General features: G+C 39.8%; 29 protein-coding genes, 3 long non-coding RNA genes and 18 gene segments (V, D, J or C); 20 read left to right on the top strand and 30 right to left on the bottom strand.

The window, feature by feature from the left end:
- The first annotated feature begins 2559 nt into the window (after positions 1-2559).
- tpgs1 (tubulin polyglutamylase complex subunit 1) lies at positions 2560-5143 on the top strand. The gene is made up of 2 exons (XM_026152361.1): positions 2560-3043; positions 4136-5143. The coding sequence occupies exons 1-2, from the start codon at positions 2706-2708 to the stop codon at positions 4782-4784; spliced, it is 987 nt and encodes a 328-aa protein (XP_026008146.1). The 5' UTR covers positions 2560-2705; the 3' UTR covers positions 4785-5143.
- A 169-nt stretch (positions 5144-5312) lies between these two features.
- LOC113011722 (putative nuclease HARBI1) lies at positions 5313-9430 on the top strand. Its single transcript, XM_026151404.1, has 4 exons — positions 5313-6205; positions 7624-8172; positions 8270-8430; positions 8842-9430. Exons 1-4 carry the CDS (start codon positions 6041-6043, stop codon positions 9281-9283), a joined length of 1317 nt encoding a protein of 438 aa, XP_026007189.1. The 5' UTR covers positions 5313-6040; the 3' UTR covers positions 9284-9430.
- Positions 9431-9948: 518 nt separating this feature from the next.
- Positions 9949-28704, top strand: gna11b (guanine nucleotide binding protein (G protein), alpha 11b (Gq class)). Of its 3 annotated transcripts, XM_026151405.1 has the most exons (8): positions 9949-11892; positions 22075-22259; positions 22845-22999; positions 24289-24417; positions 25244-25372; positions 27618-27747; positions 27862-28015; positions 28359-28704. In XM_026151405.1, the coding sequence occupies exons 1-8, from the start codon at positions 11757-11759 to the stop codon at positions 28547-28549; spliced, it is 1209 nt and encodes a 402-aa protein (XP_026007190.1). In that variant the 5' UTR covers positions 9949-11756; the 3' UTR covers positions 28550-28704. The 3 variants fall into 3 exon arrangements, with proteins under 3 accessions (XP_026007190.1, XP_026007192.1, XP_026007191.1); XM_026151407.1 differs by lacking the exon at positions 25244-25372 and having other exon boundaries at positions 9950-11892; XM_026151406.1 differs by lacking the exon at positions 24289-24417 and having other exon boundaries at positions 9953-11892.
- A 6952-nt stretch (positions 28705-35656) lies between these two features.
- LOC113012333 (amino-terminal enhancer of split-like) lies at positions 35657-43072 on the top strand. Its single transcript, XM_026152461.1, has 7 exons — positions 35657-36074; positions 38650-38747; positions 39357-39420; positions 39695-39739; positions 39829-39891; positions 40756-40830; positions 41272-43072. Exons 1-7 carry the CDS (start codon positions 36048-36050, stop codon positions 41509-41511), a joined length of 612 nt encoding a protein of 203 aa, XP_026008246.1. The 5' UTR covers positions 35657-36047; the 3' UTR covers positions 41512-43072.
- A 4131-nt stretch (positions 43073-47203) lies between these two features.
- Positions 47204-64507, bottom strand: plpp2a (phospholipid phosphatase 2a). Its single transcript, XM_026152389.1, has 7 exons — positions 64310-64507; positions 64078-64159; positions 51640-51791; positions 51246-51508; positions 50311-50368; positions 49681-49857; positions 47204-48333 (listed from the first exon to the last, which is right to left on the bottom strand). The coding sequence occupies exons 2-7, from the start codon at positions 64136-64138 to the stop codon at positions 48196-48198; spliced, it is 849 nt and encodes a 282-aa protein (XP_026008174.1). The 5' UTR covers positions 64139-64159; positions 64310-64507; the 3' UTR covers positions 47204-48195.
- Positions 64508-67195: 2688 nt separating this feature from the next.
- Positions 67196-83982, bottom strand: LOC113012098 (interleukin-31 receptor subunit alpha). The gene is made up of 15 exons (XM_026152079.1): positions 83609-83982; positions 81692-81842; positions 80169-80316; positions 78095-78264; positions 77857-78017; positions 77400-77565; positions 75733-75815; positions 75167-75398; positions 73251-73439; positions 73008-73112; positions 71513-71659; positions 69640-69771; positions 69445-69541; positions 69244-69325; positions 67196-68678 (listed from the first exon to the last, which is right to left on the bottom strand). Exons 2-15 carry the CDS (start codon positions 81747-81749, stop codon positions 68004-68006), a joined length of 2445 nt encoding a protein of 814 aa, XP_026007864.1. The 5' UTR covers positions 81750-81842; positions 83609-83982; the 3' UTR covers positions 67196-68003.
- On the bottom strand, positions 82951-88106 carry spmap2 (sperm microtubule associated protein 2). 5 transcript variants are annotated; one of them, XM_026152080.1, is made up of 6 exons: positions 87858-88106; positions 86692-86789; positions 86390-86608; positions 85720-85846; positions 85061-85214; positions 84354-84763 (listed from the first exon to the last, which is right to left on the bottom strand). In XM_026152080.1, exons 2-6 carry the CDS (start codon positions 86751-86753, stop codon positions 84522-84524), a joined length of 804 nt encoding a protein of 267 aa, XP_026007865.1. In that variant the 5' UTR covers positions 86754-86789; positions 87858-88106; the 3' UTR covers positions 84354-84521. The 5 variants fall into 5 exon arrangements, with proteins under 5 accessions (XP_026007866.1, XP_026007865.1, XP_026007868.1 ...); XM_026152083.1 differs by lacking the exon at positions 87858-88106 and having other exon boundaries at positions 86390-86447; positions 86547-86608; positions 86692-87851; XM_026152081.1 differs by lacking the exon at positions 87858-88106 and having other exon boundaries at positions 82951-84763; positions 86692-87851.
- Positions 88107-89417: 1311 nt separating this feature from the next.
- LOC113012501 (SH2 domain-containing adapter protein F-like) lies at positions 89418-99277 on the bottom strand. Its single transcript, XM_026152750.1, has 8 exons — positions 99077-99277; positions 94995-95244; positions 94696-94797; positions 94430-94592; positions 94019-94255; positions 93622-93787; positions 92441-92560; positions 89418-90616 (listed from the first exon to the last, which is right to left on the bottom strand). The coding sequence occupies exons 2-8, from the start codon at positions 95238-95240 to the stop codon at positions 90430-90432; spliced, it is 1221 nt and encodes a 406-aa protein (XP_026008535.1). The 5' UTR covers positions 95241-95244; positions 99077-99277; the 3' UTR covers positions 89418-90429.
- A 585-nt stretch (positions 99278-99862) lies between these two features.
- LOC113012572 (cocaine- and amphetamine-regulated transcript protein-like) lies at positions 99863-107875 on the top strand. Its single transcript, XM_026152855.1, has 4 exons — positions 99863-100333; positions 106618-106963; positions 107137-107217; positions 107424-107875. Exons 2-4 carry the CDS (start codon positions 106814-106816, stop codon positions 107529-107531), a joined length of 339 nt encoding a protein of 112 aa, XP_026008640.1. The 5' UTR covers positions 99863-100333; positions 106618-106813; the 3' UTR covers positions 107532-107875.
- On the bottom strand, positions 101355-105257 carry yju2 (YJU2 splicing factor homolog). Its single transcript, XM_026152854.1, has 8 exons — positions 105114-105257; positions 104748-104848; positions 103749-103893; positions 103503-103637; positions 103237-103418; positions 102916-103066; positions 101883-102054; positions 101355-101701 (listed from the first exon to the last, which is right to left on the bottom strand). Exons 1-8 carry the CDS (start codon positions 105135-105137, stop codon positions 101589-101591), a joined length of 1023 nt encoding a protein of 340 aa, XP_026008639.1. The 5' UTR covers positions 105138-105257; the 3' UTR covers positions 101355-101588.
- A 289-nt stretch (positions 107876-108164) lies between the features above and the next one.
- Positions 108165-120955, top strand: LOC113012433 (microtubule-associated protein 1S-like). The gene is made up of 10 exons (XM_026152646.1): positions 108165-108369; positions 109631-109726; positions 111010-111092; positions 113065-113202; positions 113919-114429; positions 114533-114619; positions 114891-117382; positions 117914-118055; positions 118182-118399; positions 118598-120955. The coding sequence occupies exons 1-10, from the start codon at positions 108207-108209 to the stop codon at positions 118751-118753; spliced, it is 4086 nt and encodes a 1361-aa protein (XP_026008431.1). The 5' UTR covers positions 108165-108206; the 3' UTR covers positions 118754-120955.
- A 797-nt stretch (positions 120956-121752) lies between these two features.
- Positions 121753-125860, top strand: LOC113012206 (interferon-induced protein 44-like). Its single transcript, XM_026152262.1, has 8 exons — positions 121753-121973; positions 122991-123484; positions 123727-123778; positions 123988-124183; positions 124281-124427; positions 124525-124696; positions 124890-124990; positions 125086-125860. Exons 2-8 carry the CDS (start codon positions 123004-123006, stop codon positions 125341-125343), a joined length of 1407 nt encoding a protein of 468 aa, XP_026008047.1. The 5' UTR covers positions 121753-121973; positions 122991-123003; the 3' UTR covers positions 125344-125860.
- A 75-nt stretch (positions 125861-125935) lies between these two features.
- Positions 125936-128762, top strand: LOC113012092 (growth arrest and DNA damage-inducible protein GADD45 beta-like). 2 transcript variants are annotated; one of them, XM_026152061.1, is made up of 4 exons: positions 125936-126514; positions 127120-127221; positions 127339-127555; positions 127742-128762. In XM_026152061.1, the coding sequence occupies exons 1-4, from the start codon at positions 126477-126479 to the stop codon at positions 127844-127846; spliced, it is 462 nt and encodes a 153-aa protein (XP_026007846.1). In that variant the 5' UTR covers positions 125936-126476; the 3' UTR covers positions 127847-128762. The 2 variants fall into 2 exon arrangements, with proteins under 2 accessions (XP_026007846.1, XP_026007845.1); XM_026152060.1 differs by having other exon boundaries at positions 125936-127221.
- A 1140-nt stretch (positions 128763-129902) lies between these two features.
- On the bottom strand, positions 129903-138266 carry gng7 (guanine nucleotide binding protein (G protein), gamma 7). Of its 7 annotated transcripts, XM_026152065.1 has the most exons (5): positions 137865-137879; positions 135997-136135; positions 135377-135506; positions 134429-134544; positions 129903-134177 (listed from the first exon to the last, which is right to left on the bottom strand). In XM_026152065.1, the coding sequence occupies exons 4-5, from the start codon at positions 134507-134509 to the stop codon at positions 134052-134054; spliced, it is 207 nt and encodes a 68-aa protein (XP_026007850.1). In that variant the 5' UTR covers positions 134510-134544; positions 135377-135506; positions 135997-136135; positions 137865-137879; the 3' UTR covers positions 129903-134051. The 7 variants fall into 7 exon arrangements, with proteins under 7 accessions (XP_026007850.1, XP_026007847.1, XP_026007851.1 ...); XM_026152062.1 differs by lacking the exons at positions 135997-136135; positions 137865-137879 and adding an exon at positions 138129-138266; XM_026152066.1 differs by lacking the exons at positions 135997-136135; positions 137865-137879 and adding an exon at positions 137942-138118.
- Positions 138267-142408: 4142 nt separating this feature from the next.
- On the bottom strand, positions 142409-156443 carry diras1b (DIRAS family, GTP-binding RAS-like 1b). The gene is made up of 3 exons (XM_026152094.1): positions 156262-156443; positions 147158-147498; positions 142409-146882 (listed from the first exon to the last, which is right to left on the bottom strand). Exons 2-3 carry the CDS (start codon positions 147464-147466, stop codon positions 146595-146597), a joined length of 597 nt encoding a protein of 198 aa, XP_026007879.1. The 5' UTR covers positions 147467-147498; positions 156262-156443; the 3' UTR covers positions 142409-146594.
- A 2425-nt stretch (positions 156444-158868) lies between these two features.
- Positions 158869-168449, bottom strand: LOC113012108 (receptor expression-enhancing protein 5). 2 transcript variants are annotated; one of them, XM_026152096.1, is made up of 6 exons: positions 168273-168449; positions 168044-168176; positions 162555-162648; positions 160414-160552; positions 159730-159920; positions 158869-159526 (listed from the first exon to the last, which is right to left on the bottom strand). In XM_026152096.1, the coding sequence occupies exons 2-6, from the start codon at positions 168156-168158 to the stop codon at positions 159520-159522; spliced, it is 546 nt and encodes a 181-aa protein (XP_026007881.1). In that variant the 5' UTR covers positions 168159-168176; positions 168273-168449; the 3' UTR covers positions 158869-159519. The 2 variants fall into 2 exon arrangements, with proteins under 2 accessions (XP_026007881.1, XP_026007880.1); XM_026152095.1 differs by having other exon boundaries at positions 159752-159920; positions 168273-168439.
- A 7462-nt stretch (positions 168450-175911) lies between these two features.
- Positions 175912-262719, bottom strand: LOC113012022 (Ig kappa chain V region Mem5-like). The segment is given in 5 exon segments: positions 175912-176289; positions 216912-216946; positions 257164-257166; positions 262197-262491; positions 262671-262719. Coding segments are annotated over 5 exon segments (705 nt in total).
- LOC113012033 (Ig kappa chain V-III region VH-like) lies at positions 177448-178193 on the top strand. The segment is given in 2 exon segments: positions 177448-177613; positions 177706-178193. Coding segments are annotated over 2 exon segments (384 nt in total).
- slc1a8b (solute carrier family 1 member 8b) lies at positions 179441-188988 on the top strand. The gene is made up of 11 exons (XM_026151964.1): positions 179441-179876; positions 181167-181246; positions 181576-181791; positions 184006-184048; positions 184171-184384; positions 185307-185406; positions 186313-186546; positions 186699-186893; positions 187008-187142; positions 187237-187366; positions 188230-188988. The coding sequence occupies exons 1-11, from the start codon at positions 179712-179714 to the stop codon at positions 188374-188376; spliced, it is 1659 nt and encodes a 552-aa protein (XP_026007749.1). The 5' UTR covers positions 179441-179711; the 3' UTR covers positions 188377-188988.
- elavl1a (ELAV like RNA binding protein 1a) lies at positions 192217-199573 on the bottom strand. 6 transcript variants are annotated; one of them, XM_026151968.1, is made up of 7 exons: positions 199419-199573; positions 197431-197490; positions 195736-195916; positions 195179-195282; positions 194431-194593; positions 194049-194274; positions 192217-193893 (listed from the first exon to the last, which is right to left on the bottom strand). In XM_026151968.1, the coding sequence occupies exons 2-7, from the start codon at positions 197464-197466 to the stop codon at positions 193569-193571; spliced, it is 1035 nt and encodes a 344-aa protein (XP_026007753.1). In that variant the 5' UTR covers positions 197467-197490; positions 199419-199573; the 3' UTR covers positions 192217-193568. The 6 variants fall into 6 exon arrangements, with proteins under 6 accessions (XP_026007753.1, XP_026007755.1, XP_026007751.1 ...); XM_026151970.1 differs by having other exon boundaries at positions 194440-194593; XM_026151966.1 differs by having other exon boundaries at positions 195736-195928; positions 199419-199572.
- On the bottom strand, positions 201220-211108 carry tspan37 (tetraspanin 37). Of its 3 annotated transcripts, XM_026151973.1 has the most exons (8): positions 210960-211108; positions 210565-210645; positions 204416-204607; positions 204253-204327; positions 204028-204126; positions 203393-203545; positions 203207-203290; positions 201220-202134 (listed from the first exon to the last, which is right to left on the bottom strand). In XM_026151973.1, the coding sequence occupies exons 2-8, from the start codon at positions 210565-210567 to the stop codon at positions 202057-202059; spliced, it is 684 nt and encodes a 227-aa protein (XP_026007758.1). In that variant the 5' UTR covers positions 210568-210645; positions 210960-211108; the 3' UTR covers positions 201220-202056. The 3 variants fall into 3 exon arrangements, with proteins under 3 accessions (XP_026007758.1, XP_026007759.1, XP_026007757.1); XM_026151974.1 differs by lacking the exons at positions 210565-210645; positions 210960-211108 and adding an exon at positions 206190-206430; XM_026151972.1 differs by lacking the exons at positions 210565-210645; positions 210960-211108 and adding an exon at positions 205693-206181.
- LOC113012025 (Ig kappa chain V-III region MOPC 63-like) lies at positions 217469-245195 on the top strand. The segment is given in 4 exon segments: positions 217469-217682; positions 217776-218097; positions 243932-243969; positions 244680-245195. Coding segments are annotated over 4 exon segments (735 nt in total).
- On the bottom strand, positions 259390-260128 carry LOC113012029 (Ig kappa chain V-III region VH-like). The segment is given in 2 exon segments: positions 259390-259847; positions 259940-260128. Coding segments are annotated over 2 exon segments (423 nt in total).
- An 11025-nt stretch (positions 262720-273744) lies between the features above and the next one.
- LOC113012700 (Ig lambda-1 chain C region-like) lies at positions 273745-275376 on the top strand. The segment is given in 3 exon segments: positions 273745-273751; positions 273913-274017; positions 274804-275376. Coding segments are annotated over 3 exon segments (432 nt in total).
- A 1745-nt stretch (positions 275377-277121) lies between these two features.
- On the bottom strand, positions 277122-277719 carry LOC113012032 (immunoglobulin kappa variable 4-1-like). The segment is given in 2 exon segments: positions 277122-277478; positions 277571-277719. Coding segments are annotated over 2 exon segments (387 nt in total).
- LOC113012699 (Ig lambda chain C region-like) lies at positions 277621-279877 on the top strand. The segment is given in 3 exon segments: positions 277621-277643; positions 278036-278169; positions 279343-279877. Coding segments are annotated over 3 exon segments (477 nt in total).
- A 2719-nt stretch (positions 279878-282596) lies between these two features.
- On the bottom strand, positions 282597-283314 carry LOC113012036 (immunoglobulin kappa variable 4-1-like). The segment is given in 2 exon segments: positions 282597-283064; positions 283157-283314. Coding segments are annotated over 2 exon segments (378 nt in total).
- Positions 283315-289460: 6146 nt separating this feature from the next.
- Positions 289461-291068, bottom strand: LOC113012037 (immunoglobulin kappa variable 4-1-like). The segment is given in 2 exon segments: positions 289461-290237; positions 290330-291068. Coding segments are annotated over 2 exon segments (378 nt in total).
- LOC113012698 (Ig lambda-3 chain C region-like) lies at positions 291004-292260 on the top strand (the record flags this gene model as incomplete). The annotated part of the segment is given in 2 exon segments: positions 291004-291112; positions 291735-292260. Coding segments are annotated over 2 exon segments (426 nt in total), but the record flags the coding sequence as incomplete, so codon positions are not given.
- Positions 292261-295347: 3087 nt separating this feature from the next.
- On the bottom strand, positions 295348-295985 carry LOC113012697 (immunoglobulin kappa variable 3D-15-like). The segment is given in 2 exon segments: positions 295348-295679; positions 295772-295985. Coding segments are annotated over 2 exon segments (384 nt in total).
- A 944-nt stretch (positions 295986-296929) lies between these two features.
- LOC113012038 (Ig kappa chain V region 3381-like) lies at positions 296930-297458 on the bottom strand. The segment is given in 2 exon segments: positions 296930-297253; positions 297399-297458. Coding segments are annotated over 2 exon segments (357 nt in total).
- A 3933-nt stretch (positions 297459-301391) lies between these two features.
- On the top strand, positions 301392-302047 carry LOC113012040 (uncharacterized). Its single transcript, XR_003270635.1, has 3 exons — positions 301392-301424; positions 301589-301712; positions 301829-302047. It is a non-coding gene; the product is annotated as an uncharacterized LOC113012040 (long non-coding RNA).
- Positions 302048-302171: 124 nt separating this feature from the next.
- On the top strand, positions 302172-302647 carry LOC113012042 (uncharacterized). The gene is made up of 3 exons (XR_003270636.1): positions 302172-302272; positions 302368-302518; positions 302624-302647. It is a non-coding gene; the product is annotated as an uncharacterized LOC113012042 (long non-coding RNA).
- Positions 302648-305329: 2682 nt separating this feature from the next.
- LOC113012027 (immunoglobulin kappa variable 6-21-like) lies at positions 305330-307615 on the bottom strand. The segment is given in 3 exon segments: positions 305330-305921; positions 306014-306198; positions 307599-307615. Coding segments are annotated over 3 exon segments (522 nt in total).
- A 10153-nt stretch (positions 307616-317768) lies between these two features.
- On the bottom strand, positions 317769-318576 carry LOC113012034 (immunoglobulin kappa variable 6-21-like). The segment is given in 2 exon segments: positions 317769-318157; positions 318250-318576. Coding segments are annotated over 2 exon segments (384 nt in total).
- A 52-nt stretch (positions 318577-318628) lies between these two features.
- LOC113012028 (Ig lambda chain C region-like) lies at positions 318629-320208 on the top strand. The segment is given in 2 exon segments: positions 318629-318997; positions 319692-320208. Coding segments are annotated over 2 exon segments (474 nt in total).
- Positions 320209-323013: 2805 nt separating this feature from the next.
- Positions 323014-323715, top strand: LOC113012031 (Ig lambda chain C region-like). The segment is given in 1 exon segment: positions 323014-323715. A coding segment is annotated over 1 exon segment (405 nt).
- Positions 323716-326481: 2766 nt separating this feature from the next.
- On the bottom strand, positions 326482-327257 carry LOC113012035 (immunoglobulin kappa variable 1D-12-like). The segment is given in 2 exon segments: positions 326482-326964; positions 327057-327257. Coding segments are annotated over 2 exon segments (378 nt in total).
- Positions 327258-329762: 2505 nt separating this feature from the next.
- Positions 329763-330306, bottom strand: LOC113012039 (Ig kappa chain V region 3381-like). The segment is given in 2 exon segments: positions 329763-330070; positions 330242-330306. Coding segments are annotated over 2 exon segments (357 nt in total).
- Positions 330307-334004: 3698 nt separating this feature from the next.
- On the bottom strand, positions 334005-341041 carry mapre3a (microtubule-associated protein, RP/EB family, member 3a). Of its 2 annotated transcripts, none has more exons than XM_026152740.1 (7): positions 340879-341041; positions 338698-338820; positions 338443-338588; positions 338112-338304; positions 336494-336636; positions 336232-336384; positions 334005-335409 (listed from the first exon to the last, which is right to left on the bottom strand). In XM_026152740.1, the coding sequence occupies exons 2-7, from the start codon at positions 338816-338818 to the stop codon at positions 335341-335343; spliced, it is 825 nt and encodes a 274-aa protein (XP_026008525.1). In that variant the 5' UTR covers positions 338819-338820; positions 340879-341041; the 3' UTR covers positions 334005-335340. The 2 variants fall into 2 exon arrangements, with proteins under 2 accessions (XP_026008525.1, XP_026008526.1); XM_026152741.1 differs by having other exon boundaries at positions 338148-338304; positions 340879-341038.
- A 1197-nt stretch (positions 341042-342238) lies between these two features.
- Positions 342239-354135, bottom strand: dpysl5a (dihydropyrimidinase like 5a). Of its 2 annotated transcripts, none has more exons than XM_026152683.1 (13): positions 353983-354135; positions 351623-351893; positions 349818-349976; positions 348421-348600; positions 348238-348306; positions 348076-348120; positions 346925-347000; positions 346550-346706; positions 346291-346432; positions 345914-346056; positions 345576-345783; positions 344478-344646; positions 342239-343673 (listed from the first exon to the last, which is right to left on the bottom strand). In XM_026152683.1, the coding sequence occupies exons 2-13, from the start codon at positions 351881-351883 to the stop codon at positions 343588-343590; spliced, it is 1695 nt and encodes a 564-aa protein (XP_026008468.1). In that variant the 5' UTR covers positions 351884-351893; positions 353983-354135; the 3' UTR covers positions 342239-343587. The 2 variants fall into 2 exon arrangements, with proteins under 2 accessions (XP_026008468.1, XP_026008467.1); XM_026152682.1 differs by lacking the exon at positions 353983-354135 and adding an exon at positions 352064-352177.
- A 5710-nt stretch (positions 354136-359845) lies between these two features.
- Positions 359846-408154, bottom strand: LOC113011724 (DNA (cytosine-5)-methyltransferase 3A-like). 9 transcript variants are annotated; one of them, XM_026151408.1, is made up of 24 exons: positions 408027-408153; positions 406667-406860; positions 401599-401685; positions 396518-396860; positions 388844-388890; positions 388059-388205; positions 378229-378603; positions 377482-377640; positions 377124-377231; positions 376347-376503; positions 376038-376184; positions 375335-375379; positions 374110-374189; positions 373847-373959; positions 367049-367232; positions 366864-366948; positions 366436-366581; positions 365930-366020; positions 365618-365766; positions 365057-365142; positions 364228-364260; positions 362394-362463; positions 360291-360409; positions 359846-360159 (listed from the first exon to the last, which is right to left on the bottom strand). In XM_026151408.1, exons 2-24 carry the CDS (start codon positions 406727-406729, stop codon positions 360018-360020), a joined length of 2976 nt encoding a protein of 991 aa, XP_026007193.1. In that variant the 5' UTR covers positions 406730-406860; positions 408027-408153; the 3' UTR covers positions 359846-360017. The 9 variants fall into 9 exon arrangements, with proteins under 9 accessions (XP_026007193.1, XP_026007194.1, XP_026007197.1 ...); XM_026151409.1 differs by having other exon boundaries at positions 396518-396857; XM_026151412.1 differs by lacking the exon at positions 364228-364260 and having other exon boundaries at positions 408027-408154.
- LOC113011726 (uncharacterized) lies at positions 369371-401684 on the top strand. 2 transcript variants are annotated; one of them, XR_003270605.1, is made up of 5 exons: positions 369371-369697; positions 382720-382920; positions 385510-385592; positions 397778-397869; positions 401625-401684. It is a non-coding gene; the product is annotated as an uncharacterized LOC113011726 (long non-coding RNA). The 2 variants fall into 2 exon arrangements; XR_003270604.1 differs by lacking the exon at positions 382720-382920.
- A 4597-nt stretch (positions 408155-412751) lies between the features above and the next one.
- dtnbb (dystrobrevin, beta b) lies at positions 412752-452216 on the bottom strand. Of its 5 annotated transcripts, none has more exons than XM_026151321.1 (20): positions 451994-452216; positions 449718-449763; positions 447927-447994; positions 447635-447715; positions 447304-447517; positions 442357-442442; positions 441944-442098; positions 441739-441844; positions 440956-441122; positions 437237-437361; positions 427521-427595; positions 422744-422834; positions 421675-421763; positions 421114-421227; positions 419343-419439; positions 418995-419015; positions 417642-417801; positions 417444-417533; positions 417215-417268; positions 412752-416818 (listed from the first exon to the last, which is right to left on the bottom strand). In XM_026151321.1, exons 3-20 carry the CDS (start codon positions 447991-447993, stop codon positions 416793-416795), a joined length of 1818 nt encoding a protein of 605 aa, XP_026007106.1. In that variant the 5' UTR covers position 447994; positions 449718-449763; positions 451994-452216; the 3' UTR covers positions 412752-416792. The 5 variants fall into 5 exon arrangements, with proteins under 5 accessions (XP_026007106.1, XP_026007107.1, XP_026007108.1 ...); XM_026151322.1 differs by having other exon boundaries at positions 441739-441841; XM_026151323.1 differs by lacking the exon at positions 418995-419015.
- Positions 452217-455637: 3421 nt separating this feature from the next.
- On the bottom strand, positions 455638-469511 carry asxl2 (ASXL transcriptional regulator 2). Of its 2 annotated transcripts, XM_026152795.1 has the most exons (13): positions 469235-469511; positions 467400-467482; positions 467192-467194; positions 466369-466477; positions 466000-466141; positions 462842-462960; positions 461832-461952; positions 461485-461544; positions 460727-460887; positions 460360-460456; positions 460145-460250; positions 458083-458815; positions 455638-457769 (listed from the first exon to the last, which is right to left on the bottom strand). In XM_026152795.1, the coding sequence occupies exons 1-13, from the start codon at positions 469289-469291 to the stop codon at positions 455979-455981; spliced, it is 3582 nt and encodes a 1193-aa protein (XP_026008580.1). In that variant the 5' UTR covers positions 469292-469511; the 3' UTR covers positions 455638-455978. The 2 variants fall into 2 exon arrangements, with proteins under 2 accessions (XP_026008580.1, XP_026008581.1); XM_026152796.1 differs by lacking the exon at positions 467192-467194.
- A 44-nt stretch (positions 469512-469555) lies between these two features.
- Positions 469556-475874, bottom strand: LOC113012531 (kinesin-like protein KIF3B). The gene is made up of 8 exons (XM_026152798.1): positions 474083-475874; positions 473872-473973; positions 473666-473788; positions 473274-473392; positions 472643-472759; positions 471820-471934; positions 470661-470836; positions 469556-470374 (listed from the first exon to the last, which is right to left on the bottom strand). The coding sequence occupies exons 1-8, from the start codon at positions 475478-475480 to the stop codon at positions 470224-470226; spliced, it is 2301 nt and encodes a 766-aa protein (XP_026008583.1). The 5' UTR covers positions 475481-475874; the 3' UTR covers positions 469556-470223.
- A 308-nt stretch (positions 475875-476182) lies between these two features.
- On the bottom strand, positions 476183-485421 carry hadhab (hydroxyacyl-CoA dehydrogenase trifunctional multienzyme complex subunit alpha b). The gene is made up of 20 exons (XM_026152799.1): positions 485272-485421; positions 483318-483359; positions 483152-483222; positions 482932-483065; positions 482668-482806; positions 482455-482574; positions 482010-482112; positions 479850-479972; positions 479642-479760; positions 479392-479448; positions 479191-479300; positions 478695-478829; positions 478374-478545; positions 478183-478269; positions 477908-478048; positions 477749-477817; positions 477436-477631; positions 477216-477330; positions 476873-477018; positions 476183-476766 (listed from the first exon to the last, which is right to left on the bottom strand). The coding sequence occupies exons 1-20, from the start codon at positions 485336-485338 to the stop codon at positions 476621-476623; spliced, it is 2292 nt and encodes a 763-aa protein (XP_026008584.1). The 5' UTR covers positions 485339-485421; the 3' UTR covers positions 476183-476620.
- A 1437-nt stretch (positions 485422-486858) lies between these two features.
- rps6ka5 (ribosomal protein S6 kinase, polypeptide 5) lies at positions 486859-506903 on the top strand. The gene is made up of 18 exons (XM_026152797.1): positions 486859-487065; positions 487228-487312; positions 490416-490487; positions 490663-490881; positions 491101-491216; positions 491302-491403; positions 491738-491821; positions 491916-492019; positions 492114-492264; positions 492370-492531; positions 493808-493933; positions 495097-495230; positions 495963-496056; positions 496994-497164; positions 497484-497675; positions 503035-503194; positions 503750-503913; positions 504369-506903. Exons 2-18 carry the CDS (start codon positions 487243-487245, stop codon positions 504672-504674), a joined length of 2427 nt encoding a protein of 808 aa, XP_026008582.1. The 5' UTR covers positions 486859-487065; positions 487228-487242; the 3' UTR covers positions 504675-506903.
- Positions 506904-546296: 39393 nt separating this feature from the next.
- On the bottom strand, positions 546297-552194 carry mbip (MAP3K12 binding inhibitory protein 1). Its single transcript, XM_026152913.1, has 9 exons — positions 552020-552194; positions 551050-551166; positions 550663-550863; positions 550025-550121; positions 549617-549682; positions 549324-549482; positions 548984-549081; positions 546742-546780; positions 546297-546645 (listed from the first exon to the last, which is right to left on the bottom strand). Exons 1-9 carry the CDS (start codon positions 552137-552139, stop codon positions 546538-546540), a joined length of 1005 nt encoding a protein of 334 aa, XP_026008698.1. The 5' UTR covers positions 552140-552194; the 3' UTR covers positions 546297-546537.
- Positions 552195-571525: 19331 nt separating this feature from the next.
- Positions 571526-574002, bottom strand: nkx2.1 (NK2 homeobox 1). The gene is made up of 2 exons (XM_026152335.1): positions 573389-574002; positions 571526-572778 (listed from the first exon to the last, which is right to left on the bottom strand). The coding sequence occupies exons 1-2, from the start codon at positions 573753-573755 to the stop codon at positions 572102-572104; spliced, it is 1044 nt and encodes a 347-aa protein (XP_026008120.1). The 5' UTR covers positions 573756-574002; the 3' UTR covers positions 571526-572101.
- Positions 574003-576332: the final 2330 nt, after the last annotated feature.

The following is a 576332-nucleotide window of genomic DNA, read 5'->3' as shown; positions in this document are numbered from 1 at the left end:
TACCAGTGGCTGGACAAAGCTGGACTGAAAGACAGCACAGAGGCACTAATCATGGCAGCACAAGAACAAGCTCTGAGCACAAGATCCATAGAGGCTGGGGTCTATCACACCAGGCAAGACCCCAGGTGCAGGCTGTGTAAAGATGCCCCAGAGACAATCCAGCACATAACAGCAGGGTGCAAGATGCTAGCAGGCAAGGCATACATGGAACGCCATAACCAAGTGGCCGGCATAGTGTACAGGAACATCTGTGCCGAGTATAATCTGGAAGTCCCGAGGTCAAAATGGGAGATGCCCCCAAGGGTGGTGGAGAATGACCGAGCTAAGATCCTGTGGGACTTCCAGATACAGACGGACAAAATGGTGGTGGCTAACCAACCGGACATAGTGGTGGTAGACAAACAGAAGAAGACGGCCGTAGTGATCGATGTAGCGGTTCCGAATGACAGCAATATCAGGAAGAAGGAACACGAGAAGCTGGAGAAATACCAAGGGCTCAGAGAAGAGCTCGAGAGGATGTGGAGGGTGAAGGTAACGGTGGTCCCCGTGGTAATCGGAGCACTAGGTGCGGTGACTCCCAAGCTAGGCGAGTGGCTCCAGCAGATTCCGGGAACAACATCGGAGATCTCTGTCCAGAAGAGCGCAGTCCTGGGAACAGCTAAGATACTGCGCAGGACCCTCAAGCTCCCAGGCCTCTGGTAGAGGACCCGAGCTTGAAGGATAAACCACCCGCAGGGGCGTGCTGGGTGTTTTTTTTTTTTTATATATGTGTGTATATATATGTGTGTATATATGTGTGTGTATATATATATATGTGTATATATGTGTATATGTGTATATATATGTGTGTATATGTGTATATATATGTGTGTATATGTGTATATATATGTGTGTATATGTGTATATATATGTGTGTATATGTGTATATATGTGTATATATATATATATATATATATATATATATATATATATATATATATATATATATATATATATATATATATAGACACTTCACCCGTTGCCTGCTGGTGGTGGTCAGAGGGCCCGGTGGCGCCTGTGTCCGGCAGCCTCGCCTCTGTCAGTGCGCCCCAGGCTGGCTGTGGCTACAATGTAGCTTGCCATCACCAGTGTGTGAATGGGTGGATGACTGGATATGTAAAGCGCTTTGGGGTCCTTAGGGACTAGTAAAGCGCTATATAAATACAGGCCATTTACCATTTATATAGATGAAAAAGAGAGAATGTCTATAGCTGAGAGATTTATAATCTCTCCAGTCCTGGGACAAACTGTTTTGCTTAAGTGTTCAAGAGGCATCCTAATCAGATACTTAAATCCCCTCAACTAGCTCCATTTGATGTGGAAGAGCAGCGGCTCCCTCCCAAGTCCCTCTCAAATAACCAAGCTCATTACCCTATCTCTAAGGTAGAGTCCAGCCACCATTTGAAGGAGACTCATTTCCTCTGCTTGTATCCACAACATCCTTCTTTCAGTCACTACCACAGGTGAGAGTAGGAATGAAGATTTACCAGGAAATCCAGAGTTTCACTTCTACGCTCAGGTCTCTCTTCACCAACCAATTTAAATGAACTCTACCAATTCTGCTGAGAAGACTGGCCAAAGATCAAGTCTGAATAATGCCGAAGGCTTGTTGATGACTACCAAAAGCGTTCAACTTGCTTGGAACCTTTATCGAAATATTAGTCTATTTTTGAGCAGGTATGTATACTTTTATCTTTTATAGCGTAAAGCCAAAGTAAAATCAAATCTGCTGCACATGCACTAAAATACAAAAGTACCATTAAATATATATATACAAAAAATGTAATCACAGATAAGTTGCTATTTTTTAACATGAAAAACTACATAAAACTACACTTTTTATGTAATGTTTTGTTATATTTGCTTTGTCCCACAGCCATATTTTAGACATTTAGTGTTGGAAAATTAAAAACGTATTGGTCAACTAATCTTATCTTTAAATAAAAAGAATACATGCACATCTATTTTAACAAACTGCATCACTTGTTCTAATATATATCAGCATTTTTTTGTATTCTCATAAAACAAACCTGTCCCTTTGGGTCACTCGGTGAGTACAGCAATGGTCATGTGACTTCTGTTCTTGTCACATCCATTGAAGGAACCGAAATATAAATATATAATAAATAATATAAATATACTATATATTTTCTTGAATATAAATAAATCAAGCCAAATTTTTCAGTTACATCAAGAATAATATTATTGGCTGTCATTTCTAAACAGCTGATATCTCCTTTGAACCTACCAGTAGCAAAATGAACTCTAAAATAAACATTTAAAGCACTACTTACATAGCACTTATCCACTCTGTATAAGCACTCAGAGGATTTTCTAACCACAGGTCTCATTCACACATGCAATCATATAAGTGCCTTTTTCCTATACATGAAATCACAATCCCATTGTAAGCCAACTGAAAATGTACCCTATTCTTGAATATGTGCATGTGGAATTTAATTAAAAATTTTTTTTTGAATATGTTTATATTTTTGTTTTAAGAATGCCTTTTGATGTGATGTGAGTGGTAGAATAAACAGTCGACTTGTATATTGTTTACAACGAGCCAGACAAAGAGGTGGTTTAATTTTGCGACGTTTTCTTGAACGCCAACCGGGTTTTCATCACTTCCGCTGCCGTTGCTGCGACACGGGACGTCAACAGTAATGGCGGACAAGGAGAAACGCCGGTCCGGGGTTAATCCTCCGGGGATGCCCGCGGGTAAAGCCACCAAATCGGACAGCGACAGGGAGTTTCTGTCACAGGCAGGGGTGGGAGACCTGCTCCGCGGAGCTATCCTCAAAATGGTCGAAGCCAGATCAGACGATCCCATCGGGTTCCTTGCAGACCACTTCTGCAACCTTGCATCCGTGACAGCCGCCGGCTCGGGTGGTTGCGGCGACGAGGAGCAGGTGAACACCGGCACTGTGAGCGCAGGAGCGCAGGAGCAGCAGCGTCTCAACCGGGCTCTGTGGCACCTGCGGCTGGCCCATCACTCCCAGAGGTCCGGACAAAATACAGAGGTTTATGGTCTTATATTCGACAGCAATGCGGATGAAAGCAGTGTGTATTGACGGAGAACTGTTGAATTTTCAAACATAATACATATCAGTATTTAGAAGAGCAGCTATTGTATTATATTATATTATTTTTACGGGAAAAACTCTGTCAGACTATCAGACTGACTAATGCTTAATAGTCTGTTTGATTCTCATGTTCTCTTTTATTCTCTTGATTTTGTTTTCCTTTGGAATTTTAAAAATAAATGAATGTAAGTAAAAGTATGGTGATGGACAACGTGCTGTATGTTTTTCAGCAACAGGGTGGAACATACATGTCAAACGAATTTGTTCCTCACATTCTTCCCTATATAAGCTCTATTCAACAGCTTTAGAAGTATTTAGATTTTAACTAATATTTGTAAAGTCATCTTTCTCCAGAAACAGGCTTTTTTTTAATGCCGTATATCCATTATTTGCATATTCATTAGTCCTTACAGCCCACCGTAGTGTTCTGGTTTAGAGACGTAAGAAACTGCTCTATCATCTCTCTCCTGATTATGATTTATTTCCTGCAGTGATAAAATGAAAGGAAAACTAAACAAAATTGAAACAATTTTGTGGATTTGGAAAATTAATTAGAATAAAAGAAATATAGAGAAAATATCATTATATTTCTTAGTCTGGTAAAATGTTATTACAACTTGCCTGACGAGGCACTGATAGGCATGTTTATTCAGAGTCTGGATGTCTATGAGACTGTGTGTCAACTGCTTTCAAAAATGTTTTTAATGTAATATTTGTACTGATTTTCCCCGAGTCTTTCCTGTGACATATGCCATCCACAAAATAATAATTAAAAAGACTAAAAATAAAGCTAAAGGTAATAGAAAACAAATTTAAAGTGAACATTTTAAAACAATAAAAACTAAACTGAGACAACTTCCACTCTGGAAACTAACTAAAACTAAACTGAATTAAAAACAAAGAATCCAAATGAAATAAAAATAAAAACTAATCAGAAAATATGAAACTGTAATAACTCTGCTACAGACTAAAGAATAATTTGATCTCTTTTATTCCACCTTTCTCCTCAGATCAGCATTCAGCAACAACGTCCGTGTGGCCTACGACCTCCTAAACCTCACTGGACCTCAAACATGTGCAGGAGAGTTTTCTGAAGGCCCCGATGGCCCCTGCACCGACAGCCCCGCTGGAGGAGGAGGAGTGAGAGGCGGCCTCTACACTCAGACCTTGCAATGCCTGTGCAGCGAGGGTGGAGTCCCTGCATCCACCTCTGCTCCCCTCCTGCGACGCCTCCATTGTCACGACCATGAAGCCGTCCCCTATGATGTCTTCCGTCATGGCGTGCTCACGTGTGCCGTTTTCTCAGACTACATCCGACAGGCTCAAAGGCTTTACGCCGAGGTGTGCTGCCCAGGTGAGGGCACTGCCTCTCGGGCGTTGTGCCTGGCCGTACTGGGGACCTTGAAAGAAGCGCTAGAGACTTCCCAGGGCTCTGACACAAACTACTGTGCCAACGCAAACACTAAAGTGAATTCCTGCCCTGAAGCTAATGTGAAGGCTATCCGCTACCTCGAGGCCAGTGCCAAGATCTCTCCCTGCAAGCTGGCTCAGGCCATGGCTGGTGCACAGACACAGGGGCCTGGCGGAAACATGGATGCAAAAGAGTTTGAAAACGCAGCTGCAGAGTTGTTCATCACTCGAGTGAAAGTTGTGTCCTAAGTCTTTGTATGACTGAAGAATGTACAAGAATCTAAAGCATATCCACATGTAAATGATTCGCTAATATTCACCTTCTGTAACCTCTAACCTTACTGTTATTCAGTAATAAACACCTGCACAGACATCATCTCCTCTTAAGGCTCACATTACACTCAGCAAGTCCAGTCGAAAACATGTTGTTTTTTCACTATTCATAGCACTATTGAGGAACTGCACACTGGAGTTCTTTTTGCAAAACAGGAGTTCCTATTCCTCGAAATCAGTATTTCTTCTGACAGAGAGTCACTGTTTTTGAACCTATTTATTGAAATGCTTGGAGCAGAGAGCATTACTAGTGAAATAAACACTGCTGTAATAAATGGTCCTCTTTTAAATAGCTCACTTTTTGTCATTCACTGAGGCTATACTGAACACAAAAGGCAGTGCAGGAAGAAGCATTTAGGATAGTACTGAACTATTTTTGTTTAATGTGTACACAATATAACATCATTCATCATGTATGACTTACATAGAGAAAACATTGCCAGATGATAACAGTAAAGCATCAAATACGCTGTCTACACATTGAAGAGGTTTGATGTTAAATGAACTTTTAAATTACAAAGTAAAAGATCACTGGGGAGTGTAGAGAGACAACACAACACACTTCAGGGATATTATTCTGTCCAGTTAGGAAGTATAAACCACTGTGAGTCCATTTCACCTGCTTTGGTGCAAATGAAAGTCGCAAAAGTCGCCACAGAGTGGCAACAAGACAACCCCTAATATGAAATATTTTGAAGAACAAAGACTATTGCACTCTCCTTATCCTTCCTATCAACGCTCCTAGTGGTAGCATGAGACGGTACTTGGATTCACGCGGCACAGGTAGTCCAGCTCCTCCAGGATGGCACGTCTGCATGTCCTGTCAAAAGAAGGTTTTCCATGTCTCTCTGCAAAGTTTCAAGAGTGTGGAAGAGACATCTAGTACCTAACGCATTTAATGATAACCAGTTTCTGTCAGTCTCGAAGAATGTCAGATGCTTACATCACTGTTTCCAAAGCACTACAACCCTGAATGCTAAAACAATATACAGAGCTTCATCAGCACTGAGAGATGTGCAGTACCCTACTCGTCTTGACAGCCACTGGATGGCAGCACCACTCACACCCAGACATAAACAAGCAGAAAGCGGAAGTGGAATGAGAGAGGCTGTACTTTAACCAGGCTGACATGTTACCCGCGGTAGTGTCGCCTCCCGGGTAAAGCTGGAATAATGGAAGAGGAGGAGCAGCTGCGCTCTTTGATGTTTCTCGTGACTTACATGCTGCTGAAGCGCATGAGAGACATAAACGACGCAAACATTCAGAGACGCAACGAGATCCAAAGACGCATCAGACACCGCCAGTACTTCTTCCAGAGACAGAGGAGGATGCTCATGGTCAGTCCCCCTCTATAGGGGCTTAAAATAATAACACATCAACATGTCGAAGTGCTCTTAACTAATATAGTGTATTATCTGTCTGACAAACGTCAAAGCTTTTAATAAAGTCACGTTGTACACGACCAACACTTCAAAACTCTTAAATCTCACATTTACAGTCATATAAAAGCACTAAAACCAGAGACTGTGGGCCTACCTGCATTTAAACTTGAAAATATGTCAGAGCAGCCACAGTCAAGCTGCTAACAGCTGTCCATTAGCTATGAATTAGGTCTGTTATATGCAGGTTTTTGTTCTTGTTAAATAGGGTGTTACATTTTCTGAAATGTTTAATTCATTAAAAAAAAAGGACAGATATGCAGATACCAGCTGTTGGATTTTCCCCTTGTAAACTTTTGTTTTTATGGTATATTTGGGAAATTTCTATATCTACTTATACAGATATATTTTACAAATCACAGCAACCTTGATGATATTATGTTGGGATAATGAAAAAGATAGTCATCAAATAAACAACATTACACTGAAAACAAGTACAAGTATGGAAGATTGTTACTGACACAAGAAGGTTTTTTGTGTTATTTTTTGCCATCTCTAACTCAGAATTTCTGGTTAGTATAATATTACAACGTAAATAGATCATTTTGATGAAAGACCTTGTGCATATTGGTGGATTAACCCTTGCAGGAAATTTTATATATGTATGTATATATATTTTTATGTAATGTTTTGTTATGTTATGTTTGTATGTATATATATATATATATATATATATGTGTGTGTGTGTGTGTGTGTGTGTGTGTGTGTGTGTGTGCCTATGTTTTTGGTATTTACCAGTACTGTTAATGTAGCATAGCTGTGGCATAAACTTACATTGGGTGGTGCTCTAATAAATGTGTTATGTAATAATAATGTAATAAGCTTTACAGTGTATATTTCTAAAAAATCTGCTTCACCATTTGCATTTGTATATCAAATGAGCAACAATTTAAATTTGACAACTATCAAAAAATCTGTAAACTTCATCACTAGGACCAACTTCATATCTCCCCAGTTATTACATAATGTACTGGAAAATAATATTTTGTTACATGGGTAAACTCAGTTTAACCATTTGATTGTGCCAAAACCATATTAAATGTTGATATGTTATTACATGAGTCCAAGAATACAATATCCTCAAATTTTCTGCTATATCAACGGCAGCATGTTTAAAACAAGGGGCTTGCCAAAAAGGTGCTGACTTAATAGATCACTAAAATTACCTTTGTGGTAAATATGAATTTAAAAAATTATCTGATTGAATAACTACTGCTGGGATCAAAAAAAGCAAACATTATGTTAAAAAATGTGACAGATTTTGGATATTTCAGAGGGAAGTAATTTTAATTTTGTTTTTATGTTTGTCTCTGTAGATGATGATAGCGGGAGGCGTCCGCTCCAATGCCCGCATCCGCACTCGTCCCTGGACCACCACTCCAAGCACAGACTGGTGGGAGCGGGTTGTCATGACAGAATTCCAGCCCTCTGATTGGCTGGATAAGTTTCGCATGAACCGAGAGACGTTCTTCTACCTCTGCGACAAGCTGAGGCCCCGCCTGGCTCGACGGGACACCAGTTTCCGCCTGGCACTGCCCGTGGAGAAGCGTGTAGCTGTAGCTTTGTGGCGCCTGGCATCCAACATCGAGTACCGCACCATCAGCGCCTTGTTCGGTGTGGGGAAGTCGACCGTGTGCAGGTGCGTTAGAGACATGTGTCACGCCATCGTGGCGCTCCTCAGCTCCATCTACCTCCGATCGCCAGGTGAGCAGGAGCTGGAGGATTCAGCTCAGCTGTTCCTGTCTCACTGGGGTTTCCCTCACTGCGTCGCTGCTATAGCAACACTCCACACAGCTATTATCACCCCATCAAACAACGCGTCTGACTACGCCAACCCCGCCGGCTGGCTCTCAGTCATGTCGCAGGTGACGAAAGCGCCCATTTATGTCACTGCAATTACAAGCTTGCGGGTTATCCAATCAGAGTCCGACTGTTTGCCTCTGTGTGCCTTCACTGTTTTAGGTGGCTGTTAGCGGTCGGGGGCACTTCTGGGATGTATGTGCCAGTTTCCCAGGCGGGACAGATCCAGCTGAGATCTTACAGAACTCTTCGCTATGGGCAACAGCCGCCGAGGGTGGACTCTCACCTGCCCCGCCACCTACCTTCATGGGAAAATCACTCAGGTAGAGTTAACAGAAGAAATTCAGTCACATTTTTCAGGCATTCAAGTTGTTTTTTTCCTCATGTATGTCAGGTTTTCACATGGCCTTTGTGTAACAAGCAAATGTAGACACTGTGATGTCATCCTTTAGTTGGATGACCATTTTTATTGTTGCCACATTGATGTTTTGAACCCAAGGACACTATAATCCTCTTTTCTGACTCTTATATTTACTGAGGTCACAGGGCAAAGGAAACCTAAGCTTGTTTTCCTATAAACTTCTGTACAACAGCACGTCTTTTTAATGTTGCCACCTGCTGGCCAATAAAGATAATGCAAATTTGCAAACTGTGAAATGTAGTAGTGTTGAGTGTTTTTGTCTATTTCAGGTGTTCCAGGCATTAAATAAATGACACTCATTTATCACATCCAGGTATGTGTTGCTGGGTGAGGCCTGTTACCCGCTCCAGAGCTGGCTGATGAAGGCCTATCCTGAGGAACAGGGCAGGACGGCGAGTCACGCGGCACTGACGGAGCAGCAGCAGCTGTTTAATGGACGGCTTGCCCGAGCGCTGCGTGTGTCTCAGGAGGCGCTGCTGCGGCTGAGGGCACGCTGGCAGTGCCTCAGCAAGAGGAACGACTGCGGACTGGACGTGGTGCCCACCATGATCCTGGCTTGCTGCATTCTGCACAACATGTGCGAGTCTCACGGAGACGCATTTAAAGCGGAGTGGCAGGTGGAGGTGGCCGAGGCAGAGAGTCCCCAACCCAGCCACAAACAGCTTCTCTCTACTAGCATGAACCAAAGTAATAATGAGGAAGTCAGGCAGCTCTTCTGTGACTATTTTGAAGAGCAAAATAAGAAAAATAATTGAACACTTTTTTCCATGTGCAATTATACCTTTTGTTACATTACCAGCATGACTGGATTACTGAAATAAGAATCTCAATCTGTTGCTTTTTTTATATTTACCTAACTTTACTTATATTTATCTCATTAAAAATTTTATTCGGCTCTTGAATTTTCTTCAAAATGTTCTTCAAAGAGAACAGTACATATAACAGAACAGAATTAAACTGAAAAACAGTGGAGTATCTTATAACATGTCAGTTTTTCCTGAGCTCTTCTTGTGAGCCCACCCACACTAGAGACCATGCTTTTCCAAGAGTCTTTATCAATGTTCAGCTTTAAATCCATCTGCCAGATTAGCCTTAAAATGTCACATTTCCCATACTGTGTGTTGGCAACAATCTTATAAAAGGCAGAGGCAAAGCAAGCATTTCTAAACATTACACTTATTTATGATGCACTTTGGTGAATGGGTTCCTTTTATTATTTTTTTTATGGTAACAAGAAACTCCTGTATATGTTTTTGCTCAAATGCACTATTCAAACTACTACAAAGGCAATAGATTAAACCCCTGTGAGTTAATAATAACATTTATGATTATTTTATTAAAAAATTATAAAATTAGAGTAGCAGAAATAAAGAAATGCAAGAAAGAAATGAATTTGTCTTTTCATAATATCATGTTGTCTTCTTTAAAATATGTTGATGTAAATAAAATGGTTTAACAAGTATAAGAGACACATGTCAGCATAGTCAAAAAGAAAAGGTGGATTTATAACTTATGTTAATTGTTGTATTTGACATGCAATTTGGTTGTCAAGAAGCTGTGACGAGAGACAAGTGACAGTTTTTGAAGGTTTCCCTGGAGATATTTTGTATTTTAAATAATATTTTGGAACCCCTTTTCTACACTTGCCTCGGGACATGTTTAATTTACACAACAAATGCGTGTTCTAGTATTTTGTACAGGGGTTACTTTGAAATTCATGGGTGGGACAGAAATTGTCCTGCAATTGCAGAGTGGCCCATTTATGAATGCCAAGTGTCCTCATTTGCTTCATGGACTCAGTGAATGAATGAACCCAGTCTTAACAGGCGACACTTGCAATTCTACTATAAGGCCACTAGATGCCGCTGTTATTCCAGCACACTTGACGCTCGCTTCCAATACCCTGCAGGTTATTGATGGAAGGATAAGGAGTGCTTACATATTTAAGCGTTCCTATATATTCTAACATATTATTAAGCTGGAGATAGCATATATGCAACAGGTGCTCTGACTTGGACGACAATAAAAAAAAAAACAGCTTTTATCTGGTCATGCTTTTTAGGTTTAGCCTGCATCTGCATCTCATGGATCTAACTTGAGCCCACCCAGAGACCCGCCTCGTTCATTCAATTGGTCTGCCACGAACCTGTTTGGTGAAATCCGCCGTTTGTCAGTCAACACTACTGTATCCTCCTCCTCGCTTGGCATCATCCTGTTGTGTGCCCACCTAGTTCCAGCGACGAACGACCCGAAAGCTTTCTGCTTGAAGTGAATATATTTCTAGCAAAAGCCGCCGGCTCGGCACGCGTTTTTCAGATTTGTTTTCGGTCGTTGTCGTAGCATTTTATTTTATCGTCAAAATGAGCCAAGATGTAATAGGCTGCTGTGTAGTTATTGCTAGCTAGGCAGTCAAATTCCTTCAACCAGCAGCCTGCTGCTTCAATCACTGCGGGTTGACACATTTTAGCCGAGGCGCTGTTTAGTGAGCTAGCGGGCTAGCAGGGCAGCCTCCGTAGTCGTTACGTCTAATTTAGCCAGCGTTAGCTGATGTAGTTACTCGGAAAATAGGCGCAGTGCTGCGGTGTGGCTAGTGCAATATAGATTACCACTCTAATATTAGCCTGCTGACAAGGGGTCTTTACTTTTACAGACTAAACGGGCTTATCTAGCGTTGGGGAGAGTGCACAGATATCAGCTGTTACGGGTTCGGATGTGGCGACTCTGCGGTCTTAAACCACTTTTAGCGGATTGAGAAGATTAAATTAAAGAAGGTAGAATTGGATCTCCCAGTGACACACGAGGGGTTAATGATATAAACGGGTATTAAGTAGCTAATCTGTGGCAGCTGGAGTCATTTTAATATTAGCTGTATTAAGAGGCGTGCAGGCTGAGAGCATCTCGGGGAGGCCCCACCGTCTCCTGGCTCCCTCCTCCTTGTCCGAATCTCCCGTGATTTGCTGAGATCGCCCGGTTGAAGTCGCAGTTGCTCTCGGCCGGGGGGACAACTTGACAGCGAGGCCCCTTGGCTAGTCTCCCCCCCACCCCCACCCCCTCCCCCAGTCCTATCCATCCACTCGTCCGGTCCGACACTACTACTACCACCACCACCACCACCACCTCCTCCTCGCTAGAGACAGAAGCGAGGAAACCGGGGTTCGGGAGAAGCTGAAACCGTGGGCAAGTGTTCGTTAGGTCCCGCCTGAACCGGGCTGCCAAAAACCAGAGGGGATGACTCTGGAGTCCATGATGGCTTGCTGCCTGAGCGAAGAGGCGAAGGAGTCGAAACGAATCAATGCAGAAATTGACAAACAACTCCGCCGAGACAAGCGAGACTCCAGGAGAGAGCTGAAATTACTGCTGCTCGGTATGTAGCATGCTAAATCCCAAACGCCCTTTTTAATAGCCATGTTTGTGTCGTTTATGTGGACAGCCAACCTCCTTGGGCCTTCTTGGCGATGCTAGCAGATATGCTGCTAGTTAAGGTTGCTAGCTGGAAGCCTGGTGTGATTATGAGTAAACGTTATGGCATGATTTTCCGAAATGCAGAGCTTGTTTTTGCAACTTGCGTTGGATTTGGCTATCTGGCGTGTGCAGGTGTGAATCTGCATGGCATGCCTAACCAGCGGATCCGTCTCTTTATTCGTGTGTGTGTGTGTGTGTGTGTGTGGATTTTGCATTGGCGTGCAGACAACAGGCTCATTTGGCATCGAAGTTGCGAAGATGTCACCGTTTGCAGGCGACCACATGTTAAGTTATGACTGTCTGATTCATCTCCCAGCTGCAAAACCGCTACTGTCGTTTGTCAGCAGGCGCTGGTTAACTGTGAAGATGGCCACTTGATTTAATCGGGGGGAGGAGGGGGGCTTTGAGTTGATTTCAATAGGTTGCATAACATTTGTACAACTGGAAGACCTTTCAGATCCCTCAGCTAGACCTTGTATGGTGCCCACTCATTCATTGTTACATTTCTGTTATTATTTAATGAGTAACTAGTGTCACAAATCTACACTTGCAGAGGACAAGGATACTGAGGGGCTGGCCCCCTCATCCTGGAGTCTAGCTGAGTAGGTTAGCTATTTTTATAGCAAGTGTGTGGGCAGGTGGGAGCTGCTGTTGGATAAGTTGCTCTGTACTGCATTGATTCATAGTTCTGTGGACACAAAAGGGAACAGTGGACTGTGCTTTCTCGAATGTACTCGCTTACCTACCATATTATAACAGACTAACTTCTTGTCCATTATGTGACCCACCCCCTTCCCTCCATGGCTACTTGAACTAATGCTTGGTGTAAGAGCTTGGGGAGGGGGGTGATAAAAGAATCTCCCTTTTTAGGACAATTGGAATTATCTAGGTTGCATCCTTAGTTTCAAAACGTTTGCTCCCATTTCACGCTCACTAAAAGCAGCCCTGGTTATTTGACATGTGTGTCTCCTTTTTATTTCCCTGGTGAGTACCTCAACTAGGTAAAGTAGGCCATTGATGGGACATAGTTTGCCGTGTGTCGTACATCTTCATCTCTGCTGCACGTTCTTCTACCTGGCTGCCAAGGTGAGCAGGTGAGAAGGGGCGTTTGCTACTCATGCCTGGTGATGAGCTGGATTAATGGAGCTGATTCTAACAGCAGTCTTTTAAACAAACTTTTATGGGTGCATCAGTCTGAAGGACTGAAAGCAAGCGCAAATGGAAACCAGTCACGCTGTAAGTGGACTGTCCTGTGCAAGCTAAAGCTGTCAGTGGACGGCTGGATAAGGACGTGTAAGGCAGGATTAGTCCTGGTTTTAATAGGCTTGGTTAAACACATCTGCTGCTCAGACTTTTTAAGGTGTCACTGACTCCTATTATCCCCTGGCATAATTCTCAAGCCCACAACACTCCGTGCGATCTCGGCCTCTCCACACCTCAGTGGAGGATGGAGACGGTCTCCGTTTTTGAACATTTAACCATCGCATTTCAAAATGGCTGCATTTATTTATTTAATTTTTTTATTTTTATTTTTATAAGGCTCCTTACAGTCTGCACTCATTTACCAGCTTGTACATACTGATCGCAGGAACCTGCTGTGGCAAAGCCCAGCCTTGACCTTTGGGAACAGTCTGGGGAATTTTTGCCAAGAAACTGCACAGGAGAGGTGGAATGATATTGAGCACCATCTCACATGATTGAGAAGTTGTTTTTTTTCCTTCTTTTTTTTTTTTTTTTTTTTCGTAATTGGCTACCCTGGATTTCAGCACGTACGGGATGTGTTCAACATGTCAGTTGATCTTCTACCCCACGGCTCAGTGTGCACAGCTTTAGCTTTAATATATAATGTGCAACTGCAGACTCCTGCAGCGTTACACATGAAATTAGTAGATATGCTTTATTAGGTAAAATATCACACAACCTTTTTGCTGATTTGAGCTTTAACATAATAGTGCAGCAGATTTCCTTGTATATTTAAAAAATGAAGTGATTTTTGGCCCTACATTGACGGAAATATCAGGTCTGCAAGTTAAATGTAACTTTTGTGTGTGTAAATGGGGTCTAATTTACCCAGGCTTACTGTACATTTTGTTTATCAAATGTTCAGTACAGTCAGGAAGATGCTTGAGACTTCTGTAAAACAAAGTAGCAGACTCTTTACCAGGAAAAAAAATGTTGATGAATTGTTCTTGCGTGCAAGAAAACTCCAGCTTACTGACAATGAAATGCAGCCTGACATAAGAAACGGCAAATACTTGGCAAATTACCGTCCTAAAGCCCAATCTTAAAATTGATTTTTGCCTGCCCAGAAGTCTAAGATGATTCCGTTACCAGTAAGGTCTTCCTTCCATCCTTCCATCAGTCCATTTTCTCCCACTTATCCAATTCAGAATCGCAGTTGGGCTGGAGCCTATCCCAGCTGTCATAGCGTGAGAGGCACCCCGGACAGGTCACCACTCTGTCAAAGGGCGAGGGATGAACGATTGCTCACATTCACACCTACAGCTAATTTAGTCTAATAATAACTGGCTAATCACCAGTTAACCCAGCCCCGTGCATGTCTGTGGAGTAACCAGGGAGAACATGCAAGAAGAACTCCACTCAGAAAGTCCCCAGCCTGGAATTGAACTCGGGACCTTCTTGCTGCGAGGCAACTGTGCTAACCGCTGTAGCAGCTTCTCATGTTTGTTGTAGATCTGGAACCACATAATGCAGATTGGTAAAGTCTTGTAATTGTTTTAACTCTAGATTGATGTTACTGTAACTGCATATTGCATTCCTGTAACAGCGTTGATTTTCCTCTCACTAATGACAGTCCACCCTCCTTCTGTGCCACTCGCTTACTGGCAGGATTTGCTACATGGCCAGCGTGTATGTGCCAGAACAGTTATGTGGCTTGGTTACATCTTGCACCCGACCCAAGCACAAAGTTTCCAGTCTAAGAATACAGGGAGGTTAAATGTTATCATTGTTAAACTGCTAACTCGGAGAATAACCGCTCTTCCAGGGCTGCAGCAGTACCACAGTGTGGCTGCTTGTTGCATAGTGCCATATCAGGCCATACTGACAGCTTCCTGCTCCACAGACCAATGGTTTGCCTCTACTTGGTCAAAACAAAGTGAACTAAGAGCTGTGGCTTTTGCTGCATCGGGTAAATAAACTGCTGGAGCAAGCAAACGGTCAGTAAAGTGAGCTGTTAGGTTAAACATTTTAAGGTTTCCTAAAGTGCTTTTCCAGGATTTTTTTCAGAGTTCAAACTCCCAGACAGGCTGTCAGTTGGCATTTGTGTATGTGCCTGATTACGGAAAAACATCCTTAAAAATAAATTAAGTCTGGCTGGGGCTAAAGTTAACTCTGACACCAAAAAGTTGTGGCCCTCTCTACGGCATATCATTCCAGGCATTGTTTAAGTCGTTTGCCAAGTACTCAGTGATTTCATTGTTCTTTCCTGTGTCAGCAGTACATCTTGTTATACCAGGTTAAGGCATCCTTTTTAGATGAGCAGTGTGATTGAACCAGGAAGGGGATCAAGGGTTAGGCTCACATTTATTGCTGACCTTACTTCTCCTGCCAAGCCATCTTATTTTGATCATATATGGCAATAGGGATTCCTAGATGGATGTGTGTTTGTGTGTGCGCGCGCACACAGTTTTTCGGGGGGGCTTTAATGCCAGTGAATGTGAAGTTCTGCAGCTTTTCCTCAAATCCCCTTTATCATGGTCAGATCTAACGCTTTTTAAATATGAAGGTCGACGTAAGACGTGCTCTGCGTATCTGAGAGTTTCGAAAAATCTGTTTACCATATTTAGGCGATTAATTTTCCACAGAGATGTAAGATAAACTAATATGCACGATTAAAAACCCTTAAAATGCGACAATTGGTAATCTGTTCTCTCTGACAGTTCTTCATTTTATCTCATCGCCTGCAAGACTGACGCATCTACTTGCAAGAAAAAAGATCGAAAGCAAAAGCAGTTCTCACTAAACATCTTTAAGGCCTCGTACGTTCTGTGGGGAGACCCCAAACTGTACTTGACAAAACATTTTTTGTTATTTTCAGTGTTTTCCATCATATTTTTTGTGAATGTGTAAAGAAGACAGATATAAGGAGAAAGAGAAATCCACCCAGACGTCATTCCATTCATTTTTTTTTCTGTCTTGTTTATGTGATGTCTTTTAGAAAAGGTTCACAGCCAGGTCTCAGAAAACTGCAGTGGGATGAGTTGATGAGGCAGTATATGTCAGGCTACATGTTATGTTTTGTATAATTTTGCACCTTTCTGTCTCCTGCCTGGTTAGGATGCCCAGTTTAAATCTTTTACAGAGACGTACGTATGCACAAATTCACCATCGTCGAACTTGGATAGCGTCTCCTTTTACCGTTTTCTCAGCCAGCCTTGCACACGTTCCTTGTCTCGCTCTATGACACCGTGTCTTTTACACATTTTGCTCTCTAGCACGCAGATGAAAGTATACACACACACGCGCGTTCTTAAAAGAGGGTCATGGCAGGTTCTCTAGAGATTTGAGGCTAGATGGAGGCTGTCCCACATACTGCTTGCTTCCCCCCCACAGTCCCCAGACAGGACGGGTACGTAGCCTGCCTTTCTGTTCTCTGCCAGCATCTTCAGTCCTCTCTGTGGTGACAGAGTGGCATGTTCATTCCTGTTTACTCCCACCAGCTGCCGCGTACAGTAAAGCCCACACTTCTCCCTCATCGCAACGTTTCAACTTCTGTCACTTCAATTTTCTGTTTCGAGTTGGATTTGGAAGGCTGTGCCACGCTTACGCTGTGCATAAAGTGGATTTGTTAAATAATTGTAGCAAATAGCCGTGGCATACGTTTACTGCCCATGTGTGGACAGAGTGATGTTCTCTCTCGGTCTGTGATGAGATTCCCTAAAATAAGAACCACAGCTTAAGAAGCGATATCAATATCAAGGATTTGGCTGGTTTTAGTTGGAGCAGCTGAGCACACTGTGTGTTGTAGATTTAAAAAAGGGAAAAAAAATACTCCTGCAAAGTGTTGAATCTTTTGTCGAGTGAGGTTTCTTTTATTCTTTCTTTTTCCTGCCATTTTTGTTGCTCACCCACTCGCACTCTGCCACTCAACACTCATTGCATACACACTGGTAAACAGACAAGGCCATCCTAAGATGGTGAGATGAAGACGCGTGAGAGTGTGTGTATTATGTGCAGCGCTTGCTTATAGCACGCATGTTCGATTTACAGCTCCGACACCCACGTACGCGGAGCACTCGGCAGATGCAGAGGCATCGGCTCAAAGCCCGTAGAGTTATACCGAGATTCTGACGGAAGGAAGCACAATGAACACAGAGCAAGCGGCCATATATCTGACAGGGAGAAATGGCCCTTGTCCTTTTTTTGAAGTCTTTGCAGGGAAAGGGGGTAGAAATGGGACATCACAGTGGAGGTAACATCCATGCCTTGAGGTTGACCACAGGATCTGTGTGTGTGTGTGTGTGTGTGTGTGTGTGTGTGTGTGTGTCCACAGTTGGTTAGGCAGGTGGTGTGTGTGTTGCATAGCTGCAGGCTGCCTTGGCTCAGTCCCTTTCCTTTGTACGCCTGAAAGAGGCCAATTTCCAAGATGAATATGTGAAAGCTTAAGACCCTCGCTACATTTTTGCTTAGCCTTCTCATTTTTTAAAAGTTTTCCCAGGTGCTGACAAAAACGTATAATGCCTACATGATGCCAGTTTTGTCAGTATCTTAACCTTGACTGTGTTTATGCAGACGGTTTCTCTGTGCTGAGATTTGATTGCCACGTGCTGACTGAAAGGACCGTTGATAAACCCAGATAAACATGTGCTGTTCATAGCAATGGACAGTTATATTTTGGCGTGTGTGTTTTTGTAGCTTGCCATCACCAGTGTGTGAATGGGTGGATGACTGGATATGTAAAGCGCTTTGGGGTCCTTAGGGACTAGTAAAGCGCTATATAAATACAGGCCATTTACCATTTTTGCATGCAAATTTACAGCAATGCCGATGACTTCCTGTTCATCGAAAGCAGCGACTCGTTTTGCATGGGGAGGTCAGGTTTAGCAGAAATGGGCACGCTTGTGAACAAGGCCCTGTGGCGGCTGCGTTTGAAGCAGGCTGGGAGATTTATAAGATGAGCAGACTGTGTAAACAAAGCAATGCCTTCGTGTAGGTGTGCGCGCACACGCCGGGGCTCAACCAAAACTGCTGCACCAAGACAGCAGTGTGTCAAGTCTATCAGGGGTTGTGTCACAAGCTGACATCAGTTGCGTTATGTAAAGGCTTATGAAAGCTATCCTGGCAATGGAATATACAGGTGTAGTGCTTGCTGCCTTTTTAGTTGATGGGGAGCTGTACTGCTTGCGTACTGTTATCATTTCAGCGCCTCTTTGTAATTTGGGTGTTGAGAGCAAGTTTTTGTTGTGTGCTTATTGTCATCGGGTTACCCTCGAGTGAGACTTTGGTTTTTTGGAACAAAGCTCATCGGTTCTGCGAAGAGAGTAGTGTTGGTGTGTGTGTGGGCTGTGTAGTGTACCTTGCACTGTTGCGCTGGGACACAATCTCCACTCTTTCTTTTTGGCTCTCTCTCACAGTACCTAGAAGAGAGCTCAGTGTGTGTGCGCGCGCGTGTGTGCGCGTGAGCTATTAAAAGGTGACCTCCTTTTTCTAGGTCATTACCAAAAAAGAATGGATGGATTCTAGTTATGAATATCCAAAATTCTTGACAGAGAGGGATGAGAATGGCGAGGCATATTTCTTGCCTCAGGGAGGTTATGAGGGGAGCGAGGGGTGGGGGCGTGTTAGTGGGGAAGAGTTGGTGAGGGCATGGAAATGGCTGTGGCTGACACTAGTACAATTTTTGGGGAGGAAAAAGCGAGGACAGAGGCTTGTAGTGTGTTGTCTGGGGAAAAGAGGGACATGATAGTTAAGGGAACACAGCGGAGGGAGATCTTGTGATGGGGTCACGAGAAATAAATCAGACATTAGGCTGGAGAGTGATCCTCTTGCTCCTTCGGTGAGCCGGTCTGCAGTCATTGCCAATGCAGCCCTGTTGCAAAGAATACGCTCTCTGTGTTTGACTTCTTTTATTAGGCCGACCAGCGTGTAGCTTTCACTGCAGTGCATTGATTCATCCAGGAGAAATGAAGATGGTGCTTTTTGCTTTTTTTTTTTTTTTTTTGTTTTTTTTTTAAAAAAACCACTGAACTATAAAGCCTGTCTAGTCTGTTATCCTAAATTGGGCATTTTGTTGGATGAAGGAGAGCCATTTTCCCCTTATGGATAAAGACTTTAGATATAAGAAATATATTTTTGAGATTAAGCTGTTTCTTCTCCATTGACAGGAAAGTGATTATCTCTCCCATTCCTTTCACTGTCCTAAGGTGTCAGAACCCCCTGACCTCAGACCATACCCCCTCTCCCGCCCATCCCAAATGTTCTGCTTAACCGAGGCCCTTCTTCTCTGCGGTGAACCAAAATATGAAGAGCACAGAGCGAGCCTGAGGGGCTCGCAGTTATATTTACTGTCTGCTACGAAAGAGAGGAGAGAGAGAAGGGGCGGATGGGAGGGGTTTAAAAAAGAAGAGGAAAAAAGAAAACACAGGAACGCAAAAAGAGGGAGACAGAGGAGGGGTTGCTATGGTAACGGAAATATGGCTGCTCTTCAAAAACCTTGAATGTAGGTGGTGGTGAGATGAGTGTAGCCTATGTGTGTTGTTTTTTTTTTTTTTTGTTTTTTTCCCACGTCTTTCGTCTTTCCCTCTCAGTTCTGCAGATATCATTGATGTGCTGGATCCTGTTTGATATCACTGAGAACTCAAATGCCATCAGCCTGTTTGTTTTTAATATTTATTTATTTTCATGGCCTGAGGGTAAGGTTTTTAGGCAGTATGCAGACCTTAGAGGGCTATTGTGAAATGTAGGTTAGGCCTAACAGACCACCAATCGAGTGGGGTTTTTTTTTTTTTTTTTTTTTTTTTTAATTTAATTTTTTTCGGGATATAGAAAGGCTTAAAGTGTTGTTTTTGTTGTCTTTAACTGAAGGAAGAGTATGCGACTCTGACGGTGAAATCAGGGATGTTTTGGTATCAAAAGGTACATTTTATCTTGGCTGTTATGATGTTTGAAATATTGTAATAGTTTTACTTCCAAATATGGAATCAGGAGGGCAGGAAAGAATCACTGAGTGAGTTTCGCCCTTTGCCAAAAGATGACAGCAGGGGTCGTTGTCAGAGGCAGTTCACTGTTAGATGCTGGATATAGTAGGGCAAACTGTCTTAATTGTCTTCATTAAATTAGCTCATATTTCCTTCACTCATCCCTCCCCTTTTTTTTTCCCTAGAAATATTTTTTGAATTGTTTACTTGGCAAACTGTGGAGCAACTTCCTGACACTAGACAAAGAAGCTTTGACATATGTGCACCCCTAATGAGTTTAGTTAATCAGTTTGGAATGTCAGTCAAGGGATTTTATAACAAGTTGACTAAGGACTCGTATGAGCATCCCGTATTAATATAATTTTGAGAAAAACATTGTCTATCCTATTAATTACCTCGAATGTCAAGTAACTAAACAGAAAAACGGACTGCAGCATGTCTGAGTTCATGTTACAGGTTCGGCTCTGGGTCTTGGCAGAAATGAGGGGTCTGATTTTTCAATATGAAAATGGGACAGTTCAGTGGCATCGAATAGGACTGGGTAGTGATATAGATTAACACCTCAGTGACAACAGATGCGATTTTATTCACAATATATTTCCTCTTCTTGTTGTTTTTTTACTGTTAAAATCTTTGCGGCTTTCTGTGTGTAACACACTGGTAGTTCATTGCTGTGGCGGTGACACATGAAGAGCGAACCATAACATCTTGTCTTGTGGATTTGGTTTTTGTGGAGCCTTTTTTTTTTTTTTTTTTTTTCCCCTCCCCTGTTATTTCTCACTTCTTGTCTGCCACGTTTATATGAATGTAGACTAAGTAGTAGTGTATACTGTGATGAGTAATTTATAAGCTCTCGTACCCAGCAGCGAGCTCTAATGTGTCCTGGGTCTATCCCCAGGCCATTTCCTTATAGGACCTTACCTCACCTAAGGAAGTGCACATCAGGCATCCCCTTACCCGGCTCATTTCAATGTGGAGGATTAGCAGCTTTAATCTCGGCTCCTCCCGAACAATCAACCTCCTCAACATGTCTCAAAGGGAGAGCAGAGATACTCTTTGGAGGAAGCTGATTTCTGCCACTCGTATCTGCAAGCTGATAGTAATTGGTGAGGGTGGGAACATAGGTTGATCTGTAAATTGACAACTTCATGTCCATGCTCAGCTCTTTCTTCACCACAGTAGATCGGCACCACTTGCATATCATTGCTGATACTATAGCAATACATCAGTTAGTGTCCCGCTGCACAGTCCTCACTCTTACACACGGTCCTAAGTTACTTTAATTCTTCCACTTGGGTAAGAAATTCATCTCGAGTTTAGATTGGGTGGTCCACCCTTTTTCCAGCTGAGAAGCATGGCGTCAGCGGTAGAAGTACCAATGTGAACCAGACTCTTAGGACAGATGAACATGGAGGAATTGGTTGGTAACAACAAGCAAGTACCCATACTCCCACAGGACACCTTAAGGGACACAGTTGAATGTTTTCTCGAAGTCCACAGAAGACTTATCAACTTCCACTGCACAAATTTATTGGCAGAGCATTGGCATCGGCTCATTATCCTTAACTGCCATTGGCTATTTTCAAATAAATAGTTGACCTGTCAGTTCTGGATATCTTATGTTCAGGTATGATTGAATTTGTGTTCAGTCAGAGGTAGAGAACTAAAAGGAAAGCTAAGATTTTTGTTTCCTTGGCACATGTGAGACTTTCTCTTACTGTGCTCTTTACCAGTTTGGTGTTGCCATTTTTGGATTATACTAGAGTAGCTTTGCATGATCTAAAGTTCAAACTAATCCCAATTCATCTTTTACTTTGTCTTGATCGAGCCTCGGGCTGCTTACTGTTGCAATTTTGCTTTGATTGGGGACCCTCACGATAGGTGTGACCCACACTGTAACTATGATCCTGTGTCTTTGTGCTCAGGTACAGGAGAAAGTGGCAAGAGCACCTTCATCAAGCAGATGAGGATCATCCATGGAGCTGGATACTCTGATGAAGATAAAAGAGGCTTCATTCGACTTGTTTATCAAAACATCTTCACCTCCATGCAGTCCATGATCCGCGCCACTGAGAACCTCAAGATCCCCTACAAATATGAAGACAACCGGGTAAAGGCTATTGTGGTTTTCTCCTGTTAACTTTTATTATTTTAAAAGAGCTTCCATGCCTCTGTGCAATGAGGATTTTGTAAGATTCCCTAAGAAATCAACTAGTGCAGATTTATTTATATTGCTTTCTTTTATAGGGACGGGTCAGGAATGAAATTTATTAGTTCGTCAAAAGTGAAACTGAAGCAGTGTAGCCCTTTTTTTCTTTTCTTTTTTTTTTTTTGGACGACATCCTCAGTGCAGATGCCATTTTCTTTCTTCTCAGAGTTTGACCAACTGTCTTTTTTAAAATCTTTCCAAGAAAGAACTTCTGGCACGCAAGAAGTGATGCATTTAGTTTGTCTAGCAGAAACATTATCTTTGGAAAAAGTAGAATAGGTGGGTGGTTGGGATCGGATGTTTGGTCTAAACAGACAGTGGAAAAAATCTGCTGTTTGCAGAAATATCAAAAGTCTACAGCTGAAAACTGAAATGACTGGATAATTCTTGTAGTTTTTAAAAAACATAGATCTATATTTCTGTTTGCTGTGTTGTGGCCATGTATGTCAGATCTTTTGTTACTTACTTCACCTTTTGTCTTCCCAGGCTAATGCTATGCTTGTGAAGGAGGTGGACATTGAGAAGCTCAATAGTTTTGAGCAACCATACATCACAGCTATTAAAACCCTGTGGGCTGATCCAGGAATCCAGGAGGCCTACGACCGTCGCAGAGAATACCAGCTCTCTGACTCCACAAAATAGTACGTCTTTTCACCTCGCTTTGCAGACGATGGTCATGGTATCTGTGTAATGTTTCAGAATGTTATTTATGAGCTGCATGTAATTTTTGTCTGTAATGCTGGTTTGGGAACATTTGTCACCTATTTAACCATTTTATTTTTGGCCTTGTGTAAGACCCATCTTGTTTGGTATCAGTTTTAAATTACTATAATTTAAGTGTAGTCGATGACTGATGTATTTTTTATTTTTTTTAAAATGAAAAATAAGTCTGTTCCCAAACCTGCATTAAAAATGTTGCATTGGTCTCATCTCATGTGAAAATGAAATGAGACCAACCAAGAAACGAGAAATATGATGCGGGGGTGCCTGTGCTTAATTAATGTGAGACTGAGCAGCTGCAATATAAAGAGCTGTTTCACTAAATTCAAGGTCATTGTTTCTCTCTGCGAAGCTAGGTTCAGCCTGACGTAAGTTTAAAAATATATATTTCATGATTTTGGGGGGGAACTGACACTGTGTGTAGCAGGGACACAGTTGTCTTCAGAGGTCAAGATGCTAATTTTCAGAGTAATTAAGGTGTGGTTGGATGTGTGGGGTTGGTGTCAGGTTCTGTGTGGGTTTCGGTGTATATGCTGGGCAGAGCAGCACATTAGCCTTTTGTCCACTGGAAAATTTGGCTGACAAATTACAAAAATCTCCTGTTTATTTGACAATCTCTCATGAAAATGGCACTATTTAGCTTTTAATTGATATTAGTGTAATTAGTTGTACGAGGAAAAAAAAAGACTTGTTATTGGAGAGAGACTGATTTCACTGGCCCATCCAACTAAATAAGAATAAACACTGAAACCACTATGGAGCCCCTTATTTTACCCTGAGCTTGAGCTTCATGCAGTCATCAGTGAAAACACACTAAAGTAAGTCTTACAGTAGCTTCCAATTTCTGTGTCCAGATTGGCTAGAAACGGTGCCATTTGTCTTTAGAGAAAAGATGCACTGCTAGTAATTGTTTAAAAAAAAAAAAAAAAAAAAAAAAAAAGAACTTGGTAAGGTGTACACCCTTTGTGTCACAATACATGACTCCAGGGTGCAAAGCCAAAGGCCATCGCTCACTCTTTAGTGCCCCCTGGTTGTGCTTGCTCTGTACTGCAGGTCAAGTTTGTGTGCATGCAGATGCGTTTGCAGTTTGACATCAAATATGTAAGGTTTGTATTTGTTTAAGCATGCGTATGACAGAATGAAATGCAAGTAAATCATTGAATGATGTCTTCAGTTCAGTGTTATCCACACTGTTCGTGTATATCTCCAGTTACCTTAGTGATATAGACCGTGTGACTGCGGAGGGTTATGTTCCCACCCAGCAAGATGTACTGAGGGTCCGTGTTCCCACCACGGGTATAATAGAGTACCCGTTTGACCTGGAGAACGTCATCTTCAGGTACTCCCTCAAGGCACCAGGACTGCAGCGTCACCATGACTAGAGGACACAAACCACTGACTGTCAGTGTAAAAGAAGTAGCTCAGAATCATTTATTTCCAAAAAAAAGATTAAAGTTGGGACAAACAATACTAACATGAGTAGATTGCTTTGTCCTATGAGGCTATCAGTGGTTTGTGTGTAGCATCGTCTTCTAGTTCTGGCCCCAAGGGGAAAGGAGAACCTAAGGCCAGACATGTTGCACTGAAGGGAGCAGCAACAAAGTACAGATAAAGAAGGATTAGGCAGAGATGTCAAAGATTCTCCAGGAATTTGTCATGAAATATTAGACAATTGGATGCACATTGAAAGGCAGAAGAATTTAACCTTTAAAGAAACAAAGGGGAATATGTTTCCCGTTGTCCTTGATGTCAGACTTGTCCAATCCTTGTTTATCTGATACAGGTGCTGCTGTTTCCGCTGCTAAAGTCACTGCTGCTGTCACCGATGCCACCTACACTGTCTGCACCACCATATTCCACAAATGTCTTGACCTCAGTGTCCATGGTCAGTTAAAGATAAACTGCTAATGTCAAAGCCCTGGGAATAGTGTTGGTGGAGCAGTGGCACTAACACCTTTTTGTTTCTGTGATGCGGCCTTTTCTGTGAGTCTTCTTCAACAGGACTGATCCACACTTTCCTGGAATGGCTGTGGTGTTGCGGTAATTGCCTGCCACGCTTTATATAACTGTTTTCCTGTCTCTCCCCTCCCTCCCTCTTTTTTTTTTTTTTTTTTTTTTTTTTTTTTTTATTTTATATTCCTTTTTCCTGACTGGCTCGTTTGTAGTTATCTTTCGGATCTGGATCGTATTTCAGATTCCAACTATCTTCCCACACAGCAGGATGTACTCAGGGTGCGCATCCCCACTACAGGAATCATAGAGTACCCCTTCGACTTGCAAAGCATCATTTTCAGGTAGAAAGATGGCTGTTTTGGCTGCGTCCATTCATGTTTTGTCGTGACGTCATTAACTCATTTGATGTTTTATTTTTATTTTTCTTCTCCCCCAAGTCCCAAATAAACCATCTATTTTTTTCCTCACAATGACTGAAAATAACTCAACACTTTTGATTTATCAATGCGGGTTCTTTGTCTGTATCCCATCCCATACTCTCTTCAATCATTAAAAAGTAGAAGTTGTCATCTTTTTACAGTCTCCCATAGTTACGTACCTACCTGGCGCTATGAACAGCAGTCACATGCACACAAATCACAGTCCCCTAATGAAACAAAGTCCTACATTTTGGTGCCCGGTCTCTGTAAATGGGTCACCTCCTCTATTCCTCTTCCTCTCCGGCTGGCAGAAGAAACGAGGTCGTCCTCTCCGCGGTGGAGGAATGTTATTTCGGGCAGCAGGTCCTGCAGGGCCTATATTGGCCCTGGGTCTCTGTGGACCACTGTGGACTGGGCCACCACCAGGGGGCACCAGTGAGCTGTGACTTTAAGCTTATTTGTACGACTGCTCTGAAGGCAAGTACCTGTGCATCCAGAGGTGCTTGAAAATACTCTGATATAAATTGGAGAGATGCCATTTATCTGCTGTTTCATCAGGCAAATGTTCTTGACTTCAAAGATTTAATTAAATCAATTGTCACAAAGGGGCTTAATGAAACTGGGACCTACAGTCCCAGATGAGTGAAGGCTGACCTTGTCAAGGAGAAGCTCAAGAAACCTGAAACCACATGAGGACTCAGAGTATCTCTTAGGTTTAATCTTGACTCTAAATGCTATGCCTATGACTGGCTTCAGACTTTTTTTTTTTTTTTAAATTTTGGCTTACCTACTGCCAGCACATGTGCTGAAATCAAACTGAAATGCAAATTTTTTTTATTTTGTAAATTGCCTTCCATATCTTTGCTTCCAACACGCTCTCGGCTCTGCCTCCTGTCCTCTGTCACGCCCCCCTCCCCAGCTCTTGTTTTATCCTGTCTTATGTCTCTCTGGTGTCCTTTTTGTCTTTAACTGTGCTTCAAAGCATTTACAACTGTTATGTTCTACTCTATCGCACACACTGGGGAAGGGTGAGAAAGCTTTGTAGTAGTGAAAAATGTGTTATGAGCTTCTATTTTCAACATGACACACAAACAGAAGTACAGACTAATCTGTTATCAACTAAAACAGTTAACTGTTGCTAGGGCCATAAAGAGTTTCAGGTGAATATGCCACAATACGCTACTAACTATATGAGACTACTGAACAGTTAAAATTCACCTATGCACCCACCTGTGCATGTTAGTGGTCTATAATACCTGTTACATACTGGGTGGGGTTAGCAATACTGAGGAGGCAACAATTTCTTGTATGGACATAACTGGAATGACTGTTTTTGTAGTTTCTTTGGTTCATGTTTGTAACTTGGGCATTTAGCAAACAATAAAAGTAACACAACTTCCTAAGTTCCTTCCTGTTTCTATTGTCTGTCTTAAATGGAAAGCTTGCCTGGTGGCGTGCATGACTCACACACAACAAAAACACGTGCACGCTCCACATCTGTGTCTGTGTGTGGGTTTTTGTTTTGTTTTTTGTTTTTCCTGTATAGAGAGATCTGTACACTGATACACTTGAAAGTATTTCAAAGAAGATGTTGAATCCATCAGGGTTCTTGTTTCAGCAACTTTAAAATGAAGTTAATAGGACCAAATCTTTTAACAAATGGTCAGGACCCAGAATAAATGTTGGGCCTATTTCTGCTGTCTCTTAAAAATGACAGTGAAAATATGCTTTGATGGGTCCCTGGATGAAAGGCTGAATCTTTTATGTAGGTCATATGCAGAAAATGTTTAAGGGGGATGTACTCCAGTGAGAGAGTTCTTCTGTTACTCAAAATGGAATGAAACAGAAGTGTATCTTGTTGAAAAGGCCAGGTTATTAAGTTGTGTATTAGTAATTCATAGAATATGCAAGATTTACGCTTGTGTGAGTTCACTAAATGCGTCTTGATGGATTCAAAATCTTTGCAGAATCTGTAAGAATAAGCTTCTCATGCCTTGCTAGAGTGCGAGGACTCTTGAGAGCTTAAACTTTTGTTTAACACTAAGCACTCTTTTAGTTCCATTAATCACTTACCATAAACTAGGCCACCCAAACTTGCATGCCAATTTATTTTTCCCCCCTTCTTTTTTTCACTTTTTATTCTCCTTCGCCTTCATCCTGCCATCAGGATGGTAGATGTAGGGGGCCAGAGGTCAGAGAGGAGGAAGTGGATTCACTGCTTTGAGAATGTCACTTCCATTATGTTTCTTGTGGCGCTGAGTGAGTATGATCAGGTCCTGGTGGAGTCAGACAATGAGGTAAGTGCGACAAATGGTTTGTATTTAGAGTATTCTGGATATTTTAGTCTGAAGATGACTTCAATATTGACGCCAAATTAACATTCTGTTTCTGCTCAACACTGTTCTCATCAGAACCGCATGGAAGAGAGTAAGGCTCTGTTCAGGACTATCATTACCTACCCCTGGTTTCAAAACTCCTCTGTCATCCTCTTCCTTAATAAGAAAGACCTGCTAGAGGAGAAGATCACCTACTCGCACTTGGTGGACTACTTTCCCGAGTTTGATGGTGAGATCATCTACGTGTTTGTGTTGAGTGATTGACACATGCGTTTGGTTCCTGCTAGAAATCAGACTTGTCACAATATCATCGCTTTCGATTGATATTCAGATGAGGGATTTAAAGATGTGCACTGTGTTGGTTATTCTGTCAAAGACATGGATGATAGCAGTGTTAATAAAGTGATAAGCATCATATGTGCCAGTGTGATGTTAGTAAAACTGGGTTTGACTCAGCTGAGCTAATCCACAAATCAGTTTGAAGCAACTTTTCCTTAGTGTGGACCAAAGTTGTGAAGGTGACTTGAAGTACAATGCACACTCGCACATCCTCACCCATTTCTGCATTTTAGGTCCCCAGAGAGATGCACAGGCGGCGCGGGAGTTTATCCTCAAGATGTTTGTGGATTTAAACCCAGACAGCGACAAGATCATCTACTCTCACTTCACTTGTGCCACGGACACTGAGAACATCCGCTTTGTGTTTGCAGCTGTCAAAGACACCATCCTACAGCTCAATCTCAAAGAGTACAACCTGGTGTGAGGGCTCAAATGCGACGCACATCTCCTCCCCCACTGCACAAATGCACACCTCTTTGGGAATGTGCCGTCAGCTCCACATGCATTACACAGCACATCACTCCAGCTCACATACACAAACACACACAGCCGCAGATGTGCTCGCATGCACGCACACAATCCCTCCCCCAACAGAACCGTTTTTTTTGTTTGTTTTTTTTCTCCCCCTTTCTCCCAGTACAGTGAACCCACAGATCCTCCCACCTGCAGACGTTGCCCCTCTTCTTTCACCAAAGCCTCTTCCTCCTCCTCTCGGCAGCTTGCTGTGTTAGTCTTCAGTCCTCCCAAAGCTGCTCTGTGTGTGTGGGTGTGGATTTGGCCCCGGCTGCTGGCTCTGGCACACAAACCTTTCACACGAGCTATACAGTGACTGGAGGGGATTTTGGTGTGAGTGCGTGTGTGTGTTTGTGTATTGGGGGCATCATTGATTAGAGAGGATCTGTGTTTCGGTGAATAGCGGCATCATACCCCCTGGCCCTTCGGAGTTTACCTTCAGCAGTGCGAGAGCAGATCCTCCGTCGTCTCCTTTCCACGCTCCTGCCAGTGTGGAATTAACAGAGTTCCATATTTTCTGACACAATCCGAGGACCTGAGAGATACTTCAGAGCGACTCGGTGGGGGACGGGACTGAGGATTCTGTCTCCATCTTGCGTCTATGAATGTACCCACCAGTGTGAGCATCGCAATCACAAAAAATAGAAAAAAATATATATTATGAAGTAAATGCATATGTAAACACTTAAAACATGAAGGGGGGAGGAGGGAGGGGAGCAGGAGATGGCTAATCAAAATCTGTTAATTGCTGAGATTTGTAAAAAAACAAACAAACACTTTTTAATGTATTTAACAAGTATGATTAAATGGAGTGGTTGTAAGAAAATTTTGCAAGGCGATAAAAATTTAAAGAAGCAACCAGAAATTTACATGACAATAGGTGTCCTTTTAAGATCTTTTTCTTTTTTATGTTTAAGTTGATCACATGCTTCCCTCCTCCAGATGTTATCTATATGGATTCACAGGAACAATCTTCCAAAGTATCATCAGTGAATCTGGCTCCACTGGTACCCATCCAATGCCCCATTATGAGACACTAAGTAGCGGGTGAGAGGACAGCTGCTTTCAATGAGGCTCTGCTCTGATTGGTGGAAGCGGATGCGGAGGGGAGCTGATGTCATCAGTGTTCAGAGCACATCTGCAGCTCGGGCTGCGAGTAGCTTAATTCCACAAAAACAAAAAAAGCTGCAGTGCCCGCACTCTAAGGCACGAGTAGAATCCATGCGGTAACATCTGATGACATCACTCAGCCGTCCAATCAGACACACTTCCTATAATGGGAGGTGCTTCTGTTTACTTTCCTTAATTTGTTTTTTTTAAACTGTATAGTCACTTTGTTTATAAAAAGAAAAAAAAAGATTGCTTAATGTTGAGTGATTTAGAGGAAGGGGTGGTTATGAACCTTTCACAGAAAACACACTAAAGTCTGCAAATGTTTGTGTATATCTGTTTGTAAATACATATACACAAAACACTCCTGTACAGAAACGCTCTGTGGTACACCATCTTTGGCCAAAAAAAAACAAACGTACAAAAAAAGTATTCACATACATATTTTTCTTTTGTGTTTTTCCTATGAATTTATGGTAGTATTGATACTGTGATTATGGATTTTTGTTCACTTGATTAATAGGACTACACGCAGCTGATTGGTGTTTAGGAAACAAGCGGCAAGGGCGCAAGAAAGGGGGATTTACTCCCAACCAGCCTCAGAACACCTCACTACTCCATTAGCTCTGTCTCTAGAGTTATTCTAACTAGGGCTGGTTTAAAAAAGAATCTTCACAGTATGGGGACAAGATAATTTTAAAAGTAATTAAAGATTTTTTTTTTTTATTTATTTAATTTATGGACCAGGTTTGAAGGTGTTGATAATTTGACTGCTTTCGATTTTGTTGAGTTTGTTTTTCCTCTCCGCCTAACTTGAGTCTGAACTGCTGTAAAAATGAATGTCTGGTAGTGTAAGGATCTTATTTCTGCTTTCTCTTTCTTATTGAGACCTTTCCAGTTGTACTTGCGATGACATCTCCATTCATGATGAACCTGTTTTTCTTTAGGAGCCCTCACATTTTCATTTTTTATTTTAAGAAATTCATATTTTTCTGTTTATAGATGCAGTGCTGTAATGAATACCTAAGAAAATGTACAGTGTGAACATAGTTGGATTTTTTTTTTCTTATTTTTTTTTGGGGCGGGGCGGGACGGGTCTGGCTCGTGAGTAGTGCCAGTGAAGTATGGATATACTTCCTTTTTTTTTTTTTTTTTTTTCTCTCTCCTTCCAGTGTCTTTGACCTTTTCTACAGGTGACTTACCCTTCATCCTCATTAAGGGCTATCACAGTGCATAAGGCATCAGACAGTGGGGAGTGGAGTACAGGACCACAGTGAACCAAGTCATCCAATACTAATGTGTTTATAAATGGAGATTACTTGCAGTATGTGCTTTAAGAAGTATAGGCAGGGTGTTTGTGTGTGTAGAGAGTTTACCACCACTAAGCAGTTTTCTTAATGCATTTAAGTATCGGGCCCTACGGCCAACCTGATCTTCACTACGTTTTGTTTGCATTGGTATCACAGAGTTACCTGTGACACCCTGTGCAGTATAGAAACACTTATCAGTAAAGACACTACTACGTGTGTGTGTGTGTGTGTGTGTGTGTGTGTGTGTGTGTGTGTGTGTGTGTGTGTGTGTGTGTGCGCGCGCATATTTTCACCTGTCCACATTTAGACGTTGATTTTCTAGGCAGCCATTACTGTCAGCTGAAGCCAGTAGAGGGGTCTGATTTGCTCCAAATTCGGCCTTTCTTTGCGTAGAAGTTGTTGTTGTTGTCGTGTGATAGCTACCTCTTAAATCATGGACTTGGGCACATAAACTTGGGCAACTTTTCCGCATTGTCAGACTCTGCTGCGTTATCATGTAATTACATAGACAACACTAAATATTCCCTGAGAAGTGGGAACTTTTTTTCTAAAGCCCCTTAACATTTAAGTTTCTTGAAATCCTCATCCACTATCCAAGAGCAGAGGTCTGTGGAAATTTACAGTTTCTCTGAAGTGACTTGTTTGTTTTCTTTTTCTTTTTTCTTTTAAATGAGCGGAAACCAAAGGCTACACAAGTCAGTAGTTCAACTTAAAATGTAGGTATGCTTCAAAAGTGCTAAGTGGTGAAATAATGTCTGAACATTAATGTATACATATATATTTAAAGAAAAAACAACACCAGTGTGGTTCTTAATGGCCATTTCTGTCTGCTGAAAATGACCCTGCTTTTGTGGTGACAGCCAACTATTTGGTCTGCTGTCTTAAGGAGGAAATGAAGTGGGATGACTAAATCTGTATAAATCCCCAAGTATTTATCAGTAGTTGTGTTATTATTTACTGTGTGTGGAGTGCAGCTCGCTTTATTGGTGACGAACCATTTCGAACTTGACTCTTCAACTCTGGCACATGGTGAAGGGCCACGTGGCGTGGGTTTGTTAGCAGGCCAGCGTTGCACAGCATGTTATTTTTGTGACACATTTTTGTCATGAGCGGGAAAGGGGGAGGGCAGTTGTTATGATAAATAATTATCCTGTCTTTAGCATTAACTTGTTAAAACAAAAAAAAAAAGACTGTTTTCACTACAACACTTATTTATTGCCTTTCATTGCCTTGACTAACAAGAGATGGTAAACCTGGCCCTGTGCGGTTTTCCTTTTGCCACGTTTGGGCGATCAGGGTTGTGTGGCGCCCCCTTCCCATGGGCTCGTTGTTGGACTAAGGGGCATCAAACGTATCTTTTGGACATCAGTGTAAAGTTGGTGCATACTCAAATATTTCCCCCTCCCCTTTTTTTTTTTTTTTTTTTTTTTTTTTTGGTGATTTATTTATTTTTTCTTCCTCTTTCTCTGTATGATAAGACATTACCAGAACACTATTTTAGGACCACTTGATTTAATTTCCCTCACTCAAGTGAAACCCGAAGGTCAATTGTGTAGTGGTGTGTGTATAAAATGCTGTTTTGTTTGTTTTCTTTCTCTTTATTTTGTATGTAAACCAAATGTAAATTATGTATTATACTGAGTGTGCCAACCCCACTCTCTCTAGAGCCAGGCTCTCTCTCCAAGTGCCAACGCTGTGGTCATTTATCAAAAGGGCCACCACCCGAGATGGTCCCCCTTTTTAAATAAAACACACCAGAGACTAAAAGGATCCATGATTTAAGTACACACGAAGACTTTATTCTGTATTTAAGATCGAAGATTTAGGAGATAATCTGCTGTTTTCTAAGAAACTGTAATTATAATTGCATGTGCTGTTTATTTTGTGTTGGAAGTGAGGGCTTGGATGTTTTCACTGAAGCAGAGCCCTTTTACGAAGGGGTTTCAGTCAGTTGGTTATTATCAATTTATTGATTTACATAACTCTTGCCATATTTTTTTTTTTTTTTGTGTTTCATGTATTTGTTTCAACCACTGTTGCCTGATCCTCATTCAAACATGAACATGACTTATGATCATTGCCGCCTTCTAAGAGAGAAACATAATGACAAGGTATCTGTTTTAAATTGAAATAAATTTGTTCCTATACTTGCTGATGATGTGTTGCGTGGGTTTTATATCTTCAGTTGAATAAAAATCGAATTCTGATTGGTAATGTCAAGTTGATGATTAAAGCCGGGGTAGTCTGTATTTATTTGAGATCTGAAAGAGCATGACCTGGATTCATTTTTCTTCCTTACTTAATTTTTGGGGGCATATTAGGCTTTGTTAGACAAGACTATGTAGGTTAAATGGGATCGTGAGAAGGTGAGTGTCACAAACTTGAACCCAGATTATTACTCAGGATTATAGGTACATGGGTTTCCTGCCTGGGGTCTTTGACCAGTCACAGGTTTTTAGGGACTGTACATCCCTAGAAGACGATGATGATAAAGAAGATAGATGTTCAGCCTGATTCAAATGAAGACTTCCCTGTAGGAAAACCATCCCAATGTTAACATGTAGGGTTTAGAAGAGCAAACCCATGTCATGCTTGGAAAAGCCTTTAAGCAATGTGTTTTTACCACAACTACTGCAGGTCAGCTGATTAATATTTTCCTCGTGATGTGCAAGTGTGTTACTGTGGCAGCAAAGTGGCTTTGTCACATGTAACTAATAATGTAACATTCTAACAGTGACCACTGAGTTAAATCAGTCAGCCTGATGTTACAGTAATGTTGTGGCTTTAGTTGCCTACAAATTTTCAGGAAAAAAAAAAAGCAAAACATAACTTAGTACTTGGTGGAAAAACCCTTGTTGACAAGTACCGCGGTAAGACTTTTCTTGTAGCTGTTCACCAGGTTTGCACACATGTCAGGTGAGAGCTCTTCCTCCAAACACCCAAGAGAGATGTGTGCAAACCTGAGAGACTTTACTAAAACTCTAAATCCTTTAGCTTTCTTAGCTGCTGTAAAGCAACTTGATGCTTCAACTCTCTCTACAGATTTTCTATACGATTTAAGTCTGGAACCTGTACAGTGTAGTAGCAGAAATCCCAGTTTAGATGTCTTCATTTATTCTTTAGGATGAAAATGAACATTTTATGTTGGACAGTGAAATGACCACATTCACTTTTTTTTCCTAGATTTTAAAACCTTTGTGGTTTCTTTTTTTCTTTTTTTTTTTTAAACCTTCCTATGTCATATTCTGATTTCACTGTAAGATGCCAAAAGCTGTTCAGCGTAATATTAAGGAAGTCTGTGCACAGTGGAAGGCCGCATTCCTAACCTCCAGAGGGACTGTCCATGCAGCCATAGAACTTGTGTTAAAATCCTGAGGACCAATGGGAGGAAGGTTGGATAAATGGGATTCCACCTGTAGTCGCAGTAAAGCTGCTGCAGATATAAACCAAAGGCTTCATTCCATCTTCAGAAAAACATTTAGCCTTTTTTTAAATACAGTTATGTCCTTAGGTATTTGAACAGTGGCAGATGTTTTGTAATTTTGCCCCTGTACACCACCAACGAAGTGGATCATACAGTCAAGATGTGATTAAAGTGGAAACTTTCAACTTTAACTCAAGACACTCGGTAAAACTGTTTAGGAATACAGACATTTTTATTCATAGGCCATAGGCCGTAGCATTACACATAGCTCTCCTCAGTAAGGATGTTTTTCTAGTACAAAGTCCAAATATGTACATGTTCTAATTAAACGGCTAGTCGTCCGAATGTCAGCATCACACCCACTACCAGGTGGTATGCGCATGTTTAAGCTTCCCAAAAAAACAGACCCAAATCAAATCACATCCACATCAGGGGGAATCCTGCAGGGTCAGTGCTGCGTATCATCAGCAGAAGTAGGTCAGTCACAAAGATCCAAAAAGTCAGTTATGTTGTTTTATTACACATTCATAATTGCACAATGTTTTAGCATAATTCAACAATGGCATCCTTTAAAAGTTTCCAAGAATGAAATCAGACCACTGTAGTATGAAATATGAAACTGAGCAAAAACTCTGGAACAACATTTGTCTGTCAAGGCTGGGCAATGATGTCAATTTCAGTAATTTCTAATTTAACAATTTCACCTTGTGTAGAGATTGGCGCCCCCAAGTGGTAAGCTGTTTCTGCTTGCTACTTACTTCCTACTCACAGCCTGTCACAAAAACACAATTTGTTCATATTCCTTTAGTTGAATGAAGCATGCCAGAAATGTCACATTGTGACATGTATATATCCTCGTAGGAGTTAGATGGGATCAAGACTTTGCATAGTACTGTACATTTTGCAGATGAAATAAAAAACAACTTTGTAGATGCTAAATTTCAGCACAAATGTTTCTTTAAAAAATAATTTAATTTAAAAAATCTATTGACACAAACCTAGACAAATTGTGACTTTTTGGGAGCCCTTTTAGTAATTCAGTCCCGGGTCTAAGACCTTATTTTCCGGCCCCAGCCCCCCTGTCTCCGGCCCTGGCTGCAGCCACGAGCCGATCAGTTCAGCTCTGTGTCACACGGGGCGCCCGCTCCTCCGCGGCTCACTTTGTTTTCCGCGTGATGCTGCTCTTCCCTTCAAAGCCGAGGAAAGTCAGGGGCTCATGTGTCAACATCCAGGGTTTCCCCGGGGAGGAATAGCATTAGCGTTATTCCAAATAAAGAAAAGCAAAACAAAACTCAAAAACGCCTGATGTTGCTTTGAAGAACCTTTTATTTTTGTTAACAAATTACTTCTCGGAAGTATCGGGGGTTTTTTTTACTTCAAAGACTAGAAGACGACCTAAGGCTCCTGCTGCTTTGACGTTAGCTAACGTTATTTTAAAGGATGACAGAGTACAAAGTGCGAATAGCGTCTCCAGTCATTTAATAACATCTGGGGAAACGTTAGCTTAGCCAGCTAGCCTGGTAGTTCGATTAGACAGAGGAAAGGCGGCGAAACACACTGCTGACATGATGTTTCCTCAATCGAGGCACTCGGTAAGTTGGCCGGTTGAACTTCTCCCCGGGTGGAAACTGAGCTAACGCTAGCTAGCAACACACAGCTGATACATATCGCTGCTTCCTGCAGGTAGCTGTCATCGTCACAGTGCAGGCACTGTGGCAGCTTAGCTCTTTACCTCGAACAAACGGCGAGCTATACGGCTCACTTATGTGCAGACACAGTCTATCGTTAGCTAGCTTCTCTTAAGACCGAGAAAGTTGGAGTGATGTTGTGCGTTGTTTAGACGGTTTTAACACCCCTTTTGCTACTTGCAGCAAACCACAACGCACATTTAAGCATGCATTCATTTTGAGAAAATATACTTTAAATGTTGCGAAAATAGGGCAGGTTTTTACTGAACATTTGTTAACTATTATAGGACTTTGTTTATTGGCGACTTTGGGGAATTAACACTTTAATTTAAAACGATCAATTGCTAGTATTAGTATAATAATGTGTAACAATAAGTGCATAAATGTGTGAGTACATAAAAGTGTGATTATTTACAAATGTACTGATTATTTTCTAGATCAAATGGCACATTACTTGTTGTGCAGAGTCAGACTCTTACAAAAAATATGTCCCACCTGACCCTCCTCAGGATCAGCTGATTTTGTGTGCCTGTGTTTGTTCAATAACCTCAATTGAAGCCATGGAAAATCTTACTTTCATACTCGATATTTTCTGAGTTAAATCCCCTGAAGTGCGTACAGATTGGTTGAAATAAGTTATAATTTTTAAGGCACTTTTAAGCCCCCATAACGTCTGAAGTACATGAAAGCTGAAATGCTGAAAAGAATGTATAGCCATTGTCCACATGAGCAACATTATTGCGTAAACAGCAGCAATGTTAAAGGTATCACTGATCAGTATGTGACCACTGCCTATTATGATGCACAGTTTTAGATATGAAAAGAAGAGAATGAAGATATTCATCTAGACATTCTGTGCCAGTCATTGTCCTGGCCCTGTAGAAATGACAAGTATCCGATACTAAGATCTTCAGTCATTGCTGTTGTTCACAGTCTGATGATAGAAGCAGGTCGACAGATAAGGGCTTGGCATTATGAAGAAGAGAAATTCTTAGAGAAGCAATGAAGGCTCCAAAGCTTCTGAGTACTTCGGAGGTTCTCAGGGCTCGAATGCTCCTATGTACTTTGATATTGTACATGTACACGATTGTCTGAAAATATTCATAGTATGAATGTAAAATTATGCACCAATTCATTAAATATGCTTAAGTTACTGTAAAAAAAATCAGGTAGGAGCAGATTTTATGTAAAAACAAAGATACTGGAGAAACTCAAACCAGAGTGTGCCTGGCATTTTTGTTTAAACAAAATCTAAATTCAGTTAGTTTCAAATCATTTTAGTCAACTATATTTTTAATGGTATATTAAATGTAGACAGATGTATCTACTTTCACTAATAGTTAGCAATAGCTATTAGTGAATGTGAAACAAGTACAAATTAAGAAAGCTGGCATACAGCCTCATATATGTTTATATGCCAAGTTCTGTTCAAAAAAAGAACATGTGCATGATTGTTGGCTAGTTTCAACATGTGACTGCTCTTTGCTGTTCCTCTTTCTGAGGGGGGTGGGCTGTGTCATATGTCTTTCCTCTCTGAACGTGACCATGGAACAACTTGCATGCTGTGCTTCTGTTTTACTTCTCCAGACCCGCCTAGCGATTCCTTCAATTACCGTTACGCATTCTCATACGTTTGGAGCTTTTCCATTTTTTGTCAAATTCAAAAACATGTAGCTCAATCAGTGAATTGACTTATTGTTTTATGCCTACAGGTTGAGCTAATGCTGATCGTTTCATTGCTACTGCAGGTTCACCCATTTCCGATCTAGCCAGTTTCATCACTTCTTTTTTGCACACCTGAAACTGGTCGCATTCGTGCAGAGTTGTGATTTCTGTGATCTCCATGTAACCGGCTGCATCGGGCCTCTCTCTTCAATCCCATAATCCGGCTGGAAACCTCTTGCTCTTGTGCCACTTATTTAGAGAGTAATGAGGTTTAAAGAACCAGATAAACCATGGATTACAGCTTTGGACTGTTGGTTTAAGTGTAGTCTATACATAACCGGACTTCTAATGCAGCCTCTAAATACCTCTCACATATGGTCAGCATGGACACACTTCTGTAAACACATTTCCTCAATCAACACACTTTGTGGCTCAGACAGATGTTTCATATCCGTACCTTTAAGACAGCTGTGACTGTCTGTAGACAATTCACAGTTGTGTGCTGTTAATCAAACACCCAGCTACTTTCTTTATCTCATTTTATGATGTGCACACAGACATGTGTACATCGTAGGACGCATGTCTGTGTGTACATGGTACGGCTGAGTCTGAGCTTTCTTTTAGCTATCCTCTCAAAGGGTTAATCTGCAAGGTCAAACTGCTGCTTTCAAACAAACCTAAACAAACCTTCATTAAAACACACATGCTCTGCAGCAGGGAGCTCTCATATGTAAAGGATGATGATTTTTCTTAGAATTTCTTATTCGCCTTCTCGAAGCTGAAAATCAACCAGACACCTTCTTGTGTTTCTTAGGCATCCTCTCAGTCCAGCCAACCTCTCAAGTTCACCACCTCTGATTCCTGTGACCGCATCAAGGACGAGTTCCAGTTCCTCCAAGCACAGTACCACAGGTATTCATTTAACACATCCATACACACCTAATTTAATCTCTAATATAAGTCACACACTTTCTTCCTGCAGTGTTTTGTTGTTACTGTCTTTTGTGAAATGGCCTCATTTAAGGCAGCTAATTATTCAGAAATGGACTTCATAATGTCAGTCAGCTTTTAGTGAACTTACTTTCTTCACTCAAACGATCCTCAAAGTCATTTTTGTCATTTTATAGGCATGCTTCTGTTTTCAGAACCGCTGCCCCTTCTAGATTTTGGTGAAACAACATGAATTTGTCCTAGATATGGGTATCCGGTAAATAAATATATTTAAGGAATGTTCATTTTATTATTGTAAGGTTATTTAAACAAATGGTTTCATATTACAGTAAATGCTGAATGCCCTTTTTTTGCTGAAAAGTAGATGAGAGGATTGATATAATTCTCATGTCTGTATTCTAAACATGAAGCTTAAGCCAGCAGGCTGTCAGCTTAGCTCAGAGTAAACAAGACAAGTTGTGGAATTAGTATAATTCCCCCAAAGTGCAGTTATCCCCAAACAGGATGAATACATACATTTTGCTTTCGAGCTGCTCTTTCTCATATTATATTTCTACACTTCTTACCCAGTTTGAAGCTGGAGTGCGATAAGCTGGCTTCTGAAAAGTCAGAGATGCAGCGTCACTATATCATGGTAAGTGTGGTAACTCATTTCTGTGGTATGCTGCATATTTAGTTTTTAAATCTCCCACCACAGTCTCATAGTGTCGCAATAGATATGCAGAAATCCTCAGGTTTACTCACTGCATGATGAGGCACAGATAAAAAATGACTACACATCTCAAAATAGAGTATAAAATGCATACATGAAAGAGAGAGTAATTAATCAAAAAGGGTTGTTGTGTGTGCGCGTGTCTTTGTGTAGGCGTGTTCTAAATCTTTTACTTGTCATCCTCTGTGCACTGTAGTACTATGAAATGTCCTACGGGCTGAACATTGAAATGCACAAACAGGTAATCATCGTCTTCATTCATCCATCCGTCTAGTAACCCGGCTTTCTTTGTGTGTTGGTCTGACCATTTTTGTTTTTCTTCTTTTGTAGGCTGAAATAGTGAAGAGACTAAATGGGATCTGTGCTCAGGTGCTGCCTTACCTGTCACAGGAGGTAATGATTCACCTTTTACTTAAACTTTACACCCACTGGCACTTTTATTTTGGTACACGTTGAGAGTACCAGATTGGACCCATCTGGAAACAGTCTGGTCATTCTTCTCTGGCATCAACAAGGCATTTTGGCCCAGAGAACTGCTGCTCACTAGATATTTTCTCTTTTTCCCACCATTCTCCGTAAACCCTAGAGACGATTGTTTGGGAGAATCCCAGTAGATCAGCAGTTTTTGAAATACTCAGACCGACAATCACGACTTAAGTCGCCTTTTTTCCTCTAAATGATGCTCAGTTTGAACTCGAGCAGGTTGTCTTGGTCATGTCTACATAACTAAATGCCCAATGCTGCCTTGTGATTGGCTGTGTTAGCAAGCAGTTGAACTAGTGTGTGGAACAAATGGTAAATGGCCTGTATTTATATAGCGCTTTACTAGTCCCTAAGGACCCCAAAGCACTTTACATATCCAGTCATCCACCCATTCACACACATTCACACACTGGTGATGGCAAGCTACATTGTAGCCACAGCCACCCTGGGGCGCACTGACAGAGGCGAGGCTGCCGGACACTGGCGCCACCGGGCCCTCTGACCACCACCAGTAGGCAACGGGTGAAGCGTCTTGCCCAAGGACACAACGACCGAGACTGTCCAAGCCGGGGCTCGAACCGGCAACCTTCCGATTACAAGGCGAACTCCCAACTCTTCAGCCACAATCGCCCAAAGTGGTCGATGCATAATATTGATGAGAAAGTTTTCTTTTCTTTGTTTTTTACTCCAACTTTCTGTTTTAAAGAGGAAATCTGTTTTTGTCGAAGCTTTTCTTGTGCGTATTTGTCTCTGAACTTGTGATCTTTGTTTTAGCATCAACAACAAGTCATGGGCGCTATTGAAAGAGCCAAGCAGGTCACACCTCCTGAGATGAACTCCATCATACGTGTGAGTTTGTCATTTGTAATGTCCACCAGATGTTGCTTCGTAGCATGCTGGTTAGGTAATTTTGACTGGGGATGGGCCCGTTTTGCTCCCTCATTGATGGAAATTTGTCTGTGAACACTTATTTCTAATTGTCAGGTTTCTATTGGCTGAGTGAACAACATTTACCACATTGTTGTTTTTGTGTCACTTCTGTTTAACCGTATTAATAGCAAGAGAATAAATGATGTGGTGTGGTTTGCTTTCTGCAAATTTGGAGAAATAGAGATATGAAACAGAGATAAAATGCCACGTTGGGTTTCTTTAGCATAATGATCACCACAGTCCTGCGTGCTTGGAGTTTGTGCTGCAAGTGTGATAACTAATCACACTAGTTTTATAGTGTTCACACTTCTTTTTTTTACAGATGGTAAACTTATATTATCTAATGTGTTGTTTTTGCAGCAACAGCTTCAGGTGCAACACCTGTCCCAGCTTCAGGGCCTGGCTTTGCCAGTAGCCCCGCTTCCCCTGGGCCTCACCCCACCCACTCTGCCCGCCGTCTCCTCCAGCTCCGGCCTGCTGTCCCTCTCCTCCATCCTGGCCAACTACTCCCACGGCCAGCCCCCGCTAGCGAAGGAGGACAAGGCCAGAGATGTCGCAGAGAGAGCACCTAGAGGGGATGATGGAGACAAGTCAGACTAGTGCAGAAAGAGCGAGGAGGTTTGGAGAGGGATGGTATGGGGTGTAATAAATGTCACAAAAAAAGGAAAGGGTGTCTGGAGGCCTGTCTACTGAGTGTCAATGTAGAAGAGTAATTGCAAGGATGATTAGCAAAAGGACCGAGCTTAAACTTTTGTAAGTGCTGAAGATGAAACTCCTGAATGGCTGAGAGTAAATGTTCTTATTATTTAGTGGTAATAGACTTGGTTCAGGCTTCTAGACTTTAATAGATATGTGGGGTTTTTAAAAAAAAAAATTTTGTTCAAGCCACTGTTGTTAGGCTTAAATCAAGATAAATGTTTTCCCATTTGGAGAGAGAGCTAAGAAGGAAACACAATAGCAGTACCCTGGTAGATAACCGTCAGATTTATTTTCTCTTCCATTTTTTGTTATCAGATCTGTTTAGTGTTTATTTCCACGTCCTCTGTAGTCCCTCTGATTGAGTCTCAATGCAGTCTGCCAGTCATAAAAAGCAGTTTTAACAACTCCACTCCCCACATACTGCTTCGCTGTTGCTCACGACTTGCTAAAATGAAATCATCTTTTTCCAAAACGTTAACTGGAGCAGTTTTGTCAGTAATTCCATTAATTTACTCTGTTAAGTGTTATGTTCTTCATTATTCCCAACCGTTGGATGCATTACCAGAGCTGTGTGCGCATTAGTCCCACATAAATCGAGTTGTTTTTTTTTAATTTCAGAAAGATCGTTGGTTTGTACAAATGGTAAAGTAGCCAACTTGGAAGTTAATATGTAGTAGGTAGGCCTAGCTGCCCCTGTGAGCTCCACATGGGATGTGGACCATTGACAAAAGATCATGGACCCCGCGTCTTTAAATGATAAGAATAGATGCTCCGAAAAAACCCCCAACTCATCTTGTTTTTGTAAACTGAGACAGGTTCTTATAAAACATAAAGATTCCTGTGTGTTAGAGTGAATGTGATTGGAAAGAAGAAAACACTTTAACTTTACTTTTAAGCACCTTTTGTGTTCTCCTTTGACCCCCCCCCCCCCTTGTTCCTGCCCTTTCCCCCTGCGGGTCCACAAAATTGATCCCAAAATAGGATCTAAATGTTAAAACAGTGTGGTTTTGACATACAGCCAAGCGTTGTGTTTTTATAGGTTAGCAGAGCTTTTTAGTTTTAGCTGAGATTGCGTTAAGTACCACCTTTCTTTTTATCTGTGACTACACAAACCTGACATTCTCAGCATTTTGAAACACGAGCTGTATTCCAACCACATACTTACTGTCTTCATTATACACTATGGGTAGCAAGCTTTTCATGTAGGTAATGTGCAAAAAAATTTAATATGCTGTTTTTGTATTAATGAGAGTGACTTCTTTTAGCTTTGTTACCATCATGGAGATGTGGTGAGATTTTGTTTTCGGCTTTTTCTACCTGTGATCAGCTCCCACGTATAATTTCTTGTTGTTGGACAGTCATTTCCTCCCAGTTTTGTTTGAATTCTGACAAATGTGATTATTGAACAGAGCTGTAATTCACTTTCATTATTATTGTTATTGTTATTATTATTATCATTAATAATAATAATAATAATAATAATAATAATAATAATAATAATAATAATAATGAAGATGAGCAGTATAGCTTTAAATAGCTTTATCACCTTTAATATAAATAAGGATGTTATGTACAAATAGCAATTAACCGTTTGACTCATTCATTAATATAGATTATTAAGATATCAAAATGTTATTGTTGAAAGAAGCATGATTAAAATGAATTGGATCTGCAGTGTTAAAGAGCAGCAGTTCAGCTGACCACTTCCAACCAGTCACATGAAGGTCAAACTAAGCATCAGAATGGGGAGGAAAGGTGAACGTGGCACGGTTGTTGGTGTCAGACGGGCTAAACTGAGTATTTCCAAAACTGCTGTTCTACTGGGATTTTTCCCAGAGTACTGCGCGTTTACTTTATTCAAACGCCCTCCAGAGAAACCAGATCTCAATCCAATAGAGCATCTTTGGGATGCAGTGGGACGGGACGTTCGTGTCCTGGAAGTGCAGCCGACAAATCTGCAGCAGTTGTGTGGTGCTGTCATGTCGATGTGGATCATAATCTGTGAGCAGAGTTTCCAGCTTTTTGTTAAATCAATGACAAATGTTCTGAAAGCCAAAGGTATTCCAACCTAATACTAGCAAGGTGTACCTAATAAGGTGGCTGGTGAATGTAATTTGAAGTGGCTTACAATTACTATAATATGTTTTAAATGTAGTGTATTGATGTTGGAAACATCAGGAGGCATTCTTTGGTAGTTTAGCCATGTTAGACTAATTTAGACTAAAAGTTGATCAGTGTTAAACGATAACAGTAAAATGAATCTTTAGTAAATACGATCCAGGCTACACACACTCAACAACTCCAAACCTGCTAGTTTAGTAGTGCAGGTTCAGGCCTAGAGGTAAAAGCAGACTGTTGGATTTTTATGTTGTTATATCTGAAAAGGAGCAGCTGCTCACAGATGTTTTCAACTTTAACCGATAATAATAGGGAAATGATTCAAGTGACATCTAAGAAAATGAAGATGACCGTTTTCGAAAATGCTACCCAGGAGGTTATATGCGTGTTGATAATTTCCCATTTTTGTGATCTTATATATGAAAACTTGTATGCATAATGTTTGCAGTTGGTATGTGGTATAAAACTGGTGAACAGCTCAAGTTTATGGCTGAGAAATGTTCATTTTTTAGGCAGCAGAGGGCAGCAGTGCTCTTCCAGTGATTTATTATGGGTTATAAAAAGCATGGAAACAGCCCCAGGTTTATCTGTCTTATTCAGTCACATTATTGCTTTCCTCTCTTGTCGTTTTTATGATTGTATGCTGACCACAGGTACACTGCAGGTGTGTCAGCTGTCCCCCCCCCCCCCCCCCCCCTGTAATGTGAGTGCTTTCCAGAGCTTTGATAACCCAGTTTTTAATGTCCAAGCATAACCCTTTTCCCTCTGTTTTAATTTGAAAAGCACTTAAGTTGTGGCTCACTGCTCCTTTTGTTTTTCTTCTTCCTGTCTGTGCAAGTGTTGGGGAGCTGGAGTATCTCCCTCCCTGGAGATCTGACTTCAATATATCGAGTGCGAGAACAGATCATTTAATCATTAGCACTCTTTATACTGACGTCAGCCTCTGTAGAAATCCTCCCTTGGCAAAACTCAGACATGTGAATGGTATGTGTGTTTGTTTTGCTGTGAAGGGCCAATTTGTATACATATGAATATATCAATATACATATTTTTTAAAGCATTTTTGTATGTTTCAAAGCTGCTTTTTAATGTGTGTGTATCATGGAGGACTTCGTTGTTGTACGCGTGCATTACAAGCCTACGCTACGAGAGGCACAATGTTGTATATCCTGTCTTTTTTTTTTCTCCTGTTTTCTCTTCCATTCATTCTCTCTCAGTAGGCTGTAACACTTAACTTTGTTTTCTAGATTTGTAAATGTTTTATCCTTTTTTTTTTCTGTGCAAATGAAAAACTGTTAAATGTGTCTACAAACACAGTCTCATTTCAAAATACCCGGGACAAAAAAAAACAAACAAAAAAAAAAGATGTAAACAAGCAACTGTGTACTCTGAGAATGAATCAACCTTTTAGCAGTAAGGAAGCGTCTCTGGTGCCTTACAAATAAAAGATGTGATTGAGAGTGGTCATTTTTCTTCTGGTGGCAACGCACATGGGAAGGGAAAAACAGTAAAGGGCATCGCTGTCGTTATCGCGCTGATACATATTAAGTCAGCGCTGAAATGAAACATTTGTGTTTTGCTTGATAGTCAACTCCTCTGCAGCTTGATGGAATAGTTGAGGCATGAGTGTTTTGTACTCCCAGTCCACTGAGATACATGTTGGCGTTTGGAGGAGTGACTCAACTAAAAATTCCTCTTGGATGAGTCGAGGTATAACTGACCAGGTCAGATTGAAGCTGGTCTAATCAATATTTCTCATGTGAAAAGTTGTTCAGTGCTGTTAGTCTGATCCTCCTTATTTGAAGAAAAAAAACAAAACAAATTATAGTTTTGTGGGGAAAAGTTTTCACAGGACACCCCATCATTCAATAGCTTTTATACCATCTTTTAGCAGCAAACCTGGCTCGGGGTCGTTCACGACCCAATTTCAGCTAAACTTTAGTTGTTGGACATATGGCCTCTTAACTCTAGAATACTTTGGTGTACAGAGTAGTTCAACAAGCCCAGATCATAGGCCTCCACCACCATGCTTGACAGTTTGTACTCTGCATTCTGGTAGAAGACTTTGGTATCCCTTTTCCAGACATTGTTCCAGAAGTCTTGTGGTTTCTTCAGATGCAGTTTTGCAAACCTAAGCTGTGTTGCCATGTTTCTCCTGGCAACCCTTTTAAACAAGTAAACTTTGTCTTACTGCCCAAATCATCACCCATTATTACCATGAACGTTAACATTTCCCATCCTAGGCCTATTGATATTGATTTTTAAATTTATTTTTGTCAGTTTCTCTTGGGATGAATTTGTGGGAACATCTGCTTCTGGGAAGATTGCGGCAGAACCTGAATGCTCCAGACGAGCAAGCTGCTGAAACTTCTTGCCTAGCAGACTAAGTGAGCATTTTCCCTGAAGTTAAAATGAATTAAACAGTTGCTGGTTGTATAAAAGAGTGAATGCTTCAATTACAATAGACTTGAAATCCATAAAACAAGAGTCCTTTGACCTCAGGAAATCACATGATAGGGTGGGGCTAGGTTTCACAATGAGTTCATCTGAAACCTTGGCTGATGGTGACCTACACCCGTTTTCACACCTTGGCTCGTGTGATTAGGTAGAGGATCAATAGGGGGTCCATGTCCCTCTTGGGGGGGGGGGGGGGGACACTCCCATAGGGCTTAAATCTGGGACTCTTCACCATTTGACCATAGAACTGAAGAAGCTTCTCAGATGAGAAGTGAAATGTCTTCAAACAACTTAAAGAAGTCCAGATGCTTTTTTTCTTTTCTTTCCAGGCTACTTAGACAATGTATTAGAAAGTTAATCTGCAACATCTCTATCCAGACTTAGTACCCCTGTAGCTGTAGTTGAGCCATTTCTGAGTTTGATGCCAAACAACTGATTTTTGTTTCTAATCAGAATCCCCCAAATCTCTTTAAAGCAGCATTTGAGTGAACAAGTAGATTTAGCATATCATGTAGCCTAACCAGTCTCTGGAGAAATATTTGTGGATTTTTAATTACTGTGTGCACCATAAATCTAATTGACAGTGTACTGGCATGGATGTGAAATCATAACGGCTCAGCCGGGATAATGAAATCAAAACTATCAGACTACCTTCTAAGGGCAAGTGGGAACCTTTTGTACAATTTAGCTGAAATGACGCTAAACATGGTTTTGTAATAAAGATTCTTTGCTTATGACAATTTATGAATAATTGCTAACAAAGGGGGGAAAAAACCAAACAACTTCCTGTTTCATGCACTGGCTCACCAGCTTCATTCCTCTGGTAGAAAGGGCCGTGAGCTGCAGGTTCTGACTTGAACCCTGCGTCACTGTGTTGTACAGAGCTTTCGCTAAGAATGCAGCAGAGAATAGCTCAATGGAAATAACTAAAAAGAAGGCATTCTCTCTGTGGGAATCCACACAAAAGACCGCTTTGCATGCCTTTCTTCATGCTGATAAAATAATCACACACGGAAGGTGAATATGCTGGCAAGTATTTATGGAAAACTGTAAAACACCCTGAAGGCTAAAGGAAGTAAGTGATTACATTATGTACAATTTCACAATAGGTTACACACGTTGTTATAAATGGGGAAGGAAAAGGTCCATGAAGGTGTATTTACTTTGTATCAAAAGAGGAAGGTTATAGGATGAAGATGCCTCAGGAACATCTCCATTTGTCCTTGGCCGTCCCTTTCAAGTCTGAGAAAAAGTGACAGAAGGAACAATATCGCCATAACTTCAGTAAATTAGTGGTCATACATTCTTGAAAAAAAAACCAACAATTGCACAATTTATTAGATATAGAAGATTTTTTTTTTTAAAAAGTGTTAGTGCTACAAATCATCCTGTATGTATATTATGTCAGTGGAAGCACTCCATAATTACACTTGCATATCTTTTAAAGACAATAAAGAGATGTCTGTAGAAAAAAACAAACAACAAAACTAATGGGTGTCACAAAGAGGCAGTCGAGCTCGAGAGTAGGTAAAACATCAGTCTTATCAGACTGTAGCAAAGTGTATAACATTATTCAGCCTCCAAGGATCGGTTCTTCCATTCAAGGGCAGAACAAAATCTTTGGAATTGAAATCGGACCGATCTCTTCAACTGTCAGTCACTCTTAAGTTTGACTCACAGCATCAATTTCTCAGACAAATCTGAATCTTTCTGCAAGAAATAATTATGAAAATTTTAAAAAAATGAACATAATGAAAAAAAAAAAACCTCACAAAACCCACTCATTATAAAACATAAAAAAACAACTCAATCACATCTTTGCAGCATATAAACACAAACTTATAGAGGCCCTGGAGTTTTCATAGCTGTGAAAGTGTTAGGGAGATCTAATAGCAGACTGTGCTCCGCTGCTTTCGTTGTTTTTTTCTTCTGTGCACGTTCTTTGATAACGGAGCTGCTGTTATAGAGTGCGAGGGCCGGGCTGGTGAGAGTAGCTGTAGGGTGGTGCGCTCATACTGATCCGCTGTAGCTGTGATTTCTGTGTTCTGAATCTGAAGGCCTCGGTTTACATTCGAGTTGTTCAGTCTCTGGTGTTTGCGGCTCAGAAACTGGAGGGCGCTGCTTGAAGAAATCGGACACATATCGGACCTTTGGGAACAAACACAGTAACAATTATAGGCTATTACGTTGCTTAATAGAAGCGTTAGCATTGCTTACAGCTGACGCTACTGCTTTACACTGTAAATGAATAGTTCAGCAGTCAGTCTAAATTATACCTTTTAGATGTTGGGATTCAGCTTCATATTATACCACAGAGTAAAGTCACAAACACACAATTAACAGTTATAGCCTCAAAACGCCAATAGGTGTTCTTTGCAATAGCCAGGTGCTATTCCCAAGTACAGAGGCTCCTCCAAATGTAAGTCACATTTATGGCATGAACCATTGTCATTTGCAGCCCATCCCATATGGAAAAGAAATAGTAAAAACATATGATTTACTCATGAAAGTGGCCACTTTCTCATTACTTTCATATATTTTTTTAGTAAGTATACAAAACATACAAGTTTCATTATATAATTTTTCAAGGGATCTTATGTGTTTTCACTCTTGTATGCTTTTCATACAAGTTTCATACAAGACAGATAAAAACTTTATAAGATTTATATATATCTTTTCCATATGGGATTCTTACAGGGATGATCATGATGTTGTGCAAGCTAAGCTACTTGAACTTTTTCCAGGGTACATCTTTAATGGCTTTAAAAAAGTCATTAAAGATGGTTGCAGAAATTTAATTTTAGTTTCGATTTTTTTCCCCCTTGGTTCTACAATGTCTTAACAAGGTCAAGAGCTCTCGCCTCTCCCTGGCAATCACGATTAACTGCAAGTGGTTGTTCCTCTCTGCCATCATTAAAAGGCTCTGCTGCATTCAGCTGCATTCATTGGCCCAGGGGTAGACAACTCCAGGCCTCGAGTGTCCTGCAGGTTTTAGATGTGTCCTTGATCCAGCACAGCTGATTTAAATTGCTAAATTACCTCCTCAACATGTCTTAAAGTTCTCCAGAGGCCTGATAATGAACTAATCATTTGATTCAGGTGTGTTGATCCAGGGTGAGATCTAAAACCTGCAGGACACTGGCAATCGAGGCCTGGAGTTCGACACCCCTGGATTGGACTGATCAATACTCAGAACAGTGGGAAAGTCCAAGAAACTCAAGAAGTGGGTCCCACTACTTCTTTGCCAACCTGAAAGCTGGCAAAACTCACCAAAATCCCTCATTAGGTCTTTGTACTTGTCAATCTACACCATTTTACTTTAGGAAGAGGCTGCTCAGCCAGCCTTTGGATTCAGAAGTAATGATTCAAAAGTGGAAAAATATGTTTATCAACACTTTAAAAATAGAGGATTTCAGTTTTCACCTTATATAATCGTATAAATGTCCTCAGCTTTAATGATAAACATCAATAAACGTGACGCAGAAATGCACTCACTGTGAGCACAGCGATGAGAGCGCCCTGCAGCAGTCCCACCACGACGTCGCCCGGGTGGTGTTTGTAGTCAGAGACGCGCGTGTATCCCACATACAGAGAGAACGACACCAGGAAGAACTGGATGGTGGGTCGAACCAGTCTCGTCCATTTCCCCTGCATCCTGGCCTGGACATAGAGCTTTACACACAAAAGTACAGATTCGAATTCAGCTCGAAGGTTGCGCACATTAAAGAACCATTTTTTTTGTGGGAAAAAACAAAACAAGATTAAGGTTAAGATCGGAGCCATTTACCTATAGCAAATTTCCTGACTTCCCCCCTTAAAAAATATTTATACACTTTTTTTAAATCTAAAATTTGTCCCACTTTATCCATCCAGCCCCCCCAAATGCAGAATGCTGATTCCTGTGGAGTTTGAGCAGCTCATAATTCACTCCTGAAAACCCCTAACAGGGATCAAACCATTAAATCTGTCACCTTCCGGCCATTGTGCCACGTGTGGTATAGCAACAATGGTGTTTTTTTTGTCTGTGTCGACCACATTCTCCTGTTTGGCTTAGTCATGTGTGTTTTTTTGGTAAACAGCCATTTCAGAGCTGCAGAAAGTCTCACGCTATGAGGACACACTCACCGACAGGAAGATCATGCAGTACATCCCGAAGGACGAGTGTCCGGAGTAGAACGATAACCTAGGGAGCAAAATGGCAGCATTAGTAATGGTTTTCAGTGAATATGAATGGGAACCAGCATTAAAACTAGGCCTACTTATCAGTTTGTTTACCATTTAATCTAAGGTAAACAATCTTAACAGTTTGGGCAATCTGCAGCCTAAATTTTTGAATATTTTTATTTCTGGGTATTACGTCCAAACTAAACAAATAAACAGTCATCCAGGAAATGGAAACATGCACGTTGCAGTCTATTTAAATTTAACCTGATAATACTGATAGTATCCACTTCCTCATGTATACATTAGTGTGGACACTCCAACACTCCAGCAGAAACCAAAGAGATATTCGAGTTTTATATTTATATTGATTATATTATATTTCACTGACGAGATGAAATTAAACCTGTTATTGCTAATCTAAATAGTTTTTCAGCTATAAAACTGATAAGGTCAAACTTGGTAAATCAGTCCATGGAGAGAGCAGATCTTAAAGATTTTAAACTAAGCTGTCAGTAAGTTGGGGTTTTAAGAGAGAGGCTGCCTCAAACCAGGATACATCTTGGGATCTTATTCATGAGTGATGGGAAAATGGATTGAGGACTGAAGCGGCCTCAGCAGTAATAAAGAAATAATAAGCTAAGCCGAAAGGCAAAGCTTTCGATTTACCAGTCCATCTGCTTCCCAGCCAGAATGAAATCCCGGTTATGACTCAAAGAGTAATACAAGCTGCCAAAATGAGTTTCCTCTGTACAGTGGCTGGGCTCAGCCTTAGAAATAGGTTGAGGAGCTCACACATCCAAAGGGATGAAAATTCATAGCATTTTTCAAATCATCCATTTACTCCTAGCTCTTTGCACTGCACATAACAAATCTGATAGGTGTCGTAAAGTGTCCACCTGGATTCAGTCACATTGCGGTGGCTGCCGTTGCACTTGATCTCCAACATGTATCCATTACAGACCACTGGCTTGCAAACGTCTATGAAGTTTGGACGAGGACGGCCAATGGTGAACTTTGCCAAGTCAGTCAGCGACTGGCTGATAGCGGCTCCAAACAAGTAGGTGCCCACCACTTTGTAGAGAGCTGACAGGTATTGGTTGAATGGGGAATTGGAGCGCAGACGATTGGTGTGCACCAGGTAGGCCTCTCCTGTTGTGATCTGTGGAAGGAAGGGGCCAAGATTTATTATTTGGAAAATAAGATTCTTTGCAGATTGCCTGTAGAAAGACACAAGGTTAGTCTTATTTTTCAGTAACTAGGGGCTCAGCCAAATCAGACACATGGGCTTACAATGACTATGGAGCAGGTGATGGTGACTGCAGCCATCGTCCCATGAGAGATGGTGTCTCTCCTGTAGGGATAACGGATGCTCTGATCATCGCAGTAGATTCCTCTCTGGTAAGGCTTGAACATCAATGTGAGAATGGCTGAGGGTAGAGCCGCTGTAAAAGGGGGGGGGGAAGGGGAGAGAGAGAATACACCTTGAGCTTTGTTTTAAAATTGCAGTATGCTTTCTACTGCTCAAAACAGTATTAACTCAAATAATGCAGTGGAGATAGCACTGTTACTTGTTCATTGTATTCACAGTGATTATCTGTAGTCACGTGTGCTGAACTTAAACCACATTTAAGTATTTCCAGTAGTAATGACGCATTTCCTGTTGGGTGCTGCGTGTGGAAAAAGGATAACTTTAAATGATTTCATTTTCCTGATATTGTATTGAGTTGAAGTGTGAAAACTGCTCCAGTGAAAATGTCCTTGCAATTGCAAGAAAGAACAGGAAGCATGAACAGCACACACTCATTTTTATACTGAAATAAATCCCCCATTGTCTGCTGTTGTTCTAAATCTGCACCAGAAATCCAGTCACTTTTCTCACCACAAGAGAAGTTTCTCATGTTATTATGATTTCCTGGTGACTTAAGGTCACACAAATGGTTTTCACATTGGCCAGATAAAAGAAAATAGGTGACATCAAAAAGCCATATCAAAAATAAAAAAAATGGAAACTGTGGCTGGTTTGGGGTGATGCATGTTGCTGTAGAGGGGTTTTCATCGAGCTTTTGCAAACCCTTGCAGAGACTGGAAAATTACTACTGTAGTCTTAAAGTGTGACTACACAGTGAAGGTGCAACTCAGGAAACAGCTAAAAACACACTGGCGGACTCATCTTTTGGCTTTGCGCACAAGCCGCGGCGCTACGTGGTAAATGAATTTGTCATCGGTGGCAACGGCTTCACCTCTACAAGTCGCGTTTACTCTGTAGAGGAACTGACTGTCACCATGGCAACACACGCGACATCACAGCCAACACCTTTGACACCAGGGCAGCGTTCACAATGTGAGGGGCCTGGGAACTGACGACCGGAGCGGGACACACACTTGCATACCTCAAGACATTCGCACGTGCTCATGCACACCAGCGACAGATATAAATGGGTTATTTCAAGCCATGCATACATGTATAAAAGCTATAAAGAGCTGCGAAGGACAAAAAGAAAACTGGTTTCAGCAGTTTCTGTCTGTGCAAACAAGACGAAGAGTGGGGCATCTGCAGGAGGACATAAAGCTGTCTCCTAAATCAGAGCAGGACAATAGTCCACTTTAAAGGCCTAATGTCAGAAACTTTCTACCCCACAACACTTAAATCGTTTTCCTGTTTTCAAGAGCTTCCTGCTGAATATAATAACAGCAAGAGATGGATAAATGTTGTTTGTTTGTTCAAAAACTATTGTATATTTATGGGTGTGGAGCTGCTCGCCACTGACAGATTGCTTCCTTCCTCTACTGTATGGGCCTGACAATTCACATAAGATTACATTAAAAGCACAGATAAACTTTGATGGAAATTATCTAGACTCCCTTCTGCAGATGTTTGTTGTAGTCTTATTCTTGTTTGGGAGGATGTGTGTCACATCCCGACTACCCCTGTCATACAGTTCTTGAATGTGGCTCCGTTTGTGATGATTTTTGTGCATCTTTTATACACATTTCCCCAAAGCATGACAGATTTGGTACTTCCACAAACTTTAAGATCTTCATTATTTATAAGATTAACCCTGGGATGCACTGATATATGGGCTAATACCAGCCTTGTTGATGGACATTGGTCTGTCTGCAGATAAGAAGGTATTAAGTGTTGTGTGATTACTTCAATTATATGTTCGCCAAATGTTCAAGAATTGTGTGATGAAGAGCTGAAAAATTTAAAAAACAGGTAAGATGCTGTTGTTCTACTAGTAAATGCATAGTTTGAACAATGTTTGTTCAAACTGGGCTGTGCCTCTTTCAGGGAAAACTATGGTACAACCTTATGGTGCATCACTACTATTATACCATAAAGCTGCTGGACCCTGTTACATGGCACCACAACGTCATATCTGTAGCTGTAACTATATACTAAGGTTGCACAAAATGAGGTACAATTCAGTTTGATGAAAACACAGACCACAGGGGGCATGTTCTGTTCAAGTAAATATGACTTAAAATATATAAATGAAAAGTACACCAAAGGAATTTAAAGAGCAAACACATACAAGTCAAAGTGCCTTTTAACCTGCTTATAAACATATGGGTGAAGATAATTCGAGCATTTAAGTTATGCTTTTTGTGACAAATCTCGAACTCCGCTGCAGTTTAGTAACACAAAAAACGATTGCAGGTCACTGAAGTGACTCTTTTTGTAGGCCATCTTTTAACAACGTAACACTGAATTGCTCATGTCACCATGTACGTTTTGTTCTTCTGTCTATCTCTTTAAACACCTATTGGTCTGCCACGCCTCCTACTTTGTCACCATATAAGGGACACTTTAAGTCTCCCTGACCTAAATAGCCTAACGCCGGATTTGTCATTTGTTACAAGTCTGAACAAGCGCCACTAATAATATTTGATGACAAGCAGTTTCCTCATTAAGGAGAAATTATTTTCATGAAAGTTCTCCCTTCGCTCATATTCATTGTTCCTGTAGGTCAAGCATGCTTTCAGCTCCACTTTGAAGTCAAACCAAGCCACTGTTTATTCTGCAGAGCATAAGGATAACATTTAGATAAGAGACTATTTGTTTGACACAAATCTCCAGTGGCTTACGCATTGCCAGGGTGGAGATGTGTTGAGCAATGATCTTAAAAAACATACATGATAACCACTGGTCAGCTTGCTTAACAGATTTGGTGAGGAAACCCAAGTCAGACTTGCTCCGAGTTGCTGGGGGTGAAACTATTATCTGGACTGGCTCTGTTATTACAGAAGGCCTGACATGTTTTTGTAGGCTTGTGCTGGCAGGGCGGCCTCCCATGCTAGCGTCTAGGTCAAATTGATCCCAAATCAAATTTTTCATGCACCAAAACTACTTGCAAAAGTAAGGCATACCTAAAAGGGATTGTTTAAATACATTTTTATATTTCTTATTCTTCATTCTGTAAAAGGACATTTCTCGCTTCAAGAGCTTAACAACCTTTTGTTTTCTTTCTAGTTATTAATTACATGGTTACTTGTATGGTTTAGCAACCCACATTCTTATCACAAAACTTTAAACCTCAATAAAATAAGCACCAACATTGAGTGTGGTTGTCATCATAGATGGCTTCTCTTGCATTTGAGGTAGGAAATGCTACTCGTAAAATGTGGTTAGAAAAACAATCTCACTAGAAAAATAATCCAAACAGATGTGCTTTTAATGTCTTATTTAAACCGTCTTGCATAACTTGTTGAACCTTCTATAGAAGCGAATGCCTTCGGTAGGCGTTTCCTCTGGCTCCCTATTTAACTAGCATGGTGAAAAAGATGAATTGTCGTCCAGTACGCCTAGAAAACTCTTTCAATTCATCAGTATGTTTTGCTTGAACATACCTCAAGACAGCACCATGACGTCAGGACTCCAGCCTCTTGATTTACTTGTTGCTTCACCCAACCTCTCCCAAGCTTCAGACTATAGATTACCTCCCTGAATTTTTCCTTTAAAATGCCATCAAAGAGATTGGAAATTCAAGTCATTGATGTTTCCTCAATGACTGCAATGACCAGCTCTAAGGAAGCAAAGTATGCCCACAAACCATGATGCTGCCTCCACCATGCTTCACAGCTGCAAGCCTGAAATGCCTTGCAACACATTTTTTTGTGTGTTTATCGACTCTTCCGATGATCTATATTAATTTGCAAATTAGTTTTCACTTGCATCATGTTTGCTACATCCTGCATTTGTTTTGCAATTTATTTCTAAAAATAAATAAATAAATAAATAAAAGTATTTCGCAATTTTTTGTTGGTTTTTTTTGGGGGGGAAAGGGGGTGGGGGGCAAACTCATGTAGAAGTCTCAAAAACCCATGTATCAAATATGATACTCTTGGATTTAAATGGTTAAAGGAATGACAATAATGTTTGTGGTGTCTTTAAATTAACGTAATTATTTTCAACAATTTTCTTAGAGTAGACATGTGAAAAAGGCTTCTGCTTATTAGTGTTTTGTGTTTACTCCTGGGTTCTTTTTCACCTCTTTGTGTGCAATTTTGAGATCTTTTCAGGACTCCAAGAGAGCCTCCCTTTCAAGGCAACGTCTCATTATAGACTGATTTCCACTTGGGCCTTATACACCGCTTCTTCTAACGTCCAATAAAAAAATGACACCGGTCTTAAGCAGAGTTTCAGTAACTGGTTCCAATCTCATTTCTTTAATTTACCCCCCCTTTCTTGGTACTTGGAAGAGAAATCATTAGTAAAGAGGTTTATACACTTTATGTACTTCCAGTAATCAACAGTATTACCTACTCTGTTCTTACATGCACAGCAAATCTTGAGATCCTGAGTCTTAATTTTATAGCTTAGCTGTATTTGAGGACAAAAATATCTGACTCAGTTCCAATATACATAAAAGGGAGTTATTCCTCCCTACAGTTGCAAAGTGCTTGCTCATAGGAGGCTGTCTGACTATTAGGGTTCTCAAGCAAATACCTTACAAATTATATGGTGCTTTCAGATGTTAGTCAAACTTGTTCCCAGTGGGAGTTGGCCTCTGTCAAGATTGTTGTTTGTCACTCCTGTTCATAACTTATGAAGAGAATTTCATTGGCATAGTCAAGTGGAGAAGATGCTCCACTTTGGTGGCTCCTGGATCAACTCTCTGGTTTTTGTGCATGATGGTTGGCTCCTTCAGGCAGTGACCTCCAACGTGCACTGGGGCGGTCGTCGTCAATTCTAGCAGTTAATTTAATAGATGCAGGTTTTAGCTCCTTCTACTTACTTACTACTTTATATAATCAAACATCTCCCATTTCAAAAAAGTTAGCTTTTATGTACAGTTTTGTTGCACTTCGGCAACATATATTCAACAATAAAGTTGCACTGTCCGAAACATTTTATGCTTTTTTGGTTTTTTCTTCAACTTTTCCCCTCCATTCATCTCCATGTTACCCATTTCCCTCCTTATTTTAATGTTTAAACTCAAGTAAACTCAAGGTTTTGTTTTTGTTTTCTTTTAATGTGAAAGTAAAACTAAACTGCAAACAAAGCATTTTACTCATAAAATGTACCCAGTTTTGAATGTAAGATCATAAAACGTTGCTATTTTTTGGATCTCTTCTCCCTCCTTTTTTATTTTAAACTAAAGGAAACCATCTGAGTATAGCAGTAAAATGTTATTTGGTCAACTGAAAGTTTGTATCATCCTACTCCGAAATTTTACATGTAGCTGTCGAGTTTTATGTTGTCCATAAACCTTTACAGCTGCAAACACTGTAATAACTGTTCAAATCTCTTTGCTAAAAGAGGTACACACACACACACACACACACACACACACACACACACACACACACACACACACACACACACACACACACACACACACACACACACACACACACACACACACACACACACACACGTTTCTGATAACTTTTGCCTTTAGTTTAAAAAAAAAAAAAAAAAAAAAAACCACAGGAGATTCAAAAAAAGGAAGGAGAGACAGTATTGTTTTAGGCTTTCATAATCCCTTCTGGCGAGCATGCACCCCGATTCCACTTTGAGAAAATAAACATAATGGAATTTGGGATCAGACACAAGTACAACTTCCCCATGACCTCTGACCCAGCAGGAAGGGGAAAATGTTCCTGTTATTCAGCATTCAAGATAAGTGATGGAAGTCCATACTGTGGCTCATCTTGAGAACTGAACTACTGAGACATTTGCTGGGAACAGAACCACAAACGGCTAACAACTAACAGCAATGTATGTGAACATGTATCTGCACATCTCAGCAGATGACTGAGATCTGTGAGCCTGCTGAGTAACTTCATGGTTTGTCAGCTAACAGGGGTTGTATGGAGGTGATCTTAAAAGCAATATTTAACTTGTTAACTTTTGTTTATATTGGCAAGTTTTTCAAATTCTCATTGCTGTTACTTTTCTCTACGATACATTCCCATGAAGTCAGCACAGCAAGAGAACAGTGTGAAATCAGCAGTCCAATGCTGTAACATTTTCATGTTTTTATCCAGTCTGTCTGCAATAGTCAGCATTATTCAGTTTTTTTTTTTCCTTCATAAACCCGGAAAACTGGAATTGCAGAGAAAGTGGATCACTTCCTGTGAGGCTGGGGATTTTCCTGGGAAAGTCCTAGACAACACTGGCTGATAAAAGCTTTATTTTGTAAAAGAAGAAGAAAATAGCAAACTGTCTGTTTTGAGTTTTAGAGCTGATAAAATTTTGCTTTTGTTAGCTTTAGACGGGGTCAGGCTAGACAGTTTCCCCTCATTTCCAGTCTTTGTGCTAAATTAAATCGACTCCAGACTTACTGTCTGCCATGTGACGGATGTATGATACATATTGGCCAAATTCTGATATTGGTCAATATGGCTGATTGATTAATGTTTAATTTGCAACAATGTCAGTGGACATCATTTATCAGTTTTTGGCTGGCTGAATGTTTGAAAAAAGTTTTTCCTGTGCTCAGTCACATTTAGATATTTCAGATATTCTTCAAAGACACAAAAAATATGTACTAGAAGCCAACTGATTTATCAGCAGACCAATATTATCGTCTGCTTTAAGCCATTTTTAACAGCCAATAAATGAAAATGTATTGTAAACATGCAGAAGAGGCATATCAAACACCCTTCAACATTGCTTAGTTTGTCCACCAGAGGGTGCTCTGCAGCTCCCTGCCGGCCAAAGACCAACAGCAACAGGGTACACAAGTAAATAAATAACCAGGCATAACAATTGCCATGTTATATCTGTTTGCACCTGAAAGACAAAAAAAAAGAAAAAAAGAAATATATTATCTATCTATCTATCTATCTATCTATCTATCTATCAGTGGCTATATCAGAATATTATATTTTTAAAATAACCAAATATTGGTGTCTTAAAAAAAAAAAAAATCAGTCAGGCTCTTGTGTGTGTACCAAATACCAATATTTGAACATATCGATATCAGCCCACAATTTCACAATCGGTGCATTTCTACAAAAGCGGGATTAATCTTCTGATGGAATTCCCAGGAACAGCACATACTGAAAGCCTGTAATATATCACTTCATAGGGTTATTTCAAGTGCAATAATGTTGGATCATGTTTTAGTGGCTTTTTTAGCGTTTTGTTTAAAAAAAAAAAAAAAAAAAAAATCACCTCTTTTCTTGCTTAAATTTGTCTGTAAAAAGAAGAGTACAGAGCATGAATTAGGCCATTAGATTTTGTTGCCCATAGGTCAAACCTTCATAAGAATCTGGTAATTTTGTCCATTGGTTGTTCTTACCATGCGTTTGATTTACATTACACTTTTTAGTTTAGTTTGCATCATATCCAAGCCAATAGTTTATTGGTTCACATTCGTAAACCTCTCATCTTACAGATCTGTGGCTTTGACCTTTTAATAGAATGCTTACACACACACACACACACACACACACACACACACACACCTTCCTTTATGAAACGACCACGGAGGACAATGTAACTACGCACACACAGCCTGTACTATGTATGCCAACACAACAATCATATCTCGCTTCCATTTTCACGCAGGAATGTCAGAGAGCAGAGGTCAGCACTTCCCACTTGACTCTGACATGCATTTGGCAGAAGCAGATACAGTGTGTGTGTGTGTGTGTGTGTGGTACACAACATGGTCATATCTTTGTGGGGACCAAAAATTGGAAGTTTACTATACTTGTGGGGACAAAATCCACGTCCCCGTGAGTTAGGGTAAGCGGCTAGGGAAAGCATTTTGTCAATTAGATGTCCCCACAAGGATATGAAAACAACTGTGTGTGTGTCCCATACATGTCAACAAATTGTCAAAAATGGCATATAAATAACAGCTCTCGAGCCAAACAGCTGTTGTCAGTCACTGGCTGTCATTTCCGCAATACTGCAGCTCTTCTATGCTTCGGACCCTAGAAACAAAAAGCATGTATAGTTTCTGTTCCTTATAGCTCACGCTTATTAAACACAGAATGTAAGTCTGTGTTAAAGGTATCACATGAGCACTTTCAGTTTCATCTGATACATTTAGGTATGAAACCATAAGTCATCGATATAAAAACTAAAAAAAATCTGCCCTGCCTTTGCGTTGCTTGAAGTCTTATGTGGTAGGGAACTGAATAAGTTTGGGTTTCCAATGGTTTTTGAAAGAAAAGAAAAATACACCCTCTGACAAATGTAAAGTTTTACATACTTGGACATTACGAAAAGAATAATTTAAAAATTGGGTAAAAAAAACAAAAAAAACCAAACAAACACGAGACAACAGTATATGACTTATATTAGGTGATTACATATTGAACAAAAGCTGAGCTAAAATGCAGAAGCAAAGTTTGAAAAGTGAAGTACACCCCATGTAACTTGTAAAACCACCTTTAGTCATAGTAATGTGAAGTAATCATTTTCTGTATGAATTTTGGTACACTTTTTATTACCACGCTGTTTCTGTTCTTTGAGGTTTTCGAGCAGTCTGTGCATCACTATTTTAAGGTTCCCCACAGTATTTCAGTCTTGTTAAGGTCTGGTCTTTGAAAAAGGAAAAGACTCAAGGTGTTGCAATGGCTCAGTCACTCTGTTGTAGCTTTGCTGCTGTGCCTGGGTCCTGTTGAATGATCCAGTTTGGGCAAGCCTTTAGTTATCAGATAGATGGCCTCACTCTAGAGTTTCTATAGTGATAGATGGCTCTAGAGTACTTTGCTATGCAGAGGGGTTTATGGTGGACCCAATGACTGAAGGTGCCCAGGTCCTTTTGCTGCAAAACAAACCCAAATAATCACATTTCCATCACCACGTTTGACAGTTTGTATGCTGTCCAGTGTTCTTGGACAAGACTTTGGTTTGCAAAGTTCAGATGCAACTCTGCAAGCGTGACCATGTTGTTTTTTTTTGTTTTGCTTCTTTCAAGCATAGAAAAGGTTTCCTTCTGGCAACTCTTCAAAATAAACAATACTCGTTCAGTCTTGTTCTAATTGTACTGTCCTGGATTTTATCATTTGCCTTGCTAACTGTAGTCTGTAGAGTCTGAGATGGGATTTTTGCCCTCTCTGATCATAGCATGGTCTGGCATTGGGGTGACTTTGCAGGGATGCTGATTCCTGGGAATACTGGGAACCATCTGCAGTGTTTTCCACTTGTGGATTTTCTTTTCACACTATAGCATAATGGGCTTTAAATTCCACTGCCAATTCATGGGCAGCAATAACTACTTTTTTAAATGAACTGCTTTCATCAGCTTCTTGATGCTAAAAGAACCTCTCAGCTGCTGAATGATATGGAGGATATCAGTATGACTCAGCAGATGGGTGGGGGCATTGTTGTTGTTGTAGTAGTAAGAGTCCACCCCCAGCAGGACAGAAGTGTTTGATGATGGGGTAAAGGTGATCACTCTGAACAACTTTGTATTGATTTGAAATGACTTTTCCCTCTAAAAAGGGACAACTAGATGGACCCAGATCATGCTAGCAAAATTCCTCCTCAGCATAACAAAGCAGATCCCCTCACTGTAGGGGGTCAAAAGCTTAGGTTTTCCCCCTTTATTTGCAAATTGACTGGATGTGTATTGATGCATTCAAGCTTCTGAAACAGATTCAGTCTGAAATCAGCGAATGAGTTTTGATATTCTTTTGGTTTTAGAGAGGGGGGAAAAGTGATTAGAACCACCGAAGCAGCGTGTAGATAGCTAAAAGCTGCATGGTCAGCAACAGCTGGGATAGCTCTTGCCGTCTTGCTGACGGGCAGCTGGAAAGGCTACAACTCAAGATCCTCTTCATGTACAAACAGTGTTTTAAGTGAGACAACATTACAACAGTTTCACTGATAAAAGCAATGAGTTCAGGCATTTCCTTCAGATGGATTAGTTTAACTTTGTAGTAAACAGCCAAAACAAAATGTCAGCGAATGGAGGAATGTGGATCCGTTAAGATATGTATGTACAGAAGGTTTAATAGAGTGCACGTTCAGTTTTTTCCCCATTGTATTCTGTCAAATACTGTTAAAATGGTGGATGTTCAGTATTCAGTTCAGCATTTTACACCCCTATCAGTTAATTTGGACATGTACGCTATTACACATATGCACACACTTCAAAACCCTCTATAGTCAAGCTAATTAAGAGGATGAAACCTTATTACAGTAGTTTACACTTGCAGTCACTCGCAGACCAATGGCAGATTACGTAATTTTAAAAACATTTCTGTTCCAGTCAGTACAGGGAGGATGAACTTTTTGGTGAAAATGCACAAGACAATATCTGACACACACCAATACCTCAACCTAGCTTTAAAGCACAGTGGAGGCAGCATCATGTTTTAAGGCTGTTTTGAATATTGCATAAACACCATTTACAGGTTTCTGTCAATGCAGCAACAAAATGGTTAAAAAGAAATACATGAATGAATGGGGAACACCAAGTCTGAATGCTGACCTTTACTAAAATGTTGAGGCTTGATTTGAAGGAAGACGTTTTCTCAATAAATCATAGGAATGTTGAACACTGTTTATTTTTTCAGGAGAGTAGTGGGAAGAGAAAAAAAATGTTCCTCTTCACTGTGAGAGCCTCACAAGCACCTATGAGGAAATATCTAATTGAGGTTGTTTCTAATAAATTCGTATTTAAAGGTTTACTTATATTCTGCAGGCTGGACTGTGGTGGGGGATTATTCATTTTGTGTTCAATAAATAAATGAGAAGTACAGTCTTTGTGTGTTATTAGTTTAGTCACCACATTTTATATGCATTTAGTCCTGAACCGACTGCAGATTTATAACCATGTTTTCATGTGAATTCATAATCACTTTCACAGTCCTGACTAATCATCCTTATACCATGATTAGTCAGCAGGAGAAAAGGGAAAATGATAAAAACCTTGGTCAGCATTAATCATAATAATTATGACCTGAGAAAGGCTTCATCTGGGATTTCACAACAGAATGATTCAATGTTTTAAAAGTTCATTCTACATGTTTATAAGATCTTCAGCCAAAGAGAAAAAGACTATGGCGAAATATTGAAATAAGATCCACCAGCTCACCCCACCAGGTTTTTTTTTTTTTTTTTTTTACAAGGAACTTCTTTAAGGCACGCGCACGAACACGCACACACAGGATGCAGAATGGTTATTATCATTGTTATCATTCCTCCCTTTCAGCCACCAGATGGGTCCACAATTGGATGTATACATTGAAAAAGCACACGCACACGCACACACACTTGCTCCCTCATATTTCACTCCAGAAAAATCTACCATGAGAATTCAACATCAGTGTCCAGATTTCTTCTTCCACCATGTGGTACAAACTGTCAGGGTGACAAAAATGTGAGAGGTGTGACACCAACAGCTGGAAGATACCAGCTTCATTAATGGATTTGTGCCCTTGTGGTAGATCACAGCAAGTCGCAACAAGCCATTTTGGTTCTAGTCTTTCAAGACTGACATATTCAGTCTCTGGAGCCCACCCTCTTCACATACACACACGAAGACGCAAAAATAAACACACCTTTCAGCAGTTCCCATGACAGGATTTTAACTGTCAGAGAGAGATATTCAGTGACACTGATCTTCGCTTTTCCTCTTAACCTTAAGTTTTTGGGTTTTTTTTTTTTTTTTTTTAAAAGGAGGAACAACCCTGCACTTCTTGGCAGTATGAATGCAATCAAGGGGAGGTAGAGATGCACGCACGCATACACTGACGTGCACAAAGTGTCGCCAACTGGCTGACAGTGATATGAGATAGCGCGTGTCCTATTTTAACCCCGATCATTTCAGTGAAGAAATCGGTGCAGTGACACCCAGAGATAAACAGAAGTCCAGGCAGCTTTCACACTCAGTCCTGGGAAAGATTATTGGCTTGTTCGAACAAGGTAGAGACCGATACCGACTCGCACAGTTTAACAGTATTGCATACTTTAAAACCACTGCCAGTCATGGTCCTGATGTTTTTCCCGAATCCGTGAGTAAAATCTTAAAGGGGCGTTAAAAGTTTCTGTAATCTTGCAGCGACCCATGAAGCAACATGTTGGTAATCTACCAGAGATATATAAATCAGACCTGTGCGTACGGTTGTGCAATCCCCTGTGCGTCACTTTGAAGGCCATTCAACTTTTAATGTGGACTTACTATGCTGTTGTTCCGTCCATACAAAAATCACCAGTGAACATTAAACCACAGCCAATAACCTACGTCCAGAAACTAATCACGTTTTCAGCCATATTGTCAGGAGGAGGAGGGCAGAACGGGGGTTTTCACTTACCAGCAAAGACGCACAGAATATCCACCGCAACCAGAATCAGTTTCTTCCCATGTTCTGCCATGCTTCTTCAGACGGCTCGCCACTTTTATAAATAATAAATAAAAACCGCGTTTGGGGAAAAAAAACAAAAAGCAGGCAGGAAGGTTGTAAACTGAACACCTGGAGAAACTGTGGACAAAGTACTAACAGGAAAGAATAACCTGCTCGCTCTTCCGCCTCCAGTGATCCTTACCTGCCCGCCTCCCTTTATGCCTGTCTATCTGTCCGTCTGTCTTTCTATACACTTCGCTGTTGGCAGGTAAGTCGCAAAGGAAGCACGTTTTGGTTTAGCCTGCCTTTTTTACGCACGGGGGGCGCGTCTGTCTTTACAGAAAAAAAGAGAAAGCTAACAGATAATTGATCGTCCCAAAACGCTTGATGTTGGAAAAAAAGGGAAATTCCCCGACTTTCTCTCTGCTTTCCCTTTCTCTGCTTAGTTTGCAGGGTAATTAAAAGTTCGGCAATGTTCTCTCCAGTGCTGAGACTTTTTTTGGGATAAAATCATGACACCCTTTTATTTTTCCAAACTAATAATGAGTGCAGCGATTTCACCCAACTTTGGCCTGGTTTCGCACTAACAGAGAGTCACTTAGGTAAAGTATAGCACATTTGCCGAGGATTTGCGACCTGCTGACGCACAGTTGTAAGGGAATCAACGCATTTCTTTTAAATTTATTTTATTTTGCGCTTAAAATGAGTGGCAAACACTAGGTGCTGTAAACTAAGTTGGATAACGTTGAACGGTTGGCCCAAACATGGCCTACATGTGCAGTTTTCTATTGGTTAAATTACATTTATACTAAACTCAAGGTGGGTCTGGCTACCGGAACACAGACACCACCCTGTATGATACAGATGTTGGTTGTTTTGGGACATTTGGTGTCCACATTTAATCACAATCAGCACTTAGACTTTAAACTATAACAGCTCAAGTCTCCACACACCTGAGCCTTAAGACACAGATGAGGTGTGTCTGCTGTCTCGTCAACAATCAGCTTCAAAAATAGGATACAGTGCTGTTATTTAAATAGTTACAAGTGTACAATTCTGACCACGTGCTTGATTTGCAGGCTGCTTGCAGAGTGATTTATATTATCAAAATGTATACAATTAAATATTAATTTCATTACAATTCGGCCCTAATAAGTTTTTCTTATCTCTGTTTTTATGTTCTTGCCTTTCGTTGCTTGTCGTAATGGCTGAATTTCAGTTAGTCTCTTTAATTTTACACACAATTTACACACAGACTAAATAAAGATTCCTTTACAGTAACTATAATGTGGTTTGCTGAAAACGAATATATATATATATATATATATATAGCCTATAATATATATTTTGTTGGAGTGATGAATCGAAACACAGAATTAGCACACAGTAAATTTAATATTTTACCCTTGAAATTCTGGTTCATACATTGAAGTGGATATTTTAATTCTCACAACGTACAAATTATGTAAACCAAATACAAACTCAGCTCGGAAGTATTCACAGTTACAAAGATGGCTCATTCTACTGTAACGATAAACTCAAGTCAGCAGCAGCATTTTGAGGGGTCTGACTCTGAGACATGTACATTTTTAAAACATGAGCCCACTTTCCAAACTGCAGGCGTGTAACAGAAAATAGGTAACATGTAGCAGAAGAGTCTAGACTAGCTGTAACAAACCAGAAAGAAATGCTGTTAATGGACAGTCTAGTTAGTCTTTGTTCACAGTATTTATAACTAGTTCAAGTCCTTTTTATATATATAACTAAATCTATATCTTCCTACTTAGATAGACAGATATAGATATATATATACACTCACTGGGCACTTTATTAGATACACCTTGCTAGTGCTGGGTTAGGCCTCATTTGGTCTTTAGATTCAACAAAGTGCTGGAAACATTTTGGGCCATACTGACGTGAGAGCATCACACAGCTGCTGCAGATTTGTTGGTTGCACATCCAATGATGCTAATCTTTTATTCCACTACATCAAAAGCTTCTCTACTGGAATGTGACCAGAGGGCATTTAAGTACAGTGAACTAATTGTTATGTTCAAGGAATCAGTTTGAGATGATTTCAGTTTTCTGACACGGCATGTTATTTTCTGGACACAGCCACCAGAAGATGGTCATAAAAGGATGGATGTCGTCAGTAGCAATATTCAGGTGGTAATTAAACAATGCGCAGTGTGCCAAAAAAAGCGTAAGACCACCATGACCAGGCTAAATTGTTGATATAATGGAGGAATGATTCATGTTTTTATCTTTCTTACTCCAAATTCTGATGCTACCATGTGAATCTCACAAAACTCATCAGATTAGGCAACATTTTGGCACGGCATGTGGTCTTCTGCTGAGGTATGATGCATACTTCAAGGCGTAACATCTGCGCATTCAGATATATGCTTTTTGGTTCTAATTAGTGGCTATTTGAGTTGCTGTTGCCTTCCTGTCAGCTCAAAGCAGTCTGACCAGTATCCTCTGACTTCTGGCATCAACAAGGCATTTTTACCTAGAGAACTGCTGCTCACTGGATATTTTCTTTGCTTTTCTTTTTCTCTGGACCATTCTCTGTAAATCTCAATAGATCAGCAGTTTTGGAAATACTCACACCAGCCCAACCCTAAAACCAATAACCATAGTCATTTGAATCTCCCTTCTTCCCCATTTTAATGCTCACTTTGAGCTTCAGAAGATTATCATCTATGTGTCTAAATGTACCGAACTGGCTAAATAGACTAACCAGTTGAACTTGTGTATCTAAAAGAGCGCCCAGTGAGTGTATGCTTTTTTTCTTCTTCATAGGCACACACATAAAGCTTTCAGATACCTGATTTCAACTATATAAGCAACAAGAATAAATCACTTCACTAAAAATAGAAAAATAACAGCCAAGTCAAACATCATTAAAATACAGGGAGCAGTTTGCGTTAACATTCCTCAGCACTGACAGCCAGAACATGCGGCGTGTATATTAGTAAGATGAGAAAAAAAAACTTCATAATGCCTCAAAACATATACAAAAAAGTAACCAACCAATCACAAATGAGTGTGTTTACATATATATATAAAAATAATCCATCCTCCCTTTGACTGCTCATATTTATCTTGTCAAATAAAAAAAGATGTTCTTTACAGAGCCAGGCCAGCTGTTACCCCCTGTTTTCACTTTCTATGCTTCTGCAGAGTATAGCTTCACATTTACTGTAGAAAAGTGGTATCCACATTCTCATCTCCTTCTTAGGAAGAACTCGTATAAGTGCATTTCCCTAAATGTCAAATGTCAATGGCAACTGATTCCTGTTCACATCTTTTTTGATGGGAAAGATTCCCCAGCCAAAGCTTGAGAACATTCCCATCATTGGAGAATTCCCAGTTGCATGAAAGGGGCTAATGTTAACTGGACTGTTGTCAGCCGACCTTACTAATTACAGTTACTGCATCCTGACTTTGAAATCATTTGACTACAAAAATTAAAAAACAACAACAACATTTTTTCCATATTTTATGACTAGGAGACAGCAAGGTGGTGCAGTGGTTTCCATTTTTGCCTCATAGAAAGAAGTTCCTTGGATTAAAGTCCACTGGCTACCTGGGCCCTTTCTGTATGAAGCTTGTATGTTCTCTCTGGATACTCCAGCTTACTCCCAGAGATATGTATGGGGTTAGGTTAATTGGTGATTTTAAACTTTCCATGAGTGTAAATGGTTAGACTGGTGACCTGTACTGGGTTTACCCTGTCTTTTTGTCCTATGACACAGCCGGAATAGGTTCCAACACTCGCCCTGGCAACTGGATAAGCACAAGGTGGATGCATGAATGTGTCTTTACATATAAATAAAACACAATAATGACATTTTTGATGAATAAATATTATGTACTTCCCTTTCGTGACACTAAATCGTTGACGAAATGTAAGGATCACACTCCACAGGACAGTAGGAGAAATCCACAAAGATAGAAGGGAGAAACTGTGAAAATGATGTTGTGAAATTATCTGAAGAATCACTGGGATGACGGATGTTGTTAGACTGCATCAATGAGTTAAAGCTGCTTTGAGAAAAAGGATGCTTGAGGGAACTGATTTCTGTTGTGTGAGAAGGTAAAACAGCGGAAGAAGATATACTGCTTAAGTCAGAGAAGGAAGCGGGGATCTGATGGTGCTGCAGAAAATGATGCAAGGTTTTCTGTTCATCCTTGGGCTGTGACTGAGATGGCTCGCTGGCTCCACCTAGCTGCAACTTAGCATCATTGACGTTAGCTGTCTGCCAGTCGTACTGGTCACAGGAGAGGTGCACAAGAGGCCCGGGAGTATTCTGGAGCGGTCTGGATAACATGACACTGGAGTAATCTGAGCAGCAGGGGGAAAGATCAGTTGCAGACCTTCTGGTTAATGTTTTCCCTGATCTACTAATGTCAAGTGGAGACCGGAGACTGGAATATGTTCGCAGATTACAGACACCCTGATAGCTGTGGTCCTGATCCAGGCTGGAGTTCTCCAGCTCACCAAGCACAATGACTTCAGAGTATTTGACTGCAGGCTTCTCCGGCAGCACAAGAGGATTCATACTCTGTGGGGGGAAAAAAGCAATGAAGTCAGACATGCTATCTCTATTCCAAGCTCTTTGCACTGCCACTGCTAAGCACCGTACTTTAGAATTTTAAAACAGAACGAACAAGAACTGTAAAAATGGCAAAAAAGCACAGACTGCTTTCTCTGTCTGAATTCTGAATTCACAAGTGACCGACCAGAGAGTTTATCAGCTTGGCTCCAATGACCCACTTTGGGAGACAGCCTCAAGTGGCCATCTGAGGAATTGCAGTTCTTGGCACTTTGCATTATGTGGCTTGGTTCCCACTGACAGTAGCCTTAAAATGGATCGACAACGGGTATTTTCACTTTCAACTAATTGGGCAGCATATTTTTTTTCTCATCAAACATTATTTAACACCCGTGATTTGCTTTACAGTATTTGCAGCCACAGATTGGTACAATAAAATCTGCCCTTTTGAATAGCGGTAAGCTCCATAGAACAAACAGAACAAATGTCAGGCTTTTGCAACTCAAACAATACATGAAAGAAGGATCAATTGATTATTGGTTTTATTGTGATTGGCTGAAAAAACCTGATTTACCTCCAAGGTAGTTTTAGGGGCCCAGTGGGACAAGCTACTGTTGGAAGGATCAGGGACATCTTTACACAGCTTCTCTTTCACACTAAACATCACAGAAAATATAAATAAATAAGTAAATAAAAAACGTAAAAATTCATCTCAAGGCTTTGCATGCAATAGCTATATGTTTGTATAAGATAGATATTTAAATGGATATCTTACATTCCATGCTGTGCTAGGCAGGCCATCAGTATCAGTGCCAATATCGTCAGCACGAGTGGAACAACCACATACATCACTACCGAGATGTCCTCAGAGCCTTCAAAAACACATAAAGTTGTTAAATATAAAGGTGTGTGTGTGTTTTATGCTTTCTTTTTTTTTTTACTTTTAAGGTTCATTTAAGTTTGTCCTCACGTATGTGCACATTAGCCATGGTCCCAGTTTCTCCGGCACCAGCCTCAGTATTGGCCAGCATGACGATGGCGTAGTTACCGGGTGACAGATTCTGCAGCGTGTAGCTGCGAGCGTGACCAGGCACAAAAACACCTAAATAAACATGAGAAGCTATAATTGGCAAAATGTGATAAGGCAGGCGATCCATCAAGTCATAACAAATGGAAGGAAAAACAAACATCAAGCCTTTTACCCCTTTTCTCTCGGTTAACTTCATCCTCAAAGGAAAACAAAGACAAGTCGGTCTAACCTTGCACTTCCAAAAGGATTGCTTTTAATAAAGCGGTGTTTAAAAAAAATGCATGATGTTTTTAATCTGTAGTTTTTCATCTATGCTTCACATATCCTTTTGCATCGTAGCATGTTTTTTATGAGTCTGAGGACATGAAGTGGCTCAGACTGCTGCATAGTAAAGGTTTAGTATTGTTAGTCGTGTTTCTGCTGTGTAAATTCGAGAGTGGCTGTTTCGTGATTATGGTAGTTTACAGTACTGTGAAAAAGTCTTACCCCTCATTTCTTTTTATTTTGCTACCAAAACGGGAAGCAGGTGCACCAATTTATTGAAACATATGCAAACAGACATGGAAATACAGTATCTATGTAAATGTTGAGGTCGGGGCTCTGGGGAAGCCACTATGAGGGGGGGGGTTTCTATCCAAGAATGTTTATATTGCACTGGCAGTGTGAGGTTTTTTTTTCTGAAGACACCTAATCAGATGCTTTCCAGGCAGATCAAAATCTGACTTTAAGTTTCTGTGTAATTTCATCAATCTCGTTGAGATTAGGCTAAAATACAGCCTCAACCCGTGACAGAGCCTCCTGTGTTTTACAGATGATTGTTGACACTCACTGTTATACCTCTCCTGAACTTCTTAATATGATTTGATGACCAGTTGAACCAAAACTAATACCGCTCATCTCCTGTAGATAGCATTTGGTTTTTTGGCCTGCCACATCTTCTTTTGTCCTTCCTTTGTCCAGCTGCCTCAAATGCCCAAGGACACACTGCACATCATGCCAGAATATGCAAAGGTTTCTCTCCCACTCTCCTTTTTCTGAGAATATGCAAAAGTTTCAGCTAATACCTCTTAGGAGATCACCTTGTTGGTGCAAAGAAATTATTTTATGACTGTGTTTTCTTTGGCATTTTTTTTTACATTCAAATAACGAAATGGGGAAAAAAGCATTAAATGGCTTGAGAAACAATACCAAAAAGAAATTAATATAAAAAAAACATAGGACCGAACTTAAAATTTGTAAAAAGCAGCCAATTTGCAGCCAAATATGGAGAACTATTGCTCAGGACCACGTTCTTTTTTTGTACAATGAAGTACTCATAAACTTCTGACTCATTTCTACAGGGATGAAGTTGTTAAAAATAACAAGTATAGGGTCTTTACAATATAAAGCACCTGTGAAGCTGGAGTCTGCCACAGCGGTGATTTGACTAAATGTCTGCATGCTAACGTGCTAATGGTGACAATAAAAACATCCCGATGTTTAGTAGGTTTAGTATTTGCACAAACCAAAGTAATGCAAAAATGATCACCCTGATGGTTGATATGCTGTTACATTTCACAACATTTTTTACTATTATAGTTTGGAAATGTCACTAAAAATGTGCCAAGTTCATGAAAAAGTCTGCCATTATCAGTAAATCTATGTTTGCCAAGTAGATGCTGGATGTTAAACTGAAACACAATTGCAGCTTGTTGGAGTGAAATGAAACAAAAATCAGATACTATGTAAGGCCATTTTCATCTTGTTGCTGATCACTTTTGTGCGGCTGTGTATAAAGTAAAGGTGTGTCTTCATATGTGTGTCAGGGACTCACTCCTTGCGGGCTGGTCTCTGGTTCTGTAGTACAGAGTGTAGTTACGGAGGAAACCACGAAGAAGCTCCACAGGTACAGGACTCCAGGTGAGCTCCACCATGCCGCCTGAGATCTGCTGCACTTTTACGTCAATACCAGCTGAGGGTGCTGTGCGGACAGAAACGAAAGCAGGCAGTGCGATGATGGCGATGATAACTAAACCACATGTTGTAAGAAAAAGGCTATACCCTTATTTCCCAACACCATCCAATCTGATTAAATTGTTTGCACCAGGAAACTGAGATGATATCATCTTGCCCACGAGTAGGTGACCTCCTTCCGTGACAGTGCGCAGCATTTCTATTCTTTTAAAGCTCTTTGAGTGTTCAGATAGAGTATAAGAACCAGTCCATTTACCCCTGTTCAGCATCTTGAGACAATGTCCCTCATTTTGACTGGCTCTGCAGAACATGCACTTTTCTAATGTCTGCCTTTTTATTATAATGAAATCAAGTTTTAGCCTATCTAATGTGAAGCCAATCAGTGAAAGTTGCAAATTACCATAAAGTCACAAGCTTTGCAGATTTTAATGAATCTGATGGAAACTCTATTTTCAGAAAAACAGAGTTTTTGTCCTTTTTGCTATTGTTATTTTTCTAATTTTGCACGAAGGGAAAATGTGAAATGAAGTGTGCATGCCATAAAATTGTAAGCCAAAGCTACATTCAAATATAACACATCTGCCTACATCCAAAAACTGTTTGCACATTGTTGTTGCTACGCATTTAGTTTGTTGGGGTCTAATCACCCTATCTATATGTAAAAATGGACTGGGAGATTTTTATTTATTTATTTTTAATGAAAAATATGCTGTGTTGAGCTCACTAGATCACTGTCATGACTTAATCAGCACCAACACAGATTCAGCCAACAAAAGCAAGAATTAAAACGGCAGCTAAAAGTGACTTGTTTGTGTTGCAATTAGCCTTACCATCCTTATCAGCAATGGCGTGATGATGGTTTTCATGACATACAACACGAAGTCATTGGCTTTCATAATGCACAGAGATTATAGTGCAACTCATCTTAAGCATCAATGCTGCCATTCAACTATTTATATATATTTCTACTATTCATTCATTGTCCACATGAATTGCACAATTTTGTAAAAGAGTCTACTTCAGTTGTTAGTTGGATTACTTTGAATATTAGGAACTAATTTGCAAGAACATTTTTAAGAGGTGGAGCTTGAGCCAACTTGAAATTCGCCCTTGTATCAGCGAAATTATTCGTTTAAAAAAAAGAAAAAGTTCATCTTTAACAGACGACCTTGAGAGTAGCAGTCACACGCACGATGGGGAAATTGTGAAGCATTGTGTATTTTATTTTTCTTACTGTATTTTTCACAGTAAGAAAAATACACAACCCTCAAAAGCCAAATAACAATCACATCGAGGTTGAAAGGCTACTTTAAAGCTCAGCATGAAACAACTGCAGTGTTGCACAGACTACATACTTCCTTGCCGTGTGTACGTGTAGAGCGTTGTGTTTTTCCCCGCTCCTCGTTCGCCATACACGGCTCTCACAGAAACAGCATAACGCTCCATTGGCTTTAATCCCTCTGAAAAGAGATCAAACGTGAAATACACTTTACTTCTCTGCTCTGTGTCTTCCTCATAAATCATCATCTTGATAAGTGGATATTAAGATTGATGGCGCCGCAGTTTTAAACAGGCAGAGTTGTATTTTACAGGATTACCTGTGATAACCAGCGATGTCTGGTAGCGATTCAGCTCTTCCCAGTATAGCGTGCTGCTATTTTTCTCTCTCACCGCAAACCACTCCACCACATAGCTGCTCACAGATGCATCAGTTAGAGCCACCCACCGAACCTCCAAGCTACTGTCGTTCAGAGGAGTTGCAGTAATGTGGCATGGGGATGGTGACTCTGTGGAGCGAGGAGGAACAAGATGACTACCACGGGATTTAAAAAACAATTGTTAGTGCATTAAAATTTTTTTCTGGCGTCTCTTGTTTGATATTGGTCCCTTATAATGTCATAAATTACCAAAAGTCAGATTAAACAATGGTGTCGGTAAATAATGGTGTATCTGCACCATTATTAGTACAGTTTGCTGTCTAATTTGTTCACAGGATTTCTTTTAGTGTAATACCTGCCCTTCCGCCAATGAAAGATCTCTTTATGACAGACAAATTAACTTTTAACAAATGCGGATGACAAATGCACCAAAAGGCTTTGAAAGGTTCAAAGACCTTCTTTGGGCCCTGTCATGCTTTGCTCCTCAAAAGAACTTTGTCTGCTGTTTCTTTTAAACATGGATAATAACACACTATTCAGTCTTTCCTTTATACTGTTTATATTGTGTCATGTTTATATTATATAAACTCTGTGTTTTTAAAAGTCCTATACAAATAGTTATTATTTTTATTATTATTATTTTGTAGTAAGAATCAGCCGCATGACATCTGGCGTGTCACGTTATTAAGTATTTTTGTTTCCTGAATTCAGGTTCAGGTCAGGCAGGCTGTTCCTCCCACTCACATCCTCCAGGTTACACTGTCAGTGTCCATATGGGCTCTGAAGTCCCCAAGTAGGACAAGTAAGTCTCCGGCTGTGGCACATTTCAGCACTCCAGTCAGGGACCTGAAGAAGGCAAGGTACTCTGCTCGACTGACCCAAAGGCGCAGGGAATCAACCTTCTCGTTTAGTGAGGAAAACCCCAACGTGCAGTCGTTGAACTATATATACCCACCAGAGTCCAACCCCTCTTTAGCAGACTGGTTCCTGAACCCAAGTTGTGGGTTGAAGTGAGCCCAACTATATCTAGCTGGTATCACTTGGCCTCAAGTACTAGGCTCAGGCTAAAGAGGGGACATTCCATCTATACAAGTCCAATTTCAGCAACTGAGAATCAGATTGTCAAGTCTTTGACAGCTGCCTAATCCCTTAGTTATACTTCAATAGGCTCAGGCTGCTCCAGTGATGCACTGAAGCCCCCCCTCCGTGTTTACGCACAACAATTGCATTAATTGTTGGCGATTGTTAAACTCTGTTGCTCTCTTCCAGAATGTGTCTTTTGTCCTCCCCTCTGCTCTCTTCTCTTTCCTCTCACCTAACCGGTCGCAGCAGGTGATCTTTACCCTGCAATACAATGCACCTTGAGGCAACTGTCATTGTGAATTTGCTCTATATAAATAAAAATTTCATTAGACTGAATTATGTGGTTGCCTCTTTTGAGTGAAACATGAATACTCTGGTCTACAACTTGGAAAGAATAGGGAAAAGAGAAATAATGGGTGGGGTGGCATTCCTAACTCGGGCATCTTTGTGTTACAGATAAAAATATGGACAGAGATCTTTTAACTACTCTGCAAAAACCTTTTGTGGGAGCCAACTGCCAAATGTCGTCATTATAAGTAGGAACCGCATTATTAGAAACATGTAGGATCCATGACATTTCCATGGCATGTCAATAAACATGTCACGTTTAATTGGAAAATTTGTCAGAGACCAATAATTAACAAGTTACTTTTAGTATAATCCTCAAAGGCAATGTATTAGAAGTGCATTTGGTCCACTGTGTGCAACTTCAGTGATTATCAGATAATGATAATAATGCAGAAAGTCATCTTTTACTAAACAGCGATGCCTACCTGTTTCAGAGGATCCATGCAGCAAAATCTTAGATTTTGGTGACACGCCGGCAGAGGTGGAGGCCGTCAGAGTGCAGAAGGAACGCCCAGCAGGAAGGAGCAAGCTACAGGATGTACTCAAATGGTGCAAATATTTGCAACTCCCATGATCACTCAAGATCGGAGTGCTTTCTGTCTGGCAAGTCACGTTGTAAAAGATAATTTTGCCATTGGCCAGAAAATGAGGTAAGGGCTAAAAACAGAAAGAGAAAGCAGTGACTCAAAGCGATGTAATATTACTGAGATTTTAATTAAGCAATCCTGTTATATAAACACAGATTTTTAAATTCTCTCTCCGTTTTCTCCGGCTGTCTCAGTCTTACTCTAAACCTGAATCAAACTTAAATGCAATAAACGAGTAAGTTTAGGGAGACATAAAAGAAATTAGAGACAGCGTAAGGGTGGAATGGTGATTAAAAACAAATTGAATCCCAAAGATTATTAAACGGTAAAGCTCAGAGTGATAGTCATAAGATATTAAACTAGCGAGCTCAAACTCCCATGCAATTCAACACACACACACATACCTTCCAAAGCAGAGAGACGAGTCTCCATCCATTCCTGTGATTTTGTTTCACTCGTCTCCAGAATACTGGTGCTGCAGATGGAGCTGATAGGCGAAAAGAGGGGAAAACATACAAAAATAATTTGAATGAGATCCACCAGAACATCGAGGGACACAGTGAACCTACCTGCTGGCAGTGAACAATTTCAGATTTGTCTTCTACAGCAGGGGTGCTTCCTGTTAAGGAATGATCTAGCTCTTTGCCATATGTGTCAGCAATTGCTGACACATAACAACACAGGTGGGAGACATGACGGATGTGATACTACAGTTTATTTGAACTGTGTCTATGATGTCTTTAACACATAGCTGTCTTCACTGTTATTTTTGCCACATAATCAAATCTAGTTCAGAAACAGAGCCTGGAAGCTGGCATAGACAGCGGTCCCAAGTATTCATTCTAGGTTATGGTACTGAGGGTTGGTTGGTTTATTTGAGTGGCAGCTGGTCCACCATTTACATGTTAGGTAGAGTCAAACATCTCAAAAAATGATTGCACGTCGCTGACCTGGAAATTGGTACTGAAAGACAAATATAAATAAATGAATAATAACCGTCTCTCTGCATCTTTGTTTTCTGACAGCTTCCCACTGTCCATAGAATAGACTAGAGCGTAAAAAAGCATATGAATGCATTTGAAATGAGGAACACACGAAAAGATTCTAGAAGGTTCATCTAGGTTTGTGTAGCTGGTCCACATTTGGTTTTTGGACTGACTGAGTGGGGTTGCTGTAGCTCATTCGGTAGAACAGGTCATGTACTAATCGAAAGGTTGGTGGTTTGATCCCTGGCTGGCAAGATACTAACCCCCACTAACCTCCATCCATCGGAGTGTGAATGGATAGAAAATGCATAGAAAAAGTGCTTTCTTGAATGGGTGCATGTTGTATAAAGCACTTTGAGTGCTCCAGGAGAGTAGAAAAGAGCAAGCTGTGCTGAGGAAGCACTGAATGGAAAACAAGCTCCTTCTGGAGTACAATCAGTTGTAAAGGAGAGAGATGAGGCAATATGATTAATTGATAAGGACATTTTTTTAAACGTATGCAACTGGGAAGAGAATATCCTTCCCAGTTTATATATATATATATATATATATATATATATATATATATATATACACATATATACATACATACAGGTGGTTTCATATATATATATATATATATATTATTTTTTTTTTATTTTTTTTTTCGTTGTGTCCTTGGGCAAGACACTTCACCTACCGCCTACTGGTGTTGGCCAGAGGGGCCGATGGCGCGATATGGCAGCCTCGCTTCTGTCAGTCTGCCCCAGGGCAGCTGTGGCTACAACTGTAGCTGCCTCCACCAGTGTGTGAATGTGAGAGTGAATGAATAGTGGAATTGTACAGCGCTTTCAGGGCCCCGCAAAGCGCTATATAAATGCAATCCATTATTATTATTATCATTATTATTATTATTATTATTATATGTAGGGATGGAGTTGTCGTGCTACCACAACCAAGATGAGTGGTTAATAGATGGAAAATAATTATTTAAAAGGGGTCTTTTCCTCCCCTTATGATTGTTTTTATAATCTTCCTTTAGTTATCATTATTACTAGGATTCAACAGTGGATTTAAGCAGAAGCATAGCAACCATTTCCTCTCACCATCTTCTGCTGTCCTTCCCTGAAGTGCTTTGCTCCACATGCTCCATGGACTTGCAGGGCCACGGTAACGGTGGCGAAGCCTGATGGTGTATTCTGTATCAGGTCTAAGGTGACAAACCAGGACAGAGTAGCCTTCCATTGTCACATTTCTGATCTGAAAATCAAGCTGTATAGCAAAAACAAAAAAGAATGAGGTTGTGAAGATGCAATACATACAGTCTGATGTTCTGTGAAACAATTTAATATCAGTAAATATTTAAAGTGACTTATTATGCTTTCCAACAAAGTCTTGTACTTTTTTTCCCTACGTTCTGCTACTTAAAAATGTAACATTCTAAACACAGAAGTGGTGCTGAAGAGGAAGAAAACAGGATGTGTGAAATTTTGGTTTCTGCAGGTGTGAAAATGAATGAACGTGTTATTTCTGCATGTGCATGCAGTTATAGTAGCGGCTCACCTGCTCAGTCGCTGTTTCAATTTGTGAATTCAGATTTCCCTGCTGGATTTCATTGTTAGACACAGGAAAGTCCGATGATACGCGGCTCCAAGTTACATTCAGACACTGAGGAGAACCACGAACTTCTGTTACGTTGTTCAGGATGGCTGGAGGCAGCATCACTGAGAAATATGGGAAGAGAGACGTGAGGCATGAGCGATGAGATGGGATAAGCAAAGGGAAAGCAAAACTACCGTACCTTCTGTCCTGCCGGGCTGACATCGAGGGTGCGATGAAAAGCTCTCGCTTCCACCGTGTGCTGTGACTGTGATGCAAAAGTCAATCCTTGAAGTTGAACCATTAAGTCCTATTGTGCAGGTGGTTTCATGCGTGGTGCAGGTGTATGTCTTTTTTGCAGACCTGTTGGCACTTTGACAGAAACAAACATGCACCTACAAGGTCAACGGAGCGCTACTACACGAAAAGAGAGTGATGTACCAAAAAAGGCATAAAACCACAAACCCACACAGAAACATGTTGTGTCAGGCTCAGGTTCAAATTCACAGTTTTGCATACATCTTGAACAGTAATATCAGCTATATATATATTTAAAAAAAAAAAACTAGAACAAAAAAAAACACAGAGGAAGTGGAAACTGTGTGTCTCCCACCATCGAAGCATATCAAATCTCCCATCAAAGCCTCACACGGATGTCATTTTCAAAGGTGATTACACACAAAAGGATTTGCATAGGCACAATGAATTACCATCAAACAACAACACCAGCTCCAACTTGCAAACCTGCCTGCGTGCCAAAGCACAACGGTGGACCACTGCTGAACGGAGACTTGGGTAATCTCATTGAAATGGATCATTCTGAATCCACCACAGGCACCGATAAACACTGCAGATTGCTAAATCAATGTTAAGTTGACAAGCAGCACACGCAACATCTCACTGAGAAGAAAAATGCAATGAAAAAAAAAAGCAACCCAAAACTGAGCCTGCCATGACAGATATCAAACTTACATCTAAGACAGTATCAGACAGTTTGCTTCCTGCTTAGCAGCAGCTGCAGAGAAATTTTTAAAGGACTTAAAGCCATTTCTCAAGTTGAATTTCACAGTCATTAAAACATTAAATTAAAGCCGTTTGTCAAACTCTTTCTAATAACGACCTCTCTTTAATAATAACAGTGATAAAGGATTTGGCACTGGTGACGCAAACTCATACAGAATGATTAGTAGCACAAATCTTTAACAAATTAAACCTGCAATAACTGATCTGTCTTTTCCACTCACAGACAGCGCACACAAGTGCTGAACGCACCGACAAGCGCAATTAGCAGTTATGGACAAGCTTTATCGCTTACTTGTAGATCTGTTACTGGTCTCCTGGCAAAAGTGCAACATTCACACTTGTATAAGTTTGCTTTTAGCTATACGTTTTTGTTTCTTTAACTGGCATTTTTTTCTTTGCAAACAGCTGCATGTTGTAGCCTGAAAGACAGGTAAGAGCAGTAAGCGTTCATCATAATAGTAAAATTATGAGTCAGTCTGTGAAACAATGACCTGAAACTTTCCCTTACAGCCCCGTAAAGCTGAGCAGAGCTCAGGTGTTAAGTCCCCTGGAGGTTAATGATAACATGCCTGATGTTTTCATGTTGTTATACTATGAATGTTTTGTTGCAGCGTAGAATAAAGATGCAAGATTAAAAAACTAAAAATACAAAAGGTTTTCCGTGTAGCCAAAAGCTGATACTTGTAAGGGTTTTTCATCTTTGCCACCCTTGCCCCAAAAGACATCAACAGCGAGTTCTTTTATTGAGAAAAGCTGTTTTTTTAGACATGGAAAATGATCAATTTCAAACATTTTTTTTTAAAAAGACACATCTTCAAAAATACTGAGTGGTACTTTGGACTTTTCATGGGGTTAGTGGACATTGTTAATCTACCAATGTTATACATCAAAAGGGAGAACTTGAGTGAATGAAAGAACAAGAAAAAAACAAATGGGAAACAAAAGACCTAGTCAACAGGGTGATGAATATGAAAAATGATGTAAATTATAGGCTGCAGGCATCAGATCTCCGAAGAACAACACTGAAGGTTTGTGTGTGATGGCCTTTCCAAAATTAAAATACTGTAGTATAACATTTTTCAAACGATTGTGTTAAACCTAACAACTGATTCTGATTAGATACTTTGATTAGGGTCTATAAAATCATGATCACAAAAATAGATTTTTACGTTGTTTCTTTTTCACTTTCCTTATCTACATATTATTCAAATGTCTTTGTCTTTCTTTTTATGTAAAAGAACATTTTGTCTCACCTAGATATCTTCTCAACCTGCAGAGTGTATTTCGTTGTTGGCGTGTCTCCGGGCTCCCAGTGGCAGGTGACATTAACTCGATGTATGAACACACAGCCGATTAGCCGAGGGGGTCGGGGGAAGGCCGTGGATGTTGTAATGCAAAACACTGGAAGAATTGAGAGTGGCTGGAGTTAATGACATGGAAAAGCACATGTTGCAGTTCATTGATAAGGATGAGTGTGGTTTTTAGTTTATTGTGTGGTGTAGGTGGGTAAAAGTGGATTTTAAAAAAAATTAACTAAAATAAGGACCTTTTATCTATGAGCCAGTCGTTGCATGTCAGCACTCGTGCCTTGCGGTACCTTTATTAAGCAGACTCATCCTTATTAGCAGGATTTATACTGATGCCAGTCTCTTTTGAAGTTTTGATTGATTATGTGTGCTCAAAAAAAATGAGGCTACACACATTTTAAGCATCAGCGCAACTGTTTTATCATCTCAGAGTGTGAACACAGTGCAGAGAAAGGCTTTCATGTGACTCAGGTATGCAAAACCTCCACTGCCCAAGTCTGACTCACTGTTTTCAAATTTGGGATGGTGAAAAAGAGATGATGAGAGGAATTAATTAGCTTTCAGCCATTTATAAGTTATTTTCCCTGAGGTTACAACAGTAGTTCAGGCAAGACGGAACAATATCCTTTCTTGGCTCCTACTGCCATAGCTTGTTTTGCCTGCTGGGTATACCTGTCGTAAGCCAATATAACCATACGCTGGTACAGGTGGACTGATTTCTTCAGAATGATGATAATGCTGACATTTGGGGACTTTTAGCTGTCTCAAAATCACCAATCTACTGCAAGATCAAAGCTAAAAAGAGGCAAAACTTTAAACCGATGATGCATAAATAGGGGATCTGGGGCTGAACTGCAGTTTCTGGCCTCAGGGTGTATACCGGGGATCCTTTGAATCCAGTGGGTTACACACTGGGGCCTGCATGGATCAGGCTAGTTCCAGTGTAGATGGTCGAGTGGACTGGGCCAAGGGGGAGACTGCAGAGAGATTCAACACTTTGGGCTCTTAGTTGTGTTTCCAAGCTGTTCCTCAGTTGTTTTTCTGGAGTGGCAGGATGCATTCCACTGCTGGGGGAGGACACTGCTGATAGGCAGAGCTCGTGTGATGGGTGTGCATTAGTTTTGGTCTTCACAGGCTGAAATAACAAAATGTTGTGCAGCACTGCATTCACTCACTTGTTGATAAGCTTGTCTGCTAATTGGTGTTATATGGTTATTATACAGTAGAATAACAAAACTGTGTGGTATAAAACCAAAAACAATAACCTGGGAGGAAAGTAGAGGGATGTGGTGTGACATGTTGTGGTTGTAACTTTCTCATGCTTGGTGAGATTCTGTCATTTAAATAACAAATTATTACCCGGTTCCACTAACGACACTTCCAGAAATACCAGCACATCCTCACATATTGTTTGAAAGCTTGCTCTGGATGATAACAAACAGCAGAAAGATAACAAAGTTAAACATTACCCAGGACGAGTCCAGCCCCCAGCAGCCAGGTCCACATCACAGCTGGACTCCGCTCCATGAAGACCAACTGCTTTTTCACCCACTCACTCCCATCATGCTACATGCAAATCAAGGACTCTTCAAGGACTCTGCACGCTGTTCCGCAAAATTGCTAAAAAGATTTGTGAAGTGTCAGCACAGGATGCCTGATAATGAATAGCTTTAGTGGTTAGATTACATCATTTCCATTGAATGCATTTCTGTAAGTTAAAAACTGTTTCACTACAACATTTTTTTACTGCTTTGAGTTCCTTGGCATTGCACCATAGGAAACGCACCAACCAATGTGACACATAGCAGTTTGTGCAAGTGACTTTCTAAAGTTTGTGAAAGCTTGCAAGTGGTGACTAGATCGACCACAATAAACAATTTGACATCTGACTTTTCCCCTTGACAGAAAACAAAGCTCCCCTCAGGGTGGGAGCTCTTACTCAGTGTGTTGGCGCACACCAATACAAAGCCACTCCAGATTTTTTGGTTATTTAAAGTCAGAATAGAAAACAGCATTTTAAAATGGATTATCATTATAGCCCATCTAATACATCTCTCACAATCTGATATATTGGTATCTGCATACATAGCAGCCTGAGTCAAGGGTCGTTGCAGTAAGCTGATACTGCTAACTAAACATCAAGCAAAGTAAGCAATGGCCCAGATGTTGTGCTTTAAAAACATTGTGAACTTTATACATTTATTAATGCACTAATATCAGAACTTTTATGTGCAAAAAGGTGCCAATCAGAATCGCCCATAACAAACTTCACTCTGAAATCTAAAGTTACATTTGTGCTAGATTCATAGTTTTCAGATTGAGGAGACAGTGACTGAGAGTTTTAGATGCAACTTGTTTTGGGTTCATAAAACAGTTTGATTATTTAATTTAATTATTTAAAGGAAGCTTAATTTCAGCTAAAGCACAGTGTGTAATATATAGAAGATTATAAACTATTCGCTGATTTACTGTGTTTAGTGCTTCTAAACACAGAAATGATGTAGCTTTCAAGTATTCCACCTTTGCACGAATAACATTAATAGACGTAAAATGCTTTAAATATATTGAAGAAAAAAAATCACGAAATTCTTAAGTCACACACTGGATCTTTATTAATCAAAACAAAATGATAAAACAAGTTCAGTAGAAATCAAAATAATCAAATCTTTGAAGGTTGGAAGTTAGTCAGAGTTAAACATTGCTCAAGTGTTCCTTTTTATTATTATTATTATTATTATTATGCATATAAACGAATCACTGAACTACAGGATGACCCCAATAATTTTTTTTTATTGGATCACTGTTACTCCAGTTTTTATTTGATGGGCTCTCGCGATCTGTTTCTATTGTAACTCAGCAGGTTCACAACAGGACAGTAACAGCTGGAGCACTTTGGCTTTCTGGTCATTCTTGATCACTTTCCACATTTATTTAATTTAATTTAAAATGCGTTATAGCGAAATGGTTACGATGCTTTTTGTTTTTCTTCTTTGTTTTTGACCAGCTGGTCAAAATAGATTTGGGTAAAACATCGCAACGAAGTGAACTCGAAATTTGCAAATAATGGGCGATTTTTTTTTTTCAAACTGAAAAAGCCGACTTCTCAACCAACTCACTAATAACGATGCGCGAAAGCACCAATGAGAGCTCAAGGAATAAAGCAACAATCACTTTTAATCACTCATTAAGAATTGTGGTAGCAGATTTTCTCGTCAACAAACCGCTAACGCTTGAGCAGCTTGACAGGTTGTTTTTCTGTTTGCTTACTGAAGCGTTAATCACGTTAAACAGCAGAACAAACATGCACTATGTGAGTTTCAACCAAAGTTGCAATTCATGAAACGAAACGAGCGGCTGCAAAATGTCAAAATCCGAACTCCTCTTACCGGATTATGCCCGAATGATACCCGTCTCGTAGAGTTCATCTACAGCGATTGCGCAAAATCTGCCGCTTGTCACCTCGAAGTAAACACACCAGTACCGCCCCACTCCGTGCCCAATGTGTGGCGTGCGGTTGCCTAACTGCGGATCGAGGTCCCCCCAAACGGTCACTTTTATATAGCCTACATGACATTTACACGTCACAAATAACTCATAACTTTTTCTATAACGAAAAAAAAAAAACAGGTTTCACTTTCCCGCATTCTATGTTGTGGCCAATTTACACAGAAACTACTCCAAAACCATTAGGCGCATCTGCACTATAATAATAACAATCGTTTCCTTTCAGCTATTACCTTTCTTAGCCTCGAAATTAGTCTGCAGTGTGTAAAACTGACGCATGGGGCTTGTGTTAACAATAACTATAAAAGCAATTAAGACGTGAAGGATGTACTACAGGATATGTGCTGCATAATATCACAAAGAAACTTCATCTGTGGGTAAGAATATCCCCCCAGTTGGTCTAATCAACCTGCAATTAAGCATGTTGTTCATCATTACCAAAGATGCACAACAATAGTCTTTAAAAAAGATATTTCACACACAAGCATGTTTTTAAGGAAAATAAGGAGAATAATTACACTTAACAGCAGCTTTATCCTGGCAAAAATTAGACGGGTAAAATCAGGAAATCTTCAGTTAATACAGTAAGTCCACAGTGGCAAATATCCAAGGGCTTAAACACTAAGATGTTGCAGTAGTCTTTTACTTATGTGCATAGCTATTCGCGCAGCAGAACAAATAACAAAGCTTAGTCATTATTTCACAAGGAAAACACTTCATCACGATTACAGTCTTCGGCAAGGAAAATGGAACAATCAACAGCTCTCTGGGGACCGGTGTTTGCCGTCACTGCTCTTACTCTGAGCTGCATTTGCGAGACAGAGGCAAACAGAGCTGTTGTATTCTGGGAGAGGGGCTGGCTGATCGGGCTCCCCGGCTGATCGTGTATGGGTCATATCCCTCATACAGAGCCTTCCTCTCTTTAGGACTGGACAGATCAAGAAGTCTTTGGCTGGTTATGTAGCTCTTTGCAGCTTTGGAAACGGACCAGCACACTGGGCGGTCTCCTTTGAACTCGGGGTGGTCATTCTTCGGAGCTAGGGCAACAAAGGTGATTGTGTCAACTAGCAGACAATACAATGCAAGTTTAAACACATGCAAAAAGTCTAGACAGCTTGAAGAAGAAAAAAAAAAAAAAGCAACTCAATTCTAAAAACAAATTTGTATTCAGACGAACCCCCACGGACAAGAAGTGGAGCTACTTCAGTAACCTAAAGAAGTCCAGTTGCCTTTATTTCAAGCTCTCTAGAGAACCTTTACCTGGGTGACTGAGAGCCTAGACAAGCAAAGAAGCAAGCAGGTGAAAATTGCATGGTGGAAAAAAATAGGCTTACTGGCGAGTAGCTCTATGTGTGGAGATGCTTTAGAGGGCAGGTGGATTACTTGTACATGTTTAGATTCGTGCCTGGATTTCTCCAGAACCTGCCTTCGCTTTGGCTGGGCGAGCTGGCAGATCCGTGAAGTGGCAACAGCTGTCTGTGTGCTTACCTGGAATCAAATTTGTAAATAAGCCTATTAAACACAAAGAAGAATGGTGTCAGTCAGGTATTTTTCATCCTGTCCATATGAAACATGGATTTATAGTCATGTCACACACTTTAAATTGAAATGTATCACACCACGCCTAATTAGATAAATTAAGTTGAAAGGATGTACAGGCAATCACACGTCTCAGGATTAGGGAAGTTATTAACTTTGATCATCCTAACCTTCCTTGAAGGGAAAGTCAAAGCCAACCACAAAACACCTGGACCTATTCATGCTTTCAGAATACAAAACCAGTAAAAAACACAAGATGGCTCTGTTGAAAGTTATAATATAATTATATAATATATTTTCAAGTTTTGGTGCTTTAAATACCGGACATTCTGGCCTAACTAACACAGTAGGCTGTGGAGTTTAAAAGACTTTGTGGCAGGTATGGTAAACTAGCAGTCATCTAACAATGCACCACATATTCGTTTTCTCTCAGGAAATAGTTTGTGTTACTCACAGGGACCGACAATGGGCAGGCGGGCTGCCAACCAGCTGCAGGCGCCCGAGGTTGAGCCAGATGACACACCCGTTTGGATGGGACGGCCTTAAGAGCCCATTCACTGACCTGCCATATGGGAGAAATTCTGAGGAAGGACATAAAGATGGAGAGAGCTTTAAAAAAAAAAAAAGGTCTTGCAGGTACAGTTTAGCTACTGCCTAATTTGACGTGTTTGTTTGTGACATGTGTAGTGGCAAGAAAATTACAATAAATAGGTTTTCTTGTTATGTCTCTAAAGGGAAGGCTTCAGAAGCTTCAGGCTTCATGAAGGTCTGCACTTTACTCTGCTGCAGATGTGCACACAGAAAATTCTGAGAGGTCTGATTGCAAACACTGATGATGAAAGTTTCATCACTTGAATCCAATCAAACAAGTTTCTTATCTTGGTTTACTGGATCTTGCTAATAATATTAGTACAACATAAGATCTTAATGGGGACAGGGTGACAAAGCTGTGGGAAAATCTAACATTAAAAACTTTTTTAAAAAAAAGGAACAAGAAACTAGAAAACTGACTCATATAGTACGTATAAGAGCACATAAATGTTTCTGAAAAAAACCCCCCCATAAAGTTATTAAGAAACTGCCCAAAATGGGTCGCGCATTTATTAGAAGTCTATTATATTTACGTGACTTGATTGTAGAACTTTCTACTTATGCACAAGTCCGACCAGCGGGGGGTTAACTCTGTTGAAAACAAAATAACAATTATGCATGGTGTTACAAAAAGGCAGCAAAGATCAAGTTTGCCAAGAGAAGAAAAAAGGAAACGATTGGTACACAGACCAATTTTAGTGGTTAATCCGCTCCTTTCTGGTGGAAGCTTATCCAGCCAGTAAACAGACCGACTGAAAAACAGAAAAGAGCCCATTTGTGAAAAAGAAGGCGACAAAGACAGAGAGCTTCGTTAAAGGGTGCGATTCAGACCTACCGGTCTGGATATCTTAGTCTGTTTGGTTTGGGTTGAGCCAACTGCTGTATCCGAGTCGCCATGGAAACACTTTATGCAACTGGGAGAACGCTTTGCTGCTAAAATGATTCAGTTGTAACAAAAGAGAGTTTCTCAATTACAACCACATACTTTTATATCTGAGACAGCACATTTGTCAGTAGTTCTGGTCGATCATTATCATAATGGTAGTCTCAGATGAAGCTGAAATGCTTGAGCGGCTTGGGATTCATAACTTTTAGTTGCCTAAAGATGACGATACAATGTCTGGATAAAAGCATTAGGATGATCGTTACTTTGGTATAGTTCTCCAGTGTTCTTGAAGGGTATTCAAAGCTCTTCTTTAGATGTTGGCTAACTTTTGCTCCATTTTCTATCAAGATGATCCTGCAATGCTTCAATAATGTTGATATAGTTTTTAATAATGTTTTTCTATCCAGGTACGCTTTTACTTCACTGACAGAGATCACTACCATCTTGAAAAATCAAGCTGTTGCCAATCACATGCTTTCCATGATAATGCATGATGGATCAAAGCCTGACAATACTTTCCTGTGTTCATAATTGAGTCGGTTCTTTTAAAGATCTCCAACAACGCTGGCTGAAATGGCGCCAAACAATGACAGCTCTACAGATGTTTTACTGATGCTGTAGACACTAACTGTTGCACCTCCCTGATGACCTTTACTGTACATACAGTTGATGCTGTCAGCTTAAAAATTCCAAACTCAGATTCTTTTCTCCTCGTTTCACTTCCTAAAAAAAATAACTTCTTGACATCTTTTCCACTAAGACCGTTTCTGATAGGTCATGAGTCAGATCTACGTCGACTTTTCCCTTTCTTTATTACTACAACTACTGCTTGAAATCACTTTTGAAAAACAACCGAAAGTCTGACAGTTTGGAAGCAAAACATAACGCATGAGGAATGACTAATGGCTTTTTCCAAGTAGTGTAACAAGCCTGATTAGTTGTCTAGGCAAAACGAGTTTTAATACCTATGTATAATTTTTGTCTGTAGCGTCCATTACAAAGCCAAGTGCATTATACCCTTCCAAAACTGCTTACACTATAAATAGAAACCAATTCACACAATTAGCTTTAACATATAACAGTACTTTTTCCAGTTACCTTAAAGCTATACTTACCTGTCCTGCAGCTGAGGTAGCAGCTTTCTGTGTTGACACCGAAACCTGCTGGTTGCTGTAGTAACAGGTGACAGTACACCTGCCTATGTTGAATGTGCTTGGCAAAGCGAGATCGTCTCCCACTTGCTGCTCGCATAAATTTCTCACTTTGTCATTGGCAGTGAACAGCTGCAATGTGAGATAAGACCTACATTTAACTTTAACTAGCATTCATACTTCCTTCATTCTTCAACTGCAAAAATACTAAAGATTTAGTTACTATATTTTTGTTTACATAAACTCCAAATGGGCATGAATATCATGATTCCTTTTAACATTTTTTCCCTATATTGGAAGGACTGTATAGCATAGACTTTAAAAAACAAGAATTAGATGCACAAATTTGGATTCATTTCTCCAGTCCAGACAACTGACCTGGCCAAGGCAAATTAATTTCTCATCAGTGATTGAGACTGACTTATCAGTCATATTTAAAAAAAAAAAAAAAAAGAAATCATCGGTATAAAATGTTTGACAGCACTCACTAGAGTGATCAATACTCAATGGGAAATTTCAAGGAACTCTGTGAAGAGCTAAGACTGAAAACTGTGCACAAGATGGAAGGGCCTCTTTCTAAACAACTGCACATTCCACCATGTAAAACATTGTTAAGCTTTGTAGTTATGTACAACTATCAAACAATTGCGCATAAATACAAGTTATTCAGATGTATCACCACTTTGTAAAGGACTGGAAGACCCAAACTGTCATCGTCAGATGAGAGGAAATCGGTTAATGTCCACAAGCTCAGCTGAAATTTGTAGCTGACCACATAAAGAAGTCGAAAACCTACTAAAGAAAAGTTTGATGGTCAGACGAGACAAAGATTGAGCTGGCTAGAATGACAAGGTGAGGCTGTCAAACCTACAAACATCAACAGCTATCAGGTATGGTGGTGTTTTTTTTTGCCTGTCCCTTGTGGTTCTTTAGCCGTCAGAATTGATCATGGCCTTGCTATATTGGCCCATTTGATCAGCCTTTGTTGTTATTTCTTTTATTTTCAGTTGTTACAGACGGACAGACATGGGCTGGGGGACAGGAAAGTGAGAAAGGGCACTTTAAAAACAACAACAAAAAAACAACAACAACAACAAAAACAACAACAACAAAAAACCCAAAAATAACAACAACAACTGGGGGTTCCAACAGGACTGTGACTGTAATTGCACATAAACTGATAAAGCAGACCAATACAGGACATCCAGAATTTCCTTACCAAAGCCACAACCTTGAATCCTACCATTTTAAACTTGTTTAATTTTGACACTGTGTGGATTAGAAAAAAATCCAAAATAAATTCGAAGTTGTGCACCATATTCTTTTTTTTTAAAAATCCATCATTCCATCTGGGAAAAAAGAAGTGTGTGTAATTTTCTAAGCTAAACTGTGTGCTGGAGGAGTAACTTGAACTTACCTTTAATTCAATTCCAAATTTTAATTTACATTATTACATTTATCATTATGAAGCTCATATGAAACATTATTTATTTAAAAAAAAAAAAAAGGAATGCAGAGACAAACTGAAAACACCACAACCTTTATTTTTTACAGGGTTTTAAAATTTTATAAAATAGCACAGTCATTAAAATACCAAAGCTTCTTTGATAATCATGTTCACAAAGCCACAAGCTTTCAGTATAATACTGTAGTTAATATTCTCTAAACTAGTATTGCAGGAGTCTGTTATTGTGTGATGCAGTCAACTTTGTGTTGTTCACACATTAACAAGAGGAGCCAAGAACACTGCAGGGCAAAACGGCTACAGCATCAAGTAACATTGGCGGGCCTCTGAAACGCGCAGAGAGAAAACCCCAGGGCGCAGAGATGGTCCGGCTTAAATATGTAGTGTTTGGTTCATAATTGTAACTAAAACTTAAAAAAAATATATAAATATAACAACAATACTGCTTGTAGTCACAGCATGATTTCAACTGCATTTCCAACCTTTTAAACTTAGTTCTCAATCCTCACACCAGAGCTCCAATCACTTTGACCTTTTGTCAGTTTAAAAACATGAAATTCATGTGACAAGAAAAAACAAACAAACAAAAAACTGGATTATTGGCACAAGCTAAGGCCACCCTGACCCCACCAATAATATTCTTTAAGTCTGCTTCACATTTGACAGCAATAAAGACAAAACTCCATGCAAGATTACATATATTCTACCGTCTCAAGACTAGATTTTGTCTTTTTCCTCTGTGAGGTGAAAGTACTGAGCTAACAATCCTATTATCAACAATTGCTGACTTTCAAGAGTCCGTGACAGATAAATAGAGGGATTTCAGTGATGTACTGTTTCACAGATTCCTTAAGCACTGAGCTCTCTTGTAAGCGGCCAGTGTAGATACAGGGATTAAAGTAAAAACAGAAAAGATGGCACCAGATGGTCCAATCTCTTGCAAGCTGTGCAGGTAGAATGGCAGTGTCATAGCATGTAGGACACCGGTAGAAATAGGTAAATACTAAGAATATATATGTATATAAGAATATATTCAGTAGCACCATGAAAATCAGGATGTGTATGTCACCGTCAGAGGGTCTGCACTGGGACAGGATACAGCAGGGACATGTGCTCGGCTCCTCTGATTGGCAGCTTGTGTGTCGTGTAGTAGGTGATGACCTCGGGGATGGTCGAGAACGGAGGGCTGTTCTCTCCGAGGACGTAGCGGCCGTCTGGGGACTGGGTGAACTTCATATGCATGAAGCCTTTGCAGCTCCTGACAATAAAGAGACAGTGCAGATGAGCCTCAACTTGCCTGACAGGAATGTTAATTAGTACACTGAAAGACTGAGAATGAAAGTGTGTGTGCGTTTGTGTGTGTGCATGAGCATTACAGAATGTTTTAAGACCTTATAATTATCAAAACTGCCACCTGGAACAAATATGTCACGTTATGTTTCGTACAACAATCGGAGCGCCACACAGCTTTCTGTGATGAAAGTATTCCTGCAGTCTCAGATCAACATTCCAATTGTGTTATCATCATTGCTTGGGGTGGGCTGCACACAATCAGCCCATTCAGTTTTGCTTAATTAAAAAGTTTCTACAGGAACAACAACAAAAAACTGTAAAGGGAACTGGAGAGTTGTCATTCAACCAGGAGTCAGCATCTGTGCCTATTATTTTGGTATGAATTGCCGACAGTTTTATTCCTTCTCACTGTGAATCACTGATGACTGTTTATATAACCGAGCCTCAATCTCTAAATGTCAAACTTTGAAACTGGTGTCAAACATATAAATACAAATCCTTCACTTTTCCTCTAACGTAAAGAGTCATGTGACACACTTAGATGTATAAAAATACTGTGTTTTAAACTCATTTATAGGTATTTAATCCAAATGTGTTCAGGTCTCTGGGACTATGACTCTCTCACACACACACACACACACACACACACACACACACACACACACACACACACACACACACACACGGCTTCCTTCTGTGGTATTAGTGAAGGGTCTATGAAACAGAAAATCTGATTGGGAATAGGTTATTAATTGATATAATTAATGTACCATTAATCTCACTATGCACCCTCAGAACTAGCTTTAATGTCAACTTATTCATTCTGCAAAGTGAAGTTTAGGGATCCAAGATAAAAACAATGGCCAAAATCATCGCTTAGAGAAGCTTGGGTTCGTCTTCCTGTAATTTTGTTGGTGCGTTGGTGGTAAAGATAGCAATCATTAAAGACAACATCTTGAGTTCAAACAGGTCTTTCCTGCACCTCTCTTTTTCCTTGTATTTGTTATGTCATCACCTTCTACAAATACCCTTATTTAACCCAACACGCATGTGGTATGAAAGCAAACTCGAGCACCTGAAAAATGCGTTTTTTTTATTCTGAACGCAAAATTCAGCTTGAGCTTTTACACATCTGGCTTTCTTCCATCAAAACAATATTTTAGATCAGATTCTATCACATTACCAAAACAGGGCTTTGGCAGCAGTTTGTTCAAGTTTCCCTTCATCCATTTTGCAGCTACATTTCACTTTCTTTTTTCCCTTTTGCTAATTTGCTGATTTGATCAGTGGTTTAAGCACATAATATGCTCAGAGAATCCACAAATATTTTGGTAAAAAAAAAAAAAAAAATTGCACCAGAGTGCAAACAAATTCCTGTGCTCTTTCAGCTCACTGCTTCAAAATAATACAGATGTGAGATTGGGAGCAATTCCCAGCATGCCTATGATCTTTTCCAAGCAGCTGTTTCCATGTTGGTTATTAAAGAGACTAAAAAAAAAAAAAAAAAAAAAAAAGACACTTGCTGAGAGAAAAAAAGCCAGAAAAAAAAAAGGTTGTTGTAACCAAGTGAGAACAGAGAAACTAGAAAAATGATGTGCAACAATACCCAAATGGGTGGGTGCGTGGGGGACCAGATCACATAAATTTCGGAAGGGCCTAAAGCCAAGTACACAAGGGAATAATTACCCTTTAACAGACTGCGGTAATATTGAAGTAAGACAACATGAAGGGTTTTTTCCTTCTTTTTGATGCACTCCACACCGCAGCATTCAGGGACACTCATGTTTACCTGAGGGAGAGAGAGTAGTCGTTTCGGCACGTCTGGCTATTTCTCACCAGGTAGGAGCTCTCTTTGCACAGAGTCAGCAGACTTTCTGCTTCTGCCCGGCTCAGGGCTCCATGGTACCACCTGCAGGCAAGCAGCAGGACAGCATAACACAAAGCTAAACATTTTATAAAGTCATAACTGCATTAATCTTTTCATGAAACAGTTGCAAAATTGTATACATTGTTTACAGCAATGGTCATAAGTGCATATCAGCCAGCTTTATATCAGCGTGAACTTAAAATATTTGTTTTCCTTTTGTTGTTGCTGATGGTAACCCATCACATTTAGGATGTGAAACGCAGAAGACAAGACAACACCAAACATGTGACAGTAATCGCCACAATTTCTTTATAATCAAATAAAAAAAGAAAATAAGCCAAGCCGAGTGCGGCTGGTTGTGTTTTGCAGATGCAAATGCGAGAGGAAATGCAAAGCTCCAGCCTCCATTTCTGATTTATTCTGTGAGTCACACAGGTCAGACTTTGTTCTTAAGCCAAGTTTTGCATGTTTCAATTTAAAAAAAAAAAAAAAAGAAAGAAAAAAAAAAGTAAATGTTGGGATGAATTTTTCAAGTCGTTAAGTTGTAGGCATTTCCTTTATGAAGTTTATTTCGTCTGGGATGGCTGTCAGTACATAAAATTCCCCTTTACAACAACAGTAACTGAAAACTGTGTAGCCTAACAAGTACTGGCTTTTACTTTCTGTCTCTCTCTCTCACACACACACACACACACACGTAATCTAAAGAAACTTAACAAAACAAACTAAACCTGCGAACTTTTCTTTTCTTTTTTTCTTTCTTTCTTTTTTTTTTTTTTTTTTTTTTTTTTTAAATGCAAGACGATGCATGTCTGGACCAACGGCCTTGAACTTAAACCAGTTCAAGGCCGTTTTATGTTTTGGTTTATTTGAATGACCTTTCCCCCCCCCCATTTTGAAAAACAAACAAACAACAAAAAAACCCAAAGATTTTGAGGAACTTCACTTAAAAACAAAAGACAATTAATTACTTAGAAGCATGATGAAAGTAAAAGGGTATGTTGTGCAAGAAAGACTGCTATTTTTTGGAAGTAGAATAAAAAAAAGAAAAAGAAAACTAGTAGAGCCAACATCAAAGGTTAAGACTGTGAATCTCAACTTACACTTGCTTCTCCAGCGGCAGAGATGGATCCACCCTCTCTCCCAAGAGCGAAGGAGTGTCACCTACAAGACGGAGTGTAGTTGCCTCTGATGTGGCGCCTGTCATGGTAAGCCTGGACTGTTCTGTGTGACCTCGTGATCGCTCTCTTTCAGTCCCTTCAAACTGAACTATGGGCACACAGAGAGAAAATGATACGTCAAAGACAAGTAGTTACAGAACTGTAATAAATGGCCTGTATTTGTATAGCGCTTTACTAGTCCCTAAGGACCCCAAAGCGCTTTACACATCCAGTCATCCACCCATTCACACACACATTCACACACTGGTGATGGCAAGCTACATTGTAGTCACAGCCGCCCTGGGGCGCACTGACAGATACCAGGAAATCCCCAATTTACCTGCTAGGGCTTTAGAGATGTTGTCCTTCTTCCACTCCCACGGCTGGTCGTATTCATCAGCCGGCCTCTCGTCATCCTGAGGCAGCCTGCTCTCCTTGCTGTCTATCACCCCACCCTCAACCTTCTGAGGCGGACCAGCTCGATGGTGGTACCGAGTCCTCTCCTCATATGGGTTGTCATATAGCTGACTGCCATCTCCACTCCCAGACCGGTTGGCCATCATGTTGTGCTGTAGTTCTGCACAGGAAACATAGAAGGTGAAAACTTTTCACCTTTACCCCTCCTAAGAATTGGGTAAGTATTTCTTCCCAAAACACTTGTACCTCAATAAAATGCACAATAAATGTGAATTATTTATGGTACGGTAAGTATTTCACCATATACAAGTATCAACTTTTATGTAGAGGAAACCTGAAATGATTCGCTGGGCCTCAAATGGCTCCATGTAACTGCAGCAGTCTGCTGGTGCAGATTTGGGCTCCCAGTTTGTTCTGGCTCTTGGGTGTGGATGTGCGTCAAAAGGATCCGAGTAATCTGCGTCGGCCTCTGACGCTGCTGGGGCAGAGGGAACCACCTTAGTGGGGGGGATAGAAACAAAGCGAATTACACAAATTAAATGCAATGACATTGGACCTCAGTGTTTTGAGATTGTGATTGTCTGAAATAACAATGCTTACAGGTTCCTCCTGAACAGTCACAGGGCTCAGAGGGACTTTACAGCGACCAAATTCCTGAGAGTCCACTTTAATCAGTCTGTGTTTTGGAGACACAAGTTTTACCTAAATGTAAGACATGGATAGAGAACACATTAGATAATGAATCGAACATCACCCAAACAGGCGCATATCTTTTTTGGAGCATGTGCATTTAAAAGTGGTCATTGTGAGGCAATTTATGTAGGGACACATGGCTTTTTTGAGGAGGGAACATAAGCTGCATGTGCGCATGACTGTAAAAAAAGGAGTCCAAGTCATACCTCTACACCATTAGGCAGCGCTGAACCAAATGCAGGGAAAGAGGGAAGGCTCACAGTGGCATTACAGGAGCCGAAACCACCATTCTGATGCTCCTTATCAGTGTGCTGGTACGGGTCCTCAAAATCTAGCTCCTTCTGAGCTCTGTAGGCCCTCAAAATCTCGCTCTCGCTGTAATCTGGTCTCGGGGGTTGTGGAGGATCACGCCTGCTGCCAAAGTTCAGGTAGTCCTTCAGCCACTTTGCCATGGATCTGTGGGGATGAAGTAGTAAATATCACATTGTAGGGACTGTTTAGTGATTATTAAATTGGCCATTTCAGCTGCACCATCTTACTTAACAGAAATGCACAAATCTGCACAAATTTCTTCCACCTTTGTTTCCGGCGCCCCCCATGTGCGGCAGCCTGTTACAGCAGCTCTGCTCATTCTGAGTTTCTTTCTTTCTTATCTTTTCTTCTCGTAATTTTTTATAACTAAGGATCAGCTGTTAGCGCTGCGTCCCGCAGCGGTACTGCCGGCGGACAGACCCGACATTCCCAGCGAGCTGAGGAGGAAAAGACGGGGGTGTCGTGCTGGGAAGGAGCGCCGTCGCCCGAGAAGGAGACGTTATCGACCATCTCTTCCTTCTGTAATCATTGGAAACGTAAGATCTTTGCCCAATAAGATGGATGAGCTCACGTCGCTAACCTGGTCACAGAGGGAGTACCGGCAATGTAGCATCATGATGCTAACGGAGTCGTGGCTAACACCGCTAACTCCGGACACAAGCGTGACACTACCGGGATTTCAGATGCTGCGAGCGGACAGGACGAGAGAGAGCGGTAAGAGGAAAGGAGGGGGACTGGCAGTTTTTGTGAACGACAGATGGTGTAACCCTGGGCACATCACTGTGAAAGAACAACTCTGCAGCAGAGACATTGAGCTGTTAGCCGTTAGCATGCGTCCGTACTATCTGCCCCGGGAATTCTCGCATGTTATCGCAATAACAGCGTATGTCCCCCCCCTCGGCCAACGCGGATGCAGCCTGTGACACTCTCCACTCAGTGGTCAGCAGACTGCAAACACAATCTCCGAGAGCCCTTCTCATAATATCAGGGGACTTCAATCATGCCTCTTTGGACTCCACACTGCCCACCTTCACCCAGTATGTGACCTGCTCAACCAGAGACAATAAAACACTGGACTTACTGTATGCCAATGCTGAAGAGGCATACAGTTCATCACCTCTCCCTCCCCTGGGCAAATCTGACCACAACCTGGTGCACCTTGTCCCTGTGTATGAGCCCTTAGTGCGCAGGGTGCCACCAGCCACCCGCACAGTGCAGAGATGGTCAGAGGAGAGCGAGGAGGCTCTTAAGGACTGTTTTGAGTCGACTGTGTGGGAGGTGATCTGTGACGACCATGGAGAGGACATCGACAGCCTTACTACATGCATTACTGACTATATTAATTTCTGTGTGGATAACACCGTACCTACCAGGACTGTACGGTGTTTCTCCAACAACAAACCTTGGATTACCCCAGAAATTAAAGCTGTCCTCAAGCAGAAGAGGAGGGCCTTCAAATCCAAAGAGGAGTTGAAAAGGGTGCAGAGAGAGTTGAGGGGACCTATAAGGAATGGGAAGGACAGCTACAGGCAGAAGATGGAGAACCAGCTTCAGCAAAACAACGTTGGTGAAGTCTGGAGAGGCCTCAGAACCATCTCAGGCCACAAACAGCAGAACTCTCTGCCTGGGAGGGATGTGAGGTGGGCAAATGAACTGAATCATTTCTTCAACAGATTTGATTCAACCATGAGACAGTCTACAACATCGGCTGCAGACTCACCCACCCCCACTGCTGCTGTTCCACCTCAGACACTTCACACCTCCTCTATTCTCCCTGCTCACTCCTCCCCACCCCCAACAACAGCATCCAATACACACTCAACACAAGGCTCCAGCCTGTCTCTCTCAACCACCCAGGTTAGGAGGGAACTGAGGAGGATTAATGGCAAGAAGGCAGCGGGCCCAGATGGCATCAGCTCGAGGGTCGTCAGGTCCTGCGCGGACCAACTGTGTGGGGTGATGGAGCACCTCTTCAACCTGAGCCTGAGGTTGGGAAGAGTCCCACAGCTCTGGAAAACCTCCTGTGTTGTACCAGTGCCAAAGACTTCACGCCCCAAGGACCTCAACAGCTACAGGCTGGTGGCTCTGACATCCCACCTGATGAAGACCCTGGAGCGGTTGGTCCTGGCTCAGCTTCGGCGCCTAACAAGCTCATCACTGGACCCACTTCAGTTTGCCTACCAGCCTGGCATTGGAGCGGATGATGCCGTCATTCACCTCCTACATCGTTCCCTCGCTCACCTGGAGACCGCTGGAAGCACTGTGAGAATCATGTTCTTTGATTTCTCCAGTGCCTTCAACACCATTCTTCCCTCGGTTCTAAAGGACAAGCTGGTGAACTCTGGAGTGGACCATCACCTCACTACCTGGATCCTGGACTACCTCACCGACCGACCACAGTATGTGAGGACTCAGGGCTGTGTGTCGGACAGGGTCGTCTGCAGTACGGGGGCCCCACAGGGAACGGTTCTGGCTCCGTTCCTCTTCACCATCTACACTGCAGACTTCTCCCACAATTCCACCCAGTGCTTCCTGCAGAAATTCTCTGATGACTCTGCAATAGTCGGCCTCATCACTGATGGGGACGACAAGGAGTACAGAGGACTGACTCAAGACTTTGTGGACTGGTGCCAGCTGAACTACCTCCAGATCAATGCCAGTAAAACCAAGGAGCTGGTGGTAGACTTCCGCAGGCACAAGCATTCTCCACTGCAACCACTGAACATCCAGGGTATGGACATTGAGGCTGTGGACAGCTACAGGTACCTTGGTGTTCATCTGAACAACAGACTGGACTGGACTCATAACTCAGACGCCCTCTACAGGAAAGGGCAGAGCAGGCTGTACCTGCTGCGGAGACTCAGGTCGTTTGGGGTGGAGGGCCCACTCCTGAAGACCTTCTATGACTCTGTGGTGGCTTCTGCTATCTTTTATGGTGTGGTCTGCTGGGGCGGCAGCATCTCTGCTGGGGACAGGAAGAGACTGAACAGGGTGATCCGAAGGGCCAGCTCTGTTCTAGGATGCCCTCTGGACCCAGTGGAGGTGGTGAGTGACAGGAGAATGGCGGCTAAGCTGTCATCCCTGTTGGACAACGTCTCCCACCCCATGCAGCAGACTGTGACAGCACTGAGCAGCTCCTTCAGTGGGAGACTGCGGCACCCACGGTGTGGGATGGAGAGATTTCGCAGGTCTTTCCTCCCCACTGCTGTCAGACTCCACAACAAAGACTTTAACTGAACAAACACACACATCCACACATGTGCAATAACACTAAGTGCAATAATCTTTACTGGCATCGTTGTATTTTTACTCAGTTGTATATAGCATTCGTATTCTATTTTTATCTTATTGTATATTTTTATTCTATTTTATTCTACTGTATATAGTATATTATTTTATTCTATTCTGTACAGCTGTGTACTGTATTTATTCTTATTGTATTCTAATTTTTGCATCATAACTTTTGCACTGTCCACTTCCTGCTGTGACAAAACAAATTTCCCACGTGTGGGACTAATAAAGGTTATCTTATCTTATCTTATATTCCCTGACAAAGTCACCCCCAAAACAGAGAGCTATTGTTACAACAATATACTCAACAGGTTAGGCAAGATTAACCCCTAATCTTAAACCCGTGTGGTTAGCTTGCATAAGATTTCCTCTGGTTTAATAAACAGCAAAGCAGATCTCAGCGTCCACTGACAATCGCTAGTTAGCATTAGGTTGTAAATTAAAGGTGTTCAATCAATCACTTTCTGATAACACTGGATTAAGGGTAGCATTTCCCTCCTAAAAAAATACTCTTAAAGACCTTAACAGCTAACGAATCCTACTGTCTTTTAGTTTAAGAAGTTATGAGTTGGAGTATTGAGGTGTGCAGTTAAATATGAGTCACTGCAGTGTTAACAGGTCTAAGCTAAGTTAGCCGAGTAGCAGCTACCGTCAGTTTCTGCTAACGTTACTTCTTTAGGCTCACCCTTTTTCTTTGCATTGACGGTCACCCGTTCCAGTTATGTCTTTGTGGTTACCATCCGGGTTTTAGTGTTAATGCTGTCCAGCCTCAAAGTAAAACATATGCAATCGCTAAAATTTGCTTCGGAGCCAAGCAGGTCAGACAGCTAATGCTAGCCGGACCAGAGGAGACACTGGAGCAGACCGTCTCCGACACACCACACAGCCACGGCGGACTGGATTAAAGGGGAGGGGACACACATTTATTTATTTATTTATTTGTTCATTATTTTTGTGAGTCGACATTAAAGTCATACGAACCCTGCCTAATCCACTGTTTAAGCTGCAGCGCTGTGAATAATCCTCATTCTTTCAAAAATAATCCCCGCCATCGTGGAATATTTTGCTTTTCATCTGTTTTCTACACTGAAGAGTGTGCGACGTATCACTGTGAACTTTAACCTTCTACATTGTTCACATATGCTAAATTTTAGATTATCTTTGACATTTGAATTGGGCTTTAAATGATTGTACTGCATACAACTTTAATTATTTTTAAAAACAAAAATTGGGTGAAAATTTTTAATCTATTTTTGCTTTTTCTAATCCACACTGGATCAAAAATAGACATACAGCCTTAAATATATAAATGCACTCACCATGTATTTTAATAAGTGGTGTTTGAAGGTTCTACAGCATCTAGTAACTGGCCATGGCCTATTAAGTTCTCATTGGTAATCACAATTGACTACATCTGGTAGTTTCTCTTTGCCAGCATATAAAGGATTTATTTGACAGCACACATTGGATTGACCAATTCTCATAACAATAGAAAAGTCCAAGGAACTCAGTGAAAATAAGAAAGAAAATTACATAGAAGAGGCAAAGGTATTTCGGAACCACTTCAAAATAACTGCATATTCCAAGATTTCACTTCAAACAGCTGTACGTAATCGCCAAGGACTGGAGGAAGACCAAAATTGTCATCCTCAGATGAGAAAAAAATTGGTTAAGATGTTAGAAACAACCCAAGAAGCACCTGGGCTCATGCCTGCCATGAACTGGAAACTGTTGAAACACAGTGTCACGGTCCACAGTGAAGACAGTTTTACATATCTGTAGACGGAGAGGGTGCTGAAAGACGCAGCTACTCCAAAATCAACACCTTCAAGCTTGACTGAAATGTGACGCTGACCACATGAACAAGTCAAATGCCTTCTGGAGAAAAAAATGGATTGTCAGGCAAGAGAAAGTCTGACCGATTTGGCCACAATTACAAGAGGTATGTTTGGAGGAGCAGAGGTGAGACTTTCAAATATAAAAACACTGTAGGGTACCAAATGTAAATGATGGTGGTTCATTCTCTGGAGCTGTTTTGCTGTCAGTTGAACTAGTTCATTTCACAAAGTGCAAAGAACTAGGCCTACCTCCACATTCTTCTACTTCACCTCAACTCAAAAGCTAGACACAGTTGGGTCTAGCTTTCCCATAGGACAACAGTCCTATGGGAACGGAAAAAGCAGGCTAAAATTAAGCTTCTGGAACGGCCTTCCCAAAGTAAACCTCAGTCCCGCTGGAAATTTGTGAACTATGCTTAAAAGCGGGGTTGGTGTGAGGAAATCAACAAAATTCACTGCACTAATTCTACCAAAAACAGTGATCAAATATCTTGCCAGAAGCTTGTTGATGGCTAGCAGAGAAGTATGGCTAAGGTGCAACTTTGTTTAACAAAAATCATTAAAGATGCTGTACAATAATTCCACCCTGGAACAATTCCACAACTACTTAATTTATTCTGGGCTCTGAGTTAGACTACATTATGCATTTTGATTTTTAATAATGCTGGCTGCCTGAGGTGGAGCCAGCTTATGTATATGAAATGAAAGTTAAATCCAGTTAATCCTGTCTAAGGAGGGGGGGGAAAAAAACTACACAAATGAATTTGGATTACTGATTTACTGACTTATCTTGGCTTTGTGGTCAAATGTTGAAATGAGCTTCCTTTGAAGGGTGTCTGGGCTCTCCCTTTGAGGCAAGGTGGGGAGCTTGTTCATTTACAAGAGCAGAACTTCTACTGTTCCACAATGAAAGACGTCCGTTGAATTGGTTTGGAGACTAGATTAGGATGCCCCCTCCTGGACCTGGATGGCTCTTTGGTGGTGCGTTTAGGGCATGGACCTCAAGACCAAGGACAAGCTGAGAAATAACCCAATATGTTGCACATATGTTTCTCTGCTGGCTTGGAAACACCAGCATTATAATATGCTTTTAAGACACGGAGTTAAAAAAAAATGCTACATACAAACAGTACAGACATTTTAATAAACATTAAAATATACAGGTGGTATAGTCACAGGACAAACAGACCCATTTTTCTGTGGATCTGACTGGATTTAAAGAACGGGGGGGGGGGAATCCTTAAGCTGATTTATATGAGATTTCAATATCTGTACAGCATTACAAACAGGGCTTAAGCACTGTATTCCTTTCTGCACAATACATATAGTTGTATGTCAGTCACTTGAGTCATCTTGTTCTCATTCGCTGTCATTGCTGTCACTGTCTGAATACGCCCCCAACAGGCTGAGGGATGATGACCCATTTTGTGTGGTGACGGGTTTAGAAGCGTCTGTCGTCGCTGGCTTTGAATCTGAAAAACAAGACAAACAAAGACTATCTTACAATGAAGAAAAAGCTAACTTTTGATTAAAGATGTGAACAAGTACCAACACGAAGGACATAGTTTGGTGAGAGAAAAACAAAAGTCAAGTACAAAATGCCAGAGACTTCAAATAAAAGAGGCCAAAGTGTGCAGGATAACGATGTGTTACCTGTCTGTGAGATAGGAGCAGCAGTTTCCGTTACTGAACTGGGTTTGCTCACAGTCATTACTGGTTTCTTTCGGACAATCAGTGAACCTAATGCTCCTTTACCACCCAGCGTCCCGACACTCCTCTCCCAGCTCTCCACCTTGGCCTTCTTTGCTCCTCCAGCTGAAGCTCCCTGTAGAAAGGATGAGGAAAACACAGCCCAAAGCTTTTCGGTCAGCAACACATAGAAAATTCTCATTAAGTACATTGTGATTGTGGAATTCTGTATTTAAAGACAATGAGCATTGTGAAAGTCACTGGCCTTAACTGCCACAACCTTACATATAAACCCTCTTCCAAAGAAGCTGAGAAAGTATGTAAATGAAAACAGAACATCATATTTAACATTTAAACTGAAAACCACTGTGTAGTATCACCTCGTCTTTAACAATAGTTTGTTAGCAACCAGCTGATGGACTTTTAGGAGAGGAATTTTCTCTCATTCTCGTCTGATAAGAGATTCTAGCTGCTCAGCAGTCTTTGGCATATTTTTCATTTCATGACTGTGCAGATGTTTTCCACTGATGAATGCAGGCAGCCCAGCTCAGCACCTGGACTTTTCTACTACAATGCCATGCTGTTGTAATAGATGCAGCATTGTCTTGCTGAAATATGCAAAGCTCTCCCAGAAAGACATGGTCTGGATGGAAGAATATGTTGCTCACTCGAAAACCTTTTCAGCATTATTGCTTTTCACTTTGCCTCAGTCAATTTTAAGCTAGGTTTGGGCCACAGAAGATGGCCATATTTCTGGATCACGTTCACATGTGTCATGAGAGGTCTGTGTTAGGTGACTGGGTTTATGAAAACCCAGCTCAATATATTGATCTCCAGACTCTAAATTATAAAATGAAAATCATAGTTCTTTATTCAAACTTTGAAACATTGGAGGTAAAACAGGAAAATGAAGAGGCAGTCACTGAAACCTTGAGGATTATGACTAAATAATCTTGACAGATATTTAGATATGTCACATGTGGGTGGCTATACAGACCTCTGCCTCTGTTGGTTTGTCAGCAGTGAGGATGTCTGTTGGTTTGTCTGAGCTGGACTTGTTTGACTGTTTGCTGCTGCTCTCTTCTTCTGTTTCTGAATCAGAGTCAGACTCTCTGAGTCTTTTCACGAGAGCACGATCCAACATCTCCCTGTTGAACAAAGCACAGTGTAATTTTAAATTTCCACATATACATCTAGCTATGTATTAGATATTATAGCAAAAAACATTTTCAATTAAATATGAAACATGCTTGAGATTGTTCAAAAAAAAAAATTAAAAAAAAAAATCAGACAATTTTTCTGAGCATGCACAACTCACTTCATTTCACGCTCATCCTCCTCTTTCTCCCGTTCCCGCTCCCTCTTCTCCATCTCTCTGTACTGGTCGATCATTCCCTCAAAGTCCACCAGAGCCTGTCTCTGATTCAGCTCCTTCAACTCCTGCAGGTTCTCCAAAACCTCCATCTCTAACTTTGAATCCTTTGTGCGGTTCTCCAGCACCTGGTCGAGGATTGGGAAACCATTCATTCTGTGTTTCATGTGCCAATTTAAGTAAGAACAGAGGATGACTTTTAAAACACTAACCTTCATGGGGTTGTTCAGTTCCTCTTCTTCCCTCTCCTGCTGGATTCTCTTCTCCTCCTCCTCAATGAGTTTCTCTGCCTGGAAGTTCCGCGTTGCGCCATGCTCCATGGCGTAGTCTGTGTTCTCTGGGTCAGTCTATGACGTCATCATAAGATATAGCATTGTCAACGGGTATTTTATGCCCAATATAAGTGATATCTCTGAGATATCTCTTGCAACTTCGATGATCAGATCATTCACACTTACCTTAAATGTAATTTCAGCAAGACAGCGGGTACATTTGATGTAGAAACGAAAGATAGGCAGTCCCATGTAGGTCTCATTCTGAACGGTCTCTTTGCGTGCATTGAACTTCTTCCCCTTGTAAATGTACTCACCGCATGTTTTACACCTGCAAAGTAGAAGAAATGATGACACTGTAGTGACAGGAGTAATTTAGAGAAGCCAAAAAAAGGTCCTATAAGTGAGCAGCAACCCTGTTTTACTGCAAATAAGCCATATATCTAATGAATAGACTTACATTCATATAAACCAAACCAACCAAGATTCCTGCTTTGACAGTTAGAAATAACCTTAACACTGTACGCTTAAGTCACTAAAAAGCAGAAATATATATGTTAAGGCCATGAATAAACTGGACCTGGAAGTCTCTATTTGGAAAGAAAGCTCTAAAACAGCTCTACCTTCTCCAACAACTTGAAAAATACAATGTTTGTGTCATATAGTCATTCCAAGAGCATGATATACGCTCATTTTTTCTGAAACTGCAAAAAATGTTAAAAGATTATTATTATGTGCTGGATGAAGGTCATTTACCAGAGTTATTAAAAAGAGTAGATGTTACTTTTTTAAACACATCCCACTGTTTAAAATCCTATTTGTTAAATCTCTGAAACTGATGTGAACCGAAGTATGCAAACAGTCATGAGGTCCCAGGTTACTACAGTGGCTGTGTCTGAGTGGGTGAATGTGATCTAAAGATTGTTTTGCATGTTCATTAAAAGCCCAGAATTACCATGACAGTCATGCCTATGATGAGTGTATATGTCTGACCACAACTGTTGGTACCAGTCCATTCATAACGCTCCAGGGGGCGTTTTTGTTCGCCTTCTCGCATGTTGTTTGGTTGTGTATTCATAACAGCATCCTTTACAACATTAGCTGCATTTCATTGTAAGAAAGTTAAACTTCAGAAGTGTAACCAGGAAACAACTTCTTAGATATACGTGGGTAAGACAAGCATACCTCATATTAAATGGAGCCATCAATCTGACCACATACTGACGATCTTTGGGGAGCTTTAGCTTCGGGATTTTGGACGGATCGAAATCCGGAGGGTAGTATTTCTGTGGATAGCAAAACACATAGGTTAGCTTACAAACTTGTAGCCATTAGACTAATAATGTCTAATTTTATTACAATATAGTCTTGATACACACTATCGTAGTAACAGTAGTTGAAAAAGCAACGCTACCTACCAGCTTTTAGTTAAATTAAACAGAAACTATAAAAAACGCCACACTTAGCTTCAATGCTAACGCCAACCTGCTCTGGTCCTATAGTATTTTAATAACAGCAGTGAAGTACCAGTTTTAGAGTTCATATACTTACATTCAATACTTTTCTTTCGGACATTTTTTACTGTTGCTGTTACCCAAACGTACAGAAAAAAAACGCTGGAAAGTCGCAACACCTCTTGTAAACTGCAAGATAAGCTTCCGGTTGCTTGTTCAATTGCTTCCCTCCTCCAAATTGCGCTCGCCCCCGCGCGGTAAAAGTGAGAAACAACAGCAACAACAAAATATTTTAACAATGGATATTGAATACATTTATTATAAAAAAAATCATTGTCAAGGGAAATACATGTATAACGACTTGAATTACTTGGATTTTTACAGTTCTCTCCTTCAAACCCCCCAAATCCCTTTATCCTTTGCTGCCATTCTACCTGAATGACTCATATAAGCTTTATATATTGAACAGGGCCCTCAGGTGCTGTCTGCTTTGTCTTTTTTTTTTCCAACATAGTGAAAGGGATCATGACCAGCATGGTAAATGGCGTAAAACGATTTGTCAGTGATATGGGGGTCAGTAATATGGTTTGGTGTGTAAACAGAAGCCTGACAGCCTCACATATTCATTCCCATTACTCTTGGGAGGGTAAGGGGAGGGTTAAGGTTATTCCTACAAAAGGAAATTGTATCTTGATTACATATTGGTCTCTGTGTTGGTCAGCCTGTCTGATTTAAACTTTGCAGAACAGCAGTGACATCAGAAGGGCAGATCGTTAAATAAGAATAAGATATGAATAAAGTTTGACTTTAAGATTAAGGACTTTTGTTTCTGCTATTATTACTATTTTTTAAAGACAAAGAATTGAATTAAAATGAGACAACACCATGTATAGATGGAAGCATTAAATTTTTAGAACTACCCTTTTAGGGTCTACTTTCTGAATGAGAGCACATTTATTAGACTTCACCAATAGCAAACTTGAAAGAAAAAAGTTAAATTACACCAAAACAGATATTTTGTTTGCACATACTGACCCTTATCATCAAGATAACTGTGGCCACGAGTGTGCTATCCCATTAGGCTAATATTGTAAATTCCTAACCTTTTCATTGGTAATCTGTAATTTATAGTGTCAAATGCAAGTCATAAAATCTCCCCAGTGGATTCCTTGTTGTGCATTTTACGCAGTAAATTGTATTTTTCAGTGAAATTATCAGGGCTTTGCAAAACACCACTTTCAAAAATTGGAAACAATTCTGTTGTTGTCTTTTTTTTGTTGTTTTATTATTTCGATAACTGTGCAATCAAAATGCAGATTAGCTGTTTTACTTGATTTCTCACTCTGATTCTGACACATCAATGTGACGCATCAGTGAGTCAGATATGTGATTAACCAAAAAGGCCACAGAAACAGGTGGAAAAAAATGTGATTTGTTGGGAATTCAATGGGATCAGTTAACTGAAATTGATTGGAAGACTGGGATAAAAAGTTTTAGATAAAGGAGTTTAATTACTCTTTGGTATCATCATCACTTTCACAAATTTTAATGTCTCACATCGACGTTTGGCTTTCATCTTCTCTTATCGCTTCCTGTTAAAGATGCAAAGGTGCCGAGCAGTGTCATCCATGTCAAAGTTTCCATGAATATTTCAAAGACTGGCTGATGTCAGCAGCACTTGCAAAGAGCCTATAAAGACAGTTTCTGTGGACAAAAGACATCCATCCTCAACACTCCAAAGAAGCGTTTGTCTACTGGAAAAGAGCTCCACCCGCTGAAGAGAAGGACTCCTCCTTTATGTGTCTGAACACAATGGTCAGTGCGCGGACTCTCCTCCTCGCGGTCGCCTGCTGCTACGCCTACCTGTACCTCGTTCGCGCAGAGGACTCCTCACTGGAGACGCGCTCACTGGATTTCACCCTGAAAACTCAACAAGAGAAAGACTTGGTGAGAGCTTTTGTTGGGGATGTGGGTTAAGTCGATTTAATTTGTATAAAGAAGGATGTTGATTTTTTTTCTGTATTTAGGGTATTTAAATTATTTGAACAACAATTTTCTTAAAAACAAAGTCCATAGTAAACGTTTTTTGATAATATGACTTTTTATCCCCCCCTGTGCAGATTGACGCATTGCAAGAAGTTCTGGAGAAGCTGAGGAGCAAAGAGATGCCCTTGGAGAAAAAGCATGGATGGTTACCTTCGGTAAGCAGACAAATGAGAAATAAAACAGCACGAAACCTGTTAGATTTCATTTTCTTATTTAAGATTCTCTGAATTTACAACAGTCAGAAAAAAATGAGGATTTTTAGACGTTTGTTTTTATCTAATCAAGATTTTTAAATTCTATAAATCGCAAAAAATTTACAATGTTTTGTCTACAGTGTACTAATTTTATGTTACCCTTTCAGTGTGACGCAGGGGAGCCGTGCGCCGTGCGTAAAGGCGCGCGTATTGGCACGCTGTGTAGCTGTCCACGGGGGACTACTTGTAACTTCTATGTTCTGAAATGTTTGTGATGAGGAAAAAAAAAGATAACAGAAGTACAAGAAATAACGAAAGAGTTCAGGGCTGATAAAAAAAGATGAATGTGAGAAATGACAGGAAGGTCTGCTTCTACTGTTCAATACATTTGTGATAGAAAATAAAATGCTGTAGAATGTGACTTTTTTTTTTTGCCTTTATAAACATTGACTGTTATGAATAAGAGTTTTTGTGAGTCTGTCGTTTTAATTTTTATTTCTCTCGTCCGTGTTAATTATTGTGTCACATCATTGTGTTAATCATTGCGGCATCTTGTGGAAGACTTTTTTTGGTCATAATATTTTACTATATTTATTTCTTTTCCCCTGATTGTTGGAAATACCGCACAGTTAGTTTATAAATAGATTTGTAAGATGAAAATACCAATAAATGAACTTGAATTCAAGGGTCTGTAGAGTGTTACTGCTGCACCTTTGCGGTAATAATATTGCATGGGATATTATAAAATATACATGGAAGTAATTTACAATGGGATCGGCGATTAATAAAAATAGATATTGATCCCTTTGCCACGTGTGATCAATAATTCAGCCTCTTCCTGCCCATTCACTGATGCGCGGCTGAATTCCAGCACAGCAGCTGTCATCCCTGTAATAAAAGGCGCTGTCAGGCTTTTTCAATGACATCACATAGAAGCGCAATTTTCCAACATGGCGTCCAGCCGGGTGCTGGAGAGGGAGGTCCAGGAGGAGCCGAAGCGCGCCGCTACCGCAAACCTCGACTTTTGCCTCCATAAATACTCCCTGCTCATCATAATCGGACGGACCGCTCGCCTCAGGCAGACGGAACACATCAGCAGGGAGATAGAGCGAGGTAGGTTTATTTCAGCCCGCGTCCAATAGCTGCTGTATGCCATTTTGCTTTTTCCTATACAATTGTATTACAAAAAAAACAGCTTCCTGCAAGTTCTTCTTGCCCAAATCATCACTTGCGGTGATATACTGAGCACACTGCAGTTTTTTTTATGCAATTTTTCCCCACCGTACTGACCGAGGATGCGTCATCTGGCGACACTCCACCATCAGCATCACCCCCTCATCCCTCCGGACACATTATAATTAAAAGCTGTCTGGAGTGGGTGCTTTGCCTTTCGCCTCAGTTTTAGTTTTTAGTTATGTAAGGACAAGCTTTGAGGGAAATGTTGCGCCGGGGATTTTCAGTCCACACACAGCCACTTGTAAGCGATGTCCCATTAACCTTTGTGCATTTATGCACAGCTGTAATTGTGGATGCTGCAGACCAGACAGTGCGTACTCATAACGATCCATTACAGTCTATGTTTTATTGCTTTGCTGTTTTGCAGCTGTAGACATTTTATGGAAGCCAGCATGTGTAGCAGACAGTTCATGTAAAACAGGATAGATAGGGAAATTGAAGAGAAACCACGAGGACAGACACAGATAGAAAAACAGACTGACTCATATTCCTGCACTGTAGCTAACTGGGCCAATTAACATTTCATTACACTCTGGTGAAAGCTATGTACTTCAAAAATGTCATCAACTTTTCATGAACTGAACAAACAGCCCAGTTTTTTGAATGTACATCTGTAGCTAAAGATTATTTCTTCATCGGTTAATCATAAAAATAATAATTTAACAACTGTTTGTCCTACAGATTGGGAAAATCATCTGCTATAGTGTCCTCCAGTTTTTCAGTCTTCATCATGTGTCTTTAGCAGTCTAAAAGCCAACCACATTCAGCTGACTGTCACGTGTTTCAAAGAAAAACCTCAAATTCTCCTCACTTGTCAGCTAAAAACAGAAAATACATTTACATGTACAATATAAGATGGTACATTCTGTATTTAATGTGTATAATTAGCTGAAAGTAAATGCTACAGACTCTTTATCGTGTTTATATGACAGATTGCAAGATACAATGATACTCGTTGTACTATGTTAAAAAGAGAGAGCAGATTTGGTTGAATGCATTAAATATTGAAATAAAATATACTATGGGATAGCTACGATTATAACAGCCAGTTTTAATATTTTGCGAATACTTGGACATGTGTAGGCTTTTATCACATTGCACCATGTGACAGTATAGCCTCTAACTTTCTTGCTGTCAGGTATTCGGTCATGGGATGTGGACTTAAAATCCTGTAACCTGAACCTCTACCTCCAAGAATTCCTCTCCCATCACACGGCATCTTTCAAGAGTGCAGGTAAGATTTAAGTCATCTTTCTTGCCAAACTCTTTGGCCCTACTGGGGAAACTCCCATTGCCATAGCAATATTTCAGCTCAGCCAATCTGGGGTCACTAAGGAAGGAAGGAAGGAAAGTGGACAAGCAGCCAGACAGGGCGATTGTTGAGCATGGGTGGGCCCACGACACAGAAAACAATAGAAACCTGCAGCCAAGTTTTGCCACCTCTCGTTCTCTCTGTATGGTTGGCAATTAAGGACAGCTGAGCACAGGAAAAAAGACAGACAAAAAGAATTAAACAGTTGTGTCACAGCTGATCCGTGTAAAGTGAAGTGATGAAAATGGTCAAGAGCAGACATTTGTCTATCCAGAGAGGTTGCCTGCACTGTAGTATAGCTTCCATAATAAGATCGACTACAGAAATGAATAGTGTGAGGCATGCATTTATTTAATTTCTTGTCCAAAAGTTAGACAACAATCAATAGCACTCACTTGCATTCAGTGTCAAAACTATGTATCTGGCTATAATACTAATAATACTAACAATCCTGCCTCCTGAGCCCTCACATTTACCAGAGTGGTGAATCAGCATGTTGAGGTTTTACATTAACCACCAGTGGAGACTCCAGGAAGTCACTGCTCCCAGCCTTCACATGCTATGTGATATGTGATGCTATTTTCTAATTTTTACATGTGTTACAGAAATATTAGTCATTTTCCCATTTCCAGTCTTTATGCTAAGCTAAGTTAGCCAGATGGTGTTTGTAGTTTCATTTTTTAGTGTACAGAAACAGAGATATATGTCTAATTATTGTCAAGGAAAGGAAAAGACATATTCTCCCAGAATTTTAAATGTTTGGTTGAATTATGCAAAATGTCATGTAGGGAAAATAGCCCTTTCTGTTTCCCTTTGTGTAAAAAGACTGAGAAACATTTGTTCATATTTGGGTCATGAAATTCCAGTCGGCTAAGTACGCCTCTGTATTCTTAGCTGTTCACCCAGTCCAGCCTCTCAGACTGGATGTCCTTCTCAGATTGAGGAAACTTGGCATCTCTTCCTCAGACAATCCTTCTGACTCAGCTGTTCCACTTTTCTTACTTTCTCTTTTTCACCCAGTGAGTCAATCACCCGTCCGATTAGCCCAGTTCACTTTCTCCTCTTTGAGCTCTTCTCCTATTTGCTTCCAGTCTGTCACTCAATGCTCGGACCTGTCGGCTTATCTCCCTCTTGTTTGCATCCCTGTGGCTGTCTGTTTGTCCTTCTCTTTATATCTCTTCTTATTTTTCTCTCTGCCTCTTCAGGGCATAAGTGTCTACGTCACTGTACCAGAGTGTTGGACACTCAGGTGGTGATCAGTCCATCTCAGGACCAGGTTCATTCAGAGGTGAGGGGATAAATCCTCGGGTGGCAGCTGACAAAATGATGCTGTGTTAAAATGATTCAGTTATTCAGAAATAAGTTGAATATAATAATTTCCCAAATGTATGAATTGTTGTTTTATTGCCATCACTATGTTTAAGCAGGTGCAACAGGAATTTATACATGTACATTATTTTCATTAGGCTGTAGATGCCTTGAATAACTATGCAAAATTACAACATTATTATCTCAAATACTTCCACACTATAACTGGGCTACTGTATGTAGTATAATATGTATAATAGGCAACATCTCAAAGCAAGGTGCAATATACCAAAACACTCACCCTCTTCCCCCAAACTTTAAACACTATTCCCCTGTTTTTACGTGGGATCCAGATTTGTTGAGCTTTCTGTGAAAAACGCTAACCTCGTATGTCACCTCGTGTTCATATCAAAAGCACCGGCATGCTCTAAAACACAATTAACTCAAATCATCACTGCCAGAATCCAATTAGCACACAATTTGTCATGTGGAAGCACAGACAGTCCAACACGTTTGCACACCAGTCAGTAGATAAAAGGGCCATGTGGCAGTTCACTGGTTTTGGAACATTTCCCCGGCTGTCTGGCCGTGGCTGTTATTGACTATTTCTGGCCTAACACAGACCAGAGAGGGGATGTTGGGGCTCAATCAATTACATTTTCTTCCATGCACAAAAGTTTGCCTCTCCATCATATTGAGAAATACCTGGCTATTATGATAATATACTGCATTTCTGAAAATCTGTTGAATATTTTTTGCGGTGCATTTACGTTTTGCTCTAAATTTCAAACTGACCGAAGTCATAACTGCACACTGATGAAGACCATTGTGCAGTTATGCATGTGCCTTCAGAGGAACCTAACCTAATATAACAGCTCTGTCATATCGGGGCACAGACATGTTACCTTTGTTATGTTTTTGCACGATTGTGACCTGAACGCAAGACTCCAAAAATAAAAATAACCATGTAGTAGATTGTGCATAAAGTTAAAAAAAGTACAAAGAATTCAAAGTGGCAACAAATTCAAATCCAAGATTTCAATTCACAACATTGTGCTGCATTTAGATGATCAGTGATAAACACTATCAGCGTTTTAAATGTGGTGGCTGATTGGTCTATACTCAATATACACATTTTTTTGCATGGTAAAAATGAGGCCTGTAGCTACTCATTTACTTTGTTATGGAGTAATCCTGGAATGTAATCACAAAACAGCTAAACAAGGGTGTGACATCTTTGTGACATGTGTGACATTTGATGTACAGAGCTGTGCAAATGTCTTGAGAGACCCTTCATTTCTTTATAATTTGCTTCCAAGGAACCAAACTGTCTTATAGTTTAAAAAAAAAAGTAGTCTTGAGCAATAGTTCTCCAGGATTTCTGAAGCTCTTATACAGTTTGTCTTTTTGACATTGACATTGCCTTTTCACTCATTTTTGGTCCATCCTTGTACCTGAGCATTTCAGAAGATCTTTTTAAGCTATTTAATGCTGATTTATGAATCATTCAAGCATAAAACAACATCTAATTCAAGACATGAACCGGTTTGGTGTAAATACATAACAGACAATATAGAAAAGAGCCTATTTTAAATTGTGTCTTCAGGCACTTCATTACTAGCAGTCTGTTATAAAACACAACATTTGTTCCAATTTCTTTAGTCAAACCTACAAATAATACCAAAGTTAAGACAACTTGATATTCATAAAATACTGGTTTTTGGTTTTTTTTTTTTGCACTAACCAGGTGATTTGAATTTCTTTCAAGATACTTGCAGAACATTTCTTAAAGAAATTACAAGAAAGCCTGCCTAAGAGTATTTCATGCATTTTCACAGTACTGTTTACTATTCTTTGATTTTTCTCCATCTATATTTTTACATTTATCTTCACTGCTTTTCTGTTGACTTTCGATTAGGCCTGATTTTTTTCCATTTCTGTTCCCTGGTCAGGTGTTTGCGTTCCTGTCCAGAGAATCGGCTCATAAGCTGCTGATCTTGGCTGGCCTGAGTGAGGAGGAAAGCGGAGACGTGCTTTTTAACAGAGGACTGTTTTCACCATACCAACTGAAACAAATCTTAACAGAACAGGTATACACCTAACCACAAAGTTGCAATTATAATTCTGAATGCACAAACTTGCCACACCTTGAAGCCCAAATGACCGGAACACTGCATATAGACAATATCAGAATATGTTAAGAGTACACGCTTAAAAACAAGCATCATGTTTTCAAGCACACACAGAGGTTTTAAAATTATACATGTAACAATAGTACAGTTTTAAAGTAAACCTTTATTACCACCTACAAATCCAGGCTTAATTCAGAGCAGTGACTAATGATTATCTTCTCATATTACTGATCATTCTTTCAGTTTCAGGGTCAGAAAATTGTTAAGAGTTCCTGGACTGTGGTCTTGAAAAATGATCTTTTAATAAATAGTGCAAAACTCTTAAAATTTGCAGTGAAGGGTAAACATCAAGTTCTCACAACAGTGAAGTTTGACCTAACATCCAAATGATGCTTTAAAAACGGGGCTGTAATGTATTATTGAGGATGATCCTGATATTGAGAGTTTATAAAGATCCCAACCAGTATTTAGTATCTTCTCATTTTTTATAAAAATCATAATCACATAATATGATCAGCATTTAAAATGACCATCCCATAAATTTGCCTGTTTAATAAATGTGAGGCGCTATCCACTGACATGACTAAGATATAGCTTTGAGCGACTTTACTGTAAATTGTGAAGGATAAAATTAAAAATTGTATATATAATGCTGGGAACTTGTCTCTCTTCAGTCTTTTGACCAGGAGAGCTCTGCCTCCTCACTTCCACCCAGCAGGATCCATCTGACCCTCAGTTGTCCCAACATTGGCCAGTGGAGAAAGACTCTTGTGGAAAACCAGCCCCTGCAAGGTCCTTTCAGTCTCTGCATCAATCCCCCAGAGGTGCTGCCTGCGATGGAAGCTCTGGGGAAATTCACGTCACTCATCTCTTGCACCATTTGTCCTTCTTCCCCCTTTGACCTGCTGCCGCCTCCTACCACTGTGGGTTTCCTCAAGCTGTCCCGCCCCTGCTGTTACGTATTCCCTGCTGGCCGTGGTGATTGTGCCTTCTTTGCCGTTAACGGGTTTACGGTGCTGGTGGACGGAGGCTCGGACTCTCAGGCCTGCTTCTGGAAGCTGGTCCGCCACCTCGACAGAGTTGATGCTGTTTTGTTGACGCATGTCGGGACAGAGAACCTCCCTGGTGTCGTCTCCTTCCTGGAGAGGAAGGTGGCTGAGCAGGAGCTGAGAACTGACGTCATAGGTAGCATAACAGGGGATAATGAGTAAATTATGCTCTCTTTATTTGTTTCATTTTCTGAAATAACACATTGTGGCTCTCTTTCTTTCTTTATACTGCTCCACAGAGGACTCGTGTAAGAAGCTCATCTCTCCAGAGCTTGGGGTTGTGTTCTTTAATGCCCCCAGCAGGTTGCAGGTGGAACAACAGCCCTGTGAGTGCTGCAATAAAACAACAATAGAGTAAAAATTGAAAAAATAACCAAACTGTTAATATCAGCTATCAATCATTTTTCTGATAAATGCATTTATATTAATATCATTTGTTCATTTATTTACTTTCTGTTTTGTTTTGCACTGAGCAATCAGTGTAATGTTCAAGCACCAACAACATCTACTTGTGCATGTTATCTCATGACATTTTTAACTGCTAAAAACAATGATATGACTGATTGGTTATACAAGTTATCATTATTCTCCTGTCAGGTGTGGACAATGTACTGAAGAGCACCCAGCAGGCTGCTCTAACCCTACAGCTGTTAAAGAATTTAGACATCAGACCGCAACCAATGTTTCGACCGCAAGGAGTCCCCTTTGAGCCCTTAACCCTTTTCCAAAAGATGGGAGTGGGACAGCTGGATTTATACATACTAAACCCAGGCAAAAACAACCAGGAATACCAGACATTCATGCAAAATTGGCCCGATGGAGTATCATCAGCATCTAAATCCCAAACTCTCCCTCTCACCGCCCTCACCTCTGTGTGTGCTCTGCTTGTGTGGCATCCAGCGTGTCCTCAAGAGAAGGTGGTCAGGGTGCTTTTCCCTGGCATTACCCCACAGGCAAAGCTGCTGCAGGGGCTGGAAAAGCTAAAGGGGCTGGCCTTTCTCCAGAAACCCACAGTGACAATGGGAGACTTAGAGAAACTAGGAGAAGAGAAAAAGACCAAGAGGACAGAGAGCCAGGACAGTGTCAAGTCACAAGGAAAGGAGGGAACACACAAACAAAGGAAAGAGCGTGGAGATGGTAAGGATGTGTCTTCAAAGGAAAAAGGAAAAGCATTAAATGGAACTGGCATGATGGAGACTGATAAAACCAAAATAAAAGAGACAGGCATAAAGGATAAAGCAGCAGAGAAGAATACTTCCAAAAAAGGAGGAGGAAAGGATGGGAAAAAAGAGGAGAAGACTGACAACAAAGAAGGGAGCATAGCTAGAAAGAACAGTCAGAGCAAGAAGGATGGTGTTCCCTCCAAATTAAAGAACGAAAATAAAATGAAGCTCAAAAAAGAAGCAAAGAATGACTCTAAAATAGGAGAGAAGAAAGCAAAAAAGCTACCAGGAAAGGAAGCAAATGATAGCAAGAAGCTGCATGTCAACAGTGCACTGCCAAATAATGACTCAGCCAAATCTGACACTAGAGCTGTGCCAGAAATCCTTGATCCAGAGTGCACTGTTACTGAGCAGGAAAATAAAAAAATGGACCCCGAGGAAAATCCCTGTGGCTCCAAAATGTCTACCCCTGAAGATATGACAGCTGATTTTCTTAAGCTGAGGGAGGAAATCGAACGAGAAGAGGCACAGGTGGAAACGGTAGATAAGCAGAAAAGCAGTGATCCAGAAAATGAAAAGAGCCTAGGAGGCCTGAGCCAAGAAGACACTTGTAATGAAACAGCTGACAGATCAGTAGAAAAAGCAGCAGGTAGTGGAGGGAGTGGTGATAATGGAGTGCAACATATGCCTGGAAGTGGTGAGAGAGCTGATACAGACTTGCAGAAAAGCCTTGTAGACCAGCCTGGAAATGCTACAAAACCTGCAAAGGTTGTAGGATTTCCATCTCCTTTGAACAAGGCACCAAAGAATGAGCGTACAGTCCAGTTAGACTTAACTCCAACTGAGTACACGCTTCTTGATGGGGCTTTGAAATATAGTCCACCCTCGCGATCCTCTCCAGAGAACCAGGCTCCTGTCAGCCCCGACGAGGAGACCGTAGAACCAGCGTCCCCCGACTCACGGCCCAACAGCGCAGGCCACACTCCTTACTGTTTGTCCCCAGACGATGTTTGGTGCAACAGGTCTGCTCTTAGCCGGCTACAAGCCCAGGGTAGCCTAGATTCTGCTGATGTTAACCAGCCAAATGGGTCATCCAGGCAAAGTGAGGGGCAGCTATGCCATCCTAAAAGCACTCCAGAGAACCCCACACATCCCAGAGAGAAGCATTTAAGTTTTCTTCCTTTGGGGACACTTAAGGAAGTTTCTTCAGACCCGTCTCCCTCTGTTGCCACCACCACTACACACTCCATGCCAGCAGAGGTGAGCTCACCTCAGTCCACAGAGGTAGATGAATCATTGTCCATGTCCTTTGAGCAGGGACCAACCACTGGGAGCCAGAGAGAGGGCGATGACAGCGTTTATCACTCTCACTCCAATGGCAGCCACTATGCAGGAATGTCCTTACAAATGAAGAAGCCTCTCAAATCTTTAGGTCAGAGTTCAGAGGCAGCACGACCTTTGGCTCCCAGCACACTTCATTTCGAGGCTTCAGGTCATGATGTAGACCTGTGTTTGGTTTCTCCCTGTGAGTTTAAACATTTTAAACAGCCCGACTCCGGCTCAGGCACCAGCGAGGCCTCCAGAGGAGCCTTTACTCCGCATCATCACGGCAACAACAATAACAACACCAAGGACACGTCACCCAGTGACTCAAACGCCCCTGTCTGCACTGAGGACTGCCCGTCCACCACTGCTGACGGAGCTCTGGACTCGGATGAGGATGAGTCATGTAGCGAGCCTTCTAATTCTCCACAAAACATCCTAACCCATCAGGCTCTGCCGCCAGACCCTCTTCCAGCACCTCTCAGGGACAGTCCACCTCTGCCTCCACATCCTGACGCCTCCATGCCAGTTCCCCAGTTTGACTCAGATGTTCATGGCAAGAGAGCAAAAGCCACGGGCATGCGAGGAAAAAAACTTGCAGGGGTGAGTTTGTCTCGTGAGCAGAAACACATGCCTGTGTTAAGATCATGTATGAGCTTTATTGTGGCTTCAGGTGGATTGTGGTATTTCTAAGCTGAAGACAGGTTGAATTATTTTGTTGTGTTGTCACACAAAGAGGTCCGAGTAATTACTGAATTTATCTCGTCTGCTAGATTGAAGGCAAAATATGTGATTTATGAAAATATATGAAAGATTAATTATACTATCAGCGCAACTGGTTTTGGCCACAGGTTAAAGCCTGTGTCTTTATTTTATAAGAGTAAAAATGATTATTATATGAATGGCTGCTTCAACATATCTGACATTTTGATATGATACAAAATGTTTTCTGTTACTTCATAAAACCCATCAAAATACTCAAAGTGGACCTTTTGACTCATGTTATTTTTATTTGTAAAGCGTAACCTAATTATTACTTTAAAAATTTGGGCCATAAAATTGTCTAAATCATAATCTATTTAAACAAAATCTACCACTGAACTTTGTATTACATTTGATCTTTTTTGTGATCAGGTCATTGAGGCCTCCCAAAAATCAGGCTCAGGGAAAAGCAGGACAGGGAGCCAAAGTGGAGTCACAAAAGGAAGCGTCTCTTTAGCTCGTACCCCCTCCACCAGCACTCGATCAGCACCAGCAAAATCCTCGTCCAGTCCAGGTATGAGCTGTGAAGTGGGATTTTTTCTCTTGCCCTGCGTAATTTAAGGGCAACTTCAACATTTAAGTGTTGTGTCTCGGTATGAGCGCTATTAGGCTGTAATTTCTCCTCTCCTTTCGGCCACAGGCTCTAAGGCTACCTCTGCTGGGGAAGTCAGTGTGTATGTGGACCTGGCTTATACCCCCTCTGGAGCCTCCTCTCCCACAGTGAGTGTGGACTTCTTCAAGTGTGTTCGCTCTTCTTGCTACATCATCAGCGGTGACAGCCCGGAGCGGGAGGAACTAATGAGGCAAACCCTGGATGCTCTGCTGGATGGAAAGATATCATGGCCAGACTCTATGCAGGTAGAAACATTATACAGTAGATTATTATGTAAGTGTTTTTTCCCCCAAAATGAGAAAATGTAAAATGCAATCACAGAGATCATTTCCATGAAAATTGGGCTGTTACTGAATCCCAAACCACACTCTGTAGATCCCTCCAAATGCTAAAATCATCAGCTATTACTGAATGGCTAAAGGCGGCCTTTTGTATTTCTCCAGGTAACAGTGATCCCTACCTTCGAATCGGTGTCGATGCAGGAGTGGTACCAGCAGACCTTGGACAAACAGCGTGAACTAGGAATCACTGTCCTGGGATCTAACAGCACCGTTGCCATGCAGGATGAAACTTTCCCCGCCTGCAAAATAGAGTTCTGAGACAAACTAGGATCTGCAGCCTGGAGGATGGAAGGTGGACCTGGGCTAAATTAAACTGTGACATTAAGGTAGAGAGCTTGAGGACTGATGGAGTGACAGAATAGGAAGTTAGAAACAAATATTATGGAAAAAAGTGCAACTCTTTCTGCACGTTCACGACTGAGTAGATAACAATATGAGGCTTTTGCCTCACTCTTCCTGGTATAACACTTCCTTTAGGGTGTTGTTGCACCGAGGGGCCCTTAGATCTCTTCCCTCCGGGGGTAATGCATGACTTCACTGACCCATGACCCTATGCAAAACAGGAGAGGAGGTCATACTCGCTGCAAGAGAAGCATGTCAGCCTGCATAAATGTAGATTTACATGAAAGCTGATGCTGTAGATTACTGAAAATAATGTACACGGGGTCAATGGCACTTTGTGTAGGCTTGCACTGAAACGTGATCGTAGTTTGTGCTGTGTACCTGGGCCCGTTTTGCTGCTTTTAGCATTAACAGCTTTCTAACAACATTTATCCATATTACATGCAACTGGTGAAAGTGTGCAAACTATTAATTATGAAAGCCGTGCATTTGTTTATTTTTCTTTTAATTAGACTTATTTGATCATTCATTTCTCAATGAGAGTCCAACAACAAATATTCATATTGAGTGGTAAAGCATTTTGTTCTGAGCACTGTAAGTACATGTGATGTTTGCTGCGCTTGTGTTTTAACTGCTTTAAAAAAGTATTACGCCACATTGGTGGCAGTGTCAACTGTGCTGAGCAAACAGACTCTCAGAAATACTGAAAATGACAATTACTGACTCTGAGATTACTGAAAATGAGTGTGCAAATCTGCCAGAAGGGATTAGAGTACCAGATTAAATTTAACAGCATTACAGCAATCGTGATATTAATATTAGTCCTGCAATTGTAATCAGTTAAAATGCTTATGATCATAAGCGTGTGAGGCTCAGACTTGTTAATATGTATTTGGATTGTGGATATGACCACACGGTCTGTTGTAGAGAGGCTTGCCAGAGTGTAAATAAGAATTACTTAACAATCAGATTGTATTTAAACAGTGGAAAGCACCCAACCCCCCACTCCATCCTAATACTGAACAGTTTTAATAAAGTAGACTACAGTACACAGGGCACTTTGTTTAATATAGTGACAAAATTCTTTTCATTTAAAATTTTTATTTCTTGTTCATTTTGAAAATAGTTTTAAAAAAGCCAAAACAAAACAAAGGGAAAATAAAGAACATATTCAATGCATATCTAGATTATAATTATTATAACTGAGACATTAAATCCAATCTGGCTACACAGAAATGCGCAATTTATCACTTTTGAAGGTAAATATTTAAATGCAGCTCTACCCTCAAGGAAATTGTTCTTGAAAAAAAAAAATCTTAACTAATTAAATCAATTGCACAGACGTTACAAAAGGCCAAAGAAATTGCAAGGGAAGTGCAAAGTACAAGGAAATGTGTCCAAAGTACCGTCAGTGCAGTCTCTCAATAGTAAGTGTTGATTTTTTATTGCGTCTGCACATCATAAAAACTGGTGTAGTCACAGTGACAGGTCCTTCTTTTACTTGAGCCCAGACTAGATATCCACGAATCCATGGAGGGATGTGTAAGAAATCATCAGTGCTCTCTGTTCCTGTCACATGAATGTGCATGTGGAATGCAGAGTTTGATTAATACCAAAGCAAATGATCACAAAGACACAACAACCCATTTTGCTTTTTAAATCCACGTTTTTTTTTCAATTGTTTAAAGACGCTATAAAAACTAGTCATAAGTTCTTATTATACTTGAGAAAAAAATGATTTATTTCTCGTCACTCATCCCAATAATGTTACAATGATGTCCAGTGCTAATTTATAACAACTCATGACTGCCTTTTTTCTGCAAAATGGCGCCAGTTTGAGGTTTTAAACGATTGACTACTTGAACCTGCAAGTGAATTGTAACTATGTGTATGTGTCCTGCATGTATAAAAAAATGTACTGTATGTTGTTGTTCATTCATGATATTCATGAAGCAAGAGAGCAAAGCACTGTGGGAGACAGGGCAGAGCAAGGTGTTGTGAGCAATGGGAAAGTGTCACTTTGTAATTGTCTGTAAGAACATACAATAACAATGTCAAATGTGTGGGTTGTAGGGCAGTGAGCAATGTATGAATAAAGAATGTGCATCACCATTCAAAGGTCTGCTGAGAGTTGCCCTGTGGATGTTGAATCAAATTATCATAATCTTACAACACAATAGAACAAATTACCCACTTTTGCTTATTGTAGCTACATTTTAATTAATTTTATATTTCTGGAAATGCTTTGGATGGTGTTAACTACTTAGGATTATAAAATTTTGATTAAAAGAGACAAAGAACTGTAATTTAGCATACTGCATAACACAAGATCAACCAAAGTATCTTATTACATAGTAACAACCCCTGAATTAAGTCAGTAAATGTACGGTGTGGTCACTTTTCGTATAGGCAGTCTGTTTCTTATTTCTGCTGATTTTGCTATATGTTGCCATAAAAGTCAGTGAGTTTAAAAATGAATTTGGTTTTCACTGACTTGTCTTTCAGGAACAAAACAGGACAGGGAATCACGACTGAGGTTGTTATTGGGGAAGGGGTAAACCTACAAGGTTGTTTTTTAGAGGAAAAGCAGCCAACGTCCAAAGGAAAAAGTTTAAAAGTCTTTTGCCTGGAAAACTATTGCTTAAGACCGGTTTAAAAAAAATCAACAAGGTGTGGTTCCTTGAAGACGAAGTGTAAAGAGGAGTAACTCAAGACTTTTGCACAATACTGTATGTATGTGTATGCATCTGAATTTGATTATACTTAAAAAAAACCTCTGAAAATGACTAAAATACACATGAATAAAGGAACAAATACATACTAATTGAATAATTTATTCATAAGGCTCATTATACTGTATATTCCTCATAACTGTATTTCTTTCGGTGTATCATCAAAGACGCTTTTATAGCTTTTAGACTGAACTGCAAAACTCAGTATCACAGAAGAATCATGTTTCATGTCAAGTCTTATTGGTTGCACTCATTTTACAGCCTTTACAATGTGACCAATCACAACAGGGACAAAGAAAAAGGGTTTATTTTTACTTTCATTCCTGTTTGAACCTCCACAACACATTAAACCACTGCGGCGTGCCACAGACTGTATTTTTCCTGCATCAGTTTGTCTTCTGAAGGTGAGTTTGTTTTGATAACATCTAACTTCATCCACAGTATGCATCTTTCTGCTGCAAGTATGACTTTTATCACTTCAGCGGGTTTCTTGAAGGTGGTTTTACTTTCAGTTTCTCTTTGTCTGAGAAAATGTTTCTTCCATTATATTTCTTGTTTGAGAATCAAACATGAAATGTTTTCTGTGCTGATTATCCTGCATAATAAAATTGGTAGCTGTAAATTAACATATTTTCTCCTGACTGCAAATATGAAAACTAGGAAAAGTGAAGTCAGATAAATAAAACCCCAAATTCTCAGAGCGTTACTTTAAAGTAAGCTGGCACTTCTGACTGACCAGTGTCATAGCTTGGTGTATGTCAACCAGATGTGGGCCAGGTCTGGCAATGATGACACTATTTATGTTCCTATTTTCCTATTTTAGTTAGAAGACACAAATGCCATGTTGCAATATTATACTGCTATGGTAACCAACGTTTCAAATGCAAGTTTGACAGGTTTGTCAGTGTACACTTTATCCAGAACCTAGTGACAGACAGTTTACTCGTCTTAATTAAGCTACACATTAGGCTGACATCTGGGGCCAGAGCTGAAACTGCTCTGGGCCAGCACAGGACCACCAGTGTGTCTGCAACTGGCTTTGTGTGGACCACATCTGGCAAACCAGATCTGGGCCACCAAAGGCCTGTCATTCTTTGTAGCATGTGGGCCATGTATAAGCACACTGTGTGGGCCAGATCTGGGCCATACCAATTTTGCTATGTGGACTGGTGGTGATTGTATTTTACATGTTTTAATGAAAGACAGCAAACGTGCCCTTCAAAAAGAAAGTGTTTCACAAGCAAAAGAGTTTTCAGTAAGGTGGGAGTGGGATGATTCACTTGCAGGTTTACATGACATTTTATTTAAAAAAAACAAAAAACCCTTAATAACATATTATATAAATGGTCACAGGATGCATGTGCAGTTGTGGTTTTCTGAGATAACTTGTTAAACTTGATCTGATCTGTCTACATCATCAGGTGATTTCCCATCATGGCAGCAATGAAATCCGCCTTGTCTAAGGATCAGGAGAAGCAGCTCCTCTCTCTTTTCGGTCGTGTCAAACTCCATCTGCTCCACAAAGCCAGCATCCATGGGTTCACTGCTAATGTCTTCCACAGACACTGTGACAATCAAGGGCCCACCGTTATTGTAGCCTACAATGCTGCTGGGTTCATCTATGGAGCCTACACCTCCAAAGATTACACTCAAGGTGGAGAGGGTGTCAATGATGAGAAGACATTTCTCTACAGTATCAGTGCTGAGAGAAACAAACCACTGAGGGTAGCAGCTATCATCGGGCAGTGTGCTTTCACTGATGGAGGCACCGGTCCAAATTACGGTGCTCTGGTTTTCTTGCATGATGACAAACCTGAAGTGCAGTCAAATCCAGGCACAGGCTTCAACTTTCAGGCTGCAGATATGCATGGAAATGACTTGACACTGACAGAGTTTGAGGTGTATCGAGTTGAAGGTGTGTAAAAATAATCCCTGAGTTTTATAGAATTAAAAAGATGTCTCCCATGGTTATACTTTCAAAACAGACATTTCATGACCATTAAGAAACGTGCTCATCTACTTGCAGAAATGGCCTCGTGCACTCATGAGCTTATGCTTAAACCAAGGCTTGTAATTTTACTGTGCACTTTTTAGAGAATTAATATTGATATGATTAAAAAGTGATCCTGTTCTTATTAATCGATTTTTCACTTATAGACCTAGAAGATCTCTTGCCCAAGCCCTGGAGGAACATCAAATGGACAGCTGAGTATGTAGAAACCTGCAGCACAGTTATTGGTGGTGTTTGTGTAAAATATATAAATTTATGTTTGGATTTTGTAATTCTAAGAAAAACTAAATTGTTCATCATATGTTCATCATCAGTATAAGGTTATGTCATATCTTTTTTAGCTTGTCATCATGTAAACTTTTTGTGCTTGCACTCTGGGTGGTGTGGGTACATTTTCTTTCTTCTAGACAAAAACAGCAATTGATGAAGGCCATCCTGAACTATAAGCCTGACATCAAAACAGTACACCAAGCCCGTGTGTTGTTGGTAGGCCCGATTGGAGCAGGCAAGTCCAGCTTCTTTAACTCCATCAACTCAGCATTTCGAGGCAACATGACTTCCCAGGCCATCGCTGGCACAGCGGGGGAGAGTGTGACCACTCAGGTACTGGCACAGGACTTTTTGTATAACTGAATCTGCATGCTCTACCTGTAATGTACAGTGTTTTCCCATTAAATGACATTTTCTATCTTTTCTGTAGTTTCGCACTTACACCATCAAGGCAGGGAAAGGTGGTTGCGTCGTCCCACTGATCCTCTGTGACACAATGGGGCTGGAGGAAAAGGGTGGTTTGGACATTGAGGACTTGGTCAACATCTATAAAGGTCACATCAAGGATCGCTACCAGGTGCATTTCATGTTAACTGATTAAATAGTAAATGATTAAATACAAAAAACGTAGGCAGCTGATTGATAAGTAACAACTATGTTTTTTTGTACTTCAGTTTAGCACATCTGGCCCTATCCTAACAGATGCTCCTGGCTATCAGAAGCATGTGACTCTGAGTGACAGGATTCACTGTGTGGTTTATGTGGTCGACACCTGCAAGGTCTCTATTCTCAGCCAGAAAATGCTGGAAAAACTTTGTGCCATCCGGAGAAAGACTAATCAGCTGGGTCAGCAGAAAATCTTTTGATTTTTTTTTTTTTTTTTTTTTTTAGAAAACATTGAAAACAGCACGTGCAGCAGGCAGTTTTATGTATATGTAAATATGTAAGGCTATATTAGGGAAATACAACAAAGGGTAAACCTTTTCTTGGTGTCAGTAAACTGTTTCTGGTCATGATTTGTATTTCCGGTCCCTCAAAGGAATTCCTCAGCTGTTGCTGATGACTAAAGTAGACGAGGCCTGTCCACTGGTGGCGGAAGACTTGAAGAATGTTTATCGCAGTTTTTACATCCAGAAGAAGGTGATGTTTTTAGATGCATTTACAGTAGCAGGTCAAAATTTGACATGACAATAATGCTCATTTAATCTGTGTACCTGTGTTATCTGTGTAATCAGGCACGGGAGCTGAGTGAGGCTCTGGGCATCCCGTTATCCTGTATACTGCCGGTGAAGAACTACAGTGAGGAGCTGGACCTGGACCAGGACACTGACACTCTACTGTTTGGTGCTGTGCAGCACATGCTGAACTTTGCAGACAGCTTTTTTGAGAACCAGGCTGAAATTCAGGAAGGGAATGATCAGATGGAGCTTTACAGATCCAGTGATATTTCCCGCCCTGATTATCAAGAACACAAAGAACATCAGATTATTTGAAATCCAAAACATATAAGCATCCCAAACCATTTCAATTCAGACCTTTTCAAAATGATCAATTAATTAGGTTCTCCAAGAGGGTTGCAACAAATGATCTTAAAGTAAAACCCTTGTATTGTGGGCAAACTGAAACTATATTTGTTTCATGAGTGAAACAGTAAAAACATTTATAAATATTCACTGTTCATTTCATGTCTGCAAAGATGTGCCAGCACGTTGCATGCTGCTTTCTCTCAACTAAAAGCCACTGGATCAAAGTGCTATATTTTTGCGCTCTGAAGCTAAAATCATTGAGCTTAATTAAAGTCATTAACAGATGCCACGTGATCCAATCATGGGTCCTGATCAGCTTTGAGGTAGACCCTTAAGTCAACTTGAGTTTCAGATCCTTAGAAGCAGAGTCTGTTGTGTGCACTTCTTTTATTTTAATTAACTTGGATATTCTGAAAATATTAATTTGCAAATATATTCATCCTTGTCCTGCTCTTATTGTGTAAAAAAATAAAAATAAAGGAAAACAGAGAAAGTCAATGTGCTTTATCATATGCTTTATTTCAGTTTGTTACATATTGCAAATTTGACTCTAGGTCCATTTTTACTGATGATATAGTTCCACGAATTGCTTGCTTGCTTTATATGCATGACTGCAGTCTTTCAGTAGTAGGAGGGTTACATAGACGTTCCCCCTTCATTCAGCCACTAGATGTCAGTCATAATTACATAATCACATCAGTCCTGTAAAGACGTTGTTATGAAAAGGTGATCTCTTATTAAACACTTTTATCTCATAGTCCAACACGGGAGCTAGTTGGACCATTTCACTTGAACAGATGCATGTATTTGTTTATGCACAATATCAGTTATGTCAGAATGACAAGTGTACTTTTGTCCCGTAAAGTCATCACTCACTGTAACCATACAAACCCACGAGGCCACATGACAAGAAAATATGTTGGTTTTCCTTTGAGCCAATTGCAAAACTCGCCTAGTTTCGGTGCCGCCCACCTTCCAGCTTCACTATAAAACTGTGACGCAACGTTGCCAACAACAAACGCAGAAGAGACTGGCATAACTTTGGTACACCGGCAGTTGTCACGCATTTACGCAGTGGGATCGGTTTTTAATTTGCAATCATGATTCCCGAAGAAAGCTTTGCTTCCATCGAGAACAAGTAAGATTTCTTGCTTCAGCTCTATATTTATGTTGGTTCAGCATGTGCATGTGCGTGATCATGTGCTGGAAGGGTATGTTGATCGTCCTTTGACCCCTCCGTTGTGTGGATTGCTTAGGCTGATGTAATTAAAGTGCTTTTTGGAAAGCTTTGATTTGAGACTGGAACGCAGAGACTTTCTGTTATTTAACATCTGGGTGCATAAAATGTTACAATCTTTTCTGTGCTGTCAAAGTTTGACACCCGCATAAAAGCCAAAATCCAGAGATTATGCATGAATTATTATGAGTCATAAGACCTCAGTATTAATATCTTTGTACTGGCATACACAATACTACGCATGCACGTTGCACAACATGCAGCGAAATTCCTTGAAACTGTAAAATGCGCATTTATGGCTTGTTTTATATCACCACAATCATCCCCATGCATGAAACTGATAATGAAACTGATCTGAGCGTGTATTTCAGTGTTCTAACGACTTTTAATTCAATTAATATGGAAGAGGGGGGATTTTTGAAGCAGTGCTGCATATATTTAATACCACTAATGTTTTGTCATATTGCAGAATACAAAAGGCTAACTGTCCTGTCCTTATCCCTTAGGATGCAGTCTGTAGGTCTGGCTCTGGAGGAGTTGCTGGTAACTGCTCAGAAACAAGGCTGTCTCACTGTTGGCATTTATGAATCAGCCAAGCTTCTTAATGTGTGAGTTGAAAGTATTAATTTTGGTTTGTGCTTCTCTTCTCATTGCCCAAACTGATCACCCCCAGACATGTGAATTCAGTTTTTTCCTCATTTTTCTTCTTTTCTCTTCCCCCTCAGAGATCCAGACAGCGTGGTGCTATGCGTGCTGGCAGCCGACGATGAAAATGATGTGGCGCTGCAGATCCACTTCACGTTGCTACAGTCCTTCTGCTGCGACAGCGGCATCACCATCTTGCGAGTCTCTGGGTTTCAGCGACTCCAGCGGCTGCTGGGAGCTGTGGATGCCAACAGGAACCAGGAAGAGCACAGAGACCTTCACTGCATGCTGGTTACGGTGTGTTGACTCAGCATAGTGGCTACCTCTTATGTAACTGAAAGGCAGATGGTGATCTTTTTCATGCACAATTTTCAGCTAAGATATTGCACCTTTTCTTTCTCATCGCCTTGTGATTTTTACTCTTACTTTGCAGGTTCAATTCAAATTGAACGCTGGACATGATTCTTTTTTTCTCCCACACAGAATCCTCAGGCAGAGCACTGCAGACTGCAGGAAGTGGGGACCTACTGCCAGGAGAGTCGGCGCCTTGACCAGTGGGTGCCTGAACTAGTCCTGCAGGAACGCTGAAGGGTCTGCATACAGGAACTTTTGTGGCCAGATACTGATACACTGAAGGATCTTTATGCTCAAGCAGGGATGACCTGGAGTGTAGCCGCTCCAGTCCACTATCCTTAATGACCAGCAAAACCATGGACTCCCACTCAAAGACTAGTGAAACAGCTGGACTGGACACTGGTTTCTAGAATCTGTACTTGTGCAAAAGATACAGAGAGAAAAGTCACAATGTTTTTACAATGCCATCAAAACACAATCTGTTGTGTTGCTCTCTGGGTGCTCACAATGTCTATGGGGTGTGACATAGTAAACATTAAGAGGAGTAGTAGTTTTGAAAGGAACACATCCACACCCATCTTATACCTGGAAGTCTTGTTTGTTTGACTGGACAGGAATGTTGCAGTGCTGAAACTGTACCAGACATTCCTGGGAGAGTCCCAGAAAAGGAGAGGAGAGGTGTGTGTTTGTATGTGTGGTATGTCTATGTGTGGTATGCATTTACAATACTTGTATTTTTCTGTAGAAAAGACTGGGTGTGCATTCTTAAAATGAGCAGCTGAAAGCTGCTGGGGAATTGTCACCATGGAAACTGAAATGGAAATAATGTTAAAGACACACAGGACCTATTGACACCAGAAGAAACAAAAGAAAAAACAATGTAAAGAGACTCCGAGGATGAAAAAATTTAGGCAGGATCCGAAATTCCCAATGATGCAGAACGCCTGTGCTGTCTGATCCGGACAGATCAGCTTTAAATGTATTGTAAAAATATCAACTTCTTTGTGCCTTCAAGAGTGCTGCCTTTCTGATAAATAACTAATGTAAAGTGGCTACACTGTTAATTTATTGATTGTATTGTTTTTTTGTAGTTATTTGTAATCTATTTTGTGCTCTGTTATCTAAGTAAATAAATTATTTTATTCATAAATTCTTCTTGTTCCTGGGGCTTCTGCTCAGATTTCAAAACAAAAGCCATGTGTGCGTCATGGAACCTGCTGAGTCACGCAACTACAGTTTACATTCGGGCTGAAGTCATGGAAAATGCATGCACACTTAGGGCAAAGTCTTTGTCATTGCCAGCCCCTTCTATTGTCGTGAGCATAAGTCAGTGAGAATGAAACTGGGGTGGGGACAGAAACTCACTAAAACAAGCATAACAAGCTCATGCAGACCTACTGTCCCTACAAGTCAGGAAGTAATGAAGCATTACAGGAAAGACGCATTACCTGCGTGTCAAGTGTTTTTATTTATTCCCTAGCCAGATTCCATACATGCATAACAAGAATCTTTTAAAAATGTACGTTTTGCATTATATATTGCAGCTAAAGCCCTGCAACAATGTTGCATGCAAATAACATAATGTGTGTTTGTGCGTGTGTGTGGGTGAAGCCTCTGATCCCTCTATTATCTCTGCTTAATCTCAGGATCTTCCCTCTGCTTTGCAATCTATTCCACCCTCTGCTCTCACATGGCTGTTCACAGCCCTGTCTGCTGCTAGAGGAGAGAGGAACATATTGAGGCACATGGACCTCACACTTGTTTACAATCACACAGGGTAGTGACTGGTGAGGGGAGTGTCTTCTCAAAGGCCGTGGCTCATCCAGCCTAAATCCGATTGGCTGTGACTTGCAGAAGGGTCATGGGAAGTATGGTTTGAAACTTGGAGACAAGCTTGTAACGGTTGAAAGCACACTCCAAAGGGCACAGTGAAGGCCTGAGACGGCTACAACAATGGAATTCCTGTGAAATGACCAAACTGGGAGACTTTTACCTAGCTCTGCTCTTTGTTTACTCTGTTTGATGCATTCTCTTACATGCATCATGCGCTGCACATCGTATACCAAGTAGGCCAGAGAGCATGTTTCTGCAAGTGCATTGTAAATTGCAGTTGCATTTTTAAACCAATAAACTGCAGATAATAATCAAAAACACTAATATTCTGCAGCTATACCAGCAGCTCTGCGAGGCTCATACTGGTATTGTATCTGATGTTTGTGATCTGCCCAGTAAACTTGAAATACACTGATGTTAACATCAAAACAAAATAAAAAAAACAATACAGGAAAAGTTTGTTATTATATCATCTTTTTATTAATGTTATCTACTTCTCAATATCATCTTTTTTAAACAGCAATATCCACAAAATATTAACAATGTGCAAGAAAACATGAGTTATGGCACATCAGAGAACAGTTACAAAAAATAGATATATTTTCTTCATAGTCAATCAAGGCAAAAAGATACATATACTGTATGCATACACAGGAGATCAGAGCACAAAAGATGATTCTCAGGAAGGGATCGGAGCCAAATCAGAGAAGCTTGATATGAAAGTCCAACAGGGAGGAGCCTCGGCTCTCCTCACCAAGCTTGAAATGAATTTCGAGAGGCTTGCATTTTTGCGCACAACACCAGTAAATTTCCACTTTGAGCCGTGTGTTCCACTTTTAAGACTGTTTAAGACTGCCCCCCACCTCCAAGTCCAGCATTTACATGATATACACCACTATAAGGCAAACTAACAACCAATCAATCAGACAAACCAGCAATCCAAGCTGTGTGTCTCTGATTGAAGCCCAACCATGGATGGAATGATAGTAATAAAAAAAAAAAATAGCATATGCTTGGCAATACCAGGACATCTGTGCGTGTGGTTGTGTGTGTGTATGTGCATTTGTCTGATGATAAGTTATGCATGTATGTTTCCTTGTGTTAAACCTCTGCAGCAAGAATTCTCTTTCACTTTAGCTTGCAAAGAAATGAAACGAAAGTGTTTATCACATTCCTGTAAACTGACAGGGAATCAGTTCTTTCATCTTAGAATAGTTCAGGTCCTTGATAAGCAAACCCAGGCCAAATAAGTACGTATAGTTAAGCCAATACTGTTGCTCTCCCTGTTTCTTGTCTTTAAGGTAAGCTAACCAGCTGCAGGAGAAAGCAAATATACACATTTCCTCAAATGTCAACATGTTCCTTTACGTATCCAAGGCTTACGTTAGTGGTAATGAAATTATTTGTTTTGCCACATTTCACCTGATCAGTTTTAGCCTGTGACACAATCCCCCTTTTCACTCTTCAAAATATGCAGACTGATTAAGTGAGAAAAGGAGGAAGTGCAAGCCATATATGTTGTTCTGACTTGTGGTATCACATGACCTTTCCTCTGGTCAGACTAACCCTGACCTAGAACTGCAGGACTGCAGTGCTATAACATTACAGTCTAACACTGCAGCACTGGAGGCACTGCTCGTTCTTACGCACTGTGTCACTCGCACAAACACACACAGACCATGCACACGAGCACACACTTGCACGCTCCTCTATTTTCTCCTCTCCACCTACTGCTCTGCCAAATCATCCCTTTTCAGCTACCAAACACAAGCACCCACACACACGCACGCACACTTGCACACCCTCTCTATGGCCTTTCTCCAGCTCCTGCTCTCTATACTTCTATCTTTGTCTGTATCATAAGCCATTGGCTACAGTGCAAAAACACAGATGCTAAGCAGCGATTTAAACTGGTAATTAATCACAAAGCTGAATTTTTAAAGGAATCATTTGACATTTTGGGAAATATGCTTATTCTCTTTTTTTCCCTTTCACACAGTTTGAGATTGCTAAAGGTAACAATTACAATTATTCTAATGCCGATTTGTCTAAACCCCACACATTCCCAGGTACGCATGAGCACGTGTGGATGCAAACAACTCTTTCCACCCACCTCCAAAGTCTGTATAGCAGCTGGGTCACACTGACCTTAAGTGACATGAAAGCAGAAAACTAGTAGGACGAACCCTTGTGACTCTCTGTCAGCAGATATAAGCCATGTCCAAATGATCCCACCCTCGGCTAAATGCTAAAGTGTAAATATGATGGAAGGAAGATCCCCTCTCTCACCAATTCTCCTTACAGCTATTAACCTTTTACCTCTGATAAACATCATTCAAGCTTGAAAAGCACCCAAAGCACAGGATGTAGGTGTGTGTTGCATGTTGGTCTAGATGCCTGTTGCCCCCAAAAAAACAAAAACTAAAAAAAACAAGGACAGCTTTGGTGTTAAAGGTCAGATCAGGAGGTTGGTTTTGCACCACCGTAATGAGGTCCGATGTTGATTCATCTTGTTACGGGGCATGACTCTAAACCAAACACAGCTTTTGTTTCCGGTACATTACTTCATCCTCATCGGTTTTATATGTGGCCGAAACCAACCTCAGCTATCGCAGGCCTCTAAAACCTGATTGACGTAAAAAAGGAAAAAGCAAAGGACAGACGTGATCCTGATTGACAGAATAAGTAGTACTAAAAAAATCCAACATCCACAGAGGGGAAATCTGTGTTCTGAGTTTGTATCTTACAAACACTGTACAGGGTAATACTCAACTGACCAGGTTCCATGGACTCCATAGAAAGAAGAGAACTTAAAAAAAAGAAAAAGAAAAAAAAGAAAGCCAAAACAGCTACTCTTCAACTTATCACTTCTGCACATGTCTGAAAGAAAGTTTATACACTTAGTTTTTTTTTCTTCTCTTAATTAACTTGATTTTTTTCTTCTTCATGTTTCAGTTTTTACAATCAAGTTTGGTTTGTCAGACAGGAGGAGCGCTGTGGAGGAGACGAGGATGGAGGGACACAGAAAGGAGACTGCCAGCTCCTACTGATCCAGCCTGTGACCAAGCTGGGATAACATCAGAGTGAGCTCTTATGCTGGGGAAACTGGGACCTTTAGACTGATGAAGGCAGGTAATCTGATTAATAGCCATAATTGCAAAGCATTAAAACAAGATGTAAACCCCTTGAACAGAGAGGTGACTCCTTATTTTCAGACTACCCACTCCTCTCATTTTCGTTCTATTCACCCTACAAGAACTAGTAATCGAAATATATATGGGCTGAGAGGGTGGGAAGAGGGCACCTTCATTTTTACTTTCTATGTCTGGGTCATCTCCTCCAGCCTCGCAGTCCCTTACAGAATGATTCTCTGATGTGATCATTCTGTGGCCTCGCCCTCTCTTGGGGTAAAGCACAGGGAGGCTTGATGTACAGTAGATCTGGTTAGGTATTACCCCTGGCTTACAACCAGATATCCTGTTATTTCATTAATGCAAGCAGGAAAACAAACCTGATCCGCCAGGGGCAACACCTACGTGAAAAGAAAACGATCTAAAAAAATGTAAAATATTGTCCTATCTGTTAAGTAATGCTTCAACAAAATATCTAAAACGTACATTGAGTTCACAAACAAGTATTTCTTAAGAAAAAATGCAGTAAACGTCTGCGGTTAATAGCTTGAGTTCTGTGTAGAGCCGTTCACTGCTTGCTCTCATAGGTGCAGATCTGGGATCAGCTTAGACATCAGCCCGTGGCGGCTATCATGAGCCGCAGTGGAATCAGTGACAGCAGATCAGCATCTAGAAAGGAATTTTTGTACAGGTTGGCACAGCTGGAGGCTTGGCCAAAGGCTGCAGGCAGCCATTGTGAGGCCACAGGCAGAGAAGGTCTGTTGATACAGGTTTGGGTGGGAACATGCTATGGCCTGATAAAGGCAAAGGCTTTAGCCAGTTGCTCCAAAATGACCCAAGAATGAAGCTTTCATACTTATTAAAAAAAAAATCTCCCACAGAAAAAGAAGCATTTATTGAACTTTTAATGGGACACGAGGTCCAGTTTGGCACAATTGGCCTAGCGCCTACCACTCATTCTGTTTTTTTGCACATGCATCCTCCCACCGCCTGCCTATGGCACAGCTACCCATCTTTGAACCAACACCTCATTTCACGATAACAAAAAAAAAAGAAAATGCTGATTTCCTATCGATCATTAATGTCCAAATCCCTTTTCAATTTTAGCTGAAACTTGTAGTTAATTCACCAGCATATGTGAATAATACCAAAGCACCTTGGATCATACTCAGTGATATACTGATCTCAGCCACTGTGAGCGCAGCATACCCCTCCCCTAGCTGTTGCTCCGGTGTATGGCGCTTTTCCAGAGTGGCGATTCTGGGAGCGTGTGTGTTTCTGTGTGTGTGTGGATGCTCGACAGCCCTGTAAGATCAGACATGGCTGCTCCAAGGTGTGTCTTGGTAAATGCGGGGATCTAGTTAAATGGCAAAAGTATACGTTTATGTGTTAGTGTGTATATGTATGTGCAAGAGTGTGTGAGAATGTGTGTTTGTGTGTGTGTGCGTGAGAGGGGTAGGAGAAGCAGGAAGAAGCTATAGGATGATGCAAGGTTTCTTGTCCTTGAAAGGGTTTTCAGAGGTGGGAACACCAACCAGCAGAGGGTCGCTACGAGCGTGCTGCTCACAGTAACTCATCAGGTCTGCTGCTGCTTTAGACACCTGACCGGACAGAGGGGGGAGGGAGAGAAAAGGAGGAAGGGCATGGGGGAAGGCAAAAAAGGGGATAGATAAGAAGGTGCGAAATTTAAAATGAGGGCATTGGAGGTAGAAGAAAAAATAAAGTTGTAAGGGTAAATGAAGGAAGAAGCAGCAAAGGGGGAACAAGAATGAGTAGAGAGGGAGAGCAGTTAAATGTGTATGAATAATTACGCACTCACATTTGCTAACACAGCAGAAAACGGTTGTTTTACCTTAATGCGCTCAATCCCTGCCTCAATCCTCAGCTGTTCCACCAGTTTCCTGGCCTGGGCGATATTATTAGTGGTAGACATACTGATCCATGAGAATACACCAACACAGGAGAAAACTGAAGGAGTGAAAAAACAGAATGAGTTGTGTTTGGTTTACTTCACTAGATTTGTCAGAGACCAAGAAACATTAATTTCATGTATACTTAATAGAGATGTGAATTTAAGTACTAGATAATTCCCTGATTATTCCCTGAAACTGTCCTTTATAGCACTGCTAAATGAATTGCACAAAAGCAAACAAAAAAGAAAGCCTGCAGAGGATCAAATATAAACAAAGCACAACAAAGAGTGTAATATTTTTTGGTTTTTTGCCATTAGATCAGAAATGAAATGATGGCTTAAATTCCCTTTTTAGTGTTATGGGTCATAAATTTAAATCAGTTAAGAGGATTGTGTGGAACGTCAGCTGGAGCGCTATAGCACCACCATGAGGTGACTACATAGTAGTGCAGCAGAAATTTAGAGTGAAACATAGCAGCATTTTAATTCATAATATGACGATTGAAAGCAACAGTGTAACGACAATGTAACCAAAAATGAATTTGATGTTTAACAAAAAAGCAATTAAATAAAAGCCCTTATATTAAGGATGCTAATACGCATCAGCATCTGATATTAGTCTTCTGAATGTAATTCACACACTGCACAAACAACATGTTGAAATAGGAATACACCATTAGGTTGTTGTAATAAACCTCAGTGAGATCTTTGGGATTGAGAATGTTGTGATCCAGACATTCAAATAAATTCATTCCACATTCCACTGCCTCAGGGACTCCTGAGTCCACTGGGTAATTCACAAGAAAATTCGAGTTTAAGATACTTTGCAGATTAAGCAGCCTAGGAATGTGGAACGTGATACAGTGACCACAGCAAACAGAGTATTACCTGGCTGATGGTGTGCAGACAGGACTCCCTCTGAACACTAATATGAATGGATGGAGGCGGTCTGAGCAGTGCAGGAACGGCAGTCACAGTTACAGAGCTGGATGGCGGCTGAGCTTACATTGGCTTGTCTCTGTGTAAAAGAAGAATGGGCAAACAAATGAGCTGCCTGCTGATAAAGCTACGTTATAAACAGGCAGTTCAGTAGTCATACACATTTCAAAATGTTTGCTTCTGTTTGCTTTTACAAATAGGTTTCAATTTTTCCACATCTCCACATACAGAGAGGTTTTACTGTTTTAGCAATGAGTTAGCAAAGCAATAAAAACTAAAGGTGAGATAACGACTGCAAATATGAAAACTGCAATAAAAAATATTACCATGACACAGCTGCTACTTCAAACACAAGAAAATGTCATACTCATCATATCCATTAACTATCATATCCATCATCGCAACCTCCTTTTCTTTCACAAAGCACCTGTGAGAGCACTTTTCTGAATGGGTGGTGGGACATTCTGTCATATGGAGGGTGGGGTGGTCCCAAACTCATTTTAAATCACTACAAACCTTCAGATTAACACAGCAGGAAACTTGCTTCTGTAGATGTGAACAACACATACCTCAAATACATCACAACGAGCATGTTACCACCGGGTCTCTCAGTCTGTGTCTCTGTCTGTCTCCCTCTCTAAGGAGGAGAGTCCTGCTTTAATTACTCCTGCTGTGGAGTCTTTCAGAGATTCATGTCTGTAATTAGAGCTGTGTGTGTGTGTGTGTTTGTGTGTAAGAGAGGGAGAGAGAGAGAGAGAGAGAGAGAGAGTGAATGAAGCTAGAGATTACCACTGTAACACCTGAACAAATTCTCATTCTGCCTTTGCCTGCACGTTGGCATTAACAGACTTATGCGGCTTTTTGCCGATTTTCCTCTATCCAAATTCTAATTTTTAATCCTAATCTTGAATCTTGAACCCAAATCCTAATTCAGGAACAACATATCTTCATTTCTTTCCTTTAGACACTCACAGGACTTGAGAGTTGCACTGATTTCAATTAGGAGTACACATATTCATAGAAACTGAAGATAGCAAAAAAAGACATCATGTTTGGCAAATTGTGGCACATGAATCTTCCTAAATGAACTGCTTGTAAGAGACAGAAATACTGACCCTAGCCTTACTTGGCACTAGATTTCTTTTTTCCCCTTTAACCACAAGTGCCCAATACTGACCCCAGAACTAAAATATAATGTACACACATGGGCCTCTGTCCAACAATGGGGGGTGAGTCCCTTGGTTATGGCTCTGTAAACAGATAACCCTCAGATGTGTCTATAACAAGTGCAAATAAACAGAGACAAACACCTGTTCCCTCACAACACATTCTACGCTTCTCATTATCTGTCAGGATTTAATGAATGCTCCTAAATCACAGCGTGCAGCATCACTGGAAGCCAAGCGCAGAGTATATGCATATGAATATAATAAAAACTCAACTCTATAAGACTTATTGCAGGGATTGTTCACATGCTGATGCATGCCTTTGACACAAACATGCTAACATTAAAGGACAAGGCAGCACTTGCATCCTCTTTAGTTATAAGCTGCTGTTCCTTTGAAACATAAATGTGTGCTTTTTTCTGTTCTATCAAGTGGGTGAACCACGGTGGTTTCAACTGGCAGAGCCGCTGCATACAAAATAAAGTACCAGATATACTTAAATGACTCATTTATCACTTCATAGACACTACTAACCTAGTTCTTTAATTTCCTCAGCCTGTTGATTTTTCAAACTTTTTGCTATGGCGCATACCGTGCCGAGAGAAGAGAAGCCTTTAAAAACAGCAGACGAAATTCTCCCCCAACACAGCCACATCTCTCCCTTCTTGCCCCAAACTGAACGCCTTTCTACTTAGCAGAAGCAAAACATATACGCTAAGCTGATCATTTGATTCGGCCTGGTCAACATAAACACCACCAGAGCTGGACAGGCCTCAACCAGCGAGCACACAGAGGTTCTCAAGACGCGCAAAACTGCATCAATCCTTATTGATCCAAGCAGCTCCTGAGCGTTGATCGGGCCTACAGTACGAAGCCATGTCCTCTGCTATAGGGCCTGCTCGCTGCTCTACCGTGTGAAAGCACAATGCGGGCATTTTGATGGATAGAACAGCATGTCCTCTCTCCCGTGGCTATCCACGTACCACACACACTTAAACGCATAGACTCAACAGAGCCAACATACAGACGAATACGCACGGGAGCGCAAACACAGTGCACATATCAAAGCCAGATATATTTATCCCAGTGAATAACAGACTACACCGCTCCGGGTCTGCAAATAGGCCCTGATTGTTAGCCGTGGGAGCAGGGTGGTGACATGTTTTGAGGGAGGCAAGCTCCGGCAAATATAAACCCATCCAGCGACAACGAGCACAAGACCGGAGCGCATGCCGTTATATTCCGCTATTATGCAAATTGATACGGCCTACTTCGGCATATACGATCATGTTACTGTGGCTCGTGCGTCCTCAGAGTCCAGCCGAGCTGAAGGAAATCTTCCACTGACCCTGTCCCCGGTCCTCCCCACCCTCTCTGCCGGCAAAGGGCTGGGGAAATCCGGATTCGTGACACTGACGAGCCCCCTTTTCGCTGCAGCCGCCCTCAGTTGCGAGAATGCGGGGCTGCAGCAGCACACAGAGGCGCTACAAATATTATGCACGGGGAGAAAAATAGCCAAATATCTCCAAACTCACCTCCGAATGTGCTGTATTGGTGATTTAAAGGGCCAGATCCGCTGGTTTCTCACACTCTCTGCGCGTTCACTCCCCGTTTTCACCGAGCCAAACGCCTCCCCCTCCGTTACCAGTGCCTGTCCACTCCTCTACCCCCCTCCTGCTCTCTTCCTCCCTCTCTCCTTCTCCCTCCCTCGATCCGATGGGGTGACAGCAGATTTAGCAAGGGGCTCCCAAGGAAGCATTTTTAATGATCTATAGCTATATATACCCTGGGAAAGTATCCTCCAAACAACAGAATTTTAAATGGCAGACTAGATTTGCCAGATATACGTTCACAAATAAATAAATAATGCAAGTCATGTATTAAATGACGGCTGCTCCTAGTGACTCCTGTATTGTAAAGTGTAGAATGGGCACTTGCACGAACTGAAGCCCCATTGAAATGTTGTTAAAATGCATTTCTTTACGTCCTCTCAGTGTTATAATAATAATAATAATAATAATAATAATAATAATAATAATAATAATAATAATAATAATAATAATAATAATAATAATAATAATAATATTTACAATGATGACCAAATCTCAGTTTCTAGGAACTTTGGGCCAATCTAATCTGACCTTTTATTTGCTGTAAATTTTCTGCCGTTTGCAGATTGCAGATAAATAAAGAAATGCCATAAAATCCGAATTACTATTTTCACTTCATAAATAAAATGAATAATAATTTAATACTTTTTATACTTTAGTTTTGTTTGCAGAAATGGTAATGACCGTGTTTCTCTTTGTGGTAGAAAATACTTTAAGTCATGTCAAATGCGTTAAATAAAGACTGCAGTGCACGACCCACACCACTTCTATAATAAATACACGTTCGGACAACAGATAGTGTCCTCTTAAAGACCACTGGCTTGTTCATTTCCCACCAGTATTCCCCAAGGACACGAGATAACAGATAGTGGCATGCACATCTGGATTTGTGTACCTACATTACAGTAAAAACGACTGCGTGACTCCGGTGCGTTGTGTTACCACGTGATGGCGCCATTGACCCATCTGCTGTTCTGACTTTCTCAAGAGAGGTGTGGGCCTCTCCTTCTATTCCCGGCAGGCCCCACAAACACGCAAACTCAGTTTCCACCAAGCTGTAGTCCACTCCTCCACACAGAGCTAAAAAGCGCTGCATCTGCTCCGTGATTGTTGGCTGAACATGAGCCGGTTTCACTGCGTTAAGAGGGAAAAGGTCTGATGTGTGCAGGATCTCATTTTTACACAAAAATTCTCTGTTTTAGTCCATTTAAACCCTGGTGGTGCTGATGGAGACGGAAATTCTGATCTATATTCTGGTTTTGATGCGCATATACGTCTCAGTGGTTGTATAGCAACCATTTCCTTCCTGCTTATTATAAACACAGGAGAGCTATTTATATCTCACACAGAGTACCGCATTGGCCTCGTTTCCAGAGACCAGTGAAATTATGCTGATGCCTATACATTTCCCTTTCATTTCCTCACCTTTCTCATCTCCCCCTTTTCTCCCTTTGCTGGCTCTCTCTTCCCTCTTCATTTTTCTCTCTTCCATTTCAGACCCCGTGCTTCCCTCCCTCCCTCTCCATCCTGTGTGTGAGGAAGCAGCATAGGTTACACTGGATTCAAGCAATACTTTTCATTTTCTAAGAAATCCGCGGTGGAAGCCCATGAGTCACCACTTAAAGATGTTCACAGGCCGACAGGTGGCATCCACCCACCCACACCTTTTTTTGTCGTATGCCACGTGTACTCCTGCAGCCTAATCTTAGACCCAAACGGAAACACAGACTTTCCCAGGGTGTCTCATGTGTTTCATTTTTATGTGTGTATTCGGACACGATAATTGTCTAATTAAGACCCAGCAGAGGGGTTGCCACACTGGCCTTCATGGGGAATGACATGTTTTTTAATCCACCCCAGGAGCAGGATGGGAGACCCGCCTGTCGCCGCATCTCCGCCACCAGGGTCACACCACACTGATGCGACAACCACCGTCAACGTCACACTGTCTCCATAGCAACCGTGCCGGGCACAGCATCTCCGAGCAGATGTTGGAGGGTTAAGAGAGAATGAAAGAAAGAGTAGGGGGGAAGCCAGTATCTCTGTGTGATGAATTAATAAACTGTAAAGAGTCTGCATGTCATGGCAGCACGACATGGGTGAAAGAAGTCAACGATCCCGAGTTGGGAAAATAATTTAAATTATTATAGTAACATTTTAAAATTAAAAAATGAGAAAAAAGAACTATCAAAGAGAATCACTGAGAGTCGCTGAAAAGAAATAAACCCCTTCCAAAGTCATGCCAGCAGCAGAGCTTTTACATGAATGTTAGTCAACAAGCAGAGAAGATTGCTGCACTGTAACCTGTGATTTAATTAGCATCTACAATGTAACACAAACAGCAATATATTGTAGTAGGTTTTAACAGTAATGTACTGTAAATGGCAAAGGATTGTGGGAAAATATTGGCCCACTACTGTAAATGTAACTGAATAGTAAGTGTTTTAGTACTCTTAAATGAAAAATGAGGCATATGGAAGCCGTTTTTCTATTTGTATGTTAGATAAGATGGAAATATTGCACACAATGTTCTCCCTTTTAAATATCGTACATTTTACAGGGTAAACCCCCCTAAACTATATCCACATATGCTTCCTCAAGGAATATGCTGTATCGTATAATGCTTACACAGAGGGTTTCTACAGCATGCTTTTAATTCTTTCAGTTATTTCCTCTCTTATTTTGAAGGCTGCTTTATTTTTTCTCTGCCAAGTTTTTACTTCCTGTCTTTGCTCTTTCCCCTCCCTTTTGTATGTCCACCTGTTCCTTGTTACCCTGTTGCCCCTTATGTGTATTTATCCTGCGTGATTTCCCTAAGGCTTTGGACTGAAGTGGCTGACCATAATATCACTGATTTTCTAAGATCCACATCACTGCATGGATACAAACGGCAAGCAAAAGGTGAGAATGTTTAAAAAAATGACACGAAACACTCCTCAGTTCATATTTTTATTAAGAAAATCATTTTGCAGATTTGATTATTATTATCACCTCTCTCGCTCTCTCTCTCACACTCTCTCTATGTATATATATATATTTATATATATATATATTTATATATGTTAGTTTCAGTTATTCAGAGGATGCATCAGCACAGTATATTTTAATAGGAAGACTATTGCTAGAATAAATATCTATACATTATAATTAGTCAAATGAAAAAATCCCAACGAAAAAAAGAAGAACCAAAGAAAAATCATTTACAAAAACAATGAGAGCTTAAAAGAAATAACCCATTTACAAAACCAAAGCCATAAATGTTGCAGAGGAATTTATTTAAAAAATACAAAGATGATTCACAGTTTGTGTCCTTGTTCTCATGCTGGCTGGAACACCAATAGGGACCATGCAGGAATGAAGGGCCAGAGCGTCTCGATAGTACCAAACTACGTTACCCACAAAGTCTAGGCTAAATTCCCCGCCGTATACTGCTCATTAGGATCTGAGGCGATCAGATGAAATGTAAAGGGGTGAGCCTGAGTGATTGGCAGGAAGAGTGGGAGTTCTTTTGTATTTTGATCCTCCGGTACCGATTTCCTTTAGCTCCTGTGGCATGAAGCCCTGCTGGACAGGAGCACAACCTGCCCCTCGCTGGTAACAAAAAGCCTGGTGTGTCAGAAAACCACAGCTTTTCTTGAGTATAAAGGTTTAACTTAGTGCTCGTTCTCTAAGCTTCACATGGTCTGAGGTTTCCCTTGCAGCCACAGAAGAACAAATCCGAACCCCACTCCCTTTATTGTATGAGACTCCTCAGCAAGATGAACAGAAAGTACCCTGTGACCTCACTGGTGGCAAACAACTCAAGTAAACTTTACCTGGTCCTACACAACAATCTGTGCCACCAATGTAGTTATCTATGGAGGCCCAAACTATAGCTGTTACTAGGCAATAAGTATATTTGATGTCATAAAATAAGTGATCATACCAACAATATTAAGACTAAATGTGTAATTTAACCATGAAAATATCATCGTACAAGCAACATTTTAATGAAAATACCTGCAGCATTTTTTAATTAAAGAAGAGTGTGGAATTGCAAAAATTATTCTAAATTTAAAATATCCACCAAGTTCCACAATTTCATGGTTCAATTACATCTTTCTGCATCCATTCGTATGATTATTCATTTTATAACTTATCATTTAGTCACCTTTAACATAGCTGGTCTCCATAGAGTTCCTCCTTTAAAGCCAGTGCTTCTCTTGCTACAGCATACAAAAAAAAAAAAAAAAAGCCCAACGTAAAGCTTTCACATGAAGAAAACTTTAACTGTCCTACTTCTGATTGGAGGTTTTGACTATACAAAGAATGCGCAGGAGACTGCGCGCTCCCACCACGGCATCCTTTATCTGCACGCTCTCCCTTCGCTTCTCTGAAACCTTTGAACAATATTTACAGCTATCTACAATCAGATGCGAGGAGGGTTGGTTTTCAGTAAGTGCAAACATCAAGCAAAAACACACAGAATGAATATGAAAACGGCTCACAATTTATGCGGATTTATGCAGAAGTAACGCTAACAGAGGTACAACAGCGGAAAACAGCCAGAGAGCAAATGATGTTTCACTGACAAGGCCTGTGTGAATGTAATATGTGTGTATGTGTGTGTGTGCAACCGAGGGCATGCAGTCATTCTATTTCAGCTCCATGCCTGATTTATATACTAGTGTGTGTGCGTATAGGGGGTGTGTGTTGTGCAGGATGACTCATGCAGAATGTGTAGGCACTCTCCACGGGAAAGCTGCAAACATCTGACAGACACTTCATGAGATTGTACAACAGCAGCAACAACACAAGCACGCGCACATACACACCCGTGCAGGCCGGAGTGAATTAACGTGAAAACAATATATATAAATAAGGTGGATGAATGTGCATATACATGAATGCACTCCCGGTTAAACACACAGAACAGGGAATATGGTTCATGGATAAATGAGATGAGACACGCCATGGAGGGACAGGGGCAGAAGTGTCTGTCCTGATTCTTGCGAGCACTTAACTCACACAATCCACAAACTCAATAGCTCACACACTCCACAAGCACAACGTCTTCTTTCAACGGCTCCCACATGAAAGCTCGAACGATTCTTATACAGGCCACGGCTAGTGCAGTTGAACTTCATATATTTGCTCTATGTCTATTAATAGCACAGGCCCCTGTTGTCCATAGTGCTCTCTCACGCTGCCTCATTGTTGTTTTTCCTTCCCTGTTGTATCATATTCCATGCAGGAACATGAACAATGACAGTCTCCTGTTAACGTCAGCAGAACAGCAGCTTGCACAAACATGCGCACACAATCTGGCAACCAGACGTGTCAAGCTGATATCTATGCAGCGTGTGCACCACTGCCGGTGGCTTTGCGTCAGACCAGAAAAGAACTCGGTCTGAAAATCATTGCAGGCGATTTTTAAGGTTTTCTTTTTCAAATTTTAGCTCGTCAAATGGCCACAACCCGTAGATTGCACTCTATCTATATAGAGCAGGTTAAAAATAAATGAATTAATAAAAAAAAGAAAGAAAAGAAAGTGATTAAAATACAACTTATATATCTGTTTTACACATCTTGTTTTTGGAATTTAAACAGATTTTCAAAAAAGAAAATAAGAGAGTACAAGTGAGCATCCCTGGCATCTAACAAGTAAAGGGTATGTTTACAATATAAATGTTTGGGTTTAACAGGACCTCACATTAGTGCAAAGTACAACACAGTAATAACAACAGATTCATTCAGCTTTCAAAATAAACAGAAAAACAAAATTACAGCCTGGAGTGGAACTTTTAGTTACATATTCACATTTTGCTAGTGCTATCTGATTGATAGATCTGAAGAGTGGATGCGTCAAATACAATAGATCATGAGTATCGTTATTAAGCCGTATATTACAGTACATAGCAACACCAAACCTTCTACTGTAACAACATTTCCCAGAAAGACAGTGGGTACAGTATTTCTTTACATGGGTAACATCTTACTTGAAGCTCTTGTGAACATTTCGCTGAATTTCCATCTGCTTATCTACACATCTGAAATCATTTTATAGTGGTTTGTGGGCATGAATGATAAAGGTAGGACATTTTACACGGTGCTTATGAATGAGGCGTCGCTGATTAATAAGCAAGTCTTCAAGTAAAATGTTACCCTAAAGTGCCCAGTTGTTGATCCTGCTGCACACATAAAGACAGAGAAGGAGACAGACGAGACTAGTTACTGTGCTTATTCTCTTTTTTCTTCCTTTTTTCTTGAGAAATGAACACACAGTTAAAAGGGGTTATCATCTGTGTCTTTGGGTTTAACAGTACAGGAGCAGATTATCCGCCACGCTAATTGTTGTCAAAACCGCCTGAGAGATGGAGAAAAGCAGACAAATAATCTGACCCCTCATCGTCGTCCCACAACCTGTGATCCTGTGGGGGTGGTGTGGGGGTTGATGTTACATAACGTTTACGCTCTTTGTGTCCACAGCTAACCGGTCACATCACGATACCCTGTTGTTCAGCAGAACCACAACCTCATTGTGCCAAGAACCAGACAAAATAAAGCGCCATACATCAAGACAGAGAGCTACCTGTGACCATGCTACCTATGCAATCCATGTTCAGGACTGTTGAATGAAAGCTAAGGATGGAAACTGCACACAAATACAATAAAAGAACAAACAAAAAAATAGAATTAGATATGTTGGAAAAAAGTATTGTGCTTTTGGCTGCTCTGTATACACTGTGTACAATTTTAGAGGTCCTACATGAAAAAAAGGGGTATATATATTAAATATATATATATATGCACTTTGGACATACAGCACAACAGAGATAATTATTAATACACATGTAGGTGGAAACATGGCAAATAAAATTGTGTATGGTGATATAAAGTGCAATGTGAGGGCATTTAGGCTGAGTGAGCCCTGTTCTTCTTCATGTACTTAGTCAACGATGTTACTCAGATTGACTATCAGAGAGCTAAATGTGTGTGTGTTTCTTTTCTTTTTGCATGGATGCATCATGTGTGTGTTGTGTCTGCACATCTCTGTGACCCATTCTGTTTCCTGATGCCTGGAGTTACAGGTGATGAGTGTACGGAGATGCATCAGGGTGCACTGGACAATCTGCATGGAGCTTTAAAGATCCACCCTCCGCCTTTTCTCCCCTGTGTGCTTTTTGTTAAAGGAGATGTGTTTAAATGTAACTTTATAAGAGCATCATAAAGAAAACTAGAAAAAAAAGGCAAAAAGAGAAACTCTCACATGAAAAGTGCCAAAGCAAACTGACATTCTCAGAACCAAAAGTTCTCTTTCATCTTACCAGCTTGGCAATGATTATCTAAGTGTATTAACCTCGTAGGCAAGGCAGACTCGTATTTCTGTTTCATGTTTCAATGAGAGTCCAGCTTCCTTTCAGCCAGAGTTATTCTACACTTGATGAGAGTCTTAAAAGGATTGTTGCGTCGTATCAATGGCATGCGTGAAGCCCCTGCCGCTGGATGTTTCTCCACATCAGATGAGGACATTTCGAGGGTTCATAGATGACCTTTTACCATAAGCATTTGGGGGATAAACGCAAAGAAGTGTTTTTATATGACGATGGCAATTGAAAATTGAGCTTCAGAGCATCAAACTTGAGTCAACATCATATACTAGTTGGGGCTGAGGATGTGCAGACTGGATGGAATATATCTAAATATCCCATATTTATATACATCAAAGTCCTTGGGGTGTGGCTGGGTGATCTGTTTTTTTGCTGTGATGCTTCATGCTAGCAGTGTCAAACTTTTGAGTCCTCTTTGTACTAGCATGATAGACACCTCAGTCACTTACAACAGGGTCTCTACCAGATGAGTGAGCTTTGGAACTCGCTTACTTGTACATTACATTTCTCTACAGTCGATATAATAGAGGGTATGAAAAAGATGAGAAGGGTGAAGTGTGAGCTGAGCAGGGAGGTGCAGAAGTGAGAGAAGATATCTAAGATTTTGCACTGATCAGAAACCTCTTGCGTTTTTATGGACTTCTGGTCTTCGTGGTCAGTACTCTCACCCAAGTTCTCGAAGAGTGCTCCATCCAGGTTTTTGTGACACTTGGAGGATACAAAGTCCACACCCCTGCCATTTCTGTATTCATCTGTGTCACGCACTACTTGTCATCTCAATCCCACTCACCTGTTTCCCCGTTAAGGATGTGCATGGATTTATGCTCCGAACTGAAACGTTTCCTGTATGTAAGTTGTGTTTGTGAGGAGCGTGTCGATGATGAGAACCCCGCTGCCGTCAAAAACCTTGTTGCTCTGTATGATGCGTTTGGTGTCTGGCGTCCTCCTTCTTTACTTCTCCGTATTTCATCTCCCTCTCTCACCTCCACCTCCACCTCCCTTTCCTTTCCTCTCTTGGATTTTACATCACGCTGCATTTGCCCTTCAGTCTCTCGGCACGGGATTGCTTCCCAGAGCGCTTGCCGTCGATGTTGAGGCTCATGTTCCTCTTCTTGTCCAGGTTTAGCAGCTCTTGAAAGAGCTCGGTTACGTTGTGGTTGGTCTTAGCTGATGTCTCCATGAAGGCGCACTTCCACTGGTTGGCCTGGGCCTCTCCGTCCTTGGTTTCCACCTCTCGCTGGGTCTCATCACTTTTATTTCCCACAAGCATGATTGGGATAGCCTCAACATTGCCCTTTATAGCCAGGACCTGCAAAGGCAAGCAAATGGATTTGATTTGTTATTTTCTGGGAATTTTGCTTGTAGTTTTAGCACCCAAAGAGAATACATCATTACAAATGAAAGCATTTGTGGTTTAGACATCACCAGTGACAAAGTTGAGGAACTAATGCAATACAGATTACCCCAGACAGCATCATTACTTTTGCTCTTTATATTTAGTACAATGCAGAAAAACGTTTCAGTATAAAAGCCCAGCGCGATTAAACAAGCTCAGCCATCCAAAGACACACAAACACTCCTCACCTGTTGGTAAATGGGTTTGAGCTCCTCCAGGGACTGTCTGCTTGTGATCGAGTAGACCAGGATGAAGGCGTGGCCTTTAGAGATGGAAAGGCGCTGCATGGCAGGGAACTGGTGACTGCCTGTTGTGTCTGTGATCTGGAGGGTGCACACGCTCTTGTCACAGCTGATCACCTGGCGATAGGTGTCCTCCACCGTGGGGATGTAGGTGTCCCTGAATGTGCCTTTCACAAAGCGCAGAACCAGGGAGCTCTTCCCCACTCCCCCAGCACCGAACACCACCACACGATAGTCGTTGCTCTGTTCTGGCATTCTGTCACCTCGGGTTTAAGATAGTCTTACACCTATGAGATTAGGAAAGGGAACATGAGAAGATAAGATTCTAAGAGAAAATCTGGAGCTTTTGTTTAATGAAGCAGAACAAGAGGAGTATATGCTGGCAGAACTTAACCTCAGGCCAGTGGGTTTTAAAACACTCCATCTTTCGTGGTCTGACTATGAGCCAGAATACAAATTAGAAAAGATGAGTTTGGTAATGATCCAAGTGTTTCACCTCATGCAGACATTTCCCTAATCAATACCCTTCGCATAGTCACGGTTCTTCAGTTTCAGCCCCAAAAACAATCCCGCATTTTCTAATTAATCATCAAGCCAACATAGAAGCCTCAAAGAACAAAACACTGCGCATGGCTAACACCGATCACTGTGCCTACCACTAATATGGATCCAAACAGAGTGAGTCAGAGCAACTAAAGCCATCGTAGGGTCTACCTACCTTACAAATTAAGCAGCTCGAGGCAACTGTTGTTGTGATTTGGTGCTGTACAAATACAAGTGAATTGAATTAAAAGTAAAAAGATGAAAACCAGTTGTGTGTGAAGGGTAAACACAGAAATCTATTTGAGAAAATAGATGGACTATTGGATTTGAATTCACCAGTTGGCTAAACACATCACAAAGGCATACTGATTCACGCCAAACTGGCTTCAGCGTTACACCTGTCAGTGTTACATTTGCAGCTTTGCTGCTGCAAGTGGCCAGTGCTTGTTAGGTTGTTTTATTGGTATTAAAAATTTGAAAAGAGTCCAGGTTTAGTGTTTTCTTTACAAAACAACACAAAGCTCAGGGCTTTAAAGAAAGTGTTGCATTGCATAATTCACAGCAGATTTCATCCTCGGTCATCAAACTAAAAATGCTAAATCCACACTGTGTGATATCAGATTATATATATCAGGTAATAAAGATAACATGCAAATGAACACAACTAACTGAAAAAGCCCAGTTTGTAGACAGCAGCAGCACAGCGCTGTGAAAGACTCTACAATTAATCACTCCTAACATTACCTGCTGCAGCTCATGCATATGCATCTAAACAATGTCCTCGCACAGAATCTACTGCTATCTTTGTGAGAGCTTGCGCTGTCTGCACATGATTGCACATCGTATCTGTTGCATTATTTATCCGCTTTGGTGCTAAACGTGCTTTAATGTTCCGTAATAAGATATTCTATCAGCTGTGATCATGCTGCTCTCTAAGCTGCAGTCATAATGAAAACAGTAAATCGACATCAATACCATATGGAATAAGTGGATTTCTGTCATGCTTGCACTGCAGGAACCCACTATTGATGGCAGGGTGCCTGTAATTGCTTTGCTGGGTTCTAGATAATATCAGTCCACGAGTTTGAAATAAATGAGGATTTGGGGAGTGCCTCTTGAATTTTATAGACCGTCTCTCAGCTGTAAGCATGTGTGATGTATAAGACTGCTTCATAGCTTGCTGAGAACACCACCACAGTTTAATTTTCAGGTGAGCCTGTGGCTACTGTTTTACTCGGGTCTGGAAGAAGCAGAAAATCTTCCCTAATGGCTCTCTTGATACTTCAGAAGGGTGATAAACTTGAAACTGCATTTTTTAGATAGAGGGATGCATGACTGAAGTTTAACCTCTTGGGACTTCAAGTCTGTCGTATTTCTCTTTCAGACCGTGGCTGCGGTAATGAAAACATGTGCAGTGAGGGTCATGTTAACCTTTACAACTCTTAAGTGCAACATAACTACAAGGCGCTGCTGTAAAATTGCCAGAAACAATAGTCATCTACAGTGCCTTACTCTTAGCTTTAATGAGGCAGTCAGTGATGAAAAAAAGGTAACACTTTAAAAATTGCCATGTAGCTGTCAAAGCTGCACAGTGATTTTTGCTTAACCTGCTTAATTACAGACACACACCTAAGCAGGAATGATGCCTCAACATAGTTTAAAAAGCCAATTTCTAAGTGAATTTATTTTGGCCTTCTTGGATGTAATTTGGCATCTAGAGAGGATTAATTGTTTATTACAGTTAATTCTTGAGACAATGCTGCCGTCTTTAAAGCTGCTACAGTTTATATTTCTCCTACTGGTGGTTAAAATGGCTGTTTATACAACACACAACTCTGCAGTCCATCTCAGATCTGCAAAGCATTTTAGCATCTTCATCTATCTTTTAACTCATTATGTAAAACTGGCATGAGTGTTGCAGTACAGTCTGGCTTCCTGCTCTAATCTGTGCAGTATGTGGTGGCAGCAGGCACCAAATGGCAGACTGACAATGTTCGCACCTATCTGGTGAACACAGTGGAGCATTTAGCTCCTGGGGGAATCTGATATTTCCCTCTGGAGCTGGTAGAGACCAAAACAAAAACAGTGTAAATATTTGACTTGCATTTGACTTTGCTTTGTTTTCATTTTGTTTTGCTGCCTCCAAGAGGCCCGAAACAGAAAACACCCCAGAAACAAGCCAACGGTTTAACTCAAACACGTTACATAGAGCTAATCTCACAGTGCGTCGGAAATGCCATTTAAATACAGAACCAAGGAGTCATCTGCAAACTGTGGAATGATAATCAAAGTATACAGTTTGGTTAGTGCAGCAGTGTTTCTAGAGCTCAGCAATGTGAAGAGTATAGTATTATTATTACAGGGAGAAAATATGGTGACTGCTGCAAAAATAGGACCCAAGTTACTAGTTTCTGGTAATAAACCAGATATAGTTTTAATGAAATACTGCAGCAAACACCATCACAAAAATCCACAAAGATCCACACTCAGCCACCTATCTAGACAAAGCCACACAGACTGGTATGATGTCTTTGATTTGAAGCTGATATATCAGTGCATCTGATACATGCATGCTCTGATAAACTCTTAAATATTCTCTTTACTTATCCGCAACTTTAGCCTTTCTTTGAGCTGCTACCTAAACTTCCTCTTGCTGATCTGTCACTCCCCAGGTCTCCATGGTGTTTGATCAATAAACTAAAGCCGCTCCGGTTTTAATCGATGGGGCCCAGTCTCTGTGGGCCCCGTCAGTCTGTTGTCCTGCCGCGGTTGGTGTCTGTTTGGTTTCTTTGGATGTGGATTTTAGCTCTGTGACAAAGATCCTGCTCATCAAAACCTCCCCCACTTTTCACCTGAGCTATAATTATCTCTCTCCCTCCCTCTGTCAGCAACTATAACTACACACACAGGTGCAACCTCACAGTGGCACACATACTGTACTTCCGCTCCTTCACCATTTGTCCTTGATACCAGGCTTTTGAGATTTATGACACTCTTCCCAAACGCAAGTAGTCTCTCTCCTTTCCCCCATCCTCTTCTCTGGTTTTATTTGAAATGAGAGGACTGCAGTTCTTTAATGAATTAATGGTATACTATAAATGCATCTGCATCAGTGCAGCCAAACTCCATTAGCAGATAGCATTTGGCACAGACCAAGGAGGCCTCTGCTCTTCTCCGCCAGAAAATAGCTGCAACGCAGCCTTCTCCACTCGTTTATTTCACAGAGCGAGCAAGGAAATGTCACCTTTAACAAAAATATGCACATAATTTCCCTCAAGAGAGCCACTTATGCAGCGGCACAAAGGAAGCGCATTAACCAACATCAAACACAATGCCATTCAACAGATCAAGAGCGTGATTAAATAGACACCCACAAAGCGGTCCCATGGTATCTTGTAGAGAAAGGATTTTAATCAGGCTGTGCATAGTGGAATGCTGAGAATACACCGCTATTTGGCAATGAGTGTTTTACAGGATCAACAGATTATCAGCCTGAAATATTTTGTCTTTTTCTGGCCACAGTGAAACCTACACAAAGTTTCTTAAGCTCTCAGCCTGTCAGTTGCTGTATGAATGCGTGTGTGCGTCATGTGTGTCTGCCTCTGTGCAGTGAAGCAGAAGATTCCCTGTTCTCGGTGCACACATCAGCTCAGGTCTTTTCAAAAGTGTGTATGTATGTGTGCGTTTTGCCACGGGATGTAATCTGTGCTCTTGGCGAGGCAATTTTTAGACACGGGTGTTTTCATTAGGTTTGAGCAGACAGTAGAGGTTCGATTTATAAATTTTGATTCAGTCTCACACATTCAGGCATGCCGTCGCCGCTTCTGCTTCGCCACACTCACACCTGCTAAAACACACACATGGAAAGCCTGCAGAATGTGTTTATCTTAGAGTCTCTGTTGGATTTCATTTACAGCTCTTGAATGTGAAAACTCATCTCCATAAGTTTCCTAAAAAGAGACTGACGAAGCTGCATATTTTTGTCACCTTTACTGTCCGTGTGTGCGTCTGTTGGAGTATGATGACGCACAGACAGGGCATCCATAGAAGTTAAAATATTATGTGTGGTGCTTTGCACAGAATTAAGAATATGCAGTTTTCTCTATTTACTTTCTGGATTATTATCCCCTGATACAGCTACTGTCCTTCCAGTGAATCCAAACACTGATTCTTCTGATTCTGTTGGATGAAAAAAGGCCACTTTAGTTAGATGACGGTGCATTTTTGAAGTTAGGAGACTAGGTTGGAGAATTCTGATATTAGCTGTTGAGAGTTAGATGAAAATAACAATACCTTTCTCAGGGTAAGCTACAGCCAGAAGCCAGTTTGCTCAGCACAAAGACTAGTCAGTTAGCCTGACTCCATCTAAGTTTGGAGAGTTATTCGGCCAAGCCAAGAAAAAAAGGCTTACGTAGTTTTTGTGCAATTTACGCAAACATAGTAAATTTTGTGACCTCCGGCAAAAGCCAGGCTTGCAGTTTTCTCTGCTTGTAGGCTTTGTTTTAAATGAACTGCCTCCTGGCTCCAGTTTTATATTCAATGGACACTTCTAAGTTTGGCATTAATGTTCCTATCTAGTTCTTGTCAGGAAAGCAAGTAAGTAGTTCCCCGTATGAAAGTATGTGGTTGTAAAAAACTTTTACTGTCCAAGTGAAAATTTGTTTTAACCCCGTAATGCCTGAACCATGAAATAATTGCCAAAAATTTCTGTTTGACCCCCCCCCCCAAAACAAAACCAAGTTATTGAACAGTTATTGAACTGTCTGACATATATGTGGATTTTAATTTGTGTTGATGTCCTTACATTTGGCACTTTGTGTAATTTATTGCTTATAAAATTATTGTGCAATTTATGCATATTTTTCAGGGGGGAAAAAAACTCACAAAAACTCATGTATCACAAATGATACAGATGGTAATTGATAAAGTTCAGTTTAGACTCAATGTAAATGATTTATGTATGACTACAGGTATCACTCCTGTCAGTCTATACTGTGACTGGGCAGACGGCACCATTCGTGCATGGAGCGTGTGTGCTACACTGTCAAAGAGATTGAACGCCCTGTGGTCTTGGCTTAGTAGCTAATCATTGAGCTTAACCTCCTCTGTGCTTGTGGCCAGCTCTGCATTGACCCAATTCCCAGGACTTAAGTTACCAGCAGTCTCTGTATAAGACTACACGTACCCTGAGGCCCTCTGATATCCCCGGAGCATCTCTTTGATTCAGTGTGAACTGACACTAACATAGAGCCACGGGAACATCAGCTCAGCCACAAAACTGTAAAGGTCTGCCTGTGTGTAGTTCAAAAAGGACTCATCAGAGCACCCAAATTTCTCACCTTGGCATAAGTTCATCAAGGTGGGGTGCACTGTACAGACCTGTTCTGAGTGAGTAGGAAAGGAAATAAAAATGCTCAGATGCTTTATTACCGACCAACATGACTACTTTAACTATCCAAAGTCAGAATATCATTAGAAGAAATCATTAAAATAACCCTAGATTTCACAGAAACATTTAAAATACAAATAATGAAAAACATTTTTTCAGAAGTTTTAAGAAAACACATATACACTTACAATGTCTGGATTATTGCACATAGCAGTTTTATGGCGATAGCCTCACACATAAGCCAAAGAGCTTTGCATTTTGAGAGATGATAAGCATTCATTTAAGCTGCCATACTACTATGACTGATTTGGTAATGGTTGTGATTAACATAAACACCCCTCTACCTGCACTTTCTCCTTAATATATCTAAATGTGCACTTTTAAAAAGAATTTAAGAGGAAAATGTTTCCCTCTCAGGGTGATTCATTCCTGAGCTGTAACCAGCATTTGTAATCTTAATCATGCTGTTGCTATGCAGCACTTTTACACACATTTCTGTGTAATTAGTCTTTGAGTGTTTACTTGCGCTGAGTATTAGTGTGACCGGGGGAACCCATGGATTGCTCCGTCTGGCCTCTTTGTAAAACCCTGTTAATACATCAGCCTGGCAATCTGGGAGACACACAGGCACCTGGCTAATCGCACAGCAATTCAGCCGAGGAAAAAATAAAGAAACTGAGATTCTGACTCTGTGACAAAACACTTAAGCTCGTTTTCAAAGCTGCCATAATGTGCACAGGTTTATTTTTTTCAAGAAAGACTATTTTTAGACACAGTAAAGGCCCTGACCTGACTGAAGCACTAACTGCAGACTGGTGGAGTGTGCTGCAGAATCCTGCCTGCAGTGACAGATGGTGACAGGGTTGGTAGTTTTGGATTGGCTCCATGGTTTCTACTGGCAAGATCAACCGAACATAGTTTTTTCCCCCTTTTCTTTCTCTTTTTTATAAGTAGCTGATCCAGGTTTGATAACAACGCAGATGGTTAAAGGAGGAAACAACACAGGCTTTCCAGTCCAGACTGCTTGTCATGCTGACATGACGCAGTTGAGATTATAAGAAACTGACCTTTAACTTTTCCTCATCTAAAACCTCAAATTGTAGAAAAATATATGTCTTTTTAGGAGCGTTGAAGATGGATGGCATTGAAAGGCTGATATGTGAGAAAAAAGTGTAATCAAAATATTGGTTATACTACAGGTTGCAGTGTGCTTAAATGACCATGGCAGCTATTCTGGGCCATGATTAGTTATTCACAAGACTCAGGCAGTTCTGCTTAATGATATTAATAAGTAAGACAATATAAATCTTTTAGCTGAGCTTATGCTTTCAGAAGAGCTAAAATGCTTTAGCATTGATCTTTTCCAATAGTAAAGAAGACACTATGCCATATATAGTTCAGAGGTACTCAGCGGGGATGGTGCATTTGACCAGACTTGTGCTGTCAAAGCAACAGACAGACTATAAATGAGCAGGTGAAGATAAAGCCTCTGCTGCCACGTTTTCTTTCATAATATGGCGCTTGCTGATTTCTCAATGAAGCTTCAAATGTTATATTTTATAGATTTTTTCTAGTTTCATGTAATGACCATTTCATAAAATGGTAAATTTAAGACACCACAGAAGGGTTCAAATGTGATGAAAAAGATGCCTAAAATGATTCATAATTGATCTTTTAATTAGCTGTAAACTGTTCACTGAGCATACATATGCTTTCTGAAAAACTAGTTCAAATTCTCACTGTTTCATTCACTGACAAATGGCAGTCATCCAGCACACAGCAACCACACACAGGCTCCAGTCCATGGATGAAACATTACACAATAGTAGTAGAGAGGGTTTTTTTTTCTGAATAAACTTTCTTTACTCAGATTTTATCAGCTAACAACCTTCCTGTCATCCAGTTGTTTCTGGATCTTTTAGGTTTTTATGGATTTTTTTTCACATTAGACTTGTGTTTTTACTGGTCCTTTATCATCATCATCATCACCACTGAGTATCCACTCCCATACTCATCTCAAACATCATCACCTTCATAAACTCGCTTTGGTTTTGCTTGTTACCACTGAATCACTTCTTTGTCCTGTTTCAGTAGAGAGACATGTTCTTATGCAACTGAACCGTGGCCATTCAAGAGAGACAGACAGGCAGGCAGACAGGCAGGACACTCCCCCTACATGTCCACTTTTCCTCCAATGCTTTAATGCAGTCTGCATCTCTAACTACTCTCAACCACACACTTTAAAGCTTACTCACAGGATTTACTGCCATACATCTCTGCTCTCCTCTCCATCTCTCTCTCCCTCTCTCTCACACACACACATACAATCATGACTGGCAGTGTTAAACTCATACAGGAAGTTCACATATATGCGTGCGAGCACGCACACACGCGCCGGCGCACCTAAATGATTCACAGCTCCTTTACATTTCACGGTGGATCTCCTTTCCAGTCTTGAAACCCACAACTAAGATCACAGATCCAGGGGGGGAGCACAAATGCAGATGGAGAATTAACTGTAGCATTTGCCACAGAAATCGAGCTTTATTCGTCACGCTGGCGTCATTAGTGTATGTGCATTAATGTTGACGTGCATTCTCCGCCTCGATTGTAGTCAGGAAGCGGTGGCGGGAGAGGGCTTGCCGTGGTTCCGCAGATTTGTGCGCAACGCCATTACAGACCACCCTACTCTGCGTGGTTCATTCATAAATACCGGAGGATCGCCATCTCGCAGTGCTGCCATCATTTCGCAGTCGCAGCGAGCCCCCTCCTCCCAACCCTCTCCCTCTCACCTCCCTTACTCCTCAAAGCAATATGACAACCTCAATACCTTCATATATTTGCCCTCCCTCTCCTGCTTACTGCCAATATGGCTGTACGAGGATACAGGCAGTAGTTTGCAACTGACACGACCGAGGTTAGCGAGCAGAAATGTAACTTGTGATACAACAGCGGCGAGATGGATGCAGAAAGTGAGATTTGCTGTCCCGGGTTGGCCGTGAGCAGCAGGAATCGTGTGCGCATAACAGCCAGCCAGCCAGAAGGACCGCGGTTACGCCACTGAATACCAACATCTGATCTCTATGTAAGATGTGGAGGCTGAGGAGCATCTCGATACCTGATCGTGAAGAACGGCTCCGCTTCTGGCTCGTCCTTGGTTCGGAAGGATGAAAGACAAACGCCGAAAGCGTCTTAGAGCATTTTACTCGTTTCATGTAGAGCTCATGTCGTCCGATTCCCAACACCACCACAGCAGACTCTCTCTCTCCCTCTCTCTATTTCTTTCTCTGTCAGTCTCTCCCTCTCTCTTTCTCGCACATAGGACGTGGGAGGTGCTATGCTCTCTCCCTTTTCTATCCACACTTGATTTTCTTTCGGTTCATACACTTCCTAGTGGTTGGATGCCAGCAAAATAAGTTATTTTAAAACGTCTTCCTCTTAAAAATATTCTGTGAAGGCTGGATGTGTGGGAATCTGATTAAATGTAATCAACCACCTGCCCCCCAAAATGGAAAGAAATTGCACTGAAATATATGAATAAAGAATATATCACTGCATAGAGATACATATGGATCAATGCATATAATATATTTTTAATAGCTGGAGTGGTCACCAATAGACTCATTGGTGACCACTAAGCAACAAATCATATTTAAGTTAATGGGTGAAATGCAATTTATGGTCAAAAATATAAACCAACAAGGGCCCCATTTCTTTCAAAACGTCTCAGCCAGAGACAAATATATTGTAGCCTTCAGACATCCCCAGGGCCATGGCAGACTTGTGGCATTTCCCGTTGACTTGGGGCCGCATAAATGAAAAACTGCAGACTGCTGAAGTCCTGAGATGGAAATTGCAAGATGAAAAATGTCAGACTCGTTGGATTTATTAGGCCAGGGTTTTCATTTAATATTCGGCTGGCATCGACACAAAGAATCCTTAACATAAGCTAACATTTAACATAAGCTATGCAAAGATTACATCCAAATCAGTCCTGTATCACTTAGAGCAAAGGTATGTGAAGCTGGCATATTAAGTCAGTGATGTTATAGAGCTAGCTGTAATGGAATCAAATATATTTAAAGTGACACAGAAAGATTTTAATGAAAAAGAAAATCCTGCGTTCGATGCCGTTTCAGCACCACGGACAGAGACCCCTTTGTGTTTCAGCACCGTGGAGAGCGCCGTGAACGTATGAATGCAGTAGACTGGTGTGTATAATACAAAGCTAACCAGAGCGTGGAGAATGGAAAAATGAATGACGTGATGACAAACACGCATCGATATAACAGTAAGTCTAAATAAATCATCAACCCATGTCAATATCCGCTTGACAGTGTCAGGTAACATCACAGCTAAGTGTGAATAAGCATCTACTTCACGGTAATATAGGTCCAAGGCCAAGTCAGACCAAGCCTTGTTTTGAGCTGTGGTGTCTGTACGTGACGGTCTCGCTGTATGACTCACCAACTCCATCTGCAAGGTCTTGTCTTTGTCCCCCTCTGTCGGTAAGAAGGGGAACTACAGATGCTTTGGGAGAGCGGGGAGAAGCAGATCCATACGTGCATGGTTCTTTCAAGCAGCATCGATTGGGGAGAGGAGATAATGAGGAAAACACCAGGGAGGAGGAGGAGGTGGTTTAAACAGAAGACAAGACCAAACCAAAAAACTAAAACAAGACTTCAAAACAATCAGACCTGCCTACAAGTGTGTGAAGATGTTGACATTTATGGCACATTTTCATTAGTACTTTCTACCTGTATGCAGCAATGCAAACAGGAGTAAGTTAGTATAGCAGTAAGCGAAAGCTTTAACCTTCTAGTGGAGCTACGTGACAAATAATTCACATTTATGATTTTTTTGCGAAAACACAAAGGTGGTTGAGAAAGATTCGTGAATGTACAACACGTGCTTTGTCTCCTTCCGTTTAGCTCTTCTTCCACTGTCCTAAGCCATTACAGCCCTCACACTCAATAAAAAGCCTTTTCTCAAACCACACAGCAACAAAGTGCAATAACCGGTGTCTGGGTCCCATTTCTGTTAAATCAATAACCCATCGGCTGAGGGACTACACAACAACAAAACACCCAACAGGCACATCTTCACAGGAGCCATTTCCAGATGGGTTCCTTCCTTTCTCCCTGAGGTGGAGTGTGGCCACCGCACTGGCTCCATCCACCATTTCCAAAGAATTATATCCAGCGCACAATCACAAAGGAACTCCCATTCAGAGCTCCTCAAGCATGAATAAAAAGGAAAACACAAATTATTGCATGGGTGGTTTGGCTATCTGAAAGCTGGTAAATGTACTACAGGGGACAGGTCAAAAGATCAAGTAATAAAAAGACTGTGACAGTGGTATTTTCCCTGCAACAAACCCTAAAATAAAAACATTAAATAACATTTTATGTGACCTCTGATCTGAAATTACACTATAAGTTATTATACACAAATGAGAAACTGGTAAACATGTGTAAATCTTAGGTAGGTATACGCCAGTTTTAAAATTACTGCAGATAGAATTCTATATTAAAAAAAGATATATACTGCTGTAAAGACCAAAATCCTCACCGGGTACAGATCCAGTGGCACAATCTCCTCGATTCACTACCTCTGCTAAAAAAAATAAAATAAAATAAAATTCACTGTTGCAATCCAGAACAAATAAAATCCCATTTGGCACTATGTGAAGTGATTGGAAAAGGGATTCTCAAAGAAACAGATAGTAAAGACAGACGCAGGGGTCCAGTTTTATTGCTTCATCATTACAAGGTGATAAATTAAGACATCAAAAAACATAGAAGTCAAGTTAAAGACTGAGAACCTTCATAACAAGCTTTAAATTCTGCTTTGCACAAACAAAAATAAAGCTTGTAAAAGCAAGAAGACATCAATGACCCAAGTGTTCCAGTTTTGATTGTGAATTTAAAAAAAAAAAGAGAAAAAAAGAACACATCTTAGGGTAACCTGCTTTTATAACTATACTGTTATTCAACCTTGGTTTTCTGTCACTAGTGGCTCAGTTAGACAACACTGCCGACATGCCCACAGAGTACTTGAAGGTATAAAACTGTATTTTTCTTTTATGTTAACATATTTTGTCACACTAAAACAAACAAAAAGAAAAGCTCACAAAACAGGTCACAGTTTCACCGATTGCCTTAGCAGTACCAACAGGAGTAAACTGATGTAGAAGTAAAAACGGCTTTATTTATTTTAGAAGTGTGACACTTCCATGATGTGAAGAGAGGATGGAAACCAGTCACCAGAGTGTCATAGAAGGAGGAGTAGGACAATCCAATAGTGAAATCACATATTTCCTGTCACTCAGCTTTCCCATGTTTCTTACTGGTCCTTTTCGTGGTTGAGGGCCCGGTTAACAGCTGATGAAAAATACAGGGAAGGACAAAACAGAACAGAAAAAAAAAAAACAATAATATTTTATAGAAAATACATGAAAAATATAAGACTGCTGTATATGAGGATATATTCTGACAGTGTGAAACTGTGTGGTCATGCACAAGTTTGTCTGGTGTATTAATGTGTTGCTGCGATACATGCAGAGTATAAACGTGGCTGTACTTGCATGTACACTGTGAAGGGCTCACCCTCCTTTGTGACGGTCTCAGTTATGTTCTTAGCCTTGGCACTCAGATCGCTGACCATACTCTCCATGGTGGCCTGGTGTTTCAGAAAAAATGGTCTGATCACGCGCTTGTACAGGATTTCGGAGCCGTTCCACGTTACTGGAGCCATACACCATATGAGGAACAAACACTGTAAAAAGAGCAAATTTTCTGTTATAATAAAAGGGAGAGCTATACATTTTATGAATATAATATAATGAAATGATAATGAAGGGTTATACATTTGTTGATTGAAGTTCAATCAACAAATGTATACTGGGATTAAGGTTTTCAATATAAACATAGTGTTTTAATGAAGGTGAGCCAAAATCGTCATAACAATAAGACCACAGTGTTTCATCAGTATGGTGGCTTTTTGTTTCCATGATGTCATATTATTATTGTTATTATTTTTTTTGGTAAAAGCATTTCTGCATAGTGCAGTCTTTATTTAGCAGTTACACAAAATATCCACAAGAGGGTGGTGTTGGCTACTGTAAAAGAAAAGCCATCTGCCCTTATGTAATTCAAGACAGTATGACTATCTATGGCATGACAGTGTGAGCAGACTTGGGCCAGTGTCAGCTGCATACAGTGATAATGTCCAATATAACCACAAAAACCATATTAAAATGTCAGCCTACCTTGCCAGCATAGTAAAAGGGGAACCAGAAGAGGAAGATGTCAGAGAAGAACTCAACAACGCTGAAGAGTCCGTAAACAACCCAGTAGGTGAGCCACTGTGTGTCATCCTCCTTAATATTGCTCTCGATGGCCTTAATACTGAATGGAGAGAAGAACAAGAGACTGATGAGGTCATGACATCCATGGTACATTAACATTAAAAGTCTAAACTCTAAACCTGATAAGATGATATTATGCGAATGTGACAATTAGCAGCACTGTACAACAAGAAATTCACGAAAGGAGAGGGTCAATATTCTGCAAAGCTACATGAACTATAGGGGAAAAAACCCCAAAACATTTAGAGACACTGCCTCAAGTTGCCCTTTCCCAAACACAGAGCTGGAGATGAATTCACTACTGGAAGCAGCTTCATTTAGTCCAGAATGCTGCCAGAAGCAGAAGGTACATACGATGACCACTTGAAAACCACAAATTCAACTATTATCTGTGCTTCTCTCCCATCAGTGCAAATCACTGCACATCACTTTGTATTAGAGAGCTGATAAAGACTGTTTAACTCAAATCAAATCAAATCAAATCACTTTTATTGTCACATCACATGTGCAGGTACATTGGTACAGCACATGTGAGTGAACTCCATCAGACATTTACGTTCTTACATGCAGCTCTGTTAGTTTCTACAAACATTTGTGGCTGTAGTACAGGTGGTCTCATGGGGACATGCATGATGTGATTTGGTGAGCTGAAAGTTGGTCAACAGTATGAATATCAGAATTTATGCCAATATGTACACTGAATGAGTTACTGCCCACCGTATCATCCCACACCAAAATTCTTCTATGTAAAAATAAATTCTTTAGCAAAGTTAGACAAACCTATTTTCCAATGTAGCCTTTTTTAGTAAAGCTTTTTCTTTTCCCGCATTATTGTCTTATTGAGCTTCAGTTACACAAAGAAACAATCCTGTAGGAAAGAAAATCAGATAGAAAAACCTAATTTTACAGCCAGTAAGAAGTAAAGAAATTACAATGCCCCATACATGCTTCAACATAGACACAAGCATGCAAGCAATGCATGTTTACACTGATTTAATCTAACCCAGCCATCAGCGTCGCCTGCAGAACAGCAACCGGTGCCTTATGCGCTGGTCATGAATCAAACATTTCATTTGGGGTTTAAATGTTTGATTTTTGGGTGGGGGGAAATGTTACGATTCGATGTTGTCAGTGTTTTGTTGTAGGCGTGACTGTTATGTGTTTCCTGTTTTACTTTGAAGGTCTGTCTTATCTCAGTGTGTTCAGTTTACGCTTCCTTGTCTCGTCAGTTCTGATTTGCCCCAGCTGTGTTTCCCTCCTGTTGTCCATTCCCTGATTGCTCCCTCTATGTATTTAAGTAAAAAGTAAGTAAGTAAAATTTATTTATATAGCGCTTTTCACAGATAAAAATCACAAAGTGCTTTACGACACAGAAAATGGGAATATAAAAACAATATAACAGTAAATAAAACAATGTAAAACAATAAAACTATAAAAACAGCATAAGAAGAAATTAATCAAATGCTTTTCTAAATAAAAATTTAAGCCCTGTGTTTCAGTTTGTCAAGGTCGCGATCTCCCCTGTGTTGTAAATAGTTGTCGTATATAGATGTAAATAGTTGTCGATACTTTTTCTCACTGCAGCAGCTTAGTAGGCGTGAGAAGCCATTTTTCCTTGAGAGCAGGGAGTGTGGGGGCATTTCTCCTTATTTTTATTTTTCTTATGTTGCACGCCAGTTTTCCCTGGGCTGGGGTGTAACACTTTTCATAATAACACTGAAAGATTAGGAAATGGTCAGCAATCTCTAAAAGTCTGTTAAATACAAGAGGCAAAATAGACTTTTGTCATGTTCTTTTTTTCATGTAACGGCAGGTAAAGCACTAGTCTTATCAAGGATATTTAATGATTAACAATGCAGCATGCCACTAAAACACATCAGTAACACAGATATAAACTGGTATTATCAGACTGACTACCTTGAAAAAGCCATAATTAGTATTAGTAATAGCAGTCTTGGGTTGGGCTGACATTGAACTTTGGATTCTAAAAGAAGTGTTCATATATTAGAGTGGACATTTTTTTGAACAGATGTCATACATACGAGAAATATGCTGGATAGACAAATCCAATCAGGTTGCAGAGTAGTGAGGCTCCATATCCAAACAGAAGATATATCGCAACAAAACTCAGGAATCCTGCAGAGAGAGAAACACGAGAGGCGGCAGTGAGCTGAGAGCAGACGGCGCGACAGGGAGGGGAGTGTGAGGTTATCCAGTTACTTTACAAACACTTCTAATGTCAAGCTACATTACTGTGTGTCTCACAGCAGGATATGAGGAAAACACAGTACCAGGATCAGGAGGAGCACTGAACACACACCAAACACTGATATTAATGCAGCCAAAACAAGAGTGGATTTTTTTAAAATACATTTCAAAGCTCATTAAGCCACATGAAAGTATAAACTTCAAGCCTACACACCTCAGGCATGATAGACTCCACAACACCACAGGTTTTATGCAACTTAAAATAATATGTTTATGATAGTGTGTAGTATGTGAAACTACAATTCAATCACTATCTTAAAAACATGACTTCCCAATTCAGTGTGTATACTTTGTGTCTAAGGAAACAGACTGACTTTGAGTGGAAATGACTCAAGTTCCTTATTTATTGACTGGCACGAAATTACTCTCTGCCATGCTAAAAAGTAAATACGGTATATGGATAATATAATATGGTCTAGAACACAGCATTAAGGCATGATATAGCCATGAATAAAGATAATAAACATGTAACTGAAAAACCAGAAATACTACAGAACTGCCAACTGGTAACTTTGAATTCAATTAACAAACAGCAGATACACACTACAGTTTAGCATGCAAAGGTTTACCTACCAATTTCTGTCACATACTCAAGATTTTCCCAATAATATTTCTTCAGCTTTTTTAACACTGAGTTTTAAATAACATCTTATCAAAATTTCGTAGGAACTCTATTCATGTAAACCTGAAAAAACAAGCCAAGTGGGGTCACCTCTCATCCCTGTAACATATTTATATGTGCACTTGCAATATTTTTAATCATAAAAATATTTGCTACCACAAAATTGTCAAGAAAACAAACGAGGAATATTGGGACACTGCTTGTAGCCCAGTTACTGCTTACTAAATACATTAATAATACTATATCCCTGCTACGGATCTCTGCGGGGATGAACGGGTGGTAGCTTTCAGAGGCAGGTGGAGTTTCCAGCAATGCAGAGTTGATTAACACACAGAGAGTCAGTATAAAATGTAACTAAGGTGACTCCGTTGCGAGTTGATGTAAAACAGAACAAAAACAAATATTGTGTAATCTCCAAGGTACTGTAGATGTCAGTACTTCAATATACTATTAAAATTTATGCAAAACTCAACTGTTCATTTAAATTCAGCTAATATAAAAGGTCATACATTATCAAAAGCACTAAAAGCATATGATCCTGTTGTAACCATTGCCTGCTCTTTACATCTCATTTGTTTGTCACAGCTCATATACAAATATCTGTGCTGATCCCAGCCTATCCAGCTCACGCCCTGTCTCTCTCTCTCTCCCTAATGAAGACCAAACTGGAAGAACCGGTTGACAGCGAAGACCCCAGGCTAGGTTACAGACAATGGCCAGTGTAAATAAACACACCAGCTGCAGCACAAAGCACTAACAGCATATGGTAATTTTCAAACCAATGTGCCATCAATAAAGAAAATGCTTTTTTTCCCCACTAGATTTTGACAGCTTACATAGAGTCATTACTTCATAACCCTGAAATGTAGTAGTTAAGAAACTGGATAAATAATGAAACCACAACTGTTTGATTTTTATTATAGCAGTAAATAATAGGACAAAGAAACTCATGGATTTCTCTTAGACCATGATTGTGTATCTATATTCATTAACATCTTTGTTGTGGAACAACTGAAAATGTGCACAGAAGTCATTACATAGATGTGTGATCTTGTGATGAATGACTCAAAAGTCTTTTTTACATAATTTTTGAAGGTCAGCTAAAAATCCAGTTTGACTTAATTTCAAATGATGACAAAGACCCATTGTTATGAGTACAGTGGGTGAGGGGTGGAAGTTGACTTTAAAAATGTGACGTTTATGCACAACTACTAACACCCAGTCAACTGGCTGCACACAGCTGACTTGAGGCATCTCTACTCCAGTCAGCACATTAGTATTCACACTTCAGAGTGTTGCAGGAGTCAGCATGAACTTGAGATGTCTCTCAGCTAAACAGCACACAGTTGCAAAGCTTGGTTCTTGAACTAGCTCAGATCAAAGTGAAGTCCAGTACATTAAAGTGAGCAATCAGAAAAGAATTTATTGTACTCAAGTGTTTTTCAGTGTACAACACATTTTTACCCCAAAATGTGGACGTAATATCAAGTAAGCATTATAACGGCACTTACAAATTGGCCAGATGCTAAGCAGATATGTCTGCAAACAGGACAGGGCATGGTATAATTTGGCTGCTCTGTACGGTTCTATTAATTAATTATAGGGTAGAGACAGGTAGAAGTGTTTACATACAGTCCAGAGTAGAGCAGGGCGATATGGCCAAAAATATTTATCACGATATACATTTGAAAATTTGCGATAACGATATAACTGACGATATAATTGATGCGAGACAAAATACTCCACAACATTACTAGCGCAAAAAGACAACCTTCCATTAATTTTCACTTAAACAAGAAGCTGGTTTTTATGTACATTAAAGCTTTATAAAAATGTAACAGTGCAAATGCAAATTCCTTGCTGAAAGTTTAACCAAAAGGCATTTCCAGTAGAAATGGGCTGACATATCCTGAGCATAACCATATATAATATCCACTGAAGTTAAAAAGAGGTGCTTTGCAACATTAAACTGTAGTGTGCAGTACGTATTTTTTGGACCATAAGGCACATTGAGCTAAACAAAGCAGTTAGATAAATCAAACTTTATTAAACTCATTCTTCTTGCTTCCTCCACTTCTGTACCATTGATTCATTGATGTTGAATTCTCTGGCAGCTGCTCTATTCCCATGTTGTTGCAGTATATTAATGACTAGCCTTGTATTGTGGATGGATTATCTCAGTTGTTCTCCTGACTGACGTTTGGTCCGTTTACAGCATCCTGCCATGCGATTGCATTTGTCTCTAACCATGAGGAACCTTAGTGTTCATCCTCCAGCTTCACTGTTTATGTTATGCTAACATAGCTGTGTCGCTAGCGATCACGTAGCACATCATTATATACCAGCTAGCCCAACTTCAGTAACCCTACAAACGTCACTGCTGTTTAGTTTCCTGCCTTCATTTATGTTGGAAGTGATAGCAGAGCTGTACGTTTGATTTTTTTCAGAAATCTCTCAGTCAGAACATGCTCTATCATGCTTAGGTAACTAGCAAAACTAGCGAGCTAACTTCCGCTAGCTTCCTGCTAACTTCTAACTCCGTTAAATGTAATAAATTTTGTTTTCATGGATGCCTGGAAGTTAAACTGAATTGTTACACCTGGTAAAGCAGCAATGCTGATCGTTTTATTAAAGATGAAAGAATTTAGACAGTTAACTCTCAGTGATGCTGCAGTGTTTGTTTGACCTGAAGTGTACTGAGTTTAGGACCCAGATTACTCCCAGATTTAAGAGCATCTTAGTCCGACAAATACGACAATAACGACGGCCGCTTGCATGTTCTGCAAAAAAATGTGCTTTGTTGTGTATCTGACGGACAAACACCAAACCAGTTCCACATCACTGAAGTCGCACCATTTTTACAAACCAATTCTGGTTCATCTGTTTCACTCAACAATCGGCCATGTGTGTATGAAAACAAAGGCACTGCGCATGCGCGTTTTACTCATATTCTATCGCGATATTTCATTTTCCTATCGTTGCCTAACATTATACCGGTATTACCGTGAACGGTATAATATGGCCCAGCCCTAGTCCAGAGTATTTGTTTTGCAATTCAGTCTGCTGGAGGGTGTGGGAAAACAAAACAAAACATGGATGTACTTGCATGTAGATCTAAAACAGAAAGACTGACTGACAGCAACTGTCTGTGCAAGCGGTTGTTTTATCAATCTTTTGAGAGCAACTGTGTAACTGGAATCATTCTGAAGTACTTGAGATAGACGGTGTTCAACATCAAGTTGAGTACAAAATCGCCTTACTTATACTACTGGCTTTTTGCACACACACACATATATGTATATATATATATGAAAATATAAGCCCATACAACAACAGCAGGCATGCCCAACATGGTTCTTACTAAGGCTTACTGCCACGTGTTTAATGCTTAACCACTTCCAGTAAAACCCAAAAAAGTCTACAAAAAAAGCTTGTGCTTAATATCTCATTTGATTGCAACGTTTGGCTTTTCTATGCTACACGTGTGTATAGATCTGAAATGTTGCGTCTAATTTATATATTTTTTTTTACATTAATGAAAAAGTATGACATGTTTTGTTTTGTGTATACACATATATAAAAGCCATAGTTCTTTTGAAGGATCCTTCCCAAAATATGTAGTATTTGTTACATAAAAATAAATCTGCTGATGAAATATTGGTGATAGAGATTTTTAAACCTTCAATTATCAACATTAGTCACCAAATGTACTTTTTTAAAGTCATCTTTGTATTTTTACTTATGTTGGAGTACTGTTTGTTAGAACTTCTTATCTTTGCCTGTATTCAGGTTTTAGTATGTAGTATTCAAACAACGCACTTCACATACAGTACTAAAGATTCTCATCCTTTGCGACCTTGAAATTGGTTATCCTGAAGGCATGCCATTGTTCTGCCATGAACAGACAACCGTTTTTGATCAATTGAGAGTAAAGACAGTGAGTTTGAATGTAGGTCACCCTGGTGTTTCCTGTAGCTGAGTGGCATCCTAAGCACAACCTTGCCTGAGGTGTCTGACATTTATTGACTTTAACTGTGCAAACTGACTACAAAGTAGCGTCAAAACAAAACTGCTAAGAAGTATGGGGCGCTGTTTGCAATAAAGGAGTGGATCTGTTTGCAGCTGTATAACCAGTCACCCTAGAATCTCCCTCCATTTCTGACCCTGGATATTTCAGGACATGATAAAAATACCCCTGAGATCAGCTGGTGGTGGATCTCAAATATTAGAAGCAGTTCATTCAGCAGCAACGCTTCGAAATAGATTTGTGTGTGTACATATAGGTGTGTTTGTACTTTTAAACCAGGTCAAACGCAGTAGTGAAGCATTAGGGCCTGAGCTGGATGAACTTTGGTATTCTTGCATGAGAGAGAAATAAAATGAGCAAGCTAACAGAGAGAGGGAGGATATGAAACATCTACTACTCACGAACACTGCAACCACAACTGTGTGCCAGTTTCCGTTTGAGTGACAGCTTACCAGCTAAAAAGCTAACGTTGGCATACTTGTTTAACACGAATATTGTGCCAAGTATTGGAGGAGAGGGGTAACTCCTAAGCAAAAGTTAATAAACACCTCCAGTGTTTTAAAGTACATTTGTGTAGCTAGCTGTTCGTTTATTCTCGTGAGCTGTTAACATACCCAAGGCGATATACTCTCTCTTCACTCCCGTTTTTTGCTCCAGTGTTGCCAACTGATCAGTCACAAAGTTCTTCTCATGGAGCAGAGTCACGAAGCGCTCCTTAAAGTGACTCATTTTCGGGCCTTCCCGAGCCTGCGACCGAAACAAAACCGTACAGAAGACAAAACAAATGTTACATGACCCCAAATTCGAGGACTTTACAAGAAAACGGGCGGTTTACTTACTAACCTTTGCTTGATAACTTGCCCAAAAACTTGCCGCTGTGAGGGTGTCCGATGACTCCACCGGGCTGTGGTGGCAGAGGGGAGGAGCCTGGATGTGTCTGACCAATCACAAAGCTCGACTGACAAACGCTGGCCGCTACAGTTGATGAAATAAACGGTTTGTGCTGCCCACGTTTGAAGAAGCTCAGTCATTTGGAGGTCCAGGAAACATTGCTAGTCTGTTGGGCCGTTAGTGAGTTAATAATCTGTTAAATTATGTGACCCCATCTTTATATTTTCTTTTTCCTATGTATGAAAGTTGCTAATATGTAAGGAATGTTTATTCTCTGAATGTGTAATATATGGTGCATTTTGTTTAAATGTTAATTTTACTAATAAAAAAAAGAAGTCTGTTGAGCCGCTATCATCCTTAAAATGCTTTAATTTCCCCACACATCCACTTCTGCAGTTACACCGGATGAATTTAATATTTGACTTACAAGGCTTGACTGTTTACTAAGTTTTATCAGTGTGTATCTATGCACACTAATAAACAGTGTTGGGAAGGTTACTTTTAAAATGTATTCCACTACAGATTACAAAATACATGCCCCAAAATGTATTTTGTAACGTATTCCGTTACGTTACTCAATGAGAGAAACGTATTCTGAATACTTTGGATTACTTAATATATTATCATGCTTTTTACAACTACATGACTGTACTATTGCTGTGTGATTTATTACTATTACTTAAGGTCCGCGGCTCCGAACCGTAGTAAAGGGACCTCTGGCTAATATGTCAGGTTTGTGTCCGGCTCATAGCTGAAAACTAGCTTTACCTTGTTGTCTGGGTCAACTTTGCTAGCGAGAGACAGAGAGAGGCGTTGAAAGGCTGCTCCAACGGAACTTATTGTTTCGGAGGAAAACACAAACACGGTGTACAGTCGAGTCTTAATAGCTTACTTACAACTGGGCTCGTCAGGCACTCTTTTTGGCTGCAGTGGTTATTATTATATTTACATGGTTCCAGCTCCCGTTTCTGCTCAATGACAGCTCTACTTTTCCACTCTCCTTTTTCTCACAGACACATAACGGGTATGGCAGTCCATTCTCCCTGCAGCACGGACTACACTGCCCACATTCTTTAGGGCTATGCCTGTAGCATTCTGCCTATTAGCTTAGCACAACAACAACAACAACAACAACAACAACAACAACAAAAAGGCCTCTCTCACCCAGGAAACACACAGTCGCAGAGAGGGCAAGCGTCACCCTGTAACCATGGTAACCGTAACGCTGCCTCCTGGAACAACAGAACATCACAGCTGTCAAACAAAACCCAAACAGTCCTGACCCGCCACAACATGAAACAGGAAAAATACCGCTGTGTAATCCATTTATTTCAACAAAGTAACTGTATTCTAAATACCACCTTTTTAAACGGTAACTGTAACGGAGTACAGTTACTCATATTTTGTATTTTAAATACGTAACGGCGATACATGTATTCCGTTACTCCCCAACACTGCTAATAAACGTACTAATTCTCGATCGTAGCGGCCTATGACTTTAACTGTTGTTTGGACAGTACACTTGTCCAGGGAGGTAAGAATTTTTAAGAAAAACCTGGGAAATCTGCATGAGGTGTTTACATTTCTATCAGAAAACGTCTCTCTGTTGCTAACCAGAATATACTAAAAAGCTGTATGTATAAAAAGTTCTTGCAATGTAAGAAAGAGTAAGGCCAGTCACTGTCAGTGGTAGCAGTGAAGTTGCCCTTCAACTGAAAGCAAATACAAACACATTTTCTCAGAAGAGGTTTTATTGAAACAAAAAGAAACACATACTCTTGTGTCACCAGTGCACATTAAAGGAATGTTAATTACACATAAGCATATATTACATAGATGTGCACTCTTCAAACAATTTATTAGGTACATCTTGGTAATGCTGGGCTGGACCGCTTTTTGCCTTCAGCATTGCCTTAATTCTTTGTGAATTAGATTCAAAAAGGTGCTGGAAACATTCCTTAGAGATTTTTCTTCATATTGGCATGATAACATCACACAGTTGCGCTCACGTTTTCATTCAAACTTTGACCACGTGGCAAAGGTGCTCTTCTGGACTGAGATCTGGTGATTGGGGAGGTCATTTGAATACAGCCCCCCGCCCAGTCTCCTACTGCGCAATTTCTGTGAAAAATGTAGCCTCAGTTTAAAGTTCTTAGCTGAGAGGAGTGACACCCAGTGTGGTCATCTGACGCTGTAGCCCATCTGCATCAAGGTCTGATGTGTTTTTAGTTCAGAGATGCTCTTTTGCATACCTTGTTTATAACAAGTGGTCACTGTTTCCCTCTCAGCTCGAAGTACTCTGTTGTACCTAATAAAGTGGTTGCTGAATCTTGCTAGCATGACTTTACTGGACTACACAGTAATTGGTGCTATGTTCTCAGTTTGTATATTTTTTTTGTGTGTTTTCTGATGCATATAGTTGCATAATTGTGTCATTTCAAGGTTTTTATTCAGTAATCACAGAGATGAAGTGATGTACTAGCCTTTTGCAAGGATGAGTCAGTTAAAATGCCTTAACGGTTTTTAAAAATGCATTAAGAACAGTAAGAGTGATGCTCCTGATGTGAGAATTACACCAAAGTGATTGAGAACAACTTTAATATCTCAGTGTTGACTCTTGATTCCAGTAGCTTATGACAATAAAAGTTGTATGTAGAGTGTACTTGTCTAGGCAGGTCTTGATTCTTAGGAAAAAGGGTGTTTATGCAACATTGAAATCTTGTGATTTCAATGTTGGCAACCAAGATATATTAAAAACCTGCAATAAGCTGTTGAAGTGAAAGAAAACTTTTAAAAAGCGTTTGAAACTTTTATATAATAAAAACCAGTCGTGTTTTTTATAAAAGAAAATAATTATTGTAACAGTGGAAGTAGCCACTGCCTGCAGCCTCGCAGCTTTACATTTGTGTAACAAAAACCACCTCACCCATGGATTTCTGTGTGTTTACAAGGTGAGTCACAGCAATCTGAGTAGACAAAACCTTACAGCAAACAACCAAAGTACAAAACAAATATTGTTCAGGACATATAACTCAGATCTTTCTAAACTGCTCGTTAATCCAATACAGAGAATGGTCTGAAAAACAGAAAGTGTCAGTGAGCGGTAACGGGTGAAAATACCTTGTTCATCTCATGGTCATTGGAGAATGAGTACCTTGACCTGATAGGAAGGCAACAGCACCTCAAATAGGCATTTGTTACAAACAAGGTATGCAAAAGAAGACCTATGAACGCACATGGCACAGATGGGCTACAGCAGCAGAAGACCTAGCTCTTTATTAAGTCTGCCATTTGCCAGCTAATAAAGTCTGTCGGGCGAGTCCTGCATTTGGGTCCACTGCCTGGCACACAGTACTTCATGATACCTTCAGTCATCACATCTCAGTCGAGTAGAGCAACTTTGGGATGTGACTGAAGAGGAAATTTGAATGAGGAGCTTAAAAATCTGCATTACACTTTTGAGAACTGCTTTAAGTGAGAAACTGTAAAACAGTCATTAGATAATACAAATAACCAGCCAAAAATAATAACAGATTCATTACACACCATTTCAAATACTTCACAAAATGTAAATAAAAGAACAGTTTTCACAAATTGTAACACAGGTCTTTCCGAACTCTGCTTGTTTCAGTTCTACAAAAATAATAAAGATGTGGGGACCAACATATGCCAAGAAAATATCACTCGTATCATTATTGTACATCACTGGCACTGGTTGAACTGTTGATACAAGCCAGTGTGGAACTGTGCTTTCATGTGTGTATGTCAAATTCTGACCAAACTATCCGAATATCACAGGAGAAATCGAGACTTATTATACCAGCAAACATTTTCCAATCCTATTTTGTTTAGTTTTGGTGAATTATAGTTTGTTTCCTGTTCTTACCTGACAGGAGATGCATCCTGTGTGGCCTTCCACTGCTGCAGTCTATCTGGTTCAAGGTTTGAAGGATCGCTTCCGCATTACTTAGTTGTAATGAATGATTATTTGAATTATTGTTGCTTTCCTATCCTATTCTCCTTTGAACTCTGGTATCAAAAAACTCCCAAAAAAACATGCAAATAAAGAAAACAAACACATTGATACTGCCTTCCTTGGGCATTTTCTCTTTTTCAGATCATAAGATGATTGTCTGTAAACCCTAGAAATTTCTTTGTGGGAAACAGAACAAACAGCTGGCACAAACAACTGTGTCAAATTCAAAGTCACTTAAATCACCTGATTTAACTGCTGCTCAGTTTGAAGTTCAGCAGATCATCTTGAACATGACTACGTGCCTAAATACAGTGAGTAGCTGCCATCATTGTGTCTTGAGAGATTTGTGTTATGCTGTGGCATCCAGTGTACTTAATAAAATGGCCAGTGCTTTTTTGAATTCTGTTCATATGGGTTTTCATTGCATGTGCAAAAATATAGTCCAACATGGTTACAAAAATTTCATTTGAAATTGCTGTTCCTGATCTTTGTCTCCGTCTTCATCTTCATCATTTCTTTCAAATGGTTTCCATCTATTTCTGGATCCACCTTCAGCTCAGATTTGCCTTTACTCTGAACTCACTTACATTAGTTTCATCACATCAGTAGCAACAAAATGCAACAATTTTAGAGATGTTTGTTCAAGAAATAATGGTTATCAATAATGATTGATAAGCTGTGTTGAAATTCTGCCTTCAGTGGTTATCATTATACATCACAATGGGAAAACTACAAAAAATGTGTTTGGCTGGAAGAGAAGATGTTCAGAGTTTTGCAGAAAAGTTTTACCAACCAGTTTCTTGACTCATTAAATTTGGTTTATAGAATGAGATGTAATACTGGGATTTTGACATGATATTAATGACTAATGGTAATCTAGGAGCCACTGAAAACTCATACATGAACATTTAAAGCTTGGAACACTGTTGTTGCGATACAATCTTGGTCTCTGCAGTGTTTCTAACGTCACGGATGAAGCACCAAGATTAACTGATACACATGATCATGGACATTTACCAAGAGTTGTTGTGAATTTGGATTGTCAGCAGAGGGCAGTCTGCGACTATCTATGGTTGAAAAGACCTTCCTTGGCTTCCTTGGGTAATCTTGCAAAGATAAGAAAGCCACAGGCATGGAAGTGGGAAGTCACATTTCTGCATATTCAGTCCACAGGGATATGCAGAGTTATCTTACACCCCCCTCTCTCAGTTTCACAGGGACAGATGTGCCCAAATGCATTTTGCATGATTTTATGCATCACTGATCTTTGGAGTTTAAGTTCTCCTTTCAATGAGAGTCTGAACTGTTTTCATGCACTCACACTGAAAACTGCATCAAGATGATGTTGATAGCAACTCTGACTCTCGTGTTGGGTTTTCTAATGCAAGGTGAGAATTTCTAAACATTTATTAACTTTTTCATTTAAATGTTTTAGTTTTATCGTAATCTTCGCTGGTGATTATCAAGGTTTTTTTTTAATCAGATTTAATTTTGTTTATCATTTCAGATTCCTTGGCCAATAAATTTCTTACTCAGGCTGATAAATCCAAACCTGTCAGTCTTGGTGGGACTGTGACCATCAGCGCCACAGGAAGTTCAGATATTGGTGCTGATCTCAGTTGGTACCTTCAGAAACCTGGACAGCCTCCCAAACTTCTTATATATCAAGCATCAACTCGCTCCTCAGGAACTCCGTCTTGATTCAGTGGCAGTAGATCTGGTTCTCAGTACACTTTAACCATCAGTGGGTTTCAGGCTGAAGATGCTGGAGATTATTACTGTATGGGTGTGCATACTGGTGGAGTATGCGCACAGTGATTTAGAGCTGCACAAAAACCTCCTTCAGTCTGAGTGAAGGCTGCAGGTGCAGAGTGCAGTGAAGAGACTGTGATGAGAATAACCGGTCCACTGAACACAACAATAGAGTCATCAAACACATACACAAAATAAAAGTTTATAATAAGAAGTTTTAACATAAAAATGTATATCATTTAATCAAGCCCCGGCTTGGACAGTCTCGGTCGTTGTGTCCTTGGGCAAGACACTTCACCCGTTGCCTACTGGTGGTGGTCAGAGGGCCCAGTGGCGCCAGTGTCCGGCAGCCTCGCCTCTGTCAGTGCGCCCCAGGGTGGCTGTGGCTACATTGTAGCTTGCCATCACCAGTGTGTGAATGTGTGTGTGAATGGGTGGATGACAGGTTGTGTAAAGCGCTTTGGGGTCCTTAGGGACTAGAAAAGCGCTATACAAATACAGGCCATTTACCATTTACCATTTATCTTTTCTAAAACATGGCTGCTGCGATGGATGCATTGATAGAAAAAAATATTACATCCCCATAATTTTCCCCTACCGCTATTGTAAGTATAATATAATGAACATGTTAATCTTTATCTTTAACTCTGTTGCGCAAAAGTATGAGATTCACAATGCAGCATAAGGTTTAATAATTAAACATAAAAGCTCTATTGCAAAACTAACTAAATACAAACACAGTGTTTTATTGTACTTTTATTTCATGCTGTAAGTTACATTCCTTATTATCAGAGATGGGCAGTAACGCGTTACAAGTAACGCGTTACTATAATCCGATTACTTTTTTCAAGTAGCAAGTAAAGTAAGGGATTACTATTGCAAAAACCGTAATTAGATTACCGTTACTTTCCCGTAGGAACGCTGCGTTACTGCAACCGTGATTTTTTGCGAGAATGTCTCATGACAGTGAGTAAGCAAGTGCGACGTTCGTGACAACAGCTGTGTGCAGATCAACAATGGATCATATATGGAATGCAGGAGAGAGTATGAGCATGCAGCGTTTAAAGCGTGGAAGTACTGACCTTACTTTGAGTTTGATTCCATAAAAAGTGACAAAAACATTAGTGTCCGTTGTGCGTGGGAAGAAAACTTCTTTTTACAGCGAAAAAAACCCCTAAACTTCCAAGCAAGCACGTAATGGGAAACTCTCAGAGAAACTCGCGGATTCCTCAACTGACCGCTGCGGCACACCTGCACCAGGGTAAACCTCCGCCTACCGCAGTCCTGCTTTACAGGTGAAAATAGAGCAAAATGACCGCTGAGTATTTGACTTTATTTATTTTCTGCTGTGTTTTACTTGCATCTATTTGAAAGACTGAGTGTAAACACAAAAAAATATTTTATTTTATGTGCTGGAATGTGCAGAAAATAGGTTTAAATAGGTTTAAAACAAATTTCTTCCAGTCAGAGAATGTTGCAGATAATTAAATTTTTGCTTGATGCATAAAGTTAAAAGATTAAAACTGATAAAACAAGTTTTAAAAAGAGACTTTTCCATTTGATTACATTTTGTATGATGGATTATGCAGAAAAAGTAGAATTGGGCTGAAAGATCTATCGCTTTATCACCTCTTCAGGTTGTAAATCGTGTTTTTAAAAAGTAACTAAGTAATTAATTACTTTTGAAAATAAGTAATCAGTAAAGTAACGGGATTAATTTTTTGGGGAGGTAATCAGTAATTAGTTACTGATTACTTTTTTCAAGTAACTTGACCAACACTGCTTATTATAGTGGGCAAGAAGCAGAACATGAATATGAACATTTCTCGAAAGATCAAACATAGTTTTACAGACACACTGGAACAGAGATCTGAAGATTCGAAAACATCATTTGTAGACAGGAAGTGTTGCTGAAGCTCTACTCTGAGCAGTGGTCAGGGTCCAGGGTTTGAGTGACGGGGCTCTGTCCACTCAGACTGGCCTCACAGCTAACTGAGCCCGCCTTCCTCCACTGGTCTGCAGAGAGGCTCAGGGTGCTGCTCCAGCTGTAACGACCATCTGTCCCCAAGACCTCCAGGCTGTTTGACAGCCCTGAAGATGGGCTACAGCCCCCCACCTTCCAGCCCAGCTTCCAACCTGAGGGGAACCCTCCAGTGGCCAGACACACCAGAGTGGCACTGCTTTTCTTCTCCTCCTCTTTAGAAGGAGGGAGGACAGTGAGGGTGGGCCTCAACACACCCACTGGAGGAGACAGCGCAGAGAGAGGAGAGAGTCAAAAAGGTGAAGAAACTTTGAAAGGCAGTTATATGGTAATCTATTCCTATATCTATTGAATAATACTTCAAAGTGAATAACTCATCTCTGTGATAATGTTCCCACATATAAATGAACCAAGCTGAAACACTCATGTGAACAGTCAAATCTTTGTCATCTGTTTCTTTCACTTCCTTTAAAACTACATTTAAAGTTAATGAGCCATGAACACCAAGATGATCTGCAGTTACTCTAAAAAAATCACTTTTTTAATTTGGCAAAACTACGAATCACATTTTAAATCTAAAAATAAGCAGATATTGAAATAATGAGCTAAAATATTACAGCTGCTCTTCTGCAGTGTTACATTTTTAATTTATTAGTTTATTTTGACTTTTCTAAATATTTTTAAAAAAAATATAAAGTATGATGAAAATAGATAATTGTTCATTGATTCAATGAATTTAACTGCAGCTTGGAAAGAATACGTTTTTTTCTCATTTTGTGACATCAGCATTTTTTCAATTTAACCTTAATTATTAGCAACATACAAAAATCTAAAGTTCATTAATTAGTATTATTATTAGTATATGTAGTATTATTAATACTACATGTTTTGCAAAGTAAAAGTTTTTGGTACTTACAGTTAACGATGAGTTTGGTTCCTCTGCCAAAAGTGTACCACAGTGATACAAACTCACTAAGTGGCCACACAAAAACGGCCTGCACTCAGAACAAGTATCTAAGCACTTAGAAAATGTCTGCTACCCCAATACTTAATCTAAACGGCTACATTTATGCTAGTTTTAATCTAAAATGCTTTAAAAAGAACAAAATAATTTTCCTACAAATAAAGATAATATCTTGACAATCTACAAACTGGAAATAGAAAGAATTACTGTCTTTGTAACAGAGCATCTAACAAAATGCTTCTCAATACTGACTACTAACAAAGCAAATTTAAAGTAAAGTAAAAAAAAAATCACAATTTTCTATACTTTAGATTTCATACTAATCACACTCAAAATAAAACGTATCAATTGCAGCCATGGACACCTTAGTTGCAATCCCAATGTAAATATTTTCTTCAGTTGTTTCACGTTGCCTTCAGTGTGTTGAGAGCAGAGAAATCATTTCCATAGAGAGGAGGCTTTGCATCATCAGCTGATCCTCCAGAGAACTGAGAAGGTTTATAGTCCTGTGACTTCAACACTGCAGGACTCACATCTGTCAGTCAACACAGCAGAAAGCACAACCACCATGACTCTCATCACCATCCTCATCTGGACGCTGACCTGCTGCTGTTTTACAGGTTCATTCACTCAGCAACATTTCAAACATGATGTGCTGCTTTTTCTCTCATTGATTTCTGCTGATAAATGAATGATTTGTTTCTGTCTGCAGGATGCAGCGGTCAGGTGACTGTGACTCAACCTCCAGTACTGACATCTACTCCTGGATCCACTGTCACTCTGACCTGTAGGACCAGCCAAGCTGTTGCTAGCTGTCGTGATGGTCTGTGTATGTACTGGTATCAACAGAAATCTGGACAGACCACAAAGCTCCTAATTCGACATGTGAGCATAAGACATTCAGAAACACCAACTCGATTTAGTGGCAGTGGAAGCAGCTCTGACTTCTCTATGACCATCAGTGGAGTTCAGGCTGAAGATGCAGCAGTTTACTACTGTAAGAGTATCCATGTAATAAACAGTGCTGATGTGTTCACACAGTGATTTGTAGCTGTACAAAAACCTCCCTCAGTCAGACTGCAGAGACTGCAGCTGCTGAAGAGGAAGAAACTCTGACACAGACCCCTGAACACAGAGCTGGCAGTAACCTCACTAAGTATACATTTCTTATTTAAAGATACATTAAATTAAATATTTGATTCTGATCACCTGAAATATATATAAATATATATATATATAAAATAAAATTGTTTCTAGATGATACAGTGGTGACAGCTAACAAAGCAACAAATTCATACACAAACACTAGGGGTGGTTTGCTATTCGCTTCACTTATAAGAGGTTTTACACCCACGCTGAGGTTTTAGCACTGATGGTTCTGTAAATATTTAAATAAAATTATATTTTTAATAAGAATAATAGTTATTGTTTGTTAATGTTAGTGTATGATGCATTTGAAAGTAATTTGGGGCTTTTGGCTGGAGGATTAAGATTTAAAAGCAGAGATAAATAGATAAGTAGTAAGTATTTGTTTGCTGTTTGTTCCATCCACTAATCTTACTGCGTGCATTGTCCAAGGATTAAATGCTATTGGACTGGTTAAAGGTAATGTAGGAAGACATTGTTAGAATGCTCAGTGTCAAATTTGGATCTCTTTCCAGGTCAGTGTGGACTAAAAGGATTAGCAGACATCAACAAAAAGCATTAAAACAGCATGCAAACAGCACAATACAACAGACAGCTGGTAGCTCAGAGTACTCAGCTGTATTGATCACTAGTTTCCCGCTGCATAAGACAATACTTTATATTTTTCCTTTAAATTCTTTATATGATAAATCTGGTGTCACTATAGCTATAAATTTAATTCTGCTTGAATAACAGTGTAGATTGTAGTGTGTAAACCATGCTAGTGTGAGAGTGGTCATCTTTTCCTTCACAGCCTGCAGGGTTAAAGTTCATGCCTTCAACTACAAACTAATTTGAGCTTCTTTTTGTACCAAGATGGTATTATTTACTAGTTTAAGTGACAAATCATGACATTAAAGCTACCCAGTGTATGTCCAGACCTGTTAATCAGTTTTACGTCATAGCTGAATAGTGAGCGCTGATGCTGGCGTCATGCCTTTGGCCTTGCCTCTGGTAATCCTGCCAGGACAGGTCATTCCTCAGTCTAATAAAAAAGTTTCATGAGTAGAAATCTTTGCTGTATTATTTAAAAGAGACCTTGCGATTAATTTATAAAACCTTCCTGTAATTCTTACATTGTGCTTCTCAGCAAGTACAATATAACTAATTAATTACATACATGTGAGTAAACATGCACTCAAGAGCTTAAGTTGCAGATGACAAAGTGCATGAAGGTGCATTTGTGAATGGGATGACTTGGACACAGGTAGTAATAACTCATAATGAGCTTACCTTTAGCCTCTTTAATAAGCCTGAGTGTCTCTAAAGGAGACTTTGTTCGCATGGGATAGGGATAATCCTTTTAGACACCGCTTTACCAGGAACAAGTCAGCCAACGTTTCCTCCTTCAGACTGGATGAGCTCCTCAGAGTTAAACAGGACCCACATTTCCTCAGGTACACCTGCTCTCCTCTGCCGTGGATCTCGAGAGATACATACCGACAATTCTCACTCATCAAGAGATTCGGATATCTGCTGCCAGCGACGGGGGTGGGGGGGATTTGCTGGGATACAGACTGAGCCTGAATCAGGATGGAATGTCTGCAGAAGTTATTAGAAAATATAGTGTCTCTGAAAGTCAGGGCGTACGTGAAGGACTACTGCAAGAGGAATGGTCTGCTGACACTCTCGGTCTTTGCGGTAGTGACCGGCTGTGTGCTTGGATTTATACTCCGGTCATTCAACCTCTCCACACAGGTATGAATTAATGGATGAATATATGAATAGAGAGAAAATCAAACTAAGACAAAGTGACTCACTTAGGCTCTAACAGACATTCGTTACATTAGAATGTTGTCCAGAATATGTACAAATTAGTTAGGATAACTCCAGTTAGGATAAAAGGAATAGGCAATGAGTACTCCTGACATGTTGACATGTCTGCACTGAGGCTGTAGATAAGGTCCGTTATGCAATAATGAGAAAGAACACAGACACAGACAATCAGTTCAGAGGTAAGAGGAGAAGATAAGCATAAACAACTGAACAACTGTAAAAATTTTAAATATCAATACTGGATTATATGCAACTTTGTGTATGTGAAATAACCCAGGATTCAATCAGTTTTATGGAGTTTATGAAATGTTATTGGTTTGATTCACCAAAAGAAAGAAAAATTAATCTGTTTCCTTTCAAATACAGTGGTATAAAGAAATAACTTGTCCATTATTTGAGCCTCATAATATAAAATAAACAATAAACACAATTTCCAGATTCAATAAGTTTAGTTTGTTTCCCAGGAGTAGTTGAAAATGAATGAATTAGTCTGTCATTCCATACTGAATTTCTCTCAATGTTTTGTTTTTTTCCAGCCTGTATTTATGATTTTATTTCCATGTGTAGCAATGTCTCATTCAAGGTTACAGACTACAACCATGAAGTCACTGTGATGTAAGACGCTCTTAAACTGAGAAGCTTATGTGTCCAGTGTGGATCCTCAATGTAATCTTGTCTAGTAGCAGGAATGCTCTAAAAGTACATTTTTATTTCCATCCAATGATCAGTGAAAGAATCTGTGAAACACAAGCATAATACTAACTTTCTTTATTATTAAGAATTTAATATTAATCACAATTACTACATGTGACTTATGCAAGAGCAGAGTTTGGATGTTCTCTCTGCTCAGAGAGTTACTCTGACCTCCTCCCACAGTCCAAAGCCATCCACGTTAGATTAACTAAATTAATTTTAAAACCTAAATGTAATTTATTGGTGATTCTAAGATTGGGTTAAGTCTGGATACGATAGTGTGTGGTTTCCTTTTTTCTGTGTGTTGACCATCTAATGAGGTAGCAACCTGTCCAGTGTCTACCCCTAACCTGACTACACTACACTACAACAGGTGACATATTCTGTACATACTTCTTGTAAATAATGATTTTTTTTAACTGTATTGAGCTCATTGCAGCCCCCCCCCCCCCCCCCCCAAAAAAAAAAAAACAAAACAAAAAAACAAGTCCAAAGCTTAACTGTTCCTGTCTTTAACAGGCCAAGATCTACTTCTCATTCCCTGGAGAACTGCTGATGAGGATGTTGAAGATGTTGATTCTCCCACTTATCACCTCCAGGTAAACGATAGCTTTAATTTTTAAATCAAATATATATTTGAAGGAAATATTTTTACAGAATTTAGAGGTGTGGAATGTCCTGGTCACAAAGATTAATGGTACAGTCATTCAAGAGCTGAGATGCTGGCTTTGAATTTGGTCTGGGACATGTGTTGGATGTCATATTTCCTATTGCTCCACTTCAGTTTGAACACCACCAGTTAAATGTCACTACATCTATTGAAAATCTGCAGCCTTAGAAAAACAAACAACTAATTCAAATCTACTTCAGTTCCAGTCTTTCGTAAAGCCAACATCCATAATCACACCTCTTCTACTTTCCTATCCAGTCTTATGTCTGGCCTGTCAGCCATGGACACCAAGGCAAGCGGTCGTCTGGGAGTCCTGACCATCACTTATTACCTGTGGACGACCTTCATTGCTGTCATCGTTGGTATCGTGCTGGTTATCATCGTTCACCCAGGGACCGGCTCTGAAAAAGACAGTCACCATTCACATTCAGGGCCTGTTATGACCTCCGCTGATGCTCTGCTGGACCTCATCAGGTTAACATTCACACAGAAACAAAAGATTTCAGTCTTTCATCTATTCACACTACTATTCATAGCAAACCATGCCATATCTGGCGTTCAAACATATCATCTCTACAATGGCACCAGAGATTATCTAACGAATTATAAGATTTTTCACTGAATCAGGACATTTTAAAATGCTGATGCTGCTGGATGAAAGCTAGCAGTTGTGTCAGCAGGATGTGCTTGGCAAAAAAAATAAATAAAAATAAATAAAAATAAAAAATGGCAAATTACTCAGCAGCAATCTGAATCTAAATTGTATATTGTTGCAGTGAACATTAACAGAGATGCAAACTCTGTATATAATTACTTTTTCAGCAAGCTTTCTCTCTTATATATATATATATATATATATATATATATATATATATATATATATGTGTGTGTGTGTGTGTGTGTGTTTTAATAGAGCATTTCACAAGATCAGCTCTTAGAGCTCCCGGTAAAGTGATCTCTCTTATATCTGTTTCATATTCCTTAATTAATCTCAAACTAAAATAAATAAATACACAAATAAGTAGAAAACGACTTAATTTGGTATTATTTGGAAAATCATATTTCTCACAAGCAGTACTTTATTAATATGCAGAAAAACCCTCATTCAGGTTTGGTCAATCACAAAATCTCCTCAGATAGGTTAGATTTCCAGAAAGACATGAGAGCTTTGCAGAAATCTGTATTCATCAAAACATTAATTTACATTTGATATTAAACTGTTTCTGGCAACAGTGGAGGGATTTTTAACACAGAATTTAAATGATAAGCTTTAACATCATCCTTTAAAATCCTTGTAGCATTGTTGCAATGTCACTACCCTTGCAGCAGCTTGACTAAGAATAGGGAAAGAGTTAATTGTGACTCTTTAAGCTGACACTTTCTCAGAAGATCCTACTGCAGAGTCACTTTGTTAGATTGAACCTGTACTCCTGTACAGGCTCGGGCTTATTGAAGGGCCATTCATGTCAAAGATCCGCTTATTCTTAAATGAGATTAAACTGGAGAGCTGTGGTGAGGTGCGCATTTCAGTCGTCTTATGTGTTTGGTGCCAGTGTCACTGACGCAGGTTGAATAAAAACAGTCTGATGATGCTGGCTCTACCTGTTCAGCTTCCATCAACCTTAACATGTGAAACTCTCTGTGCTGTTATACTGTGTGAAAACGTAACCTGTGTTTTTCTCACTATTCTTATAAAAACTCATTAAATCTAGGAAACTATTTTACTTTAATGAGTTCGGCCACTGGAGACATTTACGGTATATGATGACATATGAGTACAAGTAGTGGGCTAAATAAATATCCGCTATGTAAAACTTATTATTGTAAGAATAAATGGAAGTATCAAAAGTTAACATACTCCAGAAGCAAGAGAATTGAGAAATGGCAGTACTGTTCAAGCCACTCGAGGTGCTTTTTATATTCTACTGGCTCATTTTAAAGTTGATCTATTTTACAAAATGATGCAAAATATGCAATTTCATTTTTAGTACTAGCAGTTAGATTCACCATCTACAAGAACTTCCTACTGTAAACAAAAGTGAGACTGTGTTTTATTTATAAGGTTTACAGTATAATTGCTGGTTAATCATTGATGTTATTATAACAAAGTCTAAATGTTCAATAACTGAACACCATGACACTTTTTAATTGATGATTTGAGCCTAATTATTTACATACCCATTGCATATTTTTACATTTTAAGCTTCTGAAGATTTCTAGTGTGAAAAACTGTATTTGTGCATCCCAATAGTTATACTGAAAAAATACTAACAATTTGTTTTTAATATGTTTTTCACCCTCAAAACCATCACAAACAGTACATACTTTCTTCAAACATAAGATTAAAATATTTAAAAACTCAAAAAAGCTGTCTCACCACACACATTTAGTATCTAGCTTTTCATGCTATTTACCAGTAGATGCATAAATGAGGCCAGTTGTAAAAGAATTATAGAAAATCACCTGCGGCAAGCTTTTTTCTTTTACCCGAGCAATCCAAGCACTTCTCATCCGTGCTTATTTGGTGTCTAACACAACCCATTATTGTTTTTAAGGTCAACAATAAGTGCTGACCATCATTTCAGAATCTGTCACACACAAGTAAATGATCTAGCTGCCATCAGTTGAACTGTATATCATCCTACACATGTGATCATATGGCTTCTTTCTTTTTATTGTACATTGCAGGAACATGATCCCATCAAACCTGATTGAAGCAACTTTTCAGCAGGTGAGTCGACAACATGGAGTTACTGATTGAGAACTGCGCAATATTATTCAAATTTCAAATATTCAAATTTCAAGATGCCCGTAGTAAAAGATCTATATGGTTGTTCTTTCATTTCGTGCCAGTACCGGACAGATTTGGTACCCATTGTACAGAACAATGACGCAAAAGTGTCTCAGGCCAACTATGTATACGTCATGCCCGATTACCACAACCCTCGCCTGGGTCATCCAGTCTTCCTGGAGATCACCCCTGCACCTGACATCAAGTATAAGATTGTCCCAAGTACAAGCAAAGGCATGAATGTATTGGGGATTGTCATCTTCTCAGCTACAATGGGTAAGACAATCACCATTCAACTTTAATGTTTTATATAACAATAACCATGGGATTTTAAAATAAGCCAGCCTATTCAAGCTCATAAATAAGTTACATGCTGACCATGCAAATGCATAGATACATTATTGCATTGGTTATATTACAGGACATAACAACTTTTGCACTGGCAGGCTGTCTCATGCCATCTCTCCACATGTCTCCATTTCAAAAGTGATAAACTAATGACTTTTGATATCAGAAGCAATGTCTCTATTATCAGCATAATGTGCTTAAAGTTTCAAAAGTAAATGTGATGATGCATTGGCCGATGTCATATATGCAGAGAAAGTAAAATTACTTTACACAGTTCAGTTGTATAGTTCTCTCTATAAAGGAAAATAAGTTATGGGAAGTTTAATACAACAGTAAAAAAGAAATAAAAAAGGATGTGTTGAACAAGTAAATTATATCCACTAAGTGCATAATATTGGATCTGAACATCTGAAAGGGCACAAGAAGGTGTGGTTTTAAAAAAATTCTTTATTTTGCAATGTGGCACAAGCAAAAGATTTTGTAGACTAGTTTTAATTTGCAGCAATGCATTGTGGTATTTATGTTTTTTACAACTTTGTCTGAAAAGTACTGAAGTTCTGATCATAATATTGAATACCTGAAGTGGAATTCAAAAGTACAGTATTTTCTAATTGAAATATTGTACTCTCACAGATCATGGAGACTCACTAAAAGGAGCTAAAAATTTGAGATTTATTAGCAATGTCAGCAAAGCAAGAGCTGCTCTGCCTTATAGCTTATTTATATGACTAACCAACTAACTACTATGCAGTTAGTTAAATTTTGTAAAGTCTTTTTTTCTTTATCGGGATAAGAAGGTTGCACCACAACTATTAACAAACAACTGTGCGACTGTGTTATCTGTTCTCAGGTCTGCTGCTGGGGAAAATGGGGGAACGTGGCACACCACTCGTCAATGTGTGCCAGTGCATCAACGAGTGTGTCATGAAGATCATCAATGCTGCTATGTGGTAAGGCTGCACTCTCTCTGTCTCCCTGTTTCTTTTTCTGTCACACACACAGATACACGCTACTGTATCACGCACATGCATCCAATAAAAGACTACACAAAGTTCACACAGCAGAGCCAGATTAGATCCAAAAATAGATCTCATGGCGATTCGAGGAAAACTCAGTGGTGTATCTAAAGTGACCTCAAAGCTTCTCATTGGACATGAGTTGACACTTGAAATACAGTTATATGAATGGAGCAAAGAGGACTCTTTCTATGAGGGCCCGGTGGCGCCAGTGTCCGGCAGCCTCGCCTCTGTCAGTGCGCCCCAGGGTGGCTGTGGCTACGATGTAGCTTGCCATCACCAGTGTGTGAATGTGTGTGTGAATGGGTGGATGACTGGATGTGTAAAGCGCTTTGGGGTCCTTAGGGACTAGAAAAGCGCTATACAAATACAGGCCATTTACCATTTACCATTCTATATAAAATTAGTGCTACAAACTCATAGGTAAATACATCAGGCAACTCACAGGCACCATGCATGTACGTCAGAAAAAAACTTGGAGCTTCAAAGACTGATTGTATCCATGTGTACAATATGTGATTTTGAACATGTAAAGTCACGTCTATGAGCTTCAGCCTGCTGCTATAACAGCTGGCACTCTTCTGATGCCTGGCAGCATACAACATGGGATTTACTCCCATTCAGACAGAAGAGCATTAGTGAGGTCAGCAAACTGATGCTGGATCACAGTTGATGTCTCAAATAATCCCAGTGGAGTTGTTTGGGGTTAAGGTCAGGATGGAAATCCTTTCCTGTAGGGACACACACTCAGAAAGAAACAAAAAAACTTTCATATATTTTCAGGAGTCAACGTGGTAAGAAAATGAATGTAATTCATGTTCTATCTTCTCTTCTTTGAAGGTATTTTCCCTTCGGCATTGTGTTCCTGGTGGCAGGAAAGATCCTGGACATGCACGACCCAGCCCATCTGGGGGAGAAGCTGGGCATGTACTTCATCACTGTCCTGTGTGGTCTCTTCGTGCATGGCCTCATCCTGCTGCCTCTCTTTTATTTCTTCTTTACCCGCAAAAATCCATTCACCTTCATCAGAGGGCTGCTGCAGGCTCTTGTCATTGCACTAGCTACATCTTCAAGGTAAGAGAAAACAGACATTTTTATGTGTTATATCCCACCAATGTAGATCTTTCTACATTTCTAACTAGGACATTTTACCAGTCCTTGGTTCAGATTGAAGTCTGCTGACTAACCTGACATCCTTTTATATCCTCTGATTTCTTTCGTTGCAGCTCAGCCACGCTGCCAATCACTATGAAGTGTCTCCTGGAGAACTGTGGAGTTGACCGGCAAATTGCTCGATTTGTGCTTCCAGTGGGAGCCACTATCAACATGGATGGAACAGCCCTGTATGAAGCAGTGGCAGCCATCTTCATAGCTCAAGTCAACGAGTATGACTTGGACTTTGGCCAGCTGGTCACTATCAGGTGAGAATAAATACTGAGAACAGATGCTCCCCTGAGAAGTTCCTTGTGTTGAAAATCTGTTTCCCTTTTTTTTTTTTTTCTGTTTCCCTAACATCTTTTCCTCTGTCTCATCAGTATAACAGCAACCGCAGCCAGCATTGGAGCAGCTGGGATACCTCAAGCGGGTTTGGTAACAATGGTGATTGTCCTGACCTCTGTGGGTTTACCACCTGCTGACATCTCCTTGATTGTAGCCATTGACTGGGTGCTGTAAGTCCCACAAAAGTTATTATCTTTAAGTAAGTCTTAGTATTTAGCTAAATTGGTCAATTTGTGATGAACTTTTCCCCTCTCATTTCATCAGTGATCGATTCAGGACAATGATCAATGTTCTGGGTGATGCCTTAGCTGCTGGGATTATGGCTCATATATGCAAGAAGGACTTTGATAAATCAGCAACCGCTGCTTCTGCTGCTGTAGCCAATAAAGAACGGGTAAGGACCGTTTCTGTTAGTATATATCAAAGTTCACATAAATGAAAGATTTCAAAAATTCTCCCAAAATCCAATCCTGTATATAGTTAATGAACTAGAAACAAGAGTCTGCAACCTCAGTTTGCAGGTATTTATCCTTAAATAATAACAACAACAATTTGTATAGCACTTTTAAAAACACAGAGTTACAAAGTGCAGTTTAAATAAAGCCACATATTGATGATACGTGTACATGTTTAAACATACATACAGACACATAATCAGCCATACTGACATACATTCATTCCAACATACACACATACATGCAAATAGTTGCAAACTATGGCCAACAATGAAGGGGGAAAGATTAAGCAAACAAAAAAATCGAGTTTTCAGCAATCGTTTGAAAGAAATAACAGAGTCAGCTGATCTGATTGACTGAGAAATCTGGTTCAGTTTGGACGGAATAAACAATGATCACCTCTGGTTTTAAAATCAGAGCCTGGAACAGTTAGGAGACCCCGTTAGACAATTGGAGAGGCCGGCCACATGATAAGGTCTTAGAAGCTCTGGTATATAAGCAGTTCTGCTGAGGACAGAAGGCCCACCCACCTGCTGTTCATCCCTTTGTTTATGAGGGGCAGCCAATTAAGAGAAAGTGAGCTTTAAAGAGCTGGAGAAGCGGCTGGTGCTAAACCACCTGCCCTTCAGTAGAGAAACCTTGGTCCATAAGTACCTAGGTAAGGTACATGCTGTAATTATTTTGAACTACAAATCAAATATAATGTCAAACTTGGCAATGGGAAATGAAAACACATCAGTCCTCCCCAACACCTCCTACCTTTGAACTAACTGTAGACCTACCGCTGTCATCTTCCCTACAGAGAGACACAGTAATCTCCTTTGGCAATCAGAGCGTGGCACTGTCTGATGCTCCGCTGATCACACATCGCTGCGATTATGTGTTTGAAGTGGATGGAGACAACGTGCTGGAGAAACCCGTGCCCTGCTACAACCTCTGTCAAGTCTGAGACACTTTTACACGATGCCTTCTACAGCACGTAGATGCACCTACAAAGGCACTAACGGAGGCTCTAAAAGTTCACTCAAAGCCTGTGCCATGCAGAAACCTGTACTACTTGATACAATGTACAAAACAGCATGTCTCTATTCAGCTTTGCATGTAGAGAGATGTGAGGAGATGCATTTTATTAAATCTTGAATGCCACATTGTCTGAATGCACTTGCAGACAGGAACATACGTCACGATGACATGCATTGGATGGAGATCAGTGTTTATCAGTTCCAGGGGGACAATTAAAATCCACAGTAGACCCGTCATAATGAAACATGACTGCAGTTTTAACTTAAGTCTAGGTTTTGAAATGCCTTAACGTTGCCTCATTTTTGACAATAATGCTGAGACCTTGAAAGACTTGAATGTTATAAGGAGCTAATAGACAAAGAGCAACAGAACAGGGGCTTTCTCTCTGTTAGACAAGGTGTTTATGCATAAATATTAAAGCAAAATTAAGAAATATACCAACATATCCCTAGCAAATGAAAATTATAGCATAATCTGTGTTTTTATACCACTGCTTTTAATTTTGTGTTCATTTCTAATAAAAACCTGCTACATACCAGTGCTGTGAAAGTTTTTATTTTAATAATTAACCTCAGAGACTATTGAGCTTAAGTATATGCAGTGCTCATGATACATGCTGGATTATACTTGGCAAGGTAAAAAGAAAGTATAGCATCTGTCAGTTATAAGGTTTTTACATAATCTGGTCCTTCAGGAGATCTTAAAATTCTTTGAATACAACCTCTGATGAACAACAACATGGCATATTACAGTGTTATTAAACAAAAATTAAACCAAAATGCAGAAGCAGTGTGTGAAAAACTAAGTGCACCCAGTGATTCAACAGCTTGCATAACCACCTTAAGTAGCAATGACTTAAAAAAATTGTTATGTATGAATTTATGTGCTCAACTTTCCTTTTTTCCCCTTTTTCCTAAGACAAATAAATAAATTCTGTACACTTAGCTTGAAATTTAGTTGGATTTTATAGAATATTTCATGCAAGAAAGTTGACAAGCACAAAATAATTGATCAAAGCTGTCATGATATTTAGGGCAAGATTTAGTAAGTTTCTAGAAAACCTCTGTTGTCTACAAAAAGGCCAATTGTTAGTTTTGTGACTGAAAGCTCCCTCTGGGGTAATTAGCATTGAATGATCCAACAGTGCACTGATTTATGTACAAAGATGCAGTCACTTGAAAAAATTACTGGTACAGGGCAGCAAAAATTAGTGGCTCAGGAGCACAACTTAGGTCTTAAAAATAAAAAAGTATAATCAAAGGCCAGGGATTAATCCCACACTCTAAACACATTAACAGTTGGATTTTGACAGACATCCCCACATTGATGGGCAGCAACAATTGCTTCTAAGATCATTGTAAGATCATTGCTGAGGTCTTTCCTCTGTGGCAACATGAATACCCCAAGACCAGCAATTTGTCAAAACTTTGTACAGAGCTGCTTACCGTCTTAGTTCCTGTGGAAGCAGTAAGGATGCGCTTTCAATTTTCCACAAACACCATTTCAGCATTTTGGTTTAATTTTTATTATTTAAATAACAAAAAGACAAAGACAATGCTTTACGTTTTGGTAATTCGAATTCAAAATGGACCATATCCATCCAAACAAAGGCCTGGGGAGTAAAAACGTAAAATAAAACCACCATTTCTGGCATTCTTCTAGCTGGTTGTTGTTCAGGATGAGCCCATGCACTGTCTTGTATGCTGGTCATCCTGTACCATATTTCACTGCCAAGAAAAGTTTTCACTTCAAGCTTTCAAACATCATCGCTCACAAGTGCGAGTTCTTCTGAAAAGGATGCGAGTCTCAAAACAGAAAAAGGGTCCTGCTTGAAATGACAATTTGCTACAACTTAGCTATTTATATCTGAATAAAAGAGTTTTTAGCATTCCAAAGTCACTAAAAACAGAATAGCCAGACTGGTTTCAATTTTCTCTTTCCTTTCCAAGCCATTTTGAAGAAGCTGTTTTTTTTTTTTTGTTTTAAATATGTGTAGGTGTCTGAAATTGTATATTCATATTCTACTTTAGAAAACTCAATTTTTGGCTTTAATTTTAAAGTTGAAGGAAAACTGAGACAAAGAGCTGCAGAAAAAATAAGCTTCAGGATAGACTCTGCTCACTGTCCCCACCATCTGGTTGCAGAAGGTTCCAACTCCGATCTACATGTCAAGTCTACTATTAAATCACATCTCCAGATTTCCAAGAATGTGCAACAATACTGTCATATCACAGCAACACTAACTTCAGTAACATGTACATAAAAGTGCAAGTGCACATCTACTCATCTTTTTTCAAGAGAATCACGTAGATCAAATCCACAACAAGCTTCTAAATACACATTTAATTTTCCTTTAATTTTTTTTTAAAGCCACCATGTTTTTATTGAAATGTTAGAAGACATTTAACGGACTTCAGCTTAGTGTCAAAAGTGTTCAAAACCAAGAAAACAAAACAATCCATTAAAAACACTGCAATAAGTATCAAGTATGACCACAAACACTGTCAAATAAATAAATGCGCCTCCTCTGATGTAAAATACACTATTTCCTCTTATAAATTAAGGCGGAATGCAGTTTATTTTCACTGCCCCTTAAACGCACTTGCACCTTTCATGCAAACCAAACTAGACTGCCAACATAACTACACAGTAACGTCAATAGAAAATTTTATATATTTTAAAAAAAAACCCCAAAATGACAGTCGATGACTATAACAAATGTCTATTACCTGCACTGAGCAAGTCATGAAATATTGCACAAAGTTAAGGATCCTGACACAATAATAACAACATGGAGATACTAAATCAAGATGCACAATAAGACCAAAGTTTCAAGCTCACAATGTGAGCATTCCTTTATGATGGGCCAGACAATTTTAACTATATTCTCAAGTGTCAGCTGAATTATTGCTGGGGAGGGAGAAAAACAGTTTTAAAACAGAATCTGAAAAATTTTGAACAAGTTTTGTAGCCAAGTATATTCTTAGAAATACATCTCCAAGTGTTATGCTTTTTAACTCCTGCTGAGCTTGAATCAGAACAACTGCAGCACCGATGCTAACGGCATTTTTAAAGAAACATACACAAAGGTGGACATAGTTCTTTTCTAACTGGGTGAGTCTTTTACTAATAGGTGAACAAAGCCATGTGGTAAAAAGTAATCTCCATTAAAGATCAAAGCAGTGCGTTTGGTTTTAAAAGCCTAAATCTTTGACACTTCTAGTTAAAATATGGAAACTAGCTTGTGTACAATCACTAGTTTCATTAGATACCTACACTGACAAGTGGACAATTTAGTGTGAATACAAAACTAACAGCCAGATATTAAAAGCAGCTTCATACAGCCAGATGTCTATTGATGATACTGAAATCGGATTAACTACAGGCAGCAAAACTATCAGCAGTGCCAACAGACTGATTCAGTTTGCTGTTCTTCTGCAGTTAAACTTGTGTCATGTTTCAAAAATCATTGTGGAAAACATCTAACAGATGCTTACTTGCCTTAAAATATCGGTTTTGTTTAAGTAGCATCAAATCCTCTCAACCTACATTGGTCCATAAGTTGTTAACATCTCAAAAGTGTAAAAGCTTCCAGTGAAGAAACTTTTGCTTGATAAGTGTTAGGAGCGCTCTAAATTTGCTACCGAGGGAAATAAAACAAAACTGAAAAACAATTCTAAAAGGGTAAATAAAATAAAAAAATCAAACAAACAAACCAAACAAAACTTGCAGCAAAACAAAATAAAATTTAATGGTTTATGTTCAAAGGGAAACAAGCAAAACAAAAGAAAGGAAGAAAATTAAATCTAAACTGAAATCCATAACAAAGGCCATTCGAGATAAGCACTCGTTAAAACAAGTTTGTAACTTAATACGGTAACAAAACTGTATGAATCTACAAAGAAATATAATCAAAAGAAAATAAACTCAAAAGGAAAAGGAAAAAAACAAAACAAAAATCAACAGATCAGCAAACAGCTAGTGGCATTGCTCTCAGTAAGAATCAGTATTATGTGTAAATAATTAGTACCTCATCAAAAGAACAAAAGAAAAAAATTAATAACTAGAGCTCAGCTGATACCTGTAAATCTCAGCTTAATCACAGAGGTTTTAAGTATCTGCAGATTATGGTGAACAAAAAAAAACAAACAAACCAAACATTGGCCAATGAGAATCCAGTATCAATTGGGCTCCAAAATATTTATCTTGAACATCTGCTTAGAAAAACTCTTGCGAGGTTATCAGTATCTCTCCCTGCCTTTGGTCCATTTTAATTTGTGACTCACTGACTGGGGTTCATTTGCAACTCGCATCAAACAACTTATAATTAAAGACACTTTACATATGGATAACAAAACAAACATTTCCCTTCTAGGGCTCACTGTTTCTTTTAAGAACTCTTAAACCTGCCTGGAAGGTATACAGAAGTAATAGATTACCATCAAAAAGACTGATATACAGAGCAACCTAAAGCTGGCTGGCTAAAAGTGCTATGCTCTTAGACTGACTTGTAGTAGTGAGTAGTTAAAAGGTCTACTGGATGTCCACTGTATGATCGTTTAAGGCATCTATTTCTACTTGTGATGAGGAACCAGGACAGAGCACTGCTCTTCCGCAGTAAAACTGTCTCATTAAAAGGGGGAGGGCAGTCTTTAACCCTATCTTTACACCAAATCATTCATTGAAAAGTTCACACTTGGGATCTTTTACAATGTTCTGATTTGTTTGTTTTTAGTGCACTGCTAAGAATCATTGGTTTGCCTCCTTTATGCAGTTCCTACAGCTTTACATGCAACACATATAGACAGGATTTTAGTTTTTGAGATAAGTTTCACAAAAAAATGTTGGTGGTAATTTGGGATTTTAGCCTCTCCATCCACTCCAAATTAAAATTGAGTGTCCTTGAACCCCAAACAAACAACAATGGAGAAAAGAAAAGAAAACCTTAGACACTTTTGAGACAATTACAAAGGTGCAGAAGAGTGAACATGTCACTTAACTCTGAATATGATGAAACTGAAACTGGTGTGTCTAACATTGAAAACTTAAGCTTTCTGCAATAAAAGCCTGACATGGGTTACTTCCCGCTTTCTTCTACACCTGATTGTCCGGCTTATTCTACTTGTGGCCCTTGCTGGTCTTAAAGGACACTTGCAGTATCTTGTCTCCAAGCCGGTAGCCATTCAGGCTGGCGATGGCCATGGCGGCCTCCTCGTAGTTTGTCATGGTAACGAAGCCGAAGCCTTTGCACTTGTTGGTGTTGAAATCTCGGATGACCTTGACATTCGTCACGGCACCAAAGGGACCGAACATCTGCCACAGGATGCTCTCGTCTGCGTCCTGGCCTAGGTTGTATATAAAGATGCACCAGCCAGAGGTGGAGTTTCCAGGGACACTGACGCCTCCCATGCTGCTCATGTGATCGACACCCATGGGAGAAAACCTGAAAGTGAGAGTATTTAGCATACTTGCTGTTACTAAGAATGATAACGTGACTGATTATTGTTTTTTTTTCTTAGATAATCAATGAAATATAAAAATGGTAGCATTTCAAGCATCAGCACCATTCAGTTTATATGTATGTAGCTCTTCCCTCACCTAAACCGCTGTGCCTGGTGGTGTAAGGGTCCTCCAAAGCGTCGGGATTGGTTGTGGTAGAGCTGAGAGAGGAGCTGTGTGTTCTTCACCTGGTTTGGGTTGGCTGCAAATTTTACTGTGATTGGCTCCGAGGCTCCTGGTGGCTTTTGACCATTTAGGTTTTTGACAGCCTCCTCCGCTTCTGCACGCTTGTCAAAACGGATAAAAGCCACTCCACGGGATGAACCTAGGTTTGAGAGAGCAGCTGTAACCACCTACTCCGATACAAGCCGCATGAACTGCATTTAGCTACTTAGCAGTAACTGATATCACTTTGTAAAAACAAACTGTTTATTTAATTTCAACAAAATTTTTGGAAAAAAAAAGCAAGGAAGCCATTCACCTTGCGTACCTGTACCTTGATCAACAAGTACCCGGGAATTTATGATATGCCCGTAACGTGAGAACATGTCCTCCACGTCCTTCTGGGTCATGTTCTTGGGAAGTCCGCTGATGTACAGGTTAGCATCCTTTATTGTGTCCGAGCTGGGCCGTGCATATGACACCTGGCGACAGGAAGCAACAAACGCCTGATTAAAACTCTGATATGCATGCAGAAATTGAAAAAGAATTGCCAAAGTAAAACATCTAAACAGTAGTTTGATTGAACAGAGATTAATATAGCAGTGGTTTGGTCATATTTATACATCTTTTTATTCAGCTGAACACTGCTGTGTCTGTCCATCAGAAAGCAACATTTTGGATTAAAAAACTACAAAATAATCTGGTTGTTTTAGACATCAAGTTTTTGGTCTGAGTAAAAAAAATAAATAAAACAAAAATGGGTGAGGGGGAGGATCAGAAGCAACAGAACATTACAGTGATAAAAAAAAGAAATCAAATTGATCATTTTGAAAATTAAATACATTTAATACACTTACTGTGACAGAATGTGTCAAATAAAATAAGTTGAATTAAAGTCAAACACCAGAGACTTATAAGATAGGGCAGTAAGTGAGCGTTAAAAGCAGTATTTCTTTCCTCGGGCTGACATGTACTAGCTAGATAGCGGACAGCACAAGAGCCACAGCAAAGTTAAATGACATAACATCTTTGCTTTGAGAATTGTAGAACACCTTATTGCACGTTACCTTGATAGTTTTGGACTGTAGCCTTAGTCCATTCAGTGTACTGATAGCTCTTTCTGCATCACTAGGGTTAAGATAGTTAACAAATCCGTACCCTAAACTGTGGCCTAGAGAAAAAAAAGGAAAACAATAAAATAAAACAAAAAAACGTTTTATAGTTCAAAAAAATCTGCAAACAAATAAATATTAAAAATAAAAACAAATCTCAAACATTGCATGCTAGAATAAACAATTAAACAGGGCTGGGCTGGTTGGAATCAATAAAACAAGGCTATGATAATCAAAAATGTTCAGGAAACTACTTCCCAGCGTGGGCAGGAAATAAATTTGGGAGATCTCTCAAATAAAAGTTACAGAATCACTGAGGGCAGAAAACAGGCCATTAATAAACAGCGTCCAAATAAATAAAATTATTATAAGACAAATCTCCACCTCGACATGGTCTGGCAATGCCACAGCATGTATTTTTGGCCAAGTCTAACAGGAATCCTTTTCTATTTAATCCAAGATCTTGTTTGGATCTGATCTGACATGATTTATTGCTTCAAAACTTTGCATACCTGCAACTTTGTCTCTTATTAGCTTGGCAGACTCCACCTCCCCAATGCTGCTGAAGAGGCTCCGCAGCTCATCCTGCGTCATGTTCTGAGGGAGGTAGTTCACGATCAGGTTGGTCTTGGCATCCTTCCCCTCATCCCCTCCCATGTGGTCTTCATAACCGTTCGACATGTCATACACCTCCTGCAAGTCAGCCAGGTGGGCCGAAAACACAAAACAAGGTAAGCACGTTGGGTAGAACAGAACTGCTGCTGAAACCGATTTAATTACTTACAGAAGACGGTCATTTGGAAGTTTACCCCAGGCCGTTAACTGCAAGTACGTGACCTGTAGTAACCTTTAGATTTTGAACTATTTATTAAACAAAATGATGCAGTAAAAATTAGTAATAATAGTGGGCATACTGGACAGTTTTGATAGTTACTAGAATTAAAGAAAAAAAAAAATGGTTTGCATCAAATGAACAAAAAGCTCCTGTACAAGATCCAGATGCCTCCTTTTCAACTATACGGTTAATAAGAAAAGGAGGTCACGCCAAGTAAAATCTGATTATTGTAGTCAACACGGTAATCTTAGTTATCCATCACTTATCCATCTACCGGACTTAAAACATGTGTCTTTTTCAGAAGATTTATTTGAAGTTTAATTATCCATCATTCAAAGTCCATGACTCTTATAACGTGGCAATTTTTGACCATAAAGCCTGTCACCTAAAGAGAAATAGTGGTCCCTGTTTGCCTAAAGCAAACTTGTCTCAGGTGATCTGCATGGCAGCCACAGGCTGAGTGACAGCACACAGCAGACCAGGTTCCCACAAGAGAGTATGAAAAGAAATGTGATTTTTCTTGTTTGTTTCTGTAATCATCGGAAGCCGAAACTGTAATAGAAAGCAAATGCCAAATACCTACCAAACAACTTTTCAACTTTCCTGTGTGTGATTCACTTTATATCCCAGTCTGTCAAGTACAGTAGAGACACCAATTGTTAGGTGCAAAAGAGACTTTGAATTCACACTTTAGTTCCCTTAACTTCATTAATCCTGGGACTTTCTGGTCAAAAAGGCCAAGACCATTCACACTGCTTGTAAGTGTCTAGAAAGGATAGTAAATACTGGAATACAATTAAGTCATAATCCCAAATATATTAGACAAAGATGTGAATGGATGTAAACTTTACCTATGTCAAAGCAGTGATTTACACTAAGCTAACATGAATATGCACATTTTAAAAACATAACAAAGCTGGTACCTAACGTTAATCCTCATGATTATGTCTAACACGAATTATCTGCAATGTGGTCTTATGACACATTTGATAGGACTAACATTATTTTAGATGACTAGAAAATGTCTTAAAATTATTTTTTTAAAATACCAATTCAATTGTTGTTTTCACAGCCCGCACTACAGAATACACTAGTTGAAGACTGAAATGCGATTGGGCCAAGAGTCAATATTTCAGCTACATAATATTGTTTGTGTGTCTGGCTGATAACTTTTGATTATTTGCTTGAATTGCAGTGTGCCTTTTGGATTTTTATTATCTTTTACAAACTTGTTACGCTGTTACTATATAACAGCCAACTTGCTTTAAGTTGTAATTGATGCCATTAATATGTTGTACACTGACCATACTGCCAAACAATATGGTCAGATACTACAGTACTCACTGAAATGAAAGCTGGCATTCGTACTCACTTTCATATACTTAATGTGTCCTCGACGAACTGCCATGAAGACACTTCACTGCTCCTGAAGCTACGCGGAGAAAAAACAAATATCAAACAACGTCAGGGCAACTCAACAAGCAAATAACATGCAATAATAATACTAAGTGCAATAATCCTTTCTGTCATCGTTGTATTTTTACTCAGTTGTATATAGTATTTGTATTCTATTTTTATCTTATTGTATATTTATTTTATTTTATTCTACTGTATATAGTATTTTATTTTATTCTATTCTGTACAGTTGTGTACTGTATTTATTCTTATTGCATTCTAATTTTTGCCTCATAACTTTTGCACTGTCCACTTCCTGCTGTGACAAAACAAATTTCCCACGTGTGGGACTAATAAAGGTTATCTTATCTTAAACCTACAATCTGATCAAGATGACATTAAGATGCAGCACATCTTATAATACAGAACCTTGTATTGGACATTAAAGCTCTACAAATTCCTTGAAAAATCATGCTACCAGATTGTCTATAATGCTTTAAAGGAGGCAGCTCTCCCAGCTTAAATGCTCTCCTGTTTACTTTGTTTCTCACATGGGGCGCCTATGAATGAAGTCACAAACTGGACTGGTATGCACATTGTGTAAAGAGACCATAAAAAGTGCAATTAATTTTACATTAAATGCATCTCTCTCTCTCATATCTATCTATCTATATGATAGATATAGTTTAGCAGTAAAGTTATTCTTAGTTAGTGTATTGTCTGTCTTGTCTTAATGTTGGTTTAAAATGGAGCACTGTAACAAAAAATAATTTCCCCCAGGGATCAATAAAGTATTCTGATTCTGATTGATTAAACATTGGGTCTCACAAAATGGGCATACATGGAGGTCACCAGCCAATCCCACTCTTATCTCCTGTGAAACACATCTTTTATAGGAAACGGATAGATAACTTTTGGATCAAATTTTATTTTCCTAACATAACCTCCAAATAAAACCAAACTATTGTGAGAACAGAAATGGTTTGTTGACTCTGCAAAGACAGGGGTAAGGGAATACAAAAAAACAACAAAAAAAAAAACAACTATTCACCACATAACAACTTAAAGAGTCCAGACAAGCCGAACTGCCGTGCAAGATAAATCGTTTTAGAGCAGTTGCTGAATATTAACTGTTAAAGCATGGAAAGTTTCAATTAAAGACGCTCTTACATCTTTTCAATGAACACAAGTAATCCTGATGAAAAACTGGGCTAGCGCACTAGTATTTTTTTTCTCCATATTATCCAGTCGGATATGGAGCGGAGCTGATGTAGCAGCAGCGTTAGATCAGAATTTGAATGTGCAATATTTGAATGAACAGCTTCCAAGAACAAGGGAACTGCGAGCTACTGTGCTCACTATTTAACGCGGCTAAAATAAAATAAAAAAAGCACTATTGAGAAATCTTAGATGAATTTCTACAGTGACTCCGCTTTAATACTGCACTTTTGTTTTAAACACACGGGTGAACAACACATCGACTCGCGAGCTCAAAATCTAAATCGGAAACGTGCACGGGCCCGGCTAGCAAAATTTTATAGCATTAGCAAACTAGTGAGCTGCATACTCCACGCTTTTCTGTGCTTACAATGATTACAATGATTACGATGACAAATGTGTACATCGGGATTAGCAAACAGAAGGTAAATTTCTTATTCTAACTTAAATGTTATAAGGGTCCGTAATAGGTCGCAATGTGAAAAGTAAAGTGACACCGACGCCGGATAGCTAACACAAAGCACCGCTGCCCCATTTTTGAGAGCGTCACATGAATGCTTTTCTGTCCCTGTGCCGAAACCCCAGCGGCCTGCTAACAGGCCACAGAGGCTAACGCTAGCCAACAGCTATACAGGCCGCGAAAGCGGCATGGCAGTCATTTGCCTTTGACAAACCTTTGCACGTCGAAATATCGAAGCAAAGGCTAGACGACTCCGTGGAAGCATTTGTTACCATGAAAGCTCTTACCAGCTTTTAAGTGGTGCTTTTTGCTGTTTCTGCTCCCTTCGCCTATTTCTTTTCTTCTTGGCAACGTCCACTTCCCTCCAAGTCGGCCTCACGTAACGAAGGAACCCAGAACGAAGCTAAGTGACGGAAACAGCCACGCCCCCTCACGGATCTGAAAGACGAGCTGTTAAATCGGCACGCCTCTGCAGGAGACGACGGTGGGATCCGCATCCAGTATGGCTAGTTCGATCAAAGCTAAAAATATTTCCTCTGTAGATATGATTAATTTGAATAAACTCCGGACCCCATGAAAGGCATGCTGCAACACATAAAAACACAAATACTCTAGAGATGAAGAGATTACCGAGGAGTATGCGAAAAAAGAAATATTATATTACTATTTTGAAAATAAACTAAAATAATTTAGATTTTTTTCCTATACTATTTGAGATTTAATCTCAAAATAATATTTCACGATTTATCTCGAAATTTCGACTTAATTCTAAATTCAGCAATAATTATAACAACAACAACATCAACAATGATAATAAACATCAATCCTTCCAATTTTGTAATTATATTTATCTATGTTTTTTATTATTTATTATATTTTTATTAATAATATTATCATTAAAACATCTTTGTAAGGAGGTAACGTGTATTTTTATTTTCCGTTTTTAACCCTTTAAAATAAATACTTGACATTAGGGAGTCTTATTGGCTTATAAACCTTATAACCTTCCCACAAAAACTGACCCCAAGCCGTAATGAAAAATTGCCACAGGCAGATATTTTCTTGGGCCCTAAAACACAGCATCTCATATTCTCTCTCTCTCTCTCTCTCTCTCTCTCTCTCTCTCTCTCACACACACACACACACACACACACACACACACACACACACACACACACACACACACACACACACACACAAACTATTACAGTATGAGTACAAAAACACAAGCTACTCATCCATCAGAACTTCATGTTTTGTGCTAATTTCCAGCGCTGCTCACATCCAAAGTCCTAGCACTACACTCACACTGCCCTCTCCTCCCCTTCTTTTTTTGAGCATTTTGAGCATTTTTCTTTGCTTGCTTAACATAATTTAAAATGACTCTCACCTGGCTTACTATACTGGAAAACCAAATTGTTTATTTTGACAGGTTCGGACATTTCAGACAAATGACTGGGAGTATAGGATTAAGAAGTACAAGTAACTAAATTCCCAGCATGCAAATCCAACATAAAAACTTTTCAGAAAAGTTGCCCTTTTTTACTTAGTGGAGTTTGAAATAGCTAATCATTTGCAGCAAAAAGTAAATTAGTAAGGAAAATCTATACAGTATTAAAAAAAAAATACATGACATTACATTCCTGTGTCAGGTGACCTCAATAGATCACATGATAGGATCTCACAGTGGTTCAGCCGAAACATCTGGTGGTAATGATCCACACCTTTTTTCACACCTTGGCTCACATGATGAGGCACTTGATAAATAGAAGAAGAAAGTGTACTTTATTGGTCCCCGTGGGGAAAATCCCTCTCTGCATTTAACCCATTCACTCAGTGAAGCAGTGGGCAGCCACTGGGCGCCCGGGGAGCAGTGTGTAGGGACGGTACCTTGCTCAGGGGTACCTCAGGGTAGTTGTTCAGGGGAATCGAACCCCCGACCTTCCGATCATGGGGCCACCACTCTACCTACTGAGCTATCCCTGCCCTTAAATAAGGGATAACCAAGCTTCTTTGATCAGAGGGCATTATTGTTAAAGGCACGTCTATATAAAATAGAAAATAAAATAATAATTTGGCTTTCCAACAATGGCATCATTAGGTTTATTTTTCATCTACATCAAATGGACAAACCCCAGGTTTTGGCAAAGGGTGAATATTTCTCTGGGTCTTAAGGAAAACGAAAAATAGTTTGTTGGTTGACTTGTTGAAAAATATTATTATATCTTAAAAGTCCATGTCACAATTTAGTGACCATAGGGATAGGGATCACATGTGAATATCAGTGCAGAGAAGCTTAAATTGCTAAATGCAATGTAAAGTATACAATTAGTTTCCACTTCATTTATTTATATTTCTTTTATAAAGTAATTCTGTATGCACCACTTTCAGTCTAATAACAAAACATTATTACACAGGCAGTGATGGAATTCTCCACATACAGTAATGCACTGACAATCAAGATACAAACTTACCACAATTCAACCACACACACTCAACACAAATATTGCTTGAGAGAGCTATAGCAGAAATGTGCCAGCTCTCTGTAGGCCAAAAAAAGTCTGACAGTAACTCATATTGATCAAACCTAATTTAGGATATATCTCTAAGCCCTTTGCCCCATCTTTGCCTACATTTTGTCAGGCCAGAAGTCCACACAGGCCAGTTCTGCAGTATGTTTACATAATTACATAAGTTCTTTAGGGATTATTAAAGTATTCTGATTCTAATGTTTATTGCAAAAAACTGTCAGTCTTTTGGTGACAGACAATCCAGTGATAACAATAGACATCTGTACATGTATTACACAAAACGACTTTCTCCAGTTTTACATGTTTCATAGTGTACCGGCAAATGACTCAATAGTTTTGACATTTGAACTATATCTATTCAAAGTGTAGTGATCTTCCATCCATTAGAGCATCTTTAGTTTTTCTCCAGTACTTGGTACCTCGTAGATCTATTTGTTCTCATGAGCTGTTTCACCATCACAAACAACCCAATCTGCAGGAGAAGAAAGAAAAAGAGCAGGATTTTGGTTATTGGCAAATAATCACCTTCTGCAGCCTGTGTTAAACATGTGTAAGAATTTATGATTAAAAGCTCAATCTAACACCACTAAATGAAGTAAAACCATTGATAAATTGCATGATGCAGAAGATGTTTAGGTGGATTCATCATTGTAACAGATGAGCTTTTATGTTGTTAACCACCTTAGTTAACATGTGTGATGTAGAGAAAATGGAGTGTGAAAAGTTTAAATATTCATTAAAATGTGACACATTTTAAAGATTTTAATAAAAAACTATCAAATTATTGTTCATGTTTTTAACGACTGCTTTAAACAACATTTTTATTTTGCCAATGGAATAAATAACACTATATGTCAAATGGACTTCCACACAGGCAGTGATAATGGTGCGCAGTGAAATGTTATTTCCAATGTCACAAGCTTAGGACCTGAAAGTTGTTGAGCTTTACTCGGCATCCAGCTGGCAGCACATCTTTGTAAACAGTCCTTAATGTTAAAAGGTTGCTACTAATTGAGTTGGATTTTAGATTTTTTTGTTTGACAAAATAGGTCAATTCAATATGTCAGTCCAGGCTTTGGAAATTTTGTTGTGCATTTGTCTATTTTCTGACATCATACTGGTTATTAATCTCTTTTTCTCTTCCAAGGCATGTGGAAGAAAGATGGCCACCCTTCCCTGAGCCTGGCCTGCTGGAGGTTTCTTCCTGTTAAAAGGGAGTCTTTCCTTCCCACTGTCGCCAAAGTACTTGCTCATAGGGGGTCATATGATTGTTCGGTTTTTCTCTGTATGTATTATTATAGTGTCTCCCTTACAATATAAACCACCTTGAGGTGACTGTTGTTGTGATTTGGCGCTGTATAAATAAAATTGAATTTACATATTAGATATTGTGCTAAATATTTGGCCAAACTAAAATTAAAGATAAGATTAAAGCTTGCTCTCATGATAACAGTCTCCCAGTGTTTCATTTTTCTTTCAGGTGTGCATTTTATATGCAATGTATACACAATATGCAGTTCAGAAATGTTTAAAGTCTTTCAAACCTCCACCACATAAACTAATAGGGAGCTCCACATGTCCATTTTCAGCGCAAACTGTATGACCTTCGACAGCTCCTCTTGGCAGCCCTGAAAGATTGAGTCAATGAACAAGAAAATCAGAGAATCATATGGGTCTAATCAAACCTTCATGAAGAAGCTTGATGAATTTATCAGGATGCACATGTCTACCTGTGTGTAAATTTGCCATGGCTGGTAAACAGTGCCATTACAAGTGGGGAAAGTAACGTTGCAGCAACTGTAAGGAAACCTGAGCCCTCCACTTTTATTAAACCAGGTGGTTTCCAGCCAGTCCGTGTAGTTCTTCACACCACAACATTTGAGCTAACGGAGACCAAAAAAAATCACCACAAGTTAGTAAAAGACAGTGGAAACTGTCAAAATGTACATATATTATATTTGATTGACATGAGTATGAACAGGATTTGTTTTTTATTAGAATTTCTTAATATATCATGTATTATATCTGACCATAATACATTTGTCCATGTATTATGGACAACTTACTTTAAGCCTGATTTTTCTGGATGAGGTAAAGCAGATCAGGGCTGAAAATTATAGCACTTTATAGGCATCTTATGGGACGCTTTCAGTCAATACCTAAATATCCTCTTGAGTGAAAATTTCCATTAAGGAAAGATTATATATTTTGATTTTTAAAACATCATCTATTTAGAAGATATAGCTGTTGTTTTAGTATTACTGCTGCACAAGCTACACAAGTTTTACAACAACAACAACAACAACAAAAAAAAGCTTTTGTAGGGATTCATAGTCATGTCCATTTGACATATTAAAGTACAAACCTCCTCTTGCATAGCATCCACAGATCGAGAATTGGAGTCCTCGCTGCTGCCGGTGTAGTTCTCAAACACTCCACTGAAGGGAGCCATCTCTGTATCCAGCTAAAGAAAAAGTTGGAAGAGACAAGGAGCAAAAACACATATGCCTCTTTATCCCAAGAATAATCTTCTTTTATCATGAAAGCACAATTGTCCAATGCTTATTAATTTTTAAGTAATCTTACATACCGTCACTGAGTGGAAATAAGCCAGTGCTGAAGCCGTACTTTTCACACAAAAGACCACAACTAGGAGGTAAACAAACTGGAGAAGAAAACACTTTTTTATGTAAACTCCAAACACTACATACACATAGAGATAATCACAGTCACAAACAGACTGACAGCCTCACCAGTCCCTGTAGACAGATGGAATCCTTGAGGCTCACCCAGGAGCCGAGGCATCCGGTGACCAATAGCAACGCAGCACTAGTGACTATGACCAAAACTGTCAGGGTCATGTAGGACTCTGAAAAAAAGCGGCTATTCTCTCCATACTTTATCAGCAGGTAAACTCCATTCAGCCACACCAGTATCCCCACTGCCTGATAAATTAGAATAAGAAATTATAAAAGTTATATTTACACATGCTATATACAGCTTCATGGGTTATCACCACAGATAACCACACATCTTTTCTTTATGACAATAACTTAGTAAGAGGTCTCCTGTTTTGCCAAGCCATCTTTGCTAAGCTCAATATCTGCCAACTCTTCTGGTTTCATCGTACACACAACAACGTGTCCAAAGAGAATAACTCTTTCTTTTACAAGATACTTTGTTCAAACCTATTTTCACCTGGAAGCTTTCTAACCTAGCAGCTACAGAAGTGTTACTACACCAGTTGGGCTACATGCCTCACATCATAGTTCTTGGAATTCAGCTGGCAACCTTCCACCCACTGATGCATTGCTGTTGGCTTACCCTAGCTGTTATAACTGTGCGTTAATTTAATTCAACACTGTTTCAAGAAAATCACAGAGGTATGATCAAATTTAAAAAATAACTCACAGCAGTTATACATGTTCCTTATTCTTTTGTCCAGGAAATTCAGAGGAAAATTCAAATATGAATGGCTTAAAATGAATTATTTGAAGAACGAGGAGAGCATTGGTTCTTTCTACTGTTCTCAGGTGTGTAGCTTGTTTTTTATGTTACTAACTTTGTTAAAAAACTCATACAGTTACCACAGAACTAATCATAGGTTTGCACTGTGTAACAATAAAATAAAATAAAATAAAATAAAGGGAAGTAAACATGGACTGTTAAAATGTACAAATACGTTTTTTAACAGGCATGATTATAAAAAGAAATATAATAATAAATCTTCCACTCTCCCTTACTCTGATTTTTCTGTAGTTCCTGTTTCTCACATGACCTTCTCTGTCGCGTGACATGTGACTCGGCACTAAGGTTTACATGTAAAATCGCAAACAACATCTTTTATATCAGTAGCTTTTTTTTTTTAAATACTGTATTTACTATTTTAAACAGAAGAAAGAATCAACACTTGGCAAAAGTAAAAACCCCATTAATCACCCTAATAAAGTTAATTTTGGTAATATGATTGGAAGGAGAATACAAGATAATACAGTAAAAACTGTAGCAAGGCTGAAAAAGTCTCACCTACCAACATTAGTTGAGAAGTCAACTGAAGTACTGTTTTTAAACAGTTTGTTCTCGGATCACTCATTTTCAGAGTAGCCTATATAAGCCGAGAGAAGAGAGCGCGCAATAATCGACGCCAGGTGCGGATGCGTTAAAGCAAAGATGACATAATGATAAATGAATCGCGAAGCCTCTGTGGGTCTATGCAAAGTAAGGACAATCTATCTGATAAAACGACGTGCGCCTGGAAGCACCTTAGTTAGAACGTAGACTAGTTAAACTTCCCTTCCGCACTGACCAAAGATCAACTTCCCGTAAGAACGCGGAAACCTCTTTATTGTAAAAACGTAATAGAAGCTCCACTAAGCCTCCAGCAAATATCTTGTGGTTGTTTAACTTATGGTGGAATCACCAGTTCAGTCACATACTCCAAGTAAGAAATCCTGCACAAGACCTCACACGCTGTGCATTTGCTTTTGTAACGCTTGGTGTATTTCACCTCCGTATATCTGCACTCACCTGTGTCGCAAATGGAAAACGTTACTTTTTCGAGCAGACCCCTACCTTCCCTTTGCAATCCTAGTTTACGTCAACACTGCCCTCTTGTGAATTTAAGCGAAATTACGACCAAGTGAGAGTTATTTTTTGATTGTGCCACAGTGCACGATCAGTGATTGGTGAGTAGGTCTAACTCAAACAACTAGTAAAAATTGTAAAAGTATTTTTTACAGCTACAAATGCAGGCATATTCTGCAAACATTTCCTCGAGTTTAAAAAGTAAAAGCAATATTGTGTTTTCTGTCAACACCACCCTGGATTGGAAAAGAAAATAGATGCACTTGTATCTGCATACAATTTCATTTTATGCACTTACATTTTTGCCTCAAATTTGTAAAATTAAATTTTGACTGAACATTGTGATGAATGATGATGCACTATGTCTTTATTTAACGCCAAAAATATGCTTATATCTGCAAGACTAACATAGTGCCTGCAAATTTATGAATTTATATGAGCGCTAATCTGAGTTTTTGGTGATGAAATTATTTTCTGTGTTTAAAGTATTTCTGATCTATTAAACAGTTGTAAGTCAGAGTGTGAATGAGGATGGTGATGGGAGTCATGGTGGAACTGCTGGAACATGTTGGACATACTTTTAGCATGATCAGCAATCTTACAGGTCATGTTACATTGTAAACGTAACATGACCTTTAATATTATTATTACTATTACTATTATCATTATTATATTTAAACAGCCACCTTTGTCAGGAAATGTGAACAGAACATAACTTGGTGTAAGAATTTTTAAAATCCCTATTTCAAAATTCAGACAAAATTCATGTAATACAATCAATCAACCTAAATCTGTAATTAATACTTAGTGAGGTTACAGTCAGCAAAACACTCTCCAGTATCTACAGCCTGTATATCACTGATGATTAAAGATGAACTTTTCTTAAACTGGTAAAACTGGCAATCATTCAAAACAAAACCCATACAGTCAAACCAATATCGTGTTTGCACGAGAGAAAATTTGTGTGTGAAATGCAAAGTGAAATAATTATTCAGCTTTGTTACATTAGTGACCTGATGAACCTGTTAAAAACCAAAATCACAGAAAAATGAGTTAAACATGATCAGCCTGTCTCTAGTAATCGGCTCACACAGGCCTTCAAGCTGGCAGTAGTTAAACAGTTACTTAAAAAGCCTTCTCTTGACCCAGCAGTCTTAGCTAATTAGTCTTAGCTTTCTTTCATCTCAAACATTCTTGAAAGAGTAGTTGTCAAACAGCTAACAGATCATCTGCAGAGGAATGGCTTATTTGAAGAGTTTCAGTCATGTTTCAGAGCTCATCACAGCACAGAAACAGAATCTGCTTATAGCCTCCAGTGTTGGGGAGTAACGGAATACATGTAACGGCAACGAAGAACAGAGGTAACCACGCACTAAATATACACACAAAAGTAACAAGAAAATGGCAGACAGGAGGGAGACACAGCTGAACCTAATTAGACAAGACAACAGTGATGCAAAACCCAAAACACTGAACACTGGACGTGCGTGTTTTAAAAGAGGTAAAAGAGAAAATACAAGACAGAAAGCCACAATTCCCAGAATAAAACTTAAAACAAAAACAGAAAACACTGGGTCGCAGTGTAACTGCTGAAGCTCTACTCTGAGCAGTGGTCAGGGTCAAGTGATGTTTCCAGTAACTCAGGTTATAATGTTTGGCTTTCTGAGTCAAGGTGAGAGTTTTTTTATTTGTTTGTTTTTAATTCTGTTTGTGCTGCTCATCTTTCTCTGATTTAACCTGATACATTTTCTGTTGTTTTTTCCTCAAGATTCACATCATTTTAGTCCTCATTTCAAAGTCATTTGCCAAAAGTTTTCTGACTCTGTTAAGCCAAGCCTGTAAGGGACTGTGACCGTCAGCACCACAGGGAGTTGCTGGACTTAGTACCTTTAGAAACCTGGACAGCCTCCCAAACTCAGGAACTCCATCTTGACTCCAAGGCAGTAGATCTGGTTCTCAGTACACCTTATCCACCAGTGATCTTCAGGCAGTAGATGCTGCAGATTATTACTGTGGGTTACCATGGTAGTAAAGTGTTTACACAATGATTCATGGCTGCATAAAAAATTTCTTCACTTTGGCTGAAGGCTGCGGGTGTAGAGTTTTCAACTGCAATGAGAATAACTAGTCTCTCTCTCTCTCTCTCTCTCTCTCTCTCTCTCTCTCTCTCTCTCTCTCTCTCTCTCTCTCTCTCTCACACACACACACACACACACACACACACACACACACACACACACACACACACACACACACACACACACACACACACAAACAGGTATTTGTTTGTAGGTTCTGTTTTGAATGCTTGCTGCGCTTCACTGATCCTAAACCAGTTTAAGAAGAACCAGCGGGAAACATCTGTGCAGAGTCTCTGACAGTGAGATTTTTCATAATGATGATGATGTTACTGACTTCACTGCTGATCACAATCATGCTCAGACTTCAAGGTGATGAGTGATGTGGTTCTGTTAGATTCTCTGTTATGTTGTACTTTACATCACACTGTCATTTTAACAAAGTAACATATTTTAATTTCCAGGATCAGATGCCAGTTCATCTGTGACTCAGTCTCCTGTGTTTAAAGCTGCTGCTTTGGGACAGACGGTCTCTCTGAGCTGTACAGCCAGTAAAGGAGTTGATGATGATCTCAGCTGGTATCTACAGAAACCTGGACAGCCTCCCAAACTGCTGTTTTACAAAATCAGCAGACGCCAATCTGGTACTCCGAGTCATTTCAGCAGCAGTGGATCTGAGCCTGAGTTCACTCTCACAATCAATGGAGTTCAGGCTGCAGATGCAGGAGTGATACAGAGTCGTACAAAAACCTCCCTCAGTTACTATTTGCAGTGTTGCAGCTGTGAGCTTCTGATACAGACTCTGACATGCATCATTGGTTCACTGAGTCCACTTTCAGAGGTGGAAACTAAAATATGTATTCATTCCTGATCACATCATTAAGAAGATTTTAAATTAAGTAACACTGTTTAGAATCTGCAACATATTATGCTTATCTCACTACATTTTGTATTACTTCTAATTTGCTGTGCATAATAAGGTAATATGAAAATAATTTTGTTTATACAGTACATTTTAAATCACAAAGTTATAGGGTGCTTCACATTTTAAATAAAATCAACTTATAAGAAATACTTTTTTATATCACAGCATACATAAATACATATTTAAAACTAATTGGTGACAACAAAGGTCAAAATTAAACCGCCACATGATCGGGATAACGAAAACGAGCAAAAATTGCAGAAAAATGTATTTGGTTAATTTTATTAATTTGATTAGTAAAATTTTAATATTAATTCTACAGTTTGCCAGAAGGCCACGAAGGGAAGCAAGAGAACATGTGTTGTTCTTTGATGATACTTTGAGTCAGATTTTTGCAGTATTAATTCCTTGAGAAAACCAGACTGGATGGGCTTAGAGGCTCAAAATTCAAGTCTTAGTCAAAAAACTTGCACAGAAAATTTATCTAGTCATCAAAACCAAATATTGAACCCAGACCCTGTACACAGTTTTTAACTTAATCAGCTACTTTGATTTGAACTTAACAATGATTGCATTCCATGAACATGTTGTTTGTATTTGTTTTTTCAGTTTCCTACCAGAGGGTTGGAATCAGGTGTTAAAGTTGGATTTGGGAGGTTGAAAGTTCAGCTGTAGCAGGGCAGCAGCGACTTTACATTTTGCAACATATAAGACCATATTACATTCGTGATGGAAAATTTTCCAACTCTTCACCAGTATAAAGCTGGATTTTAGTTGGTATCTTTATCTTTTGTTTCAAAGGTCAACAGCAATCGCTGACTTTGCACACAAATAAGCCTTTAAAAGCTTCTCCCCAAGAACAAAACAAAAGTGATTTTTCTTAAGCTGTGATTTTATTTTGTGATTTTTCCTTTTATTACACCCTTTTTTAAAGTCGACATGGATAATATTAGCTGATAAACTTAGCATGCACATCATTAGAAAGTCAAATGTTTGCAGAAATATCGCAACAGCAGAAACAGCTGGCAGTAGTTAAACAGTTACTTAAAAAGCCTTCTCTTGACCCAGCAGTCTTAGCTAATTAGTCTTAGCTTTCTTTCATCTCAAACATTCTTGAAAGAGTAGTTGTCAAACATCTAACAGATCATCTGCAGAGGAATGGCTTATTTGAAGAGTTTCAGTCATGTTTCAGAGCTCATCACAGCACAGAAACAGAATCTGCTTATAGCCTCCAGTGTTGGGGAGTAATGCAATACATGTACCGGCGTCACGTATTTAATACAAAATATGAGTAAATGTATTTTGTTACAGTTACCATTTAAATAGGTGTCCCTCACGCCAACCGGTCACGGCAGATGGCTTTGGTGTTATTTTTGTGCCTCTATTCTGTGCGAACCTAAAGAAAATTTGCAAGATCAAATGTTGCATTTTGAGGAGAAAATTATTTTGAGTGAAGAAAAGTTTAATTTAAGCAAACAAGATTCATTGTTGCTCAGTTGTTGGCTTTTGCTCTTGCTCAGATCTCTGCTCTGTGTGCTCACAGACATCTGCAGACCTGCTCTCACACATAATAACAGCCCTTCTGAGCGAGAGGGGCTGTTATTATGTGTGTATATGGATAATAGCAAAACTGAAATACATTTCTTGCATGTAGCAATGAATTTTGTCTGCTCAAATTAAACAAATACACTGACACAGAGATGCACTCACCCCCCTCCCAAAGCCTCCCAACGCCTCCCAATGACTCCCAGTGCTTACTCCAAACCAAAGTAGGCAGGCTAATATGTCCAGCGCCGGAACACTGGCAGCAAGACCAAACTGCTGTCCACATGGGTTAACTCTTGCCCAGCCCCCCACGCCTTTGCAAGTCATGTGAATTTATGTTGCAAACAATTTCCCTAGGGACAAATTAATTATTAACAATCAATCAATCAATCAATCAATCAATCAATCAATCAATCAATCAATCAATCAAAACTCCCTCAGCATGTCTGTTATTAAAACAAGTTTACTGATTGAAACAGTTGCACTTTTTTATTTACGTACATAAACTAATAAACTATAATGCATTCTAATGATTTACTAATGAAAAAATACTCTATGAACTATACAATGCTGATAGAAACTATAACGTTGAATATATCATTTTCTGTATTTAAAAAATTTATTGCTGTGATAGAAATATGAGGTTTGATGGAGCATTTGTAATTAATAAAGTTTTGTGAAATTTCCACAAAGTTGTTTTTCTTAAGCTGTGATTTTACTTTGTGATTTCAACTTTTTTTACAGCATTGTTTTAAAGCACAACATGGATAATATTCGCTGATAAAATTGCACATCAATAATGAGTCAAACATTTACAGGGTTATTGCAACAAATGCAACATGTAACTTCATCAAACTATAAAACACATCAGATGCCAACAGGAAGTGTTGGTGAAGCTCTACTCTGAGCAGTGGTCAGGGTCCAGTGATGTTTCCAGTAACTCTGATTATAATGTTTGACTTTCTGAGTCAGGGTGAGAGACTTTTTACTTGTTTGTTTTTAATTCAGTTTGTGCTGTTAATGTTTCTCTGATTTAACCTGATACATTTTCTGTTGTTTTTTCCTCAAGATTCACATCATTTTAGTTCTCATTTCAAAGTTTTTTGCCAATAGTTTTCTGACTCTGTTAAGCCAAGTCTGTCAGGCACTGTGACCATTAGTGCCACAAGGAGTTGCTGGACTTAGTTACTACCTTCAGAAACCTGGACAGCCCCCCAAACGGCTGTTTCTCAAAATCAGCAGACGCCAGTCTGATACTCCGAGTCATTTCAGCAGCAGTGGATCTGAGCCTGAGTTCACTTTGACAATCAATGGAGTTCAGGCTGCAGATGCAGGAGATTACTACTGTACGGGAGCATATACAGGCCCAGAGTTCACACAGTGATACAGAGTCGTACAAAAGCCTCCCTCAGTTACTATTTGCAGTGTTGCAGCTGTGAGCTTCTGATACAGACTCTGACATGCATCACTGGTTCACTGAGTCCACTTTCAGAGGTGGAAACTAAAATATGTATTCATTCCTGATCACATCATTAAGAAGATTTTAAATTAAGTAACACTGTTTAGAATCTGCAACATATTATGCTTATCTCACTACATTTTGTATTACTTCTAATTTGCTGTGGATAATAAGGTAATATGAAAATAATTTTGTTTATGCAGTACATTTTAAATCACAAAGTTATAGGGTGCTTCACATTTTAAATAAAATCAAATTATAAGAAATACTTTTTTATATCACAGCATACATAAATACATATTTAAAACTAATTGGTGACAACAAGGTCAAAATTAAACCGCCACATGATCGGGATAACGAAAACTAGCAAAAATTGCAGAAAAATGTATTTGGTTAATTTTATTAATTTGATTAGTAAAATTTTAATATTAATTCTACAGTTTGCCAGAAGGCCACACAGGGAGGCAAGAGAACATGTGTTGTTCTTTGATGATACTTTGAGTCAGATTTTTGCAGTATTAATTCCTTGAAAAAACCAGACTGGATGGGCTTAGAGGCTCAAAATTCAAGTCTTAGTCAAAAAACTTGCACAGAAAATATGTCTAGTAATCAGAACCCAATACTGAACCCAGACCCTGTACACAGTTTTTAACTTAAATAAAATTAATCTACTTTGATTTGAACTAAACAATGATAGTGCTTCATGCATGAAAATGTTTTATCAGTTTCCTACCACAGGGTTGGAATTAGGTGTTAAAGTTTTATTTGGGAGGTGGGAAGTTCAGCTTTAGTGGGGCAGCAGAGACTCAGCTACATTTTGCAATAAGACAAAGTTCCATTCATGATGGCTATTTTCCAACTCTTCACTAGTATAAAGCTGGATTTTAGTTGGTATCTTTATTTCTTGTTTCAAAGGTCAACAGCAATCGCTGACTTTGCACACAAATAAGCTTTTAAAAGCTTCTCCCCAAGAGCAAAACAAAAGTGGTTTTTCTTAAGCCGTGATTTTATTTTGTGATTTTTACTTTTCTTTACACAATGGTTTTAAAAAACAACATGGACAATTTTAACTGATAAACTTAGCATGCACATCATTAGAAAGTCAAATGTTTGCAGAAATATCGCAACAGCAGAAACATGTAGCTTCATCAAAATATAAAACACATCATATGCAGACAGGAAGTGTTGCTGAAGCTCTACTCTGAGCAGTGGTCAGGGTCCAGGGTTTGAGTGACGGGGCTCTGTCCACTCAGACTGGCCTCACAGCAGGGAAACACAGCCGGGGCAAATTAGAACTAACGAGACAAGGAAACGTAAACTGAACACACTAAGATGACACAGACTTTCAAAGTAAAGTAGGAAACACATAACAGTCACGCAAAAACAACACATTACCAACGCCAAATCGTAACATACCCGGAGGAGCACCTAGACACTCAAATCCCCACACAATTACGGCCACAGTCGTAACACCCCCTTACCCAAGAATTAACATTAACCCCAAAATGTTTAATTCAAGGAGACAGTGCTCTAGACAGGGTGTCAGCCAATACGTTAACCTTCCCTTTCTTGTAGCTGATCCCCAAGTTAAAATCTTGCAACAACAAGGACCAGCGCATAAGTCTTTGATTGGAGTTGCACATTCGGGAAAGGAACACCAGTGGGTTGTGACCGGTAAACACCTGCACAGGCAGCACACTTGACCCAGCATAGACCTAACATACCCCCCACCCAAAAAAACACAAACATGTAAAACATACAACCCCAACGAAAAAACGAAAAGTTCCATGTCCAGCCCATACGGCACCGGCCACCGTCCCGCAGGCGACGCTGAAGACTGGACGGGTCCTCCAGTGGAAACGGAAAACCGGAGCGGGCCCTCGGATCCTCCAGCGAAGACAAACGAAGCTGACGAAGGCTGGAGCGGTCCCTCGGACACTCCAGCGAAGGCGGATGAAGGCTGGAGCGGCCCCACGGACCCTCCAGCAGACGACGAAGGCTGGGGCGGTCCCTCGGATCCTCCAGCGAAGGCGGATGAAGGCTGGAGCGGTCCCACGGACCCTCCAGCAGACGACGAAGGCTGAGGCGGCCCCTCGGACCCCCCAGCGAAGGCAAATGAAAACTGAAGCGGTCCCACGGACCCTCCAGCGGAGGCAGATGAAACTGACGGAGGCTGGAGCGGTCCCCCTGACCCTCCAGCAGACGACGAAGGCTGAGGCGGTCCCTCGGACCCCCCCAGCGAAGGCAAATGAAGACTGAAGCGGTCCCACGGACCCTCCAGCGGAGGCAGATGAAGCTGATGGAGGCTGGAGCGGTCCCACTGACCCTCCAGCAGACGACGGAGGCCGGAGCGGTCCCACGGACCCTCCAGCGAAGGCGGATGAAGCGTGGAGCGGTCCCACCGACCCCCCAGCGAAGACAGACGGAGGCTGGAGCGGTCCTCGGACCCCACAGTGATTGGACGAGCCCCCATACCCAAAAATCAAACATGTAACCCCAAGTGAAATGTTTGATCAAAACCGGATGAAGGCTGGTGGAGGCTGGAGCGGTCCCACTGACCCTCCAGCAGAAGACGGATGAAGTCTGGAGCGGTCCCACGGACCCTCCAGCGAAGGCAGACGAGGGCTGGAGCGGTGCCCGGACCCTCCAGCGAAGACAAACGAAGCTGATGAAGGCTGGAGCGGTCCCACTGACCCTCCAGCGAAGGCAGATGAAGACTGGAGCGGTCCCTCGGACCCTCCAGCGAAGGCGAATGAAGGCTGGAGCGGTCCCTCGGACCCTCCAGCGAAGGCAGACGAAGGCTGGAGCGGTGCCTCGGACCCTCCAGCGAAGACAAACGAAGGCTGAAGCGGTCCCTCCAACGGACCCTCCAGCGAAGACGGACGAAGCTGATGAAGGCTGGAGCGGTCCCACCGACCCTCCAGCAGACGACGAAGGCTGGAGCGGTCCCACGGACCCTCCAGCGAAGGCGGATGAAGGCTGGAGCGGTCCCACGGACCCTCCAGCGAAGGCGGATGAAGGCTGGAGCGGTCCCACGGACCCTCCAGCGACGACAAAGGCTGGGGCGGTCCCACGGACCCTCCCCTCAGCGAAGGCAGACGAAGCTGATGAAGGCTGGAGCGGTCCCACTGACCCTCCAGCAGACGACGAAGGCTGGAGCGGTCCCTTGGACCCTCCAGCGAAGGCGGATGAAGGCTGGAGCGGTCCCACGGACCCTCCAGCGACGACAGACGGCTGAAGCGGTCCCTCCCTCGGACCCTCCAGCGACGGCGGACGGAGGCTGAAGCGGCCCTCGGACCCTCCAGCGATCCCGGACGAGCCCCCATATGTTACACCCCGGCCTAGGCAACCGGGGTGCAACGCAGGAAAATAAAAATAAGGAAAATAAAAATAAAGTAAAAACATCGACCACTATTTTCTTTAAAGCAAAATATGATATTTATTTACATCACAACACATGGCGCCAAACTATTTACAACGGGGGGGAAGAAGATCGCGACCATGACATACAGAAACACAGGGCTTAAATACATAGAAGGAGCAATCAGGGAATGGACCACAGGAGGGAAACACAGCCGGGGCAAATTAGAACTAACGAGACAAGGAAACGTAAACTGAACACACTAAGATGACACAGACTTTCAAAGTAAAGTAGGAAACACATAACAGTCACGCAAAAACAACACATTACCAACGCCAAATCGTAACATACCCGGAGGAGCACCTAGACACTCAAATCCCCACACAATTACGGCCACAGTCGTAACACAGCTCACTGAGCCCGCCTTCCTCCACTGGTCTGCAGAGAGGCTCAGGGTGCTGCTCCAGCTGTAGCGGCCGTCTGTCCCCAAGACCTCCAGGCTGGTTGAAACCCCTGAGGATGTGCTGGTGCTCCCCACCTTCCAGCCCAAATTCCAGTTTGAGGGGAAGCCCCCGGTGGCCAAACACACCACAGTGGCACTACTCTGTTTGTCTTCCTCTTTGGATGGAGGGAGGACAGTGAGCGTGGGTCTCACCACACCCGCTGGAGGAGAAAAAGTTGAAGATAACCGAAAAAAGAGATACAAATGTACAATCACAGGAATAAATATATATTTAGTAATTACTGATCAAACCTTTATTATTTCATAATGTGTTACAGTTAATAACTTGACCTTGTGATAATTTTCTTATTTGAAACTGACAAAGCTAAAGCACTCATGAGAATACAGTTAAAACTTCACATCTGTTTCTTTCACTTCCTTTAAACTTCATTTGAAATTGATCAACCATGAACAAAAACTTGATCTAAATATACTGAGAAAATTATTTTGGATTCTAACAGAACTCCACAAAACATAATTCAATATTTGTTTTTATTTTAAAATTCAGTGGTAAAAATACATTTCAAATCAAAGTGAAGTAAAACGTCACTATCACTGCTTTTAATATCTTAACAAGAGAATATTGAAAGAAGCAAAAATAACTAAAAGAACATTACAATTTGATGTTTTGTGTTATGTAAAAGACTAAATGAATATTAATTTAAGAAAAGTTCATTTCAAAATTGTGACAACTTAATAATAATCACTGAATTTGTTCAAAGTTCTGTTTTGTAGGTTAAAAATATGCTTAATAAATACTACATTTTTCAAAAATTACAAATTTCTGGTACTTACAGCCAACGATGAGTTTGGTTCCTCCACCAAAAGTCCTCCACAGTGATACAAACTCATTAAGTGGCCGTACAAAACCTCCTGCACTCTGAACAAACCTCTAACCACTGAAAATGAACCTTTTAATATAAAACATCACAGTACACCTGATTAAATGCATAAGATGATTTAACTTAAGTGACTTAAACTAATTTAATGAATTTAAATCTTAATTATCATAATTGTATCTTTAGTATTAAGAACTGAAAGACAAAACTTAATTTTCACATAAACCTAAACATACTTTTAAAACACACACAAACAAACAAACAAAAAACTGTTTAAAACAGCAAACAGAAAAACTTTTAAAAAATCATGAATTATGAGGCTATACTGAAGACAGTTTTACAGTTATATTGTATTTGTTGATACCAAAATCAAAAGGTAAGCATACAAACCAGACTCCCACAGGTGTTAAAAATATGTAAATATGTTTCCAATTATTTTCGTCTATTCCATAAAATCTTTAATGGTGTTAGTTCAAACAATTTTTCTTTTGATTTTGTGCCACAAAGTTTCCTTCAGTGTGTTGAGAGCAGAGAAATGATTTCCATAGAGAGGAGGCTTTGCATCATCAGCTGATCCTCCAGAGAACTGAGAAGGTTTATAGTCCTGTGACTTCAACGCTGCAGGACTCACAGGACTCACATCTGTCAGTCAACACAGCAGAAAGCACAACCACCATGACTCTCATCACCATCCTCATCTGGACGCTGACCTGCTGCTGTTTTACAGGTTCATTCACTCAGCAACATTTCCAACATGATGTGCTGCTTTTTTCTCTCATTGATTTCTGCTGATAAATGAATGATTTGTTTTTGTCTGCAGGATGCAGCGGTCAGGTGACTGTGACTCAACCTCCAGTAGTGACATCTACTCCTGGAAACACTGTCACTCTGACCTGTAGGACCAATCCAAAAGTTTCTACTTGGACAGATGGAGATAGTAGAGTAGCTTGGTATCAGCAGAAATCTGGAGCAGCTCCAAAGTTGGTCATTTACTTGGGTACAAAACCCACAAGTGAATTTTCTTCTCGATTCTCTGGCCGAGGAGATGGAGTGGACGCAGCAATGACCATCAGTGGAGTTCATGCTGAAGATGCAGCAGTTTACTACTGTCAGAGTGCCCATGAAATAAACAGTGCTTGGGTGTTCACACAGTGATTTGTAGTCATACAAAAACCTCCATCAGTCAGACTGCAGAGACACTGAGCTGTTACAGCAGGAACTGACTGCAGCTGCTGAAGAGGAAGAAACACTGACACAGACCAGTGAACACACAGCTGATGAGCACTTAAAGACTTAAGCAAGCAATAATAATCATTATTTACTGTATTTCTGAAGTTTAATTTATTGAAAGATATTTTAAAGAATCTAAAGACACCACATAATTCATTTATGTTCCCATTTAATTACCACAAAACAAAACAGTTCTTACTCAAGTACACATTTCAGTTATTAAAACTGAAAATGAAAACATTCTACTTTTCCCTGCTATCAAATATCACCAGATACAAAAGATATGGCAATCTAAATGTCACCTTATTTTTTTTTCACTGACTGGTTTAAGATTCCCAATAAAATAAGAAAAAAGGGAAAAGAAAAAGAAAACTCCACAGCCTCAAACAGAGGCCTCGGGCATTTCTTTTTAATGTCTGTGAAAGATTTATAAGCAACACAATTATAACCATCAAAATTAGACTTAGTGAATCTGATAAATCTTTTCTGTGAGATTTCTAAAAATTAAAAAAAAAATACCAATAACAAATTAATTTTCTATGTTAGGAAATACAGTAAAAATCCGTGTAATAATTTGGATGATCTAATAATATTTGATCTGTTTCAAAGCATAATGTTAGTGCTTTCAATTAAAAATTATTTCTTATGAAGATGCAACAAAAACTCAAGTATCACTGATCTTATGTAGGGTGTGAACAGTCTGATGTTATAAGAGTTTTCTGTGATTTTGGTTTTTAACAGGTTCATCAGGTCACTAATGTAACAAAGCTGAATAATTATTTCACTTTGCATTTCACACACAAATTTTCTCTCGTGCAAACACGATATTGGTTTGACTGTATGGGTTTTGTTTTGAATGATTGCCAGTTTTACCAGTTTAAGAAAAGTTCATCTTTAATCATCAGTGATATACAGGCTGTAGATACTGGAGAGTGTTTTGCTGACTGTAACCTCACTAAGTACAAATTACAGATTTAGGTTGAATGATTGTGTTACATGAATTTTGTCTGAATTTTGAAATAGGGATTTTAAAAATTCTTACACCAAGTTATGTTCTGTTCACATTTCCTGACAAAGGTGGCTGTTTAAATATAATAATGATAATAGTAATAATAATATTAAAGGTCATGTTACGTTTACAATGTAACATGATCTGTAAAATTGCTGATCATGCTAAAAGCATGTCCAACATGTTCCAGCAGTTCCACCATGACTCCCATCACCATCCTCATTCACACTCTGACTTACAACTGTTTAATAGATCAGAAATACTTTAAACACAGAAAATAATTTCATCACCAAAAACCCAGATTAGCGCTCATATAAATTCATAAATTTGCAGGCACTATGTTAGTCTTGCAGATATACGCATATTTTTGGCGTTAAATAAAGACATAGTGCATTATCATTCATCACAATGTTCAGTCAAAATTTAATTTTACAAATTTGAGGCAAAAATGTAAGTGCATAAAATGAAATTGTATGCAGATACAAGTGCATCTATTTTCTTTTCCAATCCAGGGTGCTGTTGACAGAAAACACAATATTGCTTTTACTTTTTAAACTCGAGGAAATGTTTGCAGAATATGCCTGCATTTGTAGCTGTAAAAAATACTGCCATTGACGTCTATAGACGTCAATTGAAAAACTTAACTTCTGTGGCTCTTCAAAAATGAGTAAAAATGCTCAAAAACCCTGGCAGTGGGGAGTTACCTGATTTGTAAATGGCTGGCAGTGAATGAGTTAAGATTGAAGCATTAATTAATGGCAGGACTTCTTTGCGCAGTCTTGTAGGAATGGGGTCTAAAAGACACGTTGATGGTTTGAGGAAGCAGTTACTTAAGTTAACTCAGAAAGACCAACTGGAGAAAAAGACTCTATATGAATATTAATGGCACTGAAAGTTGCTGTAGATAATGTTACATCTGTGAGACGATTATGAGTATTTTTTCTCTAATGGTTCAAATTTTATTTGTGAAGAAGTTCATGAAGTCATTTCTAGTTAACATTAAAGGAACGGTTGAGTCAAAAGAGCTCTGATTTTTTGTCAGCCTGGCTACAGTGCTGAAGAGAAACCTTGGTGTAACCCATATCAACTACTCCCTGTCACATGACCCACGTCAGCTGATTTGAGGTCCCTCTTCTGATTGGCTCCTTCCATGTCGCGGCAACTCTGAAAACCGGCTGTGGAGGGATACTTCCGGGTTCGACTCCTGCTGTGGCTGTGAGCTTATGGCATTTAGAGCGGTATTGGAAAACAAAGCGTTTTCTCCCCTCAATTCATCTTTAAACTTTAAACTCAGCGGTCAGGTTTTTTTTCCCTCTTTGAATTGATCTTCTTCATATTGAAGTGGCGAGCCGGTAGGACCATTCTTTCTTTTCCCCCACTTAGCCGTCTTTGGATTACGGACATATTTCCCCCTTGTATGAAGCTGGACCCTAAGGAGGAATACCTTAAAAGTGAACTTTAAAAAGAAAAGGACCAAAAAAAGGACTCTTAGCAAAAGGACTCTTGCACAGAAAAATCACAGCACTGATTTATTATTTAATTGTGGACATTTACGTTGTGTGTTGTGTTAATTATTTTGTTCCATTTCCCCTTTCCCCTATTTATTCAATATATTTTTGGTACAAGACATTGCAGTTTTTGGTCTCATCATTCACACCATCTGGGCTCCATAAAGAACTATTTCTTCTGCGCGTCAGTCAGTAAATTCATCCATTGACATAAACTAGTCCTTAAATAACTTAGCGTTACACGTGGCGAGCCAGCCAGGAGCCTGATGGGTGAATGAGTGGGGTTTTTTTGTGTTATTTGATGTAATTTGATATTCAGTATTTTCTGTGGTTTTGATAAGGTCCGCGACAAGAAAAAATGAAGTTTATTCAGGAAAGTGGGGTCAATGTTGCACATTCTGTCATTGTTTCTGGTGCCACGAACACTGAGAAAGATGAGGAAATTCTTGATTATTTGAAACAATACGGTCGTATAAAAACGGTTATTTTCGTGGATGACGCAATTAGTATTTTTTACAAAAACCTGATCGTTGAATATTGTGATAGTTCTGCGTTAACTGCTCTTAATACGGTTTTCCCATATACTCATCAGTCAAAGAATCACTCGGCTTTGACTTTTTGTGTGAGATCGCTTGCCGCAGAATGCACAGCCACAGGAGGAGTCAGGACCCCTGCAGATTACCTCGGCGAGCTCAAGCAACTTGCACGCTGCAGTGGCAGGGATTTTCCAGATATTCTGCGGGAAATGATGGGACAAATTAGTGAGCATCTGGAAGGAATCGAACAAGACAGTGACTTAGAGGGAGCCTCAGTCCAAATTGTGGAGCCTGCATCATCTCTGCCTGGCCAGCAGGGGTCGTTGTCTGGACACTCCGCAATCCCTGAGACAGCTACCAGCAATCCCTCACCTGACCAACAAGGGTCACTGCCACATCCACAAAGATTTTCACTGTCACAGACTGAAATGAACCCCCCAGAAATACAAAAAGTAGTGGTGGAGCATGTTGTAAAAACAGACACCGTACCTGCATTCAGACTTTGTCCTTTCTCTGGGAAGATCCCCAAACCAGCCAACGAAACAGATTATGAGACCTGGAGATCTCACATTGAACTGCTGTTAGCAGATCCAAATTTGGCACCTCTACAGATCACTCGGCGCATCCTTGAAAGTTTGCTACCTCCAGCAGCAGATGTTGTGAAAGGGCTGGGCTCAAACACAATTCCATCCATCTATTTACAGTTTTTCTCGATTGCTTAAACACTATAACCAGGCCTCTAAACTAAAATTTCAAAACCGTAACGCTACTGTTCAAAAAGCTCACCCATTTCCCTGAACTATAAACACTATTCCCTGCTTTGACACATGACTCAAATTTGGTGAACTGTTACTGCAAAACTCTACACACAAATCCCTACATTTTACAGTGCTTACACCATGTAGTCATTTAGAAAGCACTAGCATGCAATAATGTTAACTTAAGTCAGCATAGCTTGAGCTCAATTAGCACACAATTAACCAGGTGGAAACACTAGGAGTCAAAATTTAGCACACACCAATCAGAACCTGCGATAGATAGATAAAAGGGCCAAAGTCAGCTCATTCAGGTTTGAAACAATGGATCCAAAGAGATGCAAAGGAAGAGGACGTGGTGGAGAAAGAGGACGTGGTGAAGGAGGTGGAGAACGACGGCGACAAGGAAGGGGAAGAGCAAGGGCAAGAAGACAGTCAGTCTCGGATGAAATTCGAGCCACTTTAGTTCACCATGTCCTTGTCCATGGGATGACTATGAGGGAGGCTGGGCAACGAGTACAACCAAATTTGAGTCGCTTCACTGTTGCCTCCATCATCAGAACCTTCAGGGAGGAAAACAGGTAGGTGTACTTGCAGTAAGACTGCTTTGTACAGTAATGTTTAAGTTACTGAACTTATGTGTCTTGAGTTTCAGTATGTTTCCATTATTTGCCTGTAAAATGAATGTGTGACAGTTACAGTAATGAGTGCTTCTATTTTTGTAGGACACAGAGACGACCACCTGGTGGAGGCAGGTTAAGGCTTTTGTCGGAGGAGCAAGAGAGGGAACTTGTAAACATGGTAATTGCAAATAATGTAATCCGCCTGCAAGAGATTCAAAGGAGAGTGATTGAGGATGATCATCTTTTTCGAGGCATAAATGCCATCAGCCTCTCCACAATTGACCGAAAGAATCAATTCCGGATGAAACAGGCATACCGAGTCCCTTTCAAACGAAACTCTGACAGAGTGAAAAACCAACGTGTGGAATATGTTCAGGTATGAGTTTTGATACTGTATAAAGTATTGTGTACCATCACAGCATGGCAGTTTATGCTGCCATTTCAGCACTCTTGAACTGTGGTTCAGGGTACCGATTGACTCTACTGTGTTATGTGTTTTGCAGAGAATCTTTGAGATTGAAGGACGGCCTGTTCCCCATGAAATAATCTTTGTGGATGAGGCAGGTTTTAACCTGACCAAAAGAAGGAAAAGGGGGAGGAACATAATTGGCCATCGGGCTATTGTAAATGTCCCTGGTCAGCGTGGGGGGAATGTCACTATGTGCGCAGCCATCAGCCAACGAGGGGTACTCCACCGCCATGGGGTACTAGGACCCTATAACACTATGCTTCTCCTTGCTTTTCTTGATGGTTTAAGACAACATATGTTCCAGCTGGACTACAGGGAACCAGCACAGCCAGAGCAGCCTCACTACGTTGTTGTGTGGGATAACGTCAGCTTCCATCGCGCTGCTCTGGTTCATGACTGGTTTACCAATAACCCAAGGTTTTCTAATATCTTTCTGCCTGCATACTCTCCCTTTCTAAACCCGATAGAGGAGTTATTTTCGGCATGGCGGTGGAAAGTGTATGACCGAGAACCTTATGTCCGTGTTCACCTCCTTCAGGCCATGGAAGAGGCCTGCCTAGACATATCAGTAGATGCATGCCAGGGGTGGATCAGGCATGCAAGAGGATTTTACCCCCGCTGCCTGGCTGGGGCCAATATAGCCTGTGATGTGGATGAGATTCTCTGGCCTGACCCAGACCAAAGACAAGATGCTGAGGTGGGATAATGTTTCTGGTGTGTGTTGTACTGTATAGTACATGAATGACAATGTGCCACTGTACATACATTGGTTGCGTCTTTTGTGTTTATCATGTGACAAGGGTTTTGAAGGGGAGAACCATAAGCAACCTATTTGTTTTGGAACTATTGTTTTGAATTAATTGTACCAGTGTGCAAAACTCTGTTGTAGTGTGTGTGTTTTTGAGGGCTTGTGTTTGATGTCTGAGGGCAAAGTTTGGTTTTTCAGCAGGAGTGAATAGTTTTGGGTGTAGAGCTTCATTTTGACCTGGAAATAGGATGTTTGGGAAATTGAGTGAGATGTTATGGATTTGTGTTTACTGTTGTGAGGATATGAGGCGTAGTTTCAAGAAATGTGTTTTAGCAATCGAGAAAAACTGTAAAAGTGTTGGATTCTGCTTTTGCTTTAGTACAAGATGGTGAAGAGTTGTTTGCTCAATTCCTGAATACGTTACAGGACCCGGGTGAGAAACCCTCTGCTTTTTTGCAACGTTTACAACTCACATTGAACACTGTGATGAAAAGAGGTGGTATCTTGTCTTCAGACTTCAACAAACATTTACTCAAGCAGTTTTGTCGAGGATGCTGGGATAGCGATATCCTAAACAAACTACAGTTGGAGAACTTGAGGAGCGATCCCCCATATTTTGCAGAGCTCCTCCTACTGCTTCGAACTGAGGAGGGTAGACAGCTGGCCAAGGAGAATCTCATGAAGAAGCACCTAACTGCATCCAAGCCTCGTGCCGCTGTTCATTCACAGAGCACATGTGCTTGTAGCCATTCAGACACCAAGGCTATTAATGAGCTGAAGCAACAGATGCAGAAACTGCAGAGTCAAATGGCTGCTCTTCTCTCACAGAAATCTCAATTCTCCAAGCCAGCACCACCTCAACTCAGATCAGCACAACCAAGACCCTGCAGCAGTGCAACCAGTTCCCGGCCTAGAGCAGGCTACTGCTTTAAATGTGGAGAGGATGGGCACATGTCAGCAGGATGCGCCAACCCTCCGAACCCGACACTGGTTCTGAAAAAGAAGAAACAACTTGAAAAAAGACAGCAGGCTTGGGACAGCAATCACAAATCGTCAAACTAGAGGCAGTCTCTGTGGAGGGACAGACGGAGGCTGCAGTCGACCCATGTCCCAGTTACAAGCAGGATGGACATTCCATCACATTGCCTAAAGGACTCATTGGAACCAGAAGCACAGCACAGGTCACTATTGGAGGAACTGTATTCAACTGCCTGTTAGACACTGGGTCTCAGGTAACCACCATCTCTCACTCCTTCCACCATGATTATCTTTCTGACCATGAAATACAACCTCTGAAAAATCTCCTGGAGATAGAAGGAGCAAATGGCCAAGCTGTTCCATACCTTGGTTATGTGGAGCTGAACGTCACTTTCCCTCCCGACTTCTTGGGTTCCACCACAGCTGTTGACACACTTGCCCTGGTAGTTCCTGATGTCCAATCAGCTCAACAGCCGTCAATACTGATTGGTACGAACACTCTGGACTTGGCATATGAGAAAGCATTCTCAGACCAACAACCCTCCATTCCAGCGCCACATGGATACAGAGCGGTGCTGAAAATCCTTGAGCAACGATACAGACTGGCCAACAGTAACCATCACGGAATCATCAAGCTGCACACTGACGGACCACAGACCATCCCAGCTGGAAAAACTGTTGCCTTGGAGGGGTTAATTTGCGGACGCTGCCTTCAGGCCGAGAAGGCTGTGTTGGTGGAACATCCAACTTCGTCACCTCTGCCAGGTGGCTTAATGGTCCCGTCTTGTGTCATGGATTTCCCTTCTCACCAGCCATACCACTTACCTGTGGTAATCTGCAACCAGTCTGATCATGATGTAACCCTCCCAGCCAAAGCCATCATTGCGGAGATCAGTGCCATTCAGTCTATTCAGTGTCAGGAAAGGAGTCATGACAGTATGCCTCCTAACCCTGTGACCTCTGGGTTAAACTTCAACTTTGGTAACTCCCCCTTAACACCGGAATGGAAGAGTCGTATTACTGAGAAGTTAAACGCCCTCCATGATGTCTTTGCAAAACACGACCTTGACTTTGGGAAAACCAACAAAGTGAAACATCAGATCAAGCTCTCTGACCCTACTCCCTTCAAACAGCGCCCAAGACCAATCCATCCTCAAGATCTGGATGCGGTGCGCCAACACCTGAAGGAGCTGGTTGACTCTGGGGTCATCAGAGAGTCAGAGTCACCTTTTGCATCACCCATTGTCGTGGTGCGAAAGAAGAATGGGAGTGTGCGGCTCTGCATTGATTACCGGAAACTAAATCTGCAGACCATCAAAAATGCATATGCATTGCCAAAGTTGGAGGATACTTTTACAGCTCTCTCTGGATCAGAATGGTTTTCAGTCCTTGACCTTAAATCTGGTTATTATCAGATTGAAATGGAGGAGGAAGACAAGAGCAAAACAGCATTTGTATGTCCACTTGGATTCTATGAGTTCAACAGAATGCCCCAGGGAGTCACAAACGCACCCAGTACCTTCCAACGACTAATGGAAAAGTGCATGGGAGAAATGAACTTGAAAGAAGTCTTGGTCTTCATTGACGACTTGATTATTTTTGCACCAACGCTTGAAGAGCATGAGAGGAGACTACTGAAAGTCCTTCACCGTTTGAAGGAATTTGGACTCAAGCTCTCAGTTGAAAAGTGCATGTTTTTCCAGAAATCCGTTAAATACCTGGGGCATGTTGTGTCAAAGGATGGTGTGCAGACAGATCCAGATAAAATCGAGACACTTAAGTCCTGGCCGATTCCAAAGAATCTTAAAGAACTTCGCTCTTTCCTGGGTTTCGCAGGATATTACCGTAGGTTCATCCAAGGCTACTCTAACATCGTTAAACCTTTGCATGACCTTACTGCTGGATATCCTCCATCACAGCGGAAACTCAGAGCCACCTTCAAGCGAGAGCAATATTTGGATCCTAAGGAACCACTTGCCAGTCGCTGGACTCCTGCATGTCAACAAGCCTTTGACACAATTATTAAAAAACTCACGACAGCACCAGTACTTGCTTTCGCCGATCCCCAGAAGCCTTACCTTCTCCATACAGATGCTAGTTCTACTGGGCTAGGAGCTATTCTGTACCAGGAGCAACAAGGACAAAACCAGGTGATTGCTTATGCGAGTCGGGGTCTGTCGAGGTGTGAGTCCAAATATCCAGCTCACAAACTGGAATTTCTGGCTCTCAAGTGGGCTGTTACGGAGAAGTTTCATGACTATCTCTACGGCACCAACTTCACTGTCATTACTGACAGCAACCCACTCACCTATCTACTTACCTCTGCTAAATTAGATGCCACCAGTTACCGTTGGCTCTCTGCTCTTTCTACATTTTCATTCAAAATCATGTACAGATCTGGTAGGCAAAATCCAGATGCTGATGCTCTCTCTCGCAGGCCACATGGAGAACTCTCCAATGACCAGATGTCCCAAAAGGAGAGGGAGAGAATTCTCCGATTTGCCCAACATCATCTGGATCAGTCTTCCTCAATTTCCATCGATCAACACACAGTCAAGGCCCTTTGTGACCGGCAGCTCGTTTATAGTATGGCTGAAAAGATGTCCACCACCGCACTCATCCAGTCACTAACTGCCCATGCCGACAGTTTGCCTGACAGCTTCGTCAACGACACTCAGTTTGCACCTCCTGTTGTTCCTCAGCTGACGAATGCTGAAATCGCTGAGAGACAGAGGGAAGACCAGACCCTGAGGCATGTCATATTGCTGCTAGAGACTGGGGAAAGCCCACCTCCCGTCTTGCGGGATGAACTCCCAGAACTGCCCCTTCTACTCCGAGACCAACATCGCCTGGAGCTCCAAAACGCCATTCTCGTGAGGAGGAGGCAAGTTGGGGACCAGCTCTATCACCAGTTAGTGTTACCTCAGAAATTTCGGGCTGAAGTACTGTCAGAACTGCATGACCAGATGGGTCATTTGGGCATCGAACGTACTCTTGACCTCGTACGTCGAAGATTCTACTGGCCAAAAATGGCCAATGATGTGTGGAATAAAGTGAAGACATGTGAGAGATGCACCAAACGAAAAGCCTTACCTGAAAGAGCGGCACCCCTGGTGAACATTCGAAGTTATCGACCTCTGGAACTGGTTTGCATGGACTTTTTATCACTGGAACCCGACAGGAGCAGAACCAAAGACATCCTGGTAATAACAGATCACTTTACCAAGTACGCTGTCGCTGTCCCCACTCCAAACCAAAAAGCAAAGACTGTCGCCAAATGTCTCTGGGACAGTTTTCTGGTTCATTATGGTATCCCAGAAAAGCTCCATAGTGATCAAGGACCAGACTTTGAGTCACGCACAATAAAAGAACTCTGCAAAATGGCTGGAATTCACAAAATAAGAACTACACCATACCATCCACGAGGAAATCCAGTCGAGCGCTTTAACAGAACACTCCTGAATATGCTCGGAACACTCACCACAGAAGAGAAAACTCACTGGAAAGATTTTGTTAAGCCCTTGGTCCACGCATACAACTGCACCCGGAGTGATGTTACTGGCTACTCACCCTATGAGCTCATGTTTGGTCGACAACCTCGCCTCCCGATTGACCTGGTCTTTGGACTGCCTGTGGACGGCAATCAACTGACTCATTCGCAATATGTCCAGAACCTGAAGTCAAATCTAGAAAAGAGCTACAAAATTGCCAATGGCAATGCGGAGAAGCTCATGGAAAGAAACAAGAGCCGTTTCGACCAACATATCACCCCCTCTGAACTGGACGTTGGTGACAGGGTGCTGGTACGTAATGTGAAACTCCGAGGCAAACACAAAATCGCAGACAAATGGGAACCAGACATCTATGTGGTGGTAAAAAGAGCAGAAAATCTTCCAGTGTACACTGTCCGACCGGAGAACAAATCCAAACCGATTCGTACTCTACACAGAGATCTCCTATTACCATGTGGATTTTTGCCGCATTCCACTCGAACCAACCGAACAACTGTAAAACCAACCAGGAAGCAGTCATTCAACCCTTCTGATGAGGACTGTGCACAACCTCAGTCAGACGATGAGGATGAAATGATACCGCATCAATGGTATGATCCTGTATCAGAGCCTCTGCAATTCACCACTGTCCACAATCTGCCAGAACCGTCATCCGCCGTTCCAGCCACTGAACCTTTACCATCTGATACACCAGTCTGTGAACCTGCTACGCTCCCTTTGCCTCCTCTTGAGCCAGCAGAGAGCGAAACCCCTGACTCAGAAACCCCTGTCAAGGAGGAAGCTCCTGATACTGTGGAATCAGAGGACAGTCTGTCCTCTGCTGAACCTACCAATGTTGAATTGCAGACTGAGTCCAGTATGTCCTCTGCTGCTGATCTACCATCTAACTCTGACACCTCCAGCTCTGAACTAGAACCTCTGAGAACATCAACTCGGACCAGGAAACCTCCGGACCGGTTACAATACTCTACGCTTGGTCAGCCCATCTTGAAGAGTATTCAGGCACTAGTCCATGGCTTAACCACTGCCTTTACTCATGCACTGGAGGATGAAGAGGACCATCTGCTTACTGCCACTGAACAACCTGTCATCCGGACCCAACCACCATGTACAGGGACGTACATGAGATTGAGGGGGGAACCTGTAACCCATATCAACTACTCCCTGTCACATGACCCACGTCAGCTGATTTGAGGTCCCTCTTCTGATTGGCTCCTTCCATGTCGTGGCAACTCTGAAAACCGGCTGTGGAGGGATACTTCCGGGTTCGACTCCTGCTGTGGCTGTGAGCTTATGGCATTTAGAGCGGTATTGGAAAACAAAGCGTTTTCTCCCCTCAATTCATCTTTAAACTTTAAACTCAGCGGTCAGGTTTTTTTTCCCTCTTTGAATTGATCTTCTTCATATTGAAGTGGCGAGCCGGTAGGACCATTCTTTCTTTTCCCCCACTTAGCCGTCTTTGGATTACGGACATATTTCCCCCTTGTATGAAGCTGGACCCTAAGGAGGAATACCTTAAAAGTGAACTTTAAAAAGAAAAGGACCAAAAAAAGGACTCTTAGCAAAAGGACTCTTGCACAGAAAAATCACAGCACTGATTTATTATTTAATTGTGGACATTTACGTTGTGTGTTGTGTTAATTATTTTGTTCCATTTCCCCTTTCCCCTATTTATTCAATATATTTTTGGTACAAGACATTGCAGTTTTTGGTCTCATCATTCACACCATCTGGGCTCCATAAAGAACTATTTCTTCTGCGCGTCAGTCAGTAAATTCATCCATTGACATAAACTAGTCCTTAAATAACTTAGCGTTACACTGGGTTGTTCTTATTTTCTTTAATCAGTGATGAATAGAAAGATGTTCTAGCTTTACAGAGGGCTTTCTTATAATGCAGCAAACTAAAGCTAAAAGATGATCTTCTAACTTTGTTTTATGCCATTTTGTCTCCAGCTTATAAGTTATCTGCTTTAAGGTGCGTGTTTGAGAGTTATACCACAGAGTCAAGTACTTTTGATTTGAGGATCTCTTTTTCTCATGAGCTACAGTAACCAGAGTCATACTTAGTGAGGAGGCAAAATTATTAACAAGATGATCGACCTCTGTTGGAGCAGTGTTCAGGTAGCTGCCCTGCTCTATGTTGGTACAGGGCATTGAAAATGATAAAAGGGAGTGAATATTTCAGAATTCCCCAAAAGAAGTGTAGATGAGTATTTAGTGCTTGGTGAGGTTACTGTCAGCTCTGTGTTCACTGGTCTGTGTCAGAGTTTCTTCCTCTTCAGCAGCTGCAGTCAGTTTCTGCTGTAACAGCTCAGTTTCTCTGCAGTCTGACTGAGGGAGGTTTTTGTACGAGTACAAATCACTGTGTGAACACATAAGCACTGTTTATTTCATGGGCACTCTGACAGTAGTAAACTGCTGCATCTTCAGTCTGAACTCCACTGATGGTCATAGAGAAGTCAGAGCTGCTTCCACTGCCACTAAATCGAGTTGGTGTTCCTGACTGAAGCTTTTTTGCATATCTTATCAGGAGCTTTGGAGTCTGTCCAGATTTCTGTTGATACCAGTACATAGCATCATCACCATCATGAAATCTGTAAACAGCTTGGCTGGTCCTACAGGTCAGAGTGACAGTATTTCCAGGAGTAAATGTCACTACTGGAGGTTGAGTCACAGTCACCTGACCGCTGCTTCCTGCAGACAAAAACAAATCATTCATTTATCAGCAGAAATCAATGAGAGAAAAAGCAGCACATCATGTTGGAAATGTTGCTGAGTGAATGAACCTGTAAAACAGCAGCAGGTCAGCGTCCAGATGAGGATGGTGATGAGAGTCATGGTGGTTGTGCTTTCTGCTGTGTTGACTGACAGATGTGAGTCCTGCAGTGTTGAAGTCACAGGACTATAAACCTTCTCAGTTCTCTGGAGGATCAGCTGACGATGCAAAGCCTCCTCTCTATGGAAATCATTTCTCTGCTCTCAACACACTGAAAGAAACTTTGTGGCACAAAATCAAAACAAAAATTGTTTTGAAATTATACCTTTAATTTTATGGAATAGAGAAAAATATATAGGAAACAAATTTACATATTTTTAACACCTGGATTAAAATGGCACTCTGGTTTGTATACTTACTTTATATATAAATACTATAAATACAGAATATATAATAGGGATAAATCAGATTACCAGTGGATTGCACATTTGAGTGAGTCTATTGCACAGTGATTATTGCACAGTCGAATATAAGAAAAAAATATTGCAAATATTGCACAGTGAAAAAAAGCACTACAGCTCAGTTGTTCCCACCCTCCTTTGTCCTGCTGTTTCTCCACCCTCTCTCCTCCAATGAGGAGTTAAACAGTTTGATGGCGTGTGGGACAAAGGAGTTTTTAAGTCTGTTGGTTCTTGACTTTGGGAGAAGCAACCTGTCGCTGAATAGGCTCTTCTGATTATTTAGGACCGTGTGCAGAGAATGCCCAGCATTGTCCATAATGTCCAACAGTTTCTTTAGTGTCCTTTTTTGTCACTGTCACCAGAGTGTCCAGCTTCATGCCGGCCACAGAGCCAGCCTTCCTGATTAGTTTTTCCAGCCTGGACGAGTCCTTCTTTGCTGTGCTGCTCCCCCAGCACACCACAGCATAACACCACCACAGAAGGACAAAAATTTCTGATACTGAAACTATAAAAAACTATTTTGCATCCAGGGTGCATGACAGATATTCAAATTAATGCATGGGTCAGTGAGCATACACCTGCACCAATGGAGTCCGAGTGGAAATTGTGCATTGCAGCAGTAGTAAACTGCTGTATCTTCAGCCTGAACTCCGCTGAGTTCAGGCTGAACTCCACTGATGGTCATAGAGAAGTCAGAGCTGCTTCCACTGCCACTAAATTGAGATGGTGTTCCTGACTGAAGTGTTTTTGCATATTTTATCAGGACCTTTGGAGTCTTTCCAGATTTCTGTTGATACCAGTATATCTGCTCTTCACCACTAGACCGCCTTAGAACAGCTTTGCTGGCCTTACAGGTCAAAGTGACAGTGGATCCATATATGTGAATGTGAATTCTCTTTGTTAACAATAAATTTAGGCTCTTAACCTGCTAATTTTTGCCATGTAAGCTGGTTCATTCAGAAGGATCAGAGGTTAGAACTTTTTTAACAGAGAGCAGAACCAGACGTCCTATATAAGGGTTGTGGGTCTCGCAGATTGACATTTGGCACCCAATATGGTCGGACACTAAACCCAGGAACCTGAAAGTTGACATCTGGATCCACACCCGTTACCCGATGTGTTTTGAGAAAAACTGTGTCTGGACCCTGAAGATTTGTAATCAAATAACTATTATCTTATTTACTTTTTTACCAGCTTTCACTTTAACTCTTTTTTTCTTGCCCTACTCTCCTTCCTCTCCCTCCTGCCACTCTCAAATGACTTATATTAAAAACAGTCATGTACTTGAAAACACAATAATTACGGTGATACAAATGAAAAGTAAATGCAACTATGAATTTGTTCCAGTTCATTTAGATTCATTGTGTTTGTGCTTGATCTCGTTGTGTTCTGCGGGCCAGTTAATCTTATCACAGTCTCTTCACCAACACTCTGCCCCTGCAGCCTTCACACTGAAAATTTAGAGGAACTCTAAGTTACTGTGTAAACACTCCAACACCATGAAAGTCCAGACAGTAATACTCAGCATCTTCAGCCTGAATACCACTGATGGTTCAAGTGTATTGTGAACAGTGTTGGGTAAGTTACTTTAAAAAAGTAATTAATTACTATTACTAATTACTTAATCAATATTGTATTTAAAGTACTTATCTAATTACTGTGTCTGAAAAGTAACTTAATTACTCAATAAGTAATTTAACTAAATACTTATTAAAATCCCCATAAACCTTGAGTGGACAAACAATAGAAATTAAACTCTTTAAATAATAAATAATTTAAAAAAAAAACGAGTCAACATGAAATAGTTTAGCCTTTTTGCTTCCTGAATCATCTTTATTACATTCTATAAAAAAAACATTCTTTAATAATTACATTTTTTAGTAAGGAATGTAACTTTCTTTAGCTAAGAAACACAATTCCAGAATAACAAATATATTTTTCTGCAACATATCTGAATAACAAAACAGCTTAACTTAAGAAATGTTATACATGACATATTTCACACAGTAAACATTAAAATTTTTACATTTTCAAAGCAATGAGCAACATATTCATACATAATGTATGTAATCATGTCATGTGATTCAACAAAGTGAAGTTAACTCTGAACTTTGGTTAACAAACAGAATTCCTCTGAAACTTCCTCAAACCAATGAGCACCATATTTCCTGCATGCTGTATGCACTCATGTTTTCCAAAACATTTTTTGTACTACTTAGCTGTGTTGTTTTTGAAAAAGTTGTTGTATCTCATTAATGTAAGTCTCTCAAAGTGTTCACTTGACAGTCTGTTCCTTCTGGGTGCAAGCACAAGATTGCCGAGGCTAAAAAGCCTTTCGACTGGTGCGCTTGATGGTGTGGCTGTGTTGTACCTCAGTGAAATGGCCTTAATCCTGGGAAACTGGCTAAGAACACCCAGCTCAGACCCAGCAGATTTCAAATATTCCATCACCTCTGTTTCAGCAGAGTAGGTACAGTCGTCCTCCTCAAATGAAAAAAAGTCATCAGTGGAGTTAGCAGGGTTCTTGTGATCTTGAGCAGGTTGTTGGTCTTCAAGAGACAACCCACGGCACTCTATAGTAAGCATTGCCCTAACCATGTCTTTTTTCTCTTCTTCTCTGATCCAGCGTAACTTAAATTTAGGCAAAGTGACTGCAGCCAGGAGAGCTTCTTTATTGTCCATCATTGAGGAAAAGCGCACCTTGATCGCCTATGAGAAAAAAATACATCAGACACTTCACATAAGAGCATGATAAATAAAACAAAAATTTATTTTAGGGTAAGGCTATATATAGATTACCTTAACAATGATATCAGGGAGGGATGCTGTCAGCTTAAGCTCGTCCTGTAGTGCCAGCGTCCTGGACACTAGAATCTCCAGAGTTGGAAGAAGGATTCCAAAATAGCAGTTCTCTTCTCCTTGCAATATGTCTAGTGCAACAGTGAGTGGCTTCAGCACGATACAATACTCCTTTAGGAACAGATACTCCCGATCAGTGAAGCATTTGACTCCAAACTGAGTGTAGACAGTATTTAATTCAGCAAGGGGAATGTCAGTGATCCTGGACAGAGCGTCGTGAAATGAATTCCATCGTGTTGAAACAGGTACTGTGAGTTTTTTCTTGAAAAAATTATCTACCAACTCTGAAGCAACAGAAGAACAGTTTGCTTTTGTCCACATTGCAGAACACTTTGAAGTTGCACTTCTGTAGATGAATTTTGCCTCATTTGCTTGAAGCCATTTCTCAACATCATGAAAAATTAAGTTCAGTGTGTGTGATGCACACCTTAAGTGTGGAGGGAGAGAAAACTGTCCTTCAGATTCTGTGGAGAGGGTCTGCTCAACATCAGTAAATGTCACCTCTTCATCTTCTTCCGATTCCTCATCAGAGTCTGATTTTTGGAACATTCTAAAAGCTTTGATAAAATTGGACCCGTTGTCTGTCACTTTAGAGTTCAGTCCATAAGCCGAATGTACTTGCTCGATTTCATTGCCGATGACATCATATGTGTGTCTCCCTCGAACTCTTTTACATGCTAGCGCTGCATGTCCTCGTACAAAAGTAGAAGGATCAATCCAGTGTGCCGTCATTCCGAGAAAACTTTTGTTATGGCTGGTCCAAATGTCAGCAGTCGTGGAAATATATTCCAAACTCTCGAATGTCTCTTTTAGCTCCATTTACATGTCAGCATAACACTTATCTAAGTAAGTAGAAAACGTTTTTCGATCATGCAGTGCTGCTTTTTTGCCACACACAGGTATTTTGTTTAATATGCACCTAAAAGACGGAGACTCTACAGTACGCAGCGGTAGCATCTCTTCCACAACGTAGCCTGCAATAATTTTCTTAAGTTCACCTTCAGACACTTTCTGTGTTGCTGAAGTGAAATCAAGTTTTGTCTGCTTAGCAGGAGTTGCCGCGGTGTTATCCTCTTCCCTCCCTGAAGGACCTGTACAGCACTCGCTGTCTCAAGAGGGCACGCAGCATCCTACGGGACTGCACACACCCAGGACACCGGGTGTTTAAGCTGCTGTTGTCTGGCAGGAGGTTCAGGCTGCTGAGGTCCCGAACAAATAGACTCAAGGACAGCTTTTACAACAGGGCAATAGCCCTGATCAATGTAAATAGCTGACCTGACTGGATACCTCCCTGGACTTTTTAGGGGGAGGTAACAATGTTTAAAACGATAACAATAATATTTATATTTATAACAAGGTGCAATAATAATTAATGTGCAATAATAACAGTGTGCAATACACATACACTTATTCTTCTTTTTTATACTAAGTTAATATACTGTGTTGTGTTGTTTGTTACGTTGTGATGTGTCATATCGTGTCGTGTTGTGTTATATGTAGTGCCGACGTAGGACAGTTTTTCCAATTTCATTGTACTACTGTACTATGTATGACTGTGCAATGACAATAAAGAGTTATCTTATCTATCTTATCTTATCTTATCCATGGATGATGAAGATGGCTCACTCAGAAGGCTTTATCTCTGCTGCCGTGTGCTTCAGCAGATTACTCGTGCTATTGACAGCGGCCGATAAGTTTTTTCTCCCCAGGACATAGCTTACATATTACCGTAATGTTCTTGTCTGCTTGTTTTAGAAAAGTGAAGTGACGGGAATATTTCCATTTCATAAAACAGGCCCTCACTGTTGTGTTTACATACACTGCTAAGATGGTGAAGGGTTGCTGTACAAGGGGGACTGAATATGAACATATACTCAGTTACCAGTAGGGGGCTCTGTGACTAAGAATGATGGAAGGAGAGAAGAAGTAAAGTGTACGTAGAGATGTAAAATGGCGAACTACTGCTGAATATATATACGTTCCATTACAAACCAAGCCGTCTCCGTTCTTCTGTCGAAACACCACAAATTGGCGACGAGGATGAGTGCATCAGTTCCGAGTCCACCATCTTTTCTTCCACATGTGGGTGAGCCGCCGATTCCATTTACTACATGGCGGAAAATATTCGACAATTACATGCTAGTAATTTTATTTTTTATTCCTATTTATTCTATTTATCCCCTTTGTATATTTTATTTATATTTGTCTCTGTATTTATATATATGTGTGTGTGTGTGTGTGTGTGTGTGTGTGTGTGTGTGTGTGTACATATATATATATATATAACAGTTCTGTAACTGTAACTTTGGTCGTTGCTGTGCTTTTTTTGGAAGTCGAATTTCCCAGAGGAACCCACCCGAGGGATTAATAAAGTTCTATCTTATCTTATCTTAATCAATGCCACGGGAGACGCATGGCCGGATGCTAGGAAACGCGCTGTTTTGCTACACTGCTTGGGCCCGGAGGGACAGCGGTTATTCTACACGTTACCGGAGCAAGGTGATACATATGCTGACACCATGAGCGCACTGGAGAAGCACTTTGTGCCGAAAGTGAATGTCGTGGCGTGCCGTCATACATTCAGACAGCGTATTCAACGAGCGGATGAGACTGTTTCTCAGTATGTGGTGGCTCTGAGAGCGTTAGCTTCATCTTGTAACTTTGGACAAATGGAAAGTGAAATGATAAGAGATCAGTTGATCTCCAATGCTCATCTCAGCGTTGTGAAAGACAAACTGTTGCTGGAGGATGACCTCACACTGGATAAGGCTCTAACTATTGCAGGCCAGGTGGAAGCAGCAGTCAAAAACGCTACTCTACTCTCCACACCCGGCTCGTGTCCGACCGCGCCTGTTCAGACAGTCGACGCGGCAAATTCCCACTCTCACCAGAGGAGAGGACCTCGCCCTGCTAAAGGCTGCACTCCAGACCAACGCAAACGGGGAGGTTCAAAGCAGCAGCAGCGGAAGTGCTTCAGGTGTGGTTCTCACAAGCACTTAGCTAATGATAAAAACTGCCCAGCTGCTTCTTCAAAATGCAATAACTGCGGGAAAAAGGGACATTTTGCCAAGGTATGTAAGTCGTCAGTCAGTGAAGTGAGAGAAGTAGTGGTTCCAGAATTGGCAGTACTGTGCGTGCAAGATGCTAAAAGGATGGCAGCTATTCAAGATAAGCTTACCTGCACTGTCGACATTGAAACTGTACAAGGTGGCTCTAAGACAGTAGAGCTGATAGTAGACACTGGAGCTTCTGTGTCTATTCTGCCAGAAACTATCTACAGACAGTATTTTGCAGACTGTTCACTGGTGCGACCTAAAGTCAAACTAGTTACTTATGCTAAAGATGAGTTGGCTGTGATGGGTGGTCTGCCTGCATCAGTTGCGCTGCATGCACAGAATGAAAAAGTTCCTGCTTCCTTCTACATTGTCAAAGCTGGTTCCCCGCTATTAGGCCTCGACCTCATTAGAGCACTGAACGTCTGCATCGTCGGAGGCAAAGTGGACCGCATTCAGGATGAAACTGCAGATGAGCCGGATTCGTCTAACCAGAAGTCTGCTGTGTACAATGTTGATCCTGTTCCACCAGCTCAACTTGGATGTGTTAAAGGGTTCATCCATAAAGTACAGGTAAACAACAATGTGCAGCCTGTACGCCAAAAGCTGAGACGCCTGCCATTAAGTGTACGTACAGAGGTGTCAGCAGAACTCTCTCGCTTACTCAAAGCTGGCATAATTGGAAGGATCGATGCAGCTGAGTGGGTGAGTCCTTTGGTCGTGGCCAGAAAGTGCAAAAAGGAGTTGAGACTGTGTGTTGACCTTCGTGAACCCAATAAGAGCATCATTGCTGACTGCCATCCTCTTCCTCATATGGAGGATCTGTTTTCTGACTTGGCGGGTGCCACTCACTACAGCCAGATTGACCTCAGCTCAGCATACCACCAATTACCTTTGCATCCGGAGAGCCGCAAGCTGACTGCTTTCATCACTCATGAGAGACTGTTCCAGTTCACACGTGTCCCATTTGGCCTAGCATCAGCACCTTCGGCTTTCCAGAAAATGATGCAAACGGTCCTGAAAGATCTGCCTGGTGTTCGCAACTACTTGGATGACATCATCGTCTACGGGACATCAAAGGAGGTGCATGATTCACGCCTGCAAGCTGTTCTCCAACGTCTCAGGGATGTCGGCCTGCAGATTAACGCTGGGAAAAGTTCCTTCTGCCAGTCACACATTACATTCCTGGGCCATGTAATCTCAAAGGAAGGCCTACGTCCAAGCCAACATCACCTGACTGCTATTGCTGAGGCTCCTGCTCCAAAGGATATGGCTGCATTGCGCTCGTTCCTGGGTTTGTCATCCTGGTTCAGTAAATTTATTCCAGATTATGCTACACTGGTGGAGCCACTGCGACAGTTGCTGAAAACAGACATGAAAGTTGAACTCCAGTGGAACGAGGCAGCACATGAGAGCTTCAGTAACCTGAAAAAACTCCTTCTGGAAAGTCCCGCACTTGCCGTCTATGACCCTGACTTACCTGCTTTTGTCACCACAGACGCATCAGACTATGGGCTAGGCGCTGTGTTGACACAGTTACATCCAGATCAAGTGGAGCGGGTTGTGGCGTTCGCCTCCCGAACACTGTCTCCTGCTGAAAGAAAGTACTCCACCACAGAAAAGGAGGCGTTAGCCTGTGTCTGGGCGGTGGAAAGATGGCGTACATATGTATGGGGCCGCAGATTCACGCTTCGTACTGACCACCAAGCTCTTACTACCCTTCTCAGCACCAAAGGTATGAACAGAGCGGGCATGAGAATCGCACGATGGTCTGCAAGGTTGATGTGTTTTCAGTATGATGTGCAGTACCGTCCTGGTGTTCAGAATGTTATCGCAGACTGCCTCTCACGGGTTCCCCTGACGTACTCCCAACACTGACATTGATGCTGAAAAAGACCTTCTCTTGGAGATAGCTGAAGTTTCTCCTCTCTTGACAGCGACACTGTTGACGGATTTTAAAGCTGAATGTGAGGACTGCCCTGACCTTTCTCTGCTGCGACAGGTTATCCGCTCAGGCTGGCCCAAGGTGAAAAGGTCTCTCCCACCTGAGATACAGCCGTATTTCCTGGTGCGACATGAACTTGCTGTGGAGTCGCCGTTGGTTTTCCGGGGGACACGTCTGGTGGTCCCAAGGTCCCTGCGGGAAAAGGTGATATGCCTCGCACACGAAGGTCACCAGGGCATAGTTCGCACAAAGCAGCGGCTCAGAGAGCTTTACTGGTGGCCATGCATGGATACTCAAGTCCATGCGATTCTGTCGTCGTGTTCAGTCTGTCAATTGTGTGACAAAACGGCCAAAACTGCTCCTGCTCCCCTACAGCCGGTTCAGTTCCCAGATGGTCCCTTTCAGCATGTGGCCGTTGACATTGTTGGACCTTTTGACCGCGGGTCGCAGGACTGCAGGTTTGCCATCACACTGGTCGATTACTTCAGCAAATGGCCAGAAGTAGCCTTTACTTCATCAGCTACTACAGACACTGTGATTAGGTTCTTGTCTTCAGTTTTTGCACGGGAGGGAAACCCTTGTGAGCTTACCACAGATAATGGACCACAATTCACTTCATCTGCCTTTGCTGATTTCCTGAAGGAAAGGGGCATTAAGCACATCAGAACAAGTGTGTATCACCCTCAAGCGAACGGGTGTGTTGAAAGATTCAACAGAGTACTGAAGGACTGTGTTCAGGCTGCACAGGTGTCCCAGAAGCTGTGGAAGCCCGCCGTGACAGAGATGCTACAGAATTACCGTGCTACAGCTCATGCAACAACTGGAGCAGCTCCGTTCCAGCTTCTCAGAGGGAGACCCATGAGAACAAAGCTAAATGTCCTGCCGTTTCCCAAAGACACAGGACAGTATGACCGATGCAGGGCCAGAGTCTCTCACCAGCAACGTAAGAGTAAACGCTACACTGATGCAAAGAGGGGGGCAAAACCTCCCCAGCTTGTGGTCGGTGACAGGGTGCGGATACGTAAACCTTTCCGAGTGGAGAAGGGAGAGAGACAGTTCACTGATCCACTGTCAGTGCAGCAACAGACTGGACTGAGCACCTTCATCTTGAGTGATGGAAAGAGATGGAATGCAGCCCGTCTCTCACTCTGCCGCGCAGAGAATGCTGAGCCGTTGCAGGCTGATGACGGGGTTGAAAATAACACAAGAGAAACTCCTAAAAGACCTTCTGTTCCTAACAGACCGAGACAGTTACCAGCTTGGACCAAGGATTATGTAATGAAATGAGTTTAGAAAAAAGTGGGAAAATAACACGCTTGAGCTGTTGGGTGCTAATGTTAAGTTCCATACTGCTAGTTCTGAGGTCCAAGTATAATAGAGGATTGATTTACTGTGATTTATTTGTGAGTTTTGTGACTTAAGGTTGTTAAGTTACTACAGTAACCTTAAATGTAAAAGTATTCATTATAAAGGACGATTTAGGCACCATAACAAGATTGGTATGTTAAGATCACGGGTATAGTTCAAACACCCAGTAATGTTATAAGTGAAATAGGTATTGAAATGCTGTCTGGTTGCAAAGTTTACTACTGATAATGTTCTGTGCAAATAGTAATGTTGCCATGCTAAGTAAGTAATACTGAGGTAGTAGAATTCTGTGAGAATGAGGAGAGATGTTGTGTTTACATACACTGCTAAGATGGTGAAGGGTTGCTGTACAAGGGGGACTGAATATGAACATATACTCAGTTACCAGTAGGGGGCTCTGTGACTAAGAATGATGGAAGGAGAGAAGTAAAGTGTATGTAGAGATGTAAAATGGCGAACTACTGCTGAATATATATACGTTCCATTACAAACCAAGCCGTCTCCGTTCTTCTGTCGAAACACCACACTCACTTCAGCCGAGTCCGACATCTTCCACTGTAGAATACGACTATGCGGCAAACTGGCGCAAAATGACGTACAGCTGCACTACAGCGATGTTAAAGCGGCAGAGTTTATTTTTACCTTTAGAAGATAAATTATTGAAATTAAATAATGATTTTCAGCGAGTTTAGTTATTTAACAATGTAACGCAAGTACATTGTAAGTAACTGTATTTAAAATACCTAAAAATGAACAGTAATTAGTTACTCTACTTTTTCAGTGGAAAAGTAATTTAAATGCAGTAACACGTTACTTAGTAACGCGTTACACCCAACACTGATTGTGAACCAGATCTACTACCAGTGAATTAAGAAAAAGATCCTGAGAAGTAACACTAACGTGTTTCACATCACCAAACACTGAGATGAACAGAATCAGATTATTGGGATTTTCTTACCTGGATGATTGATATTGCATCAAGATATAACCCAGCTATATTAAAAATGCATTTTTTAAATGGTGATTTCGTTTAAAAGTTATCCAAACTGACATGGTCCTCTGTAAAAGAGTAATTTCACCCTAAACCTAACAACTGGTTGTGTCACCCTTGGCAGCAATCAAGTGTTTGCGATATCTGGCAATGTGTCTTTCTGTGGAGGAATTTCTACCAACTCTTCTTTGCAGTTTGTTTTAATTAAGCTTCACTGCAGGGTTTTCAAGCATGGATGACTGGTTTAAGGTCATAGCAAAGCATCTTAACTGGATTTAAGTCCAGATTTTGACTTGGCCACTGCAAAAATATTCTTTTTAAAATTTTTCTTAACTGTTCAGAGGTGGACTTGCTGGAGTGTTTAGGATCATTGTCCTGTTGCATAATCTGAATGCTCTTGAGCTGTTGGGCACAGACTAATGGCTGGGCATTCTTCTTCAGGATTTTCTTGCAGAGAGCAGAAATCATCAACTATGGCATTTAATCCAGATCCTGAAGCAGCAAACCAGCTGCAAGTAGACCATCACACTACCATCATTGTATTTGACTACTGGTATGGTGCTTTTGATAAAATGCTGTTTTAGTTTTACTGCCTTGCAAACTGGCTAAAAGTTCAACTTTTGTCTCATTGGTGAACTGAATATTTTCCCAAAAGCTTTAAAAGGGTATCAAAAGATATTTTTTGGTAAAGATGGGATCTTTTTGGCAGAAAATATCTTTTCATCATCATCAAGAAGCTTAATATGAACATAAATGTAAACATTTATGATTCATCTGTTTATAGAAACAGCAAAACTCTTGATGTAAATACAGTCAAGTAATGTGATGTAACAGAAAATGACTTGATTACAGCAGACCATTTTAAAATCCTTTTTTCAAAATGCCACAATAGACATGTAATGTCTCAATTTAATTCTTTGTTTAGTGCTTGGTGAGGTTACTGTCAGCTCTGTGGTCTGTGTCAGAGTTTCTTCCTCTTCAGCAGCTGTACTCAGTTCCTGCTATAACAGCTCAGTTTCTCTGCAGTCTGACTGAGGGAGGTTTTTGTACGACTACAAATCACTGTGTGAACACATTAGCACTGTTTATCACATGGATACTCATGCAGTAATAAACTGCTGCATCTTCACCCTGAACTCCACTGATGGTCATAGAAAAGTCAGAGCTGCTTCCACTGCCACTAAATCGAGTTGGTGTTCCTGACTGAATTTTGTTCCCCTGTTTTATTAGAAGCTTTGGAGTCTGTTCAGATTTATGTTGATACCAGGACATACACTGTTCACCACCACAGGTAGCAACAGCTTGGCTGGTCCTACAGGTCAGAGTGACAGTGGATCCAGGAGTAGATGTCAGTACTGGAGGTTGAGTCACAGTCACCTGACCGCTGCATCCTGCAGACAGAAACAAATCATTCATTTATCAGCAGAAATCAATGAGAGAAAAAGCAGCACATCATGGTTGAAATGTTGCTGAGTGAATGAACCTGTAAAACAGCAGCAGGTCAGCGTCCAGATGAGGATGGTGATGAGAGTCATGGTGGTTGTGCTTTCTGCTGTGTTGACTGACAGATGTGAGTCCTGCAGTGTTGAACTCACAGGACTATAAACCTTCTCAGTTCTCTGGAGGATCAGCTGATGATGCAAAGCCTCCTCTCTATGGAAATCATTTCTCTGCTCTCAACACACTGAGGGCAATGTGGGCACAGAATCAGAAGAAAATTGCTTTGAACTAATACCATTAATGATTTTATGGAATAGAGAAAATATATTGGAAACATATTTATGCATTTTTAACACCTGGATTAAAATGGGAGTCTGGTTTGTATACTTACTTCTGATGTTGGTATTAACGAATACAATATACCTGTAAAATTGTCTTTATTATATTGTCATAGTTTTGGAATTCATATTTCTTGAACTGTTTCTCTTTGCTGTTTTAAACACTTTTGTGCACATGTGGTTTTTTTAAATAAATATGTGTAATGTTAAAATTAAGTTTTATCTTTCAGTTCTTAATACTAAAAATACAATTATGATAATCATGACTTAAAATCATTAAATACTTTTAAGTCACTTTAGTGAAATCATCTTCTGTATTTAATCAGGTGTGCTGTGATGTTTTACATGAAAAAAAGGTTCATTTTCAGTGGTTAGAGGTTTGTTCAGAGTGCAGGAGGTTTTTGTACGGCCACTTAATCAGTTTGTATCACTGTGGTACACATTTGGTGGAGGAACCAAACTCATCGTTGACTGTAAGTACCAGAAATGTTTAATTTTTGCAACTATGAGCATTTACAAAACATTTTATAAAATTTTTAAAAGATATTTGATTAAGTTTGGTAATTGTTGTTGATCATTTTCATTATTTGTGAAACAAAGTTGATCTCACAGTCTGCAAAATAACTTCCCAAAGATCAGAACTCATTCAGATTTACAAATATCAGAATTTATGTTAAGAAAAAAAAAACACAAAAAACCAAAAAATCTTTTGCTCCTTTTTCATTTTAGGGTTCTCTGAAAAGTTAATTAATATCCTTTTAGTATTTTCCAGTTAAAATATTTCAGGTTTGGTTATTTTCACGCTGTAATTGTCAAATATGTTCATCTATTTCTTTATTGTTTTTATTTTGAAAATAACTTTTTTCAAACATTAATTTATGGAATCCCCCCAAAATAAAAAGTGTCAGTAAACACAGACCAGCTTTGAGTTCATGGATGATTGATTGTACTTGTAGTTTAAAAGGAAGTGAAAGAAGCAGATGACAAAGTTTAAACTGTACATGAGTGTTTCAACTCTGTGAGTGTAACATTAAAAATTATCACATAGATGAGTTATTGACTGTAAAACATTACAGAAATAATAATATTCAGCAATCAACAATGATTAAAAACCATGTAGGTATTTCTTTCCTGCTTTGATTCTCATGTCTTTGGTTGTTCTTCTCCCCACTCTCTCCTCCAGTGGGTGTGTTGAGGCCCACCCTCACTGTCCTCCCTCCCTCCAAAGAGGAAGACAAACAGAGTAGTGCCACTGTGGTGTGTTTGGCCACCGGGGGCTTCCCCTCAAACTGGAAGCTGGGCTGGAAGGTGGGGGGCACCAGCACATCCTCAGGGGTTTCAACCAGCCTGGAGGTCCTGGGGACAGACGGCCACTACAGCTGGAGCAGCACCCTGAGCCTCTCTGCAGACCAGTGGAAGAAGGCGGGCTCAGTGAGCTGTGAGGCCAGTCTGAGTGGACAGTGCCCTGTCACTCAAACCCTGGACCCTGACCACTGCTTAGAGTAGAACTTCAGCAACACTTCCTGTTTGCATATGATGTGTTTGATGAAGCTACATGTTTCGTTTGTTCTAATTTTCATGACTCTCTATTGTCTATTGTGCATGCAGATGTCATCTGTTTATTCATATTGTGTTTTCAAACCATGCTATAAAAAGCAAGTCTGCACCACAAAATAAAACCCCAGTTTATGAAAAATCACTAATGTTTTATCCTTTTATTCTTTATCAATGAGAATTTATAACTTTATATTTTCCAACCATGCACAGAATGCTCTATGTGAGTTCCAGAGGGCAACACTATAACAGTGATTTACTGAACAGCTGAGTTACAACTTGTCACTCACACACTGAGAAAGCATCCTTCAGCACTCACAAACTTTCAATTTCTTAACAATTTGGACACTGTTTTTCTCAGTCATGCCTGAAAAGAAATCAAAAAACCTACTCATTCTTGACTTCTCTGCTGTTCAAATGTCAACCTTTCTGACAGATGTGTTATATTTTGCTGCTTTGCACAGTCCACTGTTGCTTTAGACAGAGCAACTGTCAGCGCTTCACCACAGAGTCCACGATCCTGGACTTTCACAAAGCTGAAAGGAGTAAGACAGCAGGGTTATTTCAAGAGACATTCTTATTTCTCTTGTGTTCATTTTTAACCCATGATTATGCATTTTTATTGCGATTTAAAGCCATTTTTATAATTTAACCAATTAAGAAATATTACAGAAACAATCTCAAAAGAAATGAAAATGATTTGGTGGTGAACAGTTTTTTCAACACAGAGGTTTTAAAATGTTTGCTTTACTAGAAAAAAAAAAGTGGTTAGATGCTTGTTCAGAGGTGTTTGTGCCACTTAATGACTTTGGATCACTGTGCTGGACTTTTTGTGGAGGAACCAAACTCTTCAGTCATTATAAGTACCCAAATCATCAAGAATATAACTGCATCAACAAGACATTTACTCTCAAGTATCAGAACTTTTTTTTTATTAATATGAAAATAATTTAAATAATTTAAATATATTTATATAAATAGATGATGTCTACTGAAACCTAACACCAAAATAAATAAACAGATCACTGCTTTCACTTCACCAATTTGTTACATTGATGTAATTTAAAAACTCTTTGCAGACAAACAAGGTTTTTATTCAGCTCACAAAAGAAAACTGATGAACATGAATAAGGCTCATAAGTATACTTATGAGCCTTATTCATGTTCATCAGTGCATCAGTTTTCTGACCTCACAGTTGTCAAGTATACTTGAAAAGTATACTTGACAACTGTGAGGTCACTTTTCATTTCCCTTCCATTCTGTTGTATAAAGTGCAAGTTTTGCAACTTTAGAAAAACAATTGCATATTTGGAAAACATCTTTTAGCGGGTTTGTTAAATTTATTCATGAACAAAAACTTACATAAGTTACATAGTTATATTGTATGTGGTCTGTAGATTTTTATAGTTTATATATCAACACTGAAAAAATCTAAATAATAAAATACTCACATCATCACACTCTACATTAGACTGTTTTTGCTGGTAATCTTAAAAATATGTAAAGTAAAACATTTAATTAAATTCAATAATATGTAAATTATATCAACTGGGCTACATTAACCATAATCATATACTTAAACACAATAATAGATTATTTAAACTCAAGTTAATGCTGCATCTAAAATCCATTAATTTGATTTAATTTCTTTCATTCATTGTGTTTCTGCTTGATGACTCTGACTGTCTTTAGTGGACCAGTTATTCTCATTAGTCTAAATTACTGTGTGAACACTCCACCATCATGCCAACACAGAGAGTAATAATCTGCAGCATCTCAGAAAACCCAACATGACAGAGTTATTGGAAAAATCATTAAGTTTTCAGTGTAAATCCATTAAAAAGAAGAAAAGCTTATGTTTGAGGGATCAAGGTCCAGAGGGGCTTTTAATAAATTTAGGGGTCCTAGAGGAACCCTTCTGAGGCAGGAGGTGTTACGCCCCTCTGCAGCCCGTAATCTCCTTAGTGTGTTCAGTTGTTGCTAATTGGCCACACCTAGTCAGGTGTGAATAAGAGCATACTTGAGGCAGGCTTTCCAGAATGCTCACTGGTCTTTGCCTTGGTGTCACCAGCCATTTCAGCCAGCCTGCTATGCCATTTTAAGATAAAACCTCTTCTCACTCACACTCCGGTATTCATCTCCTTTTTCATGTTGCGGCTTTTGAGCCGGGTCATAACAATTGTCAGAGTGAACTCAGGCTCAGATCCACTGCTGCTGAAATGACTTGGAGTACCAGATTCGCATCTGCTGATTTTGTTAAAAAGCAGTTTGGGAGGCTGTCCAGGGTTCTGTAGATACCAGCTGAGATCATCATCAACTCAGAGAGACCGTCTGCCCCAAAGCAGCAGCCTTAAATACAGGAGACTGAGTCACAGATGGACTGGCATCTGATCCTGGAAATTAAAATATGCTTTATTAAAATGACAGTGTGATGTAAATTACAGTGTAACAGAGAAAATAATAGAACCACATCACTTCTCACCTTGAAGTCTGAGCATAAGTGTGATCAGCAGTTGAGTCAGTAACATTATCATCATTGTCATGAATAACTGTCAGAGACTCTGTACAGACGTTTCCTGCTGGTTCTTTTTAAACTGGTCTAGGATCAGTGACGCATAACAAGCGAAAGTGAAATCATCCCTCATCTCTCTATAGAATTTTTTTAAATTTTATTTTATCATTATTCTCTCAATTCCAAACGATCATTGATCTTTTCTGATAAATTCTTATTTGGATTTATAAAAGGGGTTTTAAACAGCTCTTTCAGCCTGAATATCACTGATGGTTGAAGCATACTGAGAAATAGATCCACTGCCACTGAATCAAGATGGAGTTCCTGACAAGCAATTTAATGCCAAGTATGTACAAAGTTTTGTGGTTGGAGCTTTGGAGGGTGTCCAGGTTCCTGAAGGTACCAACTGAGATCATTATCAATATCTGAACTCCCTGCAGAGCTGATGGTGAGAGTCCCTTCAAGACTGACAGACTTTGCTTTATTGGTTTGAGTTTTAAAAAAAAAAAGTTATTGTCAAAGGAGTCTGAAATGATAAATAAAATTATTTCAGTCTTGAGGGAAGAAAAACAGAGAATATATCAGTTAAAATCCTTAAGTGTTTTTCAATGACTTACAGCAACATAAACAATAATTTAAATATTCATGAATTTTAAATCTTTAAATCTTACAAATGTGACAGAGACGATTCTGACCAGTTCGAAGGAGAAGAGCAGCAGTAACACACTGAGGCTAAGCTGGTAGAGCTGGTTGAAAGGAGAAGTGGACTCTGCAGAATCATCCATCATGACCACAGACAGTCCCTCTGCAGGAGACAGTGTGCAGGGTACAGCGAATGCTAAAGTCCAGGTGAGGACCTCAGTGTGAGATGAGCACACTCAGATCAATATGAATTTCAAAGTTTTTAGAAGGGAAGAAAAACTTTGTGTGTGAGAGAACAACACTACCAGCACCCCAGTACAGGGTGTCTGAATCGGCTCACAGTCTAACTAAATCTCTGATTGTAAGAGTGTTACCCAGGAAGCAATACAAAGCTTAGATGGGGTGAGGGAATAAGCCCATTACTACCTCTTGATCAGTGTGCTTGGAATAACTGGGTTCAGTGTAGTGGTTTGAAAAAGAAAGCCCAGGGGGTCTGTTTCTTTTAGAAGGCTGGAGTAACCTGTAAGAGCTGTTTATACTAATGTGGATTAATACTCAAATGTCCAGTTTTTCATTTGAGAAACAAATAAATTCTGTTGTAAAAGCCAGCTTCTTCCAGCTCAGGGGCCCTTGTTAAAATTAAAAACCTTTTGTTATCTGCTGACTTTGAGAAAGTGAGTCATGCATTAATTTCATCCAGGCTTGACTACTGTATTAGTGTTTATTTTGGTATCAGCCAGGCTCTGCTCTCTCATCTTCAGCTTGTTCAGAATACTGGTGCCAGATTCTTGACAGGCACTTATAAACACAACCATATTTCCCCAGTCTTGGCTCGTTTACACTGGCTTCCAGTATGTTATAGAATTGATTTTAAGATTTTATTACTTGTTTTTAAGTCTCTAAATGGATTAGCTCCATCATACTTCTCTGATCTTTTAACCGAAATACTTCAAACAGCACTCTTAGGTCTGCCGATAAGTTACTTCTGACTGTTCCTGTGAAGGACCTGGGTCGAGGGACTGTCTCAACTGTATGGACTTGTTTATGTTTGATGGGGTGTGTGTCTATTGTACTGCTGTCCCTTGTTTCCCTGTGTAGTGGTGTGTGTGTGTGTGTGTGTGTGTGTGTGTGTGTGTGTGTGTGTGTGTGTGTGTGTGTGTGTGTGTGTGTGTGTGTGTGTGTGTGTGTGTGTGGAGCACGAGCACTGGGAAGAAGACACGGCATGGGAGTTGGAAATGCATAGAGATGTATTGTTGTGTACTATTTACTTCACTGTAAATAAACACACTAGATTTATCGCACACTCCTGCATTTGGGTCTTATTTGGGTCCTGGGTCTTATTTTCCCAAAATTACCATGGTCTGCCGGCGCATACCATGACAATTTTTAGAAGCAGACTAAAACACAGAGGAGACCGGGCCTTTGCGATTACTGCGCCTAAACTTTGGAACAGTCTGCCTCTTCGAATTAGGATCTCTCTAACTCTCGACATCTTTAAAACCCGTCTAAAAACACATTTTTATTCACTAGCTTTTAATTGTGACTGAGCTTTTGTTTTGTTCTTTGCATGTGTTTGTTTTACCTTTTCCTTTTTTACTATGTACAGCACTTTGGTCAACCTGTGTTGTTTTTAAATGTGCTTATAAATAAATTGATTGATTGGTAATTCTCTGTGGGGTTACTGTCAGCTCTGTATAAATGTATAAATGTGGATCTGTATTTAGTGCTTGTTGAGGTTACTGTCAGCTCTGTGTTCAGTGGTCTGTGTCAGAGTTTCTTCCTCTTCAGCAGCTGCAGTCAGTTCCTGCTGTAACAGCTCAGTGTCTCTGTAGTGTGACTGAGGGAGGTTTTTGTACAACTACAAATTACTGTGTGAACACTGGCCCGTTATGCACACTCTTACAGTAGTAAACTGCTGCATCTTCAGCCTGAACTCCACTGATGGTCATAGAGAAGTCAGAGCTGCTTCCACTGCCACTAAATCGAGATGGTGTTCCTGACTCAAGTGTTTTTGCCCATTTTATTAAGAGCTTTGGAGTCTGTTCAGACTTCTGCTGATACCAGAATACATAATCATCATCATCAGAATCTCTGTAAACATCTTGGCTGGTCCTACAGGTCAGAGTGACAGTGGATCCAGGAGTAGATGTCACTACTGGAGGTTGAGTCACAGTCACCTGACCGCTGCATCCTGCAGACAAAAACAAAGCATTCATTTATCAGCAGAAATCAATGAGAGAAAAAGCAGCACATCATGTTTGAAATGTTGCTGAGTGAATGAACCTGTAAAACAGCAGCAGGTCAGCGTCCAGATGAGGATGGTGATGAGAGTCATGGTGGTTGTGCTTTCTGCTGTGTTGACTGACAGATGTGAGTCCTGCAGTGTTGAACTCACAGGACTATAAACCTTCTCAGTTCTCTGGAGGATCAGCTGATGATGCAAAGCCTCCTCTCTATGGAAATCATTTCTCTGCTCTCAACACACAACAAAGCAATGTGAGAAGCAACAATAAATTATTATGACATGATTATGATCCTAACAAAACACTGGAAAATACTTCAGAAAAGCGATTCTTTTTAACATCTGGATTAAAATGGCAGGTTGGTTGGAAAGCGTAGATTTTACTTTTTTAATCAAGAAAAATATTAAAACAATCCTTAATTATTTTTTTTTTAAAGAAAGTCAATTGAACACAAACACTTTTATGATAAATATTTTCTAAACTGTGAAGTTTACTGGGGAAAGTAGTTAATTTCCAGCGTTTAGAGGCTTGATCAGAGTGTGGGAGGTTTTTGTACGGCCACTTAATGAGTTTGTATCACTGTGGTGGACTTTTGGTGGAGGAACCAAACTCATCATTCACTGTAAGTATCTAAATCCCCTCATATTACTACATAATACTATACTATTACTATTTGAAATATGTCATCAGAGTGTATTTAAACATTGTGTATTCAATTTTATTCTGGGTGTTTTACTTGATGTATATATGATTGGGTTTAGTCATAGTAGCTGTTATTGAAAACTTGGTATCAGAAAGTGTGAATCTATAATACAGTATCATGACTAAATGTTTATATAGTACTGAAAATTAAAATTATATTTTGAATAAATCTATTTTAATTAAGTTTTTTTTGTATTTATCTGTGAATAAATATTTTTTCACAAAATCTGAGGCTGAAAATAGCACGAGGAAGCTTTGATTTTATGTATTTGTACAAACAGTTAGCTGGATAAAAAGGTTTTACATTCTTGGCTTAAAAATAAAAGAGTTTTATTTAGATGCAATTTAACGGTTCCATCGCGAGTTTATGGTTCAGTACTTTGAGGTAGTAAAACTGAAGTGAAACAAACAGATGGCAGTCTGTACAGACGGTTCATTTTTTCAGTTAAGAAAATAAATGTAGGAACTAGATGCTGTACAATAAAATTACTTTTATGGCAGGTTTAGAAAAAAAAAGATGTGTAACCTAGGGGAAAATTCCAACTTTAAATGTAAAATTCCAACTTTGTCATTATTTGTAATTGTTATTTTTCCATTTCTTCCACGATGCTGTTAATCTCTGTCATGTATCATAACTGTGTAATGTTCAGCTCTCTGTCCTACAGCAGAAGTTAATCTGCTCCTTGTGTGTTCCTGCTCTCCCTTCCAGCTGGCCCCATGGTCAGACCCTCAGTCTCTCTGCTTCAACCCTCCCCTGAGGATCTCTCTGGGTGCACCACCACACTGGCCTGCCTGTTGACCGGCTACTCTCCAGAGGGAGCCGAGGTGAGATGGGAGGTGGACGGCAGAGAGGTGACAGAAGGGGTCCTGATCAGCTCAGAGGAGAAGAAGAGTGATCGCTACAGCAGCAGCAGCACCCTGACCTTGAGCCAGAAAAGCTGGTTGAAGGGAGAGCTTTACTCCTGCAAGGTCATCCATCATGGCCACACACAGTCCCAGTCCCTGAGCAGGAGCTGGTGTGAAGGCTAGAGGAGTTACCGAAGCCCAGGACAGGAACCGGGTGTGTGGGGAGCAGGAGAAAGACACCTGCCTCTGTGATCTATATGTGTTTTTGTTTGTAGAAGGAAATACAGCTTTGTGTGTGAGAGAACGACACTGATGTAAAGTGTTGACAAGAACAACAAGCTAAAGAGCGACATGTGCAGCTCAGCAGCTGGTTGTGATTGTACTTGTCATATTAATGATTCATGTTTGTGTCAATAAAGTTTGCAGTTATCCAGAATATTATAAAACTTTTTTGTCTTTCTTCAATGATGAGAAGGAAGACAGTATTCAGACATTTCATTATTCTGTTTACAACAAAATGACACAAAGGACTAGAGAACATAACCCCACGTGTTTTAATATATTTACAAAAACCACTGAGGCATTATGAAATCAGAATCAAATATGTAAGCAGGCAAATTTACTCAATTCTAATGAAGGAATTAAAAAATAAAAAAGTTTAATTTTAAAGCACAATTTCCTTCTAAAGAGATTCATTTCTAACAATAAGATTGGTTGATTTTTTTGTTTAGTTATAACTGACTTCAAAATAAAATAACTGCGTCACATGTAATACTCAATTAACGTTGGAGATGTCAGTCAATTATTCTTCTACTCATATGTAAAACCTTGCAGTTCCATGGTGTCCTGTTTGTACTGCTATGACCTTGTTATAGGACCCACTTTGTACCATCATCTGATCTGTTTCTGTTTTGACACTTTTCAGATTGTAGCACCTAAAAGTTGAATGAGCTTGGCTGATTCTGTGAGTGTTTTTTAAAACTCTGCTGAAAACTTAGTTTTATAGTTTAGCATTTTCTAATATTTCAAACATTTTCTGCTTGTTTAATCTTCCCTGGCTATGTACATCTTTAATTTTGATTACAGTTCTTAATAATAGTAGTTTTTTATTATATAACATATATTATCTGTGCGTAAACACTGGGTCTTCATGCACTCCCGTACAACATTATTCTCCTGCGTCATCAGCCTGAACTGACTGTCAAGCTCCTTTTCCAAGCTCCTAAGACTACGATGACCTGGATGACTGAGAACCTTCACAGACAGACCCTAACCCTAATCAGGATGGACAATTTGTGTCAAACACAAAAAATAAGAAGAAGGCAAGAGGCAGAAGGCAGCTCACTTACTTGGGACTATTTACAATTAAGGGTATAGTATTTATGATGATTATTTTTATTACTGTTTAAATTCAAAGCATACAAAGTTAATTGTTTGTATATAATTGGACTCAAATAACTTCAGGTTATTATAATTCTTTTATACTAGAGTATATTTGAATTTCATTCTGTTTCTCTTGACAAAGCTTTTTTTCGTAAAGGTATTGCCAGGATTCCTGGATCATTGACCCATCGTTTTCGGTTCTTGTTCACTGATTTTTTCCACATGTTCCATTTCCTGTTTCATTATGTTCAGCCGTGTACTCACCTGTGTACAATTATCATCATCATTCAGTCTGTTTATTTAAGTTCCTCAGTTTTACCAGTTCACTGTCGTGTCATTGATGTTGATGTCGTCTTTCCCGTGTGTGCTCTCAGTTCAGCCAGCCATTCAGTTATCCAGCCAGTCAGTGTTTGTTCATCTTCTATTCATCCACTCTTTATAATAAACCATCTTCAGTTCATCACTATCCACAAGTCCTGCATTTGGGTCAGTTCTTCGCATCCGCACACAAATCCTGTCAGATATAATGCTTTTTGGTGTTATGTTGGATAGAAAAGACAGATGTGAAACGTAAAAGTGAGATCAGAGGTCAAATGTGATAGAATCACCATATAACAGTATCATTGAAACTCTATTAAATACTTGGTATCTTAGTGTTAAAAAAAAACTCTGAGCTGATAGAACACGAGCATTAATCTTTGAAAGTGATGAAATTTTATTAGAACATCTGAGTGAGTACAATGATTTTTGTGTTCTTTTAAGAAGTACATTTGTTGTTGTTTTTTTATTTTCTTTGTTGACAAAAATACACAGTACACCAAAAGATTGTTATTTTGAAAACTATTTTGAAACTAATCTGTGAAAAAATATAGTGTGAAATTCCCCCCAAAAAATGAATATCACTCCATTGTACGTGGTGATATTTGATATCATAGATGTTATATTTTATTATATATTACATAAAAATGTATTTGTGGTAATTACATGTGAAGATAAAATAATTTGATGTCTTTAGGTTCTTTACAGTCCGTATGAAGTGATTAAGATAAGATAAGATAACCTTTATCATTAATTTGTTGGAAGGCTGCCGACCTTTGCCAGCACCATCATACCCCTCTGACCATACATACATTACAACATCACATGGGGAAGACAGGTCAGAGAGATATAATAATGGAAAATGCACAGCATGAGGAAAGACGAGGAGGAAAAATAACTCCCCCCAGACTGAGCTCCAACAGGGAGATCAGTTTGAGAACAGAAAAAAACACCTCAGCACATAGCTCATGAATCAGCACATCTCACAACATAGAAGACATAAGCTTCAAAGGCGTATGGAGGGGGTGGGGGGTGAGTGTAGGTCTGTGTCAGTCTACATGTGTATCTTTGCGTGTGAGTGTGTTCCGTGTTCAACCGAGAGAAAGTGTCCCTTCACCTGGTTAGGCAAACGTCAACAGTCTTCGGTCGACGTGGGTCTGACTGAGGGAGGTTTTTGTACGACTACAAATCACTGTGCGAACACTTTACCGGTGGGTCAATCTGTTTTTAATGAATGGTTTTCTGTATTTATCTGCAAATACATTTTTTTTTTAATCTGAAATCTGAGACTGAGATTGTATTTATTTATACAAACAGTAAAACATTCTTACCTTAAATATCTTTTATTTGATTGCAGATTAACAGTTTCATCTCTGAGTTAATAGCTTATCAGTCTAATGTAGTAAAAAGGAAGTGAAACAAACAGACGACAAAATCCAGCTCTGTTTGTTTTCCATCAAGAAAATAACTGTAACAACAAGACATTTATTCTAAATTATGTGTTAATGTGACTGTGAAAATACAATTTTTTAATATTTGTTTGTTAAAAGTGTTAGGGTCTCCTATTTATGACCTTTCATCTGATCACAGTGTCATGCACACAGTTAATCCACAATGCTGTTAATCTCTGTCATGTATCATAACTGTGTAATGCTCAGCTGTCTGTCGCTGAAAATATGATCTGATGACTTGCACTGAAATTTTTGACACCATGTTGGATATGACATTTTATGCTGTTGACTAAATGAATTAGTTTTCATACAGATGCACTTTAACAGACTTTACAGTTCATTAGTCTGATGTGATGAAAAGGAAGTGAAGCAAACAGATGACAAACTTTAACGTTTCCTGTACACATTTCAATTTTATCATCAAGAAAACAAATACAGCAACACATTCACTAATTATTTATACTTTGTTAAAACCTAATATTTCCAATTTCTCAGTTTCTGATCACATACAGTTAATCCACAGGCCTGTTAATCTCTGTCATGTATCATAACTGTCTCATGTCAGCTATCTCTCCTACAGTAGAGGTTAATCTACTCTTTGTGTGTCTGTGATCGTCCCTCCAGCTGGCCCCATGGTCAGACCCTCAGTCTCTCTGCTTCAACCATCCTCTGAGAAGCTCTCTGGAGGCCCAGTCACACTGGCCTGCCTGCTGACCGGCTACTCTCCTCAGGGAGCTGAAGTGAGATGTAGATGGCACAGAGGTGACAGAGGGGGTCCTGAACAGCTTAGAAGAAGAGAAGAGTAGTCGCTACAGCAGCAGCAGCACCCTGATGCTGAGCCAAGAGAACTGGATGAACGCAGAGGTGTTCTCCTGCAGGGTGAACCATCATGACCACCGGCAGGCCAAGTCTTTCCGCAAGAACCGGTGTGAGGGCTAGAGGGGCTGCTGAAGTCCAGGACAGGAGCTTAGTGTGGGGGAGCAGGAGATACATCCCTGCTGCTCTGATCAATATGAGTTTGAAAGTTTGTAGATGAAATTATTTGATAACAACAACTTAGATAGTGACGTGTGTAGAAGCTGGATGTGAGTGTACCAAATATCTGCCTTATTACTGATTCATATTTTTGCCAAAGAGCTTGCAGTGATCCATATTATTAAGTCTTTTGTCTGATTTTTAAATATACTTGCTCTATAATTTTAGTGTAGTGTGCTATATATTAACCTGTTCCCCTAACATGTGAAAAATCAAGACTGGGAGGAGATTAAGATGGCAGGGCTGCATCTGGCCTGAACATCTGGAACAAATCAAATGTGAGGTGATCTCTTAAAATTAAGGGAATAGTTGAAAGAACCTTGTGGTCGTTTATTTATTTATTTTAGCAGGATGACAATATCTGAAAATTTTACTCTTGCGGAAAAAAAAATAACTTGAGTTTGATTCAGTAAATAAATTCTCCATTTTACATTTAAACTTTGAAGAGATCTACAAAATAAAAGCTCATGTGGTCTTGCCATGTCCAAAACTTCAATATAAAATGTATCTTAGTGAGGGTGCTCATAATGAAATATGTAAGTACACAATTACTCTGAATGTTTTATTTTGCATTATAACAATAACAACAGCAAAATATTTTTATATTACTTTATGTACAGCAATGTTTTGAGGTAAATATCAAATGACACAGACTTTAAATTGTGCCACTTCATTTGAAAGTTTCCACATCTGTAATTGGAGTCAGTGAGCCAGTCCTTGAGTCTGTACAGAAGCTCACAGCTGCAACACTGCAAATAGTAACAGAAAGAGGCTTTTGTATGACTGTATATTAGTGTGCGCATGCTCGGTCAGAATACACATCCATACAGTAGTAATCTCGATCATCAGCCTGAACTCCACTGACTGTCAGATTGAACTCAGGCTCAGATCCACTGCTGAAATGACTCGGCGTACCAGATTCACTTCTGCTGATTTTGTGAAACTGTAGTATGTGAGGCTGTCCAGGTTTCTGAAGGTACCAGCTGAGATCATCATCAATTCCTTTACTGGCTGTACAGCTCAGAGAGACCGTCTGCCCCAAAGCAGCAGCCTTAAATACAGGAGACTGAGTCACAGATAGAACGGCATCTGATACCAGTGGTTCATTAAAAGTTCGAACTAAGTGCAGTGTCAGTGTTCTCTGACAGCATGGTGGGAGTTTCTAAAAATGACAAACTCTTCATTAATCCCATGCAAATGTATCTGGAGCAACTCTGACATATTACAAAACAATAATATGATAGACTTCCCAAATTGGAGTTGTAAAGGAATAAAATACTTGGAACATATATTAGAAGAAACTGACTGTATTTCGTTTGACAGACTACAATATGGGATCAACAAGAAAATATTTTTAGAATATCAACACTCACTCCCTGCTCTCACCCACACAAACTACAGACCTGCATCCACCTGCTCCCTCTGAACCCCCACCCTCCTGACATACAAAACTCTGAACCACCACCATTGCTTTTTACTGACTGCCCTATCCCCACTTGCACACAAACTTGCCCACAATCCCTATGATTGTGTTGGATACTGCTGTTTATATAATTGTGTAGTACTGTATTGTGTTGTACATAAGACTCCTATTTTATTTTTTATCTTTTTATCTTTAGTGTACACTGAGGGCCAGTGGGCATTGCAATTTCAAATTCCTGTGTATGACTGTGCATATGGTCTTTAACTTTACATAAACTTATATAAGTCACATAGTTACATTAGATATAATCTCTAGAATTTTATAGTTTATATATCAAAACTGAAAAATCTAAAAATTAAAATACTAACATCATCACAATCTACATTAGACTTTTTTGGTAACAGCAAAAGTATGTAAAGTAAAACATTTAATTAACTTCAATAATGTTAAAATTCTATCAACTGGGCTACATTAACCACAATCATGTACTTAAACACAATAATTGATTGGACCAGTTATTCTCATCAGTCTCTTCATTGACAATCTGCACCTGCAGCCTTCAGTTGAAGTGAAAGATGTGTTTCCTCTATTTTACTGTGTGAACACTCCACCATCATGCCAACGCAGACAGTAATAATCTGCAGCAGCTTAAAAGAACCCAACATGATGGAGTTATTGGAAAAATCATCCTGATGAAGTTTTCTGTGTGAGTCCATTAAAAAACCTTTAAATCTGAGGAGTTGTAAGGCATAAAAACAATTATTTATTTATTCATCAAATTGTATTAACATTAATTTGATCTATTAGACTCAGAGAGGACACTGAAATAACAAACTTGTTTTCCTTTTCCTTTTGTACTATAGGTTGACAGTAATGATAGTCAGTCATGGGATTGTTGTAATAACCACAACTTGTCAACAACTTCTCCTGCCTTAGGTTTTGGGTGCAGATATGCTCTTTATTTTTATTAATGAGCTGAAATACATTAGAGACATTTTATACCTTCAAATCTCCTCTTCTTCAAAACAACGTAAAAGAAAAAGAAAAATGAGAACAATGCCAATTTCTTTTGGAATTTTCATTTTTTTTCACTCTTGCTAAACCTTCTCTTTCAAAATATTTATTTATAACCTTTGGTGAGAGGTTGACAAACCTCTGATTCATTTTCAGCTTTTATTCTATGGTGAACTAACAGGGTACTCATTTGTAACTGCTCTCACCTCCAGCAGGACTTTGTGCTCCCCCAGTGATGACAAATGGTGTACTGGAAGCCCAGGATAAGAGTTCAGTGTGACACAAGCAGCCTGCTTCTTTTATCAATATGAGTTTGAACAAACAATGCTGTGTTGGCAACATCAACTTGGATCATAAACTTGTCAACATCAGTGTTTGGTCTTTGAGATGAATTACTAGAAATCAAATTGTTCCAACTGCAGATTCAATAATTTGACAATATCTAAGAGAAAATCAGTGTTTTGTATTCATGATAAAGGTGGCAAGATACAATGGAACTGATTTTTTTTTTCATAAAGGATCACAAAGCTTAATATGAATATAAATATAAACATTTAGGATTCATCTTTTTATACAAACAGCAAAACACTTTGAGTGAAATGTCAAATAATGCAACGTAAACAGAAAATGACTTAATCACAGCAGATACTTTAAAAATCCTTATCTCAAAATGCCCCAATATACATGTAATATCTCTGTTTATTTCTGTATTTAGTGCTTGTTGAGGTTACTGTCAGCTCTGTGTTCAGAGGTCTGTGTGAGAGTTTCTTCCTCTTCAACAGCTGCAGTCAGTTCCTGCTGTAACAGCTCAGTGTCTCTGCAGTCTGACTGAGGGAGGTTTTTGTACGACTACAAATCACTGTGTGAACACATCAGCACTGTTTATTTCATGTAAACTCTGACAGTAGTAAACTGCTGCATCTTCAGCCTGAACTCCACTGATGGTCAAAGAGAAGTCAGAGCTGCTTCCACTGCCACTAAATCGAGATGGTGTTTCTGGCTGACTTATGCTAACATGGTGAATTAGGAGCTTTGGAGTTTGTCCAGACTTCTGTTGATACCAAAATATGTAATCATTATTTAAATCGAAAATGTCCGTAAGATCAAAACCATCACTTCTAGGCCGCCTGTAAGCAGCTGGGTTGGTCCTACAGGTCAGAGTGACAGTGGATCCAGGAGTAAATGTCACTGCTGGAGGTTGAGTCACAGTCACCTGACCGCTGCCTCCTGCAGACAAAAACAAAGCATTCATTTATCAGCAGAAGTCAATGAGAGAAAAAGCAGCACATCATGTTTGAAATGTTGCTGAGTGAATGAACCTGTAAAACAGCAGCAGGTCAGCGTCCAGATGAGGATGGTGATGAGAGTCATGGTGGTTGTGCTTTCTGCTGTGTTGACTGACAGATGTGAGTCCTGCAGTGTTGAAGTCACAGGACTATAAACCTTCTCAGTTCTCTGGAGGATCAGCTGATGATGCAAAGCCTCCTCTCTATGGAAATCATTTCTCTGCTCTCAACACACTGAAGGCAAGAAGGGACACAAAGTCAGAAGAAAAATTGTTTGGATTAATACTATTATACATTATACAAACTTTATTGATACCACTGACTTTTTATTGAATGGAGGAAAATATAAAGAAAATATAATTCTGCATTTTTAATATCTGGATCAAAGCAGCAATTTGGTTGGTCAGCTTACTTCATACTTTTGATAACAGACATTGAGCCTCTATTGTTGTTCTAAGTATATTGCCAAAATCTCATAATTCATGTTTTAGCATTTTACAGTTCCTTAGCTTTTCCTTTTCTTTTTCTGTTTTTTTTTTTTTTTTTGTTAATAAAACTTTATTTGATGTCTGCCTTTGTGTTTCAATTGGTAGTAGATCAAAGAAAATTATGAAAATGATTTAAAATCATCAAACAATTTTAGTAAATTTCTTAAATCCACGTTTGGATTTAATGAGGTTTAAACTGTGATGATTTACTTGAGAAAAGGTTCATTTTCAGCAGTTTGACACTTGTTCAGAGTGCAGGAGGTTTTTGTACGGCCAGTTAATGCATTTGTATCACTGTGGTTGACTTTGGGTGGAGGAACGAAACTCATCATTGAGTGTAAGTACCAGAAATGTTTACTTTGTGCAATACATAATACCTCTTTAAAAGAAATTTGCAGAGCAGAACATTGCTAAAATTAAGTGATTATTAATAGTTAATTCATTCAGTCTCAGTCAGTTGCCGAAAACAATATTCAATATTCTTTTTGTCATCATTTGTGCTTATATAATTATTTTCCAGTTAAATTTTTTAAACTAGTGTTTGGTGTTAGTGAAGTTGTTCCTCTCAAAATATGACTGTTCGATTTGAATTTTATTTTCACTTATACTTAAATGCTTTTTAAAATTCATAAGTATATAAGTGTGAATTTCTCTTGTGGACATTATTTTTTCAGTGTATTCAGATCAGTTTTGTCTTTGTGGTTCAATTATTTTACATTTAAAGAAGTGAAAGAAACAGATGTGACATTTGAACCATATTCACATGATTCAGCTGAAAGTCAGAAAAGTATCCTACAGATCAGTTATTGACTGTAACAGTGATGTTTTTTTTTTATCAGCAATCACTGTCACTTTTTCAGATGTGTTTACCAGGTTTCATTCCTTTCTTCTTTGTCTTCTTCCCCCTCTTCTCCACCTTTTCTCCTCCAGCGGGTGTAGTGAGGCCCACTCTAACTGTGCTCCCACACCAGAGCAGTGGCACTCTGGTGTGTCTGGCCAGTGGGGGTTTCCCATTAAATTGGAAGCTCGGCTGGAAGGTCCTCAGGGGTGTCAAACAGCTTGGAGGCTCAGGGTACAGACGGTCGCTACAGCTGGAGCAGCACCCTGAGCCTCTCTGCAGACCAGTGGAGGAAGGCGGGCTCAGTGAGCTGTGAGGCCAGTCTGAGTGGACAGAGCCCCGTCACTCAAACCCTGGACCCTGACCACTGCTCAGAGTAGAGCTTCAACAATATTTTATGGCTGTGAAGCTTTTTATACTTTGATGAAGCTACATGTCTCCTCTGTTGCGATATTTCTGCAGACGTTTGACTCTATTCATCTAAATGCAGAATTCATCAGCTATTCATATTATATTGTGCTTTAAAACTATGCTTGTAAGAAAGAGAAAACAAGTCTATATCACAAAGTAAAATCGCAGCTTGGGAAAAATCACTTTTGTGTTCTTGTTTTTCCATTACTTTGCACAGAAATACTTGATCAAACCTCCATATTTCTCTTAGATATTTATACATTTACACATTTATGTTTGTAAATATAAAAAAATACAGAAATATTTCTTTATACATATTAGTTTCTATCGGGGCACCTAACAGACCTGCACATGATTTTTTTGTTCATTGAGATATATTTAAGTATTTTTTTTTATAAATAAAGCTGTGTATTTCTTCAGTTTTGTTTAGATTCTTTGTGTTTTTGCTTTTGTGGTGTCGAGTTGATCAGTTATTGCAGTCTGTCACTCTGCACCTGCAGCCTTCAGCCAGACTGAAGGAGGTTTTTGTACAGCTCTAAATCACTGTGTGAACACTCCACCACCATGGTAGCCCAGACAGTAATAATCGCCAGCATCTTCAGCCTGAAACCCACTGATGGTTAAAGTGTACTGAGAACCAGATCTGCTGCCACTGAATCGAGACTGAGTTCCTGAGGAGAGACTTGATGCTTTGTATATAAGTAGTTTGGGAGGCTGTCCCGGTTTCTGAAGGTACCAACTGAGATCAGCACCAATATTTGAACTTCCTGTGGCGCTGATGGTCACAGTCCCACCAAGACTGACAGACTTGACTTCATCAGTCTGAGTCAGAAAATTGGCAAGTGACTCTGAAATGAAGGAAAAAAAAAAAAAAAAAAATTTTTAAAAACTTATTTTTATTCCCAAAAACCATGCATCAGGAAGACAGTTTAAACTTCAGAATGAATGTACACATGAAACAAGCTGAGTAAATTTCACCAAACATTCTCCTGAAATATTATTATTAGGTTTTTTTTTAATCTCTCACCCTGACTCAGAAAGCCTAACATCATAACCACCAACATTGGAAACACCATCCTGACTCAGTTTTCAGTGGAAGTGCCTGAGAGCATGTGTGACAGCAGAACTTAAACTGTGAGGAGCAGTGATGCATGAAAGTGTGCAAAACACACTGTAGGAGGAAACCACCCACCTCTCCCAATGAAACAGAAAACACAGAGCTCATGTGGATTGTTCAACTTTTTCATTATGTGACCCGTGGTAGGTACCTATTTAAAATAGGACAGAGCCGTAGGCGCACAGTCAGTTTAAAAGAGTTTAATTTTTAATACAAAATAAAATAGTGTAACAGCGGCACCTAAAAACAATTAAAAACGTTACCTTATTAAAAACGATAAAACTGTAGGATTGCCCGTGAGACAGGACAAGCGCTGCGGGGAACCGTTTAAAAACAAATCGACATGGCACACAGGTTAAAAATGGACGGCAACTCACACATGACCCCAAATGGGTAAAACACTATTAAAAAAAAAAAAAAAAAAAAAAAGGATTTGTTTGCGGGCGGTTTATCCTTCAAGCTCGGGTCCTCTACCAGAGGCCTGGGAGCTTGAGGGTCCTGCGCAGTATCTTAGCTGTTCCCAGGACTGCGCTCTTCTGGACAGAGATCTCCGATGTTATTCCCGGGATCTGCTGGAGCCACTCGCCTAGCTTGGGAGTCACCGCACCTAGTGCTCCGATTACCACGGGGACCACCGTTACCTTCACCCTCCACATCCTCTCGAGCTCTTCTCTGAGCCCTTGGTATTTCTCCAGCTTCTCGTGTTCCTTCTTCCTGATGTTGCTGTCATTCGGAACCGCTACATCGATCACTACGGCCGTCTTCTTCTGTTTGTCTACCACCACTATGTCCGGTTGGTTAGCCACCACCATTTTGTCCGTCTGTATCTGGAAGTCCCACAGGATCTTAGCTCGGTCATTCTCCACCACCCTTGGGGGCATCTCCCATTTTGACCTCGGGACTTCCAGGTTATACTCGGCACAGATGTTCCTGTACACTATGCCGGCCACTTGGTTATGGCGTTCCATGTATGCCTTGCCTGCTAGCATCTTGCACCCTGCTGTTATGTGCTGGATTGTCTCTGGGGCATCTTTACACAGCCTGCACCTGGGGTCTTGCCTGGTGTGATAGACCCCAGCCTCTATGGATCTTGTACTCAGAGCTTGTTCTTGTGCTGCCATGATTAGTGCCTCTGTGCTGTCTTTCAGTCCAGCTTTGTCCAGCCACTGGTAGGATTTCTGGATATCAGCCACCTCCTCTATCTGCCGGTGGTACATACCGTGCAGGGGCCTGTCCTTCCATGATGGTTCCTCGTCTCCCTCCTCTTTCTTGGGTTTCTGCTGCCTGAGGTATTCACTGAGCACTCGGTCAGTTGGGGCCATCTTCCCAATGTATTCTTGGATGTTCCTTGTCTCATCCTGGACTGTGGTGCTGACACTCACCAGTCCCCGGCCCCCTTCCTTCCGCTTAGCGTACAGCCTCAGGGTGCTGGACTTGGGGTGAAACCCTCCATGCATGGTCAGGAGCTTTCTTGTCTTTATGTCAGTGGCTTCTATCTCCTCCTTTGGCCAGCCTATTACCCCAGCAGGGTACCTGATCACGGGCAGGGCGTATGTGTTGATGGCCCGGATCTTGTTCTTACCATTCAGCTGACTCCTCAGGACTTGCCTGACCCTCTGCAGGTACTTGGTGGTTGCAGCCTTTCTAGCGGCCTCTTCATGGTTCCCATTTGCCTGCGGGATCCCCAGGTACTTGTAACTGTCCTCTATGTCTGCAATGTTGCCTTCTGGTAGTTCAATCCCCTCAGTTCTGACTACCTTCCCTCTCTTTGTTACCATCCGACTACACTTCTCCAGTCCGAACGACATTCCAATGTCATTGCTGTATAGCCTGGTAGTGTGGATCAGTGAATCGATGTCTCGTTCACTCTTGGCATACAGCTTGATGTCATCCATGTACAGGAGGTGGCTGACAACTGCTCCGTTCCGTAGTCGGTATCCGTAGCCAGTCTTGTTAATGATCTCGCTGAGGGGGTTCAGGCCTATGCAGAACAGCAGTGGGGACAGAGCATCTCCTTGGTAGATCCCGCACTTGATGGTAACTTGTGCTATGGGCTTGGAGTTGGCCTCTAGTGTTGTACGCCACATCCCCATTGAGTTCCTGATGAAGGCTCTTAGGGTCCCATTGATCTTGTACAATTCTAGGCATTCCAGTATCCAGCTGTGGGGCATTGAGTCATAGGCCTTCTTGTAATCAATCCAGGCAGTGCACAGGTTGGTCAGTCTGGTCTTGCAGTCTCGGCTGATTGTTCTGTCTACCAGTAGCTGGTGTTTTGCACCTCTGGTATTCTTGCCAATTCCTTTCTGTGTCCCGCTCATGTATTGACCCATGTGCCTGTTCATCTTAGCCGATATGATGCCTGACAGGAGCTTCCATGTAGTACTGAGGCAGGTTATTGGTCGGTAGTTGGAGGGGACCGGTCCCTTCTTGGGGTCCTTGGGGATCAGGACCGTCCGCCCTTCAGTTAGCCATTCCGGGTGTCTCTCGTTAACTAGCAGCTGGTTCATTTGTGCTGCCAGACGCTCGTGGAGTGCAGTCAGCTTCTTCAGCCAGTAGGCGTGAACCATGTCGGGCCCTGGTGCTGTCCAACTCTTCATACTGGAGACCCTTTCTTGGATATCTGCCACTGTGATGGTTACTGGACCCTGTTCAGGGAGGTCGCTGTGGTCTGCCCTCAGATCCACTAGCCACTGAGCATTGCCGTTATGGGTTGCGTCCTTCTCCCATATGCTCTTCCAGTATTGCTCCGTCTCCAGCCTTGGTGGTGCTGTTCTCTTATTGTTCCCTTGCCACTGAGAGTACACCTTTGCTGGTTCTGTGGAGAACAGCTGGTTTATTCTCCTGCCTTCTATCTCTCTGGTGTACCTCCTCAAGCGGCTGGCCAAGGCTGTGAGTCTTTGCTTGGCAGTTTCCAAGGCCTCAGGTATGGACAGCTTGCTGTATTTCTTAGGCACCTTATTTGTCGCACCTTTCTGCAACTCTGTTAGTTGGCTAACCTCCCTCCGTGCTACTTTGATCTTGCCCTCTAGCCTCCTCCTCCATGGAGGGTACTGCCCCTTGTGGCTGTTCAACTTGTAGCCAAGCATCTCACTGATCACTGCTGCCGTATTGTAGATCAGCTTGTTAGTGTCGGTAATCGTGGTTGTAGGTATTGCCCGTAGTGCTGCATTAACATCATCTAGCAGACCTTCTGAGGGTACTTCACGTAATCTTGGTAACCGGCTACGGGGGATCCAGGTTTCAAGCTTGGCCATGATCCTATTTTTCAGGTCAGTTCCTCTCGCACTCAACGATCCTTCTCCTATCGCACTTGGGGCTATGTACCCAATCTCGGGTGGGGGTGATGATATCTCCCCCCTGACCTGGCGTCCTGACTCCTCCTTGCCGTAGCATTTGTGTTGTACCTCGTCAATCTCTAGCTGTGAGAGCAGTCCCTTCTTTCGAATGTTGGAACACTGAGCTACTAGTTGTTTCGCCGTCATTGTGGATGTTGGGTATCGAAGAATCCATAGGTCCCTCATCCTATTCATGTAGCCCCTTCCGCCAGGGTTACTTGCGTAGTAGCATTCCAACAATGCCCTGTTTTCATCTCTTGCCCACCGATGCCTTCTTGTTCCAGTAGCCCACTTTTTGTCAGGGTGCCCTGGTTCCTCAACACCTTACACAGACCTTGTTGATCTGGGCGACGTCCGAGCCGGCATGCCTTCATATTTATCTGTCTCGCTCATGTCTGCGGTAGGCTTGCTTAGCATAGGGGGTCTAGCCTTAGGACCCTTACTGGATACAGACGCCCCAGGCAGGAATCGAACTTGCGATCCTCTGTTCCAAAGGCGTGTAGTTTAACCACTACGCTATCCAGCTATATATATATATATATATATATATATATATATATATATAAAAAATAAATAAAAGGGGTTAAAATACTAAAAGAATCAATATCTGTGGTGCCTACTGATACAGAAAAGATTAAAACAAAAAACAAAACCATCGACAGCCGCAGCAGTCAGTCTGTCGACTTACACCAGTTTAAAACAAATTAAAACACACTGGTGTGTCGGATCCTTTGCCCGCAGCCAGAAATCCACCTGGCAAAGCAGCAGCTCGGTACTCTGTGAATAAAAGGCAGGAGATCACTAGCTGGACAATAAAACACAGGAATATTCCTCCACTGAATTGGTTTTGTTACCTGTCCACAAGTTCGTGTTACACCCTAATAAATGTGGATCAGTGGCGATGAAGTCCACTATACCGTTCTCACGGGAGCAATGTTTCCCACCTACAAGAGTGCAAATAACTGTAAACCTCTGCCAACAGCCAGAGCTCACGTGGTACATTTTTGTGTAACCTACCGTTCTAACAGAAGTTTAGGGGAGGACCCGTATCAGACTTTCATAGACAGGAGTTAAGAAACACCAACTTGCCCAACTCGGACCAAGCACTCACAGCTTCAGGTTTGCAGAGGAATACCCAATTGCCCACACCTGCGCTTATGAAAGGAGCAAAGACCAGCTCCGCCCACCAGGGGCGGTCCCAAGTCTCCAGGTCTCACCTGTCACAATTATATTTGTCTCATTAACAGATGCATGGTTCCCCTACTGTCATACATCTGACACTAAAGACGCTGATTGATTTTGATTATTCTGACAAACTGGATCAACATTTATTTTGAAAAACAGAAACATATGAATAACTGTTTAAAGGAATGAATGGTAAACTGGTCTAACATTACTTACTCTGAATAGTTTAGTCCTGTACAGCTCTGTAGAACCCTAAGAAGAAGGGTATGTACTCCATAGTAAAAACCATAAACCAGGTATTTTATATTTTGAACCATGTACAGATGAACTATATCTTATGCAAAAATAAAAAAAATCTAATCTTCTCTCATTCTCTTTTCTCGAATGATGTCATGACTTTTCTTCTAATTTCCTCATAACAGCTATGTTTTCTCAGACTGTATTGCTGTTACTTTTCTTACCTCAAAGTTTACTTAGAGAGATTGAGTAACAAATTTTAATATTTTATATATTTTTATAACACACTCTTCAGTTTCAGATGCATTTTTGAGTTCCTGCATTATCAAATAACGGAATGGTATTCCATCTTTGTATATCTGATTTTATAGCTTCATTTAGCGGGGCATAGTTGGCACTGAACATTTTGATGAAGTCACAGTGTATTACCACCCCTACCTAATGCTATCTGCAGCCCATTTCCATTTATAGCGATTCTGAATTTCGACTGGCGGTTCATAGTTTAAAGTTAATACCTGCGTTTTATTTACATTAACCTTGTATCTAGAAAGAGCCATACTCTGATAGCATTTCCATGATTTTGGGAAGTGCCTGTGTGGGATAGGATATCATTAATAGTAAGCCTTCAGCAAACAGTGCTAATTTCTGTTCCCCTCCTGCAGTTCTTACTCCAGTTATATCCTGTCTCTGCCTGATCCACTGACTTAATGGTTCAATAAACAAGGCAAAAAGCAGTGGTGAAATGCAGCAGCCCTGTCGTGTCCCACGCTCCAATATAAATGGTTTGGTGAGGCCTCCATTGATTTTAATTTAAGCTGTTGATTTGTTGTATAGCCCTAAAAATAATATCAATTATGGATTTTTAAAAATTAAACTTCTCAAGCACTTTATATAAAAAGGACCACCTCACAAGTTTATACGCCTTCTCAGCGTATAAACTTGACACGAAGGCCTCTAATTTTTGTTTATCAACCTGCCTCATTATGTGCAAAATCTTTCTGATGTTGTCTTGGGCCTGTCTCTGTTTGATGAAACCCGTTTAATCATTATGTGTTAACCAAGGTAATATTGTTTCTAGTCTCTTAGAGATGATGGATGTGAACAACTTATAATCAATATTCAGTACACTAATTGGGCGATAGTTACTACATTCTAGTTTATCCTTTCCTTCTTTTGGTATAAAGGAATTTATTGCTTCCCTCCACGAAGAAGGCATAGTTTTCTTTTCCATTACCCAATTAAATGTTTTTAACATGGTGGGAGTCAAATAATCCTGCATTATTTTATACCATTCTGGGTGAAACCCATCTGGCCCTACCATTTTCCCTCCCTTTAGTCTTTTAATTGCCAAGTAAATTTCTTCTTTGGTTACTGTGGATAATAGCATTTTATTTTGTTCCTCTCTCACTCCTTGCAACTTGAGACCTGAGAGGAAGGTATTAACATCAGAATTGTTATCTAGAAAGCATTGGGAGTAAAGTATTTTATAGTAATTCTAAAAGGATAGTTTAATTTTCCCCAGTTCAGTTTCTATTTGTCTGCTAAGAGGGTTCTTTATTGGTTCTTTATCTTTAGTGCACCCTTCATCCAGGGTGCAGTACAGATATTCAAATTAATGCATGGGTCAGTGAGCACACACCTGCACCTATGGAGTCCGGGTGGAATTTGTACATTACTGCTGCACAAATAATACTAATGGATTGCATTTATATAGCGCTTTTCGAGACCCTCAAAGCATTTTACAATTCCACTATTCATTCACTCTCACATTCACCCACTGGTGGAGGCAAGCTACAGTTGTAGCCACAGCTGCCCTGGGGAAGACTGACAGAAGCGAGGCTGCCATATCGCGCCATCGTCCCCTCTGGCCATCACCAGTAGGCGGTAAGTGAAGTGTCTTGCCAAAGGACACAACGACCGAGACTGTCCAAGCCAGGGCTCGAAGCGGCAACCTTCAGATCACAAGACGAAATGCAAATTCTGTTTGAATCAGAATCAGAATACTTTATTAGGACAATTACAGGAGGAAGCTGGAGTGGAAACTCCAGCAGAACAGCATGAGAGAGGTGTGGAGGGGCATGAAGACCATCACTGGATTCAGGCCAACCAACAGCAGGGGAGCTGAGGGAGGTGAGAATAGAGCCGACGAGTTGAATCTGTTTTTCAATAGATTCGACACCACAGTGTCTGCTCCCACCCCCACAACCTCACCTGCAGTCAGCCTGGAATCCAGAGCCACACCACTGTGCCAGCCTCTCTCTTCACATGTTGCCTCCTGTGAGAAATATACTTTCCTACATATGTTATTCTGCATGCTTTTAAACCATTTAAAATTACAATTCATAGTTTTATATGTGAATTATATAATGTTAAATTACTATAAAACAAATGACTGACTAAAGTATTTTAGACTTTAGTTTACTTCACTCATATTCCATATAAATCAGGTATCATACAAAAATAAAAATAGCTTCAAATACAGTCATGACAATAAAAGAATATGACTTTAAGGACTCAACAACATTACTTCAGTTATACTACACCAACATTTCTTATATTTTGGCACTAAGGGAACACTGAATGACCTGGTGATTTTTGTCCATAAAACTACTCATCTAAGATTACCACAAAGTAAAAGATCTCTCAGCAAAATTATGCAACATTTTAGGCACTACTGCCCCGATCAAATCAGTGAGCTGGGATTTTTTATTCTAAACATAAACTACTGTTACAGCAACAGACATGGACTACATGTCCCACACAACAACTCAACGTCCACTATGTGAAGGAGCCAAACACATGCCTTCTCCTCTCTATAGCACCAAAACATCAGTCAGTTGCCTGTGATATTGCCTCTTCACCTCTGTCCAAGCTACAACATGGCAGAGCTGCTTCTGTCACCTGATAAATAACAGTGAGACATTCCACATACATGCAGTCCCACACGTGCTTCAAATACAGTAATGAACCAACAAGTCATCGTCCAATTTCACCTGTGATCTTGTATCACCATTACTCTCTGAGCTTTGTGTTGGTTCTTCTGTCACCTGACAAATAGGACATACATGCCAATAAGAATAAAATGTGTAGCTGCTTTGGTGTTTCTGTCAATTTGTGCAGATCTTGACTCATCAGTAATGTTTGTAGGGTGAATGCATTTTTAAAACAATTTGTGCAAACTGCACTACAAGGTGGATTATTTGCAAAATCGTGACTACCTCATAATATATTGTCTCAAAAATTAACCCTATGAATATGTCAGTGCCATTAGGATGAAATTATTGTGTCACCAACATTTTAACGTTAGACATATAATTTTAACAGCCTCTGTAAACTAATATCCTGGCTGGGACAGGAATACCACTTCCTGTCTGCATATGATATTGTAACGTTCACAAGAACCAGACGGTTGGATCTCAGTTTGTCCGTTTATTCGGTAACACAGGCAAACGGGCCGTTAACTCCGGGGAGAGTGCCCTCATACAACACTTCACTTCAGCCCCGCACAGTCACACAACAACCAGGACCCCCCTCCCCTTCCTGCACACATTAACTCCCTATTTCCTGCAGCACAACCAAACATGTATCTTAAAGAAATAACAACAGTGTGCAGAGATAACCAACATGTCACTGTAAAATAACATTTAACCATCGTTACAATATGTTTCATAGTCTGGTGCCCAATCTTATTATGGAGAGATGAGAACCATTTCTGCAGAACTCCACCAATCAGACCTGTATGGTCGAGTGGCCAGATGATAGCCACTCAGTAAAAGGCACCCAAAGGACTCTCAGACAATGAGAAACAAAATTCTCTCATCTGAAGAAACAAAGATTGAACTCTTTGACCTGAATCCCTAACATCATATGTGGAGGAAATTTGGCACAACTCACCATCTGACCAATGCCATTCCTACAGTCAAGCATGGTGGTGGCAGCATCATGCTGTGGGGATGTCTTTGGTCAGCAGGAACTGGACTTGTCAGGGCTCAATAGCTGAATGTGAATGTGCTTATGTAACTGAGGTGAAGGAGAATTAACACAGGTGTACTACAGGAGGGAAACCATCCCCAACAACGGAAGGAGCAGTGGAGCAGCCAAGGGAATGCACAGAATTGAAAACTGTATGACTAAAATATAATTTATTATATTTAAACAGTTAAAAATGTAAAATGAATTAAAACAACCCTGGCCAGGGAACAACACAATAAACATCAATGAAACACAACATTAAAAACCCAGTGGCGTCCGCCACGGTATAAAAGTCACTAAAAATTAAAAATCCAGGCAAGCAGTGTGCAAGGGGGAAACCCGGCGGCGTCCTCGCCTTCCTGTCCGTGTTCTCCGCTCCGGGGCGCTGGAAAGAAAGGGGCAGCGATAGTCACTACTCTTTTAGCGGCTACCGTTCATCAGAGTGGGATAAGTCAGGGACCCCGGGTGGGCAGAGCTCTCAACTCTGCCCGCCGCTTCCTTGTAACGCGCCAATCGGCACCGGCCCGTCTCGCCGCCGAAGGTAGAGCACTGTCTCGTCGCCTCTAGTTCCTCCAGCCGCCGGACCGCTCGCTCCGATCCCTGCTCGCTGGCATCGTCTCCTCGTTCACCGCCCACGCACCCAGCACTCTCTGTAAATCACCGCCAGCTCCTTCCTCTCAGGTGTGTCAAATTAGTAAAATGGGAAAAGGGCGGAGTCTCTCCACGACAAATTGACAGATGTAACCAAAACATGCAATTTGTTTTAATTCAGCATCACTGCAGCTGCACTGTTCAGAGGTGGACTTGCTAGAGTGTTTAGGATCATTGTCCTGTTGCATAATCTGAATGCTCTTGAGCTGTTGGGCACAGACTAATGGCTGGACATTCTTCTTCAGGATTTCCTTGCAGAGAGCAGAAATCATCAACTATGGCATTTAATCCAGATCCTGAAGCAGCAAACCAGCAAAGTAGACCATCACACTACCACCATTGTATTTGACTATTGGTATGGTGCTTTTGATGAAATGCTGTTTTGGTTTTACTGCCATGCAAACTGGCTAAAAGTTCAACTTTTGTCTCATTAGTCAACAGAATATTTTCCCAAAAGCTTTAAAAGGGTATCAAAAGATATTTTTAGGTAAAGATGGGATCTTTTTGGCAGAAAATATCTTTTCATCATCATCAAGAAGCTTAATATGAATATAAATGTAAAGATTTATTTATTCATCTGTTTATAGAAACAGCAAAACTCTTGATGTAAATACAGTCAAGTAATGTGATGTAACAGAAAATGATTTGATTACAGCAGATCATTTTAAAATCCTTTTTTCAAAATGCCACAATAGACATGTAATATCTCAATTTAATTCTGTGTTTAGTGCTTGGTGAGGTTACTGTCAGCTCTGTGTTCACTGGTCTGTGTCAGAGTTTCTTCCTCTTCAGCAGTTGCAGTCAGTTCCTGCTGTAACAGCTCAGTGTCTCTGCAGTCTGACTGAGGGAGGTTTTTGTACGACTACAAATCACTGTGTGAACACATTAGCACTGTTTATTACACGGATACTCATACAGTAATAAACTGCTGCATCTTCACCCTGAACTCCACTGATGGTCATAGAGAAGTCAGAGCTGCTTCCACTGCCACTAAATCGAGATGGTGTTCCTGACTGAATTATGTTCCCCTGTTTTATTAGAAGCTTTGTGGTCTGTCCAGATTTCTGTTGATACCAAAACATACAAGGTTTACTATCACAGTTTGAAACAGCTGGGTTGGTCCTACAGGTCAGAGTGACAGTGTTTCCAGGAGTAGATGTCACTACTGGAGGTTGAGTCACAGTCACCTGACCGCTGCATCCTGCAGACAAAAACAAATCATTCATTTATCAGCAGAAATCAATGAGAGAAAAAGCAGCACATCATGTTTGAAATGTTGCTGAGTGAATGAACCTGTAAAACAGCAGCAGGTCAGCGTCCAGATGAGGATGGTGATGAGAGTCATGGTGGTTGTGCTTTCTGCTGTGTTGACTGACAGATGTGAGTCCTTCAGTGTTGAAGTCAAAGGACTATAAACCTTCTCAGTTCTCTGGAGGATCAGCTGATGATGCAAAGCCTCCTCTCTATGGAAATGATTTCTCTGCTCTCAACACACAACAAAGCAATGTGAGAAGCAACAATAAATTATTATGACATGATTATGATTCTAACAAAACACTGGAAAATACTTCAGAAAAGCGATTCTTTTTAACGTCTGGATTAAAATGGCAGGTTGGTTGGAAAGCGTAGATTTTACTTTTTTAATCAAGAAAAATATTAAAACAATCCTTAATTGTTTTTTTTTTTTAAAGAAAGCCATTTGAACACAAACACTTTTATGATAAATATTTTCTAAACTGTGAAGTTTACTGGGGAAAGTAGTTAATTTCCAGCGTTTAGAGGCTTGATCAGAGTGTGGGAGGTTTTTGTACGGCCGCTTAATGAGTTTGTATCACTGTGGTACACTTTTGGTGGAGGAACCAAACTCATCATTCACTGTAAGTATCTAAATCTTCTCATTAACACAAAATATTATACTATTACTATTTTGAATATGTCATCAGAATGTATTTAAACATTGTGTGTTGAATTATATTCTGGGTGTTTTACATGATGTGTACATGGTTGGATTTAGTCATAGTAGCTGTTATTGAAAACTTGGTATCAGAAAGTGTGAATATATAATACAGTATCATAACTGAATGTTTATATAGTACTGAAAATTAAAATTATATTTTGAATAAATCTATTTTAATTAAGTTTTTTTGTATTTATCTGTGAATAAATATTTTTTCACAAAATCTGAGGCTGAAAATAGCACGAGGAAGCTTTGATTTTATTTATTTATACAAACAGTTAGCTGGATAAAAAGGTTTTACATTCTTGGCTTAAAAATAAAAGAGTTTTATTTAGATGCAATTTAACGGTTCCATCGCGAGTTTATGGTTCAGTACTTTGAGGTAGTAAAACTGAAGTGAAACAAACAGATGGCAGTCTGTACAAACAGTTCATTTTTTCAGTTAAGAAAATAAATGTAGGAACTAGATGCTGTACAATAAAATTACTTTTATGGCAGGTTTAGAAAAAAAAAGATGTGTAACCTAGGGGAAAATTCCAACTTTAAATGTAAAATTCCAACTTTGTCATTATTTGTAATTGTTATTTTTCCATTTCTTCCACGATGCTGTTAATCTCTGTCATGTATCATAACTGTGTAATGTTCAGCTCTCTGTCCTACAGCAGAAGTTAATCTGCTCCTTGTGTGTTCCTGCTCTCCCTTCCAGCTGGCCCCATGGTCAGACCCTCAGTCTCTCTGCTTCAACCCTCCCCTGAGGATCTCTCTGGGTGCACCACCACACTGGCCTGCCTGTTGACCGGCTACTCTCCAGAGGGAGCCGAGGTGAGATGGGAGGTGGACGGCAGAGAGGTGACAGAAGGGGTCCTGACCAGCTCAGAGGAGAAGAAGAGTGATCGCTACAGCAGCAGCAGCACCCTGACCTTGAGCCAGAAAAGCTGGTTGAAGGGAGAGCTTTACTCCTGCAAGGTCATCCATCATGGCCACACACAGTCCCAGTCCCTGAGCAGGAGCTGGTGTGAAGGCTAGAGGAGTTACCGAAGCCCAGGACAGGAGCCGGGTGTGTGGGGAGCAGGAGAAAGACACCTGCCTCTGTAATCTATATGTGTTTTTGTTTGTAGAAGGAAATACAGCTTTGTGTGTGAGAGAACGACACTGATGTAAAGTGTTGACAAGAACAACAAGCTAAAGAGCGACATGTGCAGCTCAGCAGCTGGTTGTGATTGTACTTGTCATATTAATGATTCATGTTTGTGTCAATAAAGCTTGCAGTTATCCAGAATATTATAAAACTTTTTTGTCTTTCTTCAATGGTGAGAAGGAAGACAGTATTCAGACATTTCATTATTCTGTTTACAACAAAATGACACAAAGGACTAGAAAACATAACCCCACGTGTTTTAATATATTTACAAAAACCACTGAGGCATTATGAAATCAGAATCAAATATGTAAGCAGGCAAATTTACTCAATTCTAATGAAGGAATTAAAAAATAAAAAAGTTTAATTTTAAAGCACAATTTCCTTCTAAAGAGATTCATTTCTAACAATAAGACCGGTTAATTTTTTTTGTTTAGTTATAACTGACTTCAAAATAAAATAACTGCGTCACATGTAATACTCAATTAACGTTGGAGATGTCAGTCAATTATTCTTCTACTCATATGTAAAACCTTGCAGTTCCATGGTGTCCTGTTTGTACTGCTATGACCTTGTTATAGGACCCACTTTGTACCATCATCTGATCTGTTTCTGTTTTGACACTTTTCAGATTGTAGCACCTAAAAGTTGAATGAGCTTGGCTGATTCTGTGAGTGTTTTTTAAAACTCTGGTGAAAACATATTTTTATAGTTTAGCATTTTCTAATATTTCAAACATTTTCTGCTTGTTTAATGTTCCCTGGCTATGTACATCTTTAATTTTGATTACAGTTCTTAGTAAAAGTATTTTTTTATTATATAACATATATTATCTGTGCGTAAACACTGGGTCTTCATGCACTCCCATACAACATTATTCTCCTGCATCATCAGCCTGAACTGACTGTCAAGCTCCTTTTCCAAGCTCCTAAGACTATGATGACCTGGATGACTGAGAACCTTCACAGACAGACCCTAACCCTAATCAGGATGGAAAATTTGTGTCAAACACAAAAAATAATAATAAGAAGGCAAGAGGCAGAAGGCAGCTCACTTACTTGGGACTATTTACAATTAAGGGTATAGTATTTATGATGATTATTTTTTATTACTGTTTAAATTCAAAGCATACAAAGTTAATTGTTTGTATATAATTGGACATAAATAACTTTAGCTTATTATAATAAGATCATACCAGAGTATATTTGAATTTCCTTCTGTTTCTCTTTACAAAGCTTTTTGTAAAGATATAATGCTTTTTGGTGTTAAGTTGGATAGAAAGACAGATGTGAAACGTAAAAGTGAGATCAGAGGTCAAATGTGATAAAATCATCATATAACAGTATCATTGAAACTCTGTTAAATTTTTGGCATCTTAGTGTTAAAATCTCTGAGCTGATAGAACATGAGCATTAATCTTTGAAAGTTATGAGATTTGAGTAGATTATGAGTAAAATGATTTTTGTGTTCTTTTAAGAAATACATTTGTTATTGTTTCTTTATTTGATTTTTTTGACAAAAATACACAGTACACCAAAAGATTGTTATTTTGAAAACTATTTTGAAACGAATCTATCCAACAATATAGTGTGAAATGCAAAAGAAAAAATGTATGTCACTCCATTGTACGTGGTGATATTTGATATAATAAATGTTATATTATATTATATATTACATAATGTTTTATTTGTGGTGATTATATGTGAAGATAAAATAATTTGATGTCTTTAGGTTCTTTACACTCCGTATGAATCTGTATGAAGTGATTAATGATATTATTGGGGGGGTTTGTTTTTGTTTTTTTGCGCTCCTCAGCTTTGCGTTCTGTGTCTCTTCAGCTTCAGCAGCTGTACTCAGTTCTCAGTGTCTCTGCAGTCTGACTGAGGGAGGTTTTTGTACGACTACAAATCACTGTGTGAACACATTAGCACTGTTTATGTAGTGGTAACTCTGACAATAATAAACTGCTGCATCTTCAGCCTGAACTCCACTGATGGTCATAGAGAAGTCAGAGCTGCTTCCACTGCCACTAAATCGAGATGGTGTTCCTGACTCAAGTGTTTTTGCCCATTTTATTAGGAGCTTTGGAGCCTGTCCAGATTTCTGTTGATACCAGTACATAGCATCATCACCATCATCAAATCTGTGAACAGCTTGGCTGGTCCTACAGGTCAGAGTGACAGTGTTTCCAGGAGTAAATGTCACTACTGGAGGTTGAGTCACAGTCACCTGACCGCTGCATCCTGCAGACAAAAACAAATCATTCATTTATCAGCAGAAATCAATGAGAGAAAAAGCAGCACATCATGTTTGAAATGTTGCTGAGTGAATGAACCTGTAAAACAGCAGCAGGTCAGCGTCCAGATGAGGATGGTGATGAGAGTCATGGTGGTTGTGCTTTCTGCTGTGTTGACTGACAGATGTGAGTCCTGCAGTGTTGAAGTCACAGGACTATAAACCTTCTCAGTTCTCTGGAGGATCAGCTGATGATGCAAAACCTCCTCTCTGTGGAAATGATTTTCTCTGCTCTCAACATACAACAAAACAATGCGAGAAGGAATACTTTTGGTATCTAAATGAATTATTATGACATAATTATGATTCTAACAGAATACAGACAAATAGTTCAGGAAAGATGAGAGCAGTTTTTTTAACATCTGCCACAGTTGTTGGCAACTATATATTTTACTTTCTTGGATCAACCAGCAGAGGAAAAATTATAAAAAATGATCATAAATTGTTTAAGAAAAAGTTAAATGTCTTTGATAGTAAATGCTTTTTAATTTTGTAAACTTTGAAGTTTACTGGGGAAAAAGAGCAGATTTTCAAGGGTTAGAGGCTTGATCAGAGTGTGGGAGGTTTTTGTACGGCCACTTAATGAGTTTGTATCACTGTGGTGGACTTTTGGCGGAGGAACCAAACTCATCATTCACTGTAAGTATCTAAATCCCCTCATATTACTACATAATACTATACTATTACATATTACTTATATTATAAGTGTAATATGTCATCAGAATGTTTTTAAACAAGATTTTATTCTGGGTGTTTTACATGATGTGATTGGGTTTGGTCATAGTGGCTGATACTGAAAACTTGGTATCAGAAGAGTTTAAATATATAATACAGTATTATCATATCAGTATACAGTATATCATGTTTATATATCGTGTTTATATAGTACTGAAAATTGAAATGTATTGAGTTAATCTGCTTTAAGTAAAGGTTTTTTTGTATTTATCTGTGAATAAATATTTTTTTCAGAAAATCTGAGACTGAAAATATAGCAAAAGGAATCTTTGATTTTATTTATTTATACAAACAGCAGCATAATATCGTTCATGTCTTAAAGATCATTTGATTATTTGCAGATTAATGATTTCATCACTGAGTTTATAGCTTATCAGTCTAATGTAGTAAAAAGGAAGTGAAACAAACAGACGACAAAATCCAGCTCTGTTTGTTTTCCATCAAGAATATAACTGTAACAACAAGACATTTATTCTAAATTATTGTAACTTTAACAAAGATTTTAATTGAGTGTGAAAACACAATTTAATTAAAGTGTTAGGTTCTCCTATTTATTACCTCCTCTCCTCTGATCACAGTGTCATGCACACAGTTAATCCACAATGCTGTTAATCTCTGTCATGTATCATAACTGTGTAAAGCTGTTACTGAAAATATGATATGATGACTTCCACTGAAATGTTTGGCACCATGTTGGATATAACATTTTATGCTGTTGACTAAATGAATTAGTTTTTATACAGATGCACTTTAACGGTTGAGTTTACAGTTCGTTAGTCTGATGTGATGAAAAGGAAGTGAAACAAACAGATGACAAACTTTAACGTTTCCTGTACAAATTTCAATTTTATCATCATGAAAACAAATGCAGCAGCACATCCACTAATTATTTATACTTTTTTAAAATGTTACATCCTCCAATTTCTAAGTTTCTCTCCTCTGTTATATCACAATATCATCATACAGTTAATCCACAGGCCTGTTAATCTCTGTCATGGATCATAACTGTCTCGTGTCAGCTATCTGTCCTGCAGTAGAGGTTAATCTATTGTTGTGTGTCTGTGATCTTTCCTCCAGCTGGCCCCATGGTCAGACCCTCAGTCTCTCTGCTCCAACCCTCCTCTGAGAAGCTCTCTGGAGGCCCAGTCACACTGGCCTGCCTGCTGACCGGCTACTCTCCTCAGGGAGCTGAAGTGAGATGGGAAGTAGATGGCACAGAGGTGACAGAGGGGGTCCTGAACAGCTTAGAAGAAGAGAAGAGTAGTCGCTACAGCAGCAGCAGCATCCTGATGCTGAGCCAAGAGAACTGGATGAACGCAGAGGTGTTCTCCTGCAGGGTGAACCATCATGACCACTGGCAGTCCAAGTCCTTCCGCAAGAACCGGTGTGAGGGCTAGAGGGGCTGCTGAAGTCCAGGACAGGAGCTTAGTGTGGGGGAGCAGGAGATACATCCCTGCTGCTCTGATCAATATGAGTTTGAAAGTTTGTAGATGAAGTTATTTGATAACAGTAACTTACACAGTGACATGTGTAGCAGCTGGATGTGAGTGTGCCTAATAACTGCCATATTAATGATTCATACTTTTGCCAATAAAGCTTGCAGTGATCCATATTATTAAGCATTCTGTCTTATTTTTAAATATAATTGTTCTATAATTTCAGTGTTGTGTACTATAAATTAACCTGTTTGCCTAACACATGAAAAATCAACTCTGGGAGGAGATGAAAACGGCAGGGCTGCATCTGGCCTGAACATCTGGGACAAATCAAATATGTGTTCATCATTTGAAATTAATGGAAAAGCTGAAAGAAGCTTGTGGTCATGTAAATATATCTTTTAGCAGGATGACAATATCTCCAAATTTTACTCTTGCGGAAAAATAAATAACTTGAGTTTGATTCAGTAAATAAATGTTTCACTTGAAATTAAAACCATGAAGAGATCTAGAAAATAAAAGCTCAAAATGTGAGTGTAGAATGTATCTTAGTTAGTGTGCTCATAATCAAATATGTAAATTACTTGTACACTTGTGTTGTGTTTAAGTGGTTATTCTAGTTATTCTGATTGCAGTTGAAAACTCTACACCTGCAGCCTTCAGCCAAAGTGAAGAAATTTTTTATGCAGCCATGAATCATTGTGTAAACACTTCACTACCATTGTAACCCAGACAGTAATAATCTCCAGCATCTACTGCCTGAAGATCACTGGTGGATAAAGTGTACTGAGAACCAGATCTACTGCCTTGGAATCAAGATGGAGTTCCTGAGTTTGGGAGGCTGTCCAGGTTTCTAAAGGTACTAAGTCCAGCAACTCCCTGTGGTGCTGATGGTCACAGTGCCTGACAGGCTTGACTTAACAGAGTTAGAAAACTTTTGGCAAATTACTTTGAAATGAGGACTAAAATGATGTGAATCTTGAGAAAAAAACAGAAAATGTATCAGGTTAAATCAGAGAAACATGAGCAGCACAAACAGAATTAAAAACAAACAAATAAAACAACTCTCATCCTGACTCAGAAAGCCAAACATTATAACCTGAGTTACTGGAAACATCATTTGACCCTGACCACTGCTCAGAGTAGAGCTTCAGCAGTTACACTGCGACTCAGTGTTTTCTGTTTTTGTTTTAAGTTTTATTCTGGGAATTGTGGCTTTCTGTCTTGTATTTTCTCTTTTACCTCTTTTAAAACACGCACGTCCACTGTTCAGTGTTTTGGGTTTTGCTTCACTGTTGTCTTGTCTAATTAGGTTCAGCTGTGTCTCCCTCCTGTCTGCCATTTTCTTGTTACCTTGTGTGTATATTTAGTGCGTGTTTACCTCTGTTCTTCGTCAGAGCGTCTGCCTATCATTCTGTGTACCTCTGCTGGAGCAGCGTTCAGATAGCTGCTCTGCTCTATGTTGGTACAGGGCATTGAAGATGATAACAGTGAGTGAATTATATTCTTAAATTTAGTTACAGCACTTTCAGAAAGACATCTACTGTGATGAAGTCTACTCTCCACTGCTGTGTAATCAATTATTGTACTTAGAACAGGATTAGACCAGATAAGGTTTTCAGGAAACACTGTTAAATGTTCAGTTTCTATGCCATATGTTAAAACAAGATCTAGAGTGTGATTAAAGTGGTGGGTGGGTTCTTTTACATTTTGAGAGAAGCCAATTGAGTCTAATGACAGATTAAATGTCTTGTTGAGGCTGTCATTTTTAGCTTCTACATGGATGTTAAAATCACCCACAATAATTATTTTATCTGAGCTGAGCACTAAATCAGATTAAAAGTCTGAGAAATCAGACAGAAACTCTGTGTAAGGCCCAGGTGGATGATAGATGTGAACAAATAAGAGTGCTTTTTGGGGGGTTTTCCAGCCCGGGTGAACATGTTTAAGCATCAGGCTTTGAAATGAATTAAAACTCTGTCTTGGTCTGTGGTTGGTTAATAAGCTGGTGTGGGAAATTCACTTTCCCTGTCATTGGTTATAATGATATGCCTGATTGGTGTATATACAGAACTTCTTACAGTCCTTTTGCATAGCAAGTAAATTATGTCTGCCTGTGTGTGTGATGGCTGCAAATGCAGTCACACTAAATGAAAAAAGTGACATTGCAGTGTTTTCATCTGCTGACAATCAATCAAGTTGTTTTAGGAAAAAAAACCAAACAGAAACATGGCTTTGGTGTGCTGGCAAAACATACTACCTAAACTTGTTATGATCTATTAAACTTCTTTTTTCGTTATGTCACATGCACATGTTTTATCCACATGACGTAACCCAAAAAACCAAAGAAGGAACCTGGTGTCCAATGCAGGAAAGGTTATTAAGTCTAATCTCATCAAGATCTGCTGATGACGAGATCATGATTCCTTACATATGACAGACTGACACCCACAATAGTCAACATGAGCTTATTGCGATAACCACAGCTTGTCCTTTTGGTACTTCAGGTTTTGTACTGACAGAACTACTGATACAACAGCACTCCAAGGCTTAGCCAAGAGAATTGGTTGAAAGTAGATCTGTAGTAATGCAAAGATCAGAGAAGCTGGGCATGAACTCACACTGGGAAAAGTAAAACGAACAATATGATCAATATGATTTTTGAAGAAAACTTTGTGTGAGAGAGAACACTGCTAAAAAGTGCAGACAACAACAAGTTAAAGCTTCGTTCAAGCTTTAATGATCTTCATGGGATGATATTGGGAATATAAAGCTTAAAAAATACAAAAACAAACAATAAAATCTGAATGTAATGTAACGATTAGGGGAATGTAACAAGAAAACTGTGAATTGGTGTAACCAGATGTTTAAAAATTCCCCCAAAGAAGTGTAGATGAGTATTTAGTGCTTGGAGAAGTTACTGTGTTCAGTGGTCTGTGTCAGAGTTTCTTCCTCGTCAACAGCTGCAGTCAGTTCCTGCTGTAACAGCTCAGTGTCTCTGCAGTCTGACTGAGGGAGGTTTTTGTACGACTACAAATCACTGTGTGAACACCCCACCGCTGTGGTAACTCTGACAGTAGTAAACTGCTGCATCTTCAGCCTGAACTCCACTGATGGTCATAGAGAAGTCAGAGCTGCTTCCACTGCCACTAAATCGAGTTGGTGTTCCTGACTGAAGCGTTGTTGCATATTTTATTAGGAGCTTTGGAGTCTGTCCAGATTTCTGTTGATACCAGTACATAGCATCATCACCATCATCAAATCTGTGAACAGCTTGGCTGGTCCTACAGGTCAGAGTGACAGTGTTTCCAGGAGTAAATGTCACTACTGGAGGTTGAGTCACAGTCACCTGACCGCTGCATCCTGCAGACAAAAACAAATCATTCATTTATCAGCAGAAATCAATGAGAGAAAAAGCAGCACATCATGTTTGAAATGTTGCTGAGTGAATGAACCTGTAAAACAGCAGCAGGTCAGCGTCCAGATGAGGATGGTGATGAGAGTCATGGTGGTTGTGCTTTCTGCTGTGTTGACTGACAGATGTGAGTCCTGCAGTGTTGAAGTCACAGGACTATAAACCTTCTCAGTTCTCTGGAGGATCAGCTGATGATGCAAAGCCCCCTCTCTATGGAAATCATTTCTCTGCTCTCAACACACTGAGGACAACGTGGGACAATATTATTTGGATTTACATGAATTATTATTACATTATTCATTACTATTATTACATTATTATGATCCCAAATGAACAATAAGACATAAATCTGAAAATTTGTTGGGGTTTTTTCATCTGAAATAAAATGGTACTTTGGTCATCACATATACAGTTTCTGTTTTTGGATCAACAAAACTCAATACAAAATCAATAGTTCTCTTGTTTTAATTTTTAACCCACAATTTTGCATTTTTATAGAGTTTTAAAGTCATTTTGAAAACATAACCAATTAAGAAATATTATAGAAAACACAGAGATTGTAAAATGTTAGCTTTACTAGAAAAAAAAGTGGTTAGATGCTTGTTCAGTGTTCAGCAGGTGTTTGTGCAGCCACTTAATGACTTTGAATCACTGTGGTGGACTTTTTGTGGAGGAACCAAACTCATCAGTCATTATAAGTACCCAAATCTATCAAGAGTATAACTGCAGCAACAAGACATTTACTCTCAAGTATCACTATCAGTATAACTCTTTTTTTTTTTATTAATATGAAAAATCATTAAAATATGAAAAATGTATTTAGATGATGTCTACCAAAACTTAACACCAAAACAAATCAACAGCTCACTGCATTCACTTTAACATTGTGTTACATTCATGTTATTTCAAACATCTTTTCAGACAAATATGGTTTTATTCAGCTCACAAAAGAAAATTCATTTTAACTACTTGATGAGTCACTGTTCATTTTCCTTCCATTCCTTTGTACACAATGCAGGTTTTGACACTTTAGAAAAACAGTTTTATATTTGGAAAACATCTTTAGCCCAGTTTGTTAAACATTTTCCTGAAATCTCTGTTTTTATTTGGCCCTTATCTTTAGCTAGATGCAACGTGATTACACTGGCAGGTTTAGTACATCTTTCTGAGCTGCATGGATATCCTGGCAAGCTACAGTATAGGCTGTGTATACTTTAGTGGATGTCTGAGTTGATCTTTGGCAATTCCCATTAATTAGCATTAATAATCAACGAGCTTCCTGTGGTTGGATTTATTTACTTTTGGAAAGAGTTGAGCAAAATTTTAATCCATCTCACATTTTTATTATTCTAAGCTGAATTAACAGGGTCCTCATTTATCTCTTCTCTCACCTTCAACAGTACCCTATCCACATGTGACATAGGAGGCACTAACCCAATCAGATCAGATGAAGAGCAAATAGTACAGCAGCACCCTGAGGCTAAGTTGGGAGAGCATTTAGACAGGACATGTGTACTCCTGCAGGGTCATCCATCCAAAAAGTAATCCAATCCAAAACCCATATTAACGTATCCAAACTGAGTGGACCTACAGTTGGCAGGAGACAACTGGTCGCAACAACTGGCTGTCCTTTTCTGAGCTTGTTTCTGCTCATTTCTTCCTGTTGAAAATGTGTTTTTCCTTCTCACAGTTGAAAGGTACTTGCTTAGGGGTCATTTGATTGTTTGGGTTTTCTCTTTATTACTGTAAGGTCTTTACTGTACAATAACAGAGCTCCTTGAGATGACCATTGTTGTCATTTGGCAATATTTAAATACAACTGAACTGAAATATTTCCATTGTATGCCAGCTCAGTGTCCAGATGAGGATGGTGATGAGAGTCATGGTGGTTGTGCTTTCTGCTGTGTTGACTGACAGATGTGAGTCCTGCAGTGTTGAACTCACAGGACTATAAACCTTCTCAGTTCTCTGGAGGATCAGCTGATGATGCAAAGCCTCCTCTCTATGGAAATCATTTCTCTGCTCTCAACACACTGACGGCAATGTGGGGCACAAAATCAAAAGAAATTTGCTTTGAATTAATACCATTAATGATTTTATGCCATAGAGAAAAACATATTTGGAAACATATTTACGTATTTTTAACACCTGGATTAAAATGGCACTCTGGTTTGCATGTTTACTTTTTGATTTTGCTATCAACAAATACAATATATCTGTATAGTTGTTAATTATATTGTCATAGTCTCATAATTCATTATTTTTTGAATCCTTTCTAGTTGCTGTGTTTGTTAATGGAAAATTGTATTTAGTAGTCAGTATAATCTTTTAGTGATATAAGTTTGCATATGGTAGAATACTGCATGTAGTTATTTGTATTAGGAAATATTCAACCATGTATACTTAGAGGCATATAATTAATTTTGTGTGATCTTTAACAGTCTGCAAAGGCTTGGTGTGTATTCCACACTAGAATGCACACCCACATCCTGGGAGCACGAGAGAGGTCATACCTTCTCTTATTGTATTATGGTAGGATTAACGTAGTTACGTCTGTTTTAGTCTAAGTGCTTTAACTGCTTGACTTCCTCACCAATGTTATCTAGGGTGAGGGAGGTCTACCCTCTTCCTGACCAAGGATGTGCCTTTTATGACCCTTTGATCAGCAGGACACACACACACACACACGCACACACACACACACACACACACACACACACACACACACACACACACACACACACACACACACACATACATACATACATACACATACACATACACATACATACGTTCAATGGAGTATAAAATAAAGACCAGGGCAGTTCCTCACCGGAGTCTCTCAGTAGGGAGCTGCCCTTGCTAGCAGGAACTCTGTGTGTTTCTCCTCTCTGAGTCTTTACTGAAGAAGTGTTTTAGAATATTTTCCCTAACGGTGTTAAACAGTGTTCTTTATATTTACAGTTTTTGCCCACTGCTTGAACACATTTTGCAAAACTCCGCTCTCTGTGCCAAAACTGTACACACAAGTACACATGACACAACACTGGGAAATATACCATTCACATCTGTGCCAAATTGAAACTCCACTCCCAAAACCTAAACTCTACTGTCAAAACCTAACATTCCTTTGTCAAAATGTAACTCTGTTGACAAAATGACACATACTTGCATCATATGCAAACACTTACAGATCAGGGGGAACACACTAGTCTTCTTTACATAAAACACTGCAGTCCTTGATTTCCATTGTTTATTCAGAAGGCACATTTACAGGAGACACATTTCCAAACAACCGAAAACGCAAATAGACCTACTCAATATTGTACATTGCAGTACCATGAATTCAGATAAAGCAAAAAAAAAATATGGTCCGTGCATGGCCTCTTCGGCCTCCTCCTCCTCTTCCTCCTCCTCCTCTACCTCTTCCTCTTCCTCTTGCTCTCCCTCCATCCATGCTTGCAAAGTTCTTGAAATGGCTATACGCTGAGGGCTTTTTGTAGTTGGCTAATTGGTGTTCGGTTTTGCAAGTAGGTGCCTTCAGGTGTGTATTTGAGTGGTTGCAATTACCCGATGTGTTTTGTATTTTGGATACATGTGTTTTCCGAATGGCACCCTGACATTTCATTTTGTGAGCGAAGTGTCTTATGTATGAAATAGAGTGTAGCATGCAGGACCATGTGTGTTGCATAAAGGAGTAGGTGTGTTGCATAATTGGAACTGGGGTGCAAAGCAGCGCTTTTGTTTAAGGTAGGGGTACATGTGTTTGAGGTATGGTAACAAAAGCTTCAAGTTGTGTTACTTTAGTCTAGGCATGGGTTCATGGTGTTCAAGCAACGGGCAAAAACTGTAATAAACCTCACTAGCATTTCATCCACTGCCTGCATCTTGGGTCCTTCTTCCAACTCCACACGGCTCGCCTCGGCAGCCGTGACAGTACGAACCGGCCACTATGGACCCAGCAGCAGTCAACCCGCCCGAGGAGCTCCGGGAGGACATTATTTACTCGGTAGACAAATTCATTAACTTATGGCTGGAGCATGAGGCGAGAGAATTCCGCCAAGGCATAGCTGTTCGGCTACAGCGCTTAGTTTCTGGTCTCCCCTGGTTGCTCAGCTCACTTCACCCGCTCACACAGAATTTTGTTCTGAACGAGCTTCATCTTCTCCCCCTTGCTACCACCCACCCTGCAACTCATGCTTCCCTCCCTGACCCGACGGAGAGTGTTCTGCCCGGCCCGTCGGTCCAGCCTTCAAATGGGAAACGGCACTCAAGCCGTCGACGCCCCTCGCCACAGTCGGACCCTGGGATATCAGAGCGGCCGACTGTGGTGAGTAAAAAGGATAACAGCTCCGATTTGAACTTTGAGACTTTTTCTTCTGGGGTTGTTCGGGGTGTGTCAGTGGGAGCTGATTCGCAAAGCTTACCTACCTTCGTGGTAACTGATCTCTCCCAGGTTGGCATTTTTAAGACTTCAGTGAAAGCAAAGGGCTGTTGTTCTTCTGTTTCTTCTGAACCTGTTAAACCCATGTCAGCTAACCCAGGGTCTGCTAAAACTGTGGCATATATCCCAGAGACAATTAACACCAGCTCTGATAATACCAGGACTGTTTATTCTTTTGAACTGCAACCTCAAGCTCAGGTAGCCGCCCGGCCTCAAGCTCAGGTAGCCGCCCGGCCTCAAGCTCAGGTAGCCGCCCGGCCTCCAGCTCAGTCTCCAGTTCCACCACCGTCATCATCCCAACCATTGTTTCAGTCACCCTCAGTTCAGCCTCCTGTTCAGCAGCCACTAGCCCTGCATCCTGTGTCACTTGCTACTCCGGTACAACAAGCTCAGTCAAATCAATCTGAAAGGAACTGTTTCATCTGTTTGTTCTAAGCAGAGAGACAAACCTAATGATAATGTAATCATTCCTAAAAAGCTGGCCAGTTCAGAGACTGTGACACACTCCAGGGCCTCCCCAGAGGCTGAGTTTCAGCCCTCAGCCCACTCTGGACCCCTGGAGGCTAGGAACCCAGCTGAGGACTGCACCCGGCTGTCACTGCCTGAGCAGAGTCAATTCTCTGGGCAGCTGCAGCCTGCTATGTGTTTGCCAGGGGCCACTGCGCCTGCTGGTTCTGTTCTGTCCCTGCCAGAGGTCCCCGCGCCTGCTGGTTCTGTTCTGTCCCTGCCAGAGGTCCCCACACCTGCTGGTTCTGTCCTGTGTGTGCCAGGGGCTCCAGTGCCCACTGGTTCTGAGACTGTTTTCGCTGGGGGGCCCGAGGAGCCCGTCCAGCCCCAAGACTTGTCAGCTGGAGGTTCAGGAGAACCTAGCCAGCTTCCTGCCTCGTCAGCTGGAGGGCCCGAGGAGCCTGTCCAGTCGCCAGCTGCAGCCTCATCATCCTCGCCAGCTGCAGCCTCATCAGCCTCGCCAGCTGCTGCCTCATCAGCCTCGCCAGCTGCAGCCTCATCAGCGTCCGGTCCAGCTTCAGCGCCCTCATCAGCGTCCGGTCCAGCTTCAGCGCCCTCATCAGCGTCCGGTCCAGCTTCAGCGCCCTCATCAGCTTCGCCTGGTTCAGCTTTGGTGTCGCCTCGTCTGGTCCAGCCTCCGCCTCGCCTGGTGCTGCGGGGGCAACGCAGCCTTCAGGTTCCCTACTACCACCTCCACATCGTCGGTCATCTGCCAGGCCGCTTTTTGCGCATTTTATATATATATATATATATATATATATATATATATATATATATATATATATATATATATATATATATATATATATGCGCGCAAAAGCACTCTAAGAAGTTCTGTATATACACCAATCGGGCATATCATTATAACCAATGACAGGGAAAGTGTCACGGCTGCCGAGGCGAGCCGTGTGGAGTTGGAAGAAGGACCCAAGATGCATGCAGTGTCCAAAAAGGCCCAACCGGACAAGTTCGGGGGGCCGACCCGGAGGCCGACAGCGCCGGAGGCCAAAACAGTACAGTGACATAGTGTTTTCATCTGCTGAAAATCAAAATTTTTTTTAAGAAAAAAAAAACAGGAACATGGCTTTGGTGTGCTGGCAAAACATACTACCTAAACTTGTTATGATCTATTAAACTTCTTTTTTCTTTTTGTCACATGCACATGTTTTATCCACATGACATAACCCAAAAACCAAAGAAGGAACCTGGTGTCCAATGCAGGAAAGGTTATTAAGTCCAATCTCATCATGATCTGATGATGAGATCATGATTCCTTACATATGACAGACTGACACCCACGATAGTAAACATGAGCTTATTGCGATAACCACAGGTTGTCCTTTTGGTACTTCAGGTTTTGTACTGACAGAACTACTGATACAACAGCACTCCGACGCAAAGCCAAGAGAATTGGTTGAAAGTAGATCTGTAGTAATGCAAAGATCAGAGAGGCTGGGCATGAACTCACACTGGGAAAAGGAACACGCCTGCTGCTCTGATCAATATGATTTTTGAAGAAAACTTTGTGTGAGAGAGATCACTGCTAAAAAGTGTTGACAACAACAAGTTAAAGCTTCGATCAAGCTTTAATGATCTTCATGGCCTTCATGGGAAGATATTGGGAATATAAAGCTTAAAAAAAAATAAAAAAAACAAACAAAGTCTTAATGCAATGTGATTATTAGGGAAATGTAAAAAAGAAACAAAACTGTGAGTTGGTGAGGTTACTGTGTTCAGTGGTCTGTGTCAGAGTTTCTTCCTCTTCAACAGCTGCAGTCAGTTCCTGCTGTAACAGCTCAGTGTCTCTGCAGTCTGACTGAGGGAGGTTTTTGTACGACTACAAATCACTGTGTGAACACCCCACCGCTGTGGTAACTCTGACAATAATAAACTGCTGCATCTTCAGCCTGAACTCCACTGATGGTCATAGAGAAGTCAGAGCTGCTTCCACTGCCACTAAATCGAGATGGTGTTCCTGACTCAAGCTTTTTCGCGTATCTTATTAGGAGCTTTGGAGTCTGTCCAGATTTCTGTTGATACCAGAACATACCCTCATCACCATCAGACCATCTGTAAACAGCTTGGCTGGTCCTACAGGTCAGAGTGACAGTGTTTGAAGGAGTAAATGTCACTGCTGGAGGTTGAGTCACAGTCACCTGACCGCTGCCTCCTGCAGACAAAAACAAATCATTCATTTATCAGCAGAAATCAATGAGAGAAAAAGCAGCACATCATGTTGGAAATGTTGCTGAGTGAATGAACCTGTAAAACAGCAGCAGGTCAGCGTCCAGATGAGGATGGTGATGAGAGTCATGGCGGTTGTGCTTTCTGCTGTGTTGACTGACAGATGTGAGTCCTGCAGTGTTGAACTCACAGGACTATAAACCTTCTCAGTTCTCTGGAGGATCAGCTGATGATGCAAAGCCTGCTCTCTATGGAAATCATTTCTCTGCTCTCAACACACTGAGGGCAATGTGGGGCACAGAATCAGAAGAAAAATTGTTTGAATTAATACCATTAATAATTTTATGTAATAGAGGAAAATATATTGGAAAGATTTACGTATTTTTACCACCTGGATTAAAATGGCACTCTGGTTTGTATGTTTACTTTTTGATTTTGGTTTCAACAAATACAATATACCTGTATAGCTTTTTTTAAATTATATTGTCATAATTTCTGAATTCATGATTTTTAAAGTGTTTTTCTGTTTGCTGTTTTAAGCAGTTTTGTGTGTGTGTGTGTGTGTTTGTTTGTTTTTAAAATAGCTATAGGTTTATGTGAAAATTAAGTTTTGTCTTTCAGTTCTTAGTAAAAATACAATTAAGATAATTATGATTTGAATTCATTAAATTATTTTAAGTCACTTTAGTTAAATCATTTTCTACATGTAATCAGTTGTACTGTGATGTTTTACATGACAAAAAGGTTAATTTTCAGTGGTTAGAGGTTTGTTCGGAGTGCAGGAGGTTTTTGTACGGCCACTTAATGAGTTTGTATCACTGTGGTACACATTTGGCGGAGGAACCAAACTCATCGTTGGCTGTAAGTACCAGAAATTTGTCATTTTTATAAAATGTAGTATTTATTAAGCATTTTTTTAAAATATATTAAACAGAACTTTGATCAAATTCAATGATTATTATTAACTCAATGTCATAATTTTATAATAAACTTTTCTTCAATCAATATTCATTCAGTCTTTTAAAGAACTGAATTTACAGAAAACAATTTTTAATGTTCTTTTGGTTGTTTTTTGCTTCTTTAAATATTATCCGGTTAAAATATTAAAATCTGTGATAGTGAAGTTTTAGCTCACTTTAAATTAAAATGTATTTTTACTTATTTAAAGTAAAAACAAATATTGAATTATGTTTTGTCGACTTAAATTTTTTTTACTAAGTATACTTACATCAAGTTTTTATTCATGGCTGATCAATTTGAAATTAAGTTTAAAGGAAGTGAAAGAAACAGATGTGAAGTTTTAACTGTATTCTCATGAGTGCTTTAGCTTTGTCAGTTTCAAATATGAAAATAATCACAGGTTCAAGTTATTAACTACATGATAAAAAAAAGATTTGATCAATAATCACTGACTATATATTTATTCAGATGTTTGTACATTTGTATCTCTTTTCTCGATTATCTTCAACCTTTTCTCCTCCAGCGGGTGTGGTGAGGCCCACCCTCACAGTCCTCCCTCCCTCCAAAGACGAAGACAAACAGAGTAGTGCCACTGTGGTGTGTTTGGCAACCGGGGGATTCCCCTCAAACTGGAATTTGGGCTGGAAGGTGGGGAGCACCAGCACATCCTCAGGGGTGTCAACCAGCCTGGAGGTCTTGGGGACAGACGGCCGCTACAGCTGGAGCAGCACCCTGAGCCTCTCCGCAGACCAGTGGAGGAAGGCGGGCTCAGTGAGCTGTGAGGCCAGTCTGAGTGGACAGAGCCCCGTCACTCAAACCCTGGACCCTGACCACTGCTAAGAGTAGAGCTTCAGCAACATTTCCTGTCTGCATATGATGTGTTTTATAGTTTGATGAAGCTACATGTTTCTGTTCTTGCAATATCTCTGCAAACATTTGACTCTCTATTGATGTGCATGCTAATTTGAGCAGCTATTATTATCCATGTTGTTCTTTAAAACCGTGCTGTAAAAAAAAAGTCTAAATCACAAAATAAAATCACAGCTTAAGAAAAATCACTTTTCTTTGGTCCTTTTCACAATACTTTATCAAATATAAATGCTTTATCAAACCCGTACCTGTTTTTTTAACAAGGAGAAGCACCACAGTCTTTGGAAAAAACTCACAAAAAGCCCAGCCTCCAGGAGGCTCCAACTGGAGCAGCCGTTTCTGCAGGTGTTTTTTTAAAGGGAAGCTAAGTCTCTTCGTTAACTAGCTTGGTTGTTCTACAAACAGGTGGTGGCACACAATGAGCAGGTTCAGACTGATCACATGGGAAAACACTAAACTCAGTCTTAAACAAAATTCTTCATCATCTAGAATGGCTTTGGCAAAAGAAATATAGAGCTATATGAGGTTAAAACATGACAATTTTATTGTTCTAACAATATAATTTTCACATTTGAAGTCTCACGCCCTGAGTCAGAAAATCCAACATCACAATCTGAGTTATAGAAAACATCATTTTGCTGTACTTTTCAGTGTGAGTGAATGAACAGTTCAGACACTCAGTGACAGAAGAACTTAAACTCTGAGAAGCAATGAGGCATAAAAATCATGCAAAACACATTTAAGGAGGCAAACACACATCTGTTCTTGTAAAGTAGAAAGGGTAGGTATCATGAATGTTCATGTGATTGAGCTGACATATTATTTTTGTGTTTTTTCTCCTTGATACAGTTTCACTTTTGTCTTTTGTCTTCTTCCTAATGGTAAAATAAGCAGCAACATGGCAAAACATACTGTCCAAAGTCCTGATGTGAAAAAATGTTTTTTCTCCTCTTTGTCACACATAAATTCAGACAGAATGCTGGAATAATGGGTTTTATCTTAATATCGCTGTACTTTAAATCTTCGTGTGGTTGGACTTTATTACTCTCGAGTGAAAGGCTGTCCAGCTTTTTACCCATTTCTCCTTGTTACAGCTCTAGCAGTTTGTGTGTTGTGTGGGTGTGCCCAGTCTCTTCCAGGAGCTCAGCTGCCACCCATTTCTCCTGAGGAACCAGTGCACTACTGTATTCATTCAGCAATCAGCTACCCAGAACTATAGAAGCCAGTGAAGCACTGCTGACTCAGCGAGTGGGCCAGCTTTGGGTGTTGAGCACCTACTGAGTATCTGGTCTGTGCTGGCAGCAGAAGTAAACCTGTAACTTGGTTAAGTATCTTGTTTTCTTTTCCCAGGATATTTTAGGTTGTGGTTGTTTTTGGTTTGGTTGAAACAGTGGTCTAACTCTTTCTTTGAGTGAATCCCTTTTAATAAAACTTATTAAAAAGCTATGCTGTGAGGGTAGTTGCAGGGGCATCCAAAATGAACACAGGAAGTCGCGTCTCTCTACATGAGCCAGTGTGCAGGGTACAACACTACTATACTGTTGCCAACAACAACTTGGAGAGTCAGAGTGCATCTGGAAAGTATTCAGTGCTTCAGTTCCATATTTTTGTCATTTTCACCTTAAAATCCTAAGCAATACCCCATAATGATGAAGAGAGAAAAGGCTGCATTAAATTGCATTAAAAAATGAAATAAAAAAGGCAAATATGACATGTATAAATATTCACAGCCTTTGCTCACTACTTTTTTTCTGTAATGATGTAGTATTTTTTTAAAGTTTCTCAAATTCTTCCCCTCAAGTTCAGTGAATTTGGATCACTACTGTCAGTGCACAACCATTTTCAGATCCCTTCAGACATATTCAGTCAGGTTCAAGTATGGCTCTGGCTGGGACACTCAAGGAACTTCATAGAGTGGTTCCGAAGCGACTCCTGTTATCTTGGCTGTGTTCTTAGGGTCATTGTCCTGTTGGAAGATGAACCTTCACACCAGTCATCTGACCGCTCTGCTGTACTTGCCTGATTGGTGGAGTGCCGTAGAAGGTGGTTCTCTCTCCATAGCCTCTGACAAAGCTCTATCAGGTTCTTGGTCAGGAAGCCTGCTGTACGAAGAGTCCTGGTGGTTCCAAATTTAGTTGTTTTAGCTATGATGTGTTACGTTTCGGTGTTGTCAGTGTTTTGTTTTTGCGTGACTGTCATGTGTTTCCTGTTTTACTTTGAAGGTCTGTTGTTATCTTAGTGTGTTCAGTTTACGTTTCCTTGTCTCGTCAGGTCTAATTTGCCCCAGCTGTGTTTCCCTCCTGTGGTCCATTCCCTGATTGCTCCTTCTATGTATTTAATGACAATGTGGAGGAAAAAAAGCTTTTGTTTAAAACTGAAAAAAATATATAACAAGTATTCACAGCCTATGCTGCAACACCCAAATCATGTCCAATCAACTAAATTTACCACAGTTGCACTTGTTATGGAAAATTTAACAACAACCTGCAACACACCCAGTGAGCTTGATGTGAAGTTGTAGAAACATCTACCAGATTATCTTTTGAAACGTGATGCACCTGACCTAAATTTTGAGTGTCATGGTAAAGGCCGTTTCTTTTTTTATAATAAATTAGTAAGAATTGCAAGTATACATTTTGTCATTTTGTTATAATGGAGTGTTTTGTGTAGAATTTTAACATCGAAGACTTAATTCAGCTTTGGAATAAGGCTGTAATGTGACACATTACAGAACAATTAAAGTACTGTAGATACTTTCCTTATGCACTGTAAATGAAGCCACCAGTTTTTTTTATTCATGTGATTATTATTGCTAATAATGTTTTTGGTCTTTGATATAAATCAGTAGAAATCGTATGGTTTCAACCAACGTGTTGTGGAGAGTCAATAGTTTGACTGTTGAGGAAATTGTTCTTGTTTTTCTTTTGTTTTGTTTTGTTTATACACGTGAGTTCATACAGTATTGAAAAATCAGATCATTTTGCTTTATAATCATCAAGAAGCTTAATGGGAATATAAATATAAAGAGAAATCTGATCTGTTTGTATAATTTGCCAACTCTTCATGTAAATAGTTGGAAATGCAATGACAAAGTAACTTTGTGGATTTTTTTTTAATTCCTTTCTAAAATCACCCCAAAACAAATCTATCTGTGTTCACTGGTCTGTGTCACAGTTTCTTCCTCTTCAGCAGCTGTACTCAGTTCATGCTATAACAGCTCAGTGTCTCTGCAGTCTGACTGAGGGAGGTTTTTGTATGACTACAAATCACTGTGTGAACACATAAGCACTGTTTATGTAGTGGTAACTCTGACAGTAGTAAACTGCTGCATCTTCAGCCTGAACTCCACTGATGGTCATAGAGAAGTCAGAGCTGCTTCCACTGCCACTAAATCGAGTTGGTGTTCCTGAATGTCTTATGCTTACATGTCGAATTAGGAGCTTTGTAATTTGCCCAGATTTCTGTTGATACCAGAACATACACTGGCCGTAACTACAGCCACCAACAGCTTGGCTGGTCCTACAGGTCAGAGTGACAGTGTTTCCAGGAGTAGATGTCAGTACTGGAGGTTGAGTCACAGTCACCTGACCGCTGCATCCTGCAGACAAAAACAAATCATTCATTTATCAGCAGAAATCAATGAGAGAAAAAGCAGCACATCATGTTGGAAATGTTGCTGAGTGAATGAACCTGTAAAACAGCAGCAGGTCAGCGTCCAGATGAGGATGGTGATGAGAGTCATGGTGGTTGTGCTTTCTGCTGTGTTGACTGACAGATGTGAGTCCTGCAGTGTTGAACTCACAGGACTATAAACCTTCTCAGTTCTCTGGAGGATCAGCTGATGATGCAAAGCCTCCTCTCTATGGAAATCATTTCTCTGCTCTCAAAACACTGAAGGCAAGAAGGGACGCAAAGTCAGAAGAAAAATTGTTTGGATTAATACTATTATACATAAAACTTGAATGATACCACTGACGTCTTATGGAATAGAGTAAAATATACAGAAAAATAATCCAGCATTTTTAATATCTGGATCAAAACAGCACTTTGGTTAGTAAGCTTACTTCACACTATTGGTACACATTACACCTCTATTGCTGTCCAAAGTATATTGCCAAAATCTCATAATTCATGTTTTAGAAACATTTTAGTTTCTGTGTTTTTCTTTTTTCTTTTTGCTGATATAGCTTTATTTCATTTGACAATCTTTTGTCTTTCAATTGGTAATAGTCCAAATAAAATTATGAAAATGACTAAAAATCATCAACAAATTTAAGTTATATTATTATATATTAACAATATTTCATGCCTGTGAAGCTTTTTATACTTTGATGAAGCTACATGTCTCCTCTGTTGCGATATTTCTGCAGACGTTTGACTCTATTAATCTAAATGCAGAATTCATCAGCTATTTATATTATATTGTGCTTTAAAACCATGCTGTGAGAAAGAGAAAACAAGTCTATATCACAAAATAACATCGCAGCTTGTGAAAAATCACTTTTGTGTTATTGTTTTTCCATTACTTTGCATAGAAATACTTGATCAAACCTCCATATTTCTCTTAGATATTTATACATTTACATTTATACATTTATGTATGTAAATATAAAAATACAGAAATATTTCTTTATACATATTAGTTTCTATCGGGGCACCTAACAGACCTGCACATGATGTTTTGTTCATTGAGATATATTTAAGTATTTCTTTTAATAAACAAAGCTGTGTATTTCTTCAGTTTTGTTTAGATTCTTTGTGTTTTTGCTTTTGTGGTGTCGAGTTGATCAGTTATTGCAGTCTGTCACTCTGCACCTGCAGCCTTCAGCCAGACTGAAGGAGGTTTTTGTACAGCTCTAAATCACTGTGTGAACACTCCACCACCATGGTAGCCCAGACAGTAATAATCTCCAGCATCTTCAGACTGAAACCCACTGATGGTTAAAGTGTACTGAGAACCAGATCTGCTGCCACTGAATCGAGACTGAGTTCCTGAGGAGAGACTTGATGCTTTGTATATAAGGAGTTTGGGAGGCTGTCCCGGTTTCTGAAGGTACCAACTGAGATCAGCACCAATATTTGAACTTCCTTTGGCGCTGATGGTCACAGTCCCACCAAGACTGACAGACTTGACTTCATCAGTCTGAGTCAGAAAATTATTGGCAAATGACTCTGAAATGAAAGGAAAAACATTTTAAAATGTATTTTTATTCACCAAAAACTTCAGAATGAATGTACTCATAAAACAAGCTGAGTAAATTTCACCAAACAACATTCTCCTGAAATATTATTATTAGTTTTTTTTTTAATCTCTCACCCTGACTCAGAAAGCCTAACAAAAGAACCAACATTGGAAACACCATCCTGACTCAGTTTTCAGTGGAAGTGCATGAGAGCATGTGTGACAGCAGAACTTAAACTGTGAGGAGCAGTGATGCATGAAAGTGTGCAAAACACACTGTAGGAGGAAACCACCCACCTCTCCCAATGAAACAGAAAACACAGAGGTCATGTGAGGAGAGGATCGTTCAACTTTTCATTATATTTGCTCATTAACAGCTGCATGGTTCCCCTACTGTCATACATCTGACACTAAAGACACTGATTGATTTTGATTATTCTGACAAACTGAACTTTATTTTGAAAAAAAGAAATATATGAATAGTGGTTTAAAGGAATGAATAACAAGCTGGTCTAACATTACTCAATTCTCTAAATAGTTTAGTCCTGTACAGCTCTCTAAAGCCCTGAGAAAGGGGGTTTATGCTCCATAGTAAAAGCCATAACTCAGGTATTTGATATTTTGAACCATGTACAGATGAACTGTATCTTCTCTGAAAAAAATAAATAAATAAAAAACTTGACTTGTCCTCTAATTTCCTCCACGCAGCTATTTTTTTCTCAGACTGTATTGCCGTTACTTTGATGACCCCAAATTTTACTGAGAAAGAATGAGTAACATATTTTAATATTTTATATTTTTTTATAACACACTCTTCAGTTTCAGATGCTTTTTGAATTCCTGAAAATAACTGCATTATTATTGCATTAACATGATGATGTTGGCATTTTGCTTAAACCTCACAGAGCTGTTTGATTGTAAACTCATCTGATAATAATTATTGAAGCTCAAAAAGACCAAATCCTCAGACTGTGAGGTAAAACGTGTTTTTCTTTAACATACTAACTACTAATCTAGCAGGTTGTATATGTTACTGCATGTTTAATTTTAAAGTCAGGTCTCTGTCTATGGCGGGGTCCCCAATCCCAGTCCACGAGGGCCGGTGTCCCTGCAGGTTTAAGATATGTCCTTGATCTATCATAGCTTAAATGGATAAATTCCCTCCTCAACATGTCTTGAAGTTCTCCAGAGGCCTGGTAATGAACTAATCATGTGATTCAGGTGTGTTGACCCAGGGTGATATCTAAAACCTGCAGGGACACCAGCCCTCGTGGACTGGGATTGGGGACCCCTGGTTAATCTAATCCCCCCAAAAAATCAGTATTCTGGAGTGCTGTCTCTAATCTCCTCCAAGAGATCATCGCTGCAGCACATCAATCCCTAACCAGTTTAATTTGATATTAGTTTTAACTGTACCAATGTGCTTGTTCTCACACATCGGTTTCAACACAGTAGTAATCTAGATCTTCAGCCTAAACTCCACTGATTGTTAGTGTTAATTCAAGTATGGATCTGATTCTGCTGAAACAACAAAGATCTAATAAACAGACACTAACTGAGTTGAGGTAATTACAGATTTCTGTGCTGGCTGTGCAGCTCAGAGAGACGGGCTTATACACGTATAGACAGCTGTCCACCCAGCAAAATATTAAAAATTGTCATTTTACACAAGGACAAACATTTCTATATGATACTGAAACTATAGAAAACTATTTTGCATTCAGGGTGTGCGACAGATATTCAAATTAATGCATGGGTCAGTGAGCACACACCTGCACCTATGAAGTCTGGGTGGATATTGTACATTGCTGCTGTACAAATAGTGCCCTCTTATGTCAAAATAAGAGAACACACATGAAATTGACTCTTATACATGGATCCAAAAAGCAGACTGCACATCCATGCAGGGCACATTTTTTTTTCCTTCTGATCAATTTTAATTTTAAAAAAAATAATTTCTGTTTGAACATGTTTTGTATGACTGTGTCTTATTTTGTGCCTTTTGCATTTGATGTATTTCTTTATAGTGTGTTTGTATAATTTGGCTTGTTTGGTTATTTGCATTTCCTTATATAGTTTTATGCCATTTTGCAATTTTTGTATAAATGTGGGCTTTTTGTGGTTATTTTATACTTTGTATGTTTTGTCATGTTTTCATTGTGGGTTTTTTGTCCTTGTTCACACTTCTGTTTACTGTCTTTGCACTGACTTACTGTGAACACCTTTCTTTTGTGTTCAGTTCTTCACCTAGGAGGTCAAAACCTTTTTTCCACATTTTGTATGTTACAGTCTCTTTGTGAGGAAGGGTACAGAAAAATTTCTGCAGCATTGAACGTCTCAAAGAGCACAGTGGCCTCCATTCTCCCAAATATTGAAGAACTGAAACCACCATGAGTCTTTCAGACATCAGGGTAGAAGGGCCTTAGACGTGAAGCTGGCCAATAACACGATGATAGTGATTCCCCAGAAAAATGCACCTGAAGGAACTAAATTCTCTGGTCTGATGAAATAAAGAACGCTTTAACCTGAATCCCAGACATCATGCGTGGAGGAAACTTGGCACAACTCACCAGCTGACCAATGCCGTTCCTACAGCCAACTTTTGTTTTTCTTTTCAGAAAATGTGTGCAGAACATGACTTTGTGTCAGCTTTGTCTTCACTGAACTGTTTTTCTTCCTCTTCAGCAGCTGCAGTCAGTTCCTGCTGTAACAGCTCAGTTGTCTCTGCAGTCTGACTGGGGGAGAAATGTTTTCTTTTCCCAACTACGACCATTTGCACTTGGATGAGTGACGAAACATTTCTCCCACAAAACGTTACGTCCAGATCAAGAGAATCAACTTTTTGGACATTTGCAAAATATTTTATAAAATTTTGAAAAGATATTTGATCAAGTCCAGTGATCGTTGTTGATCATTTTCATTATTTATGAAACAAAGTTGATCTCACAGTCTGCCAGATAACTTCCCTAGAAACTCATTCAGTTTTACAAATATCTAATTTTATGTAGAAATGTGGATATTTTTAAATTTCTCTTAAATGTTAATTCATATCTTTTTAGTATTTTCCAATTAAGATATTTCAGGTTATTTTCAAGCCTTAATTGTCAAACAAAGTGTTTGTGGATTTATTTCTTTATTGTTTTTATTTTGAAAATGACTTTTTTCAAATAATGATTTATGGATTTCTACTAAAAAAAATTAAAGTGTCAGTAACCACAGAACAGCTTTGAGTTCATGGATGATTGATTGTGCTTGTAGTTTACTACAAGTCCCCAACAAATATGTAAACATTACACTTAAAAAACGTGCTCATGAACTTTTACTCATATTTAATGATAAATATAAAGGTTGAATCACTATAAACACAGTTGTATACTTCTTTAGTTTTATTTTTATTCAGTGTGTTTGTGGTTGATGAGTCTTGTGTTAGTGGATCAGTTATTCTCATCACAGTCCAGCACGCTGCACCTGCAGCCTTTAACCAGACTGAAGGAGGTTCTTGTACTGCTATAAATCACTGTTTAAACATCCGACTACAACGACAGCCCAAATAGTAACAATCTCCAACATCTTCAGACTGAAACCCACTGATGGTTAAAGACTGAGAACCAGATCTACTTCTACTGAATCGAGAAAAGGTTCCTGAGAAGAGATTTCATTTTCAGTATATAAGAAATTCGGTTCAAAGGTGATGCTTTTCTTTAGTGGTTACACCTGCTGTTAATCAGTTAGTTTAGATTTTAAAATTTGAGACTGTAGATTATCTATTTTAATGCTAAATTACACATATTCTTGCTGTCCATTCATTTTATATGCTTTTTTGAAGAAAAACAAAAATCAGGAAGAAAAATGTTTATTGTTGTTGTTTTTTTTAGTAAGATGTCAATTTGTAGTTATTTAGTTATTTTTTTGTCTAAACAGACACGAAGGTCATTCGTGAAATAAGAGTCTTGACAGTTAAAGACAAATTTGGGCCTATTTTGGAAAAACTGCAGCATTTCCAGGATGGGATTGTAACCTCACCTGGACACACAGTACCAACCAAAACATTTACTGCAGTAAAGCCTTTGACTCCAAAACCTCCAACAGTTCCCATACCGCAAAAACGAGGACCTCGGCTTGGGACGTTGCTGCGCCGTGCAAAAGTCGTCCCTATAGACAGTAAGTGGTTTTCCTCAGTAACTGTAGAAGATGCTGAATAATCAAACTTTAAATTAAGAGATTATTTAAAAAGATTTTAATGAACAATTAATCACTGCATCATGTACAATGCTTCGAATTAGAAGAAAGTACCGTTTCTTTTTACTAACCTTGTTGATTATCAGACAAGAAAGCAGACAGTCAGTGCAGTCAGAATAATCCAAGAGAGGGCAGGGTCAAACTCCCGCCTCTAGCTACACCTGTAGAGAGCCTGTCCCACAGCTTTAGTCTGCTGTCTTCAGACGACTGGTAAGAAACGTAGTAAGGAGACATTAAATACTGCACAGAAACAGTGCTGCATAATGTGGCTGTGTTATTTGTGGTGTTCCTGAAGTCGTGTTCAATGTTGTGTTGTGTAAATACAGGATTAAGAAAAGACAGGGGTTGCAAACTATTCAGTCTCTGGCAAAGCACCACTCGGACATCCTGAAGACTAAACTGCATGAAGTGTGTCTGGTCCTCATTGAGGAGGTATTGCACACTTTATGTTTCTTATATGTGTTTCATGCAGCTAGTTTCCCTTCAAGTGCATACTACAGCCTCAACTGATGATTTTCACTCACATTTTAGGTGAAAAACCAACGCTCAGCAATAGCCTGTGAAGCCATACATGCCATCGATGAGCTCTACATTCAGCTCCAGAAAACAATGGACCCAGAAGTTGAAGCAACAGGCCGAGCTCTATTGCTGAAGCTTGCACAGACCAACAACAACTTTCTTCATCAGGAGGTCAATCTGGCGCTTGATGCCATGGTGGAAAATTGCAGCCATGGACGGATTCTGAGCGCTCTGTTTAACACAGGACTGACGTAAGAGGAGAGAAGAAGCTGTAGTGATTTTATTAGAAGACATGAAAGAGAGATCATGTTCACTGAGTTGTGTGTCTAATATTGTCCTTGCTCAGCCATCGCTGTGTCGCAGTGAGGAATAGCACGGCTCAACACCTGCACAACTGACAAACTTGGAGCAGCCGTCATCCTGAAAGCAGGAAGCTTCACTGAAAGGTTTCTAATTGCTGCCTCTAGAATGGCAGGGGATGCTGCACCTGAAGCCAGGTGGGTACTTTTAAATGGGTTTAAATGGGTTTGAAGTGCATCAAATTTATTTTCTGTGAGTTTACACAATTAATGAAAATTAATGACAACTGTAATCTTCCACAGGTACCATGGGCGAACAATCATCAAGAAACTGACCCTTCACAAGGACTTTATGAATTTGTGGATGAAGATTGTCCCTGAAAAAGACAGGCGTCCTGTGGAGAAGAGCCTGAAAAAGGCTAATAATTACAGGCAGCAGGTCAGCATCCAGACTAGGCTCTCCTCTCCAGCAGGGCCTGGGATCCCCAGATGTGACAATGCAAGTCCTGACGAGTACAGAGGAGAAGAGCGGCTGCTACAGTAGCAGCAGCACTCTGAGGCTAAGCTGGGAAAGTGGTTGGAGGTTCAACCATCATGACCACAGACAGTCCCAGTCGCTCTGCAGGAGTAAACTTCTCCATCTTCAGGACTACAAAACGATTTCTCTGAAGGACAATATTATTTAGATTTACATTAATTATTATTACATCATTCTTATTATTACATCATTTGTATTATTTCATTATTATTATCACATTTTTAAGATCCTGAATGAACAATGAATGAATAAATCCCTTTTTTTTTTCATCTGAATTAAAATGGCACTTTGGTTGGCACACATACAGTTTCTGTTTTTCTGTCAACAAATATTAATACATTCGTAGTTCTCTTGTTTTCATTTTTAACCCATGATTTTGCATTTTTATCAGGATTCAAAGTCATTTTTATAACATAAAGAAATATTAAATAAATATTAAGAATTAGTATAGAAACATTTTGAAAAGAAATGAAAATGATTGGGTAGTAACCTCTTTTTTTTTCAACACAGAGGTTGTAAAATGTTAGCTTTATTCGAAAAAAGTGGTTAGATGCTTGTTCAGAGTCCAGCAGGTGTTTGTTCAGCCACTTAATGACTTTGAATCACTGTGGTGGACTTTTTTGTGGAGGAACCAAACTCATCAGTGGTTATATGTACACAAATCTATCAAGAATATAACTGCAGCAACAAGACATTTAGTCTCAAGTATCAGAACTTTTATAAATCTATATTAATAGATGATGTCTGGCAAAACTTAACACCAAAATAAATCAACAGTTCACTGCGTTCACTTTAACACTGTGTTACATTCATGTTAATTAAAACATCTTTGCAGACAATAAGGTTTTTATTCAGCTCACAAAAGAAAATTGATGAACATTAATAAGGCTCATAAGTAGAACTGTGAGGTCACTTTTCATTTCCCTTCAATTCCTTTGTATAAAGTGCAGGTTTTGCAACTTTAGAAAAATAGTTGCATATTTGGAAAACATTTTTTTACCTGGTTTGTTAAATTTATTCATGAACAAAAACTTACATAAGTTACATAAATATTTAAATTCAAGTAAATGCTGCATCTAAAATCCATGACTTGATTTAATTTCTTTCATTCATTGTGTTTCTGCTTGATGACTCTGGTTGTCTTTAGTGGACCAATTATGCTCATCAGTCTCTTCATTAACAATCTGCACCTGCAGCCTTCAGTCAAAGTGAACGATGTGTTTTGTAAAGCTATAAATTACTGTGTGAACACTCCACCATCATGCCAACACAGACAGTAATAATCTGCAGCAACTCAGAAAACCCAACATGACAGAGTTATTGGAAAAATCATCCTAATGAGGTTTTCTGTGTGAGTCCATTAGAAAATCTTAAAATCTGAGGAGTAGTAAGACATAAAAATAATTATTTATTTATTCATCTAATTTTATTATCGTTCATTTTATCTATTAGACTTAGAAAGGATGCTGGAATAACATAAAAATAATTAAACATATGTAGCCTCAGGATCCTTTAACCTACCACATGAATTTTTCCTTTCGTACATTAGGTTGACAGTAATGATAGTCAGTCATGTGATTTTTGTGAGAACCACAACTTGTCAAAAACTTCTCCTGCTGGCTTCCAGCAACATGAACAACTATCTTAATATTAATGAACTATTAATGAATCTTGCTGTGGTTATGGGCAAATGTTTGACTTGTTTCCTGTTTTTACTCTAAACTGACACAACAGGCTCCTCATGTGTCTCTGCTCTCTCCTCCTCCAAGCAGCTCTCTGTGACTCAGCAATGCTGCATTTTAAAGATGAGCAGAAATAGATTAGAGACATTTTATACCTTCAAATCCGCTCTTCTACAAAAGCACTTAAGTAACAAAAAAAAACATGAGAAAAATGCAAATGAAATTTGAAAGTTTTGGAGAGAGGTGGACAAACCTCACATCAATTTTCAGTGTTTATTCTAAGCTGAACTAACAAAGTCCTCATTTGTCTCTGCTCTCACCTCCAGCAGGGCTCTTTGCTCCCCCAGTGATGATAAACCGTCAAGACAGGAGTTGAGTGTGAGATAAGCAACCTGCTACTCTTAGCAATATGAGTTGTAAGGTTGGAACAAACAGCACTGCTGTACAGAGTTGGCAACATCAACTTAGAGGGTGATATGTAACTTAGCTGGTGTATGGATGTTGTTAAATGGTAATAGTATGATTATTACTGCAAATACAGCTTTTAATGATGAATAAGATTATCTTTGGTCTTTCAGATATAAATGTGTTGAAATAAAAAAAATCCCAACTGTAGATTCATTATTTTGACAATGATCAAGAGAAAATCAGTGTTTTTTATTCATTATACAGGTGGCAACATACAATGATAAAAATCTTAAAACAGATTGTTTTTTTATCATTACCAAGTAGCTTAATACGAATATAAATATAAACATTTATGCTTCACCTGTTTATACAAACAGCAAAACTCTTCATGTGAATGTAATGTAATTATTCAAGTAATGTAATGTTAACAGAAAATGACTTGATCACAGCAGATGTTTTTAAAATTCTTATTTCGAAATGCCTCAATAGACATGACGTGTTTAAATTAATTTCTTTATTTAGTGCTTGGTGAGGTTAATGTCTGCTCTGTGTTCACTGGTCTGTGTCAGAGTCTCTCCTACTTCAGCAGCTGCAGTCACAGCTCAGAGTCTCTGCAGTCTGACTAAAGGAGGTTTTTGTATGACTACAAATCATTGTGTGAACACTGGCCCGCTATGCACACTCTTACAGTAGTAAACTGCTGCATCTTCAGCCTGAACTCCACTAATGGTCATAGAGAAGTCAGATCTGCTTCCACTGCCACTAAATCGAGATGGTGTTCCTGAATGACTTATGCTTACATGTCGAATTAGGAGCTTTGGAGTTTGTCCAGATTTCTGTTGATACCAGAACATACACTGACCAGCACCACAGCCACCAACAGCTGGGTTGGTCCTACAGGTCAGAGTCACAGTGGATCCAGGAGTAAATGTCAGTACTGGAGGTTGAGTCACAGTCACCTGACCGCTGCATCCTGCAGACAAAAACAAATCATTCATTTATCAGCAGAAATCAATGAGAGAAAAAGCAGCACATCATGTTTGAAATGTTGCTGAGTGAATGAACCTGTAAAACAGCAGCAGGTCAGCGTCCAGATGAGGATGGTGATGAGAGTCATGGTGGTTGTGCTTTCTGCTGTGTTGACTGACAGATGTGAGTCCTGCAGTGTTGAAGTCACAGGACTATAAACCTTCTCAGTTCTCTGGAGGATCAGCTGATGATGCAAAGCCTCCTCTCTATGGAAATCATTTCTATGTTCTCAGCAACGAGGGACGCAAAGTCAGAAGAAAAATAGTTTGAACTAATACTATTATACATTATACAAACTTTAATGATACCACTGACTTTTTATGTAATGGAGGAAAATATAAAGAAAATATAATTCTGCATTTTTAATATCTGGATTAAAACAGCACTTTGGTTGGTAAGCTTACTTCATACTTTTGGTAACAGACATTGCGCCTCTATTGTTGTTCTAAATATATTGCCAAAATCTCATAATTCATGTTTTAGCATTTTACAGTTTCTTAGCTTTTCTTTTTCTTTTTTTTTTTCTTTTTTCATTCTTTCATTCACCGATTTATTTCTTTTCCTCAGACCACGCCGGATCTGTTAATATCAACAACGCTGCACACTCAGAATTGTACAGCTGATTCTTCCCTTCAGACCGCACTGGATCTGTTACTTCAGCACAATAAACACTGATTTTCCTTCAAAATCAGTTTACCAAGAGCCACAAAACCATTTCTGACTTGATTTTCTGAAATTCTGTGTCACTTAAACATCCTGACCGCACCAGGTGTTTTCTGTCGGACTTCCTCGTCCGAAATTACTCTTTTTACTCACAAACAAGTGTATCTCAAAATGATCTTCTGATCATATCTATTCCTGAGGCCACAAATGTCAGCAGCGCCACCTGAGTAAAATCTTAGTAAACGTCTTTACTAAGGAGGACGTTTTTCAACTTTGTGACCAAACACTTATTGAACCATAAACTGACCAATAACTCTTATATTCTCTTATTCTTTAATCACACATTGGTCTCTTCCATCCATTCACTTCCGCTTATCCTTTTCAGGGTCGCGGGGGGCGCTGGAGCCTATCCCAGCTGTCATAGGGCGAGAGGCGGGGTACACCCTGGACAGGTCGCCAGTCTGTCGCAAGGATAACACACAGGGACAAACAACCATTCGCACTCACATTCATACCTAGTGACAATTTGGGTTATCCAATTAACCTATCCCCACAAGCTGCATGTCTTTGGACGGTGGGAGGAAGCCGGAGTACCCGGAGAGAACCCACGCAAACACGGGGAGAACATGCAAACTCCACACAGAAAGACCCCGGCCTGGTGTTGGAATTGAACTCAGGACCTTCTTGCTGTGCGGCAACAGTGCTAACCACCGTGCTGCCCCACATTGGTCTCTTTTCTCTCCTATTTCCTCATAACATCTCATGTTACTTTTATCTCAGTACTGTCTTTTTCTCAAAGTTTCATTATCCTTACTTCAAAGCTTCTCATTACGTCAAAGCTCCCCTTCATCACGGTGTTAATGTTATGCTAACATAGCTGTTTCGCTAGTCACATAGCACATCACTATATACCAGCTAGCCAAACTTCAGTAACCCTACAAACATCACTGCTGCTTACTTTCCTGTCTTCATGTATGTCCGAAGTGATAGCAGAGCTGTGCCTTTTAATTTGTTTTAGAAATCCCTCAGTCAGAACCTGGTATATTATATTTAGATGGAAACTAGCGAGCTAACTCTCTGCTAACTTCTAACTCCGTTACATTTCCGTTACTGCAAGTGTGGCTGTGCACGGTGTGGACTTTAAATATACCACTGCCTCAGAGGGCAGTGGCTCGAATCCCATGCAGACCATTAATTGGGGAAGTGTGCTGAATAAAAAAAATTAAAAAAAAAAAATCCCTGGCTCTGAAATTCACCTGCTATGCTTGCTTGGATGGGTTCTCTCTGCCTTTTACCGCTGTCTGAAAATCACTTTTCCCTCAATCAATATTGGTTGTTATGGTTGCTATGGACCGCCAAACACGCTTTTCTTCATGTCCAAACAAACGCTCAATTTTGCCTTCATTCTTTCTTGAGCTCTCAGCGAAGGCGGTCGCACTTTCTCCTCTCCTCCTCACCCTTATCTTCCCTGCTTCGCCTCTATGTCCTTGTCTTGTCTTGTGTGAATTTACTTTCCCTGGAACAGTCTCTCACTGTCGTTCTCTAAACCTAAAAGAGAATTATGGATTTGATCAACTGGTCTCTGAGTGCTATTGACACCCTTAACGAGAAGTCGGGGCTCGGGAGAGCCTGAGTGCCCTGGAGGGACTTTCCCTGCCGGTTACACGATGGACGGGTGGAGAACTGGAGGACCGTGTGCCTGGCGGGACTATCGATCGAGGACGCTGAAGATATCTACCTATTCGGAACCATGATAACAGGGTTCATGCTGATCGGCGTTGGCTTAGCCCTGGTTTATCAGAGAAATAAGAAAGCGGAACCGGCTGTTCAAACCCCCACAAGGCTGCCCGCTGGATTCGAAGCGACGGGACGAGGTGCGACCTCTCACAACGAACGTAATATGGTCAACACCTTGGAGACGCTTACAGCTGCTGTGAAGGCTCAAAAAAACACCATTGAGCGTATGAGTGGAAACATCAGAGAGAGGCCTGCTCAAAATGAGACCCTTGAGCGACAGTTGGAAAACATCGCGGAACGGATCACTGCAGTTGTGAGGTCTCAGAATCAAAAGACTGACAACACCATGGAACAGAAGTTTGATACCATCATGGGGAGGCTCGCAGCTCTTCAACGGGAGATCGAGAGACCAGCCTCGGAGTGCTAGAATTCGAGCTGCTCACAAAGGAGAAATCAACAATATTCAACATTTGGACACCACGGCCCCAGCTGCAGGCCCAAGGCTGGAGCCCACCAAAACAACTCCCTGATAACGACTGTGTGATGACTATTCTTCCCGCCCCATGAAGGACACCTGGATTGGCTGGAGGACTGTTTACTTAGCCTGATAGGCCGAAGGACACTGTCTCAGCTAAACTATGGACACGCACACACACACACTTACACTGATAAGCACTCACTCATCCCCCTCCCTTTCCAACGCCTTCGATGCCTGTGCCCTACCGGGGATGATAGCAGTCAACTGGACCAGCACAGATGCTGCAGGACCGGATGCGCTGTCTACGCCGGCTCTCTCTTACCCTTTACCCACCCCTGTTGCTTGTCTCGTGTTTCTATGGTGTATTGATAGTCATGTGCTTTTGTGCTGAGGTGTTTTTTCTTTTATCAAACTGTTCTCCCACTAGGAGCTCAGTCTGAGTGGAGTTTTTTTTTCTCCTCCTCTTACCTCATGTAGTGTATTTTCGTTGTTTTTTTCCTATCAGCCTACCTTCTGACATGTCTGCCCAATGTGATGTTTGTGTAAAGTTGGTCAGAAGGTTCCTTTGTGAGTGCGCATGCGCCATTAGCGTGCTGCCTGCTGTAACCCCTAATTTCCCTCGGGATGAATAAAGTATTCTGATTCTGATTAACACAAATTATACATCAAAACATAGGTATTTTTCTTGCCTTTCACAAAATGGCACTGTCATCATTGTAGGAGTTGCCGTTTTCTCGCAAATGGCCTCGAAGCAACACAGTTAAAAAAATGTCCACATACAAAGTATATGGAGATTTGAGTGAAAATGACAGCTGAAATTCTGTAACAGAGGCGTTTTCAACTCGTCATATCTTCTAGATATATTTTTCTTTAGAGACCTGAAAACCGCCTTGATTTTTTTTATTTTTATTAAAGCATGCTGATTGTTGCAGTGAAAGAATGATGTCGACAGCCCGTGTACTTTTGGAGTTACAGAACATTTTGTAACACGAAGAAACAGCAATTTTCACCTCTCAGTTGTGGTAAACGCTTGAAATATATTATGGAGAACGCGCTTTGGGAGCGAGAGACCCAGGTTGAAATCTAGCCAGTGGCAGTATCTAATATCGTTCCCTAATTCACTTTATAATTACAAATTCTCAACACTTGAACATTCCCACGTGTGTTCTGATCAAAACAGTGCAAGAATGAGCTCTTTAGCTTTTGATTTACAACTTATCCACATTTCTTTGCGGACACTCCTGCATGTCACAAATACATTGCACAAAGCGCATCTGTGGCTGTGTACCATTCGTGGTGCGTTGGCTCCCTCTACTGGTACGCGCCTCATTCAAATGTCGCCACACATTTAAAATTGCAGGGTGTCTTTACACTGTCATAGCTCCTAGATAGATTTCTTAAGAGACCTGAAAATCACTGTGATTATTCACCATAGCCTGCTGAGTCTTACAGTGAAAGAACGATGTCAACGTATAGCATTGTCGGTTACTTTAATTGTGTTTGGGGTTTTTTTTATCAAATCCTACAAAACAGGACCATTGTGACACAAAACCTCTCACCAGTGTTGGGGAGTAACGGAATACATGTACCGCCGTTACGTATTTAGAATACAAAATATGAGTAACTGTATTCCGTTACAGTTACCGTTTAAAAAAGTGGTATTCAGAATACAGTTACTTTGTTGAAATAAATGGAATACACTGGGGTACTTTCCTGTTTCATTTTGTCGCGGGTCAGGACTGTTTGGGTTTTGTTTGACAGCTATGTTCTTTTGTTCCAGGCGGCAGCGTTACGGTTGCCATGGTTACAGGGCGACGCTCTCTCTCTCTGCGACTGTGTGTTTCCTGGGTGAGAGAGCGCCTTTTCGTTGTTGTTGTTGTTGTTGTTGTTGTGCTAAGCTAACAGGCAGAATGCTACAAGCATAGCTCTAAAGAATGTAGCATCATGTTCAGTGTAGTCCGTGCTGCTGGGAGAATGGACTGCCATACACGTTATGTGTCTGTGAGCGCTAGGAGGGAGAAAAAGGGGAGTGGAAAGGTACGAGCAGTCATCGAGCAAAAACGGGAGCTGGAAGCATGTAAATATAATAATAACCACTGCAGCCAAGAAGAGCCTGACGAGCCCAGTTGTAAGTAAGTGTTGCAGGAATTGCTGTCTTGTGTGTGACTGGGTGCAGTAAGGAGTGTATGTAATGTGTGTGTGAGCATGCGCGTGAAGGAAACGCGGGGAGCGAAAGAGAAAAAAAGAGAGTGAGAGAGTGTGTCATGGGTAGAGGGCGACCGGGAGCAGCGTTCTAACGGGCTACAGGCTATGCAGTGTGTTTCCAAAGTGTGCAGTACTGTTATTAAAGCCTCATCTCTTCAGTACTCTCCGGTGCCTCGGCTGATTTCTGTCTGCCTCACTACTCCACAAAAGTGTAGGGAGTTAACCCCGAAGGAGGACAAACTTCGGCCCTGGAGGAAGCATCTCCCCTCGTGTCTCCCGACCACGGTCAGGGGACTGACGGCGAGGAATGGTTAACATAAGCTATTAAGACTCGACTGTACACTGTGTTCGTGTTTTCCTCCGAAAACAACAAGTTCCGTTGGAGCAGCCTTTCAACGCCTCTCTCTGTCTGTCGCAAGAAAAGTTGACCCACACAACAAAGTAGAGCTATTTTTCGGCTACCAGCCGTATTATGCTGGGCTTACACTGTGCGATTTTTTTCAGTCGCGCGATTCAGCTCCTGCTCAAACTGTACAATTGACTCGCAGGGGTTAGAAGCTCATAGGTCACGATGCAGGGTCTCACACTATACGGCCCGATGCTCTGATGCGACCTGAGTGCTCACACTGTGCGTCCATAAAAATGAAGGTTATAACATAAATTCTGTCGCTCGCTCTCCCTCTCCGTCTTTCACTCACACAGACACACCACCACCATCAACTTTGCTAAATTGCTAATGAAAAACATTGGTCAGGCAGCTGTGATTGAGCAGCAGTGTCGATCCAACTATTTTCACGGTTGTTGTGGTCGTGATAATTTTGTGAGGCCACATCGAAAGGGCTCGGATGGTTCTACAGGTTGTGCCTCCCTCGCTTGTGTCCAGATCACACGCTGCACTGCCGTGCTACGCCGTCTTTTTCGCTGACATTTGTGTTTGCGCGTGCGCAGTGTGGCAAACTGCGGTGACACCCTCACGACCAAGCGATTGATGATCGGGAGCTGGTCGTGAGGTGTCAATCGCTTCTCGTTACCCCACGTATACTACACGATGCACGACGCACAATGAAGGCCAAAATCGGGCCGATCGCCAAAACGATCGCACGACTCAAAAATCGGCTCAAAATGGGCCAAAAATCGCACAGTGTGAGCCCAGCATTAGTCAGAGGTCCCTTTACTACAGTTCGGAGTCGCGGACCTTCAGTAATAGTAATAAATCACACAGCAATAGTACATTCACGTTGTTGTAAAAAGCATGATAATATTGTAGCGGGTCAGGGCTGTTCGGGGTTCTGCTTGTACAGTTATGTTTTGTGTATGTTGCCATGGTGACGGGTGACGCCCTCTCGCTGCGACGGTGTGTCCTTCCGGGGTCAGAGGGCGCCCTATGTGTGTTGTGGTTGCCACGCTGAGCAGTTAGCTAGTGGCAGTGTGTTCTTCTGCAAATGTTATAAACGGCTGTGCTCCCTGGCTAGCTCACGGGAAGCAAGACCAAACGATACCTCCGTTTCCTCCTTGTCTGAACTCGCCACAATATATTAAGTAATCCAAAGTATTCAGAATACGGTACTGTCATTGAGTAACGTAACGGAATAGGTTACAGAATACATTTTGGGGCATGTATTCTGTATTCTGTAATGGAATACATTTTAAAAGTAACCTTCCCAACACTGCCTCTCACACACTAACACAGACTCTTTATACAGATACAGAGCTTTACATGTATAAATAAGGCAGAGAAAAATGCATAAAACACAAGCTATCAACAGACTGTTGGTGGACACCATGTCACTCTATTTTGTTTTTATCTTGTTTCTTTTTGGTGTAGCCTCATTAAACAAAATGTTTATAAAAATGACCACTTTTATTATGAATTATTATGAAATTAATAATTCATTATTAATTATTTATTATGAACACACCTGCAACCCTCAAGTGGAGGTGGCAGAGAGGAGGCACTTGGAGTTTCGGTCGAGAAAGTGTCCGTGTGACTGAGTCCTGTCCCATCGCTGCTTCAAGGTCTGTCGGTCCAGCTTGTTGAGGGCCTGAGAGCAAAGATGGATATCCTGGACCAATTCTGACAAACTGTCCAGATCTTGACTCTCCCAAGGGCCAGAGACCTGACAACCTGCAGGTTAAGCAACAAAGAAACATTTTATTTCATATCCATAATGTCCATTTCCCCCCCTATAAATATTTGACATCCAAATGTAGCCTGTTAGCTAGCGTTCAGCAATGTTTTCTGCTCCATAAAATGGAAAATTAATTCACAGCTAATCTTTTTTTTTTAAATCTTTAAACCACACTTCTATATTGTAATGTCTGTGTGTGTAATCATCATGTAACACCTCTGTGCATACATACTAAATGTTCAAACTTAGAAATGCGTCAAAAGGAAACGCACTGATAGCAAGAAAGAAACTGTTGCCAAGTACAACTTTGCACAGGTGATAAAAACATCAAAGGAATCCAAATTGTGAATTAGTGTGAAACTCCATGTCCATGGAGTATCTCCAAGTTCAGACATATGCATACCTTCGAGGTTTAGAAGTGTCAGTGGTCGACGGGCCTCTCTGACAGACGCCAGGATGTTGTGAAGTCCCACTGATGTAACAGACGGATTTCCTGACAGATTCAGACTCACCAGTGTGGGACACGACGAGAGGCACCTGTGAAATTATAATAAAAAGTCCAACAGGCCAGTAAAGAGTGACAATTTAAACAAAGGCAAAGCCCTAATAACTTGAGTAATAACTGAGCCGTAGAAATGACGCCCTCACACACAAACCTCGCCAAGGTAGCTACGCTGCTGTCTGTCAGCCCATTTGCAGCAGGCTGAGGTGGGTCAGAGAGCACTCGTCCTGCAAAAAAACAAAAGTCTTAACCTGATTGCATAGTTATATCTTTCGACAATAAATGACATTGCATGATTTTTGCATGCACACCTGTGACAGGACTTTGGCGAAGTGTTCCAGTGCCGGGTAATCAGCAGGCCCTCTGTATACGGCTGACAGGTCCACGTGTGTGAGGCAGTGGAGGGGCAGAGTCTTTAACACCAGCTCAAAGCCAGTGGAGCCCAGGGGATTGTGGGACAGGCACACTGCTTTCAAATGGCCTGTGCCTGAACGTTCAGAAGATGTAAAGTTAGTTGCAGTTTTGCTTATGGGTGGGAGTTCAGTGAAGCCTAAGGCTTCAGTCAGCTGCTTGTTAGAGAGCGTTGGGTCTAAGCTCAAACCCCACTGTTTCCAGGACTTATTCTTATGTCTGTGGTTGCTCTTCTCCCCTCCAGTGGGTGTGTTGAGGCCCACCCTCACAGTCCTCCCTTCATCCAAAGAGGAAGACAAACAGAGCATCCCCAGGGGTTTCAATAAGCTTGGGGATAGACGGTCGCTACAGCTGGAGCAGCACCCTGAGCCTCTCTGCAGACCAGTGGAGAAAGCGGGCTCAGTGAGCTGTGAGGCCAGTCTGAGTGGACAGAGCCCCGTCACTCAAACCCTGGACCCTGACCACTGCTAAGAGTAGAGCTTCAGCAACACTTCCTGTCTGCATGATGTGTTTGATGAAGCTACAGGTTTTGTTTGTTCATATTTTTCTGCAAACATTTGACTCTCTATTGTTATGCATGCAGATTTCATTTGCTTGTTCATGTTGTGCTTTGAAATCATGCTATAAAAAACAAGTCTGCATCACAAAATAAAATCCCAGTTCATGAAAAATCACTAATGTTTTAACCTTTTATTCTATATCTATGATCATTTATAACTTTTGTAAAAAATGCCATTTATGAAGGTAACTAAATACATAAACATCAGTTTCTGTCATTACACTTAAAAAAAGACGTGCTCATGAACTTTTGCTCATATTTAATGATAAATATAAAGGTTGAATCATTATAAACGTAGTTGTATACTTCTTTAGTTTTAGTTTTATTCAGTGCGTTTGTGGTTGATGATTCTTGTGTTAGTGGATTAGTTATTCTCATCACAGTCCAGCACACTGCACCTGCAGCCTTTAACCAGACTGAAGGAGGTTCTTGTACTGCTATAAATCACTGTTTAAACATCCGACTACAACGACAGTCCAAATAGCAACAATCTCCAACATCTTCAGACTGAAACCCACTGATGGTTAAAGTGTACTGAGAACCAGATCTACTGCCACTGAATCGAGACGGAGTTCCTGAAGAGAGACTTGATGCTCCGTATATAAGAAGTTTGGGACTCTCTCCAGTTTTCTGAAGGTACCAACTGAGATCAGCACCAATGTTTGAACTCCCTGTAGCACTGATGGTCACAGTCCCACCAAGACTGACAGACTTGACTTCATCAGTCTGAGTCAGAAAATTATTGGCAAATGACTCTGAAACGAAGAATAAAATGACAAGTTTGTTTTTTAGACACAAAAAGAACAAAGAAAATTTCATCAAATATAAAACAGTCTGTGTCTTAAATGTAAGAATCTCTCACCCTGACTCAGAAAGCCTAACAAAAGAACCACCAACATTGGAAACACCATCCTGACTCAGTTTTCAATGAAAGTGTATGAGAGCATGTGTGACAGCAGAACTTAAACTGTGAGGAGAAGTGATGCATGAAAGTGTGCAAAACCCATTTTAGGAGGTCAGCTGAGGAGAGGATCATTCAACCTTTTCATTCTACATGTATTTCAAAAAAGAAACTTATACATAGTGTTTTAAAGCTTTTAAATTGTAAACTTATCTAATATTAGTTTGTTGTTTGAATAATTTAGTCCTGCACAGCTCCTGTAAAACCCTGTGATGAAGGGTTTACTCCACAGAAACCAGGTATTTGATATTTTTAAACCATGTACAGGTGAATAATAATAATAATAATAATGGATACTTTATTGATCCCCATGGGGAAATTACTTGTTTTTCTCTGCATTTGACCCATTCACTCAGTGAAGCAGTGGGCAGCCCACTAAGCAGGCGCCCGGGGAGCAGTGTGTAGGGACGGTACCTTGCTCAGGGGTACCTCAGGGTAGCCGTTAAGTGGATTCGAACCGCCGACCTTCCGATCATGGGGCGACCACTTTACCTACTGAGCTATCTTTCCAAAAATAAAAGAAATTATTTTGTTTTGTTTTGTTTGGGTTTTTTTGTTTGTTTTAGTTTAATTGTTTTTCTGTTTGTTTTTTGTTGCTTAGATTGTTTGTTGGTTGCTCTTTTACCCATGAGCATACTGTTAGGTTAGTCTTCTAACTCCAGTGATGCGGTGAGTTCCCTTCCAATTACGTCCAAAAAGCTCATTTTAGTCAATTTGTTATATTATGTCCACCAGAGTGTGTTGCAGTTACTTTGATGACAAAACATTCAGTGTGACAGGGATAAAACAATATTACTATTGTGCATACCAGTCTTGTTAAAAATTGAAAAATTTCACATAACTGGATGCACGATACATATTCAAATTATAGCATGGGTCAGTGAGAACACCTGCACCTGTGAAGTCTGGGTGGTGCTTGATTTAATGAGTTATCATTACCATGGTATTAAATTACAGATTATTACACAGAAAACATCACGTGTTTCCTGGTAGTCATTGCTCTTCTGTAAGTTTGTTATAAAACAGTATTAACGTTGTTATTAATGTGTTAATAAATACAAACAAGCAGTTTTGCATTTTGCAGCTCTGCTTTTTTCTTATTTCTGTTTATTTCCTGCTGCAACTACCAGGAAATGTTTTCAAATAGGTTATTAATATGATATTATATAGAAACAGGCAGCTTTGTATTTTGCATGCTTATTACACAGAAACTACCACAGGTAATTGAGTGGTAATAGCTTAGAAATTAACATATTATTATTTTCTTTTTCTGCCTTATTATCCCACTACTAACGCCATTTATTAATAAAAGTGCCCTCGCAAAGTTCTCTATTATATTATATTTATAGTCTCTGCATTGTTGGAAATCAGTCATATGGCTCTCTACTTACATTTTGTTCAGGTCAGCTGACCACAGCTACACACACATACACACAAGCAAAGGCAATTTACTGGAGCTCACAACACAAATTATGATGTGAATTATTTCTAAATAATTATTTTCCCCACACTGCACCTCAACACCCACTCTTAGGGCTCCCCCTCCTACAAAATTTCACTTTAATCTCTGGTTGACTCATGTTTGTCAGCATAGCACAAACGTTTTGCAATAACCACAAATTCGCTTTATGATATCTTAGGTTTTGTTTGTCGGGGGGGAGGGCGGGGGTGTTCTTAGTTAATGACAAGCACAATGGGTTAAATTTATTATTTACAATTAAAACTACCTACTAGATGATTTCAGTTGATTTCCCCTGAATTTGAATTTCTCCTGGTAGAGTGTCAATAGCTTGAAAATGGTGAGGAATTGTATGAAAATGATGTGACATAACACAGTAGTAAAAAACTTGAAACTGGCAGTTGGTTTTTGTTGTTTTTAAATGTCATGATGAACAAACTTGCTATGAATACAAAGGTAAAGAAAATATATTTCATTTGTTCATATGAACGACTACTCTTGCTGTGACTACAGTCAGGAAACCTAACTAAAATTAGTTGTTATGTTTTTATTATAAACGTAATTGTTTATTTATTTAAATCCTTATGTTAAAATGGCCTTGAATGTGTTTATTGCTCAGTGAAGTTACTGTGAGGCCTGTGTTCAGTGGTCTGTGTCAGAGGCTCTTCCTCTGCAGTCAGTTCCTGCTGTAACAGCTCAGTGTCTCTGCAGTCTGACTGAGGGAGGTTTTTGTACGACTACAAATCACTGTGTGAACACCCAAACACTGTTTATGTTATGTTGACTCTGACAGTAGTAAACTGCTGCATCGTCAGCCTGAACTCCACTGATGGTCATAGAGAAGTCAGAGCTGCTTCCACTGCCACTAAATCGAGTTGGCGTTCCTGAATGAAGTGTTTTCACAAATTTTATTATGAGCTTTGGAGTCTGTCCAGATTTCTGTTGATACCAGAACATGGCGTCACCATCAGACCATCTCTGAACAGCTGGGTTGGTCCTACAGGTCAGAGTCACAGTGGATTCAGGAGCAGATGTCAGTACTGTAGGTTGAGTCACAGTCACCTGACCGCTGCATCCTGCAGACAAAAACAAATCATTCATTTATCAGCAGAAATCAATGAGAGAAAAAGCAGCACATCATGTTTGAAATGTTGCTGAGTGAATGAACCTGTAAAACAGCAGCAGGTCAGCGTCCAGATGAGGATGGTGATGAGAGTCATGGTGGTTGTGCTTTCTGCTGTGTTGACTGACAGATGTGAGTCCTGCAGCGTTGAACTCACAGGACTATAAACCTTCTCAGTTCTCTGGAGGATCAGCTGATGATGCAAAGCCTCCTCTCTATGGAAATCATTTCTCTGCTCTCAACACACTGAAGGAAACTTTGGGGCACAAAAGCAAAAGAAAATAGTTTTGAACTAATACCTTTAAAGATTTTATGGAATAGAGAAAAATATATTGGAAGCATATTTACATATTTTTAACACCTGGATTAAAATGGCACTCTGGTTTGTATGTTTACTTTTTGATTTTAGTATCAACAAATACAATATACCTGTAAAGCCATCTTTATTATATTCTCATAGTTTCAGAATTCATGATTTCTTGAAACGTTTCTCTTTGCTGTTTTAAACAGTTTTGTGTATGTGTGAGGTGAAAATTAAGTTTTGTCTTTCAATTCTTAATCCTAAAAATATGATTATGATAATCATGATTTAAAATTATTAAACACTTTAAGTCACTTTAGTGAAATCATCTTCTGCATTTAATGAGGTGTGCTGTGATGTTTTACATGAAAAAAGGTTCATTTTCAGTTGTTAGATGCTTGATCAGAGTGCAGGAGGTTTTTGTACGGCCACTTAATGAGTTTGTATCACTGTGGTGGACTTTTGGTGGAGGAACCAAACTCACCGTTGACTGTAAGTACCAGAAATTTTAATTTACTACCATTACAAAACATTTTATAAAATTTTGAAAAGATATTTGATCAAGTTTGGTGATTGTTGTTGATCATTTTCATTATTTATAAAACAAAGTTGATCTCACAGTCTGCAAAATAACTTCCCTGAGAAACTCATTCAGTTTTACAAATGTCAGAATTTACGTTAAAAAAAAAAAAACACAAAAAAATATTTTGTTCCCTTTTCATTTTTAAGTTTCTCTGAAATGTTAATTAATATCTTTTTAGTATTTTCCAGTTAAAATATTTCAGGTTTTGTTATTTTCAAGCTTTGATTGTCAAATATAGTGTTTGTGGATTTATTTCTTTATTGTTTCTATTTTGAAAATATCAGTATTTTATGGATTTCCCCAAAAGTAAAAAAAAAAAAAGTGTCAGTAAACACAGACCAGCTTTGAGTTCATGGATGATTGATTGTACTTGAAGTTTAAAAGGAAGTGAAAGAAGCAGATGACAAAGTTTCAACTGTACATGAGTGTTTCAACTCTGTCAGTGTAACATTGAAAATTATCACATAGATGAGATATTTACTGTAAAACATTATAGAAATAATAATATTCATCAATAATTAATGATTAAACACCATGTAGGTATTTCTTTCCTGCTTTGATTCTTATGTCTTTGGTTGCTCTTCTCCCCACTCTCTCATCCAGTGGGTGTGGTGAGGCCCACCCTCACTGTCCTCCCTCCATCCAAAGAGGAAGACAAACTGAGTAGTGCCACTCTGGTGTGTTTGGCTGCCGGCGGTTTCCCCTCAAACTGGAAGCTGGGCTGGAAGGTGGGGGGCACCAGCACATCCTCAGGTGTGTCAAGCAGCCTGGAGGTCCTGGGGACAGACGGCCACTACAGCTGGAGCAGCACCCTGAGCCTCTCTGCAGACCAGTGGAAGAAGGCGGGCTCAGTGAGCTGTGAGGCCAGTCTGAGTGGACAGTGTCCTGTCACTCAAACCCTGGACCCTGACCACTGCTCAGAGTAGAACTTCAGCAACACTTCCTGTTTGCATATGTGTTTGATGAAGCTACATGTTTCGTTTGTTTTAATTTTCCTGCAAACATTGTTGTCTGTTGTTGTGCATGCAGATGTCATCTGTTTATTCACATTGTGTTTTCAAACCATGCTATAAAAAGAAAGTCTGCAGAACAAAATAAAATCCCAGTTCATGAAAAATCACTAATGTTTTATCTTTTGATTCTTTATCTATAAGAATTTATAACTTTTATAAAAAAAAATGCAATTTATTAAAGTTTGGAAATAAATACACATCGGTTTCTGTCACTACACTTAAAAAAGATGTGCTCATGAACTTTTGCTCATATTTAATGATAAATATAAAGGTTGAATCACTATAAACGTAGTTGTATATGTAACACAGTAAGGGGAATTGTTGAAAAGAATATATCAATGGGCCAATAGGTTCGACTATAGGAGCACAGGGGTGTGTTTAAATGAGACACAGAGACAAGAATGTAACTCAAAAGAACCAGCCGACTTTAGTGAAAAAAACCATGAGGTTGACAAGCACAGGTTAAAGGCCCTTTACAGTTGCAGAACGGAAACTTACAAAAATGAAAGAAAAGTAAAACACATAAACTGCTAAGACAATGACTTGGCCATATGTTACTTTTGGTTTTCAATTCTCAGTTTCAACGTTGGGTTTCAATGCTCGGGTGCACCCTATTAACCTGACTCCTTAACTCTTATAGAAACAGATTACACAAATCCATTGTACATTCAAATGAAAATCTCACACTCTTTTCACATGTGGAGAATGTTCTACACAACAGCTTATTGTTCAAAGTCCCAAATAAAAAAAATGTCCAAGTGGTAAAGTCCAAAAAATTTCCAAGGTTGTGATTGAAAATAGGGGAGAGAGAATGTCAGTCAGTGATCTCATGTATAACCAGCTGTGTGTGAAAGTGTGAGTGATACAGTCCTACCACATCGCAAGGTGCAGCAGATCATCAAGTGGAAAAGAAGCGAATCTCAGTAGTTACATTTTGGAATAAGGATGTAATGTGACACAATATGGAACAAGTAAAGTACTGTGGATACTTTCCAGAGGCGCTGTATTTGTACCTACCATTTTCTAATTGATCATTATACAAATCATTATACACGTGGGATCATACAGTATTAAAAACTCAGATCACTTTGTTTTATAATCATCAAGAGACTTAATGGGAATATAAATGTAAAAAAAAATCTGATCTTTCTGTGTAATTTGCCAACTCTTCCTGTGAATACAGGTGGAAACACAATGAGAAAGCGACTTTGTGGATGGGTCTGGGTTTTTTTTATCCTTTCTAAAATCACCCCAAATTAAATATATCTGCACAATTCTGGATTTAGTGCTTGGTGAGGTTACTGTCAGCTCTGTTTTCAGTGGTCTGTGTCAGAGTTTCTTCCTCTTCAGCAGCTGCAGTCAGTTCCTGCTGTAACAGCTCAGTGTCTCTGCAGTCTGACTGAGGGAGGTTTTTGTACGACTGCAAATTACTGTGTGAACACAGTAGTATTGTTTATTACATGGGCACTGTTACAGTAGTAAATTGCTGCATCTTCAGCCTGAACTCCACTGATGGTCATAGAGAAGTCAGATCTGCTTCCACTGCCACTAAATCGAGTTGGCGTTCCTGACTGAATTTTGTTCCCCTGTTTTATTAGGAGCTTTGGAGTCTGTCCAGATTTCTGTTGATACCAGGACATACACTGGTTATCACTATCAGGACAATATGCAACATTTTTACTGTTTTTACACGTCAGAGTGACAGTGGATCCAGGAGTAGATGTCACTACTGGAGGTTGAGTCACAGTCACCTGACCGCTGCATCCTGCAGACAAAAACAAATCATTCATTTATCAGCAGAAATCAATGAGAGAAAAAGCAGCACATCATGTTTGAAATGTTGCTGAGTGAATGAACCTGTAAAACAGCAGCAGGTCAGCGTCCAGATGAGGATGGTGATGAGAGTCATGGTGGTTGTGCTTTCTGCTGTGTTGACTGACAGATGTGAGTCCTGCAGTGTTGAAGTCACAGGACTATAAACCTTCTCAGTTCTCTGGAGGATCAGCTGATGATGCAAAGCCTCCTCTCTATGGAAATCATTTCTCTGCTCTCAACACACTGAAGGAAACTTTGTGACACAAACATGAGAAGTACACTAAAAATACACTAAAATGATCTTAAGTACAACAATAGAAAAGCAGGTGAGGGTTTTGTCCATTCTGGTTCTCACAAATGCTTTTTTTCCCCTCTGCACCTTCCGTACTTACAAGCTTTACTTTAGATTAATATATTTGGCATAATTTACTATGAGTAGTTATTAATTAATTAATTAATTTATGATATGCAGTTGTGTATTTTCCAGTTGTAGAAATGTAAAACTAAACCACATGATTAGGAAAACTGTAGAATACATTGGAAACATATTTATATGTTTTTAACACCTGGATTAAAATGGCACTTTGGTTTGTATGTTTACTTTTGGTTTTAGTATCAACAAATACAATATACCTGTAAAACTGTTTTGTTATTTTGTCATAGTTTCGGAATTCATATTTCTTAAAACGTTTCTCTTTGCTGTTTTAAACAGTTTTTGTGTGGTTTTTTAAAAAAAAAAAGAAAATTTGTGTAATGTTAAAATTATGTTTTATCTTTCAGGTCTTATTACTAAAAGTACAATTATGATAATCATGACTTAAATTCATTAAATACTTTTAAGTCGCTTTAGTGTAATCATCTTCTGCATTTAATGAGGTGTGCTGTGATGTTTTACATGAAAAAAAGGTTCATTTTCAGTTGTTAGATGCTTGATCAGAGTACAGGAGGTTTTTGTACGGCCACTTAATGAGTTTGTATCACTGTGGAGGACTTTTGGTGGTGTTTGTTGATCTATTTCTTTATTGTTTGTATTTTGAAAATAACTTTTTTGAAATATTAATTTAATTGGATTTCCCCAAAAGTAAAAAAGGGTCAGTAAACACAGACCAGCTTTGAGTTCATGGATGATTGATTGTACTTGAAGTTTAAAAGGAAGTGAAAGAAGCAGATGACAAAGTTTCAACTGTACATGAGTGTTTCAACTCTGTGAGTGAAACATTGAAAATTATCACATAGATGAGATATTTACTGTAAAACATTAAAGAAATAATAATATTCATCAATCAACAATGATTAAAGACCATGTAGGTATTCCTTTCCTGCTTTCATTCTTATGTCTTTGGTTGCTCTTCTCCCCACTCTCTCCTCCAGTGGGTGTGTTGAGGCCCACCCTCACTGTCCTCCCTCCATCCAAAGAGGAAGACAAACAGAGTAGTGCCACTCTGGTGTGTCTGGCCACCGGGGGCTTCCCCTCAATCTGGAAGCTGGGCTGGAAGGTGGGGAGCACCAGCACATCCTCAGGGGTGTCAAGCAGCCTGGAGGTCTTGTGGACAGATGGTCGCTACAGCTGGAGCAGCACCCTGAGCCTCTCTGCAGACCAGTGGAGGAAGGCGGGCTCAGTGAGCTGTGAGGCCAGTCTGAGTGGACAGTGCCCCATCACTCAAACCCTGGACCCTGACCACTGCTCAGAGTAGAGCTTCAACAACACTTCCTGTCTCCAAATAACACTGTGTTTCCTCTGTTGCAATATTTCTGGAAAAAAAATCATTCTCTATTGATGCGCATGCAAATTTCACCAACCAATCTTATCCATATTCTGCTTTAAAAATATGCTGTTAAAAAAACAAGTCATAACAAAATAAAAGCTTTTGAAAAATCAATTTTCTGTAATCATTATGCCAATAGTTTATTACACAAAAATGCTTATTAAACCATCATATTTCTATCTGAAATATGGACAGTTTTGAAGTCCAGTAAGTATTACATAACATTTTATAGTTTTTTTAATTTTATTTTTTTTTTGCCTTATTTACTTATGAACATTTAATTGAAAAATCTTTATAATCCCAGCAATGTAGTTCTTCAGTTTTGTTTAGATTCATTGTGTTTGTGTTTGATGGACCAGTTTCTTTCATTGCAGTCTGTCACTCTGCACCTGCAGCCTTCAGCCAGACTGAAAGAGGTTTTTGTACAGTTCTAAGTCACTGTGTGAACACTCCACCACCATGGTAGCCCAAACAAAAACCACTGATGGTTAAAGTGTACTGAGAACCAGATCTGCTGCCACTTGAACGAGTCAGAGATCCTGAGAAGAAAGTTAATGATGAGTCTCTCCAATTTTCTGAAGGTACCAACTGAGATCAGCACCAATATTTGAACTCCCTGTGGCGCTGATGGTCACAGTCCCACCAAGACTGACAGACTTGGTTTTATCAGTCTGAGTCAGAAAATTATTGGCAAAAGACTCTGAAACGAAGAATAAAATGACAAGTTTGTTTTTTAGACACAAACATAAAAAGAACAAAGAAAATTTCATCAAATATAAAACAGTCTGTGTCTTAAATGTGAGAATCTCTCACCCTGACTCAGAAAGCCTAACAAAAGAACCACCAACATTGGAAACACCATCCTGACTCAGTTTTCAGTGGAAGTGCATGAGAGCATGTGTGACAGCAGAACTTAAACTGTGAGAAGCAGTAATGCATGAAAGTGTGCAAAACTCGTTTTAGGAAGAAACCACCCACCTCTCCCAATGAAACCCAAAACACAGAGGTCAGGTGAGGAGAGGATCATTTAATCTTTTCATTTTATTTATATATCCTATTTTTGTGTACTGGTCATCATGATTGTGTTCTACTTTCTTTCCTTTCCCTTAAATATTTTTACCATATTATGTATTGTCATCTAGATATTAATTATGCTGTGAAAGAGTATCCTCTACACGCATATGCGAATCTAATGTATTCATGTGTAGTCTTCATTTAAACTTATTAGGATTCTGCATCAGTGTTTCCAGTTCAGTTTTTAATAGTTTATTAATATGTTATTATATAGAAAAAGGCTGCTTTGCATTTTGCATGCTTATTACACAGAAACTACCACAGGTAATTGAGTGGTAATAGCTTAGAAATTATCACATTATAATTTTCTTTTTGGGGGGAGCAGCACAGTGGCACGATGGTTAGCACTGTTGCTTCAGAGCAAGAAGGTCCTGAATTCAGTTCCAGTGGAGTTTGCGTGTTCTCCCCGTGTTTGTGTGGGTTCTCCCTGGGTACTCTGGCTTCCTCCCACAGTCCAAAGATATGCAGTTCTTGGGGATAGGTTAATTGGTAACTCTAAATTGCCTGTGGGAGTGAATGTGAGTGTGAATGGTTGTCTATCTCCGTGTGTTAGCCCTGTGCTATAGTAAATTTGTCTTTTATATTATATTTATAGTCTCTGCGTAGTTGGAAATCAGTCATATGGCTCTCTACTTACATTTTGTTCAGGTCAGCTGACCACAGCGACACACACATACACACAAGCAAAAGCAATTTACTGGAGCTCACAACACAAATTATGATGTGACTTATTTCTAAGTAATTATTTTCCCCACACTGCTATGTCAATAGCTTGAAAATGGTGAGGAATTGTATGAAAATGATGTGACATAACACAGTAGGAAAAAACTTGAAACTGGCAGTTGGTTTTTGTTGTTTTTAAATGTCATGATGAACAAACTTCCTATGAATACAAAGGTAAAGAAAATATATTTCATTTGTTCATATGAACGACTACTCTTGTTGTGACTACAGTCATGAAACCTAACTAAAATTAGTTGTTATGTTTTTATTAAAAATGTAATTATTTATTTATTTAAATCCTTATGTTAAAATGCCCTTGAATGTGTTTATTGCTCAGGGAGGTTACTGTGAGGTCTGTGTTCAGTGGTCTGTGTCAGAGTCTCTTCCTCTGCAGTCAGTTCCTGCTGTAACAGCTCAGTGTCTCTGCAGTCTGACTGAGGGAGGTTTTTGTACGACTACAAATCACTGTGTGAACACATAAGCACTGTTTATGTTATGTTGACTCTGACAGTAGTAAACTGCTGCATGAAAGGTGACCAATTTTATTCACTTCATCAGTCATCTTTAACGGCTTGGCTGATTAGTTTCTAATTTCAGGTAAAGTCTAAAAAAACGTATAGTTTGCAAGGTTTAATTTAGCTATGTTAACACATTTATGCACTGTAAATGAAGCTACCAGTTTTTTTAATTAATGTGATTATTATTGCTAATAATGTTTTTGGTCTTTGATATAAATCAGTAGAAATCGTATGGTCTCAACCAACGTGTTGTGGAGAGTCAATAGTTTGACTGTTGAGGAAATTGTTCTTGTTTTTCTTTTGTTTTGTTTTGTTTATACACGTGAGTTCATACAGTATTAAAAAATCAGATCATTTTGCTTTATAATCATCAAGAAGCTTAATGGGAATATAAATATAAAGAAAAATCTGATCTGTTTGTATAATTTGCCAACTCTTCATGTAAATAGTTGGAAATGCAATGACAAAGTAACTTTGTGGATTTTTTTTTATTCCTTTCTAAAGTCACCCCAAAACAAATCTATCTGTGTTCAGTGGTCTGTGTCACAGTTTCTTCCTCTTAAGCAGCTGTACTCAGTTCATGCTATAACAGCTCAGTTTCTCTGCCATCTGACTGAGGGAGGTTTTTGTATGACTACAAATCACTGTGTGAACACCCCACCGCTATGCACACTCTGACAGTAGTAAACTGCTGCATCTTCAGGCTGAACTCCACTGATGGTCATAGAGAAGTCAGAGCTGCTTCCACTGCCACTAAATCGAGATGGTGTTCCTGAATGTCTTATGCTCACATGTCGAATTAGGAGCTTTGGAGTTTGTCCAGATTTCTGTTGATACCAGAACATACCCTCACGACCATCAACCCATGTGTAAACAGCTTGGCTGGTCCTACAGGTCAAAGTGACACTGTATCCAGGAGTAGATGTCACTACTGGAGGTTGAGTCACAGTCACCTGACCGCTGCATCCTGCAGACAAAAACAAATCATTCATTTATCAGCAGAAATCAATGAGAGAAAAAGCAGCACATCATGTTTGAAATGTTGCTGAGTGAATGAACCTGTAAAACAGCAGCAGGTCAGCGTCCAGATGAGGATGGTGATGAGAGTCATGGTGGTTGTGCTTTCTGCTGTGTTGACTGACAGATGTGAGTCCTGCAGTGTTGAAGTCGCAGGACTATAAACCTTCTCAGTTCTCTGGAGGATCAGCTGATGATGCAAAGCCTCCTCTCTATGGAAATCATTTCTCTGCTCTCAACACACTGAAGGAAATTTATATATCTTATTTTTGTTTATTGAACATTTTGAATGTGTTCTACTTTCTTTCCTACCTGAAATATTTTTACCATTTTATGTATTGTCATCTAGATATTAATTATGCTGTGAAAGAGTATCCTCTACACGCATATGTGAATCTAATGTATTCATGTGTAGTCTTCATTCAATTTTAATTATTATGATTCTGCATATGTTTTTCCAGTTCATTCAATTAAGTTTTTTAATAGGTTAATAATATGTTAATATATAGAAACGGGCAGCTTTGCATTTTGCATGCTTATTACATGGAACTACCACAGGTAATTGAGTGGTAATAGCTTAGAAAACAAATCATTCATTTATCAACAAAAATAAATGAGGGAAAAAGCAGCACATCTTGCTTGAAATGTTGCTTGGCTTCATCAGTCTGAGTCAAAAAGTTATTGGCAAATGAGCCTGAAATGAAGAAAAAAATAAAAACTAACTAACAAAAGAACCACCTTTTTTGACCTCAAATTTTACTGAGAAAGAATGAGTAACATATTTTAATATTTTATATTTTTTTTATAACACACTCTGCAGTTTCAGATGCATTTTGAGTTCCTGAAAATAACTGCATTATTATTGCTTTAACATGATGATGCTGGCATTTTTGCTCAGACCTCACAGAGCTTTTTGATTTTAAACTCATTAGATAATAATTATTGAAGCTCAAGAAGACCAGATCCTCAGTCTGTGAGGTAAAACTTGTTTTGTTTTAACATACTAACTACTAATCTAGCAGGTTGTATATGTTACTGCATGTTTACTTATAAAGTCAAGTCTCTGTCTATGGTATGAAACTAATCTAATCCAAAGGAAAAAATCTGTATTCTGGAGTTTATTTTACCTTTTGCTTTGGAACTATAGATTCTAAGAACAATGTTTGTTTCTGCAGAAGGAAACTGTTTGCATAACTGAAGTGTGAAGCTGAAAAAAGGAGCGCAAATGTCAATTTCACTACCCGTTAATGAGTATCAGGGAGTTTCTATGGAACAGTGTTGTCTCTAATCTCCTCCGAGAGATCATCGCTGCAACACATCAGTCCCTAGTTTAATTTGATATTAGTATAACTAATGTGCTTGTTCTCACACATATGTTTCAACACAGCAGTAATTTAGATCTTCATAAGTTCAGAGTTGAGGTAATTACAGATTTCTGTGCTGGCTGTACAGCTCAGAGAGACGGCCTTATAGACTTAAAGACAGCTGTCCACCCAGCAAAACATTAAAAACTGTCATTTTACAGAAGGGAAAAAAATTCTGTATCATACTGAAACTATAGAAAACTATTTTGCATCCAGGGTGTGCGACAGATATTCAAATTAATGCATGGGTCAGTGAGCACACACCTGCACCAATGGAGTCTGGGTGGAAATTGTACATTGCTGCTGTACAAATAGTGCCCTCTTATGTCAAAATAAGAGAATACATATAAAATTGACTGATACACAGATCCAAAAAGCAGACTGGACATCGATGAAAAAACACATTTTCTTTGTCTCCTTCTGGCCAATTGTAATTTTCTTTAATTCATTTCTGTCAAGTCAAGGTTTTTATACATGTTTTGTCTGTCTGTGTCTCAGTTGCCATTTTGTGACTTTTGCATTCAATGTATTTCTTTATAGAGTGTTTTTATACTTTGGCTTATTTGGTTATTAATTTGCTTATTTGCATTTCCTTATATTGTTTTATGCCATTTTGCTATGTTTCCCTGTGACAGGAAACATAATCAAGATCAATTTCAAATAAAAGTAAATATATGTTTTATATTAAATGTTTAACTGAAAAATACATGTATTGTAAATACATGTATAAAGTACGGGTACCTTGTTTATGTGATATGTGAAGTTCTTTTTTTACATTTGCATTATATTGTAAATGTGGAACACTTTGTGACTTAGTCTATGTATCTATCTTAAATGTGAGAACTCTATTTTAAAAACTGTTAGAACATCTTATTATTATGTTACCTTATTGTGTGCAGTGCAAAATGTAGAGAAGAAAATACAATGTACTACAGATTTTTAAGACTGTAGTGCCACTTCAATGAAAATCCTTTCAGTAACTGACCACCAATCTATCACACAGTCATGGTTATAACCCGTTATTTATTGTTTCAGTAACATAACATGTTTTAGTTTTGTCTATTCTGTATTATTGTAGGCCCTTTCCTTACAATATAAAGCTCTCTGAGGCAACTGTTGTGATTTAGCTGTGATTTAGTGTATTTTGTAACAGTAAATAATATGTTTCTATTCTATTAGTTGATCAGTTCAAGAAGAAAACTACATTTACTGTTTTTTAGCAGAGTTAAATCAGCATGTTTAAGCTTTTAGTATGTTAGTATGTTCTTGTGTTTGTGCTCTTTTTGTGTTCACTGGGCCAGTAACTTTCATCACAGCCTCTGCACCAGCTATCTGCACCTGCAGCCTTCAGTCTTGCTGAAGGAGGTTTTTGTACAGCTATATATCACTGTGTGAATGCTCCACCATGGGCACCCAGACAATAATAATCTCCAGCATCTTCAGCCTGAACACCACTGATGGTTAAAGTGTACTGAGAATCAGATCTGCTGCCACTGAATCGTGACGGAGTTCCCGAGGAGCGAGTTGATGCTCTGTATATAAGGAGTTTGGGAGGCTGTCCAGGTTTCTGAAGGTACCAACTGAGATCAGGACCTATATTTGAACTCCCTGTTGCGCTGATGGTCACGGTCCCACCAAGACTGACAGACTTGGCTTCATCAGTCTGAGTCAGAAAGTTATTGGCAAATGACTCTGAAATGAAGAAATAAAACAAAGACTTTAACAGAATCTTTTAACTTTCAAATAGTAAACATCAGTAAGGCATTTTAAACTCTCAAACTCAATGTACACAGAAGGAGCAGATAACATGTCACCAAACATAAAATTTGTTTTATATGTCAGAAATGTTTTCAAAACTCTCACCCTGACTCAGAAAGCCTAACAAAAGAACCACCAACATTGGAAACACCATCCTGACTCAGTTTTCAGTGGAAGTGAATGAGAGCATGTGTGACAGCAGAACTTAAACTGTGAGGAGCAGTGATGCATGAAAGTGTGCAAAACACACTGTAGGAGGAAACCACCCACCTCTCCCAATGAAACAGAAAACACAGAGGTCATGTGAGGAGAGGCTCATTCAACCTTTCCATTATATTTGTCTCATTAACAGGGCCCATATTAGTTGGTCGCCAGATACTGGTTGGTTCATTTTGCTCATTCTGACAAACCAAATCTATATTTAAATGTAAATACATGAACATCAATTAAAAGGAAGGTATATTAAACTGATGTAATATTATCTTTTTTCTATGTGCTGAAAGATGTTCAGTTCTACACAACTCATGACAGCATAAATCTATGAAAACCCAACAGGTTTGAGCTGATTTCTTTACAGGTACCTGTGCTGACTGTACAGCTCGGAGAGACGGTATCGCCTTGTTTTATAGACGTTGATAATTGTGTATCAGAATCAGAGCTAGGTTAGCTGTCAGTCCAGTAAAATATTTAAAATATATATTTTTTAAGATTTTTTTTATCATCGCATAATAAAAACTTTTTTTCAAAAATGTTTTTTTCTGGGATGATAATATGGAATATATAGCAAATATTCAAATTACAGCATGGGTCAGTGAACACACCTGCACCTGGAGAGTCTGCATGGGAAATTATACCCCTCTGTTTATATGAAAACAAATAGCGCCCTCTTGTGTCATAAAAAGAGAATACACATAAAATTAAATCCACCAAATTGATACAAAAAGCAAACTGGACATCGGAGCGACTCTGAAAGAGACACAAAATTACAGGAGTGGCTTAAAAACAATATGCCCTGCCTCTTTCTAGTGATCTATATTAAAAATAATAATAATTGCTATAATGATCTTTGTCGAGAGTTTGTGTTTCTTTGCAATTTTGCATCTACATACATTATTTTACAGTATTTTGCATTGCTTAACATGACAATTTCCTTTTGGTGTTTTTTTTTCCACACCTCATATTTGTTTGTAGTGTTTTGTAGTCATTTTTTCCTGTTTTATACCTCTTTTTATTGCATCCTTTTATGGTCATTTTTCACCTCCGAGTAGCCAAAAACTGTCACTTTGTTTGAAGTGGGACAGTCACTTAACATAACAGTTTATCCATGGATCTCATTAATTGAGATCCAAATCTCTGAGGCCATACTTTAATTATAATTTACATCATGTCTAAATTTTATTCAGTGCCAGAAATTATTCTTTTCAGTCTCACATATTTCTAACTGGAGCAGGTGTTCTGGTTAAAAAACACATAATGATGTATATTACTGTGTCCTAAGGAATTGTGTCAACTTGTTGAGTAAACACATCAACAAGTTTCAGTGTTTGCAGTGATTGTCTAAAGTTTCTGGAAATTGAAACAGTCTCATCTGTTACTCCAGCCACCTAAAACAAATTTCATAATACTATGTGTCTAAGGGTTATCATTATATTGTGATTTTTGAGTGCAGATTGCATAGTTCAGGAAACCAAAGATGAATTTTTAAAAAAGAATCTGGAAAAAAAAATAGAAATCCTCTTTTGTTGTGTTCATTTTACCAATAAAACAATCATATGCATAGTAAGAGCTGTTCAAAATACCGAACATTACACAAAATACAAAATATACAAAAGAAACCTGCAACACCTCCAATTACCACCAGAGGGCTGAAACGTAGAACTTCAGAACATTTTTCTTCCAATTTAAAAAAAATGAAAACGTTTCATTCACAAAAAAAGACTACAAGCAAAAGACCTGAATATTCCTAGAATTAATCTATGCAGGAAGATCAAGATTCACTCATCTTTCATCGTTACTGGGTGTCAGGCTTCTCTATTCCTTGCAACACTTTCACTTTTCCCTTGCTGTCTAACTTAACTCTGTATTCATCACTCTGCTCCAGTCATTTTCTTGTCCCCCTTCTGCAAACCAGTCAGCCTCTGTGTGATGATCTTTAAATCGCACTGCTTTTCTGTCATTCAGCCTTTGAGACTCTCATTGTTACTTCCTGCCTCTTCCCCATCCCTACCTCATTCTGGCCAGATCGAGCTCCTCACCCTTATCTCCACCTGCTTCATCTCCACCACCAGCGTCTAGACTCCAGGGGTCCTGTTCTACTTCCTGTTCTACATAGCACTATGGGGGCGTAATTGCTAAATAGCTGTATTTCAATAAATCATGTTCAGTTCCTTCAAAATGATGTCTCCTTATTGAGGTGCATGTGATTGCACAAATTGCACAATATATCTTCAAGCAATGACCAAATGTAACAACACTTGTTGGAAAATACATATTTATTTACTTATTTTGTCAGAAGATTCAATAACCACTCCATTTTCAAAAATAAATAAGCAAATTAGAATTTTCTGGCAATTGTTTTGTGGTTCAGGCTTTACAGGGTTAACTTTATCATTTTATACCAGAATTCCTCAGAAGTTAGTTCTGCAGACTTCCAGGATCCTGAAATTATCTCATCTAAATGAAAGGAATGATACATGTTAAAATAATCACTGAAATGCCATCTGCTGTGAAAAGTGCATATTTTCATGATCATATCTCCTTGTACCAGCTAGAACACAATGTGGCAGATTTCTTTCCTGCCATTAAAAGAATGTATAGTGTCACTGGACCATATTTACTAATAGTTGTTTAAACACAAATAATGCGTATATGAATGTTCCATCTGCCAATCTGTGATTTATCAATATTTTCATACCTGAATTTGTTTGTACTTCAGTTCATTAGTGGTCTTGGTAGTGCCCATTTTGAGTCCCTATATCTTTCTGAAACATTCACTAATGTTCACTGGTTTTTATATGATACATTGAATTCTATTAAATGTAAATGTATTGTCATGCACTGTAGCTTCATGACTCTAAGATTATAAGCATTAGAATTAATGTATCAATGGGAAGGTGGTCAATTTTTACCATTTTAATGTTGCAAAAATAATCTTATGAACATTAACTGTTATTAACACACATTTGATCTTATGACTTAATACACTTGAGGAAAAAAATATTAGATTTTAAAAAAAAGAAGACTGGAAATATGGCAAATGTCATATTAGAAAAAATATTGACATTTTGGATAATTCTATTAACTGGCAAAAGGATGAGGCACATGATCAATAGTGGGTCATGACCTTTTAAGTGACAACTCCCACTAGGGTGTAAATACCTGGGGCTCTCCACCATTTGGTTTTAGAACTGAAGAAGCTTCTTTGATGAGAGGAAACTCATCTTCAACAAACTTACAGAAGTCCAGTGACTTTCTTTCCAAGCTCCCAAGACATGAAATTGCACTGATTTTTTTTTAAATTTCAGGATCATTCTGTGAATTAAACCTTTGTGAAGCACGGAGATTTCAAGATCCTAGCAACAGCCTTGCTTTATAGTTATACAACCAATTCAGTTTGTGGTATAATTATCTCTGACACGTATACTGTGATTTCCCTGGGCTGTATTTCAGGTCATGAAAGGTGACCAATTTTATTCACTTCATCAGTCATCTTTAACGGCTTGGCTGATTAGTTTCTAATTTCAGGTAAAGTCTTAAAAAAACATATAGTTTGCAAGGTTTAATTTAGCTACGTTAACACATTTTAACTTTCCTAATACAATCCCAGTCATTCACCACAATGCATCACCCCAAATACACCAAAAACAACTTGTTTCACAACTGTTTATTTATTCAAAACTCAAAAGATGAGTGTTCTGTAGATGTTTATATGGTCGATGAATGCGAGTTCCAGAGTAGATAACAGCCAGTTTGCAAAGTAAAAATAACTAGGGAAGGACAAGGAGAGTTCCTTGTTTGATGACCAGTCAACTGGTCTTAGATCTCTAAATAATGACTTTCTCTGAGACACCTCTAAAACCCTGGGCAACCCTTTACAGCAAATTTAAAGTATAAAGACAGCATGATTAGCAGTAGAACATGTGAAAATGTCTCTGTTTTTAATTCAGTGTCAGGCTTTTTCATATTGTAGAGTTAAACCTTTAGATCTGCTACACTCGATAACCAAGTTGCCAGAATCCAGGTGCCTTTCCACCTTTACATTTTACACCTAAATAGACTGCGGTATGTCAGCCTAAAAAGATACAATGGCAATTAACCAGGATCGTGCGACATCCAAGAAAATCTGCACACAAAATACACATACAAAATATCACTCATTCACAGTCAATGTGTAACATTCTCATGCTCAGATATGTTGCTGATCAATAATGAATAATTGCAGAGCACTTATCATAAGTCTTGAGTCATTACACCAAAGAATTTCCTTCAGCATTTCTACATGCCATGGACCCACCGTCACAGAAACCAAAAGCTTGACTGAAGCACAAACCGATATGAGTAACACACATGGCCTCAGCTTTCAGTTCACGTACAGTAGGTCTGCACCAATTTTGCTACAGAAAGTTAAATGAAATATAAATAATAAATAATAAAGTGTTAATAAAAAGTCAGTTTTGTTACAGTTTTAGTAGCTCAAGGAGTGTCCTGATTGCACATGGGAGCAGTGTTGTCCTGTGCTCTAACAGTAGTATTAACAACGCACCAAAGGCAAATAAGTTACTCCATAAAGAGCAAAGACATTGTTCCTTCGGTAATCAAAATGTCGGTAATATTTACAGACTTAAACTCAACTGTTCGCCATAACAACCTCCATGCCAGCCAGCTCTCGGCTCTATTTTCTGCATTACTCATGCTGAAATAACTGGGGATGTGTCATACATTACTGTTATTGTTACTGTGTAAATGGAGGCAGGGAGGAGCAGCAAATATTGATACGGAGATGTTGTGAAGAGTGTGTAGATGGCCAGAGGATGGAGGGGGAGGTTACCAACAGATATGCACATGAGAAAGAAAGGAAAACACAGACAGAAAGCTGGGATGATGGTGAGTATTTACAGAAAGCGTGCAAACAGGAGAAAAAAAATGAGGGGAAAAAGAAGAGGGGAAGAAAGATGGAGATGTTTGAGGGTAGGGACACGATGGGTTCAGTATTCGTCCTGGTCCAGGTGAGCTTGCTCATCGAGGTCTTCATCATCTGGAGGTGCAAAGCCTTCCTAAGATACAGAAAAAAATATATATATATATATTATCATATCACCATATTAGAGCACTTTGCTCTTGCACTGCAGGCTTACTTGTTGTTCCTAGAGTATTTAAAGTAGAATGGAAGGTGAGCCTTCAGTTTTCAGGCCCCTCTTCTATGGAAGCAGCTTCTAGTTTGGATTCGGGAGACACACACTATTGCAACTTTTAAGATTAGGCTTAAAACTTTCCTTTCTATAATTAGGGCTGGATCAGGTGACCCTGAATCCTCCCTTAGTTATGCTGCAATAGGCGTAGGCTGCTGGGGGATTCCCATGACCCTGTATTGTGTTCTCTACACCTGTTGCAACTTTGCACTGATCATCACCTGTGTTCATCTATATATCAATCTGCTTAGCACTTTTTTTTTTTTATTTAAGTGTTTGTCTTAATGTATGTCTCACACAAAGTACCTAATTTCCTAATGTTGTAAATCTGTTCAACATTTGGCAATAAAACCCTTTCTGATTCTGATTCTGATTCTAATTCTAAATTGGTCATGGGGGATCATATGATTGTTGGGTTTTTCTCTGTATGTATTTAAAAAAGTGCCTTGAGACAGCTGATGTTGTGATTTGCGTTGAATAAATTGAATTGTATTGTATTGAATTGAATTGAATTGAATTGAATTGAATTGAATTGAATTGAATTGAATTGAATTGAATTGAATTGAAAGCAAGAAGGGCAGAAAACCTGATAATATTTTATCAGGTCTTCTGCTCTCCTTGCTTTTCACTGTCAACAGTGGAGAGAGTATGGCAATCTGTTATATATCTGTTATAATGGCTAGATACCTCTGTTGCGTAGAGAATGTTAATTATCCTGCTGAGAATGGGGTTGTTTTCACTCTCGTGCTCCTGGCAGATCAACTCGATATCCCGTAGTTTGCTGAAGTAGAAGTCTCTTTCCTTCTCAAGGCCATCTACAGTCAACTTCAACTCCATCAACTTAGAAAAACAGAAAAAGGTGCTTAAGCTGGTAGTCAAAAACTAGTCTGGAGGATGAAATCAGAACAAAAGAGCCACACGGCCTTCTGTCCTTCCCGTTCAACTCTACCTGTTGATTTAGCTCCATGATTTCAGCATCACTGCCCCCATTTCTTGACAAAGTCGGATTCTTCCTCAAGGCTGGAGTGTTATGTTGGACCCGCTGCGGTGTTGGCATGTTTTTGGGAACTGTTGGGGATGTCCTCTGTGGTCCTGGAGTGGTTAGAGATGGTGGGAGTGGTTCAGCATTTCATTTAAGACAGATTTATTGCACTTATTTTGGCTTGTTAGCAGTTGTGGCGATGGATATAGCACATTATAGAGCGCTGATGCAATCATCTTGTAGAAGAATTTTATGCCTTTGACATGTAAAAGGTTTCAAATTGTTTTACAACTAAACTGATAGAAATGACACATATTTAGAGTGCTGAGGTTAAATAGCCAAATTATCGATTCATTTATATAAATGACCAAAGGTTGTTTTAATTTGACTCAAGATCTTAAAAACGAAAAGACCTGTTGCCTACTAAACCTCTATAAGTGCTTAAGCAAAGGTGTTTCAGATAAACTCAAAGACAAAACATGCGAACACATTATCCACAGGCTGTATATAAAAGATGGAAGCGGCTTCCAGGTCTTAAAAGTAACGCTAATCAAGTAGTGCAAAACGTATTTTTATTTATCATTGTTTTTTGTTTTTACTGGCCAAGATGGGGTGGCTTTCCTGGTTGCAAATAGTTTTTGGGACTGTGCACAAGTCAGTGAAAAAATGCCCTTAATTCTCACAATGTATTGGTTGCTTCGATACATTACAAATGATATTCATGTTATAAATTATGGGCCTAATAATGGTAAAATAATTGCTATTCTTCAGGGTGCAACAGGCTAAGGAGCTGGCTGTTCAGTTTTTCTACTACGCACATTTTTAAGCCTGTTTTCCAAGTTGCTCAAACTGTTCATTATTAGCACCTGGCTAACCAAGATGGCTAACTAGTGCAAAAACCGGACGCTCATGTTCAAATAAGGTAAATGCCAGACTTGAGGCTTCGAAACAGCAGCCCACAAGGCAATGAGTGACATCCATCTTTTATATACAGTCTATGGTATTTTCAGTTTTAAAAATAAGTGCAATCATTCTTCCCATTTATAACACACTGCTTGCTAGTGACAAAGTCACAAAGCAGGCTTATGACATACTACAGCTTAAATTAGATTGTTTGCCATGATCTTCAAGCAAAAAGCTTTTACAGAGACAGGGCGAGGCTGTTCAGGCTGACACCACTCTCGTTAGTAGAAAGGGAAGAATTTGTTGTTATCAAACCAGCTTTAATAGAGACAAAGCTGCAACAGTGTTGCATCAGTCGCTCGATGCAGGACACTGGGGAAATAACTATATTTGCTGTTTCTGCAGGTGTTTGGGCATTATTGATCATGATCGATCAGAACAAATGTGGATTTTCTGCCAAACTAACGCTGCATCCCACTAGGCACTGTGACGATTACTAGAATATTACCAATGACTCACTTGTACCTAAAGTGTCATGGTTTTGCGAATGCTGGGCAGTGAGATGGATCAAAGAAGTCATTCTGTGAATCGTGCTGCTCACACCACTTGCTTGCAGGGAGCGCTTTTGAGCCATCCAAAGCTCAGCAAGACCGTGCAGCAAAGGCAAAATGTTTGGCTTTACCTTGGTTTCTCTTTGGTTTGTGGATAAAGTGATCACCTGGATTGGGGGGAGGGGCCACGTCCTGCCCCTGTCTGGCTAGTAAAGGGTCATACTCCTTGCCGTCATAGTTGGCGTCGAAGAACTTCTTGAACCACTGCACAAATTCAAAGTTGTCCTGGAATTTCCCTTTTACAAGCTTTTCTACAGGAATTATCTGGACAATGAAAACAGGAAATAGTTGAAAAGCTCCACTTGATACACACACGTATATCAGTATGAAAGGTAAAACAATTAATTATCTCAGGTATCATAAATGAAATAAATAATAAAACCATAATAAAGTGATTCTGACTTTGTCGACACTCATCCGTTTAAAAGCTGCCTGAAGAACTTTGAAGTTGTGTATAAATTCATGCTCCAGCTTGGCTTGAAATTTGACCTTCTTCAGAAGAATGCACCCCGGAAACAACATGTCCATGAACTGGCAATACGCCGCTCCTTGAAAACATAAAGACACAACAAATCAATCTCGTTATTTCGGTCAAGAGTTGCCCCAAAATTACCTCAGCAGCTTATTTCAGGGGGAAAAAATAACCTCAGGCCTCACCTGAACAGAGCTGTTCAATCTTGGTGTAAGTGAGATGCAAAGAGTCGTTGACCCACGCCAGCATGTCATGTCGGCTGAGGTTGTCAATGGACACAGATGTTGCGTACACATTCACTGCCATCCCTGAGTCGAAAAGAGAGAAACAACCACTCAGCTACATTTTCCTGTTAGCAAGACTTGAAAACCTTAAATGGAAGTTGAAGGAAGAATATTGGTCAATGATTAATCTCTCTGATTGGTCAGTGCAAGGTATGAGTATAAAAATGTAGGGATTGTTTTTATAGTATAATCTAGGCAAAGTAACCATTCTGCATGCTCCTTAACCAAGCTACCAACTACTGTACATAACATTTACCAAGCTTCTTATATTGGATTTGAAAGACTGAAACAGGACTTATTTAGGCCTTAAATAATGATTATTATTGCAATTAATTACTTGCTAAAAACAATGTGCCTATTTCTCATGCAAACACTGCAAAACATATAAACCTACTATACATGATTATTATGCCATTATCTACTACACCACTATGGCTTTTTATCACTAACAATTAACAATCATTATTAATTAGTTTTTAAACTGTGGCTTTCTTCCATGTGTTCCTTTTCCCTCTGCTCTTTTATCTTTCCCCTCACCCCCAACCAGCTACAACTGCTCCTCCCTAATCCTAGTCCTGCCAGAGGCTTCTTCCTGTTAAAAGGGAGTTTTTCCTTCCCACTGTCACCAGCACTTGCTCATAGAGTGTCAACTGATTGTTGGAGTTTTCTCTCTAATATTATAAGGTCTTTAACTTACAGTATCAAAGCACCCGAGGGTTGCTGTGATTTGGCGCTATATAAACAATGTTTATCTCGGTTAAACATAAAGAGATAGCAACACATTCAAGAAGCTGGAATTAGGAAATGTTAAACTGACTTCTGACTTCATTAACTTGTGAATCTACATCACTGCACTACTTTCACTGAATCCATTTTTTTTTTTTTTTTTTTTTACTGTACTGACCTGGATTTCTTCGTTGGGCCATGTTAATATTAAACCCTATAATCTATACAGGCAGGTTCCAAAAATGCACTGCAGTTTCTTCAATTTTTAGGAATTATTTTTTTACCCCCTGTCTGACTGTAAATCCTGGGGCTGGGCCACAGTCTGTTGCAGCTGTAAAGCCCACTGAGAATGGGGATATCAAGCTTTTAGGGAGGAAATTTGACTTTCAGACATAAACTGAGTCCCTAAGAAGCATCTTTATTCTCAGTTCTAATCTAAAAATGTGTTTCAAGCATAATCCTCCCTGATTATACAGAGAGAAAAAAATCCGGAGTATTTGTCAGCAGCTTTACACATCTGGCATCTCCAGCCTTCTCTGTGCTCACTTTGCTTGCCTGTTAATGCGGTGTCATGTCCAAATGATCTTGTAACACCTCAGACCTTTCCTGCACCAATATGCATATTAACACGGGCAACGTGGCGACTTTAAAATGATGCTTTTTAAGGTCACACGCCGCTCTGTCTGCACCTGACAGCCAAAGACTAATGAAACCACGTCTGTCAGTTTTTAGTTTGATGCTGAATCGTGCTGTGATTTCTGATGATAACACTTCTATTGTGAATGCACCTTCAGCAACGCATTCTCCCACGGGCCATTGGCTATACTGAAATTGCATGGCTGTAGCGTCTAACCCCACGAGCAACTACTAGCCAGGATGAGGAAAAAATCACAATGTTTCAGCTACATGAGCAGCAAAGGACCACGCAGTGGGCGTACATTTATTAAATAAGGGCACGAAGGGAAGTCTATCTATTCTCCAAAAATCTATCGGGCCTTGGAAAAAGCTCCCATAATGACTGCAGCAAAAAATTAATAAATAAAATCCTGAGCGCAAACCGCTGAAGTCAAGCAAGAGCAAATGGGCGGGGGTCTGACATTTCAACCCGAGCTGAGAACAATAAATGTGCTCGTTTGCTGGGTGCTTTTGGTTAAAAAAGCCGCAACGCTGGGTGTTGCTCTCATAGCGGCCCCCTCTACAGGCCTCCCCGAATACCTCAGGACTGTCAGCGCACGGGAAATATCCTCGCTGCATGGGAATAAAGCACAGCTCCCCGTTAAACCCCTTTACGCGCAGAAAAAGGAGAGATTTAAGAGACGGGGTGGGTCGGCAGGGCGTAAATGCGGCGATACTCACTGTATTCAGGAGCGTCTGTGGTGTTATCACGCTGGCAGTATTCCTTATGTCAATGCCCGTTGCTGTCGTCGTTGTCAGACCCTGCGCGGTGCAGTGCTTGGTAACGGGCCGCCCTGTCTGGGGCTGCAACAATTCAGCCTCTACTGCGCGTGCGCCCGACTCCATGCTGTTAAAGGTTCATTATAAATAGGACTTTGGCCTGTTCCAGCTAAGAGACACATGATGTGTCTGGTTGGATCTTAGGACTGCGAGTGACTAAGGTTTTTGTGGGGTCAGGCTTCACATGTTGCTGTTTTATCTGCTGCTGGATAAGATATGTGAACGAAGGACAAAGTGGAGTGATCATTTTTTACAAAAGAACTGTTTTAGAATTTCTATGGGTTGATTTAATGTGCAAACTGCTGTTAATACTGCTGGGTCCAGTATTTTAGTTGTGATCTGTATCTATTATATCTACAGTATAAATTTAATTTAGTTTGACAGTTTCCAATCAAGTGGTCAGACCCTTTTTGAAAAAGAAGAAAAAGCACTCTTATATTTTTTGTCTAATTATATATGCCATCTGTTTTCAGTTATTTACATTTGTCCTATTAAGTGAAAATTGTTATTGGTGAAATGTGACGAAGGAGCCTAACAAGCCAAAAGAGTTACTAGCAATGGCAAATGTCTGCGAAATATAGAGAAGTATGAAAAATGTAATGTAAAAGCATAAAACTGGATAAAATTGTAATTTTCCTGTGAAAGAATGTGCAGTATATCGAGTATAGCCAGGAATCAGACACAGGATTTGATTTCATTGTTGTTTATTTGCACTCACATCATGTGATAGAGAGCTCCAAGGGGCGAAAAAAGGAGATAAAAGGATTCAATGTGACGACACATTGTTCAGCACCAGTGTACGTTAGGTGGGGAAAAGACACAGCATAATGCACTGGAGCAAAATGTGAACTCTGTCCAAAAAGAAACAGTGATGGAGGAGTTTTACTAGAACATGCATGAAGATCTTGTGAACATAACTGATTCTAAAATGAGCTAAATCCTGAATGCATGATCAAAATACAAAAAAAGAGAGAGAATCGGTTGCCGAGACAAATATTCACAAGTAGTAACTACAAAATGAACAGTAAAAATACAGTATTAGAGAACTTGAAAAAGTATCAGTGCTTTTCTGTAGTTGCTAAACAAACATACAAACTTTCAGTGTCATAAGAAGGCATTTGATCCTCTGAAGATTTCAACTTTATGAACACTAAAGTGGATCCCTTCACCGCTTCTATACAGAGCTTAACAAATTTTATCAGACCACCTGTCATAAAAAGAAGAAAACACAAATATTTTATAAATCTGTCAAAAACTTACTAAAAACTAAAATTATATTGTTTGTTAGGCAAGTAAAATATACTTTTTTATACCCAAATTTTGAGCAGGCACAAATTTGGGTCAGAAATTATTCAAGCACAACATTCAACCACTAAAATAAATGTTTCTACTGAGGAATGTAAGTAAATAGCTGTAATTTGGCATCTGAATCAAAAAATGATCATGTGTTTAACTATTTCATCTCTTTTTTTGTAAAAGTACATTTGAAAGTTCAGGAGTTAATTTGGGGCACCGGTGGTAACTCACACTGTGTGGTGGTCTAATAGGTTTGTTGAGCACTGTATGTGCTTCACAGTGGTGTGCTACATTAGACGTGTCAGTCAGATGACCGATAACACCCTGACCACAGTGAACCAAAGTTGTTAAGTTGTTAAAAGTGCACCAGTGGTACAGGATGATGTGTTCTCAGGTGAGAAAAAGGCCATTTGGGTGAGACTGTTTGCTCTCTGTGGAAATAAATATGATCAGAAAAGATGCTAACATGTTTAGTATCAGTGCTTGTTAAAGTTCTTCTAACTATGCTAACATGCACAGTACTCACAGCATAGCTTCATTCACATTTGGTGGAGGTGGAACAGAAGTCTATTCTGCTATAAGGCTGTTGAACCTGATGAACCAGTGAGCAAAGACTTCATGTTCTTATTTGTGTAATCATTCCAACATAGTAGCATCAAAAGAACATAACAAATAATGCAATATAAAAAAATGATAACAAAAAACAGTAAGCTTGAATTATGATATTCCTCATCATTTGATCAGTAGCAACTCTTCCTTTCACAACTGACATTTTTTAATGTCACGTCGACATCCTTGTAGGAATTTGTCACATTTCATTCATCGTGGCTCTGAGTAAAAAGACATTTTGTGACACTTGTGACATGAAATCATGTAAAAAGGCATCTAAATAGTACATGATACAAGTGCAAAATCGTATTTTACAGTGAGGTAACACAATCGCATCATAAAAACCTTGACTCACCTTCATATTTCTAAAACTGTTAATAAGACTCAACATTTTCCCCTACCAGAATCCAATAACCAAAGTAACTCAACTGCAACTCAATTTATATCTGCTGCTTATATTTGGTTAACATTTCACTGGAATTTGGTAGCAATAACCACTTAGCAAACATTTTTCCCTGGCCGTATTGCAGTATAATTACAGCCACGTCATACAATTTTACAATTCTAAATAACAGCACTGAGTTCAAAATGAAAACATGACTCCGTTACTCCACACATGTTCTAAAGTAAAACAAGTCTTCTTGCTTGGCCATACATTTTCCTCAAATATCATTCTTCTGCTTTACGTAGCAGCATTCTGACTGGTTACCAGATCCCGCTGGATCTTCCACCAGGAGGAGCAAGGATCCTCGCTGAGGATCTCTTTGGAATGTTGTCATCGATTTGAGCACCTGGAGCAACCGGGGACAAGATCACGTTGGATTAGGCAACGAAAAACAAACAACTGCTATTGCCTTGAAGAACTTACTTGAAGCTCAGTCATACTTTGCAGTAGTACAGTAAAGGCTTCTCTAAAGAGCTTATGTTAAGTTCCGGGAGATTTAGGAAATGGAGCATAACTAAAAGGATGGAAGTGTTTGTTTGCTTTCCATTTAATCAAAGCATTTATGGTTTTGATAAAACTATTGGTAAGTAATTTGATGTAAGGTACAAATACAAGGATTCCTTCAGCATAAATGTTCACTATAACTACACTCCAATTATTATCTTCCCAGGTGAAGTGACTTCCCAGGCATAAAGCAACACGTGTTGCACAGTTAGAATCATTATTGGAGTTTTAACCTTTTCAGACGTGTTCTTCAGCATGCACCCTGGAAGCAGGTGAGATTCTGTCAGAAACCTTTACTCTCTTTCTACTGAGACTTTTTGCTGCCTGTCATTCGTCATTTCTACCTCAGCAGCTTGCCAGTAAGTACTGCTCTGATTATGCAGGCCTAAACAAACAAGTTTGATCCCAAACATGGGACAACTATAGTCTTCAGCTGACTTAAAGTGCTGTTATTCAAAGTTACTTTGACTATAGCGCCCTCATCAGGCCAGTCATTAGACATTTTATAAAACCAGCAGCAGCGCCACCAAATCACAAGCTACCAGTGTCCCGTAGCTTCCATTAACATGGAAATTCCTCCTTTTGTGTATCTATAACATAATTATAAAATTCACAATGCCATGTGTATGAATCAGCTGGTCCTCACCAGACAGGCTGAAGCTGGACTCATGGAGGTCCCTCATGCCCCCATGCCGGGTGCAGGGGCGTGTTGGAGTGTCTAGATCTGAAGAGCCGGTGTCTCTTTTTCCAGAATTTGCCACGGCAACAACTTCACCTGTGTAGGGTTCCCGCTCCACAGCTTTCACCGCCTGGCACTGGCAGAAACATATAGCAATAAGTATTCCTTAAAAACAATACTTTCAACAAACTACGCTGCAGGCTTCCTGTAAAAATGTAGAGAACATAAGTTGAAGTAGCACATATTTATTGACATTCTAAATTAATCTCATTACAGTCTTCAAATCCTCTAATCTTGTCTGAATCTAACAAAGTTCACACACCCTGATCCAAGAATTCTTATCAATTATTGAGATTTTTTTTTTTTTTTTTTAAGGAAAAAATATGAAGATGATAGGATCAGCAAACTCTCCTTGCTGTCCCCTAGCAGGGGCTTTATGTTCCACCAGGGGGCACTGAAAGCAATGCATGTTTTAGCAACTGAGTATATTTCTCAACCCCACTGTAAAATTTCTTAGATGCTAACTACACCTCCAGAATCAAGATTAATCAGTGAGAAACACTGAGCTTTGTAGTGGAAGCTCCAACAATCTCTAACATTTTCCCTCTCACAGAACATCCCAATTGATTAAGAGCTATTTGGCCAACTCTGGTTAAATATACAAATTCGTTTTTGATTTTCTAGCTTTCCATCTTTTGTAGTTCCACTATGGAGGATGAGACATGAAATCACAATAAACTACAATTATACATATAACTAAGGAGAAATATAGTGTGAAAAATACATGTTTCTAAATTATGATATAATTAACTTAAATTAGTGCAGCTCTGGTTTATTTTTAACCAACCTTCAACCTTTTCTATGATATTTGCCTTTTTAGTACTGCTTTGTCAATTATCCTATTTTTTTTTTTATATAACAAATGGGAAGTTCAATCATTACAGTAGGGAGTGCGGCACCGGTGATAGAGAAAAATACATGAAACAACTGTGCCGTATCATCCTATTATAAAATTTAAGTTTATAAACCAATGCTTTGTAAGTGTATTTCAGGTCAGGCTGATACCTTTTCTCTCTGAACCATCTTCTTGTAGAGATAATCCGGGAAAGTCCTCAGTGGGCAAAACTTTCCGGAGCCCTCGGCGCACGTGAACATGCCATTTTCGTAGACCAGACGTCCACGGCTGATGGTGACAATCGGTACACCGTGGCAGCGCAGACCTTCATACGGGTTAATATCACCTCCCTGCACCTGGTTTTCAACAGAAATGACCCTGTAGGCAGAGATTGAAAGACAGAAGTGACTCAGTTTAGCAAAGCAAACGCTGGATCAGCCTTACAGCTTTGATATAAAAGCTGCACTGAGACAAGCTGGTCGATAAATGGATGGATTGAGTTTCATACTTGGATCCCTCTGGGTCCCAGACCACCACATCAGCATCTGCTCCTGGGATGATCCTGCCTTTTCTCGGGTAGAGGTTGTAGATCTTGGCTGCATTTGAGCTTGTGACTGCTACAAAGCGATTCTCATCCATTTTACCTCCAATCTGAAAATGAGAACACACACACACATTTGAATCCATTTCTAATACTAGGGATAAACACAAAACACAAACTGCTACTAAATCATTTGACCCAGTAAAAGGAGACCAAGATGTTTTTGTGTCTCTTCTGCCCGTTCTGTCTGTTTGTTAAAAGCTCACATTCATAACCACCAAAACAGATGTCCTATTTGTGAAAGTTCTCTGACAGCCACACAGGAACAAAAGAGCCACACATACCACCCCTTTCTCCCAGATGACGCTCATACGGTCCTGAATGCCAGGAAGCCCATGAGGGATCTTTGTGAAATCATCCTTGCCCATGGCCTTCTGTTTGACGGTGAATGGACGATGGTCAGACCCCACAACATTTAGAGTGTCGCTGAAGCAGGACAAAGGAAGTCATATTTATTATTAATTATTTAATCAGTGGAAGAAACAAGAAACATTCATATTAAATTAAACTTAACGACAGATGTTATAGTATTTTTTTTCTCACTTTCCAAGCAGGCTCATTAGAAAATTTGGAGTATTGGGGTCCAGGCGGAGAGGAGGCACAGTCACATGGGCAGCTGCATGAGACCAGTCCTGATGATAGTACTGCATACCGTTCAGGACAGTGTGGGCAGTTGTTGTTTCTCCATGGACCACCTTACCTGTGGTCAGACATTTCAATAAGGACATATATTAGCTAGAATAATAGTGCAAGGAGCTTAAAAGACAAGCAAACACTGATTTTCAGTTGACTTTAGGATCATCAAAGCAGACATTTAAGTAACAGTAGATCAAATCTCATCAAAGAAATACATTCCCTTAATGCACATCACTTGCTTCAAAGATAGTAACACTAAATATAAAAGATAAAGAGCCTCACCTTGCATCTTGGCTGTAGCCACTACATCTCCAGCAGACATACTGGAGACATTCACAAGATAAACTGGGCAGTGGGCCTAACAGAAAACAAAAAGGTTATATAGTTAGGTCCACAAGTGCTTGTACAGACTTTTTAATACAAAAGCAGCATTAACTGTTGAAGAAGTACAGTTATTTTTATTCATAGATCCTTATTTTCAAAGTCTCAAAAGTACAGTAATTGGACAAACTACATGGATGAAAATAATTTCTACATACTTTTCGCTTACATCGTTCTAGTACAAGTTAATTTAGAGTTTTATCTGCTAAATCTGTGTTTTTTAGAGCTATACAGGCTCTTTGAGATGTTTTATGGCAAAGTCTAATCTGAACTTCCTGTTCCTGGGTGTAAGCAGTGGTTTGCACCCTGTTTTAAAGCTTCGGTGTATTTATATTCATAAAGGCGTCTCTTGATTGCAGACTTTGGCAACGATACGCCTACCTCCTCCAGAGTGTTGTTGACTTGGCTAGATGTTTTGAAGGGTTGTTGTTTTTTTAACCAAGAAAAGAACAGTGCAATCATCCACTTTAGCTGTCTTTTGTGGTGTTTCAGGCTTTTAGGTGTTCCTGAGCTGGCCCGCGCATTCATTATTTCCAAGAAAGTGTCAGATTGTTGATTTGACCACTTCCAGAGTTTTGCTGTCTCGCTGATTCAATTCAAATTCAATTAAATTAAATTCATTTCAGTTTTATTTACCAAATGATAATAACTGTAGTCTTAAGGTGTTTTAGATTATAGGGTAAAATCCCTACTTAAACTGTTTGTCAGTCAGCCATCCAGTTAGATTTCAGCCTCTGAAAATGGGGCACTGTGTATGAAAATGGTTGCTAAACAACTAATGTAATAGTTTTGTTAGAGCCCTTAAATTAAAGCCTAAAGTCTGCCCTTTAATTTAATCACATCCTGATTGTTGGTTTAAAATCAACTGTGGTTGTGCACAAAGACAATTTTGTCCAACAAAAACAGCTCTGTGCAGATTAATCATTGGAGTTAAATTGCAGTGTTAGCAGTGCTAAGATTGGTGATTAAAATGTTTTATGTTTAACATCCCTAGAGTTTATAATGACCTTATTTTGATTTCTATACTGCATTTTTTCTGACATCCTACTCACCCTGTTGGCGATGGTAATCGCCCTGTGGGTTGCTTCTGCTTCCAACTGCAAGGAAATCACAGTAAATCAAAGCAAGGAATTTATTCAATCATAGAAAAAATATCTCATATCCTTGACCAGAGTTTGGATATCATTAAGAGTTATAATTATAAATGTTTATACCTCTTCAGGCCTGCTGATTTCAATACCTTCTGGGCCACTAATGCCAAGATCCAATGCCTCCTTGGCACCCTGACAAAAAAAGTAATAATGTTTTTTTTTTAAATATATAGAAAATGTAATTAAATAACTTTAACAATATTTTCATTTGCGTACACACACTGTAATTCCCAGTAAATCCCTTACCTCTGACACAAGTTCCCCATTCTCAGCGTGGACCCTCGCTATGGCTCCAATGTCCTTACAGTGCTGCAGGACCTGGAAGAGTTCACTGTCCCGCAGCATGAACATGTCCTTATACGCCATGAACATCTGAAAGGAGTTCACTCCTTTGTCTCTTACCAGCTTCTCCATCTCAGCTCGAACCTGTACAAGGGGAACAATGACACAAGCTCAAATGTGGCCTCAATCTCCAAAATATCCTTATCCAGAAAAAAAAGGTTAAACTGAAGTAGTTAATTTGAGTGTTTAATGCCGTTATTTGAGTTAAAGTATTTATTCTTGTAAGTAGGTGGGATCAAAGTGGATTTCTTATTTTTACAAAAAAAGTTTGGTATTTTTGAAATAAATAGTTTGTTCCAGTATTGTTTTTAACAACTATGAAGTCATAAAGCAAATATGGGTCATTTCTTACTTGTTAATTTAAGTCAGTTATGAAATCCAGCCTGATTTAAGGAGAATGCAAAAATAGTTATTTTAAAGAGGATCTGTTATGCTTTTCCTTATTATTGTCAAATATAATACAAAGGATATAATAAATAATGACACAGTGTAATGTGTAATATATTGTAGATTACAGTTACCTCATTTTAATGCCTGCTAAGGACCTGATTTTGTTTTTATGGGGTTTGTTTTGTTTTTTTGTGTTGATGTGTAAAACCTTAGAATTGGCAAATGATGCTCTTTCTTTTTACCTTGACTGTCCTGTAGTGGTGGAGGCTCATATTAAACATGGCTAAAGATTCAAAGAATGAGGTCAGCATTATCATCTCAGGCACACAGCTAGCTATGAGCACAACAGCCCCACCCACTGGTTGTAAAGGGGCAACCAGATCAAAAGAAGTCGTCTTAAAGGGTGGGGTAAGGGAGCGAAAACAGCTCGTTTCTGACAAAAGATGAACTCAAATGTTCATGAGCAAGCAAAATATGAATAAGGATTAATCTGAGCTGTAAATTCAAAGCTATCATAGCAGAACACTAGATTTAAAATAAGAAGCTGGAAATTAGCATAACAGGTCCTCTTTAAAAATAACAAGTCTCTTGCATTTATTTGTACTTTGACATATTAGCAGCTAAAGATCATCAAGTTCATTATTACAAAGTTAGTCAAATTTAACAAGGATTTTAAAACATATTCCAGGTATTTCGAATAGATTCTGGTACTTTGTGAGAAAGGAAATGTGAAAAGTGCTGCTAACTGTTCCTAATATTGCATTTGGGGGGGCTTAGAAACCCATTGCAATACTTTATACACACTGGTCATTTATAATAATTTAAGTCACAAAGTTGAGTTTTTACTTTAGAAGAAGTGTTCGTGGAGGCGAAACGTATTACAATGACATAGAGCGACAGTGTTCCAGTACCTTGGGTCCCCACCAAGTAACTCCAATGTGCAGAGCGTAATCACAGCAGGCCTTGGAGTCGGCTGAGTTGCGGCACTTTTCGTAGGCTTCCAGCAAAGATTCGTTCCTCTCAGGGAGAACATGTCCGATCACCATGGTGGTGCCACCAGCCAAAGCAGCCTGGAAAAACAACAAAAGTAGCTCTGAAGTCACTTATAATGTCTAATTTAATTCTGTCAAATAAGTTGCAAAAAACATGTGGTGTATTTCCTGCTCTGACATTTTTTCATTTGCTATAATAGTTGATTTTTTTTCACTGAGATGTTTCAGTTTAAAAGCTGTTATTCAGTTTGTTTAGAATCGTCAGCTGCAATTTAAGACTTAAATAATTTGAGACTATATGACACGAACTTAAATTAAATCCTTAAACTTAATCATTTGCTTCTTTAAAAATGATTAAATAGCACAAAATGGATTGATTTATGAAGCAATCCGTTTTGTGCTATTTTGTGCTAGAATTTATGAACTACTAAAACAACTTTAATCTACTAATCAGCACAGCCCCGAGTCCAAGCATAAAAGTGATAGCTTCAATTACCATTAATGCTAATGGTTATCTTTACATTCTTGCTGATGGAAATATAAATCCTTCAGCAGTTAAAGCACAGGATTGAGTGCTCCTTACAGTGTAATCATGTTTTTTTAAAACCTACAAACTATATCATTTCTTTACAGCATCAGCACTTCTTACTTTTTAACCTCCTACGAGCAGATTTAGATGTTTCAGACACAAGTTAAGGAAAATCTTAATAACCCAAACAAGTGTTTTGTGCTTCATGCTTCACTGAGCATCTGTCAGCTGACCCTAGAGACTCGAGCGGCGTGCACGGAGTACGGGTGTTAGGGGGGCGTGGGTCTGGGAACCATTGTCTCCAAGCACAATAGCGTGAGTGAAAAGGCTTTGCGGCAATCTTTGCAGCAGCACCCCGGTATCCATGGAAACAGATACTGATCTGCATTTTTCTCTGGACTTATACTGGAGCAGGCAGGGAGGGGCCAGGAGAGAGACAGAGAAGAGGAATGACTGGCGGAGATGGAAAGCAGCAAAGAATTGTGTCTGTCACCAGCATCTACCGGCCTGTTCGCTCCCAGCATCCGTCACCTCTTAGAAAGCTGAAAGTACTACAGGGTGATGAGTCATCACAGTGCCCTGAAGCAGAGTGGGGTATCCCGGTTATATCAGCCTCCAACATTCACCCTTGCCAAGAGCAAAATTGCCAAAACACCTTTGTCTAATTTTGGAGAAATAAACTCTGGATGCAACCCAGTGACATTTATTTTTATAAATGCTTCTTATATCCTTAGTAACAGCTATTGTTAATGTTAGTACCGCTGGTTTGTCTGCTTTTTCTGCTTGCAGCTAGATGTTAAAATTAAATGCTTCGTTACTATTTTATGTGCCAGTTTTTGACGTAATTTCTGTGCTCTGCTTATTTGCAAAGTAATAGATATATTACTTCTGGCTCTCTTAAGGGAAGGAGGAGTGACCTATAAATTTGTGTCTGAGGTCTGACTTCTTAGTTCTAACTTTGACAGCAAAAGTATTCCTGCCTAAAATAACCTAAATATTTGATCTCCGAATATTAAGAACAGAATAATGATGCATTACTGACAGTGTGACTAAAATTAACATCAGTAAAAAAACCTTTTTTTCAATAATTCAATGGTCTCTGAATCTTAATCTTTCCTGTTGTGACAAAGGTGATAAAACATGAAGTTTGCTCTTTTGCTTCTCTAAATTTGGGACAATATGAAAAGACTGTTACCTTGGTACCGCTGTAGAAGTCATCTACTGTGGTGGCATTCATGAAGCTCTCCTCCAGGTGGACACTAGTGTCGATGCCCCCAGGAAGCACCAGTTTCCCTGAGGCATCAATCACTTTAGCCCCACCTGGGATCATCAGCTCTTTCCCCACCTGCTGGACGATGCCGTTCTCGATGTAAACATCAGCCTCCTGGGTACAGTCATCATTCACCACTTTGCCACCCTTTATAAGGATCCGCACCATCGCTGAGCTGGAAGACATGGCTATTGATCTGCGAGGAAGAGGGAAACATACAGCTGAATACTTTTTGCTTTTTGTAGATACTAAAGGGTGGCAATCTGATTCAAAGCAACCACAGTGTACATCAAAACAGAAGAAAAGTTATAACCACCTGACAAAGGAATCTGCAGTATTTCTATGAAAAAAATCTGTTTACAGTACCTCATTTTTACAGTAGAATAAGATGACAGAGGAGAGAGAAGGATCAGTAATGCTGCTCTGGGACCAGTCTGTCACACTGTGACTGACATCAGCTACAAGGCTGAGTAGGCTGTGTCAGTCACTGCCTGAGACCTGACAGCTCAGTGTGCAGAGGCGTCATAATAAATAGAAAGAAGCTGCGTCCAGTTAAGGGTCACAATAGGGCAAGCAAGGGTCAATGGGACTATTATTTTTGAAAGGACCGAAGGAGCATAACACTGCTTACACTCACTGTATTGTTATATTACAAGAATCTAACCCTAACCCTAAACCTAACCCTAAGAAAACATGTAAAAATATGTTTAGCTTAAACTGAGAATGGTTTTGATTGCCTCTACTCCATTTCCTAAACTGATGGTTGGTACGTACACATTTTCCACTTACATTATCTAAAATCATGTTATCATCTGAAATAGTCACCTCTAGATTTTAACTGCTCACAGGTGTGAATGCTGTGATAAAAATACACACACATGTGAATTGGATGGTGTAGCAAGCCCTCATATTTTAACAGCTAACTCCAGTTTTACATGTTTAAATCAGGTTATTTTTGGACCAATCCACAGTTTTATTCCAGGCAGTATGAAAACTTCCAAAGGTTTTAGGCATTTCTCATGTAAAATTAAATTAATTTATAGTAAGTAACAAATTATTACTCCAAAGACAATTTTATTGAGTAAGGCTGTCCGAGGCCTCTTGGTCCTAAAGGCCCCTCTACTCTTATCTGCTCTGTCCTAAACACGTTTTAACTCATAAAAGTCATAAATAAACACACACAATATTTTCTTTAAATCAGCTGTTGGGTAGCACAGATATAATTACTGTCAGTAATTAACGGCTCATCTGTGACAAAGAAGCAGTCTCTAAGACCTACACCCTCCCTTCCCTCCACACCACTGTATTAATGGTGTGATGTAGTGTGTGAGTGTGTTTCCATCCTTGCGTGCTTGCGTACATGTGTGCATGCAGGATGCGTGCGTATGAGGGTGCGGCAACTTTACTGCAAGGCATGGACTCCTTACACATCCACATCTGATAGCTGATAATGTGATGGATATCCCATTATTACATGTACATCTATTGATACTCACAGGTGCTTTTTTTACCCTCCTAAAGCCTGAGGGGACAGCTACAGGCATAATAAAGTCATTACTATATCAGGAGGCCTATAGCTCAGTTACCAGTACGGAAGTTGTCGGCGGTTAGTTATTATTAAACATAGGAGCTTGAGTTGCATGAAATCACTGCACGATAAATAAGGATACACTAAACCTTTAATATAAAATAAAGGTAATTACAAACTTATAACGCAAGGCTTCTTTCGTGGCTACATTGCTCAAATGCTCTTTATTTGATATTTTTCTTGTTCGTCCATAAAATAAATGTAATAAATCCCTCGTAAAAACCAAACGTGCTTTTAAATTGGCGCCAGCCACAATGATTATTCCAATAAATATGGCAATTTTGCTGATTAGCTGTGAACACAGTGAAATGATGACACTTCCACTTGTGCGACTTGACACAAAGAAACCGGTCTCCATCCGGCATGATCGGCTTCACAGCGTTCATTACCGACCTAGAAAAGCGTCCTCTTAACTCTCAGTCCGCCCTCCTCTCCTCTTCCACAATGAGCACCAGTCTGCTATCTAAGTGGCCTCACATTATCATCACACTGCCCTCATGCACGGTGAACGGATGCAGCTGCACTTGTAGGGTGTGTATAGATCACGGGGAGGATGGTATAAACACCAGGTAGGGACCAGACGTGTAGCCAAGGGGCATGGAAACAAAGTCTCCGTGCTCCAGGAGAGGATTTGCACCCCAGACACAGTCACTGCAGCATAGCAGACCTAATAATTCTGACGACGTGGACCACATACCTCCTCTATGGGCCTGCTGCTGCTCCACTCGGATCACTGGATACTTTCTCAACACAATTCAACACAATCCGTGGATGGCACTTCCCAAGGAGATATACACACACACACCAGATGGATACCTTCCTGGCCGGTCCGGGACCATCAGGGGCAGCATCATCACCGTGAAGTCAGCAATGACATGCAAGCAAGACTTCTTATTGTGACTTTCAAAATAAAACAGTTGTTGAGCCCAATGCAACTTCTAGTAAAGTAATGCGAATATAGAGTAGATTTTCATCATGATTTGTATATAATTGATCAGCTGCTACCTAACATCAAGCTCAAGAAAGAAAGAAAGAAAGAAAGAAAGAAAGAAAGAAAGGGAGTTTTCTACAACTTATTGATGTTAAAAATGTGTTAGAATATATTTTAGAGCAGCTCATGTTTTATAGCTTTATATCAAATGTTATCAAATAAATAAAAAAAACATTGTATGTAGTAATTTTTAGATACATATGATGGAAGACAATAATTTGAGGTAATTCTTTTTTTTATTATTTTTCAATAACAATATTTGTTTATTTTATTTATTTATTTTTGTCACTGATTCACAAAAAACTCTTGAGTTATAACTAACCAATAACTGCACTAATATTGTCTTTGCATAAAATAACTCAATGAAAATTACCTAACTTATACGATCAGTGTAATTTATATCAGCACCGATATCGAAACGCTATAACTAACTATGATGGTATAGCTACTATATTTTATTTTGTAGGAAAATCAGCACACTTCCGGTGTTTCTGTGATTAACTTGACGCAGCTCGCAGCATCCAGGCCGTGCGACTGTGTGACGCTCCAATCAGCAGCGTTCAGTGAAGGCTTGGTTGCCCAAGCACCCAATTAATTTGGACTTAGGGCGTGTTCACTCTGAGGAGGCCGTACCACTACCAGATCAAGAGGGTGATTATGAAGACAGCAGTACAGCAAGGCTGATTGAAGTACCCTTAGGATTCATAGTTAGTACTAATGTAACGGATTTAAAGGATTATGTATCTTTATGAGGTTCACCTTGAGGTATAAGTAGCTCGTTTACCTTTTGTGCGTTATCTTTCAACGACTTCAGCTTCATCTGCCACAGCTATAAATGAGGTAAAGGGGGGAAAGAAAAAGAAATTCTATTGCAAGCAAGAACATGGTACTAGCAGAAAGTGTAACTGCAGGCGACTCATCAGCTCTGATTGGTGGCTGAATTAGAAGCTGGAGAATGGCAACATGTTCAGGTTTAATGTGATCAAGGGGGAGCTGCAGGCTGTCACCTGTATTTAAAGCAGTGAGTCGTAGTGAATTGGACCCAATTATAGTCCTCAGCTGATAAAATGCTGGGTACTTTGTGATGACATGCCACTTTAGCTTGGCTTGCTTCATTGGTTTATATACTAAAACTTGAAGACACACAATAATAATAATAATCATAGACACAGACATAACGTGTAATTTCAGCTGCCCATTTTCACATTAATATGGCAATAAATACATCACTGGCTCTCAAACTCAGCTAATTAGCACAATGGACAAATAATAACAATGGAAGACTAAAATGTGTTGTGTGTCTTCAAGTGCTAGCAAATGAAGCAATGAAGCCATGTCTGGTTAATAAAAATCATTCATACTTTTGAATCACTTTGGCTGTCATGTCCAACAGCCTGTGCCTTACTTACTTGGACACCTTAAAAGTCTAAACACATCTACTGGTTTGACTGTAATGTGACACTGATATTATTTTAAAGTACCTTTGTCATTTATTAGCCACAGTCAGTTTCAGTTTTTGGCCAGATAATGGTCTAACTTTAAAAAAAAAGGTGATGGTACATATTTCTCTAACACTTAATTTGGTTCTGGCGTAATTCTGATGCTGAACATCTGAAATATATTTTCTTAGTGTAACGTCAAAAGATACATTTTACAAGATATCAATACATTTAAAAAAAGAAGAAAGACCCATGGTGAATTTTTTTTTGCACAAAAACAATACATTTATTCAAGTGTTCTCCAGCACAAGTACATACGAAGCCTTTATCTTCTCTTTGAACACTAAACAAAGGTATGGGGCAGAGAATGACTGCTACATCTGCTGTATGAACTGGTCTTGAGGAAAACCATACAGGCCATAAAACAGTTATGACAGAAAGAAAGTCACAAAGAGCGTTAACAGTATCACTGAAGTATTGACCTGCTTTGACCAGTAAAATGAAATGCTGTTTCAGATTTTTTTTTTCTTCTTTTTTTTAAAAACAAAGAAACAAGTAAGCGTCAGTTCAAAACAACATTCGGAAAACAGACATGGAGAATATTGTGGCATGGAATGTAGGATTAAGAAGCAATGCGCATTAAGCATACATTATGCTACAGTAAAAGTTATTACCATTTTTTTTCTCACACAATTTTCCCACAGATAAGCACCGACTACAGCAATCTCTAGTCTAAAACAATATAGCAAACCTTTCATTATTTGTTATCCTTATTTTTTCAAGTACAAAGTTAAAATGCCTTTGTTAATATATTTATATGAGTGAAATAATAGTTATTTTTCATTACTACAAGGAACTTAAAACAGTCATTGTCAAGACATGTTTATTTGTCTTCCAATCAAACACATTTTTCTTGATTAGGTAAAATGTTTAGCACCATCGGAAACGCCTACAATCCCTCTTTTTAAAGTCTTACAAAAAGAAACAGAAGTTTAAAAAAAAAAACACCACCGTGTAGGGCTGTGCAGTGAAGTTTAGACCATCAATCTTAAAGCTGTCTTTAGGCCAATGTTAAGATCACAAAACATCCAATCTGGATTCACTTGAAACAAACAAATAAAAAAACAAAAAAACAAAAAAAGCAGAGTTGGAATCTCTCTACATCTAATGCTTGAAGCTTTGAATGAAATTTGTCAATGATTTTTATTTTCGACCTAAGATTTTCTTTCTATTTGATGATATATATTAGCAAAGAATTATATTTGTACATCTCATTTGTAATTAAAAAAAGAAAAGAAAAAAAATTGAAAACAGCAACCAGAAAACTCTATGTACAGAATGTACAACCATGAATATGACGTTAGGTATTAAAGGTGGAGAGGGGGATAACATCTGATAAAATACAAAGCACGAGAGCTCATATTGAGCCACCATGCATGGACAAAAAGGATGGCAATAAGGTCACTTAAGAAATTAATTACATTAAGAAATTAAATTTCAAATCTTAAATATGATTTAGAGAAGCGATAGCATCTGCTCTTACTCTTTACTCTTTGAGTGCTGACATCCGTGTCAAACACTGTGTCAGGCTTTTGTTTTGACAAACTGCAGCCTAAATCCTCTGTGTTTAGCTTAAGGATTACAATCAAGAGAATTTAGTTTGCGCGTGTAATCCATAATTTGGATCGGCGCTTACAATTTGCCAACGTGACGACTACAATTTATCGAGCAAATGGCAGCGGCCCTACTGTCCTTCACAGGGGACAAAATATTTTTACAAAGCAGGAAACACAGCTTTTTGACGCTGCCTTACATTTTTACAATCTTAATAGCAACAGACAATTTACGTGGCAACATACTGTATCGCTGCTTCGAAACAGTATGGATGATGGAAGGTGAGAAAAGGAGTTGGAGGTTACAAATGACAATCCATCTACTGTACACCGAGTCAAATAACATGGTTTCACATATAAAAAAAATCCATTCTTTCACTTCTATTGGCACAGCCCTACTGTATACAAAAAATATTACACGAGGATTGATCAGTTCACATCATTAAACTAAACGAAAAATAAACCAATTCACAAGAAAAAAAAAAGTTTTTAAAAGAAAAAGAAAGTGTACGTATAAAAGTGCTTGATAATGTTGATAAAACAGCACAAAATTGCTATAAAAAGGTAGAAGAACTCTGTGAAGCGGCACCATATTGTTGAGTATTTGCACCTGACAGTTATTCAGTTTAGAGAGGTGGAAGCCAAGGAGGAGAGTTACCCGGCCTGGTCGCTCTCCCTCCTTTACAGCGACCACGCTTACTAACAGTTGTACAGTAACGTCATTGTTCATGATGAAACTAGAAAAAAGTAGCTCATCACAGACTTTGATCTTAAGTTTTTTCTTTTGAATGACAGAAAACATCATCTCCCATGTGGCTAGCTTCACTTTCTGTTTGTGCAGATTCAGACAGTGAGCCTGAGTGTAGCAAGGCTGAGATTAGAAGAGCACCAGTACAAACTTGTGTAATAGCTGTAAAAACGCAGAAAAGAGTATAAGCTCTATTTTGCAGTCAAACGTCGGTCAACCGAACGGCATACAACATTATTTTATTTTATTTTCGTTAAATGTAAAAACGTCAAACAAAAGTTCATCCAGCAACAGGTTAAAACGCTCCGTATTGTCTAAAAATGCATTGCCACATGGGCTATGATGTTTCATATCATCTTGGAGCACCATGGTATTGTAACCATATTACAGTAGTACCTTTATTACCTTCAGTTGTGTATAGAAACTGTAAACAAAGAGGTATATGTGATCTGGTGTTTTGGATTCTCAGAGACACAGCTCTCTTGACACTGAAGGAAACATCCCTGTGAGGCTCAGTAGCTGGAAGCATGGCTGCACTGCAGGTGGGAGTCTCGCAGTACGCTCACACAGCAGAAGCATTTCACATATCTTGAAAAAAAATATCCTACTTCCTGTCTTTCTGATGTTTCCCAATGTATTCCTATCCCTCTCTCTTACAAGACGTATTTAGCACTCTTCTGTCTTCGTGTCTTGAGAAGAAAGCATAGTCTCAAGTATAGCTTGCACAAACAAATAAACAATACTTGATAACACTGCAGCGGCCCTACTGTAAAATGATATATAAAATTAAATAGAATAAGAATTGCAATTCAAATACAAGAAATAATGTGAAATCTATGTTTCGCTTACAAATTATACCAGAGTATAATTTGAGGATCAAGGCTCTTGTTTCTAGTCACAACATACAGTTGTGGTTCCTAAATTATGAGGTACCGTAAGGGACATTATTACTGAAATGCTCTCACACACACGACTAAAATTTTATCTCTCACACACACTACTGAAACGCTCTAACAAACGCTACTGAAATGTACTCGCACACGCTACTTAAAACCAAGGCGTTTCAGCTGGATAGGGCAGTGTTGCCAAATCCTTAGTAAGGAAAGTCGCTATTAGCGTTGTTGTCCTAAAAGTCGCTAGAAGTTGCTAAATATGGTCATTGCCTAATTTGCATAATTGGTCATGCTTATGTAATTGTAACCTATGTTGTAGGAGAGAGAAATAACATCGTGGAAGAGACATAAAGTGGGTAAAAAACCACCCTAAATGGATTAGGAATATATTTAGAACTACAAATTAAATTCTTTGAGTAATTATTGTTTTTTTTAATGTCACAATTCTAACCCTCCTCCTTTATCCGGGCTTGGTACCGGCAAAAGTGACCCAAAAAAGGCACTCTGGCGGAGTTACACACACACACACACTGTGTGTGTTTAAGTAGTTTTAAACCTTGTGATTTACAAAAAGTAAAAGAAGAACTGACTGCATTAAAGTCAGGGTGGGAGCAGCGGCTTTGCTCATGCGTGATTCATTTGCAGTTTGGATGGGTAGGGATCAGCATCTCCTGCTCTGACAGCAGCTGGGGGCGACTGCTGCCTGTGAGCACTTTGGCATGGGCGAAGTGCCCACGGCAGCACCCGCTGCTTGTTGGGAGTAAGACAGATATGTGCTTTCACGTCAAAAAGTGGTCATAGGTCTTCCTAATAACAAAAGCAAAAGTCGCCAGATTTGTCGCTAGTCGTTTTTTAGAGAAAAAAAGTCGCTAAGGGGGTCTGAAAACTCGCTAAATATAGCGACAAAGTTGCTAAGTTGGCAACACTAAAACACCTTCCTGTTCAGCTGAAATGCCTTGGTGTTCAGTAGTGTGTCTGAGAGCGTTTCAGTAATAATGCCCCTTACGGCACTTCATACTAAATGGTTCTGAGCTAATTTTTTGACTGCTCAGTCACAGGCAAAGTACTCTTTGAGTGGTGCAAACAGGTGGCGGATAACTGGGACGCTCCATGATCTGCCCAGCAGCCTCTGCCTCGCCAGTCGGCTCATGTTGGATACGTCTGTATAGTGGACTGGAAAACCAAAGACCCTGATGTGAGCAACCATCCACACCACACGTGCAACCAGCGAGCAGACAGGGGAAGACAAAGGAAGAAAACCTTGAAATTCTGACCTCTGAAAAAAGCCTACACAGTAGTTGAAATCATTATGTTTACATACCTCTCCATCTCAGTGCACCACAGTATGTCTTCCTTCTCATTCATGTAGACTGGGAAGTGCTGGTCCTTGCCCTGCTTGATGGAATTAGACCTGGTAGTGATAGTCCTCACCTTGCCAAACTGGAGGACAATAAAAAAAAAATTTGTTTATGCCATTTTTATGTCCTTGCTGCGTAACAAACTTACAAAACCTGAGATACCTTTTCTAAAATGTTGAGGTTATCGTGATCAGATAATTTGGTAAACATGAGGTTCCATGTGAAGACCTGTCCCTGGATCTTGGTCCCAGAGTTTTGAGTCTTCAGCTTTGTATTTTTGATCTTTATTTCATGATTCTGTATTGGTTTTAGTCCTCTGTTGTGAGTTTTTCGTGTTCTGGTTTCTTGGTTTTAGGCTGGTTTAAGAATCCCTGGTTATTCCCGCCTCTCGTTTCCTTTTCTGGCCCAGTATTGTTTCCATGTTTGTTTACCGCCCTCATGGTTGTGTCTTCTTTCGTTAAAGTTTTGTTTCCTAGTTTTTTGGACATGGAGTACTTTGTTCTTTGTTGAAGTTTAAGCTCTGCAATAAAGTTGTCTTTTAGTTTAAACTTAGTTTTTGAGTCATGTCAAAGCTGATTTTTTTTGTTAGATAAATTCAATTTGAAACTATTACATCTAGCTGCCACATGGAGCCACCAGTGTGCAGAGTTTTACACTCCTGAATCAAATGAACTGTATTACGAAATCCGAACATGTCACACAGTGGAAATTTGCATTTATCTTTTATATTGGTCTTATTCTGATTCTAGTGTTTATTTGTGAGTGTAGTTTTTATTTGCATGATTTTATTCTGGTTGTATTGCATGTTTTTTCTGTATACTTTATTAATCCTCTGTAAGAAAATTACTCTCTGCATTTAACCCATTCACTCAGTGAAGCAGTGGGCAGCCAATCCAGCGCCCGGGGAGCAGTGTGTAGGGACGGTACCTTGCTCAGGGGTAACTCGGGGTAGCCGTTCGGTGGATTTGAACCCCCGACCTTCCGATCATGTTTTAATCCACTGTGGACTGGCTGGGCATGGGACAAATTAGCTGATAGCGGTCACCTCCTGAGGCATGGGTGTGTCCAAAGGCGGCCTATCAGCTGTTTAAAGGACCTATTAAAAGGAAGCTAGCTGAGCACTGGAAGGAGAGAGGCCCCAGATATGGAGAGGAATGCATGGAGGCCAGCTGATAAAGAGGGACCCGCTGCCTGATCATGGGGGTGCGACACCTCATCTGGAGACAGTCTGGTCAGCGTGACGTGGCGACCCAGTCCCAACAGCAGGAATGGCGACAGTGGGAGACAACATGTGGGATTGACAGCAGGGCAGAGGTATACCTCTGGCTGCATTTGTGAGTAGTGTCTCCACCGTTGTGCAGCCGTGTTGGGAGACGGTCGCCATGGCTATAAGCCAGGCCAACTTCCGGGACGATGGTTCTGGCCCCTGTTTGTTTACTTACAGGGCAATGATGCAAGGGGAGCCGTGGTGGCATCGAGCAACGGACTCCAGTGCAGAATTCGAGCTGGGCAGGGATGTGATGGGACGAGAGGGGGATAGAAGGCTTCTCCTGGTCTTCCTGGGACGAGGCTGGTATGGACCCCGCTCTGGAAGAGCGATTTCTGCCCTGATTGTGAACACCTAACAAACATTCGTCCTTGGCTGTGGGACAGTTACATTGTGTGACGGGGTGGGATTTTAGAGCGCATAGAACATTGCGTTTTATAAGGTTTTTTTGATATTGGGTTTGTTTATTCCTGGGAATTTTAGTACCTCTACAACATTTTATTGCTTATGGCTTTTAGAATTGTTTGTCATTCTTGCTCCCTGGCCTGGAATAAACCCTTTCTGATCAGACCTGCTTCATCTTTGTGCCCTGGGTTTCTGACTCGCTTGCTCCCCCCTTGTATGTAAAGAACCATCCTCTAGTATGACATTCTGCCACACCAGCTTTAGTGTCTCTGATATTCTACTGTATTTAAATTGAATGAATCAGATTAACCAGAGAGATTACAGCTGCCAGACTGAGTTTTTGTGTGCACCGGTGAGCGAACATGATGTGTATTGAAAGACAAGCTGCAAGTACCTTGGCTGTCCTGCCATGTTCTAAACAGTCCTGGAGTTCCAGCCTATCAGTGCACATGGCAGTCAAAGGCCTGAAAGAGAGAATGAACAATTTACACTTTAACACGTTATTTAAATCTAACATGCATTTCATTTTTTTCCTGGTCCCTATATACACTTACAATAGTGGATGCTCACATTAAACTTGGACTAAGTTTCAAACAATTACATAACAGGTCAGGGTATGGTGACACAGTTGTCAGCACCGTCACCTCAAAGCAAGAAGGATGTGGGTTTGAGTTCACCAGCTGGGCGCCACGGACCTTTCTAGATGGACACGGGCTGTGGGAGGAACTGGTGATTCTAAATTGTTAATAGGTGTGAATGGTTGTCCGTGTCTCCGTGTTAGGATGGATGGAATGAGTGCAGGTACAAATAACCCTGGTGAGTTCAAATCTTTGTGGACAAAACGTAACAGTCAAAAACAGTCAATTTTCTCATTACTAGGTGTGCAATAAAGCTCATGCTACATTCCTCTGATTACTCTACCTTTTTCTAAGCCCTCCCCTACAACCTTGCATTTAATGCCACATTGCTACGAACTCTGAGTAACTGTCTTGAGCAAAGTCTACAGAAATGCAGACTTGTGAAACTATGGATAATGTCTAGCAGAGAGCTCGTCATGCATTTCATAATGTCACAGTGGGATAGCCTAAGTCTCTGAGTCTGTAAATGTAGACATTGGGATTGAGCCAAGGGAGGAACGGGGCCCAGAAAAAGATAACAAATTATTATTTGAACTGTGAATCATGCAAAGCTACACTAATAGAGTCCAAGAATAAAAATATGGAGCTGGAGGTAGTAAAAGGTCCCATTTACAAATGTGAAAGTAGGGCATAATAGACTGAATTGGATCTGCTATACTACAAGTCTCTACTTCATCGGCCTTTATCTGCAATTTTAAACAAGAAAAAAAATCTCTGCCGGAAGTATGAAATTACTTCTAATCTAGCCACTGAAATCAGTTTCAGTCCATGCCATAATGGCACTTCATTTTGATTCAATGATTTTGGAGATAATCTAATCTAATTTGCTGTTCCATGCTTTGAATGCAGTATTAAGAAAACAGAAGATAATCTGCCAGGACAAGAATAGTTAAAAAAAAAAGAAAAAAAAAAAAGAAGCCAAATCAATTGGGTATGTATGACTCACTATCACTACCTTATCTATAGTCATAGTAAAAAAGACAGTATGATCCTTAAAATTCTGTTTTCCCATAAATAAACTAAAAATAAAAATAATCTGGTCTTTAGCAGGTCTTAAAATATGATACATAAAACCTCAAAGGGCCTACAAAACACGACGTACCACACTGTGTGACTATCTATTTAACAATCAAAAATCAGAAGCAGTGCGTGAGAAACTAAAGCCACACTTCTTCTTCCACACTGCTTCAACAGGAATTAAGAGAATAAGTAGCAGCCAGGTGCTGCTAATCAAGTTCACTCGATTCATTGATCATCAGCAAGCACGCGCCTCTAAAAAACAAAAGGTTTAGGCAGTTTGTTCATCAGGAACATTCACATGTGTGTTAACACAATGCCAAAGAGGAAAAACATCAGCAATTATTTTCAGCAGAGAAGCTGTTTCCAAATAGTCTGAGGTCTCTCATTCTGCAGTGAGAAATATTATTCACGATCAGAAAACATTCACGACAGCTGCCAATCTCAGCAGTGGCGGGCCATGCAATGCTCAGAGAAATGACAAAAAAACAAGAGCTACGTCTCAGCCTCAACAGGCCTTAATTAGATAGTTAAATTCTACAGTTCAAGACACACTGAACAAATGTGGCTTACTTGGAAGGGTTGTCAGGAGACATCCTCTTCTCTCTAAAAATAATATGGCAGCATACTTAGATTTGCAAAGATGCATCTGAGCAAACCACAAGACTTCTGGAACAATGTCCTTTGGACAGATGAGACCAAAGTAGACATGTGTGGCTATAATGCACAAAACCAAATACAGCACATCAGCACAAACACCTCATACTAACTGTCAGCATGGTGGTGGAGGGGTGATGGTTTGGGTTTGTTTTGCAGCCACAGGATCTTGGCATGTTGAAGTCATTGAGTCTTTGTATACCAAAGATTTCTAAAGCAAAATGTGAGGCCATCTGTTTGACAACTGAAACTTGCCAAAATGATGTCATGCAACACGATAATAATCCCAAGTACAGCAGCAAATCTAAAACAGAATAACTAAAAAAGGAAATAGCGGAAATGCTATACCACATAAATTTACCATATAAATGCCTGCAAATCTCAATGAACTGGAGGAAGTTCCTCCACAGCAACATGAGAGACGAATAAAGTCATGCAGAAAACAAAACACTTTAAATTATGGCACCTAAAAGTTATAATGAATCACAGGGTGTGATTAGTTTTTCACACACCACTTTTTCTTTTGGGCTTACTTTTCTAAAAACAAGTAATAACATAGTGTAACATGTTCTGTGTTGTTGTTCATTTTTAGTTTGTTTTTGCATTATTTTAAGACTTGATACGGACTAAAGAATTTAGGTTGTACTTTGTTGTAACATGACCATATAATTTGACATAAGCAGTCCCTTTATAGTGTTACTTTTTTGTTAAATACTACTTCTTTTCTCACCATTCATACACCAACCTGTTCATGCCAGGAAGGTTACCCCAGAAGTAACGGGCACGGTGGGCAGCTGACACTTCCTTGGCATCGATCATCACTGGGTTACACTGAAAACAGAGACGAGGAAGAACAAGCACCAATCAGGAAGCAACAAAGGTAAAAAGCTTGTGATTGCATACAGAATAATACAAGTGTAATCACACAACAACAACAATTTTATTATATAGCACAATGTTAATATAACAGAAAAGAGTCAAAATTAAACTTCAAAATTGTCAGTTTCCTCAGTGGACAGTCATTTAAAAAAAAAGAGAGTATTCTAACAGCTAATGAGGGCTTCACCTAACAGATAACCAGAAACACCATCTAGGAGTAGATTGCAGCGCATTAAAGATGGCATATTAAACTGTTGAATGAAGATCAAGACGTCAGAGCTCCGTTCTCATAATTTTTGCCTAAAGATAATGAATTATTGCCACAAGGGGGCATTCAAAGCCCAACAATACCCACTTCACCAACGGCACATCATACATCTACCGCCTACAGCAGGTAGAGATTATAAGTATCAGTAAAGAAATTAACCTCTAAAAAGCGAGATATGTCCCTCTTGTCACTGACGCCCATAGCAACCACATTTTCAAAGAGCCAGAAGAAAGGCCTGTCTTCCCCCTGCTTCGGCCGAGCCTCATGGAGCAGTCGGTAAAACTCAAAGAACAGGCGTCCGGTGCCCTCTGTGAGACAGAAAGAGGTATTAAACCAGGTGCTGAAGCAAAGCAAAAGACATAAACTCCTTATATTCTAGTGATTTATTTAGGCCAGTGACTTTATATATGAATGAATTTCCCAACTAATACATTAGCAAAGCAAAAAAGCAGTGGACTCATTTAAACTTACCATACAGACCCTTCCTTGCAGGATTGACTATTGAGAGGTCATTGCATGGGCTTCCACCTATAACTAGATCAAAAGGACCCCACTCGTTTATCTGTATAGAGAAAAGAATCAGAGTCAGGATTAGGGTTATGAACTGAACCAGCAATGTACTCCTAGTGAGTAGTAAATACTAATAAAACTAGCTATACAGATGCTAGAGTTTGAATGTTTTATAATGTCTTTATTGTCTTTTACTCTCCACTCTTGGCTTTTAATATGACAAGGTAAAGTGTCAAAGAAAAGCATGGTCTCACTGTCGGTCATTTGTACATCTGGTAAACAACCATACTGTTAAGCCTTAAAAATATCCACATTTTCTGTTTAGAAGAGTCTGCATTTAATTTCTGGTTTTCCACAATAGAAAATGATATCCAATGCTACTTAGTACAAGCGAGTAATGATATATTTGTAAGTTTGTAGCCATTTGCAAGTTTGGTGTCTCTTTTTAGTAACTTATTCTCACTCACATGTTTGCGCGTGATGTTCCGCACGTCTCCAACGTACATGATGCGACCCTCATGCCGGACGATACCCACAGTGATGGAGTCTTCACACACTTCAGAAGCTATGTAGCGACCCACTTGGATGCCAAGTTCTTTGAGCACCAGCAGTCCTGTGCAGGGTGTAGTTAAAGATTTTTTTTTTAAAAAAGAAAAGAAGGAGACAGTCTAAAAAAATCTGTCCACTTAAATGATCTGATCTGAAGAACTGGAGCTATCCCTAATAAATAAATCCTATGATGACTAACACAAATATAGCTAATAGCTATATAGCTAGTATAGCTAGTTATATATGGCATGTGTAGTGACTGATACATGGCAATGTTCTGACTAATAAAGGAAGAAAGTAAATCCATCAAATTTTTTATAACACAAACTGGGGAAAATTTTCTAACCTGTGGCTATGCCATCAAATAGTGAAAGGACACGAATGGGCTTCCTCTTCTCCGCCATGACTGGGGCGTAAAGCTTTGGTGGATCCTGAAATTATTGGCAGAGGGGGCAACAGTGAGACACAAAGGAGACAGACTCCTCAGTCACATGGTGATTGAGATTTATGGCCTAGAGGTCAATTACTTACAAAATCTTGATCGTGATTATTTGCAAAGAAGTGCTGGAGACGGCTGGGCCAATCGCTACGACGCTCCAGCAGACCAAACACACCCTTCTGACCACACATGTAGCAGTTCCATGGGTCTTCTTTGATGGCAGCGTGAGCGGCTCCTTGACCAACAAGAAGGTCCACGCACTCCACACAGAAGCACCTGCGCCAAGGACAAGGACATTTACTTCTAAAATGATAACTAACCCTACCTATTAAAAGCAGTCACAGTGTTAAGTACAGTAAGCGACTAAGTGACTAAATGTGGTAGACTGCATGTTTTCCATTAGAAGACCAAAATAAACTATTAACTGTTTAAAATGGTCTTGATCTGAGAATGAAAATGCAGGAAATGTAACGTGCAAGTAGTGTTGCCAACCGTCCCTTAAAAAACGGAATCGTCCCGTATTTAGAAACAAAAGTACACGTCCCGTATCGAGCTAATAAGGGACGCACTTTGTCCCGTAATACAGTGAGAATCAAAAGTAGTCTATAAATGTTAATGGAATTAACGCTTTGTTGGAAAACATAATTCCCAGCCCCTCTCCTGCTTTGTGACCAATGAGCTGACAGCACACTTATGACAATTCGAGTATGACAATTCAGATTACTGCTCATCTCATTGGTCGAGGAAAGGTCGCTTGCGGAGAAAATACCGGAAGACAACAGATGACCACAACAACAAGCATGGCCAACAGGGAAACAAATGCCAACACTGCAGTGCAAGTCTCGGACGACAGTACACCTAAAGCTGGGCAAACACTGTGCGATTTTTTCAGTCACGTTATTCAGCTCCTGCTCAAACTGCACGATTGACTCGCAGGGGTTAGAAGTTCATAGGTCACGATGCAGGGTCTCACACTATACGACCCGATACTCTGATGCGACCTGAGTGCTCACACTGTGCCTCCATAAAATGAAGGTTATAACAGAAAATCTGTCGCTCGCTCTCCCTCTCTCTGTCTTTCACTCACACAGACACACCACCACCATCAACTTTGCTAAATTGCTAATGAAAAACATTGATCAGGCAGCTGTGATTGAGCAGCAATGTAAATCCAACTATTTTCACAGTTGTTGTGGTCATGATAATTTTGTGAGGCCACATCGAAAAGGCTCGGATGAGCTTTCCAAAGTTCTACAAGTTGTGCCTCCATCGCTTGTGTCCAGATCACACGCTGCACAGCTGTGCTGCTCCGTCTTTTTCACCGACGTTTACGTGTTTGCGCGTGAGCAGTGGTCGTGAGGTGTTAATCGTGTCTCGTTACCCCACGTATACTACACGATGCACGATGAAGGCCAAAATCGGGCCGATCGCCAAAACGGTCGCACGACTCAAAAATCGGCTCAAAATGGGCCAAAAATCGCACAGTGTAAGCCCAGCATTAGAGCAGCAATGTTTGTTCGCTCAGAGAAAGAAAAAAAAAGGCTGCAAAAGTACAGGGAGGAATGGGAAAAGGAAAACACCTGGCTGGAAAAGTGCACGATAACACCTTTAAAGCGCACTGCACTGTGTGCCGGCGCACTTTTTCCATAGGCATGCTTCTAGTGGTGGGCACATGAAGAACAAGAGGGGCGTGAAAGCTCGGGGAACCCTTAACCAATTTCTTGTCCACCAGGCCACGGCAGAAGCAGATATGGTATGCAAACACTGGTTTGTTTTTTTTAAACCCTCTGGTTAAGGTTAATATGGGCATGTGCAGTGAATATCAGCGCTATGTGGCCAGAAGTGTGATAATATAATTTATTTTGTGTAATAAACTGCAAGGATAGATGATTACAACAAATAGATGACTAATACATAAAAGTAATACATAGATTAATAATGATGATGAGTTAAGATGCGTAATCATGGGAACAAGCAGGTTTACAAACAGAAGCAGCTGATTAGCATTAGAAAAGCTGAAATAATACCTCAACTGAAGCCAATTGTACTAAATGCACTATATGTGCACAGTTACAAGAATATTTTTCATTCTATTGCTTTCTATTAATTTATATAATTTTAAGTTAAGCAGGACAGAGTTCTTTTAAAGAAAGATTTACTTATATTCTCAAAAGTTAAGCATGACAGGCTTCTGTTTAAGAAAGAGACCTGTTTTATTGTGTTAATGTTGTCATTTTGAGCTAAAAATAAATGGCTAAATGATCATTTGTTTCCCATATGGTCATATCACAAAGAATATGCATCTGCTTAAATCAAATTCAAGTCAAATGGTTAAAAAATAATTTCACACACAAAAAAAAGAGCTACCACACTGGGAAGGGTGAAGACAACTGGGTTGCCCGGCCCTGGCCACGAGGTGTCCCTTATTTATTTTTCAGGGAGTTGGCAACCCTACGTGCAAGTGAAAAAACTTCTGCATCTTTGATGGGGTTTACCAAGGTTGTCTAAAAGGCCCCAAAGTTCATAGGATAACTATATTTGAATTCTTATACAGGTGTTTGTAAGTTTATATACAAGTTTATATGCTGTTCATTTAGCATTTAACCTTCTGTTAGTTTGAGCCAGCCCACCGTCTGGTGATGTCATATAGTTAGTAAGGTGGGCAGTTTTAGTGTCGGATGAGCAGTGTTGGTCAGGTGGGGGTGCACTGATTCCTGTGGGATATGATGTGTGCGTGAATGGTAAGTGATTATTAACCTGTGTTGCATTTTGCTTTATTTGTGTTGATACTGTGATATATTTACCATTTAGGAGCTAATGTAGTTCATAGTTGGAGCGGTATAGGCCACGCACGCAATGCGTGAGTTCACCCTCATTTCACATGCTAATTGATGTCAGTTACTTCGTCCTGGTTTGGCTTTAGTTTGCCACATGTACGATCCTCAATATGTTTCTAACGTAATTCCTGTGTTATCAGAGCTTCCCTGTATGGTATATGTGGTGCTCGTGATTCTTTAATTTAAAATACGGAGTTTATAGCGGATAATTTGTTCAGAGTACCGCTTAAATGCCGAGCGTAGTTCGACCGGAAGTACCATGTTCCTACTTCCCCTTCGCAATAAAAGCATTACGGCGGATTATAACGGAGAAGCCTTTATTTTCTACAGCTACCGGAAGTAGTTCCTCTGTACTGACGTTAACTTAACCTCGCAGTAATGCTATTTAGCTGGCATAGTGTAAGCAGTAGAAGTGTACTACATTGCTCTGCTCATTTAAAGGATAGATTTATGTAGAGATACATCTTTTTGTGTTTAGCATTACTGCCTTACACTACTGTGCTCTTTTCTTTATGTATGGTTATGTTAACTATATTGTATTATGCATATATCTGGATATGTCACTTATCTCTTCACCTTATTTATCACTTATTTGTATTATGTACTTCTTTAGTAGAAAACCACACACACACACACACACACACACACACACACACACACACACACACACACGATTACAGCCACAGGAATTGAGCTGTGAAGGAAATAAACTTCCTCAAACCAAACCTTAAGCTTTTTTTTCCATGCTCTGGGAGAATTGGTGAAGTGGTGTTCTGGCTGACACACCAGGGTGACCGTAGTGCTAAGGAGTGAATCAGTGCCATAACCGTGTCTATCCCTGATACCTCCACTACACAGGTTATTTGCATTTTTAGGAAAAATCGTTTAAAAAAAAACCTCAACAAATAAGTCTGTTAAGTCTTTCGTTTGTGCCAGTAGGACTGTAAGGAGAAATGTTTGGTCTAGCAGTAATGGTTTAACTAGAAGAGGAACAGGAAGTTGTGACTGAAAGAGCCCCACACACACAGAAGACAGAGTGGTACAATGCCTCTGTTGAAAATTTGATTGCCAGGGTAATTATTAGCCAACAGCAAAGCCAGATGCATCTGGCATAGTTTACTACCAGATTAGAAAGGAATACAGAGGATGGTCCATAAAAGATGAAATATCCAGTGAGCAGCAGTTCTCTGGGTAAAGATGCCTTGTTGATATCAGAGGTCAAAGGAGAACAGCCAGACTGCTTCACACTAATAGGAAACCAACTGTTACTCATATAACCACTTGTTACAACCAAGGTATGCCGAAGAGCATCTTTCAACATGCGACACTTGAAACCTTGAAGGTTAATGGGCTGGAGTGGTAGAAGACCACATCGCGTGCCACTTCTGTCAGCTAAGAACAGGAAAGTGACGCTCACCAAAATGGGAAACTAGATGACTGGAGAACTGTTGCCTGGTCTGATGAGTCTCAATTTCTTCTGCTACGTTCAGATGGTATGGTCAGAATTTGGTCTTAACACTATAGCCAGTTTGATTACTCTTGCTGACCTCATCCACCCCCTTTATGATCACAGTGTACCCATCTTTTGATGTACCTTGATATAAAGAACAAATATTCTCAAAATTGCATCTTCAGCATCTTCACTGTATTCACATGGCCTCCAAAGTCACCAGCTATCAGTGTGTGTTTTATGACAGACAAATGTTGCCCTGGAGTCACCTGCTGTAATAAGAACAACCACAAAGGTGGTTTGAATACTTCATCAAGTAGGCAAGATACAAATCCAAATATTTACAGGCTGAGCTCAAAAAGAAAATCAACCAATGAGTACCAAGGACTCGTATGAGGGGGTTTGCTGACCGTAATGATCGTAGGAGAACATCTGTGTCCTTCAAATAAAATTATACAATATGAACATGACCGACATGTCTCTCTTCTCTAAATCAGTTTATCAGTCATAGGCAGAGATGGGCAGTAACGCGTTACTTGTAATGTGTTACTGTAATCTGATTACTTTTTTCAGGTAACGAGTAAAGTAAGGGATTACTATTGCGAAAACGGTAATTAGATTACCGTTACTTTCCCGTAGGAACGCTGCGTTACTAAAACCGTGATTTTTTTGCCAGAATGTCTCATGACAGTGACGTAAGCAAGTGCGACGTTCGTGACAACAGCTGTGTGCAGATCAACAATGGATCATATATCGAATGCAGGAGAGAGTATGAGCGTGCAGCGTTTAAAGCGTGGAAGTACTGACCTTATTTTGAGTTTAATTCCATAAAAAGTGACAAAAACATTAGCGTCCGTTGTGCCTGGGAAGAAAACTTCTCTTTATAGCGAAAAAAACCCCTAAACTTCCAAGCAAGCACCAAGTGTGCTGAGAAACTCGCGGATTCTTCAACTGACCGCCGCGGCACACCTGCACCAGGGTAAACCTCCGCCTACGCTACTCCTGCTTTACAGGTGAAAATAGAGCAACAGGACCGCTAGTCTTTGATGTTATTTATTTTCTGCTGTGTTTTACTTGCATCTATTTGAAAGACTGAGTGTAAACACAAAAAAAAAATATTTTATGTGCTGGAATGTGCAGAAAATAAGTTTAAATGTTAAGCAAATTTCTTCCAGTCAGAGACTGTTGCATATAATTAAATTTTTGCTTGATGCATAAAGTTAAAAGATTAAAACTGATAAAACAAGTTAAAAACAAGAGACTTTTCCATTTGATTACATTTTGTATGATGGATTATGCAGAAAAAGTAGAATTGGGCTGAAAGATCTATCACTTTATCACCTCTTCAGGTTGTAAATCGTGTTTTTAAAAAGTAACTAAGTAACTAAGTAATTAATTACTTTTGAAAAAGTAATCAGTAAAGTAACGGGATTACTTTTTGGGGGAAGTAATCGGTAATTAGTTACTGATTACTTTTTTCAAGTAACTTAACCAACACTGGTCATAGGTCAAGAAAAGGTGCACAGTTTCATTATCACTCTTTGTTTTGTATTTAAAAGGTGTAGATAAAAAGGTTTTTAATGGGGTTTGTGGGTTTTGAGAAGCAGCAAGTTATCGTTAACACTGTCATCCAAATGTCAAACGCCACCATCCAAAAATAGCATTGTTTGTGATCAGTCCAGCATGCCTCTGACAAAGCTCAATCTGTTCTCAATGGTATTTTTCTAGACTTCAATCTAACTGTGTGAGAACACCAGTCTGTTTCTTTATGTTTAACAATGCTCTATTCAACAGAAATACAGTGCAACCACACTTTATAAAATATTTGCTATCAGCAAGTTCTCCACTGGGCTGCCACGATGTTGCCTTACATCACTGCTACGAGATTAGTGACCCATCACAAAGCCTTTATTGTGCATCCAATATGAGCAGTGAACGCACAATCCTGCTATCTGTGCTGGAAAAACAACTGTAAATTTAGAGGCAAGTACTGTCCTATTCAAAAATAAAAAATATTGCTGTTATTTGCTACACAGCTTCACAATGTTCTTTATTAAGCAATAATTTTATGAGTATTTTTTATGACAAAGAGATTTGAGAACAAGTCAATTGGCTGATTATCCTGTAATAAAGGTGTGAAGAAAGCATATGAGAATTTTGCAAAGATTGCAAGTTTTTTTTAAAGACCCTTTCATACTCTACTAACAGTAGATTTAGGTTATGGAAGGTCAGTTTATTTTTAGTTTCTTGTTCTTAGCTCACAGGAGTGCCACTTGGTGTGGTCTTCTGCTGCTGTAGGCTTCTAATGCTTCAAGGTTTGACGTGTTGCAAATTTAGAGATGCTCTTCTACATACCTCGGTTGTAATGAGCAGTTATTTCAGTTACTGTTGCCTTTCTGTCAACTTTGCACCAAGAAAATCCCTCATAGCTATGGTTTTAAAAATCCAACTGTTGTCTTGACCACTTAGCATATCAAAACTATAAAAAAGGCTGTGCTCAGGTCAGGTAATGTGTAGCTGTATATGTAGACTAAATCTAGTTCTACCAGACTCCATGCACATCCATGTAATTGCAACACAGGCTCTCATGGTAGAAACCTTACCGACAACAATTGTTGTTCCCACACATGAGCACCTCTCGTCCCCCGCAGCAGATAGTGCAGTATGACTGGTAGCCGTCGTCGTCGTATTGATAAGCACATTCTAGGAAGCAGTTCTGCAAAAAATATCCAAAATATACTCTAAGACACGGGGTCACATCAGTTGCTGCTTAAAATATGTGTTGTTTATTAGGAGCTTTGAAATTTGCTGTGACTTTTAATAACACCCTAGTTGAGTCCAAGTCTAAGCCTTTATTGCAGCTTACCTTGCAACTCTGACACATTCCTCCAGCAAAAAGAGGGTGCTCAAGGCTAACATTCAGACTTCCACAGGAGATACAGATGTCTGCAGTAAGAGAAACACCGTGTTAGTATTTAACAGGCAGAGCTCTGAGAGGAGTGAGCACCCAGAACTCACACCTCTGTGAAACAATTTGAATATCTATGAGATACAATTGTGGTCAGAAGTTTCCATACGCTCATCATGGGACACGAAGGGTAATTTGTACTTTTAATGATTTCCTGTTATTTTTCCAGAGTGGGATGATTGTACAGCATACATCTTTGCACTAGTTTTAATTTATTTTGGATTTTCTCTTATCTAAACATGGTCAGAAGTATAAATCTTTGAATAACTGGTGCTGAAGGTTCTGCAATGTCTTTTAACTTGACAAGGCCTGTTAGCTTCTCATTAGTGATCATGACTGGTAGTTTCTCTTTGCCAGCATTACAGAGGATAGGCAACAACACCAAGAAGCATGCTTAGAGTAGTAAGGGTGAGTGTTTCAACCTAGAAACACTTCGCTATCCAGCTGTCAGGTAATTGTCAAGCATGGTGGTAGCATCACCCAATCCTTTAACTTCACCTCAAATCAACAGCTGGTTGAAACTTTGATATAATTGGATGTCCCAGCTGGGCAACGATCCCATATACACATCAAAACTGATTTTAAAATGAATAAAGCAGGCTAAAATTAAGCTTCTGGAATGGCCTTCCCAAGGCTTCAACCTGAACCTTATTGAAAATGTGTGTACTATGTACCAGAAAACCAACAAATTTAAATTAATTCTGTCAATACCACCTAGAAGACCAGTCAGATATACAGCCATAATTATTCCAGAAGCTTGCTGATGGCTCAGAAGGGTTGAGCTGCAACTTGCTAAGAGAGACTGAATGAAATGTATGTTTGAGCCCCAAATTATTATTCATGACCATAAGTGTGTGTAAACATTGACCACAACTGTAGGTCTAGATCTAGTTAGTTTAGCTATCAGGTTATGAGAAAACAAACAAAGCTGCTAATAAGGTAGATGAAATTACAGAAAACCCATTTCCTCCTTTTTACTCATTGTTATTTTGTGAACACAGATGCATGCATATAATCGGCTTTGCCCGTCAACAACAGGTACAAATAAGAGGTGTGTCGGTGCCTCCTGAGAGGCCCTTCGGTGTTGCTACAAGCAAGAGCACACAGAGAACATTTCACTTACCCTCTAAGCTGCGGCACTTTTGTCTCACTTCATAAACAAGTCGCTCTGACACAGAGAAATGAAGAATCTGTGTTAGTTCCTTCATTTTTTTTAGAAGTAAATTCAAAAAAATATAGGAAAAAATAAATAAAACTAAAATTTAAGATGGTATCACGCAAATAAAACTTCTTCGCCAAACATGTCAGAAACCACTTAAAGTATCAGTCATCATGATAATCCCTGACAGCACAAATGCTTTCATGATATATAAAGAAATAATGTAACAAACAGATCATTTGATGGGTCAGTCAAAATACACATTTGGTTATGTTATTGTTGGAGTTTCCTCTGTTTTCCTTGTATTACTATGGGATCTTTATTTTACATTATAAAGCACCTTAAGGCAACTGTTGTTGTGATTTGACACTACATAAATAAAACTGAATTGAATTACACTTCTTTTCTTCTTTTGTCATTTGGAAGAGACGGAGGATGAGTAATACTTGTAATAAAGATAGGGCACTGTCTTTCTAGATAGCATCTATTTATTGTCTTTAGAGCAACCTGAATCTTTTTGCCTTCTCACGTCACTTGCTAATGGATCTCTTGTCCATACCTTACCTCCCAGACCACTATAGTGATGTAAAACACCGCCGCAACCTCCCCAAGGAGCTGGACACAGAGTTCATGACTCCAATATAACCCAATAAATGAGGCACGTTACCTCGTGTTCTCTCATCAATGATGTCCTTGACCTTAGGTTTCTCTGCTGTGCTTTTGCGAGGCTTTTTGGCTGGAGGAGGTGTATAGGCTGCTGCTTCTGGCTCTACCCATATTTCAGGATAAACTTCTTTGTATGGGTTACGCTCCTCTGGGGTGCACAACAGAAGCAAAAAATTAATATTGCACCAAATGTTACGGATGTTTTTAATTACCAAGTGTATAGAATACATCTGCTATGCCATTATATATAGCAATTTTTAACTCTTCCAGATGGGTCATAAATAGGGTTAAAATAGTGATGTCATCTTACCTTCTGGTGGCTCCAAGCCTTTGGGTCCAGTGGGCTGAAATCCTGTCATAGCCCACTCAATCATCTGCTTGTTTAACATTTCCACGGATTTTGAGGTCTCTGTCTCATCACTGTCAGGGCAGGCCATGAAGGCCTTTCCTGCCCGGCTGCTAGCCACCTACAAACACATTCAAAACGTTTTTCACCAAAAATGTATTCTTATTCTATGATATTTACAGTAAAGATCCTTTAGTCCCATTCAGTTTAATACTATGCCTAAAATGGGTGGATAATTTGAGAGGGCTCTGCCTGCGGGGCGTCTTGGATAATTTTGCTCTTGAATTTCTCATTGAGAGCACTTATTTTGAAATTACTTCTTCGTTTTTTTTGCATTTGGCTCTCCAAATTATGGTAATTGCAGAAACGTTTCTGCAATTTTCATAAAGCTTCTTAAACACCCTCTTCCTGAGATGCTCAAAAAGACTGGGGAACATGGAATAAAGTTACTTCTTATTCTATATCTGCAAAAAGACACAAAGACACAAACAAGATGTGCCATGTTAATATTCGTGGCCTTTCTAAAGAACCATTGCAGCTGCTTCAACCCTACTTCAAGTCTTTATGCTATGCCAAGCTAAGTGTCAGTAGGCTTTGGTTTAATGCCACAGCAGATATTGAAGTCTTTACATGAAAGATTGAAAACATGTAAAAAATATGAATGTCAGATACATTCGCTTTGTAAGTTTAAAGGTTTAACTACAACGAAAGCTGTGCCCTAAAATCTTCTCCCATGCTCACCTGTAAGACTTCGTAGATGGCTTTCCTGTACATGGGCTGCTTGTTGTAAGTTGGTTGGTGAAAGGCATTGTTAAAGGAACTTAAAGGCAATAGTTTCTCTACACAAACCTGTGAAAATACACATAAAAATAAACGATTGTTTACACCGCATGTTTAAAGGAATCGTGTTGAGGTAAAAAAAACTTTCCAGACATTGAGTTTTCTGTTTATATTCTAAAGGATCATCTGGCTGAGTAAATAAAACCAATAAGCTCATTATAAAGTCTGTGGCTGTCACTATAAACAGACGTCTGTTTTGCTTGAAGAAGAAAAAAAAAAAGACCTAACAGCAATATTAATGTTGGCTCTAAAGACTCACCACTGAGAATTTTCCATCTCCAAACCACATGACCCATCTGGTTCCCTCAGCAGCTCTGCTACGTCCCGTCATCCACCAGGATACGATGCGGCCTGGCCACCAAGAGAATCCTCGGAGCTTCCCCCAAACCAGCTCGCCGATGCCAAAACCACGACCGTCCTGCAGCCAAAAGAAAAGACAAATCATCCCCTCTGCTATGACTTGTGGGCAGAGTTGTGAAACCTTTTTTCAACAGCCTGTCTAGGGATATTTTTTACTTTTTGGATGGTTAGATCGCTTAGATAAAAAAGTTTATATGAAAATGGTGACCATAGCAACATCACAAATCACCTTTTTTTTCTGAGAAAGCTAAACTCACTTTCCCATAAAATTAACAATGCTAGGGATTTTTATGTGGGAGAAAACTATGAAAAAAGTACAGCTTATGAAAATAGGTTGAATAATTGCCGAATTAAGTAATTGATTTACACATATCTACTCCAAATAACCGTTAAATTAGTGCATATTTAAAAACCTGTCATTTATTTGAATGCTTCGTTTGCCCTTTAAAGTTTGCAGATGTCACAATCAGAATTCTTAACAATCCCAGAAGAAATTATGTAAATATCTGAAATGAATACATTCCCAGAACGTGACCGGCTACCTTGCATGATAAAGATGAACCCTCACCGTCAACTGGATCCTTTATCCAGTACAGACTAGCTTACAACCAGACACGAGTCAGTGGGAAACCCAAAATGATCTTACCTCATACTCAGACTCAGTGTCTGGAGTCTTGGGGGATGTCTTGTCTTCTCCTTCGATGGCGACAGGCTCTGGGGTCGTGGCCACAGTGGGGGAAGCTGGGTCAGTAGGCTGTTGCTGCTGTTGCTGCTGCTGAGGTGGCTGCTGATGTTGCAGTTGTTGCTGTTGCTGTGGCAGCACCAGCGGTGATTGCTGTTGATACTGAGGCTGTGACTGAGACTTAGTGTGTGGCTGCGGCTGCAGCTGCTGCTGCGGCTGCTGCTTTGAAGGCTGTGGGTGTTTGATTATTGAGACCTCTTCATTCCGGGTCTCTGTTTCATTATCCTCGTGATCCTTCATCGCGTTCATTGCTGACATTTGTTTGGCCTTTTTCTCTGCCTGAAACAAAGCCAAGTGATAACAGAGATGAGGACATGATGCGTGCAGTCACTGAGTTTAAGTAAGTTTAAGCTAGATATCAAGATATCAGGAATTTACACTATTAGAGGATTTAAAAAAATATAATTTACAAAAAATATGTATAAATGTGACCAAATCAGACATAGCTGTTTGTATATTAATACAAACAGCTGAAGAATAACTGTGAAAAAAGAAGAAAAAGAAGCCACTTGTGATGAAGCTAACCAGTAAGAGCACAAAGCTGCACTTTCTGGATTGGCCATTTGAGGCTGGCTCCAACAGCAACTCAATAACCATACCCTCCCATGTTAAAACATGGTTTTGGTATTTATAGAAAAATTACTGCCCTCACACCAGCTGTGCAGGATCTGATTTGTTAACACCTCCGTTTTAAATATTATTAAGCCTTAAAATTACAGGTGGACGGAGCTGTAACAGCTAGCTATGTTCCAGACTTCATCTGCATCTCTCATTTTGTGTCTTTTCATGCAACTGTGTAGGGGTGGGCGGTATAAACGGTATATGGTAGAAACGATATAAATTTGGCCAGCAGTAGATTTTTACTATACCGCTCTACCGCAATAGCACATGTTGATGGTGTCATTATCAAGCTGCGCCTGGTTGCAGCGGCTGCAAACAACATCATCTAACATTGGGTAGGATGTTTTTTCGGGTAGGATGGATTCCCAGAACACCGGGCGACAGTAATAGCAAAGAGACAAAGCACTTCTGGAATATGAGGAAAGTCAAAAACTGCGCTTCCTCCACTTCCCTACCATTGATTCATTAATGCCGAATTCCCTGTTTTGCTAGCAATCACGTAGGACATTATTATATACCAGCTAGTCCAACTTCAGTAACCCTACAAACGTCACTGCTTAGTTTTCTGTCCTCATTTATGTTGGAAGTGATAGCAGAGCTGTACGTTTGAATTTCTTCAGATATCTCTCAGTCAGAACATGCCATGTCATGTTTAGGTGGAAACCAGCGAGCTAACTTCCTGCTAACTTCTAACTCCGTTGAATTTAATAAATTCTGTTTTCATGGATGCCTGGATGTTAAACTTAATTGTTACAACTGGTAAAGCAGCAACGCTGATCATTTTATTAAAGATGAAATAATTTAGACAGTTTTTAACTGTCAGTAATGCCGCAGTGTTCCTTTGACTTTGGGACCTGAAGAGGATGGAGTTTTGGACCCAGATTACCAGGCTCCTGACTACGGTAGCCGTAATGCTCCGAGGCGGTGTGGCTTCATAGCTTACCAAAGTCGTACTAAAGCATTTTTGACAGATTTTTGAGCGCCGTGTACCACATAAAATCTGTTTGAGGTCAGTAAGCACAACCAGAATTCATACATAAGGCACACTGTCGATTTTTGAGAAAATTAAAGGATTTTAAGTGTGCCTTATACTTTGTAAAATACGTTATACAGAAGAAAAGAATATATCGCAATATATATCGTTACCGCACATGCTTCAAATTATACCATGATATGGATTTTAGGCCATATCTCCCAGCCCTACAACTGTGTGACAAATACTGACTTGCTGTGCAAATAATTGTACCTTTTCAAAAATTCTGAGCACCAGTTTTGGTGAGTGATACTTTGCTTATATGTTACTTGGCGCTAATTAGCAGCTGTCTTTTTCAACATGGTAGCACTAGCTAATAACTTAACTAATACCCCACCAACTTGTCAAGATATGTAATGAAGCACAGGAAACCCAGGTACTTGCAAAAAAAAAAAAAAAAATCAGCCAAGCAATGATGAAACATCAAGATTTCAAATATTTGCTGTCTTAACTTCATTTACTACAATATTTCTCAAAACGCTGTGAAAAATCTAGCTTATTTGAACCAAATCCTCATATAACATACCTCTTGGCTATCAGAGCAGAAACCCCCACGCTTTGCAGCTAAACATGGGTGTGCGACCCTTTAGCCTGATAACACTGTGTGGTTTGTGTTTGATGGACAACCTACTGAAGTGTTAAACTGAAGCTTAATCATTTACCAACGTCCTTTATGTGAGTATTTATCAATTTGCAACATTCTTAAACCACAAAAATAGGCACAGTTTGACATTTTCAAGTTAAAAAATTAATTGAAAATAAACAAAGGTAGATAAATGATGTGTAACCTGTGCCTCACTTCTAGGCTGAGCTACTGTAATTCGTTATAATCAGGTTGCTTTAAAAACTCCTTGAAGAGCCTTCAGTTGATCCTGAACGCTGTAAGGGATGGATCAGGTGACACTGAACCCTTCTTTAGTAATGCTGCAACAGGCTTAGGCTGCTAGGGGGGGCTTCCTGTTGCTCATTCAGTCTGTTTTCAGTACCTCTGTTAATACATCACTAAATCACATTTAATCTTTATTAATTATTAAATATCTCTCCCATCATGAATCTTTTGTCCTGTCTTCCTCCTGTCATGCCCAACCGGTCACAGCAGATGGCTGCCCCTTCCTGATCCTGCTTGTGGTAAAGGTTTCCTCATGTTAGAAGAGTGTATTTCCTTCCTACTGTCACAAAGTGCTTGCTTATAGGGGGTGGTGTGATGTTTCTTTTTGTTTTTTGTTGTTGTTGTTTTTTTTTGGGGGGGGGGGTCTTACTAACCTCAAGGAAATATAAACGCAATATATCAAAGAAGTAAAAAAAAAAAAAAAAAAAAAAAAAAAAAAATGTAAAACTGCCAAAATGTCTGTGAAGGTTCTCAGTCATCCAGGTCATCGTAGTCAAAGGAGCTTGCAAAGAAAAGCGTCTGGACTTCTTTAAGTTGCTTGAAGACGTTTCACCTCTCATCCGAGAAGCAGTAAAACTGCCAACAACTTCTATGGACACAGTTTTTTACTCACAAGGGTAACAATTTGTTACGCAGCCCAGTCTTCCATAAATCTGGTCATGCATGAAATGCTTCCCTCAGATATAGATATAGCTGTACAGAGGCTGACGGATTTGAAGCTATTTAGCTATAGAACATAAGAGGCACGCCTCATTTCTGCTGTGTAAATACAGAATGGTAGCCTTTGCAAACGCGTCTTTATCTCTGCGTGTGAGACCTATTCATCAGCAGCACTGAATACAATAACTCTATAGTGTACAGACCTGCAGTGTATCGTTCACTTGGTTTGTGGTACCTGACACTGAACCGCTAGGTCGATCAGTGAGGACGAGACACAGCCGGGACTTAAGCCTCTCACAGCAAATCCCCAACAGCTGCACTCATTCTGATGTCTCTCTCTCTCTCTCTCTCTCTCTCTCTCTCTCTCTCTCTCTCTCTCAAACACACACCCAGTAGGGCTGTACTGCGAACACGTGCTAACTTTCTTCTTCCTTTCTTTCTTTTCCTTTGTCACACACAGAATATATGCAGTACCATATGTAAACACGTGCTGGTCATACTATAGGCTCCACGTGAGAGCAGTGCTGCACAGCTGTGCTTACTTTTGCTCAAGTGTTTCTCAGGTTCTCATATCTCACTCAGAGGCTCTGTGGGAAGAGGAGGAAAAAAAGTCAAACAGCAGAGAGGCTGAGAGAGAGTATAGCACAACGCTCCGTCCTCTCCCCCAGTGTGACTAGTAAACAATAGTGCCTTTAAGGGGAAGTAGTGCCGAGCATGGGGAGGGGTGTCGGCGCAGAAGAGTAGAAACATGTGCTCTTCAATCAAGAGGCTCTGCTGTGGTTTATAAATATCTGTACTGTAGTGCGGGATGGATGGTTCAAAGCCCTCGGCCATATGTGTTAGGCCTCTTGGCTCCAGTACAAGAACACTGAAGTTAGTGTTCGAGAGCCCTGCGTGAATGTGCGGTTCCAGTTGGTAAACTACAAAAACTACCAAATGCCAGTTAAGCTGACATAGTTTGTGGTGGAATAATCCGTGTTGTTATGGGCAAGTGAGGAGGGCAGTCACTGGTGTAGCTGTGACGAAATGAGCTGACTTAAGACTAACTGGAAGGTTAGTTAGTCTTGGTTTAATGAATTAAACTGGCACAGTGAGTTTCTTCATATTTGTTGACTGGTAATTGCAGGTATACAGAGTTATCTGTAAAAGCCAATGAAGCACCTTTTTCCTGCATTCGTTTTTGTGTTTTTAGGACTCGGCTGTCTCCATGACTCCTTCTCCTCGGAGCCAATGAGAAAGTGACGCTGAAAATGCCAGTGGGGGGAGGAGAGAAAGTACAGTGGCTATAAGAACCAGATATTTGTCTTGCCCCCTTTTGGGGGCCTCACAGTGTGTGTGCAGCTCCACCAGCAAGACAGGCCCTCAGAGTCTAAAGGGGAAAATACGAAAGGAGGTAGCAGAGACACAATGCGGTCTTTATCACTTACACACGCCTGCCCGTCACTGACAGCTTAGAAATACCAGATACCAGAAATACCATATATCCGCTGTCACGCCGTGCTGAACAACAATACCAAAAATGACAGCAGACATACTGTAGTTGTAAAAACACTGCAAAATAAATGTGCTGAAAACAACTACACAATCCCCCTTCCCCCACCCTCCAAAAAACTATGTTAAATGTTCTAAAGTATCATGCAAGACTAAGCTTCCAGTGATCGTGGACTTTGTTATGAGCAGAGAGAAAACAGAAGCTCTGCAGGCCCCTGGCAGACTGTGGAGACATGTTGGGCGCACAATAAGGGATAATCAGACTTAGAGGCTGTGCTGCATGATACCCTGAGGGCTCAAGGGGTGACAGAGTGCACTGCAATGGAGGAAGAAAAAAAAGAGAAGTGATATTGGTCTCTGGGGTGTGCAGATGATACTTTACTATCAAATCTGGCAGCACTTGTTAACAAAAAGGTCACTTTTACTGCATAGCTGCAGTCAGCAACTGTCTATTATATGGTTATTAACTTTACAAGTTATAGACGTCTCAGTATTTACGGGTCAAAGATTTAAAAGTGCAGTTGCTGAGATGAAACAACACTGTGCATGTTAAAAATAATATGATCCAGCTACAAAGAGAAAATCAAATCTGATTACAGAGAGAAGCGTGTTAAAACTTCAAGAAAAAATGCCATTTAGTCAAAACAATCAGGTATCCTAAACATTAGACGAAATACACTGTCACAAAAATTACACTGAGCCTTTGAAACAACACAAAAGAGTGTGACCTTTGAATGCAGTAGTCTGTCATGCGCAACAGGCAGGGGAGGCACAGCGGGGACTCATTTGTGTGACTGTGTGATGGATAATGCAGTGAGATGTCTTTTCAGTGCAAAGACCTAAGCTTATCTGCTGAGCAGAACTGCAGCAAAATAATAAAAACTAAAGCCACAACAGGTGTAGTTAACTCCAAATGGTGAATAATCTGATCCTAAGCTTTGAAAAAGCTTTTAGCGTGGAAATACTTTGCAAAAATGCACAAATGTCAGGTTCAGCGGCTACTGCTTTCATTAGGCTGTTTTTAGCACTGATCCCTACAACATGAGTGTCCTCGGAAGAGGGGGTGCGGGGGGTCACATCGCCCAGAAAATACGTTTTAAAAAAGGCCATCTGTTTCTCATTGTATTACATCCCTTTAAGAGATAATTAGGAATTTTACAGAGCTACCCATGAATACATAAATCAACTTCTCCATTAATCCACAACTAGAGTTGTTAACAAAAAAAGCCACTTAAAATATTTCTAAGGGATTGAGTTTTTACAGTAATCTATGTTAGGAGTCAAACAGAACAAAGTGCACAAAGATAGGAAGAAAAGGGCTTCACTTCACACTTTTTCTAGGTGCATGTTATGTAAGGTGAAGGATACCGGCACTGAGGAAATAAAAAACAAACATTTTTTTCAAAAGTTAAATATACTTCACCTCTAAAAACAATGCTATTCTAACATTTCTAGCTGCTGTTCTGAAGCAGGAAATAGTTTGAGCAAGTATTCAACCCAGGGGAAAAAGTTTTTTTCATGCCAATCAACTTTTTCCCAAACACGGCTAAAGCTCCCTGCTCCCTCTTCCTTTTTAAAGAGACGTTTCCCTTTAAGCCGTGCAGAGCAGATGGTCCACAACAATTCTCGTGGAAATACCTGAAGTCAGCATATTCCCCTCGCTGTAAGCAGGCTAATCAGACATGCACACTATCCCCCTGTGTTATCAAACAAACAATGCAGTGCACATACCCATACACGCCAGCGTGCAACCCTCATAATCCAGTGTGGGGCTGAAGTTTTTTTTCCACCCCCACTCTTGGCGTAGGAGAGATCGCTTAAAAAAAGAAAGCATGAACATTTCTTTGTCTGGGAATTCAGGGTCAGGTGATTGCCGACAGGAACGCTGGTTGGCTAGAGAGGACTTGCAAAGTTTTGGCAAGGAGCCAAGAGGCTCTCTTGCAAGCAGGGTTGGAAATTTGCTGCAAACCTCATCTTCACCCTCATATCCATAGCACAGAGTTCATTTCCATAGCTGGGGGAGGGGTCCTTGGAAGAATGGAGCAGGGAAAAGGAGAGGGAGAGACCGAGAAGTCCACTGTAACACAGGGCAAATGAAACAAACAGGGATCCTGGAGAAAGTGCAAGACAGCCTTTCAACAACATATGGCCCCTGTTGCAGCAGAATGCAACAGCAAAGATCTTTGTAGCAAGAGCAGAACCAAAATTACGGGATATGAATCATATCAAGAAAGGGCTTTTATGTCAAAACAAATCACCCTTTTATGCAAATGAGTTCAAAGCTTGCAAAAAGCCAGATAAGAAAAGGATGGGGAAGGGGGGGGGAGCAGGTACATTCAAAATTTGCATCTTGCAAATCCCCATAAATCCCTGTCTTGTACAGCTACTTCTTCAAGAGTATCCACCTCTGTTTGGAAAATGTGAACTACCCACTTTGTATTTTATGACATTTCACTCGTAGGACTAATTTGGCAATATTTTCTCTCTGGAGACACTTTTACGGTCCCGAGGAGAGCAGAGGGAGAAGCGAGCAGCAGAAGAAATGGAAGACTCCCCATTATGTAACAGATGAAGGTAGGTGCCATCACATTACTATGAGGATTAAGTAAGCAATGTGGAGAATTTTACAATGATGAAGGATGATCTATCATCATTCACAGATGATAAATGTTCTAAAAAGAAAAATCAAGGATAAATATTTGCCAGAAGATAAAAGAGCAAGCTGTGTGATTGTTCTGAGTGTAGTTAATGGATATAAAATATTGTTTGAAGTGTGTTAACAGGTAGCACAGAGGTCTTCATAAAACCTGCGTAAAAATCCCCTCCTTTATTTGGAAGTGGCCACTGGTTCTGGCAAAAATAAGAAAAAAAGGAAGGCCAACTGTACCACAATGCAACATCATCCAACAGTAAAATTAGACAAGTGGAAATTCCTGGTTTGCAAATGCTGTTTGATTCAGCAAGAGTACTATCAGGGACCATAAAAACAGATCATATTTCTCCTATTTCAGCTTCTCTTTATTGGCTTCCTTCTAAATCCAGGAATGACTTTGAAATCCTTATTCTGACAAAGTCCTGAATCATTGGCCTCCAACATATTTTTTTGTATTAGAGCAGTTCACTCTCAGAGTGTAGACTAAAAGTAGAATGGGAGGCAGACCCTTCAGCTTTCAGGCACTTCACCTGTGGAACCTCCCAGTTTGCATTTGGTAAACAAGCATGCTCTCTAACTATCATATTTGATAAAGCTTAGAGTTAGCGCTGTACTCGGTGACCCTGGACCTTCCATTAATCTCCTAGAGACTGAATGGCGACCGCCTGGTCAGAAAAAATATATATGTAATTAATCAAAAAGATGATGACATGCAAAAAAATTTCTTACAACTGCTTTGGTTGCTAGTATTTCGCTGCAGTCGCCCATACAGAAGAGGTCAGCTTGTCTAAAAGCACTCCAACTACATGCTAAACCATAGGGAGTCTGTGAAGAGTGGAATGCAAACAATAAAAAGGAAACCATTTATTTTCACAGTAAAAGTTGCATCTTTTGAAGTGTGTTGGTTTCAGCAAAAAGGGACAACTTTTACTTGAATAGCAAAAGTTCTACTTTTGCACTTTGCAAAAGTAGAACCTTTTCAAGTTTTGCAACCACATGTTTGCAAATCCATGCAACCACAGCCACAGAAATCTGCTGCTGAACAAACCAATTAGGTTTTTGATGCAGCACCTTCTTTGCATCCAATCTCACCCAGTAGCAGCCAGCAACCTCGAGGAACCACTCAGCAACCTGTCAGGGCATACACATTTTTCTCTACCGACTGGAGATTGGCAGGGGGTTGCCAACCTGTCTGAAGACCTGTGCGACTGAGGCCTTAGTTATGCTGCTACCAACTGAAGCTGCTGGGGGACTTCCCATGATGCACTGAGTGCTTCTTTTCGACTCATGATGCATTTACATGCCACTATAAAATCTACTTTCGGCAGCCCCATTATTCAATAGGGATTGCTACAGCTGGTTGCTCAGTATGTTTGATTTGGCAATACTGTCAGGGGGGCTTTACTTTAAAATACAAAACACCTTGAGGCGATTGTTGTTATGATTTAGTGCTACATATAGCTATATATACAAATTAAATTTACTCTGCAACTGTTGGGTTGAAAGATGAAATGATTGCTACTGTGATTACGTTTCAAAGCAGTAAAGTCGGCTGGTGTTTGTCCAGCAGAGGAACTCTGACTTTGTCTATAATACGTTCTGCAGTACAAATAGCAAAGTACACAGCACAGCTGCAGATGGTGGGCAGAGTCAAGCAGTGTCTTCACATCAAGTTGTTAACAACCTTACAAATACATTGCTAGAATTTTTTTAAGTGCATCTATAATACACTACTTTTTTCTATTTGACTGAATACACAGGAAGCAAATGGGTTAATATGCTGATAATTACTTTTTTTACTCCTGAATCCTTTCCCATTAAATTATGAACCCGTGCCATATATAAGCATCTGCGAAAGCTTTGAAAATACTACTCTTACAAGATCATCCTCACACTGGACTTCTTTAATTTTTAAACACCATTTCTTAAATCTAAACTTAGTCTGATCTAGCCAATTAAAAGTACATTCGATATTAACAAAGACAGAGGGAGAATCTGTCCTTAGGAGACTGCATTGGCTGGCTCAGCTTCAACACACCAAAAGCAGTCAGAATGATGCAAATCGAAATGTAACACATTTTCATCCAGGAGGCATGAATCATATCAACACACCAAACGAATGCTATTTACACAGCTGTGTGTGATTTCTTCTCTGCAAATGCAAGACACAAGAACTAAGCCAGGAGACACAGGAGCCTACTGAGCCAGAAAGGCCTGGAAATCCACTGAAATAAATGGTACCTTCATGAGATATCAAATGACCCATCAAATACACTTGGCAGAGCATGAATGCACTACGAGCTCTGTCTTTTACCCTGGCGGCTTTAGTCAACGCCTGTCACTCATCCTGCCGTCTGTGGTGGCTGGGACAGAGCTGGGGTACTCACCTCCATCTTCCACTTGGCCAGCAACTCCTCTCTGGTCCTCTTGCTAATGTAATAAGGGTCACCAGCCTGGAAGGTTATTCTGGGCATGGGCCTCTGACGAAGGCTGATCTCCCAACCAACTCCCCCTCGCAGCCTGCCTCGACCTCCCTGTTTAAGGCGTTAAAAAAAAAAGTTAGCTATTTGTTTTTGATTCTTCTTCTGAGAGTTTCTGTCATAAGGAAGCATCCAGATTTGTAGTAAAATGACTGATCTGTCGCTACAACCTGCAAATTAACAATTTAGGTAACAACTGGGTAATAATAAACTTAAGATGGGGTTAACTACATTGCTAAAAATATGATGTCTCGCATGCTGGTGATTGGTCAGGCAGGAAGAAATGATGTCACCATGTCTAACAGACTCAAGGCCAACAATACCGACTTATACAACAAGCTCCCAAGTGTATTTGATATTTCAAATTTATACACCATCAGGTACCATTTCTTTCATAAGTCCAAAGGCAAGAAAACGAATAGCCTCCACTTGTGTAATGGTGCTGATACAGTGTAGGCTTCTTTGCTCCATTTATGGGAAGGCATGTGGCAAAAGTTTAATGAGTAAGTTTAAAGGAATAGCTTCTCATTTTTGCCATGTTCAGTTCAGAACCCAACCGGTTTGACTTCTGGTTTGACACGAGCAAAGTAATTCACCCACTTCAATAAATGAAGCTACACTTCTGCAACGTGGGACAGTCACCTTAGCTACATTAACCAAAGAATAAAGACACAACAGGACAGAAATCTTACCTCAGTCTTTACCGCATCACTCCCATCCTCCTCCTTGTGCTCCACATCTAGAGAGAAGACAGTGACACAATGGATGGCCTGAATCATTCATAAGAGAGAGGGAGCTGGCATCGGCTTTCGCTGTATCAATGTTGAGCTTCAGTGAGCTCTCGTCCATCACTGAGCCATATTATACATATATTAATCTGACCCCCATAAATGACGTGTTTGATCAAATTAAAGTCAAGTTAATAAACTGCTGAAAGATACCATAGCCACTCCGAACATTCGGAGGGCCTGCCCAAATTATGATGAAGATGGAGGGTGGCCAGGATTACTTGCAAATGTTGTGTTTCTGACCTGATATCCCCCCTTCATGAGAAACACAACTGGCTGCCATTAACATGGCCCCTCCCTAACTACTGAGAGTGAGTTTTGAAGGCAACAGTACACTGCTTCACGTCTGTGACTCTGGGGCTGTATATAATCTCCCCGCCAATCTCCAAAGCCTGAAATGGATCGACACAGGATTCTCATTTCCCTGCAGTTGTCTTGTGTAGATGGAGATGTATGTAGTGAGGAGACACAATAGCCAGTGCTTGTCAACATTATTTTGGAAGGAAAAAAACAGCCTCCTATTTTGTGTATTAAAGCTGAGGAGTGAATAATTTACTTTGTACCTTAGCTGAGTACAATTTTGTCAAAGCTAAGTTTGGGCATTCAAAGATCACAGACTTCACAGCTAACAGGAGGGTTTCACCTCACAGTTCATTCAGTAGGAGTTTTTATTTTTATTTTATTTTTTTCTTAGTTTTAAAAGATTTATTTTCACATTTGGAACTGTTTTAATAAACCCCACTGAATCAATTTAATGGAAAAATAAAAAAGAATAAAAAGAAAACCTGACAGCTGAGGCCAGCTGGCTACAGTCCAAATGACATCTTAAATTATCCAAAAGATAACTGCAGTGTCATATCTTTGTCCACACATATAAACACACACACCTACACGCACACACGCACACTTACACAGTTACCTGCACACACCTGTTTAATAGACTTCTGTTTGATACGCCTTTCCAAGCCTATCTTTAGTTTTCCATTTTAAATATATTGTTTGGTTTTTTTTTTATTCCTTTCCACACTACACTCTTCATGATGGAGTCAGGATAACAGCTGGGGGGGACACTTCATACAAATACGCTGCTGCTGCCACAACTCAACTATTTTTCCTTCTTGGTTGTCCCAGTCAATTGGTTTAGCCCATTTTAAAATCCACTGATACCATTTAGACACATCACTTCATGATGCATTCCTGCTGGCTGGTTGGAAGACATTAAAGAGGTTGAAGCTCCAGTGCTTACTTGACCAATACGTAATGAAGTACCACAGGTTTTCCTGGATTGTCAACCTGTCTAAAACTACTGCTTATCTCCACAGACCTTGGAAGTAGGTGAAGCTGTGCTAGAAATGTCCTAAATATTAGACACTGTGAGAATTTTTTTGTCCCAGATAATCTTCGGTTGCAAGACTGAAGACTGAAGATTACATTGAATGCCTCTCGCTGTACAACACAAGCACCGTTTTGGGATTTCCATTATCTTGGACACCCCAAAATTGCAAACTGGCTTTAACACTGCCAACACTATAGAGAAGAAATCCCTCATGCATCCATGGCGATGAGAAAAATGAGTATTGATAGTTTTGATATAATATTTCTGAGGGACTTCCTACAGATTATTAGTACGGTTTACTAGACTACATTCATGCAGCAGTTAAAAATGTCTGATTGCCACTGTACAACTTTTAGAATATGATATCACACGTTAAATTATACAACAGCACAAAAGTAGTTCAAATGTAAGTAGTAGGTCAAACTAGAGCAGGGCGATATGACCAAAAATATTTATCACGATATGCATTTGAAAATTTGTGATAACGATATAACTGACGATATAATTGACACTAGACAAAATACTTTACAACTCCACAACTTTATTAGTACAAAAAAAATCCCATCAATGTATTTTTACTTAAACAAGCAGCTGTTTTTATGAGCATTAAAGTTATATAAAAATTTAACAGTGCAAATGCAAATTCCTTGCTGACAGTTTAACCAAAAGGCATTTCTAGTGGAAATTGGCCTCAGCATAACCATGTATAATATCCATAAAGCTTAAAAAGAGGTTATACACACACAATACGATAATATTATGTTGAAGCACAGTACGTATCACTCTGCGAGGCTCCTGCCTACGATAGCCATAATGCTCCGACAATCCATCAAGCGGTGCGGGTTCGTAGGTTAGCAAAGTCGTACTAAAATATTTGACAGATTTTCGAGCGCCGTGTACGACATAAAATCATTTCGAGGTCAGTAAACACAACCAGAATTCATAAATAAGGCACACGGGATTATAAGGGGCACTGTTGATTTTCAGAAAAATCAAAGGATTGATTTTAAGTGTGCCGTATTTTCCAAAGAACACGGTAATAACGTCGTCCCGCTAGCATGCTCTACCAAAAATAGTGCTTTGTTGTGTGTCTGACAGACGAAAGCTAAACCAGTTCCACACCACTGAAGTTGCAGCATTTTTACAAACCAATTCTGGTTCATCCGTTTCATTCAACGACCCGCTTTCGCCCTTCTCATTCTCCACCATGCTTTTTCCGCCATGTGCGTATGAAAAGAAAGGCACTACGCATGTGCGTTTTACCCATATTCTATCGCGATATTTCATTTTCTTATCGTTGCCCAACATTATACCGGTATTACCGTGAACGGTATGATATGGCCCAGCCTTAGGTCAAACTATAACCAGCTACAGTAATAATATAGTAATAAGAATCTTTGTAAACAAGCAAGCGTTCAAGAATTTTGAGCAATATTTAGATTTTAAGTGGATGAGTCAATCTAACAACTATAGTCCTTCATTTATAAGCAAAAAGACAACTAATCATGGATATGTGTGGGTTTAAGTGGGCAGAAACTCAGTGTAAGAAGCTAAATTTTTTCAGGGTGCTATTCTTGCCAAGAAATGAGGAGATATTCATATAAGAAAAGCTCTAACCGCTGTATTATGGCATTTTGATCCAAAAATGCAAACCTCCCAACATTACTACTGGAAAATTCTACTCTTCTTTTTAAAAATCTGTAAAAACATTCACGCAATTACATGAAATCATCATGCTTTACCCACCGCTGATATATTATTACTGCTCAAGACGCTAAAGAGTACCAGCAAGTCCAGTGTTTTGCACAGGAAAGAGTGCCTAACTGTACAGAGGAAGTTGCGAAACCGTAAGTGAGAGGTACAGCAGCGGGGTAAAGCTGTCAAAAATGGCACTGAAAATATTTGCTGAAACGTGCACTGAAACCGCAGTCTAATAAAAATGCTTCAAACACAGTAAAAGCTCCAGTTGGGATTTCCCATTAACTTGGCCATGATTTAATGTCTGGGGGTGCACACCAACAACGGCATGTTATTCATTCTTAAAAGGCATTGTTTGCCTGTGTTCAGCGGAGCAGCGAGAGGTTAGCCTGCGAGCATGGATATCACCCAACTGAAACGCTAGCCTGGCAGCAGGGATTCATGATTTATGAAAAGTTTTTCTGCCACAGTGGCTGCAGAAACATTGATAAGCAAGCCAAAATCAGCTTCATCACAGAAGCTCAAACCAGAAGCTCGTGTATTACTTTCACTATGTTTAATCTGAATGAAGGCACGTGTTTCGAAAAGGGCCCTGGCTCAGTGATATTACACCGGGGCAGCATACACACAACATTGAGGCAGCTGTGGCCTGAATTAGCATGATGGCACAGCCAGAGTACACATAACTAGCTGCTGTTTTAAAGCCCAAACACTATCATAACACTCGAGTCCTAAGAGGTTAAGGACAACTTTTGATGGCGTGTTTTCTGCACAGGATTGTTAGTGAAGTGCCCTGCAAACCTGTCCAAACAATAGTCCGCTCTCTTAGCAGCCTCTTCAAGTTGGTTCCATGTGTGGCTGAACTTGCTGCACCACCACCACCACCCCCCCACACACACACCCTGACCCCACCCCTCTCTACTGGTCTCCTTGTCCTCATCGGGAATAAGTGACTATATAACAAATCGGTGAGGCATGCACACTGCCAAGGTCACTGGGTTTGCATGAGGAGCTGGCTAATGTTGCCCACAGAGAGTATACTTTGCCAGTTTGAGTGGGTTCCAGCTCTAGTATTGCTGGAGCTCAGTTCAACTCCTGCTGGAGCTAAAGTCCTTCCTGTACCCTCCAGATGGATAACAGAAACCCTGTTTAGCTGACTATTGATCGACCGCAGTGCCTCCCACCAAGGTCTCTCCACTCTAAAAAGGATATACCAACACATTTTAAATGTTTAGTTAAAACCTTAATAAGCCCCCTGCATGGATTGTTTTGGGATTTTTTTGCAGTCTGATATGCTGTTGAGTATAATGCAATAAGGTAAATGTTAACATCATACATGCGCATGCCAGAGTGTTTGCATAACGCCTTGCTGCTTTCACATTTCTGTAAAATGTCACCATCCTTTCTCCATGCTGATTAAAAAAAAATCTTAAAATCTCAAGCAAACTTTCTGCTGTATCATCCCACATAGCTGCTGGTGAACACCATGATGCAGCCATGTCGCTAACATCTGCTGCAGATTTTGAAGGACTTGCAGAGTGCTTGCAAACCTCTACTCTGAGTATCTGATTGTGAAGGTTGTTTGTTTGACTTTGTGGCTAACGGTGCTTTATCACACTACCTAGTTCCTCTGTCTGACAAACTGGTCTGACATGTCGACAACTGGTCTTATCTTGTGAGAGAAACTTTGCTGAGACCTTTCATTTCTGTTACACAGCTAAAGTGGAAAGGAATGCTTATAGGTTGTTTCCTGCAAACTCCCACAATTCACTCTAGATTATCACGGCACAGGGCTCATTAAAAGTGGTTATCGTGGAAAAGAGTGCTGACAACCCTTTCAAAATTTTAGAGATTAGGTCATTCTTTATGTGGTCTTAATGTTTGAAAAATAATTACAAACACATTTGTCACTGAAACACTGGGAATTTACAAAGCTGCTGTTAATTTTCTGAGTTAGCATGCTCCTATATTAGACTAAAGTTGTAAACAGTGCTTTAATGTTGCACTTTCCACTGGTTTCAAATCAGTGTCCTCAAAAAAGACACATTCTTTGAATAGAGGCACGAGTAACACTTTTTCTGACAGTAATATTAGCCTTTTGACAGACTGGTCAAGTGCTTTTCAATAGTTTTAACTTCATGCAGTCCCTAATAGGATACTCCCTAATAGTTTTCACTTCATACAGTCTACTTCTAAGGCTTCTCCTCACTGTAAAAATAAAAAAAGATGCGGTGCATTGATTAGCGCTGTCACCTCACAGCAAGAAGGCCCTGGGTGTGAATCCCAGCTGGGACCTTTCTGTGTCAAGTTTACACATTCAGGTTTAACCGGTAATACTAAATCAGCTGTGGATGTGAGTGTAAATGGTTGTCCGTCTCTGGGTCTCTTCCACAGTGTTTTTTATCCTGTCTTTTGTCCAGGTCACAGCAGACACCTGCCCCTCCCTGAGCCTGGTACCCCTGGAGTTGTTTTCCTGTTAAAAGGGAGTTTTTCCTTACCACTGTTGCCAAGTGCTTGCTCATAGGGGGTCATCTAATTGTTGGGGTTTGCTCTCTATTATTCTAAGGTCTTTACCTTGCAATATAAGGCGCCTTAAAGCAACTGTTGTGATTTGGCACTATATAAAAAACTCAGTGGAATTAAATTGTCTCACTGTGTTAGCCCTGTACCAAATTGGCAGCCCGTCCACGGTGTACCTTGGCTCTCACCCTATGACAGCTGGGATAGGCTAGTTCTCCCCACGACCCTGAATCAAATAAGCGGAAGAAAATGGATGGCTCAAAACACTTTCATGATTTATCAGAGAATTACCATCATTAAGGTAGAAATGTGGAAATCAGATTTCCATGCCATCTGCGTCCCATGCTAATGGTGAGCGGCACTGGACTGAGCTTTAAGAAATCTGACCCTTTTTCACCTGCAGCCAATATGCATATTCCTGCCTTTTGCTTGGAAGTGAAGTAACAGATCCTAGAAGCACAGATCAGGTGTATGCAGAGTGCAGACTCAGTTTGTAAAGAGTTCTGGGCACAAAGCCATCCACCTGGCAGGACCCCCGACAGGGAGGTGGCCACAACAGAGACCTGCCAGCTCCCAACAGAGGCCCGTTGCCAGGAGAGAACTTGCTCCTCCCCTCGATTTATTTATTGCACTCATCAAGGTCATAGCCAGTGTGTCTGCCGACTGAGAGTGGAGCAGGAGAGGCACGTGGCTGAGGGAGAGATAGGACAAAAAATGGAGTGCATGTGTGCTGTGATGGGTGTGTTGGGGGGGCTAAGTGATATGGTTAATCTCCATCTTGGCCTAAAACCTACCTGTCAGCAGTATTTTCTCACAACAATGCCCCACTGATTTACATCGCTTTACATGGTTGTTTTATCTCCTGGTGCACTGCGACTGGTGCTGATTTAGTCCAACAGAACAAAAATCTGATCTATACAAAATAATTATATTTGCCATAATTATTTTGTCAAATTATTTCCTGAAAAATAAATATTTGAGGCATTCTTCAGTACGACATTTCCTTTTTGTCCTAATTTTCTTGCATCCCTCTATTATAAACGATTTAATCCCGCTAATTTTAACTGTTAATGTGGCCATATTTTCAAAATGAACATGAGTAGAGTAATAAATTACATGCACTAATCATTTTGTCTGTTACGTTGTACAAAGTCCAATAAATGCAGCGAACATTCGCATTCGAGAAGCTGGCAGCAGAAACTACTTGTGCATGGAGAAATTATTAGAAAAACTGAACAGACAGATTAATAAATAATTGCTTCTTTAATCTAAAACTGCACACTGGGAGCAGAGCCTGTTCTTGTCTTATTAAAAAGTTAAACATCTGGGCATTTTCCCTAAATTTTTAATTAAGTGTTGTCTTCAAGATTAGTTTGTGAATTCATACTGTCAGAGCTGCTGGTACATGTAGTCTGCGTTTTGATGTTTTAATGAACTGCTGGATGAGTCGAAACCTTTGGGGTAAATTAAATTTGTATTCTTTTATATCCTGCTAAAACGGCACATTGTAATTAACTTAGAGGATAGCATAATAAATGTAAAGTGATCCACTCTTCTTTTCACTACATTATCTGGTAATTATCCCTTTCTTTTTTCATTACATTTGTAATTTCATTTTTGTCATATGGAGCACGCTGAGCTTTTAAATGCCAACTGCTTCTGCATACTGAAAGCATTTGGTAGCCCAAACTGAGGCAAAATAAGCGACATATTGCATGCATAACAGTCTGCATACTGTGTCTCACATAAATGTTAACAGTGGAGATCATCATCACCAATTTGCTTTGCAGACTAGTCTGTGCAGCAGCATGAAGGCACCTCTTCGAGCCCAGTGTTACTAATCCTGGCAGCATCAGTCGACCTACTTGGTCTGACATCCATTTACGGTTCATTACTCAACATCTTGTACTTGTCACACGCCCAGGATTTTTTCTTCCTGGAGCCACACAAGACTGATCAAAAGATAATAAACCTCAACTAAAAACTAAAAAAAAAACCCCAAATGAAAATGGCCAAAATCTTACATTTAGTTGGGTGCTCCAGTTTCCGCCTCCCTCGTTTCTTGCGTGGCGTCATCAGGCAGTCATCATTGGCTTTCTCCAAGTCCTGTTCTTCCCGGCTGGACAGGAATCCGTTCTCTTGAGGATGACTCAGACTCTGCCCCTGAGAGCTGTCCTCTGCACGGCAGGAGGAAGGGTCTCTGGGAATCCCATTCTCGACTTCCCGCTTCTCCTGTTTTGGGAAGCAGGCATCAGGCATCCTGTCTCTGATCCCGCCCATGTCCCCATTGAAGACCTGTGCCATCGCCATAGTGTAGCTGTGGCCTACACTCGCACTGTCTTTAAGAGAGCCACAGCTCTCAACCTGCTGAAAGGAAAAGGGGAGGTTGAAATGTTAACATCCTGATGATCGATCATCCTTAAAGATTCTTACAGCTGTATGCTATAAATTGATGTTTTGAAGTGTACAACAGAGTTGTGCCTCAGCAGTCATGAAATATGACTGGATAGCTGGCTGTGAGATAAACACAACCTTTCTGAATTTACAACAAATCATCCAGTGGATCTGAACGACCCACAATAAAACAGTTGGCACTATCCGTGTCAGGATAAGCACTTTTCAGCAGTGGCTAAATGGCCTTTTTCAAAGAGAATGTGAATGAAAGCATTCATCTCTTTCATATTAGACAAGCCTAATTAAATTTCCTCAGCTCTATCTGGACAGAATCAAACATGTAGCTCAGCTCCGCACGTATTAATCTGTGAATTATGGCAAACTTATAAACTTCAAAGCTGTGCCAGTAAATGTGCTGTACAGCCATTAACTTGCAAGAAGGAAAGGGATTACATTACAGTTCATCAGGTACACTAGTGCACTTTTTGTAGTCATGTATTCATCATTACAGCAGCACGGAAATATGTTGAGAATGTTGGCTGTTTGACAATGGGAAGGCTTTTTCTCCGGCCAGTTTGGAACGCCCAGTCAAGTGTTTCATTCTATAAAGCGGAGTAAATTCAAATAGAGCTGACCTGAAGCTGAAAGTTTCAATGGCAGGAACTCAGTCATCAATCCTTAAATAAAACACCAACTATCTTAGAAGACCTAGAAAAGTCCTAAATGTTTGAAGCAATGTAATAGTGTCTTTGCTACTGCCTAAAAATAGCCCTAAAAACCGAGTTAGTGAGACAGTCCCACTATAGGGTCACTGAGGGGAGAAAGTGGAGTGTGTCTTGTGAGATTAGACTGTCAGCAGTTACGACAGTATCTGAAACTTTTATCTGCAGGTATTTACAGAAGTTTGAGGAAGGGGGAAAGCAATGCCTCAGGAGGCTTGTCTGTCATCGGACGACGTTGAGCAAAGATCCTCTCCAGGAAGGTAAGGATCAAATCCGTAATCTGATTCTTACAGTCGGAATAAGCAAACACAACTTAAATCAAGTTTTAATGTCTGTGTAAGGGATGCAATGCAAATTATGAGTGGCAGACATGCAAAAGAAAAAAAAAGCTTCAGTGGAAGTTGCTCTGAATCGTAAAACAAATCTACAGCAAGCCAAAGTCGGTTTCAAAGCATTCTTCAGAGGCCGCAGAACTCTAAACGACTTCATCACTGTAGTAAATGAGAACAAATTAACTGTAAACTGAACAATTGCACTCCTACAAAGAACAGCTCTCCAGTAAATCTCTTTGACACGATGAATGAAAACAACCCAGAGCTCAGACATTATTAATATTCTGACTCAGTTTACTACTAGAAAAAGAGGCTACAGTGTGTGTGTGTGTGTGTGTGTGGGGGGGGGGGGGTTACGCAAATATCACACACATGCAAAAAAAAGAAGTAAGCAAAGAGAAAACCCAAAAAACTCATATTCTCAGACACACATGCTAGCAACACACAGAACTCACAGTGAAAGAATTACGCAACAGATTTGTGACATAGTTAACAACATGCGGCCCCTGCTACAGGTCAAAAGTCAAAGTTGGTAAATCAGGCAGCTTAGACAGAGAGAGAGGTTGAAAAAATAAAGACTAATTACCTCAACCAACTTACTGCTACAACACTCACACACCCTCATAGAACTAGGTGCAGTAATAATATGATTATAAAGGTTTCTAAAAATACACATTGAAATTAAAATTAAATGCAGATGTACGCCTGAAAATATGAGCTAATAATTCATTACACTGCCTGATAACTTCTTACATTATTCAATTAACAGCAACTGGAAACTGTTATGCGAAAAGAGGTATTTTGCTGCCTTTCTACGTGTTATTATCATTGATTGAAGATCTTCTGTTTCTGGAAAGCTAGCCGAACAGGAAATATTAAGATGTTTATGGAAGTTTTTCTTTATTTTCAGGGTTGTTTTTTTTAATACCACTCCAGTGTTTGATCTGTTTAACAGAAAACTAATCATCACATTTAACAGGCAACAGGGCTTTTTTGCCGGCAAGTTTTTGTTTGGATTTTTTATATTTTTAGCCTGAAACTTCAGAAATTCATCAGTTCACGTGAAACTAGTGCAGTGCAGCAATAAAGAAGCTGGGTGCCCTAAAAAAAGAGCTTAGTCATGTTACTTTGTTCAGGCAGGTTTTCTAAAGGATTAGCTCAACATCTTTCCAAGCAAAACCTGTTTATTCATGTTCCTGCCAAGTGCTACGTTCTCATGTCTGTACAATAAGAATTAAGCTATAGCAAGTATTTTATCAAAAAGACTTTACACACCTTATACAAACTTATTCTATACATATGATATAGTCAGTATATAAATGGCTATCTGTGTACAGCTCCTAAGCTATGCTAACATCCTGATGGCTTTAGTTTCATACTCACTTTGTTACCTAGTATATTGATCTTGTCACTGAACACTTAAAAAGAACGCAAATATATGTAAAGAGCAGAATGAGTGAGTATGTACACAATAAGGACAAAAGTATAGACCTGAAGCAATGGGGCTAAGATTCAAAGATTAAGAGGTTTGACCCAATACTTTCACCCATATACAGTAGTGTGGATTGATAAAATACATACACTTTTGTAGAAAGGACATTTCTGAGAATTTCTCTCCACTGTCTTTGTCCATGTGGGTAAACGCAACATACGAAGAGGGCTAAAGGCTTGTTTACGCTATCCTTTCCAACAATTACCTTCTGTTTTCACTCAGCTTTTGACAGTTTGCATGGAAAACAACATTTTAAAACCAATGTTCCATGTCAGCCTCTTTTCAAAAAAGTCAAACAAAAAAATTAAAAGAGGCTTTCTGACAGCATTTGAAGTTGGCCAATCTGGCATTTGAGTGACTCTTTTATTCAGAGAATAACAACAACAACTGTGAAACATCTATGTGAGCAGAACGCCTGGTACACATGGTCAATCCCCCACAGCTGTGAAAACACTCAGTGAGGCGCCCCGATTCTGCGTACGGCTTTTCTTAATCAGTTATTGATACCACTCCTCAGCTTCTTTAAATACAGGGGCACAAACCCTCTGGCATATCCCGTCCAATCATACATTATCTGTAAATATTTGTCTAATCCTTTTTTCCCTTTTTGGTTTGTTTAATTGCACAGTGAGAGTTAATTAAGATAATTTTCAACAGAAGCTTATGCAAATGCTAACATCTCAGGGAAAGAAAAAATACCCAGAAACATGTTGGCCCTTAGAGTCATTATTAAATCAGAGCTTTTAACTACACAAGGCATCACAAATAGACTGCAAATGGTGTTAGTGTAGTGCATGCATGTATCTTGGAAACAAGGTTCAAGAATATGTCATGTTTATTCATGAGTACAAAGGAGTACACGTTGTGTCTTACAGGTTAACAGATTTCTGAAGGCTAAAATAATACTTGTTTTTCTACTGAAACTGCTTATAGGTGCCATGTGCAAGGACAAAACAAGAGCTTTCATTATAAACTGGTACATGCCTCAAATAATGTGGCGTACAGATAAATGATTACTTGACGATGAGGCAAAAACATGGCGAAGGGAAGAATAATATCAAATATTTTTAGATGGGCTTTCCTTACAGGCATTTCCGCCATTATAATCTTTCTGCTTGAATGGAATGATGAGATTCACTCAGTACATCGGGCTTATAAATACCAGTGAATGAAACCGAATATGGCCAGGTGGGATTCACAAGAACAATCATGTTGAAACTGGTCAGATGGTTAAACACATCGTTCTGACGATGCTGGAAAAGGGCTGAATTTTGAAACCAACAGTCTAACAAGCACTTCACGCGATGACTGGCCAGCTACAGTATGTGAAGGTGAAAAGGCAGCCATCTGTCCTTCTGCCTTCCAGGAGGGTTTCAGTTCAGTAGTTTCAGTTCTGAAACAGCAAACCTTCGGTTGTGGTTGGACAACTTGAACCCATTTTGAGTTCTAAATTTATTTCTTTGCAACTTTTTTTTTCTTTTGACATTTGACACTGAAGGCAGGAAACAACGCAAGTCAGCGAGGAGGCTGATATGTGACAAAGTGAAGTGGCTGTCTCGCTCAGAGATGAATTACAACAACAGCAACAGTGAACATTTGAGCATTTGGTACATGTGGTCAATTCCCCACGCAGCTGTGAAAGCACTTACTAAGGTGCCTTGATTCGAAGTAGAGTGTTACTATACCAGGTATTAATACTAACTCCAAGCTGCTTTAACCTCCTAGGACCTGGCGTCCACATATGTGGACATCACATTTTGTGTTATTTAGACCAAAATACTCAGTTTTGCTCTACAAGGGCCTGATATCCACTTACGAGGACATTATACTGCTACTGTTCTATCAAAATTTTAAACGAATATCCTCATATGTGGCTCTTATTTTTCTTAAAAACAAAAATAAGTTTTAAAAAAAAATCTGGTAATTCTTTGTTTTTACATTCATCGGGCCCCAATGTGACCAAATATCAAAGAGAAATTAAAAATGCATGCCGTGGAAGAGTTTGGGTCTTAGGAGGTTAAATTTACTTACACAAGCCCTCTGGCACATCATCTGCAAATATTTTTCTAATCCTATTTTTGGGTTTGTTGAATCAGACCTAATCACTGCAAAACAAGTATGCATGCGTGGACAAATGTAATTTGTTTAGACATGTCAACACTCACTGAAAACTGCTTGCGTTTTCTTCCAGGCTTGCTACTTTTAGGTGACTTCTCCTCCATCAGGTCCGAGTCCAGTATTGTTCTCTCACCCTATCAAGAAAAAATGCATGCCACAATTTAGACAAAGTACCTGCAGCTGCTTGGGTAAAGATGCACGTAACACTGAATGATTTAATTAGTGCATTTTTGTGTACAATCAGCTAGATGGCAGTTTCACCTCCACCAAAGATACTAGATCTATAGGAAACAGAGACAACTGCACTACAGTGAAACACTTGAACATTTGGGAGGGCTGGAGCAGGTCCTCCAGTGTCTTTGGTTGAGTGGACAATGAGACAGATAGAAACTGAATGACACATTCCTTTGAAGTAGGCTGAAATGAAAGCTCCTCGGACGCAGTGCTGACCTTCCCTCTTGACACCGTTACAAAGACATAGATCGGCCCCCACCTTCCCCTGCTGCAATTTCCCTTTGATTAATAAAACTGTCTAGCCCCAGGAACAAAGCCCCATGTCTGCCATCACCAAGTACCCCTGGGGTTGACGGGAGAAAAGATGATCCTAATGTAGATGCTTTGAGTTTCAATATTGACTGAATAGAACCACCAGTACCAGGTTTGAATGCAAATGAGAGTGCAACGCCATTCCTGACAGCTGCAGTGGGGGGGTGGAGGGCCGGGTCCTTATTAAATTCCTTCAGTACTGAATGTGAAATTCCATCAAAGATAAACGGGGTCTCTGCACTGTAGGCATTCTCCAACCTCTGCTGACATGTTGATAAGTGTATGTATGTCTAATCTCTAGTGAGATGGCGTAGTACAACATGATAAAATGTTACTATGAGATAGTACAAGCTTTTGTCTATATATAATGGGTGGAGTTAAGTCTAACAAGAGGAGTTACTGAATTACGGAGGTAAAGTGGTATAAAACATTAATAACTTTAAGAAGTAGCAAACCAGAGTAAAAGCAGTCTCCAGTGCATATCCACAGTTAATTTGTCATCTTAAAGACATTTAACTAGAAATTACAACAATGAACATATGAAACTACGTCAGATTTAGTGTATTTCAATATGACACAGAATTACTGTGCTATGCAGACTATGGAAGTATCAAACTGCAATTAAAGATAAAAGCAATTATGGCATTGCTTTAACCTTGGATGTTGGATCTCATGTTCATACCTGAGCTGTCTGCGCTTCATCAAGAAGGCGATGCCATGAACACAATCCTTCAGCAATACATGGAGTGGAAGGCTGCGACGCGTTCATGGATAGAGCCTGGTGGGTTTTCTATGTATGGCTTATTTAGGGAGTCATAAATACACAAGACATGTTGCCATTTCAATACTGTTTGTGTGCAAAGGTGGCGCTGGCATGAATTCTCCAACTTTCCAAGTGGCACGTTGACTTGAATGGGCATTCCAGCTAAAACTTCAGAGACTGGAAACTTCCTGCTTCCAACAGAATGCAGGATAACTGTGGGACTGAAAAGCGAATCCAAGGTGGAAATGCCTTGAACCTTAATTATTTCACAATGACCAGCAGGAGGCAACTCTTGTAGTTGCTGTATGATCTATGAGTAAATGGGCCTACTTCTCACTCAATTTATGACCTCAGTAAACACTCTCCTACTGAGTTTAAGACCTCATTCACTCATTTCGCGTGCTGTTTAACACAGCATGACGTTAATATTTTAAAATTATGGTTCTATTTACAGTAAATTAACAATAAAGCAGGTTATGCTTTAGGATTTGGCTCATAGTGTGGTATTTTGGGGGGGGGGAGATTGGCTGTGGTTCAGGAGGTAGAGTGAGTCATCTATTTTTTGGAGAATTTAATTCGAAGCATCCTTGGGCAAGATACTGAACCCCAGGTTCCTCCCGATGTATTCTTTGGAGAGTGAGTATATGAATGCTAGGTCATAAGTGTTTAGGAATAGAAAAAAGCACTTCTATGAATGTTTGTGTAAATGGGTGAGGCTTATAGTCAGTGTTGGGGAGTAACGGAATACATGTATCGCCGTTACGTATTTAAAATACAAAATATGAGTAACTGTATTCCGTTACAGTTACCGTTTAAAAAGGAGAGTGGAAAAGTACGAGCTGTCAAAGAGCAGAAACGGGAGATGAAAGCATGTAAATATAATAATAACCACTGAAGCCAAAAAGAGTGCCTGATGAGCCCAGTTGTAAGTAAGCTATTAAGACTCGACTGTACACTGTGATCGTATTTTCCTCTAAAACAATAAGTTACGTTGGAGCAGCCTTTCAACGCCTCTCTCTGTCTCTCGCTAGCAAAGCGGACTCAGACAACAAAGTAAAGCTAGTTTTCAGCTACGAGCCCGACATGAACCCGACGTATTAGCCAGAGGTCCCTTTACTACGGTTTCGGAGCCGCGGACCTGTTCTATACACGCGCGGAATAGTTTTCTATATGAAATCGCTGCAAAAAGTGCAGCCTTACCTAATGTCCACCTACTGTTACTCATTTTATATTAAGATTTAAAAATCTAGTTGCTATTGGTATGGAGAGTATCCTTCAGTTATAGTAATAAATCACACAGCAATACTACATTCATGTAGTTGTAAAAAGCATGATAATATATTAAGTAATCCAAAGTATTCCGAATACGTTACTCTCATTGAGTAACTTAACGGAATATGTTACAAAATACATTTTGAGGCATGTACTCTGTAATCTGTAGTGGAATACATTTGAAAAGTAACCTTCCCAACACTGCTTATAGTAAATAAGAAAGCAATTTGAGTCCATATATGCTCCTGTTACATTTTTTTTTTAAACAAGATGGCAGCAGCAAAATGAGACTAAGCAGCCCACAAATCAACAAGCTGCTTCAAAGTGCATGTGCACGTCTTTTACTTACACTGCATGACTTCATCTGGTCTTCCACCCTGGTGTTACATGAAAACATTTACCTTATAGATTATACTCTAGTGTCATAATTTATTCTGGAATTAAAGAACAGGAAATGAAGCCACAGGATCCATTCAGCATCAGATCTAATTAAATCATTTCCTTTTATCAGCACAAAGGGTTCAAAAGTCAATTAAATGTTCAAATTTAAACACTTAGGGGGTAAGGGGTTCTTGATTTGGGCAAAAAGATTACAAGCTGCTAACTGGGCCTTGGAGTTAATTATTCTTTCAACTGCTGTCTCAAAAGTCAAAAATTCACCTCATATGTTAAACCAAAATGGACGGGATTTCCTTCATTTTCTCAGAAAATTATTTAAACAGGAACAATTTCATTTTAGCCGTACAAAATGTGCCCTTTGACGATGATCTTGTCATGTGAAAAAAAAAACTTGCAGTATGCAAAGTGAGTTTTTACAGTAGCCTTAGTGTTGAGCATATTTCATGAAGTACCTGGTAGCTGTGACATTCTGGGTTTGAGTCAGTCCTACAGTAAAATCTGCAACTCATCCGATTCTGTGCTGATGAAATACTATAACTATATAATATGTTTAAAAAAATACCATAAAAGTACCACAAGGTCTACTAAATAATTTAAGGGCAAGGGGTTTTAATCATTATAGGCAGTTATTTCAACCGTCTGGCCACGTTTCGCCCTCAGTGTCTGCCATAGCCATCAATGCTCCTGGGAGATAAACTAATTTGCATAAGGAAATAGATATAATCAAGGTAAATGATACTCTGATTGATGGGCAGAGGATTAAAACTGGAAGAAATGGTTATAAAATAAGTGAAAATAATGACATTTTTGTTAGAGATAAGCATTTGAACGGTTATTTTTACACGTAGATTTGAAACCTTTTGTAAGAGAATGTGTTTTGATGATGGTTCCAGTTCATTGTGCGATCACTAATAGAGTGCCTGGTGCGTCGGTTTTTCCCTACCAGGGCGGCAGAATTTGCATAGATAATAGCACGTTTTGAGTGCAGCCTGGTGTGCAGGCTCATTTGGGAACCACTTACATGGATGACACAATTCAGTGGTGCCTGGCTATCTCTGCAAGGACAGCACAGCACAGCACACCGCTCCTCCAGTTCTCTGTTAGAGAGCTCAGGCTGAGGTCCTCCGACTGAGGACAACACGCCATTTTCACATTCAGCTTCGCCCTAATATTTTCTGAGAAAAACAACAAAAAAAGCCTGGAATATAATTTGTTCTTGCCTGGAGTGAACCCTACTACATTGTCAATATCTCTGCATTATTTCCGTCTGGGTAGCCAGTTATTTAAGGCAATGTCTGTTGCCAGGCAACAAGACTAAGGGCAGTACTGTGTAATGGGAACACAGAAGAAGAGGACAGATCCCCCCAGCAAAAGAGCTGTCGAGCCATTCCAGCTCCATCTCAACCTACACCAGCCAACGCCCACGTCACCAACCACCATTATACCAGTAAATGTCACAGAATACAGCTGCACCTCCCAACAGCCTCTTCGGTGCCGCTGCTATTGCTGCCACACAGGTGATGCTGCAGTTACACAGAGACTGAAATTACAAGTGCGTCTGCATCATGAAAGGTGACAAGGCATGTCACGTGCTGTTGGATTCTACTGTAAAAATTTGCCCATTTCTTCACTGAATAGAGGAATTCATTGCAATGAGGTCTGCTCTAGCAATTCTTTGGACTGCACAGATTAGTGAGTGTGGGTTAATGATTAACGGGAATCGTAAAATTGAGGAAGATTTGAATTGGTTTTGCCTGAAGTGACTATAGAAATCAATCCAATCCACTTCCTTTCATTTTTAAGGCTTTATCTGTGTAACAGCACGGTCATAAAAAATACAATTCATGTACACATACTCCGTGCCAAGATCATATGAAAATACAAACAGGCAGTGCATGCTATATCACTGCAGGACGAGCTCAGGGGTGAATAATGTCTTTTTAAATCAGTGCTTCCGAAGACATTAAAAGAAGCACTTTTCAGTGATGGATGAGCAAATCCAATTCAATCTTGAGCTCAAGTCAAGTGATTCAGAAACCCTCCCGACATCTTTTTAAAATCACCAGATCATGAGTTAAGTTCCGCAACGTGTCAAGTGACGCATTTTTTGTTGTTGTCACGCACGTGTTTCTTACCATTGGATTTCCAGGTGAATCAGCAGTGGTGGTGGTGTTGGTGAGAGTGTTGGACGGCATCATTGAGTCTTATGAGCTTATGGGTAATGTCTGATGATGGGTAGTGTAGATATGGACTTTCACGTTAAAAGGAAGTTGAAAAGTTTAAAAGAAAATAAAGCAATGACGGATGATCCCCTCTTCTTCCTGCTCTCCTGGAAGTTAAAAGAAGAAAAGCAATGGTAAGATATGTTCAGCAAGTTTGTCTTTAATGTGTTGATTCTTTAGTTTCATGCAGACTAGATAATCCAGTGACATATTTTATGTATCTTCTCTAAAATGAAGTTGTTTTACCCTGAGCATCAGCTTTCTCTTTGCTGAGTACACGTCATGTAGCTATAGGACCCTCACAGGCTTCTATAGATACTGTATGGCCACTATATCCTACAGGCCCCTTTACACCACATGAATGTGTGTTGTGCAGTAGACGACATGAACTGGGTGCATCGTGCAGCCTGAAAATAAAGAGCGCGATGCTCCAAACTAAGCGCAAAAATACTTGTATTTTTGTGGGGACATTTTTCAAAATTCATTAATATTTCATTTCCATCGTGAGAGTCTGGGTTAAAGTTACTCGAGCGGTCTGCCTAACGCGCAAAGCGAAGCCACAGTTACACTGTTTTGCACTCGTGGAAATTTACAACAACAACAAAAAAACAACAACAACCTATATTCGTACAGGATGTGTTGAATCTAAGGGCTAAAATGAGACTGATGACACTCGGTTGTGATTTGTTTAAAACATGCTGTATGTAAAACACACTGCCGGATTTACGTCCACGCTCGTGGAAAATAAATGTAGGCAACAACCAGAACGTGTTAAAAAATAATTTATTATAAGGCCACACAGGCGTTCAGTGTCACCGCATTTCCATGCCATCAGCCTGCAATCAGGCCACACGCTTACACCATACTACGATCGACTGGTGTGCATATATTATTCAACCGGCTATGCGTTAAAAATTGCAAAGTTTTAGACGTCTTTTTACAGCAGGGGAAGTCTGCAATATGACCCAGGGGATTGTGGATCTTTTACAGGCCACGGACACTGAAGGATAACCCCCCCCGTTATTTCCTTTAATGAGGCCACAGCTTTGAGAAGCCGCGATGCTGGTTCCGTGCTCCAAAACCGGTCAAGTTCACATCTCGACGTCCAATCAGCACATCTGCAAAAAGCGAACCCTAAATCGCTATTTCCCCATTTCCATCGAGCGCCTTCCGGTCGTTCACGTTTTTTGTTCACATAAAGGTTACCCTTCCTGCGTGGTTGCTCGTGGCGGGTTAAACAAATTTACATGCGTGAGTCACTGTGTGTCATTACCCGGTTTTCCCAAGTCCCAGGCCTGACCCTTTTTGTCTCGCTTGCTCCCGGAGCCTCCTTCCTCTGCTCTCCCCGTCCTCCACCTCCCCAGCCGGCCAGCTCTCTTCCAGATGCGCCGCTCTGACTGCAGGGGCCTGAAGTGTGCCTGCTTTTCTCTGGGTCCTAGAAACAGTCATATATCGTGGACTCAACACATTTGCAAATATCTACATTTTTGCACGATAATAGGGCTGGTATCGTCACTGATTTATATAATCGATTAGATTCCGATTCACAAGGTACCGATTCGATTGGATTTCGATTGAAATTTTGCGTCAGATAAACAGCTTAAAAGTAATTTCTTCGGTATTAAACAGCAGAAATAAGCAATAAGCAAGAAAATTATGCAGAAAACTGAGATTTAAGATGGGAAACTATTCTTGAACTACACTGACAGAGAGAGAGAGCTGTGCAGGAAGTGTGATTTTATCCTGATGGAAGCAAAACAGCAAAAATAAGAGTAATTAATGACCATATTTATCAAATTTAAAGCGTAGTTTGATCTTCTTTTACTGCTGGTTCAGTGCATTTTGGTCGGAGAGCGACAAAACCTGCACCATCAAAATCTATGAGGTGTCGAGTCTGCGCTTTGTGTTTACGTCTTTGTGTTAATAAGAAAATCGATAATTGAAACCCAGCCCTACTCCATGTGTATCCCCCGAACATTTGGGATGCCTTCATATGTTTATTCTTGAGTATTTACCAAAGCTATTATAATTAACTAAACGAATATTTGGGGAATGCGTCTATTGAGATTTGTGTACATTGTAATGTGTGCATGACTGTGAAAATAAATGAAACTAAGCTGAATTGAATTGAAAACAAACACTCAAAGTAAAATTTTAAAAAAAAGCTCAATTGGAAATGCAAGTCTTTAGTAACTCTGGCCTTTACCTTATACTCTAACATGAGACAGGTAAAGGGGAATCCTGTATAACAAAGATAATTCAGGCTGGGACTCATGCTACCACACTGTGTGCACTGAAGACCACAAGGCTGCAGGGATGCCTCTATAACTTTATTTACAGGTCTATGCATTATTGCACAATTGGAACAATACTATGCTTAGTTTCTAAACTGATTTTACACCAGAGACATTTTAATGGTCCAGATGTCCCCTAAGTGCTGCTCTGGTTGGCCCCAGTGATGTGACCTTAGGGTAAAAATAAGCAGTAAACCAAACCACATTTTTACCACTGCCCCTTAGAGAGTCTCTGCGTGCCTGTGCCAAATGACAATATGCACTTGCAGTCATAACCAGTCCTGAGCTGTTTTGTCCTTTATGTGTGTGTAGTCCCCATCTCCTTTTCTGCTCATTGCATATTCAAAAGATTGTCCAAATCTCACATGTCAAAAACCTGATGAACCTGATCATTTAAAGCTATCACCAGCAGCTGTTGAAATGCCGTGCACGTAAAAGTGACACACTGACAAAATATGCAAGATAAGTTCTTAAATGTATCAAAATACACAAATACTAAGTTGAGAAAAATGAAACAACCAAGCATGCAAGAAGTTTCCTGTTTGAAAATGATTGTTGCATTTTTAGTATTGGCACTGAAACACACAAAGGCTTGAACTTGTTCAAATGTAGTGTGTAATACAAGTAATACATGTGTAATAGAAAATAATGACAAAACACACACACACAGGAACCTGGAGAGACTTCCTAGTTTTTATTTTGTTTCTTTTATGGGCCCCCTGGTGGCTGTGGGGCCCCAAGCAGCCATGTAATTAGCTGATGCCTGAAGCCAGCTTTGGGGTCTGGTGAAGTAACACTTGTGTCATCTATGCCTATTTTAATTAAACTGCAATGTGTGTTTTACTTCTTGACGCTGGTGTAGACTTTTTCTTTTAATGCCCCACTTTTTTTTTTTTTTTTTTTACATATTTATGGATTGTAACATTCCCTGTACAGTCTGTTCATCCCTGTTCAGACCCTTCAAATTACTCGTAAATGTGCCTTTGTTAGATTTAGACATTTATGATTCCTTTTTCATTCTTTTTTTTTATCCTAGATTTCTTATTCTGTACGCTAATTGGTACCTGCGATGCTTTGTCTCTGGTATCTAATAAGGGATGGGAGGACAACAGTAGCCTTCAATCCTTTCTCGGTCAAATCAACAGTTTTAGAGAAGCAGACAGTTCAACTGGCGAAACGCAGTTGGGACTAATAAAATGTTCAAAGTTTCACTGTGATGCCTGTAAGCGCTGGAGTGGAGGCTGTGACAAATCAAAAGTAATTTCTTTGAAAAAACTTTGGTACGTTTCCTGTAAAAGAAAGTTTACTTACACAAAGACAATTTAAAGTCATTTACATTATGCATTAATACATAATAATAATAAGGCTTTTAAATGCAAATTACAAGAACAGAACATCAAACAAAAGGAAATAAAAACAAGTTTAGAGATGTAAGAGTAGGATAATTCATGATGAGCTTTTAAGGCTCAGCTGAAGGCAATACACAATATTAAAGGTATTAACATTTAGTATCTGAGATCTTTGCTCGGTTTTACTCAGTAACTTCTAAGTCCTTGTTTAATTTGCCCCCTGGGAACAGTTAGTATCCTTTATATCGCAGTAAAGAGTCACATTAGTAGGATTTATTAAGATGGCAAAACAACACAATAAAAAAGAAGCTGGACAAAGGTATGAGTTTAAAAAAAACAGTGCAAAGGTCTAAGATTCACTTTATTTCAAATGTATCTTAAATTAAACGTGCAAAAATGCATGCAGTATATCAAAATGTTTGGGACTATAGTCCATATAGAATTCTTCATCTTGCACCATGTCTGTGGTTTTATCATTTTCATTTTATTACTCACTATTGCAAACAACCATCTATACCCGTACATGCCACTAGACGCAGTCGCCCAATGCCAGATTCCGGGAAGGCTAAATGTTCACCGAACAAATCCCTTTGGGGCAGCTTGAAGGCTTTTCATGGGCAATGAGGAAGAGAGGACATGTGTGCGTAGTTGGCAGATGTGGTTCACTGATATGGAAGTAGCAATGGCTCCTCTTTCTCATAGTGTCATTGGGACTGAGTGGTTCATCTGAGGATAGCAGCAGCAAGACGATGGCACATGACCTACAGACATAAGCAGCGTGCTGCTGGCTAGTGGACACCCTTTGTCTATTCGTGGAAACCCCAAGAGGAGGATACTGAGAGGTCACAGTGTCCTGACCTCATGTCAGCTTCATAGCTTTTGATATGATCTACGCCTGAAGTATTGGGAAAAAGGCCACACTCTTTTTGATATAGAGTTTGGTGGGCTTCAGTTTTTGCTCGGTTATTCTGTTTCTCTGCTTCTTGTTTAAAAGAAGATGCTGAAAAGGTGGTCGTACACAAAAGATTAAAATCAAGGGTACTCACACTTTCTTGTGTCTGCAACTTGGAAATACTTGTGTAAGGTTGGCGAAACAAGCAGAAACTGAGATGTAAAGAAAATAGCCTGTTAAACAAGTAAAATATGGATGGATATTACACTGTAGACTTACCTATATTAACAAAGGATGAAACACTCATAAGACAGCAAGTGATGATTTGTCCTTAAATACACATTGGAGTAAACATTTTTTTTTAATCTACTCTACATGAATGAAGTGCATATTAAATAAAAGGGATGTGACCAACATTACTTGCAAAGTTTATCTATTTCCTTGAACTCTATACTTCCTGTATTAAGTGAAATACATGTTAAAATAGCATAACAGCATGTGTCTTCACCACTAATGCATTGAAATAAAGGAAGTAATACTTTAAATGTGTAAGAATGACCTCATTTACAAGTGTGAACATCAAACTAGACAAAAAAAGTGATCAAAGAAACCCAACTCAACATTTGCACTGCAACAAACTTGCAAGTACATTTCAGGATTCAAAGGCAGTTATCTTAATGTTTCTATGTTACAATGAAACCTAAGACTTTTACTGCCCCTATTCTTTTAATTGGTATAATTAATGCTGGAGAACGTAGTCTAATTAAAAATAATAATACTGCTATGTACAATTCAGCAATGAAACACTAACTAAAATTAGTGAATGAGATTTTTGTAAGAACATTCACTATAAATTAATAGTGATGAGAGTTGCTATGAATGATGCTTCCATTATGTGTGAATTGTAGCCTCAGTTTCCTGTTCTTAGCTGACATGAGTGGCACCCAGTGTGGTTTTCTGCTGCTGTAACCCATCTGCTTCTAGGTAAGACATGCTGTATGCAAATTTCTGCATACCTCATTTGCAACGAGTGGTTAGTTGAGCTACTGTTGCTTTACTGTCACCTCAAAGCAGTCTGACCATTCTCCTCTGACCTCTGGCATCAACAAGGCATTTTCTCCCAGAAAACTGCCACTCACTGGATATTTTCTCTTTTCCTGACCAGTCTCTGTAAACCCTAGAGATGGTTGTGTGAGAAAAAGACGACAGGCCAGCAGTTTCTGAAACACTCAAACCAGCCTGGCAACAACAACCAAGTCACCTAAATCACTTCAGTTTGAACTTCAGCACGTCATCTTGACTATGTCTACATGCATAAATGCATTAAGTTGCTGCCGTGTGCTTGGCTCATTAGAGATGCATGTTAATGAGCATTTGCCAGTGAGTACATGTTACTTGCCACCAATGATAGCTGATGTATGCATCGAGTGATGATAAATAAAAAAAACGTGACCAGCCGCAGCCATATTTTAAATCTTTTTAATATATCTCACATTTGATTTATTTACAAAAGACAGTGGCTTTGTGACATAAAACTCTGTTTTGTAAAATCAACATGAGAAACAATGGGTACCAGAAGCATAACCATACAGAACACATACATAGATAAATAACATCAGGGGAGCGTTGTCGCCGAGGTTGTCCTCGTTACACATTGTCTCTCTGCAAACATTAAAAGGATCACGATGTATGCACCTCTGTGTGACCAGCTATGTTATAATTGTATTACCCCGAGTTTGGTCTGACAGGGTATGTACATACAGTATTGCCTCTGCGTTGGTTAAAATGACATCAGTGACTCTCTATCAGTAGATCTGGAATGTGTGTGTGGTTTTTTAAATTATCTTTTTTTCTGAAATATTTAATATGAGTTTGTTTTTGTTTGGGGATTTTTTTTTCCCCCAGCAGATGAAATCATTAAATACGAACATCTTCAGGCATTCTGTGAATAAACTATGAACAACAACGTACTAATGCAGATATACTTTGATATATACCTGGAATTTGACACACAATGTCTGCAAACAGTTTGGCACAAATGTAAAGGCTGAGCATGAGTAAGTTTCCCCCAGAACATAATAAATAAATAAAATCAAAAGCTAAAACAGACATAAAGGCTGACAGTATTTGCTGAATGGTTACTTTGTACAGCACTCTACAGAACAGCTACAGGCACGGACTGAAAGAACAAACGGAAAGCTCAATTTTGCACCGGAATGCATGGTTGAAATGACGGGGAAGACAGGAACTCGCTAAATTTTTACCTGTGCAGTTTTGTAATTTTGGGACCTTTGACGCCGGACGAACTTTTTGACAGCAGGGGTCCCAGAATTGTACTTTACGGCACCTGCTATATATTATATTTGGGCAATTATACAAGTGAATCCTTATTCCAACAAAATCATTACAATAACGATACTCCACTAATATTGTAAACCATAATAACAGTAATGATAACGCAGAGCAGAAAAGAGAACTTAATGAAAAACGTCACATTAAGAACAACAATAACAGAGGAGTGTCTTTTTGTTGTTTTTCTTGACACAGTGTAACAGGTTGTTCAAACCCTATACTTAGCTTATAGCACAGGCTTAATTTACAAATCTCAAAGCAGAAAAAAAAATGTAAATAAATAGATCACACTTTTTGTAGTTTAACTGAGGCAGACTTTACCCTGCGCTTCTTTCTGGGACTGAACACATCCCTCTTAAACTGCTCACCAACGTTTACCAATCAAGCATTTACTTAAAAACCCGACGTTGCCTGTTTTCATATGAGATGAAAGGCTACTCTGAAGGACAAAACAGTGAGCTAGACAAAAATGTAAAATTAACTGAGACTCACTCTACTAGTGACGTAGGATAAACTTCCTTTCATGTTAACAGCTGCCTCCTTAACAGGCGAATCACTCTGCTTTTCCACAAAAAGTACAAATTCACACACAGACAAACTATATTCAACAACATGCTTCACTGAAATCTCCTTTTCTTCGAATCCAATAAATAAAACAAACTTGACTTGGTAGAATGTGAAACTATTTTGGGAAACTTCAACAAAGCCAGTGACCACAACTGCACTATTCTGCAGTTAAATCCTCCATCTTCAATTAACATTGATCTTAGTTTGTGGCAAAAGATTTCTTCATGTTACCATCACATTTCACCTAAATTACCTCTGCAGTCCCTGAGCACCTACCTTCATTGCACATACACATTGTCAATATTCTCGAAATAACAAAATAAAGCTATTAAAACATTATCTACTTGCTCACTAAAACCTTAAATCCTCAAATTTTATAACTCAAAACTAAAAGTCAGTGCCTAATTCATTACTATTTAACATCCTGAGGTGCTTCTCTATACTTTAAACCAGTGTTTCCCAACCCTTTGGAGCCACGGCACATATTCCCCATTAGAAAAATCACACGACACACCACCAAACAAAAATGTCACAAAAAGCATATTGATCATTTTCCCCGGCACCGGCCATAGCGGAATTGGTTTGGTTTGTCCACAGTATACCTTTTTTGCTTTCTTCTGACCACTACTCATGCTAGGGCAACCCATTTAATTAGAGCAGCCAGTTATACTGCCCTCTAGTGGAACAGAATGTAATACAGTAGTTCTGCCAGTCGCTGAGTACTAATCAGGTGGAAACAGATAACGGCACACCTGATCATTTCTTACAGCACACCTATGTGCCGTGGCACAGTGGCTGGGAAACACTGCTTTAAACAATAAATACTGAGGCTACCAGCTAGTCAGTGTCATTTGCAAGGAGGCACCATGCTGTGCTGAGCAGTACAATGCCCTTCAGGTGGTTCAGTTTTCACTGGGAGGAAACAAGGCTTGGCTCATTATTGTGTATAGAGCAGCCCCTCGGTTTGTAAGCGCACAGCCCTCTTTATTTGCAAGGGTTTGCTCACTGAGAGCACATTAGCAGCAGAATAGTATAGACTCATCGAGTGTGTTTACATGCTCCTGATATTCTGGAAACAACAGTGGTAAAAGTTCCATGCTATTCCTTATTCATTCCAAGATTTTTTTAAACGATTAAAGGAAAAATTCAGCCTTGTGGAAACTACACCTGCTTGCTTTCTTGCCAAAAGGAGAAAATCAAAATCAGTGTCAGATGTGTACTCTGGTCTGGAAGGTAAATGCAGGACAATAGCAATCCTTGCAATCACCGTGGTCGCTGAAAGGTTGCCATGGTCACCAGCAGTTTGCATGAAAGACTTGTCTGCAAACATTTGCAAACTACTCACCAAGCTGTAGCGAAACTGTTTATAGTAAAACAGAAACCAGAAATGGAGAACTTATGCCGTCAAAGTAAAAGTTGTGCCTTTTGAAATGTGTTAGTTGCAGACGATAAGGAAACTTTGATATTTTTTTTCTCACACTTTTCACAGCATCACTGTTGCTTGCAGACAAATTACCATCTCCATTGCAAACTACAGGTAGCCAGATAAAGGTTTTTGATGCATCACCTTATGTGCAACTAGTTTCAATTAGCAACCAGGGGCTCGTTGACTGGTTTCTAGACCTGTGTGAGTCAGGCTTAAGCCAGTATTCTTGGCTAGAAGCGGGTGCTCAACAGCTAACTTGGTTTTGCTTGCTTTTAAATATTCGTTGAAAGAAAAATAGAAAAAACAACCAAATCTAGTGATTTTATTTTATTTTTCCCAGCTAAGTTAGCTAGTATTTTGTTTTTGTGATTCTTGATTGCCAGGCCAATGGCTTCTGACAGACCAGCTAACCCTCCTCCGGCTTTTATACTAGATTAATCAAATTTTGTCCCAGCTTAATCCTTTCATAGCACTACGAGAAAGGAAATGAAGTATTCCTTAATATGAAGCTTTTCTCCAGGCTGTGACCAGAGCATAGAGCGTCTTTGCTATTGGAGACTAGAGTGGCAGAATACAGATGTGCAGGTAAACACACTCAGCATGAATTCTGAGGCAGGACACTTCTGACACTCCAGCTGTCATCATAAACCCACAAAGAGCTGGCATAGTGTGGTACAGTACCTTTATCAAGACACGAGTGCAACGTCATGCAAAAAATATCAAAACAGAAAAAAAGAAATGCTAGTGCTAATCATACAAAAAGCAATGACAGGGAACATGTGGTGACAGCAGGTCGCCTTCATGTTGGGGCATTCCCAAGGTCATGTGTGTACAGAATCTTATATACAGATGATCTGCTGCGGTGGAACAGTTGGGAGAGAAAGCACAGCAAGCCATTCCTTAGCAGTCATGAGGGAAATCATTGGGTAATTACAGCAGTTTTTGTTTACAGGACAACATACATACTTGCTAATTATACACATCTTGCTACCAGCAAGGTGTGAAGAAACTTTTTTTTTTCACATAGTGAAATCCTGTTAGATTACAGCATGCATTACTCTACGTGCTAATGCCAGGGGGGTTCTTGTTGTTATTGTTGCTGATTCTTCCCAGTTAATGACTGTATGTCCTTACAGGATGGGATGGTGTTCTCTTTCCCTCAGTGCTTCTGTAATCTCACTGTGCCTGGATACACAAACAGAAGAGCTTGTTGACAGCCCGAAGAGTCTAGATGAATTAGTTGTTTTTTTTTTTAAAAAGAAAAAAAAGAATGTGGCAATACGCCACAGTGCATCGCTGCTTTTGGATGAAGTGTGACAGAAGGAGCCCAGTTCGAAGAGCCAAACAAGTATATTTTTCTTGGCTGATATAGGTGCCATGCAAATATTTAGTCGGAGCCAATCATTCAAATCCAACAAATGAAGAAACAACACAGTCATTGTCATCAAAAGCTGCTGTTTCTGCAGTAATTTTATATTATCCTGTCAAATTTTGATTGATTTTATGTTGCAACAGAAAAGAAACCAAATATTGCATATTTTGATCCTGGCCAATCGTTATAATTACTATTACCAGACTTACCTCTGTCTCCACCATTCCTCATGTTGGTCTCCTCATCCTCTGCGGCATCGTCCACTTTAAAAAACAAGAACTACATTTTAGTGACAGCAGTTCCTTATGTAAATACTTGGGCACAAAAGGCTAAAATATAGCAGAAAGAACACAGAAGTGCCTTTTTTAAGATAAGAAAAAAGGACTGAAGGCGAAGAGGAAGAAAAAAAAGCTAAAAACCTATTTTGTCTAGACTAACCTGAGTGAAGCTCTTTCACCAGTGACGACATGGTGTTTGTGATTGAGTCAGCAGCAACTAAAAGATCATTCCGAAGATTTCTAGGCACACCTGAGGAACAGAGAACGGAGAAGACATCAAATGACCAGTCTTGGAGTGTAACTTTGCGTAAGTATAATCTGCTTCAAATCCTCTTTGTTTTACTGGTTTCAGACGAACCCTGAGCAAAGGCCTCCAGCACATCCCCTCCCACACCTGCCAGGCAGTCCTGTGGTGTGTGAGTTGGGGTGGACCCAGCCGAGGTGGAACGTATGGGCATAGGCATTGAGCAGCCCGCACCGTGGCTGGGAGAAGAGTGAGGGGAGCCTCCAGACTGTGACTGCAATGGATAAAACCATTTATGATAGTTACGGTAATCATCAGCACATTACCTAACCTCCAAACGTAGGAACCACATGCTGAAAGTTCACATGCAAGAGGGTAGAGCACAACTTCCAGGGAGCACTCTAAAAATAGTAGCAAAGTTGAAATTGGAGAGGTATACAACCAGATAAGCTTAAAGAAGAGACTGGCTACATTTACATCAGGACTGATTTCTGATATTTATGTGTTTGACCCTGGCAGGTACAAAGACACTAGCTGACCGGTGTCATCTTCTTCCAGAAGCATAATAAGCGAAAAACATGGAATCTATGCTTGCTAACCTTTAGTGATTCTACAGAAAGAAGATAAAAAAACAAAGAAACCTAAATATCAGCCTAACATCAACTAATCAAATTCTCGAACAACCAGTTTAAATAGATGATGCTCTATTGGGATCACAGATTGCAGCTTTAGGAAACCTTTTTGTTTCTAAAGGTGACTTCTAATGAAATAAATCTTGACACAGATGTGACCAAAAGAACTTAATCCTTACTGGGAGAACAAACAAACAAACAAACAAACAAAATATTGGCTAAAAGCCACAACCCCCCCCCCCCCAAAAAAAAAGAAAGACTTGTGGTAAAGCTATACTGATTGGCTTTACCTTGTCTGTCTATAGTACACCTTTACTGCATTCACAGGGTTAATGAGAACCATGCGTAGGTGTGCATGTGGGGCTTGTGCTGAGTTGGGAGCTATATCTCATAGAGAAAGGATCAGTGTGTGTCTCTGGGACTGTTGCAGGCCTGGGTTGATGGCTCCGTGCCAGGCAGCAGATGGCCAGCCAGACTGCAGTCATATTAGAAGTGAGTTTGTTAGCGCCAATGAAAGGAACAGGTCCCTGACATTTGGACCAAGAAAAACACAGTTCTCTCAACTCGCCTGGGTTAGAAAACAAATTTTAAAGATTGTGCCTCTACCGCACTGGCATGAAGCTAACAAGGAAGTGGTGGAGCAGAATCAAGTTTGACAACTAGATCAGTGTAATCATGTTAGGTAGTGGAATCCTATCATCTTTCTTAACAGTCGTCTTAAAACCTATTATAAACGCTTCCTTCAATCACATCTGTGTGGAGAGGGGAGCAGTGGACTAAGTGATGTGACTAGAGCAGGTATTGAGCCTTGCAAACTGAATTAAGGGCAACTTACAGCCTGCTTCTGCTCCTCATCCTATCAGCCAGCAAAGGTAAGCAGAGAGTGAGAGAGCAAGGAGAGTGAGAGCAACAGAATTAAAGCAATAAAAGAAGAAGAAAGGGGTTTCTGCATGCACCACATGGCACGTTTACATAAGATTACTGCTGTCTTGGTTTTGAAGACTTAAGGAAATTTTCAATTCATCAAATAAAGCCTAATTATGTAAGGTAGAATATCATTGATAAAACCTGTGAAATATAAAAGAATAACAGCAGATTTAGGACAGTTAATATCTGTTCTGTTCTGGGTTATTATATATCCCTACTTGAAGATAAATCTTCTCCAAGCAGGTGAAAGTTTTACCTTTAGCAGCCTCATGAGACCCTCCAGCTGCACCATCAACTCCCGCCTGCTCTCTTGCAAGGCTGACATGCGCCTCTCCAGCTCATCCTTCCTGTGTCTGCCGAGGAAGGAGGAAAACAAAAGATTTATGCATTCCTGTTTTATTTGTAAGGCATAATCTTACACCAGTGCTTTGCTTTAAACTCCAAACAGACAACAAAAGATTCCTGGAAAATATTCTGTAAAGAAGGCGGTGTCATCTGAAACTGAAAGCATTTCAGATGAAGTCTATTTCAGAGACTTCATCAAAGTCTATTAGCAAATTATTTCATACACTTATTCACTTCCTGAAGAGCAGCTAAGTGAGGGGATTATTTTTGTGTCTGGGAGACAGACTTGCCTTTAGGTCCAATAATCCCCGGATCAATTAGAGCCACTCCAGTAGGCAGTCTCTAATATATATAGAGTCCCACGGCATTTGCATCAAGTATGTGCACCATAACCGGCATTATTAGGTAATATGTTTTCTCAATATTGAAAAAATGACATCAATGTCACACCTTAAACCAAGTGTGTCAACCTACAGCCATTAAGGTCAAATCCAGCCATTAACCCTCACCCTGACACTAACACTATGCTATCAGAATATGTGTTCTTTCACGTTTTGGCATTCAGGAAACAAAGACTCCTGGATGCCAAATAACAAGGCTCTAGTGTGTTTTTCTGTTCTTGCTATGATTAAGCCCCAGTGTTCCCTTTTATTCTTCATGAGCTCTTTGTTGTTCAGAGGTCTGTTTTAGGATAAAGTTTTGATTTGCTGCTTTTCATAAAGTACATGCACAAAAATGGTCTAAAATAATTCTTTTATATATAAAAACATGACTCTGTGACTGCTTGTGGCCTCTTTTCAATTCAGCTTCTGGCTCTTTATCACCCCCTGGTGTCCATACTATGTAACTGTATATTGAAAAAAAAAATTAAAGCACAGTAGCAATCATTTGTATGGCTAAAGTTGTCCTATAAGAAACGTACAAACATTTGCAGATTGTAAGCAGCAGTTATCTGTTCTTCATCCTGTGGCTGTATAAATGCAATAGGACATCTGTTCAGTCCAAATACAGCTCCACACAGAACACTGTGCTGTTAAATATTTACCATTTGATGATGTCTGCCCTAAAGCAAACATACTAGGAGAGCGTATTAATATATGAAAACCTGTTTACTAGTAAGAAACAATGTGGTTACGTGACATAAGACAGAAATTACCTAATAATTACCATATTATGAAAATATTATCAACACTAACATGCCAAAAAGAGTCCGCGTGGGGAGTAAAATTGAAAAAAAAAAAAACCATGATACAAATGGATGAATGAATGACTAAAGATTAATTTAGAAGCTAAACAGTTAAGCTATAAAACATTAAAAGATGATGTGATTTGAACCTTTGGCACAACTGTTGACTTGCAATGTTGCCTCTGATGCATTATTTAGGCCAGTTGACACAATCAAGGAGTCGTTCAAGGTAAAAAGTGCTGTAACATGTCCTCACAGGGTGACTCTCTCCCAGCAACTGAACCCAAGGGTCTCAGTGTCCTGCCAGCAAGACAAATGTCCATGCTGTTGTGGAAGCAAATGCTCCCTAATTAGGCACACATTAATTTTACGTAAAGAATGAGTTCAGTCCAAAAAGGTACAACCGCCCTGAGGTTTTGTTTGTTTTTATTTCTTTATCTTTTTGACCCCTTAATGATGATGTTATATGTGATGTATCGTGTCGGCAGGTTGATACCTGAGGAGTCGTAGTTCGGTCAGGAGTGTGGGGTTCTGCTGGGCTTTTTCTGGTGTCGGCTGAGAGGCCTGTTCATGCTCCAAACGCAGCCTCTGGATTTCCTGCAGGATCTCTCTGAATATAGCAGACAGCAGAGACGAAACGTGAGCTTTATTACTCATGCTGTGTTGTCACATGTTTAAAAATACCTTAAATGCAAAACTTGCATTTGAAATGATTTAAAATGTGAAAGGAAAAGCACATATTGTTTACATACTGTACTCAGATGAGTCAAAGGACAAAGATTTAATAATGGGTTTACTGCTAATGCATTCACATGCAAGCAGCATTTTAATATTACAGATGGCTGAGAAACTTTCAAAGGAACAGCTTGATTAGCCACGCTGTGCACCGTTGTAATATTTTTAGCACACATATATAATCATCATCTCAACTAAAGGCTGTAACAGAAAGCAAATGAGTGCAACAAAATCATGCATCACTGCTTTACCACCAACAAGCCAAAAAATCAAATCAAAACCTGTCACACATGTATGACAATGGTCGCATGATAAGCTGTACCTGTTTTTGTTCTCCAGCTCTGCAATCAGCTGCCTCTGCTGCTTATTGGCATCAAAGTTGAAACTGAGATCTGTTGGAGGACATTGTTGCTGAAAAACAAAATTATCATAAAACAGTATTAAAAACACGGTGGGGAGAACAAAAGTTAAATACAAACAGCTATCGCGTCTGACCACAGCGAGCAGTAATGATGCTCCGCTGGAGACTTATTATGTTTCAGCATAAACAGGAACCACAGCGTCGCTTTATCCCTTCCATATATAACAAACAGTGACAAAGAAATCTACTGCTGCTGCTTCACAACAAAAGAGTTCAGCTGGCGAAACCAGCGGGGCGCTTTTTATTTTGAAGCATGTATGTGTCATCCTCGTTACCATTTTTCTTCACCAAAATGTGCCTTCAAAACATATTTTTTTCCATTTCTTGGAGAGGTTTATGTTTAAATTTCTAAAAGGTAGCAATGGAATATGAAAGAGTTAAGAAGGAGAGAGTTGTACTCTTCCAGCTCACGACTAGTGGAGCATAAAATCAGAAAGCAGTTTTTATTAAGAGAACCTGATTTTGTTTGGCTGCAGAGTAAACAGACCCAGCAGTTGGTGTATTTGTGATAAGGAATCTGGCTTGAGGAGTATTTGTTGCATATTTGAGCCACACTTTGCTGTTAACATGTTACCAGCATAGAAAGGACTAGAACTTTTAATCAGATGACATGTGCTCCTTACTTCACTGTATTTCTAGAAAAGTCATCAACGTAAGGGCTACGTTTCCCATTGCTTAGAGATTTTAATGCCCTGAACATGTTCAACTCCCAGCTTGGCTGACCTTCAACTTGAGTCATTTCCCTGCTCACTGCCCCATGTGCCCTGCCTATTTCTCTACAGCGCTCTGCCAAAAAGTAAAAATTCCTTAAGTCTTTCTAAAACAAATACAAGTCATGGAAAATAAAAGCTCACATTTCAGTTTCAAAATCCAAGTTCCCTGTGCTGATGAAGAAAACCTGACAAAAACTTCAAAGCATCAAATCTGAAATGCAGGGTGACTGATGCCCACCATGGGGTCTCATACTCACTGTGGAGTTGCCCGCCTCAGCTGCCAGGCGGGCAGCGTATCGAGCAATGAGGCGGTGCTCTTCATCTAGCCGGCTGGGACTCTCCAAGACACTGCCCAAAGTCAAAGATAGAAAGACACATCATGCACGCGTGCACACATGCACACAAGCATAGACAGCAACAGTGACTCAAATGTCAAAAGCGCTTATGTAAGTAGAAAGGAACAAAAAAAATTGCATGGCGCAAGTGATTATATAAAATAATTTGCATGAAAACAAAACTTCATAATTAAGGCGACCTTACAAAGGACAATTGGCTTTGACTGCAGTGTTGATAGACAGTCTGAGGTACAGTAATTGGTCATAACAATGAACTGTGATGGATAAGAGAGAATGCAGCATGCCAAATGCATTTGTGACTGTGCCAATGCCCATTCTGGCCATTTCATCACTGACTGGAAATGTCAAATAAGGCGCAAGACTTTAAATGACCATGGGTGTGGCATATGGTGCGGACAGACGACAGGACATATGCTGTTCTTTCTCGGCAGGCGGTCTGCAGTGAAGAGTGAAGGACAGCTGATATGGAGTTGGGCGCTATCTGAGAGTAAGTGATGATTAAGACCATTAAACCCAATCTGGCTTCAAACCCGCTGCATCAGCAACCACACGGCCTCAAAAGGACTGATAATCAGCCTCTTAATTAACATTTGTATTTGAATCTTATCTATACACATAAATCTGCTAGTGTACTGAGATCATTTCAGCTATTTTTTTCAATGTTTTTTTCCCATAATTTCACTGATTACATCATTAAATAGTCACTGTACGATTTGACATATTTTTAGATACTATCACCTGACTGGAGGAGATTAAACTTGGTCCACTAGAGGAGAAATCACTCAACCAACATGTCATAGCAGTCGTTTTGAGCCAGATCTCTGAAAATGTCTCGTTAAGTGGGGCACTTTCTAAATAATTTACCTTCTCGTCCTCAGGCCAAAGCACAGGCAGAGTCTGAGGTTTCTTGTAGAATTAAAGTAAGGCATTAACATACGTCAGGGAGCCGTTTGGGTTGAATCTTCAGGCTGGAAGCAGCTCCAGTGTTTTGTTCTTCAGGGAGTTTCTTGGCACCACCTGATGGCCTGAGCCAGGTTTCAGACAGAGATGCATGAACTACCTTTAAGCGCTCCAAACTGGCATCTTTCCCAGATACTTATTTTAGTTGTAAGCATTTTTACTCAAACACAATTTCTCAGACACCACTGTGTCTGTCATGTTTACCTATTTCAGCTCAGCGTGGGCAGGCTCAGAGTTCAGATTTCTGGTTTCTTTGACGCTCCTATAAATAAAGACTAAATGACTTTTAAGTGACAGATTTTGGATATCAAGTGTTTACAGCACTAATATCAATATATATGATTTAGAGTAAATTCATCCATTTTCATAAAAAACAGCAAAACATTACATTAGGTCATTTGCCAACCACTATAAGTACGATAGAGTGACGTTAATATGTTTTTGAATAATGACGCAGTGTTTGTAGTTTTACCTAGGTCACCATCACATTGGATTTTAACCAAACACTAAATATGTCATTGAAATAAAGACATTCAGCTTTAATTCAAAAGTTTTGCATCATCTGTTTAGGACATTCAGCCATTTATACATAGTTTGCCATTTTCAGAGACTCAGAATTAAATGGACAATTGGATGACGAGCAGTTTTGTGGCTAGGTGAGGCCTGTTTCCTGGTTATTTACAACGATCTAAGTGGATAAAAGATCTAACGCCTAAATCCCAAGTGTTGAACATTTGGCTGCTTTTCAATGGAAATCTCAATATCAGGTCCAAAGAGATTCTGCAACAACTCAAGGAGTCTATCATCAGCCAAAAATCAAAATCTATCAGAGAGAGAAGAAAATTTCACACCCTACGTCAAGAACACTCTCAGGGATGAAGGTGTATTATTGTCGAAGTCTAGAATCAAGAGAACCCTTCACACATATAATTACAGGGGGCTCACAACAAGATGCAAACCACTGGTTACACTCAAGAACTAGAAGGTCACTTTGCGAGGAAACGTCTAAAAGAGCCTGCACACTTCTGAAAAAAAATTCCTTGGACAGATGAAACCAAGGTGAACTTGTACGAATGTGATGGGTGTACACTGCTCAGATTCAGCCTAATAGGACAGTGTTTTATAGTAGATAGATAATGGCCCAAAGCAAACTGCAGAAGCAACCTAACAGTTTCTCAGGTTAAACAAATGGTATATTGTTCACTGACCAAATAAGTCACCTGATCTCAACCCAACAGAACATGTTTTTTTAGTTAATAAATACAAATCTGAATGCACAGAGACTCAGCAAAGGCCTGGTAGGCCATGCCATGTGAGGAAATGAAGCATTTGGTGATTCCCACTGGTTCGAGAACTCAGACAGCCATTGATTTTATTTAAAATCAGGTTAGTTTGTCCGATTACGTTCAAGCCTGTAAAAAGCTGCCCATTATTCAGTATACATTTTAAAACCCTTGAATTAAAGCTGAAAATCTGCACTTCAGTCTAATATTAAATGCTTGACTAAAAAAATACAACGACGGTGTACAAGAATTGTGCCTTTATCCAAATGTGTATGGACCTAACTCTATCTGTTCCGTTTCATTTACTCACTAAATACACCAGGTAAGCCTGCTTCATGAAAATTATTCTCAACTTCAATGTTAAGCAAGCAATAGCAGTTCATCAATCACATATAACTACAGCTGCTTTGTCAATAGTGCTTTCATACTGACGTTTGGTCAATAGTGAGTTGACTCTGAGTTAATGCCCTTTAAGTCTGAGACAGCATTTTGTTTTTTGCGGCTATAATGCGGCTAATAAGTTCTAAATTGTGGGCTGTTGGTTTGCTTGCTTATGCTGAGATATTGCTGTGTGAGAGGGAGATGTGGAAGAGAGCAGATGCCCTGTCAGCAGAGCAGACAGTATCAGAGAGCACACTGTGATGGAGGCTAGGAGCACAACACGCACTATTTTTTTTTTTTAGAGAGCATCAGTTTTTTTCTTTTCCCTGACATCTTATAGTTCTGTTTCTGTTTTTTCTTTTGTTTGTTTCCCTGCAGTAAAAAATCTGAAAGAGTCAACAAACAAGGACTGCACTGGTGCTGCTTTTCAGTTTGAGGCTTTCAAACTGAAGCAGAGCCACAAGGAGCTTTCCATTATTCAACAGTAACATCTTTGACTCGTACATCCTTAGTAAAAAAAAGCAGGCAGGCTAGCGCTGCGCAATTATCAAATACAATAATATGAACCCACTTTGACCTGCCTACTGATATCCTCACTGCCACTCACAACACAACCTATTTTAGAAGCGTCACAATGGCTCAGTGCACAATTCCTGCCCTAAAAATGGCAGCTTTGTGGTTGTTAGGACCCCTCCGAGGCAACAGCATCTTCGGTGCATGACATCTTCCCATACAGCCATGACTCACAGAGCAAAATGTCAAGACAAAGGTTATCGGGCTTCTTCAATGCACACAATGAAGCAAATCTCAGGAGAGTGTCGCCTTCTGCCTGCCCGTGCTGCAAAACGTAATGTCTTCCACTGACCTCCACAGGTTTGGATGTGAGGTATTGTTTACAGCCTCGGGTGACCCTATCTTGTCGGCTTCCCTCAATGCAAGCTGTAATCTCGATACCGTCGGGCCACACAGACAAGACTGCACTGCACAAAATGTTGATCTTGCAAAGAAAACTAATCCGGTATTGATTGCTACTTTGCTTTCAGCAAGGTTAAATACTTACACTTTGTTACCAGGTGAAGTGACTGATCTTTAAAACAGAAAAACAGGCTTATATTAACACGTCTCTTTAAAAACACAGTTTAGGGCTAAATCTAGTTGCACATCATTGGACCCTTTTTTTACAAGGTGCCCTTCAGCTGCGAGGGTCCTTGGCATAGTATTCTATGATACCTCAGCCTGGAGAAACACAAGTGGATTAAAAAAAAAAAAAAGCATCCACAGGACTTCATTAAACTGCACACTGAATTCTTAAATAAATTCTTTAGAGTTCAATCAAACGCCGCATGCTAAATAGGTTTGATATTCATGCCTCTATTCATTCTCTACAGTGGACTGTAGCGTGTCTGCTAACGTGCCTGTCTTGCAAACACAAATTGCTGGAAAGATATGATAAAGAGATTGTGAACACAAAAAGGAAAATTTAACCAGCACAGACCTGCGAGAGAGAGTGCAGATACATTACAGCTCCCTCGGAGTGCTCTCCATTATTGAATTCATAACCACAATGGTTCATTAGCACTGTGAGTAAATAATAATTGAGGTTGCCTTTAACTGAGAGGGGCAGAAATAAGAGGACAATTAGGCTGCTTTCACGGGGCCCTCGCCTGCTATCTGCTTACATGATAAGGCTCCAGTTCTATCATAATCTATTTGTCAAATCAGCCCTTTAAGTAGGAGTGCTCGCATATTCTTCACGACAGCGGAACTAATTTTCCTCTAAAATTACTCACAAGGCAATGCTGTTCGGATGCAAAAAAACAAAAAAAACAAAAGAAAAAAAAGAAATGTGTGTCAAGTGTGAAGGAACAAATAACATCTGTAGTTTGATTCACTGACTGCCCTCTGTTATTTCCACTGATGGGAGGAAACCCGAAACCATCTGAATCCTGTGATTAGAAGAACTGACAGCCAGAGTGTGTAACTGCAAGTGACGTCTGGTCATCTTTTAAAGATGTTATACCTTCAGAATGACACCAGGCCTGAGGGTCGCTTACCTTTTAGTTGGAGTAGGTGCCCCAGAGGACATGAGCATTGTGTCGTTCATGTTGTTGGCCGCTGGTTTCGGCTGACTAAAAGACAAGATTAGAGGTCTTTAATGCTGCGCTGCAGAGGTCTGTGGTGCTTGTCACCAGGGAATGGAGGAGAGGGCATTTGCATTTTATTAATAATCATGAATCAGCGATCCTGGCTTCAGTTTAATCCAACTGTACCAGGAGGGTGAGGAGGGAAGCAGGAGGATCATTATAAACCACTGAGTGTGTTGCAGGAAAAAAAGCAACATGCTGTACTCCAGTTAACTTAAAATTGTTGCAAAATAATTGACTATTCCGGGAACAGCGAATTAGATGTTTTTGGGCTATTAGCTTAAACCTAATTAACATGAGCAAGAGCAAGAGCAGCAGACAAGAGATCTAATTAAACTGGAAGTCTGTGAAAAACTAGTAAAGGTGACATTGTAGGAGGTAATTTTTTGTGAGAGTAAACAAAGCAGTGGGGTCCATCTGGCGGCTGAATCAGTGGCAAACTCATCGGAGTCCAAACCCCCGGACCACAGAGTCTCATTAACGCGCCGAAATATCACTCTGCACATCTCAGGTCCTCTCAGCTTCACATCCGACACAGAAAACAGCAGAGGAAAGCATTTGATTTTCAAATCCTTGAAGACGCATCCGCAGTATCTTTGTGTAGTTATCAGCTTTGATTCTGTTGTAACAGTTTTATTTAAAACACTCATTACCACATAAAAGAAAATGCAATGTAGAGCACTGTGTCTTATTAAGATTATTTGTCCAATCAGCTTTTCCTTTTTTCTTTTTTCCAAATCAAACTATTTATATCTACATTGTGCAAAAAAGCCACCTTTACCCCCCCACAAAGTGCATCAACAGCACAGGCAGTTCTGTATATTACTCAGCTACTAAAAACAGAAATCAGCACAAAATATATGAAAAAATGCAGCAGTACTTCTAAATGCATGCTCCTCGCATTAACGTGGGTGCTCAAGGGGGTCAGTGTGTTCTTTTTGAAGACACACTGCAATTATTAATTCATTCAGACGTTTATGCCCCTCAAGAGTTGCCTAATGGGGTCGTAAGAGACGCAAGTCCGAGTATTTGTTTCTGGGGCCGTTTGCACAACCACAGCACTGCTAATTTCTGGATCACGCATTAGGATAAACAGGAACGCAAAAGTGTCACTACTAAATGGCCACGCGCTGCCTTCCAGTCTCCCTGACAAACACTCCGGCTAAAATCCCAGCGCATGTGAAAAATGTTTACCTCTTTTTTTTTTAATCACATTAAAAAAAAAAAGAATCCACCCTGAAGGTGAGCTCCAGTCTGAGGACAGGAAGCGAGGCGCCACACTTACCTCTGTGAGGAGAGAAAGCACCTGTCTGGCTGGCAAAATACATCCAATTGCTGCTGTTGCCAGATGCCTAATCTGCCCTCAACTGAGCAGGCGAGCATCTCACTATTACACTGCTGTTGTCTCCAAGGAAACTCAGCGGTCATGTGACTTTGTGACGACGTAGATTTGCTCTCTCCCTCTCTCTCTCTCCCTCTCTCTCTCGCACACGCTCACTCTCCTCTCTTCACCTCTCGCTAACACAGTGGAAATTAGGGGGAAATGCCTTTTGCTCAAAATACCTCCTCTGCAACCTCTAAACAAAAAAAAAGCACAAATGTTTTATCATCTCCTCAGCAGACAAGCGCACAATGAACTCTACAGTTTCTACTATAATTGCAATTATATATCCTTACTCTTCCCCTTACCTTTAGTGAGTTACATAAGTCAAAGCTCTTCACAGTTAGCCTTCTATAAATAATCATCAGCCCTTTTTGAACATACCAATAAAACTCCTCTGGCACAGCAGGGTGCCATAAAAAAGCTTCCTCTTATGTAAAGCAGTATTTCATTCTCCTCTAAATGTTAGAATGAACTCTAACAGGCATCCCGACTCGTTCACATCAGTGTCTGCAACGCTGTGATTCACTGACTCCCTGAACGCTGATTAAGGACACACAGGCCAGACATTTGGGCGGCGCCTCAGAGGTCAACCAGGAGTGAATTGACACAACATTTAGGCACTAAGAGATCAAAGTCTGCAATGCGCTAAGCTTTGTGTTACCTGCGTGCAGCGAATGACAATGTACCACGTGCTATTTATACTTGGCTTTGAAGGGGGTACTGGGAAAATTAAGTCTAGTGGCACCTCATGCACACTCGTTCGCCTTATTTCTGAAAAGGACGGGTGCCTTCAATCGTCCTCAGTCGGCTAAAAATAATAAGCAAGCGTGAAGCATCCTCTCCTGCTGTGCTCCTATTTCCCGCGAGGCTGACAGTACCTCGGCCATAAAAACCCAATGGATCACGCTCTCAGTGAAGTGAATTATATGCCTGTTCTCTACATTTTAATGACACTGATGGAATTTTCATTGACCTGGAGAATAAAAAAAAGAAAAAGAAGAAGAGGCATAAAACAGAGGAAAGCATTTTAAAATGTTAATGGATTTCTAGGGATTATATAGAGAGTGGAAAATTGGTTACTAAATATTAAACATTGGAAGAGAGAATTTGAGCCTACAGACTCACAGACTTGGTGTGTTCCACATTAAATGCAAAGTACGGCAAGATGCCTATTTTTTGACTCTTAGTCTGTTTTGGTGCTTAAAGTCTTTTGGCAGAAGCGGTGCTAAGTCTGAAGGTAAGAAGCCGCATCCTAGATTTAAAGTTTCTGAGACAGACAGTGCATCCCAAACCTATAACTCCTCTCTAAAACACAAATCCCCAAGAATCTCGCTGACAGTTAGAGTGGAGAGAAGAAATTCACAGCTCAGCTCACTGTTGGTCTTTGCTTTCAGATGCCAGTAAATATTTCAGAATAGTTTCAGAATAGATGCACTTTGTCTGAAGATGATATGAGAGTTTGGACAACTGGGAGACTCGTGTCCGTTCGATTTGGGCGTTTTGATCAAACTTGACTCTCTAGCCTGATTCTGCCATTATTAGTCACTCACAGAAGCTCCGTCAGCCATCACAGACACACACACACACACACACCTAAGAGATCGCACTGATGTATGTCCTCTGCTTTTACGATATGAAACACCATCTCTTCACAAATAACATTCATCAGAATTGGCAAGCAGCAGCAATAGTTTTAGTATTCCAACACTGCATCTCTCTCACTCTTATGCATCACCAGTAAAATGAAGTCGATGTAGAATAAAAGTAGAAGCCTGGCAGTTTTCCTGTGACTAATTATCTGAGGGATCCATTTCTATAGCCAGCAGGGAACTCGGAATGGTATGCAGATAATTGCTGTGTTCCCCCATCATTTTTTTTATTAAACTGCCCATTAAAAAACAGAATTATTCCATTAGCGGCAGAACTCATGGCTCATGGCTACAACGAGGGCATACGATTTACAATTTGATGTTGGATTTAACGGTACAGTTCAATTTAATTTTGTCCTTGTCTTACAGTCAAACAACAAATATCATATAACATCAAAGCGTAGTTGTTATTTTTCAGTTTTTATGTTTTATTAAACATCACAGATGTAAATTAATCAGCTCTAGAGGTGCTGGGAGGCTTTTAAACTTTAAACTTTCATCTGGAGCCAGATTAGCTAGCTCCCCCATTTCTGGTATTTATGCTAAGTTAAGCTAAGTTTTAAAGCTGCTTCTTCATAATTACTGAAGAAACATGGTTGAAGCACCGCTCTATTCACAGCCACTAACTGTAATTTTTATACTCTGAGCACCTCTTTTCACTCTTTACCACTGCAGTATGTCATTACAATTTAGTCTTCTCTCTCTTAGTTGGTTTTGTCCTGTCTCCCTATTTCCACTTAACCCCAAACTGGTGGAGGGCAGTGTTGGTCAAGTTACTTGAAAAAAGTAATCAGTAACTAATTACTGATTACTTCCCCCAAAAAGTAATCCTGTTACTTTATTGATTACTTATTTTCAAAAGTAATTAATTACTTAGTTACTTTTTAAAAACATGATTTACAACCTGAATAGGTGATAAAGCGATAGATCTTTCAGCCCAATTCTACTTTTTCTGCATAATCCATCATACAAAAGGCAATCAAATGGAAAAGTCTCTTTTTAAAACTTGTTTTATCAGTTTTAATCGTTTAACTTTATGCATCAAACAAAAATTTAATTATATGCAACATTCTCTGACGGAAAAAATTTGTTTAACATTTAAACCTATTTTCTGCACATTCCAGCACATAAAATAAAATATTTTTGTGTTTACACTCACTCTTTCACATAGATGCAAGTAAAACACAGCAGAAAATAAATAAAATCAAAGACTCAGCGGTCCTGTTGCTCTATTTTCACCTGTAAAGCAGGACTGGCGTAGGCGGAGGTTTGCCCTGGTGCAGGTGTGCCGCAGCGGTCAGTGGAAGAATCCGCGAGCTTCTCTGTGAGTTTCCCATTACGTCATAGCGCACTCGTGCTTGTTCGGAAGTTTAGGGGTTTTTTTCGCTGTAAAAAGAAGTTTTTTTCCCACGCACAACAGACGCTAATGTTTTTGTCACTTTTTATGGAATCAAACTCAAAGTAAGGTCAGTACTTCCACGCTTTAAACGCTGCATGCTCATACTCTCTCCGCACTCGATATATTATCCATTGTTGATCTGCACACAGCTGTTGTCACTAACGTTGCACTCGCTTACGTCACTGTCATGAGACATTCTCGCAAAAACATCACAGTTTTAGTAACGCAGTAACGCAGCGTTCCTACGGGAAAGTAACGGTAATCTAATTACCATTTTCGCAATAGTAATCCCTTACTTTACTCGTTACTTGAAAAAAGTAATCGGATTACAGTAACGCGCCCATCTCTGGTGGAGGGAGATGAGTGCCCCTCCCTGAGGCTGCTTCTGGTGGAGGCTTCTTCCTGTTGAAAGGGAGTTTTTGCTTCCCACCATCACATAGTGCTTGCTCTGTAGGGTCTTTACCTTACAGTATAAAGTGCCTTGAGGTGGCTGTTATTGTGATTTGGCACTACAGATGAAGAAAGTGTTTTTTTAACATAGCAAGGGATTTGTAACATAGAATTTCCATACATTGTAGTTTTCTTTAGAAACCAGAAATAATTTCTTTTTAGACACATTACTTCAGAAAAAAACAAAACAAAAAACATCTACCAATTACCATGATCAATATTATTAGTCCCTCTGGAGAACTGACCTTTTTATTAAGCAACTGCACAAACTACTGCTGTGTATTGATGAAATTTAACCTTGTAAAGGTTGTAAAATCAAGTTAAAACTGAGAGTTATCTCCAAATTTGCACACAGTATAAAAACTTCGGCATGGGTTTGAGCTGTCACTTGAGAAAGCATCACGCCAAAAACAAAAGAAATCGGTTTGGACTTGAGATAAAAAGAACTGTTGGCACTCACAAAGCAGGAGATGGATATGCAAAGCTATAGCAGCGTTTCCAAGTGTCAAGAACTGGAGTGAGAAGTATCATCAAGAAATTCAAAGAGAGCCACACAGTACGGCACAAGCTTGGCAGAAGCAGGAAGAGAAAGATTTCAAAGACTCTGGAAATAAAGAGATGTGTCAAAAGACACCAGAACAACTGCCAAAACTCTAGTGAATGACTTACCAAGTTGGCAATTGTTGTCTTAAAGACGAAAATCACTCGAACCCTCCACAGGAACAGACTGCAAGGTTGTACACCAAGAAAACAAATACAAAAAAGATAACTTCAAGCCTGAAGTATTCTAAGGACAACGTTGAGAAACAGAAATACTAGAGCTCTTTGGTCATACTGAAACTGTTTATGCTTGGAGAAAGACATGAGACGTGTACAACCCAAAGAACAACATCCCCACAGTGAAACATGGTGGTGGGAGTATTATGCTGTGGGGATGCTGCAGTGCATCTGGAACTGTGAGGTGGAAGGTGGAAAGTGGAAGAAAGATATGTGAAGATTTTGAATGAGAAACCTCAAACGGTCAGCACCAAAACTGGGTCTGAGTTATCACTTTGTCTTCCAACACGACAATGATCCCAAACACACATCACTCCTGGTGAAGAACTACCTCCAGAAGACCAAAGTGAACATTACTGAATTCTGATTATGTTTCTGTGTGCAAGGTAAAATAAAGTAAGCATACAAAATAAAACCAGGATGTTTGGAAAAGCTGTGTTAAAAAATTCCTTGCTCTGTTTAAAAGCGCTTGGAAAATACTTTAAATACTTTAAATAAAGGGAGAGAAGCTAATAATATTGTCCTTATCTGTATATAAATTAACCTGATTTGAACTGAATGACCTCAAACTAATTTCTTAAACATGGCAACAAGTTCACTGCACTCATATGATCTGCGTAGTCACCAGATCTCGCCACATCCAATAGAAATCCTGTTGGATGTGGAGGAATGGGAGATTCCCTTCATGAATGTGCAGCCGACAAATCTACAGTAGCTGCGTTTACGCTATCACGTCAATGTGGACCAAAATCTCAGAGGAACACTCGCAGCACCTTGCTGAATTTATACCACAAAAAATTAAGGCAGTTGAGAAGACAAAAGTGGATCCAACCCTGTTGTAGCAAGGTGTACCTAATAAAGTGTCCAGTAATTGTGTAACATATAAAATGCTAATGAGGTTGTAGATTTTGTTACAGTTAGATAGAGCCATGCTAGTACTTTTCTCACATCTAAAGATAAGCAGACTTAAGTGTCATGTTTAATGTATAATTTCATACTAAGGATCATATTCCAAAGAACTAAACAACACTGTTATTTCCCCCTGTGTGTTGTTTTGCAGATGTATCTGCCTGCTATTTTGAAGACCTGCACAGTTAAATTTGGGAGCTTTTAATCCGAACCAAAATTGAGAATGACAGTCGCTGATGAATACATATTTTGAAGGGTTGTCAGGTTTAAAAGCTTCTTTTCATTGCACAGCTGATGAGAGGCGCTACTTCATCGCCACACAAATCAAAACATAAAATCATTTCTGGAACCAAAAATAGATGTTTTATTTTTTTTGTAAATGCCCTTTCAGACATAACAATAGAGACAAAAATATATAAAAAGAAGGGGTCAACAGTCACATCCATTATCCTAAAAGTCAGCAAACATGAATACAGAGTTTCAGCAACCTGAAAATGCCATCTGCAAGAGCATGAGGATGCACTTTGTGTTCAAAACCCTCAAAGGAGATCATAACAATAAGTTCTTGGAATTTCAAAGAAAGAATGCCAAACATATTTTTTTTATTAAAGCCCAATAAGCTATTAAAACTTAAAAGTAAAATTATAAAAAGTAGAAATAATCGTGGTACAACTTCCTCTAAGCTATATTATATTCAGTATTATTTAATCAAGGGCCTTTTCTCACTGCAAATTTTAGTTTACATCAGAAAATACTGAGCAATTAAAACCAGTTTTAGAGCTCTAAACAAAAGCCCCAGCTGGTTTCTCTGTGACGGAGCTCCATATTCTCCGTGACTACACTGTCTGAAATAATCAACATCATAAAAAAAAGATAGATATAGATATGGATTGCAACTTCCTGTGGCCCCTAGAGATACATAATTCTAAATATATTTTAGCCACAAATTTTATTTTTTATCAATATTAATCTACTTGTGTGAAGTAATTTCATGCTACGCAGCCTATAGTGTGCAAGCTAATCCAATCGCCTTATCTCTCAGTAGGAGGAAAACATCCGGGTCGACAGTTGGCTCTCCCTGTTGTGATGAATTGTAAATTTATGCAAATGTAAACTCCATCTTAAACGCATAAGTTTGGGCACAATGCAGAAAAAGCCCCCTGGCAGTGGGCAGAGTCTGGATATAAAAGCGAATCGGGGTAAAACAGGAAATCATGCGAATGTATTTACGTTGTGTCAATTTTCTTGGTATTCACGAAGCTACTTTCTCCCCTGTGATGCAGTGCACTATCAATTACTCACTGACACTTGCCAGCAGAGATGGGCAGTAACGCGTTATTTGTAACGCGTTACTGTAATCTGATTACTTTTTTCGAGTAACGAGTAAAGTAAGGGATTACTATTGCAAAATCGGTAATTAGATTACCGTTACTTTCCCGTAGGAACGCTGCGTTACTGCGTTACTAAAACCGTGTTTTTTTGCGAGAATGTCTCACGACAGTGACGTAAGAGAGTGCGCCGTTAGTGACAACAGCTGTGTGCAGATCAACAATGGATCACATATCGAGTGCGGGAGAGAGTATGAGCATGCAGCGTTTAAAGCATGGAAGTACTGACCTTACTTTGAGTTTGATTCCATAAAAAGTGACAAAAACATTAGCGTCCATCGTGCGTGGGAAGAAAACTTCTTTTTACAGCGAAAAAAACCCCTAAACTTCCAAGGAAGCACCGAGTGTGCAACGAGGTAATGGGAAACTCACAGAGACACTGCCGTATCCTTCCACTGACCGCTGCACACCTGCACCAGGGTAAACCTCCGCCTACTGCAGTCCTGCTTTACAGGTGAAAATAGAGCAACAGGACCGCTGAGTCTTTGACTTTATTTATGTTCTGCTGTGTTTTACTTGCATCTATTTGAAAGAGTGAGTGTAAACACAAAAAATTATTTTATTTTATGTGCTGGAATGTGCAGAAAATAGGTTTAAATGTTAAACTCATTTATTCAAGTCATAGAATGTTGCATATAATTAAATTTTTGCTTGATGCATAAAGTTAAAAGATTAAAAATGATAAAACAAGTTAAAAAAGAGACTTTTCCATTTGATTACATTTTGTATGATGGATTATGTAGAAAAAGTAGAATTGGGCTGAAAGATCTATCGCTTTATCACCTATTCAGGTTGTAAATCGTGTTTTTAAAAAGTAACTAAGTAACTAAGTAACTAAGTAATTAATTACTTTTGAAAATAAGTAATCAGTAAAGTAACGGGATTACTTTTTTGGGGAAGTAATCAGTAATTAGTTACTGATTACTTTTTTCAAGTAACTTGACCAACACTGCTTGCCAGCAACAAAAGGATATACAGACAGCTTAGATTTATGGTCGTGACTGGAATATGAAGCGGGATTTTGTTATGAAACGTGCTATGGGAACTGTCGAAAGCTCAAATACAAAAGTTGAGAGATTTCCTGCGATCATGTTAACGCCATAGACAAGAACAACCATGGACCACTGTTTTTATACTCAAAACACAGTTAGATGTTGTCTTGGTGGAGACCATAAAGCGTTGGAGTTTCAGTGCAACAAAGAAGACGCTACGTGAAAGTATCTCAGTGGTGGAATTGATTATGTTAATAGTACTATTTTTCAGCTGAAATGTAAATGAGTCTTCAGGGTTTAGGACACCAGCAGAATATAATGCATTTTCTATAATGATTTCCCAAAGCCTAGAATCTGAGATTTATACCATCGTCCCTGTTTCATTGCCAACAGACTGATGAGGATGACTGCGCTTAACGGCAGCAGCGGCTGAATCTGTGTAGTATATCAGCATTTCCATGGTAGCAAATAATCAGGGACGAGATGTCTGAGCAGGATGGCGCACTATCAGTCATGTGGTGACAGCAAAGTGGAAAGATGGAGGCAGTTACATGACGGTAGCAGACTATAGATCATGAGGATACTGATCCTTGCCATGCTGTTAATCAACAAATCTGCTGGGGTTCCCTCAATAATGACAGAGAGAGCAGGAACAAATGCATTGGGAAGAGTACTTACACAGTGTGGGTGAGCTCCTGTGGTCTCTCGGCCTGCTCGGGGAATACGGGATGTGGCGGCTCTCCGATGGGGACGCAGCCTAGCGATTTACTGATGGCATGGCTCAGCTTTTTAGCCGGAGACTTCTGTGAGTTAGGCAAGACAAACAACGCATTGGTTAGCTTTGCAATTTTGTTGACTGCTGTGACTGTGTTGGAGTGAAAACAGTTTTACGCTGTTAGAAGTCATTTACATAACTAGGTCAAGACGTTGTTTACTGTGGGAAAAGTGGGGATGAGAAGTACTTGTTGCATACTCAGTAAAAGCTTCTATTGAGCAGGTTCGGTGGATTCTTTAATCCAAATGGCTGAAAAACTGCAGTGAAGCTTGACAGCAATGCTTCATTCAGGAGAAATAAGGGAAGAAGCTTCAAAATATAACAAACACATTTAGGTTTGGCTACTCTGACCAATGGTTTAGGATGATTTCCAGCACTTGTATTTCACTCTTTAGGAAACTCTGAATTATATGGGAAAAGTATACAGTACTATCCCTAATGTTTCTGATGAGTGATACTTTAACTTCTTAACTGAAGTCACTCATATCTTATGATTTTTTAAATTATATTTTCTCATACTGGCAGGTTAGAGCATCTTTCAACATATTTTAGTGCGGTACAAGGTGGTCACCACAACAGATCATTTGCCTTCATCTCATCCTGTCCCTAGCATCCTCTTCGGCTCTCACTAATCCTCTGCATGTCCTCCTTCACTACATCCTTTGGTGTTCCTGTTTTCCACCTGGCTGGCACCTCTGTGTTCAACATCCCTTGTCCAATATATTCACTATCACTCTTCTCCAAATGTCCAAACCATCTCAGTGCCTCTCTAACTTTGCCTTCAAAGTGCTTATCCTGAGCTGTCCCTCTGATGTACTCATTTCTAATCCTGTCCCTCCTGATCACTCCCAATGAAAATCTTAGCACCTTAAGCTACCTTCTACTCTGCCTCATGTCTTTCTTTTGTTTGACCGAATGTCTCAACTTAGAAACTTTTCTTTTCACTTTTGTTGTTATCCTTCTGTCACAAATCACCCCGGACGCTCATCTCCACTCACCTCTCTTGTGCACTGTCCATTGCTTTGGATGGTTAACCACAGGTATTTATATTCATGCACCTTCACTGCTTCTTTCAACTTCACCTCCCCCTCTAAGCATGACTCCATCTCTGCAGGCTCTCTTCCACCTGCTTGCTACTCTTACTACAGATCACAATGTCAATTGCAAGCATCATAGTCCTTGGAGATTCCTGCCTGACCTCATCTGTCAGCCTGTCCATCACCACTGCAAACAAGAAGGGTCTTAGAGCTGATCCATGATGTAATCCCACCCCCACCTTGTCACTCCTCATGCACACCTCGCTATTGTTGCTGCCCTCATGTTCTGCACCACCATCAAATACTTCTCTGTCACTTCTGACTTCCTTGTGCAGTACTACAGCTCCTCTCTTGGCATCCTATCATGTGATTTTACTAGAGCCATAAAGACACATTGCAACACATTCTGACCTTCTCTGTACTTCTCCATCAGCGCTGTCAAACACTACATCTGTAGCGCTCTTTCCTGGCATGAAGCTGTACTGCTGCTCACTAATTTTCAGCTCTCTTCTTAAACTACCTTCACCAACTCTTTCACTGGTAGCTCTGATCACTTGACTGTCATGTTGACACCTGAATGCAGGCCCAGAATGAGCCAAATGCCTCCGGCAAGTCAGATATCAGAAAGCGGCCTCATGAGGCTAATACATCCTTGCAGGACAGCTTTGAGTGCGCACGGTGGACCTTTAGAGACACAGCTACATCAAGGGAGTTGTATAGACCTCTAGGAATACACAGATGCTGTCACTGAATTTGTAAACAAATGCACAGACGATGTGACTGTCATCAGAACTGTCAAGACACTTGGTGACAAGCCACAGCTGATAACTGAGGTCTATTCACCACCGAGGATCAGAGTTATCATCTGGAAACAGCTCAGCCTATAGCATACGAAGAAGCAACTGAAAACAAGCATTATGTGAAAAACTGTCAAATCATTTTACAAACAACAAGGACACGCAGCGCTTGTGGCTGCGTTCCAGACAGCAGAAGGCTATAAACCCACTGTGCAATCAGGTCTTAATGACCCCACTCTACCAGATAACACTCAGCACTCTGAACACAGACAAAACTAAGGACATGATCATGGATGTCAGGAGGACAACCTCCAGTTGTGTCCCACCACTGACCATCAGTGGATCTATAGTAGAGCAGGCAAAGTGCACCAAGTATTAGGAAGTGTATCTGAAGGAAGGTTTGAACTCCAGTGACAACACCACAGCCCTCATTAAGGAGGTAAAACATTGTCTCCATCTCCTCTGTAACATGAAGACATTGAACCTGAAGCGGGACCTCGCCACTCCACCCCTGACAGTCTATTACAGAGGCACCACCGAGAGCATAATCATGTCCTGCATCACTTGCTGGTTTGGAAACAGCAGGTCTGAGGAAAGACACAAACTGAACAGGATTGTGAAAACAGCAGGTGACAGCATCATAAATGATCCCTGCCATCTATCTCGCAGCCTGTTTTCTCACCTGCAGTCAGGAAGAAGGTAAAGAAGCATTTTATTCTGCTATAATGATTTTATTCTAAATGCTTCTTAACCATGTTTTATATGATCCAGATATTTTTAAGTACCAATGTTTATTTTATTTATTATTGTTTATTATGGTCCTCATATGTTGAGCTAAATGTTTATTTTCCCTAGGGCAAGCAGAAATGGTATTTAGTTTTTATGCACATAAAAATGATACAGTTCAAGTTCTTTCCCATATCTTCATAGTGTGACTGATTAAACACATCCGTCTGTAGCTACTACAGCTCTGCACATCAACCTTGTTCTTGAAAATCGGGGCGACGTGCAGAGCTGTAGTAAACAGCACTCCTCTTTCTTGCTACGAACCTTAATGTTAGCACAACGTAGTGAGATGTGGTGTAGGAATAAAAATGCATGTCCTTGCCTGTATAATCTCACACTTGAGATTTAACTAACAAATAAAAGTAGGAAAAATAAATGTACTGCACTTGGAGGCAGATAGAGAGCAATTGAAAAATGGATGAGCATCCATTTTTTTCTGTCACATAGCCAGTAATACTGCCAGGTAATCAGGACCGAGGTTAACAGAAAAAGCATCCAAATGGCAACAGCAAATAATTTCACTGGTGTGCGTACATCATACCAATTTATCAGGGAAGCAGGACAACATCCCAAACAGATGCATGCACCTACCCCATGTTATAATTTTCTTTCTTTTTTTATATCAGAGAAAAAGCGTTTTGTTTTTCTCCGGCATGTCATTCCAGTCCTCAGGCTACAAGAGCAGTCATTCTTCTCTGTGTAAAATCCAAGTGGTATGTGAAATGGGTTCAGACTTCCCATGTTTCAATTTATAACATAATGATTGAGCTTTGGGGGCAGCAACACAGTAAATTCAGTCAATACAATTTTATTTGCCAAGATGAGTAAAACCCCATTAAATCCCTGCTGAATTTGTCTGAAAGGACGAGAAATGTGGGCACATGGTTGCTATGTCATAAAATCAGTCGAGATGAGACCGAAGAGATATTGACTTTTCAATTGTATGGAAATGGGAAAAGCATAATGTAAGACTGAGAAATAATCAGAGCCTTTTCCCCTTACCCAAGACGAGTGCTCCTTCATCTGGTGCTGGTTGCTATGGGGACCATTAGCATGGCCACGCCAGAAGCAGCTTTGACAGAGCTGGTAGCCATGGCACTGTTGGCACCGATACCGGAAACCCATCATGCTCTCACTCCGGCAATAAGAACATTCCACCGGATGGAAGACTGAGTGGATAAACACGAAAACAAAGACACTTTCCTGTCAGAGTGGTGATGTCACTAATCTCAGAGCTACTTCTGTATTTGGTTTGTTTTAAATAATAAAAAAATTCAGATACTTTACGTATGTCAATTTTATGTTACCTTATACTCCACTATATTTACTTGAGAAATTAGTCAATGCTTTACAGATAAAGGACAATTAAAAATGATCTTCTGAGTTGACTCCACCACTTCTGTAACAACCAATAGCTAGAAAGTTGACACTATGACACATCTTTAAGACAGCCCACGTCCCCCCACCCCGCCCCCTCATTAGCATATGAAATGTAGAGAGAAAATATTTTTATTAATTTGGAGAAATAAGCGACGGGAAAGTACATTTATAATTTATTTACACAATTTGTTGTCATCGTCTTGATTTTGGTCTTGGAGCCAAGCCAAGACTGGTTTCATGATTTCTTCTGGCTTTTCGTATAACAGGATTTCCTTGTTGGTTTTTTATGATATTTCACTCACTTTATAAAATGTTACCATGAGAGAAAATGTCTAAAAATAGTGAATTATTATTCCTTTCTCAAGCATCTCTTCTCAGTATTAAATTTGGTTTGGGAAAACTTACCATTTTCAACATTAGCAAGTCGGTGCATGAGCGGCAGCCACACAAGACACTGCGGGGGAGGATCTGCCATCAACACATCCAAAAATGTGTTCAGCATGATCTTCTTCTAGATACAAACACACACATGCATGCGTTGAACAAGTGTAAAGCACTGAAGACTTTGAAAAAAGTAAAGGAGAAAGCTGATTCAATATTCTCTTCCTACCTGCTGAGGGAAGCACGTCCGCACTGAGTGCTCCGTGTAGCCGAATGATGGGCCCTCGAACACGGCTGTGGGGAGTTTCAGCACCTCCCGAAGGAACTGATCAAACTTTGCAAACACCATGACGCCACTGGAGTCGGAGATCTGCGAGAAAATATCTGAGAAAGCAAATGTCACATTTTACTTTTGAGCAAAAACAGGATGCAAACCGGCACTTGACATTTATGTGAATGGAAACTATTGATCCTAGGTACACAGACTCAGCATTAACTTAATGCATTTAAAATAAATGAATACTGTATATATGTTGCAGCAGTGCCCCTGTGTGTTTAACTCGAGTAACTACATGCAGACCCTGGCATATGTAATTAACCAAAACATCAGCTTTTAAAAAAAGCAGTCAAAATTGTACTTACAGCGTAGTTTGTCAACAATCTTCCCTCCACACATTGTTGCCAGCATGGCTTTCATTGAGAAAACTGTCAACTTCCCATGGCTTTCACTGCAAGTGGAAAGCATTCCAAGAAGCAGAAAGTTGAATTCAAAATGAATAAAATATACATTTGTTTATTAATTCTGCTCCTATAGTACTAGGAATTTATGGTTTTTATGCTTTTCATGCTTCTTTTTTTAATTTAACCTGAAGTTTTGTCATTTAAGAGGAAAAACTAACATTCAGGAGTACGAACAAAAATAAAATTGAAAAATATGACTGCAGTGTTGATTTTGCATCCTTTAGCATACAAAATGTGAAGAATCTTTAACTAAACCTTAAACTACGGTTGACCGTGGACGTACAAATGATTATTCACCTGCTTTATTAGGTTTCTACAGGGAGTGCAGAATTATTAGGCAAATGAGTATTTTGTCCACATCATCCTCTTCATGCATGTTGTCTTACTCCAAGCTGTATAGGCTCGAAAGCCTACTACCAATTAAGCATATTAGGTGATGTGCATCTCTGTAATGAGAAGGGGTGTGGTCTAATGACATCAACACCCTATATCAGGTGTGCATAATTATTAGGCAAAGTCCTTTCCTTTGGCAAAATGGGTCAAAAGAAGGACTTGACAGGCTCAGAAAAATCAAAAATAGTGAGATATCTTGCAGAGGGATGCAGCAGTCTCAAAATTGCAAAGCTTCTGAAGCGTGATCATCGAACAATCAAGCGTTTCATTCAAAATAGTCAACAGGGTCGCAAGAAGCGTGTGGAAAAACCAAGGCGCAAAATAACTGCCCATGAACTGAGAAAAGTCAAGCGTGCAGCTGCCAAGATGCCACTTGCCACCAGTTTGGCCATATTTCAGAGCTGCAACATCACTGGAGTGCCCAAAAGCACAAGGTGTGCAATACTCAGAGACATGGCCAAGGTAAGAAAGGCTGAAAGACGACCACCACTGAACAAGACACACAAGCTGAAACGTCAAGACTGGGCCAAGAAATATCTCAAGACTGGTTTTTCTAAGGTTTTATGGACTGATGAAATGAGAGTGAGTCTTGATGGGCCAGATGGATGGGCCCGTGGCTGGATTGGTAAAGGGCAGAGAGCTCCAGTCCGACGCAGACGCCAGCAAGATGGAGGTGGAGTACTGGTTTGGGCTGGTATCATCAAAGATGAGCTTGTGGGGCCTTTTCGGGTTGAGGATGGAGTCAAGCTCAACTCCCAGTCCTACTGCCAGTTTCTGGAAGACACCTTCTTCAAGCAGTGGTACAGGAAGAAGTCTGCATCCTTCAAGAAAAACGTGATTTTCATGCAGGACAATGCTCCATCACACGCGTCCAAGTACTCCACAGCGTGGCTGGCAAGAAAGGGTATAAAAGAAGAAAAACTAATGACATGGCCACCTTGTTCACCTGATCTGAACCCCATTGAGAACCTGTGGTCCATCATCAAATGTGAGATTTACAAGGAGGGAAAACAGTACACCTCTCTGAACAGTGTCTGGGAGGCTGTGGTTGCTGCTGCACGCAATGTTGATGGTGAACAGATCAAAACACTGACAGAATCCATGGATGGCAGGCTTTTGAGTGTCCTTGCAAAGAAAGGTGGCTATATTGGTCGCTGATTTGTTTTTGTTTTTGAATGTCAGAAATGTATATTTGTGAATGTGGAGATGTTATATTGGTTTCACTGGTAAAAATAAATAATTGAAATGGGTATATATTTGTTTTTTGTTAAGTTGCCTAATAATTATGCACAGTAATAGTCACCTGCACACACAGATATCCCCCTAAAATAGCTAAAACTAAAAACTACTTCCAAAAACATTCAGCTTTGATATTAATGAGTTTTTTGGGTTCATTGAGAACATGATTGTTGTTCAATAATAAAATTATTCCTCAAAAATACAACTTGCCTAATAATTCTGCACTCCCTGTATTCTTCTTATAAATCGTTTTAACTTGCCTAGCGAGACCAGCTTGTTTCGTCTGAGATTCATTTAGCTCTTGCTTCCGAGCAGAAGTAACAGAGTGGATGAAAGCTCTCCTGCCTAATTCAGTTTGGACCTGAGGGACAGATAGCAAAACTGCTTCCTGTGACTGCAGCAAGTCGTTTCCAAAAGTTTCACAGAGATACGGGAGCATGAATAATAACAGAGTGGGACCAGAATGGCTTTACAGATAAAAGTAAACCAATTGAATGGATCCCTGAATGGAGAGGGCAAGCAGCCAATCAATTTGAGTACACGAGGTACAATAATGAGAGAGTGCTTTATGGTCAATAATAAACCTCCCTGATTCAGGAAGTGGATATTAAGAGGAGGGACGTACCGTAAAACATCTCCAGGGTTACCAGACTTTGTCGACCGGTACAGGGTAGCTTATATGTTAACATTTTTGATTGATGAGCGGTTTAATATTTCAGTTAGTTAAATGTACATAGACAGGGTCCTTTAATAAAAGTAAATATGCTTGTATAATCTTAATTATTAGCTAGCTTAGAGTCTATTTGTTAGCCTGATCCATACCCACCTAAAATCCTGATTTTGAACCTACTAGAAGTTAATAACATTTTACATTCTTCATCGATTGCTGGGTCATTGATACTCTGTCCTCTGCACCAATCTGTATTTCTGGGATTTCTGAAAACAAGATCCATGGACCATCTAAGTGCCAGTAATGGTTTTACTGTATTTTGATTATGTTTGGAAATAACTCAGCCATGTATAAGTGTCTATTTAACATCCTGAAAGTTAAGCAGCTACAGGAAATGTTCTCCCCTGGTCTTTTTAATCACATATAACACAACACAAACCAGAAGGAGAACACTTGGAAGTGCCCAAGCAAATCTTTGGGAGGTGGCAGTCTTTCTGTTAGTGTGACAAATCACAGAGTCAGAAATGTGGATTTGTGAAGATTTATGGGTTGAAATTTTAAAACTGCACTTGATTTAAAAAAGGTTCAAAAAGAGCATTGTGCAAAAGTCCAGAGCCACCTCAGATTTCTATATATTTTGCTAGGAAGATGAGAAAAGGCTCCCGAAATTACTGATTTATTAGTGAGCTTGAAAGTCAGTATTTAATTTAACCACCTACATTCGTCAACACAACCTGAACTCTCTTACTTGCCATTTCTTTAAGTAGTCGTCAGGAATAGTTCTCTTCCCACTTCCCGAAGGACATTCAAAGTTAAGTTCTTCTTTGGATGTTGGCTCCCTTTTGTTTAATTCTGTTGAGGTTTGGGCTCTGGGGAGGCCACTCCAAATGACTGATAGTTTTCTACTGTTTTTCTATCCAGGTATGCTTTTACTGCAGTGGCAAGGTTGGGATCATTGTCATGCTGAAAAATGAAGTTGTTGCTAATCAGATTATATTAGATGGTATTGCATGGCGAATCAAAATCTGATGGCACTTTTCTACGTTCATAATTCCATCAATTTTGATAAGATCCCCCAAAACCACTGACTGAAATGCAAAGTCAAACCATGACAGAGTCTGTACTGTGTTTTACAGATAGCTGCAGATACTTTTGTACCTGATCTCCTCCATATATACTAATCATATGAATCCAAGACCTGTTGCCACTGATTTTCATTCCGGTTCTTGTGTAATTTGGCACACCTCAGTCTTTTATCCTAGTTTCCCTTCCTTGACAGCCAACCTACCATTTCTTTTGAGGCTTTAGCAAACAGTGGATTATCTGCAGGCTCCAGTGTATCTCTCGGGTCCTGTGTAAGGTTTTTGATGGATTTTTTTACTAGTTTTTTCTTCTATTAAGGGGATGACTTTCGACACCATTGATCTGCTGTAGATCATTTTTAGAACTGTCACTTCTTCTCTTGAACTTCAATTGCTGAGATATTTGGGGTGGCGGGAAAAAAAATCGAACCAGCACAGTATTGTGATTTTTTGCATGGTGATACTGTATTAACCCAGGGACATGAAATATCAATATTTTTTGTTAAAAGAATGAAAATAAATAGAAAATAATAAATGAAAATACCCTGGGAATACGACTCAACTGCATGACCATCCTGAGATAATGTTAGCTGAACAAGTTTACACTAAATCCAACACTGGAAAAACACTTAGCTTGATAAAGTACGTAATTGCCAGCTTGACCCATTCAATAGCAGACTGACAACAGAATGATAGCAGGTGACAAAGTTTATGTCACGGTCCTGGGTCAGTGACGCAGTGTTTTGTATTTTCAGTTATTATATAGTCTTTGATTTCATAATTTATCATTTCTGGTTTCTTGGTTTCTGTTCCTGTGCTCCTCCTGTGCTCCGTGTTTCCTGTGTCTCCTCAGTCAGTGCCAAGTCTGTATCTTTGTGATATCTGTGTGATTTGTGTATCTTATTTCAAATAAGAAAAAGCTTTTTTTAAGCAATGCATTTTATAAGCGATTAAGAATTGATTATTACCTAAAAACTGATTTGAAGCAACAATGTCAAATAGTTGATGGCTTCAGCTCCTCTTTTGTGACAATGTGAGGTTTCCACATGTTTTATATTAGTGGACTTGATCCAGTAATCTGTAGCCACTTTTTGTCTTTTTAACCTATTTATAAAAACTATTTACAGTTTATTGCAAAACTCATGTTGGATTCATCTTTGCTTGTTGTTCTGTTGAATTTTTTTTTTACTGCATACAGTAAATTTTCTTGCAGTCCTGCAGTTACACTTATCTTGAATTTGCTATTAGCCAGCAGATTCAAACCATGAACCATCTCGCTGTGAAGCAACAGTGCTAACCACTGCTCCAATGTGCCACCCTCCTTTGGTAAATATTATCTTTAAAAGATCCTAAATAAGAGCTGTGCCTTTACTCTTTTGTTGTTTGTTGTTTCTATCCAAACAACACCACCTACAGACTAGACTACAGTATAGTACTTCTCTGTGTTGTGCACCTATTCCATACCTATCATATGTGGCCACCATGAAGTTGAGCAGGAGCCCAATGGACTGTTCCACATTGATCTGGTGGGTGGTGGGCAGCCGCTTGTTGAGCTGGTAGTAAATGGAAGACAGAATAGTCTCCAGTCGTGACACATTGATTTCAGCATTGTGGTCCAATGTGTTGAGCCCGTTGTCACGAAAGGCTTCGATCATGTTCCAGACATCCACCAGATGAACTGTGAGGGGGGATTGGCAAACAGACAGAATACAATCAATCAAGTCTGCATTCATGTTCAAACAAATGTTTCTGCTGGTGTTATAACGGCTGAAAAGAGGTGACATTTTTTTCTTACGGTTACATCTCTTCTGCACAAACCGAAGTTTGCAGGCAGTCCTATAAGTTGACAGTCTGATGACATCAAAGTTTTGAGCTCCTGAAAAATAAGAGAAACGCAGTCTCAAAAAATCATCTATACCTGACAAATGTAATCTGATATCAAAGTAAAAATATCACTTAAAGCTTTTTGAATGTTTATTTAATCAGTGATACGCTCTGTGTGGGAGGAATTACACGCGAGGGACCATGCATGTTTGTGCATTACATGAGATAGTGAAAAGACATCTCTCGCAGTCGACTCCACTCACTCATTTCCATGAAGAGCTGTCTCTTCTCCACCATGGCCTTGCCTCGTTTACTGCCTTCCTCGATCATTCTGTGGCACATCAAACACCAGTGCATGCAGCACTTACTCTTACTGTGCTTACTGCACAGCAGCATAGTAATAAATGCAACACACAACTCATTTCAGTGTCAGAAGTCATAGAGATAGGACTAAGAAGGATTTGAATGAACTACACTTCTTGCATAAAACTAAAGAAAATGCAGATATATACAGAACAGATGATTTTTGTGGATAAAACAGAATAGAAAAGGATCTGGTGTTCAAGTCTAAATTACATTTACCAGTGGAGGGCACACAGTAAGTGATCCATTATGTGGCTATAATGAATTATTGAAACACTCAGATGAACCCTTGAATACGGCTGTACCAGCAGGAAGTTTGCAATTTACCCTCTGCACAAAGGACAGCGTTAGTCATCAATATAACCTTGGTCAACTATGTAGATGATTTTGCTTTGAAATTTGTAGGTTTAATATGAAGCTACAATCAGGTGCCAAATAGCTTAGCTTAGTATAAAGATTTGAAAATGTGGAAAATGTTTGCTCTCCAGCTTCTAAAACTCACATAATGACCAGAATAGGTTGTAGTTTAGGGTGGGTTACATAAGGGATATTTATATATAGTATTCCAGTATTTCTGCATAGACAGTTTTACCAGTTTCTGGCTATACTAGCTTACCAATGTGAGAATGTTTTAGATCAATTACGCGATCTAACTCTTGGGGGAAGTGGAAATAACTAGAGATGCGCCAACTGACCAACAAGAGACCAGAATCAGCTGATTTCCAGTGTTCTTTGCCCAGACAGGTGACCAGCCAGTCAGCCTCATGTACATATATGGCTTATTATGGGCCAGACCACAATGGCATAGGCAAACAGTCATATACTAGCATCTTATTGGGTGAAGACACAAACCTTGGCAAAATAAATCGCCACAAAATGGAACAACAAATTTAATAAGACACTTAAATCCCCCTCACCAAGCTGAACATGGATATTTTAAAAAGGTAGCAAAGGCAAAATGGCTAAAGCTATCAGTATCAGCCTCGGTATGAGCAATGAAAGAGTAAGTGTAACTTACTGCAGTTTGGCAAAATTATTCAATCTTATCAATTCTTTACTAGTGAAAATAAATTTTGCATTAAAGAAAAGTATGCTGTCTATTGCAGTTCTTAGAAAGAAAATCTCAAGAAGCCAAGGAAATTGCAATCTCTACAAATCTTTTAAAATATGATGACAAAATCTATTTAGCTCTAAACTCACGAGCATGTAAATATTTCTCAGTGCCCCCAAATAATTATCTGATACCAAAGAAGAGATGCCTATTGAAGAGCTTTAACTGTTGCTGCCTGATTGAACTTCACTGTTGACTCTGTTGTGCATTTTCAAACAGGATTCACTGCTGGTGTATGTTTTCTTCTCAGCTCAGCAGGGAAAGAAAAGCCCCCTTTGAAACAACACAGGTTTCATTACTTCATTCACTTCTTTCTCTGTACTATTTTTCAAAAGAATCTCCATGGCTTTTATTATTGTGATTCCAGTCACTTCTTTACAGTGTCACTTCTCTCAAACACAGGACAATTTAATTTACCGTTACCACCAATTCTTTTGGACTTGTTTTCTTATCTGACAAAAATAATTTACCGTGAAGACAATTTGCACATGGACACCGTATCCTTTCCTGCTTACCAAGCGCTTATATGACATGCTTTACATGTGACATATTACATCACACTGATTTTAAAAGTACTTACCTGCCGCACACTGTATGTCAACAAAGTGAAGCCTTAAACGTTGACCCTGTGAAAAAAAAACAAATTGAAAAAGGTCAGCGAGGGTGTCTTGATATTGACTCGACACCACCATTACTACGAGAGATGAGCTATTTCACGCTGACAAAATGTAGTAGACTTTTAAATAAGTAATTAACACCTCCCTTGTTTACCTCCTTCAAGGACTTATTAACTCTCACTTTGTGCTTTTCTTAACCTCCCCTCCATCGCCTCCTGTAGAGATACTGGTGAGCCAGCAAGGGAGCACTCCAGTGCCTGTGGTCTGTGCAAATGATAATTCTCTATGACATCCCGCTCAGCAGTGACTGCATCCTGTGGGCTAATGACACCGACTGAGCTGCAAAGGAACCACTTAATGATGACGGACACAGAGCACATTAGGGATAGCCAATAAGCCATTAGCACTGGGTGTCCCTGGGACCAAGGACTCAAGAGTATCCCAAACATGTTTAGATTACTTGCTTATTCTAATGATGAATTGAGGGCATTCAGCTGATCAGCAAACCATAGAAGCCAAGGTTCGAAGTGTGTAGACAAGAAGCCCCCCCCCCCCTTTTTTTATTTTGCTTTCACTTCTATCCAACCTTGTTTTAGACAGACTGATCTCTAATGTTATGACAGAGCCTATTTCCAGTCACAAACTCGCACCTCTCCCTTGTCTTGAACATTTCTCTGTGCTGCTTACAAGAGCCAGCAAAGATTTTTAAAGGGGACGCTTCATTGAAATTAAGTTTTAAATAATAGATATTAATATAATAAGAGCCACATCTAAAGACTATTTTCAACATCAAACAATCTGCTGATATTTTTCTCAAATGTTCAATCAATATTTTTGCCATACGACAGCTTTGGGTGATTTCTTTAACTACAGCCTGGCTTTCTAACAAGCAAAACCTCCCACTTCCTAAACAGCGGGTTGAGTAAAGCAGAAAATCCAGTTGTGGGAATCTGATGTTTGCTTGAAAAACCAAACGAAATGTCAGATTTTTTCCAAATAATTAATTTTTTTGAGCAACTGAATGACTCATCTTCAGCTCTTTGACAACAACCACTCGTTTCACAAGCAGCAAAACCACTCTGTGCAATAGTCAAAAATCAGCTTCAGTGCTTATAAACACCATCACATGCCTTTGGAGCTGGCAAAGCATGGTAGTTTGGATAAAGTCAGACCAATTATATATCATAATTGTGATTCTAAATAGAGGAAAAAAAAGAGCTTTGGGGGCATTTTTAGAGCAGATATGTCAAAGGGGCACGGCTGCCCTTTGGCGAAATGGTTAAAAAACATTGGTTATGCAGTGGAAGACCCAGCAGAGACATGTCAGCAAAATATCACAATGGTTCATTGTAAATAAATTCCCTCTATGAGGTAACTGCTGAAATTCATGAGTATGCAACAAGGGTTGCACACTGGCAGTTCGTGTTCACAGACGTGTAATCAGAGCCTGTAAGCAGATGACAGTTTAACGGTTAAGTTGATTATTTGATGGAAGTTTTTAATAATTCATGCCAAAATAAATTCAGCACATTCAGATCACAGTCGGTGTGATCACTGTTTCACCGGTCCCGATCAATGGGATTTCTGGCTAGTGCCATTTATTCATCTCCCCATAAACAATCACAAGCTCGTAATAATTTGGATGTCAGATGCTTGCAGTGAAGTCAGACTGTGTAGTAATCATCACAGGCATGGAAAGGTGCATTTTACTGTAACCGCACCTTCAGCTCCAAGGTAATGACAACATCCTTTGACGCGAGTCAACATAAGGACTCGGTTACTGCAGTATCTCTCCGCCGCTGATATCATTCACTTCTCCCTTTCTACGAGCCTTAATTCTAACGCTGAGCAGCACCGCAACACTTAAAAATCACTTCTAAAGCGACGGCAGAGCATCAACGCAGCCATGTTGCTGATTTAACCGCCTATTTACCTTATTTCCGCAGTGGGGAATGTGTGTCGTGATGTCCATACATTTATTTTTTATTTTTTTAATTTGTATTTTTTTGGTTAACAAACAATGACAATTCTGCATTTCTTCAAATCCTACTGGTGTCTCCACAGCCAAGTAAGATACATGGCGGGGAATTGGCCTTTACCGGAGGAAAATCGCGCAGGTTGCGTTTAGAGCATCATCATCATCGGTGGCAGCAGCAGCAGCATCAGATAGGGAGGATGTAAGTGGCTATGGGCGAATAAGGGGGATATTTCCTCCGTGCTGGACAGCCCCACTTCTCACCTTTAATAAATCCACGCGTTTCCCCTGATGTTAAAGCTGTCCGGGCGATGAGAAACAGCTCGGACCATCCATCGTCGTTTTTCAAGCCCCTCTCCCGTCTCATCCGACTTCAGTCTTCGCAACTGCGGTTGTAGCCGCACACAGAAACGTAGAGGCGCCCTGCTCCGCTCGGCATCGTCAGCGACCCAGCGGCAGAGGACAGTAGATACAAGCAGGCACGAAGATGCCATGCGCGACCAACTACTAGTACACTTTACGCATGTGCGCACGCACACTGGTTAAAGGCGCACTACTATTATTAATACCGCTGTTACTCTGAAATATAATCCCCAATATTATACACTGAATAGGAAGAAGCACAGAATTCATTTAGACTCATTTAAAGGGATACTGCAGCAGTTTGGGACTTTCATAAAGAGGGGAAAGAAAGAGATGTGGCCGGCGCAAATACTTTCTAAAAGACCGGAAAAGTATCATGACTTTCTAGTTGTCTGGAGAACCAAGCTCCATAACTCCTGGGCTCTACATTTCTCATAATGCAGTTCAACAGCGTCATAGAGTGTTCCTGTTCTTTATTCAACAACTGGACTCTTGTGGATAATATACTGACCCCAAATGTTTTTAAATATTAAATTAAATATAGTTTATTTTTTGAAGCTATTTAATGAAAATAATACCCCCTCCCCAACTGTGACAGTGTGGTGACCTCATATAAAAACATGTATCCCTCCTAAGGGCAGAGATCTTTAGGAGACACCCCACCACATTTCTTTTTTACATTTTTCTAAGACAGTCAGGGATAACTCAGCTACAGCAATCAGGGTTATTATGTCAAACTTTGGAGCAACAGAATTTTTTTTGTCAGACTGGCCCATACAGGGGTCGTAACATTATTGTGCTTTAAAAAAAAATAAATTTTATATATAAAAAAAAAAACACCCAGCGCGCCCCTGCGGGCGGTTTATCCTTCAAGCTCGGGTCCTCTACCAGAGGCCTGGGAGCTTGAGGGTCCTGCGCAGTATCTTAGCTGTTCCCAGGACTGCGCTCTTCTGGACAGAGATCTCCGATGTTATTCCCGGGATCTGCTGGAGCCACTCGCCTAGCTTGGGAGTCACCGCACCTAGTGCTCCGATTACCACGGGGACCACCGTTACCTTCACCCTCCACATCCTCTCGAGCTCGAATTATATATATATATATATATATATATATATATATATATATATATATATATATATATATATATATATATATATATATATATATATATATATATATATATATATATATATAAAATTATAAATAGTACCAAAGACAAAAAATACAATAAAGATGCAGTCAAAGAAGAAACTTTTTCCATTATTATTTATTCATAATATTCTATTACTTTGATAAAATACACTTTGTTTACAAGTTCTGATTACTATATTACATTCACCTGGAGTTTTAAATGGAGACAAAATGACACTGACATTTAAGAAATTCACCTAGTGTCAAACATGACATTAAAAGAAGAAGGGAAAAAAAGTGGAGACCCCCCCCTTCCCTTCTTCCAGCCATTTTCTATATGATGTGCTCTACACATCCAAATGCACACACACAGTTAGCCTTAGTATTGATTGGGACTGCTGTTGGACTCTTGTTTCAGTCATCATTAACCAAAATGTCAGCTGCCTTTAGGATTGAGAATGATTGTTGTTAATATTTTTTGCAGTGCAATCCAGTCCAGCAGGACTCTAACATCACTTTCAACCAAATATGACGTAAATGTTTAATGGGGATCAAAAATGAGAATAAAAGAGACATCTGTATCACTAATTAAAACATCATTATGTCCTTAATAAGTGAAATTTCTATGCCTTGTGAAACTCCTACTAGATTCTAGCCCTCAAAAACAACTTTCCACAAGACACACCCACCAACTAAAAAATAAAACTATATTAAATGAATGACTTTTAAATGGTGCATTAAAACATTATCTTTTCATAAAGTGATGATGCAAATAGACAAGTAAAAGCTACACTTTAGACAACATCTTCATTGAAAAATATAGACCAATGGATTCACTAAAAAACCTGGACCATACAGAATATCAGATACCTGGACTATTTGAAAAGTGATTATTCTGCACGGTGGTCTGTCCAGCCTAGAAAAAAAAAACACTATAGGAAAGAACGGGACAGCCAATATATTAATATAGTAAATACCCTGTTGATTTGTCAAAAACAATTAGCAAATAGATCTTTTATATTAAAATATATTAATTAAAATATATTACTTTGATTAACTAGTCAGACATTTAAAAACAACTTCTGATTATTTTTTGTTTTCTTTAAGGTGACTTTGGCATACTACCTTGGAAATAATTGCTATAAAAGAGGTCATGTTTTGTACCTCCAGGAGATTCTAAAATATAGTAGATGTGTCAATATTTGTAACCAGCAAAAACACAAAACTTTTGGAGATAACACTTCAAACACAGTGGCCTTTTTACAAGTCAGTACGCACTAAGCACTAATGTTAAAATCATCATAACGGGCCTGCAAAGGTTATAACAAGTGCTGACACCACTAATGTGTTGTGCATCACGAAGACAAATTACTGTTGATTAAATACATATGTGACAAATATCATTTTTACAATACTTCCAACCACAGTATTATAGAGGATCACTCTCTTAATTTCCTGGAAAAAGGCCACGTTAAAGTGAAGTGTTACACTCACTTATTGATGTATTGGTGACATATTGTACCTGTTTTTAGCATATTTCACTGTTCTTCTCTATTTTCATTCCACAGTAAAAAAAACAAAAACAAAAAAAGAAAAACATTTTGAAATAAAGAGCCAGTTATGCTCAAGCAAGGTGTGCAGCACGAATAAAATAACAATATTTCTACATCTAGGCAAATACCATACATGAGCAAGTATATACAGCAAACTAACAAAATTGTCAGCATTTTCTCCACCCGCCTTGAGTGTTTAAATTAAGTTTGCCACTGCTGATTTATCTATACAGACGCACAAGCATTAGAAATCCCACACCAAGGGAGATCATATCCACAAACCTGATTTTTGGGGAGGAAATGCTGATTCACGCAGTAGGAAGTGACTTCAGACCTTCATTGGAAGTGAAAAGATCTTAATTTACCAACAAGGATTATAGAGGAATTATATATGATTCTCTTTTCTTTAGGTTTGATTTTAAGTGCTGTACACTGTTATTACTTTATATCCAGGTGGTTTTCGAGTTCTTTGCCTTGGAAACAAGTCAGGTTGATTTATATAAAGTATAATTCAAAAATCACTCTATATCTTCTTACTAAAACTATACATGTTCATTTCTAGTTCTTAAATCTGAGTGTGTTCAGTAATAAAAGTACAGTTTCATATAAAATAGTTACTGTAAGTTGCATTTCCCTGCCACACGTGCATAAATGCCAAATAGGAGGTACTCTACATCAAATGATTATCATTAGCGCCCTTTTTCTTCTTTTTTTTTGCCGTTAAACCATAACTGATTAGGACCAATAATAAAAAGTGTCAGTCTAAAGCACAACAGTCATTATGTTCTAAAAAAAAAAAAAAAGCAACATTCATTTTCCCTCCTCAAAAAAAAAAAAAAAAAAAAAAAAAAAAAAAAACTAGACGCATATATATATTTAAAAAAATATATCACACTAATCTAGCCAAGTGCAAACACTGCCAGTTTTCATTTCTCACATATCTGACAACATTTGATTGAAAATGGATTGGCATTTCTATGACACAATTGCACAAAACGACTTTTCTTAGATGTTAGTGGAAAAACAAGACCATCCAGTGTAAATCCTTGCCTTTCCCACAACGAACCGATCCTAGAGCCGTTTTCTCCAGAGTGTGACTTAACATGTTTCAGCCTATTATGCACTGATTCTAAAACACTTGCTTCTGCTTTGTGCTGTGACAATACAACTCTAACCAATTTTTTGTTACTGTTAATTTAATATCATCGTACCACTAAACACGAGACACATAGTTTTGAGGGGCCTATGCAGTCATCATGGCAAAAAGCTCCACACCCCTTGCACATGATCATTGCCTTCAGTCGGCAGTAGCATTTAGACTGGACGTCCTCCATGTTGGAGCCCTCAATGAATGACTGTTCAGGTGAGGGCTCGCCCTGGTGGCCGTGGTCTAATGAGTGACCAGCAGGTATGGTGGTAACAGTCACTGAGAAGGACATAACGCTCCCGTGGATGCCACCACCATCAGCTTCTGATGAGGATGTGGAAGAGCCGGTGCCTGCAGTGCTGCGGTTCAAAGTGTGAGGTACGGACATGCTGATAGTGCCACCGTAGCGTGACGCTACCGGGGGTTCCTGATTATCGAGTGTTCTCTGGGATTGAAAGGCAGTCGGCCGCTGGTGACTGGGATCCACGTGGGTAAGATATGGCTCGGAGTTTCCTTGATTACTATTGCAGAGTTCGAGGTGCCTTCGGTGTGATTGAGAAAAGGGGCTGGTGTCTTTGGTGGTTGCGCTGGTGTTGTTGTTATCACCACCAGCTTCAAAATACTCTGATCCAGGCTCAGTCTTTATGTTATAGTGATGCTGAAAGCCCACTGGTTCATTAGACTTGCCTACTGAGCATCTTTGCTGCTCTGTTTTGACCCCAGAAGGAAACAGAAAAACCTTCCTGGCTGGTTGGTCCTCCTTGGCTGCGTCCTCTGCTTCTGTGGTTTCCCTTTTTGTGCTGGTTACAGTTGTGTTTGGAATGGCAGACAGGTGAAGTCTCCTGCTCTCTGATCCTCTGCCATACGTGGAGACATTGAGCAGGTAATGTCCTGTCATGGCAGGCCTTGGCATCCTCCTTCGACCCAAAAAACCAACAGAAATCCTGGATCGATCCTGTCGCTCTTCTGCGTGCATCAGTTGCTGAACTTTGTACTGAGGTGACTGAGGCCCTACACCCCCTCCATAAGGCTGACTTTGTTGGACTTTCCTCTGCATTAGAGCCTGTAGGATCTGCTCCTGAGTCTCCTTGTCAGGAAGTTCCCTGTGATGTTTTGTGTTTTCTGAGAAAACACCAGCTCGGCCTGATGTATTGAACTTCTCAGCCCTGTGCTCAGCAGAATGTGACGCCTTTGCCATAGTACCAGAGGAGAAGTTTGACATCTTTACTTCCACCTTGGATAGCGGTTTTGGGAGGATCTGCTCCAGTGGAACTTCTTTGCCCTGCAGAAGCTGAGTGACCAGCGGGTTGTTTGCAGGGATGCAGGAGCTGATTCTGGTTGTTGATCCAGCAGTTAATGGGATTTCCTGTTCCTTTGAAGCATGCACCAATGATGGTTGTGCTGATACACTTGAACTCTTTTGGACGCTATGGATTCCTGTACTGACTGTACCAGCAGAAAGACTTGTATGTTTTTCTTCAGTTTTGCTTAAGTACTTCTGAGACTGGTTTGGGCTACATGGACCAAAAGAGTCCACTTGGCAAGGAGAAGATATACTAAACTGTGTGGCTGCTAACCTAGCAGATCCCTGTGGGGATGTCGGGCTGGATAAGTGGTGTGTCTGCTCACTACTGCCTCCACCTGGCCCTGGGCCTGGCACTGCCCCCTTTGAAGCAGATGATGCTGCTGCTGCACGTTGTGCTCGGGCAAGCTGAGCTTTGGCTTTGATATCTGCCAAAGTGCGAGCACCAGTACGGCATGGGCTACTAAGTGGGCTTGGGAGGGGAGTCCTCGGTGAGATCTGGCTAGGTGACACAGGCAAGGGAAGAATTCGTGATACTGGGATCTGCAAAATGGGAAAAAAAAACAAAACGGAGATGAATTCCCATTTGTATATCTAAAAAATATAAATAAAAAAAAAACATATAACAATATAAATAGGCTTCAAGCTGTATCCTATTTTATTTTCCCACACGTACAAAACAACAAACTCTGGGATTTACTGGGAAAACTCTAAGTCTTTGGAGCATAGTGAGACTAACAATATACTCAGCAAGTATAGTTTCCCAACTCTGAAAAGATAAAGCTACAGACCTGTCAGGTCCGCTCAGAAAATAGAGTGATCTGAGCAGACTTTGAGCTGCCACATTTATTCCTACCTTTAGTGGTGGAACCCTCTGACTTGTTGTTGAAGTTGGTGTAGCAGGGCTGGATATGGATGATGCTGAGGGAGACGCAGATGAGAATGAAGACACTGAAGAAACTGACGACATGCGGGGTCTTTTCTCTGGTGTTAATTCACCCTCTATCTCACTGAGAGACTTCCTTTTCAGTGGCTCTGAGGAGCCACTGGGCTCAGAGATGATCTCTTCGCTCTCTGCAGCAGGCTTAACCATAGACACCGACTGAACTTCTTTCAACTCTGAACTAGCCTTTGGTGGAGGGCTGCTGTCCACAGACAACTGGGAGCGTTCAGTTTTCTCCTCCTTCATGTCTTCCTTGTGCTCCTTTTCTGGCACTGTACATGCTGCACTCCATTCACCACGTTTCTCAACCTCTGGTGCTCTCACTGCAGCCGCCAGTCCAGTATTTGCAGTTGTATTCATCTTCCGATCCTCAGCATACTGTGAGCGTCGCGTCTTCATGGGTTCTGCAGTAAAGACAGGCTCTTTTTGAGCAGGCAGTGCTTTCAGAGGCTCCTGTGACGATGTCTGCGCTGGCTTTACGTCTTTTGCAGGAGCATCAGTCAGGCTGCTGTCCTTGGTGCACTTAGATTCCTCTAGTGCTTGAGCGACAGGTCCTGTCTGATGAGAGGGGGACTGAAGCCTGGCAGACTCCTGATTCAAATCAGCCTTTGTCAGCTCTTTGGATTCCTCATAGCTGAGCCCAGAACTGTACAATAGAAAGGGAGACAAAGAAAAAGAGAGAAAAAAAAACATAAATCTACGAATTAAGTCTTTCTTGAATGAGGAAAAAGTCATTAAACACTTATCTTTTAAATTATTTTTTTTTAAAAATACACAAGAAGAGCTTTGAAAATGACAATAGCCCAAACAAACTAAAAACTATTAATCAGCTAGTATTGTTTTATTCATTGTAGTATTTTACTTTTCAATCTGTTCTTTTTCTTATGAATTGCTTAATTTTTAACAACAAACTTGACAACAAATGACAAATCTTTGAATCACAGAATCTAATCTGAAGTTGTGCATTAAAAGTGAAACTGTTGGAAAAAATTCATACATCCATAAAACGAATGACATTTATGAGCGCTATCTGGGCATTGCACTGACATACTATTTTGCCCTGTTTGGTTAATCTGTTCCAATATGTTATACAGAAAGTAAATATCCTTTAGAAACAGATATTCAATCAATATTCTTAAGAAAAGTGACTGTTCCATTTTCCTTTTGTAAATACTACAAGTACTAAGATTTTAGTCTTTTTTGATATTTAAGAAAAAAATACTACACTGCAAGATAAGGGAGGGTGTAACCTAGGCCAGTTTTTGTAGATATAATTTCCTGATGTCCCCTAAAGTTCCCCTAGAGGATGATGGAAAAGATGACAGCTGTAAAAGTGAACTAACTGAAGGTGTGTGTGACTGTGCCATGGCTGTTTAGACCAGGCATGAGTGACTGATGTCATTTGATACAGGACACCAAGGACAGTATATAAAGAAAATTAAATAAAACCTGTCCTGATATCTTATTAAAAACTCTGCCAGGTCAGGATTAGATGACCTTTGGTAAGACTGAGAACTCTTTTTGGCTCTCATTTTCTTTGAAAGCCTTCAAAGGGCTTTCTGAGAGTGAAGACATGGGGTTTTTTACAGTTAAAGTAAGAAGTTGGTTTAGGTTAAGGTTTGGATAAAGATGTCACACTTATTTGTGATGGTTAAACTTGGGATTAGGTGGGGTTAGAGTCTCGGGAAAGCAATAACACCAATACATGTCCTCACAAGAAAAGCCAAGCAAACATGCCTCATACTCATTCTCCCTGAACACAGAGATTCTAAAATTTTAGCTAAAATATTAGAATTGGTCATCTAAACAACCCCAAACCTACGACACACTTATTCGGGGCTAAAGATCTTCACCTGCCAAGTGGAGACCGAACAGCTGGACTGACAGATTAGCAAGATACTGTATGATGTCCAGGTTCATGAGAACTAGGTAGGATTAGTGGATCAAGAAATTATAAATGAAACAGAGAACCTACTTCTCCCCATAATAGTTTTCAAAGAAGGCTTCCTTCCAGTGCTCAACTTTCTTTTCCTTCTCAATTTCTTGGCGCATTCGGAGCTGCAATTCAGGAGTGAATTCCCCTAAAAATGGAAGAGTCACAAAAGAGCAAATGTAAACCTTGGTGTTGTGCTTTTTTTTTTTAATGTGAATTGAATTTTGCAGTTATGAACTGAAAGCTTTTGAACTAACCCTCAGCCAGCCTGTCTTTCCAAGACTGAGCTGCTGATGTGAAAAACTCATTGTTTAAGGCAGAGCTAGTGACCTTCAGAAGGCCGTCCATGCAAGCCTGAGGAGAGAAGGCACAATGTTATGACTAACAGCATGACGATCAACATCACTGCATCGGTACATTGACCTTATTTGGATTCTGCCTATGATCTAGAATTTGCATCAAGAATCATACAAATGTTTTACAGAGATTAAAAAGATATTTTATGAGGCATATATCAAATAATGACTGACAGATACTGCACACAGCAACAATTTTACTTACACATTTACATTTAATGTAATATAAATAGCAAACGTTATAACATATGTATAATTTTAGGGCTACCTGGCGGTCTACTTCTGGCAGAAGTTTGACCAGCCTTTGCTGACAGTCTGGAGGCAAGACAGAGAAAGTGTGCTTGTTGATGATTGCTCGCAGGTTGGTGTTAACCAAAATAGAGTCTGGCGTCTCCACGTCTATTTTATACTTGGCACGTTTTATCTGCCCTGCGATACAAACAAAACAGGAAACAGATGTAAACCAAGGGAGATTCAATAATGCAAAGAAACAACTGTGAATTATGTAGTTCACTTTTAAATGTAGTAAAATAATTTGTTTTACTTAACTGTTTTCTGTCAAAGTAGAATAATTTTACTTACACCTAAGAAATAACTATGCAGACAATTAATTCTAGATTACAAGCAGACACAGAAAAGCTGAACATATAAAGTTAAACCCAACTGTCAGATTATTCTTAACACTCGAAACAAAAATTCTTACTGTAAATAATTTGGTTAACCCGATGTTAGAAAATTTCACTCACATATGAATTAATAGTGCGTGTGTGACTGTTTGTGGCATACTAATGGATATTTGTGCTATCAGGCTGATTAATGTGGGAGTGATTTAAAATACACTAAGAGGTTGTTATTGTGTGCCATTGTGCTCCTAACTGTCCTAAAGAGTATTTTTATTTGCTTCTTAAAAACAAAGCAGGACTACAGGGAAACTACTAATTGCTAACTTTTTTCTGTTAAATATTATAATTAAATCATAAAAATTTCCACACAACTGATTTAAATAAAAGCAGTTGTCTGAATTACCTGCACTGAGGCGACTGGACCTTTGGGGAACCTTTCTGGGTACGACTGGGTGGCATAAATCTGTTTGGAAAGAAGAAGAGGAGCTAAAGGAAATGCTCTGAGAAATGAAAGCCAGAGATCCGACTGCTTCAGTTTCCACATTAAAGCTGCCAATTATATGAGTCATGTTTGGATGATGATGATACATAACCTTTTGTAGTCTAGCTATAAAAACCTGCAATAATAAACAGGATAATTCCCAGAACTACATCACTATCCATCATCTATCTACAAAACTGTAAGTAATATCATGCAATTAACATCAGTAAACTATCCAACAATTTGGCAATGTAAGAGTTACCACCTACCAGTTTTTGTTGTAATGTTATCTGCCATGTCTTTAAGGGTTTTCAGAAGCAGTCTTGGACTGGAGGAGGTTGGCATTCCCCCCTGTCTACGCTGGTTTCTCTGCTGCTGCTGCTTTAGGGCCTTAAAATGAACAACACAGAAAGACGCAAATAGCCAGCAGTATGAGAAAAACAGAGTGTGAATATGTGTAACCCTCTGTTTCCCTGCAATTGCTCCCCAAGGGCCACTTGCCTGGTTAAATAACAGCTAAATAACAGCAGAGCAATGGAACATAGGTTGCATAACAGAGGCATAAATCCTCGCCTTGCTGTAAATCTGAGAACAAGTCAGATCAAATTTGTCACAAATTTCTCTACACGTTTAAAGAAGCAAAGAAAGGAGGTCCACCACAATAAGATATAAAATAGGAAACAATAAACAGATCCGTCCAGTAATGTTTCAGCCAAGTCGCCATCTTGTAGTGTTACCTACGCCCAAATAATGAATACAAATTCACACCAGCACAGATGGAGTGAATTACAATGTGTGCAATCAAATTAAATCTAATTAAATGGAACACAAAAGGCAAAAGACAGCCAATGGGAAATGGGTTCTTTGAAAACATTAACACTGTAAAAACAACAAAAAAACAGCTACAGGCATTTCTCCCTGATGTTTGAAATAATCAGCAAGATGTCAGATAGAGAACAAAAAAAACAAAGAACACCAGCTGAAACACTACCATTGAGTTATATGCTGCCAATTAAAACAAAGTAATGAACATAATCATACAAATTTAATTGCTCATTGTAGCCCAAAAAGAGCCCAAGTCTAAGACTCCACACTCTGTATACCGATGTAAAAACAAAAGGGTGGATTTGCATAGTGCAGAACACAGAGGGAGTGATTTATATGGGAGTGGGGTGTGGCAGGAACTCATGTTACTCATCTGAGTAGGGAGGATAAGTTAACAACTTAAATGTATGTTTAAAAAAGAAAAACAACAAGAAATATATGTTGTTTGCTGTACCTGTTTCAAAGCTTTCTTGCTGTGTTTCTGCGAGGGAGAGATGAGCTTACTGGTGGGGACAGACGGCGACGAGCATCGAGGCTGTGGAGACGACGGCTGTGACTGCAGCTTGGAGGGAACTATGAAACACAGAAGCACAAAACAGATGTTACCAAATACATTTCCTGAGGGCGGTGTGCAGACTTTATAACATTGTGCTTTTGTTTTGGCGAAACTGAAACCAATTCTGTAGACAAAGAAGCAGATTACATTACCTTACTAAAATATCATATTGTTAAAAATGAGCTCAACTTCAGAACAATCCCCCTCCTACTATCTGCCTTCTGTTTCTTACAGAACATCTTTCTACATTCTGCAGCAGTTCCTTCCCAGTGCTGCCTAATTTGCATTTGACTTTGCAGTCCTTTGCATCGATTATTTCGAAAATAAAGCAATATCAGAGCCCTCCTACTCAGCTGTAAACCAAGGTTATTTGCTTGGTACTTTTAAGTTGTGCATAATGAGGAAGTGGTCACGGGTCATACTGAGAAAAATCAGTTTCCTGTTTTAACCGTCACTTAAGTTATTCAAGTGGCAGTGAGAAATAATAAGAATCGGTAAGACCACAACCTGAGGAAAACAAAATAATTGGCACTTGATGAAAAGCTCCCTCTCTCAAACCGCATTGCAATCAGGCACAATCAGGTGTTCATTTCACAATAAAGCAATATCTTAACCCCACAGAATCACAAAAGATCAGAAACCGTTGTAATGTGGCTGTTGTGCGCTGCCAGCAGGCTCTTGGTGAACAATTATCAGACAGCATTAAGGACAAAGTAAAGCTCAAAGATAAAACCCACCTTTCGCTATCATCATGTTCAGTGCTGCGTGTATTCCAGGAAATGTTTTTGATGAGGTGGTGTATTTTATGTTTGTGGTAAAGCCACTTTCCAACTTGGCATGTCTAATGCGACTTGAGCTAGTTTCCGGTGTTTCCACAATAACCTACATCATCAGCTGACAGGGGGGTGTTAACTCTAACTGGCATAACCAATCAGCTACAATCACCTAAAAAAAAAAAAAGCCAAACATTATTGCATTATGATCTGTTGATGGGGTTTTTTCCTTCTCTGTTGACTGATGAACAGTGATGACACTTCAGCAAAAAACACACGCTCACTCTTTAATAAACGTCAACAGGGGTTGCATCTAAAGGTGTTTAAGGAGTTAGTAAAGACATATTTCAGTGCTTTATTAAGTAGTATTCACTGTTAATCTATATAGGTGGTCTGGAAGTTAGATAATGGTGACATATTTCAAATCTATAACACTGATCAACAAGTGTTTTGTTTTTCAAAATTTACTTTTTGACCCCAAATCTGAAAACCATTTTCATCTGGTTAAGCCATTCCAAGTACTGGACAACTGGGATGACTGAACACACACAGCAATGCGTTTCAACATTTAAGATGTAAGTTTGGTCTCGAGAAAAGTGAAGCCAAAATCAACAAAGATGTTTTTGTTAGTCCTGAAATCCGTGAACTGATGCTTGACGATGAGTTTGAAAGGAAATTGTAGCCAGCTGGATCAGCAGCATAGGAAACATTTGTGCAAGTAGCCAGAATTTTCTTGGCAATCTCAGAGCAGAGAACTTGTGTTTAACATGCTGAAATCATATCAGTTAATGATATGATGTTACTGTTTTGTCAATGTTCTTTCCATCAAATCTGAGCGATGTCAGTGATGAGCATGGTGAAAAATTTAATCAAGATATTAAAGTGATGGAAAACTGATATCAGGAAAAATTTAATCCGAGGATGAAGGGTGATTACTGTTAATTCTTGCAAGGAGAGACAGATATAGAAGCAAAAAACCAAGTGCCTCGAACATTTTTAAGTGCGCTGAAAATGTGCTTTATTGTGTCTCTCATATCACCTTCTTGTTTATTTTCAGGAAAAAAAAACACATTAAAACTGTTTTAATGGGAAATAGTTAACATTCCAGAGATTGCACTGATACATTATAATGATATTCAAGTGTTAAAAGAATATGATGGGTACTTCCAAAATCTTATGCGCAAAAGTTAATTAGATTTCATATCTAAAATCAGCTTCTCACTGCAAACTCCAGCTTCCTTCCATAGTCCAAAGACATGCAACTAAAACTAGTTTAACCAGGTTAGCTAGTTTGAGTTAGTTATACTGGAAATCTAAGGTGTAATGTTGAATGTGAGCACAAATGGTTGTGTGGCTCCATCAACTAGCTCTGCGATAGACTGGCAACCTGTTTAGGGTGTACCCAACCTTTCATCTGTAATAGCTGGATTAGGTTCCAGCCCCACTGCAACCCGAAATTGGATAAGCAGAGGAAGATGGATGGATAATTTTGTTTGAAATCTGCAGGAAATATAAGCTAAACATGTAATCGAGCTATTAAGAATGAGACCCTTTCTTCATGGCAGACAATCTGACTGTTCAAACTGCCCATTTATTCACTCTGTAGTCTACTATTCAGTAGAGTAAATCAGCCATCCTGCAGTGCATTTCAAAATTACAGCTGCAAATTTCATCCACTACAAGTATACACTGGTACAGTTCATACACTGACTTGGACCATAATGTTTGAGCAGTCTGCTGTCACAAGTTAAAAAACAAATACTCATTACATATTGATAGAATATGATTTTCTTACCCTCTGAGAATTCCTGGTGAACACTTAAAACTAAAAGACCTACCAAAACTGTATTTGAGACATCAGGTACAACTAAATTTTTGGCATGTCTGAAATGTGATGCTGAGTAGCCTGCTTATCAAATATTTACTTTAACGGAATTTACTGCTTTGCATCAATTATGTTAATTCACAGTTACAGCTAAAATCTTCATCATTCTTAGCTAAATAAAAAAATACTTCATATAAAGCACACATTTTTGTGTTATGAAGTATTTCAATGCAATGGTGAGTTATGATAATTACAATGAGTACTTTTTTTTTTTTTTTAAAGCCATAATTACAAATTAGATTACAAACAGACAGCACATATTAATGTTGTAGCAGTAAAGGTAGGACCAAATTATCTTGCAACAAAGAAATGTCTGGAAACTCATTGCAAACAAGTGACTTTAAAATTTATGGTCATGTGTAAGTTAATTAAAGAACCTGTATGCAAGGGCACAATACCTCTTCGCATCCACCTTCCTCTCCTGCCCTCTTGACTGATAGCACTACTGTTGTTTTCTGAGCTTCGAGAGTCAGAAAGATTGTCACTGCTCTCTTCAGAGCCCTCTTCCGACAGTTCCTTCACCACATCTGAGATGTCCTTCTATATGAAAAACAGAGCAAAAGACTCCATGTTATTTTTATGCAGGAAACAGAGCGGAGGAACAGTTAAGCAGAAGTAAATAAGAAAATGACCAGCTACGGCATGTACATTCATAACTTAATTTGTGTCCAGGTACCCGAAAAGCTGCAATTAGCAAAGAAAAACATGTGCTAGTTCCTTTTTCCTGTATTGGCTGAGTAATAAACAGTGCCTTGTGTCTCACAAACCTTTAATGTGTAGACTCCCATTCTGCCCGGAACTTTGTAGAAGATTCCCTCCTCACCACGAGAGTTCGTGTGCAGCATTGCATTCAGACACGCCAGCGGCGACGTTCCGCTGGATCACAAGAGGAAAAACACAGTTTACACATCTGTTCCCCCATAAATCAGATGGCTGGGAAAAGACGAAGGAAGGGGAGAGGTTGGTCTGGTAACTTGGGAGAAGCTGCTATCATGCATCAGGAAAACATGTGTGAGTTTAGGTCAGATTTGCATCAGTGCAGTTAGAGGGGAAATTTGCTCTGTGCTTTATGAGAAATCAGCTGCAGAAAACTGATCCAATGCTCATCTAATTAAAGTGATGGACCGATATTCACAGAATAAAGGGGTCTGACATAAAAATGCCTGTTGCAAAAAAATTAATCTGTCAAGCTTTGCTTAAGTCATGCACAAATCTAGACTGACAAATTGAACCTTACTTTTTTTTTTTGGTCAAATTGCATTTGTGCTGCTTTACACAGTATAACACATAAGGCTTTGAACAATATAATTACTAGAAAAAACAAAAGTCTATTTTTAATTTTTGGGAAATTACTCTAGTTATGCTTAAATATTTCTAATTTTTATTTTGTTAATTACTCGGAAAAAAAAAGAAAATGTAATTTTTATGCAACAGGTGGCTGTGGAAGCTCAAACTATGAACGTAGCATTGCATTTTTATGCAACCTCACCTAGAACATGTTATTCCTATTAACATGCAAAAAGGCAACTCCAAACAAACCTGCATTGCTGTGAGTTTGTTAAGATAAGCGGGGGGGCTACCTTTTCTTACCTTCTGGATGAGAATAGTGAAAGTGAAACAAAAAGAAATAAAACAATTATTAATTGAGTAAAGTAACTGTGACTATGTGAATAACAAAAAGGCACATGATATGAGCAGCTGAGAAATGACAGATGACACCTGTTGTGCTCTCATGAAAATATCTCATATATGAAGTGTATCTGCAGCTCCAAAGCTATGACAACAAGGACCTGTGTACCTTATTTCCTTAAGTCTTTCTCTTTGGATCACTTGCAAGATCTCTTTATGGCTCATAGGTGTATTAGGGTACTTCTCCAGAACCTAGAAAATAAAAATGCAGATGATTATATTTTGCTGAGAGATTATTTAAAGGAAAAATATTCAGAAATTAAGAGGCAGTCCAAAGGTTACTTCATTAAAGATATCACATTTTTTACACATCAGTAAAATTAAATTAAAATAAATAACCACAGGAACAACACTCCTCACTCACCAAGATATTTCTGTACTGTTCGGCAAGCTAACAGGATTTTATCTGTAGTAGGAGGTACAGGCTCCCCTTATGTAAGTATAACCACTGTAAATATCCATTTGTTTCTCTGTCAGTTAAACTGCAAAGTGCTCATGACTGACTGACAGAGAAGTGGCAAAGGTTTTTAAGCTTTTTTTTAATCTACTAATTGTTATTTGTTCTAATGACTGTGTGCCTTTTTAGGGTTTTTGTCTTGATTTTTATTGATTTTCGATGCAAGACTTGCCTGATCCAGGACGATTTCCTCAATCTTAGCTTAAAGCCTGAGCAATTTATGCAAAAACTCAACTAGTTTGTACTATGGTTAAAATGATCCAGTCAACAAGCACAGCACAGTTGTGTTTTGTATTTCTTCCTTTTTTCCACTATTAGAAATATATTTGGCATGAATATTTTGCAATCTCTGGAGAAAATGCACAGAATCCGTCTAGTAATAAATAAGGGGTGGTAAATTAAAGTTTCATTTGGGTTTGAGGTGGATGCACCACCTTATGCTGTAACATCTCACTTCTCTGAGTGTTGGCTGAAAAAAAAAACATGACAATAAAAGCTTCTCATAACAGTATAATAATAATAATAATAATAATAATAATAATAATAATAATAATTGTAATAATAATAATAATAACAACAACATATCAGCAACTTTAAATCGGTAATTAAAAAAAACTACTATGGCTGACCTTAAGATGTAGCGCTTACACTTTTCCCAAACCCTCTCGAAAAGCCTTGAATTACTTTAGCTAGTGTTTTGAGCACTGCAATGAAACATAACTTTGAGTCCTACAAACGTTATCGCTATTTATTTTCTATGCAGTTAGCATACTACACGCTGTGCGCAAACTATAAAGTGTAAATACCTGTATGAAGCTAACGCAAGGCGTTACAGCCGATTGCAATGTGCTTAAATTATAAATTACTATTGGACGTTTTGATAATTTTATACTCGTTAGCATGCTATGCTGTCAGCTAGCTCAATGCTAACAACATATATTGTACTCTTGCAAAACGCTAGCATGACTAGACGGACTTTGTCATCGATTTTGTAGTTAAGTAGTTTGCTCTTGGGTTGCTTTAACTACGGAAACAGGAGGTTTTGTAGTGGTTTATTTCCAAATAATACAAATCAAACTTGTTGACGAACAGAGTTGCGTTAGCAGGCGCTAGCCCATGCTAGTCGCGCTAGCGCGCAACATTGGCGTGATTACTTCACGGTTACTTCATTGGACTTAATATCCTACGAGACCTGTCAGCCTTACTATCCCCACAAAACACATACAGTGGGTTCAGAGGCATGCTTGGGTGCACATGACTTATATTTATTTCGCTGTATTTATGCTGTGAGGTGCCACTTGATGAAAGCTACAAGGCTAGTAGTGACAGCGGTCTTTCTAAATGTCGAACCGTCAACACAGGCCTTGCGCGGTGCACGCAACATTTCATCTTCACCAGCAGGTCGTGAACTCATAAACACAGTTGTACAAGTGGGAGCGTTCAAGGAAAACAACCACAACAAACGCTACATAAAACACCAAGAATACCGTTTTCGCTGCTTCCGCCCACGTCCTCCCCTTCTTCTTCTTCTGTCTCTCCCTCATTGCGAATGTCCTGTTGCAGAGTAGTCTTCAATTTCTGTTTCAGTTAAAATGTTGCTTTAGTTACCGCGTAAGATCCACTCCGTCTGCCATGTTGGACTTACTGTAAAAGAGTCATGTGACTCTAAAAGAAACGTCATCTTACTGTATGTAGCTGTCATTCCAAGTCCTCAACTTTCCCACATGTATTTACACATTTGCCAGCTGCAACTATGACGAGAAAGGAGGATATATATATATATATATATATATAATAATGAGTTTAAGACTGTTTAAGTCTCTTTATTTTCATGTGTAAGCAAATGGACTTTGCACAATTTCACAACTATGAAAAAATAAGGCAGCTGATATAGAGAGCACTGCAAGCTTTCTTCACATTTTTGGCTTACAATTACACTGGCTACAAACTGAAGCAACAATTCATCAAGCATACAGGCTAAACCAAAGTGGTCTTGCAGACACTCCCCCCACCTCCATTACCCTTCAGTGTTTTGGCAAAGACTGATATATGGCTAAACAGAAAAAAAATAAGTATTTAAGTGTTCTTATTGGGGGTGGGGGACAGATTCAGTAAATACAAACTGGACTAAAATACACCCCTATTAGCTGAAAAAAGCCTGGAAGCCTCGTCTGTGCTATTTTGATAGGGCAGTGTAAGCCAAGAAAATTGCATGGCTTAGGCAACAAAGAAAAAAGCCAAATCTTATTAAGCCAAACAGCAAACTATCACTTTTAAGAGTCAGGCATTTGAAAAAAATCAATAAAGGTTAACTTCTGGGTTAAGCTGAACACATGCTTACTTCACCGTTTTGCATAAGAGAACTTAAAGCAATCTAAAGTCAAGACATATAGCCACCCCCCCCATCTCTCCCAGACATTACTGGTGCCACCATTAATTAAGGCCGGCCCTACAGTGCAGGTATAATCGACATAAATCAGGGGCTTGTCTGAGTTGGACTTCCCAGTGGAAGATAGGCAGCTGAGGAAGGTCTTTGTCGCTGAGACGGAGAGAAGTTCTGAAGTTCTGATGTCAGAGTGGTGGACGAAGAAGATGATGTGACAGATGCTGCTTGTGGTGCCTGATACCTGCAAACCATTGCAAAAACCACTGACTATATTTTAATCTTTAATATCACAGAATGATGCACAAGATTTAATAGGTGAGATATAAAAAAACAAAACAAAATATGTGAATTGTATTTAAAGCAGAATGGTGCAATGTATGGTAAAGTGCATGGACATGTTTTCAGGAAATCCAATTTATTAAAGAGGAAAACTGAAGACAAAATTACAAAATTATTCTTCTAAAATTTTGCTGCAAAATTCAGTTAGAGCCATAAATAAAGAAATTATCTACTTGCTGTTCTCTTACCAGGACTTAGATTTCCTGACCATTGGTGATGCAGTCCTTTCTCTAAAGAAAACATTTGCCAGGGGATCGTGTATTAGCCTCGGTGTAAAGGCTCTCTCCAGGTGAGTACCATCAAGATTTAACATGAACATGGTTGGGGGAGACATGTCTAACTCCAAAAGCATGATGTTCTCAGCCTGTAAGGATATACAACAATAAAAATGTAGTTAAAAAACACATTTACTTGCACAAAAAAATCCAGCCTCCACTCTAAGCCAGTTTCCATGGAGAAGCACATTAGATTTAATCTGAACAGTCACAAGAGACCAAGATATCCCAGCTCAGTCTAATGTTGGGTTACACTGACACTGATGCAATCCTTATAAAAATATTCGTTTTGCTGGATATAAGGATATCAATATGATCCCTATGGTGGTTATTACTCCTTGGTTGTGCTGCACAGCCTGAAATCAGTGTTAGACTCTTCCATGGTGCTGACTGGTCTTCCCTGCCGTGAGTGTATTTGAACTGAGAACCCGGTGTTAAAGACCACTGCTGTAAAATACCTGTCTATATTTAAACAAGATGGCTATCAGGTAATCAGATATTTCTAACAGTCTGTTAGTACACTTAATCAGACAGCTATAATATTTACCAGACAACTGCATTAAAAAGACTCCATAAAACACCAACGCCACAGACATAGATCCAATCCAGTGACATGAATTAGCTGAAGTGATGCCTAGATGCAGAGTTAAAAGTTTGGACCCAGCCAAATTCTTTGCGATTCAAAAATGGTCTGCAACTGTTGCACACCAAAAACCTTCCATCATTTTATGCAAATAGTTTTCTCCCTTTCCAGTAAAGGCTTCTGTTGTAAAGCTTCTGCTCTTTAATGTCTTATTAACAGTATCTTAACACTGATAAAACATGAAACATTAAACAGCCATAGAGTGATGAGTGATTCTTCTGAAATGTAAACTGTATGCTTTCTTACAATAATGGCTCACTGGCTAAAGATGCGAAAGTTAAATCTGTGAATAGTTTCCATGGCTACAATGGTCTCCGCATCCTTCAGCAAAGGTTGGTGGTTGTGAACATGAAAATGGAAATTAGATCACAACTTCCCTGTTTCGCTGCTGTTTCTGCCAACTGGCCTTGTGAATTTCCAAACACTGACCTGGTATCGAGATGGGGCCCCGGTAGCTGTGGCAACAGCCATCTGTGCATATTGGCTGACTGGCCTCTTGTAACCCAAAGCTGAGAGAGGCCTTCTCCTGACCTGAGTGGGTGTACTGGAAAAAAAAAAAAAAAAACATAGGAAAGGATGAATTTCTGCAGTTAAATACACTTAGGGTGGATGTCACCTGAGATGTAAACCTTTTTGAGACCCATGTTCCCCATAGATAGCCAGCTAATTAGCTTGTAGCAATATTTCTCAACATGGCAAATGTCCCAGGTTAGGAAATAAAAATACACCAGATTCATGAGAATTCATAATATATCATTATCTGTAATCCTTAAGACCAGAGCCATTTTCATGTGAAGGATTTTTTTTTTTTACTTTAGTGACTCCCAGTGGTAGCTAAAATTATTGTGGCTGAAAAATACCAGATATGCTGTTAGATGTTATAATTTAGACACAAATTCTATCAATATAGTCAGTATATGAAGTGCTAAAATATCTTTTGGCCAGAGCCACTTTTCTGGTTATGTGCTTCTGTTACTTAATTCCTATATTTTCCAGGGGGTTGATTGAGAGCCCATAGAAAAGAAATGTGCAGGTGCATTTAAGTGTAAAGCATGCAGATCAAAAGAACTCTAATAGCTACAGTAGAAAAAGCACGTGTGTATCCCTTATTTAAAACCTTACACATTCCAGGTACACAGCGGCTGGTGTTTTTCTGTTTCAGTGATGGATTTCTTGCGTGCTCACAATTTCTTTATGAGAATGTTCTTTCTTTAATGTACCATTTACAGATACAGATATTTAATTTACTGACCTCTCTGATGGAATAACTGGTCGGAGTCTCCACTGGTCCTCCTCGCTGTCAAAGTACAGCCTATTTATAATTTTGTTCTTTTCCTCGGGAGGTATAAAATTCTCAATCAAGAGATATCTGTAATACAGAAGACAAGCGGGTGCAAATTGAAATCAGCCAAAATAATACAAATTAAATTCCTGTATAAAATGGTGTAAAATGGAAACAAAAACTTGGCCATATGTGTGTTTCATTAGGATAGTCTTAGAGTACCTTTAGATAATTGTTGTTTTGAATGAAGGTGAGACATCTGTTTAACTTGATATATATTAATGATATTATAGTGATACAGTATAACAGGAAGACACCTCAATGATGGCGTAAAATTTAAAAGCTTAGATTGTATATCTCCAGGTGAGGTCTAAAACAAGTTGCACCAATGAACAACAAAAAATATTATCTTGGTTACAAGCATGCATGAATAATTTGCATTCCTGATGACTAAGAAAGAACAACGCTAAAGACCCCAACTCATGAAAAAGTTTATTAGTTTATCAAATAAAAATGCATTATAGCCAAAATTGGGTGGATTTCTTTCTTCTTTCTTTCTAAAAAGAAAAATTCCATCATGTATGTTTTATGTACTACTTACTTGTACTTGAGCTCTCGGGTGAGCTCATTCTGCGTCTGTTCAAGTTCCTGTCTTGTTGTGATGTGTTCGTCAATGATTTCTTTCATCTCTCTCTTCAGTACCTGTAGTTTGGTACACAACTGTACAGAAAGGACAGAACAGAGGTCTGCATCACGAAACCTGGAGTAGCAAAATGTTTGCATGAAAACAGTGATGGTTTATGCAAATGTAAAATACCCCCGCACAAGAAAAGTCATTAAAACCTCAAATTTAAGCTCACAATAACAATGGCTAATCTAAGTATTTTACTGACATTGTCTGTGTAAAAAGGATTGTTTATAGTAAATAAGACTAATAGTTAATTGATTTTCCAATAATGCCATTGGGACGCATTAGTGGGTGAGTCATCTTACTCTTTTCAGCTTCTTTGTCTTAAGTTCGATCTCCTGCTGCAGGGAGGAGTATGTTTCTTTCATTTCCACGGTCTCCTCATCCTGCAGCATCATCTGCTGTTGGATCTCTCGCTCTTGTCTTATCTGCAAATTAAACATTCCAAGCTGAATAAAAGCAACAAAAAAGTTTCTTTATTATTGATTTGATTTTAGACACAATTAATAACCTGTTCTGCAATTTCTTGTCTCTTCTGCTCAAGCATTTTTTGTTGTTCATTGGTGTGATCGATTATAGTCTTTCCCCCAACTAACAGTTTGCTCTCCATGGCCTGTGAACAAAGATGCAATTAATTATTTATGCAGATTTCTTTTGTTCCACCAGTGTCTCGTTAATCTGAAATTTTACTGATTAATTCACTGGTTTCACACTTACAATACCTTATATTTCTCTATGATCTTCTCCACAGAATCTTGATCCCACTGCATGTCCTCCACGCTTCTTCTGTTTTCATTCAGGTGCTTTAGCTTTTCACTGCTTCCCTGGCAAGCCAGGACTATTGGGATGTCACCTGCATCTTTCAAGTTCCCATCTGGTTCCTCTTCCACAGTCTTCCACACATCAGCATCCCTCTCTCTAAGGACGTCCTCCTCCATGCCAGCCAAACTTTTACTCAATCTTTTGCTATTCCTCCTCCTTCTTCTCTCTTTCGCGAGCATTCCCCGCTCCTCTAGCTGAGCTTTCAAGCGTGCGATCTCCTCCTGAAACTCCCTCAGCAGGGCATCTTTGGGGTCCTCATTAATCCGTGGTTTGTTCTTTATTTTCTTGGCTCTGCTGGCGTATCTCAGCGTGGCCTGGGATTCATCAAAATTCTTGTGCGAAGGCCCCACTGTTGCTATCATGACAGTCTTTGCATTGCCACCCAGGGAGTCCTGGAGCAAGCGGGTCAGTTTGGAGTCTCTGTACGGGACATGGGTGCTCTTCCCATCCACCAGAGCTGAAATGACATTCCCCAGCGCAGAAAGGGACAGGTTGATTTTGGCAGCTTCCTTCAGACGCTTCCCCTTGGCGCCTGTCTTGCTCTGGCGCTCGCTGCCAGCCAGGTCAACCATGTTCAGCTTCCCAACTCGGATGTGGTCCTCACCGTCTGGCCCTACTTCGCTGCACTCCACAGTGATGACAAAAATTGCATGAGACCTAGAGCTGCGTTCATTCATGTTGGTGAATCCCACAGACCTGGACTGGTTGCCTATGTTCATCACATGTTCAATCTCTGTGGCATTCTTGGTCACCACTGAAGACAGGTCTTTAACATACACGCCAAAGTCTGGGCTTTCTTTAAGTTCCAGTTTCCTGTTGTTATCTTTGCACAGCAGGTCTCGGATTTCCTCCTGGTAGATCTCGAGATAGGATGACCTCACCAGGTATTTCTGATTCTGGGTTCTGGATATTTGTGTGAAAATGTGCTGAAATGAATTAGGTATGACACCTCTCCTCTCTGGGTCGTTTGAAACCCCTTGCATGGTGTGGGTTTTACCTGTCCCAGTTTGTCCGTAAGCAAATATAGTCCCGTTGAAGCCTTGGAGGACGGACTCCACCAAAGGTCTCACCGCATCGTCATAAATGTCGCTTTGCTTTGAATTCCATCCGTAAACAGAATCAAACGTGAATACTTTCATTGGCTCATCGGGTGGTGCCTTCGGGTTCCTGATGGTGATCTGCCCCAGTTTGTCATCAATCTCTAAAATGTTTTCAGACCCCGCTATCTCTTCTCTCCTGCTGAACGGCCGGCAGCGGACCACTACCCTGACCGCCTCACAATGTTTGGTTTTGGACATTTTATCTTAAAAAAAGGCTAACATCACCTCACCACGTTAAAAAAGCAATTATCTCGCGCTGAGTCCACATAATTTCTCTTCTCCGTACAGGTGCAGCAACTCCCATTTTATTTAGTGAAGAAAGGCAAACAAGTCAGACACGCCTCATGTGAGCCGCTTTCATCACCCACCGATGACCGCAGCGTCTCCTCCGCCCCGAGCATCTCTCAGAAAAGAGGCGATGTCACAAGCTTGTAGAGGAGGCTGATGAAGAGGGGAAAAAAACCCCCCACAGAATATCCATCCATCCAGACCCAGCCCACACGTCCCCGGTACACACCCTGCTCTGCGGACAATGGAAATAAGACATGTGACTTGCGCAACGAATTAGATTTCAGCAAACCTTGTGGCCCACAGATGCGGCTCGTTTCCCATCTGAGCAGGACGTGAACGCACCTTGCAAAAGACAACGCAGGTTTATTTCATTCAAGCTTTTATTTCACATCACATTGTCCAGACCAAACCAGAAAACCTTCCACGTAGAAAAAAGAATTAAAAGGCATTCGCTAAAACATACTTGTAGACATTCATTATAGAGGAATTTCATTGTTACCATTTGGAGCCGTTTATTTTACATCTACAGTGTTTTTACATATGCAATGTGTAAATAATTAGCCCCTAACACACCTATGCAATTTTTTTTGTTAATGATAAAAAAACAACTTCAATTTTAGATCATCCGTTGCCAGTTTATTCGATAGACCTAACAAAAACCAATGCAGTCTGATCTCCATGAAGATGGAAATGTTCCAGTTTTTCTGACAGTTTTAAAGAGGTATTGATTGCGTTTTATGATAATTTGGGATGCTTTTGTGCACACACACCGTGGGAAAGAATTCAACACACCTCAGATTGCATCCTGTCAAATAATCACAAAATTAGATCTACACCACTTTAAAACACATTAAAAAACAGAACATTACAAATTTCATGAAGGCAGAATTTACTGTAGGACTATTACATTAAACAGCATTACTTAAGGTTAGGTCAAGGTTTAGACTCAGTGCGTTTCCCCACCCTATACCGATATAAATGTTAGGCACATTCAAATGGCAGGCTGGAGTTTTTACTATTAGCTACTGGCACAGCATGGTGATTCGGTCACTTGTGAAATTTCTTGCTGGAATCTTTTGCATGGTCCAGTAGAAGCTGGCATGGTGCAAAGTGATTCCCGTAGACGGCCTCGTATTGCCTCATCTTGTTCACCAGTTTGTCAGCACCAAAGCTGTCCACGAAACGGAAAGGTCCTGGAAGCAGCAAGATGTATGAGAAATATTAGTATTACATACATTAAACAGGAGTAACTGCAAGATGAGTATTCAGTTGTGAAATGTCTTTGCAATCAAATCTGACCTCCAAGGCAGGGGGGGAATCCAAGACCAAACACTGCTCCGATGTCTCCTTCCAAGGGGTTGTTCAAAATACCTTCTTGCAAACACATCACAGCTTCGTTGACAAATCGAGAGACAAGTCTGTACTGCACTTCAGAGTCTGATGAACTGTGAGAAACACGAGTGGTTAAACATCCCAACCTCAAGAAGCAAGTAGAACACTGCATGAACTTTTAGATTTAGACCTGCAATGATAGCACTTTCTCTCTCTCCCCCCCCCCCTTTTTTTTTTTTAATAAGAAAAGTCTGAACTGAATGTCCTTTTACTACTACTACTACTACTACCTCTATAACTGTCAACTTACACAGAGGGGTTTGGTGTCAACTTATATTTCTCAAGAATGTCTCCAATATCCGGGTTCACATCTCTGACTTTAGTTCCTGGCTGGTAGACGTAGCAACCCTTTCCTGATTTGCGGCCTTGAGAATAATAAAGAAAACATTAACACAATTGAGAATCAAGTAAAATTAAAACTTAAGCCCTTAAGTCACTCACCATATTTCAGTAAGAAGTGAAGTACATACCCTTGAATCCAAGGTCCACCATAGTCTTCAAAACCTCCACATTTCCACCACCAAAGCGGGAGCCAAAAGCTTTCCCAAGGTCCTCTGCCACATGGGCTGCAACGTCAATGCCAACTTCATCAGCCAGTGTGGCCAAACCCACGGGGAACCCAAAACCTGTGGTGAGTGCATCCAGTTTCTTGGGGTCAACACCTTCCTGTAAATGCGGAAAGATAAATTAACATATTCTCTATTAAATATTGATGCTGTTACATCATTTACAGCAGTCAGCACTGAACTCCGAGCTGGAATTTGTTACTGGAACAACACTAACCTGAAGTAATCGCACTGCCTCAGCCAACATGGGAGCCAGGCATCTTGTTGTGTAGAATCCGGGTCCATCCTGCAAAAACATGTTACATTTTAAGCTAAACCATTGTTAGTTTTAGTTTAAACTAAGAGGGGAAAGAACACACATGGCGCCAAATCTCACCCCAACAACTATGATGACTTTTCCTTGCTTCAGGCCAACTGCCACAGCGGAGGCAGTGGTGTCCTTTGATGTCTTATCAGTGGTTATAATCTCAAGGAGCTGCATCTTGTCCACTGGAGAGAAGTAGTGCATTCCAATCACCTAAGAATGGAGAAATAAAACAAATCAAAACTTTCTGATTTCAGGTTAGGTCAACATCAGCACCATTTTTATGGATTTTTATATATAGCATTATTTGAAAGGTGGATCTTAGGAAGTTAAACTCAAGTACAGACCTTTTCTGGTCTTTTGCTGGCAGCTGCGATGTCCTTTATGGGCAGAGCAGATGTGTTGCTGGCAAATATGCAGTGAGGGGGGATCACCTGAGGACAAAAGCAAGATCACAGCTCAAAGTTACAGTTAGTGCTACAAATGCTTACAAACCAAGTATAAATCACATGGTTTAAAAAAAAAAAATTATACTCACAGCTTCCACCTCCTTTATAACTTTATGCTTGATGTTTATGTCTTCAAACACAGCTTCAATAACCATGTCGGCCTTTTCAAAACCCTTGTACTCCAACTGGCCAGTCAGGTTAGACAGTATAGAGTCTCTCTCAAACGATGTAATGCTCTTCTTTTTAGTCTTATCATTGAGCCTTGTTTTAAAAGAAAGAAGTCATACGAGTCAGCAAAAAAAGCTATAACATTACCAGAGGTGACCTGACCGTTATTTTATCATGGCTGTGTCACTGCATTTCCCATCAGGAGGTGGGTTCGGTGCTGGGTGATATAGAAATGAGCTCACCCTTTGTAAACCTGCTGTTCGCCTCTTGCCAGTCCTTCCACTGTGGTGTCTTTCAGGATTGTATGCACACCTTTGTCCACGCTCACTTGAGCAATACCTGCTCCCATAAGACCTGCTCCCAAGATGGCAAGAGTGCTAGTGGTAAAGAAAGACAACCTAGATGTTAACTTACTGTCATGAGGGTCAATATGTCATATTATTTAAAAAAAATAAAAATAAAAAAATAAAATAAAATCAGCAGCAAGAATTCACGCAGGACTAAAACTCATTAAAAAAATATCAAGGGCAGGACATTAGCAACTTTAATTATTAAAAGAGGAAGACTTGCTTGGGAATGTTCATGTGGGTTGTACTTTTTTGAAAGCTTTTGGCTTGTTTATAGTTCTGTTTTGACTTCTGGCAAATTACCAGTTGTGTTAAAATTCTTTAAGTTGTTTTGTTTTTAAATTGCTGGATGCAAATATGCTAACTCCCTTCCCATCTGCATTACACTTACTTCACTTCTCTTTCAGGGGTTCCAAAGCGATTCTTCTTGCATGCAACCTGACCATGGTACAGACCAATCAGGGCTGCCGATTCTGAAGTTTTAGCCAACTGACCAAAATTCTGTGATGAACATGGATATTGATGCCGTTTATAAACACATTTTATTAATGTAAATATTTAGGGTGCCAATAATTTAGGAAAACAACCTCACCTGAGACTCCGCTAAGTATCCAGCAACAGGTCCTTGTTCAACTCCAGTTTTCACACACTAAGAGGAGGAAAAAATATATAATAAAAATGTTATATTATTTTCTTAAAAAATCTCGTCATAGAAGCCAAAGGTGCAGATTGCATGAGAAAGGTTTACCCAAAAGCGATGCCATGACTTTGACTTCTCTGTACTATTCATATCTTTCACTGTATTTCCTAAAACATATTCATTAGAAGGCGCTTTTACTTACTTCGATGATTTTCAGGGGTGCTGGATAAAGTCCTTTGCTTTGCTTCATAACTTTGCCTTGGACCGTTTTGTAAATCTGATTCCGGACAAAGGGGAAGCTCATAACATAGTCTTGAATCTCTATGGAGATAAGAACAGAAATGTTATTACGATAAAACAAGCAAGAGTGACTACAGAATCAAATGATAAACAAATCCAATACAACTTACTCTGCATTGTACCCTTTTCTTTGCGAAGAGAAATCTTTTTGTTGGCAATCCCTTTGGCACACTCAATGGCAACTTCCTCAAGGTATTCTATTGTTCTTTCCTCTGGACTCTTCAGTCCTGGTCCTTTAATACAAACAGAAATAATCTCATCCTCAGACTGAACAACGTACACTCAAATACCGTATTTTCACGACCATAAGACGCACTGTACTAAAAGGCGCAGTCTCAGTTATGTGTGCCATTACTGTATTTAACACACACATAAGGCGCACTGGATTATAGGGCGCATACAAGTACCGTATGCGTATTTAAAAATAAAGCGGGAGCAAACCTGAGTTCGGTACCTTACTCACATTTTTATTACCGGTAATCGTCATCATCAACAACACACAAGCATACAAGTGTGCGTATTTAAAAATAAAGCAGGAGCAAAACTGAGTTTGGTACTCACATTTTTATTACCAGTAATCGTCATCATCAACAACACACAAGCATACAAGTGTGCGTATTTAAAAATAAAGCAGGAGCAAAACAAAGTTTGGTACTCACATTTTTATCATCAATCAAACCCATCGAAGTCCTCATCCTCTGTATCTGAATTGAACAGCTGCGCTAAATCTCCATCAAACATGCCAAGTTCACTTTCTTCACTGTCAGAGTCACTTTCCGTGCCGTGCGGCTCCTCGGAAATGATGCCGGCTTTTGCGAAAGCTCGAACAACAGTGCCAGCAGACATGTTAGCCCAAGCATCTACAATCCATTGGCAAATTGTGGCGTAACTCGCCCGGCGCTGCCTTCCACTCTTGGTGAAACTGTGGTCTCCACCGGTCATCCATCGCTCCCACGCCGCTCGCAGCCTTACTTTGAACGGGCGGTTCACACCGATGTCCAGCGGTTGGAGTTCCTTTGTCAGGCCTCCCGGAATGACAGCAAGCTCACAGTTTATTTGTTTCACTAGTTTTTTCACATCGGCTGTGAGATGGGCACGCATAGAGTCACCGATTAAGAGCGATGGTGATGCGTGGAAAAAACCACCTGGTCTCCTTACATAAACCTCCCTCAGCCACTCTTTCATCATTTCCTCATCCATCCAGCCCTTTTCATTTGCCTTAATGATGATTCCTGCTGGAAACTTCTCTTTAGGCAAAGTCTTTCGCTTAAAAATCACCATAGGCGGCAGTTTCTGTCCATTAGCATGGCAGCCAAGCACAACAGTAAAAGAAGACTTTTCATACCCCGTTGTGCGTATCGCTACCGTGCTGGTCCCCTTCTTCTCCACAGTGTGACTCACCGGGATGTCAAAAGTGAGCGGGACCTCGTCCATGTTTGTGATGTGGCTGGGCTGGATGTTTTTGTCGCCGATGTGTTTGCTGCAGTAGGAGCGGAAGATGGCCAGCTTTTCCTTATAATCCGCTGGAAGTTGCTGCGCTACCGTAGTCCTGGTCCGGATGGAAAAATGGCACCGTTTCATGAAACGAAAGCACCAAGACGGACCTCCTTGGAAATGTTCAATGTTCATCTCTTCAGCTAGTGAAACTGCTTTTAGCCGAATGGTGACTGTCGAAATGCTTCTCCCGCTCGTTCTTTGCTTGATGATCCACCGCTCGAGTCTTTCCTCCAACTCGGGCCACCTCGCCTTATGTCCGCGGAAACTCTGCTGCGTTTTCTTGACCTGCCGGAGCTTGTTTTCTAGCTTCTTCCATTTGCAAACCATCGATTCGTTAATCTTAAATTCTCTCGCCGCTGCTCGATTTCCATGTTCCTCCGCATAGCTGATGGCCTTCAGTTTAAACTGTGCTTCATAAGCGTGTCTCTTTGCCATTTTCAGGGTTGTTAAAACAACGATGTTCCACATAATGCACATACCTGTCCTTTTATACAGGTATGTGCGATTGTCCGGTATATACGATCAATGCCCACACTTCACCCTTTAGCCTTCTCATGGTGTTCTCTACTACGTCCTCCTTACAACACACAGGGCGCACTGCGCTATAGGGCGCGCCGTACTTTTTGAAGAAAATCTAAGACTTTTAAGTGCGCCTTATGGTCGTAAAAATACGGTACTTACCAAACTGCACAGATTACAGCAAATTATAATACTTCAAATTACCCACATGTTCACCATTTTTTAATTTTACTTGGGTAGCATTAGAGTTTTACCTAGAGGATCTACAAGTTGGTCAACAAGCCTCATCTTTTTGGCTTTATCTGCTCGGATATTTCGTCCTGTCAGCATCATGTCAAAAGCAGAGGGGAGGCCAACCTACAGGTAAAGAAAGCAGATCAATAATGCACTGAATAATCATCACTATTTAATGTGTGGAGAAAGAAAAATACACTAATATATTTTTTTAATTTTTATAGAGGTTATAATGTGGTCCACACTAGAAAACAGCACATGATGAACTGGAGTGATAATCAGTCTGCAAAGTCTCCAACAGCTTAAACCAATTACGAGCATTACCTGACTGCTCTGTATTAGAGCTTTGCCAATATAGAACATCGTTGCTACCATTTCACAAGTATCTCCGTGAATGCCACTTTTTTAAGTGAATAAAGTTCAACAAAATCAAAGACAATTTGGGGAATAAATTCCAGTACTAACCATTTTGGGGAGTCTTTGCGTACCACCAGCTCCAGGTAGAAGACCCAGCATCACCTCTGGAGTCCCGAGAACTGTTTTGTTGCTCTTTGTTGCAACTCTGTACTGGCAGGCAATAGCAAACTGAAATGCAACACAAAGAGCAGGTTAGAGAACACATTATCATCATCGATCCCTGTTAAACACAGCAAGCTGCTAAAAATAACACTTATTTACCTCTAAGCCGCCTCCTAAGCAAGAACCATTGATGGCAGCGACAATGGGCTTTGGAGATTTTTCAATCTGCTCAAACATTTTCTGTCCTTCCTGAGAAAGTTTGGTAACCTCTTCTGGGGTTTTGCAGCCCTGGATCATACTGAATCAGATGTAGAATATTTTAAATAAAATGACAAGCCACTTGGACTCATTATTCAGAGACGTCACTCATTTTAGGGTCACGCTTTGTGTCTGCACTACCACCCTTAAGGAGTTTGTGCTTACTTGATATCAGCTCCTGCAATGAAACATCCCGGCTTTGATGAGATAAGAACAGCACTGTTAATGGCATTGTTTTCCCACACTTCATTCATGACCTCTGTCATCTCTTTTTGCATTTGAATAGACAGTGTGTTGACCTAGAGGGAAACATAATTATAGTTACATTTAACCTGCACGATGCAAGACTGTAAAATAAACTAACTGTCTGTTACTGAGCTCACACCTTTGAGTTTGGGTCATTAATCCGTACAACAGCGACGTCTCCCTTGACTTCATAGTTCACATGTGTTCGGGCTGCAAATACAGAAAGAAGAGAGTGTAATTAGGTTCAGCGAGTGTCTGACATATTTTTATACAGATGATTGACAGTATGATTGTTCTGAAATTACCTAGCATGGCAGGAGATACTGAGAAGGAGCGATAAGATGGGCCTGTAAAAACCAAGGGAAAAGACAGTGCATTATTAGTTTATGTGCCAAGTTAGTTTACTATTGGGTTTTTCCATCACAAATCTCTGTATGACTTCTGCTGATCCATGTCCCATCTGCCTGAAAATTTTATGATCTAAAGTTAGGATAAATACACTAATTGCTGTTCAATTTTAGCTTTATATAGGAAATCCATTTAAGATGCACTTTTTTGAAAAATGGTCCAATCCTTTTCCAACATTTTTTCCCCACAAAGTTAATTCTCAGGTAGTATTTGTACATGAATATAAATATTACCATAAAGTTCAATCAGAGCCAGGGGTCTTGGCCTTGGAATACTACTTACCCGAAAGAAGCTACTAATCCCCCTTTTATTACTGTTAATTACTCGAATATACATTTATTTTTTTATGTAGAAAAATATTTACATTATACTTTCTGAGCCCTTGAAATCTCTTGGTATATGTTAAACTTAACCTGAATTAACACAATCCTTCAGGGTAGCAAATGTCAAAATGGTTGGTATAGGATGTATTGAAAAGGATATGAAATATGCATGTATTTCACAAAATCATTTTCTTAGTTATAATTAGAGTAAAATCTGGAAAAATCACAAGTTTTGTTTTTCCGGAATAGCTACAGATATTTCTTTTTTAAGATAAGATAAGATAACCTTTATTAGTCCCACACGTGGGAAATTTGTTAATTGTTAATTGTTATTGTATAACTTGTCATATTAGCTCAATCCTGCACCAAAGTTAAGTAAGTTGATTATTCATTTCACGTTCAAAAGTATTATAGGAGTTTTGTTTTGCATAATCGTGAAATACAAGTGTATATTATTTAGAAACAGTCACGTTGTCTTTTTTATATAAAGGTTTATATTAGTGTGAGCTCAAATGTAACACTTTCTAAGACTGCTTAAATTTATTTTTTCATATTTGAACTAAAAATGCAGATATATCTGTCCCATGTTACAGCTTCTGTTTCAATGTTATAGTAAGAAAGAATTTCAGGGTTTTACCTTTAATAGTTTTTGAGATATTAATGTTCAATGGCGTCAGATTTCAATGTGCGGGAAAAAAAGCCTGAAACTGGATGGGCAGGCCTTCTATAACAAAAATCTCTCTTTCTACATATACACATACGTGCGTGAAGCTAAACTTTCACAACAAGCATTATGTATGTTCAAATCTTGGGGCATAAAAGACAAATAAGAAATGATCTAACAGAAAAAAATGTCATGATCCGAGATGGAATAACCAGTTTTTAAAACATTTTGAAATATTTTAAACAATATCTTTTGCGTACAGATTTAAGAGTCAATGTCATATTTAAAAGGAACTTAAACCGAATGTCCTCGTGCATTAAATACATCTGATGTATATGAGACGTTCACACAACATTTCCGTGACCTCAGTGCACAGCGACCTTTCACCTACATTCTCCCCTCACCAGTAGGACAGAAACCGCGGTCATCACAATTGAGAATACTGTACACAAGCCTTTAAATCTCAGTCTGAACTGTCTTAATCAATACAATGTAAGGCTTAAAAGTGAAGCAAATCGATTTACAGCTTTGATCCACTCCCACTTTAACTTATGGGATTCCGTAGCAGTAGGCTAGCTAGCGCTTAAAAGTGTTCTCGCTGCACAGATAAAAGTTTAGGAGTGTCGCGCACTTTGAAATTCTGGTTAAACTTTAATTGAGATATACGTTTACTGACTCAAAATTAGCGTTATTTAACCTGCACTACCACACGTTTATGCAGGGCATTCATTGGCGATAAGAGCTAGTCGCAAGCTAATTATACATTTAATACATTTACGACACTTAAATACATTTGGACTCTCGCTGCCATTCTCTCTTCCGACTTTGCTTAAAATGTCTGCATGAAACAAGTGTATAGTCTACCTGTAAAAACGTTATATCTCCTTAATGTGAGTCTGGAGAGAACACCAACAGCTCGTACACCGGCCATCTTGGGAGCGTAGGTCAGTCTGCGGTGGCGTGAAGGGAAGCTAGCTAACTAGGAGGTGCTTTAGAAGAGAAGAACAAGACTTGTACTACTTCCTGAAAGCGGTCAATCGGACAAGGTACTTATTGGCTGTCTTTCAACAAACCCCCACAGCATTGGTCAAATCTCAGGAACTCGCACGTAATTGGACGCCCAAAGACTACAAAACGCCTCTTAACCAAACTGTTAAAAATGAACCAAACGTAAGTACTGCCGGCTGGGTTTCATCCACACTGTCCTTATACATTTTTTAAAATAAAAAATTCAAGCAATTACTACTATTGTTATTACTATTTTGTGTATAGCGAAAATGTTCAATTTTAAAGTTAACAATCACACCGTATTCATGATGCAATCGCAGCATGCTACCACAAGGTAGAGGCAGAAATCAGTGAATACAAACATAACCAGAATATTTGCACTGAGTTCTTTAAATAGCAGAGATATTTACCCATGTATATGTATTTATGACTAAAATGTCCTTTAGCTACAGATTTCAGAGAAGTGGCGCCTTTTAATAAAGGCACGCAGGAAGAACTGCGTCTTTTTTTTAAATTTATTTGCCTAAAGCTACAGTCTTCTGCATAGATAAAGGAAGCACATTTCTTCAGGTAGCCAACAATTTTGTGGTAGACTGCATGAATGATCAGTGCAGATTTGCTCTAAGAAAATTTGCTTTTTACATTAAGAAATATTCACACAGGAGATATTACAAATACAATTTATTGAACAAAAAAAAGGAAAAAATATTTACAATTACTGTCTACGTGTTTGTTCTCCACAGTAACAGCACAAGGGCGACACCCCGTGGGCAGTTAACTGAATTGCATTAGATTGACAGTTTACGTTACAACCATCCACTTGAAGTTAACATACTAGCCTAACAGTTTTGCAGTTAATTCAATATTTATTAATGTTATAATGTTCACATTTGTGTTGAATCCGTTTTTGAGAGATTTTCTTTCAGAAGTGCGATCGTTTTGGATAAGGTGGTTTGTATTTCTGAGGAACTGCTCTACCTCAACTAACAGGAACTGATCACTTTCATGATATGCTGTTTGTGGCAAGACCAGATGAGGGGATAAAAGAAAATCTAAAAGAAAAGTAACTATAATTCCTTTTAGACATGTGCATAATAGTGAAACAATAAAATATTACTATCCTTAGGCAAAAGTCATACCAGCTCTGTATTGTTGGATTATCTCTTGAACCTATTGCACCATATTCCGTATTATGGTTATATGTTAAATCTGATACATTTTTCTTCATTCTAACTTTATTATCTTATTGACAGTAAGTAGGATAGGACTGAAGAAGTTTCATCAGAAAACTGAAGTGGAAAATCTAAAGTGAGATCTGCACCTAACACTGTAGGCCTGCATTAATTTATTACATTAGGACATGCGTGTAGTTTGTATTCATATGTATATGCTGTCTAAACTGATAAGAAGTATTTATTATACTTACATTCTGACCTTTGGCACAGCGTGTTAACACGGACATTTGAAGGCAGCACCAATATATTGGAGAAGGCGGGATTATGTGTCGTTACGACGAAAGAATCCAATCAGAGGCCAGCTTTTCACATAGTAACCCCAATCAGCGAATAGGGACTGGCTGGTTGCGAAGGTAGTGGTCGTGGTGGTGTACTGGAAGAAGCAAGTGTTTCCTCTGGGCTTGTTAGCTGCAAGGTTTAGTAACAACCTTTTACTCGTGTATCTGTCAGGTTAGGCGCCGAATTTATCGGCGTTTGATCCCTTTGTTATGCATTATATGGTTTCTGCATGCTAATTTTGCAATCTAGCTTGGCAGGTGAATCTAAATCTGTCTGAAAGCATATTTGAATATAATAGGGACACGAAATTACGATGCCATCCCCGATGGAGGGATCTTCCAGAGAAGGTGACCTGTTTACTGTGAAACACGAGCTGAAAAATGGTAAGTTAGCTGGGAGCCGGTAAAACTCAATGCTGTGAATTTCATTCGATATTTATGTTTTGGAGACACGTGTCGGAGCGAGAAAAATGTTAGCTGGGCTAGCTTAGGGGAGGCAACTGTCACTGTCAGTGATCGTTTGTAGTAAGCACTAACATCAACGTTACACAAGTTCAAACATGGCAGAGGAAAGCTAACATCCGACTGTCATTACTACTTATAACGTTACCGCGAACTCACACAAACTAACGTTATCTGACCATATTATTACGGCGAGCTAGCGGCTAGCGTTTGTTATAAACCGAACTCAACCAGGGAAATAACATTAGCTTAAGCTAGTTGTCAGCGTGTAACCAGGTTAAAAACAGAGCATCGATGAAGATTTCACTAAGTTAATGCCATTGTCAACGCCTTAACTTATTTTGCTGGGTTTTCCTGCTGTTGCCTGTGTGTGACTGTTTTTGCTGTCACAGCTAACTTCTCCTCAGTCAAAAAAGGCAGAGCCAGCTGCAGTGATGTCAAGTCCAACACGCTAATGTTAGCCTATAGTTTCATTCTGCATATTACACAATAGTTAAGATCACCTGTAACCTTAGCTACAGCTGTTGCTTCTAACAGTGCATGCAATGACATATTAATCTCCTGAGCAGCCTGGTTAACTTTATACTACTAAGCCTCATCCCTAAAAGGGTAATCTACTGAAGGACAGTATAGTGTGAGTTCACTAAGAATTTACAGTAAATCTAGGCAGGATTCACAAATAAACAGAGATTTTAATGTTAGTGTTCAATTCAATTCAATTCAATTTTATTTCTATTGTTCGAAAGAGGGTTTCTGTGAAGAAGTGAAGAAGACTGCTTAGTGAAGTTGTACAGTGGACAACTAGGTTATAATGATACAGGGCTCCTGTTCAGGCTCCAACATGACTATGCTGCACCCCGATTATTGCCCTGCCCTAAAAATGCAGTCTGTCTAGTTGTCACTTTTTTCCCTGTGTGTTTCATTTAACACAGTGAAACTTATGGCTACTTTGCATCCAGCTGTACCATTTTGTCTGTGGAGATGTCTTAGTCCAGAACAACCACACAGTTCTCCAAGCTCATATGTCAATATAAAAATATGTCAATATCAGTTGTCATTGCACCTCCCTGTCTTCCTGTTGGAGATCAAGGCAGAGCTGTACTAAATGTGGCTATGTTATCATAAAATAAGTAATCATGCTTGTGCTGGCAGTTGCACAATAAAAGAATATTCTTGCTTGTCCGGGGCTTGTATTAGATGTTGGGTCTTTAACAACAATTGCTCAGGAAACCAACCAAGCACAAAGTTTAACAGATCTGGTTTTTTTTTTTAAAGTTTTTAATTAATTTATTTTTTTTAAAGGAAGCATAATTTCCCTCCAATAAAGCAAAGGGATTCCTAGGACTCCTCTGTTAGGCTATTAATAAACACCAAAATCAAACTGGGCCTTGGCAGGGTAAGCTTGACAAGGGTGTTATGCAACCTGAATCTCTGACCTTAAATTTGAAGGACAGCTTTGTTGTTCTGAAATGATACAGTGTGCGCTCAAATTGCCTAACAGTTGCAGCATTTTGTCTTGTGTGTAACTGGAGAAGCAGAGGAAAAGATTAAATCAGCCGCTTTAATTGCTCAGTACCCTATTTCCAGAGTGCGAGACAGAAGGAATGTGTTCACTACAATGGACATGCATGTCTAAGAGTGTGCCGTGCTCAGTCAGCTGTACTGGGAGACCATGATTTAGTGAGACACAGGGAGTCACAGACAGTGTGTGCTGAATTCAGTGAAGATCTTTAATGGAAGATAATGACCTTTTGCTGGTTAATTTAGCGAGTTTGCTTGCAGTGGAAGGGAGGATTATTTTGTAGTGCTGCATATTTAGGAGACAGGAAGAGCAAATGTGTTTTTGTAACACTTGTTTACATGGAGGAAGTTTGGTAATCATGCATGTGTTATTTGCGGTCATTTTTTTTTTTTAACGTAATGGTGAAGTGAAATCACCATAACAATGCTACCAGTCTGCTGTTGTTGGTGTTTTGTTGTCTCTTGTTTTAATTTGATGGTTCTTCATTTGAAAGCCCAATTCTCCAGCTTTTAAACCTTTTCATTAAGTCTCAGTTAAGTCACATAGTAAAGTGCATCAGAATTCAAACTTGACCCCAATCTACAAAACAAGTGTACCAAAAAATGTCTACTGGTAGACATGCAGTGTTGATAACTCAACAGTAGTTAAAAACAAATTAAGATTTGTTTTGTTGATTAATAATAGATAAGAGGAGAATTTTTTACTCATAGTCCTTTATTTCATCCCTAATAGAGCACACGAGCATGGTAGTTAACAAACCATCTTTAATCCTTATTATTTAAGACTGGAAACAGATATATTATAGAGCTGTGGGGTAAAGATCGGACCAGAAATTAAACCCTTCAGTTTTCTATTACAATGTGTATCCACAGTTTGTGCTTCTTTGAACCTTAGGTATCTTGACTTTACTATCTAATCTTTAGCCATTAATAGTTATTTCCAGGTACTGAAAAATGCCAGGTGGGAGCTTCATAGTGCAACTGCATACAGTCAGGCTGTGAGTATAAACAAGGATGCACTATGGGAAGCACTGAGACATTTGCTGAACATTGGTATTAGCCTATATTAGCCTTATTAACTGGTACTGGGATATTGCTAAACAAAATCGCATTTGCAAATATCAGTGGCCAATATTTATGTGTTATATCCGTTTTGCACTGGCCTGCCTGTTTCCCTAGAGCAAAAGGGGGAATAAAAAACAACAAAAACCAAATGAAAAATGAAAAATAGTCATATCCAGAATTTCAGAGCATCCCTAAATATAAAGTTTTTCTTGTAGTAAGCATTAAGTGATCTTTCAGTGCTAATAAACTTTACCCTATGTGATTTAATTGCTTTGGAGAAATCTTAAAAATATAATTTCACTGACAATTACTTTTCATGCCAAAAATACAGTATGAATATATTTTCAAGTGTCTGTGTATATTGACAATCAAGCCATCTTTATTATTTCAAGTATTCACTACAAATATATTAATATTGTTATTTTTACTTTGACTTCAGCCAACCTGACGGGCCATGTAGAGAGGGTGGGGATAGAAAACTTTGAGCTATTAAAGGTGCTGGGTACCGGAGGTAAGTGCAGTGTTACTTTCCCTTAATGTAAACTTGAACATTCAGAAATTTGTTTGCACGCCATTCTGTCATCCAACAAAAGAGTGTTTTTGGAATGCTAAGCGTGTCGAACGAGTCTTTTCTGTTTACCCACCTTCATTGAACTTTGCCCTGTCTGTGATTATTTTCCTGCCAGCATATGGAAAGGTGTTCCTCGTGAGAAAAGTCAGTGGCCATGATGCAGGAAAGCTTTATGCCATGAAGGTTTTGAAGAAGGCCACTATTGTACAGAAGGCCAAGACTGCAGAACACACGCGGACCGAGCGGCAGGTGTTGGAGCACATTCGCCAGTCTCCATTCCTTGTCACACTTCACTATGCCTTCCAAACAGAAACCAAGCTGCACCTCATTCTTGGTGAGGATATTTGATAATAATTTTTTAAATTTTAAGATAAATTCAGATTTTAAATTGTTATATCAAAGATTTAAGGCCTATGGCAACTGTCTGAACCCAGTGGAAAACCCCCACATTTTTAACAGCTAAATATATTAATGTACGCAGAGAATAAAAATTGTCTTTCCTTGTAGGGACATTAACTAACTTACATAACAAACATGATGTTTTCCTTTATAGATTATGTAAATGGTGGGGAGCTCTTCACGCACTTAGTGCAAAGGGTGCGGTTTAAGGAGCAAGAAGTAGCCCTGTATAGTGGAGAGATTGTCTTGGCACTAGAACATCTACACGAGGTGACCTTCAGATTTAGCTCAACAGTAAACAGTAGCGCTTCTTCCGTCCTTGATGATTAACCTGTGTTTCATTTTCTTGTTCCAGCTTGGGATTGTCTATCGGGACCTTAAACTTGAGAATATTCTACTAGATTCAAACGGTCACATAGTTCTCACAGATTTCGGCCTTAGTAAAGAATTTGATCAGGTACAGTTTGCCTTTATGTGTTTAAACCTCTCAAACCTTTTCTATTCTCAAAATACGTTTTAGCTAATAAAACCCCAAAAAGGACATTTTGCTTTTTCTTTAATGCCCTCAAAAACCCAACTGTGAAGCCAGATTTTTACTTTAAATAGTGTGGGTTTGGGTATTTCACATTAGAGATATTTTTTCATCAGTATAGAGATATAACCACTTCTCACTTCCTCATTACAAATGCAGAGAAATATTAGGATGCAGCGTCTGTTAGGATAGAGTATTTTATCTCTATTCTGTGTCATATTTGTCTTATGAAATGTTTGGTTTTGTTTTTAAAAAATAGGCTGAAAGAGCTTTCTCTGTCTGTGGCACCATTGAATATATGGCTCCAGAAATTGTGGAAGGAGGAGAGTCTGGACATGACAAGGTAAATTCTAGTTTCATGTCATTGCCTGTTTGATCAAATCATGTTGCACACTCTCCAGTGAGAAGTCACGGTTAGGTGCTTTCATGCATTCCAGGCGGTGGACTGGTGGAGCCTCGGCGTGCTGATGTATGAGCTTTTGACTGGTGGGTCGCCCTTCACTGTTGATGGAGATGAGAACTCGCACACGGACATTGCCAAGTATGAATTCTCCTTGATCATCAGCCTCAGCTTGCAGCTATATTTCAGTTATAATCAGTCTATAATGCTGCTGTATATCTCTCGCACATCACAGGAGGATTGCCAAAAAAGATCCCCCTTTCCCTAAAGACATGGGACCACTGGCCAAAGACCTAATCCAGCGACTCCTCATTAAAGATCCAAAGAAGAGATTAGGGTCGGGGCCTAATGGAGCGGAGAATGTAAAGAAACACCCATTTTACCAGGTGGATTTCATTGCCTGTCTTGTAATGGTCACGATATTTAATATAACTAATGGACTGAGATGTCATTGTTTTGTACTGAGTATTTCTACATGGTTTTCACATTAGAAAATTAACTGGGAGGACTTGGCAGCCAAAAAGGTGCCTGCGCCATTCAAGCCAGTGATTCGGGATGAGCTGGACGTCAGCAACTTTGCAGACGAGTTCACAGAGATGGACCCCACCTACTCTCCCGCAGCTCTGCCTCAGAACTGTGACCGCATCTTCCAGGTGGGAGGGAAGGAAGACATCTTAGACAAGCAGACTGTGTTTTGTTGTGACTCATGCTGCTGCTGTTTGCAGACAGGAATATTTCTTTGTGCTCCTTGGAGGTCATCGCACAGGACACCGTTTATCGGCATTTGTTTAGAGCCCGTGTTTGTCTGGGCTTTGGTAGCAGGCAGTGTGAAATGTTGACACGGATGAAAAATCGCATTATACATTATCCGCTTTTTGTCTGTGACTATATTTGACATACTTCACAGCAATTGAAGTAATCAAGTGAAGTTTTGAATGTCCTCAAAAGGTTGCTGTAAGTCAACATGAGTCTGTCTGTGTGCATTGGTATTCAAATTGACTAAAGGGTCTTTTATTGAAGTAATTGCTGCCATATGCAGCTCTTATTGAAGTAACAGATGTGAATGACTATTTTTGATGTAGCTTTGAACCATAATATGGCCCACAACTCCATGCCAGCTGATGGCTGTCTGATGTATTGCATGAAATTTCAACTCTGATTGCCTTCTGGATCCTTGAGCATGCTAGATCAATAGATCCATTAACGGGCTTCTCTCATGGAATAAAAGGTTACACTTTGAGAGCATCACCACGTCTGTCTCGGTTACGCCTTCAGTCTTTGATTGCCAACTTCATCTTGGCTTTTTTCACTCTCAGCTGCCATTCATGTAGTCTGAAATTTTGTGGTCTTTATAATTTGCAAGCCTAGCAATCTCTGCGATAACGACAGCAATCCCAGTTTTAAACCGTGCACTTGCTCCCCCGCCGTGTCGCACAAAACAAAATTAAAATTGCATTAAGAGCGCCAAGATGTAATTTCACAGCAGAGCAATCAAATATTCAAGCCCGGCAATTTAGGGCATCTCATTCATTCAACACCCATCCTTCCGTCCATCCATTGCTGTCACTACATATCACACAGCTGTGTGTGTGCCGGTGTAAAAGAGAGAGGGAGAGATTAATGCCAGCTCAAAGCTCTGTGCTCCCCACAGCTGGAATTAAGCAGGCAGCGCTCCACAATGACAGGCCTAACAATAGGAACAGCTGGACAGCCACTGTCAGTCACACATGAAGAGAATTGGGCTTATTGTTGAGCTGACAGGCTGGTTTTGATAGATTTAAAGAAAACTACGCAATTTTGTTTTATTTTAAGGGACTCTATTTTTCTGTGGCAGTGGAGGAAGTTTCCTTTTCTCCTGCCCTAGTCCATCTCTCGCTTTATGTCTTAGTAAAATGTAAACACCTAGGGCTCTTGTGTTTTTATTTGCAGGGTTACTCTTTTATGGCCCCCTCCATCCTGTTCAAAAGGAATGTGGTGATGGATGACCCTGTCCAGCTGTGTGGGGGTTCTGAAAAGCCAGGCTCAGCTGCGGTGGCCCGCAGCGCCATGATGAAGGTAAAATGAATGGACTTGGTTCTCCGAGCACAAACACACTTAAGCTAATGGATGCTGTCACAGACAGATGAGAACTTTTCCTTCCTTTCCTTTCCATTCCACTTGAACTTTATTTTTCTTCTGTGCTAGTTTTACTGCACTCACGTTCCGTTTCAGGCTTAATCCTGTTTATTTAATAGCGTTTGTTCGTGAATACACTTGCTTGTCTTTGCAGCATAATGCTTTTTGAAAAGGTAGCAGTGCTTTTTGTGCGCTCAGTTAGCTTAAAGCTTTCTCAACAACATCCTGGGAAACTGAGCTGTTTTGCAAACCTTAGCATTTTCTATTTATTATGAGATTAGTCATAATGCTGAAAGGTATTGTAATTATTTATCTTAGTCCTTTTCAGTTTGCTTGTTCAATAATCCAAGAAAACGGAGGGAAAAACAAGAAATTGGGCTTTTAAATTGTATCTAAACAATGAAGGAAATTAGTGGTTTAACTACAGTAGCTGGCTTTTCTTTTCTAAAGTTTCCACTGGGTGCACATTATAGGTTTTAAACCAGATTCTGGTTAGCAAACAGGAAGCTTATTAACGGTATTTCTGTCTTATCATGTGACGATCTTAACTCTTTTAGTTCAGATCTAAAGTCGAGACTTTCGGTGCTATTTTTTTTAAAGTCCTCGTCACATTTGTATTTCTTCTTTTCGATTTTGCATGTGAAGTGTACAGGGTTGGTGTGGTGATATACTTAAAAACAACCCTTTGTGTAGCATAAAACTAGAATGAGAGAAGAATTATTATGAACATTATTATGGGTGAGAAGAGGGATAGCTTTGGGGATTCTAGCTGTAATTGAATCAGGATTTTTAATATAAATTCTGCATACAACCTCCAGAAAAGACTTGACTAAAAGAAAGGGAATAGAAAGAATGAAGAATGTCAAGTGTACCAAGTATTCTCTGTAGAAAACTGAAAGCAACTAAGGCCCTGAGATAATACTCAGATAATTGGCAAATTAATTTGGTCATAAGTAATGTAGGAACTTGCAAAATCTCTACTTTAATTCTACAAACAAACATCCTATATCAGGCTATAATATTTAATGTGAATTTTATTTGCGTGATAATAAAATATACACATAATTCTTACTTTTTGTGATTATTTTTATGCGTATTTGCAGGACTCGCCTTTCTATATGAGTTATGAAATGGACCTGAAGGAAAGTGCTCTGGGGGAGGGTAGCTTCTCGATCTGCAGACGGTGCACACACAAGAAGACTGGGCAGAAATATGCAGTCAAGATTGTCAGCAAGAGGTACGAGTTCACTGGGTGCACACATGTGTTTGTCAACTCAGATGCTTTTGGCTCTGTCTTTTGTTTATAGATTTACTGGATCAGTTGGACCGCCACCCTCCTCCATCCCCTGCTCAGCCAAGTCTGAAGCCAGTCTGAGAAGACTAATAAATGTTAAACTAACAAAGGCCAAATAATGTCATAATTCGACCTGATTACATATTTTCCTGATTTTTTTTTTCCCTATGAAAAATCCAGGTTATATAAGTAGATCACTTGGTTGTTTTTACTGCCACGTCCTGTAAAATCCCATGTATGCTTATAATACACTCCTCCACAGTTTGGCACCCAGTATTATAGTTCTGATTATAGTTGACATTAGGACTGATGCAAGGCAAACCCATGTCCAGTATTTTCTAGCTCTTCGTTGGTTAGAGCAAAACTGCCCTAAAGTATTTTGGAAATTCCCCTAAAGTAAACAAAATAAATAAAAGAAACCTAATTCCTAAAACCTAATATTTTCCAGTGTGTTCTGGGTTATAAAAGGATTATTTTTTTTTTTTATACTGTATTGAGCATGTTATAAGAAAACGTTAACGTGGTACAACTAATAGTGTTGTAATGTGTGTAAATGTTTTGTCTTCTTTAAAAAAAAAGAAAATCTTAGCATATTGTGCTCCTAAACACGTAATGCAAAAGTAGGAAAATGTTCCACTTGTCCTGTGTGTGTATATGTGACTGGCTTTGCTGTAGGATGGAGGCCCAGACTCAGCGGGAAATAGCAGCCCTGAAGCTCTGCGACGGTCACCCCAACATTGTCAAGTTACATGAAATTTACCACGATCAGGTAAAGATAATCGCGTCCGTTACATTTGCCTCCATAAATTCTGTTTTCCATAGCTCTCTGCCTAGTCTGTGGGGACTGCAGCCTTATTAAGTCGAGGAAATGGAACAAGGCAGATTAATGGGGATGCTGGTAGCCCTCTGGGTGTTTCTTTATCTCTTTGCATATTGTTTCATGAACATCTCACACTGTGCTCAATATTTCGCCTCTGATTTATTTCTAAACTGCAGCTGCACAAACATCCATTTTTCGCCACTGAATAGTAACAACCTAGATTCACTTGTTTTGCTAATCGAGCCGCACACTTAACCCAAACTAAGCGCGCATATGTTCTAAATGTAGCTTACCCCCGGTATATGGAAGGTGTGACCGTGTGTGTGACTGTGTACAGCTTCATTAGCCTCGGTCCTTCATGCCCAGGAGCACCACTTTAGTCCTGATGAGCTCAGTGGGGTTATTACTGTACCTCACAGGTCTGTGACCCAGATCAAAGCAGCGCTGCCTCACCCGCCTCAGCTGAGTCCTGTCTTTGTTCCCTAGATCCTGCACTAATGAGAAGCTCAACCCCGCTGCTCTGGCACATCATTCTCCTGCCACTTTGTCTGGCCCCTTTCATTTTTACTTAATACCAATGTGGTTTAATGTCACCATCATGAGATCAAGGATGGTTTTTTGTGTGTGTTTGTTTCTGTTTGTTACGCAATAGAAAAATTACAGTTTAATGTTTCACCCATCACTTTTCAGTTGTTTTCAATGTGGTGTTCAAGCTTTGAAAGCAACATTGATGATATTTTAGGAAAGACAAACTTTCCAATATTTATTTAATTGCCAAACATTTAAGAGTGTTTGTGCATGCCGAGCTAATTCAAGGGTTGTTAAAGAATATAGGTTAAGAGTGGGTGTAACAGATGTAACCTTATCCTGTATGTGTTTGCTGTAGCTTCACACATACCTGGTTCTGGAGCTGCTTGGTGGAGGGGAGTTGCTGGAGAGAATCCGCCGGAAACAACATTTCAGCGAAACGGAAGCCAGCCGGATCATGCGCAAACTGGTGTCTGCTGTCAGTCACATGCATGATGTAGGAGTTGTGCACAGGGATCTTAAACCGGAGGTATTGGAGAGCTTCTCAGCTGAGCTATTGCCAGAGATTTCTTTCTGTCCAAGCACAGTTTGTGTCTTTGTGATGAATGCAGGCTGGCTGGATCGTACGTTTCTGAAAAAGAATTACTGTGTTTTTCTGAACTTTGTATGATCTGTCCTTCTCTCGTTCTCACTCTGCTATTTTTTTACAAAACAAGAGTAAAATTGTTTGACCCCAACGTGGGTCACAAGTACCTGGTCAGTCATGATGTACAATTTACTACTTGAGTGAACCAGTTCTGCTGAGCTGAGAAAAATGATTGCTGTGCGTGTCTCAAATTGCTTTGTAGAACCTGCTCTTCACAGATGAGAGTGAGAACTCTGAGATAAAAATCATAGACTTTGGCTTCGCTCGACTGAAACCACCAGACAATCAGCTCCTAAAGACTCCCTGCTTCACCCTACAGTATGCTGCACCAGAGATACTCAAATATGATGGCTATGATGAGTCCTGTGACCTGTGGAGTCTAGGGGTCATCCTGGTGAGTGGAGCAGCCACGCTCAGGTTAAATCAAAGCACTATTAATTTGACCGAGGATCATTGATTGTTCAGCAATTGGGGAGAGAACAACGAGCAAACCGTTATCTGAGTTTTTGAATGGTGAACAAGCTGTTTATGCTAACGTTACCATTTACACTATATGAATCATAGATTGTAGTGCATTTATTGATGTTCATGTGGTGAGCCTAGGACTGTTGCATTGTTGGTAGGGTTGAGTTGGCTGGAAATGGAAGGGTATTGGATCTTTAACTTACTTTAAATCCTGACTTAAGGCTTTAATTTGAATTCCATTAACCTGTTCTATTATTAATATTTTTAGGTACAATTGTTGATTACAGTTATAGCTGATCTTTTTTATGGTTATATAATTAATAGATTAGTAGGCCTTCTTTTTTTTTTTTTTTTATATCCATCCATCCATCCATCCATCCATCTTCATCCGCTTTGTCCGGGGCCGGGTCGCGGGGGCAGCAGCCTAAGCAAAGAGGCCCAGACCTCCCTCTCCCCAGCCACCTCCTCCAGCTTGTCCGGGGGAATACCAAGGCGTTCCCAGGCCAGCCGAGAGATATAATCTCTCCAGCGTGTCCTGGGTCTGCCCCGGGGCCTCCTCCCGGTGGGACATGCCTGGAACACCTCACCCAGGAGGCGCCCAGGGGGCATCCTTGTCAGATGCCCGAACCACCTCAGCTGGCTCCTTTCGATGTGGAGCAGCAGCTGCTCTACTCTGAGCCCCTCCCGGATGGCCGAACTTCTCACCCTATCTCTAAGGGAGAGGCCAGCCACCCTTCGGAGGAAGCTCATTTCTGCCGCTTGTATCCGCGATCTCGTTCTTTCGGTCACTACCCACAGCTCGTGGCCATAGGTGAGGGTAGGGACGTAGATCGACCGGTAAATTGAGAGCTTTGCTTTTACACTCAGCTCCCTCTTCACCACGACGGACCGGTGCAGCGTCCGCATTACTGCAGCTGCAGCCCCAATCCGTCTGTCGATCTCCGGCTCCCTTCTCCCATCACTCGCGAACAAGACCCCGAGATACTTGAACTCCTCCACTTGTGGCAGGAACTCATCCCCGACCCGGAGTGGGCACTCCACCCTTTTCCGGCTGAGAACCATGGCCTCAGATTTGGAGGTGCTGATCCTCATTCCCGCTGCTTCACACTCGGCTGCGAACCGTTCCAGTGCGAGCTGGAGGCCCTCACCCGATGAAGCCAACAGAACCACATCATCTGCAAAAATCAGAGATGAGATTCTGAGGCCACCAAAGCGAAAGCCCTCCGCCACTTGGCTGCGCCTAGAAATCCTGTCCATAAAAATTATGAACAGAACCGGAGACAAAGGGCAGCCCTGGCGAAGCCCATCACCCACCGGGAACGAGTCCGACTTATTGCCGGCAATGCGAACCAAGCTCTTGCAACGGTTGTATAGGGATCGAATGGCCCGTAGCAATGGGCCAGACACCCCATATTCCCGCAACACCTCCCACAGGACACCCCGAGGGACACGGTCGAATGCCTTCTCCAAGTCCACAAAACACATGTAGACTGGTTGGGCAAACTCCCATGCACCCTCAAGTATCCTGGAGAGGATAAAGAGCTGGTCCAGTGTTCCGCGACCAGGACGAAAACCGCATTGTTCCTCCTGTATCCGAGGTTCGACTAACGGACGAACTCTCCTTTCCAGCACCCTGGCATAGAATTTCCCAGGGAGGCTGAGGAGTGTGATCCCCCTGTAGTTGGAACACACCCTCCGGTCCCCCTTCTTAAAGATGGGGACCACCACCCCGGTCTGCCAGTCCACAGGTACTGCCCCTGATCTCCACGCAACATTGCAGAGGCGTGTCAACCAGAACAGCCCTACAACGTCCAGAGCCTTCAGGAACTCGGGGTGGACCTCATCAACACCAGGGGCTCTGCCACCAAGGAGTTGTTTAACTGCCTCAGTGACCTCGCACCCGGAAATTGGCGGGTCATTCCCCTCATCCCCAGACTCTGCTTCCTCCTCGGAAGACGTGTCAGTGGGATTAAGGAGGTCCTCGAAGTATTCCTTCCACCGCCTGATAATTTTCTCAGTCGACGTCAGCAGCGCTCCGCCAGCACTATACACAGTGCAGGTAGAGCACCGCTTTCCCCTCCTGAGACGTCTGACGGTTTGCCAGAATCTCTTCGAGGCAGTCCGAAAGTCTTTTTCCATGGCCTCTCCGAACTCCTCCCACACCCGAGTTTTTGCTTCAGCCACTGCCCGAGCCGCATTCCGCTTGGCCTGTCGATACCTGTCGGCTGCCTCCGGAGTCCCACAGGCTAACCAAGCCCGATAGGACTCCTTCTTCAGCCTGGTGGCTCCCTTCACCTCTGGTGTCCACCATTTGGTTCGGGGATTACCACCACGGCAGGCACCAACCACCTTGCGGCCGCAGCTCAATGCAGCAGCTTCGACAATGGAGACTCTGAACATGGTCCATTCGGACTCAATGTCCCCAGTCTCCCTCGGAATGCTGTCGAAGCTCTGCCGGAGGTGTGCGTTGAAGATCTCGCGGACTGGGGCCTCTGCTAGACGTTCCCTCATGCAGCTCCACTTAAGAAGATCCATACCAAACCTGTCATCCTTAGTAGTATCTGTTATCCAAAGAATGGTTGGCTGTTCATAGGTGTGGTGCTTTTTCGTAAAAAAAAAGGCAGAATATAAATTCCAGGGTATATTAGTGCGTTAAGTTATTTTGCTTGTTGAAATGCAATATTCTTGGTAAGTAAAATTTCATGTAGCTCAAAGACATTATGAAAGTATTGCTCTGTACATGAAAGGTAGATTTTTGATGAAACTCATGGCTCTCACAGGTTGTAATAGAACTAAATAACTGATCATTGATTAGCCCTATTCAGGAGCATCCTTCTTTGTGACTTAACGCCATCACTTTCCACAATGCTCCAGGAAAGTGACCTGATTATATAAATGTATAATTTACACAAATCTTTTCAGAACCCAGATTCCCACTTTAAAGCTTGTCTAAAAATGCTTTTGACTGAAGTGCTTCTATAACCAAATAAATGTTTAATCAGAAGCTTCATATACTCTTGATTTGCACATCTTATCCAGTTTGAGGATTAAACATTTGACACAGGCCACTCTGATTAAGCAATCAGCTGTTATTTTAACTGATTTTGGTAGTAGTTTAGGCTAATCTGTGTTGGATGATATTCATCTCCTCTTGTTCAGCGGTACAAACTTCAGCATCCTGTGGTGAGCTGACACAGTTTACGCTCACCACAAAAAGAAGCAAAACCTGCCCCACTCTTAGACCTGGTAAAGGCTATGCGGATATGTCATCCTCATTTAACTTTTTTTTTTTTGCATGGAAGAGAAGAATTAAAAGGAGAGGTAGACAGGATAAGGAAAGGACACATAGTTGAGAGAAAGATTTCTGTAGTTGGCCAGTCATCCGTACAGAGCCATGGCTCTATGTTTAAGTGCTGCTTCCCACCGTCGCCCCCTGGGGGGATATGGGTGTACTGTGCCTCTTGGAGGTTTGATGAAATGGCTACTGACATGCTTTGTGCACAATGCCCTGGAAGCCAACTGAGTTGAGATATAGAGGGAGAGAGAGATCACAGCACAACAGAGCCTTTGCTGCCAAAAGGGTTGTTCCCAACTACTGTCATTTTAATAAGAAATATGAGGGCAGATGCATTCAGGCCAAGGTGAGAGAATCCTGTTCTTTCAGCTGAGCACAAACCGCTCTTCTCTTGAGTGCTAGTTCAGCCATGGTCAACAACTTGCAGCATAACAATGGAAAAATGTGGACAGTCGTGATCTGTCAAGGGCGCTTTTAAAACATGTTATTTTAACAGTAAATGTGTTTAAACACTTACGTCTAGTTACTTAACCAGCTTATTGAAGGTAGTGTGGCACTGACAAAAATGAGCACGTAGTGTTTTTTCGTCCGCAGCTGTTGTATAAAGTGTATAAATTAGATTTTCACTAGAGATACCTGATTTCTGAGGACAAAGGCATTAGAGATTTAAATGGAGAAAAAAGATAGTTGGGATGTTTTAGAAGATGTAAATTAAAAAAAAAATGCAATGCAGTTATTCACCATCAAAAGCACATATAAAGATAAAAGAAAAATGTCAAACCGCTTAAAATATCTGTTCATTTCAAATTTAATGACAGCATGTTTAAAAGGCCAGTTAGGATCCTTGAATGTTTTACTACAGAGCCACACTGATCTGTGCAGAATGGGGTTTGATGTTGTGTTGCTAGAATAGCCAAGATCTTCCCCGAAAAAGAGGTTTTCCTGATGAGAGCATTTGTCGCTACCAAACCTGTATACATAATCTGCATTAATGGTGCCTTTACACATGTCTATGTAGCTAATTCTATATGCACTATTGCTCCCAATTATCACAGATGCTGGTTTTAAATAGTGTGTTGTGTAGTTTGCAGAACGCAGCATCCATGAGTCTCAAAGAGATGTTCAGATTTTTCATATTTACTGTGAAAAAATGAGTTTAGTAACAGTGCAATGTCTCTTTCAAGATTATATTGTTCTTTGTTTTATTTAGGCCTTATAAATTCTTCAAAATCATTGGATTATTGTGATATTTTGGTGATATACATTTTACACAGCATTCCAGTTCCTGGAAATCAAAGTTGCAGAGTGTGTTGTACTGAAAACGGAAAATAATGGAGTCGTTATTAACTTTGTAGTAAAGCTTTTCACAAAAACACTGTTCAAGTTTTGACACAGTTGTTCTATTTGTGCTACCCAATTTTGTCAAACTAGCATCTTTCACATTTAATTCTATTTTATTTATATAGCACCAAATCACATCAACAGTCACCTCAAGGCACTTTATATTGTAAGGTAAAGACCCTACAATAATACAGAGAAAATTCCAGCAATCAGACCCCTTTTAAGAAAGCACTTGGTGACAGTGGGAAGCAAAACCTCTCTTTTAACAGGAAGTAGGTGTCAGAGGTGCGTCTACACTTTGTGGCGAGCTATGGTTGAGTCGCCACAGTTTGATGATGTGGCAGCTATTGTTAGCTCAGAGACAGAGAAGAGCTGAGAAAAATTAAAAAACTAATAATTTAATAATTATTAATTCTAGGTGACCAACAGTTGGCCTCACTCCAAGACTTTTCTCAACAATGTAACAAAAACCTAAATAAACGTTGTTCTCTCTTTAAAGTCTATAACTGAAAAGCTAAGCGAGAGCTATTATAAACTGGTAAGCCAGTCTAAATGTGACTGTATTGTAAAAATTGCATTGAGATCTCTAAATCATCTTTATTTTAATATGTTTATGTTCATAGCAGATTGCATGGTCTTCCTTTGTTTGCAGTACACCATGCTGTCCGGCCAGGTGCCTTTTCAGTGCCAGGAGAAGAGCCTGACCCACACCAGTGCTGAAGAGATTATGCGTAAAATCAAACAGGGAGATTTCTCTTTTCAAGGAGAGGCCTGGAAAAACGTGTCCCAGCAAGCTAAGGACCTCATACAAGGTGAGGGGAAAAAACTGGCTCATTTTCTTTTGAATAACTTGAGCTTCGGTTTCTTTTTTTCCCATTAAAAACATAGAAACATAGTGCACTAAATTTATAAAATTCCACTTAAATAGTACTACAAATTTTAGGGTATGGTTATGAAAGTGAGTAGTGTTAGCTTGCAGCTCCAAGACTTCTGTTATCGGTAGATTCTTTGTTCCAGGCTCATTTTTTCAGAATAAAATATCGACTTTCAAAATAAAGTAGTATGAACTGTTTTTGTGAAATTGTAAATTAGTTAAATAAATAAAATGAGGTTTATGCAAAAGCTTTGAGTCGTGTTTAGGGCAGATTTTGGTGGTGCTGGTAGAGTCTGGAAGAAGAAATGGACAAGTAGTGCTCCGTTAGTGCAATGTCAGTAAGTGATGACGTGTTTTGGATGAACTTTCTACTCACAAAGCAGCTTTCAGAGATCAGGTTTCCTAAAGAGGAAATAACTTCCTGCCTGTGTCTCACCTTTTCCCACCTGGATTAAGAGCGTTAAAGGTAATTATCTGCGTCTTGTTCCTGTAGAGCTGCTGACGGTCGACCCTAACAAGAGGATTAAGATGTGTGGCCTCCGTTACAACGCCTGGCTCCAGGACGACAGCCAGTTGTCCTCCAACCCACTTATGACCCCAGACATTCTCGGATCCTCCACTGCCTCTGTCCACACTTGTGTCAAAGCTACTTTTAATGTATGAAATGTTCAGAAGGGTGCTAATGTTAGATAGTAGGTCAGAACGTTCCAACCTAGTGTAAAATTTGGATTGTGTAGCTTCTGCTAAGTGTCAACCGGCTGTTATTAATAGAGATGGAGACCACATTATATTAACCGTATTGTGGGAAGATTAATTCAAACAAATGCTAAAGATATTAGTAATTTAAAATGCATCAAAAGGCACTTTGATACTGCAACAAAGCGCAGATGCTAGTTTTTGTCTTACTTGAGGTTGGATTTGTGTTGTTATTGCGATTCATCAAAATGCTGAATGGATATTAATGCGACTAATGATATAATTATGTGACATGGGTTTTGGCTAAATATTGATGGGATCTGAAACGTAAGATCCCTTGAAAAAAGATGAGAGCAGTGCATTTCATTGAAACTAAAATGTAAAAGTCTAACCAAACATCTGTTTTGTACTCGCAGGCATTTAACAAATGTAAGCGGGAAGGGTTCCGCCTCCAGACGGTGGACAAGGCGCCTCTAGCCAAGAGGAGGAAGATGAAAAAAACAAGTACCAGCACAGAGACCCGCAGCAGTTCCAGCGAGAGTACCCATTCGTCCTCCTCCTCCTCCCAGTCACAGGAGAAAACTTTTCAAGAAGGAGACCCAAATCGACAGCACTCTAACATCACTCCTGTCATCACCCCTGTCAACACACCGGTGCCCTCTGGAACAGATTCTGGGCACCAGCCAGCACCTCCAGCCTTTCCCTTCTCAGAAGGACAGTAAGACAGCCTGAGGAGAATCCAGATTCAGACAGTTGGGTCTGAAAAAAAAAAAGAAGAAGTTTGGCTTGGACTAGTATAGAGACATCCTTCTTCTTTCTCTCTGTCTCTGGCTCAATTGCATGGATGTCAGCACGTCTCTAAAACCAAGCATGCAGCAGGAGCAGCACTGTCACCTCTATATCAATCAATCAATCAATCAATCAATCGATCATCACTAGCAATAGCCTATCCTATCGTATCTTTTGCTCTGACTTTCTCACACAGACTATCAATCAGGGACTGGACCAGGAAGAAGTGTCACCAGTGTCCTAAAAGAAAAGGGCTGCCCTACTGCCCCCGGTCCAGAGAATGGAGAGACATCTTCAGTCTCATCATTAAATCACAACATCTGTCCTCTCCTTTTCTGTCTTTGTCCGAGTTTTTAGAGATTTAAAGGGAAAGTCAGTGTTTACACCACGGATGCTTTGTAATTTCTGTCAAAAGGAGAGAGAAACAAAAGGCCACATGCCGGAGGATAATCTTACGTCTCTGCTATACGGAGCAGCTTATTTATATGTGAATTTTGCAGACTGAAATTTATTTATGATAAGCTATATTATTAACTTATTTATGATTCATTATGATCTGAAAAGAAATAATGGATATAGTGAGACTAAAAAAAGAAGATATTTTGTGTGTGTATGTGTGTGTGTGTGTGTTTTCCTATCAGCTCAAAAAAACTTTCCATACAGTGAAATGATCTTTCATATATCTTTCTAGTTAGACACATCGAAGAGTCTAGTAGGTCAGTTTTAGTTTGTTTTGTATACATCGTAAGAGTCAAAGTCATGAAACCAGAGTTCTTTATAGGTACTGCTAATTATTTAAGGTGAATTTTAAGATTGATATTTGTTTAGTGGCTTAAAAAATATACATTTCCTGATTCATATAAAAGATGAAAATGTGTGCACATCTTTTTGTAAGAACCAAATGTGGATGTAGTATGTTCAGCCAAATCTGTGATTTTTATCAGCGAGTACTGCTGCCTGAGGCAGTGCAACCTGACTAGAACAGCTATATTTAGACTTTTTTTTTGTCTCTTATGTGGGAGTATGGCTACTGCCGGACTTAGCATTGCTGCTGTTCCATGTGGTCTGATCCTGAAGTCAGTATTTAGCCAAGCAGTAGAGACCTAATTGTCTCATTATCACTACAACCAATTGGATTGAGCAGAATGTCCCAAATGGAAAATGAAGATCAGCTTAGCGTAAGGGTCGAATGCGTCAAGTAGTTTGAGATTTGAGCCTTCTTGGAACCAAGATGCCTGAGGGCAGTTTCAAGTGACCTCTTTTTTTTTTTTTCTTTTAGATTAAAAAATATTAATTAAAGGAAGGCTTATGTGCCAAACTGCATTTGAATGGTAATGTTTGCGTTTAAAGACGGTCAGACACTAGGACATTTGGAGACAATGTAGAGCAAAAGTAGCCCCGTTTTGTCTTCAGTCATAAAACTACTGCAAAATGCCGAACTTTGATGATTACAAGTTGTTGAGCACAAATTAGGGATGCACCGATTGATTATATTAGCCAAATGTTGGTATCTGGCTGTTGTGGGCCTTGTTGACTCATTTCAGCAATTAAAAATGTCTGATGTGCGAATCATATCAGTGTTTAACTGGCTTATTGTTCAAGTATAGTGTGATGAAGCGTTGAAAGACTTCAAGTTCAGTTATGCTTATTTATAGTGAAGATTTCTTTGCTTCCCTGGAACAGAAGGTGGAATAAGTACATCAGAATTTGCCAGTCGGCCCAGAAGTTAACAATCAGTGCATCCCTACCACATGCTTCTTTTTACTATTGATGCCGTCCTTGCTCTATTTACCATGTTGTACTGCATGACTGAAAAGGTGATCTTTGCACTGTGTGACAGCTCGCACTTTGAGGCAGATATCTTGTTAGTATTAGGTCCCCAGTGCATGATATGACCCGAAACATCAACCACTTCCTTTATTTGCCTTTGTGGGCTTTTTTGGGGGGCAGATTCTTACTTGATTTAATGTGAGTTTGTTTACTTGCTTAACCAATTTTCAATTCGGGACTTTTACTGTTTAAAATTGTGATGGGTGTACAAAACCCCTTGTTACAATAGCCTAAATATTGTAATATCCCAGTGTTACAATTCTGGTGTTAGTTGGGATAGTTAGGGGAAAAAAATGCCATGCTCTGTTAACTGTTTTTTTTTTTTTTTTTAATTACGTCTTTGTCTGTTTTCATTGTAATAATTGAAATACTGTATTTTGCTGTTGTGTGGGGTACTTGGTGATCCGTATGTGAAGCTACCTAGAATCAGATCCTCCTGCTCAGCCAGGATACAGATTTTCAGTTGGACTACTGTGTGCATTTAAACACACGCTGTCATCCTCTTCCATTTTTACTCTGAATCAGAACCAAAGCATTAACTTCAAGGTAGCTGCTTTAAGCTGCATGAGACATGACCTTTCATGCAAATATGCAAAAAAAAAAAAGCTTCATATATCACATTTTCTGTTTGTTCGAGTTTCTTTTCTTGGTCCATTCAATGAACGATATTTTTTAGTACAGATGATTTTTTTTTTTTTTTTTTTAACAGCACATAATGTGTTTTCTTCAGAGATTCTTTATGGAATCAGTAATATCAATACCCAGCACATTATCATGCTTAAATCTATGCATCTCTTTTACACTTTTGTGTTGCTTGTTTTGCCATTTCACAAAGACCTCATTGAATGGGTTTAAGCAGAGTGCTTAAAAAGGTGTAACAAAATTTCTATACGCTGATCGTCTACAACACCAAATATTGTGTAATGTCCAGCTTGTGCCAGAAGAAACAGCTCTGACATGTTGGATAACAGACGTGAGATGCTGTTAGTTTCTGGGACAGGGCAGATGGACTGCTGTCAGTCAGTTTGGAGAGCAGTTTAAGACCTTGGGCTCTTGCTCATGTTTTTTGTTAAATTTTTGTGGTGTGGCAAGGTGCACTGTCCTGCTGGGAAAAGCAGTTATTTCGGTGGGAAGCGTACGGTGAAGGAACATCCACACGAATGGTGCGATCCAAGTTTTCTCAGCAGAACATTGCAGAGAGTGTTTTTAATGTTTTGGCTGATCAGTGTTTACTGTACTTTTACTCCCATAACGTCAGCCACTGTAGAAATGGAACAGATGGAAAAGATTCCCAGTATGAAAAAGCTGGAATCCTTGGAGCTAAACACTACAAAGCTCTCGTCTAACTTAGTTCGCATGAGTTCCCCGTTGCTGCCTCATTAAGCCTCTTTTCTTTTGTTTGGGTGTATTAATAGCTCAAGTGGAGGAAGAGGAAGAGTGTCCTATATTGAGCTCCCCTCTGGGAGCCAGGCTCTATTAGCTGATGTGCTGCAGTGCTGTTTGTTCCAAAGAAAATACCGTACTCTACTCACTGCCTCTGTGGGACCCGGCTCACTTTCTTTGTAGGGAAAATAACAGTGCATCACAGGAAAGGGTTGGTTTAGTATCAATGTCTCTTGGGGCTGATTTCCAAACTAGGCTTTCCTTCTTTTGATGAACACCTTGTTTATTGTGCCACCACGAGGAAGAGAGACAGAGGGAGGCCGGTTCTTATTTTAGGCCTTGTTGCCTTTGATACATTATTTTGTCAGTTCCCTTAAATTTTAACGAAAGTTCCTTTTCTGCCTACAGTGCTTCCTCGTTTCTAAGCCTGAAAGCGTCACGCCTAATGATGCTAAACCTTTTTAGCATTTTTCCAACACTTAATTAGAGGGCTGGTAGTTTGAATTGTTTTGTGTAAACCAGCGACTGCTGTTGTACACTTTAGTCAGAGAAATTGGCTTGGGATGTTGCGGTGTGTTTTTAGTGCTCCGGTCCATGAAGTCACGCATGGGATTAAGACACTAAGGGCAGCGTTGAGTGACATCCTGTACTGATTCTCAGTATGGTGCTCGTGTGCATGTGTTGTTTGTGAACGTCGATAATTTTGGACACACCTTGCAGCTAGTGTTGTTCTTTTTTGTCAACATTAAGGACGTGTACAGTGCTGTACAAGAGTCTTGAGCCAAGCTTCATTTCTCTATATTTTGCCAGGAAAATTGGAAATATGTGCAGTGAATTATCGGACACATAGAAACTAACTTGGAAATACAGTATACAGGCAAAATCAGAGTTGGTACAAAATGTTTCATTGTATGATCGTTCTTGGATGATCTTACCACATTAACAGTTTGTTTGGGGATCATTGTCATGCTAAAACTTGAAACCAGTGCCGATGAGATGCTTTTTGTTTTTGCATGGTGGATAAAATCTGATGCTACTTGTCTGCATTCATGATTCCATCAGTTTTGAAAAGATCACCAACACCACTTGCTGAAATCAAACCCAAAACAATGGCTGAACCTTCACTGTGTTTTACAGATGGCTGTAGACTGTTGTACCTCTCTCCTGACTTCCAAAATGTTAAAATTTGGATTCATCACTCCATAAGACCTTCCCACTTATTTTTAGTCCAGCACTTGTATAGTTGGCACACCTGTCTTTTCTCCCAGTTTCCCTCCTTTAAGAGTGGTTTCTTTAGTCACTATTCATTTGAGATCATTTCTAATGATCAACTGCAGGACCAGATGTCTATCTCAGGTCCTGCGTTAGGTCTTTGTTGGATTTTTCTTTTTTCTTGTCTAAAAAATGAATGAAAAAGCAACCAGTGTCCACAGACCAACTTTTAGAAAGATTACAGAACTTTTGCTCTAGAAAATGTTAAAAAAAGTTAACAAAGTATGTTTCCTTGGAAGCAAAATACAAAGAAGTGATGGGTGACTCAAGACATGTTGATTGGTCACTGCCTTATGTATGGAGCTGTCCAAGGTGCTGAAGTGCTCAAACTATCAGTTGTTTGAGAGAAGCACAATAGTGCGATCCTTTAAAATGACCATGATGATTGTTAAGTGGCTCAACGAATCCACAGAAAAAGTGCTTCAAAACAAACAAAATCTCCCGCTATGGCTAATGATAAGTATATTTATTGATACAATTTAGAGCACTTCCAAGTAAGGTAGAGCTTTCATCAGTCATGAGTCAGGTGTAGCAGCTTTGATCAAGAGCGAGAAAAGAAAGAGTGAATGGTTAAAATGTCCAGCTTTGCTGTGTTTCTGTGTTGTAGATGTTTATATCAAAGTCTAAAATACTTCAATGTCTGAACATGTAATCTCTGCGTGGCAAAAGCTCAGACTTCAGACCGCTCTGAATTCTTGGTTTCTTTCTTTTTTTTTTTCTTTTTTTTTTTGGTCTATTGGTCTTTGAACCTGACATTTTATGATGTCAGTGAGAGCAGATATCCCAGATATGGGCAGCCAATCAACAGAAAGTTGGCTTGAAGGGAGCGGGAAGGGAGAAAAGCTCAGTATATGATTAAAAAAAAGAGATTCATTTGAAAGGTTAATCATGCAAAGGCACCCTGGTAGTGTCCACAAATGGCACTACTGAGATAAAAAGGACCTAATACGCTCCACTTTGGATACAAATAATGGAATTAATAATGTTAAATAATATCCAGAATCATTTCAGCCAGGAAATGAAATATGTGAACTTTTTTTGTTTTAATTTGGGAGTATATGCTAACAGTTACTTTGATTAAAAGTATCCAACTACAACTACACTGATATCTCTGGGGCAGTGACAGCCATATGTATATATACCCCCCTTACAGTTCAGCCTTTTAAAAGCAAGTGGTCAGCTACAAAGTGGCCTTGCTGAGCTACACTTACCTGCATGAGGACGTGTTCTCTTGCGTTAATTTATTTGACTCAGCGAGTGTTGCTCTATGTAAAGTTGGTAACAGATATTAATGCTTCCACATCCATGGGTTGTAAGGGATGTAAAGGCATCATCCTCATCATCGTGATCATCATCATTTTCGTCACCAGTGCAGCCATCATGCATGTGCTGATGTTGCTTGATTCCTGTCAATCTTTCTGTTCTTATCAAAACTTGTCCAAACGTACTGTAGCAGTGAATCCCTTTGAGATTGGTCACTAAACTGGTTTAAAACACAACATCAAGCTTTAAGGGCAAAACTTTGCACTTACATGTTGGTTTAGTCACGCATATGTTGCAGGAAAAATGTCCTCTTTTGTGCAGGTTCAAATGTTTCTCATCTTTCTGTTTCTCTTGATGGTTGTTGTCAGATAATTCTAAAATAAAATAAACCTCAGCAGTAGTACTTTTTAGATACGGCGAGGAGACACCATGTGCGTACCTGCTTCTTAAGGCACTGTGAAAATCATCCTTCAGGACTTTTGGGCACACCGTCGATAGTATGAGGGGAAAAAACCCTCGATTTGCTTCAATAAATGCTTTACGTGCTAGCTGAATACATGTGTACGTTTGATAATCTGATAAAACCAGTAATGAGTCTTTTAATAGATCCTCTGCTTCATTGTATTTTTAAGTGTTTACGTCATTAATGAAGATATTTTGTGATACCAGGATTTGTGTGTATGAGTTGTCAAAAAGACAATAAACGTACGATTTCCTGTTCACTTGATGATTTTGATTTTAATAAATCAGGTGTGAACTTGTCATGTTGACAAGAGTTTTAAAAGTATGTCAGACGGCAGCCACCAGATGGCAGTGTTTAATAAAGTTTAACCAGAAGAGCAGTTTACTGTTCAATAAGCCTTTAGAAACAAGTAGAAAATTATGTTTAGCATATATTATCTTAAACATTGCTACAATAAATTGTGTCTTCAAGGTTGTTTAAATCACCACCAGATGTAAGGTTTATGCCATGGGTGCCCTAAATTAACATTATTGATAATTACCAAAATAATTTTGTATATTTCCTTAATGGTTAATTCACCACTTAAGCTCTTAATATGAAGTGAATTTTCAAATTTCTTGTTTATCAAAAACATAAAAATAGTATTAGTAGTAATAGTAATAATATTTTTTTTTTTTGAAGGGGTTGAATATTAAGATTGATTCATTTCAGATTTAGGCATAAAAACAAGAATTCAATTTATTTGCCTCATAAATAACAATATAGTTTTTACTTTTAAAAACACATTTGATGGATTTAAAATAGTAATAATTGTGTTTTCTTGCATTTATTACAGTTTGTCTTTTAAATTTGTTAAGCACCCTAAGACTGTTTCTCTCCATAAATATGCCAGTCTCCTGTTATATCATTTTTATGTTTTGATTTACTTATTTGTATACAGGGCAGTATTTATAGATATAAGACAAATGTAATAATTTAATCATCTGGAAATATGTGAAAAAAGGGTTCTCAGACTATTTAAAAGCAAAATTATTACTGTTTGTGTTTAGTGTTAGAATGATGTTTATTAAACCAGCTTTATCTGTTTTCCTCAATACCAACATATTAAATGTCTTTTCCACTAAATTGTAAATTATTTGTAAATCATTAGCTTTTTTTACTCATTTGTCGATTAAGTTATTAATCATAGCATACGTGCCACAATTCAGAATCGGTGAAGTATGAATATAGTTTTTGAAATAGTTTTCTGCCAGTTTACTTAGCTGGAAGTTACTGTGTAATATCATATGCTACCAGGAGAGGATGCTCTACACCTCTCACCGAAGAGGACTCTATGTCCAGTATAATTCATCTACATCTTCTGAAAAAAGTCCCAGAAAAGTGAAGGAGACGGAGTTTTATATATTTAGGCAAAAGAATGTACAACACCAGTCACAGTTTCTTTTGCATCAGTATTCTTTATAACAAAATACAACATGTTTACATTAAATATTCGTCATAACAGTTATGAAAAATATTTCATGTAAACATGTTGTATTTTGTAGCTATAGGGTTGTTTTTTGAAGGACATGGCAGCAGAAATTCTACAGGAAAACCGCACTTGTTCATGCAAATGTTTACTTTGCAGGGTGTTCAAAAAGATACTGTTCCCTTTATACTTTCCTTTTTCCACCATCAAATCAAATGCCATTTTAATACAAGCCAGTAGGCAGGTCATGTTTTTGAGTGTAAGCTGGCTTCTGCAGGACACAGACAGTACTCCTGCATAATATTTAAAAAACAAAGAAGATTTTTCCTATTCATGGCTTTCAATCCACTTATTGTGGTTTCACCCCACTTGCTACTATATGCAACAATACAGATGGTGCACTTACAGAGCACTTTTGCCTGGCTAATTTTGCAACATGGATGCTCTGCAGGAGAAACTCATTATACAGTGTGTGTGTGTCTGTGTGTGTACATGGACATGGACATGATATCTCTTTTCTTTGAAATCTCTCTCTCCACTAACATGCTAGCCATTACTAAACAATGTGTGGTATACAGTAGGTAAGTATTCAGATGGAAGGTCTGTGCTCTAAAACCCATAACTGAGAACTATTTGCCAATACACCAAAAAAGACAAAAATAAACACAGAAAGCAGAACATCTTATAACCATGTGCTGCATAATCACAAGGGTGCCTGAGTGTAAGATATGGTTTATGGTAGACATGTAGTGGCACAGTGATTACAATGCAAAGCACCAGAAATTCAGCTAACTGTAGTAAAGTGAAAACAATGTAGACCTTTGTATGATACAGCACAATTTATGCAAAGCCTTTTTTGTTCACCTTCAAAGAGCACAACCTGAAACAATGTTACTTTTGTTTGTGTCCGCATTTCGTCTCTCCTCATCTGCCACTACTCAGCACTACGCAAAATGTTAAAATGATTACAGACATTTCTCAAAGATAATTCATGCAGTTAGGCACATGGCTTATTTTATGCATCGCCACGCTGAAATAACGTCTCAGATTAGAAACAAAACCTGCTTAAAATGCCAATTACAATTAAAACAAGACTAAATGTGCAATAATTTATATATGATATTGCTATAATTTGTCAGTCTATAAAGAAGGTTACAATTTAAGAGATATGCCAAGTATTCATTCCAGGCCTTCATTTTTTTTTAAATGAGAAAATTTGTTGTTTTACTTCTACTTGTTTTTTCTTAATAGAAACAGTTTTAAACTTGATGGAGCCAAGGACCTGGAGAAAATATTCCAAATGATCCAAATGTTCAAAGGCCCCCCTCTTAAATAAACAATAACCAATAATTTTACTAGAATTTTAAGATGCCATGAGAATAATTTGTTTACTCAACTTTCTTTTACTCTAAATACTTTGGATGTGACATGATGCATCATGTTTATCCTAGAATTTCTAGTTCCTAAATATAACATAAGTGGGAAATTTGGACATATAATTATTGTTTTGTCATTCTTAATAGTGGTTTAAATTTTAACTTTATAAAATTACATCATAGTTTTTAAATTTTTAGCAAATTATTTTTTCACATCCCTTGCTTGGGCTCTACTGTCCCAGTACTAGTATTGAATATTTTTTCATATATTTTGCAGTAGACCTAATCAGATTAATTAAAGATAATCGTTATCAAGAAGAAATAACAAATGCTTTCTGTTATGAATGAAAAGCTGCTTTTAAAAGCAACAAATGCTTTAAGTGAATATTTTAAACCAAAAAGCAAATATACCAACAAATCTCAAAGGTTTTGCACAGCCTCTGATTTAGTTGCAGCTCCTCCCAGGCATGTCCTCAAAGAGGAGAGCAGCGTTTGAGAGATGAATGCAAAATGGGACAGAGGGCAAGGGAGGAGGTTGAACTTGGAGTGTGGTTTTGATGTGTATGTGTGATATACCTTTACAGGACCAACACTTTTTTATTAACATTTTTCAGAGAGCTGAGAACTTCCTCAAACTGGAGGATGTTGCAATAAATTAGATGGTGTTGGGGAGTGAGCATGGCGAATCATGGCAGAATCTTTTTGTGTAGCTCTGTTATGATGTCATGATTCACTGCTTTAGATCTAAAAATCTTAATAAGTTGAAGTTTAGAAGGAAGTAAATATAAACCGAGGCATTGTTGTCTCTCTGGTATGGGCAAAGTAATGTGTGTGTTTCACCATGTGTGTGTTTGTACTCCACAGGGTGAGGTTTAAGCTGGACTCCAGAGAGGTGAAGTGCCTTCGATCCCTGGGAGTGGAACGCATTTCCTTTTGTTGCCCTCCAATTTTTGACTGGCTTGCCCCAGCACATGAGGATGATGGGGCTGTTCCTATTATCCAACTTCCCAGACCCCTCCTTCCACCTCACCCCCACCCTACCCTGCTCTGCCTGTTCCCAAAGCGACTGGCATTCCTGGGGGCCACCAGTGAAGCAGCTTTTAGAGGGAAGGCCCGCTGGCTCCTGGGTGGCCTCTTGTGCACAGGCTCCAAGGGGAGGAGACAATGTCTTATTAATTGACTGGGTGTCTTGGGCAGAGTGCAGGAATTTGCAGAAGGGGGATCGATGGAGGGGCGGGATGACTGAGGAAGATTCACAGTCCACCAGCAGAGATTCATTGACCTCTGTTTCAGATTTATGTCCGTTTGATTTACACTGCGGTGAGGAGGACAAGATAGGAGGCAATGCGGAGGTGGCTGCACTGCAGTAACACAGAAACTATTTTTTAAAATGACTTTTAAGTCAATAACTTTTAAGTTCTGCAATATTAAAACTTTCCAATTTGGCTGCAATTAGATATTTTTCAAAAAGTCTTAGAGTCCAACCTAATTTCACAACATAGACAATATTTCTGAGATGTATAATACACTAATTTTAGTTTATTTGGACCAAAATAACACATTTTTCTTCTCAAAAAAATTGACATATCCGTTTTCATTTAATCCTAGTGTACTTCTACTTCATTTTATTTCAAGTTTAGCCTGACTTTATTTCATTCAATATTACATCAGTTTTATAAAGCAGCTCCAAATACAGGATGACAACACTACTTCCTGTTAATGCAGTTCACTTTGGTTATTTGTCCCTTCTTCCCCAGTGGCTATTGGTTAAATACATGATGTTCAACTTCATTCACCATAAAGATTTGTTTGGCGTTACCTTTAGGCTTTTTTAAAAAAAAAATTAGATGAATTTGAGTATGGTGGCATAGTTTTCTGTTGACGCTAAGGTGCTGAAAAATGTCAAACATCAATGTCAAACAAAGATCGTTCTGCATATGACTTGTGGGTTTGTGCAAGTTTGATGGAGTGGGACAGGACAGGGAGGGGTTGTTTGGGGTGGGGCTGGGGGGTGGTGGTGAGGGGGCTGGGATGGGGATGAACCATCTCCCCATGTGGTCTCCCCCCACGTGTCCTCACCCTAATTCTGTTACATGTGTCCCCCATTAGCACTAATGGAGCAGCCATTGTCCCCCCGTTGTGTGCTGTTGCACCCTCGGCCCAGTCACCTTGAGTCAGTAAACTCAGCTCTGTCATGTTTGGACTGCTTCCCACAGCCAGAGGTCTCCATGACGACTGTGGACTCCACTCACTCACACACGCACTGACTCACACACACTTCATTTTGTATGCATTAAAATGTAAAAATACATTTGCTGCTTTTGAAAGAGCTGACGCCTTAAAACACAATCTAAGATGCATGATGCATGCATGATGATGTTTAGTAAATGACAAATATTAATGACCCTTTCAGTACATTATTTGGTTTGTGTTACATCAACACTGTTGTGTAAAGTCCAAAAACTTTGTGACACTGCTTTAAAAATATTTATGTGTTATTAATAAAGTGTAGAATTTGCTTTGTAGATAAAAAGTGCCTTTATTATCACTTTTATGCTTTAATTTAAACAAAAGTTTCTGCACAAAAATTTGTTAGACCTAAAATGTCCCTAAAATGTTAATTTCTTTATTTTTTTTAAAAAAATCTTGCTCTTCAAATGTGCAGAAAACACAGATGTTTCCCACACTTCTTGTAGAAAGATAGAAAGTTGGATGGGTAAAGTGAGTGGAGACGAGTGCGCATGTAGACATCTTGCTTGGTACATTTTCAGGTGACCTGGCCCCCATGCTGCATCCATCATGTAGAGACTGATTGAGCTGACCTTCAGGCCTGCCCTACCGACCCCTGGGCTTCCTGTTCTTTGTCAGCCTCTCACAATACCACTGGTATCACACAGACAGGGGAGGTCTGAGAACCGACCAGGGGAGTCCACCCAGGCCACGCTGGGGATGCGGGGGGTAGTGATGGGGTGGGGGCAGGAGTGGAGAGGGTCTTTGGGGAGGGAGCTGAGAACCCCCTTTTCAATTTCACCCGGTCTTTCCAAATTAGAGAAAAGGCAGAGAGTGGTGTCCTCTGTCACCCTGCCACACAGGGACCTTTAAAAAGCAGCCTCAGTGGTTTTTCAAGTGAGGTGTCTTCTCAAGAGACAAAAAAAGAGGAGAAGAATAAGTGGGCGAAGAATTTAATTGTGGCCCTGTGTGAGGACTGGCAGGAGGATGGCCACTCTAGGTTTGTAAAGGATTCAGGCAGTTTGCTTGTCCTTCCTCTGTGCCTCTCTTTGGACCCATGTATTCTGAGGGGCCTTAAGAAGATGATCTTTCTCAGGTGACTCTTATTAACAGTGATGGAAGACATACATTTAGTGAGGTGAGTTCCTGTATGGCAGGGTGACACTACAAGCCCTGAAATTAAATTCTTACTTAGGTAGAGGAGAATGCAGCAAAAGCATAAATGGTTCTGAAAGTGTGTATTCCAAGAGTCCATGGGGTTTTGGGGTTGACTTTTTCTGTAAAATATTTTGTTACTTTACCTCTTTTGGGATTGACCTGTTATAGTATCTAAATGAAGCTGATCAAGACATCTGAAAATTGACAAGGAATCCAATTAAATATTACTTTTTGGGAGAGTGCCAACAAGGCAAAAAAAGTTGGGGACCCAATCACACATTAAGACCTTTGGCCTTCCTGGCCTAAGATCTGCTTTTTAAACAACTACCATACACAAAAGCCTTGCTTGTACATGTGTAAAAACTGCCAGGTCAAGGTGAGAATGAAAACTCTGCACACAGCACAGTGTAGGTGAATTCTGCACAATGGGAGACTTCTGCTATGATAAGCTTGTTCTTCTTATGTAAAATTTCAATGTCAAATGTAAAAAGGAAAGGTCCTACAGTCAATAGGTGTAGCGGAATTTTAAAAAACGGATCAGTACTATATATACTAGCAGTCATCAGTTTCATTAATTTCATATTCTATATTGCATGGTGGATCAAAATCTCTCTGTTTCTCTTACTTAAACATGGCTTCTTGACAGCCACCCTTCCACTAAGACTATTCGTGAACAATAGATCATTTGTCTGAAAGTGATCAGGAACACGGACTGGTCTGAAAATGATTGAAAAAGCAGCCATGTTTAAAAAATTTTTTTTTGAAAGACCTTCAGAAAGCTTGGAGAAGTATTGCTCAAGATAAAAAATAACAAGACAATTTAGCTCCTAGGAAGAAAAATATGCACAAGATATGGCACATAGTTACTGCTCATTAAGAGCAACATAGAGAACCAACTGCTCGGGCTGAAAAGGATCCAGATAAATTTTAAAAAGAGTATGTTTCTATTTTTTTATTTATTTTTTAATTTTTTAGCAGCGTTCACAACACCACCTTTAGGTTTCTCTCTGGTTTATTTATGCTTATACATTCATGTTCATGTGTGCGTTCCAGTTCTTAGTCATGAGGATACATGAAGTGCTGTCTAAAGTACCTACTGGTTACCATGACAATACTTCTTCAGAGAGGTTTGGGACAATCACCTACCTGTATTCCTTGTATTCCTTCAATGTACAAGTGATCTTAATATGAGTTGTCCTTGCGTCCCAAGATACATGACTGTGCGAATAAATTGTGTTAATCGATTCTGGATTCACAAAGGTCCATTCATTACATGGTCAAAGTAAATACTTATTACCTCCACGCATGCTCTTTCAACACACAATATGTACAACATCCTTGTAATGGTTAATTTATATGAATAAAATCAATAACGCTGCATTGAGCGACCCTGAAGATCCTGGGTAAAAGAAATGCTATGTGAGTTGTTATGAAAAAGAGGGACTAAGAATATCTTAATGACCATCGGGGGGGGGGGGGGGGGGCAACAACTCATAATAGTGAAACACAGAAATTTTAAATAAATACCAATTTATGATCATAAATAAAAACCTATATGACACATATTTTATTTTCTGTTCTATATCACTGTGTAAATATGTATTTTTTTTAGTTTTACTTATACTTACACTGGTTAACCCATCAAAGCTTAAATTCTGTTATAGAAACCTGAAGTTTCACTTTGGTTTGTAAAATGCTTGCCACAGAAGGGAGTGCAATTTGTTTGATTTGGCAGAATTTCATCCCTAATGCCCTTCTTGATGCAAACACAGAGAGGTTTTGTGTATCCAGCTCAGGTTGAACCAGCAACCTTGGACTTGCTAAGCAAACATGTAAGCCATTACACTATGTAACAATTTGTAACAATCACCCATAATTTTGCAACGGCTGTGTCAGTAGAGCCTGTAATTAATGCCTTGTCATTAAGTCATGAATGTTAGTATCGCATCCTAATACTTATATTGTGTTTTTAAAAATGATCTAATTATTGTTGATGTTATTGGTAGCAGCTTTTAGTTGTCATTATTTCATACAAGCTGTAGATGATTACAAAGAAATACCTGAAGAGAGAGAGAAAAAAGCTGGAAGTTGTTAGACTTAAGACATTACAGCTGAAATGGTGAAATATGATTCTGGAAAAGCCTGATGATTTTTTTCCCAAATGAGAATGAAAATCCTCATGAAAAATGAAAATGTATTTTTTTGTAAAATGACTCAGGTGCGGTGGTTAGCACTGTTGCCGCACAGCAAGAAGGTCCTGAGTTCAATTCCATCATCAGGCCGGGGTCTTTCTGTGTGGAGTTTGCATGTTCTCCCCGTGTTTGCGTGGGTTCCCTCCGGGTACTCCGGCTTCCTCCCACCGTCCAAAGACATGCAGCTTGTGGGGATAGGTTAATTGGATAATCCAAATTGCCACTAGGAGTGAATGAGAGTGCGAATGGTTGTCTGTCCCTGTGTGTTGGCCCTGCGACAGACTGGCGACCTGTCCAGGGTGTACCCCGCCTCTCGCCCTACGACAGCTGGGATAGGCTCCAGCGCCCCCTGCGACCCTGAAAAGGATAAGCGGAAGCGAATGGATGGATGGATGGACTCAGTTATTGCTGTGGGACTATGATTTGTATGATACAATGTGGAAACTAAGGTTTATTGTTTTCTTAAAGATAGAAAGAAATTATTGATGAGAGACTCCACCTAGTAATAGAAGGTAGCAGAAAAAAGGCTAACACCAACCTTTGCATGACCTTTAATTGCAAACAAATTGATGTTATGGTGCATAAAGAAACCTTATAAATCTTTTAAATGTACCCCTTTGAATCACTACTGCATTTCGATTCCTGTTACCTACCTTCATCAAGAATAACATGAAATGTTAAAGCTAACATTGTAGCCACTATGACCTACTGTCAGCTGCTCCCTGTCCCTCAGAGTCCTGGAAGCACCTGGTCAGGATGTGGTCTTCTATGTCTCAGCCCAGACTGCAGACCTATGGCCCAGCACACTGAAGCTCCACTTCTTTTTCTTCAAATTCATTTGCATTGCTAATGCACAGGAGACAGCTGTCATCTTGCTGCGACCATGATCAATCCAAAGCCAGGGGGAAAAGGTGGAGGGAAGGAGAAAAAAAGATAAATAAAACTGCCGGATAAATAGGTTGGCCTATTATCTTCTGGCCTTGCATGGGTGCCGGTCCTTGAGAGAATGAATTTCAATGAAAGTCTCTTTTCACTGGGGGGAAGAAGAAAGAGAATAAAATACCGGGGGGAAAATGCCTAGAGAAACAATTGGAAGCAGAAAATTAAAAGAGGGTTGAAGGAAAGCAAACAAGTTTTGTTTTCAGCTCCCTTGTTGAAAGTACTCTCCATAAAACAATGGAAAACATTATAAAGGTAAGGTGATTCATCCTGAGCATGTATCCATGTGAGGGCTCTTCATTCAGCATGTAGACATGTCTTTTCTTGAGAACACATATACCTGATTACTCAGTTTTCTTTTTGTGTGTGTGTGTGTGTGTTTTTGTTTTTTTTTAGATTTCCTGAAAGTCTGTCTGGTCAGGATTGTTTACAGCAGTGTGGTACAGCAACATCAGTGTTGTATTTTTTCCCTTGAAGTAAATGAAATGCCCTTGTATCAATAGGTCTTTCATTCAAACCCTGTATTTTCTATTTGTGATGTAGCTGACAGTTATAGCTTGTGATGGAGCCATGTGGAGGCTGATTTTTATTTTCATAATGTTTTTTCAGTTTCTAGTATTAAAGAGGGAAAACATACTCGAAGAATATTCCTGGTGTTTCACTGAAGTTACAGGTAAACACTGATGAAAAGTCATTTAGGTACAAGTAGTACACTTCACTGAAAAATGTTAGAGTGTCATCTTTTTACATACTAAAGAATTTTACCTGATTACACATTATTTATTTAGAAAGACTAATAATAAGAAATAGTGTGGTAATAATGGTGTACTAAGGTGGAAACAATAAGGTAATAATATGGAGATAGCGGGTTATTACCAATTAATTACCAAAGTAATAGTCTAGTACTAACAAATAAATATTGGCACCAACTTTGTCACAACAATGGTTTTAGCCATGTACTATTACACTAACATTTTCATAATTTTGTAATAAAGAGCCATAGAGGGACAACAATGTGGCTAAACCAATCAATAGTGTTAGTGTAGTATTATAAACTAGTATTAATATAGTAATAGCTGTATAGTAGTAGTAGTATAGTAATTAATAATTAATTTACAAAAGGCATATACTGACTTTCAAGTGATAGTAACCTCATAATAATAAGGCAATACTGATTCATGATTGAACACATTTAACATAATATCATATATTTTATCATATTGTACTACAGTAATAAATGCTATCTTATGTTGCCAACATCCTTCTTTGGAGGTAAACGGTGTAAATATTATGTTTAACTTGGTATTTCCGTATTAATAGCGCCCAGTTTCCACCTTATTACACAACTATTATCACCTTATTACCAAGCTGCAATCAAAAGTACAACTAAAAACACATACAAGAGAAAACAATGGCATGTCATTGACTTGGGTATTAATAATACGGCAAAGTGCTACTGGAATTTTGGGGGGGGGGGGGGGGGGGGCATTTTTCCTAAAATTTGATTTTTTGAAACGTAAGGTATATTAAAGTGTGAAATGTAATGCTTGACTAACAGACTACTTTGCTGTAATCCTTTTTATCTGTGATCATTGCAAATAAGAAGAGCTCTGATTCAAAAGCCTTCTTGAGTTTGTGCCTCAATTTGTTCATTTATTTGTTTATTTAGAGGATATTGGAAACAGCCGCTTAGTGTGTTAGGTAAACCCAGCCAAAGCTAATGCAGTCTAAAAAAAAAGCCTTCCTTCAATAAATCCATCCTTCATGAAGCTTATATTTGGGATTGATGCTGTATCCACCTTTTTTGTGTCAGCAAAACCAAAAATGATGTCCTCGAAAATGTTCATATAGTTGAATCAACAGCCCTCAAAGGAACTTTTAAGACAATCTAAGGTTAATTAAGCCTTAATTAAGGTTGTAGGACTCCTGTATTAGACTGCAGAAGTTTAAGCTGAACTGGGTAGGGATAGCTTTTTCTTTTTATTGCTACTATTGCATACAATATCTCGTAATAAATGCTGCACTAATTAGTTATCCTGAAGGAGCAATACTGGAAGTGTAAGATTTAAACAAAGTAGCCAGACAGAAGCCTTTAATTTGGAGACCACATGATGACAATGGAGGTAAGTGAAGACACAAGAAGCTATTACTTTTCCTTCACTGCCTTCACTTTCTCTGCTAATAATGTTTGCCTAAGCGGGACTGAGGGAAATGAGGTGGAAAACTCGGAGTGTACTTGTGTGTTTGTGTGTGTGTGTGTGTGTGTGTGTGTGAGTTGGGGGTGGATCTATTTCTGTGTGTGGGGTGGGTTTGGTGTGAGGAGGGAATCAATTGATTCCTGCTAAAGGAGTAGCAACAATGTTTCATCCTAAGATGTCATCTCTCTCTATCTCCCTTGCGCTTTCGCACCCCCAACCCACACACACACACACACACACACACACACACACACACACACACACACACACACACACACACACACACACACACACACACACACACACACACAAGCCTGTTGATGTCAGGAGCAGCAGCAGTAATCCCTGTTCTAGGCTGCCCAGATCATTATAGACTCTGATCTGCAGTCCCTGAAAGAGGGAATTAGCTGGGAACACAATCCCAGCGACCTTTGTGACACAGGGACAAAGCCTCAGCTGCCGGGGGTCCACATCCCTAAATCAGCCCATATGGCTCAGACAAAACTGTTACAATGGTCGCTACAAAGGAAGCACAGTGGGAGGGTTGGCCGGACTGCCTCCCTGTATACGTGTTCCCGCAATATCTGTCAGTATGTCTGTGTTTGCTCATTAATATGTTGATCTTGATTGTGGATTATCAAACGGACAATTTGTGCTGTAGGAACTCCCCTTCAAGTAGCGTAAGAGGTGTAAGAGGTTTTCCTCCTACTTCTGTCGTGAATAAGAGCATCATGCAGGATTTGAGACAGTGTGTGTATTTGTATTTGTATCTTTGTGAGGAACTACTTCAGATAAGCAAATTTTGTGACCTTCGTTTTTCGCCACTTTGCAACACACATCCAAATGTGTAATTTGGGGTTGATACTCTGGTGCAGCTTGAGAGTTAAGAAGTTCCTATGTCACAGAGCATCCTCACAGAGATGAAAGTGCAGGCGTTTTTGTGTGCTCCTCCTTTAGAGCATGTTTCCTATATGTAAGCCTTTCCTCTGCCCTTATGTGAGCTGATAGGCTTCCTAAGAGCCCCCCTGGTGAGTTCATGCTCGGCAGCTCTTTGTATTTTCGGTGATTGGGAAGAACCCCCTTCTTTTAGAATACACACAAGCGCTCTCCCACTCTGCTTCTCTCTGTCTCACACATACACACACATATTTCTTGCATCACCTCGGATTTTTTTCTTAATCCTCAAAACTTTTGGCTGTAGTTTGAGAGGTTTGGAGACCTTTCGAGAGAAAAAAGAGCAGGATCACTCCCCAGACTGCCCTCCTTCTCCAGCTCTCCCCTGTCACAAAGGCAAATAAGGCAGTGCCCATTCAGTTTCACACTGGAGGGTATACTCTACTCTACTAGGTGAAAGTCCACTTTTATTTCATATGTGTGCTTTTTCACTCTTTATACTAGCCTACTATATACTGGCCAAAGGTTGTTATGGATTTTCTTTCTTTCTTTTTTGATTTGTTGGGTACTGCAGTTTTAACATAGAAATTTATTATGTGTTTGTGTTCACTGTTTTGAAAATGTATGTATTTGGATGCTTTGGACATGTTTGCTCACATCACAACTATCCTATTTTGTCAGAAACTAATAATGGAGGAGCAAGTAAACAAGGTTTATGCACACCGCATGTCTTCATTTTGGCTCAGATGCAAAATTTTATAGAAATTGTGCTTAGTTTCCCTCCATTTTTCTGTTAGCTATCGTCTGACGGGTGGAATATTACAGGATAACAGCTCTTATAATCTGTCATTGCTGGACTATTGCCGTCAATATGATGAGCCTTGCTCGTTTTTGGATGTTTTGAACATGCTCTCAACTATTCAGACTTTCACAAAGGCAGCAGCAAACTGGAAATGTACCTTGAAGTGATGTTCACTCAATTTAATCTATTCAGGAATTTAAGAGTGAAATCATTTCATACTTTCATACTAGCCTAACATTTGTTGCTTTGAACTATTTCAGAGGCAGCGCTAATAACAAAGGTCGTCAATAATAGTGAATTGCATGCTTTGTCTCGCAATGAATCCAATTCACAAAAAGTGGGGAGTACTTAGTGCTGCTAGATGGTTATGAGGCTCCCGTTTTCACCTATCAGAACAAGATATTTCTCTAATGGTCCTTGCTGATTTGAAGTGGTCCACTTTTTGCTCCTATGGCACACTTCATCAGATATTTAAAACACTGGAAATTATTACACAAAGCTGCTATTGAAGCTGAGAATATGAACGCTGAGGTACCATGTGCTTCCGCATGACCTGTTTTCCAGGCGTGGGTCCTGTTAACGTGTGTCATGGTCCATGTTGAGTCAGTAGTGTTACAGCAGAGGTGCATTTTCTCTTGGGGCCATATTCTCTCTTTCTCTCTTCTCTCCACTCTCTTCTCCACTCTTCACCCTCTCCAATTAGGGGAGCTCCAGCTGTGTACCAGTCAGGATCAGAGGCTCGTTCTATTAGCCAAATCCATTTGTGTAGCGATTGAATCACTCCCCAATCTTCTCTTTTCATCCCCCGGCCCCCACACCCCAAATACACATCCATACACCCATGCTTTCATGAGTGCCCCTTGGAACCCCCACCCAAGCCTTGCTGACAGCTCTGCAAACCCTAAATCTGAAGACATGAAAAATGAAATACAGATACAGTATGTCCACCTTAACCAGTTGTGTGGATGACCCTGCAGAAATACTTGGAAAATTCAATTCAGGTTGTTGTGGGGTTTGTTTTTTTTAACACAAAACAAAACTGTTGGATTTATAAGACATGACTTATTTCCATATGGATGATGTTCAACTAATTTGTTATTAAAGAAAGTTCTTTAAAAAGAACCAGTGTAATACTAATTAGAGATGGAAAGGAATTAACGTGAAATAAAGAAATATGGCCCATTCGTGTTGAACTGAATGCTAAATGATTGACTCAAGAAAATAAAATGTATTTTTTGATTTTCTGCACACTGATCAGAATGCTCGGGGAGTTGATGTATTTAAAGCTGTTTTAAAAATAATTCTGACATTTAAAGTTAAATAAAGCATTTCTACCTTAATAAAGAAAGTGAATTAAAATGAATGTAATACTTTCTAGGAATTCAGTTAAAGTTGCAAGAAGCAGAAGTAAAGCAGACTTGCAGAGCTGCAGAGAAGGAACAGAACCAGAACCAGAGAAAATAATACATACCGTACACTGAAAAGCAGGTTTCCCTCGTCTTACTGTGGTCAAAAAAGATAATTCTTAAATTCAGTCCCTGTTGAATTCTTGCCTGTCCTTGATAGAGTTTCCCATTTATTCCAGAAGGTGGCACAATTGTGTAGGAACTGGTCACAAGCTTGGCATTCATCATGGTGCCATTGATGCAATATAAAAAGCTTGTCACTGAGGTCTTGTTCCTTAGACAGTCATAGAAAACAGTATATCCATCTTTGTGCACTGTATGTTAAGAGACCTCTTGACCCTTTGCCCTGAAGACAGTGTTAACAAGTTGCCAAAATGTCACGGTCTTTTAGTTTTGCAAAAAAAAAAAAATGTTGGTTGAAAAGAAAGCATCAGATGAAGAGTATGTAGCCCTTCCATGGAGTCATATAATTCAAACCCACCAAGGGCGAGTCTTTTATAAATCCTCCCCTTAGTCGAGTGTACTTTCCTGTCTTCCGCTCGATCTCACACTTTTTTTATTCTCTCTCTCTCTCTCTCTCTTACACACACACACACACACACACACACACACACACACACACACACACACACACACACACACACACACACACACACACACACACACACACAAGCCTTTGTTTCTCTATCTCTGTCCTTGCTTGCTCTCTTGAGTGACAGTGTCTGGTCCTCAACAACTTTAATGGCTGTCAATTTTAGCTGGGATAAAACACCAGCAGAAACCGACTCGGTGGTTCCCGGTGTTCTGCAGCTTACAGGACATTTGCTTGATTAAAAACTATTTAAGCATCTGCTAGCCTAACCTTAACAAAAAGAGCATCACTTGAAGATTTTTAAGTTTAAATAAAAGTTCAATATCCTCACTGAAGGTAAACCTTGTGTTTTATATGGCAAGATTTCTCACAGGGACTTTACACTGATCCTTTTTTATCCCTGGACTTTGAAATTAATGTGACAGAAATGTCTTCAAAATGCTATTTTGTCCTGCTTTGAGGAGGTGTGGACATTGTTAATGACCCCCATCAAGAAGGCTACATTTTGAATTTCTTCATCCTTTGCTTAGTGAGGATAGTGTTTCAGAAACTTTAAGAATCAGCAGTTTCACTGAAATTTCAAGGAAAGTTTGCCCACTCTAAACTTTTGTTGATATAAGTGGACTGATGTGAATCAATCAACCAAAAACTGAAAAATCATGTTTATGGACTTGACTTCCTTATCTTAAAATACATAAATAAATAAGATTACAATACAATAATGTACAAATTGTCCTTTTAAAAAAAAATGAAATCAAGAAGGGAGTTATTTTAAACAGACTGGTGGTCAAATTCAAACATCTACACTGCTTAATGAAACCATTCTCTTCAAAAATATCAGATTGTTATACACGATTCAAATTTTGGACACATTGTGCATTTTATTAGATATATAGAGTCAATTCGACACAGGTGCCCTGCCATGAAGTCATATAATACCTAGAATGTTCAGTTTTGTTGATACTATTATTTATTAATACCAGGAGGACATTGCTTAAATTGTTAAATTGTTTATAATCAGCTATTTCTGCTATTATGACCTTAAAATGACCTCTCAGTATATCATAGCCCAGCGGACCACAGCTGTCACCTATAAATAATAAACATATGATTATATATATCGACAGAAAAATTAACATTTCGAGCTTTGTGAAAATACATTGTAAGGCATTGTTGTTGTACTGGACTGTGTTAGAATGTGCAGATACAGTTAATAAAGCAATCATTAGGAATATATACATAGATAGTTTGCAACCTGCTTACAATGCCAGGTGCATGAGTGTATTTTCTGTTACTTTCAGGGTTTGAATGACAGCTAAAAAAGACAGCGAAACTTAAAGGATAAGTCTTTGCATGTAATTTCGATGGAAACAAAGCTGGCTATACGGCTACATGTAGATATTTGCAGCGAGCACTCAGTGAGAATGCTTTGCTTTGAACATGTCTGATTTCAAGAGGGTGAAAAGTGGCCTTGTCTTTCCAATAAGGTGCTATATAACTGAATATGTGAAATAACTGTGAGTTAAAATTGATTTACTTGCTTTCCATTAAGTGTTAACGTGTACAGTCAGAAAAGACTTGATCAGTCCCTAATGGTAAACAAAAGAATGACTGCTACCTCTTGAAATAGTTCTTGCATTAACTCATTATGGGATGATGGCATAACGAGATCTGTTACGTAACTTTCTAAAGATTTTCAAATATATAATAAAAAATATGAAGTATCGCACAGCTGTGGCAAAGGCACACACTTCAAACCAAGCAGAGTGCAACTGCACATGTACATGGTATCCTCGCAGAATTTCTTTTGTGCTCAAAACACTATAGCAAGAAAACATTTGGAGGCAGAGGCATCGAATGTATTCACAGGGGAGCACACTTTCTGATCCTACTCACACTCCTCGTGTATTTTCCTGCCCGTTCGTTGGCCCACTCCGCACAACCTGAAGTTCAAGCCTGAGAGATGCCTCCTGGTACTCCTGACGACAGGAGTTTAAGAAAAATAGCTGCGGCTAAAAGGCTTGGCAAGGTATTCTACATGGGCATCCGAGTGTGTTTGTTTGAGGGGGTACACTTGACCTCCTCCCTCTCGAGGAGCAATGGAGGAGACAGTGGAGAGCTTCTCAGGGCTGCCAGTCAGACTTTATCCTCTCATGGATGTCTCAGCTCACACCTCCACAATGAAAACACAGTGAATAAATTGTCATGTTGAGTGTTTGATGCTACACCTTTTTGTTCAACAAATTACTGCATTTCTGGCTCGTAGTGTTTATTTATAAGAATTATTTGTGGTTTTACCCTTTTTTAAAACATCTTACAGCCTTGAAATTGAAATTTGAATTAATTGAGCTGCTCTTTATAGTTGTTTTGTAACAAAGTTCTTTTTGCTTTACATTTGGCACTAAAAACTAACTTGTGTCATTGTTACATTCAGGAGAAGATGCGAGGTAGACTCAAAAAACACACACAAAATGCTCAGAACCAGGAATTTCCTTTCTTTGCGTGTCCATGTGTTGGGGTGGCAGTGGGGTTATTGGAAGTCATTCTGGCGGCAAAGAGATTATTCTTGTCACTGGGGGGCTGTGTGATGTCCTTGGCTTGTGACCTTTCTACATATTTGCAAAAAATGTGTTGTCCAGAAGTTGCAAAAAACTCTTGGGAATGAAGCCTTGATGCCATTAAATCCTGCAGTGCAGTGCTACAATAAAATTCTTTTTTCACCTTCTTCAGTTTACTTTCATTATTTTTTTTTATTGAAAACTTGAACAAGAGATTGAATAAATCCAAGGTCACACGTCGTCCACATGCTGCACATATTCTCTATAAAAATCCCCGAGAAAAACAGTCTCACTCGGTCTCAGAACTTTGAATCACGCCTCTAACTTGGTTTTGTTTTCATCGTGTCTCATCCACTCTCAAGATGATAGTGCTGATTGTGATTTGTATTTTCAAAGCTGGGGCGGGAAAGCGTGTGGGTGGGTGTTAAGGGGGTGTAGGTGTTTGCAGCAGGAAAAAGACAATACAATTAAATGATTAATGCACAGAGGGGCCACTGACAATTAAAACTATTATAGAAATTAAAATGGCATTATGTCACAGTGGAAAGCTGATGATACCCGTGCCGTCTTTTTAAAAGCAATTTTCATAATTCCAATAATTGAAATTACAGCATATTCATTCATTTACTGGGTGAGGAGGGCTAAGAGCGGCTACTAATGAAATGCAATCATTAGCATCCAAACAAAGTAATTGGGTTGTCTTTTATCCTTGGAGATAGGTGATAAGGCACAATCACCCCCATCACCCCCTCCATCAAAATGCAAAAGCAAGTAATTAAAGCACAGACAAAGATGAGACCAGCGCTGCTGCTGTGCTGTACACCTCTGAAAACAGTACTGATTGCCTTGATTAGAGACCTTACTGTACCCTCTGATTTTGTTTATGGATACTCTGGCATTCTTGGGGAAAAGAAGGGGTTGTGGGTGGATGGGTGTGAGTTCTAAATGTGTTTCTGAAATTGCAAGAAAACACATTCAGAAAGATGAGAAATTCTCCAAAAATGTTATATATACATTAAAGCATATGCCACGGTTGGTGCTTTTGCAGGCGATGGAGCTTGAAACTCCCACCTAAGCGCACATTTATCTCAGTTAGATATTAGCTCATTGTACATGCTTAAGTAAATGGAAAGTAGTACTACTCTGTAGTGACAATTACCAACCTGCTCCCGAGGACAGAGCGGCAAGAAAGGGGAGGATGGCTGGAGGTGGAGAGGTGAGTGGAGAAGAAGAGAGAGGTTGAAATGAGAGGAAGATGGGCACATGAAGAGTCTTGAAGAAAAGAGCTCCTTCTCACTCGTCTCTCTAGTGGGGACGCCATTCTCTCTCCCCTTTCTTGGCTACCTCCTCTGTGGCGTTCGGGGTGCTTCTTCCCAGTATGCCCCCTTCCCCCAACCCACATCCCCACACCCCTCTTCCACCATCCTGGGAGAGTGTCATTAGGCCCTCCTGGAGGGGAGTCAAGAATATAATGCGAGAGGGGCCAACTTCTAAAAAAAGAGCCCAGTGGAACCTTTTCTACTTGTGCTGTCCCCTCATTAACAGCCTCCTCTACTCTATGCCAGCTCCAAACTTCAATCACACCTTCTTCTTTGCGCCCATCTTCATCTCCAGTGTAAGGTAGCTTGTGTATCTACCCCCCTGAGGGCCAGGGAGGGAGTCCATTTCTTGCTAGTTCGGCAGAGAGTTGACACAGTCACCTCCTCCCAGGCCCTAACACTATACTTCCACCTCTTCTGTGATGGACTGATGGGCGAATAACAAAAGAACCTAGAGGGGAAAGAAACTCCTCTTCTTATAGCCTTGGCCCTGAAGCCCACCATTCCATTTCGCAGCCTGTGAAAGTAGGGCTTTTCATCTCAAAAGATCAACACATTTCTCTCCTGCAGGCACCTACACCACTTCTCTCTCCCATTTTCTCCCTCTCCTCTCTTTCTATACACCTCTCTCATTCTTACTCCTTGGCAAATGGGAAAACTGTCCTTGGTTGGATTCTGTTTTTCAAAGGAATCAATTCTCCTTTGTACACACTTGATCTGACCCTGTGACAGGCATTAAGTGTGTCTTCTGCCTGATACAGAGGCTCGTGTTCTGTGTGCTGATGGACGCTGCCCATTATCACACACAAGTGCAAGCACACACTCATGGACACTCACAAAAAGGGGCATTTGTTCACATATCCATGCATGCAGACACATGTCCACATTCACACAAGCATGGATTCACGGTTATGCTGCACCGAGCCACTTGCATGCAAACAACAACAGACACATACTGATTCACACAGTCTTGGTGAGTGTGGCCTTTGAGATAATGTGCAGAGAATATCGGTAAAATCCCTGTGACTGAGAATTCATCAGGTATGTCCTGCTGAGCTCAAACTAATGGCTTTGACAGGAGCACTAAATGGGTTGAAGAGGTCGCAAGGCAGAAATGTTCAAACCTGAAGATAAATTGGGAAGAAAAATGAGGAGTGATGATGAAATTTGAGGTTATTTATGGGCACCAAGCAGCTGCAGGTAAATGTGCAGCCTTGAGTAGTGAAATCGATAGCTTCTGATGGGCTTAACAAAATAAGAAATATTAGAACACTAATAACTTTATGACCTGTTACTTTAGTGGGGAATGAGTTGTGAACACACCACTGACATGTGATCACCTTTCAAGGTAAAAAACCCGGCTTAGAACAACAAATACGACAAGTAGAATGCAATGGGATGTTTTTAGAGCTCTTATTAAAAACATTTGACTGAAAACATCTGGAAACTGCAGGAGAGAAATGGTGCTGTGAGAACATAGAACCAAAACTCTAAAATTACAAGTAAGATAACAGCTCCGATAACCATATCAGGGATGGTAACACACAATGTATAATAACAATGTTATACTATAATATTATACTGCTTGCAGGAAACCTCAGGCCCAGTCTGAGCATGCCTTAGAAGTAAGGAGCTGAATTTTGAAAAAGCTTAGTCAGTGAACAGTCAGTACACTTGTGTCCATGAAAGCACAGAAAAAATATGTTGGAGGGAAACATTTGCTAATTATACTGATATTTTATCTTTTTATTAAACTCATATCACTTTAAAAATCTGTTATATTTTTCATGACTGGCACTTATTGTCTGTTACACAGTTTTCAGTGCAGCTGAAGCCTTCCACAGTGTAATATTGTAGATCAACATAAAAAAAGATGCTTGATCATGTATTTTTCATATAAATAATATCGATGTTAATGTTTTCCAAAAGATGCTGTGTCAAAGGTAAGTGAAAACAAAATGCAAAACTTTCCAAATTTCATAAGCTCACATTTTATTCAAAATAGATCATCCAACACATATTGAACGTTTAAACTCAGACATTTTACAATTTAATGAAAAATATTACTTCATTCGGAGACACCAAAAGTCTCGAAAAGTACCTGGTACTAAAAAGAAACAGTCGCCTGGACATTTTGCAACTAATTAGGTTTACTTGCAACAGTTCAGTAACAAGACTGGGTATAAAAAGAGCATCTTAGAGAGGCAGACTTTCTTAGAGGTCAAGATGGGCAAAGGTTGCCCTGTCTGCAAAAGAACTTGGTCTGCATATTGTGGAGTCATTTATGAATGATGTTCCTCAGAGTATTTGTTTGAGTATTTCATTTTATACAGCACATAATATAATCAAAAGATGCTGAGAAGCTGAAGAAATCTGTTAAATCTGCCAAGAGGCAGATCAATATTGGATATCTGTCTGTCTGTCTGTCCGTCTGTCTTTCATTATTCAGATAGAAGACTAGTCCTGTCTGTTCTGATTTCATTCTCAACTAGAATATACAGATCTCCATCACTTGTCCTGTCTTTATTCTCAGCTTTACCTGTCTTTTGAATGCTTTTTAATTGTCTGTGATTTCTCTGTTGTTGGTGTGTTGCTGCAGATACAAAACCCCACAGAGCCTTGAAAAGGCAAAAAATGAGAAAAGAGGCCGAGGAAAAGCGAAAGGGGAGACGAAAGAATGTGTTTGATTAGTGCAAGTTTGCTCAAGCTCAAGTTCACCATTGTGTTCCTTGTGGATGTGTGAATATTACTGCGAGCAGAAAGGCTAAGAAAAGACAGACATGTGAAACATGCACACTGACATTTCTTAATCAAATATGGCAATCAGGGGGCCAACCAACAGTATACCATTTGCAATCCCTTTTAATTCATAATCAAAATCTGAGCAAATGAGGCAGAAATTGAGAAAGACTGAGGGGTGGGAGGGAGCAAGAGAGAAGGAAAGAGAGGGAGAGAGATGCAGGTCATTACGTCTCTTTTTACTGGCCCGATGAGAGCAATGTAGAATTAATCAGAGGCCATTAGGCTGTATTTACTTACCACTGCAGGGGCTCAGATCTCTCTCTCCCTCTTTCTCTGGATACAATCCCTGATATGATCCTACTCTGCCCCAGCCCTATAACAGAAGATGGAGCAGGGCTAAGAATAAGGGTATAACGAGAATGATCCCGCATACAAGTGTGTGTGTGTGAGAGAGAGAGAGTGTGCATGTGAGCTTGTGTCTGTATTTCTGGACATTATGTTGCATCATGTGGGTGTTGTATGCACCGAGGACCCGAGTGGTACAGAGAGGAAAGGAGGGGAGCTGGAGAGATGCTCTTAAATCAGAGTGTGTAATCCCCTGTGGGGTCAGCCTGCGGCCTCTGATGTTGACTCACAACTCAGGCTATCACACATCTCTCTCCCTCTCTCTCCTAATGCACTGCTGCCATTACTCACCCAGGTCCCGCCAGAGCTCAAATCTCTCTGATAATGGGTCTGATAAAGGACAAAGTTAGCACCATTTGAAGAAAATGGAGATCATACCTCTTATAAAAGGAGAAACTTGAGTTTTTAAATGGTGGGATATTTGATATTTATGGTTAATAACTATATTATTAATGCTTTATAGACTAACTTCCTGGTTGCACACTGCTGGTCTATGATACCAGAAATATTAACAGTGTTACATAAGTTAAAGAAATATGAACAAGCACTTGGTGACAGTGGAAAGGAAAAATTCCCTTTTAACAGGAAGAAACTTCTGGCAGAATCAGGCTCAGTGAACACACATGCAGTGACCTGTTGAGTTGAGGGGAAAGAGAAGAGAGCAAAGAGAGACAGGAGAACAAACAATGGGAAAGAGAGAGAGTTTCACAATTAGTAATGATTAAATGCAGAATGGTGTATAAACACACAGGGAGTGAAAAGATTTTTCAAAATGGAAGCTTCTAAGCCTAATCTTAAAAGTAGAGAGTACACAAAGGGTATGAATCCATACCCGTTCTTCTTTTGAAAAGACTAGGAATTCCAAGTAAGTCTGCAGTCTAAGAGAGTTCTGTTTGGATAATAGTACTATGAGGTTTTTACAATATGATGTGGCCTTGATATTCAAGATTTTGTATGTAAGGAGAAGTTGACATAAAAAAGAGTGCTATTACATGACAGTTTTTTCAGTTTTTACTACATCATAAAATGTTTCCTCTGTAAAGTTGACCTTGGATTCTACCTGTATTATTATTGTACCACTGCACAAAAACACCTGAAAAGTCCTATCTGAAACAAGTTGTTTTAGCTTCATTCTCCGTCACTGTAATGAGGCAATTCCTTGCAAAATTCAACAAGTGGGTGGGACTTCTGTGCTCAGTGCATCTGTGCTCACAGCCAGAAACCTAAAATGACCAGTATTAGAGAAACACCCTCCTCTTGACATCATAAACATCCAAAAGGGGATCAACTGTCTAAGTGTTGAAAGCAGTCTGTACCACAAGGTTTTGGTTCTGATTGATTACTTGCCTAAACACTAATCTCATGATTTGAAATTTTGCCTATGTTTAATATGGATAGTGGAGCAGTATGTATTCATTGAACACTTTAAAAGGTACACCGTGCAAGTACTGAGTTGGACCCTTTTTGCCTTCAGAACTTTTTCCCAGAATTTCTTTGTGGCATAGATTCAACAATGCACTGGACACCTTCTTTTATCATAAAGGCATGGAGATGGGCAATCCTCAGATAGGTTGTAATGTATAAATGATACTCAGTTGGTAGGTGCCCAAAGCATGCCAATAAAATACCCCACACCATCACACCACCAACACCCGCATCAACGATTGCTACAAGGCCGTTGTGCCTGAAATCTGCTGGAGCCATTCTTCCAGTTTTAGGGTTACAGGTCCTAACGATCCTATTACCTTCCACTTCTGCACCAGTTGTTCCTTCAGTTCCTGGTACTTCCCCTGGTTTCTGATGTTGGTGTTTGCTGGGGTTGCCACATCTATCTCAAACAGTCTTCTGCTCCTTGTCAACCACCATTATTATGGTTGGTTGGCCAGCAGCTGCTTTTCTGTCTGGAAGCTGAAGTCCTAAAAGACCTTAGCCCTGTAGTTCTTTACCATCTATGTTTGCATCTTTCATCGGGACTTGCAGTAAACTATATCAGCCACTTGGTTGTACTTCTTAGTATATGCTGTCATTTCTTGATCTTACATCCTGCTACAATGTGTTGGGTATTTCCCTGGGCATCTTTGCACAGTCTATAACTTGGGCCAGGTCTTTTGAGGTGGCCCTTTCTAGTTTCTAATAGGATTTCTTTATGTCAAGCACTTCGTTTGTCTGTCTATGGTTCCTCCTGTGGAGGGGCTTGGTCATCCATGATAGTTCTCCTCCTGTTCCACATTACCCTCCCTCTTCAGCTGGCTCAGGCACTCCTAAAGCAGCTTTTTCTGCTGTTCCAAGATCAGCTGGATGAGGTGGCCAGGGTGAGGAAAAAGCATCTATGTGAGTTGAAGTAAAAACATGCAAACTCCAGACAGATTTTGCATGTTTTCAAATCACATATACAGAAATCATACACCTGAATGTTCCAGCTGACCAGCACATTTGAATCTGGAACACTGTAGAGCTCAGAGGACATGTTTAGTTGGCCAGTTGTGAGTTCTTTTTCACAGTAAACCACCTTTATGTTGTTTTTGGTCAATTCTATCAATTGTTATATTTCTGTTTCAAAAATATTAATTATAGTTGCTTTATAAAACAGACATATATGCTAGTATAGATCTTAATGCATGGTTGTCATGATTTTTTGTCAGAATGTTTGCTCATTTAGTTGGGGTTACAATGCTTCATTTGTGGGGTGAAGGGTGGGGGCGTTTTTTAATTGATGTATATTTAAATGTAAAAATAAAATAAAGTAATGTTAGAAATAGATTTCACATTTTCATTCATATTCACGTTTCATTACACAATTCAGGAGTATTTCAATACGTGACAAACAAACCTGCCATTTAACGAACATTAAAGGCACGTTTATGATCTCTAAAGCATTAATAAATTACTTATTAACATCCATTAAGTAACTGGGTTCAACTGATAAAGCTTATGTGAAGGATGCCTTATTAGAACATGTTCAATGCGAGAAGAGACTCTCTGCTTTGAGAAAAAAAACAAGTTTTCTATTAGTTATTTTGTCATGTGACCTGAAAATGCAACTTTAGGGTCAGCTTTCAGCGACTGTTGACGTTAATTCACCGGTTGAGACAGCACTTTAAAGTCCCTGGCACTGACTGACCACGCCATTACAGAACAAACCTTTTTAAACAACTGATAGTGAGACAAAGGAGGCTGCAGCATACTTTCTGTGGGCGATATGAGCAAACAGTTAATGACGTTTACTCAAGATTACACGGGGCTCACCACCAAAGGAGTCTGTCTTGGAAAGAGAAAGAACCAGCAGAAAAGAGAAATACGCCAAAGAACAAAAGGAAGGCAATTCAATGCTTCGGTCATTTAGTCTACATTGTTGTTTGTCTGTTTGTTGGGTGTGTCAGAGGAGTGGAGGAATGCTATGGTTAGAAGTGAATAATTTGTCCAGGCCTTGAATGACACATACAGGCACAACTCTGACTGACTCACACAAAAGCATGTGATGAAAGCATTTCATGAATAAATCATAATTTAAGAAGAATAAAAATTTCTCAAACAGTATCACTCATCATGTAATGCAATAAGTCAGTGTGACACCAAAGAATACTTACTTGGATCATGCTGATTGCGCTTAGAGCAAAAAAAACGTCAGTCAAAGTCTTAGGCTGAGAGTAAATGACAGAAAAATTATGTTACTTTAGGTAGACTTGTTTTTCCAGAGCCTAAACATTGTACTTAAGTAATCTATGTCCCCTTCTAGCAGATGGGATCGGTTTACTAAAATCACAGACTGAGTAGTCAAACAAATAAGTATTCATAGAAGCCAGGTGAAAAAAACAAACAAAAATAAAAAGTAAAAAAACAATCCTATTTCTCAGAAATGCACTGAAATACAAGTAGAGACTAAAATTCATTGAAGAGTACATAAGAAATGTCTAAAACAATATATAAATGTGCTAATGCAGATTTTTTGTTTTTGTCAAGTTCTAAACACAGCATGGACACCTGCATAAAATATGAAGACCTAAGGAAATCTGGTACTCATTTACACAGTGAGAGTGTAAAAGTGGCATTCCTTTGGAGTCATACTAAATTTTAGTTAAAAAACAAACAGTGATGGGAATAAAGAGTCAGTTGTATTTGAGGACTGGTAACAAATTGTCCATTCTAACTCTAACCTTATCAGCTCCTTTATGCATTTGGACATTGCAAAACATTGCACACCAAAAAAAAAAAAAAGAAGAAGCCAAAAATATAGGCATTTTTGCCTATTACTTTATTGGTTATACAACTAGACATTTTTGTTATGTGAGTGAATGGACCATTGAAAGGTGTTTCAGAGAAAGTGTGCATGAAAGGTAAAAAAAAAATTGATGCTTAATCTAAGTTATTGATTTGAAAACCTAACTTGAACCACATGCTCCAGCAGTGCATGTATATCTAAAGGGTTTGGCTGTAAAGGTTAACTGAAGTTCCCACACCATTAAAGGACTAAAGTTTAGTGTCTAATTTCCTTTCATGTCCCCAACAAACAGAGCCAGACGGCTGTCTCTTCCGCCCAGATACGTCTGCAGCCGTACTGTAAAAAGCACCACAACAACTGCAGCTGATTCCTCCCCGAACGTGTAATTTTCTCATTTAGCTCACAAGCGTTTGGCCCGACACCAATTAGCACAGGGCCCTGACCTCGGATGTCTGTACCAGGAGACATGGCGCTCAACGACGCACCACGTGGCGTGCCTCAATCAGCCACTTGCACCCTCTTTTCTATTTTGCAGCCATCAAATCATTGCTATATACATAATTCATACACCTCAGATTTGGAGGTTTATTATAACCCCTCTTTTACTCTGAGGGTATGATTATATGTCAGCTTCAACTTTATAAAAATAGGAGAAAAGGGCTGTCTTTCTCTCTCATCTACATCTACATCTACATCATTTTGCATAGAGTTACATGTTGTTGCAGTTTGTGATATCAAGTAAGTTTTGTCATTTCTGCATCTCTGGCTATTACACACTAGTGATAGTGAATGTTAATGTGTGTGCTCTTGAAAATAATATTTTGTCTGGCTATGTTATGCAATACCAAATCTCGCCATAGGGGGGTGGGGTCATACCAGAGTGCTAGTGCTGTCACCCATGCCCTCTTAATATTGAGAGAGCCATGAATGTCAAAGGGGAGGGTGTAATTGGTTTCAGGGATATCTAAATGTAATGGGTCGATTTATAATATGAAATTTTGATAACTGTCGAGAACCAGGAGGCAGATCCTGTGTTTTCTTGTTCAGGTATATGATGGAGACGAGTGTGAGGAAAGTATCATTATAATGTTCTGTATTAACTTGTAATTCTAAAAAATTAGAGCTTTCATCCTGGGAAACTTCATGCAGGACTATAAATAGTAAGTAATACATGTGAAATGTAACTGTGGTGTGACATTAGAGTGCACTGAGCTCATTAGATTGGAGTAAATTAAGTTGTTATTAACCTCTTGAGTTCATCTTATTTGAAAAATGTTCATTTTTGTGGAATCACGCTGTATTCGATTAGCATCCTGCTATATTTATTTTCGAATAATTAAGGGACGTTTGCACTGGTTTCTGCAAGCTTGTGATGTATGTTGGTGCGAACAGGTGTTTCCGTATGTAAATGTATACATGTGAGCATATGCGAGTCCATTTGCACATGTGTGCATGCACATGTGTAAGTGTGCAGCATGCACATGTCTCTCCTCCTTGACGTTGTCTGTGCACCCCACCAGGCAGCTCTTGGCCTCCTCCTTTCATTGCTAAGAAACCATCCATTCTGTGTGAGTAATCAGAGCTGTGCCTCCAGGAGCCCAGCCAAGCCTCTCATCCTTGGGCTGCTCAAGAGCTGCTTTAATTAACCATCATACCACAGATGGGATCGATTTTTCCCCCGCCCCCCCCTCCACCCCCTCTATCTCACCCTTTCTCTATGCCTCTCTCGCTCCCTCTCTCTTGTTGCCTCTCTCTCTCTCTCTTGCCCTTCTATCTCTGCTGCTTCTTTCCTCCACCCTACTCTCCCATACACAAGCCCCATAATTGCACTGGAACGGTGCCAGCCGCCAGTCAGGCCCCAGACTACAGGCCTCTCCTCCCTCTCTGTTCTCCTCCTCAGCCCCTGGCCTCACCTGCTCAATACCTTATTAGTGTCGGGATCTGTAGAGAGTCATTGCGGATTAACTAAAGAGATGTGAGATTGATTTCTGCCCCTGCAGATAAAATTGAAGTTTTCTTCATGTGTGTGCACATGAGCACAAGTGTGTGTATGTGTGCGTCTGTGTGCGCGTGGGTATGTGTCAACGAGGGATGGAGGCTGAAAAAGAAAAATAAGAGTAGGAAAGATGGTTCTTTTTTTTAAACAAAAGACAAAGCCTGGCTCTTTTAGGCTACAGCCTTGTGTGAATATATTGGATCCATGTGCATGTTGTGTGTGTTTGTGCATTACTCTCTCTTCAGTATGTATGAGGGTTTTTGAAATGAGGGTTTGCTAATTTGCTATTGGAAGACCCACTTGAGCCTCTACCTCTCACACAACAAATTAATCCCCCCTCTTGCTTTACCTTCATTGGTTTTCATGTGGCGCTATGACGGCACTACGCAGACCCATATCCCTCCTGTGTTACAGTGTATTCGTGAAAGAGCTTCTCCATCCATACACGTGACCACAACCATAGGGAAAAAAACCCATACATGCACACCCACCTCCATGACAAATCTGAAAGTCCAATCTCTGATTCTAATCTTCCGGAGGAATAGTCACCAGAAATACCCTATTCTTGTACGTATGTTCAGGTAAATAGCGCCCTATTGATTATTCATGGTTCAGGGATGGCTATAAATGTGTCAACGAGGTCTCAGAGGAAGGCAGTTGGGTGAGAGATTAACATCTATTTCAGAGATAGGTGAATTTGTAGTGGAGGAGAGGTGGGTGGGGGTGGTCGCAGGCAGATTGTGTGTGAGCGGGGAGTTGCAGGAGGTTGGGGCTGGAGCGAGGTGGAGGGTTGTCTCCTCAGGATTGTGCTGTAATCACAGGCCTCCGTCTACATGGCACATCTCAAGAGTGGTGTCAGCTGGGCTCTCTTCTGTTTGCTAATAGCAGGGGGTCAGGCCTCGCTCACAAAGAGGTGCGTTTGATCCCCAGGTATGGGACACAGAGGGAAGAAGATGACACTACTGAATACTAACAGGTTGTGCTACATGCCTGCTTATCTTTTGTATAATGTGTGTGTGAGTGTGTGTGTGTGTGTGTTTGACGTCCTAATGGTATGTGCTTTGCAAAGAGATTAGTGGGTGTAAAGGTTGAAATATGAGCTTGTTTCAAATAAACCACCCAAACCAAAAACAAGAAAAACAGAAGAAATCATATAGGGTCTAAGTGACACATACTAAGACCTACATTATTAGTTCTTATACTGGTATTAGATATATGCACAGCAATAATAATATAAGAATGCATAACATAAAAGAGAGACTATTTTAACTAGCCTTGAGAAGCCAAAGAAACTTTCCAAACAAACTAGCCCTGTTCTTGTTGTTTGATGGCAGGTGCATTGCCTTTGTGTGTTACAGCTGCTGATTTGTAGTGCGGTGTTTGTGCGTTTGTATAGAAGCCGTTGCGGTGGCGGTTGTGTAGCAGTTCACGGGTTCCAGGGCCCAGCTGCCAGAGTGAGGCAGAAGAGTCAGACATCATTGTGGTGTGATTTCCTCCTCTCCTTGCAGATGGAGTGTTTTTGTCAGAGCGAGGGCCACAGTGATTGCCTCTTCGCCACCGGTGTCAGCCCAGGATAATACTGCAGCAGTCCCCCTAGGAACAAAACAGGATCAGCACAATCCATTTTCTTTTTCACGGCCAAAATGGAATAATTTCAAAGAGACAATTCTTGGTAGTCTCCAAAGCCCAGGAAAAATCAAAAGACAACCATTATGGCAAAAACTGTGAAAGAGGTGTCCCACCTTTCTCCTTGGCTCTGCCAAATACGATGCCCAGCTCTAACTAACAAGCACGGCTACAGATAGACAATGAAAGTGGATTGAAGAGCAAAGCTAGCAATCTCACAAAACGCAGCACTAAAGCGACACATGACAGATTCATGCACAGAGACTACAGATGAAGAAGCAGCAAGTGCAGTCCCCAGCATGGCCCCTTACATTAGATACCACACTCAGATCTTTATATTTAAAATATTGTGGTTTTATCTTTGAGTCCATACATCTGCAGCAATCTGAGTTCTATGGCAACCTGCCCTTTACAATCCTAATGACACTTCAGCAAAGTGTGGTGGCTGAGAGAGGGCGGGAGCCGGGAGGCTTTCCCTCAGAAAGAGCTGAGAGCATCTTATTGGAAAAAGGGGCTAAGAGTGTTGTTGTTGTGATGCCTGACTCCATATTCTTGGGTCATAGATATTCAAGAAGCGCTCCTCCCTTTCCATTTTCTCTTCCTGTTGCCATAGCACATCAGTCGGGACATGCAGTCCTATACTCAGCCACCTGCAAATGAATATCCGTGCAGAGATGGTAGTGTGACGGGGCTTGAGCATGATGGTTTTATGTTTAATAAAGATGGGGACATGCTGGAAAACTCTCCTGAAAGTGATTTTTTCTGCACATTATGGTGCAACAGAAATAATCAAAAGTGTCTTATCCACACTTTTTTTTGTGCATTTAAGAAAAATAACTCTTCACACATTTCTCAAGAACTTGGCATGACACATCTCAGGTTTAAAGCTCTGCTATGCACAGGTGCTTGAAGGACAATATCGGAGTAGTAGTCTATTATTGTACAGTGTGAATGAATGAAGAGTGATTGAGTGCAGTACTCCACGCCACCTATATAAAGCAGAAGTATTGCAATGTGAGGGCCAGAGAGAGGGAGAGAGAGAGAGAGAGAGTATGAGAGAGCTCTAGAGGCCTAAATGTGGCAAAGGGAAGTGGAAGTGTCCAGTAGGGGGTCTGCTGCTGTGGGAAGAGAGGGAAGGTGGGGGAGGAGGGCTTGCTCTATGCAGTGCCTGGGCCAATGCATGAGGGTTTGTGGCTAAGTGTCTCATCAGCATCCAGCTCAGGTGCTGCCAGGACCCACGCACTAACTATGCCCTGACTTGATTGTAATTGCCTGAATTCAACTCCCGCTGCTCCCTCCTGGCAATATCACAGGCACATTTAACTCCAGAGAGCCTGGGGACTGTGCAGCAGGGCCACAGAGAGCAGCTGACTGCCTCTTGTTGAAGCCTGTGGGCTACAGGGGGATCCTCTCTTGTGCTGTCTGCTTTGTGGGGGAGGGTCACAGGTGCATGCACTCTCTTTATCTTGGTGTTTATGAACATGAAACAAATGCGTCTGGATTGGATATAACCTGAGAGTGATGGTATTTGCTGTGTTTTTCATGTTGCTTAAAGAGAGTGAAATTTTGCCACCGGCGTCCCAGGCCACCAAAAACCTCTACATGTACATGCAAAATGTGTGCTAGTAGCAAGCACTAGTCATGAAATTTGAATTATCCGTGTGGTTTCAGAGCTATGAGAACCATAAATTATTTAACATTATCTTTAAAATTTCCACACAATCAAACGGCAGAACACTCCCTGTTCCTGTCAGCCTGTGTTTATCATGTCCAATTCAAAACCAAAGTATACACTTGATTGCTTCATTTTGCCACCCACAATATTTTTATTTTACACACAGTTGTGATGCTGCATACTGTAGTTATGCTAATGTTTTGTGGGTTGAAAATCACTCAACAGAAACAGTGAGATGGAAAAGAAAAAAAAGCCCAGACCACCATCAACAATGTAGCATTAAGTCCATTGGGACTCTCTCCTAAAATGCATCTGAATTTGGTTCCAAATCTATAGTTATAGAAAACTGAAGCTGCGAGCATTTGAGCCCCCTTTGTGACATTTGCGACTGACAAGGGCATGGATAAAGTACTTCCCCCTTACGGCGACAAAAGCCCATATTCAAACACAACATCTAAAATTACAAGAAAAAATAGATTTTCCAGTGGTAATGCGTAATCTATGTTTCCTAATCGCCCAGCTTTGAAAACTGCAGCAGGGTTAACTTAAAAAAGTTAGCCTGTGGCGCTCCTCATCCTGTGATAATAGGCCTGTCTGTAATGAAGAACAGGCTTGTTGCCAACAGGTGGTCTCTTTAAAAGACCAGAGCCACAGCACTCAGGATGGGGAAAAAACTGCCATGGCAAAATGTGTCAGAATCTAATGTTCTGCAGAGTGAAAAGCCTGTTTTCTGTCTTTTGTTCCCAGCTAGAGATTCAGCCTTGTTCCTCATTGTTCAGGGCACAAACGAGCAACAGTCTTTTTTGACACTGAGCCACAGATGAATAAAGACTGGAGCTGACTAGTCACAGGAAAGAGCTTTCTTTTTGGAGGGCTTGGAGCCCATTAGGAGTTTGTGAGATATGAATGGATATGAATCCTCTCCTTCGACCCCACAAAAAATACTGGACCCACGGAAGACAAGGAACACCTCTGTGTCTTTTTACTGAGGTTCCCAAGGACATTTCAAGACATCTGGCAGAGGAAGGACTGATTGACAGCCAGGAATTACATAGAGTCAAAAAGGAAGTGGCTCTTTGTTCATTTGGAAGGGTACAGGTACACTATGCCTACACAGACATAGAGCACCAACCACTGACACTAGTGTTGACATATTGACTTTGTGTTCTTGATATAAGCAGTAGGAAAGAGGAGAGGTAATTGCCATGATTTGAAACTGCATTACTGTGATATAAACTTTACATTTTTGTTAGATCCACCGTAGGAAGCTGCATGCATAATGTGCCAATGAATAAATCAGACAGGATAAAGATAATGAGATATTTAGGAAGCCACTTCACGTAGACGCTAGATAGCGTATTTGGCTCAATGGGCAGATGATGGGTGGATCCCAGAGAAAGCAGCCCACAAAATACGAGCTTTTGTCCAACTCCATAATCCATTTGTTACACTCAGACCAATTTGTCCTCATTAACCCTCATAAGGGGACTGTGTTTGAGACAAAAGCTCCAGAGGAACAATGAGAATACCCCCGGCCTCCCCGCGTCCACATCGCCACAGCTCAAGTGCTCCCCTTCCCAGCACATTGTGGCCCCTTGTTGCCTAGAAGGTTCCAGTCTATGAGCAAGAGATGGACAGACCCCAACAAGCGGGGTTCACCTGAAAGAAGGGGTGAAAAGAAATTTCCCCATTTCCGCGTTAGAATGAAATATCTTCCGAAAAACACAATGCGACGTCTGCCGTTGTATTCAGGTCACTCCATCAATCAACTCTGAAATAAATCTTGACAAGATGTACAAAGAGCAACTGGAGAGAAAAGGAAGGGGAGTTACAGTAATTTCCCAAGACGTGAGAAAGTTGTTTTTCTGGACTTGTCAGTTTGTCACACCTGCTGCAAAAATTATTTTGAAAATGACATTGCTATTTTTATTCAGTTAGAAGAAGAAGAATTTCTGTCCTGTGGCTCTGAAAAATAGACTGTGCCTGGGTCTGCTAGCCATGAATTCAAGCTGCTGGTTTTTATAACATATATACAATATTATAATATAGAATTTTAAAAAAATGTTTTCGATCAATCTGTTGAGTTTTCGTTTTAAAAACAATTAATTGAGTGCTTTTCTCGCCTCTAAACTGGGCTCATTCACTTCACAGTATTAAAACCCAGCTAATTTGAATGTTTATGACACTTCATATTTGCACTAAATTTAAGAGGACATTATTGCACATTTTATATAATTACATTTAATGGACAGGTCTTGTTAGTACTTACTTTACATTTATTTATTTATTTCATGACATCAACTCTCCAAGATAATATACAATGCCCCTTCCTCGATGGAAACATATTACGTATACTTAATAAACACAAATTTATTATAACACACAATGACAGGCAACAGATGATTTATCTACATGACAAAATAACTTTTTCAAGTTATGTGGTGAACTCTTATTTAAAAATAAAATATAAAGTATAGCAGTATAACGTTTCAGAAACCAGTGATTCCTGATGTTTTTGGCACGAGAAAAAAGAAGAAGCATGTTTTAAGTATCTCTGAATTGATGCGAGTTCTTCTAAAGTCAAATTTTCCTTATAAATATTTAAAGTTTGCAGATTATCATCTCGACCAACTGTGGCCGTAGTGTGTTAAAAACAGTGCCATTTCTAATACCAATTAATACTTATGGGGGTAAAAGTTAAGTATTTTTTTTCCTTTTGATAAATTTGCTGCTCAAAAATACGACTTTAAATGCAGAAATCTGTGTAACAAATACTTGTGTTAGTATTTTTCTTAAGCTTCTATATACATCCTCTTCTACTGAAGCAGTTTCAAGATAAAGCAACAGCCCTTCAGATTTGCTGATAGCTGGAAAAAAAGAAATCATAATTACAGCTTCACTCACTAGCGAAGTTAAAGCTCTATGCAAAAGCCTTTTATGAACATGTCACAGTGTCAAACGCAGCAGCATCCCATTTAATGCTGGTTTGTTGGGTCTCCAATATGTTTCCCAAACAGAGTTGCAGTAATCAGGTCATTTGTTATAATGACAACCATTAGGGGTGATCATCGTCACACAGCAGTCAGGCAGATAAATCAGGTGCACTCTCCCTCCTTTCTCTGATTCATCTCGACTAGACACACACACACACACACACACACTGTCATGCATAAACGCACACACTTGCCTTCCTATCATTAGGGTGTGAAAATGAAAATGTCAAAGATCCAATATACATGCATTCTATAATGTTAAATTTAAAAGAGTATTTTAGGTTATGTGTTATCTATTTGAGCTGAAATTTAAAACCCACTGATTATTCATAAAGTTATAATACAAGCAAAAATACACTGAGTATAAGGCTGGATACTATGTTGACATTTGGTTTCATTTACAGAACAAATTATTCACAGTGAAAATGTTTTTTGATCAATCTGATTAATATTATTTGCACTACTAATTTCTACCTATAAAAGTCACAAACTGCATTTAGCTTAAATTTTAGATTTAACTAATATAGTAATAGCTGTGATTAAACCACGAGTCAGGGTTTTCATGGAGGAAAATATAGATTTATTTACAGAAAATTTACATTTCATTTAACTGTTATAGCAGTACATGATTTCCATCCAATATCATCAAATGTCATATGAAGAGTTTTTGGGAGTTTTTAATGACACAGACGATGAGAATGCTGCTAATGAGTAGCTGAGAGTTGGAGGAAAAAATGATGACACACTGTGAATGCTTGAGCAACTGAACTCGAGTATTTGTTTGTGCTTATGAATATATCACAATGTACAATCTGTTCCAAATTCAGGCCCAAACTCAGTCGCCCTCTTCAGCAGAGCTGCTTTCACTGCGCTTATCTTCTCATCCAGCTCTGTCAGGCTGCAGGACTGAAGGACAAAGAAAGAAAAAAAATGATCAGCTCACTTAATATAGGTTAACCTCCACTTACAAAGTACTGCGAGAGGAAAGGAAACACAACAAACCTGAGCAGAGGACGTCTTTTGTCGTTTGTGCAGGTGACTCTACAAAACAAGCACACAAATACACATAAGACCTTCTTAATTAGGGCAATTTTTAAACAAGCTTTGAGAAGCATACTGAGGTGCTCATCTGTGCTCCTTCCTACTTTGCCCTCTCAAGGACAGAAAAAAGTATTATCCCAGAAAGGAATACAACGCAGTAGAAAAGGGGAATACACAAAGCCGAGGATAAGGAAAAGCTCCATTTTAATCTAAAACATTTTTGTGTCCTTATTGGATGCTTTTACAATAAATAGGTAAACAATAAACACTGGGAGACAGATAAAGGTGGCCTCACCTAACAAGACCATCAAAAATGAATAGAAAACTTCATGTATGTGAGACTGTGTAAGCTTCTGTACCTTTAGTTCTAATTTTCAAACACGGTCAAATTTTTTATTGATATGTTGCTGAGGTGGTTCGGGCATCTGGCAAGGATGCCCCCTGGGCGCCTCCTGGGCGAGGTGTTCCAGGCATGTCCCACCGGGAGGAGGCCCCGGGGCAGACCCAGGACACGCTGGAGAGATTATATCTCTCGGCTGGCCTGGGAACGCCTTGGTATTCCCCCGGACAAGCTGGAGGAGGTGGCTGGGGAGAGGGAGGTCTGGACCTCTTTGCTTAGGCTGCTACCCCCGCGACCCGACCTCGGATAAGCGGATGAAGATGGATGGATGGATGGATGTTGCTGTCTAATTTTGTTAGGAAGCCTCCATTAATAATCAGCATTTAAACGCTGTCCCTGGAATCATGGGCCAACTGTGTACAGCTTTTTGGAAAACACCAAACTAATGCAAAAAAAGGGAGGGCTGGGTTGGAGGGGCGGGGGCGAACTTGGAATATAAAAGACCCCCATCCTCATCAGTTTATTCAAAGACACTCAACAACTCTTGCTCAGCTCACACAAACATGCAGTGAGTCAAAAGCAGATGGAGAGCAGCATACTCACAGAAGCAGCATGCTGTGCTGAGAAATACCAGGATGAAGAGACATGTAGCATCTCAAGTACACTTAGATAACTAACACACTGGACAGACTCCTTCAGCTTGGGAAATCAGAGTCTGTGTGACTGCTGATGTCTGACAGGTTGAATAGAAAGACCAATAAATTACCTACTGTCATCTTTTGAGTCAGCGTCATCTCAATAGCAATGAACAGTTGTCAATTCTGAGATTCATCCGTCTGCCCTCACCTAAACGTTTACGTAAATCTAACCAAAGGCACTGCAGTTCTGATTTAAATCAGCTTAAGTGTTACTTGAAGAGTGAAACGTGTTGAAGTATCAAAGCATAACAGAAGAAATTCCATTCTCATAACCCACAAACTCCTTTCAGTAAGTAGATATCACTCTGAAATGATTTTTCCTACAGCAAACCAATACTCTCCATGCCAATTTAGGCATCATACACAACTGAGCTGACAGTGTGCAAAATGGAGAAACCAAAATTCTAACTAAACTAAAGCCTTCTTACCAATGCAGTATGGATCTTTTGTCTTTCTCTGATACGAAAAGGGTGCCATCTCTCGTGAATTGAACCTCAAACTAGCATCCTGATCACAACCAGAGCCTCAATACTCAAAAGTCATTAAGAAGTGCAAACTAGTTGCAATTCCATTTGGAAATGGAAGCAAAGTTGTTTTCAGTTCCAATGCGACAACATAAAAGCACTTCAAAACAAAATGGAGAAGGAGCAGACTGTCGTGTTCAACAATTTCCAAATTCTCTATGATTACTATGACTTGAATAAGGGAAAAAAAAAATCACTGACAACAGGTTTGGGGGGGAACCCCACACATACACACACAAAAACTCTAATCAGAGCAGGACGCATGATTTATATGCTCCACATTAACACGCCTGTAAACTTCAGTCTCACGAGGGCCCAGAGAGTCTTTTGTGTGAACAGGGAGGTTTGCCTTCATGGTTAGTTTCTTTCAGTCAGGCTCCTCAGGTGAAATGCAGCACCTGCTTACTGTATGAATCGCAGCAGACAGGCTGGCAGCTGGCAATAGCTGGAAATAAACTGGCTTAAAACTGACACAAATTGTGCAACTCGTAGAATTTCATTAAGACATATGGCAATTAAACTACATTCAGTGCCTTAAAATAAATTCTCATTCCTCTTTCAAACATGCATGACCTCTGCCATAAATAACTATTAACGCCTTTGATGTATCTGTATTTGTATTTTGAAGCCAGAGGACTCACTGTGGATTGAAAGTACTCAGGCGAGAGTCCCTCCAACTCGAGTATACGATCCTCCAACTTCTTGAGTCGCTGGTAGACACTCAATGGAACTGGACCCACTGAGGAGTAAAACACTTGTTGAACAGTTTGAAAATTGAAATTTAGAGTAGGAGCAAACAAAGAATGACTGATAACAACAGATAAACCAAATAATAGATCAGTTTATAAATAAAGGCTTACTATAAGTAAAAAATACAGTGCCAATAAAAGGTGTCATGTAATTGCTGAGTTAAATATATTGTACAATGTTATATACAAGACAAAGATCATTTGAGCCTCACAATAACTTCCTGTCTCTCACCTGCTGCAAGTTTGAGGTGAGCTTCGATGTTGTTGAGTCGTTCCTCTATGGCTGCATTTCCACAGTCTCTCGTCAATGGCCCCCTCTGTTTATCCCCAGCCTCTGCTTGGTCTCCCCCACTACGGGTCTGGGGTCCGTAAGTGTTTACCACTCGTGTGACTGCCCAGCCAAGAAACAAACACAGAAGATACAACTCGGTCCTAAACAGATTCTAGTAAACAACATGTTTTAGTTTGATTACACAAATGATAGTTTAAAAAAAAAAGCTGTTAAAAATTCTGACATTTTCTTACCTTTTACGTGGCTTTTAAAACCCGGGTAAGGAGTGAATACGGCATCTGTTCTGGCACAGCTGTTTTCTACAGATGATCACATTTAATATAAATTGCAATTAGAATTACCAAATGCAATTAAACATGATTACCAAAAGCTGTATATGTATATCACACCTGAATAACAACTACTCCTGATTTCTGTTACTGGTGTCTCACACAGGCTTTGAATTTAAAAAAGGTTCTTCTGTCTCGTGTTTTTCTGGACTAAGCGGGTTGTGTTTTGAGGCCGAGTGTGTTAGCTACTTCAGCCCCACTCTTGGAGCAGTTCAGCCTGACCTCTCGCCTGTGGAAATCAGCTCTCTCCCAAACATTGGCAATCTGTGTGCAGGCACCCTCTCCACCCCCCCACCTCTCTCCCATTCTCACCCTGATTGCAGTCGATCACGTTGCAAAACTCGCGTACATTGTTTTCATTGATCTCCATCTGTTTGCGTTCCATAAATGCAGATATTCTTCGCTCAATCTAGGGTTACAATGAAGACAACATAATAAGATACAATGGATTGATGAGGTGGCAAGAATGCTATGTTTTTGACTATTTAACGATAATGATGTGGGACAAATAGGGTGCGGCAATTTACATTTCAGAAATTTCCAGGTAGCCAAAAAAGTTGAACTGCTTGCCATCATCACATGATGGAATATGAATACTGTTTGCTTGGCTACCAAAATAAATGCACAACAGAATGGGGCCTCTTGTCCTTCATCCACATGCAATCTCAGAGTAATGAGCATCCACTTCATAATCCATCAAGGACCTGGCCCTCTCTCAAAACCCTCCAGCAATGTGGTCTGTTCTACCCCACCGCAGCACTAAAGGACCCCTTATTCTCTACCGAACTCAGCTTATCAGGTCTCCATCAAGCATTTGCTTTGCTGCGGCACGTCATGTGCACATCCTCTGGAGCAATTACTTATGATTATTCATTTGCTTGACAGAGTGTAAAGAGGGCTCTAAAATTTCACTGCCAGAACAGCTGACAGATCTGCTGACAGCGACCAACCTCTGACTTCCCAGCTCGGATCTGAACCATGACATCATCAGCTGCCGTCTTGCTCTCTGTAGCCCCGGAGCTGTGCGAATGGTGCTCAGACTGCGTGGCCGTCTGTGCACTGCTTGAAGATGAGATGACAGCATCTTCTGATGTGTTCTTTAAAGAGGATGCATCAGCATCCAACAACGCCTTTAGGCTTTCTGAAACAGCCTAAATAAACAGCAGGCCAGAAAGAAGAATATTAGATGTAATTATTTAAAGCTCTGAAGAATAATCGAAAATTTAAAATTCAGATATTGTTAATTCGAATCTACTTTTATTTCCTTGCAATGATAACACAATAAAAAGCTGCATAATAATCTATGTCAGCTCTTGAAAATCCTCTAAAGTTTTTACCTGTAATTTAGCGATATGTCCTTGTAATGAGCTGTAAACATGAGCAGGTGGAGATGATTGAAGATTCACAGCGCTGGGGTTGACATCTATTTTCAAAGCAGCATCCCCAAATTTCAGCTTAATTTCAGGAAAGACAACGTATGGATGTTACTGTGAATCAGCATTTAACATGCAATTGCATGCCAACAGGACAATATATACATTTGTCTCATATATGCAAGTTACAATTGATTGATGTGAAAGTACATAAACTATTTTTGATAATTAACTGGGTAATTATTATTGATTTGTTACTGTTCAAGAAAAAGCATTTGGTGGTATCAGCTTCAATTTAATGTAAAATAAAGGATTATTTTCCTCTTGTTTTCAGCTGTTTTTTGTCACTGTAAAATTAATATATTTGGCTGATTATTGCAATGGTGGTCAATCAATACATAATTAAAAATAAGATTATCCCAGACTTAGGAAAATAATGAACCTCTATAGATTCATAAAGCGGGTGAAAGGCGATGGTTTTATTTTTTATTCAATGCATATTTTATTTGTGCTTTACCACACAAATAGCAGGGCTTGAGATCATTTACTGCATGTATGGAATAAAGAGGTTTATTTAGATGTGTATTCAATCCAATACGAGAAGCACGGCAACAGGGATAATGACATGAAACATTGCTGTTACTGATGAAACAGAATGCCTAGTTAAGCCCAGTCAAGGCACAAGCTCGATCTTGTATCTTAAATTACTTTCAAAACAACACTGAACCATTTAAAGCACAGTTACTTTGCAACAACCTACATGTCAAAAAACAGCACCACAGCGCTGTGTGAGTGACAATGAATGAACAGTGTGGGTCCGCTAAGCAGCCCTGCTAACACCACATTGCTAAAAACATTAGCATGCAGCCAGCTAACACCCCGGACTGAAAGGAGCGATGTCCGAAACAAGGCAGCTTAAACAATCCAAACAAACCTCTTCCCCGAAGTCTGCTAGCAGTTGCAGTAACGAATCCATACAGTCTGTATAGCTGGACATTTTACTGGAGTCACTGGGAGGAGCATGATTTCTACTTAGCTTCATTGCCTCCGCCATTGCTGTTCGACAAGCCGAAGAATACTGTGCGCTGATTGGTTCGAGTGCAGGCTTCTGCGTGTGCGCGCTTAACGAAGTCGAGGCTCCACACACGCATGCGTACACGCACACAACCGTAGTTGTGAGAATATTGATATTACTGCTAAAATACTAGTAATAATAAATGCTTAAATTAAATTCACTATTTTTACTGGGTTTTATTGTGCAAGTATTTCTGAAAGCTTTAAGGCATTTCTCTTTTTCAGTCTTTTAACAGATTGAAAGGAAATTGTTTACATAATTCTTAAAGTCAAGGATCAACTTTTAAAACTGCAATTACAATTAAGTATATATCAGTTTTCTGTAGATATAGATGTTAGATACTTAGATATTATCAGGCTCCATGATAGCAAATTGAAAAAACAAACAGCATAAAAAAACAAAAAAAGTTATAAAATGTGAAATTTAAAAATCTTTGAACTATTCTTCGACACAGGGTGGGTAAGATCATCTCTATATATACTGTATAGGAAAACTGATTTTATAAAACTTTGAAAAACCTGTTTTATAGCTTTATTTCCAAACATTTCATGCACATTTCATCTTTTACCCAATTGTTTCTACTTCTCTTCAGTCTGTTCCCATAAAATCCAAACTAAATATGCCTATTAATGACTATCATCAAATATAAAAGCCCTCTTCATGCATTAGTGACCCTGTGGTTTTATACAGTAATCTATTAGCAGTCAAGCAACATTTTATTGTTGCCTCTAGTCAAGTTAAGCTAATGTTGTAATGTCATACACTGGTAGACAGTTCTATTAACAATCAAGTATTATTTTAATATTAATAAAATAATTTTATGACTTGTGTTCTCTACCTGAAAACAAGCCTGTAAGTAGTGCCACATCTGGAGCATATTATTAAATGCCCAAAGATGTCCAGTCTCTGAACTTTCTCTTTTAACGCCTTTTAAAGCATGTTTTAAATCATTTATTCTCTGTCGTCTTATGGCATGTTTATCTGTCAAATTTTATTTTCACTATATGTTTAGAATGCCAGTTCTTATATATTTGTATGACCTGCAATTTTTATTACGTTTATTTTAAAACACTGTGATATATACAAAGCAGGCTCCCCGTCTACTGAACTCACTCAAATGTGCCGTTAACTGTATTCTCAGTCACTTACTTTTCAAACAGGCGAAAGAATGGTCACTCAATTATAAAGATATTGTCCCTCTGACCGCAGTGGACTGTGCAGCAGGGCATTGGGATGGGAACCTGGTTACAATGGCGTATTTTTTTGTGTTGAGTGACTGTGGGAAAATCTCCCTCCTCTATTCAGACATTTTCCCCTTCTTTTCATATAATGAGGAGAGAGACTGATGAAGGAAACAACAGAAAAAGAACAATTACAGGCAAAGAGAAGGCACAACCACTCAGAACTCAATAATGCTCTTTAGGAGGGTTAATCATTTTAGGAAGGGGTCTGAAGACAAGCCTTTTTACTTTAATTCATCTCTGAGGTGATATTTTCCCCCCCAAAACAGGAAGGAACTGTAACACTTGACATGGTTTGACATGCTGAGCTATTGCTGAATGTTCCCACACAGCAAGGCGCTCAGAAATTAAAAAACTGCTCATTTAATTTGGCTGGCTTCAGACCAAAGAGCTGTTTATTCTTCTAACGGGGAAGAGTTGTGATTTAAGGCATTTATATGAGCCATTAAAAAAAACATGATAGCCTACTTGAGCTCAATGTTTTTATATTTAGCTATATTTACATTTTGAAACCAAAACTAAGTATTACAGATATTCACAATCTTTAAATGTCACCTTTTCCTCTAATATGTTCCTACATCTTAAAATTTTTTTAGAGGATTAAAAAACCAGTGGTTGAAAAAGTATTTACAAGTGCTACAGCCTAAAAATATTCCTTTACAAGTAAAAGTTCATGCACAACGGCCTTAGTCATTGTTGGCTTACACCGTGGGGTCATTATTACTGATGCATCAACATAAGTAGTACTGTATTTATCTAATTGGCTGAAAGTAAGGTACAGCAAACTGATTTAAATGCGCTAACTTGTTTCCAGAGAATGATTTGACCTCTGGTTTTTCTTGCTGTTATTAAATCATATTAATTGTAGATTCCTAACATAACATTACAATTTATAACCATTTATTAAGTATTTATGCACTGCTTGTAAATGCTAAAGCCATTATAGAGAATTGCTGAAAAGTGTTACAAGGATACCTTAATGGTTCTTTGTGCAACTTAATAAGATTTTTTTTCTTTGCTTTACAAGAATGTGTTCTTGGCAGGCAGAGGGAATTTGTGCTATACAGGAAATAAGGTGGTCCTAGTGTTAGAGGGAAGTGAGTGAAGAGGGATTGTTGCTGCCTCTTGCCTCAGTCACATCAGCCACCTGCAGGAAAGTAAAAAGGTCCGCTTTTGAGCCTGTCTGCTGCACGGTGGCAGATTATGTTGACAGAGCATGAGACGGAGTAAAGGCCAGACATGAGGATCAGGAGAAAGAGGCAGCACAATGTAAAGAGCGAAGTGGATTGCAGTAAGAAGGTTTTGTCTCATTTCCCCCAGAGAGGAATAATTAAAAGTATTCCTTTCTTGTGAGTTTGGGACCAAGCTTCCCACAGATCAGCTCATTACGTACTGCTTTTAAGTAATAAAAAGATATACGTGGAAACAAATGTAAATTTTGCAGAAAAAATGTTTTTACAAAAAAGACTAGTCATGGTGCTGGATTTGAGAGTGACTTCAGTAGCTTTTTACAGATTTTTTCTGAACTGCTTTGGCACATTACTTGCAACACTTTTGGAATTCTCAGTTCTGAAGATGCATGCAAACATAAGCAGTATTTACATGTGCATGAACTGTAAAGGTAAAATGTTTATGTACTGTTGTCTTCTATGTCCACTCATATAGTGGAAATCTCTGGGCTGCCACTTTTGTCCACTTGGTCACAGATTCCCACTGAACTCCTAATCCTCCCTATGAAGTGTAACAGGGGAAGAACTGCTTTGTTTGGTAGACCCATCAACTGCAGTTCTCTTTCTATTTGCTGTTGTTTCTCATTGTTACACTGCCACACATCCTCGCTTGTCTCCCTATACTAACGCTATTGTCCCAGAAAAAGGTTTATTTGGGCTCCTACTAGTTCTTAAACTGTTGTAAATCTATATCTATATACAAGCATTTATACATATATAATTATATGGACTTTTACACGTGATGGCTTATACAAAGAAATAATGCTATTATATTTTGGAGAATAAAACTATTCAGTTGATAGAAACACTTTTTTTTAAAACACAAATACATTTTTTTATTCTTTACACTAGACAACTAGTCATTAGACTTTGCTTTTAGGTGCTTAGGAATCCTCCCACCGTCCCAAGCTTTACTTGTTAATTGGTGTGGATGTAAGAGTGTGTGGTTGTCTGTCTCTCTGCTGACCCTGTGATGGAGTGGTGACCTGCCGAGGATGTTCCCTGCCTCTATTCCCACTCACCCCAGGACCTAGAATTGTGTGATACCAACATGTTCGGGCTGGTGATACAGTATCAACTATTGACAATAGTACCATGTTTATCGGGTTTAAGTTTATGATTAGTGACATAGTTTAGAATGCAAGTCAATTACCATTACTGGCAACAAAAATAGTAAATTAGTAAATTCAATTTTTTTTTATTTGTATAGCACTTTTCAAGATAAATATCACAAAATACTTCACAATGAAAATAATAAAACATAAAAACATGTAGTCCACAGATCTCGAGCTCAAAAGGAGCTTGAAAGCACTGTCATGAAAGCTCTGTCTCCTTAGTTTTTTTTGTCTTGTGTGCTGCACAGCTAGCAGATCCTGATCACATGACCCCAGGGACCTGCAGGGGAAGTATGCATGCAAAGCCTCACTGATGTGCAAAATCTTAAAGCAGACTCTCAAGTTAACTGGGAGCTAGTGGAACTAAATTAGCAATAGTGACAGGTGGGAGGCGAGTGACTTGGAAGACTTATTCAAAAGTTTCGTGGCAGCATTCTGAACCACCTGCAAATGTTCGAAAGAGGTTTTGTTAAGACATGTAAACAATGAATATGAATAATCCAGATGTGATGAAATAAAGACATGACTAAATCAGAGTATGACACAGTGGAGCTCAGCTTAGCAATATTTCTTCAGTGATAAAAGCAAGCGTGAACCAGATATTTCACATTAGCAAAGTTAAAGCTGAATCAAAGTGTTCTATAGACATTTTGGCAAATAGCAAGTGTAACTACAATTTCCATCAGAAATGTGTTCAGGGCACAAAAAAGGACTTTCATTTTCTCCTGGAAAATTTTCAGTCATCCAACTGATAATAAAATCTAACCAACTAGGCAACTATTTAACTTAGAAACAGCTTGAAGCTTGAAACAGATATATAACAAGATGTCATCTGCATAGAGTGATAAGAAATCTTAAATTATGCTGAAAAGGGACTAGATATAAGAAAAAAAGAAAAGGCCCCAAAACAGTACCTTGCAGCACACACTAGGCAAGAGAACGGGAAAAACATCTTTACTTGGAAGCAGCTACAGGAATTATTCAGAATCTTTTTCCTGCTTACACTAAGGGAAACCCAGCTCTTCATAATTCATTGTGAGTTAGCAATGCAATGTGATGCAGCCTCAACTAAAAGTTAGCCACAAGGGACAGGGAGGTAAGTTATTGCTTTAAGCCACTTCTGATTGTGAAGAGCATTAATAATATGGACAAAGTGTTAAGGATCCTCATGAAGTTATTAACTGGCTTTTACTGCTGTGCACTGCTGTTTCTGCCACATTTAGTCTACAATCACAAGAGAAAGATGTAAGTCTATACCAGCACTCAAGCTCTTTCCTGTGCGTTTGCTTAATCAGCTTAATACAGGTCAATTTGAATGTTATGGAGCAATTCAAGAGGTCTAGTGTTTCATCAGTGTTCATATATGGTTTTACCTTCTTTTTTTTAAATGTAGCTTTTAACAGCTTTATCAGAACACAATCGAAGTTGTTTCATGGTAGTTTATCCAGTGAAACTTAATGATTCCAGCTGAGCAAGCATTTGGTGACAGTGCAGAGGAAGAACTCCTCTAACAAGAAGAAACCTGTTGCATGACCAAATCCAGGGAAGGCTGCCTATAATGAATAGGATGAGTGGAGAAAATATCAGTATTGAAAAACAGAAAATAACCACCAAGCCTTGGTGAGCCAGTAAGCTTAGATCAGAAATATTCAGATAGAGAGCCAGACTTAAAAAGGCACAGAGATAGTGAGAAAACAGAGAGAATAAAAAGTTAATTAAATGAGAGCAGCAGTACTGGATGATGGAGGTCAACCAGGAACTGGCTCTTGTAGCAGCATAGTTAGGAGCTGCCAGTAGCTCTAAGCTTTGCTTCAAAAGTAGAAAGGGTTTCTGACTCTTAAATCAAACCTGGTTCAACAGGGGATCAGTTTAAAAACACAATGAAGCTTAGTCATTAAGGGAATTAATTTTATTTTTATTTCCGGAAGATGAATGTGATCTTTATTGCTAGTTCTGATCAGTACTGATTTTGGATCACTGCCAGGCTTTTATGGGGTTATTCTGATGAGGAATTAGAATAGGGAAGTAATACATGTGTAGACTACTTTTCAGCATCACTCTGACAGAGGATAGTCCTAACTTTGACAAGGTATAAGGCCTAAGGATATATTTTTTAAATAATATACAATATTTAATGAAATGTTCTGCTCATAAATATCACAATAAAAACAGATGCCATGGTAATGCCAACCAGAGTAACTGTTTGCAAGGTCTTAAAAACAAAACACTTCTTGATTTAGAAATTAAAAAGTTTACAATTCACAATGTTCTTATAGTTCAATCGATTTACTTGGTCTGATTTACAGGTAAAAGTAAATTTTTGGGTAATGTGAAAAGTATTGGCTCTACCATAGATCCTTCAGGAACTCCATGACTAACTTCTGCATGTGGAGAGGAGTAAACATGAGAAAACTGGAATCTAGTGAACAAAATTAAGATTATGGATAAAACAGGAGTTTTGAGTGAAGTTCATCCGTGAACCCGTGATGAAGTTGCCATTTTAGATTAAAAAAAAAGAGAGTATAGACCTGGAGGATAACACACAATCCAGTTGTATTTTCCATTTTAGTTTTCAAATTAGTTTTAGTCTAGTAACAAGGAGATGTTTGGTTAATGAAGAGCATTTCTTTCATTCATTCAATTAATGAATTACTCTTGCAGTAGTTATTTGTAGTAATGAACCTACAGAGACTGTTACTTCACTAGCAGTTTCTAAACATATGCAATTTAAGAATATGTATTATAGTCTGGCAATATATAGTCACTAACTATTACAGTCACAATGAAAGCTACAGCTATGACTACAGCTGTGAAATGTATGTAGTGGAATATAAAATTGCACCAGTACTGTACTTAAGTAAATGCAGCCAATTACATTTCACTACTGGTTGGGTTTCATACTTATAAAAGTCTGACCAAGTCACCAGTGGCAACTTAGTCCACCTACATTGTCCTTAACGCAGCTGAGACAGTAGTCAGCAGAGCCTAAATGGCTGAAGTGAAGAGCGGTGAGTCAGAGTGCTTCAATCACTCAGCAGTCTTTCCCTGAGAGGCTGTATGTAGATAGTTCCCTTGTTATTATGTCTTCGGTTAGAGCTATGGAAACGTGTCCGAATCATATTCGTGTGTGCCTTAACACTTAACATGAGATATCTGTCATGAATAATGATAGAGAAAGCATAAAGGAAAGTGATGTTGTAGTGGGGATGCACAATGTTTCTGAGCATCACCAGCAATTTTAGTAGAAGCCCTGCATGTACAGCTGGTGGAAAAAGTATTCCAATTCTCAAGTACAAGTACAAAACTAGACCTCTTAATCAAAATGTACATATAGTACAAATGTTTCAAATGTAACAGGATTCATTATTCATCTCAATAAAACCACCAGTGTGGTTTTTTAAGTCATTTTGAATATTTTTTCTAATAGACCTACTTCTTATGTACCATTGTAAAGTTTTAACTGAATGGGATGGAGCTAATATGGGTGAATGGGTTTTTATCTCTAGGGCTTAGAGATAATGGTCCAAAAAAGTGAAAAATATCTAGTGGGCAGCAATTAAAAGGGTGAAATGCCTTGTTGATGTCACTGTAGAATGGCCAGATTTCTATGCAACCAAACAAGCTATGCAGAAGAGCAGCTCTGAATGCACACATTCAACGTTGAATCAGATGGGCTACAGCAGAAGAACACACTGTGTTCCACTCCTCTCAGAACAGGAAAATGATGGTAAAATCCACATAATGCTCAAAAAATTGCACAAAAGAAGACTGGAAAAATACAACCTGGCCTCATGAGTCTTAATTTTTGGAAGGTAGAGTTGTAAACAACATGAAAGCTTAGATCCATTCTGCTATCAATATCACCAGTTCAGGTTGCTGCTGGTGGTGTAATTGTGTGGCAGATATTTTTCTGGTACACTTTGGGCCCTTTAGCACCAACTGAATATTGTTTAAACACTGCAGCCTACCTGAGTATTGTTGCTGACCATGCTCATCCCTTCATGAGCACAGTGTGCCCATCCTCAAATGGCTAATTCCAGCAGGATAATGCACCATGTCAGAAAACTCTAATCATGTCAAAGTTGTTTCTTGAACATGAGAATGAATTTACTGTACTCAAATGGCCTCAACAGTTACCACATTTCAATCCAGTAGAGCACCTTTAGGATGCGGTAGAACAGGACATTTGCATTGTGAATGAACAGCTGAAATCTACAACAACTATGTGATGCTACCATGTACCAAAATCCTCCTTGCTGAGTCTGCCATGAAGAATTAAGGAAGTTCTGAAAGCGAAGGGGGGCAAAACTGATATATCGGTCACAGGGTAACTAATGAAGTGGCTGGCTTATTACTAAATTATAGGAAGTGTTATTCCATAAATATTTATATGTTGTTTGCTTTTGTGGATACTTCAAAGAAAGGTTGTTTTTTTTGTACAAAGTTGGTTCCAATATAGAAATGATACATAAAGAGCATGGGCTCGGTTAAAACAACACACTAATTTTTTGTGTTTTGGATGAGCAAAATAAATAAAATAAATACATGTTTTTACTTTTATTCCAATTCAGTCTGGATTTTTTTTTGTGCGCAGTGCAGATTTTCTGTGTGGGGAGACCGTGTCAGCAGTGCGCGATTGCTCACGCGCACAGCTTAGAGGGAACACATATATAGTAAATTAAAATTTGTATCTAAAATGCAGTGAAAGTGAAATGGAAAAGTAAACAAGTACTTTTTATTAAAGAAATATACTTTGCATCTTTTCATTGTTATTACTTGTTTGGATTGATCCTGCTAGGAATTGAAAGAGCAGTGACAAAATAATTCTGTAACGCTGAAAAGAAACCCAACTAAAAATGTGTTACTTTTCACTCAGTTCCCAGGTAATGCACCTAATCTCAGTCTGCAACTCTGTCTCCCTGCGGGCCTGTAAATACATCCTAGCATATTACTCCCCCCATTCCCCATTGCATGACACCATCCCTGCCCCCACCTTCAGCTGACTGCACCTGTCACCTGGGGGCCTCTGCCTACATTCAGGATCAATTTACATAACCTCATTTAGCAGTTCACAAATCAGAGCCATTAAGAGCTACTAACAGGAACCAAGGGTTCTAATTTAGCTTGCCTTTCACAGTGGGAAAATTGTTCAGTTCAGGCCTACAAATAAAGATTCAGGTCTTGGCTTTGATTGTTGATTGTGATGGTAAATGTACAGATGATTAGAACAGATTTTCTCCCTGTATTGATTTCCTGCCAAAACACAGCAGGCACTGGTCCTGTACTGGGAAACCACAAGAATAGGTGAGTGCTAAAGAGTTTGTGGCAGACATTGATATGTACATATATTAAGCATTTTAAGTATAATGCATTTAATAAAATCATTATAACGGCCTCATTTTTTGGCATGGCTGGAGGTGCACTTACATGTATTAGTAGTTGTGCTGGTTATTGCATGTTAAAAAAATCTTGAAATTATTCTCTGGAAAATGCGGTGAAAGTGACAGCAAAATTAATCAGAGATTTGAGGATTTATTCAAAATGACAGTGTATTTACAGTAACCTAGCACTGTCATTTCTCTTTGCGCATTAGACAATATCCCTCAAATTTTAGCTGAACAATAATTTGAAGACTAAAATGTGTTTATTTACATTTGTGTGGCAACGTGACAGTAGCAAAACCAATTCAGAGTGGTGAATAGCTGAAGTCAAGAGCTGAAAAATTATTTTCAATCTGCATTCAATTTGGCAAAGATGGGGCTCATGGAATAAAGAGGCTGATTCAGATTTCCACTTGTTCAACACTGAACTTGGTGGTACGGCATTGTGAATGTGGGATTTTAGGGAGCAATTCTTTTTTTTTTTGGGGGGGGGGCATGTTTAATTAATCAACAAATCAGCACTCTCCTCACTAGCGTTCCAGGCCCATATGTTTGCACTTCACACTGTAGGATAAGGAGGAGGCTCCATAAGTGATGCATCCAGCCGCCTACAGATTTTGTCTACTGCTGCTGCAAAATGTGATTGCATAACATCAGTCATCAGCAGGCAGATAAGAGCTTCAATAACAGTAGGCCCATAGAGTTGGCAAGGTTCAGACCATGTGTGATGAAAGACCCAGACACATGCATTGACTGTATAAAAGCTTTGGGGGTCAAGTCACACAAAAATGAAAATGTTTATGAGGTGTGATTCAGTAAAGTGGCCCTGTCCAGCTTCGGTCCAGCTCATTTTTAGTCATTTCACTTGAGGATAATTTATTACAAGTGTGCAGAGCAGGTCTATGTGGGGGTTGGGATTTAGCAGAATGGTGCTTGAAAATGCTATAGCAACCAACAAGAGGTTGTGGGCCTTTGGTAAAAGCAACTCAGATTGTGGAAAAAAAAGGAGATAAGATAGCATGCTGATTGTGAGAGTGAAACATGACATTTCCACATAACACTCTATTAAAAAACACAGTTTTGTCTGTTTTTAAGCAAATAGGCAGGCTAAACTAAATGAGAGTGCATATAAGTGTTGTACAAATTGCCTTTTGATGATTTGAACCAACACAGAGTTTTTAAGGTATTTAAATTGAGCTCAAGCATGACTTTCATACAGTTTTAGCTCAGAATACATCGTTCAGCAGATGGACTTACTGAGGCAGCTTGACTCAAACTCCTTCCCCCCCCCTAAAAAGTCCAAGCCTGAGTGAGATTAAATGTTAACAAGAAGTTGGACCCAAGCCATTCCCTTTTTTAAGCCATTCCCTTAAAAAAGGGACAAGGGGAGAGACAACTGTTGTTGGTGTGTAGCCTAGACGAATTACTTTTAATGAACATGTAATTAATGGAAATAGACTGAACGGTTTCAAAGCAAACAACGATTCTAATTGATTTGCATTTTCCCTTTTTGGGCTCTCCGATTCCTTTTGTCAGGCCTTTCTATTGATTACCCGCTATGTGTATCGCTCCGCATGTGTTTTCCTTCATTAAGAGATAACGGGTTCCTGATTACTCCCATCCCTGAGTTTAATGTTGCTTAATGTCTACTTTGTTCCCGTGTCATGTCGGAGGGCAGCGAGAATAATGAGAGAGTGGGTGGGCCGTGATTGGCCTGCAGTAAGGCAATAGTGTTTTGGACGCCGGCTGCAAGGGGATCAGTGAAGAGGTTAAAAAAGCAGAACCTTTAGGGCTGGCTGAAGCGCAGCGTGTGGCCCCTGAGTCCGATTCACTCTCACTTACACTGCTGTTTTCTGTTAAACTGCCATTTGACTATCAACACCTGACACTCCTATATTGAGCTGCCTGTCAGCCTGACATCCATGAAATGTGTGTTACAGGCTTTTTTCTTTCTCCCGACTAAGTGTTTAACATAAATGCGCTGCCATGCAGCTTCTCTTTGGGGATTAGGATATAAACCCCCATTCTGTCGATTTCCGTTCATTTAGCCTGTAAATTGACCAAGTAAGAAACCACATAGCCTATATCCTACTGAGCAATTCAGCCACCGGAATAACATACAGTGACAATTGGCCAAAAAGGAGAACTACCGCGTTGTGAACAGAATTGCATGTTAGCTAATTGTTAATTTAAGCGGCTCGCAGTGGCTAATTATGTCGGCACAGCCAAGCCATTTGCATGATGGACCAGCCACCTGCCTGAAGGCGCTGCCAGGGCAAACTATATAATTACTGAACAGCAGTGGGGCAATTTTTGACTGTCGCCCCTTTTGTGTCACATGAATTCCTCGTAATGACATATTTCATTAGGGGGGCAAATATCACCCCTCCTCCTGTAGCCGAACAAAACATGCAAGTCTCAACAGGTCCTAATATACAGGACCTATTTACATCCACCTCCACCCCGTGTTTTTATTAACCTGTAGTTATGTGCGTCTTTACTGTGAGTTAGATGGACGCGCTGTGCCTTTTCTCAGCTCGGCTCATATAGACTGTGCTCTGGTTAAAAGGGACCATGGCTTTTCTTAAAGTGATTGCAGCCTGAACTCATTAAGCTGTCAAATGTCCAGGCTTTGGGATCTTGATTGCTTATTGTGTAGAAACATTCAAGGAATTTTTTTTTCAGTCTGCAAAGAGACGCAGCCTACCCCACCATTCACTCACACAGGAGAATGGACTGACTGCTGGATTATCCATGGATTCAGTGCGGTTTAATCAAGTTGTCCCTCTTTACTGAGAGCATATGGGAAGTTTCATTCATTTTATGCTTTAAGTTTTCACGTTAGGCATGTGTGTGAAGCTTTTAATGCTTACTGGGGAAAGCAAAAAAGAAAAATCAGGGTAACTGGTTTCGACTTTTAAGGTTTCTTACCTGAAAATGTTACCATAGAGCTCTGGAAGAACTATTCATAGCAGTGGCACATATAACAATACCAGATACAAAAAAGAAAGCTTAGTATTGGTCAAAAATTGTAAAAAATAAATAAATAAAATAAAGTATGGTTAAAAGTAGGTGGACTCATTATACCTATCAGCTGAGAATTACTATCATTAATTTTTATTTGGATGAAGTACTCCCAATGCTGTAGGTGGTCAGTGGTAACTGCAGTGATGAGTAGTTACTAAACAGAAGCTGTTTTTACTAAAATCTTAATTTGTAAATTGTAGCTTTCAAATCAGTTTAGAAGAGTAATAGAAAACAGAGCTCGGAGTAAGCCCTTGTATCTTTACATTTACATATAGATATTGAGTATATCCACTTAGTTACTCTGCAGCACTCCTTTTAATATTGCCGAACATCCTTTATAAACTAAACACACTTTTTTGTGTTAATTCCTCTAAAAAATGTTATTATAGCCTATAATTCATAAGTGCTCTCATATTTATAGCATGCAAATCAATTTAAATTCACTTTAGGTCTCACTATTTGAAAGGGATAGCCTTGGACTATTCAAACCTTCATTAAATGGAGAAGTTATTGCTGCAGGCCTATAGAGCGAGCAGCGGCACCCGGGTCGGTCTGGAGGGTCTGGTGTTAACGGGGTTAGTGATGGCTCGTTGGTTTCTAAAGGACTCCTGCTGGTACTGTACACAGACATGACAACTCCGCTTTAGTCTGGTCTCATTTAATTGGCATGTTTAACAGGAGCACACACAGCGTGGGCGCGCACACCAGCTCACTCATTTACTTGAATTTCTATCCTGATGAGGACCTTCCACACAGAGACTTAAGTCTCAATCCAGCCTTATTCTTATCCACATTTCTGTCAAATGTCAAAAGTATGTTTACATTTATGTGGCATTGGGTGAGTGCACAAAACAAACATATTTCACACTGTTACTTTTGGACAAACACACAAGTAGAGTAGTTTTGAAGGTATGGAGAGTTGATGAAACAATTCATGTATTGTGCCATAGAAAACTGGGTTGGTTTATGATGCTTGGATATGAACCTGCTCATTTTGTCTTTTGGATTAAAAAAAAAAACTATACCCACTCAGGTCACAGAGAATGGCAGTAGCCTTGCAGTGTTTATAAGATCCTCTCCTGAAATAAGCTCATACAGACCCATGAAAGCAGGCTAGGGCCTATTCTGAAGGACAGGGGAACTAAGGGCCATGGCCAAAATATAGTTCGGAGGATTTTAACAGTACTTGTAAATAGGTATTTTTTTTAGCGATGGAAAGGTGGGGAATGTCTACAAAACTTAAAGTTTAAAGAAAATTAACAATTTATTGTTGTAAAGTATAAAGACTGATCAAAACATTTCTTTTTTTGTTTCTAAGTGTCTTAAGTGCACATGTGTAAAAATATGCTGTGAATGTTTTTTTCCCAAGTTTGTACAATATTAAGTAATTAAATAAGAGCATTAGTATTAAGTATTTGTAGTACGCGTTTTATAAACTGCTTTTCACAAACAAGCTGTCACAAAGCACTGTACAACAAAATAGCTTACAATAAATAAGAAAATTAAGTGCTGTAATGGCAATACAAAAGTTAAGACACAGAATAAAGTTTACTAGTTGATAAAGTAAAGTAGCTTAAAAAGTATCAACAAAGTCGGTTAAGCAAAAAAAAAAGTGTTTTATTTTATCAATACATTTTTATCAATATTTAGAGGGTTCTATAATACCCCAGTTTACATGGTATGTCATCATGTAACAAGAGAATGGAAATCAGGTGACACTGCTTCTAAACATGGTCACTGAATACGAGGTATAATGTCCACTGTTTAAGTTAAATCCAACTAGATCCTGGTGTCCAGTGCTACTCATAATGCCAATTTCTACAGCCCGAAACCCTTAGCCTATTACTTATTATTCTTTTTCTACCCCGAGTCTATTCTAATTTTATGGCTACTTACATTAAGAACTCCTAATGTATCTTGAACTTAAGTCGAACTGGGTCTTCGATGGATACAGGTAGAAAATGATTTCATTAGTTTAGAAGAAGAGAGCCTACGGTTAACATGTGACACCCACACTGCCTGCCCTCCAACCGCAGATATAACCGTGTTATTGCACATAACTAAGATTTCATTTTTGTAACAGATTTTCCTTTCACTTTAAAACTATCAATAATATAAGAAACTTAACCACCTGCTATTTTATAACATTTAGTTTGTTGGTGTTTGTTTCTGATTTCAAGTTTAACCTTTGGCTTGTAGTATGTCCTCAGTGTGAATCTACATAAATAAGTTGTGGGTATGCATTCCTGTCTAAATAACAAGTTAGAAATAAGTAAGTACACAGAGGTTAGATTTAATTTCTAATATTTTCAAGAACAATTGCCTTATTTAATAAGCTAGTGAAATAAAATGCTTTCCTTTTATCTGGGCAAACTGAATATGTATCATCTATTAAACATGCATTTGTAGCTTTATTAGAAATTCTCTTTCACTGTCGCTCAGTTTGGGCATTCAGGTTTTCTGTGGCCAGAACTGGTTGATATCATCCAACTCTGACAAAGAAATATATGCAGTATCACTGTTTCCCTTTTACTTTACAAATTGTCTGTGTAAGCCTAGAAATCAGAACAAATTACAGTTTCTAAGTCCTACTCTGTGTCAGTTTTTTAAATGATTTATTTGCTTTCTGTAAAACAACAACAACAACAAATCCAATATTTTATAAAATTATCTAAATGAACATAATTTGTGGCAACCACTACCATCATAAAAAATGGCACGTGACCACATGAAGCTTCTGTTTTGGGAGGTTTCAATATGTTGGTGTGTGTATTTTGATTTTAAGCAGCCTAAAATTTGTTTACATTTCTAAAATCGAATTTGTCTAGAACTAATTTTTCAACCTCTTGTCCTACTCTGGCAATGGAGGTGCAGAGGCCAGCACTCCCCTTTAGATTTCTTAATATAAGATGATTGCTAATCTGCACCCCCCTTTTTATAGACCCCATCCTCATGTTGTTTCATTTAGAAAAACCAAACCAAACAATATAAAACAAACAATTAAAAAAAATCAAAACTGACACTCTTTTTGACGGTGACTTTAACATCTATGCAGATGACACTCTCCTTACAATCAATTACCTTAATGAAAAAAACATGTTAAATCTACAAAACCTAAGAGCCTGGTGATTATTTAGCAGAAATCTCTTATGCAAGAACTCTGAATAAGTTTTTTCCAGACAATTTAAAGTGCTTTACTTATTTTGATGTTATTACAAAATGATCAGGAACAAGTGAAATATAAATCTAAATGTTTCAGTGTCATGTCTAATCCAAATACAGAATTTTGCATGCAAATTTATGAGTATTTAGAAATTCTGCACCCTACTGTAAATAGCATAACATACCTGGGATTTTTTCTTTTACTTACTTTAACAATTCCAAAGGAGAGATGAATTTTTGTTGATCACTTTAGGGAATGTTTTTAATTGCGATTTTGATTGTTTTATATAGATTAATCAATTAAATTATGAAACTCTAGAGAGCTCATTTTAATCTTTTTTTTATCCTTTTTGCATTGAGAGTTTCGAACAAAGTTACTTCTTGAAATTTTACAGTGGCACCACGACAACGTCCAACATGAGAAATGAGACTTAACCATCTGCAAAATTCTCTGCCTTAATTGTCCTTGAGGAATATGTTGAACCCCAGCTGCCAAACATGATTAATTTACAGACTTCTTTTTTTATACGAGAACATCTATTTACAAGTTTCGTCGGTTTTTGGGTTTTGCATGAAGTCCATTAAGTATTGAATTGAAAAGTCGTGTGATTTGTGCCGTTTTCTTTTCTTTTTTTCTTTCATTCTTTCGGGTTCTTTTTGTTTTGTTTTTTGTTTTTTTTTACCCAAGCAGTATTATTAAAATGAAGATAAATTGCAGCCAGTCTCAGGGAAATTTTTCTCAAAAGAAACAAAGCCAACACCGAAGATATATAAAATGCACTTTGTTCATCAGAGGGAGAGATAAAGAAAGACTCCACTCAGCGAGCTCTGAATGCTGCATTTCATGCCTTCAACAATTATGCTGAAAGGTCAAGTATTACAGCATCTTGTGTTCCGCTTTGCATGCAAAGTATTTCAGTTCGCAAATGACCCTCGTTTGCGCTCTTTGCACAATGGCTCGAAGAAGCAGATAAACGTAGCACAATTAAAGATTTTTGCTGCTAGCTCACAATAACATTTACCAAGGGGGGTGATTGCATTTGCTGTGTAATTGTCCTATTTGTAATCCTCATGAATGCTTGGGCCTGCTGCAATGAAATGTTTAGGAACTTAAGAAAGAAGAACGAGAGTGGCTGTATTTAAAAAGAACACAGTTTTCATATATACATATAGATTTATAAGATTATACAACGACTAATATGAAAATGCTTTTTTGAGTATATCTTATGTAATAAATGCAGACTTTGTGCTCATTTTTCATTTTCCCATTGACGTATTCTTTTCAGCACCGTGGACAGCACCCGTGTCATCATTAACATCTAAATCAGAAGAAAAGCAATTAAACGCACTACAAACACTTACTTAGCATATTATTATTATTATTATTATTATTATTATTATTATTATTATTATTTGTTTATGTGAAATTCAAGTAATTATTGGAGCACTTCTTAATGTCGAGAATAGGCCACGCCATCGTCACATACTCAGCAGCAATGTATGTCAGGAATCACACACCAGTGAACAAAATCACCAACGACTCGCTAGTTTTTGTTTAATGATTGCAGGTCTGTTAATATTAATAGGTAATCTACGTGAGCATTACTCTTATTTGAATTTTTCCCAATATAAAAAAAAACTTTTGAAAACTGTTTTGTAAGTTGTAGTTTTAGAACAAATTAAAAAAACAAACACAAAAAGAAACCCAAGCTACTGATAACTGCCCTGCTAGGCTCACTGTATCTAACTAGTTAGCTGTTAGGCTGTCTCTTTACCGCGATGTCGATATTTGTTGGGTTTAGTAAAAAGAATCTAATAAAATGCTTAATGTGCTCTGAAAAGAAATCCACAATTTATACATTTTGAGGGAAAATTAAAATAAAAGTTAAAGAGACCCCAGCCCCCACTTTTATTTCATTTCATATATATATATATATATACATTTTATACATTTTGTCCTCCTCAACTTTAAATTGAGTATTGACTACGTACTACTGATACACTGGGTCCCTGGGTGAATGAAATTCAGCAGCTAGTCACTAACTCAAATATGATTACCTTGAGATTAGAGACTAATTGCTTGGGGTTCGTGAAGACAGCCCACAATAAAGGCAGGAAGACTTGAGAAGTTGCACTGTGGGTTTCTACAAAAGAGAGCGATGAGAGCACACACGTTTCCAACAAGTCATTCTCAACAGCTACAAGCTGCACACAAAGACCACACACCGCGCCAAAGACATGTTAATGTAATCCCAAAGTTCTCACTTCTCTCCCGAACAAAACCTGCTCTGCAAAATACCTAATAGAAGATAGTTTCTGATGCTGGTAAGATTTCACTTAAAGTCTCTAAAATTGCTTTTCTAGGGGCTGCCTGGTGCCCTTAAACTGTATCTTTCTCTGGCTTCAAGGGAAAGACCTACTGCGTGCTTGGAAAGGAGACGGACGTGAGTTTAGTGCCTAATTTTTTTGAACATCACATTTTTTATACGATAATACTGACTGAATATGCTTTTGGATTTTAAATACAAAGTTGTAGAAAATCAGTTAATGTTCTTGTATTTGTATTAACATTAGCCCCCATTAAGCAAAAAGCACTGCTGAGCCCCAGTTCTCTGAGTGTTTTGCAGAATTTGTGCTAAAATGGGACTTATGCAAAAGTCATATAAACAACTTGTGGTCCAGTTGTGGACTAAGGCTTCTAACTGTACTATATGAGCCGCATGTACTTTGGCCACCGATGCATACGGTAAGTATCAGAAAAAATAGAGAATATTAAAAAATACAAAACAAAAAACCCCCAAAACATAATGGTCACCTCGGGCGTCAAATAAAGCTGGGTGACTTTGAAAAACAGTAGTATGTGAATAGTTGAGTACATTCCGGTCTAGAAATAAAGAAGTTTCCATATAATTAATAAAATTTCAGGAATTAAAAGTGCAGCAGGACCGGAAAAGTCAGATAGGCAAATGGAAGGAAAAATTACTTTGGTTGGATCATGTGGAGTAAAGATCAATTATCTCAAGACAACGGATAAACATCCAGAGAAGTTTTATTAAAGTGTATGCTTTAAATCCTCACTTATTTCAGGCAGCATCAGAAATGAAAGCCAGTAGAAGCCAAGAAGCTGGAGGATTAAAAAAAAAAGCTTTAAAGATAAATTATTTTCATTACGTATCCTGTCTGAAAGACTCTAAAATTATAGCTTTATGACACATGACAGCGCTGATTTGAAAACAACTTACCCTGGTCAAGCCATAACCGAAAATCGCCCATCATTAACCCCGCCGCTTAGCTACCACATTGTTTACTGTTTAAGACCTATATCTCTGTTAGGTGGCAGGAGAATAGTCTCTAATGATTATTATACCTTTTATTTACCGAACCCTACAACTAAAGGGAAATAAATTACAGCTTGAGTTCTTTATTTTGAAAATAAAGATATCTCCAAGTGTCAAACATCCCACAGGGTTAAAAAAAAAAAATCTACAGTCTAATATTTAACATATATAAATATCTGTGTGGAGGCAGGTTTGTTTTTAATGCCCGACACAAACAGCCTGTTTCCTTTCAATTCCCGGATTGATTATTGATGAACCATCTGATAGCCCCGCGCCAACAGTTCACCTCACGACTCTTTTGAGAAGAATACGGCGCTGTTTGGCGAGGGATTTCATCGATAAGCTGCCCTCTGAGCAGCGTTTGTGTTTGATGTTGGGAGTCGAGGTACCTTACCTTTCTGACTCACGCCGAGAGAAAACACACATACAGAAAGAGAAAAGAAAAAAGCACATAAAAGGCTCAGTTTACTCTGCAGGGCATGCTTGTGTGAGTTGCAGCCATGAAACGATAAGCCTGCGAGGTATGTGATTTAGCAGGAGAAAAAACAGGGGCTGGGGGGTGAAATAGGCCCCAGTATTTACTGTCATGTCAGAACTAATGCGGCATTTAGTTATTTTTTCCCACGTTCTGACAAATCTGAACATATTTTGAAAACTTCTAGTTGCTTGTTCTTTCTTGCATTTTATCTGCAAAAAAACTAATAATAATAATAATAATAATAATAATAATAATAATAATAATAATAATAATAATAATAATAATAATAATAATAATAATAATAATAATAATAACAATATAATAACCCTGCTGTTTTGTTGTCTTTACCTAAATAATTATTTAATTTCACAACAAAGTTTAACTGTTTGGGTTCCATAATTTATTAATAGGACTGTTTTGCTGTAAGTCAAATATCTATATAAGTTACAAAGAAATAAAACGTACAAATACCAGTGAAACGACAACAAACCGGCAATAGCGTCAAAAACTTTGTACAACAAATAGCTAAAATTCAAACCTTTTACTGAAATATACAAGCTAGATCTACGGCTTACATTAAATTCTATTATGAATCAGAGTCATCACATTTGTGTCTGAGGAGGGAAATTTAAGAGCACCCAGCAGTCCTGCAGTCTATCTGCGTCTCTGTTTCGGGTTTAGTTATCCCAACTATGGGGCCTATTTGACTGCTGATTCTTCCTTTGTGTCAATATAATTTACATAAATAAATCCCAAGACTTTTACATCCGCAGTTTGTGAACAAGTGATTCTTCCACAAGAGTCACACTTCCTTTCGAAATGGGGAGGAGAAAAAATTCAAGAAGAGCTGCGTCGGTTTCACTCGGTTCTTGTTCAAGTGCGCACATTTACAGTGAAACTTGCCGAGCATTAACATAAAAATGTCTTTTCTTTTTTAAAATTAGATTTAAATCATAGCCGGCGCCTCTTGTCACCATGTCCTGCCGTATAACAGGGCTGAACACTGCAAGGCCGAGCCGTACTCTGCGGCGGGGGAGTTGAGGTGGGAGAGGCCGGCCACTTGGCTCTGAAGTGAGGGCGGACTGGAGGAGTGCTGCGCCAAGTCTGGAGAGTGACCTGTGCTTCCCACCTGCTGGCTCTGATGCTGGCCGAGGCCGGACGTGTTGTTAGACATAATCATGACATTGCCCCCTTGCTGGTGGTGCGTCTGAGCGGAGGATGTGGGCGTGTGGCCGCTGCCTTGGCACGGCTTCCCATCCTTTACCAGCACCGGCACAGCTACTCTCCGAGGTGACTGCTGCTGCTGTTGTTGGCAGGAGCCGCTCTCCTGCTGCATCTGCTGCTGGGAGGCTTTGTCTTTTGCCTGCCTCTTCATTTTATACCGGTGATTCTGGAACCAGATTTTCACCTGGGTCGGGGTGAGGTGGATCATACTTGCCAGGTGTTCCCTCTCCGGCGCCGACAGGTATTTCTGCTGCTTGAAGCGTCGCTCCAGCTCGTACACCTGCGCCTGGGAGAACAGCACTCGCCTCTTTCTCCTCGGTGTGGTTGACAGAGAGCCCATGCCTTTACCCACGTCTGCCAGGGAACTGAGACTGCCCATGCTGCCCATGTTCATCCCGGATGATGAGCCCATGAAGCGGGAAACTGAGGGGGGAAAATAATTGTAATTAAATTCAAATTTTTTTTAAAGTTATATTCTCGTGTTACATAGAGACATTTATATGGAGAGAAAATTTAGTATGGACAAATATCATTTGCAGATGCAAAAATCAACAATGTTACTCAATTATCAGCTTTTTATAAATCTTCACGGGTCTCAAAGAAGCAGACACCTTTATTTACAACACCTAAAACTCAAAAGTGTCAAAGTGAAAGCGTGTTCATAAACTACATCGACCAAATTTAAGGAGCCGCTCATAAATGACAGAAAAGCTGTTACTGCTGGATGAGTGTAAAAGCCCTGAAGGAAAACTGTTCCATTATTTTTCTGTCGTGAGAATCTTTACAAATGTTGAAATCTGTGGATTAAAAACTTGAATATTTGCGCGATTTCTGCCCCTCCTTACTGGAAACATCTAAAGTACCGAAACTTGAAAAATGCCAATTTTGTGCCGAAAAACGTAAAGATTATAAAAACTGTACTGCAACTCCTAAAACACAGCACCACGAAACATCCGCAAAAATATGGATTTCAGCTCAATGCGGACTGTGATAACTCCAAGCTGGAGTCAAAGAACAGGTGCAGGATACTCACTGGTGGAAAAACGCGGATCTGGGTTGGCTCCGTACCAGCCGGTTGCCGTGGCGCTGCCCCTCATGCCGTCTTGGTAAGACGGCAGGTCGCCCATGTTGCCCAGGTTGCCGTTACAGTAGCCCCCCATGGCCGTGTGTGACAGCTGAGAAACACCTGCCGCAGTCATGTGGTAAGCCGCAGACACAGTCCCATTATGGCCCATGTGGTGCTGCTGCATCGCCGCCTGTGAGACTTGCGGCTGCCGGTAAGAAGTGAGAGGTGCCCCCAAGTTGTTATTCTCCATACTTACTTTCTTATAGCTCTCCTCAAGGGGACTCAAGATATCGGAAACAGAAAAAGGAGTCGTATGCTTAGGGCTCATCGACATTGTTCTGGGGCTGGAGAGGGAGAAATTAGAAGGCAAGGCAATCTCTCCTTCTGCCTTTTTTTTTTTTTTTTTTTTGGCCAAAGCCCCTCTGCTTCCTGTTGTCTCAACGTCGATCCTGGTAGATGAACACGTAAGAGAGCGCCTCAAGTCCGCCTTAATTGGATTGAGTGGGAGCTCGGTGCTGGCTTTGGTTTGTTTTAGCTGGGTGCCAGGTTTAAGGCTACCATCAGAGGCGGGGCATCGCCAACAATACAAAACAGCTCTAGCCTCCTTTCGTCGAGCGTAATTTCATTTACAAGACATGTGCTCCCCTCCCACTAACAATAACATAAGCACCGTGCATGATCATAAATGTTCATCCCCGAGACTGCAAGCGGTGTCCGAGCACGCTGCAGCTGCTGCATGTGTGGAGTTTGGGACTTGTTGATGTTGCTGATGAACACGTGGCTGCACCTTGAGATTGCAGTGACCACAATACACTTTATTAACTGTAGTGATGTTTACGAGGGCCTCTTGATGAAAGGAGGCCTATATGGACTTGAGAGTTGGAGAACCACTCCTCAGTTGAACTACTGACTTTTAATGGCCATGAGAGGCCTCCAGTGATTGCAGGATTGTTTGTGTTATGCCTTATCGTACTCAGACATGCAAAAGTGCACTTGCGCGGAGGGAAAATGACTGATACTGATAAGTAAATAAATACACATCCGCGTGTTAAGTGGCTGCGTAAATGATTAACCCCCCTCGTTTTTTTTCTTTTTTTCCTTTTGATATCATTGGACGCAAGGAGCGCATTACCTAAATTCAGATGCACACACTCGTCTAAGAGACCCAGTGAAAAAAATTGAGTCTGGAGTAGGAGAGGCGCTCATGCGAAGTTAACGGCGTTCAAATAGCTACTCTCCTGCAGCACAACGCCAGGTATAGCCCTCAGTAGCATCTTGCCTTAATGCTCAAGGAGGCATTACCGTTTAACCCAATCATATCTCATTTGTAAAATTTTGTATGTTTGTATGAGAAAATATTTTTTAAAAGCCCTGTGGTGCCTCTGAGTTCACTTTTAGGTGGAATTCTCCTCTTCACAAACAATATATATACAATATATATATATTCTTGGGATATATATATATATATATATATATATATATATATATATATATATATATATATATATATATATATATATATATATATATATTCTTGGGAGATATATATATATATATAGTTACTATCATTATCATTATTATTATTATTATTATTATTTAGGATTATTTTAGCTATAAATCAATATCTTACGTATAGGTTACAAATCCCAAGAATTTATAAAATTACACCGAACAAAACAAATAGGCGAATTAAAATCGATGCAGTAACTTCTACTTACACAGTCTGTGATGCCTTGAGCCTGTGCACACATTAAACAGATAAAACAGCTGATAATGTAGAGGTCTTGTGGGGCGGTCTAACGTCAGGTGCCAGATGCCGCAGAAGTCTGCGCCTGCAGACTCAAACCATCTCACCTACAGGAATTAAGGAAACACAGCGTCTTCTGGTGGCAACCCCGCTTGGCCGTTGCGCTGTGATCTCCTTCACTCCGCTGTGATTCTAAATGTTTTTTGTTTTTTTTTAATTACATGATATAATATTTGCTTCTTTGTCATAGTAAGAATGGCGCAGTAAAGGCAAAGACCTGCCAAACGGGAGCTAGGGTCAGCGCCGTGAGTGTGTAGCCTGCAGTGGCATACAGATCACTGCCAGTTTGTCACGGGAATCACCAGTTCTGCTATTTTCCTGGCTTGTGAATATTTCACGGCTGCCTGCATGTCCTTGCAGGATAATCTGCGCTCTATTTACAGCCCACTAGTCCAATATAAGGAGTCCCCACAATATACATATCAAAACAATTCAATCCATTCTATTCCAAAACAACCCAATCCAATCTTTAATGAAGCAATATTGTCTTATAGTCCAAGACTAAATGTTACAGCTGCAATAAATTGTTCGGATGATAGCCGCGGTGCGGGTGCATAATCGCAGGCAATTAAAATTACAGCATCTTTCTGCATCCAAGGTAAATCTTGCTTATGCATTCCTTAATTACGGAATTTCGCAAGACATTCTTAATCATCTAAATCAGTACTTTTTTCTTGTTCTGGCACACAGTTATTACGGCCAATTAGTGGCAATTAGTTCAAATGTTCCGACTAATTCCTCACAATAATGAGGACACTTTGAAGTGGCGGGTATGAGGCTACCGAGCCTTTGTTACTGAGGCTTCATGTTGTTAGTTATGAACTGATTGGTGCATGATATACTCAACAGAGCAACTACAGACCTTGAAAAATAAAATGCGGACGATAAAAAGTAAAACGGAAGTTGCTTGCTGTTGTTAATATCAATTAAACCCTTAATTTCTTTTACATTAAAAGATATCCAGAGCAGCAGGAAAATAACAAATGTACCACGTTTAAATGTTATATAAAAATACTGAACTTTGCAAATTAATTTCCAAAAACATCCACACTCGCGTTTTCATCAATTTATCAAGTATACATAAAATAAATCTATCTCTCTTGA

Source organism: Astatotilapia calliptera, chromosome 19 (assembly GCF_900246225.1).
Source record: "Astatotilapia calliptera chromosome 19, fAstCal1.2, whole genome shotgun sequence".
Taxonomy (NCBI): domain Eukaryota; kingdom Metazoa; phylum Chordata; class Actinopteri; order Cichliformes; family Cichlidae; genus Astatotilapia; species Astatotilapia calliptera.
The sequence above is the reverse complement of the archived record's forward strand: the minus strand, read 5'-3'. Positions and strand labels throughout refer to the sequence as shown.

Bases quoted from the DNA above. Each gene is read 5' to 3' on its own strand.
- tpgs1 (XM_026152361.1), top strand. From the start codon at position 2,706: ATGGCGGACAAGGAGAAACGCCGGTCCGGGGTTAATCCTCCGGGGATG. The intron at 3,044-4,135 runs GTCCGGACAAAA...CTTTCTCCTCAG, and splicing joins CTGGCCCATCACTCCCAGAG to ATCAGCATTCAGCAACAACG.
- LOC113011722 (XM_026151404.1), top strand. From the start codon at position 6,041: ATGGAAGAGGAGGAGCAGCTGCGCTCTTTGATGTTTCTCGTGACTTAC. The intron at 8,173-8,269 runs GTGACGAAAGCG...TCACTGTTTTAG, and splicing joins GGCTCTCAGTCATGTCGCAG to GTGGCTGTTAGCGGTCGGGG. The intron at 8,431-8,841 runs GTAGAGTTAACA...TATCACATCCAG, and splicing joins TTCATGGGAAAATCACTCAG to GTATGTGTTGCTGGGTGAGG.
- gna11b (XM_026151405.1), top strand. From the start codon at position 11,757: ATGACTCTGGAGTCCATGATGGCTTGCTGCCTGAGCGAAGAGGCGAAG. The intron at 24,418-25,243 runs GTACTCCCTCAA...GCTCGTTTGTAG, and splicing joins CTGGAGAACGTCATCTTCAG to TTATCTTTCGGATCTGGATC. The intron at 25,373-27,617 runs GTAGAAAGATGG...TCCTGCCATCAG, and splicing joins TTGCAAAGCATCATTTTCAG to GATGGTAGATGTAGGGGGCC.
- LOC113012333 (XM_026152461.1), top strand. From the start codon at position 36,048: ATGATGTTTCCTCAATCGAGGCACTCG. The intron at 38,748-39,356 runs GTATTCATTTAA...CTTCTTACCCAG, and splicing joins CTCCAAGCACAGTACCACAG to TTTGAAGCTGGAGTGCGATA. The intron at 39,892-40,755 runs GTAATGATTCAC...TCTTTGTTTTAG, and splicing joins TGCCTTACCTGTCACAGGAG to CATCAACAACAAGTCATGGG.
- plpp2a (XM_026152389.1), bottom strand. From the start codon at position 64,138: ATGGCAGAACATGGGAAGAAACTGATTCTGGTTGCGGTGGATATTCTG. The intron at 51,792-64,077 runs GTAAGTGAAAAC...CCCCTTTTACAG, and splicing joins TATTCTGTGCGTCTTTGCTG to CGGCTCTACCCTCAGCCATT. The intron at 48,334-49,680 runs GTGAGTGCATTT...TTGTTCCCAAAG, and splicing joins CTCTCATCGCTGTGCTCACA to GTCCGATATGTGTCCGATTT.
- LOC113012098 (XM_026152079.1), bottom strand. From the start codon at position 81,749: ATGGAGCGGAGTCCAGCTGTGATGTGGACCTGGCTGCTGGGGGCTGGA. The intron at 77,566-77,856 runs GTGAGCCGCTAC...TTTGCTATACAG, and splicing joins TTGAAACAGCGACTGAGCAG to CTTGATTTTCAGATCAGAAA. The intron at 69,772-71,512 runs GTGAGTCCCTGA...ATGTTTATTTAG, and splicing joins CAGAGACCAGCCCGCAAGGA to GTGTTTTTGTGCCTGGTCAC.
- spmap2 (XM_026152080.1), bottom strand. From the start codon at position 86,753: ATGGCGACTCGGATACAGCAGTTGGCTCAACCCAAACCAAACAGACTA. The intron at 85,847-86,389 runs GTAAATATAATA...GTCCTTCCTCAG, and splicing joins AAGTTCTACAATCAAGTCAC to AATTTCTCCCATATGGCAGG. The intron at 84,764-85,060 runs GTAAGCCTATTT...TTGTTGCCCTAG, and splicing joins ACACATAGAGCTACTCGCCA to CTCCGAAGAATGACCACCCC.
- LOC113012501 (XM_026152750.1), bottom strand. From the start codon at position 95,240: ATGGCAAAGTGGCTGAAGGACTACCTGAACTTTGGCAGCAGGCGTGAT. The intron at 94,593-94,695 runs GTAAGCATTGTT...CCCCCCACTAAG, and splicing joins TGACTGTTCAGGAGGAACCT to GTGGTTCCCTCTGCCCCAGC. The intron at 93,788-94,018 runs GTAAATTGGGGA...GTGTGCCCATAG, and splicing joins CATCTCTAAAGCCCTAGCAG to TTCAGTTTGAAGGGACTGAA.
- yju2 (XM_026152854.1), bottom strand. From the start codon at position 105,137: ATGTCCGAAAGAAAAGTATTGAAT. The intron at 103,638-103,748 runs GTAAGTGTGAAT...ATGACGTCATAG, and splicing joins TTGCTGAAATTACATTTAAG to ACTGACCCAGAGAACACAGA. The intron at 103,067-103,236 runs GTGAGTTGTGCA...TTTGTTCAACAG, and splicing joins GAGGATGAGCGTGAAATGAA to GGAGATGTTGGATCGTGCTC.
- LOC113012572 (XM_026152855.1), top strand. From the start codon at position 106,814: ATGTGTCTGAACACAATGGTCAGTGCGCGGACTCTCCTCCTCGCGGTC. The intron at 106,964-107,136 runs GTGAGAGCTTTT...CCCCCTGTGCAG, and splicing joins CTCAACAAGAGAAAGACTTG to ATTGACGCATTGCAAGAAGT. The intron at 107,218-107,423 runs GTAAGCAGACAA...TTACCCTTTCAG, and splicing joins AGCATGGATGGTTACCTTCG to TGTGACGCAGGGGAGCCGTG.
- LOC113012433 (XM_026152646.1), top strand. From the start codon at position 108,207: ATGGCGTCCAGCCGGGTGCTGGAGAGGGAGGTCCAGGAGGAGCCGAAG. The intron at 111,093-113,064 runs GTGAGGGGATAA...TTCCCTGGTCAG, and splicing joins AGGACCAGGTTCATTCAGAG to GTGTTTGCGTTCCTGTCCAG. The intron at 113,203-113,918 runs GTATACACCTAA...GTCTCTCTTCAG, and splicing joins AACAAATCTTAACAGAACAG to TCTTTTGACCAGGAGAGCTC.
- LOC113012206 (XM_026152262.1), top strand. From the start codon at position 123,004: ATGGCAGCAATGAAATCCGCCTTGTCTAAGGATCAGGAGAAGCAGCTC. The intron at 124,697-124,889 runs GTCAGCAGAAAA...GGTCCCTCAAAG, and splicing joins GAGAAAGACTAATCAGCTGG to GAATTCCTCAGCTGTTGCTG. The intron at 124,991-125,085 runs GTGATGTTTTTA...CTGTGTAATCAG, and splicing joins GTTTTTACATCCAGAAGAAG to GCACGGGAGCTGAGTGAGGC.
- LOC113012092 (XM_026152060.1), top strand. From the start codon at position 126,899: ATGCGCATTTATGGCTTGTTTTATATCACCACAATCATCCCCATGCAT. The intron at 127,222-127,338 runs GTGAGTTGAAAG...CTTCCCCCTCAG, and splicing joins TCAGCCAAGCTTCTTAATGT to AGATCCAGACAGCGTGGTGC. The intron at 127,556-127,741 runs GTGTGTTGACTC...TCTCCCACACAG, and splicing joins TTCACTGCATGCTGGTTACG to AATCCTCAGGCAGAGCACTG.
- gng7 (XM_026152062.1), bottom strand. From the start codon at position 134,509: ATGTCTACCACTAATAATATCGCCCAGGCCAGGAAACTGGTGGAACAG. The intron at 134,178-134,428 runs GTAAAACAACCG...CTGTCCGGTCAG, and splicing joins CAGGGATTGAGCGCATTAAG to GTGTCTAAAGCAGCAGCAGA.
- diras1b (XM_026152094.1), bottom strand. From the start codon at position 147,466: ATGCCAGAACAGAGCAACGACTATCGTGTGGTGGTGTTCGGTGCTGGG. The intron at 146,883-147,157 runs GTGAGGAGTGTT...TTGCCTTTGCAG, and splicing joins TCAAACCCATTTACCAACAG to GTCCTGGCTATAAAGGGCAA.
- LOC113012108 (XM_026152095.1), bottom strand. From the start codon at position 168,158: ATGAGTCACTTTAAGGAGCGCTTCGTGACTCTGCTCCATGAGAAGAAC. The intron at 160,553-162,554 runs GTATGTATGACA...CTCTCCATTCAG, and splicing joins GTCTATCCAGCATATTTCTC to TATTAAGGCCATCGAGAGCA. The intron at 159,921-160,413 runs GTAGGCTGACAT...CTCTTTTTACAG, and splicing joins CCTTTTACTATGCTGGCAAG to TGTTTGTTCCTCATATGGTG.
- slc1a8b (XM_026151964.1), top strand. From the start codon at position 179,712: ATGGAATGTCTGCAGAAGTTATTAGAAAATATAGTGTCTCTGAAAGTC. The intron at 184,049-184,170 runs GTGAGTCGACAA...ATTTCGTGCCAG, and splicing joins TTGAAGCAACTTTTCAGCAG to TACCGGACAGATTTGGTACC. The intron at 187,143-187,236 runs GTAAGTCCCACA...TCATTTCATCAG, and splicing joins GTAGCCATTGACTGGGTGCT to TGATCGATTCAGGACAATGA.
- elavl1a (XM_026151966.1), bottom strand. From the start codon at position 197,466: ATGGCAGTTCGTCGAGGACACATTAAGTATATGAAA. The intron at 194,594-195,178 runs GTAACGTGCAAT...TCCTGTCGCCAG, and splicing joins TACAGTCCAAAACTATCAAG to GTGTCATATGCACGGCCCAG. The intron at 194,275-194,430 runs GTGAATGGCTTC...TCTCAAACCTAG, and splicing joins TCAAGGTACAGGTACGCAAG to GTTCATCCCGTGGAGTGGCT.
- tspan37 (XM_026151972.1), bottom strand. From the start codon at position 205,755: ATGAGTGATCCGAGAACAAACTGTTTAAAAACAGTACTTCAGTTGACT. The intron at 204,328-204,415 runs GTGAGGCTGTCA...TTTCTTCTCCAG, and splicing joins CCATCTGTCTACAGGGACTG to TTTGTTTACCTCCTAGTTGT. The intron at 203,546-204,027 runs GTTTGTACTTTA...GGTCTCCGTTAG, and splicing joins TGGATGCTATGCAAGAGGAG to CTCAAATGTTGTGGTGTGAA.
- mapre3a (XM_026152740.1), bottom strand. From the start codon at position 338,818: ATGGCAGTGAATGTGTACGCAACATCTGTGTCCATTGACAACCTCAGC. The intron at 338,589-338,697 runs GTGAGGCCTGAG...TATGTTTTCAAG, and splicing joins GATTGAACAGCTCTGTTCAG to GAGCGGCGTATTGCCAGTTC. The intron at 338,305-338,442 runs GTCAGAATCACT...TTCATTGTCCAG, and splicing joins AACGGATGAGTGTCGACAAA to ATAATTCCTGTAGAAAAGCT.
- dpysl5a (XM_026152682.1), bottom strand. The intron at 346,433-346,549 runs GTGAGAAAAAAA...GTCCTGCTTCAG, and splicing joins CTAATGAGCCTGCTTGGAAA to CGACACTCTAAATGTTGTGG. The intron at 344,647-345,575 runs GTATCAGCCTGA...TGTTTCTGCCAG, and splicing joins AGATGGTTCAGAGAGAAAAG to TGCCAGGCGGTGAAAGCTGT.
- LOC113011724 (XM_026151408.1), bottom strand. From the start codon at position 406,729: ATGATGCCGTCCAACACTCTCACCAACACCACCACCACTGCTGATTCA. The intron at 388,206-388,843 runs GTAAGATTTCTG...CGCCTTAAACAG, and splicing joins GTGATGCGGTAAAGACTGAG to GGAGGTCGAGGCAGGCTGCG. The intron at 360,410-362,393 runs GTACTTGCAGCT...ATTGTCCTCCAG, and splicing joins AACATGGCAGGACAGCCAAG to TTTGGCAAGGTGAGGACTAT.
- dtnbb (XM_026151321.1), bottom strand. From the start codon at position 447,993: ATGATCGAGGAAGGCAGTAAACGAGGCAAGGCCATGGTGGAGAAGAGA. The intron at 427,596-437,236 runs GTAAGTACTCTT...CTTGTCTTTTAG, and splicing joins CAGGAGCTCACCCACACTGT to TCAGCCGAAACCAGCGGCCA. The intron at 417,802-418,994 runs GTAAGTTGCCCT...TATCCATTGCAG, and splicing joins ATGAGGAGCAGAAGCAGGCT to TCACAGTCTGGAGGCTCCCC.
- asxl2 (XM_026152795.1), bottom strand. From the start codon at position 469,291: ATGAGGGAGAGACAGAAGAAGAAGAAGGGGAGGACGTGGGCGGAAGCA. The intron at 462,961-465,999 runs GTATTGTGCCCT...TGTGTTTCATAG, and splicing joins AGGAAGGTGGATGCGAAGAG to TTCCCTCCAAGCTGCAGTCA. The intron at 461,545-461,831 runs GTAGGTGGTAAC...CTTTCCAAACAG, and splicing joins TAACATTACAACAAAAACTG to ATTTATGCCACCCAGTCGTA.
- LOC113012531 (XM_026152798.1), bottom strand. From the start codon at position 475,480: ATGTCCAAAACCAAACATTGTGAGGCGGTCAGGGTAGTGGTCCGCTGC. The intron at 473,789-473,871 runs GTTATTAATTGT...TTTAATTTGCAG, and splicing joins GACAAGAAATTGCAGAACAG to ATAAGACAAGAGCGAGAGAT. The intron at 473,393-473,665 runs GTAAGATGACTC...CTTTCTGTACAG, and splicing joins AGACAAAGAAGCTGAAAAGA to TTGTGTACCAAACTACAGGT.
- hadhab (XM_026152799.1), bottom strand. From the start codon at position 485,338: ATGGCCGGTGTACGAGCTGTTGGTGTTCTCTCCAGACTCACATTAAGG. The intron at 482,575-482,667 runs GTAAATAAGTGT...GTTGCATTTCAG, and splicing joins GCTTAGGAGGCGGCTTAGAG to TTTGCTATTGCCTGCCAGTA. The intron at 477,632-477,748 runs GTTAGTGTTGTT...CCGCATTTACAG, and splicing joins AGGCAGTGCGATTACTTCAG to GAAGGTGTTGACCCCAAGAA.
- rps6ka5 (XM_026152797.1), top strand. From the start codon at position 487,243: ATGCCATCCCCGATGGAGGGATCTTCCAGAGAAGGTGACCTGTTTACT. The intron at 491,217-491,301 runs GTGACCTTCAGA...TTCTTGTTCCAG, and splicing joins CACTAGAACATCTACACGAG to CTTGGGATTGTCTATCGGGA. The intron at 491,822-491,915 runs GTAAATTCTAGT...CATGCATTCCAG, and splicing joins GAGAGTCTGGACATGACAAG to GCGGTGGACTGGTGGAGCCT.
- mbip (XM_026152913.1), bottom strand. From the start codon at position 552,139: ATGGCGGAGGCAATGAAGCTAAGTAGAAATCATGCTCCTCCCAGTGAC. The intron at 549,683-550,024 runs GTGAGAATGGGA...GATCATCTGTAG, and splicing joins CGTGATCGACTGCAATCAGG to AAAACAGCTGTGCCAGAACA. The intron at 546,646-546,741 runs GTTTGTTGTGTT...TTTGTCCTTCAG, and splicing joins AAAAGACGTCCTCTGCTCAG to TCCTGCAGCCTGACAGAGCT.
- nkx2.1 (XM_026152335.1), bottom strand. From the start codon at position 573,755: ATGTCGATGAGCCCTAAGCATACGACTCCTTTTTCTGTTTCCGATATC. The intron at 572,779-573,388 runs GTGAGTATCCTG...TTCCCCCCTCAG, and splicing joins AGATCCGCGTTTTTCCACCA to TTTCCCGCTTCATGGGCTCA.